The following is a 475,532-nucleotide window of genomic DNA, read 5'->3' on the forward strand; positions in this document are numbered from 1 at the left end:
AAATAAATAAAATAAAATAAAAATTACCCCTGAATACCACAAGGAGTGGTCCAACACTTTCCTCAAATAAATAAAATAAAATAAAAATTTGAGGGGTCAGGGATATCATTCAGATGGCTAGTTGCATGTGGAAGATAAAGTTTGATCCCCTGCACAGGGTGATCTCCTGAGAACCACTGGCAGTAGTCTCTGAGACCCCAAACAAAAACTATTTGGATATCATACAGAATTCAGGTTGAGAGGGCTGCTACTAAATATACTTAATAACTCTTGCCCTGTTGTCTGTAATTTCTCCTACTTAGGGAATTCAATTATCAAGAGACTGTTTGGTGCATTGTTAGCCAGCAGGTGGCAGTCAAGGATCAGGTGCTAGCTTGCCCTTGGGTGGTGGGGTTCAATATCCTCTCGGGTAGTTGTGTTTCGGATCAACCTATTTAACAACATTGAGCTTTTTTATATATATATATATAATTTTATTTATTGAATCATCGTGAGAGCAGTTACAAAGCTTTCGGGTCTAAGTCTCGGTCATACAATAACATTGAGCTTTTAGGACAGTATTTAAAACGAAGGCTGGAGCGATAGCACAGCGGGTAGGGCGTTTGCCTTACAAGCGGCCAACATGGCCGACCCGAGTTCGATTCCTCCGCCCCTCTCGGAGAGCCCGGCAAGCTACCGCGAGTATTCGATATGCCAGACACAGTAACAACAAAGTCTCCAATGGAGACGTTACTGGGCCCGCTCGAGCAAATCGACGATCAACGGGAGGGCCTTTACCTTTATTAAAAACGAATATTCCACGAGTTCTCTGAACACTTTTGAGTTCTTTCTTCCACTATATCATTTCAATGAAAAGGAAGTAATGGCCAAGCTTTACTTGACATCAAGAAAGTACTCTGCATTTCTAGGAATATTATATAAGCTCTTTCTAAAACTCACATAGCCCAGATGAGAAAACCAGAGATAAGAAAGATTAAATTCCTGTTTGACAAAGTGAAAAAAAAAAGTGGTCCAGTCATAGCAGGTTTTCAAGGGGATCATCTGAAATCACCTCCACCTCAGCTTTGCTGATGACATCGTTCTAATAACACCAAACATCAGCCAAGCGGCACAAATGCTGACCGACTTCGACCGTGAGTGTGGAAAGATCGGACTACAGCTGAATCTTACGAAGACAATGTTTATGAGAAACAGCCTCGTTCTGGACGCTCCATTCGCTCTCAATGGAACCACCATCTCCGAATGTAACAGTTATATACACCTAGGTCGAGAAATCAACATGATGAATGACCTGGCACCTGAGTTACGCAGGAGGAAGAGAGTGGTTTGGAATGCCTTCAAGAGCGTTGAAGAAATAACTAAGAGGACAAAGAACCTCCAGCTATGAGCACATCTCTTCGATTCCACTGTTCTTCCTGCATTAACACATGCCTCAGAGACCTGGGCCCTACGAAAACAGGATGAGAACGCTATTCGGGTCTCTCAAAGAGGAATCGAAAGAACTATGCTTGGAATATCACGCTTCACTCAAATGAGAGACAGAATCCGGAGTTCTGATCTCCGTCAACGCTCAAAAATCAGGGACGCTGTCTCATTTGCCAAGGCATCAAAAATCAGATGGGCTGGACACGTAATGAGGTTTACAGACAACCGCTGGACTAGAGCCATTACTGACTGGATTCCACGGGACGTCAAAAGATCGGGTGGACGCCCACCTATGAGATGGTCAGACTTCTTCGTCAAGACCCTGAAAGATCGGTTTGAGGCTCTGTGTGTTCCTAGAACGAACAGATGCCATTGGGCTACGCTAGCACGCAACAGGGATGAATGGAGATGTTACTGGTACCTGCTCGAGTAAATCAATGAATAACGGGGGATCAAGTGATCAAGTGATCATCTGAAATAGATGCCCTCATTAATGTGATATATTCCTAAAGACTGCACAAACTTGAAGGTTTCTCTCCCAAGAAAATGTCTCCTGTCTTCCTGTGACTCCTAAGATGAGGGAGAGGTTATGTGAGTGGAAATACCTGTGGAAGGTCCCAGGCCAGAGAAAAGGGTGCAATGAAAGACTGAGATTGGGGGTAAGGGATGTAGCTCAGGAGCCCTGGGTTCAATCCCCAGCACCACTTTTCCCCTATTCACACCCCCCAGCATCCTCCAGTGTGACTCCTACAACTTCCTGGATGGCTGAGACTGAATTAGAAGGTCACCTCTTCTCCCCTGCACTTGCCACCATTAGGAAGACCCTTTACAATAGTAGTGAATTATGCCTGGAAAAAGAAGAAAAAAAGCAAGATCCAGGCTAGAAGCAAAAAAAAATTGAGGAAGGTCAAGTGTAAAATGGAATACATTTTAAATTGAGATACTCTAGCCTTCATCCAGACTCAGGACTGTTATGATTGACTGGGAAGTTTGGCTCTGTCAGTTCGAAGACTCGTAAAAATAGAGGAGGCTTTCCTCAAAGATGATGGGGGAATCAAATAGGCCACCGTAAATGTTCCCTAAGCCTAATGTAAGAGTGCAGAACTTGCGTGTGCTGTGGATAATCTTGTTTCTTTCATTCATAACGTCTAACTTGTTCATTTATACTGGAGAAACCACCGTATTTTGTCACTTTAGCTTCAGACTTTATTAATGTGGACATTTTCAGATAGTTTAAAACAAAAGCTATTATGTAAAATGTCAGCAGTGCACATTAATTTAATGCAAAGAAAAGCTGCCAACTTGTTAAAGTTCATCCCTGGCTAGCTAGTGGAGGAAATGGGAGCAGTCAAGCCATGTAGCCATGTCTGCCTCTGTTCTTGGAGCATGAACAGTACTGTTTGTTTACAGTAACGGTCAGGACTGGTAACTAAATTGTCACTTACCCCTTACAAGCAGCATAGACCCTGGGAGGGAAATAGTCTGTCAGTAATAAGATCCTCCAGGGTCATTATAATTCTCACCTTCAGCTCTGTTCTCTGCTGGATTGCTAGGAAATTGGAAGGGAATGGAAACCAGCCAATCCATCAAGGTAAACTGAATTAATCAAGTCCCCTACACATATACACAAGTCAGTGATACTTTGAGCAACAAAATCAGTGGGATGTGCTTGAGAATTGCAAGATGATTTTTCTTTCATTTCTGAGAGGTATCCAAAAATCATTGACATTTTTTCCCCCAAGACGTTATCAGTGAATCTTAAAAGCTACTTGCCAGCATTCCATTCACATGCCTTCTCCTGTCTGAAACTGTAGATACGGAAATAGACTTGATGATCATTTCAGTCTTGTGTGGGGAGGAAAGTCATAATAAGTCATACATATCAAAGGGATATCACTTAGAAAGTCACATGCTATATGACAACTGGGGTAGTTCAGTGGGCATAAACAGGTTCCCAAGGACATCTGAGTGATAAAAAGATTAGATGATGTAAAGGTGTGGTTGATTGATGTTCTATTATTTTTATCTAGGCACAATTTCAATTTTGGATTTGGATCATCTACCCTTAATTCTGATCACAACAGAAATAAATACTGTGGGTAATGTCCAGGGAAAAGGAAGCCTACTAGAATGTCTACTAGTGTACTTGTAACAGATTTCTTGGACAAAAAAAAAATGGAACCTAGAGGCCAGAGGCCAGAGAGATAGTACAAAAGGTAAGGTGTTTGCCTTGCATGCACTCTACCTCAATTCAAATCCCCAGTACCATATATGCTTCCCCAAGCACCACTGGGAGTGGTTCCTGAGCACAAAGCCAGGAGAAAGTCCTGAGCACTGATAGGTGTGACTCAGTCTTTAGCCAAAAGAGGTACATCTAAATAGGCAAAAGGAAAGATGAACAGGAAAAAATAAGAGAAAGGAGAACAATGAGAGTAAAACACAGAACAACCCACTAACATGATATAAAATTAGTAAGATATTTTCTTCACTTTGCTCGGGATGTGGTTGAATTTGGAAGGAAAGGGGCTGTGTTATGAAGTAGAGGAGGCTGTAGAATCAATAATCAATATTAAATTAAAATTTGTGAATTTGCCAAGAACCCTAAGATAAGGAGTCATCAAAGGATGACTAAGATATCACAATCTCCAGGAAATTCTTTTGTGTATTTTCTAGTTGGTTTTGTCTTGGTTTGGTTTGGTACTTACCTAGTCGTGGTTGGGTGGCTACTCTTTATGGTACTTCAAGAACCATATGTGATGCCAGGAATCAAACTCAGGCCTTCTAGAAGGTATACAACTCAGCCTGTTAAGCTAACTTTCTGGCCCTGTGTATCTTTATTTTTGGTGTGGGGAGGAGGAACAGGGAAGAGAGGGGTGGGAGACACACCAGGCGATGCTTAGGACTTCCTCCTGGCTCTGCACTCAGGAATCGCTCCTGGCAGTGCCCAGGGAATGCCAGAGGGTTAACCTCAGTCTGCTTCATGCAAAGCAAATGCCATACCCAATGTACTATTGTTCGCACCCAATGTACTATTGTTGGAGTCTCCCACCCAATGTATCTTTAATGAAGGTTGAAACATGTTGGCAGAAACCATACTAAGAAAAGATAGTAAAAAGATTCAGATGACATTAGAGCAAGGGAAACAGCTGGTTCCAGGTGATTTCTTATCTGAAAGAAGTAACCCTGAATGGGTTATATTTTGTTATACTTTCCAGTGGAAAAGTGCTATGTCCTCCTCTTGTCATGAATCGGCCCCTTTATCAGGCATACCAGTTGGTTACTTACTCTTAAAACCAGAAGCATATTCCCTGATTATCCATTCTCATAAAATCCCTCCAAAATCTAGCTGTCAGGGAGTAAAATTTCTGTATTTTTAGCTTCAATTTTAACTTTAAGAAAGCTGGGAGTAGCCCCTGAGTACTGCTGGGTATGTATCCTGGTCATATTCTTCTCTTGCGTCCGCATGTAATTCTTTCCATTTTCTTTTCCTTCTGTTTTGATGTCACTACAGTGACCTGAAGTCACGCACTTCAGTTGTGGATTTCACATGTACTTGGTTGCTGTGCTTCAGAGATTGCACACTTTATTGGGGTACGGGGGAGGGCACCAACACCAGAGCCACCAGAATTGAAATCAGGGTGTGAGATGGTGCTTCATGTTTGCAAAATAGATGCATATTGAGTCATATTTCCAAGCTATTTTGTGATTATATTCTTTTTATTTATTGATTTATTTTTTCAATAAGAGAGAGAGAACAAAAGGGAATGCCCTGCCACAGAGGCAGGGTGGGATGGTGGAGATGGGGGTTGGGAGGGATATTCTTTTTATCTTTTAATTTTTTTTTATTTTATAAGGGCTGGAGTGATAGCACAGCAGGTAGGGCATTTGCCTTTCATGCGACCTACCCAGGTTTGATTCCTTCGTCCCTCTCGGAGAGCCCAGCAAGCTACCAAGAGTATCCCGCCTGCATGGCAGAGCCTGGCAAGCTCCCTGTGGCGTATTCAATATGCCAAAAAACAAAAATAATAATAGCAACAAGTCTTACAATGGAGACGTTACTGGTGCCCGCTCGAGCAAATCAATGAACAACGGGATGACAGTGACAGAGTGCCACCATTCATTTTATAAAATAGTTCATAATATTTGATTGCATTTAATATTCAAACACCAATCCTACCATTACACCTTCCCACCACCATTGGAATGGAAACATTTTGGGTGTTTCCATCCCTGCCTCAAAGCGGAACTGAAATAATATAATATTTCCCTCTAAGGTTGGTTGGCTCCTACTTTGAATCCCATCAAATGTGGTGCGGTATTCTTGGACTATGAGTAGAGTGTGTCTTATTCAAAGCCGCGTGGTCCAGGGAAAGGTTCACTCGTGGGTGAGACTCGGCCCAAGCACGTGGAGGACGACCGTGAGCAGGGTGGTGGTAGAGTTCTGGAGGTTTTCAGCTGCCGGGGGATGGTCCCTTAGGGCGAGGAGGAGGTCTTACCAGCCCTCAATTAGGGAGCCCCGAGTGAAACAGCCTGGTGTGAGGTCCGGTGGAGCGGTTATAGTCTTGATTATACATATATTTTTTGGCTTTTTGGGTCACACTGGGCAATGCTCAGGGGTTACTCCTGGCACTGCACTCAGAAATTACTCCTGGCGGTGCTTGGGGGACCATATGAAATGCTGGGAATCAAACCCGGGTTGGCCGTGTGCAAGGCAAACGCCCTACCCGCTGTGCTACTGCTCCAGCCCCTGATTATATTTTTTTAAGTTACTTTTTTTTTGGGAGGGGATTGGGGCGCAGACACACCCAATGGTGCTCAGGGGCTACTCCTGTCTCTGTGCTCAGGGATTGTTCCTGGAAGTGTTCTGTAGACCATGAGGTGCTGGGGATTGAACTGGGGTCAGCTGCATACAAGGCAAGTTGCATTAACCCCTAGACTAGCTCTCCAACCTCTTTGACTTAGTTTTTATTCATTTACTTCTACCGTAATCCATCCCTCTTTTTGAAAATAGAAATGGAGATATATTTTAAAAGATGAGTCTTCCATCTTCCAATATTAACATATTAGACAATAAAAATGTTGTTTATTACCTTTTTTTGTACTTTGTTATTTAGTATTTAAGTCATTTCACATTGACAATAATAGAAGAATGAGCAACTGGGTGCTACTGTGAGCAAGAGCCTAGGCTTAGAATTTTTCACTTTATTCTTAGTCCTCACAATAATACACAAGATAGGTGTGGTTATTATTCGAGTTTACTTCTTATCTAAGTTAAATATATCATCGCAATAAAACTCAGTTCTAAAGATATATTGTGAAAAAAGAAGTCTCTTTCCTGCATATATATCCAATTTTATTTTATGTTATTGGTTTTTGTTTGGGTTTTTTTTTTTTTTGCTTTTTTAGGTCACACTTGGTGATGTTCAGGGGTTACTCCTGGCCCTGCACTCAGGAATCACTCCTGGCAGTTCTCAGGGGACCATATGGAGGCCAGGGATCAAATCATGATCGGCCAGGTGCAAGATAAAGGCCCAACCTGTTGTACTATCACTTCGGCCCCTATATCGAATTTTTCATATTTGCAAAATAGTCATTTGAAACTCTTGTAGCTGGTTCCTTCCTTTTCTGCTATTTCCCCCACCCAAATGCTTCAACAGCTAATTCTTCTAGTTGTTATCTCTATAATTTTCCTCTGAAAATGAACATTTAGATACTTTAAGCTGCTCCCCTTTTAACTATGCACATATCTTTGTTAAGGATAATATTCTGTGTTTGCATTTTTTTTTATGTCCATGTAAATATAATTCACAGCTAAGCCATGAGTATTGACTTCTTGGCATCATTTTCTCTTTTGCCTTGAGTTAATCATTATTTCTTATGTATTTCTCTTTTTATTTTTTCAAATTTTTTCAAAATTAAAAAAAATTTTTTTTTGCTTTTTGGGTCACACACAGCGATGCACAGGGGCTACTCCTGGCTTTGTGCTCAGGAATTACCCTTGGTGGTGCTCAGGGGACCATATGGTATGCTGGGAGTTTGACCCGGGTCAGCCGCGTGCAAGGCAAACGCCCTACCCACTGTAGTATCACTCCAGCCCCCAAGTATTCCTCTTTTTAATAAATACTTTCAGCTATTCTTTCTTTTAACTTTATCTATATTCAATATTAGGGATATCCAGCACTCCACTTCCAGTCTTTCTGCAATTCTGTAGTGGGAAGTAGCTTGCCTCTTGGCTTGCCCTTCTTTTTTTTTTTCTTTTATAATTTATTTTTTTTATTAGTGAAACACCATGAGGTACAGTTATAGACTTATAAATTTTCGTGCTTGGGCTTCAGTTATACAATGATCAAGTACCCATCCCTCCACCAGTGCCCATCCTCCACCACCACGGGTCCCAGAATCCCTCCCACCCCCCATCCCCCCAGTTCCACCCTGCCTCTGTGGCAGGGCATTCCCCCTTGTTCTCTCTCTCTTCTTTTGGGTACTGTGTTTTGCAAGAGAGGCATTGAGTGGCAATCATGTTTGGCCTATAGACTACTTTCAGCATGCTTCTCCCACCCTGGGAGGATCCTCCCAACATCTTTTATTTGGTGCTCTCTTCTCTGTCTGAGCTTCCTTTTCCCCTAGCACGTGTGGCTGGCCTCCAAGTCATGGAGCAAAATTCCTGGTACTAATCTCAGCCATTCCTGGGTGTTAGTCTCCCTTTTTGTTGCTTTATGTTCCCCAGATGAATGCAATCTTTCTGTGTCTATCCCGCTCTTTCTGACTCATTTTGCTTAGCATGATACTTTCCATGTAGTACCACTTGTATGTAAATTTCATGACTTCATCTTTTCTAACAGCTACATAGTACTCCATTATGTAGATGTACCAAAGTTTCTTTAACCAGTCATCTGCTCTTGGGCACTCAGGTGTTTTCCAGATTCTGGCTATTTGGCTTTCCCTTCTTAGACTTCAGCTTCCTTGATTCTAAGTCAATGAACACTCCCATTTGCCTTTTTGTCCTTCCACAATTACCCTCCCCCCCACCCCCACCCCCCTTCTCCTCCCTGGTTATTTCTTGCTTTCTTTACCTTTGTGGATTTTTGGCTACGTTAAATCTTCACCATAATTTTAAATGGGCTTGAGAAAACGCCTAGGAAGGCATTCAATCCACTCTTTAATAAGAATGCTATTGTTGAATATTTTGAATAATGTCCTCCTTTGAAGGTCATGCTCCTCTGGGGGCCGGAGGAGATTGACCCCCTTGGGAATTGCCCCTTTCACTGCAAGACCTCATCTATCCCTAAGCAGAGGAGCAGGAGAAGTGGTCATGGGCTGGGGTCTTTCTCATTATAAGAGGTGGATGATTTACTCTGCCAAAGCTATTGTATCTGAGTTCTGTGTGCCTGTTTTCCTTTTTGTAAGAAAGGAACCATAACATTTTCCCCACTGGGTGCGCTCTATCAGATCAGGCTGGGAAATCTCTGCTACATTGTGGAAAGGGGTCTCTTTAGAAAGCATCTACAGAAAGACTCAAGTATTGTACAATGGGTAGCTCACCTCCTCAGGTTTATCTAGAAGAGCTGTGTTTCCAGTTCTCATGACTGACGTCAGCATTGCATTACTCACTGTGGGTTAAATTTAATGGACAATTCCCCCGCCCATTATATCAAAACAAAGGTGATTTAAAAGGAGAGAAAGAGGGACAGAGAGCACACACCGAGAAACCACAGAAACTCAAATGTAATTTAAGCTTCAATTCTTTCCTGCTGAATGAAAGCAGAAATTCCGGTGAGAGCGTTTTCTCAAACAGTGACTCTAAAAGAACCAGTCGGATGAGAGCTGCTGGCTTCCCGGAGTGTGCGCATTATTGCCCTTTGGCTGTAGAGTAACTTTACTACTAGTTTGCACACTTGCGTTTATGACATGCACGAACAGGAATAAGGTGGAAACCAAGCTCTCCGTAGATGCACATGCCAGTATAAATACTGCACCCAGAAATCTCAAGAATGCCGATTCTTGGAGACGTCTGCCTTTCACAAGTCTGCCTGAGCCACCAAGCCCCAAATGTCCAGAAAAGATAATAAACATACACTTACTAGTTTGAATGGGATAAGCCCATAAATAAAAGTTAAAATTAACCTGTTGCTCAGGGAAAAAAAAAAATCAGAGCAATCAGGAGTTAAGAGGCCAAAAAGTCCTCAAGCAGTTGGTTCAAGTTTGTGACCCAAACCTGTAGGGACTCTAGATACTAGTCTTTAAATTGTCATCTTTTGACTTCAGTAAAATCCAACAAAATTAACATACTCACTCTAGGAGTGAGTAATACGTTTAAAATGTTAAGCAGATTAATCTTTGTTTTCCTGTTAATCATGTTCACTGATATTCTACTGTCATTCTTGTGGGACCCTGTGGAAGGATGGACAAATCAGAAGAAAATTCCCTGCAGTGGGGAGGATGTAATAGGGGCCAGTGAATTACAAGACCAGGAAGGGAAGCAGAAACTGTGGCGAATGAGAGAGGTATTGGGGAGGATGCCAGGGGGCAAAGTCCAGCCAGGACCTTCCCAGCAGTCTTTCACCCTCAGCTCTTGCTCCTCCTCTCAAGGTGCTCCTTCTTCAAACAAATTCTTAAAAGAGACTCATTTAGCAAGGATCTTCGAGTGGCAAAACCTCTCAGGGTCCTATTAAAATATTTATTTTGCATAATATGAGCTTCCACTTAAAATATCATGTAGTTGGGGATAGGATTCCAAGGTAACAGTATTAAACTTGTTTTGCATTGACTTGGAACTTGCTAAGATTTGTCTAGAAGTCAATTAGCATTTTAACTAATGTTCCCTGCTATGTAACTTAAAAAAAAAAAACTCTGGTTGCTAATTTTTTTTTTTTTTTGCTTTTTGGGTCACACCCGGCAATGCTCAGGGGTTACTTCTGGCTCATGCACTCAGGAATTACTCCTGGCGGTGCTCGGGGGACCATATGGGATGCTGGGAATCGAACCTGTGTTGGCCATGTTGGCTGCATGCAAGGCAAACGCCGTACCTGCTGTGCTATCGCTCCAGCCCCTGCTAAATTTTTTGATCTTCTTGAAGTAAGTCAGAGGAGAGAAACAAAACCAGAATGATCCCTCATTAGTGGGATATAAAGCAACAGAGTAAGGGAATAAGAAATGGCCAAAGGTAACAGAACCTGAGGGCTCATCTGCAGAATGGAACTTCCTGTGCTATGGGGACAATGGGGGAGTGGGGGGTGGTGCTGTGGAGTAGGGGACGCTAGGGCAAAAGGTGTTGGAACACAATCTTAATAGTATTAGAAACCACAATGCCAAAATAATAATAATAATAATAATAATAATAATAATAACATGTAAGTTGCTATAAAAAACGAAATAAAATTCTCTGAACTCACAAAAAAAAAAAAAAAGAAATGACAATGTCTAAATTTTTTTTGGTCACACCCGGCGATGCACAGGGGTTCCTCCTGGCTCTGCACTCAGGAGTTACTCCTGGCGGTGCCTAGGGGACCATATGGGATGCTGGGAATCGAACCTGGGTTGGCCACATGCAAGGCAAACGCCCTACCCGCTATGCTATCGCTCCAGCCCCTAAATTTTTTTTTAATCCTGAATTTGATTGTGTTCTTTAATTCTATATCCTGAAGACTCATGCCCTACATTGTTTAAGAAAACTCTCAGCTATTGTCTTTTGAAATACAGCCTTTCTTTTACTCTCTAGTCTTTTTGGAAAACGGTTGTTATGCCTGCAGCATCTTTTCCTGCGTCTTGTAAATTCACAGTTTTACATTTCTTAATAGAGATTCACATTTTGTGTATGTTTCCTTAGATCTCTGTTTCAGAACCTAAATTCTCTAGGGAATTTAGTTGTTGTTGCTGCTGCTGTTTGACAATACTAGTTTCACTGAGGAAAAATAGGAGAGAGAAAAGTGATGAATTGTAGAGTCCTAAGAATTAAGTGTTCTATTATCTATAAATTATGTAACATATATAAACTGTATGTGCTATAACATATTCATACACACACATACACACACACATATATATATGTATAAATATATATATGCCTTTAGAGGAGGGCTCCCAAGTGGTGCTCAGACGACCCTCAGAGGTGCTAAGGGGCCACTCCTGGTGATATTTAGCTAATCACACCAGTGGTCCAATGTTAGGACCTAAGGATATATTGCTGCTAAGGCTGGGATAACTAGGGCCATCCCTGGAGGTGTAGGGGATTCCGGGGATAACTTGCTGATCCTGGGAGCAGCATATGGTGCCAGGGATCAAACTGGTCTTCCACGCACACTAACCCTCGTACTGTCTCCAGGTCCCCAGATGCCATATATATTTATATAGTTTATAGTGGGGATGTGTGCTGTGGTTTGGGGCAGGGAACTTTTGAGAGACTGTCTATCTGCTCCTTATTAAATCTGGTCATTTTTAAACATGGCAAACTGCCTCCTTATTTGCTTTTTTTTTGCTTTTTAATTTTTCTAATACCAAATTTTTCGAAAACTTAAAAAATTTAGGTTTAAGCACAGTTGAGAATTTTTTTTTCTTCTGTGCAATCTTTGATTCAGAATTCTACTCCAAGTTAATTTGTTTGTTTATTTGATTTTTGCCTCTGTCAAGCTGCTGAATGTCAAGCTTGGTAGAGTAGCATTGATGAGAACGAATTTTTACTTTGACTTCCTCCCTTAGTTTTAGACTAAGGACAGAAAGGAAGAATTTTAAAAAAGAATCATGAAGCAAATGGAATACATGACAGGAGGGTTCAGTCCACATGGAAGCTTAATGAATGGGTGAGTGAAAGTTTTACAAGGAGTGAGATAGAGACAAGAGGCAGAATTGAACTGAGTCATCACACAGCAAATATCATAAAGTACGTACTGTCATAAATGAGCAGAAGCAATACATTAATTCCATACTATTTATGAATGCTTTCAAGAGTTAGGAGTGTTATCCTTAGTAGTAAGTGTGCAATAGAAAAATGTCCCAAAACAGTGTTTTCTTATTCCTTAGTATCGTACTGAAGGGAAACCATTACACTAAATAGTTCATTAAAGCTGTGGATTGATGATTAAAAATTGTCATTTTTTTTCAGCAAAACACATTATCTATTTCATCAAATAGATGGATCTTTTTATTTTAGCTTTCCTTTTATTTATCAAATGGATGGATCTTTTTTTATTTTAGCTTTCCTTTTATTTAATCTTAAAGTTTTTTTTAATGTTGCTGATATTGTTATCAAGGCTACAGAAGCCATAAATTTATGCCTCGTCTCATGCTTGAACATGTTTAAGTAACATTTAAATAAAAACACCTTAAGTTGTCAAGGATTCAAGTGAGACAACGTTTTGTCAGATAGCAATCTGTTTAGGGAGGTGAAATCCACACAAGGCATTAGGGGGTCTTCTATTAGGTGGAATTGTATGACACTGACATGTTTTTTGTTGTCATTATTGTTGTTCTAGTCTCAGCTTATTGATAAGCAGTGTTGTGGCTGAACTGGTCCTAGTGGTTCTTATCATGACTACAGATACCCTTCAGCAATAAGCACCTGGAATCTGAAATAAAAGTAGTATGTTACTAATGGGCTAGAGCGATAGCATAGCGGTAGGGTGTTTGCCTTGCACATGGCTGGCCCGGCTGACCCGGGTTCAATTCCTCTGCCCCTCTTGGAGAGCCCAGCAAGCTACCGAGAGTATTTCGCCCACACGGCAAAGCCTGGCAAGTTCCCCGTGAAGTATTCATATGCCAAACACAGTAACAACAAGTCTCACAATGGAGACGTTACTGGGCCCGCTGGAGCAAATCGATGAACAACGAGAGGACAGTGCTACAGTGCTATGTTACTAATAAGACCTGGACATTTCCCAGCACACCAGGACTACATGTCATTGCAGAGTCTGAGAGAGAATGCACAGAGTCCAGTTTTTTTGTTGTCTGTTTGCTTGTTTTGTGGCCACACCTTGCAATGCCCAGGGTTTACTCCTGTTTTGCATTCAGGAGTTACTCCTGACAACGCTCTGGGGACCATATGAGATGCTGGGTATCAAACCAGGTCTGCTGTGTGCAACACAAGCACCCTACCTGCTGTACTAGCTCTCTGGCCCCCTGGAGTCCAGTTTCTATTAATGTTGAGCATGGTCAACGTTCTTGGGGAAGCATTGCAGGCACTACTTGGGGTCCACTAGCCTACAACTGGTGATGCTCAGGAGGCCGTACCAGGGATCATACCCAACACTCTGCATATGCTAAGCATGTGCCCTACCATTTGAGTCTTACCTCTGTTTCAATGGGAAGGAAGGAAGGAAGGAAGGAAGGAAGGAAGGAAGGAAGGAAGGAAGGAAGGAAGGAAGGGAGGGAGGCAGGCATAAAGAAAGAAAACAGGGGCTGACAGGGGCTGGAGCAATAGCACAGCGGGTAGGGCGTTTGCCTTGCATGCAGCCAACATGGCCGACACAGGTTCGATTCCCAGCATCCCATATGGTCCCCCAAGCACCGCCAGGAGTGATTCCTGAGTGCATGAGCCAGGAGTAACCCCTGAGCATCGCCGAGTGTGACCCAAAAAGAAAAAAAAAAAGAAAGAAAGAAAGAAAGAAAGAAAGAAAGAAAGAAAGAAAAGAAAACAGAGAGAACCATGGTCCCAAACAGTTATCTAAATAAGTCAACATCTATCAAACAAAGAGGTCTGAATGAGATGAAGAACCTTCATTTTCTTTAATTGTGGGGGAGGGTGGGGTGGAATTTGGAATATACCTGAGTGTTCAAGGCTTACTTCTGGCTCTGAGCTCACAGATCACTCCTGGCAGTACTGGCAGAGGAAGAGGCAGGAGATGGGATGCCAGGGATCAAACTTGTGGTTGCTTGCAAGGCAAACACCTTACCCATAGTACTATCTCTCTGATCTCTGACTTGGATTTTTACCTAGTCACATGGCTAGCAGTATGCTCTTGTGAGCTAGCCTTCTCTGAATGGGGACGCCTGAGCATCAAAATTCAGGTGCTTAATTACAGAAGGAAAAGCCAACCATCAAGGTTTATGTATTCATAAAGTTGGAGAACTTTTTTTAACATATTGGAACAGAATTTCTTTGATACTATCTAATAAACTAAGTCCTTTCTCCTCCTTAGGGATATATCTAAGGAATCTGTGTCTTTTGTTTTATTTCATTTTATTTGTGTTTTTTGGGTCACACCTGGCAATGCTCAGGGGTTCCTCCTGGCTCTGCACTCAGGAATTACTGCTGGCGGTGCTCGGGGGACCATATGGGATGCTGGGGATTGAACTCAGGTCTGCTGCATGCAAGGCAAATGCTCTATCCATTGTACTATTGCTCTTGCTCCCAGAATCATGTCTTTTTTAATCGAACAATTACTGTTTTCTCTGCATGAGTGAAGGTGCATAGAGGAGAAAAAAACCCAATTGCAAGATGGAATTGTCCCAAGAAACGAGGAATATCAACTTCTCCTCACCCCTCCATAGGTCTCAAAGACACCTTGCCATGTTTGAGAATGTCCATCCTTTTATTTTTATAAGGGTGCTGGGTGAATAATAATTTTAGTTCTAATATTTTTAGTCTGCCCCCCATTGGTAGTTGTATGCTGTTTGAACATACTTGGCCTTGATGTGGTGGGCTCTAGCTTATGGCTCTGGGCATCCCCAAGGGCCGTGTTGTCTGGACCCAGTCAGATGTGGGATAATGCAGGGGATAAGCTCTTGGCCTCCTGCCTGCAAGACAACTGTTCTATCACTGAGTCATCCTTAACTTGGAGTTTCCATTCTTTTTCTTTCATTATGTGTGTGCGGGGGTGGGGGCGGGGAGGGTGGCATACCCAACAGTACTTAGGGGACCGTGCCAGGAATCAAGTCCAGGGCTCCAGCTTGAAAAGCATATGTTCCAGACCGCTGAGCTGTCTCCCTCACTGTTATGCTTATTCTTATGTTTGTTTTTCTTTGGGGTGGCGGTGGGGGCACATCCAGGGACTATTCCTGACTGCACTCAGGAGTCATTCCTGGTGGTTCTCTGGGGGCAGTGCTGGGGATCAAATCCACACCTCCCACATATAAAGCCTACTCTCAGCTTGTTGAGCGCTCTCTCTCTCTCTCTCTCTCTCTCTCTCTCTCTCTCTCTCTCTCTCCCTCTCTGATCCCTCCAATCTCATTCTTAACTCACCATTGCCAGAGGAGTTCCCAATGCTCCCATCAACGTCCCTCTGTAAAAACGGGGCGGTAGGACCAGTTTATAAAGTGTCACCAGAGTGAAACTGGCTCCTGCACGGGAAGGTCAGGAAGCTCCAGGATACTTTATCAAAATCCATCTATGGCTTTGAGTCAGAGAGAGTGAGGCAGGCATTTGCAATGTCACTATCTACCAAAACTAACTTTTCTGTTTGTTTTTCTGGGCCTCCCAAGCGGTAGCCTGAGGGCCACTCCTGGCAATAGTCTGGGGCTGGGAGATCAATGGTAGAGCTGGAGGAAGTGGCGCTTGGTAGGTACTGGTATGTACTTGGTACTTGGTATGTACTTGGTCTGGTGGTGCTTGGTATGTACTCCGCCATAGCTTGTGAGTTGGGACATACTCCGCCATAGCGTGGGAGTCCAGGTGCTGAGAATCCAACTGTGGTTGGACACATGCTCTAACCACTCTACTATCTCCTCCCCAAACAAATAAAGAACTGCGCTCAAAATTCAGACTGCTCTTCTCCCCTGGCTTGTACTGCTGTAGGTGGTCTCTTCGCTTGGACTGACCCTGAAAGACTATGCGAGGAAGATAAATATGAAGCCTTGGGGCTGGAGTAATAGTACAGTGGGTAGGGTGTTTGCCTTTCACGCTGTTGACCCGGGATCGATTCCCAGCATCCCATATGGTTCCCTGAGCACCAGGCTATTCCTGACTGCACTCAGGAGTAATTTATGAGTGCAAAGTCAGGAGTAATCCCTGTGCATTGCCAGGTGTGACCCAAAAAGCAAAATTAATTATTAGTTAATTAATTAAAATATGCAGCCTAAACACTCAGCCAGAAATCTTTGTTTTACAGATATTTTGAGGCCTGCCTCAGGGGGCAGCCCACGTGGAAATTGATTTCCTCTGTGCCCACCAGTTCATGGTTGTCTTTTTCTAAAAATAAGTTTCCCTCTTCTTTCCCTGTGTAAGCTGCCTCTTGTGACCACGCAAGCAAGATGGTTCTGTAGGACAAGAGTCTCAGGCTTCCAAACCGCTGATTTGTTGCTAATAAAGTTCTTTCTCTCCGTTTAATCCTGTCTCTGGGTGGTGAGAGAAACAGAGCTCTGTGCTAATCATAATGCATGCTAAGCAAGTGATCGCTCTGTAGGATCTTAATTTGTTGTGCAAAAGGAAGACAATAAATCCACACTTCATAGAAAAATCCAAATAAACACATAACAAGAAGAACTCATCAGACAAGCTTCCTCCAAGGTGAAAGCAAACTGGAAGAATCACGGCCCCCAAAAAAAATAACAAGTTAGAGGTATAAATATTGTATATTTATACAAATGCTTGTATAAATATTCAAGACCATAAGAAACATAAGAACATATCTGTAGAGTTTAAGTCACCCTTGACTTAACCGCACAAGCAGAGACAAGGAAAGAGTTTGCAGGCACGTTATGGAAAGGACATAAAGATTCTCTTCTAAAGCACAAAGGATTAAGAATTGCTGGACAGGGAGATAGTACAGTGTCACCACTATATGATCCTCAGGCCTTATACTGAACTGTCAGCCTGGTTGGTGCTGACTCACTAGAGGGGACCCAGAGCCTCCTGAGCACTGCCGGGGGGAGGGGAGTCTCTCCTCCCAAAAGGAATTAAGAATTGTCAAATGATGAGAAATGTACACTGGTGGAAGGATGAGTGTTGGAGCACTGTATGACTGAAACCTAATCATAAACAGTGTTGGAATGGTCTATCTCATAGAGATTCAGTAAAAAAAAAAAAGTACTGTAGCACTGTAGCACTGTCCTCCCATTGTTCATCGATTTGATCTAGCGGGCACCAGTAACGTCTCCGTTGTGAGAGTTGTTACTGTTTTTGGTGTATCTAATACACCACGGGAGCTTGCCAGGTCTGCCGTGTAGACGGGATACTCTTGGTAGCTTGCCGGGCTCTCCGAGAGGGGCAGAGGAATCGAACCCAGGTCGGCCATGTGCAAGGCAAATGCCCTACCCTCTATGCTATCGTGCCAGCCCTCAATAAAAAATAATTTAAAAAAAGAATTGTCAAATGAGGTGCCAGAGCAATAGTAGAGAGGGTAGGGCACTTGTCTTGCACATGACCAACCACTCTTTGATCCCCATATATGCCTGCCTCGCCAATATCCCCAGCTCTCTAGGACTGATCCCTCAGCTCTGAGCCTCCTGGAGTGAGCCTTGAGCTGGGTGTGGTGTGAAAAAAAAAAAAAGACTTGTCAAATAAGATTGGCCTGTCATTTTCAGATAGCACCTGTATACGTTTATTATTATAATAATATTATATTGGTGCATATTACATGTAATGTATGCAAGTACCTAATATTAGATCAGTGTTATATTATTAACTCTATTATGTTATTTATATTAGGGCAGGTGATACCAGATTCATATCTAAAGTCCAGGACGATAATAACAGCTTCTCAAGCACCAGCTGTGGACAACCATGAGAAACTGTGAGGATAAAATGAGGAGGTGTGGCAAGGGGCTCCTGCAGACATGAATCATATTTACCACAAGAAAATGACTATGATTTGGGATGCTACCAATTTTATATATGGTGGGGTGGGCAGTAGAGAGGAGAGAACCCGACAAAGTGTTTCAAATTTAAGGTTTTTTGTAAAGTTGATCCATTTTGATTGTGGGTAAAAGTTGAGTTTAAGTGGAGGTTTCCAAATGTTCCAGTGAAAACACAGTGAACGTGTTATTGATTGGGCAGGAGATGATGCTGTGTGCATCCTTTCCATTTTGCATTTGAGAGTTTCAGGAACTCAGGGAAGCAGTTGCAATTTTATACTTTAGTCTTAGGATAATCTCTGATGAATTGCCTGGGAAAGTAAGTGTGTCTGGCTGAAAAACAAGTTTATGTTTGGCCCTTCTCCGTCCAGGTGGATCACAAATTTTTTTTAATGAGCTGAGGAAACACACACACACACACACACACACTCACACTCACACACTCCACCATCACCACCACCATCACAATCTCACCTCTAAATCCCTAAGCAAATTTTCCTTATTTTATCTATTTAAAAATTCTAATTTTAAAGTATTTCCTGTGATTTTTTAACTTATCGCTCTAAATTTTTATTACCCTAAATTTATTATTTTATAACTCAGATGGATAAAAACCCTAAAAATTTTGTTTGTTTTTGTCTCCAAAAAGTAAATTTTTAAAACTTGTTTTAGAGTCACACCTGGAGGTTCTTGGAGAGGTTCATGGGGAGCTGGGGATCAAACCCAGGGCTTCTATATGCTAAGCATGAACTCCAGCCCTTGGAGCCAAGGTCCTCTTAAAGTAAATTAAGTTTCCTTGTGTCAAAGGAGTCAATGAGATGGAAAGAGAGAGACGGAGTGACGGGGTACAGCTTGTATGATCCTCTGAAAATTAACCTCATAGAATCACATCCAAAGCATCCATCTTAAGTGGCTAAGTAAGGTTATTTTTCCATTAACTGACTTTCTTTTCAAATTACCGCCAGATTCTTCTAGAATTGTGTTACCTATTCCCTAATCAAATATAGTTCCAAGTAAAAATACTTTTATTTTCAGTTCTGGGGTTGAACAGAGGTCTTCACATACACAAGGAAAATTCTCTAACACTGCTTGGGGTGGGGGGGACACTTGAATATTTAAGTGTCCTGTCTTTGTTTTCTAAGGGTACTTTTAATCTGTCTAGAACTTCTCCAGTGTAAGTCATGTATTAACAGAAATGTTAACTACATAGAAAGGAGACAGAAGAGAGGCTTCAGCGTTTCTGTGCCTTTGGCAAGGGACTGGGCTCTTCATTTGCACCCACGCAGCTGCAAGGCTGACAAGGTCATAGACAGCAGGGAAAGCATCTACCTATTTTGTGTTCCTGAGTGTGTCCATCATTCTATTCCCTTCCCTTTCTTCTTCCCACCATCTCTTTCTGTACCCATTAACACAAATACTCTTAGAGAATTGAAAGGAAGAAAACTGGGAAAGGATGAAATAAAAATCACCTTCTTCCTTGTGTGATGGTTTTAAGATCTCTGTTAGCACATTTACAAGTGTCACAATGGAAACGTTACTGGGCCCGCTGGAGCAAATCGAGGAACAATGGGAGGACAGTGACAGTGACAGTTAGCACATTTATCTTTGCTTACAAAGGAAATGCTGGGGATAACAAAAAACTGGATGAGGTAGACTGGATCCTAGATACTGAAAATTCACAAACATCTTCAGTGAGATCTTCATGATCATCCTTAAGCTATACATTGATTTTTATATGAAAGAAAAGGCAAGTTCTAGAAGCTATCTTAGAATCCTCCTTTCCAAAATGAAAAAGTATTTTGCTTTAGGTCAGTTTCTATGGATCAATTTAAAAGGTACCTTGATTAACATTGAATAGTTTTAAGGGTTCTTGTTCTGAACTTCCTATCCTGGTCCATTTTAGTCAGCACTTTCTGCTGGGTCACAAAATCGTAAAGACTTCCATACAGTGAGTGTTATACTGAGCACTCATTTAGAGATTCTTTCAGGGAATGGATGGAATTGTAAAATTGTTAATTCAGCTTCCTGGATCGGGAACAATAGTCTTCTATGTCCTGGAATGTGAACATCCTATTCAAGTGTACTGATGATAATGTTCATGGCAATCTCAGGAGTGACCGGAAGTTCTCTGGTTAGTCAATGCACAGAAGGCAATTGGATGATTCGTATAATTCCAATGAAGCAATCATTGGACAATAGGATTTAGAGGCAAGCAGCAATTATGAGTCATAAGAGTCGTGCGTTAATTTTGAATATTGAGGTTGTTTTGCCCCTCAGTTAAGTAATAGGCAGTAGATCATATGTATTTAGTGAAAAACAATTGGCTTACTTGACTTTTTTCTTTTAAATATGCTTTATCTCAACTATATTCTAGTTTTATGAATATGTGAAGTAAATGAAATAAAATGTATACACCTTCTTCAACTTCATAAATCTCCATGCATTCCTAGGAGTAATATTTAGTCCCAAACTAGTCATCCAAATAAAACATCCTAAATTGTTGTGACTAACTATTTGAATGGAGGCTAAAAGAATATAATTTTATTCCACAGGAAGGCTCCTCATGCCATAGACTGTCAAGAAAATATGAATTCTGTTATCTCGTGAGCAAAATGACTACTAAAAAATTATCACAGGGGGAATGGGGGGGTGGGAAGGATACTGGGATCCATGGTGGTGGAAAATGGGCACTGGTGGAGGGATGGGTACTTGATCATTGTATAATTGAAACCCAAGCACAAAAATTTGTGAGTCTACAACTGTACCTCATGGTGTTTCATTAATAAAAATTAAAAATAAATCACAGTATTAAAAGAACCACTGCCATTGTGACTGATCAATTCACAAAAAAAAAAAATCAACAATTTTTCTTCTGGATTTTTATTAGAAAGAAACAGACCACTTCTATTTCTAAGGTTGTCATTCTTTTTGTGTTACCATTAATATAACTTATGTGTTCTCTACTTTATAATGCCCCTAGTAATTTTGGCTTCCCACTAAGTGACTTCTGCCTACTTGAGAGGATGGCATGAGGGTTGTCAGATCCTGTTTCTCTGTTGAGGTCAGAGGATGATCGTCTTGAAGGACAGCACTGATGAAGAGCCTGGCCCTCTTCCTGCAGGGTTGAGAAACCTTTTTTCTACCCAGGCCACTGGGACATTTCTAACATCATTCTCAAGCCATACAGGACCTAGGTACAGGACCTAGGTGCCAGGTAGCCTACAAGAAGCATTCTTATCTGGACCACTAGGGACATTAGAGACTCACTGAAAGACCCACTGCCTGCATGTTGCCCGGCCTGTCTATTTTTTTTTAAGAAGTGTTATTTGATCACTGTGAGATACAGTTACAAACTTGCATGATTGTGTTTCAGTCAAACAGTGCTCAAGCACCCATCCTTCCACTTGTGCACATTTTCCACCACCATTGTTCCCAGTGTCCAACCTGCCACCACCACCCCACCCCACTCTCTGCCTCTGTGGAAGGTACCATCCTTCTTACTCTTTCTCTAATTTTTGCCCATTCTGTCTGAAGGTCTCACTGTCCTGGCCATCTCTAATGCATCTCATCTGAGAACAGAGAGAGAGGGAAACATTCCTTTGCCAACCAACAACAGCAGGAATGCTGAGGTTCCCAACAAAGAGGAATTGCATGTCTCACCTAAGGGAATAGAAACTGGCATAGCTGAATCCCAAACTGGAATTGCATGAGAATAGACTCTGTTATTGAACACCAAATAGTACAATAGGAGATGAATATATGCAAGAAACAGATTTGCAATTTTTAATTCCTAATGGCCTGTCAAATGGAACTTGGCTCAGTAGTATCTAAATGTGGAGAGTGAATACGTGTGTGTGTGTGTGTGTGTGTGTGTGTGTGTGTGTGTGTGTTCTGGGAAAAGAAGTTCACATGCAGAATCAAAGAACTAAGTCCTACCTATGCTACTGATTGTCATTCTATCCTTGGAAGAGCATTTCCATTCTTTGAGACTCAGTTTGAAGTGGGGGTTATAAAATCTATTTCACAAAGAGAATGCTTTATGTGACAGGAACTAATTAATGTTGTTTCCTTCTATTAAATTTTAAAATGTTTAGACAAGTTTGAATGAAGCTGGAAACATATTGTGCTTCTAGGAAATAAAAACTCATTAATACATTTATTGCCACCTTGTATTGTGCCACAAAAGACCTTAGAAAGATTTTTAATTTTAGTTTACCTTTTAAAATTTGGGGGCTACACTTGACTGTGCTCAGGATTTACTCCTGGTCTGGGCTCAGGGATCACTCCTGGCAGGGCTCGGGGGAATTTATATAGTGCCAGGGATGAAACACAGGTCTACCACATGTAAGGCAAGCTCTCTACCTGCTGTACTATCTCTCCGGCCTAGAAATATATATATATATTTTTTTAAATAAATGCTTAAAAGGAAAATTGATCTATCATAAAACAACCTAGATGTGGTTCTAGAATCACAAAATATCAGTGAAAAATAAACAAATAAGTGCACGATTTTTAATAATTGATACAGGAGCAGTACAATATAGTAAGAAATATGAAAAAGTTATGACATTAGAGGCAACGAGGCACATTCTAATTCTGTGTTAGTTGTCTGACTATAGGCTTATTTTTCAAATAGGATAATATGATATGTCATTGAAACTAATATTATGAAAATTATAAGACTTTCTTTTATATATAAGTGTTAAATATCGCCTGTTAGATATAGTGCTTTCTTACCATGTAGAATTTTATTTTGCACTTGTTATAAGAGCTGACTGAACTATATTAAGACAGATTTTAAGCATATTTAACCCTGAAACATAGATTAAAAGAGAAGAAGCATAATGGATTTCTTGTGACTATTGAATTTTACAGTAAAAACCTCCTAAATCATTTTTGACTTAGAATCAGCTTCATTTTTCTCTAATAATTCTGGCTTCTTTTGCCATCAAAAGCATTAGGGGTGCATATTTCTGAAAAACCCAACTACCAGCCCCAGAACTTTTTCCCAGTTCATGGTCTGAGTGGTCATTTCTATGCTATTAGGAATTGCCAGTGGGAATGGCCTCCTGGAAATGTCTTGTTGACAGGAACTAGAAGACACTAATGCACCCTAAGATGAATTTTGACGTCAAAGATATTAAGTGTGAAAAAGTCATTTGAGGTTTCCCAAAGGGAAGGGTGGAGGGAGGAGAATCAGTCAAGAAAAGGAAGTAATTGCGTGGTGAAGGATAGAACTGGACTTTCAGGGCCAGAAAGTATAGGGGCTAAGGCTCTTGCTATGCATGCAACCAAGTTGTCCCTTGAGCACTGCCAAGGGTCACTCCTGAGCACAGAGTCAGGAAAAGCCCCCAGCACCACTGTGGTCCAAAGGCTAAACTAAGTTTAAATAAAATAAATGCAGGTTCTTATACACATCTTATACATATTAAATATTGCACCATCTTTAACAAAGGAAATTGTCTTGGGGGCAGGGTTTGGGGTTCAGGATGGAAATATGGTGGTGGAAAGGTATATGGTGTTGGGATTGGTGTTCGAATATTAAATGTAATCAAATTCTGTGAACAACTTTATAAAATAAAATAAAATAAATTTTAAAAAAGAAAGGAAATTGTGACCCAAGCTACAACACAGATGAAACTTGAGGACATTATTCAAAGAGCAATGAGCAATCAACAAAAGTTCGGTTCTGTATGGTTTTATTTTTATGAAGCTTATAGAGTGGTCAATCTGACAGAGACAGAAAGTAAATGGCTGTAGGTCTGGCGTGAAGGGAGATAGGGAGTTATTATTTAATAAGTATAGAGTTGCAAGACGACAACTATTTCATCTGGTGATATCATTGATAATAGGTGATATTGACAGTTGCACAACCACATCAATGCAATAGTACTGAATTAATGGAAATTTTATAAATGATTAAATTGGTAAATTTTATGTTATATGAATTTTACCACAATTTTGAACACAAATTAAAAATATTAAAATTTTTAAAATATAGTTTCCTGGTCCCAGCAACAACTCTGATTTCGTACATCTGAGTAGGCTGAGGAATAAGCATTTTTATTAAGCAACCCAGGTAATTCTGGTATTTGGGGGATGGGAGAATCCAGTGATGCCAGTTGGTACTCCCAGTTCAGTGCTCAGTAGATCACTTCTAGCAGTGCTCAAGGGACCATGCAGACTAAACCTGGGCCTCCTGCATTCAAAGCATGTGCTCCAGCCCGTTGTACTACCCCAAAGACCCAACCCAGCTGATTCTGATCTTCATATCATCCTTTGAGAAATACTAGCCTGTGAAGGAGACCAAATACAACGCTGTACTCAAGCCACTGAGATATGTATGATTTGGCCGGAACACAACTTTCTTTAAAAAAGAAAAGATTATAAAAATTGGCTCACAGAGTAAAGACTTGAGAAAGAACAGGGGAAAGTCCCCTGGCTAGAAATGTCCTTTGCTTTGGACCAAAAGAAGGCAATTAGAAGACACGTGGGGCCCTTTGATGCAACTGTGGGTGTAGGCTTGAGAGTTTAGTGAAGGGGAGGTATTCCCTACACATATAAATCGCCGTGTGAGGAAAGTGGGTAATTGCTTGGCATTTAGGTAATTACACATGCAAATTAGAAGAGCACATATATAGGAGCCAAACAAAACAAAGATGATTGTCTACACAGTCTGGAGCCACCATGCCTGTCACACCATTTCCAGTTGTCCAGATGTAAGTACCAGCAATGACATGGTTTCCAACTGTTTGATGCTCTGATAGTCAATGTTGAAGCCAGGATGTTTGATCTGGAGCGTATGATTTTGTACATTGGATGAAGGAAAACTATCTTTTTTTCAGTTGACTATCCATACTCCCCTGCCACTAAAATTTAAGCCCAAACCATGCAACAACATCAAAATATATAAGCCTGAGTATATCCAAAAAAGTCAGTCTCATTCTTAATGCTAATTTTGAGCATTCCTGGCACAGGATGTTAGAGTTCTTTCTTCTTTTAGTGTTTCAAGGCTTGAGAACATGTGATGAGCGGATGATAAAGGGCATAAAGAAAAATGAGGCTCTTCTTTCTTTTCTCTAAAATCTTTTTTGATACTGATCATTTCAGAAATCATGTCATACATTAGTTTTTGTCACTCCTGGCAATAGCTGGTATGCTCCAATTCATATTTCAAATGATTTCCAGAGAAGGGCATCTCTGGAAATCACTTTTATTTCTTTGGAGTCTTCTAATCACTTTTATTTCTTTGGAGTTTCAGTTTGATGGTTCTCAGAGGACCACCACAAAAAGTCCATCATTTAAGATTTTTGTAACCTGAAAGCAGAAATGGAAATTCTCTCAATAGACTTTTGGAGGTATGAAAATAAAAAAGGAAATTAAATCTGAATCAAATAAAAGTTACTAAGAAATGGATTATTATTTTTATTTTGGCTTTTTGGGCCAAGTCTGGCACATTGTTTGGAGGCTGCTCCTGGCTCTGTGTGCTCTAGGGTCACTCCTGGCAATACTCAAGCAAAAATATGCAGTACTGAGGAATCAAACTGGGAAGAACCACATGCAAGGCAAGTGCCTTAACTCCCGTTCTGTCTCTCTGGCCCAAAGACATGGTTTCTGCTTCAGAAAGCTTACCATCTAACTAGGAAAGAGCTAAAGAAGCAAAGTTTGCAGTCGAGTTCATTCTTGGCACCCTGATAAAAGTCGCTGTGGGTAGAATGAAGCTTGACAAAGGGTGTTGTCAGGCAGAGGTGAATCATACAGGGAGAGGTCAGGAAGAGTGTCTGAGTCTTCAGTAGGAAATTTTGTCTTTCAAACATTTAAAAATCAAATTCGCAATCTTTCTGGAGGCCAAACTAAAAACATATGTTTTAAAAATACTCATTTTTGGCATTATTTGGTATCAACTTCTTTGGGTTCCATAATCATAGGGGGAAATAGGGTAGGTGGGTTGGAGCAGGGACAGAGAGTGTATAAAGGAAGAAAGGTAGAGGCAGGTTAATAGGATGGCCAGACACACATGAGTGAGAGACGGGGGAGTATCAACGGGGGAGTATCAGCCAGGAAAGAGACTGAGAAAACACAGGGACCAGAAGGAAAGCTGGGGACAGGGGCAAAGGGTGTCTACCAAAATTGGGTAAGTGTGGAGGGGTCGCAGACCCGATCCAAAAGAGACTTTAGAGGTATCAGTTGAAGGATACAGAGAAGGTGAGGTGGAGACTGCTCGAATTTCTCATCAGAGAAGTTGCATGTGGAAAACAGTATTTAAGGAAGACAATCTACATTCTGGTTTTTAAATAGATGGCCTAAAAAGTGCTCCAAGTGGAGGCTGGGGACCCATCCAGAGGCTGCTGCCAGCCTCTAAGAATAAGAGAGTCGGTGGGCCTGGCCAGGGCAACAGGGTGGACACATCATGTATGCTCACCATCGGGTGGGCTGATCCAGCAGAGACGCTGAGCAGATTTCCAGGGAATACCCAGTTAGCCATATCCTAGTAATTGGGATCCCGGAATCCAGATCGCTCTAATTACAGAGTTTCTCAGCTGCAGCACTGGGACTTTTTAGAGCAGATTGTTTCTTCTTTGTTGGTGGGGTGTCCTTCCTGTCCAGATGTCTCTCTGTTATTCCTAGTCCCTTCCAACTCTTCGCCGTGCTACCAAGCCTCATTTCTCAAACTTATTTCCTATGTGAACTTTGAAGTCCTGATTCACTTCACTGGCTTACAAAGTATACAGTGTTCCTTTCCCAGTGACAAAAAAACTGATCTGTCTCATGGCTTACAAATCTTCCGTGATGGGTGATGGCCACCACCTATCCCTGTTAATTCTGGCCTCACGTGGTCCCTCAGGTGTTGGCATTCTCCTTGACACCACATCTGCTCTCAGGCCTCTAGATTTCTATGTATTTAACTTGGGGCAGAGATTGAATCCAGGGCCACACACTTGCAGGGCATGTGCTCCAGGCTACCTCTCCAGCTCTGTTGCCCTCATTTTAACACATCTGTCCTTTGTGTTCCCGTCCCTTCATGAACAAGGCAAGGAACTTGTTTATTAAAGAAGTATTGGGGCCCAGTCCTCTTCAGTCGGAAAATATTTTCTCTGATTACTAATTTGCAATAATGAGATATAGAAAAACTCCAAAAGATTGGGTAGAGTAATAAATGAGAAGAGAAGGAATTGAAAAGAAAATATTTAGTTGTTTTTTCTCAATTAGCAAAAGAAAACTCCCCGCTCCGCAATTAAATGTAGCAAAAATGCCTGCCATCCCAAATAAGTCTACAACAATGATTGGAACATTTTGCTTCCCCAAACTAATATAAATATAAATTCATTTTTGTTGTTGTGGTTGTTGTTTGGTTTTGATTTGGAGGCCACTTCTGGCTAGTACCCAGGACTTACTTTTGGCTCTGTCCTCAGGGATCACTTTTGGTAGTGCTCAGGGGACCATGTAGTGCCCGGAATATAAAACCAGGGTCAGTAGCATGAATTTTGGAAATTTTGACCCCTATAATATCTCTCTATTGCGTTCTTACAATCAAGTAAGCTAAAGAAAAGAAACTGTTACTAAGAAAATCACATGGAAGAAAAATACAATTATAATAGAGGGCTGTATTTTTCGATATCATAGGTTTATGTTTCTGGATATAAGAACACCTGCTTTGAAGTGGACCCATGCAGTTCAGTCCCATGTTGTCCAAGGTCAACTGTTTTTACCTATAATGGATAAGGGCCTTGTTTGGGCTCCCCGAATCATTTCCACATCCTGACCATCCTCTTCCTCAAATCGATGCAATCTGCTTCTTTTTCCCTTCTCTGAACTGTCTTCCTTTCCCTCCATGTCAGTCCATAAGGAACTGCTGAACTAAACTTAAACTTTACATTTTGAGAAGGCTGAAGTGAAAGTAATGTTCTTGTTAGGGTCGAGACACTCACCACCCGTGAAGGAAGACTCCAAGAGACTGTCTCATGCAACACGCACAGGGTTTATTGTCCAAGCATGCTGGGGCTCACTCCATGTCCTGATAACAGGACAGAGGCAGAGAGCCCCGAACCAAAGCATAGTGGGTTTTTATAACAAAGAATAAACAAGGGAATCTTACAGTACAGCAATCTGCAGCCTTACCAAGAACAGCACGACACTTGCACAAGATTAACTTCTTCAGAACATCTGAGCACATGTCCCCATATCTGGCCCAACCACAAGGTCATAGCAGGGTGTAGGTGAGAGCTACATTATAACTCTTTCCAGCCAGTTTTTACAACTCTAGCTTTCACAGCTTTTACGGTTTTCTGATTAACTCTTTCCTACCACTTAACTCTCATGGCTGTTAGCCTGGGCGGCCCTCACATTTCTATCTCCGGCCTTACATTCTGTCTGCTAAGTTTTAGCTCAAGTAATATTCGTTCTAGATAATTCCTGTGCAACCTACATCCATGTACAATTATAATTTTCCAAAAAAGAAGTGTGAAACAGGAGGGATAATAATTGGTTAAAATGACCAACATAGCAGTTTTGAGGAAGTTAAAACAGAAACTAGAACAACAGAGATAAGGTAAAGAACAGATCAAGAAGCTGGTGGAGGGAAGTAGGCCCTCTGGTGATGGGTGTACTGTTGAAATCACGCATGCGTGGAAAATACTTTAAATCCCAGTCCCTTGCTAAAAATGGTGGGAGGGAGCACTGGAGCACTGTAGCACCGTCCTCCCGCTGTTCATCGATTTGCTTGAGCGGGCACCAGTAACGTCTCCATCGTGAGACTTGTTACTGTTTTTGGCATATTGAATATGCCACGGGGAGTTTGCCAGGCTCTGCCGTGCGGGTGGGATACTCTCTCGGTAGCTTGCTGTCTCTCCGAGAGGGGCAGAGGAATCAAACCCAGGTCGGCCGTGTGCAAGGCAAACGCCCTACCCGCTGTGCTATAGCTCCAGCCCTAAAAATGGTGGGAGGGAATCAATAAAATTTAAAATAAAATAAAATAAAAATATACTTGAAAATTTTATTTTAAAATTTTATTGATTTCCCTCCCACTAACCTCTGAGCATAACCAGTTGGTGGGAGGGAAATCATAAAATTATTTTCTTTTATTTTAAAAATAAAATAAAATGTATTTTATTTTAAATTTTATTTAAAATTTATTTAAATTTTATTTATTTATTAAATTTTATTTATTTATATTTTATTTATTTTAAATTTTATTTAAAATTTATTTTATTTTAAATTTTATTTAAAATTTATTTTATTTTAAATTTTATTTTATTTTAAAATTTTATTGATTTCCCTCCCACCATTTTTAGCGAGGGACTAGGATTTAAAGTATTCACATTTCAAGACCGAGCCTGGCAAGCTCCCTGTTTTGATATGCCCAAAACAGCAACAACAAGTCTCACAATGGAGATTATTGGAGCCTGCTCGAGCAAATCAATGCACAACGGGAGGACAGTGCTACATTCACATTTTCGGTAAACACACATATACATGCATATACACGTACACCAACACAAAAAAACACAGTTTTTACTGCTTATTACCTTTCAAATTTTATTTAGATTTGAGAGTATAAGAATTCCTTATACCTGTAGAAACCATTGTGGGGGAGGAATATTGATTAAATTCCAGTACTTAAGGTTTACAAAAGAGCCAGCAGAAAAAGGGCATCTATCATTATGTGAATTGTTGTTTATGGGCTTGCATTGCTCTCCTGAAGTCATAAATCTCTTAGTCAGTCTTGGGGATATCATTCCTAATTTGCATTTCTTTGTTTTAAGTCTATTTTCTTCCCTATGACTACTTGTTAAAGTATAAAGTATATTATTAGTGTTTAAAAATTGTCTATCTGGTAAACCCTTGACTAGAAGAACCTCTAATGGGAGATATACCAGCATGTGATTCTTAGTGTTTATGGAGTTCATAAAAACACTGGCATGTTTCATCAACATAATAATTAGTTTAATAGGATTTAGTAAGACCTAGGAATTAGTCTATTCCAAGAAAATATTCATTTCCACACAATTATATTCGTCAGCTCTTCTAACTCAGGAAAAACAAGCAGAGATGACATTTGGAACTGTCAGTAGTATTCTCTTAACAGCAGGATACTCCTCTCTTGCAGTTGTTTTTGGGCTTGCAGTCTTGCTGGCTACAGCCTTGCAGAGAGCCATGGCGGTCTCCTCAGTGCCCAGCCAAACCTTTCTATGTCTTTCCAACTGCTCTTGTGTAAAAACATACCTGTCATTATTCTATCTGAGGGCACTTGATAACATTGTATTAATCATCAAATTTATCACCTGACAATCATCTTAGTCCATTTCTGCCACCCTAACCAAAAGAAACCATAGATTAGCTGGTTTATACTCTATAATAATCATAGGTTAAGTAGTTCATAAACAGTGGAAATTTTGTGCACACAGTTCTGGAGGTTGAAAAATCCAGGATTAAGATACCGACAGATTGATTGGCTATCTCATAAAAAGTCAAATTCTGTTCATAGATGGCTGTCTTTTCTACATAATTTCACAGGTAGAGGGGCCCAGGTGCCAGAGCTCCCCAGTGACTCTATAATTAGGGCTCTACTCCCATTCACTAGGGTTACACACTGATTATCTAATCACCTTCCAATCATTGTTCCTCCAAATACCATCACTCTAGGGAATAGATTTCCACATTGAATTTTGGGGAGGGACACAAACATTCAGTCGATAAGAACATTCAATATACCTCCAAGCATGTGAAACATCAAATATAACCAGGGAAAACCACCATGAATTATGGCTCAGGTGATGTGCTCAGTTTGGGTATTGTTCAAAGCAAGCTCCTACATTAGAACAAATAATGAATAAGGCAACCCAGAATCCTGAGCATGTATCCAAATGAAACTACGGAGGTGTAAGTCAGGGAAACTTTCTTCTGCTAGTGCTGCCTCAATTCTTCCAACTCAACACTGGCTTGTTTCTAGTAACGAATTTAGAAACAAGAGATTGAAATGATCAACTCCTGGTTAATAGAAATATACCTACTTAGTTCAGAAAACAAGTTTTGGAGAACTTAAATCTTGGTATCGTACCAATCACACTAAATAGATAATAACAATTTTACTTATTGTTTTGATTTTTGCTAACAAAAAGGGAGGGAAGGGGAGGGAGGGAGGGAGAGAGAGAGAATACTAATATATTAATAAACTCTCCTTAAAATGCAGAGAGGGCAAAAAGTTTCTATTTGGGTTGCAGTTCGTGCTGTATTATTAGCTATAATGGTTCAGTTAATTAGAAGTTGTAACCAGGCTGCTGGGCACCAGTGAAGGGGGATACAAGGTCGTAACCTTCAATCTCTCCATTTCATTTTGGGTTTATCTTTCACGCTTGAAAGTAGCTGAGTTCAGTCTTCTGGATTAGAATTTTTCTTTACTTTGTGTTGCACTTTCTCCCGATCTTTCCAGGCAAGCCGGAAGGGGAAATACGGGGAAGAATCTTTTTCACCCCCCCCTCCCCAACTTTCCAGGTTCCCCAAAGAGCAAGTCCCAGAACTCATTCTTCCACGAGAGCATCCAACATGCTGAACACTACCTATCCATGCTCACCTCTGATTCTGCAATCTCAAAGGCCCACAAAATAAGATTTTATGCCTCTCTTCTCTGCTCTCACATCCGCCTCCACTTGCCTGTATTTCCCATGGTCCAGAGAGATCAACTCACTGGATCACTTGATCACTTGACATTCTGTTACTCATTGATTTGCTCGAGCGGGTGCCAGTAACGTCTCCATCCGTCCCTGTCGCATGCTAGTGTAGCCCAATGGTTCCAGGAACACGAAGACTAAAACTATTCATTCAGGGTCTTTTTTTTTCTTTTTTTATAATTTTATTTATTGAATCACCATGAGAGCAGTTACATAGCTTTTGGGTCTAAGTCTCGGTCATACAATGAAACACCCATACCTTCACCAGTGCCCACTCTCCACCACCAAACACCCCAATATAACCCCATCCCACACCCTCCCCCTACCTGTGGGTCAGATGATTTCCACTTTACTCTCTCCCTACTTTGATCACATTCAATATTTCGATACCAGACCCACCATTATTATTTGAAATTTTACCCCAACACTCAGATCTGCTGAAAAGGCAACAGTAGACAATTTGTGTTCTATTGCTGGTTATGAATAACATATGATGTCGCGTGGCTGCAATAGTGGCCATGGGATTTTGAAATTCTGAAATTTTAACACTTAAGTCTGGAGGGATTTCTGCCAAAAGTCACTGGGTTTCGAGATCTGCTCCTGAGTCTCTGGGATCATGGCTGTTGAGCAACTTGATGAGGAGCCAGAGGGGCCTTTCGTGGGCGATGACTTGGGGTCTCATTGGGGTGGGGAGGACAGGTCCGGCTCCACCCCATCCCGTGAGGCCCAACAAGTTTTGTCACTGCGGGCCCACGCCTGATTGTCCAGTGGCCTCTGGAGGATGATGGCCACAGAGCCGCCAGAAGGAAACAGGCGGAGGGACAGCACCCTTTCCCCCCTGGGGTGGCCCGGCAACAGTAATCTACTGTGGGGTCCGGACACATTTCTGCCAAAAGTCGCTGGGTTTCAAGATTTGTTTCTGAGTCTCTGGGATCAAGGCCATTAAGCAGCTTGATCAGGAGCCAGAGAGGCCATTCGTGGGTGATGACTTGGGGTCTCGTTGGGGTGGGGAGGACAGGTCCGGCTCCACCCCATCCCATGAGGCCCAACAAGTTTCGTCACTGCGGGCCCACGCCTGACTGTCCAGTGGCCTCTGGAGGATGACGGCCACCAAGCCGCCAAGAGGGAGCAGGCGGAGGAGCAACACCCTTTCCTCCCTGGGGTGGCCAGGCGACAGTAACATATTGTGGGGTCCAGACGCATTTCTGCCAAAAGCCACTGGGTTTCGAGATTTGTTTGAGTCTCTGGGATCAAGGCCGTTAAGCAGCTTGATCAGGAGCCAGAGAGGCCATTCGTGGGTGATGACTTGGGGTCTCGTTGGGGTGGGGAGGACAAGCCCAGCTCCACCCCTATCCCGGGAGGCCCTGTGTGTCTCGTCACTGGGGGCCCAAATGTGACCTCTGTCATTCAGGGTCTTGATGAAGATACACTGTATGGAACCAGGGCAAGCCAGTAACTTATGTGCTACCCTGGCATTGAGATGGGCCAGGCCAAGATGCCACGATTCTTAACCATAGGTTAAGAGTTTGATCATAGGTAAATGCTGTCATGATCCAAAAGTAACAACGAGACTAGGACCCTGCTGCTAAGAATAGAAAAGATATCTGGCCTGAGCACTGCAGTCTGAGATTGAGATGGCCCTAGGAGAGCAATTCTATAAGCTTAAAGTATTTCTTACTGTTGCCTGTCTCCTCACTCAAGAATGCAAACAACATGAAGGCACCTTGTTTGCCTTTTCCCTTTGTGTTTCCAGCCCTTGGCATAGGACCACTCACAGAAGTTTAAATAAATACTAAACGGCCATAAGCACTCAGGTATGTTACTTGAGCAGGAAACCCAGGGCGATAGTTCTTGCATGCGGTGATGTAAGTTCAAAAGATTTTGCAAGTAGCACCCAAGTATTTTTTTACCCACATTTTATTATATTTCATCTACTTTGAGAACACCTGTATGTTTGATTTCCAGTTTTTCACATACCTGGCTTCTTATTCTTCAGGTTTCAATTCAAACAGCACTCTGCAGAGCCTTTCTTGATGATTCTCTTAGGAGTCACTGGCTTCTGGAGCCTTTAACCAATCCATTCACCTCAGTTGATACTGGTTTATTTCTTATTTTTTCCCCTCTGCCAATTATAAGGTAAAGTTCTTGAGAGCAGGAGTAATTTTATCTTAACAGTGACTAACTGTGTAAAAATTTTCCAGCATTATAATAGAATTTGTTGAATCAGTTCACTGACCACACAGTCATATATACATATAATATACGATATTATATATTTACACATAAATTCTCTTTTGATTCTAGTAATTTTGAGAGGAATTCCTTGAGTGTTTTCTAAGAAACAACATTCATCAAGTTAGTTATTTTCTTTCTTTGTTTCTCAGGGGCAAGTCCTCTACTAGTCAGCCACATACCTTGCAGTGAATTCTTTCTTTTTTTGAGAGTACATTCATTGTTACTGTGTCTGGCATATCGAATACGTCACAGGGAGCTTGCCAGGCTCTGCCGTGTGGGGGAGATACTCTCGGTAGCTTGCTGGGCTCTCCGAGAGGGGCGGAGGAATCAAACTCAGGGTGGCCATGTTGGCCGCTTGTAAGGCAAACGCCCTACCGCTGTGCTATCGCTCCATTCATTATTTTTTCTTTCTCTATTTTATCTATCCCCTAAAGATACCAAAACAATCTGAGATGATACAGCTAATGATCTTTGACCTTTCTTATATTAACTGATTCACTACTAATTTTGACATTGGCGTGATCAGGGACAGGTATTGCTTAACTATGCCAAGGAAACAACTTCATGGTCCTTAAAATTAGGGTTTAAAAATTATTAGTTTATCTTAGTTTAGTTCTAACAAAAAAATCTTGAATTTTGTAAAATATATATATACATATATATTTGGCATTCTTCTTTTAAATTTCTGATAAGGCAGACTACTTAATATTAAAATATTCTCACATTTACAAAGTAAATTCTGCTTTGTCACCCAATGTATTTCTATAATTTATTTATGGGTATTTTTAATAGGATTCTGCCTATTTCCATTAGGAAAATCACTGTGTTTTGGTTTGTGTGTTTCCTTACTACCTCGCTCTCTCAGGGGTTGCAAGCAAGAAGACAGTAGAGGCACACATGCCTTGGGAAATATCTGCCCTAGTAGGCACTGGAAAGAGTCGGGTCTTTGTGTAAATCTCAGCATTCACTGCTTCCTCCCTCCGTCTTTCAAGTGAATGTAGAGAAGGGTGAGAAATAACTAGGCTGAAAAAAATGTGTGTGTTACTTAGCTCCTTGAGTTGGTCAGGGCTCTTTTGGGTTTTGTCAGGTAGATTGTGAAATATAAACACCATGTTGAATGAATTCTGACTCAAAAGGAGAGGAGGTTTTGGTTGCCTTGTCTCATCGGGAGCTTCGGATTTCAAATGAAACCCCAATACAATCTGCCACACCAGGGCTCGGTGACTTATTTAAGCATCACCAAAGTTTTCATGGGACGTGGGTAATGTTCCTGTGACTCAGAGATCCGTGTTGCTCATTATCTGGGGCAACTCTAGCTGCGTCAAGCTATGAATGAAGATTATTTCATTCAATGGGCTGGAGCACTAGCACAGCGGGTAGGGCGTTTGCCTTGCATGCAGCAGACCTGGGTTCGATTCCTCCATCCCTCTCTGAGAGACTGGCAAGCTACCGAGAGTATCCCGCCCGGATGACAGAGCCTGGCAAGCTCCCCGTGGCGTATTCGATATGCCAAAAACAGTAACAAGTCTCACAATGAAGATGTTACTGGTGCCCGCTAGAGCAAATCGATGAACAACGGGAGGACAGTGCTACAGTGCTATTTAATTCAATATTGCATGTAAGAAACGGGGAGCTATCTAAGCTATAAATAAAAATAGAAAAAAATAAAAATAGTGCTTAGATTACAGAGAATAGAATTTTTTCTTATTTGTATACTTACAATTTTGGCCCTCCCGTTGATCGTCGATTTGCTCGAGCGGGCCCAGTAACGTCTCCATTGGAGACTTTGTTGTTACTGTGTTTGGCATATCGAATACTCTCGGTAGCTTGCTGGGCTCTCCGAGAGGGGCGGAGGAATCGAACTCTGGTCGGTCATGTTGGCTGCGTGCAAGGCAAACGTCCTACCCACTGTGCTATCGCTCCAGCGAATTGGGGTAATAATATGACCGTATATTGGTTGCCTATCTGCAGTATGTTTTCATGCTGTCTACAGAATAAGTACTCACTGAATATTGTCAACAGGTTCTTGAAAAAGGCAATTTTAAGCAAAACAACATATTAAAAATAAGCCCTCAAAAATGTCATTTTCTTTAATGTTGACCAGAAATTTTTTTCTTATCAATGTTACATAGCACAGCGGGTTGGGCGCTTGCCTTGCACGAAGCTGACCCAGGCCAACCACGATTCAATTCCTCTGCCCCTCTCGGAGAGCCCCGCAAGCTACAGAGAGTTTAGCCCCAACACGGCAAAGCCTGGCAAGCTAACCGTGACGTATTCAATATGCTAAAAACAGTAACAAGTCTCACAATGGAGATGTTACTGGTGCCCACTCGAGCAAATTGATGAACAACGGGAGGAAAGTGCAATGCAGTACTACCATCAATGTTACCACTCCCAAAAGTTGAACAAATCACATTGAGACATGTTTTATTGCAAAACGTTCGCAGCAGTAAGTAATGTTAGTATCTGTCACCTGCCCCAAAGAGATAGTTGAAAAAAGTGACGCCCAGCCTTGCATGCTCAAGGGCCCAAGCCGGATCCCCAGAACTGTATGACACCTCACTCTACTGATAGCACTGCCAGATGTGGTCTTGGTGGTTCTCAGCACTGGATCCCCTGCCTCCAACTAAATTATCATGCCCACACAGACAGAGTATCTTGGGAAGTGACCACTCTGTTGCCAGAGCATTGCTTAAGAGATCTTCCCCTCATTCCCCCCCCCACCAAAATCTGTCACTAAACAATTAAAAATTTAAAAAATGTATTTCTCTTATTATACCCGTGACGTATTTGATATGCCAAACACAGTAACAACAAGTCTCATGATGGAGACGTTACTGGGCCCGCTCGAGCAAATCGATGAATAACGGGAGGACTGTGACCGTGATTCTCTTATTATATAATAACCATTAGCGGGAACAACCAGCACCATTGCCTGGGAGTTAGCCAGGTTGTTCCTGGCTGAACAGGGTCTAAGCAGGAGCACTTGTGGAGGATTAAGAAATGAGATAAAATAGGAGAAAAGGATGAGGTCAGAGGCAAACAGCCTCATGGGCTTCCCCAACCATCCTTCAGTATCAAATGCTTTGAACCTGGGTACATAGAGGGGAACAGCATTGGTCGAGAGCGATTTAACCGACTAAGCCGAACTCTTATGTAGTCCCAGGTCTCTACATATCAAGACAAACATCTTTATTGTGGGCTTTCCTCAAGGATCTATTTCCTCATATCACAAAGTCAAGCTGAACCAGATCAAATATAGGACCCTGGCCTCAGTGGCAGTATATGTCTGCTGGCACCCATCAGTTCCGACCATCAGGTTCCTGTTTTTTCTGCCCGTTCTGACTGTTTTATCATTTTTTCTAGCTTAACTCTTTGCTCTCAATACACCTCACGTTTCTCTAAGGGAAAATCCAAGTAGAACAACTCCCAGATTCTCCCCCTGATGCTTATTCCCCTCAGCAGAGATGGGGCAGTTGGTTATCTGATGAAGGATTAAAGATGATGGTGTTTGACCCATCACTTTTTGACCAGGTGGCATAAAGGGAATAGAAAGCATGATGCCTCTGATGGGGATTTTCCCTCCCACCTCCCTATCATCAATAATCTCTACCCCCCCAGACCCCAGCATCTTCTGGTACTCTGCCCTAGATTTCGTCGGCATGGCACCAGTGAACCCACTCAGTGGCAGAACTAGGCTATATTTTCCCACTAATTTGAAAATAGTAATGCTGCTATTTTCATCGCCATCTGTTTGACTCCTTTGTTTTATTTTTCAGTTTCCTCCAAATGTCAATCAATGGTAGTCCTCATGTAGTGGAGATGTTACTCTGTAAAAATTGCAGGCTGCTCCCTGTTCAAATAATTTTATTAATAGGTACCACTTACTTAGTAGCATCTAGTGAATTTTTACAAGACTCTTATAAGGTTGGTTCTATTGTTATTCTCGTTTTTATAAGAAAACAAAAAACACCTAGTCTGAGTCCAATACATTTGACTGTTCATTGCTCAACAAAGAAGAGAAAACAAAAACAAAAGGCCTACCAGAGAGTTTAAGCTATTGCTCTTCACAGAATTGTATTTCCATTAATGTGGCTCCAGCCTTGAAACCTCAAGGGAAGCAAAAGAGAGAGATTACTGTCTAGATAGCAAAGCTATCCACTAAACAGAAGAGTGAAAACAGAAAAACAAAAGAAAAACTCACAACTGTGCCAACTCCCTAGGGCAACAACACTCCCTTCCCAGAATTTCACATCTCTGGTTTATCGAATAAAGGCCAGTTACCAACACCTTACATTCAAGCATTCTTGTATTTTCTTGATTAATTAAAACTCACCACCAAAAGGTACCCTAATAGTTTAGACATTGAATTAGTAATGTTGTCAGCATTTTTCTTGGCTGGGTAGATAAGTTTTCAGGGAAGAAGGAACTTAGACGTCTGGGTATTTAGCCAACAGACTAGAAAATAGGAAATTTCTAAAGATTGTAATATATCCAAATACTAAAAACAATAAGTTTAATTGAGAATCTGGTCTGGATATTACAAGATTACCAGATACTATAGTTTAAAATGACTGTTTGAGTAAGTCCTAAAAAATTATTTTTTACCTTAAAAGTTGTAAGTTTATAGCTTTCCACAATCTCTCCTGTATGACTTCTAGGGCAATGTTGCCCCAGTGCCATGATAATTTCTCAATATAAAAAAATCTCTCAATCACACGCCCTAATTGTGTCACAACCCACGACAGATACATGCCTCAGTGTCCATGTCTGATGTGACTGGCCATTCAAGGTTCTGAAGCCAGCTTCTACACTACATTATGCTCAGACCAACTGACTTCGTTTCAAGGATTTGGCAATCAGCTTTAAGCAAATGACTTCCAAATCTATTACTCATCCTGTTTCAAGAATTTTCATTCTATGGGTTGTGCGTCTAGCTCAGTGGTTAGGGTGTTTTTCTTGTATGTTTGAGAGCTAGTTTCAATCTCTGGCACCACATACATGAACTTTCATTCTTCCTATTCTCACATTTCTCCTTCTTGCTGATTATCCCCATGTGAATAAATTGCAGAACAGCAGACTCCTTGAATGTAAACTCAAACTCCGTATGTATAAAACAGAACCCTCTTTTTCTTATAAAGCTTCCCCCCACCACCTGTCATTAAATAGACTACTTACTTGTTTTACTATTTGTTTTGACACCTTGAATCAACTTCATGATTCTTTTTTCCTTAACCCTCAGTGGCTAGTGTATTATCCACTTCAGACACAGTTCTGGGGCTCTACCCAATTCCTATCCCCACTTCTACTTCATTGGTTCAGGCCTTCTCTCCCTTCTTCTCTGACAACATCCTAATACAATGGTGCCCTTGATACCACCTTCCTGTGGCTCTTCCTTGTTTCCAGCTACCAGAATCAACTTCTCCAAGTTCAGTTTCAGTTGTATGATTGCCATTCTCAAAATCTGTATTGATTCCTCATTGCTTACACAATGAAGTCTAGATTCCTTAGCATGGTATTCATAGCCAGGGCTCAGTCTGTTTATCCTTCCATAAAGGCAACCCTAAGAGATTCCCAATCTCTTTGTCATTGAATTCAAAGCACCTAAAAATTCCTGAATAAGTCCCTCGACCTTCCAAAGTTCTTTTCTGTTGGTTCTCACTCAGAAATTGAGGGATAGTGAGACTTTTTCTGCAGTGTCCTGCTATTCAGTGCACCTTGCCACTTACCTAGAATAGACTCATGCACTTCATTTCACCCCCTCTATTTCTACCCATTCAAATATGATCTTTCTGGGAGAAGAGGTGGTAGAGATAGAGCCCAGGATCTCATACATGTGAATCGTGCATTTCACCTCTGAGATTCTTCCCTGGCTAATCTAATTCTAACCTTTTTCATTGCAGCTCAAATATGCTGTCCTCCCTCTGATCCACTCATTTGGAACAAACTTTGTGTATATATATATATATATATATATATATATATATATATATATATATTGCTTTGTGGGTCATACCCGGCGATGCACAGGGGTTATTTCTGGTTCTGCACTCAGGAATGACTCCTGGAGGTGCTCAGGGGACCATATGGGATGCTGGGAATCAAACCTGGTTTGTCCGCATGCAAGGCAAAATCCCTACCCGCTGTGCTATTGCTCCAGCCCTTCTAATACAAATTTCTTTATACCTCACTATGTTCTTTGTTAATACATAGTCCTCTATCTGGTTTTACTACTTTTCCACTGTATGATACATTTCTGAAAGACAGGAATTATCTTTTTTCAGTCTACAATGCCATTTTGTGGAATATGTTATACAGTGCATATTGCAATTAACACATTGATTCACCAAGAATGGGATTAAAATTTAACAGGTCACTGTCACCTGTTAGATTTTAACAGTCCTGTCACTGTCCTCCCGTTGTTCCTCGATTTTCTCGAGTGGGCCCAGTAACGTTTCCATTGTGAGACTTTGTTGTTATTGTGTTTGGCATATCGAATATGTCATGGGTAGCTTGCCAGGTTTTGCCACGCAGGTGAGATACTCTCGGTAGCTTGCCGGGCTATCCAAGAGGGGCAGAGGAATCGAACCCAGCTCAGCCAGGCCAACTGCATGCAAGGCAAACACCCTACCCGCTGTGCTATCGCTCCAGCCCAAAATTTAACAGGTACCATATTGAAAAAAAAAATGCCTCATGTGCTCACTTCAGTAGCACATATACCAAAAATCCATATATAGTTGACTGAATGAACACATTAATCAGTAAAAAAATTGATCTTATAGTGAAGACACTTCTAAATCACTATCATTAACACAGAGATTCTAAATCTGTGAGCTATACACCATTGGTAAAGTAAATTGTTTCCTGCTTTATAGAAACAACAAATAGACAGCCATGGAAAGTTATTTGAATGTCTACCTAGCTATGTATGGCAAATAAAGATGATCAAGTGAAATAGAAGACCCAGTGGCCAAAATGAAAATAGCTACTTTTGCCATTGATTTTTTTGTTGCAGATGGAAAATCTTTATTTGGTTTATTTTTCATGAAAAAAAGATGATGATGTGGAGGTAAATTCTCATGGCTAGCAACCATAACTACATAAGTAACAAACTTGGTCAGTGGGGCAGAATTCCTCACAAACTTGCGCATATATTGATCCTCTCAGATTGATCTGCCAAACTGATTTTTCTTTTATTGATGTTGTTGGGGCTGAAGCGATAGCACAGCTGGTAGGGCGTTTGACTTGCACTTGATGGACCGGGCCGGCCAGGGTTCAATTCCTCTGCCCCTCTCAGAGAGCCCGGCAAGCTACCGACAGTATCTCACTTAGACGGCAAAGCCTGGCAAGCTCCCTGTGGTGTATTCGATATGCCAAACACAGTAACAAGAAATCTCACAATGGAGACGTTACTGGGTCCGCTCCAGCAAATCGATGAACAACGGGAGGATAGTGCTACAGTGTACAGTGATGTTGTTGAAAGTGAATAAACAACTGGCTTAAGGTCAGAGAACACTTAATATATGTTTATGAACATATATAAACATTTCCACAATATCATGGAATAAATAATGCTTTCTAGGCAAGGCGATTTCTATGGTTTCATAGGAACATATGTTGCTTTCATCAGGTAATTAGATATCTGAAAGTGGCACCTGTATTACTACTTTGAAACTGTTCATTGAGGTTATCAAATCTGACAGACAATTGCAGGGGGATGATTTTTAACTACCCTTTGCCCCAGGACTATATACTCTAATGCAATAATAATAAAAAAAAAAAGTTGAGCGTTTGTCAGGTGTTTCCTTCCTAAAGACTGACAATGACTTCTGGGGGGGAGACAAAGCGAGAGTCTGAGGGGTGGTAGGCTTGGCAAGGAGCTTCTTGCCAGGCCCAGGCGAGCTTCTTGCCCACCCGGGGCTTTCAAGGAGGGTGGCGGGGGGCTTGTTTGAAAGCTCCCCGCTGTCATTCTGTTTCCTACGGGCTCTCTATTGAAAAGGAGGATTGGCCGTAAGTCTCTTTCCACTCCTCTGCTAGGTCCAGCCCAAGTCCTGAGAGCAGACAGCGGCGGCCAAAGCAAATACTTCGGAGCCCACACTTGAGCCCAGGCGCGTCCCGGGCGCGGGGTTGTAGGATTGTAGGCGCGGCCGGTCCCGCAGGGGCTGGGGAGGGGGCGGGACGCGGCAGGGAGAACACGCCCCCGCGGGCCTGCGATTGGCCCTGCCCCCGCCCCGCGGCCCTTGCCGCGTCCCGATTGGACGGCGGGGGAAGGACCTGTCAAAGAGGCGGTGTCCGGAGGCGCGCGCTAGGTGCGCGCTGCCCGAGCGGCGAGGGGCGGACTCCGCCGGGGCCGTGCGCTCCGGTTCCTCCACCTGGTCTGGGCGGGCTGGGAAGATGCCCTGGTGACCCGAGGCGCCGAGAAGCTCCAGGGCGCCCCCGCCCCCTCCCGGCTGAGAAAATGACGAGAGTTCCTCAGGGGTTTGATTTCAGCTTCTTAAATGACCACGAAGCCTGGACGATCCTGCAGGTGCTGGAGAGGAACGAGGAACTGCAGCGGGCGGAGAAGGACCGGATCAGGTAGGGCCCGGGGCCTGCGCCGCGCCGCCGGCCCCCGCGTCCTCCCCTCCCCGGGCGCCTGCCGCCCCCCGCGACCCCTTCGCCTGGACCTGCGGACTGTGTTTCCCCGAGAAGCACGCCAGTTCTCGGAGGTTCTTGGGGCGCCTGGCTGGTGCGCTTCCCCCCCGCAGCATCGCGCACCCCAACCCGTGCGGGGGGCGCGCCTGGCCCGCAGGTGCCTCTCCCGGGGGTCACGCGGGCCGCCGAGACTCGAGAGGTGTGAGTGTGTGTGTGTGTGTGTGTGTGTGTGTGTGTGTGTGTATGCTGAATAGTGTGCGTGTATGTGTGAGTGTATGCGCCGGTGTGAGTATGTGTGTGTGACTGCGTGTAGTGTGAATGTGAGTGTTATGTGAGTTACGTGTAGTGTGCATGTGGATGGTTGTTGTGGCTGTGTGCTTGTCTGTGAGTGCATGTGACTGTGTGTGTGTGCGCTCTGTCATGTATGTCGTGTGAATGTGCCTGCATGAGTGTGCGAGTGCGTGTGATTCTGTGTGTGTGTATGTGTGTGTGTTTGTAAGGAGGTCTCTGGAATGGACCAGAGTCACTGGAGTGGGTCATAAGCCCTTGTTCACCCATGTGCTATCAGATGCCCACTGGCTGGTCCCCACTTCACCCCTCAAGAGCCAGTGACACTTCAGTGACACCCCAGAGAGCTGGCCCCTGCAGCCAAGTGGTTCCCCAAGACGAGAGCTGTAACCCCAGGAATTTGCCAGGTCCTGTGATCTGAAACAGCAGAGTGAGACTGGGACACACAGAGCAACTTAGCATGGGGGAGGCTCCTTGGTGGGCAGCGGTAGGGAAGAGTTACCTTCAAATTTTACCCTTGCTCTTACTGTGCACTGCTGTGGATGAGGGATTAGTTACCAGGAACTGATGGCAAGAGATTATTACCTGGGGTGTCAATTAACCAGTTTTTCTTCTGGAGACAGGAGGGATTAGATCTGGAATGAATTAAAGGGACCCGCCAATGTTGAGGTAGATGATCCAAGGCCTCCCAGCAGACTGTGGGAGAGAATTCTTGGAGATGTGAATTCTAGATTCCTACCTCTTTCCACATACCCTGCTGCCCCTCCGACTCTCCAAAGTCCTTCTAAAGTTCAGGGAAATGGTGGTTGGTCTTTGTAGAAGCTATTAGAACACACTGGACCCAAAGTTCTGTCTTTACGCTTCTTACCATGGGAGAAAGTTTGAAGATGTGTGTTTTATGCCATCACACTCTGCCTTTAGGAAAAAATGGGCTCTGGTTTTCCCTCAAGCAGCGTGAAAGTGTGGCTTCCTGAAAACATAGTGTTCATGCTCCCACACCCCCACATGCATGTACCCACACATACACACATGCTATACACAGGCACACCCAACCTTGGCAAGGAGCTCTTGAGTGTTGCATGGGATGTGGCTTCATCATATATTCCAAAGGGACTAAGCAACTATAGTTTCTCTCTCTGAGGTTATTGGCAGTGTTTGTTGTCTCTCGGGTGGATGAAGCTTATGTGTGCCTTATGTATTGGGGGGAAATGAAGGACATATTAAAAAGTGAGGAGAGGGGCTGGAGCAATAGTACAGTGGGTAGGGCATTTGCCTTGCATGCGGCCGGCCCGGGTTCGATCCCCAGCATCCCACATGGTCCCCCAAGCACTGCCAGGAGTAATTCCTGAATGTGGAGCCAGGAGAAATTCCTAAGCATTGCTGTGTGTGACCCAAAAAGCAAAATAAATAAATAAATAAATAAATAAGAATAAAAAGTGAAAAAAAAATAACAGGAGGAAGTTTCCACTTAAGGTAGATCAACTTCAGACTATATATAGTTCATGAACTATATGTAGTCTGAAAAATACTAATAGAATTTTTTGTTTGTTTTGTGCAAGAAAATTTGACATTTTTATTTAACCGGATGCTAGTGTGTGTGTGTGTGTGTGTGTGTGTGTGTTACAGCAATTTATAATTCCCACTGCTACTGACTTTACAAGGAACAGTTCTAGACATAAAGGGCAAAGGCCACTGGGTGAGGCCTTTGAAAGAAAGCTTAAACACATTTTCTGATTTTTATGGTGTTCATATTCTAAAGGAATCAATGACAGAAAAAAAACCCACAATGATAAAATATAAACAATATATAACTTTCCAGCAACTAAAAATTGATATTCAAACATGAAAGCATCACAATTAGAAAATAAAAATAAATAGACACTTAGGCCAAATACTCACGACAATTATTTCTACTATTTTCCTTCTCTTGATCAATTCTTGGACCTCACAATCAAATACTCTTCACTGGGTCGTACATTGCATAGATTATTCTGTTCTCTGAACCCCTGCATGGCTTTACTAGCAAATATGGGCTTGCAGAAAGGCCTGCGGTAGCATGTCAACTTGGCTGTATTTTCTGCTGATTTCCTTGATCATTCCTGTGATCATATTTTCCAGATCATAATATTTTCCAAATATACAATCAGGACACATGACACATTTCAGAGCATAATTTGGGAGATAGTACTGTCAGCTTGTTTGAGAAACTCCTGGAGTTCCTTTTTTGCTAGGTTGAGACATGGTTTCAAAATCTCTTGGCCAGGATAGTAAAGGATGTAATGGGGGAGTTTGGAAAGTTAGCTGGGTGGGAGACAACTAGTAAGTTCAGGTGTATCTATGACAGACTGGAGGTGTCCACACAATAACTAAGAAGAAATTTCCTAGAGTTAGAGATGGAGAAGTGTAATGCCATACAGACCAAGATCTGTCCCGAGATGGACATGAAAAGTCCCAGAGTAACTGAGTTCATCAGGAAGGAGGCAATAGCCCCGCCCACAGGAAGGCTTCTGAACATCGAACTTTCCCCTGATCTTCCATCTCTGGCTCAAGCTTATTGGAAAATATTTGCATTAGATAAAATAATTCTTGTAATATATAAAGTACCTATTCAAATTTTTAAGAAAAACAACAAGATTCAAATTGATATATAGGGTAAAGATAGAAATATCACACTAAAAGATAGAAATTCACACTAGCAGATATACTAACAATAACTAAATCATGTGGAAAAAGTGTTCAGTTTTGAAGTCTGTCCAAAACAAACACTGTCCTCCCTTTGTTCATCGATTTGCTCGAGCGGGCCCAGTAACATCTCCATTTTGAGACTTGTTGTTACTGTGTTTGGCATATCGAATACGTCACGGGGAGCTTGCCAGGCTCTGCCGTGCGAGCGAGACACTCTTGGTAGCTTGCTGGGCTCTTCGAAAGGGGCAGATTGAAGTAATTTTAAAATATGCAAGTAACCTTAATATACCATGTTGCATTAAAATTTTTGAAAGAAGTTTTAAACGATAAAAAGCAAATCTAGTGAGAGGGTGAAATGAATAGAGTTGAAATATTTGGGGGCATTGTAAATGGAATGCGATCCTATTGATGAGCACTATGGCAATAAATACATGGTTTAATCTTGACCTGATCACTTATCCAGTTCTAGGAGACTTGTCAATTTTAGGAGGAGGAGGAGGAGGAGAAATGGGCACTCCAGCATTTATTAAGTTCTATCATTTTCTATAACTTGTATTCGTACCCCAATAACTTCTTATTGTTGGTATTTAGGCCACACTGGCAGTGCATAGGGCTTTCTTATGGCTCTGTACTCAGGGATCACTCCTCATGAGGCTCGGGGGAACTTAATGGGATTCCGGGGATCAAACCTGGTGGCCATATGCAAGGCAAACACCCTACCTGCTGTACTACCACTCCTGTAACTTCTTAAGGTACATACTTTCATATCCATTTCACAAAGCAGGAAAAGACTTACAGAAATTGAGTATCTTGTCCAAGTTAATCAGCAGAATTAACCAGATTTGAGCCAAAATTCAAGTCCAGCTCTATCTCAAGATTATTTTACCCATCTGCATTAACAAATCCTTATAACCATCTTTGTGGTGAATGTTATCCATGGCTTTGTATGGAAATGAATTGTCAAGGACAAGGAACTTATTCAAGAGCACACAACTTACAAGAGACAGAGCTAGACTTTGCACCCAATCTAATATCACTCCCAAAATTATTTTCTTCCTACTATTCCCTATTTCCTCTAAGAAAATAATTCAGTAGCGGAAAATCGAAACATGGGCCCTTGGGTTTCACTTAGATCACTCAGGCTTATCATGGACATAACTGTGAGGGGAAAAAGGCATGATCTATTTTTTTGAAAAGGAGAGAAAATTGTTTTATGTCAGTAGTATGGTTTTTCTTCGAGGGCACGTGTTTGTGGACACAGAAACTCGAAGAAAATGAGCACACATTTATGTTTTTCCTTTTGATGCAATTTCTAGGGCCTGAATTAGTGCACAGAACATGGTGAATATTCAGAAAGTGTTTGCAGCTGGACCTGGGCTTACCTGGATGGTTGAGAGGGCCTCTTGCCTGCCCTCAAGCCAGATGCTGCTGGGATGACATATCAGACTTGGGGGAAGGTCGCATGGCAGGCTGAGTAGTCCTGAGGGGCATGCGCACCCCTGAGTCTATGAGAAAGAAGGCTGAGGAAGGGAAGACATAGGATTCTAGACACAGTGAGAGGGGTACCATCAACTGGCAAGGTGCTGACATAGACCTCCAAGAAATACTTGATGTAAAATTAACAGCCTGCCTGGCTGGAGTCAGAGCCTCTGCAGACCTTCATCTTTTCCCACCTCTAACTCTCTATTTTATCTTCTTTCCATTCCCCTGGTAGCCTCTGCCCAGCTAGACAGGATACTGAATCCTTTAACCCTATAAAGCACAGCTATCTCTGACATTCATTCGTTTCTGTCGGGGAGTCTGTGTTACAGAATGAAAGCCAGTTAAAGAAGTAGAAGTTACAACTTAAAGTCCAAATTGACAATTCTACTTCATGTTGGATGGGGGGGGGGGGGGAGAAATGTTCTTAGACATTGTCACAGAAGGAGCCTTAATAAACATTTTTAGTTCTTGCACAAAGGGAAAGAAAAATGAATGAAAACCTGAATTACAGTGAACTTGCAGGTGGAAAACTCTCCCATACTTCCCTTATACCTGGAGGAAATGTGTGTGTGTGCGTGTGTGTGTGTGTGTGTGTGTGTGTGTGTGTGTGTGTGTCTAATGTATAGTATAGGGGTCAGAAAGATAATACAGTGGGTAGAGCACTTTCCTTGCAGTGGCCATCCCAGGTTTGTCCCAGGTTCAATCCACATATGCTCCACTGAGTCTGCCAGGAGTGATTCCAGAGCAAGGAGTAAGGCCTGACAATGAACAGGTGTGGCCCAAAATCACGGGGGGAAAATATGTAGTATGTACTATGGGATATATATAACGTACAATCTGAAAAGTGTCTTACTGTTGACCTATCTTTGAAAAAACACACCTATGACTTCCTACCCTCTGATCCTCCAACCCCTTCCTCTTCTCATAAATATAATGGAAATAGAAGATACAAAGATATTATATCAACTAGTCATCTTGCAGAAGAGGTATCAATAAATTTAAAATGTTGATTTTTCTCATCACAACAAAAGAAACATATGAAGTATCTCTTATTACAATTCCTAGCACATTTCAGTTGAAAAATAGCATGTCAAGGTTTAGCCTGTTTTTGACTTGGTGTCAAGATTGCAGTCCAGGAGGGTTTCCCAGAACTGAGTTGTTTTGATTGATTGTTTCAAATGCCCTTGAGCTCGGCTCAGTCCTGAAGGAGACTGCATATATCCAAGTGGTGAAGTAGTTGACAGCTAGGACTTCGCTGCAGAGTCCTGCCGAGATTAGAAGCCAGCTACACAAGTCTTCTCTGGCTCTCTGCCTTCCCTCTCCCCTCCTTGCCTATGAGCTAGACCTCAGAGAGCCTTTCAAGAAACACTAGATACTTTATTGAAAGCTAAGTCCTATGTCTCAGACACTGTGTTGGCCCTGAGGTCCTGACCATTCTACACTCTGAAGACATAGAGTGTAGAACAATCTGCCACAAATGGCTTCAATCTCTGCAGGTTTGGGTTGGTGGTGAAACCACCAAATGAAGTGCTCACATAGATGTAGCTTGCCCTCAAGAAGCCCTTTGACTCCTGTGGGAGAGACTAGGAGAAGTACCTGGAAGTCACAAAAGTGATCTCTTATCTTGAATGTTTAGATTCAAGTTTCAGTATTAGTATCATGGATCTCTAAAGTGATCCAGCAACATCCAGTTTACTTCCTTCTTTGCAAGTGAGGGACATGTTTCCTTCACACATGTTCTCCTGTCTGGTTATTTCTGTGGGTCACGGACATTGCATGCAGAACTTACACTGTAGGATACTTTCTTGCACCAATGTTGGGGAGCAGAGTGCTTGTTGTTTTAGTTTTTGGGTTTTGGGTCACAATCAGCTTGTGCTCAGGGCTTCCTCCTGACGCTGTGCTCAGAGCTCACTTCTGGTGGGTCTCAAAGGACCCATATGTCGTGCGGGGCATTGAACCAAGGTCAGCCTCGTGTTTACCTATGTTGCTATCTCTCTGGCCTCCTGTGTGTTTTTTAGGTTTTGTGACATTATAAACTCCTTTTAACTTTTGTAGTCTTTTGAATCAGTTTGTTTGTATCCCCAGTTTAATTTGATGAAACCATATATATATACATATACATATATCACGGTCACGGTCCTCCCGTTGTTCATCGATTTGCTCGAGCGGGCCCAGTAACGTCTCCATTGGAGACTTTGTTGTTACTGTGTCTGGCATACCGAATACATCACGGGGAGCTTGCCAGGCTCTGCCGTGCGGGCGAGATACTCTCGGTAGCTTGCTGGGCTCTCCGAGAGGGGCGGAGGAATCGAACCCGGCTCGACCATGTTGGCTGCGTGCAAGGCAAACGCCCTACCGCTGTGCTATCGCTCCAGCCCATATACATATATATACACATATGCATATATATGAATCACGTTGAGATACAGTTACAAACTAACAAAGTTTTGTGATTACATTTCAGTCATACAATGATGGAGTACCCATCCCTTCACCAGTGTTCATTCTCCCCCACCAATGTTCCCAGTATCCCTCCTGGGAACTCCCCCTGTCCCCCCCCCCCACCTCTGTGGCAGGCACATTCCCTCTTACTCTCTCTCCTTTTGGGTGATAAAACCATTTTTGTTTTTTGTCTGTCACTGTCCGTCACTGTCCTCCCGTTGATCATCGATTTTCTCGAGCAGGCCTAGTAAGTCTCCATTGTGAGACTTTGTTGTTACTGTGTTTGGCATATCGAATATATCACGGGTAGCTTGCCAGGCTTTGCCGTATGGGCAAGATACTCTCGATTGCTTGCCGGGCTCTCTGAGAGGGGCAGAGGGGCAGAGGAATCAAACTCGGGTCGGCCATGTTGGCTGCTTGCAAGGCAAATGCCCTCCCTACCTGCTGTGCTATCACTCCAGCCCTTTGTTTTTTGAATTTTTTTTCTTTTTGAGTCACACTCAGCAATGCTCAGGGGTTATTCCTGGCTGTGCACTCAGGAATTACTCCTAGAGGTGCTTGGGGGACCATATGGGATGCCGGGGATTAAACCCAGATTGGCCTCATGCAAGGCAAACGCCCTACCCACTGTACTATCACTCCAGCCCTGATAAAACCAGGTTTTTTTAAAGTTTTTGTTTGTTTGTTTGGTTGGTTGGTTTTGAACCACACCTCACAGTCCTCAGGAACTACTCCTTGGCTTTTTGCTCAGAGATTGCTCAGTGGTGCTCTAGGGGACCATACTGTGCCTGAGATCAAACCTGGCCTTCACTTTGCAAGGCTAGCTTGCAGTGTGCTCCCCTTGTCAAGCTATCCCTCCATAGCTGTCTGTCGCTGTAGCTCTGTCCTCTCATTGTTTATCAATTTGCTCAAGTGGGCACCAGTAACATCTCCACTATGAGACTTGTTACTTGTTTTTGGCATATTGAATACGCCATGGAGAGCTTGCCAGGCTCTGCCCTGCAGGCAGGATACTATCAGTAGCTTGCCGGGCTCTCTGAGTGGGGCAGAGGAATCGAACTGGGGTCAACCACGTGCAAGGCAAATGCCCTACCCGCTGTGCTATCGCTCCAGCCCTCCGTAGCTAAAACAGGTATTTTCAAACACTAATAATGATAGCAATGACCATAAGAGCAAATTCTTAGTTCTCAGTAGTGCTGTGCTGGGAATCAAACCCAGACCTCCCACATGCAATGCGTGTGCTCCAGCCCTTTGAGCCAACTCCCCGTCCCTGTGCCCTGGGCTTTATGGGTTTCTTCTCATTTGATTCTCATGACTTGATGAATTAGATTTTTTTAAAATATACATTCTCTGGGAATGTAAATTGGTGTAACCATTTTGGAAAATGCTATGGAAGTTCCTTAAGAAGCTAGAGACAGAGCTACAATATGATCCAGCAAATTTTTAAAATGGTTATCTAACTGATGAATATGAAACATTTACACAAAAAGTTACTGTTATCTTAAGCATTTATACAAAAAATTACTGTATTAAGTAACTTTGGCAGTCTTATTTGCTGTAGCTAAGATGTGGAAACAGCTGAAATGTCCATTGATAGATGCTTGAAGAAGATGCAGTGCACATTCACATAATGAAATTGTGGGCTCGTTCATGGAATCACCCATCCTGGCTGGCTTAGTTACTCCCAGGACTGGCAGCCTCTTGGTCTCCTGAGCATTGTTGGAAGCTCCTGCTCCAGCTGCATAGGTGGAATTTGTAAGGATGCACATCACACCATTAAGGCATGACATATAATGCTCTAAAATATAAAACTGTTTGTTATTTTATTTCTCATAATTTTCATAGATTATTTTTATTTTTTAATAAGTTTTATTGGATCACTGTGTATCTCTTATTAAAAAATCACTGTGAGATACGGGCTGGAACGATAGCACAGTGGGTAGGGCGTTTGCCTTGCCTGCGGCTAGCCCAAGTGAGCCAGGTTCGATTCCCCCACCCCTCTCAGAGAGCCCAGCAAGCTACCAAGAGTATCTGGCCCACACGGCAAAGCCTGACAAGCTACCCGTGACGTATTCAATATGCCAAACACAGTAACAATAGGTCTCACAATGGAGATGTTACTGGGCCTCCTCGAGCAAATCAATGAACAACGGGAGGACAGTGCTACAGTGCTACTGTGAGATACAGTTATAAACTTTCATGATTACATTTTAGTCATACAATGATCAAGCACCCATATCTCCACCAGTGCATATCTTACACAAACATTGTTCCCAGTGTCCCACCCGCCCCCCCACCCTAGCCCACTCCCTGCCTCAGTAGCAGGTACAATCCTTCTTATTCTTTCTGTCTAATTTTGAGCATTACAATTTGCAATACAGATACTAAGAGGCCATCATGTTTAGTCCTTGGTCTACTTTCAGCACATATCTCCCATCCCGGGTGATCCCTCCAATCATCATTTACTTAGTGGTTCCTTCTCCATCCCAACTGCCTTTACCCCCAGCATGTGGGGCTGTCTTCCAAACCATGGCATGAACCTACTGGCCCTTATCTCTACTGTCCTTAGGTGTTGGTCTCATATTTTGCTACTTATATTCCACAAATGAGTTGCCGTCATTCTATGTCTGGTCCTCTCTTTCTGATTAATTTCACTTAGCATGATACTCTCCATGTCCATCCACTGATATGCAAATTTCATGATTTCATCTCTTCTAACAGTTGCATCATAGATTATTTTTAAAATGATGACTTTCCCCCTATAATAAAGAAATGCAGGGCTGAGGTGATAACCCCAGTGGTAGAACACATAACTAGCATGTGTGAGGCCCTGAGTTTTCCCCAGGCTACAGAGCCCACCTCCAGCACCCCCACCATTAGGTATGATCTTGGAGACTCCCAAGCACTACTAGGCTGTCCAAGGCTGAGCTTTAGCAGGAAGGAGTCATAATCCTGAGCACTGCCAGTGTGACCCTTGTGGGAAAAATGTTCTTTAAACTTCAGAAATAGGGGCCGGAGAGACAGTAGAGTAGATAGAGATTTGCCTTGCATACAGCTGACCCGGGTTTGGTCCCTAGCACCCTATATGTCCCCCAACTCTGGCCAGGGGTTGTCCCTGAACACAGAACCAGGATCAAGGCCTAAGAACAACTGGGTGCACCCCCAATCCTCTCTTCCAAAAACCCTCAAAATAATCAAAAGTATTTGTGGAGTTGGGACCATAGAAATAGTACAGGGGTTAAAGTTGGCGAGGTTGCAGATTGTAGGAACTCTCCTACATTGCTGGTGGGAATGAAAATGGGAAAAAGTGACTTGGCAGTTTCTTATGGATTTGATCTATAAAATATGATCAACCAGTTTATTATGTATCTTCATGCGAAACCCTGTACAAATATTTTGTTTGCTCTGTTTTGTAGCCCATACCTGGCAATGCTCAGGACTTTCTCCTGGCTCTGTGCTCATGGATCACTGCTGGTGTCACTCAGGGGACCATGGTGTCAGTAATTGAACAAGGATTGGCCAAGACAAGTGCTTTGAATCCTGTACTACCTCTCTGGTTTCTGTGCAAAGATCTTTTTTTTTTCAATCTGTTTCATTCAAAGTTCTCTAAATCTGGAAATGATATAAATTGTTGGTCAGAATGTAAATTCACGAACAGTGAAATGTCCGTGTAATGAAATACCACTCAACAGTACGAGTGAATAAATTATTAAGGTAAAGTACAACTTGCATGAATCTCGGTGGCATTTTGCTGAGCGAAAGGAGTGAGTCTTGAAAGAGTATGTGCTCTTTGCTTCAATTTACGTAATATTCTCCGAGGAGCTTCCCAACGGTGTTAGGAGCCACCTAGAGCTACAGCTGATTTTGCTCACGTGGCCATGCAGTACTGAGGGTCAAACCAGAGGCCCTAAGCATGCCAGTCCTTGAGCTCCAGACCTTCAACCACCGCCTCAGCCCCTATGTACTTTAAAATTCTTTTAAGGGCACAACTATAATCACGGAGAACAGCTGCCCATGAACACACTGGTGGTACAAAATATGGAAAACAAATCGACAGGGTGGGCTGGGAGATATTTATTATTGAGGAGGGAGGCATTAGGGCCACACATGGTCTGGTCCTTGTTTTGTGCTCAGGAGTGCCCCCTGGTGGTGTTAGGGGTTTGTTTGTGGTGCAAGGTGGGTTGTGGGCAACTGGGGGTCAGTGGGATGTAAGACAAGCGCCCCACTTTTGTGCTATCTCTCCAACCTCACGTGTGCGTTTCTCAAAACACCTCAGCTGGCTCCATTCAGTGCAGTAAGATCCCATCTTAGCTGACTGCCACTGGACCACTGATTCCACTTGTCACATCTTTCCTCCCTCCTCCTCTTGCAGCTTGTGCCAAGGAATCCTGATTTCTCAGGAATCTTTGTGGTTTGGGAGCAGAAGGCCTGGAATCCTAGCAAAGGACGATCAAGAGGGAGAGGTCTGACGCAGCTGTAATAAATCCGGTTTCCAGGGCTTCCCACTTCACCTTCCTCCAGAGGATCAAAAGGACCTTCTGCCCTTGCAGCTGTTTAATCTGGCAACTGGAAGAATGGCTTTTCACTTGGTGTTGTTTTTGTTTTGTTTCACTGCCCACTAAGTGTGGGTCGCACATAAACAGAAATGTTGCAGTATCTCCCAGCTGATTAGATCATGGCCCTGTGAACTCTTTGAGCCCACTCTAGTCACGGGCTCTTCCCAGGGGCCCTGGATCACTTATGCTCAAGGGGAGGACGTGGACTAAAGAAACTCCAAGTTTCCTGCAAGGTCGGATTAGCTTTCTGTAGCACAAATTGACCAAAAGAAAGAGAAGAGAGCTTGATTTCTCTCTGATGGTTCTCTAATTACTCAAGAATACTTGTCTGGGGACAAATATGTGTGATACTTTGAAGTCTACATGCTCACTTGATACCGCCAGATGTCCTTAAGATGGGAAGAGAAAGTAACCATTTTTATATGGTTAACCATTAGACAATACAGGTTTGGACTGCCTGCATCCACTTATGTACATATTTTCTCCTCCTCCTCCTCCTCCTCCTCCTTCTTCTCCTCCTCCTCCTCCTTCTCCTCCTCCTCCTTCTCCTCCTTCTCCTCCTTCTCCTCTTTCTCCTCCTCTTTCTCCTTCTCCTTCTCCTTCTGTAGGGAGCCCACCTCGTATTGCTCAGGGGGCTGGCTCTGTACTCTGCATTCAGGAATCTCTCCTGGCAGTGCTCCGGGACCATATGGGATGCCAGGGATTGAATCCAGGTCGGCTGCATACAAAGCAAGCACCCTACCTTGTACTATAGCTTCGACCCCAATGTACACATTTCCCCCTCACCCCCACCCCTCAGTTCCACATTCATGGAATCAACCGGCCTTGGAGGTCGGTGGATTGAATCCTTGGATGCCAATCTGGAATTCGTGGACACTGCATGCCAATGACTGGGAACTTAAGTATTAGGGGGCTTAATAGCCAAGGGCGGGGGTTAAAGATGCCCTGCAAAGGATGTCTGGAGTTAACTTTGGAGGAGTCGAAAATTACACATGGAAGGCTGGGGAGATAGTCATAGCTCACATGGTTATCTTCATGCCTGGAAAGTGTAAGGTACGTGCCTGGCAAGTGTGAGGCTGAGTTTGATCCCTGGTCCTGCATGGGCCCCCTAGACATAAGAGAATCACTGTCACTGTCCTCCCATTGTTCATTGATTTTCTCGAGTGGGCCCAGTAATGTCTCCATCGTGAGACTTGTTGTTACTGTGTTTGGCATATTGAATACGTCACAGGTAGCTTGCCAGGCTTTGCCATGCGGGCGAGATGCTCTCCGTAGCTTGCCGGGCTCTCCGAGAGGGGCAGAGGAATCAAACTCGGTTTGGCCATGTTGGCTGCATGCAAGGTAAACACCTAACTCGCTGTGCTATCACTCCAGCCCATATAAGAGAATATGATAGGTAAATTTTAAATGAATAAAAAATAGGTGAAATTTAAAATTATACATAGACTTTTTTGTTACACTATGATGCCAGACCCCTAACCCTGGCATTATTCAAGGACTAACTGTATTTCTTAGGTAGAAAAACAACATTCAGAGAATTTCCAAGACCAAAGAAACACTGAGGGGTGAATGTGGGCTTAGAACAGAAGATCCCCAAATGTCCCAAACCTGCCCAGCCAGAGGTTCTGTAGATGAAGTTATCATATGGGTGATGGGGACATTATATGTGAGAGGTACCTGTCATGACCTGCAAGGACCAAATAGTGAGGAGAATGCATGCGGGTCATAGCACTGTAGTGGGGGCCAGATCATGGCCCCCATTCTCTCCATCAGCGCCACTTCTACAACATACCAGCTAAGCTCTCCATCCATGGGGGACCAGGTGCTGTCTGTGGAACTGGCCCCCACTCCCAACTGCAGACACATGTACTCCCAGCCCCCAGCACCCCAGGGTACCAAGGACCCAGGCAGGAATGATTGTGGGGCCCGGGAACTTGAAAGTCAGTCTCTGCGGAGCCTCCCAGATGGCCTGAGGAACGGTGTGGGTTTTCCTCAAACGCCCTACACTGCAAGCATTTATTTGATTTAAATTGTGTCGGAGCCCAGATGGTGGCACAGGTTTTCCTTCTCATTTTTAGGGTTTTTTTTTTTTTTTGGAGGGTGGTAATGTTAGTTTACAATCATTTTTAGGCTTTAAAACTGCAGGACTTTTGACAGCCTTTTTAAATTCTGCCATGCATCTTCCATGTGGTTCTCTTTCTTCCGGATGCCAGAAAAGCAAATGAGAAGGGTTTGGGGGAGTGTGCCTATTTGGGGGTGTTGGTTGAATTACTGCGTTTGCACTTGAGTTTTGCACACGGGGCTCACTCCCGGTCACCAAAGGCCTCCAAGAGCTCTGCTTGCCCTAAGTAGTGGCTCTTAGGGTCCCTCTAGATGCAACTAGTCCAGAGATTTTAACAAGTCGTTCCAGGTGGGGAAGTGAGGCAGAGAGGCCTTGGACATCTGCACACTCAGCATTTCCTGGTTTCTCCTGCCTTAGGGTCACCGGTTTCCCCCCTGTTCTTAGGACCTCTGTCCCACATCTTGACCTCTGTCCCGCATCTTATCCAAACTCAGTCTCAGTTGTAGTTTACACTATAGCACAGGCTCCACGGAAGGCCACTGACAGGCCAATAAATTAGGTCATGTCTGCCCAGAGCTATTTAATTGCTTTGCTCTGCCATCCAGGCAAAACTCTGTAAAAGGTTTATGAGTAACACGTTCCTCCAGGGTAGCTGTCTTCTCCTTCAAAGCTGCATGGGGCGCCACCCAGAGCCCTTTTCAACACCCAGTTTTTCTAAACTAGGGCTCCGCCTCTTCCCCCAACTGTTTTCCAGTTCCCCCAGCTTGCAACACCTTGTTCTAGACTTCCCAGATGCTTCGGGAGACCTCACAGGATCAAAATGATGCATAAAGGAAACTCCTTTATGATAAGCCATTTGCATGTGTCTAGAAAGCCGACAAGAAGGGTTGCAAATGCCCTACTTCTCTTCCACTGTTGATTTGTTGTGCATCATGGTAACCAGGGCTCTCACACACCCATGATTGTGGTGCTTGACCATTTGGTTGTGGTGTTTCCACACGTGTCTGAAGGACGCACTCCTTTAGCTGTGGTGCGCGCACACACACACACTTGGGTGGTAATGCTAGTGGTGGGTTGCACATCTGGCTGCAGTACCTGCACATCTGTTTAGTTATAGTGCTTTCCAAGACTCGCCCCCCCCCACGACCCCAGTTGCAGCATTCACACATATTGGTTGTGCTACAGTTGGAAGTTGCTTGTGGTACCAGCGATCTCACTGGGCACATGTGGTGGCACCAGGGATCGAACTTGTGCCTTAGCCACCAAGTCATCTCCCAGTCCCCTGTAGGGTTGTTTTGTTGTTGTTGTTGTTAAAACATACATGATTTTATTCTTTCCTCCTCCCTTTCCTTTGTTGTTATGGTTGTGGTTGTGAGGACTGAGGTCACACACTTGGTTTCAGTACTCCAGAGATTGCACACATAGTTGTGGTAAGAATCCCAAATGGCTGTGCAGCCAGGATCACCACTTGTCACAAGGGGAGGTATTGGGGCTTGAGCTCGAAGCCTCATGCCTGCGAGGCAGGTGCTGCACCACAGAACCACACCCCTAGGTCCCAGCTACTGTAGTTTTAAATTAAAGTGATAAAAATGCTTCTCTGTTCCCAACACATCTCAGCGTCTTTGAGGTCCAGCCCCCTCCATAGGGACTACATAAGTACCTTCAGGGGGTCCCTGGGAAGGTAAACCAGGGACCCCATACTCCTTTGGCTTGGGTCTGCCTCCCTTCCCAGGAAGCAGGGAACCATCAGCAGTTTAATTGCAGCTAGCCTTGAAGCTCGCCTTCAAAACTACCCCGGGCTCTGTGCCCTGGCCCACTCTCCTCCTGGGCCAGCATGAAGGCTGTGATCTTTGGCACTGCCCTGCCTGGAGCCCCAGGCTGGGGCGAAATTCAGCCGTAGAGCACTTGAGTTACACGTGTGAGGTTCTATTCCCAGCACCGTAAAACAAACAAAAGCAGCCTCTGAGAGTGGGAGCCCCAGAAGATAGGATTTCCCCCCATGGCATGATTCAGCAGTGTCACTTTTGCACAAACCTTCACGTATTGTGCAGATATATTGAGATCGTGCTACCTAGCACCGGCGATGCATAAAATGCTCACCACAGTCTCACTGCAGGGAGCGAGCAGGAGTTTTAGAACAGCAGGTTCTCTAAGGTAGCAGATGATAAGGATGTAGTGCAGAGGAACCCAGGGGTTCCTTAACCCTCCTTAAGGGAAGACTTAATGAAGGACATGATCAAGGGGTCCTGAAGGTGGGGTGGGGTGAGTGCAGGAGGAAGCACATCCCTGATGCATGTCTTAGGGCTTAACAGAAACCATCAAATTGTTAGAGAAGTAAGAGACGAAGTGCAATTTGCTTTTTAGGTCTTGAGTTATGGGGAAAAGGTGAAACCTGGATTAGGTGAGAGAAGTATGTAAGGAGGGGGGGGGGGGTCTTAGGCTGGGATGAAGAGAGAGGAGGCACCGGAGAATGGCTTGGAAAGTAAATAAACAGGAATGGTTTGGTCAATGAGGGAGAAAGGTCCCTGCTCATGAACTCAGGCTTCTAAGGCTATGATCTTGACACTTGATCCATCATGAGTTTTTCCTGGAACTGGTGGATTCCAGAAGATTCCAGAAGACACTTTGTAGATTCAGGGCCACTTGTAATGAGAATATTAAATTTCATCCGTTTCTCCCCCAGCTTCTAAACAGATAGATGCGGTAATGAGCAACGTGCATTTTCTGTGGGAGCTGCAGGTCGAGCGTGAGACGTGAGCAGGATGGAGGCGAGGGGTTGTGGGCAGATCTCGCAGCAGAATTCTGGCGAGGGAGATGGGAACCTGCTCCCCCGCGCCAGATGGCCTGGTAAAGGACTTCTGGGGAGAGGCTGACGGCAGCCTCCTGAACAGAGGAGGGGCTGATTGGCCCCCAGGAACCACAGGCGAGCCAAGGTGAGCAGCCTGCCAGGCAGCGGGTGTCCGGCCAGCCAGAAGGACAGTGGGTGACACTTGCCTCCTCTTCAGCCTTAGATCTGTCAGGAGTTTTATCTCTCTCCTGTGCTAAGCAAGGAGAATGAAGACCGACCGATCTCTAGAACACCCTTTCTTCTCTTCCAAGAAGGAAAGTGAGACATCGCCTCCCCAGGGCTGCTTCCCTCTGTGAAGCAGCAGGGAGCTGGCTTTGAGCAGCCCCTTCCTCTTCGGAACTGAATCCATAGAAGAAGCAAGTTTCCCCTAGAGCCAAGGGGATTCCCTCTCTTCAGTGTGCCCTGCCCACCAGCTTAGGGCACCGGCTTTTCCTTTTGAAGCTCATCCAGAGTCTCTGAGGAAAGAGGCAAAGCCATCATTTTCTCTCGTGTGCTACGCTGCACCCGCAGGTAAGTTGCAGGACCCCAGAGTGAAGCCCCTGGCAGGTCACCTGGTGCTGGAATTGCAGACTCTGCTTGAATCCTTTGCATGCACACTTCAGGGTTCAAAGCAGCAGAGCTGACAGTATCAGCTTCAGCAGACTGGATGGGCAAGGAAAGAAATCCCCTTTCCCAAGCTGGTCAGGGTTAGACTTTGCTTTAATAAATCCCAATTACTCTGGAGATCAATTTAAAAAAAAATTTTTTTTTAGTTTTGGGGCCATACTTGGTGTTCTCAGGGCTTATTCCTGGTGGTGCTCGAGGGACCTTATGGGGTGCAGGGGATCAAACTTGGCCTGGCCACATTGCAAGGTAAGCAACCTGCCTGCTTATGCTATCTCTCCAGTCCAGGTGTTACTTCTTTTATTAAAATGCAGATACTTTGAGAGGCTGCTGTTTGTATGGGCTATGTAATCTGTTCTGGTGAAAACAAAGCATAGAATCCAAGAAATTGATCATTTACTTGGCAGGCAGGATGTGAATGTTTAAGTGAAAAAAAAAATGACTGTGCATGACTAAGTGCGTAATGCATGGCACAGACACTAGCTAAGCAGGATTTTAGTGCGAGAGGAAGAAGGATGGATACTGAATGATAAAAGCTCTGTCAGGATGCTGACCTTGGAGAGAAGCTGGACATGGCTACGTTGGAAGAAGGATGAGGGAAAGTGGATTCTAATTAGTATGGCCTGCTGGTGCTTCTGTTAAACCCATTCTATTAGCTGACTTACTAAACGTTATTTACTTTTCTTATTGAACTTTAGTTAGTGGTTGGAATGTATAAATCTTCATTTCAGAAGAGCTATTTGTGTCAAGGTTTGGAGTTCAAGTCCCAAAAGAAAGGGCTTCTACTGGTTGCTAGAACAGTTCTTTATACCTAAATAATCCTGTCACACACACACACAGGCACACTCCAGCCTGTTCATCTTTAATAATTTCTGCTCCATTTTCACTAATTTTAAGCCAACTCGCACACACAAACTGAGATTTAGTTGATTCTGTAAGTGAGTAGCAGAACAGCACAAAATGATTTCTGATAAAAATAGAAATTCAAGGTGCATTATGGGATAGTGTGATACTGTTCTCCAGATCTCTGTTCACACTGTAGACTCAGGGAGCAATCACCTGTGGTCTTGGTATTTGTGAAACTGACTGATGGACATGGGGTCACTGCAAGAAGTCGTTAGCTTCCCCTTCAAGCCCTATTTTTCAGACCAGAACTTAGGAAGCCTCCAAAGAACTGGCATGATTTTGGTAGCTGACTTACATCTGTGTACCTACCAAGGATATTAATTGAGAGGATTTTGGTCCTTCTGGTATTTTTATTGTTATTTTATGGCTACATTCAACAGTGCTCAGGAACAATGCCCGGCTGTGCTCAGGGATCACCCCTGGCAGTGCTAAGGGAACCATATTCAGTGCCAGGGAGTGACCAGGGATGACTGTGTGCAAAGCCAGTGCCTGGACCCCACTACTATCTCTCCAAACACCATTTCTGGTGTTCTAATTTATAACCCAGTGAAAGTCTTGATAGATAATGGTTGGCCTCCGTGTGTAAATCTGATGGTTTCTCATGATGCAAGGTCAGTAAAGAAAGGCTTCCTGGACCTCTTTAAATATACAAAGTCAAGTTGTTCGCGCTCTTACGTCACATCCTTTTCTCAGATTACAGTCGCTGCGGCTGATGGTCTTGACTTGTCTCCCCAACACACACACCACACACACACACACACACACACACGCACGCACACACGCACACACACACATGTACCTAGCAACTATTTCATTCAATACAGAATGAGTGAAGAGCCTTGGTGAAGTCGGACCCTGCCCTCAGGGGCTTAGATTCCAATTAGTCTATTTTTGTTGTCCTTTAGGGCCCATCTTCGTGAATGATTTCCAGCCCTTTGTCAAAATTGATTCTATCCTATTAATTTCAAAGTAAGAGTCTTGATTTTTTTCATTAGTGATATAATAAGATATATATGTGTGTATGTATATATACATATACATATATATTTGGTCTCGGACTAAATTGGATCTTGACTAAATACATATTCAGTATCTGGTTCTTACAACAAAGTTCCTAAAACCGCTGACATTTTCTGAGTGGTAAGTGTCAGAGGAGCTTCCTACATGCTTCATAGTAAGCTCTTTTCCATCGTTTTCTGAGCTCAGGTGAGTGAAGTGGCTTGTGGAGGACGCTCTCTGACTGCTAGAGGAACAAACCGTGCAATAAGAGGTTGCTGCCTCAAGAAGAGGAGAGGGTCTTGACAGTCTCAATCACCCATGACCAATGATTTGATCAACCAAGCCATGTCCCTGAAGCCTCAATAAACCCTTATACAAGGGAGTTCAGAGAACTTCCGGTTTGGTCAACAGAAATACATTCAATGGCAGGGATGTGGCTCAATGTATAGGCCTTCCTTGTGTGAGGCCCTGGGTTTGATACCAACTCCAAAGGGATCTTTGAACATTTTTTCAGGAGTCACCTACCCCCCTGCCCCCTGCAAATAAGAATTTATCAACATGCCAGAAGGGTGGCCTATCCCAATTTCCTGGGACAGAAACCCTTGTGCATAGAACCTCTTAACCTATCCATCTCTTTATCTGACTCTTCATTTGTGTCCTTTAAGATACATTTAGTGCATCAATGAACTGAGCACATGTTTTGTATGAAGGGGGCCTGGGTTCAATTCCATCACCACATGTTCCCCCCAACACTGCTGGCAATAACCCCTGAGCACCACTGAGTGTGAGCCAAAGCCAAAATAAAGCAAAATAATATAAAATAAAATAGCCTTTGCCATCATGTGGTAATGGTAAATTAACTCACCCAGGGTGCTTTGGGCTATTCTAATGCATTATCGAACCTGAAGAAGGAGCTGTGGGAACCTCTGTTCACAGTTGGGTAGATCAAGAAATATGGAGGCCCTGGCTTGACACTGGTGTCCAAGGGGGATCAGTACTCTGGCCCTGCACCCCTTGCTTGTGGATTGGGCATTAACTCTGGGTTTTCTGGCAGTGTTGGGGGGCTGTACAGTGCCAAGGATTGGGCCAGGGGACCCGCATGCAAAGCATATGGTCCAGTTTGAGTCACCTCCCCAGCCTGTAAAACTTTTTTTTTTTTCATGATCTATCATGACCTATATTATGTCCTAAAAAAAAGTAGCCTTTTTTTTTTTCTGGGGAGCGGGCATACCCTGTAGTGCTCAGGGCTTACTCCTAACTCTGTACTCAGGGGTCATTACTGGCAGGTTTGAGGGACCTTACGGGGTACCAACAATTGGACCCTGGTCAGCCATGTACAAAGCAAGTGCCATACCCACAGTACCACCTCTCCAGTTTCACAGTAGTTTTATACATATCTTTTACCCCAAATTTTATTTTATTTAAAACACCATGATTTACAAACTTATTCATAGTTGTGGGCTAGAGCGATAGCACAGCGGTAGGGCATTTGTCTTACAAGCAGCCAACATGGCCGACCCGAGTTCGATTCCTTTGCCCCTCTCGGAGAGCCCGGCAAGCTACCGAGAGTATCTCAGCCGCACAGCAGAGCCTGACAAGCTACCCGTGATGTATTCGATATGCCAAACACAGTAACAACAAGTCTCATGATGGAGACGTTACTGGGCCCGCTCGAGCAAATCGATGAACAACGGAAGGACCGTGACCGTGCTTCATAGTTGTGTTTTAGACATACAGTGTTCCATCACAGATCCTGTCACCAGTGTCAACTTCCCTCCATCAGTGTTGCCAGATTCTCTGTCCTACCATCACCCCTCCTCCTGCCTGTTATTTTGACAGGCATCTTCTAAGTTTGGTTATTAAAGTTTGAGACTCTTCTTTAAAATTTAGTTTATTTTTATAAAGTAGTTCACAATATTGGATTACATTTAATATTCAAACACCAATCCCACCACCATTAATTACACCTTCCCACCACCATATTTTGGATGTTTCCATCCCAAACCCTGGGGCTGGAGCAGTAGTACAGCAAGTAGGGCGTTTGCCTTGCACGTGATCGACCCTGGTTTGATCCCCCAGCATCCCATATGTTTCCCTGAGCACTGCTAGGAGTAATTCTGGAGTGCAAAGCCAGGAGTAACCCCTGTGCATCGCTGGGTGTGACCCGAAAAACAAAAAAAAAAAAAGAAAGAAATCAATCCCGAACCCCAATCCCTGCCCCAAAGCAGAACCAAAATAATTTATTTTGTATTGTTTGTTATGAATAAACAGCTGAAAGTGCTCCAAAAAATTTCCTTAGAGAAGAGTGTGTGAAGATTGTTGTATTTCACCCAGGGGCCATTAAGCCCTTCTATAAGAGATTACTAATATATTGTTAAAGGTTGAGCTTTGTGTGCTTATAGTTTGAGACTCTTGATATTAGTGTTGTTGACTCTATAGAATGGATATTCAGCTTATTTCTTAATACCGCCAATGAACCTTGACCCTTCTGAACCTTGCACCTCACCCTTCTCTTCTCCCGACCCCAACTCCACTCACTGTCTTTCCTTCTCCTCCTTATGCTTTGGGACCAAGGGTGAGTTATGTATCTCCCCTTTAAACTGTTGGATTTCTTCATCCAATTGCTCTAAACACCACACATAAGTGATACTTCCTGCGTTTCTCCTTCTTCTTCATGCTTACTTCATTTAACATGAAATCTTCCAGTTCCAACCATGTACCTATCTTTCTTTTCCATTTTCAGATCCTAGATTTCTTACTGTCTTAACCACATAGATTTAAATGCTGCTTAGGGTTGAATTTGAACTTAGTTCATCTATTTAAAAATTCATTCAAAAACCATTTTCAGTCCTTTAGTAAAGTGCCAGCAGTGAGTTAGATCATGGGGTGAAGGATGCATACGGAAGGGCACTGCAGAGGAGAAGCTTGGAAAGAGATCCAGGGAATATGGGCCAAGGGCTTAAATGAGAGGGCAATGGGGAACAAGTTCCTAAGGTAAGCAGGAGATTTAGTTGTGCAGAGTTGAGTTTTACAGATGAAGACAATGAAACACATAGATTTGTGATCTGTGAAAGTCCATCATCTCACAGTCCTCACCATCAAGCCTGTGGCCTCACCTAAGTCACAGGGTCTTCTATGCAATCAAGTCATCTAGGACCATTTTGCTGGAAGAAGAGCACCGTGTCTTTGTAGTTGGGCCACACTATGCCTCTCTTCGTACTTGTCACAGTAACCTGAGCAGGGGCAAGAGCAACCAGGAAAATATGCAAGGTATACAGCCTCCAGACTGTTATGTGGCATTTATGGAATCAATCTGAGCCCCTGACTTGGTGCTGTTCAGATCTGTTTGTGAGCTACATTCAAGAAGATATCAGAACTAGTCAGCTCTACCATCCTTCTGTCCCTTTGCCTGTAGCATCAGAAAAAACAAATTTTTTGACCTTACTTCAATTAATTAATTGGGGCTGGAGCGATAGCACAGCAGGTAGGGTGTCTGCCTTGCACGCGGCCAACATGGCCGACCCGAGTTCGATTCCTCCGCCCCTCTCGGAGAGCCCGGCAAGCTACCGAGAGTATTCGATATGCCAGACACAGTAACAACAAAGCCTCCAATGGAGACGTTACTGGGCCCGCTCGAGCAAATCGACGATCAACGGGAGGGCCTTTACCTTTACCTTTACCTTCAATTAAAATAATAAGCAAAATGTTTGATCAAATAAGTCATAAAATATAACACCTGTCTGATAAACATATGAAAAAATAAAATAATGTTTAGCCTTTTTAAAAATTAAAGATACTTTAAGTGAACTCACTCATCTCCCTCCCTCCTTCTGTTGATCAGATTAGGCAACATTAAAAAAGAACAGTAATAGCGAATATTGGCAGGAACATAGAACAAAAAGGCTCTCGTGTCAAATCTGGTGATTGAAGAAAATTTTGGTACAACCATTCTCAAGAGCATTGCGGTATTTCATGAGGCATTAGACTGGTTCATCCTTTAACCCAGAAATTCCACTTCAAGGTAATTTTTCATATGTAATTAGGCAGATATGTGTACAGAACTAGTTTTGAAGTGTGTTCTTTTCAACTGTATGGCTGTGAAAAATTAGAATCCTCAAATAATCAACCTGAGGGGAATAGGATCATAAGCAGTTGGACAAAGATATGGTAGAATATTGATGTAGCACAGAATTCTTAATATAAGACTAGCTGTGAAGCTAGGGTATAAAAACATCTTTAAATGCATTTGTGTATGATGGCATGCTGAGCAATCAGGACTCATGGAGTATAATCAGAAAGTATCTTATGTCTTGCCACTGGGTAAAAATGCAGGCGGTCCATGACTGTTCTGATCACTCCCAGATAATGTAAATCCTTTGGTCACTTCAAGACATAAAACAGTCTCAATTTTGCGTGGTGGTTAGTCTTCCAGTCTCTGATTCCAGCTTCCTTCTAAACTGTTTCCCCTGTCCACGGCGACAGCTTGCTTCTGTGAGTAGGGGTGGACCCCCCGTCATCCCCTTTCCCCCATGCCTCCATATTCCATCCCTTGGGATGTAGCTTAGGACACTGCCAGGAATGACTTATATAAAGGTGGGGAGGAGAAGCCTAGGAGCCTGACTGGGCAGTTGTGGATGCTGGACTGCCCTTCCAGACCGAGGAAGCTATGGGAGGCTTCGCTCTCTCATATGGCAGATTTTTCCATTTCCTCTTTTCTGCGCCTCTGGACTTTTCTGAGATGTCCTGTGGCCAGGCTCTGTTCTCACCTACCTCTGCCAACCCATCTGTGTCCCCAGGAATCCAGTGGTGGACTCAGCTTCTTTCTGCTACAGTGTCACCGCCTCTCAAGTCAGCTCCAGTGGGGATCAACTGGGGGACCCCCATGCCTTTTTAGCCTCTCCTGTGGTAAGAGGTCTCATCCATAGGAAATACCAGCTCTATATTTGCCTGGGGAACACTGAAAGTGAGAACAGGTGGCCAGCTGAGCAATCCCCTGCATACTGCAGTCCTGGCAGCTGCTGTGGGCCTACCCCTCCACACAGATACACATACACACACACACACACACACACACACACACACACTGCCCCCATCCCCATTGTAGGACTATCTGTCAAGCTCTCTCAGTGGTATTGTTGAAGCCCACCCCACTTCCCACCCCCTCTACAGAACCTATTTGTTCAGCCATTGATTAAGCTGATTGAATTAGGCATGAATTCCACATTACTTTTTTATTGTATTGTATCACTGTGAGATAGAGTTACAAAGCTTTCATGTTTGAGATTCAGTAATACACTGATGAAACAACCATCCCTCCACCAGTGCATTTTCCACCACCAATGTCCCAAGTATCACCCCTCTCCCCCACATACATACACATCGCAGTCCTCACCCTGCCTCTATGGCAGACAATTTCCCTAATTCTCTCTCTAATTTTGGGCATTAATTTTGCTCAAATTTTCCCACCACCATTCAAGCCTACCTGCCAGGGCAGACACGAGATAATATATTTTCCATAGCTCATTTCAAATATCACAGGAGTTCACGTGGGCGTGATTGTAAATGTAAATTTCTAGATTGTAAATGGTTGGGTTCCAGAGATATCTCTGTATGGCACTAATCCATTTTGGGATTCAGTTGGGAGCCTCTGGGCCAGGGCTGTTGGTGCACGAAGATGGCATCCGGAGGAAAATTGTGTGCATGACAGCCAGTCTTCTGGGAAGGTGGTGACCCGGGGAGGGACAGCCCAGGTCCTCTGCCACCATGTGGCCTGGAGATTTAGTCCTGAACCCACATGCCTGGACCTTGCTTTGAAAGCTCTTAGTCAGCGGGATTCCATCTGGAGTAGGTGGGAAGACTGCACCTGCTCCATCTGGGGTGTCCCGGTGATACTAGCTCAGTATGGGGCCCAGAGAGATCTCTGGTGCTGTGGTGTCATCTGGGACTTGCTACTGTGTCTCTGAGCCAGGGATGTTGGTGTGCTAAGATCTACATTACAAAATTTTCAGCAGACTATATCTTGGTGAGGATCCTGAGACAGTGGAGTCAGGCTTGGGGTATGGTGGCAATTTGGGATTGTGGAAGCAAGTGGCTGCCGGGGACTCTGCTTGGGCGGGCACAGACCAACCCGCCCCCTCCAGTTTATTCTGAACTGTTCAGCCATGTATAGGTCTGAGCTTAACTGCGGCCTCTGATCTCTTTCGAGATTTATTTGGGGTTCTCTGAGGCAAGGCCAATAAAGCTTACATGATGGCACTGGAGTTGGTTCGTGGAGGTGACTGCCAGTTCTTCCATGTGTATTGAGAAGTGGGGGAGGTAGCCCATCCCAACTCGGAGTGAGCTTGTATAGCTGAGCTGGAGGTGGTTTGTGGGTGTGACTCCCACATACCTAACTTTTGACCATTTCATTTCTTGGTAAACTTGTTCCCAAGTTGTTGGGGTGTGGCCAAAGGCACAGTGGCAATTTTGGGGTATCAGGAAGCCTGAAGGCAACATCAGGTTGCTGATGCACTCGCCCCGCAGGTACTGATTGACCTGTTGGCAGCACCAAACCCCCAGTATCATTTTTTTTTTTTTGAGATGTAGCACAGGACCATTTACTGGCAAGGTGGTGGATGTCTATAACAATTTTTTTTTAATCTACTCATCTACTGATTGTTTCTACATCTTGGCTATTGGGAATAATGCCACAGTGAAGATATAGGAATTATAATGGCCTTTTGGGATCCTGATATCAATTTTTTGTGGCATATACCAAAAAAAAGGTGGGGTTGCTAGGTCTTTGACAGCTTATTTTTAATTTTTTGAGGAGCCCTTATACCATTCTCCATTGTGGTTGAACCCACCAGCATGGTACAAGGATTTTAATTTCTCCAAATCCTTACGAACACTTGTTGTCTTTTTATTTTCTTTCCATTTCTGTGGATCAAACTTAGGGAGCCATTTGTGCCAGGCAAGTCTCTGCCTTGGAAAAAAATCCTTGGTCCTGCTGTTTTTGCTTGAAATAGCAGCTATCCTGGCAGGGTTGGTCAATATTTCATTGTGGTTTAGATTCACATTTATCTGATGAACATTTTTTATACATATTTACTGGCTGTCTCTATGTCCTCTATGGAGAAATGTCTATTCAAGTTCCTCGTCTAATTTTTTTTAATGTAGGAGTACTGCTGCTTTATTCAGCCACTGATTAAGCTGCTTTGTCTAAGTATAAATGAGTTTTTGCTGGGAAATGTACACTGATGGAGGTATGGGTGTTGGAATAGTGTATTATAACTGAAATCAAATCATGAACAGCGTTGTAAGGATCTATTTCACAGTGATTCGATTTAGAAAATGTAACACTGTGTCAGATAGTTTGGAAATGTTTTCTCCAGTTCATAGGATGCCTTTTCACTCATGATCTTTCACTTGTTGTGCAGAAACTTTATGGTTTGATACTGTTTCTGTCCATTTTTCCTTGTGTTGCTGTGTTTTTGATGTTATTTTCATGTATCACATCAAATTTCCTGATTTTAACATGTATTACAAAGCCACATTAATTAAAACTGTGTAGTATGGCTGTGATACACTACTCAATGGTAGAATGATACCCTAGGTTTCATCCTAGCAGCAAAACAAACAACAACAAAAAAATCAAACGGGTACTGACATGAGACAGATATTTAAAGCAATAGAGGAAAAGAGTATTCAGGAATAATTCATATATCTATGTCGACTGATCTTTGTGTGTCAAGAGTACGTAATAAGGAAAGGATGGTCTCTTCAACAGATGGTGCTAAGAAAACTGGACATCCACCTGTAAAGCAGTGAAAGTAGACCTTTATCTTACACCATACACTCAAAGCACCACAAAATTGGTTAAAGATTTAAGTATGAGACTGGAAACTGTAAAGCTAAAGGAAAACATGGGGGAAAGCCTACCTTTTTATTTTTTATTTTATTTTATTTTATTTTATTTTTGCTTTTTGGGTCACATCCGGCAATGCACAGGGGTTACTCCTGGCTCATGCACTCAGGGATTACTCCTGGCAGTGCTCAGGGGACCATATGGGATGCTGGGAATCGAACCCGGGTTGGCCGCGTGCAAGGCAAGCACCCTACCAGCTGGGCTATTGCTCCAACCCCCCTAATTTATTTTACTTTTATAATTTTTTTTATTAAATCACTGTGAGACACACAGTCACAAAGATGTTCATAATTGGGTTTCAGTCATGATGTACATTTCAACATACATTTCCCACCACCAGTGTACATTTTCCCACTGGTCTTCTTATAACTTTCCTCTCTGTGCTTGACTCCTGCCCTCTAGTGATCCTGCACATTTCTTGTACCATGTACATTTCCCATCACCATGTACATGTCCCAAGTTTCCCTCCCACCCCCACAAAGCTTAGCTTTTTAGCTTATTTGTTTTCTAATCTCACCCAAAAAAAAAATTCTCCTGACTGCTCCTCTCACAATTTACTTGGCTATCTGAGGCCTCTTGCTTCCATGTTTCAGCCAACGCTGAGACAGAGAGTGTCAACATTACTCAGAGCAGTTGCTTCAGTGGCGAGAAATCAGACTCACTTCCCCCCCGCCCCCAACTTTTTTCCCCTGTATTTTCTAAGTCATTTATCTTGAATGTTATTTCCCGAGAGGAAATTAGGGGGAAAATTAATGAAATCAATGAAAAATGTATAATGGCAAAGCAAAGTTGGTGGGATTTCTCTGAAGAATTCCTCCCTGCCACTTCCTGCTTGATGTGTTAGTTATGAAGATTGCAAGTAGGTGGCAAGAACACCCACTGGTTTATCTCAAATGATGGGTGGCGCTTTGTTGTAGATCTCCAAGGGGGGGTAAGAAAACATAGGAAAGAACCTCACCCTTACAGTGAGTTCTGGAAACCTGGAACATTGATCCACGTTTGTTAGCATGCTGGGACCAGTCAGCGGGGCGGGACTTGGTCAGGCAGCCTGGCCCCACTGCTCTGCATGGCTTCTCTGGTTGGCTTCCATGGCCACAACGGGTCTTGTAACTTTCCTCTCTGCATACGGCTCCTGCCCACTCGTGATCCTGTTGCCCCATGCCGTCTCCTGGAACAGAATTCTCCTTTCTGTGTCTCGGCTTCTGGATCACTTTGTCATAATGGTTTAAGACAAACCAAGAGGAAAGATTCGATTTGTTTATTCCTCCAAAATAGAGCACGGCTGCTGGGCAGACTTCTTACTCACGGTTAGTCTTTGGATCGAGCACAAATTCCCAGGTCAGTTACTTAAGGCCAGGAACGTGGGAAACTTTTGGATCACATGGACCCAAAACACAGCCGCTTCCTATGACCCCTCTGCTCTGAGGGACACAGACTTCCAACATATCCTGGATGACCTATTTGCTACAACAGTGACCAGATGCATGTGCCAGCATTCTTCCTTCATTACTTAATGGGTCCTTTTGGACACCAGAAAATCGTGAAGAGAAAATCCCTAATGGGAACAGAGGTGCCAGAATGATTTGAAACAAATTCCAATAAGAGATAGCACCCTGCCGGGAAGAGAACAAACCGCTTGCCAATAAGAGTAAAGTAATCCAATACTGCATCATTGATGACTTTGAACATCTAACGTCACTCTTACTAAAGATTAGGCCACATCCATACCAAGTAAACATGTCTTCTCCTCTCTGTTTTGCTTCTGTAAAATATGCCCAGCATTGCTGCTGCATTACATTCACATTTCTTTTCCTATTTGAGAAATGTACTGGTTGTTCATAGGTAGAGCATCATTCTTTACCTTTTTTTTTATGAGGGGGAGGGGATGGGATTGACCCACACCTGGTGGCAATTGGGGACTCCAAACTTTATTCAGGGCTTACTTCCAGCTGTGTTTGGGGGTCCATGCAATGCCAGGGACTGATCCCAGGTCTCCCACATGCCAAGCATGCACTCTACCCCTTTGAACCATCTCTCTGGTCCTCTGTATCTATTCTTGATGCCCTCAGACATATTCATTTGAAGTACACAGCGGCCAACAATGTAAAGTGCAATTTAAGTTTTTTCCCCAAAGTCCCACTGAAACTCTTTTTGGGGTGGCGGGGGCTGGGGGTGGGAGGGAAGTGTTATATCTGGCTGTGCTCAGAGCTTACTCCTGGCAGTGCTGGGGGACCAAATGCAGTGCCAAGGATTAAATATCTCAGGGGACTATATGTAGTAACAAGGACTGAACCAGAGTTGGCCACGTGCAAGGCAAAAGCCTTAACTCCTGTATTGTCTCTCTGGCCCAATACCCACTGAGATGTTAAGATAAAGCGTTTAATACATTATGAAGAATGGCACAAATTTTGTTTGCTATTGAGAAAGAATTCAGATACTAGAATTTGAAAGTTAAAATAATTGCACATAATAGCACATAAAAATCATGATCAGGACCATCCCGTTATTCGTCGATTGCTTCGAGCAGGCCCCAGTAACGTCTCCTTCGTCCTAGCCCTGAGATTTTTAAGAAAGTGCCATATTCAAGGCTCTTTAGGAGAATGAGACCCATCATTGTTACTGGTATTTGGCATATTGGGTACGCCACGGGGAGTTTGCCAGACTCTGCCATGTGGGCAGGTTACATTTGGTAGCCAGCCAGTTTGTCCAAAGTAGGAATGAGATGGTAAGATGTCGCGCAGCCGCGAATGCGGCCGCACGCTTCCGGGAACTGGGTTTTATAATCTCTGAGTCTTGGCCATTGATGGGATTACACGGCACCAAGGGGTCAGTTGGTGGGTGTGACCCTGCCTACTGGAATTTGGAGGATCTGGGTGGAGGATGCTCAGCCCGATCCGAGCAGGCTTGGAGATCTCAGCCCCAGAACCCACATGCCTTTGTTCCTCTGCCGGTACCTTCATGTATGTGGAGAGTGGTTTCAGCATGGTGGTTACTGGTTCTAGAGGTCTTCGGCTGCCGGAGCCCTGGTCAGGGCAGGTAGGAAAACTCAACCCGCCCCCCTCTAAGGGGCCTCGGTGAGCACAGCCAGACGCGGGGGCAGGAGACTCTGCACATAAAAATATTCCCTTAAAATACCTTTTGCATGCATGTTTTTTCCCATAACTAAGTTACATAGTTATGGAAAAAAGTGGGTAGACATTACATTTGTACTGCTAGCAAGACTTTATTCCAGTGACACTTCATATCATTGATTTTGATATAGAACTCTGTAAGTGCGTCTTTGGAGGATATTTGGCTAAATAAATATGACTACATTTAAAGGCAAAACATGATAAGAGGTCCTCGATAGGGTAATGCCAAATGGAAACATCATGTGTGATTGGGCCGGAACGATGGTACAGCAGGGAGGGCATTTGCCTTGTACTCTACTGACCTGGGTTCGATCCTCGGCATCCCATATGGTCTCCCGAGCACTGCCACAATGAATTCCTGAGTGCAGAGCCAGGAGTAGCCCCTGACCATTGCCAGGGGTGACCCAAAAAAGAAAAAACAACAACCCATGTCATGTGTGATTGGAGTAATTCATCAACTGGCACTAATACTAATGGCAGCAGCATTTAGGTAGTTCACAAGGGTAGTTCACACTTTGGGGTAGTTTCTGATGAGGGATGCAAGTTGATAAGATCAGGAGATGGAGAAAAGAGCTTAAACCCAAGATGAGTTTGAGAAAGGCCTGTTGGACTGGGCCGGGAAAGGACAGTCATCACTTGTGTAAGGGCTACTGTCAGGGAAAGTAGGTCCTTTTGAAAGCACACGGCAAACTATAATCTAAACCAATGAGCTTTAACTGATGTACACATTGAACTTTTCTGACCCGACCAGTGACCCAGCAGCGGATAATGGTTCAGAAGAAAAGAATTTTTTGAGCTGCCTCCATCCTGGGTGGAGCCCGGGGACAGTACCATTACGGAGACGGCATTTCGAACTCTTGGGGTATTTTCTCGGGGCTCTGGATCCTGAATCAAAGAATGAATAATAGGGCCTGGTTCAGAGCGCAGGGGTTGGGTATAGTAGGATCCCTGCCTCTGCATGGCCCCTCAGACATTTCTGGGTGAGGTACCAGGTGACTGCCAAGCAACACCAGGGTGGTCTGTACAGCAAAGCATCCATGGCCCTAGTGTTGAGCTCTGCAGCCTGTTTGGCAGAGTGTCTCCAGGAGTGATGCCAGGACCCTTGAGCACCTGAGAGTTTCTCATTCTCCCCCTCACCCCTGCAAAAAGAATAAGCAACTATTTAAAATCTTTCTTTCCTTTCTTTCCCTCTGGCTTACATATTTGGTGAGTGGTGTGGGCAGAGGTAGGAGGTGGAGGAAATGCGACATTAAGTTCCTTGTCGTTAAATCAAATCCAGAATGTTGTATTTGAGCTGGTTTTCTTGCCTCTCAGTTTGCAGGATAGAGATAGTGCGTTAATTTAAATGTATTCCTTATGGATATTAATGATAGTGGAGGCAGTAGAATGTCATGACCTTTCTGCCTAAATCCAGGCTGAGCACTTACTTTCAACCTGGTGGAAGTAGCTGTGTGCCACGGGCACCAATATCTGTCTCCTTGCCTGGAAAAAACAAACGTGCTCCGAATTTTTGAATGAGGGAGGGATGCCCTATCCATCCACTTGACAGTTCAGTCTTGTGCCTAGCTGTCCACATCAAGCAGCACTGAGGGTGTGGTGAGAACTTGGGATGTAGTTGTCTTTGGGATACGGTCATGAATAATATAATAAACACATCCAAGATGTGAGGTCATGCCTTTATCTGTGGATTATAACTTACTATCTCTTATCTGTCTTGCCACTTGTCAATAACGGCCTTTTATTAGAGATATTTATGTTCAATTCTATCGTAACTTTGTAGAATCCTAACATTCACCTCCCATTCTTACCTTACAAAGTTTGAGTGGAAGGTGTCTGAGAAGCTGTATTGAAAGGAACAAGGTCCCAGGAGTGTGGCTCAGTGGCATAAGCACCTCACTTGCAAGTATGAGATCATGAGTTCGATCCCCAGTGCCACCCACATGTGCTGAGAGTGCGCTCAGCTGATCCTCTGTCTGGAATCACCCAATATCACAGTGGAGTCGTGTGATCTTCACACCCAGCCAAGTGTGTGAGCACTAAACTAAGGAGTGAGACCACCAGCCAGCACCTGTGCCACAACAAAGAAAGGCAGGGAGGGGATAGAAAAGGGAAGCAAGCGGTACGGTATTTTATTCATCCATGCTATGCTAGAGTGGGGATCAAACCCATGGTCTTACGCATGTTAGGCACATACTTTGAGCCACATCTCTGAGCTATATATCACTTAACAGATTTTTTAAAAATTTTATTTATATATATATTATTGTCTTTTTGGGTCATACCCAGTGATGCTCAGAGATTATTCCTGGCTCTGCACTCAAAATTACTCCTGATGGTGCTCAGGGGATCATATGGGACAACAGGGATCGAACCTGGTCAGCCACATGCAAGACTAATGCCCTGCCCACCATACTATCATTCTCGTCCCAACAGTTATTATTTTTTAATTAAATTTTTGTAGGTCACTCCCCAGCAATGCTCAGGGGTTATTCCTAGCTCTGTGCTGAGGGATCACTCCTAATGGTGGTCAGGGGAGCATATGTGTTTCAGGAGATCGAACTCAGGTTGGCGGCAAGCGCTCTCTACTCACTAGACCATCTCTGCGGCCCCAACTGATAATTTCAAATTTCAAATTATCAAATACTCTGGCTGTGTGGAGAATCCTGCATGGAAGCAGGGAGACAAGTGGGGCTTTCTGCATGTATCCAGGTAACATAGGGAGATGGTTTGGACTAAGAACATGGCTGTGGGAATTCTGCCACTTGCTAGACTAGAAAGAGCAGGAAGGTAGCAGCTCTATCTTGTGCACTGTTGAATTCCAAGCTTCAGAGCAGTGCCAGGCAGGAAGTGGTTTAAAAAAAAATCAGTTGGTTCAGTGAGTGAAGAGTTGACTTTCTGAAGTTAAGAGAGAATCTGGGCTTAAGATAAATAATGGCATAAGCTTGTTTCAATCCACATTAGTATTCAGAACATTGAGAGTTGTCTAGACTTTTTGCTAACGATGTGCAGTCCACTTAGCCAGCTGGCACTCAAACCCTCACAGCAGTCCAGGCCTGGCAGTGAGTCTTACCCACAAGTTCTCCTTGTCTTTGATTGCTGTTTTGGTGCCAGGGGCAGAGTGGGGGAAATCACACACTTTTGTGACAGTTTCAGGAAACACGTTTGTAGAGATGCCAGAGCCTCCCACGAGGCAGGCATGCACTTTACCACTAAGCCCCACCCCAGGCCCCACTCGCCCAGTCTTGAGCAAGCCATGCGAATGCTTGTGAACATCTGCATGCAACGTGAGGATTCTCACAACCACACTGCAAAGTGCAGTGTGGAGACTGAGGAGGATGACCCACCGTAAAGAGTAGTGCTTTTGAGTTTCTTCTTAGAAAAAGCAAAATCCCACCTCTGTTGTGTTGGGAAAGTGACACCCAATTCTCAATCCCCACACTCTATCCACCAACTTGACCCATCTTGCTTCTCATCACATGCTCGGTACTGCATTTGTGCCATCTATATTGACTCACTGCTCACAGAACTCTAGGAGATACCCCAACTCTGTTGCCTGTTTGACAGATGAGAGAACTGAGGCATACGGGCGTCTAATTACAGGTAACAAAGTGCACTGCTAGCTTCCAACCTGAGGGTGCAGTCTGACTTCAGCCTCTCAATATTTCCGTTTCCTTCTCAGTAAACTAGGAGGTAGTAGAGTTTTCAAATTAATTTTGGATGAGACACTACAGTGCACAACACAACCGAAGTTGTTGTCTTCCAGTTGCTGAGCTGCTGCACCAACCCTTCTCCTAGTGTTCTGAGATTCCTCCATTGCATGATCCCTACCCTCTGCCCCCACTCAGTTCCCAGTTTTATTGACCATGTCTCAGAGTTTGTTTGCATTGGGCGTTGTCTAATCCATTTCTTTCTTAGGCTCTGCATATGAGTATGGTAATCTGGTATTCATCTTTCGTTAGTAGAATTCTTGAGGAGATGAAATTAGCTAGTGTAGAGGATCACTTGAGCCTTGTGTAAGAACCCTGCAAATATTAGCTCTGACCAGCTTGGCAGAAATACCGCTTCTCACAATTTCCACTCAGTTCCCCGGACCACATCTCCCCTGTATGCCCAGGGCTGTCAGGGTTATCTCACTCTGATGGCCTCCCTTCATAGATCTGAGGGCCCAAGAGACAGAACAGAGATTAAAGCATTTGCCTTGCGTGCAGCTGCAAGCTGTGGTTCAGTCCCTGGAACCACATATGGTCGCCCTCAGCAACATCAAGAATGACCCCTGAGAATGCCCTGCCACAGAGGCGGGGTGGGGTGGGGGGTTTGAGGTGGGGGGTGGGAGGGCTACTGGGATTATTGGCAGTGAAGAATGACCACTGGTCAGAGGATGGGTATTCGATCATTGTATAACTGAAACCCAAGCACGAAAGTTTGTAAGTCTGCAACTGTACCTCATGGTGTTTCACTAATTAAAAAAAAAAAAAGAATGACCCCTGAGCACTGCCCAATATGACCCAATCCCCCTCCAAAATTCCAAGAAATCACTCCTGAACCCCCAAAGTTGAGCAAACACTATTGATTGATTGAGTCAGAGACTCCACCTGGCCCCCAATACCAGGACGAGAAAGGAACAGAACCTGACTCAAGGGCTGGCAGCCTGCTGGGAGGGCCAGACAGGTTTGTGACTTGTGACAAATGATATGAATTTCGTGAACACCAGAGGTGACACTGACTGCCTCTGGGTAAAATGTGTCAATGGATTAAGAAAGAGATAAGCAAAACATGGAAAGACAGTTAAGCCCTGCTGACTGCTTGAGGAACTGGCATCTCACCTCTGCTGGGACTCTGGAGGAGAGTTTGGGTTATTCCAGCACTTTCTTAGCTCTCAGGGTGGCTACGCACTGAAAGCTGAACCAGTTTGGGAATCCCACACCTCTATCCGTAAGCTATTTTGTTTCCTTGTGTTGTCGCCTTGTTTGATGCGAGACTATGCAGGAAGATTACCGTAGATTAGAAAATATAGGAAAGCTGCTTTTCATTCAAAGTGGCAGCCTCTTGTGGGTTTAAATTGGTTTCATAGTTTAGCTTGGTATTTGCGGGATGGGGTCCCATCCAGTGGTGCGGTGGCTTCCAGGGCTGCAGCCAGTTGTGCTGGGTCCCCTCACAAACCCAGGGCCTCGCACATGTCGCTTGTTTGCCTGGATTTCTTTCCTCCTCTGAGGTTCCCTCTCCTCCAGGCTCCCCTCCATGGTTTCACTTCATGAATGCCAGCAGAACAAGTTTTTTTTTTCTTTTTTTTAAATACACCTGCTCGCTTTTTCTAATTCCTGCCCCTCCCTAGACTTTACTGTGGACTGAGCCAAACAATAGGCTCTGATATCAGGGGCAAAGGCTCGCCAAAGCCTGTCTTTTCAGGAGAGCCACAGGAAGAGAGGCAGGACTGGACTGTAGAACTGCCAGGACAGCACCTGGTCCTGGGCTTTTGCTTGCTTTGTGTGTTCCTGGGTGGGAACTCGGAGTCGCTGTCTTCAGACTTGCCCTCCAGCAAGAGCAGTTAAGAAGTCCATACCTGCCCGGGAAAGGGCAGCATTTCCAGAGCTGCCGGTGAGTGTCCTGCGTTTCAGGGACGATCCGTTGTTCGTGCGGGGGGCGTCGGGGGGCTCCGTCCCTGTCCGGTGCGTGCCCGCCCAGCTCTTCTGCGGGCGGTGGTTGCTGGGCAGCGGGAAACAAAAACCGTGCTGGGATTCCTGCGTGGGCGGCAACCTCGAGCGTTGTTTGGATCCCGTATAATTCAGCAGTTAAATCCATCCTTATGGGATTTGTTGCGCTGGAACTGGGTCCCGGCGTTCTTGGGTATCTGACGCTTTAGCAGTGAGGAATTGGGGGCATTGGGGGCGCGGATGGGCAGGAGGCTCTAGAAACTAGAGCGCTGCCCAGAAGGCAGAACAGGGATCACAAGACAAGCCTGGAGGGAAAGGTCAGCTGCGATGGAAGAAAAATGTGTGTGCAGAACTGGCGGGGAGAAAAGGTGATTGGGAGAGAGGTCAGCTATCAGGGTGCATCCCCTCCCTACTCCCAGCTGCCCCTGGAGATATCCCTGAACCAGCCCTCCCCACTCCTCTCCCCTCCTTCCTCCAACCCCCCCCCCAGGACTGGGAGTAGCCCCCAGTACCACCTAGTGTGGCCCAAGAGAAAACAAAATAAAAAGTGAGAGGGGCAGAGGGGTGGGCATAGGGACATTACAGTGGGCAATGCGCTTGTCTTGCACACAGCTGACCAGTCCCCCGAGCCCTGTTAGCAGTAATCCCTGAGCACAGAGCCAGGAGTAAGCTCTGAGCACCACTAGGTGTGGCTACAAACAAAACAAAACAAAAAGAAAAAGTGGGAAGATTAAGAAAGGAGATGAGGGGCTGGAGCAATAGCACAGTGGGTAGGGCGTTTGCCTTGCACGCGGTCGACCTGGTCAATTCCCAGCATCCCATATGGTCCCCTGAGCACCGCCAGGGGTAATTCCCGAGTACATGAACCAGGAGTAACTCCTGTGCATCGCCGGGTGTGACCCAAAAAAGCAAAAAAAAAAAAAAAAAAAAAAGAAAGGAGATGAGAAGAACAAAAAATAATTTAAAAAAAAAACCCAAGAGATGGATGTCACTAGCAAGAAGAAGGACAGTGAGGGAATTTTTTTTTATAGTTTTTGGTAGTAAATACTGAGGTCTTTTTGTGGTTTTTTGTTTGTTTGTTTGTTTGTTTGTTTTTCTTTGTTTTGTTTTTCCTGGCAAGAGTATGGCAGCTATAATGCCTCTTCTGACTTAGGGAACTTGTTTGTGTCAACACGTGTCTGACTGTTTTCTCTGCGATCATCTTTAAATTCTTCATTACCACCTTTTAAATTGAACAAAGTTTCCCTGACTTCTGCCAATTGCAGCCTAGCACCCAAGAACTGAGGGAGGAGGGTGGGGAGGACGGGGCTTTGCAGCAAGGCATGCCATCCCAGTCCAGGGCCATGCTCGCCATCCGTCTGCCTGCTGCCACATTAAGGAGGGTGCACATTTCTATTTCTCTTTATTTGTGGTGATGCTGGGGATGGAACCCAGGACCTCACACGTCCGAAACAAGTGCTCTACTGCTGACCCACTTCCTGGCCCTTTCACTGTAGCTCCTGACAGCAATGAAGGCAAAATCCTGGGAAACAGTAAGAGGTTGCTTCATAGCATCTGCCATGATTATCCGTTATTGCTGTTTTTCATCGGAAGACAGGGAGGTTGATACTTAGGTGGTTGTTTTCGGAGGGACGGGCTCCCAAGCAATGCTCAAGAAGCCCGAGGGCCTTTCTTACCTCTTCTCAACCCACTGGGCTGTGGCTAAATGCAAGGGCTGAAAGTGAGGTGCTGCTCAGGCTCTGCAGTGCCACCAGGGTCCTCGAGGTGCTCAGGGAGCTTCTGGGACTGCACCCAGAGAGGCCAAAGGACTGTTTGGTGCTGAACATTCAGCTAGGTCAACTGCATGCAAAACATAACCGCCATCTCTCTGGCCCAAGCTCCTTTTCATTTGGCAATGTTTCTCAATTAAAATCTGATGCAGCAATAGTGGATTTTTTTTCTTTGTGAGTCACACCCAGCGATGTTCAGGGGTTACTCCTGGCAGTGCTTGGGGGAACCATATGGGATGCCGGGGATTGAACCTGGGTCAGCCATGAGCAAGGCAAATGCCCTACCCGCTGTACTATCGCTCTGGCCCCGAATCTTTGATCCTGCTGTTTAGACGAAAGAAATCTTCAAAGTAATCTCATCCAGTCCATGTCATTATTGTACACAGGAAAACCATCCTGAAGTTTTAAGACTTTCGTGGGTCATTTGGGCTGCCTCCGTGGATCATAGGTGTCACCTGGAGAGTTCACATCTGTCATCTGTGTGGTCTGACACCACTGGACTCTCAGCACACGAGCTCAGCCTATTAATGCAGTGCCCAAGTGAGAGGGGCGGGAGATTGTGCAGAAGAGAAAGCACTTGCCTTGCATGCAGTTACTTTGATCCTGGTTTGATCCCCTGAGCACCCCTGGGTATGACCCCAACCCTATCCTTTAAAAAATATTTTATTAGGAAGCTCAGAAGCTGCAAGCCATCTTGAGGCCTAGACTACAGCGTTCCATGGTGTTAGCTAATCTCTCTGGCAATTTCTATTTCAATTCTAGGCAGGCACAAGGCCAGATTCCAGGGGAAAAGAAAGTGACCCCACTGCTTCACTAGGGCTAGGGGGAAGGAGAGTAACGAAGCCACATTTCCAGACCAAAAGAGATAGTAATATAGAGGGGAGGGCGCTTGCTTTGCATGGAACCAACCCGGGTTTGATCCCTGGCACCACATACAGTTCCCTGAGCCCCACCAAGAGTGAACCCTGAGCTCAGTCAGGAGTATCTAAGCACCGCTGAGTGTGCCCCGCAAAAAAACAAATACAAAGTCACATTACCCTGGAGTTTGCATTCAGGATGAGCAGAAATATGGAGGTGTGCCTTACGAACACCACACTGCACCTTCTAACCTCTTTACACATGAGGAAAACAATGCAAAAGAAGTTACTGATTCTTTAACCAAGAACCTGACCCTAGTCCGGGGCTCTTTCTACCAGTCAATGTAAAGTAAAAGTAAAGGCCCTCCCGTTGTTCATCGATTTGCTCGAGCGGGCCCAGTGACGTCTCCATTGGAGATTTTGTTGTTACTGTGTTTGGCATATCGAGTACGTCACGGGGAGCTTGCCAGGCTGTGCCGTGCGGGCGAGATACTCTCGGTAGCTTGCCGGGCTCTCCGAGAGGGGCGGAGGAATCGAACTCGGGTCGGCCATGTTGGCTGCGTGCAAGGCAAACGCCCTACCGCTGTGCTATCGCTCTAGCCCTGCTATCGCTCCAGCCAACCAGCCAATGAGAATTCAAAAATCGTCCAGGATCCACAGGCAACAGACATGTTGGAGACCAAGGGACAACTCCATTTACTGAGCTTATTCTGAGCGGTTAATGTGTAATTCCTCAGTTATGGAAATAAAGATGAGGACAAACATTGCTTAGAACAAAGGAGAACAGGAGTGCAGACCATGGCTCAGTGGCTTCAAGTGCTTGCCCGGAAAGCTCAAAGCCAAGTTCAAACCCCAGAGTCACCTGCAAACACCAAGGAGACCCTGACATCCCTGCTCTTAGGGAGCCCTAGCTAGAAGGATCCGGAAATAGACCAGTGTCTTAGGAAGCACCGGGACAGTGTGAAATCTTAAGGTTAGTCCCTGGTACTGTGCATGCATGAGGAGATCCTGCTCACCCCACCATCTGGGGTCCCCAGGAAGGGGAGAAAAGAATAAAGACAAGCAAGAGGAAGCAGCTACAGAGGAAGAGAAGAGGGAGGGGATTCATGACTTGGGGAGAAATGAAGATAAAACAAAGGCAACTCAGGAGGAGGCTGGTTTTTAGGGTGCTGGGATGGGGTCTAAGGCAGCAGTCACACTGCAGTTCTCACTAACGAGAATGATTTTTTTGCACTTGGACCAGGGCTGGAACTACAGGTCAGCAAGAGAAGACCTGATTGAATTGAGTCAAATTACTAGGCCTGGGTGTAGAACAAATGACAAGTGTAGACAACAGTCCCTCATGATGTGTTGAGTCAAGCTGAACTAATGAAGCAAACAAGCTTTGTATTTATGATTTACCTTGAGGTATGTCATCTTTCACCAGGGGGTCCTTCCCGTGGACAATGGGGACATTGGATATACCCTAAATGTAGGCTGGATAGATGACAAAGCAGGAGAGATGCAGAAGGGCCAGTGCAGCCTGGCAGTGAACTTGATTGAAAAAAAAACAAGGTGAAACTCTAGAGACAAGGTGAGATCAGGTGAGGCTTAAAATACCATCACTGGGGCCAAAGCCATAGTACAGAGGGTAGGGCTTTTGCCTTGCACACGGACGACCTGGGTTCAATTCTGCATGGTCCTCTGAACCCTCCAGGAGTGATCCCTGAGCACAGAGCCAGGAGTTAGCCCTGAGCACCGCTAGGTAGGACAAACAAAAATGCCATCATCTCAGTCTGGGAACATAGAACAGCCCTGCATGCAGCTAACCTGGGTTCCATTCCCAGCACTGCACATGGTCCCCTGGCCCTGCCAGGAGTGATCCCTGAGCACAGCCATGTGCCGCTCCTGTCTCCCCGCCAAAAATAATACTCTCCTCATATGTCAGACATCACAGCACACGAGTTCATCATTTTTTTTTCTCCTTGTACTGGGTTTATTTATTTGTGGTAACAGTAGTACTTTTATTAGCAGGAGGTGGGGCCAGAGCGGAGGAAAGGGAACTCCCAGCAGTGCTTGGGCCCAAGATGCTCAGGCCTGGGGTGTTCTGGGACCATCAGGGCCACACTCACTGTTGTTGGACTCAGGACATGCATGCCTGGGATCAACACGCAGGACCCCTTACATGCAAGGCACTTGCTTGACCTCTTGAGTCACATTCCTAATATTTTCATTTTTAAGTATGTGAACAAATCTAAATCCCATGTTTTGTGCCCAGCCAGCTGTTATAAATATACGTGTAAAATGTATCATCTTGGGACAGAAGAGATAGTCCAAGGATAAGGCACTTGCCTTGCATGCAGCAGGCCTGCTTTCATGGTTGGCATGGCATAAAGTCCCCTGAGCACCTGCGAGAGTGACCCTTGAGCATAAAACCAAAAGTAGCCCCTGAGTATCATGGGATATGGCTCAACTCTACCTCCTCCCTCATCTCCATTGTACAGTCCCTGGTATTTGAGTATAGAAGATTAAAGAAGTACCCAGAGGAGACAACACTTTGTTTTCTTTCTTCGTCTCCCCGCCCTGGGAAGGGAAGGCTGGAGCTCTTTAGGCTGCTTCCTTGGTAATAGGTAAACATAGTGCCACCTTTCCTGCAGATTCTCTGGCTCCTGACTGTACATGTTCTCCAGTGAAGACAATCCCAGAATCATCTATGAAATATTTTTGCTTTAAGGATCACCACTTCGAAACCTTGCCCTTTCTTATGCCTTTGTGCATTACTGCTCTCTGAATTTTATTTCTCATTGTTTTCGGGGAGACAAACACTAGCACATGTGCAGATTAATCATGTTTTCTTCAGATTAGCCTGAGCCAGAAGAGGTTTCTGTGGTCACTGACTCCCAGCAGGCAACAGTGATCTTGTTAGGATTGAAGGTGTGACTGACTCCCCCACCCCCACTCCAAGTCCAAGAAAAATGATAATGGGAAAGAATAATAGAAATTTTCAAAGATCATCATTTAACAAAAGTAAAAATATAGCCCTACCTGTTGTACTTACTAAAAATAACATGGGGGACTGGAGTAATAGTACAAAGGGTAGGATGTTTGCCTTCTAGCCCACAGCCCATCTGGGTTCAATCCCAGCGTCCCCTGAGCACCAGAAGGAGTAATTCCTGAGTGTAGAGCCAGGAGTAACTCCTGAGCATCAGTAGGTGTGAACTAAAAAGCAAAACAAACAAGCAAAACACACACACACATACACACACATACACACACATACACACACACACACACACAAAATAGTTCAAAAGCTACAAATATAGAGGAAGCTCTTATTACTGTGAGACCCCAGGTGATTTTTCTGCCCTGTGTCCAAGAGGGCACATCCCTCAGACCTCACTCAGATCAGAGTCACAGGCTGTATTTGTTTTTCCTGCCTCACTTGAAGCCCCCTCACATGTCCTGAAAGCTGCATTGTCTGCCTGGTTATTTCAGTAGCTGCATAAAGCTTAGTCACAAAAACGTTCTTGGGGGAAATGACATTTTTTGGGTGCCCAAATAGATCTGTTTCTTGGGTAGAATTCAAACTCATGTGGGGATTGACATCAAAATTCTGATTTCTGACTCCGTTGGACGTAGGTTGGAAATGAAGCTGGCAGTGTTGGGTGCTGTACAGGTGTGCAGTGCATCCTGGGGAAAGTGCCATTATTTGAAGAGTTGATGACACCTGTAACCTTTAGGGGGAAGAAGAGTTCTATTTATTGGTGTGTTCCTGTGGTAGGCAGCATTACCAAATTCTGAAAGGAAAGGGATATGTTGAAAAGTGGAGGTGGGGTTGGACTGAATCTTGGGGTCTGTCATTTGGGCTGGCTTCAAGAAATTGGTGGTTGCATGCAAACGCAGCGCATTAATAAGTGAATGCTAAATGGAGATTCCCAAACTTATTTGGCCAACTACCTCTTTTATTGGGGGGGTGCGGGGGGGGGGGAATCAGCACTCCTGAAAACCTAGCTCCTGAAGAGATCAAACAGAAAGCACCTCCAATTGCCCTGAGACTACAACTACACCCCACAGTCCTTTTTACTTATTTATTTCTTGCTTTTTGGATCACACCCAGCAATGCTCAGGGGTTACTCCTGGCTCTGCATTCAGGAACTACTCCCGGGCGGTGCTCAGGGGACCATATGGGATGCTGGGAATCGAACCTGGTTCGGCCGCGTGCAAGGCAAACGCCCTACCCGCTGTGCTATTGCTCCAGCCCCTACACCCCACAGTCTTAACAGTACTCCTAGAGTGTGTGTGTGGGGGGGGGGGCGAGGCAGGGGGGGGCGTAGGAAGGGACTGCATAGCTCACTTTGGGGAAGACAGTGCCAAAGGCGTGGAGGTAAAATCTTGTTAGAAGTTAGTAAGAAGAAGAAGAAAAAGAAGGGGGTGGGCTGGAGCGATAGCACAGCGGGTAGGACTGACCGGGATTTGATTCCCAGCATCCCATATGGTCCCCCGAGCACCATCAGGAGTAATTCCTGAGTGTATGAGCCAGGAGTAACCCCTGTACATCTCTGGGTGTGACCCAAAAAGCGAAAAAAAAAAAAAGTTAGTTAGAAGCAGCTGCTTGTGCGCGCTGAGTCTACTGGCAGCGAAGATGGGTGAGTGGGTATCAGAAGCAGCAAGGCCAGAGGGAGTCGGGGCACTGCAGGGGCCTGACAGTGCGATGACGACTGCCTGATGCTTTCACAAAGCAAGTCTAGACAGGATGGCTTGTGGCTTCCTTCTCAATTATTTTATAAAATGACAGTATCATGGCCCCAAGCAGGAACCTGGGTTGGAAACATCCCATTTCATTGCCTTTAGCCAAATTTACAGCTTTCTCCTTCACTACCTTTTGTGAATCACACGAAATCCTGCCACTGGGTCAACCATGGTGGAGTCAAGTGAAATTCTTTCTCAAACAGCAGGTTCTCCCAGGCACGGACCTGCCCAACCAGCCTGGCTTCAGAGATCTGTCAGACTGACCGCTTTATGAGATTTGGCATCATGGTTTACAAACCCCTTTCTCTGTCCATCTCATCCGGGGTCACCTTCCTCTGGGTTAAGCACCTCTCACCTCTAAATAATTCTAGGGTCCGTCTGAAATAGAGCGAAATGATATGCCATTCCAAAACCATCACTGGGCTGGGAAGACAGCTCGAAGGGATGGATGGAACCCCACATTGGATCCCTGACACCACCAGGAATAATCCCTTAGCACTGAGCCAGGAATAGCCCATAGCCCCCAAGCATGAGTAAATGAGGCCTAAAAACTAAAAACAAAACAAAACAAAAAACAACAACCTACAAACAAACAAACAAAAAAAACAGCAACAAATCATGAATTTTGATGATTTCATCCTTAAGAAAGGACTGGAGAAATAGCTAACCAGTCAGAGAGTATGCATTGCATTCAGGCATCTCCTGGTCCCCCAAACACCTCCAAGAGCAATTTCTGACCACTGAGCAGAAAGCGAACCCCAGCACTACCAGATCTGGTCAATCAACAACAATAATAAAAAGGAGTCAGCAGGAAGGAAGGGTAAAAGTTATGAGGAAGTTTCACACCTGGAATTCTGAAGGTGGGGGGCAGGTTCTGGTATCCCTTGAAGGGACTTCCCTTCGTCTCAAATCACACTCACCAGAGCACAGAAGCAGCTGTCGTGTGTTTCTTCGTGGACTTTTGTGCTTAAAGAATTCTGTTGGCGCCAGCGTGATAGCCCAGTGGCTAGCGTGTTTGCCTTGCACGCTGCTGACCCGGATTCTATTCCTGGCATCCCATATGGTCCCCCAAGGACTGCTAGGAGTAATTCCTGAGTACAGAGGCAGGACTAACCCCTGAGCATCTCTGGGCGTGACTCAGAAATAAAAAAATAAATAATTCTGTTTTGGTGAACTAGAGAAATAGTGTGGTGGGTTGGATTCTCGCCTGCAGCTGCTGCTACGTTCACTCCCCCTAGCCCCATCAGGAGTGATTCCCGAGTGAGAAAAAAAGAAAAGAATCCCATTACTAGACTGAAGAGCTAGCACAGGGGTTAGTTACTGTGTGTGCCTTGCTAGTGGCCAACCCCAGTTCCGTCCCTGGTACCACATATGGTCTGAGCAACCCCTAAGCACAGAGCTGGAAGTAGCCCCTGAGCAGCACCGACCCCCACCCCTCACCTCCACCCCCGAGCCCCCAAAAAGAAATTCCATTACTTAAGACTGTACATTTAACAATTTCTTGTAAGCTTATATCCTTGACCACTGGATGTGTGGGCAAATAAGGTGAATATAACCGTTTTATTTCCTGCTGATTCTCCACTGCCTACCGCGGGCCTGGCACATGAACATAGTTTAATGAACTTTTAATCAATGAATGGGGCTGGAGCGATAGCATAGCGGGTAGGGAGTTTGCCTTGCAAACGGCCAACATGGCCGACCCAAGTTCGATTCCTCCGCCCCTCCCGGAGAGCCCGGCAAGCGACCGAGAGTTTCTCGCCCGCACGGCAAAGCCTGGCAAGCTACCTGGGACATATTCAATATGCCAAACACAGTAACAAGTGTCACAATGGAGACGTTACTGGGCCCACTTGAGCAAATTGATGAACAACGGGAGGACAGTGACAGTGACAATCAATGAATGAATGAGTGACCAGAATCATAATATTCTAGTTTTTACTCCATGTTATTAAAATATCTACCACTCAGCTGCACAGTTAGGTCCAGTGTTAGCATATTGCTCACACGGTATTGCCTCACTGACTTTATGGATAGTTGGATAGTTTAACCATTAGCAAAGAATTTCAATTTTAATATTGCACTTTGGGGAATAAAGCTAAAATGTGTCCTCAGCGCTGCAGAGGAGATTCTGTCTAGAGCTGACCTTTCCCAGCTGGTGGTTAATGTAGACTTTCCCAGAAAAAGCTAGAACCCATCACTTGCGTGTGCACTGGATGTGAAAAAATCGAAAGGGTGCATTGATGTTGTTTTGTTTTATTTCAGCAAACTTCAGAAGACAAAGAGGGACATCAGATGGCTCCAAGGAGTGACTGGCGAATGGTTTGAAGAAATACAAAGAAAAAAGTTTTGCAATGAAACAGATGTTAGCCAAATGTTAAAACAGCCACTTACATACAGGCTCAGAAAGGGCATGGCAGAAAATGGTGAGAAAAATTTTGCATACTGATTCATTTTCCTATGGCAAAGAATTGCAGAGAATGACTACGTTTTGAATCTTATATGCTGTGTGTAGGGCAGCACACAGGCCAAAATTAGAGTGATACAGGGAGCTGCAATGATTGTACAGTGGGTTGGGCGCTTGTCTTGCATGCTACTGACCCAGGTTCAACCCCCATCTCCCTATACAATCCCCTGAGCACCACTAGGAGTGATGCCTGAACTCAGAGCCAGGAAAGTCCTGAGCACAGCGAGGCATGGCCACTTAAAAAAATAAATAAAATAAAATAACAGTAGAACTATACAGAATAGGTCAGCCTGGCTTTTCACAAGGTGACATGCACATCTGTGAGTATTCCATGTTTTTTAAAAAATTACAAGTTACAAAAATTTTATAACAAAACAATAAAAATAGTTAACTGAATACATAATTATACTAACTGTATTACGTAATTGTAATATGTTGGGGGGGGCACCGTTTTAGAATCAGGCAAGATAGCAGAGTTATTAAGAATGCAGACCTGGGGCCAGAGTGATAGATACTACAGTGAGTAGGGCATTTACCTTGCGTGTGGCCGCCCTGGGTTCAATCCCTGGCATCTCACATGGTCCCCCAAGCACTGTCAGGAGTAATTCCTGAGTGCAGAGCCAGGAGTAACCCTGAGCATCGCTGGGTGTAACCCAAAAAGCAAAATTTTGAAAAAATGCAGACCTGGGCATTAAAAATACAAACCTGGGAACATACTAAGTTCCTCCTCTTTTGGGGACTTTCCTTTCCCTTCTACTTTCCAATAAGCTTTTGTATTTCAAAAACAAAACAAAACAAACAAACAAAAAATGGCTCTAGAGTGAGAGTACAACAGGTAGAGCTTTTGTCTTGTATGTGGCTGACCTGGGTTCCATCCCTGGCCTCCCATAAGGGCCCCCAAGCACTGCCTGGAGTAATACCTGAGTTCAGAGCCAGGAGTAACCACTGAGCATCGACATATGTGGCCCCCAAACAAAAAACAAAACAAAAAACCTGGAATAAGGATAATAAAACCTGCTTTCACAGACTATAATCGTAAGAATAATAAAGCATGTTAGCAATTATAAAAATACTATAAAAGTATAAAGTATTCTTCTACTGCCAAAATTAGAGGTCTGAGGACTTTCCTTACTTAGCTCATGTGGAGGTCCATCGTGTCTCTCCGGTATGGAAAAGCACGAACCAAGTCTTATATTTACCAGGAAATATTTTGATGGTGCAAGCATTTTTAATTTTCTTCCAGATCCTATGGAGTTGCAAGCGTCAAGATCTAAAACCACACCTAACCAAAGAAACTCCACTGCTGTTCCTTCTCGGCTGAGCTTTAAATCATCCCTTGCTTCGCTCTTCTCCTTCAGAAAATCCAGAAAAGATTTGAAGCTTCAGTCGCTGGGGCAGAAAGGGTGAGTGACCATCTGACAGCTCATTAATCATCTGATCGCAGAGTCCTGCAACTTCTTTTGTGTTTGGAATGTTTGACGTGTGTTCTTAAAGTTTAAATTCACATAGTAACAAAGGAAACTGGATTTAGTTTGCATGAGGACAGGGTTCTTATGGAATCGCAAAACTGGGCTCACCTAAACTCTAGCTGGTAACCAACTCTCTGTGTCCCAGGCAGCACATTAGTCTTGAATGGGTTAAATGTTAGGAAATAATTATTGGCAGTTTCGCAACTGCTCCAAGAAAGTGTGCATTTCTATCACAACTGCTACTGTATCTGTGGTCCCAAGGAGTTATTTTACAGTGAATATGAGAAGCACTGCACTGTCCTACCATTGTTCATCGATTTGCTCGAGCGGGTCCAGTAACGTCTCCGTTGTGAGACTTGTTGTTACTGTGTTTGGTGTATCTAATACATCACGGGTAGCTTGCCAGGCTTTGCCGGGCGGGCGAGATGCTGCGAATACTCTCGGTAGCTTGCCAGGCTCTCGGAGAGGGGCGGAGGAATCGAACCTGGCTTGGCCAGGCCGGCTGCGCACAAGTCAAATGCCCTACCGCTGTGCTATCGCTCCAGCCCATGAATATGAGTGGAATGAACGGAAGAGTAAAGTCATGGGGTGTGGGAGTAGAGTTGGGGGTAGGGGGTGGGGGCACACCCAGTGGTACTCAGGGGTTTCTTTTGGCTCTCTGTTCAAGGGGACTGTGTGCAGTTTGGGGGACCAAAGTGGGTGGGCCACATGCAAGGCTCTTGCCTTTACCTAGGCACTATCTCTCCAACCCTAGAAAGTCAAAATTCAAATCAGAAGAAAAACTTGCATTACTGCCATTGAATCTACTTTACTATCAGAGGGAAACATAAGGTTGTGATTAGAATGATCTTCCGATCACTGTTCTGAACCAGTTACCCAGAATTTAAATTCGAGGGAGCCAAAGTTTTCCCAGCCGCAGAGGTGTCGCCAGCAAGTTCCCAGTCCGGAACTGTACAAATCAGTTCAACCTGACTCATTCCGTGCAGGATTGTTGTGCTCAAGACCAGCAACGCTTTCCTGACATGCAATTGAGCTGACGACGAAATATTTTTGGCATGTCTTCCTGGTTGAAAAGCTTCCCACCCTCCGAAGGTGTTGCCTTGGCCCATGACGTGTTCCCTGGGTGCAGCCAACCCTTAAAGAGTGCGTTGCAGGGATAAGTACAAGGTGTTGGAGGGCACCTTGGCCTGAAAGCAAGAGGCAGCCAGCTGGGAGGGCTGGGAATGAGGCTCCTGGATTTAGGGAGCAGAAAATCAGCCTCCCATCTTGGGTGGATGGACAGTGTTTTGCTTCCGGCTTTGACCTGAGGGCATTCTTTGTCTTCGATGAAATGATGAAAGACTGAACAGAATGAAACTCCGTGCTGTGCTCTCTCGCAGAGAGTCTTGCAAGGAAATACTCTTGGAATAGGTGAGTTGCTTTATCTCTGTAATCACGTTTGGAAATTCTGCTGAAGTACCCCTAAGGGAAATGAAAACTGAGGGAGCCTTTCATTTATAAGAATTATATTTTGGTAAGGAAAAAAAAAGTTCCCAATGAGTGGCATAGCTGGGACTTGTGATGTTGTGTGTGTTTTTGATGACTTTCTTTAAGGCAGGGTTTGATATAGCTGAGCGATCTAGCGTTAATAAACTCGGAAAAGTTGGGGAACCTGTTAGCTCTAAACAAGTTATTTCCAAGCTCAAACTGCAAGTCACCGCAAAGAGAATCAAAGAGGATAACAAAAATCGCGGATCTTCCTTCTGAGTGTCTTGTGCTCTGGTTGTGGGCTAAATTTTAAAACCGGGAGCTCTCGTATACTTCTGCTTAGTGACTAGTCGTAGAGACCCATTGTGACCTGTAGGTCTCTTAGCTCCATGCCTGGAGCAAGTGCTGCAGCATGCGGAAATAAAACCGATCCTGTCACTTAAAGCGTGTACGTACTTTGCAGCAGTTTTCAGATTTTAACATCTGTAAATACATTTTGCTTTCAAGGCATAGTGAAAATAAATATTGATTGAGCCACTACAGAATATAATAAAGGCACCGTTTTTGGATTTTGTTTTTTTTTTTTTTACTCCTAGGAGATTACAGTAAACAAAATATTAAAATAAGTTCTTTTGATATTTGCACAGGAGAGTGACCTAAATACCTCCTTGTACATCCTGAAGGTGTAGCTGAGGTGGGGGGTGGGGGTGGGAATGGGAGGGGGGGAGGTTTGTGAAGATTGCTGCAGTGTGGTCATTGTGTGGCTCACAGCCCAAGGGGCTCTTTCCATTTCTGTAGAATATAAGTTTCTTTGGCAACTCTGTTGAAATACGAAATCAAACTTCAAAGTCCAGATGAGGATTCAGGACCCGGATTCAGGAGCTGCTCCTCGCCTGGGAGGGCCTGGGGAGTTACTGACAGGGCCCAGGGCAGGCTCACTCATGCACGCCAGAACTGGGCTGCCGGCAGGTTTCTACTTGCTTGAACCAGGCCGGCGCAACTCGGTCACACTCTGTGCGTTGAGCAAGTCAGCAAAGCTCTTAAGAGGACCTTCTGCCAACTGCAGAAGGAGAACCAACCCTTCTAAGCGGGGAAAAAAAAAAAAAAAACTGCCTTCTCTTGATCCCTAAAAGACTTGAGCATCAGAGAAACATCTTCTGCTCTCCTGCGCTAGTTTAACTTAGGAGAGACATTAGGCATTGGGTAATGGGTAACTCGGAAGAAAGTAGACTTCATTTCACAGGGGCTTTTTGTTTGCTCGTTTGTTTGTTTGTTTGTTTGTTTGTTTTAGAAAGACCCAATGAACAAACTATATGGGATAGTTGAAGCTTTGACTTCCTGTTATCACTGGATATAAAACTATGGGAAGATAGCAACTTTCTGCCTTAATAAGAGGGTTTTTGCATTTCTGCTTCAACTAGTTTTTCCTCCCAAATTTATACACTTCCCAGACCATCCCCCCTCTCTTCCCTTCCCTTTGTTTTATGTTGTTGTTGTTGTTGTTGTCATTATTGTCTTCACAATGCTTAGCAATGCCTGGGGTCACATTCTTGGTGCTTGCTAGACAGCTATCTGCATGGGGAAGTGCTGGGGATAGAACCCTTGGCTTGTGAGCAACCCACTGAATCCCTACTTGGACCCCCTTGGAAATGATCAGGCTGCACCCTTTGTGACACCACACCTATCCTAGGAGAAAAGAAAAAGATAGCCCATTCATAGTTTATTTACTACCAGCCGACAAATTCAAGAAAAAATTAGCATATTTCATTTATCTTTCCCATGGTTCGCTGTAACTTAAGTCGCCCTTTGTCTTTTTGTGGGATATGTAGTGCCTGTAACTGGTGGGGCCCAGCCCAAGGTCCAGAATCTAATTCTATTTAGTGACTCTCAAACTTCTGCTGTTTTTCCCTAGAACACTGCAGTATCTGCCCCAACATTATAATTCTGTTTTTTTGCCCTATCAAGGTGCACCTGTAGCCCTTTCTTTCTCTCTTCTTTCTTTCTTTCTTTCTTTCTTTTTTTCTTTCTTTCTTTCTTCCTTCCTTCCTTCCTCCCTCCCTCCCTCCCTCCCTCCCTCCCTCCCTCCCTTCCTTCCTTCCTTCCTTCTCTCTTTCTTTCTCTCTTTCTTTCTCTCTTTCTTTCTCTCTTTCTTTCTTTCTTTCTCTCTCTCCCTTCCTTCCTTCCTTCCTTCCTTCCTTCCTTCCTTCTCTCTTTCTCTCTTTCTCTCTTTCTTTCTCTTTCTTTCTTTCTTTCTTTCTTTCTTTCTTTCTTTCTTTCGTTCTTTATTTCTTTCTTCCTTTCTTCCTTTCTTCCGTTCTTATCCTAGACCCTGCTTCTGATGAGGCTCTCTCCCCACCATGACAGGTGATGTCTGTGCCACCCTGTCTCATGGTCCAAAATGCCTCATCAAGGAGCTCTTGACCCTTGCCCTCATCTACTCCCCCCCCCAACCCCTGTGTGTGTGTGTGTGTGTGCGCGCGCAGAACAGCTGCCACTCTGTTCGTTGTGGCCATTTAGGATATGAATTTATCCCTAGTCTGGTAGACTCAAGGTCTAGGGCAAAGCGAAAGCACATGGAAACAGTTACGAGGGCTGGTGAGGAAACTGCATGATTCACTGTGGTGCTGCTTTCATCCAGGGGTCCTTGGGGATCTCAGTGTAGAGTAAGTGCTCACGCACAGCTGACATTTGGGAGTGATCCTGCCACTTGGTGAGGAGGGGTGTGTCTTTCAGGTTGACTTTTCCCCCTGGCGATGCAAAGAGCTTTGGAGGACCCACTTACCTGCTCTGTAGATGTCCCTGCTTTGCAGAAGCCATTCCATCCCAGGACATTTAGGGTTAGGAGTCCAGCTGCACCACAGTGAGTGTAAACAAAGGTCAGATAGCACAGGGAAGTTATGGGATTTTTTATTTGCTTTTATTTTGTTTTGTTTCATTGTTTTTGGATCACATCTGGCGGTGCTCAGTGCTCATTCCTGGTTCTGGACTCAGGGATCATTCCTGGCACACTCAAAGGACCATGCAGGGTGCTAGCAATCCAACCCAGGTTGGCCCTGTGCAAGGCAACTACCCCTCCAGCCCCACTGCAGGGAAGTTGGAAGGACAGACTGCGGTCCTTGAAGTTTCTCCCTCTCTCCCCGCTCCATTTACCCTCGTATGTTTTCTTCCCCTTTTCTAGGGGAGAGCCTAGTCTTGAGCGGAAGACTCAGAAGTCTAAGATCCCCAGATCAAAAAAGAAGTCAGAGTTGGCAAAATCCTTGAGACCTCTAGGCATGTCTGCAGACAATTGCTGGCTCTGGGGAATGGGGAGAGGGAGGGAGAAGGGAACCCCTAGGAGGGGCTCCTGCTTGGTCTAGTTGATCAGCACTAGAACTTCAGAAGCAATTTTCAAAGGCTGACAGATACTCAGGCCCCAGCCTTGAGGTTCTGATTTAGGACATCCAGAGTAGACCACAAGAGCCATATGTGCTTTGCTCCACCTCTAATACTAACAGGGCATCAAGTGGGTCATGCTGGTTTGTCAGCCAAGGCAGCTCGGTGCTCTAGGACAACTGCTGGTTGTCAGAAAGGTGTCTATTTATCAAGGTTTTTGTCCAAGGCCTACTCTGGATCGAATCCTGTGTTTAGCACTAGAGATTAAATCATGGAAATAAACTAAGTCCCTCCTGGAAGACTTTATATCGCAGTGGTCACGGCCAGCTAGCAGGGTGTGGTCAGGTAGGGCGCGTATGTGCCAGAGAGCTTGAGCTGGCCATTTCCAGGCCTTCCGAAGGTCACTGGGGCTCTTCTTCGGTTGTTGTTATGTTTTTGTTTGGGGGCCACACCCAGCATTGCACAGGGATCACTCCTGGCTCTGCACTCAGGAATTACTCTGGATGGTGCTCAGGGGACCATGTGGGATGCCAGGGATCGAACCTGGGTTGGTTGAATGCAAGACAAACGCCCTACCTGCTGTATTATCAATCCAGCCCACTGGGGCTCTTTTCTGCAAAAATCAAGAAAGGGTCTTTAGGAGGGATGCCCTCGGGAAAGCCCCGGGGACACTGTCTGGCCTAGCTTCGGCCCGGTGATAGCCAAGTGCACTGACAACTAAGGTATAACGTGGTGGGGGTTTTGGTAGGTGCCTGCTATTCATGCCATGAACATAGAGAAACACCGACCTCAGACGGGAGATCTAGAAGGGCTGCTTTCTGGAAGAAGAGAGGATGTTTTTGAAGGACAGGTAGGGTTCAAAGGGGCAATAAAGAACCCAGTGGCTCCATCAGGCAGAAGGCGTGATAGGGCTAAGGCGTGGAGCCTGGAGAAGCAGGAACATCACAGAAGCTCAGTGGCCCCACGTAAGGGGAGGCTAATCAAAGAGACAGGACAGGGCGGCGGGGCCAAGAACACAGAGACCTCGCTCATGCAGTGCCAAGGGGCCAGTCATACTGTCCTTTCGTACCCTCTGTGTGCTGGCACATAAAATCACCCAGCGCCAGGTGGGAGCTAAGTGCATATGCATATAGTCTCCTACATTGATTTCTTCCTTTTTCCGACTGGCACGTGACTTAAACCTGGTCTTCATTTGGGAAGGATCACTTTTACTCTGTGATCCACACTGGCGAGAGTTCCACACCCCCCACACCCCCCCACCCCGCCTCACCCACATGTGGCAATGTCTGAAGATATTTCTGGCTTTCACAACCCCAGTCACAGGGGTGTTACCGGGCAGAGGTCAGAGATGTTGCTAAATACCCCGAAGGGCACAGGACCACCCTCCCCGCAGTTCCAATGCCCACAGGGGCGAGGCTGAGAAGCTGCTCTGGGCTGTTGGACACTGAGCAGATGAGAGGCAGCGAACTTGGTTCCTGAGATCAGGTGGGCCACTAGGGAGGGACCAGCGGCCTGAACCCACACAGGAGCAGCGTGGAGAGCAAACGCTGTCCTGATGTGTGGCTTGTGCAGAGTTTGGACTCTAGAAAAGCCAGAGGCTGGGGGTTGGATAAAGCAGGTGAGGAAGAAGGGATGGGGGCGTGGGGCTAAGCTCTGCACCCTGACTGGAGGCACTCAGGGGTGACAGTGAAGAGAGAGGCCAGGGAAAACTGCCACGCAAACACACACACACAGAGCTGCTGACTCAGGCACGGTCAGCCGGTCAGCCGCATACACAGTGAAGGGAGGCGGTGGTCATCTTCACCAGAGGCGGGAGGCGTGGAGAGTGAGCGGCTGGGGAAGGAAGCACAAAAGGGGGCTGGGGTGGGGTGGGGTGGCGGGGCGAGGGATCAGGCAGGGAAGGAGGATTGTGAGAGGAAAGCACTGATCTCCGCTCCTCCAGGTGGAACTCTTCTTGGCTGCAGGTGACCCCTGGGGACACACCTGGGGTACTGGTTTAGAAAAGGAGGGGCCAGGTGTTGGCTCAAAGGGCTGGAGGGCACATTCAGCATGTGGGAGCCCCCGGGTCACTGCTGGTGTCTCTGAGCACCACCAGACTTACTCCCAAGCACTCCCGGGTATGACTCCCCCCCCCAACAGAACATATAAAGATTTTTTGAGTTAATTAAGTGCAGTTTGATTTATTTATTTTTATTGAATCAATGTGAGATGCACAGTTGCCAAGTTATTCATGATTGGGTTTCAGTCATACAATATTCCCACACCCGTCCCTTCACCATTGTCCCCAGTTCCCACCACCAGTGACCCCATTTTCCCTCCCAGCAACCCCTACCCAACCCGCCTCTATGGCAGGCACTTTTCTTCTTTATCTCTTCTTTATTTCTTCTTTACCTCTCTCTTGCTCTCTTTCTCCCTCATTCCTTGTGGGCATTATGGTTTGTAGTTATAGGTCACAGTCACAGTCTCGTCCTCCCGTTGTTCATCGATTTGCTTGAGCGGGCCCAGTAGGGTCTCCATCATGAGCCTTTTTGTTTCTGTGTTTTGGCTGAAAGGTTATCATGTTTGTCCCTTTATCTCAGCACTCAGTTCTTGTCCAGAGTCATCATTTCCAACTAACACACACACACACACACACACACACACACACACACACTTGTCGCAAGCTTCCAACCATGGACCAGTCCTCCTGGTCCTTGTTTCAACTGTCCTTGGGTATTTATTAGTCTCATACTATATCCCACAAATGAGTGCAGTCTTTTTTTTTTTTATTGCTGCCACAGTGCTCTGGGGCCACCTCATACACCTGGGGAGGGAGCCTGGGTCCTCACACTGCAAAACAGTTACTCTAACCCCTAAGCCACATCCCCACCCAAGAAAAGAAAAAAAATATGTTTCTTTGTTTTGGGACCATACCTGGCTGTGCTCAGAGCATACTCCTGGCTTTGTGCTCAGAGATCGCATCTAGCAGGCTTGGGGGACCAATCATAAGGTATGCCAGGATTGAACCCAGGTCAGCCATGTGTGAGGCAAGTGTCCTACCCATTGTACTATTGCACTGGCCCCAAGAGAATATCGTGTGTGTGTGTGTGTGTGTGTGTGTGTGTGTGTGTGTGTGCGCGCGCGCATGGGTGTGTGTTTGCTTGCTTATTCACTTGTCGAGTTTTGCTCTATTGGGAATAAAACCCAGAGCCTCACACATGCAGGGTAAATGCTCTACCACCGAGCCGCCTTCCTGGCCCCAAAAGGGATTTCTGAGCCACATTCTAATCTACTGAATGAGAATGTGAGAATTTTAGAATGGTCTCTGTGAAGGGAGGGAAACCAGAGAAATAAATGATTGTATGAAGGTAGAATCATTCTGGAAGGCTAGGGTTAGGCACGGACAGGAGTGGAGTGTGAGGAACTCAGCATTGAAGCGTGAAGTTTCTGGGGTGGAGTCGGGGCTCACCAGATCAAAGAGCCTTGGGTCATGATCCAATTTAGGGTAATACCTTGTGAGAATTTTTTTAAAATAAATTTTGTTGGGTCACCGTGAGATACAGTTATAAACTTTCATGATTACATTTCAGTCATACAATGATTGAGCACACCACCAGTGCGCATCTTACACCACCCTTGTTCCCAGTGTCCCACCCGCCACCCCCGCCCCATCCCACTCCCTCCCTCTGTGGCAAGTGCATTTCTTCTTACTCGCTCTCTAATTTTGGGCGTTATGATTTGCAATACATATACTAAGAGGCCATCATGTTTTAGTCCTGAGTCTACTTTCGGCACATATGTCCCATCCCGAGCGATCCCTCCAATCATTATTTACTTAGTGGTCCCTTCTCCATCCCAACTGCCTTTTTCCCTGGAAGTAGGGCCAGCTTCCAAACCGTGGCGCGATCCTCCTGGCCTTTATCTCTACTGTCTTTAGGTGTTAGTCTCATATTATGCTACTTTCCATCCCACAAATGAGTGCAGTCATTCTACGTCTGTTTCCTCTCTTTCTGACTCATTTCACTTAGCATGATACTCACCATGTCTGTCCCCTTTTGAGCATTTTAAACAGAAGATTTATCAGGTCAAATAGACACATCAGGCCTGTTCCTGTGTCGTTGTTCTAGTGTAGGAAGAGAAATCGTGAAAATTTTCAATAAGGCAGAATGAATAGAGTTGGATAAATAGAAATATAAGTATCATTAACAGTGTTGGAGTGATAGTACAGCAGTACTGCTGGTAGGGCACTTAACTTGCATGCGGCCGACTCAGATTCAATCCCCGGCATTCCATATGGTCCTTGGGGCAGCACCAGAAGTGATTCCTGGGCTCAGAGCCAGGAGTAAGCCCTGAGAACTGCTGGGTGTAGCCAGAAAACAAAACAACAGTGTTGTAAATCACAGGCCCCTGGGAGTCACTCCTGGGGATTCCTGGCCTGGCGCTGTGCCCTTGACAGTTTTCAGTGCTTGGGCCCCGAAGGTGGAAGCCACCGGGGTTATATCCACTGGTTCTTGGGGGATCATGTCATGACTGAACTCAGGGCCCAGTGAGTGCAAAGCATGTCGTCCTGGTTTTTGAACCATCATCCCAAACACTAGGTGGGAGATCTTAAGGCTTGACATCTGGGGGGCTTGTGAATGAATCCCAAGCTCTAGCTGGGAGATCTTAAGACTTGGCATCTGTGGGGCTTGTGAATGAATGCTGAGGAGGGGGCAACTGTTCAAAGCACCCCCCTAAAACAAACAGGGCCAGAGGCCTTGCCCCCACATCGCCTCGTCCTCTTGCTCTCTCAGGTGGAACACTCCCATCAGAAATCTGTTTCTGCTCTTAGGTGGTCCTGGGAGCATGTGCAGAGAGCCTGGGCCTCCAAGCTGGCCAAGGCCTGTCCCCGCCCACTCTATAGAGCCACGCAGCCTGGCAGACCCCAGGGTTACTATGCATCCTTCTCTCACGCGGTGACACGCTGCCCCAGCTGTACACACAGCATCCTCTAAAGTTCCACCTTCCACCCACTGGTCACTGGCATAGGCAGATTCCTGCCCGGCCACCCTCCCTCTAAACTGATGAGATGTTGGAGTGGCTGCGAGGGTCTCAGCCCGAGGGGGGCTCTGAACAGAACTGGCCTATTGTCAGGTTCTAGGCCCACTTCCTTTTCCTCTCCACCCTGGATTTTTCTTTGCTCCAGAATTTTTCACGTGCTGTTCCTTTTCTGTCACCAGAACAACCAGCATCATCTCCATATCCCCTTCCTTGTTCATATCCTGACAGACCCACCCCACCTCCCCATCCCAGCTCCACCACTATTCAGCAGAAAATCCATGTATAATATCAGACTTAACCAGCTACCCTTTAGTGTCCCTTTGGGATTGGTTCCAGGCACACACCTCACCACCACTACCACCACCACCACCACCTCATATCAAAATCTTAGCTACCCGAGTTCTTAGATTTAGATATTGATTGGTGGAATCGGTGGGTGTGACTCAACCTGATCTAGGAAAACTGGACTTATTGGTGGAAAATTTGCATTTTAGTGGATCCACTATAAAATCCAGCTCCCGGAAGTGCGTGGCCGCATTTGCGGCTGCGCGACATCTTATCATCTCATTCCTACTGTGGACAAACTGGCAGGCTACCGAATGTAACCTGCCCACACGGCAGAGTCTGGAAAACTCCCTGAGGCGTACCCAATATGCCAAATACCAGTAACAATGGAGGTTCTCATTCTCCTAACTCTGAAAGAGCCTTGAATATGGCACTTTTTAAAAAAAAAATCTCAGGGCTAGGACGAAGGAGACGTTACTGGGGCCTGCTCGAGGCAATTGATGAATAACAGGATGGTTGTGATTGTGATTGTGGATCCACAAATCACTTGGTCCAAAGGGCACACCTATATCTCTTTATTGTGCTTATCATATCAGGGCTTACATTTTTGGCTCTAATCTTTCCCTTTATTAAAGATATGGGCGGATAGGGTTCCTGCCCCAGGGAGATTGTTTCCTCCCAAACACTCACAATAATGTCTGCAGGTTCAATAAAGCTGTACTGAGGGGGCAGACAGAGAGACTAAAGGGAATAAAGTGTTTGCTTTGCAAGTGTCCCACCCCAGTTCGATCCATGGCACTGCATATGGTCCCCTGAGCACTACTAAGAGCAATACAAGAGCAAAGAACCAAGAGTAAGCCATGAGTACCACTAGGTAAGGCCCCCCTATCCCCCCCATAAACTTAATTACAATAAAGCTGTACTGAGAGAATTAAAACGAAAGCAGTTTTAATCTAGATATTCACATGCAGCTGGTACTTCCAAGTAGAACCCTGAGATTTATTTCAATTCCTATTGATGCTTGCTTTAAAATACAAAATTGCTTGGCTCACAGCTTTTATGCTCAACTTTCCTGAGCCATAAAGCAGCTAGAAGTTTAAAAGGACCATTGCTTCCTGCCTCTGTCGAACTCATTTCACCTAGAGTCCACGATTCATTGAACTCTTGATTTTATACCAAGCTTATAATCCTGACAGTCTGGTGCATCTTGAAATGTAATTTAGGCAGAGCACCCCAGAACAAGGGATTATAAATTTAAAAGATAAAAATCTACCTTCATTTTTCTATAGGGGCCATTTGAGACCAGGATGGGTCCGTGCCTGGGTCTTGGGACAAGGTGCTTCTGAGGCTTTTTGGTGCTGTGAACATCCAGGGTCACCCTGGTACTTGTAGGTCATGGGGTTCAGGCATCAAATGAGGTCTTGCAAATGCAGACATGTGCTCTACTACTTGAGCTATCTTGCTGGCCCTTTCTTCCATCTCCATTCTGGCCCTTAATCATTTTTCCCTAAGAAAAAATTTTTTTTTGTTTTTGTTTTTAGATCACCCCCAGCAGTACTCAGAGCTTACTCCTAGTTCTGTACTTAGGGATCATTCCTGATGGGACTCAGGGGACCATCTGTGGTTCCAGGGATTGAATCCGCACCAGCTGCCAGAAGACAGCTTCCTATAGTACAATGGTCTTACTCACTATATCTCTAGTAAAAATGCAATTAAAATAAATAAGGAATCATTACTGGGAGCCGGAGTAACAGTATAGCCTTGCACATAGCTGACCCCGGTTCAATACCCAGTACCCTATATGGCCCGAACCTGCCGAAAGTGCAGAGCCAGGAGTAAGCCCTGAGCATCTCTGGGTGTGGCACCTTCGAACCCCCAGGGGTCATCTGGGCCAGACAACTGAGCATATGCTTTGCAAGCAGAGGTCCAGATTCAAATCACAAACAAAAACAAGATTAACAATAAAAGAACATCCTGAGGTCATTTTTATGGGGTCTGTTTCCTCCCCTCCTTCACCACTTCCTCAACTCCCCCCCCCCCGCCCCCACCTCAAGTCCCCTTCTGATTTGTTGAGCATGATCCTGGCTTAGTTTCTGAACATGTGACAATAAAAAGAAATGAACTGAGAATCAACCACATAATGAATCCGAGGTGTTTTGGGCAACGCCTGGTCCAAACATAAGAACATTCAACATATATGACAGCACATGTTACCACTCTGTGTTCTTCATGCTGTGTTCATACGCACATTAACTCTCATAATCAATAACATTGCCCCTCAGCAATCACGGTATCTAAGGATAATTTTTTGGAGCATTTTCAGTGGTTTTTCATAACAAACAATACAAAATATATTATTTCAGTTCACTTTGGGACAGAGATTGGGGTTCAGGATGGAAACATCTGAAATATGGTGGTGGAAAGGTATAATGGTGCTGGGATTGGCGTTTGAATATTAAATGTAATAAAATATTGTGTGCTACTTTATAAATTAAAAAAAATTTAAAGAAAAAAAAAAGAAATGGGTCCTCTGAACATTGCGAGAGGGAATGGCGAGCATGCTGTTGGTGTTCCTCCTGGTAACAGTTCAACCCTTCTTACTTTTTGTTTGTTTTGTTTTGTTCTGTCTTTGGTCCACACTTGGCAATGCTCTGGTGATACTTGTGGCTTTGCCCTCAGGAATTATTCCCAGCAGAGCTTGAGGGACCATACTGGATGCCAGGGATTGAACCTGGGTCAGCTACGTGCAAGCATGCTCCCTACCTGCTGTACTATCGCTCTGGCCCCAGAGCCTTGTTCAAAGAACTGACTGATTTCAAATTCTTTCGCAGATCCGACGGTCATGCAGGACCTCCTGTGTCCATGAGGGGAGCCCCTCCGGTAAGTGCCCTCTACACAAACACGCATGCTCAGGAGTTCAGAAATATATGGGTTCTGCTTAGTGCCCTACTAAAGCCAAATTCTCCCTAGCTCTGGCTGACATTCATTTCAGCTGCTTAGGGTGCTAGAGAATTCAAAGTTTCCCAGTCATGATTGACTTCCTGTTGGCTCTGGTACTGTATGTTTCCAGAACAGGCTCTGCCTGGAAGGTCAGGCCACCAGGTCACCATGGACCCACTCACCTGTGCAGTTGGCATCTCTGGTATCAACTGTCACTCCTGCCAAGCCCTCACGTGGTGCCACTTTTGGGAGCCAGTGTGGGTCTAAGCTTTACCTTTTTCTGCTAAGATCTTCATGTCATTCAAAGCAGAAGCACTGCAAGGTGAGATGTGTTTGGTCAGAACAAGTTCATAGTAGGGGCCCTTCCAGTAACGGCTCAAATTCAGATTAGTCTCTGTGCTCACATGCTGACAAGGTCAGACTTCCAACTTTCTGTTCGCTGCTTCTTCATGGTGGTGACTTTTGGTCTACACATGCCTGTGTCTTTCTGGGTGATCCATGTGCTTTGGACATGATTTTAGAGACTTTGAGCAAGGATCTAAAAGGACTGGAGAAGGAATGGAAAGGTATTGTTCAATTTAATGTGGCCCCAATCCTAGTATCTACCTTTCTCTCTCTTCTATTACAAAAAGCATGAGGTAGAATCCTACAGGATGACATATATACATATATATATACATAAAAAAAATAAAGGCCCTCCCGTTGATCGTCGATTTGCTCGAGCGGGCCCAGTAACGTCTCCATTGGAGACTTTGTTATTACTGTGTCTGGCATATCGAATACTCTCGGTAGCTTGCCGGGCTCTCAGAGAGGGGCGGAGGAATCGAACTCGGGTCGGCCATGTTGGCCGCTTGTAAGGCGAACGCCCTACCCGCTGTGCTATCGCTCCAGCCCATATGTATACATATATACATATATATATATGTAGTATTCACTTGAGCAATTCTTCACTTAAGGGAAGAGGGAGAGGCTGGAGAGATAGTACATTGGGTAGGGCACTTAACTTGCACGTAGCTGACCTAGATTCGATCCCCAGCACCCTGTATGGTCCTCTCAGCACTGCCAGGAATGCAGAGCCAGGAGAAACTCCCGAGCATCATCAAAAACAAAAACAATAAAAAAGGGGAGCCCACTTTTCCCCCCCAAAGAATTGCTCCCTCTTTTTGGATAAAAATATCTACACTCCTGGGGGCTGGAGCAATAGCACAGTGGATAGGGCGTTTGCCTTGCACCCAGCCGACCTGGATTCGATTTCCAGCATCCCATATGGACCCCTGAGCACCGCCAGGAGTGATTCCTGAGTGCAGAACCAGGAGTAACCCCTGTGCATCGCCGGGTGTGACCCAAAAAGAAAAAAAATATCTACACTCCTCTGAGACATCTTTCTCATGGCACCATGGCACCATCACCAAACACATCACTCTAATGGAAAACTCATTATCATCCAGGCATCTTATCACACCACTGAATTCCAAGAGGAAGTCACTACAGTAGACACTATTTAGTACCCAACCCATTTTGGAGATGAGGAAACTAAGATCTGGAGAACTCAGAGATCAAAGTCAAAGCCACATCTGTATATGCTAGCTCGGGATTAGAAAATTGGGTCTCTGTCCCTCCATAACCAGACTAGCATTCATAGCCATGACAGTCACCAGCTCTGATTACATACGAGCTCATTTGCTCACCTCCTGCATCACCTTCTGCATCACTTCCTTGGATGGAGCTGTAAACAGAAGGGCACGCTCCCAGCCTAGCTCTTCGAGGAGAGAGGGTCCTACTCCAGGAAGCATCTGCATTCCTGCTTTTTCTGGGAGAAGAGCTCAGAGCTATCCATCTTGTAGTTATGAGAGCCCTGAGCCCTGGGATTGGAAGCCCTGGGATTGGAGGCAAGTGAAAAGAAATAAAAATAGCCAGGGTGGGCAGAGCGATAGTACAGCTTGTAGAGCATTTGCCTTGCATGAGACTGACCTGGGTTTGATCCCCAGCATCCCATATGGTCCCCTAAACACCACCAGGAGTAATTTCTGAGTGCAAACCCAGGAGTAAGCCCTGAGCATCACCAGGTTTAACCTAAAATTCAAGAGAGAGACAGAGAGAAAGAGAAAGAGAATAGCTTTTAATAAACAATAGAACTCTTTTAGTGGGGAGGCCTTGGGATTTGAAACCGTCTGAGGAGGAATAGAAACTTTCCAACTGATGCTCTTGATTGTGGTTTGCATTTAAACATGTCCTTGCTCAAAAGCATGTCTGCCAAGAAGGGAAGGTAAGAAAATAAATGAAATATTGCTTCCAGGGCAACCAACAATCTTGTTACAGTGGGCAGGATTGGAAGCCAGATATAAGGAGAAAATGATTGCAGATAGGAAAGGAAGGGAGGGAGAGAGGAAAAAAGGAAGGAAGGAAGGAAGGAAGGAAGGAAGGAAGGAAGGAAGTCCTAAGAGTGGGAAAAGTTCCATGATTTTTTCATAGCTTTCTAACTCAGGAGCTAAGCAAAACCTTTTTTATCTTCTCATTTTTTAAAGTTCAAAGTTGTTTTTTAAAATTAAATTTTAGGCACCATGACTTAGAACACAGTAAACATTGTGTAGCTTCATGCATGTGTTCCAACACTGCACACTCCTCCATTGACCAACCTCCCACTGTCACCCTCCACTCCCCACCCCACTCCCACCCTGTCCTCACCATGATAAGGTCAGTTCTGTAGAGCAGTTCTCGCTCTGTTGCCTTTGGCCATGTGTTATTCCCTAACAGTCTCCCCTCTTTGGGATCCCACTAACCCTGATGTCAAGATGGGGGCAGACAGTTAAGATGACGGTGCCTCTCTCCTTAATCTACCTGGCCCAGCCTCGTGATATTTGCCTTCACATTCCACTCAGTGCAGTTCCCTGACCTTACCCTGCTTATCTCCCTTGGCCCTGGTTATTCCCTTTGTAAGTCCAGAAGGCAGGAGAGAGCCATTCAGGAAACTGTCTAAATCAGATTTCATAGGACATGGAGTTTTCTTTCATTTTCCCATGGACATCTTATCTCCTAATAACTTTTGAGCTTCAGGGAGGTGGAAGTTAGCCATTAAAGCTCCAGGGATTCTGAGATTCTTGGCAAGATTCGAGTTAATAAATTTCTAGTGGGTAACCTGGCATTAGTGATAAAAAGAGGGTTCTGGCATTTTATAATGCCAGAACTAGCATATGTGTGACATTGATTTTAATCTCTAAATTCTCTACATCTAAGGGTTTTTTTTCTTCATTTTTAAAATAGGCTGGGTACCAAACAGAACCTACTGCATTGATTTCCCCTTGGGATTCAATGACATTGTTGAATGACCTTGCACTGAAAGAAGGAAGCTGTTGTTTCAACATCAGCCTAAACTTGCTCTGAATGGAGGAAGCAGAGTCTCGGGGAACAGAATATTTGAATATTTATGGGGATGGGGGGGTGGGAGAGAGAGACAGAGGAGAGAGAGAGAGAATGAAATTAGCTCAGAGTTCCTCTCAACCTCAGCACTATTAATATTTGGGGATGCTTAATAGCATTTCTTTGCAAACAGAAACACTCGACTGCATGCATGCCAGTGTCTCTCCTCCACTCAAGGGTGTCAATCAAAACCACTTTCCCCGCCCCAAAATTACCAAACATTCTGAGGAATCAAATCACTTCCAATTGAGAGTCATCTTCTTACAGGTGAGGAATTGGGTCCAACTACTCACTGTCTCTGAGAATAGGCAAAGCATCTGGCCATTGTCCCCGGTCAGTCCTCATCTCTGAACAGATTCTGATGGGGGTTGGTATCAAGTGACATTCCAGCTCTGTAACCTGAAAACATCTCCATGGTGGCAGTAGCCTCCCTGGCCAGTGTAAACTTCCTGGGGCCATGACTGTGTTTGCCCATTGGCGTTCCCACTGCTGAGCTTGCCAGGAGCATTCAGAAATGGGAAGAAGGCATGAATGAGTGTTTTAAGCCACATAGTTCTTTGTTGTATCTGGCCTTGCAGGGAGCAGACACAGAATAAATTCAGGAACATCTTGAAAAATTAATTTGTTGACTCTAACAAGACATCTGATAACATCAGTGAGCTTAGATTTCAGCTCAGGCGGCTGTTTGGCAGGTTTGGCCGCCCTAGGAAGTTCTTAATTACTCTAAGGTTACTCCGAGACAAAGGGTTTGTTTGTCTAGTCATGTCAGAACTGCAGACATCAGTGGAGTGAATTGGGGTTAGATGAAAGGCCTCCAACTGCTCCGTCTTTTTTGATGATCCAAGTTTGAGAAGGTAACAGATTCTAAAGACAATATTTTGAAACGTCTAATCCTGTGGGGTACTTTTCTAACTCATTAGGTTGCAAACATCAATAGCAATTCTCCAGGAAATACCCAACAACCTCAGAAAACAGTGATGGCTAACAGTAAGGACTTTAGGCTGAAGAGATTGTACCATGGAGAGATAGTACCAGGCGTTCAGGTGTTTGCCTTGCACATAGCCAAACCTGCTTCCACAAAAATGGTCCCTTGAACATCACCAAGTGTGGCCCCCAGATCCCAAAATATTAAGAATAAGAACTTTCTTTTTTTTTGCAGAAAAGTTTTAGTGCAGGCCTCACATATGGGAAGCAAGCACTTGACCACCGAGTGACCTAACAAGAAGGACTTTCTAAGTGCTAGACTAGAGACCGTTTCAAGTATTTTACCACCATTCATTTCATTCCTGCAGCAACCCCAGGCAATGGGGGTGTTGCTGCTATTGTTATTTTCATGTTTATAATTACTTTATTTTCTACCAAAAAAGTGAATGCAAATAAAGATAAAGTCATCTGACTAAAGTTATAAAGCTATGAAGGGAAGAGCCAGAATGCTGACCTGGATAGGATGCATATGACTAACCCTTGTGCTTTCCTACCTCAGACATGTTTTTATGAGTCTAAATATCGCAAATATTAGGCATCTCAATTTTCATAATGATCTTTACTAAAACCTTAGTGTCATTTTCTACCCTGATCTATATAGTAAATCAATCCATAAGTGACAACATTGTGCAATAAGGACCAGGAATATAGGAATCCAATTTTACAAGTGCAAATCTAAATCCACTTCTTTTTTTTTATAATTTAAAATTTTTATTTTTATAAAGTTGTTCTGAGATTATATTCAAGGCTAATATAATCTCAGGGCTAGGATGAAAGAGACGTTACTGGGGCCTGCTCGAGGCAATCGACGAATAACAGGATGATGAAATGAAATGAAATGAAATAAAGTTGTTCATAATAATTGATTACATTCAATGTTTCAGCACCAATCCCACCAGCATTATACCTTCCCACCACCATTATTTCAAAGTTTTCCACCACCACTCAAGTCTGCCCCCACGGGCAGATGCGATGCTAATGTATTTTGTATTGCTGAGCCCACTTCTTATTCATGTGATATTCCTATGATTTGTTTTCTTCTCTAACTAGGGATGATTATCCCTGCCTAATTCACAAATTCATTCTAAGAATATAATGAAAGGCGATATTTTAAAAGTATATTGAAAACTGAATAAATGAGTAGTTTTATTCAAATTCAGAGTAATTGATACCAAATGAGTGTGCAAGTTTATGTTATAATAATGCAGAAATGGGAAATTGTATTAGGGCAAGAGTAATCTTGGAATTCAGTTCGGTAAGCATTGGTGATCTCTCTTAAACTGATGGATGCCACGACAGCTTGGGCTCCAGCACAGAATACTGTGCTTTCTTAGCTATTTTACAAGTTTGTCCACTTTCAGATCCTGATTCTACACTTGTCTGTAAATCCCTGGTTTCCCAGATCAGAGTGGGATCTGACATTTATGAAAGGGAAGAGGGATTGAGGTCTAGTGATAAAGAAATAGGAAGAATATCAACAACTTAGGGATTAAAGAATACGTGTGTTTTGCAAGGAGTAGGCTCTTATCTTTGATCAGACTTTGTAGGTATAATACCCAAAGTGTATAAAATAGATATTTTAGGCAATTCATTCTCCCAGAGAGAACTGTAGAAGGATTCACAGAAATGGAGATTGAGGAACTGGACTCTGAAGGATGAATTGATAGTTTGTTGGAGAGGAGGAGAAACAAGAGTGCAGGAGCAGAGAGGTGGAGGCCTGGAGGACGAGCATGACATTTGAGATAACTGCGTGCTATGAGTCTGCCCCAGCGGTTCCCAAGGAGCACTGAGGAGGAAAGGCTTAAGTCAAATATTGGGACTGGAACTGGACACTGTGTTGCTGTCTAGGTGTGTCTGAACTGCACTCTCTCAGTGAGGAGTAGGAAGTGAGCTTCTCTTTCCCAGCAACTTCTTGGCACAGGATGCTATTTTGAGGGGATTCTCCAAGACACAATTGACTGAGGATCTAGATTTCTGGGGACCCCGAGGGCTCTACCTCTGCTGAAGGAGGCCAGGAAACTTAGGTGCTTCAGCAGTTCTCAGAGGTATGCTTGGGCTTCAGAGAGGCCCTCAGCAAGGCCACAGTGCACTGATGTATGATGAAGTATACTCCCAGTATGATGAAGCATACTCCCAGAAGATAGCAGGAGCTCCAGAACATGACAAGCCAGGCATGAATTCTTCCCATCACTGTGACCTGAGGCCGAAGGCTTGATTTCTTGAAATCCCATTTTTCAAGGACAGTTTTCTCAAAGTGGAAATAATAGGACCAACTTCATAGAGCAGTTTAAATAATGAGGCAAAGTGCCCTGCAAAGCTCTAAGAACACGGTCTTGAATGGGTGATGTGCACGTGCTGCTAATGATGATGGTGATATTCACACATAACTAAATAATTTCCGGCCTATGTCAGATATTTTTCATAGACTAGTAGTTATTTTTTTATTCCTTGCCCAAAAATGCCTGGGCGGGGTGGGAAATCCTTGCGAAGTTCAAATTTAGTTTCAAGAACATTTCTATTGTTTCTTAGCCTACAGCTTACGTCCCTGTGTACTGAAACATCTGACTGGAGAGTGAGTGGGCAGGGGCAGGTCTAGAAGCAGAAGGTCCGGGCAGATACTTAACCAAAGGAAGTTGTGGTCAGGAGTCCAGCTGGTTGTAAGAGTTTAAAGAGCCCTCAGTTATGAGCATTTCATTTCAGTACAAATTGTCATTACAAAAGGATGTCCAGAAGGAAGGTGGTCTGGTTAACCCGGAGGAAATGTGAAGTTTGTTTGGTTTTAAAGTGATGAAGAGTCTGTGATGCTTTCTATTCTCATGTGGATCTACTCTACGCAAATTAGAAAACTGCAGATCTGGGGGAAGTGGATTTCCAAGATCCATGACTCAGTTCTAATAGCACAAATAAAGACTTGTAGTGACAGTTGGTAGGGCACAAAAGACAATACCTTGATGCACTCTAGAGAGAAAAGAATTTAATTAAAGCTGTTATAGTTTCTCAGGTGACTCCATCCTGGCTATATGGCTTCCCATTGGAATCTCATTAATTCTCTATTTGCTTATTTCTGAATTAATGTATTGGTATGCTAGTTATATCTAATGACCAACATGTGATCATTGGAATGTTTCTTATTAATAAATCTCCATTATGTGTATCCAGTTAGACATACCTATGAAACTGAGACCCACAAGTAAATTATATTAGGCAGGGATTCTACAAGAAATCCCTGACCTCAATCCTAAGAAAGGAAACAGGCAGGAGTGACAATTGTGAAGATTATAGGATTAAGAGAACCCAAGTTTTAGAATTGGATTAGCCTGTGATGAAGAAAAAGCAGAGCTTGGAACTTTGGGAAGCTTAGACATTTGGTCTTAGAAATGAGATGAGATGACATGTAAGGTAGCATCAGATGGAAGGGGCACTCTGAGGAGGAGGAGGAGGAAGAGGCAGAAGTCCAGGAACTGGAGTGGGAAATGGCCGCCTGCCTCGTTCAGGGATTAGTGCAGGATGAGTTAATGGGGAGTCACCAGTGAGAGAGCCAGTTTGACACAGGAAATGCAAATGGAGTTTTGGCAAAAAGAAAGTGAAGGCGTGGCACTGGTTGATTCCTCCAAGGTTATGAAGACAAATTAAAGCTTGAAAGTAGGGCAGTGATGGACTCGATGAAATCAAGATAAACATTTACCAGTCAGGAAAGGAAAACAACTTCAGCTCAATTATTCTCCTAAATCCTATAAGACTAGCACTAGTTGTTGTTATTATTATTATAAAGTCATACTTTTCAGGATCTTTGTTCCAAAATTGCTAATCAGCTTCTAATGGTTCCACCAATTCTGCATCAACTCCAGATGAAAACACTTTTTTCTAAACTCATCAAGTTCATAAATCTTAAGATTCCCTACAAGCCTCAACTAAGCAGCCTTGGTTGAATAGGTAGAGTGAGAAGGCGTCTAGAATTCCAGATGAGCATTAAATGGCTGTGACATCTGTCCTACCATTCATGATCAGGGTTGATTCAGCCAATCTGGTGGCCTAGACTGGTGTCCCCATTCTCCCTCTCTGTTCTGTGAGCACCCCTCTCACCCCTCATTGAAAGAGGACAGCTTTCTTCGAATAGAGATGGACCTTCTTCGGTCAAGAGGTTATAAGTAGCTGTGCTTCCCTGCTAGAACCTTCAACAAGTTCGCAAGGGAGCTAAAATGCCACGGGCCAAGGAGATGACTTAAAGGACCAGCGCATGTGTTTTGTGTTCAAGCGTCCTGGATTCACTCCCCAGCACCACATGGTTCACTAGGCACGGCCAGATGTGACCGCTCCCATAAAAGAAATCTAGGGGCTGGAGAAATAGCAGGATTTTGGTTTCCACCAAACCCCATTCAAATCCCTAGTACCCATGTAGCCAGTACCCAGGGAACCAGCAGGGGTCACTCTTGAGCAGAGCTGTCCGGGCCTCTGAGCACCACAGGGTGTAACCCCAAGAAACAAACAAAATTCCAGAATTCCAGCCCTTTAGAGGCATAGAGACCAAACTGCTAATTCGAGAGTCCATTTCCTTCCTAATACTTATGTAGCCCTGTGTAAATATATAGGACTTTGAGAAAAAAGACTCAATATCTTACATAAAGGCTCGGGCCAAAGGTATTAAATGCTGATCACTTGATCACTTGACTTGACTTCCCGTTAATCGTCGATTTGCTCGAGCGGGCGCCATTAACGTCTCCAGTAATTACAAAATCAAATGCTGATATGGAGACATTTGTGCTCACATGAATATGGCAAAAATAACACAACTTCCCAAGCTGAAAACTGAAAGTGGGTAAAAAATTGTTGCAGTCTTTAGACTAAGACTTTTATTATATATATATATATACATATATATTATATTTTTATTAGTGAAACACCATGAAGTACAGTTGTAGATTTACAAATTTTTGTGCTTGGGTTTCAGTTATACAATGATCGAATACCCATCCCTCCACTAGTGCCCATTCTCCACCACCAATGATCCCAGTATCCCTCCCACCCACCTCCATCCCCTCCAATCCCACCCTGCCTCTGTGGCAGGGCATTCCCCTAGACTAAGACTTTTAGCCTGGGAAGTTATTGTGGAAACATGAGGTACTCTGGCCAGAGAAGATTCATAAATTAACATTGCATTTCCTATTTTAAATTTAGCAGACAAAACTCTACAATTCCACTCTGAGAAAGCAAGTGGTCGGCAGTGCATTCGTCCCCAAACCTGTAGGCATGAGAGAGGGCGGTGGTCTGCCTCCCGGGGGTGCCTCCCTTCTGGAATTTTTCCAAGGTAAGTCTACATTGCCTCTGGAGCTCTTGGTACTAAAACAAAGCAAATAATTACAGCTTGTATGCAATTCTCAAAACACATCGAACTTGGCTTCTTTGTTTTGGTCCTGTATTTTTGAAGTTCTCCTTCTGGTAAATGCAATTAACACAAATATTAAAGACATGTAAATGTAATCAAGTCATATTCTCATTCCCAGGCCTGATAACTAAATGGAATGGTAATTATGTCTAATATTTAACTTCAGTTTAAAAAAAAAAGGAAATATATCTCTAGAAATAGAGCTATAAAGCTGACTCTTCTTAATGGGCTTTTATTGTTCCTGATTAGAAGTCAGTGCACCTGAGATGAAATCATTAAAACAACCTAGTAGAACAGATCACAATAAAGACTGAAACAAATTCCAAAAGTACTGGGTGTGCTAGGACATTTTTTCATCAACTCAGCTCACCTTATCACCAGATGATTCCATGGCAAAGGAACCCTGGTCATTTGAAAGATGAACTGGGAGGTTGGCTTTGCAGAAGCACCACCTCCCCTAAGCCCTGGAGTGGAGAACCGGAGAGTGGTCAGTGAGGGAACAAAGGTTCCAGGCAGCCAGGGCCACCTTTGACTGATGCTCCTGGCAGTGAACTTGCTTCAGAGAAGAAGTCCAAAGCGAAATCGTGCTTCATGCCCAGACTTTGCTAGCGGAGAGGAGTGTCTGGCGGTGAAATGAAGAAAATGACGCCACCTCCCCGAGACAGAAAGAGAAGCCAAAGAGAAGCTGCTTGGCCTGAGAAGTAGTAAGTTGTCAGTGTGAGCTTTTAAGTGTCTCTGAATAACTTTGAGTTGCCACCATGGGATGTTAGAGATATAAGGAGGATCCCAGGTGATTTGACCTCTTTTATTTGGGGGGGGGAGGAGAATCATTAAAGATTTAATAGAAATAATTTATAAGTTATATTGGTATATCAATATCAATGTATAAACTTACATTTTTCATTGTCTGGTTTCATTTAAAGTAATAACTTTAAATATGAGTATATGCCCTGATTGGATTGTTTTATATTCTTTTTTAATTTTTTTAAATTTTATAAGTTAGTTCACAATATTTGATTACATTTAATACTCAAACACCAATCCTAACACCGTTACACCTTCCCACCACCAAATTCAGGAGGTTTCCATCCCAAGCCCCAATCCCTGTCCCAAAACACAACCGAAATAATATAATTAGTATTGTCTGTTATGAAGAACTGCTGAAAATGCTTACAAAAACGTGATTATATAGGAAACAGTGTGAAGACTGTTCTATTTGGGCAGGAGACATTAAGCCATTATTCTGTAGGATATCACTAATATATTGTTAAAGTTTGAGTGATGTGAGCTTTGGTATATATATCTAAAACTATGTATATATGCATATATATATTTCCCTCTATGATTTGTTTCCTACTGTCTGAACCCCATCAAATATGGTAATTATGGAGAATGGGTAGGGAGTGTCTTATGACGTGTTGCGCGGCTGTGTGGTCCAGGAATATGTTCACCCATATGTGACGTTTAGCCCAAGTATGTGGGAAGTGGCTTTGAGCATGGCGGTGGTTGGGTTGTGGAGGTTTTCGGCTGCTGGGGCTGGGTCCCGTGGGGCAGGGAGGGCTCTCACCCACGCCCTTCTGGGGTGCTCCTGAGTGAAACAGCCTGGCACAGAGTCGGTGGCATGGCTATGGGGGACTCATGTTATGCTCCCTTCCGGGAGAAGTAGCTGTGTGATTTGGATGGTGGCTGATGAATGAGATTATCTGGCGCCAGCAGGAGGTGACTTATGGGTGTGGCCCCTGGATCTCCAAAGACGAGGGGGGGGGGGGGAACGGGCAGACAATCTCCGCTCCTGGGTCCCATTGATCCCAGAGTCCAAGGGATTTGACCTCTTTTGTTATACTTTCTGATACTTTTTTGGTTTGTTTTATGTGGGGGTCACACCATTTGGTGCTCAGAGCTAACTCCTGGCTCTGGGCTCAGGGAGCATATGTGGTGCCAGGGATCAGAGTCAGGTTGGCTGCGTGCAAGACAAGCACCTACCTGCTGTACCCTTGCACCTGTTCCACTTTCTGGCACTTTCTAAAGTAGCCACATATCCACTGCTTTTGTAACCAGAAAAATATTTAAGAGGGGAGGCAACAGTGAACAGCTTAAAATGAAGACTGAAAAGCAAAGATATTTTATTCTAGTCTGGTAAAATGCAGTTGCAGGAGCCAGGGAGATAAGCTGCAAGTCATATGCTAGACCCAGAGCTCCGTCCTTTTTTCAGCCCCCAGCACCGCCAGGTGTGATCCTGGTAGTCCCCAGCTCTGCACACCAGCTGAGTATCACTGGGCATGGCCCCAAGATCTCCTGAGCACTGCTTGAGAGTCCCCCACCAAATGAATTTTTAAAAGACAATTTCAAAACTGTTTTATTAAATAGTTTTGTTTGCTCTTAGTTTGTTTTTTCCTTTGCCTTTATATTTTGGCATTGTTTGATCCTTTTATTTGTGGATATGAGGAATTTTTTAATTAAAAACATTGACAAACATAAGACAATCTCGCTTATCGGTGGTATAGAGAATAACTGGTTGAGGAAATGGAATGCAGTAAAGGTGGGGCCAGTGCCTAGATCAGCCTTGAACCCTGAGTATAGGAAGGAGGACAGAGAAGGAAAGAAATCTTCAGTAATTTAAATAATCCCATCATGGTTTCTGTTTTATTCTCAGGCCACACCCAGTGGTGCTCAGGGAGAACTCCTGGTCTTGAGCTCAGGGATTACTCCTGGTGGAGCTCCAGGGACCATGAGGGGTGTCAGGGATGGCATCAGGATTGGGGACATACAAGGCAATGCCCTGCCTGCTGCTGCCTCATAATATTTCACATACCATGTTTAAGTTACCTTCACAAACACCATTTTATTTATTTTTAAAAAAATTTTTTTATTAGTGAAACACCATGAGGTACAGTTATAGACTTATAAATTTTTGTGCTTGGGTTTCAGTTATACAATGATCAAGGACCCATCCCTCCACCAGAGCCCATCCTCCACCACCACGGGTCCCAGCATCCCTCCCACCCTCCATCCCCCCCCCCCCCCCCCCCGTCCCACCCTGCCTCTGTGGCAGGGCATTCCCGCATGTTCTCTCTCTCTTCTTTTGGGTACTGTGTTTTGCAAGAGAGGCATTGAGTGGCAATCATGTTTGGTCTGTAGTCTACTTTCAGCACGCTTCTCCCACCCTGGGAGGGTCCTCCCAACACCCTTTATTTGGTGCTCTCTTCTCTATCTGAGCTTCCCTTTCCCCTAGCACGTGTGGCTGGCCTTCAAGTCATGGAGTAAAATTCCTGATACTAATCTCAGCCATTCCTGGGTGTTAGTCTCCCTTTTTGTTGCTTTATGTTCCCCAGATGAATGCAATCTTTCTGTGTCTATCCCGCTCTTTCTGACTCATTTTGCTTAACATGATACTTTCCATGTAGTACCACTTGTATGTGAATTTCATGACTTCATCTTTTCTAACAGCTATATAGTACTCCATTGTGTAGATGTACCAAAGTTTCTTTAACCAGTCATCTGTTCTCGGGCACTCAGCACAAACACCACTTAAAAAAAAAAAAACTATCAATTTGTATTTAGTGTCAATGGACTCCAGTGACATATTATATATAATACATAAATGGCTCTATTTTTATTCTGATAGGTTATTCCTGGGGAAAAGATATTTATATTATGTAACTACAAATTAAATAATGAGCAACCCAGGGCTGGAGTACAGGGGTTAGGCCGCTTGCCTTGCATGCGGCCACCCGGATTCAATCTCAGGTACCCCACATGGTCCCCTAAATCCAGCCAGTGCTGAGTGCTGAGCCAGGAGTAAGGCCTGAGCACAGCTAGGTGTGGCCCTAAACCTTAAGAAAGAGGGAAAGAGCAATCTACTGAAAATAATCCTATTATGTGGCTGAGATTCCTGACTGTAGTCCCAATAGACATGAGCCCTGGGCTCACTCCTGAGAGAAGAGGAGACAGCAGATTGAATTTTCATATCCTTACAATATTAGCTCACAGTGAAATCCTCATTCAAGTTTGTTCAAGAATAAAACAGAAAGGCAGACTTTTATGTCCTTGAGGACGTAGGTTGTATGCATAGACTCAAAGGACAGGCTGGCTGGCCCACAGTAGCTGTGTGACCTCAGTTACTTTCTTCATCTCTTGCGTCTCAGAGAATTGTAATCGTGCCAATCTTATAAGTTACTTTAAGATTTAATAAGTTGACATACTAAGAACTGTGACTGACACGTACCAAGTGTCATTTTACAGGAGTACTAAAGGTAAAGGTAAAGGTAAAGGCCCTCTCGTTGATCATCGATTTGCTCGAGCGGGCCCAGTAACGTCTCCATTGGAGACTTTGTTGTTACTGTGTCTGGCATATCGAATACTCTCGGTAGCTTGCCGGGCTCTCCGAGAGGGGCGGAGGAATCGAACTCGAATTGGCCATGTTGGCCGCTTGTAAGGCGAACGCCCTACTGCTGTGCTATACTAAGGGGTCTTAATTGTTCTGGGAAAAAAAAAATCTACCATATAGGGTTCCAATCCATCCAAGTAAGTATGGTTAGGAATCAGATGCTAAACTGTTGGTGTTCATGCTATATTCCTAGTGTTACAACCGACAAAGTACATGGTATTTCTACTCATTGCTGTTACATGATGCATGCATGACCCCTTGAGCTCAAAATCAGATGATCTTAAAATATATATACAAGGGGGCAGAGAGATATTACAGGAGGTAGGCTGCTTGCCAAGCATGCAGCTGACCACCAACCGGTTCCACCACCAAGAACCTGAGCATTGTCAGGGGCCACTACTGAACACAGAGCCAAGAAAAGACCCTGAGCACTGCTGAATGTAACCCCCCCCCCACACACACACACACACTCATGAAAAATCAAACAACATAGCCAAGGACTGGGGAGAGGGCCCAAAGGCTGGAGCACATCATTTGCATGCAGGAGGACTGTATTTTATCCCTGGTACCCCAAGACCCCCTAGAGTACTACGAAGAGTCATATCCGTGGCACTGTTAGGAGTAGCCCCAAGCAGCACTGGGGTGTACTCCCTCTCCAAAATATTATCAAGTCTACTATTATCACATGTTGAATAGCACTGTCCTGTAGCACTGTCCTCCCATTGTTCACTGATTTTGCTCGAACGGACACGAGTAACATTTCCATTGTGAGACTTGTTACTGTTTTTGGCATATCGAATACGCCATGGGGAGCTTGCCAGGCTCTGCTGTGCAGGCGGGATGCTCCCGGGCATCTAGAGGGATGGAGGAATTGAACCCAGGTCAGCCACGTGCAAGGCAAAGACCCTACCCGCACATAGAATAATAGTACAAAAATAAAATTATAAATGATTAAAGGTAAAAGGTAAAGGTAAAGGCCCTCCCGTTGATCGTCGATTTGCTCGAGCGGGCCCAGTAATGTCTCCATTGGAGACTTTGTTGTTACTGTGTTTGGCATATCTTCGGCAGCACATAAATGATTAATTCTTGGAAAAGGGTCTTGGTCTTGAATAACTCAAATTGTTATTATGCCATAAAATCTTATACCAAAAAATAACTTCTATTTCTCTTTTAGTTTTAGATGACTTGGATAGCAAACTTGCTGAGGAACAATCTTCAAATTCGGTAACTACTGAAATGCCTCTCAACTATGGATCAAGAACACAGTTTGGCCATTTGCACCCCAGTGAGAACAGACATGGGAGTATGACAGGAAGGCAAAAGAATCGCTATAATGAAACTTCGAATATGTCCATCTATGACATCTTAAGACCAGGAACTCCTAGAGAAGGTTTTAAAACCTTTTCTCCTAGAACAAGGACAATTTATGATATGTACAGGACACGGGAACCCAGAGTCTCAAAAGAAGATTATGTGCCAAAGAATACTTTTGGCAGTACTTCTCTATGTCTTGACAGCAGGCAGCGATCAGCCTCACAAGCTCCAGGGCATTTCACAGCCAGAAGCTTATATTTTCCAGGCACAGCTGGGAACAAGAGTGGGTTTATATTACCAAGCCACCAGCAGAGCCCAAAGAGAACTCCATTATCATCCATCATCTGGAACATATCAGATCCTTCTGAAGATAGGCAGAACCAGAAAGAGTTCCTAAACGAGACATCCCCCATGGATGTTGACCCAGACCACCCATCTGTATATCCTCGATGTTTTCAGGAAAGTACGAGATATGAATTTTACCATTCACAGAATGTTTACCAAAATGTCAACTTTCATATGCCTATGGATAATGCAATGAGTTCTGACCCATTTGAGAACTCAGAGAATATGCCATTCTACCCTCCAGACAATGCATTTGCTAGGTCTTTCTTTAGCAATACCTTTGGACGAAGCAGAGAACAGAGATTTAGACAGAATCCTTTTTGGGGTCAACCGGAAGCACATTCTCCCTGGTCAGACTTTAGAAGGGAACCATTTACATCTTCTGACCGTGACTTTGAAATGACTTCCATGGAAGCAGATGGTGCCTCCTCCATTCAAAATCACAGTGTTTCCTCTCAACACTGGGAATCTTTTTCTTATAGCTACAGAACTGATATTTCCAGAAACCAAGAAGAGCTACATCCCTGGCACTTTGGTTCTGAGACATCCACACTTGAGAACATGGAGGTGTCACAAGATCATGGGGACCAGGCAACTCTTCATTTTGACACGCCAGATGTTTTCTCCACTACTGGCTCAAGCTATCACATCAAATCTGGTGGATCAGAATTTCAACCGGACAGTTATCCTAGAGAAGTTCCCATAAACAAAGAACCCTACTCATTTGGAATGTCTCAGTCTTCATTTAACACTTCCCTCCCCCAGACTTCTGGTGGCAAAAGGAATTCTCCAAGCTCCAACTTTCAGAATCCCAAAGTCACTCTGCAAAAAGTTGTTCCCAGTAAACCTGTCTCTGTTCCAATAAGAAGCTATACAGAGGTCACTGTGACCAACAGTGACTCCGTTGATTATTTGCCTCATACTGAAAGCCAACCCAGTGTCACGGCCAGAGAAGTGAATAATGACAAGGATTTGCACGAATCCAATTTGGAAAAAGACAAAGAGCTAAGAAAAATGGGCCAGATGAGCATGACAGGAGAAATCCAGCATCCTGTTTCACAGATGGTAGACTCTCCCCGCTTACCCAGTACCCACAGTCCCCTCTTCCAGAACTCTGCCAAGAACAACAGTTTTGTTTTCAGTGCACCTTCCACCGTAAGTTCAAGAAGGTCACCAAGAATCCATCCTAAGAAAGATAACCCCAGGATATATACATCACACAGGAATAAATCCAATGAACTTAAAAAAGATAAGACTTGGACCGAGAACAGAAAGTTCAGCTCAGCAATTTCCCTTCCGTTGAGAACATCATCTTTCCCCACCCCCAATCAAAGTTGTCACCAGGAACGGACTGTAAATAATGAAGATATTTCAGGTACTCTTCAAAATAACCCCTGGAGCTCCAACCGTACTGGCAATCCAAAAGCACTGTCTCTAGAAGAGCCTAACCGTGAAGAACAATGGATCACAGCCCATTCTTCCAACAGCAGTGAGTCAGCTGCAAGCCAGAATAGCACCTACGAGTCCCCTGTCCTGCCTATACTGCCAACTTCCTCACCAGTAAATGATTCTTCCTCAGATACTCTGATGAGTCCTTCTACTACAGTATTCCCCAGGAGAAGTCCCTCAGGGCCATACCCATTTCTGAGAGGAAGAGAAGGAAAAGATAGTGATAGTAAGAACCAAAACAACCAGTTTGTCCCAAATTCCTCGGAAAATCAAAAGCGAAATGATAGTTGTAGACCTCTACAAGGTGAAACGATGGATGCTGTCCAAGACTCCTCCCATTCTCCTTTAATGGACAGAAGGGGGAAAGGAAAAATAAGACGGCATATCTCTTACATTGAATCATTAAGCAAAAAAGGAAGTAAACCAACACCCGGAAGAGAGAGACATAATCTCATGGCGGTGAATGAAAATAATTCTAAGGCTTCCCAGCCTCACCCTGTTTATTGTACCTTTCCAAGAAAATCAGCCAGTGCTCTCTTCAGTAGCAGGAAATCTGAGAGTAGGGCAATGGCTTCTTCATTTACGGGTGGGACACTTCCAGTCCCAATAAAAAGTAACACTGAAGATCCAAGAGAGGGGTCCACTTCTCACAGATCCAGTCCCTGCTCTTCTGAGTCGGACAGGGAAGGTTCCAAAGTTGTGGCTATCTTAGTTCCTGTGGTCCCCGAAACTGGAGAGGGGGTGGAAAATGGGAAAACCGTCAAATCTACTTCTGTTGATAAAAAACCACTTCCGTTTCTTGAGCGGGCCATGTCCTGTCCCTCAGGGGTACCACTGGCCTCCACTGGAAGGGATGAAAGAGGAAAATGCTTTTCATACGGAAACAAGTATGCCTCTGTTATAACACCAAGGCCTTGGGAGAGAGTCATCAGACCTCTGGAAAGGGCTTCATCTCTCAGGGGTGGTTCTTTAACCAAAAGATCCCAGCAAAATGAAGGCTTCCCAGGAGGCGCTGAAAAGGACAGTAGAGCTGCTGCCCCTGGGACAGGCGGACGCCCCCTTTCAAATGAAGACCCTTTCCCTTCTGATATGTCAGGAAAGGAAAGTGGGAAAACAGTGCAGAAATTTAAGATGACCAGTACTCTTTCAGTTTCTAGTGATGAGGCGAATGTCAAATGTTTGGAAGTTGTTTCCGTGTATTATACCCTACCAAGGCAACAGAGCCAAAAACTCGGCCACTTCCTTCAGGAGTTTACGCAGCACATGGAGTCACTTACAGAGCCACCTGTAGTGAGGACCGAGTCATCTCAGGACCCTATAGAAGATGAACCAAAGGGTTCTGCGCCAGAGCAGTCAGGAAGCCCTTCCCCTGAAGACCTGACAATGCAGGTCGGCTCTGCTCACCGGGGTCACCATCTTTCCCAAACCGCTGTCAAAACGACTGACTTGCCACCAGCCAGAAGTGGGGCCTCAAGAGCCTTTCTGCCGCGAATGGCTTCTTTCGAGGCCGAGGCTTCTTTTCAAAAAGGAGACTCTAAAACCAGACAGATTGTCCCAGATCCCTTACAGGAAAGTGATGCACAGAGCACGAAAGAGAGAGGGGAAGCATTGGAGAGTAAAACCCTGCAGCCTTCATCAGGGCTTCGAGGGAAACTAGCAACAGAAGAGAACTCTGATCATCGCCCGCCTCCCATCAAGTCAGGTTCCAGAGGTCCTTCTGAGCTCAGAACCTGTTCAGAAGGGAATATTGGAAACTCCCCAGTGGCAACAAGTTCTGAGGAGTGTGCAGGGAGTGATATAGCCAGCAGGGCAACTGGGAGGGCAGGGTATGTTCAGGAAGATGACCGTGCCAGTGGATCGCAGCTTAGGGAAGTCAGAGGACAAACTGGAACACGTTTCCAGAAACAAGCCAACACAGCACCTTGCGACTTACAGAGCCAAGTCATTGCTCTTACCCCTGCTCTCCATAAGCTACAGCTTGGTCAGGCGTCCAGTGAACCAGATATAGAGAGTTTGCAGTTTGAACCCAGGGAAATATCTCAAAGAAGCCAGGAAGTAAACAGGACAGGGAACCAGGAGGCTCAGAGGGAAACACAGAAGTTGGTATGGAATCAACCTTTATTTCCTGGAGGAAGTAATCAGAATGAAACCAGTTTGGAAGACCAAGAAAGGGAGCAAAACAGACCTTCAGTCAAACACAGATTGGCAGCCATGTCCAAAGCAAACCGAAATTTTCCGGCTAAAGTTTTAAGCCCCAGAAGACATGTAGCTACTATCTTTCCCCAGAGACAGAACAGTTCAGACTTAAGTGGCTTGTCTCTCGACATGCCAGAGTGCAACCCACAGTCCCCTGAGCCTACTCCAAAGTCCACAGACTCCAGAGAGGAAAACAGGTTGAGTCATGATGGAACGGATGCGGAGATATCTGGGCGTGCCCTCCAGGTTACCGTACTGTCCAACAGAGAAACTTCTATGCACTTAAGCAATCAAAAGTCTAACAGCATTTCACCACCACCTCAGGATGAGCTCAAAGATATCTCAGAACCACCACCAAAGTGTGAGAATTCAGAAGAGACAACAAATGCTCAGCCTTTGGACAGAGAACCAGTAACCCCAGCCTCACCCACATTCACCAACCTGGGGGCAGCAGATTTCTTTGACCCCCCATTGCCGTTGAAGGCTACGCTGGAGTCCAGCATCCGGCCAGTCAGTTATCAGCAGCAGCAACAGAGGCATGCTTCATCTCTGGAGTGGGAACCCGAGCCGAACCCCTATCGCTCTAAGAGTTTAAAAAGCGTCCGTTTGCAGGGCTACGGGCTACGGAAAAGTCAGCCTCCAAGAGTCAGGGAGCGCCATTTTTCGGAAAACACTTCTCTGGACAATGCCCTGAGCCGACTGACCCTCAGGGAGGAATTCCCTACCAAGAGTGGGTACAATCGAAGATTCAAATCTTTTTCCGAACTCTCCTCCTTCGATGAAAATGAGAGCTGGACTATGTATAGTGACAGGCCAGACACAGGACCCCGGTCGGCAACATCTATCTCCAGACCTATTGACTATGGGATTTTTGGGAAAGAACAACAGTTGGCTTTCTTGGAGAATGTAAAGAGGTCCCTCACACAAGGAAGACTGTGGAAACCAAGTTTTCTTAAGAACCCCGGTTTTCTGAAAGATGAAATCATTAATCCTGAGAATCCGGGGGAGTCTTCGAGCTCAAAATCTCCCAGCAGTCAGGTGCCTGAGGAGGTCCTCTCCCCAAGCCCGTCACTAAATATCTATGAAGAGGACACAGCAGACTCGGACTGTGACACAGACACAACCACAGATGATGAGTATTACTTAGACGAAAATGACAAAGAGTCAGAACTGTGAGGCTTGGCCAGCAATGTCTAACCTTTCTACCAAAACTTTGTAAATGGAAAAGTGTAGCTAAATGTATCTCTGAGAAGCTGTTTAAAAAATAATAATATTAATAATAAGTTCTTGCCTGCACAAGAACTGCTCTGAAACAACCCAAATTCTCTTCTCTTCTCTTCTTCTTCTTCTTCTTCTTCTTCTTCTTCTTCTTCTTCTTCTTCTTCTTCTTCTTCTTCTTCTTCTTCACACACACACACACTCTCTCTCTTTTGCTTCACAGCATCTGTGCTATATATATATCCACACACACACACACACACACACACACACACACACACACACATCCCCAACTAATTCATCATTCACTGTTGTTTCTCTGCTCACTTTCCCCCTGACTTTTTTTTCTGCATCTTTCATTGTGATTCACAGCCTTACTATAACTGGCACATAAGAGGTTATCAGTTGCTGAGCATAAGTGCAGAATTCTGCATTGTTTCCTCTGAGCCAAACATCCTATTCAGGTCATTAAATACAATGTAGGGATCATAACAATGGAGTAAATATTATCATCCATGATGTATAACTCACCAACATGTAGGAACTCTAAAGTTCTGACTTTTTTTCCTGCATAATGACATCCTGTTTTAGCCATTGTGGACCCAGGAAAAATCTGAGTAGTGTTGAGGTTGTAGATAAGGAATTGAATCCCTAGTAAGCCTAAGAATTCCAAAGAGAGTCATTGGAAATTGTTTTCAGGGACTGGCTCACTTATGAAGGGCTCAAGTTTGAATCAAGTCAGAGACTTGCAGTAGGCAGCCCAATGGTACAGAAATTGGTTTGATCATGGAATTTCTGCTGAGAAAAAGGAAACAAACAGAGGAACAGAGAAAAGCAGACATATCATTTATGAAAATGACTCCTTACTGTGCACTCTACTACTCCTTACTATAGTGCTCTCTGCTACTCCTTACTATTGTGCTCTCTACTTCTTACTGAAAGCAACTCTCTTTCCCCATTTCTCCAGAACTACCATTTACGGTTTTACTTGAAGCTTAGAATTATTTTACCCCATGTGGACATTTTATCTACCAGTATCAAAGGTAGACTTAGTTATGTCACTGAGTCTTTTGATAGAGATCTGATAGCCTGGGATTCATAGGCTTCTTGGCGGAATAACTTAGCAAACCCTGGGGAAATGATAAGGCAGGACTTGCACTGTGGGTTTTTCTTTTTTTTTTATTAGTTTGCAAAAACTAATCAACTCCTCATACTCACTGGGCTTTCCTAGTTCTCATTGCCATGCAGAACTTCTGGGCATTCCTAATCCTCCTGATTAATCAGAATAAAAATTGTAAAGATGGTGGGAAAGACAATCTTCGAGAAGTACAGACAGTCTGTCCCCCTGGATATTAGTTCCTACCAGGAGGAAGGGGATGATGTCAATGGATTTTATCCTATTTGATTCATATTTGCTTCCAGATATAATTTTATTTTCTATTATCCTTAACTATTCGGTTTTATCCAAATTAAGGATAATGATAGGTGTTGTTGAATTGTATAAAGATCAGAAACTGAACAAAATATAAGAAAGAACCATGTTATTATTATCCTCCTAATCGCTGCCTTGCATAGAGGCAAAATGCCAAGCTTAGTTTACATTATATTAATGAAGATGTGGTAACTAACCTGAAAGCTATTCCTTAAATTTGTAAATTGTTTTCCACTTCATGTTTTGCCCAGTCTTGAGCTCAGAAAGACTGATAATAGAATTTGACATCCACTGTTGTGAGTTTTTCCAATTTAAATTTGTAGGACAAAAAACAAATATTTTATTCTTTGTTTTATATACACTTGTAAATTTTCCATTTCTGTTTTTTTATTTAGTTTGACATTTAAGTAAAAATATCATAAACCATAACCTTCTTTCCATATCATTTACTGATATTCAGAGTTGACATTTTAATATGAATATTTATGGTTTTTTTTGATGATCTGCTTGCAAATTCTACTTTGGTTCAACACTGTGAGTCTGTATGTGCTCTGACAGGTGAACTGAAGTTAGATTATTTTTCACTGAGATTGGGTTATATCAATAAGTAGGCAAGATAAGGTGAGAATAAAGATTTACTTTAGGGCTCTGATTGTCTACACTAGAATCTACTATCTGAGTGCTCATTTGCAGTATTTGTAATGTTTATTTGTTGGTCTGACTCAAGAATCAAGAAAACAGAAAATGTATAAAAATAGCACCTTCTCTAATTTTATACTTTTATACAACACTTCGTTAAAGAAGTATAGCAAATTTCTATGTATTTTAACATACAAGCTGCTGCATTTTTAATGTTCAACTTTGGTATAGCTATAGTAATTTATAATAAAGTCATTTTTTTACTCGTTACTTTTTTTCCAAATATAGTCTTTATTAAAATACTCCAATAAAAAGAGTAACTCATACGAGAATACTCTAACTTGAACATGAATAACTTGTTTAGGTGACGGACTTTATAGAGACATAAATTTTATACTGTACAGTCCATTTAAAATAGGGTTTAGGAGATTATTTCAATTTTTAGACTTCTCCCTAAATAACTTACCCACTTTCATTGTAAATACACTAATGTCAATTACACTTGGCCTGCCATATTAAGGTTTGGGCTGGTGGAAACCTGGTCGTAGGTCCTTTGTATGCCTGTACTGAAAGTGGAAAAAGACAGTCTGGTTAGGTTATGGAAAAGATGGGAGTCAAATTGAAAACTCCAGCTTCCATAAAAGTAATATAGTTCGTTGAATGTCAGAGGGCTTAACGACTTTACTGTTAAGAGTTTGTTATTAATAGTAGTATTCATGCTTCACAGTATCCCATTTAAATACACAGTGTAAATATGTAAATATTTCCTCTCTCCCCAAGTTCGTGAATGTATTGCAACTTAGGGGCACGTGTGTGTTCCAAAGCAAATATGCCTAAGCACTTTTGTTAAAAATTTGTCAAATAATCCTTTTGTGCAGTTATTCTCAAACCTGTTCTCTAGATAAGCAGTATCTTACAAGGTACAAATTTAAAACAATGCCTGTGTTAAAATAAATGATTTAAACAGATGCACTATTTGACTTGGTTTTCATTTCCATTTCAACTAATTTCTATTAAGTGCCAACATATTAGAAAAATTCAAGAAGAAGAGGGGAGGGAGAATAAAAGCACTCATGTAAACCTTTCTGATCACCACTGAAGAAGGATTTCAGCCCTGAGAGGAGTTTTTGAAAAGAGTGTTATGGGGGCCAGAAAGATAGTTCAATGGGCCGGAACACATGCTTTGCATGTGGAAGTCTGGGCCCCATCTCCCCTCTCGGTACCTCAGAAACTGACCCCCAGTGCAGCTGGGTGGGGCCCAAGAACAAGACAAAACAAATGGATGACTTGAGACTGGGAATAAAGCTCAAGAGGTAAAGGACAACCTTCACAAGGGTGAGTTCCTGGGTTCAATTTCTCTTACCACATAAAGAAACAATTTTTGTTCTCGATTCTTGGAAACTGTACTAGTAGAATTTTAGCATTCTACTAGCCTCAATTTTTCCCTCTAAACTCATGATTTCTTCTCTTATCTTTCTAGATTATCACATCACTCTAGTTTAGAAGTATTTGTAGAAATATTAAGGAGGGATGTGGTAACTATTTAAATGATTATCTGCCAAGCAGACGCCTTTTCATTCCCTTGGGAACTTTATTCTCTGACACATCAATGTCGACCTTTTTCATGCTCGCTGTGGAGAAATGAATGTTCGTACAGGACTTAATTGATCACAGGTGATTGGTTTAAGGATGAATATCTAACTCGGACTGGCCCAATGAATAATCGCACTTTAGGAGAAAATACTCCTATATTTCAAGGTTTAACATCCAGATGCACTATGCATTTCTGAATAAATTGTCTCACAGTCTAATATCTTCCTTACTAATGAATACAGGTAAAGACAGGCATTGAACAATAAGGTAAATTTGTGTACATTTTTTGCATTTATAGAATCTAAGCTTGTCCAATTGCATATTTGTTTTTTTATACTTTTGTATTCTATCCTGTTTTGTTTTTTGAGGGCGTCACAATATGTACCTCACTTGAAGGTGAAAGGGAGCTATTCCCTTTTCTGTGATTGGGGGTCACACATGATGATGCTCAGGGAAACATTTGGTGCCAGAGATCAAACCCAGGCCTCCTGCATGCAAAGATGTAAATTTTACACAGAAGCAATGTGAAGAGTGTAGGAATCAGTGTGATGCACAGAAGTTTGTTAAATCTAGATCTTCCAGAGCCACTCACAGCTGACAATTCTCCACCTGAGACTGGAATAATATAAAGATGCCCGTGAATGGGAATAGAAACTTAGAAAATTTCAAGTTTTGCATGTCACCTTTTTCCTGCTTGGAAAGCCCTTCTCCCTCTTTTCCTGAAGCAGATTATTTCTTGTCCTTCCCATCTCCAAATAGACATGCCTTCTTTCAGAAAGTATCTCCTAATTTCCCAAACACTGGGTTTACTGGCCCTCATAGGATGGACTTATATTGGACGAAGCAATCTGCCATGTTCCTGAAGACTCCTGGACATTATTGTCTGGGTGGTTATGCCAAAAACACAAGTCCTTCTCCCTCTTTCCCTGTGCCACTTCTCAGGGTTGGTTTCACAATAAGCTTGAAAGATCTTCAAGCTTATTGTGGACTGAGAGTCTTATCTTCCTATCAACAATGAGCAGGCTTGTTCCCCTTTATTCTTTTTTTTTTTTCTTTTTGGGTCACACCCGGAGATGCTCAGGGGTTACTCCTGGCTCTGCACTCAGGAATTACTCCTGGTGATGCTCAGGGGACCATGTAGGATGCTGGAGATTGAACCCAGGTTGGCTGTGTGCAAGGCAAATGCCCCCCCACTGTACTACCACTCCGCCCTCCTTTCCCTTTATTCTGAAAGTGGTGATCCCCTAAACTCAGGGTGCTTCTCCTGCATTTTACTTCAGGCTTTTTGCATTGTGTCCATGAGACCTGGGCACATTCGTAGGGTTCCCAGAACAAAACATCATGCAGTGGGGTAGCTTCCTCATCAGAATTCATTTTCCCTTACACTTTTTGTGGCTAGAAGTCCAAAATCAAATTATTGGCAGATCAGGGAAGTAGCTCAGTGGAAGAACATATGGCTTCCCGAACAAGCACAAAGCCCTGGGTTTGATCCCTTGCATCCCTCTCTCCCTAAAATTCAGTAGGATTTCTACTGGTTGGATTTCTCCCCTAGGTCTTTCTCCTTGGCTTGCTGATGTCACGTTCTCACTGTGTCTTCACATGGTCTTTCGTCTGTGCCCAAGAATCTCTGGCATCTCTCTGCCCAGACTTCCTCTTCTCCAAGACAATAATTATATTGGACTAGAATCTACCATAATAACCTCCTTTTAACTTAATCACCCCTTTCAAAGCCCTAACTTCAAACAGTCGTATCTTGAGGTACGGGCCTCCAACAAAAGAGTTGTGGAGCAACACAATCCAGCCTATTGCGGGGGGCATGGGGACCCACCAACAACAGGAAGTGCGGTGTAGTGAATAGTGAGTAATGCAGTCCTCCGTCTGACCTGGAGCCTCAGACTTTGAAATCATGCATGAAACAGCAGCAGACTAGCTTGCTAATTTTGAAGTAGGGTAAACTCTTTCGACTGAGTCCCACACAGTTCTCACACTCCTGTTTTAAAATCCATCGCCTGATTAAGAGTGTCTCTTTCTCTGTCTTCTCCACTAAGCAAGGGGAAACTGGAGGCTGCCATATAGGGTCTAAAACAAAACAGACATTCTATAAATGCCTGCAGAATTTTATTTATGATAAGGTATGTACAGTCAAGGGTTCGGTGGATCTGAAGAGATATGCCTTTCAAGAGATAGGTGAAGATAAGGGGAAAAAAACTGGTTAGTACAGATTCAGCATTGATAAAGGAGGGTTCGGGTGCAATTATAAGGCTTCCTTGATTTCAAAAATACTGGGTGTTGCCACAAGTGTTAAATAATTTATTGGGCCTTATTTGTCTATCATCCACGATAGGTGAACCCTGAAGTTATTCCTCTACAAAATGAAATTTAGCAATGAAAGTAATACCAAGTAATGGGATAAGTTAATTCTCCAATCAGTGGTTCACTACCAGTTCCTCCCAAAGCTTCCAGAGTACAAAGTACAAGAAATGCAGTCAACAACTTCTGCTGAAAATTATGGACTTAAGGCTTACCAAGAGGCCCGGTGGCAAGAGTTTGCCCTGTCTCAATGAGCCTGAGAATCATTTTCATTGTCTTTGAACAGATTCAAACCATAAGGAAAGAAAAGGAAAGTAACAGAGTCAATGGTCTGAAAAGAGGTAGACAGTTGTAGCTGTTCTCTTCCAGATCTAATTTCCAGCTTCTGAGAAGGGCCGAGACCATCATTCCTCATCAGTTACCTGACTCTGCGGGAGACTGAGCAGAAAGGAAAGAAAAGCAGAAAAGGAACGTGGGCAGGGGATATTCTGGAGTAACAAGCCTCACATGCGAACATGCATGAACCCCCAGGTTCCATGTCCCCTTACGCACCCAAATAAGAGAGGAAGGGGGAAAAATATGCTGCAAACAGAAATAGACTGGGGGCAATACTACTACAGTGGACAGGGCACTTGCCTTGCAAGCTGCCAGCCCGAGTTCGATTCCCAGTATCCTATATGGTCCCCTGAGCCCGACTAGAGTGATTCCTGAGCGCTGAGCCAGGAGTAACAATACTCCTCCCCGCTCAAAAAAAAAAAAAAAAAACCAAAAAAAACCCCAAAGAACAAAAACAAATAGAAAAACGCAAACAGGGGCCAGGGAGATAGCTCAAAGGGCTGGATCACACGGTTTGCATGCGTGCGGAAAGCCCCAGGTCTGAACGACCAGCTCTCACTCGCCGCCCAGTACCACAAACCAAACCAAGCAGCCGACGGTTCAATTGCTCTGGCCAGTGCAGCTGTGAGCACTGTCCCCGAGAGTTGGAGCCCGGAGAGTGCGGGGGCGTGACCTTTGCTCCGCCTCTGCAAACTCAGTGACGTTCCCGGTCACTTCCCAAATGCGCTCCACTTCGAGGGTCTCGGCGTGGGGCGGGGGTGCCGGTTCCCTCTTTCCTCCGCAAAGTCGGGGGGCGGAGGCGAGGGCGCGCTGGTCCCCCGGGGTCCGCGCCGCCGAGGCTCGGCCGCGCGCACGGCCCCGGGGCCCGCCCGAGGAGCGCGGGGGGCGGGCAGGCGGCGGCGGCGGCGGCGGCGTCCGGGCCCGCCCCCGGGAGTCCCCCACCCAGGCCCGCGGCCCTGGCGCCCTCCCGGTGCCGCTGACCATGCGCCCCCTCCCGCGGGCCTTGCTCCTGCTGCTGCTGCTGCTGCAGCTGCGGACGCTCGCGGTGACCGCTGGCTCCGGCGCCCCCGACGCGCGGCGGAGCCTGGCGTGGGGCCCGGGGCTGCAGGCGGCCGTCGTGGTGCCCGTCCGCTACTTCTACCTGCAGGCCGTCGGCGCGGACGGGCAGAACCTCACCCGATCGCCCCCAGGTAGCGCGCAGCTCCCCCCGGCCCCGCGAGCGCCGCCGCCCCCACCCCGCCCGCCGCCTGCGTGGCGCCTTCCCCGGCCCGGGAGCCGCCCCGCGCCCCCGCTGCCCGCGCGGACACCCGGCAGGGAGGGGGAGCCGCCCTAAGAGCGTGAATGAATGAATGAATGAAATGTGTGAGCCCCCCCCGGGGTCGGGATCGAGGGACCTGCGTGAGTCACCGGCGGCGGGAGACGTGGCGCGGCTCCCCGGACCCCTGCGGGAACCCCCGGGCCGGCCCGTCCACCTCCACGTGCGGACCCCGCAGAGGGTCAGGCCGAGGGTCAGGCCGAGGGCCTGGAATGCAGCTTTGCTTGCTCACGGAGATTAGATTAGAGTTCTTTCTTCTTGTTTGTTTTTCGTTTGGGGGCCTGGGGCCACACCTTAGAATCAGACTCGAAGTCTAAATTTAACTCTTTATAACTATAGAGTATTTTCTGTCTGTCCGTCTGTCTGTCTGTCTCTCTCTCTTTCTCTCTGGATCACATCTGGCTTTACTCCTGGTTTGCTCCTCGTTCAGGAATTACTCCTGCGATGCTCCTGCGAAATGCCGGGAATCGAACCCAGGTCTGCCGCGTGCAAGACAGGCAGGCTGACGCCTTATCATACTGTACTGTCACTCTGGCCCCTATAGAATATCTTTTCCTGATCACTTTATAAGTTATAACAGACAGGCGAGGTTGTGATTCCATTGTGCTAGGAGAGCCAGAATATTCCGCCAGCCTTAGGAAGACTTTCGTAGGGTAGTGGGCACACTGCGGTCGGTGATTCTGGGGAAGATATGTGTGTACCAGGGATCAAACCCAGGGCCTCAGGTATGCAGCACATGGGCCCTGTCACTTGAGACACATCCCCAGCCAGATGTGTATCTGAAGATCTGAATTCTGCAATTCCGTGTAGTAACATGACTCAGTCCGAGACGTTGATCGGTAATGGAACTAGACATGTTTTCCTGAGCATAAGATGGTATGATTAATACCTATCTCACAAAATTTTATAGGAAGGAACTAGGAGAAATGTATAAATAAATGTATGATTCTCAAACTTGGCACATAATAACATCTTAGAGGATTTAAAATTTTAATTTGGTTTAATGTTTTTGTTTTGGGGCCACGCCTGGCAGTTCTCTGGGGCTACCCCTGGCTTTGTGCTCAAGGCATCACCCCTGCTGGGGAGCCTGGGGAACCATATGTGGGGCTTACATCAGCTGGGTGCAGGGCAAGTGCACCCAGCTGATGCACTTCCTGTCTCTCGGGCCCTCAAAAGGGCTTCTTATTTGTTTGGGGGCGACACCTGGGACAATCAAAGATTATTCCTGCCTCTGCACTCCTGAATCACTCCTGGTGGTGCTCCGGGGACCATATGGGTTGCCAAGGATCAAACCAGGGTCAATCTCCTGTAAGACCTTAGCTCTAAGACCTTAGCTGCTGTCCTACGGCTCCAGCCCCATCAAGAAGGCTTTTTAAAAAGGCTTTTGGGGCCACGGTATAGCCAAGCTGACTGGTGCTTATCTGGCATATGTGAAACACCCCCTAAAACATGCAAGCTTTTGCTCTCTTTCCAAATCAAAACTCCCCTAAATTTTTCCTTTTTCTAACGATAAGACTTTGATAGACCCCCACCTCCCTTTGTCTGTGCAGTCACCGCCTTCTCGTTCAGTTAACTCTGGTGCTTGAGGTCTCAGTTTGTGGAACAAAAAATACTAAACTGAGCTTCAATTCTGTTATGTTAGTCCCTGGGTAAATGAGAATTCACATTCCTTTCATTTGAAATAATTTGGCATTGTACTCTCATTTTTTTCCCCTTTGATGAGACTAGAATAGCTTTTCTATTAAAGTTCTGGTTATCATTATTATTTTGCATTGATTCTAGCATTAGCTTCACACCAGCCATGTCATGGGCATTCGAACTTTGAAAATAGCTAGATAGGTAAAATACAGGTTTGTAATGGCTGTAGTGTATTTTTTAATATATATTGAAAAATGATTTTTTTTTTGCTCTTTTGGGGTCACACCCAGCGATGCACAGAGCTTATTTCTGGCTCTGCACTCAGAACTTACTCCTGGCAGTGCTCGGGGGACCATATGGGATGCTGGGGATCAAACTTGGGTCAGCCGTGTACAAAGCAAATGCCCTACCTTCCCTACTATAGCTCCAGTCCCTGAAAAATGATTTTTCATGCTACCTTAGAGAAAGCAGTGTAACTGAAAGAGCTATACTTTCAGTTTTAAAAAAATGGAAATGTTGGGACTGGAGAGACGGCTCAGTGGGTTGAACACATGTTTTTCATATTGGGGGCCGAGCTTGGATCCTCAGTACCGCATAGTGCACTGAGCACTGCCAGGAGTAACCCTGAGCACTGCTCCCGGCATTGCTGCTAGGTGTTGCCCCCAAACCACAAGGAAAATTAGTGAAATGCGGGCACACACAGCCTACTGCACCCACCCACTGCCAGGTGCGACCCAAACACCGAAAACAAAGAATAAATAATGAAGTGTTGGGGCTGTGGATGTGGCACTGCACTGAAGCACGAGACTGGGATTTGACCCCTAACACTACAAAACACAGTTAGAGAAAGGAAACAAAAAAAAATAAGTGTTTCGGAGCTAGTGATTTGTGTTTTAGAGCTAGTCGATACATCATGTTTCCCCAAATCACACTGTCATTAATATGCGTATTTATATATTCTGTCACTGTCCTCATCCTCTCGTTGTTCATCAGTTTGCTCGAGCGGGCCCAGTGAGATTTGTTGTTACTGTGTTTGGCATTTTGAATGCGTCACGGGTTATATGTTCTACTTATTTAAAATACCAGTTTACAGAAAATAGGACTAACTGGGGCCAGAGTGATAGTACAGTGGGGAGGGTGTTTGCCTTGCACATGGTCGACTCGGGGTAGATCCTTGACATCCCATATGGTCCCCTGACCTGCCAGGAGTGATCCCTGAGGGCAGAGCCAGGAGTATGCCCTGAGCACAACCAGGTGTGGGATGACCCCTGACCCAGGTTAAAAAAAAATACTAATTGAGGCGGAGACAGTCAACCCCACCACATTACCTTCCTGGAAACAGGTGGAAATGCACAAAGAATCATTTATTTAAGCCTTTTAGGTAACTGGCCAGCATTTAAATAACTTCACATTAAGTTACTGGCCTTGAAAATAATAATTAAGTGAACTATTATAGTTTACTATAGCAAATTTATTTCATAATTTGTATACCTGTTTTAGGATTGTAAAAGTAGGTATGAGTTTGGGGGTCGGAGAGATAGCTCAGAGGGCAGGAGTTGGCCCCATTTCATCCCTAACACACATGATCCCCAGCATCGCTCAGAGTGGGCCCACCCACCCCCAATTAATAACTTAAAAGTATGTGTTTGATACTTGATTATGTCAGTACGTTACTATTTCAAAACTGAAGAAACACCTCTTGATCCACAGGAAAACTTAGAAACTTGGAAGATTAAAAGAAAATAGAAATTCCACTGAATGGAGGATAAAAGTCTTTACAATTCAAAAAATTGTATTAATAAATATATTTACTGTCTTGGGAACTGGGGAGATCGTGCAGGACTTAGGGGCCATGCCTGGGTGCACCCAATCCCAGTTCAGTCCCCATCGGCACAGTCCCCTGTGCAAGATGGGGCTCAATCCAGGAGGACCCAGCCCTTCTGGGGTGGTCCTGATGCTCTCCAACGCAGTGCTGCATCCGAGAGCCCTAGCACACACCAAATGGAGTTTCACCAGGAATGGTCCCAGGTCACTGAGCAACGCTTGAGAGCCCCGCTCCACACACACACAGCCTTGCTTCCGTCATGTGGTTAATAAATGCGAGAACATTGAGTGCTTTGCTTCCTAGGCACCAGAAAGTTTCTCAGGGTGTGCAACTGCCCAAACTTCCAGTCATCCTGTTTTCTGAGAGACCTTGAAGCTCAGGCACACCAGAGCTGTCTCTAGAGAGGTTGGTATTTGACGTGAATGCCAAGACTGGTTTCAAAGCGGGTGGTGGCCTCAGAACCTAAATAAATAATAAATAATTTTGTTCACTGTTGCAGGGAATATCCCTTTTATGGAGAGAAGGGATTATTCTCAAGAATAATTTTGTCTGTTTGATTTTTGGGCCACAGCTGGTGGTGCTCAGTATTTACTTCTGGCTCTGTGCTCAGATATCACTCCTGGTGGGGCTCAGGGGACCCTATGGGATGCCAGGGGTTGAACCCTGGTTGGCCATGTGCAAGGCAAGCCCCCTACCCACTGGACTATCACTCGGGCCCCTATTCTCAGGAATTGTTATGATGAAATTATCATGAATTTAGGTTATTTGTTTATTTTTTCTTTCAGGTCAAACGTTATTCAAAGTAGTAATCAAGTCTCTTTCACCTAAAGAAATAGTCCGTATTCATGTGTCTAAGCCGCTGGACCGGAATGATGGAACATTTTTGGTGCGATACAGGATGTATGAAAGTGTGAGTGAAGGGCTAAAGATAGAAATTTTTTATGGTGATGAACATGTGGCTCAGTCTCCGTACATTTTGAAAGGTGAGTGGACTTACGTGTGGACTCTGTTGGGAAGGCTGCACCCGCCTGGCAGTGCTCAGGGCTTACTCCTGGCTCTGTGCTCAGGAATTGTTCCTGGTGGGGTTCAGGGGACCACATGGTTGGCCAGGAAAACATCTTTAGCAGAGATGTTGTTTTTTCATTTGTCTTGTATTTTTTAATTGAATTACCTTGAGATATGCAATTACAAACTTGTTCATGACTGATTTTCAATCATACAGTGTTCCAAGACCCGTCCCTTCAACCAGAGTGCATTTTCTGCCACCAATGAGCCCAGTTTCCCTCTCACCACTGACCCCCCCCAAACACACACACACACACACATCAGCTTGCCTCTATGGCACCCCTCTCTCTCTCTCTCTCTCTCTCTCTCTCTCTCTCTCTCTCTCTCTCTCTCTCTCTTTTCTTCTGGGCATTATGGTTTTCAAATTTTATTTGAAATTTTATTATATATCCCTTTCCCTCCTTTCAGCATTTAGTTCTCCATATTGATCATTTCCATCTATCTAACTATCAATGTCATAGTGGTTCCTTTTCTGTCCTAACTGTACCTAATGCCCCCCCCAACACACATGCACACTCACACACACACTCAAATACACGCATGCACACACAAGCACATACATACTGCCCCTACTTGTGGCAAGCTTCCAACAGTGGGCCAGTCCTGTTTAGCAGAGATGTTACAGTCTGCATACTTTCTGGAGCCAGTTTAACTGGAAATTTGAAAAGAAAGGAATTTAAAGTGTTTAATGAGCTGAAAGTAATGTTTTTAATGTTGGTATTCATTCAGGTAGTTCTTCATTCCTGTGCGTAAGTATATTTTCCACTGAACCTTTTGCCTTCTAAAAGGAATCCTACCAACATATTTTTTGGATAAGAATTCTGGTGATCACAACTTCCAACTTTTGAATGTCTGAAAAAGGTTTTGCTTTTTGTTTTTGAAAGTTTTGATAGTTTTAGTTATAGATAAGCATTTCAATTTTTTTCCTCTTAGTACTTTTAAAATGTCCCATTGAATCAGGGCCAGAGAGATATTACTGTGGGTAAGGTATTTACCTTGCATGTATCTGACCCCATTCCGTGGCACCATGTATGGGCAGTTCCTCAGGACTGCCAAGAGTGAGCCCTGAGTACTGTGCCAGGAGTAGTCTCTGAGTACTGCTAGATGTGACCCAACGTCCCCCACGAAAGGAAGGGTTTTTTCCTTTTTTTTTTTTGTCTCTTCCTCAACCAGTTCAAAGTCATTAGAAATGAGTTTTTCTGCTGTTGACCTCAAGTAAGTTTCTTGGAAGCGGGCACAGGACACCCTAGTTTGTCTAGTTATAGATAAGCATCTAGTTATAGATAAGCATTGTGACTGGGAGACAGGAGCTAAACCGCATGGCTCTTACATGCCCCTTTTACAGCTGATCAGTGGCGCCTGATGTACGTGGCAGGGCAGAAATCACCCTTGCATGCCGTGCTTGTTGCCAGAGCAGACGTTATGTGTGTTTTGCTTCTGTAGGACCAGTATACCACGAGTACTGCATGTGTCCGAAGGAGGATCCTCAGGCCTGGCAGAAAACTCTTGCGTGCCCAGCCAGTGAACCCCAGATTGAGAAAGATTTTGCTCCTTTTCCCAGCATCAGTCTTCAGCAGATGCTAAATGAAGTCCCAGCCAGGTTTGGGGGAGAAATGGGCGCCGTTGTTCATTACACGATTCTCAATAACCGCATCTACCGGAGAAATTTAGGAAAATACACAGACTTCAAAATGTTCTCTGATGAGATTTTGCTCTCCCTGGCAAGAAAGGTATGAAAAGGATTATACTGGTTGCAAGATAATGTGATTTATTTTTTTTGTATTATGTAATCACTTAGAATAATAGTGGTAAAGAGTGGAAATGGGTCTAAGTACTTAAAATGATAGTGACAGGGGGTGGAAATAGAATAATAGTATCAAGGCATGGAAATGAGTCTCTTAAGAGAACTCCCACCTGGAGTCGTGAGTCAGCAACCGAGCACTATACACCTTATTCGTGGGAGGCCCTGGGTCTGATTCCTGAAACTTCCCCTCACACCAAAACCCCATCTGAATATTTGTAAGTTCTCTACTTCAGGAATCTCTTTTTCAGCTCCTTCCTTCCTTCCTTCCTTATTTTTCTCTCTCTTTCTTTCATCAGGTTCTTTTGTTTTGGTGCATAGTAAATATAACAAAACACCCAGAAGCCCTAACATCTGAAAACAGGCACCCACTCCCCTTTGTTAATCAGACTCACTTGTCCTGGCCTCTGGGGTTTGGAAGGAGCTGTGGTCTTCCAGGCCTTGAAGTCTGATTTATTGACAGCAGCGAGAATGATTCCACTGTTGGTAGAAATGCATTCTGCTTCCACTTCTGTGGAAGATGGCATAGAGATATCTCAAAAATTAAAACCTGAACTCCCATATAGCCCAATGATCTCAGTTCTTGGCATTTATCTCCAAACACGAAAACATTAACTTAAAAAGATAATGCAGGGGCTGGAGCAACAGCACAGCAGGTAGGGCATTTGCCTTGCACGCAGCCAACTCAGATTCGATTCCCAGCATCCCATATGGTCCCCTGAGCACCACCAGGGGTAATTCCTGAGTGCGGAGCCAGGAGTAGCCCCTGTGCATTGCCAGGTGTGACCCAAAAAAGCCAAAAAACAATAATAATAATGCATATGTGTGTTCATCACCACGCTATTGGCAATAGCCATAGTCTGGAAACAAGCCAAGGACCCAATGACAGATGAATGAAGTTGTGATACAGGCACCCACAGGCACCCACTCCCCTTTGTTAATCAGACTCACTTGTCCTGGCCTCTGAGGTTTGGAAGGAGCTCCTTCCAAACCTCAGACCACAGCTCCTTCCAAACCTCAGAGGCCAGGACAAGTGAGTCTGATTAACAAAGGGGAGTGGGTGCCTGTTTTCAGATGTTAGGGCTTCTGGGTGTTTTGTTATATTTACTATGCACCAAAACAAAAGAACCTGATGAAAGAAAGAGAGAGAAAAATAAGGAAGGAAGGAAGGAAGGAAGGAAGGAAGGAAGGAAGGAAGGAAGGAAGGAAGGAGCTGAAAAAGAGATTCCTGAAGTAGAGAACTTACAAATATTCAGATGGGGTTTTGGTGTGAGGGGAAGTTTCAGGAATCAGACCCAGGGCCTCCCACGTATTATGTACACAATAGAATAGAACTTAGGTATAAGGGAAGATGAAATTGTGCCCTTTGCTACAACTTGAGTGCAGCTAGACGTGGAACTGTATTAGTCAGAGAGGGAAGGTCAGATACCAGATAAGCTCACTCATCGTGCTTATGGCATACAAAGGAATGGGCAGTATCAGCTAACAAAAATCGTCTGGACTTTGCGTAACAGAACTGAGGTTTCAAAGTGGAGGGAGGGGGGAAGGGGAAGAAGAGGCAAGTAGAAAGTGACAGCAGGACACTAGTGGAGTCTTTGGTACTCTGGTGGTCATAGACAAGCAAGAATTTACCAGACACATAAACATAAGCACTCTTGTCACTGCATTGCTTCAGCTATGACCACAGAAAATGCAGTGATCCTCTCAGAAGGCTTTTCTACCTCCGCATCCCTGACAGCTCTCCTCCCAGCCCTTCACTCCACATTTTCTGTTTTCTTTTTTTCCCTTCTTTTGATTTTTGTGCTACACCTGGCAGTGCTCAGGGCTTGCTCCTGGCTCTGAGCTCACTCCTAGTGGGACTTGGGGAACCATATGGGATTTTGGGGGTTGAACCCAAGTCGACTGCATGCAAGACAAGCTCCCTACTCACTGCACTATAACTGCAGCTCCCTCTCCCGACATGTGTTCCGTTGAGCTGCCTCCCATCCTAGCACATTTACAAACTGTTAGGAAGAGTAATACAAACTGTCTTTTGTTCTTCCTTCTCTCCTGACCAAATAAAGTTAAGGGTAAAAGAGGATAGTTGTGGCATTTTTTTTTTTTTTGTTACTAGTGCGTTGAGTTCATTTGCTCTCAACGGAATGAACATCTCCGAATGCAGCAGCTATGTGTACCTGGGTCAAGAACTCAATATTAGGAACTGCACAGGAGGAAGAGAGCGGTGTGGAACTCCTTCAAGAGCATCAAAGAAGTTGTTAAGAGGACGAAGAATCTCCAGCTCCGGGCACATCTTTTTGACTCCACCGTTCTTCCTGCACTAACATACACCTCAGAGACCTGGGCCCTACGAAAACAGGATGAGAACGCCATTCAGGTATTCCCAAAGAAGAATCGAAAGAGCTATGCTTGGAATATCACGTTTCACTCAAGTGCAAGAAAGAATTGGTGTTCCGACCTCTGTGGATGATTAAGAACCAGGCATGCTGTCTTGTTTGCCAAGGCATCCAAAATCAGATGGGCTGGACACGTAATACCATTTAGAGATGACCACTGGACTAGAGCTATTACCGACTGGATTCCACAGGACGTCAAAAGATTGCGTGGCCGCCCACTTACGAGATGGTCAGACTTCTTCATCAAACCCCTGAACAAATGGTCTGAGGCTCTTCGTGTTCCTGGAGCGAGCAGATGCCATTGGGCTACACTAGCACGCAACAGGGATGGATGGAGACATTACTGGCACCTGCTCAAGCAAATTGAAGATCAAGGGGATGACAAGTGATACAAGTGATACAACATTTTTTAAACCAAAAGTCATTTTTGCTGATGATTGATACTTTTTAAAGTTTTCAGACTGTGTAGGTCTAGTCAATTCTTATTTTATTTATTTATTTATTTATTTATTTATTTATTTATTTGCTTTTGGGGTCACACCCAGCTATGCACAGGGGTTACTCCTGGCTCATGGACTCAAGCATTACTCCTGGCGGTGCTCGGGGGGTCATATGGGATGCTGGGAATCGAACCTGGGTCGGCCGCGTGCAAGGCAAATGCCCTACCCGCTGTGCTATCGCTCCAGCCCCCACAATTCTTATTTTAAGTAGCAGTCCTCTTTCCACCAGCCCCAGTAGGAGCATATGAACACATCATGGGTACCTGATCCTATAGACAGACCTATATATCGGATTTGCTTTCTTTCTGGTTCTTTCTACATTGCCCTGTACTTCTATATCTTGTACTATGTTCCTGCCAGAGTACAAGAATATCAGAATTCAGAGTGTTTTATATTCATGTGGCTCATGTTTGTACTGTCACACTCAAACTCGGTGCATATGGTGACACCGGGAATTGAACTCATGGCCTTCAACTTGAGCGCATGCATTCTAAGCTGCTGGGCTATCCAGAGGGCCCCCCTATAGGCGTATTTTTTACTGGGTATGAATTTGCCTGTATCTTCCTCTTCCTTGGGCTGATTCTGCTGATGACCAAAAATAATCCTTTCCTCTTCTATTTTCAAATGTTTTTTTTTTCCTGAAATACTTCCTAAAGCTAAAGAATTAAAATATTTAACCTCAACAGCAAAAGTCATCCTTGCACTGATGTTTATCCTTTTGTTTATGTAGGTTGTTCTCCCAGATTTAGAATTTTATGTGAATCTTGGAGATTGGCCCTTGGAGCATAGAAAAGCCAATGAAATTCCAGCCCCTTTACCTATCATTTCATGGTGTGGCTCTGTGGACTCCCAGGATATTATCCTTCCAACCTACGACATCACCCACTCCACACTTGAAGCTATGAGGGGTGTTACCAATGATCTCCTCTCTATTCAGGGAAACACAGGTAAACCGAAGTTCATTCTCTCAGCAAAAGTTTAGAAATTCAAAAGGGAATGGAAAAGAATGTAAGTTTCTATTTAAGTAACTCATCCTTATTTTCTTTTTTGTTTGTTTGTTTGTTTTTTGGACCACACACAGAAGTACTCAGAGCTTACTCCTGGCTCTGTGCTCAGATATCACTCCTGGTGGACTCCAGGGACCATATGGGGTGCCAGGGGTAGAGCCTCGATCAGCTGAATGCCCGGCAATGCCCTACCCACTCTACCCTCACTCCCATTCCATTTACTCTTACTTTTCAACCAAGGTAAAGGCACCTTAAACTTTAGTATAGTTACTTTGTGTGTGTGTGAATGAGGAGGAAATCCCAAGTAGTGCTCAGGGGAACTCAGGGGCCACTCAGGATTAAATTCTGCCAACTGGTTGGGGCAGTTCACTGTGAAAACCCAAGGACATGACGCTGCTGGAGCCTTGCAGTGCCAGGGACAGCCAGGCCCACCCTGATTCTAGGGGTCCTCCTGAGTAAAACTCAGTGATGCTCAGAGGCCACGGAGTGTTGGGGTTCAAATGAGTTCCTGGAGCATGCAGAACATGTACCTGTGACTGTTCATTAGCTCCCTTGCCTTACAGTGGTTTCTTCTAATCCAGGGCAAGAGCTAGAACAGGGGTTCAGGTGCTTGTCTTGCATGAGGCTGAGCCCAGTTTGATTCCTGGAACTACATATCTGTATATACTACCAGGGCTCATGCTGGGACACCCCTGGGTCTGGTCCAACTCTTCCTCACCCCCCAAAAAGGTTTTTCTGATCCAAAAATTAAACATGCATGGATTGAGCTGGTCACATTCATACTGTAACCATATCACTTACCCTAACTTCTTCTTTTAAATTGACCACTTGTAAATTCAGTTTGAAAATAATGTCACTGTCACTGTCCTCCTGTCATTCATCGATTTTTCTCGAGTGGGCCCAGTAAATAATGTATTTGGTAAAATTGTCTCTTAATTCTCTTCTCAAGCCTTTACATAACTGGATGATGTGAGAGAATTTTTTAATATGGCAAAATTACTTGAAGATGCCAGAGAATTATAAGAGCTACATAATTTTGAAATCACTGCCTTACCACTTAGGGATTTTCTCCTTTCCTCTTTCTGCCTCTTTTGATCTGTTAATGTCTGAATTTCTCGCCCTTTTTTGTAGGCATTACTTTTATCAACATATACTTTTATTAAACCAAGTTTTTGAGCTTAAAAAACAAATCCAAACCCTGCATAACTTCCGTTTGTATTTGCTGTGGTTTAGTAGAATTAGGGAGTGAAAGTGGATTTTTTTGTACACTAAAGAATGAGCGATAGCACAGCGTGTAGGGCGTTTGCCTTGCACGCGGTCGACCTGGCCGACCCAGGTTCGATTCCTCTGCCCCTCTCAAGAGCCCGGCAAGCTACCAAGAGTATCTTGCCTGCACGGCAAAGCCTGTCAAGCTTCCCGTGACGTATTCGATATGCCAAACACAGTAACAAGTGTCACAATGGAGAAGTTACTGGGCCCGCTTGAGCAAATCGATGAACAATGGGAGGATAGTGACAGTGAAAGAATGAAATAAAAATGACCTATTTGGAATATGCTTACAATGATTTCCTGAAAAGCATGCTAAAATATAGACTGACCCCTGCCAGTTTCTGTTTGGTGATTTATCCAACCAGTACTGACATGTATTAACTAATGACTTATCTTTGGAATAGTGGAATATATTTTAAATGATCCTTCCAGAATTTTCCTCTCCAAGAAAGCAAAACTATAAATATAAGTATACCGTAGAGTTCTATCTGTATATTTGCATTTGAAAATACATAGGAAAGTCGTCTCTCTATTCAAAAATTATGGGCTCAACATTGAAAGCAACTTTAGCACTCAAACTTCGTAGATGCGATTTAGTTATGTCATTTATTCTGGCTTCCCTGTTCTAGAAAGAACTAGAACCAAATCCTGGTTCATTTTTTTTCTTTTTTTTTTTAACTGGAAAGTAGGCAGAATGAAAGAAGCTAATTAATGAACCAACAGTTTTTGCTTTGAATTTGGCCTAACGTTTAGGACATGTTTTTGTATCATACAACAGAAATTCCAGTATTTGAGTGAGTTCTCACTAGTAGACAGATTAAATCAGAGCATTCCCTCACGGGGGTATGAAAGATAGCACAGCGGTAGGGCGTTTGCCTTGCACGCGGCCAACCTGGCTGACCCAAGTTCGATTCCTCCACCCCTCTCAGAGAGCCTGGCAAGCTACCGAGAGTATCTCGCCCGCATGGCAGAGCCTGGCAAGCTACCTGTGATGTATTCGTATGCCAAACACAGTAACAACAAAGTCTCCAATGGAGATGTTACTGGGCCTGCTCGAGCAAATCGATGAACAACGGGAGGACCGTGACCATGACCGGGATCATTCCCTCACGGGGGTGTGAAAGATAGCACAGTGGCTAGGGCTTTAGTCTTGCAAACAGCCAATCTGGATTTAATCCCTGATATCCCATGTGGCCCCTTCAGCCCAGCCAGGAGTGATCCCTGAGCTCAGAGCCAGGAATAAGCCCAGAGCACAGCTGAGTGTAGACCAAAATGTTCCCTTATAAGATGGAGCAAATAAAAGAACTGTTTTTCTTTTTTCCTTATACTTTTTTTAATTAAATCACCATGAAATACAAAATCACAAAGATATTTATGATTGAGTTTCAGGCATATATTTTTTCAACACCAATCCCTTCAGTACTAGCCACTCCCCTCCACCAAAGCCCCTAATTTCCCTCCGACCACCTGCTTTGTTAAGTGGCAGACACTTTCTCTCTCCTCCACTCCTCCCTAACTTAGCCCCCTCACCCATGCTCCAGGGTCAAGCTTCCTACTGAAGAATTCTCCTGCTTCCAATTCTCCTGCTCTTCATTTCTGTTGCCATCAGGCATTTGATATTCCCCTACTAGGTTTCTTTATATTGCACATCTGAGAGATCATTCTGAGTCTAAGAACTGTTTTTTCTAAGTCTAAAATTTATATATCTAAGTTTAAAATGTATCTAAATATTATATATTTATATATTAAATTTACATATTTAAATATCTCAGCAAATTCAAACTTGATCCCACATTTCTTTGGAAATAGCATCTACTTTAGAAGATGAGTTAATGCTGAAAATACTTGACCATCCTAAGTGGTAGAGTAGAGATACACTTACCATGCAAAAAGTGTGCAGTTCATCATCAGATGTGTTATACTCACACTTCTAGGACCTTCCTGGATCAATAAAACAGAGAAAGCTTTCTTCAGAGGCCGGGACAGCCGGGAGGAGAGACTTCAGCTGGTGCAGCTGTCCAAAGAAAATTCACAGCTCTTAGATGCTGGAATCACAGGGTATTTCTTTTTCCGAGAGAAAGAAAAGGAGCTTGGAAAAGCTAAATTGGTTGGTTTCTTTGATTTCTTTAAGGTAAGTATTTTAAATCTTCTGGTTGGATGTGACAAATCTATGTAAAGTCAGCTAAGGAGCTGGCCTAAGGCATATTTCTTCCGTTCTGTGAACTGACACACTTTGTCCTCACATAAAGATTACCAAACTTACTGTGATTTCCTGTTTTTGTTTTTGTTGTTAATTTTGTTTACCAAATAACTTAGATGGAGTGATAGTACAATGGGTAGGGCGTTTGCCTTGCATGCCAATTCCCAGCATCCCATATGGTCCCCCAAGCACTGCCAGGAGTGATTCCTGAGTGCAGAGCCAGGAGCAACCTCTGAGCATCGCCAGGTATGACCCTGTCACTGTCACTGTCCTCCCATTGTCCATCAATTTGCTCGAATGGGCCCAGTAATATCTCCATCGTGAGACTTGTTGTTACTGTGTTTGGCATATCGAATATGTCACGAGGAGCTTGCCAGGCTTTGCCATGTGGGCGAGATACTCTAGGTAGCTTGCTGGACTCTCTGAGACAGGCAGAGGAATCGAACTCGGGTCTCCCATTTTGTCCGCTTGCAAGGCAAATGCCCTACCTGCTGTGCTATCGCTCCAGCAAGGTATGACCCAAAAAGAAAAAAAAATAGCTTAGAATTACATTTATTACTCAGAATACAGCAAGTTTTATTCTGGGGCTTTGGTGCATTTATTTTGTTTTCTTTTCTCTCTCTCTCTCTCTCTCTCTCTCTCTCTCTCTCTCGTCTTTGTTTTGGGGGCACACCCATTGATCACCAGGGGCTACTCCCAGTTCTGCAAAAAGCAAAAAACTTAAAAAATTTAAAAAAAGAAAGAAATATCAGCTGAAAAAATAATTTTAGGATATAGAAAATCCTCTTTTAAGTATAGAATAGGGAACTCAAATTTTTATAGACAAGTAGAAAATTATTTTCAATCACTTAATCACTTAACTTCCCGTTAGTCGTCGATTTGCTCGAGCGGGTGCCAGTAACGTCTCCATTTGTCCCTGTCGCGTGCTAGTGTAGCCCAATGGCATCTGTTCGCTCTGGGAACATGAAGGGCCTCAAACCGATCGTTCATGATCTTGACGAAGAAGTCTGACCATCTGGAAGGTGAGCGGCCACGCGGTCTTTTGACATCCCGTGGAATCCAATCAGTAACAGCTCTAGTCCAGCGGTCGTCTTTAAATCTCATTACGTGACCAGCCCATCTGATTTTCGACACCTTGGCAAATGAGACAGCGTCCCTGATTCTTGATCCTCGACGGATGTCAGAACTCCGGATTCTCTCTCTCATTTGAGTGAAACGTGATATTCCAAGCTTAGCTCTTTCTATTCTTCCTTGGGAGACCTGAATAGCATTCTCATCCTGTTTGCGTAGGGCCCAGGTCTCTGAGGCATATGTTAATGCAGGAAGAACAGTGGAATCAAAGAGATGTGCCCGGAGCCGGAGGTTCTTCGTCCTCTTAGCTATTTCTTCGACGTTCTTGAAGGCGTTCCAAGCCGCTCTCTTCCTCCTGCGCAGCTCGGGTGCCAGGTCATTTGTCATGTTGACCTCTCGACCTAGGTAGACATAGCTGTTGCATTCGGAGATGGTCGTTCCGTTGAGAGCGAATGGGGCGTCAGGAACGAGGCTGTTTCTCATAAACATTGTCTTGTAAGATTCAGCTGTAGTCCTACCTTTCCACACTCACGGTCAAAGTCGGCCAGCATTTGTGCCGCTTGGCTGATGTTTGGTGTTATTAAAACAATGTCAGCAGCAAAGCGGAGGTGGTGTAGTTGCCGACCATCTATCTTCACTCCCATTCCTTCCCATTCCAGTCGTCGCATGATGTTCTCGAGGGTGGCACTGAAGAGTTTCGGTGAAGTGGTATCACCCTGCCGCACCCCTCTCTTGACATCAACGATCACTTCTTTGTAGAATGGTGAGATCCTGGTAGTGAATCCGCAATACAGCTCACGGAGGATCCTGATGTATTGGGCTTGAATGCCCTGATTGGCTAGGGCTTCAATGACCGCTTCCGTCTCAACAGAATCAAAGGCCTTCTTTAGATCAATGAACGTTAAGCAGAGCGGCATCTTGAACTCCCGAGAAACCTCAATGAGCTTGGTTATCGTGTGGATATGGTCGATGGTGCTGAATCCTTTGCGGAACCCGGCTTGCTCGCATGGTTGTCCTTCATCTAGTGTTCTGCCAATCCTATTTAGGATGACTCGAGTGAACAACTTGTAGATGACAGACAATAGGCAGATTGGGCGATAGTTGCCAATGTCATGGATGTCTCCCTTCTTGAACAGTAGTACGGTCCATGACATTTTCAAAATAATTTGAAAATAATTTCCTATCTTGTAAATCTGAATATTAATAACCATTTACACTTTCATTTTATTATGAAAGTTATTCAGTTAGAAATAACTCCTAGTGGTATTTAGGAACCCATATAAGGTGCCAGGGATTGAATCTGGGTCAGCCATATGCAAGACAGGTATCCTACCTGCTGTACTCTCTCTCTAGTCCCAACTTTTCTCTCTTTTGTATTTGTTTTAATAAACAGGACTACGGGTATCTTACATAATATACTCTCAAATGCCTTTTGTAAATACAGCATAGATCCCATGTAAATAGCAATTATTTCAGAAAAAATTAATTACTAATAGAATATGCAGTGATAGTATCCTAATCATCACAGTGTGATATAATGAAAAGAATGTGGAATTTAAAGAGCTTAGAGATTTATGTTCTCTGAATACCAGTTTTCTCATTATGAAGAACAGTTAGGTGAAATAATAATAATACCTTTACACATTATATTTGAATAGGTTAATAAATGTGAAAAATGACTGAAATTTAAATCAAAGTTAATTAATTCTCAAAATCAGTGAACAGGGTAGATAATGTGTCACTGTATCTTACTAGTATCTAAAATTCAGGTTTTTGTCTCCCTTAACTCTAAAATTGAACCTTAGAGAGAATGCCTTGGGTCCAAGGCAAAAATGAGCAATGTAAAAATGATAGTGTAAATGGTTATTAATATTCAGATTTACAACATAGGAAATTATTTTCAAATTATTTTGAAAATAATTTTCTACTTGTCTATAAAAATTTGAGTTCCCTATTCTATACTTAAAAGAGGATTTCCTATATCCTAAAATTATTTTTTCAGCTGATTTTTTTTATTTTTTAAAATTTTTTAAGTTTTTTGCTTTTTGGGGTCACACCCAGCGATGCTCAGGGGTTACTCCTGGCTCTGCAACCAGGAACCACTCCTGGCAGTGCTCCAGGGACCATATGGGATGCCAGGGATCGAACTCAGGTCAGCTACATGCAAGGCAAATCCCTCCCCACTGTCCTACCATTCCGGCCCCACTGTCACTGTCACTGTCCTCTCGTTGTTCATCAATTTGCGCAAACGGGCCCAGTAATGTCTCCATTTTTGAGACTTGTTACTGTGTTTGGCATATAGAATGCGTCATGGGTAACTTGCCAGGCTTTTCCGTGCTGGCGAGATACTCTTGGTAGCTTGCTGGGCTCTCCAAGAGGGGCGGAGGAATCGAACTTGGGTCGGCCATGCAAAGCGCCCTACCCGCTGTGCTATCGCTCCAGCCCCATCAGCTGATATTTAAATGTATTGTATTTCTTAAATTCATTTGTTAAAAGCTCCTTACCAAAAAAAAAAGGCAAGTTACAAAATAAAAGATATTCTAAACAATCAAGCCAGAAAATAGTACTTATCTTGTAATTTGGAATTACATTGTTAATGAGAAAGAAATGACTTAACATGTTTGTTTATGTCCGTATTAATCTTTCAGTACAAGTACCAAGTGAATGTGGATGGGACCGTGGCTGCTTACAGATACCCGTATCTCATGCTGGGTGATAGTCTGGTTCTGAAGCAGGACTCTCCGTATTATGAACATTTCTATCTTGAACTAAAGCCTTGGAAACATTATGTTCCAGTTAAAAGAAATCTTAGTGATTTACTGGAGAAAATTAAATGGGCCAAGGTATGATTTCTGGAATTTTTTTTTTTTTGGCTTTTTAGGTCACACCTGGCTATGCACAGGGGTTACTCCTGATTCTGCACTCAGGAATTACCCCTGGCGGTACTCAGGGGACCATATGGGATGCTGGGAATCGAACCCGGGTTGGCCGCGTACAAGGCAAATGCCCTACCCACTGTGCTATTGCTCCAACCCCTGATTTCTGGAATTTTAGTTTCTTTCTTTTGGGGGACCCCAGGGTCAGCCTCATGCAAAGCATTTGCTTCAACCCATGTACTATCTATCTCTCCAGCTTCAAATTTTAGTTCCCTTAGGTAATAGCAGTTTCTCCAGCGTTATTACGTGAATTCCATCAGAATACAGTTTAGTTTGACATTATTTAGCCCAAAGTAATGTTATGTTGGAAATTCTGTTTCCTTGAAATATCTTAATAATCCCCATCAGGATCATTTTGTGACATCTCTGTCAGCATTTTTGGGAGATACAGATTTCTTTTTTCTAAAGGCCCTCCCGTTGATCGTCGATTTGCTCGAGCGGGCCCAGTAACGTCTCCATTGGAGACTTTGTTGTTACTGTGTCTGGCATATCGAATACTCTCGGTAGCTTGCCGGGCTCTCCGAGAGGGGCGGAGGAATCGAACTCGGGTCGGCCATGTTGGCCGCGTGCAAGGCAGACGCCCTACCCTAAAACAATCACAAAATTTTTATACTCCAGAAGGCAAGGACATACCAGATGTGAATTACAGATTTTAAAGTGCCTTATGCGGGGCTGGAGCAATAGTACAGTGGGTAGGGTATTTGCCTTGCACGCGGCTGACCCGGGTTCGATCCCCTGGCATCCCATATGGTCCCCCAGCACCACCAGGAGAGATTCCTGAGTGCAGAGCAAGGAGTAACCCCTGAGCATCACTGGGTGTGACCCAAAAGCAAAAATAAATAAAATCCTCCAAGCTTTAAAAAAAATGAATAAATAAAGTGCCTTATGCATAGGAAAACACTTAAGGTAATCATGATAGTCTTTTCTTTTCCCCATTTACCAAATAGGCACAAATCTATAATGGATGCATGCTAATGTAGCATCCCAAGAATCCTGTTCCTCATCTAATAAGAATTCCTTTTTTCAAAATGAAAAGTATTAAAAAAAAAAAAAAGCTACTGTGTTTTTATGAAACTAAAAATGTATCCATTCATTATAAGACTTTATTTTGTTTCTGAGAAGCAATATTTGGTAATAGAAATAATTAAGTGCCTGAGGCAAAATCATTTATGTGACCCTTTATAAATAGAAGGAATTATTTAGTAACTTTTCCTCTGGAGAGTATGATAAAATATTAGCTGTCTTCCTGAAGTGTCCTTGGAAACACTATTTCCAGAACAAAAAGATGTGCTTGTAGCTGAATTTTTTTTTCCTGCAAACTGAAGGATTACATTTTTAAATTGCAAAATACAATGAAGTACATTTTGAGGCAACTTCTTGATTCCTGCTATTTGTTTTTTATTTGTATTTTTCCCCCTTTGCTTTGGCTGTTGTATTTGCAGTGACTAGGGGACACACACACTTCATTGTGGTGTCAGGGATTGCCTAATTCATTGTGTTGCTGGGAGTCCCCGATGGACTGCCCTTGGAGTCACATTTGATACGTGGGCCAGTGAAGGCAATCGAATGGATGAATCCTGCCTGCAAGGCCGGTGCTCTGCCATCCCTGGGCCCCAGTTGCCTCTTTAAATGGAGTTTTTACAAGGTTATAATATAGCATCTGATCGTTTTATTCTAATTTGCATCTTACTGGCTTTTATGTATTTTGTGGGGGAGGGTCACCCAGCATGAGATACGGGTATCTGTAAGGGGTTACTCCTGGCTCTGTGTTCAGAAATCACTCTGGCAGTACTCTGGGGACCATATGCGATACTGGGTATTGAACCTGGGTGGGCTACATTCAAGGCAAGCGCCTTCCCCACTGTACCCCCACTGTAGTATGGCTCCGGCCCCTCTAGATTGCATTTTTAGTACCACCAAGCAGCAAGGTGAGCCCCCAACTTCCTGGGAGCTCAGAAAGAATCAGGATAGTCAAATGAGAGTCTGCCTGTCAGGGTTGCATTGGGGTAGCAGGGTAGTTTACCACGCCAGTATTTTAAGGTCCAAGCAGCTACAAACCATTTCCAAACACCAGAGCAGTGTAGGAAGTAGCTGCTCTGTTTCCATGTGGCCTTTGTCTTTCAGACTTCCATCACGTTCCGTCTCTCCCAGGCCGTTCTTGTCAACCGCACATCTTTCCCACCTCGCCTTCATTCTTAGCTTTTGTCTGTGTGTTTGGGGCTGAGGTGCAGCGGGGTGGGGTGGTGGTGATCATCACAGTGGCCATGGCTGGTGTCAAAGGAGTAAATTCCGTTCATTGATCCTTTTAGGAGAACGATGAGGAAGCCAAGAAGATTGCCAAAGAAGGGCAGTTGACGGCGCGGGCCCTGCTGCAGCCTCACCGGCTTTACTGCTACTATTACAGAGTCCTAAAGGTTAGTTTGTGCCAAGGGGTCGTGTTCTCAGACCACGTGCTTTGGCCTGAGGACCCTGTTTCTAGAAGGAGCTTGGAAACAGCCTGTGGCATCTGACTGAGGTGAGCACCAACCTACCAGAAGAACTGGTACTTAGTCCCTTTGAGGGCACCGTATTTTTATATCCAGGCAGTCTTAGAAAGTGGTCCTCGGGGCTGGAGCCATAGCACAGCAGGTAGGGCGTTTGCCTTGCACGCGGCCAACCCAGGTTCAATTCCCAGCATCTCATATAGCTCCCCAAGCACTGCCAGGAGTGATTCCTGAGTGCAGGGCCAGGAGGAAGCCCTGTGCATCATAGCCAGGTGTGACCTAAAAAGCCAAAATAAATAAATAAATAAATGGTACTCAGAGAAACGGCTACAAACACAGACTGAGACTGTCTCCCATCTTGTAGGGCCTTTGTAAATTAAGTGCCTCATGGGATGCCTGGCTTAGGAGCTCTCGATCCTTAGAGGTCTGTTTGTCCTTAGAAAGGTAGAGGCTTGGCCTTGGGGTGATTAGCGTCTCTTCTGCTCAAAACATCTACCTCTTTGTTCTTTTTTTCTTTTTTGGGTCACACCCGGCAATGCACAGGCATTATTCTTGGCTCTGCACTCAGGAATTACTCCTGGCGGTGCTCCTGGGATGCTGGGAATCGAACTCAGGTCGGCCACATACAAGGCAAACGCCCTACCCACTGTGCTATTGCTCCAGCCTCTCTTTGTTCTTTTTTGTAGTTGTTGTTCCCCCTCCCCTCTCTTTGTTCTTTTTAAGATTCATGTTTTTACTCTCACGGTCCACGGTGGGAAAAAAAAATACTTAGCTTGCTATATAAAGCAAAGTAAATGAAAAGTATAGTAGTTGTAACACCTTAGGGCTGACTAGGGACGTGCACACATGGAATGGGAATCCAAGGCTGGGCTCTTTAAGTAAATCTCCTGTGACTAAACCCAGTAAAATTTAGAATGGAAAAGGGTAAGAAAAATGACGCTGGTAAGGCGTCATAAGGTAAGGTCATAGGTCAGTGGGAAAGTGCATTCCTTATATCTGTATGGCCTGGATCCAGTCCCTGGCAGCTGAGGGAAGAGAAATTGTGCTTTCATTTTACCTCAACTGTAATTGTTCTGTGGGCAGAAAAAAGGTAAATTTTCTCAACTGCTGGTAGATACTATTCTTTTGCAAAAAAATAACAATGATAAATCACACTATTTAGCAGCAGTCTTTACCTTAATCATCTAGATTTAACTTTATCTTGTTTACTTCTTTGTTTCTGGCAGTGCTCATGGGCTATTTCCAGCCTAGTGCTCGGCAATTGCTTCTAGTGGAGCTTAGGGGAATCGAACCTGAGTTTCCTATATGCAAAACGTTCATCCCATCCTGATGAATTATGTCTCTGGCTCTGGATTTAATTTGAATAGTAGGAGTTTCTCCCATTGAAATGTCAGTTAGGCTCACAAAATCATGTCAGCATCTTGCTGCGTTTCGGTCGGTTGTTGATGTAAAGCTGTATGTATGTGGACTCATCACTGGACGGAAATATCTGTTGACAGGAGCATTTGTCAGTGCCTCAGTGGGGGCACATTTCACAGGCCAGCCTTTCTTTAAAAACATGTGAGGGGACAGGAGAGATAGTACAGGGGTGAAGGTACTTGCATTATACCCTGGCATCATATATAGTTCCCTCAGCATTGCCAGGAGTAGTTCCTGCCAGGAGTAAAAGCCCTGAGTTCAGCCAGGTGTGAACCTAAAACTAAAAAATTCATAAATAAAAAATGTTTAAGTGTGTGAGGCTAAAAAGATAGCTCAAGTCAGAGCATATGCTCAGCAGATGCAAGGCCCTGAGGTCGGCCTTGCTCCCAGGCCCGGGTCCACCTGCACTGTGTGAGGTACCCACAGTAGCTACTCTCAGCCCCCCATGGACTAAGTGGCCCCTGTAAAAACACTACAATTTAAAGAAACCTACTAAAATTAAAAAGGTAAAATTGTAAATGACTTTAGGCTTAAAGAGAGCATGATGGTGAAGCTGTGAGACCAGCAAGTTTATTTTGAGGTGTTTATCATCTTTGCATGTTTCAGTATTCACTAAAGTTAATTATGTATTAACAAGTGGCGAGCAGATGCTGAGAGCCGTCGTTTCAAGTTGAAACGCTAGGCGTGACGTCCCATTAGTAGAAGCTGCCTACCTGCACTGAGGGATGACAAAATACTGCAGTCATGCCAATGATAGTTACAGTAACGTTAGGCCAGAGATGTGGCTTAGAAGAACACCTGCTTGCGTGTGTGATGCCCCGAGTTTGATATCTGTCACTGTTGAATAATGAAGTTTTTATTATCATGATAAAATTATTTTTTAATGTAACTTCAGAACTTAAATAAATCAGACCTTCAGTTTTAGACTGAAAAAACCTACAGTGACTAGAAATAATAGCACGAGTCAGGGGGTAGGATGGGGGTGGAATTCATGTCATGGGGACTCACCTCTTGACTGTTTCCAAACACATCTCAGACGTACGCTGACCGCCAGTCCAGCAAGCCGGAAATCCGGGAGGGGATGGAGCCTGTGGCCCAGCCTGAGGACAGCACCGCCACCTGCCACTGCCACGAGGGAAGTCCAGCGAGAGAAGAGCTGTGAGGCCTGGCAGCACCTGAGACAACGTCTCTTGGGGCCTTTCTGCAGGCGTGGATGGACCGAGCCGAGGAAAAGCAGGCTGCAGGCTGCTGATGGCTCCAGTGACAGCCAGCCTGCGTGGAAGCTCACGAGAAGACTCGTGAGGGAGAATTTTTAATTTATTTTCTATTTTAAGTAATTTTTTGTACTTTGGCACCCTGATGCCCAACACTGTTCATAGTCATATTTCAGGCCTACGGTGTGGTTACACCTCACCCAGAAGGGAGGGACTATTTTTTGATGCTCATTTACTTCTTTCTAAGTAAGTTGTCTGAAAGCCTAATTTTTTTTTTCTTCAGGGAAATGTATGGAATGCCGGGTTGGCCATGTTGCAAGAATAGTTGAAGAATTGTTGAATGTTAATTTTCTCTGGATAACTTATGGACTCAGATTGGCCATGCGCAGTGCAATACCTGTTGCACTGCTGCTCCAGCCGTAAAAGCCAAAAATATTTTCAAGTGAAATAGTGCCTTATCTAGGAATTCCATCTCCTTGGGTCGTTTGTACTCCTCCAAAGTCGAGGAGAGCCTCCTGTCTGTGCATTTCTTTCTGTTTTGGGGGGTGTCACACCGGCTATGCACAGGGATTACTCCTGGCTCATGCACTCAGGAATCACTTCTGGTGGTGCTTGGGGGATCATATGGGATGCTGGGAATTGAACCTGGGTCGCCCGCGTGCAAGACAAATGCCTACCCACCGTGCTATCACTCCAGCCACTGGTGCCTTTCATTATCTGCAGATTGATTGACTCAGCGAGAACAAGGCAAGTGGGCAACGTTCATTCTTTTTCTTCTCTAAAGGGGCACTTGAGGGCCTCTCCACAGGCTGCAGCGATCCCAGGCTCTTGAGAATCCTCTGGGAAGCCCACAGGTTTTCTCCCTCTGCCCTTGCTCTGGGCCACTGGGTTTCCTCGCTAACAGGAGCTCTGCAGGAATTTCCTTAGTCTTTGAGGGCAGTTCAGACTTAAAATCCAGAACTTTGTGATAGACTCCTTATGTTACCACCCAAGATTCGGCTCATTAAAAAACACACTCCAAACACAAGCACTGTCCACACTACCAATTTAAAAAGACTGACTTGGGGCTGGATAGTATCAGAGTTAAGGCATGTGGGATTTCAACCCCAGCAAAATCTTGGGTCACTCCCGAGCACAGAGCTAGGAGTAACCCCTTGCTACTACTGCAGTGCAAATCTCTGCCAAAAAATTCTACAAAGATGAATCCTCAGGGCTGGAGCGATATAGCACAGTGGGTTGGGCATTTGCCTTGCACTTGGCTGACCTGGGTTCGATTACCAGCATCCCATATGGTCCCCCAGCACCACCAGCAGTAATTCCTGAGTGTAGAGTCAGGAGTAACCCCTGTGCATCGCCGGTTGTGACCCCCCTGCCAAAAAAAAAAAATGAACTCTCTTCATAGACACCTTTCCTTAATGTGGAGAGCACTGCAACCTTTTTAAAGTAGTCAATTTTTTTGAAACCCAGTAATAACAGAATGTAATTTTATTTATTTTTTTTGCCACACCTGGCTTACTCCTGGCTCTGTGTTCAAAGATCACACCTTCTGCACCTGGTGGGCCATATGTGGTGCTGGGAATCAAACTGAATCTGTCACGTGCAATCCTAGTACCTTACCCGTTATACGCTTGCTCTAGCTCCAGGATAGAGAATTTAAAAAATATATAATAAGGAAAAGCAAAGCTACATTTGGATTATGCACATTTCCATGGGTTTATCTACATTTCCCTAGACAACCAAAGTCTGTTATCCAAGGAAAAACTAATAACCCAACAATTCTCAAAGTGCTAGGAAGACACCTTCCCAAATCCTGTCCCTTGACTGGTCAGAGTGGAGATTGTGAAAATAAGTTTGCATTCCCTTCCACTTTCCTGGCTTCCAACCCAGGATATTCCTGATGGCTACTTGCATTTTGATGGAAACATCTTCCAGTTAAAATATTTTTTATCTTCAACTGCCAGACAGGCCCAAGAGTTCAAAGTGAGTTGAGGCATACAGCTTTTGGGTTTGGAAAAGGAAGGGTATGCTTGGACAACAGGAGGCCCTGTAGAAAGGCTGCTTGAGAGAGAGGCCTTCACCTAGAGAATTCTCCAGCTCACCAGCTCAGTCATAACCTGAAAAACATTAGTTTTTCAGGACTTTCTGACACAAATGCAACTTGCTAAAAATGAAACTACGAAAGCCCTAATTCTTTTCATTTCAGTCACATTTATACTACTTATTTTTACTATTCCAATTTTCTTAAAATTATGTAATCTTCCAAAGGGGATAGGATATATTAGTGAGGATATACAAGTAAACATGATAACAGCATTAGTCTAGAGAAGCTAGCAACTTGGTTTTTTGGGGGGCATTGCAGTGTTGTTCCTTAATAAAATGTTGGGAACGCTAGCCATCTTAGGGAATAGGCTAAATTGATTTTGACACATCAACAAATACAGTGTAGCTAAAATAACTTCACTGAAACTGTGAAGTAATTCTAAAAATCCTCTTGTGAAAAATTTCTGACTTAAAAAATGTAGTTATGCAACAATAAGTATAATGCAAAATTATGTATAAAATACACACGTACATATCGTTCAAATTTTGGGAGGAAACTCATCAATAAATGAGGAGGAGGGGGTTTGTGACAGGAATTTTTACTTTTTGTTCTTATCATATTCAAAGTGTTTTTACTATAAGTATGAATCAGAGGGTAAAATAAAGAAAAATGAAGCTCTTGGAAAAGATGTGTTCAAAAGATAGAAGTTGTAAATAAATATTTATATTTTCTGTATGCTCTTAAATCTACTATACTCAAAATTTTATATCCTGGGACACAATAAAGAACATTTTCTAAATAAAATTTTTAAAAAGACATATTTGTTGAGAAAAAATTGTAACCACCTAGGGCACAGAATTTCTGCAAAGGGATTGGTCTCATTTTAATTCTATTTTTATAAATAAATTAACCAAAACTTCCATCACTACCACTCAATGTCTGGTGAGTAGAAATTTAATATCAGAGAAGATGTTTGAACTTGACATGGTGAATTTCAGTTATCTCAGATGAAGTAAGACAAAATGCAGTATCAGTTTGGGTTGCCATGGCAACAGGTCCACCTCAGATGGATGAACCATCACAGTTCTACTGTAAGTGCAAGAACAAAGTATGAGCAGGTTCCATCCGGAGTGAGCTTACCTCTTGGTCTGCAAACCAGCAGCGAGCAGCCTCTCATTGCATCCTTACCAGGCAGAAACCAAAAGCAAAAGTCCTGTGTCTAAAAAGCCACTACTCCCATCATATGGACTACACCCGAACCTGGGTGCCCACCAATGTCCTCTCTCTAGATACTATCACATGGGGATCAGAGCTTCAACACAGGGATTTGGTGGGGGACACAAGCATTTCCTGGGCGAAGACAGATACTTCCCAGACATACTGAGACCAAGGTTAGAAGAAATAGAAACTTGTTTGGAGGGAAAGAAAGCCATCTTGTGGTGGTGTGATATGTTTGTGTTTAAGCCCTGGAGAACAAAATTTGCCAAAAGGCAGAGTAAGGATCCCTCTTTCACACGTAGAACCTCAGTTTACATTTTTTCAACCACTATTAACTCTCACCTCATTCCAACCTCTTGGAGTCAACACCAGTAAACAATCCTGCAACATTCCTTAAATAGACATAGGAAAGAGATTGGTGTTCATTTATTCTATAGGGAAAATCGGGAGCAGGAGTGGGGTCTAGGGGCAGGGGGATGGAGATATGACCTGACTCCCCTCATAAGTAAGGGGAGAAGGGGAGAGAGATTGCCTGTTCTCTTCCACTGTGCAGCTAGATGCGCTGCAGTTCTGATGCTAACCCCCACCCAGATTCAGTGAGGCCCCAGGCTGCCCATGCTTCTTACAGATTCCGTGTGCCATGTGACAGCCCCCACTCAGGTACTATAATTAAGTCCCTAGAAAAACTCACGGGTTCCTTCTCCTTGCTTCAAATTCCTAATGTGAGTACTGATGCCTGCTTGGAGGCCCTGTAGTTTCCCAGCGGCCCCTGGCAGCTTCACCTTTGATTCACACTCATTTCTTATGTGTGTCCACTATATGAAGTATTTCTAAAAAGGCTCCAGGTGCACATCTGTGGGCTGTTTTACCCACTGTGAGCCCCTTAAATTTACGTTTTTAAACCCATTTTCTACCAGATTAAAAATTAGGTTTCTAGAATTGTTTTATTATACGTAGTTACTGTGTATAAGTGCATCATGGTAACATGCACAAAAGGGGACTAAAGTTCACATTTCCTGCATATCATGAGTCTAAACAAGTCCGGTGGAAGTTCAGTGACTCATTGAATTAATCTCCAGGGAATTTAATCATGCACCTGTTCTTATTACTTAAGGACAAATGTCTTCACTTCCTTCCTAGACTTTCATGCTCCTTACAAACCAACTGTATTACACGCAGGAGCATAGAAGGGAAATAGAATGGTCAGTTCCTGATATAGATTATTTGGTGTTGCAGTAAACAACTAAAAAAATGCCAAAGTCCACATTCGTGACTGTGTGACATCTCATACTCCAGACCACCGATGTGCCAAGAGTAGCACACCACATTTGATGGGGTATAAAATTGAAGGCAACCAATTTGGAGGGAAAAATTAAAATACATACATATTAGCACACAAGTCTCAACCTTTAACATGTTAGTAATTTCTTATACAAGGGCTCAATGACTTCAGGGTGAAATACAACACTCTTCATATACTTCATTTGATCATTTTTAGTGGATTATTCATAACAAGCAGAACAAAATAAATTATTTAGGTCCTGCTTTCACGGCAGGGTTTGGGGGGCAGGTTTGATATATGGTGGGAAGGTGTAATGGTGATGGGATTGGTGTTGGAATATTAAATGTAATAAGTTGTGAACTTTATAAAAATTAAATTATAAAGAATGAAACCAGACCACTATCTCACATTGTACGCAAAAAGATAATTCAAAATAAAGACGTGTGAAACCGAAAACAAAAAAAGTGACCAAAGTATGAGGTATTTAGAATTCAAACAAATGAAACTATGCTTTAGATCAGCAGTATTTTATTTAACTAAAGGCTCTCTGAAAATTGAGTTATTAGAGCGTCTGTCTTCACCAACTGGTTTAGGCATCGAATGCTACTGTTTAAATTTAGAAAAGGTGTTGGACTTTTTGAAGTACTTTTTGATCTGGAGCAAAAATCCCTAGAAGGCTTTTTTTTTTTCATTACAGGTGAATAAAACGTAAAAGAATTCGCGGTCTTTCTCCAATCTCTGTCAAGTTCTTGATTTCAGAAATCGATGAGGCTTTATAACAGATGAAGCCCAACTACCCAGAAGGCCCCTCTGAATTCGCGCCAAAGTTCTCCGGGCAAAGCAAGCCCCAAACGCATCGAGCGTGGTCAAGAATCCCGCACACCGCGGCCAGGACCTGCAGGGCTCAGAGCGGGAAGGCAACGTCAGGACGAGGGCGCCGTGGAGAGGGCGGGGAAGAGGCGGGGCCGAGGGCCGGGCGGAAGTAGCATCGCGTCATTTCCGTTTCCGGCGATCCAGCGGAAGCGCGCGGCGCCTGAGCGCCAACGACTAGCGGGTGAGCGGACGACTGTCCCCTCCCTCTCCGCCGTGACCCCTCCTTTTCCGCTCTCCTCTGCGGGGACAGGGAGACAGGGAGGGAGTTCGGGGCGTAAAAGGCCACGTGACCCTAAGGCCCGCCCCTAGGCGTGGCGGGGGGCGGGGTTGCCCTTAGCCACGCCCACAGGCCTGGCGCCTGGGTCCCGGGTTCTCGGGTCGCCCGCGCCGCGGACTTTTCGGCCCACGACGGGGGTCCGGTGTGTTCCGGGTTGGCAGCGGGCGGCTCTCGGCGGGTGGGGGGGGGCAGTCGCGGGCCCAGGGGGACCACGACGCCCCCCACCGAGGCTTGCAGCGGAAGCGGAGCCCCGGCCTGGTGTCGCGGGCGGCGAGTTCCCAAAGGAAATCGGGGCGGGGGCGGGGGCGGGGGACGCGCGCTCCGGGGGCTGCTTGGACGGGGCGAGACGGCGCGCGGAAGGCGGGCAGTGGGGGGTCCGGTGCCGGGTGGGCGGGGGCTGGAAGTGCCCCTGGCGGCCGTGGACTCGGCGACTTCAAAGGCCGGACCCTACTCCTTCCCTCCCTCCCCTTTTTCTTCCTTCTTCCTCTTCCTCCCCTCCCCCTTTTAATTGGATCGCAGCGAGATACACAGTTACTAAATTGATGAGTGGGTTTCACTGGTACAGCACAATACATACAGTACAGCTCGGACCCCCGTCCGTCTGCCACAGTACGTTTCCCACCACCAGTGACCCCAGTTCCCCCTCAGCCTCCCCTTCCCCCCCTTTCTCTCTCTCCCCCACCCCCTCTGAGTCTCTCTCTGCCTCTCCCTCCCACTCTGGGTTATCGTGTATATCCCTTCTCCTTTTTTTTTTTTTTTTTTTTTTTTGCTTTTTGGGTCACACCCGGCAGTGCACAGGGCTGACTCCTGGCTCTGCACTCAGGAATTACCGCTGGTGCTGCTCAGGGGACCATATGGGATGCTGGGAATCGAACCCGGGTCGGCCGCGTGCAAGGCAAACGCCCTACTCGCTGTACTGTTGCTCCAGCCCCCATCTTTACCTCCTTTCTTGTCCAGAGTTCATCACTTGCAGTTGTCGTTTTCTTAGTTGTCCTTTCTCTGTCCTAACCGCACTCCTCCCCCCCAATTCGTGACAATCTTTCAACCATGGACCACAAATCCACCTAACCCTTATTTCTACCGTCTTTCGGTGTTAATCTCATGCTATTTTTTTTTAATTAATTAATTTATTTATTTATTGAATCACTGTGGGAAAGGTTACAAAGCTTTCAGGCTTAGGTCTCAGTCATGCAAATATCAAACACATTTCCCTTTACCAATACTTATTTTTCACCGTGAAGAACCCCAATAAAACCCCACCCCCACCCCTCCCAGTCCCTGTGAGGCAGATGAATTCTAGTTAACACTCTATCTGCTTTGATTAGATTCATTGTTTCATTAAAAGATTCACCACTATTATTTAGAGTTTATCCCCCCCCCAAATCAGACATGCTGAAAAAGCATTGTGAAGTGATTTGCTTTCTACAGCTGGGTTCAAGAATTAAATGTTGGTTTTGGATTTCTGCTATTTTACCTATTGACCCTGGAAGTATTTCTAATGACAGTCAGATAGTTAAGAAATTGGTTTCTGTGTTCTGGAGTCGTGGCCGTGCTGGAGAGCCGCTCGTGGGGGGCAACTGGTGGCCTCGGTAGGGCGTGAAGGGCGGACCAAAACGCCCCCCTTCCCATGAGGCTTTAGTCGCCCCCACACCCCCGGCTCATACCTGCTGTCCACAAGGCTCCCATGCGGCCGCCATCTTTCTTTCCAGAGAGGAGAGGGCGAATGGGACAACACCCTTTCCCCTCCGGACAGACATGATGGCCTGGATTAACGCATAGTCCGTTCACTTTTCTGCTCCAAGCTGCTGGGTTCTGCATTAAGTCCTTGTGCTTCTGAGGCTGTGGCCGTGCTGGAGAGCCACTCGTGGGGGGCAACTGGTGACCTCGGTAGGGCGTGGAGGACGGACCGGAACGCCCCCCTTCCCATGAGGTTTTAGTTGCCCCCACACCCCCGGCTCATACCTGCTGTCCACAAGGCTCCTATGCGGCCGCCATCCTTCTTTCCAGAGAAGAGAGGGCGAATGAAGCAACACCCTTTCCCCTCTGGCAGACTTGATGGCCTGGATTAACGCATAGTCCTTTCACTTTTCTGCTCCAAGCTGCTGGGTTCTGCATTAAGTCCTTGTGCTTCTGGGGCTGTGGCCACATGCTATTTTTTTTTAATTACCCATAACTTCTTTCGTCTTTTAATTTTTTCCCATTATAACGTAGGTTCTGCCGTCATTTTTTTAATCCTCTGACTTTTCTTCTTCCTCATCAGCCAGTTAATCTCACAACATCTTAATGTATCTCAAAGCTAAAAGCAAAAAAAAACAAAAATCCCTCAGTGCTGCTGCTCTTTATCTGCGGTTATTTATATACTCCAAAGAATATTTCTCTGCTCACTCCCCCTCACCATTTCTACAGAAATGGCCCCCAGAAAGCAAAAGTATCACTGTATCACTGTCATGCCAGTGTTCATCGATTTGCTCAAGTGGGCACCAGTAATGTCTCCATTTGTCCCAGCCTTGAGATTTTAGTAGCCTCTCCTTACTTGTCATTCCCAACGATGCCATATTGGAGGCTCTTTCACGGGACCCATTATTGTTACTGTTTTTGGCATATTGAATATGCCATGGGGAGCTTGCCAGACTCTGCTGTGCGGGCGGGATACTCTCCCGGTAGCTTGCCAGGCTCTCCGAGAGGGACGGAGAATGTTAAGCAAGTATGTTAAAACCAGCACGTGCTGCTTTAGGTACATCAGGGGGCTAGACTATAAGAGGTAGCTTCCGGGAGCTTTGTTCTATAGTCTCTGGATCTTGGCCCTTGATGGGATTAAATGGTGGGGGGGGGGGGAGGGGCAGTTTGTGGGTGTGACTACCTAACTACTAGAAAATGGGGGATCAGGGTGGAGGAGGCCCAGTCCAGATACAAACAGGCTTGGAGATCTTAGCCATGTGTCCTGCGTACCTGGGTACCTCTGCCAGTTCCTTCATGCGTGAGGCTCATCCAAGCGTGTGGAGAGTGGCCCTGAGTGTGGCTGGGTTCTGGAGGTTTTCGGCTGCCGGGATTCTGCTTGGGGCAGGGAGGGAAACTCAACCCACCCCTCCTCTGAGGGGCCCCAGGGAAGACAGCCTGGCGTGGGGGCAGGAGATTCTGGGTCCAAAAAATCAAAAGTTAAACATAGGAAAGGGGGGTGGGGGACTTGACACACTTTAATTGAGTGCCGGTTGAACTGGTAAAAGAGCCTAACTTAAGGAAAATCCATTGTTTTCTTAGTATTTTATTGGTCTTTCTCTGCTCTTGGATCTCACTGCAAAGGAAAGTGGAAGCCCTAAGAAAACCTAAATCTTAGGTCCAAATGCCTTTTTGACCCTAAGTTGGGGAGATGCGTGACAGGACAAATGATGAAGGGATTTGGATGTCCAGAAGCACGTAAAATGAATGGTGAAAAGGTTTGTTTTCGAGACTGTCTTCCAGCATGCTCCAGTGACCATGGTTCTTTTTCTGTTCTGGTAAGGGTAGGAGATTGGGAATACCTTCCCAGCTCAAGGGGAAACTCCACCTGCTTGTAGGCAGATGGAGAAAGAGTGGAGAGCTTCACCGGACCCTTCTGTTTCACAAATTGCCTTCAGCTGAAAACTGCGTATTTGGGGGGGGGGGGGGGGGGCTAGAATCTGATCCCCTTCTGTAGTTGAATTAGTGACGTATTTTTATTACCTCTGTTTAACAATTTGTAGTAGTGACTATATTCAACAATCAGCTTATAAAATTGAGAATACACATTTGGTTTTGCTTAGCCAGTACAAACTAGCTCTACTAGTATACTGTCCCAGCCAGTTCAGTCAGTTTCCCCTATAATTATAGCCTGGCTCCTGCCCATCCCTTTGACCATCTCTCCCACTCTTGTGCTTTCTCCAAACTGTAGGGACAGCTTTCTTTCATCCAGTTCAAACATTTCAAGGTATTTTTATCTGCAGTTTCCAATACCTAGAATCCTCTTGTGCCATATTTTCACTGTTGCTTCTGAGCACCGTAAATAGTAATATATATCCTAATTAGAGAAGTCTTCCCTGATTACTTGTGCTAAAATACCTCTGGTCGTTTGCATTTTTTTTTCTTCCTCTGGTGCTGCTGGTGTGTGGGGGGGTGGGGCTACACACCTGGCAATGCTCAGGGGTTGCTCCTAGCTCTGCACACAGGAATTACTCCTGGAGGTGCTCAGGGAAACATATGGGAACCTAGGGATTGAACTCTTGTCAGCTGCATGCAAGGCAAGCAGTTTACCCATTGTACTGTCTCTCCAGCCCGCCCCATCTTTTTTTTTTTTTTATCCCAGTACTCTTCCATTTGCCTTCAATACACATGCACTTTGAAAGCTTTTGGAGATTATATCTGGAAAGAGCAGCTCCCTGTATACTCGCAACCGAAGAACATTTAGGAGGGAAGGCTTGTGTTCTTCCATGGATTGCACAGTTTGGGGAGTGAAGCACATGGAGTGGTGAGGCATGAAGGGGTCGCCTGCCTAGCTGGCAAGAGCTGCCAAATTAACCCTGGCAGTCAGTGGGGTGACATGTCATAGGCAGGTCACCTCCCCTCTACACACATTTTAAAAATTTTGAGTATTTTTTGCGAGGTGGGAATAACACCCAAGCAATACTTTGGAGTTACTCCTAGACAATTCCTTTGATTTTTACTTCCACATTTTATATGTTGTTATTCCACTTCTGGGTTTATTTTAAATTTAGGGGATTTTGGGGGGGCAGCTTTCTATTTTATATAACAATTCTGCACTTTCATACCAAATAACTCATCCTTTCACCAATCTGGGGGCTGGAGCAGCAGCACAGCGGGTAGGGTGTTTGCCATGCACGCCGACCCAGGTTCGATTCCTCAGTCCCTCTCGGAGAGCCCAGCAAGCTACCAAGAGTATCCTGCCCGCATGGCAGAGCCTGGCAAGCTCCCTGTGGCGTATTTGATATGCCAAAAACAGTAACAACAAGTCTCACAATGGAGACGTTACTGGTGCCCGCCCGAGCAAAAACGATCAACAATGGGAGGACAATGCTACAATGCTTCATCAATCTAAATTTTTAAAAAAATATATAATACAAGATTGGTTTCAAATTGTTGATTGCATAGAATATGAACTTACTCTGAAGTAAGTAGATATAGGGAAAGCTGCTTTGGAGATAAAAGCTAACCATCAGTTATAGCCAAATTCTTATTATTATAGGTAGCATTACTTGACATAATTATGGGATATTATATCATACACTTTAATAAGATTAATATTATTTACTAAGTCATAGTTGTATAATTATCCACAGCTGAGCTACAGCAATAGCTTAGATTTTTCTTTTCTTTCCCCTTACAATGATATTTAACACAAGTCAGATCATGCTACTCTTAGTTCTAATGCTCCAACAGTGTACTCTTTTTTTTTTTTTTTGGAAACTTTTTAATTGAATCACTGAGATACACCCTTACAAAGCTGTTCATGACTGGTTTCAATCACACAGTATTCCAACACCCATCCCTCCTTCAGTGTTGCATTTCCTAGCACCAGTGTCCTCAGGGTCCCCCTCATCATCCCCCACCCCGCCTGCCTCTATGGCAGTACCCTCCCTCCCTCCCTCCCTATAGACATTGTGGTTTGCCATATTGATACTTAAATGTTATCAAGAATATCCCTTACCTGCTTTTAACACTTAGATCATTCCCAGCTACTATTGGCATAGCAGTCTCTTCTCTGTCCTACCTACCCTCAGCCCCACACACCCTTGTGGTTAGTTCCAGCCATTGACCAGTCCTCCTAACCCCTGTTTTCCCTGGCCATGGATTTTAAAATTCTACTATATATTCTTTTATATGGGCTGGATAGCACAGCGGGTAGGGCGTTCGCCTTACAAGCGGCCAACATGGCCGACCCGAGTTCGATTCCTCCGCCCCTCTCGGGGAGCCCGGCAAGCTACCGAGAGTATTCGATATGCCAGACACAGTAACAACAAAGTCTCCAATGGAGACGTTACTGGGCCCGCTCGAGCAAATCGACGATCAACGGGAGGGCCTTTACCTTTACCTTTATACCACAAATGAATACAGTCATTCTGTATCTGTCCTGCTTCTGGTTCATTTTACTCAGCACAGTACCCTCCATGTCCATCCAGGTTGTTTCCAGATTCTGCCTATGGTGAATAGTTCCGACAGCTTACTCTTTATACTTAAACTTGTATCTTTTTGCAATGACCAATCCATGTCGTCTGTGATCTTCCTACCTCTCAGCCTTTATCTCCCAAGCCGTTCTTTCTGGTTGATTACACACATACCTTATTCCAACTTTTTATCTCATTCCCATTATATTTGTTAATCTTTCGGCCTAGAATGAATGCTCTTTGATTATATGCAGGTCTCACTCCATATAGTATTGTTCTTAGTAATATGTATATCTTACCTCCTTTGTCAGTGCATTATTCCTTCCCATAGATATTTATTTAAAACACTTTAGTTTCTGAAAATTAATGAAATATTAGAATTCTGTCTTTTTTTAAAAAATTTATTGAATCACCGTGAGATAGTTACAAGTAAAGCACAATAATATTTTGAAGACGTTTCTGTTAAGAACCTGAATTGAAATATCTAGTGGAATCCACATATTCTAAAATATATCTATAGCTAAGACCCAGGTGCTTTTCCATGCTTTGTGTTTTTTTTTTAATTTTATTGAATCACCGTGAGATAGTTACAAGCTTTCACGTTTGAATTACAATCACACAGTGATCAAACACGCATCCCTCCACCAGTGCACATCCCCACCACCAATTCTGTGTCTGAAATCCCAATACTTAACCATGTTCAGACTTATTAAAAAAGAAGAAAGTAGTAACAGTAAGAAAAATATCCCTGGAGCTGGAGGTATAGTAAAAGAAGCATTGAGCTTGCCTTGCATGTGCCCAAGCACAGTTCTCATCTCTGCAGCACATATGATCCCTGGGCACTGCCAGGAGTCACTCCTGAGCACAAAGCTAGGAATAACCACTGGATGTGACTCAACACTGTACCCTACTCATCTATGCCCAAAAAAGATCCTTAAAACTAAGATGCCTTGTCCATCCCGCCCCGCCAAGACCACGAGTTGCCTCCCACGAGCGGCAATCTGGCTCCAGAATGGCCATGATCCCAGAGGCACACAAACCAATCTGGGAACCCAGCAGCTTTGGCAGAAATGTGTCTGGACTATGCGTTAAGCTATGGCGCTGTGCCCCTGCCCCAGGTGGGAAAGGGTGTCCCTTCCGCCTTCCCCCCAATCCCCCTGTGGCATAATGGCTGCCGCCTCAGAGATCACTGGACAGCCAGATATGAGCCGGCAGTGAAGAGACACCCATGGCCTCATGGGATGGGGGGTGGAACCGCCCATCCTTCCTGCCCCACTGAGACCATAAGTTGCCCCCACGAGCGGCTCTCCGGCTCCAGAATGGCCATGATCCCAGACTCACACAAACCAATCTTGGAATCCAGTGACTTTTGACAGAAATCCCTCCAGACTTAATTAGTAAAATATCAGAAGTCCAAAATTGTGTCATGACTGCATGACATCGTATGCTCTTCATAATCTTCAATAGAAAATTATCTAACGAAGCCTTTTCAGCAGGTCTGTTTGGGAGAAATTCCAAATAATAATGGTGCATCTTTTATTGAAATAATGTAATCAAAGTAGAGAGAGAGAGAGAGTTAAGTGGAAATCATCTACCTCACAGGCAGGGGGAGGGGTGGGATGGGGGTATACTGAGGTTCTTGGTGATGGAAAATGTGCACTGGTGAAGGAATGGGTGTTTGATCATTGTATGACCAAGACTTAAACCTGAAAGCTTTGTAATTGTTCTCACGGTGATTCAGTAAATAAATTAAAAAAAACAAAAAACTAAGATGCCCGTGTGTGATGTACATATAGAGGTCTCTCATACTGTATAGATAATAGTTTCTAAAATGTCCTGCAGATTAATGATAATTAATAATAAGTTAATTAACTTCTTATTTTGATCTCAAGACTTCATAACAGTTTAGTAGTGAAGTGCTTTTCTGAGATCTTCTATCCAATTTGTTGTATGCTGTTTTCTAAGACTACTACAGGGAAAAATAACAGTAAGCCCACTCACTGTTCATGTGTTTGTGTGTCACAGCAATATCAAATAGCTATAAAAGTTCAGAATGTTTTTAGTTATAAATTAATCAACAGTTTTGAAGAAACGTTGGTAGTGTCTAAATTTTAATGTGTATACCCCATTTAATTAAATATAAATCTGTACTACAGTCATACTATAAAAACAAAGCCACAGTTTAAAACTATATTATAATAAGATAACCTTTTTATTGTCAAGCTTAAGTCACTTAGTCCCTGTTTCCTCAAACAATAACTTAGTAGTTTCTTTTATCCCATTCCAGAGTCAATGAAATATATAGATGTATAAACAAGAATTTATACAAATATGTAGCATACCTTTTGTCAGAACAATTTTCTAAAATGTTATTCAAAAAAAAGTTTCTCCTGAATACAAACATTTAAAGGGATACTCAATTCATATTGGAAATCGCAAACTCATAATCTGAATGTCCAGTAATAAAATATATATATATATATATATATATATATAATTGGGGGTATATCATACTCAGCAATACTTAGGTGCCTACTCCCAGCATTGTGCTTGGGAATTGCTCCTGTTTGTGTTGGGGAATGGTGTGGTCTCAGGAATCAAACTCTCATGCACGTGCTCTAACTCATAAAGCCATCTCCCCTCCCAATAAAAAGTTTGTTTATTTTTACTATTTGCTTATGGCATGTCTATACTTATGAGTAAAAAGAATGATGGAGATCTGTTATTAAGAAAACTTCACATACATATATTTTTATTACAATGTAAACAAATCAGTATGGGTGTGTTGGTGAATATTATATGTGGATGTGTGTATATATACATAATATGGATTTATGTTGACCAATGCAAAGAGCACTGGCAAGAAAATGGTAATAAATGAAGTAACTATCTTGTGTTTTAGAATTCTGTATGATTATTTTCTCCTTACAATTAAAAAATGTTGGTCAATATTGGAGATAAACCCAGAGCCTCATATATACAAGGTATGCCAACGAACTACATCCCCAGCCCACAATTTTTGAGATGATTTTAAACCTATAGTAAATATGACATGGCATGGTTATCTATTTAGATTCTTTTTGCTACACCAATGGTGTACAGGGGCTACTCCTGGCTCTGTGTTCAGAGGTCACCCTGGTAATTTTGGGGCCATGGTGTGAATTAAGGTCAACAGTATACAAGGCAAGTGACTTAACCGCTGTACTATCGTCCAGCCCAATAGTTCTCTCTTTTAATGATAGAAATAGTTAGCTTGTCCTTAAATAAAATATGATGGGTCCAGAGAGATGGTGCAGTGGGGAGGGCCCTAATCTTGCATGTGGCTGGAGTTCCATCCCCAGCACCAAATAAGATTCCCCCAAACTCCACCAGGAGTGATCCCAAAGCACGGAGCCAGGATTAATCCCTGAGATCATCAGGTGTGACCTCAAAACCAAAACCAACCTTTCCAAAAAATTTAAAGTCTGAATATCACACTCTTCACAAAGCAAAATTATATCCCTTGGTATCTGAAATACAAAACAAGCTTTACTTTATCACTTCTATCTACTGATTAGATTATATTTCAAAGTACTAATCTTTGGTTGGCAGGAGAAAGATAGTACAGGAGATAAGACACTTGCCTTGCATGCTGCTGACCCTGGTTAGAATTCCTGGTACCACATATCCTGAGCACTGCCTGGAACAATCCCTGAGCATAAAGCCAAGAGTTAGCCCTGAGCATCACCAGGTGTAGCCCAACCACCCCTCACGTCTCTTGAAAAAGATTCCAGAGTTTTATGGTACATCTACAAAATGGAATAGTACTCAGCCATTAGGAAAAATGAAGTCATTAAATGAGTTCATCGATTTACTCGAGCGGGCCCAGTAACGTCTCCATTGTGACACTTGTTACTATGTTTGGCATATTGAATACGTCATGGGTAGCTTGCCAGGCTTTGCCATGCGGGCAAGATACTCTTGGTCGCTTGCTGGGCTCTCTGAGGGGGGTGGAAGAATCGAATCTGGGTCAGCCAGATCGGCCGCTTGCAAGGCAAACGCCCTACCCACTGTGCTATCACTCCAACCCATGATCAGAGATCTAAATTGAGAATAATACTTAACATTTTAAAAGTCAAAATAGAAGAGTTAAAGTATTTGCCTTGCATGTGGTTAAATCCCGTTCAATTCCAGGCACCACATATGGTCCCCTGAACCTTGTCAAGAGTGATTGCTAAGTTCAAAGCAAGCACAGAGTCCTGAGCATAGCTTTGACTTATGCATGGCTGTTGCATATAATATAACCACTGTATCACTGTCATCCTGTTGTTCATCAGTTTCCTTGAGCAGGCACCAGTAATGTCTCCTTCATCCTAGCCCTGAGATTTTAGAAAGTGCTACATTGGAGGCTCTTTCAGGCTCAGGGGAATGAGACCCATCATTGTTACTGGGTTTTGGCATATCGAATATGCCATGGGGAGTTTGCCAGACTCTGCCGTGCGGGCAGGATACTCTCGGTAGCCTGCCGGGTACTCCAGGAGTAAGAACTAGATAATAATATAATATTGGATATTAAACTTGGGTTAGCCATGTTTAAGTCCATGCCATGACAATGGTAAGTTCTCTGGACAAGAACTGAGTGCTGAAAGGAGGTAAGTAATATGCATGATACACTTTCATTAATAGTATTGCAAAGCACAGTTCCTAAACAGAAAAAAGGGAAAAAAGAGAAGAAAGATATCTGCCTTAGAGTCGGGCAACAGGGGCTGAAGGGAAACAGGATATTGGTAGCTGGAAATATATACTGGTGAAGAGATGGGTGCTGGAACATTGTATGACTGAAATTCAATCATGAACAACTTTTGTAACTGTGCATCTCATGGTGATTAAAATTTGTTTAAAAATAAAATTATAAATAGTTCAGAGTTTCAAATTAGTTCAGTTGGATTCTACCAATTGATGCCTAGGGTTTGGAGAGGTAGTATAGGTCAGTGGAACACACTGCCCAGTTTGAATCCACACTACTACATATGGTCCCTTACCACCATCAGAGGCCATTCCTGTGCTCAGATCCAGGAATAGCCTCTGAGCACTGCTATACCAACCCCTATCCCCCCTGCCACCAAAAAAAAATTGTCTAGAGGACGAAACATATTTCTGGTCTTTTTTACTCTGCCATCTGAGATCCTTAGAATCTCCTCTATCTTCCTAGAATGCTCTCTATCTTCCGCAATGCTTGTTTTGTTTTTGGGGACCACACCCAGCAGTGCTCAGGACTTACTCCTGGCTCTGTGCTCAGGGATCACTCCTGGACGGCTAGTGCTGGGGATTGAACTGGGTTGGCTGTGTACAAGACAAGTGCCCGACCCACAGTACTATCCCTGCAGCACCATCCACTGTGTCTTTAAGTACTCATCAACCACAGTGGCTGTCTAGCTTCCCTACTACTAAATTATTCACAAATAGCAAAAATTTATTAATTGGATCTATTTATTTTTGTTTGCTCAGTAATCAAGCTTGATTGGGCTCTCTGTTTGGATACTTTAATGCATATTTTGGTAATAGTATGTTTAAAATTCAAAAGAAAGTTCCATAGCTATTATTTGAGGTGAGGGACCCGGGTTATTTTCTGGATGCCATTCTGTTTCTGTGTATGTTGATTAGAGAAACATATTTGAAGTCATAGAATGGGTGGGGGGGAAGTCATGGACTTTTTGGTGGGTGGGTTACACCCAGTGGTATTCAGGCATTACTCCTGCTTCTGCACTTAGGGATTATTCCTGACGGGCTTGAGGGAACAAATGGGATACTAGGGATCAAACCTGGCTTGGCTGCATGCAATGCAAGTGCCCTACCCACTGTACTATCTCCAATCCCAAAATTCATGGACTTTAAGGAAAAAACATCTGGTTCAATACTAGTTTTATTATTTATTATTTAGATCTTAGGGCTGAAGCGATAGCACAGCGGTAGGGCATTTGCCTTGTGCACAACCAGCCTGGCCGAGCCAGGTTCGATTTCTCCACCCCTCTTGGAGAGCCCGGCAAGCTACTGAGAGTATTCAATATGCCAAACACAGTAACAAGAAGTCTCACAATGGAGACGTTACTGGGCCCGCTCGAGCAAATCGATGAACAACGGGAGGACAGTGTGTGTGACAGAACTTGAAGCTCAATCTCTTCAACTGTTATACACGTACAAGTAAATTTGCTATGCAGGGTTGTTATTAAAGTTAGAAAAAAGAAAGTAGAATATATTAGATAATTAATAATAGGTACACTCTTTATTGTAATTTGAGCTGGAGTGATAGCACAGCGGTAGGGCGTTTGCCTTGCACGCAGCCAACATGGCCGACCCGAGTTCGATTCCTCTGCCCCTCTCGGAGAGCCCGGCAAGCTACCGAGAGTATTCGATATGCCAGACACAGTAACAACAAAGTCTCCAATGGAGACGTTACTGGGCCCGCTCGAGCAAATCGATGACCAATGGGAGGGCCTTTACCTTTTATTGTAATTTAATATAAAATACAACTTCATTATTTTATTCTTTCAAATTTATAACATTTTCATGGCTTTCTGTTTATTTTTTAAAAAAATTTTTTGTAATGTAGGAGCACTGCTATTTATTCAGCCATTGATTAAGCTGATTGAATTGGGCATGAACTCCACATTACATTTTTTTTTAATTTTTAAATTTTATAAGTTAGTTCACAATGTTTGATTACACTCAATATTCGAATACCAATCTCACCATCATTACACCTTCCCTCCATCAGATTCGGGATGTTTCCATCCCAAACCCCAATCCCTGCCACAAAACACAACCAAAGCAATATATTTCGTATGGTCTGTTATGAAGAACTGCTGAACGTGCTTACAAAAAAGTGTCCATATAGGAAACAGTGTGAAGATTGTTCTGTTTTGGCAGGAGCCGTTAAGACAGTCTATAGGATATCACTAACATGTTGTTAATGTTTGGGTGGTGTGAGCTTTAGCATACATATGTGAAAAAATGTATATATGCATATATATATATATTTCCCTCTATGATTTGTTGCCTGCTATCTAAACCCCATCAAATGTGGTGTGGTAATTATGGAGAATGGTCAGGGAGTGTTTTATGATGTTTTGCGTGGCCGCTTTTGCAGCCACACAGTCCAGGAACATGTTTACTCATATGTGAGGCTCGGCCCGAGAGTGTGGGGAGTGGCCTGGAGCGTAGTGGCGGTTGGACTGTGGAGGTTTTCAGCTGCTGGAGCTGGGTCCCTTGGGTTGGGAGGGCTCTCACCTGATCCCTTTGGGGCATCCTGTGTGAAACAGCCTGGTGCGGAGGCCGCTTTATGGGGCCTCATTTTATGCTCCCTTATGAGAGAAGCAGCCGTGTGATCTGGTTGGTGGCCAATGATGACATTATCTGGTGCTGGCAGGAGGTGACTTATGGGTGTGACCCCCTGGGTCGCCGGAGATGGGGGAAAGCGGGCAGAGGATCTCCGCTCCTGGTCCTATTGAGCCCAGAGTCCAGGGTCACAAAGTTCCGCATTACCTGTTCTGTAGGACTTCACTGATGCGTGAGGCTCGGCCCCAGCATGTGGGGAGCGGCCTTGAGTGTAGCACAGGTTCCCGCCTACCTCTGCGCAACAGGCCCTAACTGCGTCTTTTGATCTCTTTTGAGATGTATGGGTCTCTGAAATAAGGACAATAAATGAACTTATAACTGAGCCGGAGGCGGTTTGTGGGTGTGTCTCCCACGTACCTTTTGGCCGTTTTATTTCTTGGTAAACTTAGCTCCCAAGTTGTTGGGGTCTGGCCAAAGGCACAGCAGCAATTTTGGCGTACCTGGAAGTCTGAAGGTACCATGAGGCTGCTGATGCAGGCGCCACACAGGTACAAGCTGACCTGCTGGCGGCATCATACCCCTCTCTATTTTTATTGTGTCCTTGTGGCAGTGTCATAGAGAGCATATAAAATAATTTTGAACATACCCCTTGACTTATTTTCTTTTAGGATTTTCAAATGTCGTGGAAAGAGGAACTAGAAAATTTGAAGAGAGAGAGAGCTGCTAGAATCATTCAGAAGGCCTGGATAAATTTCCTTGTGAGCTTTCTTCATGAATTTCTTCAGCTTTATCAAGATATAATTTATTTATTCTGACATTTACCTGTTAAAAGAATATATTTCAATTTTTTTAGAATATTTATAGAGTTGTATACATTAGTTTTAAGAGTAGACAATTTTTAAGTTTCAAAAACTTAACACCTTATTGGTGTCATAAATGTATAAGTTCCTTATCTGGGCCAACCACTTTAAATTTTTTTTTCTTTTTGGGTAACATATGGCAATGCTCAGGGGTTACTCCTGGCTTTGCACTTAGAAATTACTCCACAGCAGTGCTGGGGGACCATATGGGATGCTGGGAATTGAACCCGGGTTGGCCGCATACAAGGCAAACACCCATTAAACTATCACTCCAACCCAAATAATCTATATTTTTAACAGTTTCTATTAGTCTGTAGCACTGTCCTCCCGTTATTCATCGATTTGCTTGTGTGGGCCCAGTAACATCTCCATCATAAGACTTCTTGTTACTGTGTTTGGCATATTGAACATGTCACGGGTAGCTTGCCAGGCTTTGCCGTGCAGGCGAGATACTCTCGGTAGCTTGCCGGGCTCTCCGAGAGGGGCAGAGGAATCGAACTTGGTTCAGCCAGGCCAGCTGCTTACAAGGCAAATGCCCTACTGCTGTGCTATCACTCCAGCCCTCTATTAGTCTACTTCTTATCAATACTTAAGCTTTTCTGTATTTTTAAACTTTTCTTTCACATCTAAATCCAGCCAACCACATACCTTTGAATACTTTTATTTTCCATGCTTTTCCTCTGCATTTTCATCCTTGTTCATAAGGAATTTCAGTAGGAAGTCTTGAATATAAACAAAAAACTGTGTTTCTCCACTTATATGTTTTAACAAATTGGTAAATTAAGCACTACTTGTACCCTAAGCCCTGATTTTTCACTGTGTCCTCAAATACCTCATTAAAATAGTATAACAAAAGTAAACAGAGAGAAGTGTGAAAGCAGATAAGAAATTTTTGTTAAACAAAATTTTTGTTAAACAAAAATAGCTGGTAACATCCTGTTGGACAAAACTGTGCAAAAATTGTGTTAATGACCTACCTGCCTAGAGACACTTGAGAGGGATTCGACGGAGAATCCTAGAACGGGAATCCTAGAAGGGATATAAATTATGAATTAGCTATTTAAAGGAGTTATGGGCAGGGAGCTAGTAAAGAGCTTATGTCATTTGCTTTGCAGGTGGCCAGACTTGGTTCCCTGAGCACTACCAGAAGTGATAGTGATGCCTGAGAACGTGCCTGAGAGCCCAAAATAAGCCTTGAGCACCTCCAGGTGTGGCCCAAAATCCAGTATAGTAAAATTAAAATAAAGAGAGGAACTGGAAGATAGTGTAGTGATTAGATGCATGCTTGGCATGTGCCTGACCTAGATTTGGCTCCTAGCACTATGCACTCTCCCAAGTGTCACTGCATGCAGCAGTAGAGTCCTCGGAGCACTGTAAGTGTTAAGTGTGGTCTGAGAGGCCCCTAGCACTGCCAGGGTGACGCAGGTATGCCCAGCACTGCAGAGCCTGAGCAGCAGCCCATCTTGTGCTATACCTGTCGGCAGAGTATTGCTGGTGGGCCCCTAGTAGGCCTTGAGCGTTGCTTGGGAGTGCCTTCCCTTTCATAATTATGTAAAAGGACAGAAAGAGGGAGATGGGGAAAAGTAGCTGAGCTACTCGCAGTAGTAGAGTGCGTGTGTTGCATGCTGAGGCCCTGGGTTCAATCTCCAGCCTAATAAAAGGGTTGGAGGGAGAATGACTGTAGTCAGTGTGCTTGGTTGAAGGACTTTGGGAAATTACTGTGCAGTGGTATCTGTTATCACTTTCATACTGAGAACTGCAGGTAAATGGATATTCATTGTTAAGCAAAAAACCAATAACGGTCAAAAAAATTAAAAGTCCTGAAGACTTATCTCTTAAAAAACAAAATACCAGTTCAGTAGTATAGTAGATAATTCATCTAGGTGTTGGAACAGTAGTAGGTAAATAAGAGATGTTAAAACACAGCATACTCAAGCTAACTCCCTGGAAGAATTGACACAAGTGTTCATTTTCAATAGCAGTGGAAGGCTAGAGAGATGGTACCGTGAGTAAGGCACTCGCATTGCATGCACCTGGTCCAGTCCAATATCTGACAGCACAGATACCTGAGCACCAAGGGGAAGAACGACTGAGTAGAGTCAGGAATAAGCCTTGAGCATCACTCGAGTGTGACTCCAAAACAAAAACTAAACTAAAGAGTAACAGAGGACATTCAAGATCACCTGATATTTTAGAAAATCCAGTAATGAAAGAAATAAAAATAATGGTCAATTCAGTTATATCAGGAAGATGAATGGCAGGGGCCATAGAAATAGTGCTACCGGTTAGGGGCTTGCCTTGCATGCATTTGACCTGCACCCCATATGGTCCCTGCCAGGAGGGAGCCCTGAGCACTGCTGGGGTGACCCAGAGACAGACACACAAAGAAAATAATTTGGTGCTGCTCGAGGACATTTGTTCAAACATGAAAAGTAGAAGGGTTTGTGAATCAGTAAAATTGCTGTAGGAATGAATAGGATTTTGTGTTAATAAAAGATAATGGAAAGTCCTGTTGTGCCAGAAGTTTTTCCTTTTACTTTTTCACCATAGTTGTACAAAATGGCTTCTATCCTTCCCTTCTTTCAGTTGAAGAAACTGAGCAAAGAGATTATATTACTTGTCTAGACTAATAAGTATTGACGATTAAACTCAGATAATTTCATGCGGTACTCAATAATCTTTTATTATTATTATTTTGTTTCCTGGACCACACCCAGCTGCTCTCAGAGCTTGCTCATAGCTCTCTATTCATGGATCCCTCCTGCTGATGCTGGGGGTGGGGGCACCATATATATATTGTGCTAGAGATCAAACTTGCGTCAGCTGAATGCAAGGCAAGTGCCTTACATGCTGTCCTATCTCCCTGACCTCAATATTCTTTTCTTTTTGGTGGCGAAGAGGGTCACACACCTGCGTTGTACTCAGGGCTTATTCCCTGCTCTGTGCTCAGGGGACCATATCGTATGGTCAGAGATTCAACTTGGATTGGCCACTTGCAAGGCAATCACCATACCTGTACTGTAGCTCTAACCCATATTCAATATTCCTTTATTTTTTTAAGTGAAGCAAAATCACTTAGAAGGAAATGAGAGAGAGAGAGAGAGAGAGAGAGAGAGAGAGAGAGAGAGAGAGAGAGAGAGAAGTATGTATTCAAGAGAGAACATAGCTTCTCTGGAAGAGGTACATGTTCAAGAGATGACACAGAATTGAAAGAGAAAGCCTATACTCTGTATTCTTTTTTTTTTTTTTTGCTTTTTGGGTCACACCCGGCGATACACAGGGGTTACTCCTGGCTCTGCACTCAGGAATCACCCCTGGTGGTGCTTGGGGGACCATATGGGATGCTGGGAACCAAACCCGGGTTGGCCCTTTGCAAGGCAAACGCCCTACCTGCTGTGCTATTGCTCCAGTCCCCTATACTCAGTATTCTTTTGTTTGTTTGTTTTCATGGTTGTGGGGTGGGTGCCACACCAGATGGTGCTCAGGGGTTGCTTCTGGCTTTGCATTCAGGAATCATTCCTGCTGGGCTTAGGGAACCCTATAAAGTGCCAAGAAGAGAACCTGCATTAGCTGCATCCAATGCAAGCACCTTAGCACTGTACTGTGACTCCGCCCCCCCCATGTTTGATATTTTTAATCACAAGATGTGCTTGCCTTTCTCTTAGTTTACTCTGAAGTATACAGAAGTGACCCAGTCAGAATTCTGAATATTTTATTATTGCTACTGATAAACTACAAATTTGAGGTTATTGTTTTTATGAGAATAAACTCACTATTGCTGGAACCAGGGAGATAGTGCTGAGGGTTAGAATGCATGCCTTACGTGCAAAAGTCTATAAATTTGATTCCCAGAACTGCATGGTACCTGAAGTTTTTCTTTTAATTTTTCATGAATAACCTTCCATGAATAACCCAACATATCCCCCAAGCATCACTGGATAGACCCAGAAAACAAGCCATAATTTTCTTACTTGTTCAAGAAAACCCTTTGTGGAAAATATTTCTAAAATCTAATATTTTGTTTTAACTTACTTGTGCTGGTTAGCTATTTAGAGGTAGAAAATCCAGTTTTTAACATAAAATATTCTATGTTTACACCTTAGAATGTTTCTGTATTTCAACAATTTAAAAGTTTAATTAATTTAAGAAGACAAGGGGAACCACGTCAGATAGTGAAATACATAAATCCTGTAGAGGTAAGAACACAATATTTTGCTAGAGCACCCTTGCCCTTTAAAAGTGTGGCATGGCTATTTTATTAAACCAGCGTACTTGTGTTTGTTTCTTTTGAAAACTTTATTAAAGCATTAAATGTATGTAGAGACATTTATAAAATATAACTGTTCAGCCCTTGAATTATTATAAGCCAAACTTTGTGTAATCATTATTTAGAGCAATGTTTTAATATTTTAAGCTTCTTTAGGTAGCTCTTCAAATCATTGCAAACTCCCTTTTCCGAAAAGACAATTATTATTTTAAGTTGCAGTTTTATACTTTAGTTTTCAGTGGTATAAAATTCTACTTAGCTTGCCAAAAGTATATTGATTTTACTTTTACAAAAGAACCAGAGTTAGTATCTTTGATTTTTCTCTGTTGATTTACTGCTTTATTATTTCCTTTCTTCTAACAATTTTGGATTTAATGCTCTAATTTTCCTACTCATAGAAGTTTAGATTTTTAAATTTCAAAACTTTTTGTTTTCTCATATATGTATTTAATGCTGTAAAATTTCTACTGAGCATTATTTTGGGTTTTTATTTTCTCATCTCACAATTTTGATGTTATATTTTTGTTGTCATTAATTTTAAATGTTTTTTAGGCCAGAGAAGAGTAAGGTGCTTGTTTTGTATGCAACTGACTACAGTTTGATCCGTGGCACTGCATATGGTCCCAGCCAAACTGCCATGAGCATTCCTGAGCTCAGACCAGGAATAGACCTTGAGCACTGCTCGGTATGGTAAAAAAACAACAATAACAAAAAGGTTTTTGTTGAGGAAGGCTGCACCAGGAGGTGTACAGGCATTGCTCCTGGTGGGCTCTGGGCAACATATGTGGTGCCGCGGCTCAAACCCTCTTTGGTCACATACAAGGTAAATGACTTATCCACTGTACCATCATTCTGTCCCATCCCCCAGTCCCCAAAGATAAGTTTTTAAAAGTGTCTCTTGAGAATGCTTATTCGTCCTATTCATTATGTAGAAATGTGCTATTAAATTTTCCAGTTATTTTTCCTTAATGATTTCTAGTTAAGTTTTATTAGGGTATGATTGGTTTGATTTCAAACCTTAAATTTATTAAGGTGTGAAAAAAATTTATTAAGGTGTGATGTCTCAGAATCTATTCTTTGTAAATGCTCCCTGTAAAATGCTCCTTGATAAAAAGGCCTATTCTGCTTTTTTGGGATTAAGTATTCTGTGTCAGTTAAATTCAATTCACTGATGGTAATATTCAAGTATGGCCTTACTGGTTTTTATTCTGTTGACTCTATTGAATACTAATAGAGGCATGTTGAAGTCTCCAAATATTTGTTTTCTCTACTTTTTCTTGTAGTTCTATTAGTTTTTGCCTTATGTATTTTTATGTTCTGTTGTTAGGTGCATTCATACTATGTCTTAGTGAATTGATTACAATGCATTATATAATGACCCTATTTCTGTCACTGTCACTGTCCCCCTGTTGTTCATCAATTTGCTTGAGCGGGCCCAGTAACGTCTCCATTATGAAACTTGTTGTTACTGTGGTAGGCATATTGAATATGTCACGAGTAGCTTGCCAGGCTTTGCGGTGTGAGCTAGATACTCTCCGTAGCTTTCCGGGCTCTCCGAGAGGGGTGGAGGAATCAAACCCCGCTTGGCCGGGCAGGTTGCACGCAAGGCAAACCCCGTACCACTGTGCTATCCTTCATCAATCTCCTTGCCGCAAATTCTACCTGTCTGGAATTAATGCAGCCGATCAGCTTTTGTGAACATGCATATAATTTTTGTTTCGTTTTTGGAGCCTTGGGGGCAACACCTGGTGATGCTCAGGGCTTATGTCTCTGAGCTCAGGGATCACTCTTAGCTCTGTGCTTGGGGGGCCATGTGTGGTGCCTGGGATTGAACCTGAGCTGCATGAAAGGCAAATGCCTTAACCTTCTACTATCTCTCCAGCCCCTGATCGATTTTCATTTGGTTATTATGAATTTGAATTTATCTTTATCCATCCCTTGGCTTTTTAACTTTTGTCTTGATATCAAAGTAGACAACATAGGTCTTTTGACTGTCTCTGCCTTTCACTGTAATACTTAGATCAATGTTGTATAGAGTGATGATCAATAGTTTGATTGATAACTACTATATTGTTGTTTCCTATGCTGTTTGTTGTCCTTGCTTGTCCCTCCCCCTGACTCTTTTGGTCTAACCCTCTTTTTCTACTTTTTAAAAAAAATTAGTATTTTATACAGTTCTGCCATCTTTTTCTTGATGTATCCCATCAGTTATATTTCCTTTTTTGCTAGCAATTTATCTACTTAGATTTTCATCTCTTTTGGGGGGAGGGGGCTGTTGAGAATTTTTGGTCACATGCAGATGTGCTCATGTGGTCATTCAATACTCAGGAAATGCACCTGGTGGTGCTTAGGGAACCATGTGGTGCTGGGAATCAAACCTGGACCTTCTGCATTAGAACATGGGCTCGCTCCAGCCCATTAAACTTTTTCTGGCCCCGCTTTTACCTGATTTTGTTGACATAGAACACATAGTATATCTAATTTAAATAGCATTAGTCTACAAAATAACTGCAATATTTTTATTTTGCTTTATTTTGTCTTGTTGTGTGCGGGGCAGGACACCCAGCGGTGCTCAGGGCTTACTCTTGGCTCTGCATTCAGTAATTACTCCTGGTGGTGCTTGGGGGAACTATATGGGATGCCAGGGATCAAACCTGGGTCAACCAGGTGCAAAGCAAGTGCCCTACCTGATGTAATCTCTTTCTGGCTCCATCTCCCGGTTTTTCTGATGAACTTAAGTGACAAAATCATAGGAAAGGGACCTGCCTCATACACATAGTTTACTCCCACCCCCTATTTGAGCCTGCTGGAGGCAGAAGATAACAAATGAAGCTTAAATCTAATAAAATCTCTCATAGTCCTTCATGATTGAGAAATAGAAGGATGCATTAAAAAAAAAGAAAAAATTAGAAGTGGACAAAATAGATACAGGTTACAAAACTGCAGTCTACATTTAATCAAGCTCAGACTCAAATTAGATGAACATGATCATACCCTTATGTGAGTTCGTGTGCAACATGTTTGGTGGCTGAGAGCCACCTCCCAAGGCCTACCCAGCAGAGGAACCAAGAGACAGGAGACTCTCAGATAGATGGTAAAACTGGCCTGTTTACTGCAGAGCTATTAGCATACTTATAGACTTATAAAACATCTGAGGGGTTCAGAGTATATATGTGATTGATTATTTACAGAGATAAAGTGGTTTTGAAGGGGACAATTATCTTGAGGTGATTGACTCAAGGAGACACTGTCTCCCAGGGCTACAAGGAGAGATTTGCCCAGGGGTGACAAACATTATATTGCTTTTCTCTTTCCCTTGCTACTAGTACATATTAAACAATTAAGTTTACTTCTCATTAATACTTGCAGTTATTTGGATAAACCCAGTAAGAGATACCGATTCCAAAACTTATTTCTCTGGGCTCTGAGGGCAAGCAAAGTTTTTACTGTAAATCCCAGACTAAGTTCTCAAGCTGGTTCAGCTTATATTTCCCCCTGGGGTCTTCTCAACTCATAACGGCTTGTGTCAAGACCATGCTTTTATGCTTTCTAGACTGTCCCAATTTGATACCCGTGTAGCTTTGCTGTTCATCCTGGGTCCACCCAGGTCCTATGGTGGGATGCCCCATTTTGGGGTGTGTGTTAGGAACAACGGCAACTGAAGCCTGAGTCAAGTAATGATGACAGATGCCCAGGAGTAGATATAATTCAGAGTCAAATAAACTCCCAAGTATTAGGAGCACAGCATTAGCAGTACTTCTGTGTTTAAGCAACAAACATTGTTCTATAGTAAAATATGAAAAGGCTATAAGGGAAATAGGAGAGAAAGTAATTCACAAAGTCTAGAGTCACCAGAAGGTTTGACTTCTAAGTAGCCAAGCCTGACTTGGTGAATCTAGTAACTCACACAAAGGAAAATTAAAGATAAACTTGGGGGATTAGGGGTGCTTATAGCTTCTCTGGGAGGAGAAAAAGGGCAATTTACTGATAAAGACTAAAGCCCTTGGGGTTAAGTTCTAACACTCTTACCTTAACTGAATGAATAAGAAAGCATGAAAATCCATGGAGCTATACATTTGAGATTTGCCCACTTAATTGGAAAAATATTATATACATTCGATATGCCAAACACAGTAACAACAAAGTCTCCAATGGAGACGTTACTGGGCCCGCTCGAGCAAATCGACGATCAACGGGAGGGCCTTTACCTTTATATATATTAAAATTTTATAAATTGCTTAGCACGGTAGCACTGTCCTCCCGTTGTTCATTGATTTGCTCGAGCGGGCACCAGTAACGTCTCACAACAAATTGTGAGACTTGTTGTTACTGTTTTTGGCATATCGACTACGTCACGGGTAGCTTGCCAGGCTTTGCCATGCGGGCAAGATACTCTCGGTAGCTTGCTGGGCTCTCTGAGAGGGGCTGAGGAATCAAACCTGGGTTGGCCGTGTGCAAGGCAGATGCCCTAACCACTGCTATCGCTCCAGCCGAGCTTCAAATAGAAATCTTAAAACCGTTACTGTACATATATACATATACATTATATGAAGTGTCTATGTAAATATAAGATTGAGTCAAGAGAAAATGATTCATAACTAATGTCTTTTTTTTTTCTTTTTGGGTCACACCGGCAATGCACAGGGGTTACTCCTGGCTCTTCACTCAGGAATTACTCCTGGCGGTGCTCAGGGGACCATACGGGATGCTGGGAATCGAACCCAGGTCTGCCGCGTCCAAGGAAAACACCCTACCCGCTGTGCTATAGCTTCAGTCCCCATAACTAATGTCTTTTAGGTTTTATGGATGGAATAATTTAGGATAGCATCTATTTTCTCGCCTAACTTAATATATCCGGAGAAAAGGTTGAACTATGTCTCATAGAGGACCAAGTGGGTTTTCTCCCCCTACTTTCTACTTGGTGTACTGAAATGTCGAAGACTGAACTGAAGAGATAGGACAGGAGTCAAGAGGTTTGCCTAATGTGCAACTGGCCCTGATTTGATCCCAGCATTGCACATGGTTATCTCAGACAGTGCCAGTAATGGGCACTGAGCAAAGAGCCAGAAGTAGGCTCTGAGTACCAGTGGATGTGGCCCAAAACACAAAAAATAATAGCAAAATACATATAGAAGATCAAATATGTATAATTCTTAGAGAATTTAAACATGGAATTTTGGGGGGTTCTTTTGCCAACGTAATTTGGCATCAGTTTTCCTGCTATCAAGTAAACTTTTACTTACTGAGCTCTGTAAGAAATTTAATCTTAAAAAGAAAAGGAAAAACAAAATTTAATCTTAAGGGGCAGGAAAAATAGTACCGGTGGTAAGGTGCTTGCTTTTCAAGAGGCTGACACCAGTATATTCAATCCCCAGCACAGTGTATTAGGCATTGGGCACTGCCAGGTGTGATTCTTCTCACAGAGCCAGGAGTAAGCACTGAGCATAATTGGGTGTGACCTCCCAGCTCCTCCCAAAGAAACTAAACATTAAAATATTTTAAAATTTGAAATTATTTGAGATTCTTTCACTTGTTTCAAAGTTAATATCAATAGCTATTTTTACTTTAATGGAGTGAGAAGTAGAATGATGAAGAGTAATATGTATTTTTTTTTTAATAGGCAGAGTTTCTAGATTCTGCTGCAGGCATTCAAGTACGATTCAGATTAGGTGGTGTAAGTATGAATGATTTCTTACTTAGTGGTTTAAATTACACTTCACATTTATATGAAATTTAAAACATGTGATAGTTTTGAAATGTAAACCATTTTAATACGTGAGATGACAATGACTGAACTTTTTTATCTACAGACTAAATTTCCACCTGGTATATACTATAAAATTTTCACTCACAGACATATTGAAGATCTATGTGCTAATAGCCCTAGAGATTACACGAAACTTCCAGGAAAATATACTTCTCATATTAAAAGTGGTCATCTTCAAGAAGAGGATCATAAAGGCTGGTATCGTCGTATAGAGAACAATGGTTGGAGGCCTGTGTCTGAGAGAGTTGAGTGGAATAATAGTAATTATTTTAATCTATATTTGGAAACCTAAGCTTTTTGAAAATCAGTTTTAAATGATTTTCCTAAGTAAAAAATCCTTATAATTTAACTGGAGCGATAGCACAGCGGGTAGGGCGTCTGCCTTGCACGCAGCCAACATGGCCGACCCGAGTTCGATTCCTCCGCCCCTCTCGGAGAGCCCAGCAAGCTCCCGAGAGTATTCGATATGCCAGACACAGTAACAACAAAGTCTCCAATGGAGACGTTACTGGGCCCGCTCGAGCAAATCGACGATCAACGGGAGGGCCTTTACCTTTACCTTAACTGATAAAATCTGCTTAACAACTCCCGCATTACTAATCGTGCTTCAAGATACAGAGATTTTTCCCCCCTTACATTTACTCCTACTTTTAGTAATCAGTTTTGAATCTAAGTCATCTTTGGATAGTCTGTAGTACTCCTCAATTTACAATCTTTATACAAAGCAAAATTGAAGTTGTTTAATCCTCAAACTAGAGATGCAAGTTTTGGAAAACAACATGACTTTAATTTTCTCTTATAGAGCTTGTAGTAAGAAAGACCAGGGAGAAATCTTTTGAAATTTGATGATGTTGGAGAATTTAATATGTACTCGCATATGGGACCTGAATGATAGTACAGTGGGGAGAGCACTTACCATGCAGCTGATCAGAGTCAATCCCTGGCATCTCAGATGGTCCCCCAAGTCCACCTGGAGTGATCCCTGAGTGCAGAGCCATTGAGCACACAGTGTGTGTTCCCCTCCCCCCCCCTCAAAATAAAATAACATATACTCATATGATCTTAACAATCATATGTGTGTGTGTATTTTGTTTTGGAGCCATACCAAGTACTGCTCAGGGCTTACTCCTGGCTCTGCACTCAAGACTCACTCCTGGAGGGATTCAAGAACCATATGGGGCACCAAGGATTGAACCCAAGTTGGCTGTATGCAAGGGAACTGCCCTTACCCACTGTGCTATCACTCTGACCTCTCCCTAAACAATAATTTTAAATATTCATAACTCCCAGTGTATATATGGGACTCATAAATATTAATAACCATATTTAATCTCCTATTTGTTGGAATAATTTTAAGAGATTTGTAAGCTTATATCTTTAAAGTTAAAATGACTGATTCTCTAGCTCTAGATTTTGATTAGATTCTATTTAGATTTTGTTTGGATAAAGATTCTTCACTCAAACATTCAATCTCTCGCAAACAACTGATAGAACCTGGTATTAAATAAGAAAACTGGAAATGATCGAAGTGTGATTTATTCATTCAGCAATCAGTGTCTCGGGCATTGTACTAGATGCTAGGGAAACAATGGTAAATAAGACATAGTACTTTCCCTCAAGTAGTTTACCTTTAAATTAGGGAGACAGTGACAAAATAGAATATTTCAATACAGTGCAATACATAATTCTTTGTTCTATTTTGGGGGGTTGGGGCACTACTCAATGCAAAACCAAGGGTTCATGTACTCTCTCTCTGGCCCAATACATTATGTGCTTTAATAGGGATGAACATAGAGTGTATGGAAGATAGCAAACTTTCATCCTTGTTATTTAATGTTTATGTGTGGTGAGAGAGTGGAAAGAAATAGGAAAATAGAGCTAGAGAGATAGTTCAAATAATTGAGCACATACTTTGAATGCAGGAGGCCAGGGTCTGATTCCTGGCACCACATGGTCCCCTGAGCAGTGCCAGTATAGAGTGCAGAGCTGGGTATCGCCCCTGAATTCCACTCTGGTTTGGTCCCCCCAAAAATTAGGGAGAGGAGAGAGGAAAGAGCGGGAGAGAAGAGAGAGAGACAGAGAGAGAGAGACAGAGAGACAGAGAGAGAGAAAGAGAGATGGGGAGAGAGAGGGAGAGAGAGAGAGAGAGAGAGAGGGAGAGAGAGAGAGAGAAAAGAGAAAGAGAGAGAATATTGGTTCTGACTTTTTTTCCATTCTTGGAACGACATGGCCATTCTGAGTGTGGCCTTGGAGGTTCCTGAGCACCGTTGGAGTGGCTTGGGGTACTCTTAGCACCACAGGGCTCAAGCGGCACTGCATCTTTAGGCCCTAGCATTGAATGCCCTCTTGGTAGATGGAGAATTGTCAGGAGAGGCTCTCAGGCCCTGAGCACCACTTGGAAGCCTTCATCCCCTCCAACCAGGCTCTATTCTTTCTTCTGTTTCTACCTTAACATATTCTTACTGAACAGAAACTCTTTTCTGTAGCCAGGTAATCTCACAATCAGTGTCTCAGTGTTTTGTATATAGTTTGTCCATTCATTTCTCAATAGTTTTGGATATCCACTGAAAATGATATAATAGACAACAATAAAGAAAGAGAATTCCATTTCTCTAAACTGAAGAGAAAGCAAGATCTGGAAAAGAAAAGAAAAATTAGAAAAATAGAATGGATGAAGCAAATGTAAGTTAATGAATTACACTTAGTAGAGAAGAATTTGTATTTAATGTTTTTTTAATGCTACATATATTAACTACATGTCATTTTTGGTTTAGATATATTTGAATTATATAGGATGATATATATAGTTTAATTAAAATACATAGTTTTATATCATGGATATATATGAACTGTTTATAGCATGGATGTATAGTAACTGTTTTTATAGTACAGATATATATTAACTACAGCTATCACCTATTCCAAAGAATTCACGTATTGCTTCCTTTCCTCTATTCAGGTACTATGCAGGATCCCTGAAGGCTAATTCAACAAATTATAGGACTCTAAGTTTAATTAACACTGCAACAAAAGGACTAATAAAAGCTATTGAAGATGGAGGAATTGATTCTGTGATGGAGTGGGAAGTGGATGAAGTGTTGAACTGGACAAATACGCTGAATTTTGATGAGTAAATACATATTGCTATTTTGGGGGAGCACGAATAGGCATCATATGTTTTCCTCTCTAACATTTCCCACCCCTTTGTTGAATCTTCGAGCCTCTAACATAGTCTTTTTATTTTTTTAATTTTATTTTTATAAAGTTGTTAACAATAATTTATACATTTAATATTCCAACATCAATCCCACCACCATTATACCTTCCCACCACCATATTTCCAATGTTCCCACCCCGCCCCCCAAGTCTGCCCAAAGCAGGACCTAAATACAATTTTTTTGTATTGTTATCGAACATAATCTCTTTATTTTTTCATTTTTTAAAATTTTATTTATTGAATCACTGTGAGAGCAGTTACAAAGCTTTTGGGTCTAAGTCTCGGTCATACAATGAAACACCCGTACCTTCACCAGTGCCCATTCTCCACCACCAAAAACCCTAGTATATCCCCATCCCACACCCTCCCTCCACCTGTGGGGCAGATGATTTCCACATTACTCTCTCTCTACTTTGATCACATTCAATATTTCGACACCAGACCCACCATTATTATTTGAGATTTTACCCCAACACTCAGATATGCTGAAAAGGCAACAATAGACAATTTGTGTTCTATTGCTGGTTATGAATAACATATGATGTTGCGTGGCTGCAGTAGGGCCATGTGATTTTGAAATTCCGAAATTTTAAAAAAAATTTTTATAATTTATTTATTTATTGAATCACTGTGGGAAAAGTTACAAAGTTTTCAGGTTTAGGTCTCAGTCATGCAAATATCAAACACCTTTCCCTTTACTAATACTTATTTTTTACCACAAAGAACCCCAATAAAACCCCACCCCCACCCCTCCCAATGCCTGTGAGGCAGATGAATTCTAGTTGACACTCTATCTGCTTTGATTAGATTCATTGTTTCAATAAAAGATGCACCACTGTTATTTAGAGTTTACCCCCTCCCCCCAAATCAGACATGCTGAGAAAGCATTGTGAAGTGAGTCGCTTTCTACAGCTGGGTTCAAGAATTAAATGTTGGTTTTGGATTTCCGCTATTTTGCTAATTAACCCTGGAAGTATTTCTACTGAGAGTCAGATAATTAAGAGATTGGTTTCTGTGCTCTGGAGTCATGGCCGTGCTGGAGAGCCGCTCGTGGGGGGCAACTGGTGGCCTCGGTAGGGCGTGAAGGACGGACCGGAACCCATGAGGTTTTAGTCGCCCCCACACCCCCGGCTCACACCTGCTCTCCACAAGGCTCCCATGTGGCCGCCATCTTCTTTCCAGAGAGGAGAGGGTGAATGGGGCAACACCCTTTCCCCTCCAGGCAGACATGATGGCCTGAATTAACGCATAGTCCGTTCACTTTTCTGCTCCAAGCTGCTGGGTTCTGCATTAAGTCCTTGTGCTTCTGGGGCTGTGGCCGTGCTCCAAACTTAACTCTGATTTTCAGGGAGAAACGTTGGGTGATTTACTTCCCATTGATCACTTTGTATATATAGAGATGTCGTGGGGCCGCATGAGCGGCCGCGCAGTTTGGAGGAAAAGTCGTAGTTCCCACATACTCGAGCTATGCTTGTGGAGGCTTCTGGTCACCGGGGTTCCATCTGGGGGAGGTGGGATGCGGCACCTACCCCATCTGGGACTTCCCGGTGATCTCGGCTCTTTTTGGAAGCTGGTGCCTTCTCCGGGAGCTGTGGAGCCAGCCCTCCATGTGGCCCTTTTCTGAGGCTGTATCCGAACATAATCTCTTTAAACACACACACACACACACACGCCGCGCGCGCACACACGCACACACACACACACACACTATGGCTCAGCAGTAAAGCACATGTTTGGGGTCCTGAGAACTGAAAAAAATAAAGATCAAATTGGATAGAACACACATAATTATATATTATTCATCAAAAAATAAAAGAGGGAGAACCTTTGTAGCTCAGGTTCAGTTCCCTGAGCACCACTGGGAGTAGTCCTAAAACAGCCAGAAATAACTCCTGAGCACTGCTTCATGTGGCTCAAAAACAGAAAAGGAATAATCTAAAAGAAAAGAAAAAAATATCTTTTCTTCTGAAATTATGTTCTTATGCCTCCAATCATCATTATGTCTACCTTTGGAATTTACAAAGTTTAAGAATGTGGAACTTGGGGCTGGAAAAATAGTACAGCAGGTAAGGCACTTGCCTTGCATGGGGCTGACCTGGGTTCAATTCCCTAGTACTTCATAACCCCATCATGTGTGATTCCTGAGCACAGAGCCAGGAGTAAGTCCTAAGCACTGCTAGGTTTGGCCCAACCCCCTGCCCCCCAATGTAGATAGATATGTAAAGTAAGTAAGTAAGTAAAGGCCCTCCCGTTGATCATCGATTTGCTCCAGCGGGCCCAGTAATGTCTCCACTGGAGACTTTGTTGTTACTGTGTTTGGCATATTGAGTACATCATGGGGAGCTTGCCAGGCTCTGCCATGCGGGCGAGATACTCTCGGCAGCTTGCCGGGCTCTCTGAGAGGGGCGGAGGAATTGAACTCGGGTCGGCCATGTTGGCTGCATGCAAGGCAAACGCCCTACCACGTTTCATATATATAGCACTATAGATATGAAATTAATGAAATTCTGTGGCTTAAGTAGAAGTGCACACGCCTAACATATGTAAGGTCCTGAGTCCCATCCTTGACCCTGCATGCTACCCCTTCCCAAAGACTAAGCAGGTGTGATAGCCCTAATCTTCCTGTATGAGATGTCAAGAATAATAGCTCTAGGAAATTGTTTTTAAAAAATTTCATGTGAGGGGAATTTAAAAATATTTAGAATAAGCACTTTTTGTTTTTAAGTGCCAGGGATTGAACCCAGCACCTCACAAGATAGAGGAAGGCTAACGCTCTATCTCTGAGTTACATCCCCAACTTGAGAAATGGTTAATATAACCAAGAGTATTGCACTCAGAATCACAATAAATTCCTACTTCATATCTAAGAAGATATGTGTAGTAGTAAGTGTTGGCAATAATGAAAAAAAAACTGGAATTCTTTCATACTGTGAATAAGAATGTATATTGTGTATAGTGTATAGCCATTTTTAAATTTAGTGTATAGCCAAATTTAATTAATTTTTAATTGAGGTAACCTGGTTTAGAACAGTACCATTTGTGCTTTAGTATATAATGTTATTGCACCAAAATTTCCATTGCAGTGCTAGTACCCCTCTGCTACTGTCTCTAGGTCCCGTTTTTCCCCTTTTTAAAAAGAAGTATTATACTGGGGCCAGGAGATGGTACTGTGGGTAGGGCATTTGCTTTGCATGAGGCCAACCCCTCCCTGGTACCCTCTGTGGTCCCTCTGAGCCTGCAAGGAGTGATCCCTGAACATAGCCAGGAGGAAGCCCTAAGCACCACCAGGTATGGTCCCCATTTTTAAAAAAGTAATATAGTTTTAAACAACATGGTTGTTACAATTCTATTAATGTTTATGGGTTTGAGGTATAAAGTTATTGCACCTCACTGCCATCAAAGTGGCGAAGACCCTTTTTGGCACTTTGTATCATTTCTAGTTACCTCTTCATTATCCTCTCCCTTCTCAACTGTTTGGTAATTTGAAGTTTGTAATCCAAGGTCAAGGCTTTGTCATTATTTGATACTATCCTCTAGTTTTGTTTTTCTGTATACCACATATACCACAGATGAAGGAGATTATTGGTATTTATTTACCGATTTGATTTATTTAGCTTAACATCCACAAGATCTTACCTTTCATTATAGCTTAGTATTCCACTGTCTATACAAACCATGATTTCTTTCCTTTTTTTTTCTTTGTTGGGAGCACACCCCACAGTGCTCAGGGGGCTATACTGACTTTGTGCTTGGGAGTTCACCCCAGGTGGTGCTCAGGAGAACATACAGTTCCAGGAATTGAACCCAGACCCCTTGCATGCAAAGCAGTCCAGTCCATTGAGCTATCTCCCTGGCCCTACCATAACTTCCTCAGCAACTCATCTATTGTTAGATATTTGATTGCTTCCAGATCTTCAGTATTGTAAACGGCACGGTAGTGAATATAGGTGTGCTTTTATCTTTTCAAATTAGTATTATTTAGCTCTCATGATACATACCAAGGAATGGAATTTGCTAGATCATTTAGTAGTTTTAATTAATTCTTGAGAAGTTTTTGTGCTGTTTTTCATATAGACTAAATCAGTTTATAGTTCCACCAACAGTGAATGTTTTTTCCCCACATCCCTACAAAACTGGTTGGTTGTAACCTTTGAGATATAACCATTCTCACTGGTGTGAGGTTATATTTAGTTTTTATTTGCATTCTTTTATAATTACTGATGCTGAATACTGTTGGCCACCTGAATGTCTTTTTTGTCTGATCAAAATTACTCTCTAGATTTTTGAGGGGATTTTTATTGTTGTTTTAGGTTGATGGTAGCACCATTGTTATCCTTTTCTTTACCAGTGGAGTTGAGTCATTGGTGTCAACTTTGAAGTTATTTTCATGGTTACTTTATTTTTTTTATTGTATTTTGTGTGTAACTTCAAGGTATTTAGTTCATTTTATGTTTTGTGTGTGGTATGTGACAGTCCAGTTTTAATTCTTTTCATTTGACTAACCTTTTGCCCTTCATTCATTGAGGCTTTCTTTACTCCACTTTAAACTCCTTTTGTAAATTTACTGTCATATACATATACATACATACACACACACATATATATAATTATACATTCAGGTATAATTTTGGACTCAAATTCTAATCTGTGGTCTAGAGTCTGCTTTTATTCCAGTATCACACTGTTTTTGATTACAATAGCTTTGTAGTCCAGGAATGCAATGTGTCCCATCCTCTCCTTTATCAAGATTGCTTTAATTTTATATATAAATCAACACTATTTGATTTTACTTAAAGAATGCTGTTGAAATTTTGATAGGGATTACATTGAATCTGTATATGACTTGAGTAGGATGGTCATTCTGAGATTGCTAATTTTTCTAGTCTGTAATCATGACATATCTTCCCATTTTTAATGTCTTTATTTTTTTTAATAGTAACATCTTTTTTCTTTGGTTCTTGGGTCACACCCAGCATTGCATAGGGATTATTCCTGGCTCATGCACTCAGGAATTACTCCTGGCGGTCCTTGGGGGACCATATGGGATGCTGGGAATCGAACCTGGGTCGGTCGCATGCAAGGCAAACACCTTACTCACTGTGCTATAGCTCCAGCTCCATAACATCTTTTTTTGATGTATGTCTTTCACCTCATTTTTATTTGCTTTGGTGTTATTCATTGTTTTGGTGGGGGGCACACATAGCAGTGCTCAGGGCCTATTCTTGGCTCTGTGCTTAGGACTCATTGCTGGGGGTGCTTGAAGGACCATATGCATGCAGTAAGAGATCAGGGTTGGTTGCATGCAAGGCATCTGCCAAAACCTCTGTACCATCTCTTCAGCTCTTACCTTCTTTTAGAGTTGATTGTTAGGTATCAGGTTTTAATTATTTGGGAAGAAGGGAATGTTCCAAACAGTACTCAGGGGACCTGTGGACATTGATTGAAGATATTCAGTTCTGTTGCATAAAATTAATGATGGAGTCCAGAGACCAGCAGGTAAGATGCTTGCTTTGCATGCAGCCAACCTAGGTTCAATCCCCAGCAATCTGTATATATGGTTCCCTGAGTCCTCCAGGAGTGAGTCCTAAGTGCAGGCTATGAGTAAGCCCTGAGCAGTGCTGAATATGGTTCCAAAACAAAAGAAAAGTAAAAACTTGATGGTTCAGTGCTTGAGCTGACAGTCAGGTATTACTCAGAGCCAGCTGGTAGCCACCCTGGTGCTGCACCAGGACCACCAGAGCTATACTTGATGGTGTTCACATGGATGGTGGGGGGCATAGGGACATGCAACTTCTGAGCTCTAATTTCTGAGGTCCGACTTGGGGTCTAATGCATGCAAGATGCTCTTTGAACTAGCTTCCTGTTCCTGGTACTTGGGTTTTTTGGATTCAACTGTGAATAGGTTTTCTTTTTTTGTTGTTGTTTTTAAGTGTTTTTCTCTTCTACATCATTGCATATAGAATGTTGTAGATTTATGTGTCTTGGATTTTATAACCTCCACTTTACTTTGTATCTACTTTATAATCTTCAAATAGTGACAATTTAACTTCTTTTCTAATTTTAATTCCCTTAATTTGGTTTTCTTTCATAGTAGTTCCATACTATGATGAATAACACTGCTAAAAGTAGATGTCCTTTCCTTGCAACTGAAAGTAGAGTGATGATGGCTTTCAGTTATTGAGTGTGATAATGAGTTTGTTTTGTATGACCTTTACTATATTGAGATAAATTACTTCTATCTTCATTTTGTTGAGCTTTTTAATCTTAACTCATACCCAGTTGTGCTCAGAACTGGCTCTGTGCTCTGGAATCACTTCTCACAGGGCTTGCAGTACCATATGTGGTGCCAGGGATCAACCTGGAGTCAGTGGCATATAAGGCAAATGCCATATCTGCTATAGTATCTCCCGGCTCCTGTTATTTTTACACTACCATTTGCCAGTCTTTACTTTGATAGCCTGTGTTTATCATGAAAGTTCAAGTGTCTCTTGTAATCAGCAGAAAGTTGATTTTCTTCTAGTCTTTTTCTCCACTCTGTACACATCTCTTGGCTGGTGAGTTAAGGACACTGGCGTTTGTAAAATCATGATAATACAAGAATTTGTCTATTTTTTAATATGGATTCATGTAGATCTTGGTTGCAATCTGGAGTTTATGCTTACTAATTCCTGACAGAGATTGTGGCTTTGAGTTTGTGTTGGTGGGGCTCTGCTGAACAAAACCCAAAAACAAACCAAAAAAGACTTATTGCCTGTCCTCTGTGGGCTGCTGCAATCCAATGGTGAGCTGTGACTTGAGCCCAGTTTAGGAAAAAGGTTGTTCTTCATGTGGATGACGGTGCCAAAAGCATGGAAACAGCCTGAAAAGAATGAAGATAGGTGGGGAGACAGGTGTCTGCTCTGGTGGGTCAAGAAAACAGTATCATCCTCTAATCTGAATAGCTTATTCTGGTAATTGACAAAAATTCCTAATGAATTCTATTATGGGGAAAGGAAGGGTTAAAAACATAATAACTAGGGCCTGAGAGATTGCTCAATGGGCTTAGTACTAGCTTTAAATGGGAGACAGCCCAGGTTCAATTTGTTGCACCACGTGGGCCCCTGAGCACTACTGGAATGACCCCTGAGCACAAAGCCTAGAGTAGCCAACCGCTGCCCCCAGAACAAACACAAAACAGAATAAAATATTAAAGCTTGAAGAGACTGTGTTTTTATTTTCAATTCTATATGGAGTTGGAGATGAATATACTGATATTTTCTTTGATATACAATATAGATATATGATGTACCCAGATTATATATAATTTCTTGGATAAACCTTATTGGCTATGATACTGTCACTGCACAAAGCTAATTTTTCAATTCATTCTCTGAGTATTGTTATAATTTGGTATCAACTGGAAATTCTTAGAAAGTTTTTCTGTGAGACTTATACAATAATTTCAAGTGGAATTTAAAATAATTATTTCTGTAGTATTACTAATTTCAATCCTGACCACAGACTTTTGCACAAGCTTTCTTTAATTGTCATAGATATTAGGAATAAGCATCTTTTACCCATGTATTTAGGCTCATCGTAGCCTACTTTGTTATTAGACCTATGTTATTTTCTAGATATATCTAGTAGCTTAAGAAAGCCTGGTTTGATGAGAATTTCTTAATTTACCTTCAGGAGAATTGGTAACTACTAATTCTTTAAAGAGGATGCTTCAGAATCTATGGACAGGGGCCAGAGAGAAAATACAGGGCTCAAGGTACTTGCCGTGTATACTGCTAGTCATTTTGATCCTAGCACTGCATATGGTCTCATGAGCACAGCCAAGTATGGCCTAAAAAGCCCCAAATAGTTACAAACAAAAAAACAATCTGTGGACAAGTTTTCAACTGTTGTACCATGCATAAGTGTGGTCCATCATATTTTGTTTCTTCCCAAAAGTATTTGTGTTTTCCTTTTGTTATCACATATGGATGCTCTCCTAGAAAGAAATCAAGGGTATCCTTAGATGCACATTGCAACACTGAGTACACTGAGTACTCAGTATTTCAACTGTTATAATCTTGCAGAATAGAGTCAAGTTCAGTAATAAACTCAAGAACACTGATGAGCACTCTTGCAGATTCTATAGTATCCAGAGATATGTCACTGTTTGTGCTTAGGACATAAACAGCCCTTGATCATGACCACTGAGTCACCCATAATGCCACACGGTGGGTGTTGTGATCATGCTGCTGTTCACCCTGCTGGCTTCTCAGGGGCATATTCTCTACCAAGATAGCTGTTCGTTTTTCAGGATTTTCATATTTTTCAAGCAAGTAATTAATTTTGGGGGGAGAAACAGGTACCAAATATGTATGTCCTTGTCCCAGTTATGCATTTATCCAAATATATACCTGTCCCAGATATGTGTTTTTGTCTGGGGGGCACTTGGTGGTGGTCAGGGCTTACTCCTGGTTCTGTGCTCAGCGATCACTCCTGGTGGGGTTCAGGAGGCCATACAGCATGCCAAGGATGAATCCAGGTTGGCTGCATGCAAGACAAGCGCCCTACCCACTGAACTATCTCTCTGACCCTAGCCCTTCAAATATTCTTTTAACCCAATCAGTGAGAGTTCTTTGTGTATTTTATGGGCATTTTTAAGAAATACTCTTTTGATTGCTAAGACACATAGTTGTGTGGCCATTCTGAGTAGGGACTTCTGGACAACTGAAATGTTAAATTGTGGGACTGGAGAGATAGAATAGGGGTAAGGTGCTTGCCTTGCCTGCATCCCAAATACTACATATGGTCAGCTGAGCACCACAAGGGATCACTCCTAAGTACAGAGCCAGGGATTGGCCTTGAGCACTGCTGGGCGTGCTAAAACAAATTGGCCTCTGCTAAAGAGACCTGAATGTAATAGCTTACATTTACTTGTCACAGCAATGACAACACTGTTGCTCTAAAAGGTAAAGGTAAAGGCCCTCCCGTTGATCGTCGATTTGCTCGAGCGGGCCCAGTAACGTCTCCATTGGAGACTTTGTTGTTACTGTGTCTGGCATATCCAATACTCTCGGTAGCTTGCAGGGCTCTCCGAGAGGGGCGCAGGAATCGAACTCGGGTCGGCCATGTTAGCTGCGTGCAAGGCAAACGCCCTACCGCTGTGCTATCGCTCCAGCCCCATACCACCCTGAACACGCCCGATCTCGTCTGATCTCGGAAGCTAAGCAGGGTCGGGCCGGGTTAGTACTGTTGCTCTATCATATTAAAAAAACACACCCTTCAAATTGACACTGACATGTCAGAGACTTGGGTGAGTAATCTAGAACTAAGGAGAAAATTTTCTCCTGAATTTTTCTGCTATGAGTTTTTTTTTCCACACGATTCAGAAAATGATGGGGCCAGTTGAGATAGTATAGCTGGTAGGGTGTTTGCTTTTCATTTCAATCTCCAGCACCACATAAGGTCCCCAATTCCACCAGTAGTTATTCCTGAGTGCAGAGCCAAGAGTGTAAGTCCTGCGCTGCCAGGTATGCCCCCCAACCCTGCCAGAAAAAAAAAAGAAAGAAAAGAAAAGAAATCAAGATATTAGCTGAGGACAAGACCTTGTAGGAAGAACTGGATGTGAAAAAGGAAGATCAAGGGCATTAATAGCAGAGATGGTGGACACGGTTTCTGCACCTCCTCCAATAAGTTGTCTGAGGGATTGCCTTAGGAGCATGAGGGCTATTTTACAATGGGAAAGTTCTAATAATTAAAATTGTGGAACAATCCATTAGTCATCATTAATCCAATATTTTTATAGGGAAAGTGAAATTTTTAGAAGTGGACGCTAATGAATCTACTTATTCTTATAATTTGATTTATGAATTCTCATATAATGTGCTTAGGTATATGGCCAACTGGAAGGAAATTGCTACAAGCAAGTCATCAACTGACTTCAAAAGTAGGTATATTTAGCAATAGTTTATGGGTAATTCTTGTGTGTGAAATAGATATTTTTTTACACATATAAACATTTCTAAGCGTCTAACATTTCAGCACCATGACATATAAATATAGATGAATCTGCCAAGTCATTTTTATCTTGTTTTATGGGGGTCAGGGGTAGCCCATACCCAGCAGTGCTCAGCATTTATTCCTGACTCTGTGCTAAGGGCTCATTCTTGGTGAGGCTCAGGGAACACTATAATGTACATGCTAGGCAGTTGACTCACCCAATCTACTCTCTTTGGCCTCAATTTTACCTTTATGTGCCCCCCCTTTCCCACCCTCCCCCTGCCTCCATGGCAGACAATATTCCCCATAATCTATCTCTACTTTGGGGCATTATGGTTTGCAATGCAGACCCTGAGAGGTCATCATGTTTGGTCCGTTATCTACTTTCTGCACACATCTCCCATCCCGACTGATTTCTCCAGCCATCATTTTCTTAGTGATCCCTTATCTATTCCAGCTGCCTTCTCCCCTTTGCTCAGGAGGCAGGCTTCCAGCTATGGAGCAATCTATCTGTCCCATGTATCTACTATCCTTAGGTGTCAGCCTCATGTTGTTGTTTTATACTCCACAAATGAGTGCAGTCCTTCTATGTCTGTCCCTCTCTGATTCATTTCACTTAGTATGATACTCTCCATGTCTGTCAATTTATAAGCAAAGTTCATGACTTCATCTCTCCTGATAGCTGCATAGTATTCCATTGTGTAGATGTACCAAAGTTTCTTTAACTAGTCATATGTTCTAGGGCACCTGGGTTGTTTCCAGATTTTTGGCTATTGTGAACAGTGCTTCAATGAACTTATAGGTATAGATGTCATTTCTACTGTTACCACCAAATTTTAAAAGTAAAGTAAATCTCACAAAAATATGAGGAGGAAAGCTATTAGTCCTATTTTATATATGAGAATGTTTAGATTTAAGAGGTTAAATAACTTGCCTTAAATCACACAGCTAATTATTTAGTAGATAAGACCTCAAATCCAGGCCCTGCATAGACTTTTGTAGAGATAATGAAAGGTAGTGAAAAGTAGAATTAACTCAGAAAAATTGGGTCATTTATAATTCTACTTAACTAGGATATAAAGAAAATTGTGCTAAAAATGGTGAGAGGAATGTGGAATAGAGCTTACCTGGCCGTTTTGTAGTTTATCTGTATCATACCTGCCATTTTTCTAACCTTTTGTTATTCTTCTCTAGCTTTCCCTTTTCATCAAGTACATGGAATAATACATGAAGACTTTTCACAGGCAGGAATGGGACCATCAGATGATACTGCACATGGGAATACTGATGTAAAACCAACTTCTCATTCATGAACACTTGATTCCACATATGGAATATAACATATTTTCTTTTGAGCCAGAGTCCTTCAAATCCACGACTGATTTACCAGCCAGTAGAGTTTATTCAGACTAGAGTGACTTCTAAATTCTTGCCAGAGTATAGTTCATTTAAGCTAGGAAGTTTAAACAAATTGATTGTCAGACTAAATACAGCAGTCATGAAAAATGTCTGAATTATTCCTGGTATTATGAGAAACTGTAGTACTTACAATCATACTTAAATAAAGACATAATATATATAAAAATATTTGTATTATTTTCTTCTTATAATTTAGGTTGGGTTGGAGCGATAGCACAGCGGTAGGGCGTTTGCCTTGCACGTGGCCAACATGGCCAACCCGAGTTCGATTCCTCCGCCCCTCTCGGAGAGCCCGGCAAGCTACTGAGAGTATCTCGCCCGCACAGCAGAGCCTGGCAAGCTACCTGTGACGTACTCGTTATGCCAAACACAGTAACAACAAAGTCTCACGATGGAGACATTACTAGGCCCGCTTGAGCAAATCGATAAACAACGGGAGGACAGTGACAGGACAGTGACATTTAGGTTAAGCAGAGTTCTTTATCCATTTACTCACCATCCAAACAGACTTCTTACCAGACCTGAAGGCAATAGTACAACAGTAAGGGGTTTGCCTTGCATGTGGCCAACCCTGGTTCCATTTCCAGCATCCTATAAGGTCCCCTGAGCCAGGAGGGATCCCTGAGCATAGAGCCAGGAGTAAGCCCTGAGCACCGCCAGGTGTGACCCAAGTCGAAACAAAGCAAAAAGAAGAAAAAAAAAACCCAAACTGCGCTTCTTCCTTTCCCTACTATGCCTCTTTGCTTTTCTTTGTCTCTGCCTCCTTAGTCATCTCTTTTGCCTTCATCTTTCTCATTTTCACTTCCAGTTAGTACTACCACGAGTGTATTTTAATAATTGCTTTTTTATGATGCTCTTTATCATTCTGTTCGCATTTTTCTCTTTAATAGCTTTTATCTAAGAAAGGAAAGTTACTCTTTTTTATTTTTGGTTTAGGGGTCACACCACACTGTGGTGGGTGTTCAGGGTTAACCCCTCCTGGGTTTAGGGGACCATTACGTTGCCTGGGATTGATTCTGGGCCTCCTCTGGTAAAAGCATGCACTTCGGTCCTTTGAGCTATGTTCACTGCCATAGACGTCAATTTCTAAGAGGTAAATATCCATGCAGGAATGTAATTTGAATTGCATTGACTCTGTGTATCAATTGGGGCCCAGCATTACCTTAACAATATGGGGTCTTCCAATCAATGAACATGGTGTATATCACGTATCTCTGTTTAGGTCTTTGATTTTTCAGCAGTAATTTTTTATTTCAGTGTTCAATTATACATTTTATCAAAAGTATGCCAAACAAGTTCATGGTGTTTTTAAATAGCAGGGATCAAACTCAGGGCTTCACACTAAGGCACATCACTAAGGCACATCCTCGGCCTATTTCATGTTTTCTTTTTTTCCATGGTGTTTAATGCAGCTTAAAAATGCCAACTTTTTGGGCTGGAGCGATAGCACAGTGGGTAAGGCATTTGCCTTGCACACGGTGGACCCAGGTTTGATTCCCAGCATTCCATATGGTTCCCAAGCACCACCAGGAATAATTCCTGAGTGCAGAGCCAGGAGTAGCCCCTGTGCATCACCAAAAAGGAAAAAAAAAAAACCAGTTCACTTTTGGGCCAGATCGAGAGGACAGCGAGTAGGATGTTTGCCTTGCATGTAGCCAACCTGTTTTCAATCTTTGGCATCCCATATGGTCCCCCAAGCACCTCCAGGAGTAATTCTTGAGCACAGAGACAAGAGTAACCCCCGAGTATCACTGGATGTGAAAAAAGCCAAAAAAAAAAAGTGTCAACTTTATACTGTTGCCTTGCTGGTGACAAATTTCAAACACTTAATTTCCAATTTCAGTTATATTTTATTTAACAATTCATGAATGGGTAAGCATTATCCACTTATGAATATGGAGTTTCCAAGAGTTGTATAAGCAAGAGTTTCATAAGTGAGGAAGAACATGGAGTTTATACTGTCATATTTGCTGCTTGGTTTAAGTAGGATTACTTAAAATTACTTTGGGGCCTGAGTGATACTACAGTGGGCAAGGTGTTTTGTGGGTAAGGTGTACAGCTGACCCTCACACCCTGTATTTGCCCCCAGACACTTATAGGAACGACCCCTGAGCAGAATCAGGAATGAGCTCTGAGCACTGCCAAGTATGGGTCCCCAACACACACACACACAAATTATTCCCCCCACTGCATCCCTTTTTGGTATTGTGATGACTCAGGCTGCACACACAAATTTCGGTGCTTGCATACTTGCTTGTGGTGTGCACTAGAGGTCACACTTGGTGACAGTGCTCAAGCGGTTGTGATGTTTGCTGGTGGTTGTACACTTGGTTGTGGTGTTTGCTGGGGTTCACACACTTGGTTGTGGTGTGTTAGAGCTTGCATTTTGTTCTGGTACCAGGAGCCCAAAGGCAGTGCTGTCAGGATCACACTCAGCCTGCTGGACATTGCTGGCATCAGCTTTCAGCCCCACACTTGCAAGGCAGGTGACTGTAACTGAGCTATTCCTGCCCCCAGGATTCCACTGTAATTTTGAATAAAAGTACATCTTAGAACTGGGCTAGGTAATTTGTACTGAGCAGGGAAGCACTTACTGGTTGGCCTAGGCCTTTCTTTTCTGGGTACTTTAATATTGCTATATAGAAATATTGCTGGTGGTGTGTACAGAAATATGATTTATTGATTCATAGAAATTTTGCTGATGGCGTGTAGTGTCCTTACCGAGTTATGAACCATGACTGTCGCCATGCAAAGCATGTGCTCCATCCCTTTTCATACTGATTTGCTTATATTTGTATAGACTTTGTAGGTTCATAAAAGATAGTAGTCTTTAGTTTTTCCCTAATTTTTTTTAATTAATCAACTTGAAGATGTTCTCTGTTTCCCTGTTTCTCTAGGTGGGTTTTTTGTTAGTGTCATGGTTTGATACCAGGTCTCATGTATGCAAGACAGATACCTTGTCATTAAGCCACATCCCGAGTGTTTTTTTTTCTTTTATTAAACAAAAAATTTAAATAGAGATACTGTGACTGACAAAATTGATCACAGCGGGCTTTTAGTCATACAATGTTTTCTAATCTCCAACTCCACCACCATATGATCCCATATTGTACTTTGGGCCTGAGTGATACTACAGCGCGTAGGGTGCTTGCCTTGCATGCTGCCGACCCAGGTTCCATCCCTGGCATCACATGTAGCCTCCAGAGCCCACTAGGAGAGATTCCTGAGCGCCCAGCCAGGAACAAGACCTAAGCACTGCTGGGCAAGGCCCCAAAGCAAGAAGTACTTTGGGTTCCATGTTTTCCGTTGTGTTTGCTCTAGTATTTCAGCTCTAGACCCCTTGCCTCTATCACAGAGAAGCCAGAGACCCCTGGCCTTGCCGCTGTTACTTCCAGGTCTCCTCTCATTGCTCCTGTCCTCCATTTCTCCTTCCTTGGCATTTCTGTTTCTGTAATCTGGAGCCAGTGTTTGCCCATTCTTGATTTTTCCATTCCCCAGGCAAATGGCTCTAAACAACAGATGAGTGAAAACTTGTAATATTTGTCCTTTGACTCAACAGATAATCATCGAGTTCCACCCAAGTTGAAGCAGACTGAGCGGTTTCATTATTTCTTGGGACTGCATAGGATTCCAATGCATATATTTGACCCCATTGTCTGTGGGATCGCTGCGTCTTATGGGAGCTCTAGTCTTAATTTTTTGAGGAATTGCTTTTTATAGGTGTGCTGAATTGCTGAACCAGACATTTCCAGCAGCAGTGCATGGAAGTTCTTTTTTACCACCTCCATACTTGGCGATGCTCAGGGACTATATGGGATGATGGAGATAGAACCTGGGTCGATCATGTACAAAGCAAGCACACTACCCACTGGACTAGCTCTCTGGCTCCAGTCTTTATGTTTTATTTTGCTTTATGCCATTCTCACTTGTGTCAGGTGATCTCACTATTATCTTAATTTGAATTTTTCTTATAAGTGATGACAAACACTTTTTTGTTTTTTTGAGCCAACCTGGCAGTACTCAGGGTTTACTCCAGATCACTTCTGACGGGACCCCGTATTGGGGCCATACCTGGTGATGCTTAAAACCCGGGTCAGCCACATTACAAAGCAATTACCCTATGCCACCATCCTGGGGGGTGACTGGGTCCCCTAGAGTGTTCAGGACCAATACACATTCCTCAGGCTGATGGATAGAACGGGTCACAGGCTAGAGGCCAGCAATGTTTAATTGAAAATCAAATTGGCCTAATATAGGAAAAAAACCCCTGCTTTTCAAAATGGTGGAGAGACTGGGATTAACAGAGGCTTGGATTTGGTGAACAAACATAAATACAAGCAGATGTAAAGGCTTCCTTCAGGGTAAATTCTTCTAAGAGATCCATCCAGGGGCAGCACTCCACCTGGGGGCAGGGGTAGGGGTGGGGGCTCCAGCATTCTGGACTCTGGTCCCCAGCCCCCTACCTGCAATACTATCTCTCTAGCCACTTCCATCTGTCTTTTTTGTTTCGTTTTGTTGTTGTTGTTGTTTTTGGGTCACACCCGGCGATGCACAGGGGTTACTCCTGGCTTTGCACTCAGGAATTACTCCTGGCGGTGCTCGGGGGACCATATGGATGCTGAGGATCAAACCTGGGTCAGCCACGTGCAAGGCAAATGCCCTACCCACTGTACTATCAATCCAGCCCCTCTATCTGTCTTAACAGAGGTCACTTCCTGCAGAGCGTGGCCCAGTGTGACCCTCAGGGCAGTCCCCAGGCAACATTCCACCATACTGAATATACAACTCAGGGCTGTCACATGCTAGGCATGTGCTTTAAGACTTGAGCTATCTCTCCTGGACTTTAATGTTTTATCATAGGAAATAAATTCTGACACCTTGGCCTTAATGCATTTATTCATGTGATCACTGTAGCACTGTCCTCCCGTTCATCAATTTGCTCAAGTAGGCCCAGTAACGTCTCCATTGTGACACTGTGTTACTGTGTTTGGCATACTGAATACATCACGGGGAGCTTGCCAGGCTTTGCCGTGTGGGCGAGATACTCTCGGTAGCTTGCTGGGCTCTTTATTAACATTTCAATATTTAGCCAACCTAGTATTACTAGGGCTGGAGCGATAGCACAGAGGTAGGGCGTTCGCCTTACAAGCGGCCAACATGGCCGACTCGAGTTCGATTCCTCTGCCCCTCTCGGAGAGCCCGGCAAGCTACCGAGAGTATTGGATATGCCAGACACAGTAACAACAAAGTCTCCAATGGAGATGTTACTGGGCCCGCTCGAGCAAATCGACGATCAACGGGAGGGCCTTTACCTTTACCTTAGTATTACTAAAATAAATGCCATTTGGATTCTCAATAAATATACCTATGGGGGGGGGGGGGAAGGAAGACACCCTGCAGTGCTGCAGAATAAGCCACATGCTGGGGATCCAACAGGGTCAAGTGCAAGTAAGGCAAGTGCCAAAATCCCTGTTCTAACTCTCCTTACTAAAATTAAAACTTCTGACTCCACAATATATATGTAGCACTGTCCTCCCATTGTTCATTGATTTGCTCGAGTGGGCACCAGTAACGTCTCCATTGTGAGACTTTTTGTTACTGTTTTTGGCATATTGAATACGTCCCCAGGAGCTTGCCAGGCTTTGCCGTGCAGGTGCGATACTCTCAGTAGCTTGCCGGGCTCTCTGAGGTTTTTCAGAATCCACTAAAACACTGTAGAAGGATATTTGTTTCTTAAATGATGAACATGTGAAACAAAAGCTTCATATCTGGAGGATCGGGATCTTTCTCATATTCCAGTATGTATCTTTCAGACTTTTCATATGTCAATCATCACTTTTTATACCCAAACAGACAACACTGACTTGTCTTTTTTGCCATGGGATAGTTAAGAAAATTTACCCAGTACACACCAGATTATAAGCTACCGTGTGGCCTACATGCCTGCCTGCCATTGCTCTCATCTTAGCATCATGCCTGGTACGCAAAACATTTACATACTGGAATAAAAAGGATGTTTCTACGCACATTTTAAAAAGAATTGTTTATTGAAAACCATGTAACAGTGTAACAGAATCTGGTAACAGCGCAGTCAAGAAATACATTCAATAATACTAAAATCTGGGTTGGCCAAGTGGCACAGCAGGTAAGGATGAACATCTTACTTTAGATATTCTGTTATATACACCAGTATATTCTACACAGTCACTTAGACAGTTTGTCATGTAAAGCAAGTAGAGCTTGTACTTTGAAATGCAAGAGGATTTCAAGAATAGTTCTCTTGGCTAGGGAGAAAGCTTAATAGGCTAGGCACATGCAAAACATGCTCTGCATGTGGGAGGCCTGGGCTCAATCTCTAGCACTGTGTGGTACCCAGAGAAGCAGAGAGCAGAGAGCAGAGAGCAGTCCCTCAGCACCGCTGGGTGTGGCCCGTGTCCTCCAGTCTGCCCAAAAGGAACAATTCTTTAGAAACCAAATGCCAAATAGATGAATCTATTAATATAACGTAACTGCTTTTTTGTTTTTTTTTTGTTTTTTTGGTGAGTGGTGGTGTCACCACCACTGCTTAGTAAAGTGATCTCACTTTACAGCCAGAGATCACTCCTGGGGGGACTCAGGAACCATATGGGGCGCTGGGGACTGGAGCAGCCTACTCACTGCGCTGTCTCTCCAGCCCCAAGAGAAATAATTTATGAATGCTAACAAATACTAAGAATGGTAAAAATACAGATGTCTTCAGTAGTAAGGGGATACTGGCACTCTGTTGGTTAGGTGTGAAGCAGTATGTTTTATACAATAATACCAATGTAAATTAGATACTTCAATTTGAAAATTAAACAAGGAGAGATAAGTTAATGGATTTAGCATGTACTTCATGCTGGAAGCCAGGTTTTAGCCCCAGCACCGCATGGTCTCCTGAGCACCGCAGGGAGCGACTCTCAGACACCGAGGGGCATGCACCTGCCCCAACAGAAGAGCAGGAGGACAAAACAGGCATCTTTAAAATAGTGAGAGGGATGGATTAGAAGCGACACAGGGAAAGTATGGATGTTTTTTTGGCTACTGGTGGTGGTGAAGCAGCACTTTACCAATAGCATAAACATATATATATATATATGTATATATATATTTATGCATATACATATATATGTGAAAAGTATAACCCCCGAGGTGCTGGGGATTGAGCCAGGATTCAGAGGATGTGAAGCAATGTCTTAACCTCTGCACTAACTCTTCAGTCCTTCAAAAAACAATTTTCGGGAGGAGAAACCCCATGAGTGTTGGATAACATTGGTCGTCCTTGCTCCTCCGAAGGGAGCTTAGGTTTATTTACTCCACGATAGTGCCCCAAGGCACACCCAATTCCATCAAGTGCAAATAATCCAATATTGCTTTCCTCTTTCTTATGACACGCACATGGTTTAGCAATGTCCTTTTTGTGTAGACACAGGAAGACAGTTCACGCTATGTTTTGTAACATGGGAGCTAACTGACTCCAAAATAATATTTACTCCTGGGCATCCGTATTAACATATTAATCCTCACCTGCCCTTAGTTCCTAGCACTGCAAAAGCAGGGTCCTGACGAAGGGACTGGATGGATGCATGGCAAGCTATAAACTGCTCTGGCATCAAAAGGGGACTAGGAAAACACCACAACCGTAAGTATAAGAGCAAGGTGTCATGGAACGAACTCTGTGATGACCCAAAAAGAAGTAACTGAATCGGGACTCTACTGGGCTTAGGAAAGACTAACCTGGCCTGAGGAATGTTGTTGGGAGATATAGTAAAATGTCCCCAAGAAGAGCCAACCTTTAAGCTTAATATATCTCTGTGTTCATGCAAAATGACTAGAAATATTATAAAAAGTAGATTTACTATGACTGTTTAAATGGATTACTGGCTGAGGGAAAGATACAGCCATACACCCTGGACGGAATCCTGCCCTTCAGCAGATCTCCTAGTAATTTGGAGTGCTGAACCCTCAGATGAAATCTTGTCCTTGAGTTAATCTAGAACTTCCTCTGAAGTGGCTTTACCTCTGTTATGACAATGTTCAACCCCACCTATGTGTACCCCCACCCTTCATGACTGCTATATAACTATGCTGTAAGGGTTTAAGACGGGGAGAGGACTCTGAGGTCTACGAGGAGACTGGATGAAGGAACTACGATGACTGGGTCTACGACTATGACTGTGATTGTGCGGTAGGAGAGAGATTACATTACACTGGGGAGGAGAGACAAATAAACTGACTACCAACGAGCCTGGGGCCTAGTCCCTGTTTCTCTGTTCCCCCAGTCCTTAGGCCACCTGTCCCCGTGGGCCGGCCTGGGAAGGCAGCTCTGGGCCAACGAATGCTCAAGTCCCGCGCACCTCAGCGCTCTTCCTCAGGTTGAAAACTCGCACATGAGTACTTAGGATATTATACACAGCTGATCGGAGTTCATGAACTAGAAGACACATGAGGGCAACACAGATAAAATAATACAAAATACAGAAGGGCTTCAGATAGAGATGAAGGACTCAATATAAATTTTAAAAAATGAAAATGGCAATCGTATTGTGTTTCTCCAAAATTTGTTCTCCACAACATAAGTTCAGTTTTCAGTAATCCTGGGTGATATATTCATTTACATATTTGCAGATTTGATAGTGCCTGAGGACCAGGTGGTACCAGGGTTTAAATTTGGGTCTCCTACATGTAAGGCATATGTGCTCCACCCACTGAGCAATCTCTTTGGCCCCCAAACATATTTCTTAAACACCATTTTTAACATTTCTACCTATTTTAAATGTAGCTTCACCATGATTCATTCTCTCTCTCTCTCCATATATACATATATATAGAGAGAGATAGATATAGACAGATAGATATAGACTAAAGGGTGTATTTGTTCTTTCATGGTGAAAGAAAAACTACCAGTGATATTACTGCAATGCTGTTGTTACCATTTTTAGTTAATTCATAAGCCTGTCATTCTGCTGAAAACAATCAACATGTACTTAAGGGAAAAAAGAGTTTAGCCCAGAAGTGGATGATTTAATACAATATAAATAGAATGAATAATAATTTAGAAATAGTAGAGCCAGTATTAGTAAAACTATTTCTCATACATTAGTATAAGAAATGTTTCTTAAGACTATCAATTTTTAAGTAACTGAAACAAGTATTAAACTTTTTTTTTAAGTACAGTATTAATTCATGCAACCAATTCCTCTTTAACTATATGGGTAGTTTAAAAATGAAGGCTGAAATGTGATCTGTGAAGGTTGAACTCGGGGATAATTTTTATGCTGAAAGTCACACCCAAGCTTTCCATCCTGGAAAAAGCCGACTGAGGTTTTTGGGGTCCATGGCCTGTTGTATGAGCAAATTCACTTGTCCACCTACACTGAGCACAGTTCCTTCTTCCACACCCTTCAGTTTCTCTTGAAGTCTCATGAGGACACGTTCAGCGACTTTGTTGAAACTCTGGTCAATATCACTGATAACAAAAACAAGTTTTAAAGAGGTGGAACAGTTTCAAAGGTCCTGGGGAAAACAATCTGAACAGTTGACACTAAATCCTTTCTAAAATATGGCTCACCTGAGAGTTCGCTTGCACTCTTGATCATCGGCATTCAGAGTGGATTGGAGCTCGGTGTCATCCTCCGGCCTCTGCTGTAGATACAGGGCTTTCAGAGGATTCATAGTCCAGTCAAAGAGAGGATCATACAGGAGAACCTAGAGAAAGCACACAGAAGAGGAGAGTGCACTTTATCACATAGTTAGAAACAGTACAGTCAGTATTAAAAAAATAGCAGATCTGGGGCCAGGGCTATAGTTCAAAAAGGTAGAGCACCACATCACCCAAACTTTACCAACATGGTAATGATATCCTATAGAATGTCTTAATGGCTCCTGCCCAAATAGAACAATCTTCATAAACAACTAAACAATTTTTTGTGAGCACGTTCAGCAGTTCTTCTTAACAATACAAAATTTATTCTTGCGGGACAGGGATTGTATTTGGGGACAGGGCTTGGGGCTTGGGATGGAAACATCCTGAATCTGGTGGTGGGAAGCTGTAATGGTGGTGGGATCGGTGTTTGAATATTAAATGCAATCAAATATTGTGAACTAACTTATAGAATAAAAAAATTAAAATAAAAAAAAAAAAAGGTAGAGCACAAGTGTTCTCCCTCCCTGCCCGAGTTTGATTCCTGGTATCACATGGCCCCTCACAGCATTACTGGGTGTGGCCCTAGTTACTCAAGCACCACTGAGCCTGAGCAGCACCAGCTCACCAGCCAAGAATGATCAGGCCTGTACTGCTAAGCCAAGACTCATCAGGTGCCTCCAGAACCCCCAAGCACTGCTGGAGAGATTCCAGTTATTATAATAATGTCAGGGAGATAGCTCAGTGGGGGAGCAGATTTGATCCCTAGCACCACTTGGTCACACAAGCACCACTGGAAATGACCCTTGAGCACTGAGCTCGGGGGTAGATTGAGCCTCTGCCATCTGTAGCACTGTAGCACTGTCCTCCTGTTGTTCATCGATTTGCTCGAGCGGGCCCAGTAACTTCTCCATTGTGAGACTTGTTGTTACTGTGTTTGGCATATCAAATACATCACAGGTAGCTTGCCAGGCTTTGCCATGTGGGCGAGATATTCGTGGTAGCTTGCTGGGGCTGAGGAATCGAACCCAGGTTGGCCGAGCTGGCCGCATGCAAGGCAAACGCCCTACCCGCTGAGAGGGGCTGAGGAATCGAACCCGGGTTGGCCGAGCTGGCCGCATGCAAGGCAAACGCCCTACCCGCTGTGCTATTGCTCCAGCCCCTGCCAGATGTGGTCCCCAAAATTAAAAAAAAAAAAAAAGACCAGACACCTAGAAGCTAGGGGAGAAGCAAAAGTAAAGAAAAGGATGTTTGCGCTTTATAATCTTTGTGGGGAAACTTACAGCATAATGATCTGAGTCTCACATTTCATTCTCAATTATCTTTGTCCACAGTAGGGGGTGACATCCCTAGATCTGTGCTTGCTGATTGGTTAAAACTATTTCACTAAAGAATATGTACGTGATTTACGTTCATTTTTTATTTATGAGGGGTCTCTCAAGCCTAGGGGCGCTTTCAGAGGACTCCCAGTCAGCCTGGCCTGCAATCAAATCCCAGAGTCTGAGGATACAGTGCTAAGGCTCTGCAGTGCTTGGGCCACCCCAGCAGTGCTGGAAACCTTTAGGGCGGTGCGTGGCAATACTGGGGGCTCTCCACGGCTGCAACTGGTGATTCCTGGGGGACCATGTGGGTGCTACGAATCTGGGAATTGAAGGAGTCGTCTGCATATAAAGCGGTGCCTCAACCCCTGTACTGTAGATCTCCTTAGGTTTTTAATCGTTCATGTTCTTTCCATTTCTTTTAGGGTCTAGGTAAGAGTATTTGCTCGAAGCTCCTCATTCCCCCTCTAGCTGGGCTGTCTTCAGTTTAAAAAAAAAAAAGAATTTAGACTTTTAGTTTCGGCATGGGCTGGAGTGATTAGTGCAGCAGGTAGTTGCCTTGCACACAGCTGACCCAGGTTCGATTCCTCCGCCCCTCTCTGAGAGCCTGGCAAGCTACTGAGAGTATCTTGCCCGCACAGCAAACCCTGGCAAGCTACCCGTGACGTATTCGATATGCCAATAACAGTAACAACAAGTCTCACAATTTGTTGTGAGATGTTACTGGGAACGCTCCTGACGTGTTACCTTACCTTATATTCTATTCACCAGGGTGGTGAGTGATTGGCTTAGGAACACAATTCATGCTGAATAAAGCAATCGCCAAAATCATGGAAATGTGTGTGACGTCCCTTTCTGCCTGATGGATGGGAAGCAGGATCTTGGTTGCATATATAAGCTCTGCAGGCCAGCAGGGGCTGTCCAAGGTCAAGACAGCAGACAGGCACTGAAGGAGAATGAGCAGCCAGCCACTTTAGCTCTTGGGACGCACCCAGGTTCTTCCAGTGCCGCAGTCACACCCTCATCTCAACGTGTTTGATCCTAAATGGTTTTGAACCACTTAGGCTGCACTGATGTGCAGCACTCATCACGAGATCAATATCTCATAAGTCACCATCAGCTTGAGAAAAATAAGGTAAAGGTAAAAGGTAAAGGCCCTCCCGTTGATCATCGATTTGCTCGAGCGGGCCCAGTAACGTCTCCATTGGAGACTTTGTTGTTACTGTGTCTGGCATATCCAATACTCTGGGTAGCTTGCCGGGCTCTCCGAGAGGGGCGGAGGAATCGAACTCGGGTCGGCCATGTTGGCCGCGTGTAAGGCGAACGCCCTACCCGCTGTGCTATCGCTCCTACCCTGTGCTATCGCTCCTACCCTTGAGAAAAATACCTGCACCTTATTATACACTTTACCTCTACAATGGTTAACAGGGTTTCTTGAGAGTTTCTCATAACTTCCATGGTTTTCTCACAGCATCTACGGGCAGATAAATAGGGACTTCGTTACATGTCAACATTTTCTATATGTATTAGGCATGCATATTATACATGATGTAACATACATATAGAAATACCTAAGTGCTGTATGTCAAGACTGTTCCTTTTAAATAATTTCTAAATTAATGTTTCAAAGGGCATAGCACCGAAACCACAGCACCCAAAAGGAGAGAGAAAACAAAAGGGAATGCCCTGCCACAGAGGCAGGGTGGGTTGGGGGTGGGGTGGGAGGGATACTGGGATTCGTGGTGGTGGAGGATGGGCGCTGGTGGAGGGATGGATACTCAATCATTGTATAACTGAAACCCAAGCACAAAAATTTGTGAGTCTAGAACTGTACCTCACGGTGTTTCACTAATAAAAATTAAAAAAAAACAACCACCACAAAACCAAATAACATAGCACCGAGAAAGTGGGCTTCGGCAGCTGTTTCTTAACCGATGAAAAAAGTATGTTCAAAGAATCTTCGCACTTGTCAGACTAAGTGATGGAGAGGTGACTCCATGTGCTGGAGTACAGGATTTACGTGCAGAGCACCCAGGTTTGCCTGCTGACACGGCGCGGTCCCTGAGCACTACCAGGAGTGAACAATCAGTCTGGAGAATCCTCTGAACAACTGTGTCCCTCCCCCAAAACCCCAAGATAGTACTATAAAATATCAAGATAATACTATAAAATATTTACCTTAGTCACTTATTATCATGGCAATTATTAGTTTACTTTGACTAGAATTTGCTTCATTACAAGTTGGTACCGGGCTGAAGAGACCTGGGTTATGCTTTGTGTGTGGGAAGCCAGGGTCAGTTCCTGGTACTGCATGGTTCCCTAAGTACCACTGGGAGTGGTCCTCAAGCTCCGTGTCAGGAATAGTTCCTGAGCACTATCAAGTGTCTAATTGCCCCACCCACCCACCTCCTGCCCCAAGATTAGTACTAATGTCTATGTTGGGAAAACTGCAGACAGCCACAAAGTTTTTTTTTATAGGAACTTACAGTGGATAATGAGCTTTCAATATCCTCAGTTTATGAGGACAGAGGTATGAAAGGAAAAAGCAGTTGCTGTTGGAGGAAAGTATATATGTACATATACAAATATATGTATATACATATGTTATACATTGTTACATAAGTTACAGACAGTTACATATATATGATACATTGTTGACATTCAGGCGATCTGAAGGGAAGGGCAACTGTTACTGCTTGGACCCAGAGTCTTAAGACCAGTGAAATATTGAAATATAATCCTAGTAATTAATTCATAAACTAGATATGTGAACGCAAGTAGTTTTAATGTCCATGTCTTCTATCTTACACCTTCATTACTTACAATCATCCGTCTCTTTCACCTTAACTCTTACTACTCACCTTCTGAAAACGCCTTCAACACCAGTAATGCCCATCCCATCCACAATATCTCTGCTGAGTCTGAAAGGAACTGTTTCTGGAGTAGGAAGGATTTTACCCTGTTCAAAAGCAACTCCTAAAGTTAAAAAAAAAAAAGGAGGCAAGGTTAGGGGGTTTCACAGCCTATTCACCTTCTTCCCAAGTAGAAGGTAAATTTGCAGAGGCCCACATTAGTCACCTCGATTTGATTAAGTCGAATATTGCACAGAGTCACATTCTATTTTTGTTGTCTTCCTCATTCCACCAATTCCTAGGAGACACCCCTCACATTCAAATAACATATCCACATCTTGCCCCAGTCCGAGAACTCCAGTGTCATCCAGCAATGGCACTCCATTCTGGAGCCTCCACACAGCAGCTGGCAGTGCCTGGCTGGAGTCGTGGGTGGCCAGAATATAAAGAAAGTGACACTGGGCCAGTTACTGCAGGTCTAAACCTTAATTTCCACCCGTCCTTCTTTACAGTCATGTACTTACTTGGTAAAGACATAAAAAAAACATCCCTGTTACTACTTACCTAAATCGATATGTACAAGTTCCGCTGACTGCTCATTTATCAAAATATTCTGCACATGCCTATCACCAAGTCCAAGTATGTAGCCAACTGAAAGATCAAATAATATGGAGTCACTGATCTGATTTATTTCTATAACATCTAGCATTGTTTTTTACTAAGGAATGTCATGTCTATAATCTATAAATAGTTTGTGTTGTTTTTTTTTTTATCCTACTCAAGGAAAAACATACATTTTGAATTAGAGTCAAATATTTCCAGCTACTTTCTTTTCTTTTTTCTTTTTTTCTCTTTGGGTCACACCTGGCAATGCACAGGGGTTACTCCTGGCTCTGCACTCAGGCGGTGCTCAGGGGACCATATGGGATGCTGGGAATCGAACCCAGGTCGGCCACGTGCAAGGCAAACGCCCTTCCCGCTGTGCTATCATTCCAGCCCCCCAGTTATTTTCATACTGAATTTTCTAAACCTTAAATGACTTGCCTGGGGGGGCTGGAGCGATAGTATAGCGGGCAGGGCATCGGCCTTGCACGTGGCTGACCCAGTTTCGATCCTCGGCATCCCATATGGTCCCCTAAGCACTGCCAGAGTAATTCCTGAGTGCTGAGCCACGAGTAACTCCTGAGCATTGCTGGGTGTGACCCCCCCCCAAAAAAAAGAAAAAAAATAAATGACTTACCTGAAAACTTTTTAAAAAATAAGTACATTTTTGTTTAAGAGTATGAGTATACCTTGAAAAGTTATATAGTTAGTTTGACACCCAGTATGAGGCAGGACCAAAGCATTTACACTCAAATATGATTGAGTATACTTTTGAGGAACTCACGGGTAAATTCTTCATTCTTTAGTGAAACTTTCTTCTGCTTAATGAGCTATAATTAGGGGGGGGAGGGGGCCACACCCAACGATGCACAGGGATTCCTCCTGGCTCACAGACTCAGGAATTATTCCTGGTGGTGCTCCAAGAACCATTTAGGATGCCGGGAATTGAACCCGGGTCGGCCACATGCAAGGCAAATGCCTTACCCTCTGTGCTATTGCTCCAGCCCCAGTGAACTATATTTAGATAATCATTAATTCATCGCAACAGGTACGAATTCAGGAAAAAATGTATTTCCATTTTTTAAAGAAATAATTGCTTGCCTTGAAATGCCTTAAATCTAATGAAAACAGTTTCAGTGTTACTCAGATTCAGGTTTCTTAGAAGCTGACTAGTTCTGTGTCATTAACTGGACCTACTTTTCTGTTAAATTAGTTTGCTCAGATTAGTAACTCTCAAGGTTAAAGACAGTTTCATAATTACTTAGAAGTCTTTCAAAACATACTTGCCCAGGGGCTGGCGCAATCAGCAGGTAGGGCATTTGCCTTGCATGCGGCCGACCCTGGTTCGACTCCCAGCATCCCATATGATCCCCCGAGCACTGCCAGGAGTTAATTTCTGAGTGCATGAGCCAGGAGTAACCCCTGTGCACAGATGGGTGTGACTCAAAAAGCAAAATAAATAAATAAATAAATACTTGCACTGCGTTCCTGGGTTCCAGTACCAAAGAGAAAAAGGAAATGGTTTTTAGTTAAAAAGCTAACAGATGAAAAGATCTCTGATTCACCTACCAATTCTCATTTCTAGGATTCTGTTAATCGTGTTATCTGTTATAATCTCTTAGAAATAAAAAATCAGTCAAATATAGATGTTATACTTTGAATACTTAATACTTATTTCTGTTCCAAAACCAAAATTAAAAGGAATCATTTACTATTAAATAGAACCATTCTAGATGACAATTTTATAGTATTTATAGGGTCTATGCAAAAAGAATGGTAAGGAAAATAAAGCAAGTCATCATACATTTTTCACTGTTTTCCAAAAATAAAATCTCAGAAAATATATTGAGGGGAGAGAAAAGAACCCATACTCATTATTATTATTAATTATTATTTAAAAATCAATGAGCAATGACAAACTTATGGGGTAGGAGAATTCTCTTTCAAAATCCAGGAAGCGGTTCAGAGATTCTCCAAGCCCACGTTCTCTCTTGAGTACACTTTCCCTCTCTCTTCTCACATCTTTTTAAGTAAGTTTAAATAAAAACTATCTTACTTCACTTAAAAACAAAACCACAACCATAAAAAACTAAGAAGAGCTACAGCTAAAAGCAAAGAATCAGGATGAACAAGTCACTGTCACTGTCCTCCCGTTGTTCATCAATTTGCTCGAGCGGGCCCAGTAATGTCTCCATTGGAGACTTTGTTGTTACTGTGTTTGGCATATCGAATACGTCACGGGGAGCTTGCCAGGCTCTGCCGTGCGGGCGAGAATCAAAAGCTAATGATAAAGATGGTTTGGTTGACATCCATGCACCTTAACTGGATCTACTAATGTATAGACAATTACCAATAGAAGAAGTAGCCACACTGCGAGTATAAGCCAATCGTTTCTCAAACCACACAGCGGGGTCAAGGAATTTTTCCATGCAGAAGAAACGAAACACTGGTTGAAAGTGTTGGCAAATATCCATGAAGACTTCATATTTTTCTTCAAAAGATTTCTTCTGTACTTCCTTTAAATAGATCAAATATAAAATTATTTTTTCAATATTATCTTCTATTTCAACTATGTCTTCTATGAATTTCTATAAGAAAAATGTGACAGTCGTAGAAGAAATAAAAAGAGGAACTAGGGGCTGGAGGGATAGTACAGTGGGTAGGGTGTTGACCCGGGTTCGATTCCCAGCATCCCATATGGTCCCCAAGCACCACCAGGAATAATACCTGAGTGCAAAACCAGGAGTAACCCCTGTACATCACCCGGTGTGACCCAAAAAGCCAAAAAAAAGAAAGAAAAAAGAGGAACTAGATATTATCTTTGTCTTACAAAAAGTTAACGGTCTGGTCAGGGAAGAAATTCATTACAAGTGATAATCCCTTCAGAGACTTGAAAGTAATCTTAGGGGGGGTATGGTGCCGCCAGCAGGTCAATCTGTACCTGTGAGGCGAGTGCATCAGCAGCCTGATGGCGCCTTCAGACTTCCAGATACCCCAAAATTGCTGCTGTGCCTTTGGCCAGACCCCAAAAACTTGGGCCAAAAGTTAGGTATGTGGGAGACACACCCACAAACCACCTCCGGCTCAGCTATATAATTGGAGGCATGGCCTCTCTGGTTCCTGATCAAACTGCTTAACGGCCATGATCCCAGAGACTCAGAAACGAATCTCAAAACCCAACAGCTTTTGGGAGAAATGCGTCCGAACCCTGCAGTACGTTACTCTCACCAGGCCACCCCAGGGGGGAAGGGGTGTTGTCCCTCCGCCTGCTTCCCCTTGGCGGCTCAGTGGCTGTCATCCTCCAGAGGCCATTAGACAGTCAGGTCTGGGCCCCCAGTTACGAGACACGCAGGGCCGCACGGGAGGGGGGTGGAGCCAGTGCTGTCCTCCCCACCCCAACAAGACCCCAAGTCATCACCCACGAATGGCCTCTCTGGCTCCTGATCAAGCTGCTCAATGGCCATGATCCCAGAGACTCAGGAGCAAATCTCAAAACCCAGTGGCTTCTGGCAGAAATCCCTCCAGATTTAAGTGTTAAAATTTAGGAATTTCAAAATCACATGGCCCTACTGCAGCCATGCGACATCATATGTTATTCATAACCAGCAATAGAACACAAATTGTCTACTGTTGCCTTTTCAGCAGATCTGACTGTTGGGGTAAAATCTCAAATAATAATTGTGGGCCTGGTGTCAAAATATTGAATGTGATCAAAGTAGAGAGAGAGTAATGTGGAAATCATCTGCCCCACAGGTAGGGGAGGGTGTGGGATGGGGGTATACTGGGGTTTTTGGTGGTGGAGAATGGGCACTGGTGAAGGTACGGGTGTTTCATTGTATGACCGAGACTTAGACCTGAAAGCTTTGTAACTGCTCTCATGGTGATTCAATAAATAAAATTATAAAAAATTAAAAAAAAAAAAGAAAGTAATCTTAGGGAAAAGGGGCACACAGACATTGTTTTACTTAAATTATTTGGTCTGTATCATTTTCATAAAATTTATTTCATAATCTTCAAAGAACTACTTTACCCTGAGGTAGAAGCAAATTATCATACAGGAATATTGAATGTCTCATCTGCCAAGGGTTAACACCAAATTTTGTTTTTTCTTTTTGGGTCCCACCCGGCGATGCACAGGGGTTATTCCTGGCTCATGCACTGAGGAATTACTTCTGGCGGTGCTTGGGGAACCATATGGGATGCTGGGAATCGAACCCAGGTCAGCTGCGTGCAAGGCAAGTGCCCTACCTGCTGTGCTATTGCTCCAGTCCCAACACCAAAGTTTTTAAAAATTTCCTTTTTCACGCATAAATTCTCATTCCGGTGGTATTCTTTATTTTTTATTAGTGAAGGAAAATAGTTTTATTTATAACACAATAATTTTTTAATAGTGTCATAGTGATAGTCCAGCAGGTAGGGAGCTTGCCTTGCATGCAGCTAACCTGGGTTTAAATGCCAGCACCCCATATGGTCTCCTGAGACTGCCAAGAGTGATCCCTGAGCAATGCTGAGTGCAGCCCCCAAACAAAACAAAACAAAACAAAACTTCCTTTTAATTCACATTATAGAATTTATAATGTTAGAAGAAGATTTTGAAGAACTCCTTAATCAATAAATTATCAATCAGACAAGATACTGCTAGTAGTTCATACAATTAAGCTAGAGCAAATGCCAGCAGAGTAAACTCGACTGCTGGTCAGACAGTGTTCCTGAACTCAGCCAGCATATCACTTGGAATTTTGCTAGAAATCAGAGAGAAGAGAAAGGGAACCTCAAAAAGTAAAAGGAATTATACTCTTCAAAATTTGGGATGTGGAAAGCACCAAGATTAGTAAAATACTATCATTTTACTGGGTATCATTAACAATTACCTGAAGAAATTAAAACATTTTGTAATATGTGATAACTTTAGTACTTAATATATTATTAAATATTATGGCAATAACTTATACTTTGGAAATATACTTACTATCATTTTCTTTTGGCACTGATAGGCACTAAAATCATTTGGTCTGTATCTTTTATGAGCACCATCCTCATTGTTTACAAGAAATTCACCAATTGGGACAGTTCCTGTGCACCATTCAAGAACACCACTTCGCTGGGAAAGGGGAACCACCTGAAAGGAGAAAGTGGAATACTCTGGGATATGAAGGGCATTAAAAGACATTTGAGCAGAAAGTCCTGACCCTGCACCAGGCTCTCTTCACTGGGGCACCTGGGGTGGGGTGGGGGGTGGGTTTGAGTTTCCCTCCCTGCCCCAAGCAGAATCCCAGCAGCCTAAAACCTCCAGAACGCAACCACGGCCATGCTCAAGGCCATTCTCCAAGTGCTCAGATGAGCCTCACCCATGAAGGAACAGACAGAGGAACCCAGGTATGTGGGACCCATGGCTGAGATCTCCAAGCCAGCTCGATTGGAGCTGGGCCTCCTCCCCCCAGGTACCCAGTTTTCCAGTAGCTTGGTAGTCACACCCACAAACTGCCCCCAGGTCATATAATCTCATCAGCGGCCAAGATCCAGAGACTATAAACTAAAGCTCCTGGTAGAGAGTGATACAGAGTTCCTCTTATACTCAGGCCCACTTATGTAGCAAAAGTAGCACACATCTGTTTAGTTTTAACACACTTGCTTGTATTCTTACATACAGGCTTAAATGGCTCCACAATGAAATACAACAACCTTCACACACTTCCCTTTTATTGAAGTGCTCGGTACTCGGTGGTGGAATTGGTGTTTAAATATTATGTGCAATGAACTATTGTGAACTACCTTATGAAAATAAAATATATCAAAAAAAATTGCCAAAAATAAAAAGACATCTAACATGCATTCAGCTAGCAAGTCATCGTGAAACATTTTTCCAGTTGTATGAACAGGTCCACAGGAGACAAAGCTCCTTGGGGAAAAAAAGCAACAGAAAATTATTATTCTTCTTATTAATCTTATTCTTATAAGATTTTCTAGTTGGCTGATTAGACTTCGGAGAATCTCATTTCTTAATTTCTGTAATTCCTGTCATGATAGGCATCATCTGTGATGTTGCCAGTCTTAGTTTATTTCTTTTAGTAGAGGAATAAGCTGTTTTCCTCCTACTTTTCATACCAATAAAATCTAAAGAATATCCCTTTGAAAAAACACTGAACATCTGATCAATTTTAGTATATCTTAATAACTGCTTCACCAAGAGGAATTTATTCCTATACATAAACTGAACCATATTTTTGGGAGTAAAAAAAATTATACTCTACCCATAGCTAAAATATAGAAAATAATGAAGCAAACACCCACTAAACAGCTTTATCAAAGCTAAGAATTTTTTCCATTCCCTGGAAAGAGATTAAGTCCTAAACTTTCATGTTCACAACTCAAACTCTTATACTCAGATGTAAACATTGAGTTACTTAAATGTTAAAAGAGTTCAGAAGCATAGAAAAATAGGTATTAATAAGCCGAGGTGAAAGTTTAGTTGTTTTTGCCTTCGAAGTTTTCTGCATCCTAAACTTTCCTCTTTTATGCCATGCAGCAGTGAGCCTTGGAGGCTCAGTTAGGCTTCTGCTTCAAAACCTTAGCTGCTTTATGAGAATATGAAGTCCTTAGAGTCAAACTATGTGATTCTGATGCCTGCTAAATTTGAATAGCACTGTTCAACAACATCTAAGAACGCTATAGAATATTTAAATATATAGAACATTTTGAGGGTTTTTTTGTTTATTTGTTTTTTTGCTTTTTGGGTCACACCCAGTCATGCTCAGGGGTTACTCCTGGCTCTGCACTCAGGAATTACTCCTGGTGGTGCTCGGGGGACCCTAAGGGATGCTGGGGATTGAACTTGGTCAGCTACATGCAAGGCAAATGCCCTGCATGTTGTACTCCTGCCCACATCTTGAGTTTTTGCTAAGGCTTTTTTTTTTTAAAGTGCTTATAGTATTGATTATTAAGGTTAATAACCCATAAACTTTCATGGCAATTTCTTTTTTTTTAAGTGCTCATGGTATCGATTATTTAGATTAATAACCCATAAACTTCTATGACAATATTTTAAGTGCTCATAGTATCAATTATTAAGGTTAATAACCCATAAACTTCTATGACAATTTCTCACAAACTTGAAGGCTAAGCAAACCATGCTATTTCCTAACGACAATATGTTAACCACTTGCACTTCCTGCTGGAACGAAAGATTTGTTTTGCTTGTTTTTGTGATTTAGGTGGGTTATTTTTTTTGGGGGGGGGAGGGGTTGTGTAACACCCAGCAACCCTCAGGGGCTCCTCCTGGCTCTGCACTCACGGCTCATTGTTGACAGTGCTCTGAGGATCATTATGTGGTGGCAGGATAAAATCAGGGTCAGCTGCATGCAAGGCCGGTGACTTAGCCACAGTACTATCTCACTGGCCCTAATATTTCTATTTTTGAAGGCAGTTAAGAAGTTCGAATTTAAGTTCTGTTTTAAATTTTCAATTAGAATTTAAAAGGTATCTTCTCATTCTACTTTCCTATTTCATTTGTATTTTTAATTTAACAATTTTATAATTAAAGAATGGATGTTGTAGAAATTTAGAAATATATAAAAATGCAGGTGTTAATCATAACCCCTTTATACCATACATGACAACAAATATTTTAGATTTATTCAGAAATTTTATAAAGAAAAGCATAGTAAGCACATGTTTACAAACCTGTGTAAGGTTCTTTATTGTTTATTCATCTATCCTTAAGCCACAAACCGTATCATCTTCGTCACTAAAACTTTACCATTGTTTTAGTATATTTATAGATCAAAATCCAGTATCTCCTATTTCATTTTCCAGGCATTTCAGTCATAAGTCATTCCCATGTACACACACACACACACACACACACACACACACTTTTTTTTTTTTGCTAGCTGGGTGAAGGTGGGTCATACCTTGTGGTGCTCAGGGCTTACTCTTGGCTTTATGCATAAGATCCCCTCTTGGTGCTTGGGGAATCATATGCAGTGCTGGGATTGTCAGTGCGTGCAAGACCAGCACCTTAAACCCCATACTGTCTCTCTACCCCCTCAATACATTTTTTAAGCTAAAGGTTTGGACCAGGGATATGGCTTAGTGGTAAAGTGCAAGACTTGCATACGGGAGACCCAGATTCAGTCTCTGCCCTCACACCCCCATACTTTCAAGTAATTTATTCAAATTGTAAAAAAAAAATAAATTGATTGGGGGAACTGGAGAGACAGTAGAGCAGGTAAGGCACTTGTCCTGCATGTGCCCGACCTGGGCTTGCTCCCTGGCATCCCTTATGGTCCCCTAAGCAATTCCAGGAGTAATTCCTGAGTACAGAGCTAGGAGTAACTCCTGAGCATCACCAGATGTGATCCAAAAACTGAAAAAAAAAAAAAACTGGAATTTAATTGTTTATACATTAATTTGAAAGATGACCATTTTCCACTCCATTCCCATTTAACATGTGGTATATCTCCTTCATCCTACATACCTTTACTTTTTTTTTCCCTTATAGTTTTGTGATTTTATTTGGGGGGCTGGTGGGGGAGGGGGGGCGGGAATGAGTACTACATTCGTAGATTCTTTTTGCGGATCTGGAAACAAGAAATGGCACTCCAGGGGCAAAGTCGGGGTAACTGAGTTACCTTGTATGTACAGATAGTCAGTTTTCTCTTCCTGGTTTCAGTGTTTCTCTGCAGTAACATGTTACACATCTGGAAAACCTGCTGCATGACAGCGTCCTGCCTCAGGTCATCACGGCCCTTCAGAAAAATCAAACGTGAGGAAGTTAGCACCAGTCACTTCCCTTATAAAATCACAAGGAACTGAGGACAGCTAAAGGGTACTCAGACGTCCATCTGAGCGTCTGCACTTGGTCTCTAAGGTCTAGAAGATCCTTGACTACTCTTTCATTGAGAATAAGCTAGACCTCTGGATAGGCAGAATGATTTAGAAAAAAAGAAGTTTCCCTTGGCTGCTTTAGTAGGTAGGTGGTGAAATTCCCTTACCCAAGGCATGGTGCAGAATGAGGCCCAGTGAGCCCAGACAGCCCACAAGTGGCACAAGGGGGAACGCCAGGCCTTTCTGGAGCATTTAACAACACTTAGCACAGTGTCAGATTCAGGAGGTGAAAGCAAGTAACTCCAAATTGAACTGTTCAGGAAAATAAGCAACTATCACCATTTTCTCTTCCCACCCACCTCCCAACAAAGTAGCAGATTACTAAAATCATTGTGTCTGGACATGTTCAAATGATTTTTCACTTCACTACTATGATTTGATCTTTAGAGAGAAAAACTGGGGAGAAATATTCTCTACTTAGAAAATGATGTATTTCTATTCTGTCAGTTTTCCTCATTTATTAAGAATGAAAGTGAAGACCTCAATAATGTGAAGAAAAATCTCAACTAGTTTAACTATCTCCCATAAGCCATATAAAAAGAGACTAGAGAGGGAGAGCCTCACCTTGACAAGTTGTCTTCTTTCCTTGCCATCGGAGCCCAAACAGTCTATTATTTTTGGCAAATTTAAGCCTCCTGCTAAACGAAATTCTGCTTTAAATGACTGGATAGTCACCAGATTTCTATACTCTCCGGTGGGATCCACCTAATTAAAAGGATAACCATGATAGTAGATCAGATACACTATCTGCATTTAAAAAAAATGAATTATAAAAATGACATTCCTTGTGTTAAATAAGAAAGAGAGACAGTGAATTCTGTTATGAACTGGAACTAAACAATTTAAATTCTAATGAAAAAATTGACATTTTAGAAGGTTTAAAAGAATGATAAATATTACACAATTACTTCCCTAGTTTTTTTTTTTTTAAATAAAATCAGGGCTTACAAGTTAAAATAGTATGCGGAAAATCCATCGAAAGACCAAGACTTAGGTATTAACACTTGTGTACGTAACTCATCTGAAAACAGCAAACTCCTCATAAAAACACCATAATGTCTATTTTGTAAAGAGTAAAGAGGTATTTACTAGCTTCTAACTGCTAAGGGACATTTTCAGTAAAGATTCAGCTAAATAATTTTGTTGATAAAGCTGTAAAGCTAAGTTATACAAGAAGAAATAATGTAAATAAAAATAACTTTTCTAAACCAGAATCTTCATTTTTATACATATCCTTAACAATATTTTACTTCCACCAATAAAAGATTGACCTGAAATAGTCAAATACATAGCTTAATACTATGTCACTACCAGTATATTTTAATGGATACAGATTTTTTAAGATGTAGATTTTATACCAGGTAAGGCTCTTGCTTTGCACACAGCTGACCCAGGTGTGATCCCCAGCAAGCCAGATGGTCCCTGACCCTACCAGGAGTGATCTCTGAGCACAGAACCAGGAGTAAACCTTGAGCACAATTGGAAGTGGCCCCAAACAAGCAAAGAAAACTATCAGGGAATTTCCTGCCATGTCAAAGTTAATCTTTTTGTTTGTTTGTTTTGGGCTGGAGCAATAGCACAGCGGTAGGGCATTCGCCTTACAAGCGGCCAACATATGTTGGCCGACCCAAGTTCGATTCCTCCGCCCCTCTCGGAGAGCCTGGCAAGCTACTGAGAGTATCTCGCCCGCACGACAGAGACTGGCAATCTACCCGTGACGTATCCGATATGCCAAACACAGTAACAACAAGTCTCATGATGGAGACGTTACTGGGCCCGCTCGAGCAAATCGATGAACAACAGGAGGACTGTGACCGTTTGTTTGTTTTGCTTTTTGGGTCACACCCAGCAATGCACAGGGGTTACTCCTGGCTCTGCACTCAGAAATTACCGCTGGCGGTGCTCAGGGGACCATATGGGATGCTGGGAATCGAACCCGGGTCGGCCGTTTGCAAAGCAAACACCCTCCCCACTGTGCTATTGCTCCAGCCCCACTAAAGTTAATCTTGACATAGGCACACTGAATCTTTCCTCCTTCTGACAAAATTAAAATAGTCTACTGGGTTTTATGAAATGAGACAGGAGGTAGAAAAACTGATATTTAATCACGTGTGATCTACAAAAAAAAGTCTATTTTAAACAGTTGTGCAAAATTTTAGTTAATGAAAAAAAAAAGCTAATGGAACATTACCTTAATTTCCATAGTTGGGACAACAACCTCTTCTAAATTCCGAAGTTTTGTAATTGGCTGGTCTGCTGGAATAGTTATGCCTTCTATATTTAAAGAAAAATGGGTCTCAGTAAACTCTGTACGTGGAGGAACAACACTGAAATAAAGCAGAACTCAGTGCCTCACCTCAGCCTGGGGCTAACCTGTGGCCCAGGCCCTGATTTAGAAAGGAAGACCCTAGAGTCCGGGATAATGGACCAGAGGTCAGAGCAGAGCAATGGTTAACATGGCTCATACTTGAGTGTGTTACCTGGTTACCTGGCACTTGTACTTAGACCTTATTTCACCAGAGGGGTCAGGCTGAGCACCTTAAGCTAACTACGTAACGTTCTACGTAATATACAATTACTCTGTCACTTTACTATGTAATGTGAGTGAGGGACAGGACTGTATTCTGAGCTTCCCCGGAGAAATGTTATTGAAGAGATGTTTAAAATAACATTTTAAAGTTAATAATTTGATTATGATGATACGATTCTGAATAGGAAAAGGAATGTGAAAGTATGGGGAGAAATATACAAAGGAAGGTGCAGAACCAAATATTCTAAACAGCTCAGAATTACTGAACAGACACAGCAAAAAGGGTGATGGACTGAGGCTGGGAAGAAGGTTCAAAGGTCCCGTGAGCACCAAGAGGAGTGAAGCCTGACCCTGGAGGCAGAAGCAGCACCCTCCTGTCCCACCAAAAGTGATGGGTTACATGTAAAGGGCTCATTCTAGTATTTATGAAGGCACTGGTAAGACCTTTTAAGTTTAAGAGCATAAAAATAGCCACCATAAAACCTTTGACCTTGGGCAGGCAGGGAGGTAGCTGAGTGGTAGAGCACCACCAGCCTTAGGAGTGAGGCCCCTACTTGGATTCCTGGCATCACACACACAACAAAAAGTTTGACAATTTAAAGTCTTATTCAGTTACTTTCATCAATCTGTCTCTATGCAATTCTCAGCAACAAAAATTTGCACTAGATCACCCAGTGCAATCATATAACTGATTTAGTGCACCGAATATCAATTTCACCATATATGTGATAACAGATCTAGTAGCCTCAACAATTCTGTTAAGTTATGATTATGGGTAAATGGTAATCAGGGTCTTCATTATCTGCACTTACAATACTGTGATTTTATTTATTTTTATTAAATCACTGTGAGACAGAGTACTGTGATTTTAGGGAGATTTACATATTATATTCTGAAATTATGTATCTCTAAGAGAAAAACAGCAAGGAAAGACTTCGTCTTCAAATACGTACTTCTCTGCATCTTCCACTGACTGGCATCTAGGTTTGCTAATATGATGTAAGAGTCACAGAGTGCCTCGACACTTTTGACCATCTGAGGTCTCCTATTTCTCATGGTATAAATTATTCTGTTTGCAGCCTCAATTCGATCCTAAGAATAAAAGCAAACAAAAAAACTTACACAAGGAAATACCCAACAAAGTTTTCAGTTATATTAACAAAAGGAAAACAGCTTATAAATTCAAACAAAGGAAGGACTGTGATCCCTCATTAACAAGGTCATTTTCACACACACAAAAAAATACAACAAAGGTACAATAATTTCAAAACATCCAAGAAATTACTTGGATGCCTTTAAATTTTTACTTTTTACTAAATGCTGTGAAAGGGAGGGAGAAAGTAAAAGTCCATTGCTTTCTTCTGTGCTTTATGAAATATTCAGAAATGTTCAACCGTTATTTGGTGACATAATAACAAAAGATTTATAAATTGAGAATTTTCAGTAAAACACATTTGTACAAGTCCCTGGGATTTAAGAAAAGCATTCTGGGAAGGAGCGCGTAGCGCAATTCAGAAAGTTATATATTTTGTCTGAAATACCTCATCAAGCTGAGAGCTTTGTTTAGGTGCCGTTTTAGTCATTCTCCTTCTTGCAGCTTCTGGCTTGGTCAAAAACTCGTCCTTGTTTGCATTTGCTAAGGCCAGTATAATGAACAGAGTATGATGGGGGTGATCCATCGAGATTCTTGAGATGAGCTGTCAGAAAATAAAGAACCACTTGTTTTATGCCAACGAAACAGAAAAAAATTATAAATCCTTTTCACTGTGTTCAACACTGAGATGTATGTTATTGTACTAGATGCTGCAGTGGGCAGAGTATGTGTGAGAGGAAATGACTAACTTAGATAAATGAGGGAAAAAAAAATGAGGAAAGGCTTATTCCTGTCCTAAGCTAGACTACTGACTCTAAATAATCTTTTCATATTTCCATTTCCTAGAGTGGAACAATAGTGCATTTTATGTAATAATGTGAAAGGAAAGCAGTTGGATTCTTTTTTTAAGGAGTGATGTATTTTTATTTTATTTACTTATTTTTTTTTTAATTTCTATTAGTGAGACACCATGAGGTACAGTTGTAGACTTACAAATTTTTGTGCTTGGGTTTCAATTATACAATGATCAAATACCCATCCCTCCACCAGTGCCCATTTCCCACCACCACGGATCCCAGTATCCCCCCCAACAACCCCCCCAAAGCAGTTGGATTTTTTTTCCTCAGGTTTACTTACATTATTGAGAACTTCATGAAACCCTAGGCCTCCCGTCATCTTGGTTCCCATTCTAGCAGCCAATTGGTACATAAGAGGCAAAAATTTATATGATGGAATCTTCATTCCAGCTCTCTACCATAAAGAAGAAAAGAGTGTGACAATGCATTTTCAGTATCTTTCTGTGCTCAGGGATTACTCCTGGCTCTGTGCTCGGGAGTAACCCCTGGTGGTTAGGAGACCATATATGGTGTCAGGGAATAAACTAGGGCCAGCCACATTCAAAGCCAGTGCTTTATTCCTGTGTTACCTCTCAGACCCTAAGAGAACACATTTTAAAAAATAATCTCTTCTTTTATCTCTCTCAGCTTCACAAACTACATGTTTTCACTTAGCTGTCTTTCTACTGAGTATTCTACAATGATTCATCATGAAGTCATAATATTTGATCTTAAACTGTGTTCAGGGATCTGGATTTTTATAGTCTCTGAGTCTTGGCCGCTGATGGGATTACAGATCCCAGACGAGAACAGTGCAGTCTTTTGCCCCCGCGCCTGGGTGTCCCTCGCCGGGACCCCTTGGAAGGGAGCGGGTCGAGCTTTCCTCCCCGCCCTGACCGGGGCTCCGGTAGCCGAAGACCTCCAGGACCAGCCACCACCATGCTGAGACCACTCTCCGCACACATGAAGGTACTGGCAGAGGGACAAAGCCACGCGGGTTCCGGGGCCGAGATCTCCAAGCCTACTCGAATTCGAGTCGAGCATCTTCCACCCAGATCCTCCAAATTCCAGTAGGCGGGGGTCACACCCACCACCTGGCCTCCTGGCGCCGTGTAATCCCATCAGCGGCCAAGACTCAGAGACTATAAAATCCAGATCCCGGAACCGCGCGGCTGCATTTGCGGCCGCGCGACATCTTATCAGAACTTTTCTTTATGACATCTTATTATCTCATTCCTACTTTGGACAAACTTGCAGGCTATCGAATGTAGCCTGCCCACAGGGCAGAGTCTGGCAAACTCCCCGTGGCCTACCAAATATGCCAAATACCAGTAACAATGATGGGTCTCATTCTCCTAAAGAGCCCTGAATGTAATCTCAGGGCTAGGATGAAAGAGACGTTACTGGGGCCTGCTCGAGGCAATCGACGATTAACAGGATGATGAAATGAAAAAAATGAAAAACTGTGTTCAGAACTGGCTACATGATACAGTTTGTATTCCAGGAGGATAAATGTGGATCTGGGCCTATGGGGATCTTTCTCTTAAGAAACCGTGTGTAGGAGCCAGAGAGAGAGTTCAGTGGGTAGGGTGCTTGCCTCGCACATGGTTTGGTCCTGGGTATTCCATTTGGTCCCCCAAACACCACCAAGAATGATACCTGAGTAGAGTCAGGAATTAGCCCTGAGAACAGCTGGGTGTGACCCCCAAACCAAACACAAATAACAACAACAAAACAAAACAAAACATGAAGTCATGTATAATACAATGGAGTACCTATTTTCACTGTATGCTAAGAGTAAAGGAATTAATGTGTGCACGTGGTAGGGACTGACAGTACTCGGTATATATCTGGGTCTTTCTTGCCCAAACAGTGCTCTGGGGTCCTGCCGTCTGCTCCTACACTGCTGCATGTGATCCAGTTCTCTGAGTTATCGCCTTGGTCCCAATGTTTACACCACTTTAATATTAGGTGTCATCAGCCAGATCTAAGAGTTTAAAATTAAAACAGGAAACGCTGCCTTGATATTCTCCTAATTTTATTTCTTTTTCAACTCCCTGACCAAACATTCTGGATACTTTCTTGTGGTCGTCGTCGATTCGTCGATTGCCTCGAGCAGGCCCCAGTAACGTCTCTTTCATCCTAGCCCTGAGATTATATTCAAGGCTATTTAGGAGAATGAGACCCATCATTGTTACTGGTATTTGGCATATTTGGTACGCCACGGGGAGTTTGCCAGACTCTGCCCTGTGGGCAGGCTACATTCGAGAGCCTGCAAGTTTGTCCAAACAAACAAGTTTCTTGTGGTAACTTAAAAAAAAAATAATAGAAAAGAACATATAAATTCTCTCAGCTAGACATAAACCTGCACCATCAGAGTTAATCGCATCCCTAAGTAAAGAACCAATACTTAGGGATGAAGAGTATAAAGAACCCTGACACTGAAGGGCTTATGTCTAAGCTTTAAAAGGCCTGGCAAGGACTGGGGAGGCAGCACAGGGAGTAAGACAACGGCCTTGCATGTGGCCAACCTCAGTGCGATCCTTGGCTCCCATAACGTCCCCTGCATACTGCCAGGAGTGACCCCTGAACACAGAGCCAGGAGTAAGCTCTGAGCACCATCAGGTATGGCTTCAAAACCCCCCAATAAAATAAAATACAATACAAGAGCACAGGCTAGAAGACTGGTTTCAAAATGAAGACTTGCCTCCATCATGCCATTGACTTCTGAAACTCCAGAATTTTCAAGCCAGAGGGAACAAAGTCGGAATATCCACATATCATGCTCTTCTCCACTTAATAAGCAGCTGATGTAATTTTCAACAGCTTTACATAAGAAACTTTTGCGATCTTCTTTCAGAGCACGGAGGGCACATTCGTCTAGCTCAAGCTCTCGCTGCACTTTTACTGTGTATCTTGTGTCGCGTGACAAAGCAGATCACAAAGTTATATTTCATAGAACTCAAAAATCATACATCATGTACAACATAAGTGAAAAATCTGCATACTGAGCACAGGAGACAAAGCAGAATTTGAAGGATTGCAAAATAATTTTACTTTTGTTGTCATTTTACTTTTGTGTACGTTTCAAAAGCTACCCTAGGCAAATAAGGTATTTAGTTAACTACAAAATAAATGCCTCTTACTTATACCAAGATAGACAGAAGAATACTTCAAGCCTGTAATCTCCCCCAAACACGTATCTCACTTGCTTGTCTCTAGGTATCTTTGCTTGCTTGTTCTTCCCACTCTGGAGAAGCCTGTGTTCTTTCTTGAATGCTTCTTCTTTCTCTCCCTTCAAGTCTTTCTAAGCAAGTTTCATTCAAGAAAAACTATCTTGCTTCACTGAAAGAATGTATGTGTGTATGCGTGTATATATATATTTATGTATACATGTATATAATTTTATATATATACATTTAAATACATACAAATATATATATTTATGTGTATATGTGTATATATATATATAAATATATTTTTTTTAACAAATCAAAGGCAGGTTTGAATAAAGGGTTTAATTATATCAAAGTAGGTAGCTATTTTGTATTTAATTATTAACACCTCTTTTCTAGTTGTAAACAATGTAAAAAAGCAAAACTCAATGCAAACGTTCACATACTTGAAATGAGTCGCAATTAGTGCATGGATTCTTCAGAAAGAGACCTGAGTCCAAGGGCCAGGGGTAATGCAGAAGGGCACATGGCGAGCATGTGAGAGACCTTCATTTTAATCCCTGGTAGCCCCGAGACATCACCAGACAGAGCCTGGAACTGCACCCCCTACCCAAGCACTGGTTGTGGCCCACATTTAAAAATTAATAGAGGGCTTGGAGTGGAAAGCACTTGCCTTGCAGGCACCGCATATGGTCCCTGACAAGATGGGTGTGCCCCCCAAAACCAAAAAGGAATACTTAATTACATTAAAGGATAGAACAAGGTCGAAGTCTCATAGATTCTGATAAACAACTATAATCTCAATAAGCTAAGTTGCAGAGTTCTAAACTAAAGGTGCCTGCCTAACTTATGGCTGGCCCAGGTTCGATCCTCAGTACTGCATATGGTCCTCTGAGCACTGCCAGGCTTCACGCTTGAGCCCTGAGAATTATGGCCATGGCCCCCAAGCAAAACAAAAATAGGTAAATGTCATGTGTTTTTTTAAAAAAACAGTCATGGGCCTGACTGGAGAAGATAGTACAGGGGTTAAGGTGTTTTCCACGCATGTGGCCGATCCTGGTTCAAACCCTAATACCACATCCTCTCCTGAGCACGTAGCCTGATCACCTGTGGGTTTGGCTCCAAAACCCCTACCTCAAAAGAAGCATAGAAGTAAACAGTCGAGTGGCCCTTTCTATGCATATTCACTCAGTTTAATGTTGTATGTAAAACCGTCACTTGTAGACAAATTTACCTGTTGGTCTGAATTTTATGTTCCCTGAGAAGGCCCACTTCCTCTTTGGCCCTTTTCAAGAGATTTTGCTTATTTTCAAATTCTGATGACTTCATGTAGTTTTCAATTCTCTGGTACTGAGTATCAGAGAACCGTGCTAATGAAAGATATGCCCTCATTTTTCCATTTTTGAGCTCATCATTGCTTTCTCCATCAACATTTCCAGCAACTTCCACGGCCTGCGAAAGAAGACCACAATTCACTTCTATTTAGATGCAGGAGCACCTAAAAACCACTCAGGTCTAAGACACAGCAACACGATGAGTTAACATTTATGAGCTAAAATTATGGACTACAATATTTTCTTGACTTTACAACTTTGGCAGTTCAGAAATAACCAAAACAGCATGTATTGGTATAAAACTTAAAGTCAACCACATTACATTTTTCATGTTACACTTATTTAGTGAGGTGGCTGTTTTCAAAATTAAAAAGAGAAAGAAATAGGAAAATTGGAGAACTGGAGAACTTGGGGCCAGAGTGATAGGACAGTGGGTAGGGTGCTTGCCTTGCATGCAGCTGACCTGGGTTTGATCCTCCGAGTCTCCCTGGATCATCCCTGAGTATAGTGCTGGGAGTAAGTCCTGAGCACCACTGGATGTGGCCCACAAACAAAAAACAACAAAAGCAAAAGGGGCTGGAGAACTTAAGTTCTATTTTGTAGGCTAGTTGAGGTACAAATGAATAAAAGCTGACTTGAAGATTATATAACCGGCTAATTTTGTAGATAAGTGAAAAAACAACAAAAATAATTTTTGAGGGCCAGAGTGATAGCACAGTGGGTAGGGAGTTTGCCTTGCACATGGCCAACCTGGGTTCAATCCCCAACATCCCTTATGGTCCTCTGAGCACAGCCAGGAGTAATTCCTGAATGTAGAGTCAGGAGTAACCCCTGAGTATTGCTGGGTATTTCCCCAAAAGCCAAAAAATGATAATAATAATTTTTGAAAAGAAGAGTTGGTGTGGGGGTACCAAGAAGATACTCTATTTTGAAAACTTGCTTCTTCTTTCTTAAAATTGTATTTCTATCTTGCACTGCAAAAAAAAATGTAATAACTATACAAGGCTACAACAATATTTATGGAAAAGTAAAAACATATCTTCAATTGTTTTTGAAATGCATACACTATCAATAAAAAAGACAGTTTATCTGGACTAAATACTGATCTGAAGGTTTGTTCAAAAATCTTACCTTTTCTAGGTAAGTCTGCATAATGACTGTAGGATTTTCTAAGCATGTTTCTGCTAACCAGTTGCCACAAACCCTCAGGCACTCTGTGTATATAAGTTTTAAGTTGGGATCATCCTAGATATAAAAAGCGAAATCTTACCATATACTCATTATCATGACTACGCAACTCTCTCTTCTATGCAGGAGAAAAAAGCAGGTTAGCAATGCTGCTTTTCAACTACTTTCACCATCCAACTATTTTAAGAATATCAAGAATGGAAGTTTATGAACAATCATCCTCTGCTGTTTATTATTAGCATTATGGGGCAACTTACATTTACTGAGTACTTCTAACAGCATCAAATATAAACTCATTTAATCTCATGAAGCAAACCCAATGACATAAATACCATTATTATCCTGAATCTTATAGAGTAGAAAATTAAAACTGAGGTACAAAGAGAGTAGATAAGTCAGTATTGTTATGCAATACTTAAAATCACACTGTTCCAGCTCCTGGTGCTTTGGTGCAATGATGACACTCCTGAAAGATTGTCATCTTTTAGGTTGTCTTATAAGTGTCCAATACCACAAGCACACGTAACAGTCACTACCAGGTGGAGGTTCAAGTGACCAAACATTTATAAACATTTAATGATTCCTAAAGGTGCCTCTACTCTGGCCACTGTAAGCTGGCGATAAAGCTGTTTAAGAACTGCACTTGCAATGACAGGTCACATTAGATAAAATTAAACATGACTGTTTCCAAAGTATTCGAATTGACAAACTTATGCATGAAAAGTTGCTCTCCCCTCCTTACTTTCTCTTCTAATTTTTTATCTGTAATTTCAAATTTAGAATAGACATTTCACGTTCGTTTCCCACATGCCCCTTCTAAGAGTCTATAAAAGTTTTTCAAAAAAGGCTTAACATTGGAATAAACTATAAATCACAGGTAGATGAATAGAATTTTATAAATAGGAGAAACAAATACTTTCTTTTTTTTTTATGTAGGAGTACTGCTATTTATTCAGCCACTGATTAGCTGATTTAATTGGGCATAAACTCCACAAGAAACAAATACTTTCTAAATGGACATATCCTAATTTCCAAGAACTTTTATAACTTATTTATGTATTAGTAAGTATAAGGCTTTAATATAACTGCAGATTTATCAAAATATTTGAAAGCATGGAAAATTTTTAAAATAATATTTTTAAAATAATAATTCAGTTATTTTTTTTTTTTTAAAAAAGCAAACCTCTGCACAACTGGCATCCAACTTCTTGATCATTTGCTTGAGAATGTTCAGGGCAAGGCTCTGTTCCTCTTTTGCCCAGAATACCTGGGCTTCCTCCAGCTGCCACTCAGAGACTCCACAACTAGCTGGATTATATTGTTTAATTTGAAATATTGCCCTTTCAGGGAGCTGAAACGAAAATGACATGGGAATCAGGACTTTTACTTCCTACTAGTAATAATAATAAAAGCAGTAACTACCCTTCATGAGGACCTCGCTGTTCATACTGTCGTAAACAGATTTATGTCTATCTGGCTCTCACTATTTCTAAGTGATTACAGACAATCTGTCTGTACACAGTATATAAAACCACTGACTTGTTATCAGTATGTTAAGCTAGGTACCTTATTTCATAACCAGAAATTTGAGGTTAGCCAGAGTTCCTTGCCTAAACCTTAAACTCAAACCTTAAAGTCTAAACCTTAAAGTCTAATTACAAAATGGAGCTTTTAAACAAACTAAGCTATATAATTTGTGTCTGAAATCACAAATCACAATCACAAATCATCCTGTTATTCGTTGATAGCCTCGAGCAGGCCCCAGTAGCGTCTCCTTCATCCTGGCCCTGAGGTTATATTCAAGGATCTTTAGGAGAATGAGACCCATCATTGTTACTGGTATTTGGCATATTGGGTACGCCACGGGGAGTTTGCCTGACTCTGCCATGTGGGCAGGCTACATTCGGTAGCCTGCCAGTTTGTCAAAGTAGGAATGAGATGTCATAATAAGATGTCGTGCGGCCGCAAATGCGGCCGCGTGGTTCCAGGAGCATCTGGCCAGGTGCTCATTTAGTCACATCATTTCCCGGAAAAAGAGAGCAAGCATGTGTCTGAAATACGCACAATATAATTTTAATCACAGCTGCTCTCTCAGTAACATTTATTTTTTTGACTCAACTCATGCTTTCTGTATCCTGGATAATGAAAGGAAATGTCAAGAGGTGAGACAGCATAGTTTCAATCCTATTACCTGAGTGTTCTTGAAAGTTCGAGCTAGCGTGGAGAGTTCTATGAGATGCTTGGTGAGAATGTCCTTAAAACATTCTTTCTGAGCGTTCTCCATCTGCTTTTCCATCAAGATCTCCAAAATTACTGTGCGCAGAGCCATGATCGGCTCCTGAAAACTAAAATCACTGTCTTTGAGAAGCTGAGAGTGTTTTCTCCATTTATTGTATATTTCTGTAGGTGGCTTGCCAGTGACCGATCTGAAAACCAAGTAAGTCATGTAAGCAAAAGAAATTTTAAAAATTGCTATTATGCAAGTTAGGAGTCTTTTTTCTTTTTAAAAAATTTCTTATTAGTAATTCAATCAGCTAATCAGTGGCTGAATAAATAGCAGTACTCCTACATAAAAAAAATAAATAAAATTTGTTATTAGTGAATCACCATGAGGTACAGTTACAGACTTACAAACTTTGTGCTTCGTTTCAGTCATACAATGATTGAGTTCTCATCCGCCCACCAGTGCCCATTCTCCACCACCAATGACCCCAGCATCCCCCCATGGCAGGGCATTCCCTTTTGTTCTCTTTCTGCGAGTTAGGAGTCTTAAGATGTAATAAAGGAGTTTTTATTACATTTATTACACGATGGAAACTTCTAAATAATGTTTTTGCGTGGGGCTACACAATGCTCAAACAATGCTCAGGGCTTACCCCTGGCTCTGCATTCAGGGATCAGATCACTCCTGGGAAGGCTCAGGGGAACATACGGGAGATGCCAGGGATTGAATCGAGACCAGCCGCATGCAAAGCAAGAACCCAATCTACTGTACTGTCCTTCCAGCCCTCAATGAAACAGAAATAATTTAAAATTAGGATCAAAGTTTGGAAAACTACAAAATGATCAGAGCTCTGGGAAGCAATCTAGACACTACAGACGAAGACCACGTCAAGTTTTTATTTAAAAATACCCTCAGCGCATATGCTGCCTGAGCCCATGTGCTGCTTGCGCCCACGTGGCCGAGCACATGTGGTGCCCGAGCACATGTGTCGCCCGCATCTCTCCTCTTGAGATGTGTACTTTCATGCTTTCGTGTCTAATGCTAGGATGTGTGTAGGGGCTCTCTCCGCCCTTGGAGAAGCCCGTGTTCTCTCTCGAGTACGTTACTCTCTCTCCCTCTCTCTCCCTCTGTACCTAAAAATCCTCCAAATAAAATCTATTTACATCAAAAAAAAAATACCCTTTAGGATGAGAAAGACAGTTCAGGCTGGAGCTCATGCTTTGCATGTAGGACATCCGGGGTCAGTTCCTAGGGTTGCATGGTCCCCTGAGCATCACTGGCTGTGGCCCAAAAACAAACCAAAAATACCCGGCCTTCACAAAAGCAGGCATATAAATGAAAACTTTGTTGCTTGTTGTCGTCATTTGGGGGCCATTCCTTGGGAACACATTCTGCTGGCCTATGTACAGAATGCCTGCGCTTTCTGTATCCAGTATTCCGTACTCTGGATGTCTTGCATCCAGGTCCTTGGGACAAGAGGTCATGCCAACCAGGGCATGTAGCAAACTCGCCAGTGACCTACCTTGCCTCCAAGACCTGGGGGAGGGCTCTGCATAAATGCAGTTGCCAAAGAACCTAACCCAGTGAAGAAAATGCCGGCATCTGGCCAGGTGCTCATTTAGTCACATCACTCCCCGGAAAAAGAGAGCAAGCATGTGTGCATTAGTTAGTTTCTTGGAACAGCATATGCAGAGCCTATGTTCAAACGTAGCAACATCATCCAGTCTTTCAGGACTGCTGTGCTGAGGAGTTGAGATGAAGCAGAGAGACCCAGAAGTCCACAGGTGAGGGCAGGGGGTGATGGCAACATGAAACTGGGAAGGATACAGTGACTCGAAACTTCTAATTCCTCCCAGAATGGTTCTAGAGCAGTCAGTCTCAAATTTTTTCCTGTTTGGAGGTTTTTTGGTCACATCTGGCAGTGTTCAGGGCAGTTCTTGGGGACCATGCAGTGCCAGGTGTTGACCTTGGGGCCTCCTGCATGCAAAGCGCATGCTCTGACCCTCTGACCTAGCTCCAGCTTCACAAGTCTCAAACATTTTTGTGTGCCACACACAGTGATGCTCAGGGATTACTCCTGGCTCTCCACTCAGGAGTCACTTCCCGGCAGGCTCAGGGTACCATACGGGGTGCCAGGGAAAACCTGGTTGGCCGCATGCAAAGAGCCTTACCCGCTGTACTATCTCCCTAGCCCACAAGCGTCAAACTTTGAACCCCTTTACAATCTTAGGAATTATTGAAGAGCCCAAAAAGCTTTTGTTTATTGGATTATGTCTACTTTTTATCATGAAGAACTAGGGGAAATTACAAAAAACTTAATTAAAAATTAAAATTAGTTTACTATATATTATAAAATTTAAAATTGTTTTCTTGTGCTGTGTGTGTGTGTGTGTGTGTGTGTGTGTGTGTGTGCGCGTGCGTGCGTGCGCGCTGCATAGGGCCATATTCAATGGTATTCTGAGGCTTTTTCCTGTTCTGTAGCTCAGGGGTCACCCTGGTGGTGCTCAAGGGATAATACCAGCCAGGGATCAAACCCAGGCATTCAACCCTCCTTCCTGCAAAGCATGCACACTGGCCAGAGGTCTATGCCCAGGCCCCTATCATAAATGTTTTTTTTTCATTTTTATTTTTTTAATCGAATCAGTGAGATAACAGAGTTACAATGTTCTTTATGATTGGATTTTAGTGATATGTTCCAACATCCTTCCCTTAATAAAATTTTTAATGAAAAGTATTTCTCAAAACAAAAAGATACTTTTGCATTTCTGCAAATCTCTTTATTAGACTGAGGAATTCTCAAGCCTGTTTCTGCATTTGGTTTGATGTTTTGGCTGAGATATATAAAGAAATCTAGCCTCATGGACATGCAATCGAGGAAGGGGGGAGTACATTTAATAGTCCCAAAAGACTATTGTGAAGATGTTTTTCTGACACATCACACAAAAACTTCACTTTACTTCATGGCAGAATAATGACCCCATTCCTATCACCTCCAAACCAAACAAAATCTTGCTATAATTAGAAAGATAGATTTGAATTAATGGGTCCCTTGGAATGGATTTTGGGGATCCAGGATTTTTCAGACAACACCAAGAACTGCCCTTCTCAAAGCTTAGCACATTAAGTGCAAAGCCAGAAGTCCCGAGAGCAGATTTTCCTGTGACCCCCCCACCCCGGCTTCCTTGTGAATCCTCTACGGGGTACTGTTACTGTCAGGGTTTCTTTGAGGACACTGCGCTCTCACTTCACTGGCTTTGTCTTTCACGATGCAATTTTGGAAAAGTATCCTATTTTCTGACTCTAAAATTTCTCCTTTCTACTAAAAAAAAGTATATTTTAAGATTTATTTTAGTAATGTAGAGAACAGACTATCCAATATGCAGACCCCTCCATTTTAGAAACAGGAAGAGAGGCTCAAAAGCACCAAGTGGTTTTCTCAGGGTCACAAAGTTTGAACTGTAACATTCTGTATCTTAAATAACTTTTCTCTGATGTTTCATTGTTTCTAAATTACTTCCTACTCACCATCTTAAGAGGCAATCTGCCCTAAACACGGACTGTAGTTACTGACAGTCACTCAATAAAGGCAGATGAATATTTCCTAAGAGTCTAATATTTCCTAGAGACTAGTCAGCAAGAAAACTACTCTGGGGATACTAGAATCAACATGAGAATGGGCCCCACTTTGAGGCAATTTCTAATATAGTATGGCAGCAGATCAACGAAATGACACAGTACTGTACAGCGGGGCAGAATGTGCTTTAGCTAAAATAAATAAAAGTCATGGTCACGGGCCTCCCGTTGTTCATCGATTTGCTCGAGCGGGCCCAGTAACATCTCCATCGTGAGACTTGTTACTGTGTTTGGCATATCGAATACGTCACGGGGAGCTTGCCAGGCTCTGCCGTGCGGGCGAGATACTCTCGGTAGCTTGCCGGGCTCTCCGAGAGGGGCGGAGGAATCGAACCCAGCTCAGCTGGGCTGACTGTGCACAAGGCAAACGCCCTAAATAAAAGTAAATAAAAATAAAAGGAGGAAACAATTTCATCTAGGGTAGGGCAGAGAAAATATGATAAAGCACAATTGAAGATGAAAAGAACATGCATCAGAAAGAGCGTCTCTGAAAACAGAAAGAGCATCTCTGAAAACGTTTATGTCAGTTAGAGGACAGGCCACTCTGGTAACAAACCCGCATCTTGATACAAGGGGAGAAACAAAGTTGTGTCTGGCTAGCTGCTTGCTGAAGTCCCTGCTGGGAACCCCCCCACCACAAAGCCGCCCGAGTCACGTACCTTGACACAAGCTCCCCAATGTTTTCCAGCTCGGTGATGGCCTGCAGTCTGCTCAGTGTGGGGTAGAGGGAATAGACAGACTCCAGGCTGCCCCTGCACATCTCTTCCACTTCTTTGACTCTGGGGGCAGAAAGGACAAGAGTCTCTGAAAACTAAGGAGAGGTTTGAGGGAAGTTAAAAATCCACATTTTGGGGGCTGGAGCAATAGCACAGCGGGTAGGGCGTTTGCCTTGCACGCAGCCAACATGACCGACACAGGTTCGATTCCCAGCATCCCATATGGTCCCCCGAGCACTGCCAGGAGTGATTCCTGAGTGCATGAGCCAGGAGTAACCCCTGAGCATCACTGGGTGTGACCCAAAAAGCAAAAAAAAAAAAAAATCCATATTTGGCTTCCACCCCTGAAGTGCTGGGGGAGAGAGCAGTTTAGAGCAGTTTGGATACAGAAGGGACCACTATGACCATGATGGCTGGAAGGGATCTCTCGGGAAGTGAGATGGGTGCTGGAAGTGGGTAAAGGACCAAACGTGATGGTGTCGCAGCAGCTGAATTGCAAACCATAATGACCAAAGGGAGGAAGGGAGAGGGAGGAGAAGTGCTCGAGGAGGTGGGGGGGGGGGGGGCGGGGGAGGATGCTGGGGCAACTGGCCATGGGAAATGTGCATTGCCGATAGACAGATGGGCTCTGGAACACTGTATGACTGAAACCCGATCATGAACAACTTTGTAACTGTGTATCTCACGGTGATTCAATTAAAAAAAAATAATTCACATTCTGGACTGGGGAGGTGAATCAAAGTATACAGTGTATGCTTTGCATGTGGAAACCCAGGGTTTGATCCCCAGCGCTGTACCAGCAGACCACCAGGAATGACCCAACCTCCCGTCCCTAAATGTTTGCAGGGACAAAGGAGATAGACAGCTCAAAGGGCTAGTGTGCAAGCTTCCTGAGGGGAGCTCTGGGTTTCATCCCCAACACTGTGGGTCCCTGGGAACTACTGGGTATGCCCCTCCCCCAGCCAAAAATAAACCAATCAAAATGCTTGCAGGAGAAAATTCACCGAGCATTAATACCTTAGATGTGATAAAAAAGGTAAAAAGGTAAAGGTCCTCCCACTGATCGTCGATTTGCTCGAGCGGGCCCAGTAACGTCTCCATTGGAGACTTTGTTATTACTGTGTCTGGCATATCCAATACTCTCGGTAGCTTGCCGGGCTCTCCGAGAGGGGTGGAGGAATCGAACTCGGGTCGGTCATGTTGGCCGCTTGTAAGGCGAACGCCCGATGTGGTAAAGCTATAAAATAATTGATCACTGGATATTGCCTACCACTTCCACATTATTTGGGTTTTAACATTGAATGACATGAGTTACATATTACACAGAGAGTATTTTTTGAGGAAATAGCAGGAAATGACAGAAACTAACTGGCCATAACCACCAAGCCTTGTCCCATCACCAGTGTAAATTCTTTTTTTTTTTTTAATTTATTTTTTTATTGAACCACCGTAAGACAGTCCATTACAAAGCTGTTCATGATTGGGTTTCAGTCACACAGCGTTGCAACACCCATCCCTCCACCAGTGTACATTTCCCAGCACCAATGCCCCCAATGTCCCTTCCTCCCCCCACACCCCCAGGCACCTTCTCCCCACCCTCCCCATCCCCGCCTCCCCCCTTTCTCCTTTTGGGCGTTGTGGTTTTTAATACAGACACTGAGAGGTTATCACGTGTCTCCCTTTACCTACTTTCAGTACTCAGTTCTTATCCAGCATGATCATTTCTAACTGCTGCTGTCACACAGGTCCCTTCTGTCTTATCTATCCTCTGCCCCCCACACACCAGTGAACATTCTTATGCTGAAAGCAGCTCTTTCAGGAAAGCTATGACATTGAATGCGAAAATATAGGAACTATTATACAATACCTGGCACATCTGAGCGTCTCGTAAAATGTGGAGAATTCTCTATCTCTTAGAGTCTGTAGTGCATTATATAGTGACTCATGGTAACTGCTTCCTTCTGCTCCTTTGCTGGGAAATTATTAAAAATAAATAAAAGAAAAATTCATTAGTAACAAATAACTCTATAATATGCATTGCACAAGCTTTACCAAACATGAAAAATTTAAACATAAAATTAAGATTTAGGGGCTGGAAGGATAGTATAGTGGGTAGGGTGTTTGCCGTGCATGTGGCTGACCCAGGTTCGATAACTGGCCTGAGTACCAGCAGAAATTTAATTCCTGAGTACAGAACCAGGAGTAACCCCTGAGCATAGTCAGGTAGGGACCCCCACCTCAAAAAAAAAATAATACTAAGATTTCTCCATTTTAAAACATGTCTACAAAGACAAACAATTTTATGGGCTATTTAAATTCTTCAAGCCAAAACAGGTAATTTGTCATGTTTTTGCTGGTTCCAAATATGATATATTTTCACTTATTTATTCTAAAAATTAAACACTATCTGCCAGACACTAGGACCAGGTTCTAGATATGCAGGGGTCCCACAGTGGACAAGTCAAAAGTTCTCCCTTTTCTTTTTTTTTTTTGAAGATGGGCATATCAAACCACTACCAAGGGGCCCTTCCTGGCTCTGAACTCAGGAACGACCCCGGCCATGCTCAGGGGACCATGTGTGGTGCAGGGAATTTGAACTAGGGTTGAAGCTACTGTAGCCACATGCCTTATTCTTGTACTGTATCTCTGACCCCCATTTTTGTGATATATGTTCAGATTTTGAGAAGGACAATGAAAAAGAAAAACATCTAATAGCAGCAGGGAAAATGTTGGTAATCACAACAAGGCAAAAAGAGAGATTGACTAGGAGGCTACTGGAGAATGGGCGATCAGAAAAGGCCTGTGTGAAGGTGTGATGTAACCAACTGAATATTAATTTAGTCTGACAAGTAACCAGGAGCATGTTAATGAAAAGCAAAAGAAGACACAACAAAGGGCTTTATATAGATACAGTTGGTTTGATGGAAAACCACAAAGAACTATGTGGTTATAATTTAGTAAAAACATTGGGGGTTGTATAGTATTGGAAGTCCTGGCCAGTGCAGTTAGGCAAGAGGAAGGTATCAAGGCCATACAGATAGGAAAGGAAGAGGTCAAGCTATCACTATTTGCACACAATATAATGCTATACTTAGAAAACCCTAAAGACTCTACAGAAAAGCTCCTAGAAACAATAGGTCGGTTTAGTGAAGTGCCAGGCTACAAAATCAACACCCAAAAGTCCATGGCTTTCTTATATACAAATATGGGAAGAGGAGAAAGAGACATTAAAAAAACAATCCTGTTCACAACAGTACCTCAGAAAATCAAGTACCTCGGAATCAGCTTAATCAAAGAGGTGAAGGACCTATACAAGGAAAATTACAAAACACTACTTCAAGATATAAAGGACACTAGGAAATGGAGACACATAGTCTGCTCATGGATAGGGAAGATTAACATTATCAAAATGGCAATACTGCCCAAAGCACTATAAAAATTTAATGCGGTCCCTATCAGGATACCCAAGACATTTTTTAAAGAAATAGACAAAACACTCCTGAAATTCACAGGGAACAATAAACCCCCATGAAAAGCTAAAACAATCCTTGGGAAAAAGAAGATGGATGGCATCACCCTTCCCAACTTCAAACTGTACAAAGCAGTACTAATTAAGACAGCATGGCACTGGGCTAGAAACAGACCTGCAGACCAATGGAACAGAGTTGAATATTCTGTCACAGACCCCCCCCCAAATATATGACCACTTAATCTTTGACAAAGGAGCAAGAAATGTGAAGTGGAACAAGGAAAGCCTCTTCAACAAGTGATGCTGGGAAAACTGGATAGGTACTTACAAAAAAATGAACTCTGACCTCGGTCTAATGCCAGGCACAAAAGTCAGATCAAAGTGGATTAAAGACCTCAATATCAGACATGAATCCATAAGGTACATAGAGGAAAATGTAGGCAGAACTCTTCACGACACTGAAGCCAAAAGCATCTTTAAGGATGAAACAGCACTGACCATGCAAGTGGAAGCAAACATAAACAAATGGGACTACATCAAACTTAGAAGCTTCTGCACTTCAAAAGAAACAGTGACCAAAATACAGAGTCCACAGAATGGGAAAGAATATTTACTCAATACCCATGTGATAAGGGATTAATATCCAGGATATACAAGACACTAGTAGAACTGTACAAGAAAAAACCTCCAACTTCATCAAAAAATGGGGAGAAGAAATGAACAGAAGTTTCCTCAAAAAAGAAATACAAATGGCCAAAAGGCACATGAAAAAATGCTCCATATCGCTAGCAATCAAGGAGATGCAAATCAAAACAACAATGAGATATCATCTCATACCACAGAGAGTGGCACACATTCAAAAGAACAAAAGCAACCAGTGATGGCGTAAATGTGGGGAAAAAGGGACACTCTTTCACTGTTAGTGGGAATGCCCACTAGTTCAGCCTTTCTGGAAAACAATATGGACAGTTCTTCAAAAACTAGAAACTGAGCTTCCATATGACCCCACAATACCACTTCTCAGGATATATCTGAGGATGCAAAAAAGCACAGTAGAAATGACATCTGTACCTCTCTGTTTGAGCCTCACATATGAGTGAACACATTCCTGGAAACATCATAAGACACTCCCTACCCTTTTTCCATAATTACCACAACATATGTGATGGGGTTCAGACAGTAGGCAACAAATACATTTCTCTATATAATATATACATGTATATGTTTAAAGAACAAGGCAACACCATGCAGGGGAGTTAGGAGTGGCCCACAGCACTGCCATTTTGTCCCCAAAATCCTCCAAACCAGTAACTGCAACAAAACTCCGTTTTTTGTTTATAGTGGAGAAATGACATTCCACAATGTCCGACTCTTACTTCACAGATGTGCAGTGGTCCCACTGCATGTTCCTCCACGCTGCTTGGTAATGAAGTTCCCGAAGGTCAGCACCCCACTCTTTATTCTCATGATCGAGTCCTTTCAAATAGATGGAAAGAATATGGTGGAGTCCCAAATTCTGCAAGGCCTGTGCAAGTAGTTTAAAAAAAATCAAAAAGTCAGCGATAAAACTACTCGGGTGAAAAAATAAAGCATCAAACATGCAAGGTTAACTTTAAAAATTTTATGCCACAGGTCTACAGTCATAAACCACAAATTCTAAGATATTTTAAAAAAATCTCTTAACAACCCAAAACAGAGCCTGAGAGATGGCAGGTAGAGTGGCTCGCCTGTGGCTGGCCCAGGTTTGATCTTGGCACTGCATCTGGTTCCCCCAGAACCACCGGGAGTGATCCCTGAGCACAGAATCAGGAAGAAGCTTTGAACACAGCCAGGTATGGCCCTACAGACTCCCACCTCCACAGGATTACAAAATATCATTTATCCAAACAAAAGGCACAGCTCAAAGGGCTTTAAAATTTGCTAGATAAATAGCTGAACAATATTAACTACTAACAGAAATGACAGATTCTGGGACCAGCTCCAATGCAAACTATAAGAAATAGTTTACAAGAGATTTTTCACGTGAAGCACTTAATAACACTATCTGGCACATCGTAGATAACTAAGACATGTCTCATTGTTAGTTAACAACCAACCAAGACTATCTTTCTATCAGTGATCTCTCTGGTATTCCCTGAGTAAGAGCCCAATACCTGGAAAACATGTACCTTTCAGAACTTCGTGCAGAAGTCTTTGGGTTGTACAAATATTCCACTGACATACTGAAATACTGGGTTTTATTGTATAATGGCCACTCAATTTTACGCTAATGTATTTTCTTTCCTTTTAAACACTGATTTTTATTTTATTTTAATAATCAGCTTTCTAATTATAGGGTAACATGGTTACAACAGTGTTACTGTTTCTGGTATTGATGTGCAAAGTTGCTGTACCCCACCACCTCCTAAGTACCTGAGATCTCTACCCCGGTCCTCCATCATGGCTGGTCACCTCTTCCTCCCCCACCACGCCTCCCCCCACTGCTTGCTAATCCGTATTGTATTCTCAGGCCAAGAGTTAACTGTTGTTATTCCATACCATCTACTTCCTTGTTTTGTTTCTCTGTGGTCACAGATGAGTGAGATCATCTGTACTTGCCCTTCTATATCAGACCTGTTCTGCTTAACATGTTCCGTCCAACTTTCATTTTATCTTTTAGCTACACAATGTTCCACTGTGCATGTGTACAACAACTTCTTTATCCATTCATCTATTGTTGGGCATTAGGGCTCTTTTCATTGCCTGCATGCCTATTTTTTCCTCCTTTCTTTTTTTTTTTTTTCTTTCTGGATCACACCCGGAGATGCTTAGGGGTTACTCCTGGCTCATGCACTCAGGAATTACTCCTGGCGGTGCTCGGGGGACCTTATGGGATGCTGGGAATCGAACCCAGGTTGGCCATGTGGGCTGCGTGCAAGACAAACGCCCTACCCGCTGTGCTATCGCTCCAGCCCCCAACTTTTTTTTTTTTTGCAAAAAACTAGGGAGTGGGATCAGAGCAATAGCAATAGCAATAACAGGGCATTTGCCTTGCACGAGGTCAACCTGGGTTCAATCCCCAGCATCCCATATGGTCACCCGAGCACTGCCAGGAGTAATTCCTGAGTGCAGAGCCAGGATAACCCATGCTCAGGCATGGCTGGTGTGACCCCCAAAGGAAAAAAAACCACACACACAAAAAACAAACAAACTGGGGAGTGACTATCAGGTCAAACTTCCAAAAAATTGTGCCAGCGTTACTGAAAAGAACACACAGACAAACAAACAGGGTGTGTGGTGGCAAAGATTATGCAAGGCAATACGGTAATCTCAGCACTGCACTAGCAGTGCTTTCTCTAGTCAAACAGGAAACCAAGGCACCTGAATGATTCCAGCCTGGCGGGTTGATGAGGAGATGGCTGTCTCAAGATCATACGTGACAAGGGCTTTCCCCCACATGGCTTCATGCTCGTACGTTCGGAGTCTGGAAAGAAAGAGTTTTAAAATTCCTTTGAATCCAATGTGCTCAAAACATCTTCGTGACCAGAATCGCTCTGCCTTTATCTCAGAAAATGCAATTTTACCTCGTGAGGGGCTGTAATACTTTCCCCCCGCCACAACCATACAGACTATCCGGCTCTCCGATGCTTCTGTAAATTTCTAAGAGCAGATCCTGCAAACATGGAAATGACAAAAACTGGGGTGAACAGAGAAAATCGTAATGGGTGATTCTCAACTTTCTATTTGTATTATAAAAGTCAGGCTGGAGCAATAACACAGCGGGTAGGTCATTTGCCTTGCACGCTGCCTATCTGGGTTCGATTCCTCTGGGAGAGCCCGCCAAGCTGCTGAGAGTATCCGGCCCATACAACAGAGCCTGCCAAGCTCCTCGTGGCATATTCAAAATGCCAAAAACAGTAACAACAAGTCTCACAATGGAGACCTTACTGGTGCCTGCTCGAGCAAATCAATGAACAATGGGAGGACATTGCTACAGTGCTATTATAAGTTAAATATAATATTAAAATATATATTCAATATTTGGATTATTTGGCAACAGGACAATTGTGGACTTCCTGAGAAGAAGTACCGTTTCATAAATCACAATCTGCCATGGGAAAAAAATCACAAAAATAAAAACAAGTCTGTGAACAACTGAAACTATACTAAACCCATCTAGCCTGAGTTTTGAAAAGTGCTTTTGGGAAAAATAAAGGTCATGGATGACATAGTACGGGAGTAAAGCATCCCACCTACTCCAGTTCGAATCCCCAGCACCCCAGGTAGTCCTGAGCCCAGAGTCAGAAACAGTTGCTGAGCACAGCTGAAAATTGTCTCCCTCCCTCTCTCCTCCCCAAAAAGTAAAGGTCATGATTTTTCTAAGAAAGAAAACAAAAAAATATGTAACTGGCAAAATGTGATATTTTTCTTTTTCTTTTTTTTTTTTTGCTTTTTTGGGTCACACCTGGCAATGCACAGGGGTTACTCCTGGCTCTGCACTCAGGAGTTACCCCTGGCGGTGCTCAGGGGACCATATGGGATGCTGGGAATCGAACCCGGGTCGGCCGCATGCAAGGCAAACGCCCTACCCGCTGTGCTATTGCTCCAGCCCCAAAATGTGATATTTCTTAAAGAAGCGGCTTGATGATTCAAATGTTTTGTAGAACTCGCACAGAAAATAACTCATTCTGTTTAAAAATCACCTCAGGGCTAGGAATATAGTTAAGTGAAGCATGCCTCACATGTGTAAGGCTCTGAGTTGAATCCCCAGCACCATGAAAGAGAGCAAGAAAGAGAAGGAAAAATGATTGCAGTAAGATAAACATGAAAACAGAAAAAATTCAGAAATTATATTTCATAGAAAATTGATCACTACCCTCCAAAAATGATCAAGTAACTTAACTGTTCTATCAATAATTGCTCCAAGAAGTACTTTTAAAATACAAATTCTGGGGGGCTGGAGAGATAGCACAGCGGGTAGGACGTTTGCCTTGCACGCGGCCGACCTGGGTTCGATTCCCAGCATCCCATATGGTCCCCTGAGCACCGCCAGGAGTAACTCCTGAGTGCAGAGCCAGGAGTAACCCCTGTGCATCGCCAGGTGTGACCCAAAAAGCAAAAAAAAAAAAAAAAACAAATTCTGTAATTCTAGTCGAACTTTTTCTATTCATAAACATGCTTCTATAGTTTTATATTTTCTACTCAATAAACATGAAATCAAGCTATCTCTGTTCCTAAGCCTAGCAGCGCACCTGATACACAGAAGATACATTAAAAAAAAAATCATAAAGAGATTTAACTCTAAAGAGGCAAAAATGGAAGGAAAAGTTCAGGAGCAGGGAATTGAAAATGGCAGAGGGCCAGGGGGTATCTCAGATTGTGGGAGCACTTGCTTTTTATATGGGACCCCTGAACTCAATCAATCCCCAACACAGCCAGACCACCACCCCCCACCAACACCATTGAGTGCGGCTCCCCCAAAATAAAAAGAAAGGTGGAGGTAACTTATTGCAGTCAAGGCACTGATGTTGCTGTGAGTATGAATGAAGCTGAATAAATGATGACTACAGAACAAAGAAGGCATGAAATTTCTGGCTAATATTAGCAAGGGTTTTATTTCAGTGGGGAGGGTGGGAGATGAGGCAACGGAGAGAGCGTTCTCTTCTATAAAGCTGGCTGGGAAGGGAAGGGTGAGGAGAGGGGTGATACTTAAAAGAAAACAGAGGGAAGAGGGAAGTGACTCTGTGTTTATTTGAAAGAGAAGGTTTCAGCAGGAGAAGCTTGAAAATGTTTGGTTATGTTAAGAGGAAGCACAGCATGATTTTTTTTAAATTTCTGTTTTCTCTACTTTAACAAAAGGGAACGTTATAGAGGGACTAGAAGTCAGGAGATTTCTATGGCTGATAGTCAACTGTGGAACTTCCTATGCGTGTATGTTCCTTGCTTTCAAAACCATAGGAGGCAAGCTAAGAAAAAGAAGCTTCAGCAAAGTTGGTAGGGTGACTGCAGAGGAATCAGTTGACCAAAAATTTAGTAAGAATGCCAGAAAGTGTTGTAAACCAATTTAAGAGTAAATACTAAGAAATTTATAGAGGCAGCAATCTACCTTTAGCCGAAGAACACTCATGCAATAAATGAGTTAACAAATATTTAAAGCTTATAAAGAAGATGAATGGGGTCTTATGGTGGAAAATATACTCACTGTATTTTTTACTTCCATATTTCTGATAAATAAATCCACATTTTAAGTGATTCTTTTTTAGTAAGTATGTAACTTAAGTGGTAATACTGAAGATCAGAATTCAAGTTTGTCTACTCCAAGGCCCAAGTCTCTGTTAATTTATATATATGAGACCCAGTCCAAAAAGTAACTTTAGTTTGAAAGTCCAATGATACCTATATAGTTTCTATAACAAAATAAATCAAAGTATAAGATAAATAGTATCACTAAAAACAGGGTCTGTTCTCGGAAGAGAGCAGCACACTATAGAGATGCCTCCTGACCGAAAAATCACTATCTGGTTAAAAAAAAAAAATTAACTCTAAGTCTAGTACCCTATAAAAAACGTTTAGTATTCCAGGAGTGTGCAGCTGCTTTTAGGGCGGCGTGACATCTCATGCAATTATGCCACTCATGTACCAAGAGTAGCACATCACATTTGATGGGGTGTAAGGTTGAAGACAACCACTCTTTATTTTAAAAAATAATAATAATATATGTACAGCGGGTAGGGCGTTCGCCTTACAAGCGGCCAACATGGCCGACCCGAGTTCGATTCCTCCGCCCCTCTCGGAGAGCCCGGCAAGCTACCGAGAGTATTCGATATGCCAGACACAGTAACAACAAAGTCTCCAATGGAGACGTTACTGGGCCCGCTCGAGCAAATCGACGATCAACGGGAGGGCCTTTACCTTTACCTTACCTTACATATTATGTAATAAATATATATATATACATATATATTAGCACATAAAACTCAAACTCTAATAACATGTTAATGATCTCTATTCCAGGGGCTTAATGGCTCCAAGATGTGATATAATAATTTTCACACACTTTCCTCTAAGGAAACCTTTTTGATCATTTTTAGTCAATAATCGTAACAAGCAACACAAAATAAATTACTTGGGAGGCTTGGGTGGTGGTGGGAAAACTTGAAACGATGGTGCTGGGAAGGTGTAATGGTTGTGGGATTGGTGTTGCAATACTGAATGTAATCAATTACTGTGAACAATTCCTTGGAAATGAAATTTTAAAAAGTAGGGTCTATAATACTAACCTGTAAACTTATTCCAGTTTCTTCTTTACTTTTTTCACTCAAACTAGAAATAGTTGTACTCTGGCTTCCTTCTTCAAACGTAAGATTTCTATTTGTTACAAAAAATGATTTCTTTTAATGAGATCGTACTATTTGGAAACTTACTGATACACATAACAAAGACGGACAGAAAAAACTAACAAAGTTCACACATAAAGCATAATGAACCATTGCTCTTCCAAAACATAAAACCATTTATGCCAAGTATGAAAAATAAACTTTTGAATATAAAATCTCTGAATGAGAATTAATTTTAGTGACAATCTCAAATACCTTAATATAATTACTTAAACAGACTTCATTAGAAATAAAGCATAGCCTCCAAATCAGTGGGGGGGGGGGGTTGTTGTTTATTTATTTATTTTATTTTTGGGAGGTCACACCCAGCGGTGCACAGGAATTACTCCCAGCATTGCTTGGGGGACCATTGGGATGCTAGGGATCGAACCTTGATTGGCTGCGTGCAAGGCAAATGCCCTACCCACTGTACTATCGCTCTGGTCCCACAAATCAGTGGTTTTACCTCAGATTCACTATTATCAGGAATGATATATATACAGGTTAAAGTATATCAAGATACCACGTAGTACCTGGTAAACTGACAAAAATTAGTCACTCTGATAATAGAAAGTGATGAGAAGAAAGTGAATCAGAAACTCCACTTACACTCAAGATATGATAGCAGCAAGTGACAGGATTAGAACCCAGATCTGTCTATACCAAATTTACCCATATGATAAACAGCTCTAAAAGGAACAGTTTATGCAGGCGATAGAGTCCATAACATAATCCAATATACTAAGGAAGTAATATTTAAGGGACAGCATCTTTGTTAATGACCTATAAACTTATTCCAGTTTCTTCTGGAAATACTTTTCTCTCAAACTGGAAATACTCTGGCTTGCTCCATCAAGTGACAGGGTCGTCAGTGCTCAGAGTCATTACCTTTTCTCCTGATCATCCAGGCTTTTCTTGTCAGCGTAGATTTCTGCATAGAGCAGGGCTGTGAAGTGAGCCGCGCAGGACTGGGCCACCTTGGCCACCTCCAGATAATTCAGCTCCAGCCAGAAGGCGTCATCAAACACAGTTCCCGAAGAAGGCCTGAAACAAAGATGAAAGAGAATGTCTTGTCCGGGTCTTGATTTCAATATCAAATGAAAGCACAGAGACACCTATGGAACGGCAGTGAGTCAACTCAAAAAAATTACCATAAAAAAAAAATAAACTGGGCTTTTCCACGGAGTCCACACTTCCTGAAGAGCCCTACTTCTCTTTTTGAATAATAAACTCTATAGTGGATGGGATGAAATCTACAGACTAGCATCCCAGGTAGATTTGGGGTTCACACTAACTTTCTGTACAGTCGTCATGGGTGGAACCAGGCTGTATCAGATAGCTAACAACACACCCAAATCTTTTTTCAAATAACCAATTTAATGACAATATTTCATTTAAGACAGTTTCCCCTCCTACTGCAATTCATTTTTCTCTTTAGTTTTTGACTAGACAGTCATTATCTGAGAAATCTCCACTGCCATAATAGTAAGTCAGAATGGAAAGGAACTATAAATGTTCTACTTTTTAATTTGTTTTTTTGGCCATAGCTGGGCATACTCTGGGTTTCCTCCTGGTTCTGGACTCAACTATTAACTCCTGGTGAAGCTTAGGGGACCGCATGGGGTGTCATGGATCAAATCTGGGTAAGCCCTGTACCATGCAAGTGCCCTACCAATTGGACTATCTCTCTAGCCCCAGTAATTTTCTTTCTTTTTTTCTTTTTTTTACTTTTTGGGTCACACCTGGCCATGCACAGGGGTTACTCCTGGCTCTGCACTCAGGAATTACTCTTGGCAGTGTTTAGGGGACCATATGGGATGCTGGGAATCGAACCCGGGTCAGCCGCGTGCAAGGCACACAGCCTACCCACTGTGCTATCGCTCCGGTCCCAGCTCCAGTAATTTCTAAAACTGATGTCACAGAGAGCAGAGTAGTGATAAAGAACACAGGATATGGGGTGGGATTCAGTTAGCCCAAATCCTGCTGGACAACTTACAAGCTGTAAGGTCTTTGGCAACTACTAAAGTCTCCATTTCCTCACTTGTAAAACTTGGAAATAAAACAATTCAGAGGGCTGTAATAATGAATATCGCTTATTTAAGGCTGGCGAATCAAGAGCCTGTTACATAACATACACTGGATTGCAGATATTCTGAGCAGCTTGAAGTTCTGAGATCACAACGCTTCTACATACTAGGCTTGGTCTTGACCCATTCAGGTTTTCTATGTCCCATTCAGATTTTCTCAAGGAATTTTCTCAAAGACTCCATTGAGAATTAAAACTGAATGGTAGGAATTTCTGTCTTTCCTAAGGCCTGCCCGTGTCAACACCATTCTACTCAATACATAAAAATAAGAATGACCTGAAGTGATACTGTCTCTCAATATCAAGAAAAGAGGTGCTTTACTATGGGTAAAGATTCTTACACGATTTCTCAGAGCTATATCTGGTGCAAAACAAAATGGTCCCTATTTTGGGTTTTTTTTTTTTGCTTTTTGGGTCACACCCAGCAATGCACAGGAGTTACTCCTGGCTCTGCAATCAGGAATTACCGCTGGTGGTGCTCAGGGACCATATGGGATGCTGGGAATCAAACTTGGGTTGGCCGCGTGCAAGGCAAAAGCCCTACCCACTGTGCTACTGCTCCAGCCCCTCAGAGTCATTCTTCGTGGTGCTCAGACTTCCTGGCATGGTGTTGTGGGGTGCTCCCGTTGGTGATCAGATGACAGCTCAGGTTCCTCCATGCAAAGCATGTGCACCATCTCTTTCTATCCGTGATCCCCAGGATGATTCTCTCCTAGTGGTACTCAGACCTAGTGGTGCTTGGCCCTGGCTGTGGGTGGAGTGGCAATGCCATGCCAGAGACCTAACCCAAGGTCTACAATGTGCAAAGCTTGTGTTGTTCCTCCATCTGAAATCACCCAAGATCCCAGTGCTCCTATTTGTAAGAGGGAAATGGAATGGTATACAGAAGAAATTAATTTGTTTTGGTTTTTATTTGGGAGGGGGAGTCTTCCAAACTGTCCCTGGACGTCATCCCAGTGATTCTCAGTCGACTGGACAGTGGTTTAATGAAGGGCCTGGAGGTGGATGCAGTGCTGCTCAGGGCCACAGCCAGTGTATTCGAGGGTCCATGCTGTGCTGGGGATTAACACTGGGTTGGACATGTGCAAGGCATGTGCCTTAATCTCTCTGGCCGCGAAGATATAAATACATTTTAACAGGTTTTAATTTTTCTCCCATTTTCACTCTGGGAGAAAGTTGTAAACTTGGGAGAAAGTCAAAGATCCGGTTAACTCTGGAAATTACCTACTCTATCAATTCCTGGGAGTCACTGTTGTATAAATCTCATGAAAAGTAACCAAGACACCATGTTGTAAAAGAATTGATCAGAATCAAGAAACACACACTGCCACAGAACAGTGTCACTACTGAAAAATCAGAGATTGCAAGGAACCTGGTACATAGTCAAGAAACTTGTGTCTGGGGCCAGAAGGTGCTGGACTTGCATGCAGATGATCCTGGCTTTGAGGCCTGGCACTGCAGGGAGACCTGAGCCCAGAGCTTGGAGTATCCCCAGCTAAATGTGGCCAAAAAAAATGACTCACTATTCCCATCTGTGCAGATGAATGAAACTAAAACCCCCAAACTCTCATAGTTTAGCAAACATACAACTGTTCTTGGGAGTCAGGACTAGAATCCGGCTCTCTTGCTGCTGGCTTTTCTCAAGTGACACCCTCAATGTGGGCTACAAGGTGAGACATCGCAGAGTTGAATACTGCATCCCCTTGAAGTAGCATCACTTAAAACCATCCTGCTCAAATTCAGCCCGAAGTAACGGGTACCCCTACCAAAGCCCAAACTCAAGTGGCGATATTCGGTTGTTACCTCTTCTGTCTCCTCATGTAGTCCACGACAGCAAGCATTGTTCTTTGGGACTTTTTATCCAAGTAACATCGAGAAAGGGACTCTGAATCTGAGAAACAAAAATACCTTCTTTCAGTCCAGGCAGACATGCTTAAACAATTTCTTGTTTGCCTCTGTCTTCCTCTTATTAAAAGGAGCTGGTGAGCAGTTATCAATCACAGAACTGATTTGGTTGTGTGTGTGAGAGCTAAAATTGAACCCAGAGCCTCATACCTGTGAAACATACACTACCACTGAGCCATATCCCTGGCTCCAACTTTAGAAAAAACTACTGTGTTCACTGCATGTAATAAAACTGAGAATGAAAGAAATCTTTCTGCAGTGCCAGAGAGCAAACCCTCAAACATGAGCTTCGTACCCTAACAAAAAGCCATAGTTCCTGCCCAAAATTATCATTAGTTCTGATGTAGGAAGCAGGACTAGTTTCACTGACTCAAAGGACATGTATCAAGGAGTTTTTATATACTAGCTGCTTGGTATCCAACCACGAATAAAACCATTTCCAAGCACACAGAGCTCACTGGTTAGTGAGAGGGACTCTTTATAGAAGGTGATAATGTTATTACAGGAAGCAGAGAAAACTATACAGGCATAGAGAAAGCAGAGTAACGGGATGTTTCTCAGGAAAAGTGATTTCTGACAGAAGAATAAAGGTCCATTAAGCGAAGAGGAAAGGGTAGTGATTCAGGCATCAGAAACACACTGACTGGAAACCAAAGACCTTGAAGAATTTACCGAAGGAATTTCAGTTCTGCTGAAAGATGGCTAGAAAGCGTAAAAGGAGAGTGGAGACAGGGAGAGAGAAAGAGACTAATGTTATTAATACAACTGGCAGCATTTGGGAATGGGATGAACGTGTGACAGAGGTTTCTGGGTTGGATATGCAAATGGCGATCCAGAGGAACTTGTGGAGAGAAAGGAGCAAGTGAAGGGAAGGGGACAGAGAGGGTAAGGCTCACCTTAGCTGAGTGGGACGTACCGACATCAGAGATGGGCCTTTGATTATGGAATTCAGACTCACAAGCATCTTGAGAGGATTCAAACAAGCTTACCTTTTGCAAGAACCGAGAATTTAACGGTGTAAATTCTAGAAATGAAACAGAATACCTGAATCCAAACTTGCTGGGGTTGTGGATCGGCTTGTTTGCGAGGAGTGTCTGTAACAGTTAGTGAAAAATCCCTGGATATGTGCAGAAAGCAGATTTCTCCATGATTTATTTCTATCTTGGAGTAAAATATCATGAATCAAGTAGGGAAGCACAGTCTGACAAAAGTCAGTTTTCACCTAAAATACACAAATACAATATATAGTATGAATAAAAATCAAACACATAAAACAAAGCATACATCTGTATACAAAAAAATATGAATGTATTATGAATATACATATATATAGTCTTTCATTGTGACTAACATACTAACTTTGAAAAACACAGGCCGTGGTCAGAGCGTACAGCCAATAAGTGCCTCCCTTGCACACAGCCGACCCAGATTCAATTCCTGGTATCATATATGGTCCCCAGGCCCCACCAGAAATGTTCCTAAGCACAGTGCATCATGGGTGTGGTCCAAACGCAAAGACAGACAGAGGTCTGGGGAGACTGTACAGACTTAGTAACGCCAGGTTCTGTTTGATCCTGGTTCCACATGTTTCTTCGAGCATCACCGGATGCAGCCCTGGAGGCCCCGAGCCCTGCCAAGAGGCAAGAGTAATTCCTGACGTCACAGGGCCCGAGCATTAAACAGAGGTCCTGGTTGGCTGAGAATCACCAGAACAACCTCTGGTTTTCCCTGAGCACACTTATCCCCACCCCCACCCCCCTATTCTGTCCTCCCGGGGAAAGATAGATAAATGTGCCCAGAATTCAGTGTATTGCTAAAAAAGAGAACACATATACCTGATAGTTGTTTTGTTTTTGATTTTTTAATTATCCAAGAGGGGCGAGAGTGGCAGGACATCGAATATGGCATTTGCTTTGATGTGGCCAACCTGGGTTTGACCCCCAATGTCCCATATGGTCCCCCGAGCACCACCAGGACTAATTCTTGAGTATAGACAAAGCCAGAAGTAACCCCTAAACATCACCAGGTGTGCCCCCAAAACAAAAACAACATAAAGAGGAACCTAGAATATTTATATCAAGTGAGTATTAATCGTACTCCAACTGCTCCAAAGTCTCGTCTGTTCGTATATAGTGAAGTAGAATATTATTTACAAGTGAAATTATGATGTCACCAATGTAAGTTTCCTAGTTGAAGTGTTAAAATAACGGAAGTAATGGTGTTGGGTGTTTTTAATTCGTTTTTTGCTATTTGGGCCACACCCCACCAGGCTCTGGGCTTATGCCTGGCTCTGCACTCAGAGATCACTTTAAGTGGGACCCGGGGCCCATATGGGGTTTGGGAATTGGACACGGACTGACTGTAATGCTTACCACTGTACTATCTCTCTGGCCCCAACAGAATCAGGTTTGTGTGTCTGTGTGTGTGGGGGGGGAATGAGGGTTGAGAGTTGGGGGGGGGGTAGTCCCCAAACCTGGAGGTGCTCATGGGCTACTCCTAGCTCTGAACTCAGGGATCACTCCTGCAAGTGCTGTGGGACCATGTGGTGACAGGGATCAAAACAGAGTTGGCTGCATGCAAGAAAAGTGCCTTCAGCCTTGCAGTATCTCGTCAACCCCCAGAAGTCACCTTCTATGTAAGAGAAAGTAGGGGGTCACAAGATTTAGGAGGGAAGCCAAAGATTTGATTTTTATACATTTTCTAAATTTAGTGAAAAGTCATCTTGAAATGTTGTATTTCATTTTTTTGTATTTATATTTTTAACAAATCTCTATCTTGAGTATCCGATTTGGTGAAATTGGCTCCGTATGGGGCCTGGAGATCGATAAGCAAAGAAATGTTTAAGCAAAAACTCAAAAGGAAAATACCATGGAGGGAAGGGATTAGTCAGAGTAATCAAGGTAATCAAGCTCTTACTTCACACATTGGCTTTAATAACTGAAGAACATCACTTTTTAAGCCTCCACTGTCCAAAATAGCACAAGTCAATGTTTTTATCCAAGCATCATGATTTTCACTTTGAGGAATCCAGAGGTTTGTATCATCTAAGGCTTCCAGAGGTTTTTCTATGTCAAGTCTGGGTATTTCTAAAAACTAGAAATAAAACAACCAGAAAATGTAGATAGTAGATATACATTTTACCTTTCTGAAACAAAATAATTCTCTACGCATTAAGATGTATGTTTTCAAATAAACTCAGCTTAAATTAAATCTGGACGCAATGGTTTCCTTTTAAAATTAAAATATCACTATGCTTATAGGAGGCAAAGGGTATGATAAAACATATTACCAGTCTAGAAAGGAGGAAGCTAAGAATCCTCTCTGCTTACTATTCATATGTCAATGGATCAAGTGTTCTCATATACAAAACCAGCCCAAAGCTACCACAGAGAAACTTATTTCAATGTAAAGTGGTTTTAGTGCTAAACCTATTGCATTTTACATTTTGGATTATTAGTTTTATAATTTATATTACAAGAACTTCACCAAGGCTGAAATTTTATTTATCTAATTTTATTCATTAAAAATAAAATTTCAATGATGGGGTTTATGTGCTGAGATTAAACTGCTGAAGCACAACTGTTTTTAGAAAAATATCCTTAAAGGAAAAGCAAGAGTTCTTTTTTTTTTTTAAGGCTTCTGAACAAGTGATTATTTTTTTTTAACAATTTAGATAACTGTGTTTCTTGGAGTAGCATGTGCTTCCCAGGAAACAACTAACTTTAACCACTTAAAATAAATAAAGCATCCCATTTAAGAATATAATCCCCTCCCCTCGACAACCCCCCCCCACAACCAAATCCTGACACCAGAGTATGCAAGCCACCTTCTAAAATTCAGAGCTGTTCTAAACAGTCATGGATCTCCACCATAACTATCTTTTTTTTTTTTAATTAGTGAAACACCATGAGGTACAGTTGCAGACTTACAAACTTTTGTGCTTGGGTTTCAGTTATACAAAGATCAGGTACCCATCCCTCCACCAGTGCCCATTCTCCACCACCACTGATCCCAGTATCCCTCCCACCCCCACACCCCATCCCCTCCGCCCCGCCCCACCTCTTTGGCAGGGCATTCCCTTTTGCTCACTCTTTCCTTTAGGGTGTTGTAGTTTGCAATAGAGGTTTTGAGTGGCCACTGTGTTCGGTCTATAGTCTACTTTCAGAAGAGTTCTTAATTATATCTCTGAGATAAACGTTCAGGCCAGAGATAAGGCTCGGTAGAGTACCTGCCGTGCCTATCTGAGGCGCGGAGTTGGATTCCCAGGGGAACCAAAAAAAACTCTTAATAAAAGATCAAGAGTAGAAAATGAAAGAAATCTATAGGAGATCTTATATTTCATTAGGGGGACTGTGGTATTTAGTTTGCTATGGAAATAAATGCTTGTTGATGGCAATACTCATTCACCACAACCAGAATCTGTGTCTTTCATACACAGGAGGGCTTTGTGCTGCTAAGAAAAATATCAGTTACTGGGGCTGGAGCTATGGCACAGTGGGTAGGGCATTTGCCTTGCACGCGGCTGACCCAGATTGGATCCTCAGCATCCCATATGGTTCCCTAGGCACTGCCAGGAGTAATTCCTGAGTGCAGAGCCAGGAGTAACCCCTGTGCAATGCCAAGTGTGACCCCCAAAAAGCAAAAAAGAAAAGAAAAGAAAAAGAATTGGAAGCATTTTTAAGACTTAAATGTTAACACGGTGTATCACTATATTAATATATAAGCAATCTGATACTCATAACCCAGAACATTGTCCTAGATATAGTGTTTATTCAATAAACATGTATGAAAGGGACCTTTTTCCTCGATGTTCTAAAAGGCTGGAGATAGATGAGCATGGGATCACTTGTCGTCTTATAAATCTCCCAGAAACTATGTCCAGTCCTTGTGGCTAAAATACTTTTCAAACAGGTAACAGCAGCTGATCTTACTTTGACACTGAAAAACACACAGAATTCAGATGCCTATCAAGCATATCAACTATTGAACTTGAGGATTTTTCCAAATGAAAAGATTAAAATCTAAAATTTATACTAAGAAATATACATTGAATAGAAAAGATTAAAATCTAAAAGATTAAAATTTATACTAAGAAACATACATTGAATCAAAAATAGAAACAAATATTTATCAAATAATTTTACACCTATAAAATTCTGTAACATTAAAGCCGGTAACAATTTAATTAATATTAAATTCTGTAACAAAGCATTTTTAGTATTTCCTTCAGTAAATGTGTTACTAATAACTACAAAGGAATTCCCTTTATTAAATACAATAGTTTATGCTTGTTGATGACAATACTTATTATAGCACACTATAAATTTTAAGAATTCATAAAAATACTTGAAAAAAACACTAATAAATGAGTAAGGAGATTATACAGTAACATACCTGAGAAAGTATTAATCAGAGATATTTTCATGAGAGAGAAGTAATTGGGAGCAAGGTAAAATGGCATTTCCCTTGGAATTATAAAATTTGCCACATAAAAGTCAGAGAAAAGGGGCTGAAGTGAAAGCACAGCGGGTAGGGCGTTTGCCTTGCCCTCGGCCAACCCGGGTTCGATTCCCAGAATCCCCTATGGTTCCCTGAGCACCGCCAGGGGTAATTGCTGAGTGCAAAGCCAGAAGTAACCCCTGTGCATCGCCAAGTGCACCCGCAAAAAAAAAAGAGAAAAATCTAAACTACCTTATGACCCTACTTTGCCTCTACGACTTGCATTTCAAATAACAGGTTTGTAGCTTTCTTTAATTTCCACACCTTCCTAATTTCATTTCCTGGCATCTTTCTCCGTCCCAGGTTTCATTCTATTCTTTCAACACATCACACTCATTTCTACCCAGCTAATTTTGGTCTGGGATGATTTCGTCCCAAATCATCTCTTTTTTAGTCAATACAGTCATTCAACACCTGAGCCCTTTTAAATATATAGTCATCGTTTTCCTCTCACAGAATGGTAGGAATAGATCTTACTCTTCCCTTTGTTTGAAAATTTAAGGTGCAATAATATTTCTATATACTTTTTCAGAAAACAGTTGCAAACAGAACATTTAATGTCGGCAAATTTTCTAAGAAAAAATCTCTTTTAAGAAAACCATGGGACGAAATGTGGCTCTCAGTAGCAGTCTGTCATGCCTCACATGTGTGAAGGCCCTGACTTCAAGCCCCAGCACTTACAAAACAGAAAAAGAAAAACTAAAAACCAGCTCTATGAGACATATACAGGTACACATACAGGCATATCCAGGTACCATACAGGCATATACAGGTACCACAGACATATACAGGTACACATACAGACATATACAGGTACCAGCTCTATGAGACATATACAGGTAAAGGAGAGGAATTGATGAGTGGATATAGGATGCCTAGATGTGATAAAGAGAGGTATAGTAAAATATTAATGGTAGAATATAGGTGGTAATAATGGATGTTCACTATAAAATCCTTTTATCTTTGCTGTATGAAAAATTTTCTGAGAAAATGTGTTGAAAGAAATTATTCCAGCCTTTTGGGGGTGGATTTTTAGGGCACGCCTGGCAGTGCTCAGGGGTTATTCTCAGTTCTGTGTTCAGAGGTCACTCCTGGAAGTATGCAAAGGACACTATTTGTTGCCAGGAAATGCTGCCAATTGGGGTTGGCGCACTCAAGGCGAGCACCACAGCCCCCAAATCAATTCTCTGGCCCCCACGCCAACCTTTGTAAAGGATACATTTCCTTTAACAGAGAAACCATGGCAGAGAAATATTCAACAACCGTTTATTCCCAGGACAGAAAGTTAGAAATTCTATGTTAGAAAGATGCCCAATTTGTGAAAAATGCACAAAATTGGGTGAAAACACCCCAAAATCGGGTTAAGTGCTTAAAAATGCTAGAAGTAGTTTTTTTTAAAGGGGGTTGGTGAGGGGAGAGAAGAGGGCAAACACAATATCCCAATCAGCAAGCAGAGACTATGATAACTGTCTTTTGTTTCTTTGGGTTTTTTGTTTTTTATTAACACTGACGATAAATTACAGAAAACCTTGTCTGACTAGTTTGGGACCTTTGGAGTGGTGAAATTTCTGATCTAGAATTTATTTTAAAGGAACTGAAAGAGTCAATATGAGAGGCAAGAGGTACCTTAGATTGCAGATAGCGCCCCAAATTTACATCCCCCATCCCCATGCTAAGATACCTTGTAAATTGCACTGGTAAATTTCTTAATGCACATCTAATCTGCTATTACTAGAATTTAACTCAGACCTTGTCTGGGATGTTTCTCGCACTATCAAGTGCCTGGCATTTTTAGTAAGGTCTCCCTGATTAGATAACTCATAAAAATAAACCGAGATCCATTAAAACACCTGAGACTAAAAAAAAAAAAAAAAGTCTTGGCAACTTAAAGGAGAAAATTTTCACTAGAAATACTGACCTATGGAAGGTACCCTTCTTGAGTGTCAGATGAAGTAAGGGATACCAGCTCTGATGTGTCATGATACACTTACCAATCCTCCACCAGCGCATTACTCAGGTAGGTCAACATGATGAAGGTCCACTGAAGTTCTTTATCACTGAACAACTCCAGGGCCTTGGTATAAGATGTATCTTTACTATGCTGGATGGCGATGGTGGAGAAATCAACAGGACCCACTTCTCCCAGGCAGCGTCCAACAGCCTCTAGGTAGAGGAATTCCACTTCATCAGAGTTCTAACTCAGAGATGACATGTAAAGCTTCCAATTTAAAAACCATAATGCTTTAAAAATATTATGCGGGAACCAGGACATTTACTCCAAACCGCGTGGCCGCTGACCCGGCCGCACGACATCTCCTTATATACAAAGTGATCAATGGAAAGTAAATCATCCAACGTTTCTCCCTGAAAATCAGGCTTAACTCTTTTGCAAACCACAACACCCAAAAGGAGAGAGAGAACTGAGGGGAATGCCCTGCCTCAGGGAACAGGGTGGGATGGGGGGGGATGGGGGGTGGGAGGGATACTGGGATCCGTGGTGGTGGTAAATGGTCACTGGTGGAGGGATGGGTATTCAAAATAAAAAAAATAAATAAATAAAAATATTATGAAGGTGGCCACTCAGATGAAACGCACGTTCATTCATTCATTCATTCATTCACTCAGAGTTTACCTAAAACTTCTCTTTCCCCCGTGTGGTTTACAGCCCTCTTGGACAGCTGCAACAAGCTAACAACAAGCTTCACCATGATGCCATCTTGCGGATTATCTAGGAGCAGTTTGGGAAAGATTGATTTAAGCTATCATGAAGACAACACCTTTTTTTACAATATGCCATATGTTAAATGATCTGACTAGAAACATTTATAAAGATTTTTTTCTCAGGATTTGAGTGATAGTACAGCAGGTAGGGTGTTTGCCTTGCATGCGGCCAACCCGGTTCGATTCCCAATATCCCATATGGTCCCTCAAGCACCGCCAGGAGTAATTTCTGAGCACAGTGCCAGGAGTAACCCCTAAGCATCACCGGGTGTGACCCAAAAAGCAAAAAAAAATTTTTTTTCTCTCCTTTTTACTTTTTATTGTAATTTAGGTAATAATGTTACAAAAGTGTTTAAGTTCATAGTATTGATGTGGGAAGTCACTGCACGTGCCCACCACTGAAATCCCCATGACCATTCATCTGTGTCCTCATGTTCTCCTCTGGCTGGACCTTCCTTTTCCCCCATATGTCCTCACACTGTTTGCAGACAGTTATGGTTTGGGTGTATAGTTACATAGGGCAGAGATGGAGGGGGCACGATGGAGGGTCTAAAGGCACATTGGTGATGGTTAAACGCAATATAATTTTTTTTTTGAAAATGGATTTCAAATCATGAGCAGCTCTAAAAGCTGGAAATTAATGTTTCTGAACTTTTTACTTATTTATTTTTAATTTTTGGGCCACACCCAGTGATGCTCAGGGGTTAGACCCTAGCTCTGCACTCAGGAATTACCCCTGGTGGTGCTCAGGGGATCATATGGGATGCCAGGAATCGAATCCGAGTTGGCCGTGTGCAAGGCAAACACCCTACCCGCTGTGCTATCACTCCAGCCCCTTCTGAACTTTCTTATGAAACAGAACCCTGTGAGAGATATGAGCATCTGCAAGAGAGAGAAAATGTCAAGGTTTGCAGTTAAGCAAATTTCGAGGAATAATGAGATTCTAAATGAAATAAGAACATCAAATCCAATCCAAAACAATTAGAACCAACAGCAAGGACAAAAAGAATTTTTTAGAAAAGGTACAAATAACCCACGTCATTAGAATTAGTACCCTGAGACGCTCTCATTAGATCCAACATCTGATCTTTGTGTTGTTCTAGTTGTCTTCGAAGATCCTTGAGTCCTTCCAGCCTTGTCAAAGGAAGTGCATCATAAACACTCACTGACAGAAAATGGTTAATTTCCTAAGAGTGAGAATTAATAGAAATGTAATTTTCTTTTGATGTGCACTGGTTATGTCTGTTAAAAACAGGAAATGCCTTTTACAGTGACTCCTATCAGTATGTCCTAACAAAGCCCCCAAAGAGGGAAAAATCCTACGACGTTTTAGTAATTTACATTTTAAGACACTTTCATAACACAAACTTTAAGACTGCTTATATGCAAAGATATGGAAAGATTAAGTTTATTTTTACTTAGTGCCAAGCTCTAGTTTTATATTAATACACTTAACTGTACTTTCATACAGTTAAATTTCAAAGAATAATTTTAACTTGGGGTGGGGGGGCACCTGGCGATACTACTGGCTCTGTACTCAGGAATCACTCCTGGCAGTGCTCGGGGACCATATGGGGTCCAGGCATCAAACCTGTACATCTGCCATGTACAAGGCGAGGGCTCTATGCTCTGGCCCCTAGGAAATAATTTTCAAATTATAGCATGATTTACAAGAAAATATATATCTAAAATTAATCAAGAAGCTTATGTGGAAGGTTGAAACAATTAAAATTTCAGAAATGCTGGGCTGGATCTAATGAACAGCAGGTATGATGCTTGCCTCATCCAAGGTCGACCTGTGTTTAATCCCCTCAGTCCCACCAGGAGTGATCCCTGAATCAGAGCCAGTCAGGTGTAAGCCCTGACTGCCGTCGCATGTGGCCCAAAGAACCAAAAATCACAGTTTTAGTTTTCACGTTGGGGCCCCATGAAAACTAAAAATATCCGGGTTTTTTTTTGGGGGGAGGGAGGATGGGGAATGACGGTGCTGAGCACTGAATCTGGGGCTCCCACATCCAGAGCATCACTCCGTCTCCCTAGCTCTTCATCACAACCTTACAAAAAAGACTCAATTCCCTTCTAGAGCCTCAGAAGGGTTCAAAGGTACGACCATCTGTCCTTTCTGATTCAAACTTGTGAGATGTAAAATGTTGGGATAATTATTACCTCCAAAAGGGAAAAAGGTCCTCGACTGTATTTTATTTTCTGCTGTGCAACTCGCAGATCCTTAAAGACGGCATGGTCAGGAAAAGGATCCAGAAGTTTGATCGTGAGATAGAGGTTTTCATTATCCTTGTTATCGATCACTAAATATTTCAGCAAGTCCAATACCTAGGTATAAAAAAAAATAATAATCGAAAGTGGAGAAACAGCTTAATTATGTTAAGTAACCACACCTACTATAATAAAAGACAAAATTTTTATTGGTCTAGATCAGATAAAATGTTTTCATTACTTTTTTTGTGGCTCTGGAGACTGAACCCAGGACCTACATATGGTCTCCCATTGCAGCTCCATCCTTGATTTTTTTAATCATTCTAAGGCACTATTGCGGTTTCTGTGCTTTCAAATAATTCAACAGATATGTACTGTGCAATTAATAGACGGGCACTGTAGTACAAAAAGTCCAGTATTACTGAAACACAATACACAGGCACTATCTCACCCCCACGGCACAGTGCTGCCAACTGTTGCCCCTTATTGGCATAACGGGAAACACCCAACAGATTCTAAGAATCCTGTATCACTGCTTCCAAATACCAGGGAGATGCTTCAGGACATTACCTGTTCCCGAACTTCCATCTGCTCATCCACGAGGGGTATGAGAGTGCCAACGATAACGTGAAGGTGGTTTTCCAACGCATCCTCACAATGAGTGACTGCGGTGCGGCAAACCCGGCCTAGCAGGTCACAACAAAGGGAGAAGCTACGCAACGAAACGTCCATGAAGCGAGAAGGCCTGACAAACGGGGGGGAAATGGTCAGAGCCAGAAAGGAACTTTAATATATCCCAAGTCATTTTTATGTAATAGCTCTAATTCTGGTGTGTCCTCATGGAAAGTCAGCCTGTTATCTTTTCTTATGATTTAAAAGCCAACACAGCAAAACTGCTAAGTGGGCCAGTTCCAAGTAACTCTTCTTGAGAGAAATATTCCGAGAAGACAAGAACTGCTAGAACTTTCCCGAACTCTGAGAGAGTCCAACGTTTACAATAAATAAGCAAACAATGAATGAATCAGGGAAAAGGCAACTCGAATCATTGGAAGGCCCAGAAGATGGTTCAAAGGGCTTGCGCACATACTCTGCACACAAGAGTGAGGCCCACATTTGACCCCTGGTACCACCCACAGCACCACCAGGGAGTCACATCAGTGCACAGAGCTGGGACTAGCTCCTGGACACTGTCAAGTGTGTCTTATCACCCTCCATCTACACCCCCCCAAAAAATAGGAAAAATATCACGGTCCTCCCATTGTTCATCAATTTGCTTGAGCTGGCTCAGTAACGTCTCCATCATGAGACTTGTTGTTACTGTGTTTGGCATATCGAATACGTCATGGGTAGCTTGCCAGACTCTGCCATGCGGGCAAGATACTATCGGTAGCTTGCCCGGGCTCTCCGAGAGGGGAAGAGGAACTGAACCCGGCTCGGCTGGGCTGGCTGCGCGCAAGGCAAACGCCCTACCGCTGTGCTATCGCTCCAACCACGTCTCCATTTGAAACTTACTGTTACTCTGTTTGGCATATTGAATACGCCACGGGGAGCTTGCCAGGCTCTGCCATGCAGGCGGGATACTCTTGGTAGCTTGCCAGGCTCTCCGAGAGGGACAGAGGAATCGAACCTGGGTCAGCCGCATGCAAGGCAACTGCCCTACCTGCTGAGTTATCGCTCCAGCCCTATACCCTAAAATTATGAGTTGGTAAATTTGATTGAGTGCCCACTCAGACCACATAAGATCCAAAATAAAACATCTGTACAAGTAGTGTCACACTGCTTCCACATAAAAACCACTCAGTAATTGTAAAATAAAGAAGTACAAAAAAGCTCTGGGGAAGAACTACCCTCTGCTATACCACTCCCCTCTGGGAAAACACCCCTGAGAATGAAACCCCCGTCCCAATGGGGGGCCATCCTCTAAGAATCTGGAAGGAGCAGACTGGTCCTTATTCACCGTGGGAAAGCTGGCAGCTTCTCAACTAATGCCATTCCTAGGCACAAACCCAAAGGCTGAAATCACTATGAATCATAGCCTGACCTTGTGAAATCTGACACTTTCCTGTGCAGAGAATCAGAACCAAGTTGAATTATAGGATACCCGGCTGGGTTCTCAATTCCTGGATGTGTATTCTAACTGCCACCCCTCCACAGATATATACATTTGAACCGGTGACAGAATCCTGATGGTAATATTTATTTCAGGCCATTCAAAATCACTTATTTTAAAATTATTTTTCAAGGGTCTGTATGGTGGGGTTGGGGGGAGCACCATCCTTGCATGGTGTAATGGTTGAGGGATCTTTGCTGCTGGTGTCGCAGTACTTCAGGCAGAAAATAATACTTGAAGATCCGTTCTAAACTGGGGCTAGAGTGATAGCACAATGAGCATGGCTGTACGTTAAACCCCATATAGACCCTGGAGCCCAGAGCCAAGAGTAAGCCCTGAACACTGTAGGGTATGCCCCCCCCCCAAACACATAGTAGGTGGACAGTAAAAAGCAAAATCCAGAAAATAATTCTTGCCTTCTACTTCCTAGAAGCATGTATTTCTAGTTGACAGATACATTCAGGGTGGAAAACTGCTTATATATGGATTTTAATATACGATTTACCTTTTGTTAATGTAGTGAATCAAAGTATAAATCACATCTCGCAGAACAAAAGCCCACGCGCCTCCTAAACCAGTTTTTATATCTTTCAGCAATAAATTAACAAATAGGTGATATATTTTAAGAATTCTGTGCTTTTTATAAACATTATTTGTCTCAGCTGCTTGCTCACATATAGCTAGAAGAATTTTTGGATAGGAATCCTGGAAAATAAAGAAATTTAGTAAATACTTGTCTGATCAGATACATTCTACCATAATAAATATACTTTACATTAAAAATAAATTGCAAAATTTTGTTTTGAGTCTGATATACAAACTATGCAAACCTTAAAAACCTTAAAAACTATCATCAATTTATTATCATTTCAAATAGATATCAATAAATAAAAAACATTCTAAAATTATATATATTCTTGATCTTCTTGTAATATAGTTCATCTAAACACTGTTACTGTCACTGTCCTCCCATTGTTCATGGATTTGCTCGAGCGGAACCAGTAACGTCTCACAACAAATTGTGTGACTTGTTGTTACTGTTTTTGGCATACTGAATACATCATGGCGAGCTTGCCAGGCTTTGCTGTGCGGGCAAGATACTCTCGGTAGCTTGCCAGGCTCTCCAACAGGGGCGGAGGAATCGAACCCGGATCAGCCATGTCAGCTATGTGCAAGGCAAACGCCTTAACCAACCGCTGTGCTATTGCTCCAGCCCTAGTTCATCTAATAACAAGTAAAATATAAGCTGTAAACTGTTGAGTGAATTTTTTCTTAATTCAGATATGTTTTATCTTAGTTTACTTTAAGAGGTACTTAAAATTTCTTAGCTAAAAAAGGATAAAATTCTCTTTTAATATACTAGAGAAGTTATATTAAGAAAGAAGTACACTTACAGGGCTTTTAGAAAGGATTTTTAAAGTGCTTTTAAATTTTATATTAGGAAAACATATTAGGTAAGTATATATATTATTATTATGCTAGGAAAGTATACTTACAGGGCTTTTAGAAAGAATTTCTAAAATGCTTTTAAGCTTGGTCTTATGGCAATTGCTGATATAGGCAAATGTTGCTTTAATCACATGTGATGGAAAATGAGGTGGATTAGGTGCAGGATCCAAGTCCCTAAGAGTTGTAGGGGGAAATGCAGTCATCATTGTCAGAACAAAATTATTTAAAACAAAAAATAAACCCAGATTTTCTTGGGAGAACAGTGAACTTCCCAAAAATGAAAATCTAGACTAGAATAACCACAAAACTTTACTTTTATACTATAAAAACTTAAATTCTAAAACATCTCAAGTGACATACCATGGTACAAGATACCTTTGCCCGCTTTAAAATCTTTTATAAAATTAATGGTAATTCCAAAAATTATGTCAGTATGCTTTCTTCCAGATATGAATTAAAACTCTATGCTTACTCTAAAGGTAAATATTATAGTCACACAAAGCAAATATTATTTATAGCAAGTACAATTATACATGAAAAAAGCACATATTATTTCATATCTATTATGATTTTATATCATTGCATCATAGGACAGATAAAAAAATTAAGGATATAAGTACAATTAAGCTGAGAAAGCAGCTCTAACTTTCTACAACCAAGTGGATTTCATATCCAAATTAAATTTTAGTACAGTAAGTTTCAGATATATAAGGAACACGATAAAGATAAGGTGCTCTAGAAAGACAAGTCATAGATAAGGAGAAAAGGACAAAGGATAATCAGTCATAAAAAAAAAATTTGGGGTGGGGTGGGGGACTTTTTCATGCCACACTGGCAATGCTTAGGGGTTACTCCTGGCTGGCAGTGCTCGGGGGACCATATGGGATGCCAGGGATCGAACCCAGGTCGGCCATGTGCAAGGCAAACGCCCTACCTATCACTCTGATCTGAAGAAGAAAATTCAAAGAGACAACAATGGCACGTGCTCACACATTTCAGAAAGATTGAGAAGAAAAAGGTCGCTGGGCTTGCAGACAGGAAAGACTATTAGGAGAGACAGGCACCTTCTTCAGTTCAAAGCTTGTTTTTAAAAGAACATTTTAAAGCCGAGTATATGCCTAAAAACTGAAATAGACATTTGCACGTGTCAATTCATAATCTTCCCTTGATACTTCCGAAACCGCAGCTAATTCTCCAACTTTAAAATACTCTTACTCAGAAAAGTCACCCAGGTCAGTGTTGGCCTCAGAAGTTGCTGGTTCGTGTAATGTCATCAATAACTCTACCACAATCTCTGGTAAATTGCTCATGAATAAGTGATCAATCTGCAGATACAACATTAAAATAAAATGTTTAATACTTTTTTTTTTCTGGGGTCACACTCGGTGTTGCACAGGGCTTACTCCTGGCTCATGCACTCAGGAATTAGTCCTGGAGGTCGGTGCTCGGGGGACCATATGGGATGCTGGGAATTGAACCTTGGTTGGCCGCATGCAAGGCAAACGCCCTACCTGCTGTGCTATATTGCTCCAACCCCTGTTAAATACTTTTAAGGCAAGTTAGGAGGCCAATATTATTGACTCATTCCCCAAATTCTCCAGGAATGAAACCAGGAAACAGACTGAAGCTCTTCAAGACATCCACTTACAAGTATGCTGCGGAAACAGAGGCTGGAGGGATAACTCAAGAGCTGGGGCACAGTACAAGCAGGGTCAAACTGCATAGGTTCGATCCCCAGCACCACTGTTTCACATGCACGAGCAACCCTCAAGCACAGCCCTGGAAGTAGCCCCTGAGCACTGCTGGCCCAAATTCCAAAAACACAAGAGTAGGCAAAGTGCGGGCTGGAGCGATAGCACAGTGGGTAGGGCGTTTGCCTTGCACGCAGCCAACATGACCAACACAGGTTCGATTCCCAGCACCCCACATGGTCCCCTGAGCACCGCCAGGAGCAATTCCTGAGTGCATGAGCCAGGCGTAACCCCTGAGCATCTCCGGGTGTGACCCAAAAAGCAAAATAAATAAATAAATAAATAAAGTAGGCAAAGTGAAAGCCAGACCTGTTTTCCTAGCAAGTTTTCGTCCTTAAGCATGTCGTAGACTTTGGCAGCCGTCTCTCTCCGCTGCGCCATCACCGACTCCCCTGTGCTCTCGTAGGCGAAGTAGGGGAGGATGTTCACCAGGATCTTCGGAAAGCAGTGTGTGAGGAGAACTTTCCAATCTTCTTGAATCTGATTAGCAATGGATTTCACCTCATCAAAGTTACTTCTGATCACCAGATGCGGGATCAAAACCTTGTAACAAGATCTGAAGACATAAAAGCGAAAATATGTCACATACAACTTCTCAAAGTAAAATCGGAAAAAAATTTTTTTTCTTTTCCTTAGGGGGTGGGTGAAACACATCTGGCAGTGCTCAGGATATATTCCTGGCTCTGCACTCACAGTTCACTCCTGACCAGACTTGGGGGAACCACATGTGGTGCTGGGGTTCAACTCAGGCTGGGTGCTTGTAAGGCAAGAGCTTTACCAACTATTTCTCTGACACCTAATAGAGTTCTTAACAAAATATTTACTAATCACAAGGGAAGTTTTTCTAGACCAATTAAGCATTCTTACTCTGATTTTATATGGCGAGAAATAAAGTTAAGTAGTTAAATTTAGAATGTAAATTCTAAATAGTTAATCTAAAAAGAACTTATCTTAAGAGTATCCACGATTCTCCTGTTCATCGATTTGCTCAAGCAGGCACCAGTAACGTCACCATCGTGAGGCTTGCTGTTACTGTTTCTGGCATATCGAATACGTCACGGGTAGCTTGCCAGGCTTTGCCGTGTGGGTGGGATACTCTCAGTAGCTTGCCGGGCTCTCCGAGAGGGGTGGAGGAATCAAATCCGGGTTGGTCACATGCAAGGCAAACGCACTGCCTGCTGTCAGCTCCATCTTCAGGATGGAGCGGCTGCTAAGAGTATATGTTAAAAGTATATCACCTTGATTCTCCACTTATATCACAATACTTGTGTAACAAAAGATGGGTAACTTTGTGTACCAAAACCATAAACATTAACACTAAAAATGATAAAACCATGAAAATTGAATTTCTTTTAATAGCACAGCGGGTAGGGCATTTGCCTTGCATGCGGATGACCCAGGTTTGATCCCTCCATCCCTCTCGGAGAGCCTGGCAAACTACCGAGAATATTTTACCCACACGGCAGAGCCTGGCAAGCTACCAATGGTGTATTCGATATGCCCAAAACAGTAACAAGTCTCACAATGGAGACCTTACTGGTGCCCGCTCGAGCAAAGCGATGAACAATGGGAGGACAGTGCTACAGTGCTATTTATGCCAAGTTGCTATAAAATCACTGTCACTGTCCTCCCGTTGTTCATCGATTTGCTCGAGCGGGCCCAGTAATGTCTCCATCGTGAGACTTTGTTATTACTGTGTTTGGCATAACAAGTACGTCACAGGTAGCTTGCCAGGCTCTGCCGTGCGGGCGAGAGACTCTCGGTAGCTTGCCGGGCTCTCCGAGAGGGGTGGAGGAATCGAACCTTGGTTGGCCAGATCGGCAGCGTGCAAGTCAAACGCCTTACCCGCTGTGCTGAAATCTTTTAATTCAAAGGACAAATGTGAATATTACCAAAATGAGCAAAGAATAAGGACCGCTAACGATGACCATCCCATTATTCCAGAGTTCAGCATTACTCTCTAGTTGGTTCCAATCTCTCCATCCTCAAAATTTCTTCTTCAGAGTAAGTGAGCAAAATTCACACTTTTTGGTTAAACTTTAAATCTACTAGAAATAATCACTAAATGACTTAGTCAAGTAACAAAAAACAAGGCAGCAATAATCAGTCGCTAGCAGCTAATAGCTAATATTCGATTTCCACAGGGAATCAAACTAAATATTAAAGTGGAAAGTGACCTGAAAGATCTCGGTAAACACTGACTCACACAATACAGCCCCACTTCAGTGTACAGATGTGTGTTCATGTGAGTGTGAGTGTGAGCACGCACTGGGGATGGGGGAGGAGGGGTGGGGAGGAGGGAACAGCGAGTGGAGGGGGTGATCGGGATGGAGCGACTGCTAAACATTATTACCTAATTTCACAGCAAACATATTTTACATGTGCTAAATGTAATCCTACCTATAGAAATCTCCAACATTTGTGTAGTTTAATAACATGAAGGGAAAAGAAGATAAACTGTATTCAGCATCTTGAAGATTGAGCCACTCTAAAACCAAATAATCCAGATGAGAAGCCATGAAGTCTTCTACACGTTTATATCCGAAAGTGTCAGAAACTTTCTCTAAAACCTAGAGAAATCAGAAAGAAGTGAATGCTTTAAGAAAATAATAAAACAAAACCACGCATGTCTTTGTTAATATTTATTTACAGAATGGCTTTGAAGTATTAATTTAACTTTACATTTAATCCTCACCTACGAGAGAGGGATAATTAAAGTACCAATTCAACAAGACTAAATGAGAAGAATGTATTTAACAAAACATATAAATGAATTAGCCTAGTGCCTAGCTCACAGCAAGCCATTAGTAACTGTAAATGAAATAAAATGGAAAAATAAGTACATATAACCAACACTGGATTATATCTGAAGATCCAAAAATAAAACCTTCTTTTCAGTCCTAGAACAAAATGAGAAAAATCCAAAATACTACATTACCCTCACAATAATTAGGTAGTATCCAGGTCTACTTAAGAAAAAGAGGGAAACTCCTTAACATGTGAGGGTTAAGACTAACCTAGGGCACTTTCTGTTGGCTTTGCCCTGTGCCCTGCATAAAGCTCCAAGAAAGTCATCCTGGAGGGTGAAGGATGGATCAGTGATTCCTCTCGCAGAAAGCAGCGTTGGACAGGCCTGGGGCCTCCCAAGCCGTTAGTGCCGACGTGCAGAAACAGGGTAGAGAGAATTCACAGCACTCAGAAATGACGAAGACTCAGTCTTCCTTTTGTGGGCATGTAATTTTAAAGCTACACCGTGTAAATGTTTTTACTTCTGATCTTGCTAGAAGCGGGAATTCCACCCCAGATTCCACCGAGGCAAAACATTTGCTTCTGCTCTTTTTTCAATGTATTTTTCTCACTACATGCCTCGCCTGCCTGGTAACTCAGCAACTCCTCTTCAATGGAATGTAAGAAACCACCCTGCACAAATAAGCACGCCCCTGAAGAGTTGCTGCTTTCTGATATTCCCATCTGGAAAATAAAATGGTCCCAAGTGTAGTGGCGGAGGGAATTAGACACTCTGGTGGAGGGTCATGGTACTGAACATTTTCTGTATGAAACCATACCATTATCAGGATTGTAAGCCCTGGTGCCTAAAACAAAAATTTTTTTTAAAAAATCATAGCTTTCGATTTCCCGTTTAAAGTTTCCCAAGGAAGAGCATAAAACAGATTCATTGGCACGTACCTTTTTAATGAGGTGCGGTTCTAATCCATTCTCTTTCACAGACTTGCACAGGGCGAACAGAGCCTGTTTTTCACACACGGGGCTGCAGTGTAAAACCACCGCTATCATCATCAGTAAAACCGATTTTCTATTATAAATCTCATCCAGAAGCTCGGGACTCTCAGCTCTGTGGGACTTCAGAAGAATTTTAAAAAACAATAATCTAAGTATCTCAACATTCCCAAGACATCAGGCGAGAGTCAAACCACAAATGACAGCACTTAAGCAGCCCACAAGCTGTGTTGGAAGCCTGAGTGATGGAACTCAGTGCAGAGATTTGGAGAAATTTCTCAAATAAAAATGATGAATGCAGGAAAGAAAATGCTATTGACATAATCTCATTGAAACAACTGCCAGGGGCTGGAGCGATAGCACAGCAGTATGGCATTTGCCTGGCACCTGGCCGCCAACCCGAGTTTGATTCCCTGCATCCCATATGGTTCTCTGAGCACTGCCAAGAGTAATTTCTGAGTGCAGAGCCAGGTGTGACCCCCCCAAAAAAAACCTCCAAATATTCTGGTGAACTTAAAAGCAGTTTTAAACGGGGGCAAAAAGTGGGCTGGGATGCAGTTTAGCATAGGCCTATTCTGTTCCAGGCAGAGAATAGGCTGCCCACCACAGCACACACGCCAGCGCCCAGCCCCCCAGCAAGGAGAGCCAGCAGCAGCAAAGAGATAATAAAACTTCTCTTCCACCATCAGGCATATTTGCCAAGATGTTTATTATCATTATGACATTTTATTTGGTTTTGGAGCCACACCCAGCTGTGCTCAGGGTAAACTCCTGGCTCTCTGCTCAGGACTCACTGCGGGTGGTGCTCAGGAGAACATATGGCATTGCCTGGGATGGAACCCAGGTGGGCTGAATGCAAAGCAATCGCTTTAACCCAAGGACTATGTAACACTCAATACTTTTGTCTGCTTTTGGACTATTAATAGTGAGGCTCAGGAGTCACTCCTGGCTCAATGCCCATGGTTGCTCCTGTCAGTGCTCAGGGAATCACATGGTGCTCAGTGGCTCAGTGCTCCTGGATGTTCTTGTCAGTGCTTAGGGAACTACAAGGCCGGGGATTGAATTTATGGTTCCCACCTGCAAAGCACATGTTCAAGTCCCCAAGCTATCTCTCTGGCCTCAGCACTCAATACTTAAAAAAACTAAAACTCAATACTTAAAAAAAACTAAAACTGTTATAACCAAAGGAACAACAAAATCTTGCAGCTAGACAGAATGATATAATGTTTAGTTTAATGCTCAATCATTCTAACATTCCAAAAGACATTTTTTTTTTTTACTAGAAATGGCATACTATGTGCCAAGAGTTGTACAAAGAGACCAGAGCAATAGTACAGCGGATAAAGCATTTGCTTTGCATGTGGTTAACTCAGATTTGATATTAAGGATCCCATATGGTCTGCTGTGCACCATCAGGAGTGATGCCTGGTGCAGAGCCAGGAGCCAGCCCTGAACACCACCAGGTATGATGCAATAACCACCCCCACCAAAAACCAACAACAACAAAAAGAATTGTGCAGAGAGAATTTCTTTCTTTTAGGGGCTCTCCGGTATTCAAACAACTAAACCAGTTATGATTACTGACATGATACTTCAAAAATGTTCAATCTTATTTTAAAAGACTTATAAACATGGAGTGATAGCACAGCGGTAGGGCGTTCGCCTTACAAGCGGCCAACATGGCCGACCCGAGTTCGATTCCTCCACCCCTCTCGGAGAGCCCGGCAAGCTACCGAGAGTATTCGATATGCCAGACACAGTAACAACAAAAGTCTCCAATGGAGACGTTACTGGGCCCGCTCGAGCAAATCGACGATCAACGGGAGGGCCTTTACCTTTTACCTTTTACTAGAAATCTCTATTCGCATTTAGAAAATTGTGTCCTCATTAATCCTAGTTCTGGTTTTTGGTGCAAGGAAAAAAGAAAGGACCTGATTCTTTTAATAACTGGTCAATCATTAACTTGTCTGTAAACAGTTGGAGGTTCCCACTTTGTCAACATCCTCACCTATTCCTTATAAAGAGAGCTACGCTCTAACTCTTTTGGGAGCAGGGGAGATGTTGGGCCACTCCCAGCTGAGCTCAGGACTTATTCCGACCTCTGGGCTCAGACTCGGGAACGTATGGGGTGTGGCAGATTGAACTCTGGTTGACCACGTGCCAGGCAAGTGCCCTGCCCACTATACTATCTCTTCAGCCACATAAACGTTCTAATTTAAAAATTTACTTTTAATTAGAAACAAACCCAGCAGGCTATTGGTTATCTAAAATATATAGAAGATCTAAGCTCTTTTAATCAATTTGTTCACAACATTATGTTTCTATTACTTTTAAGACAAGTTTTTTCTAATAAACATTATAATGCTTATTTATATTATGATTTCAGTTAAAAAAATTCCTGATGTCATTTTCCATATGAACTGCTCTCAGGTCAGAATTTTCCCTTTTTGCACATTCTGGGCTAATTTATAATAATACTGTTACTTTTATTAAATTTTATAATCCTGTACTCATCTTTCTAATCTATTGAAATTTTTTTCTAAGTTATATTCTTTCATGAAACCTCATTTTCATTTCTGTTCTATTATAGATAAGATAGTCAAGTAATCAACTTGTATTTTTTAGAAAGGCTTAAATAAATGAATACATTTAGACCCGGGTTCGATTCCCAGCATCCCATATGGTCCCCCGAGCACCACCAGGAGTAATTTCTGAGTGCATGAGCCAGGAATAACCCCTGTGCATCGCCGGGCGTGACCCAAAAAGAAAAAAAAAGTATTATTTTACAGAGAAATATGAAAATCACAAATCATTCACAAACACCAAGATAATTTGAACTTCCCTTGCCAGAACATCTTTTTTTTTTTTGCTTTTTGAGTCACACCAGCAATGCACAGGTGGTTACTCCTGGCTCTGCACTCAGGAATTACTCCTGGCAGTGCTTGGGGTACCATACGGGATGCTGGGAATCGAACCCGAGTCCGTCGCATGAAAGGCAAACGCCCTACCCTCTGTGCTATCTCTCCAGCCCCCAGAACATCTTTTTAATCCATTTCCCTACTGTCAAAAATACTCTGAATCAGTTTTTAAGATTACAACAAAGCCGGAACTTGATCCTTGGCACCACGTGGTCCCAAGGGGTGTCAGGAACGACCACTGAGCAGAGAGCCAGGAGCAGCCCATTTCGAGATATGGCCACCAAAGAAGCGAAATAATTCTATTTCAAAATAAAAAGGAGGGGCTGGAGAGATAGCACAGCGGGTAGGGCGTTTGCCTTGCACGCGGCCGACCCGGGTTCGATTCCCAGCATCCCATATGGTCCCCTGAGCACCGCTAGGAGTAATTTCTGAGTGCAGAGCCAGGAGTAACCCCTGTGCATGGCCAGGTGTGATCCAAAAAGCAAAAAATAAAATAAAAATAAAAGGGAAAGCCACTTATTGATTGTACTTTTTCCTTCATTTTTGTTATTTACAGGACTAGGGACCAAATTCAAGGGTCACACATATGAGGTTGTGCTCTACTGCTAAGTAAATCCCTGGCCAAAAGAGAAGAGAAAGCCGTTTAAACTGTGATAAAGACTCAATGAATTTTTTTCTCACAAAAATGCTATCTGTAAGATGAATCAAAATAAACTGCCATTATTTAACTGATTTTACAAAAACGGCATTTAAATTCATGTATCTAGATTTGTCCTGTAAATTACGGAATATAAATATTTTGGGGCCAAACTTGGTGTAATATATGACATTTTTAATAGAAAGCATCTGATAACAGCAAATATTCATCACTAAAATTACCTACAGGACAGAGCAATAGTACAGTGGGTAGGGTGCTTGCTCTGCACACTGCCTACATGGGTTCGATCCCCAGCACTCCTTACGGTTCCCGGATCCCTGCCAGGAGTGATCCCTAAACGCAGGGACAGAAGTAAACCCTGAGCACCTCTGGGTGTGGCTTCAGAACCAAAATAAAATAAAACACTCTTCAAGCCTATGTTCTCCCTTGAATACATATCTTGCTTGACTGTATCTTCGTTTGCTTGTCCCACTCTGGAGAAGCCTGTAACACGTATTTCCTCTCTCTTTTTCTCCTCACATAATTTCTGTCACTGTCACTGTCACTGTCCTCCGTTGTTCATCGATTTGCTCGAGCAGGCCCAATAACATTGTGAGACTTGTTACTCTGTTTGGCATATCGAATACATCACGGGTAGCTTGCCAGGCTCTGCCGTGCGGGCGAGATATTCTCGGTAGCTTGCCGGGCTCTCCAAGAGGGGTGGAGGAATCGAACCCGGGTTGGCCTTGTTGGCTGCGTGCAAGGCAACCACCCTACCCGCTGTGCTATCGCTCCAGCCCACGTAATTTCTAAGTTAGCTTAAATAAAAACTTCACAAAATAATAACGATAATATTATTATTGATAATATTTGGCTTCACAAAATAATGATGATAATAATAATAATAATATAAAATTACCATTTCTCTCATTCCTTCCTGAGCCTTTAAGTATGCATTTTCAAAAGCAGTTTGCTGAAGTTTCAAAGGAAGTGCTTTCAGTAACTTAGAAGAATGTCCTTGTCTCATATCCTGGAATAGTCTTAAGGAGAAAAAAAAATTGAAATAATTTTTATTTTAAACCTTACTTTCCAAAACATATTATAAGAGAAAAATGAACATTTCTGAGACTTACTAACATACTATGGTTCCAAAGGACTAAAGAAATTTTAGTTTAATGAGGTTAAGCCAGCTGTTGAATCAGGTTCTTAACACATACTCCAATTTTTCCTAGGCCTGAAAACAATCCCAACAGAGCTTTTATTATCCAAAGTTGAACAGCCCTGAACTCAAACTCACCGGAAAATAAATTCTCTGGACTCAGACTATTAGAATAGGCCACAGATCCTATGTTAATTCCTAGACCACTTCTATTAAATCTCCGCAAAAAGTGATGGCTTTGTTTAATTTGAAGTCTTTTTCTCTGATGAAAAGTTGACCAGTGTTTTTTGCTTTACATGCTACCATAATTCAGGCTTAACTCTTTCAATTTTTTTTAATGATTTTCCAGCAAATCTTTATACTTTCTGGTGTTCTCTGATCCCACCACTTGTTCACAAAAATAACCCAGAAGTAGTAAATAACTTATATTTGATATCTAGTAACTCTCCCCAACTTAAAGAAATCAACAAAAGCTACATTCATGCCCTGTTAGCACATACTATACAGTATTCCATTTTATTACATTACACTGTATTGAATTGTACAGGCCACACCCCACATTCCTTGGCCTGTGGTATGGATGGCATTCAGGCTCATCAGTGCTCCAGCCCCAGGAGCTACTCCCAGGAAGGTGGGTGCTAACGGTGGGCACTGCAGTACCCAAAAGACAGCATGCAAGGTATTCACCGTACACCTCTGGGTTACCTCTGCTGACCCTCTTAATTTTTTTTTAATATATTTATTTTTTAATAGTGAGGCACCATGAGGTACAGTTGCAGACTTACACATTTTTGTGCTTGGGTTTCGATTATACAATGATCAAACACCCATCCCTCCACCAGTGCGCATTTCCCACCACCACGGATCCCAGCATCCCCTCCCCCCTCCCAGCCCCCATCCCACCCTGCCTCTGTGGCAGGGCATTTCCCTCTCTCTCCTTTTGAGTGCCATAGACCCTCTTAATTTTTAATGGTGCAGGGGGCCAGGACCACTCAGGTGGGCATGCTGTGCTGGGTATCAAATTAAGGGTCTCATATCTACCACCTGGGTTATCTCCCCAGCTATACGATTTTTTTTTAATCACTGATAACCTGTTAAACCTGTGTAATCCTTAAGACACAATTTTTTGCTCCCTCAAAACCCGATACAGAATCACAGTGTGTGCTGTTCATTTAAGTGAGATACCTGTAATTTACACAATATAAGATCTGATCAATTTCATTTTTGCAAATTCATCTAAAACCACAATGGGTTCCAAAGATTCTGTATCTCAAACAAGCAGGTGCTTTAACCCAACCTCTTACTAGATATATGGCAGAGTACTGAATAAGCTGCTTCCTCTAGGAGAACACCTCTTCACTTATACACAAGGTGCCTGAATTAAGAGAACACATAAGTTGTCACACATATACCATATGCTCCTTAAGAGGCAGCTGTTTTAAAGTCACAAGAGCACCCACTGACCTTGTGAGGCATGCCCTGTGGCCGGCAGTATATTCCAGACACCACAGCGACACTCAGCCATTACCTGTTCATGGACTCTGCGGCCAGCATCCGAACTTGGTGATGGTTATCAGCAAGAAACTGTGGAAATACTTCATTAACGAGAACGTCTTTTCCCATCACGGTAAGAATAGCCCACTTTGAATAAGGATCAGTCTATTGGAAAAGAATGAGTTGTGTTACAAAGGAAATAGTGAGGGCAAGAAAAATAACTAGAAAAAATGATAAAGAAAAGGAAGTAAAGGCTGTTTGAAAAATTTCAGTGGAGAACTTGATAATATTTAATGTGGATTAACTCACCTCAAGGAAAGTCTTAAGGCACTTTACTAGTGCGATTCTTACAGAGAATGTACATTTTCCCTCCTTTGCTAAGTGCCTGAAATGAAATATTTTAATGTCAAATAATTATTCTGAAAAAATCCAGTAAAAAATAATTAAGATCATAGGGATTATTCTGGGTTGTTTATAAAATTTCATTCCATACTACATTTAATTCTCATTATGATATAGATACCAATTATCTTTAGTTCTTTAAAAATATTCAGCTGAAAGAAACTAAGTATCAGGGTTCATTTTAATGTAATTTGTTTTCTAGAGTATGCCTTAAGAAAAAATATTTTTGTTGTTACATTAAAGATTTTAAATCTATAGTGATTCAAACTTTATATCAATCAAATGGCACAAGGGCTCAGAATTATCTATATCAGCTCCTCTCTAAAGTACCATGGTGCTATTTCACACTGTGATGAAATGTGTGAAATAAATAATAAATAATAAATGTATGAAATACCAGCTTGTGGTAACCAGTCCCGTTTATTCATTTATGAAATATAAACAATTGATTTAGGGTTTCTGCATTTATCTGCTTGATTCACATATTAAAATACTAAGTGACTAAAACTCACAGGGAAATATTCAAAACACACTTAGAAAAGCAAGCATTAGGAAACATTTCAGGAGGAAACACAAATTACATTCAATTACTATAATGCGAGATGTATACAACACTCTTACATTTGAGAAGTAGCAAGAACCCCACAAAATTTTTTGTACCTACCAAAATGCCTCAATCACTGTTAGGAACTGGTACTGGGCATCCCTTGAGCTCTCAGTGTCCACACTGATGCGGCCGAGAGTCCGTACCATCGGAAGGGTGTGGCTCAGAATCGTCTTACAAACATCTTGGTCTCGGCGGTATGATGAACACACGTTGCTGTGACAGGAACAGTTTGATTTTGTGATCATGATGGCACTTACCAGTTGCTTACTAAATTTGAATTGAATATAACATAGGGTTTAATTTCTTACGAGAGTGGTTTTAGGAGTTCAACAACATCTTCCATTGGCAAAGGATATTCTTCTCCTGGAAGCGCCTTTAAAAGCACTAAATACTAAGAGAGTAGGGGAAAATCTGGATTATTTTTTTCTGTAGTCCAGTTACTTAAGTACACAGATAGATACTATACATATACAAGCACTCTAAGAGTGCAAGCTTACATGTGGGCACTTATGCATGCGTGCACGTGCGCGCGCGCACACACACACACACACACACACCACTTTTAAAATCTTTGCTCATCTCTGAGCATTTGTACTCCAACCTGTCAAATGGGAATAGAGCACTTACCTGGGGATTCCTGTGAAGAGTAAAGGGATTCAGCAAATTGTAGCTATCACTCTTGAGGTAAAGCCCGAGACTACTTTCACATCCTCATTAAGTCAAAACTGTGCTTGGTTAACAACTATTCTATGACTAAACTCTATTTAGAAAAAGCAGAAATCATCGTGGAGTGGGAAGGTGTCAGGCATCCCACTGACATTTCTGTCAGGCAGCTCACAGTCCCTTTTCGGCACTCAGGATTCACAGGGCCGCTCAGCGCCCCCCAGTCAGAGCCATGATTCTAAGTGAGCAGCCGTTTCTGGATTCTGCCAAGTCATTCTCTAGCTGTGGTCAGTAAGCAAAGAACTGTGCTGAGCTTAGGTGGGAAGGATTTTTAAACTGCTGACAAGGGAGCGACAAAGGAATAAAGAATCCTGTGATGTTGCACTGGAATTCTCTGCACTCAGGGATCTCTCCTGGCAGGCCGGGGGGATTTTATGGGGTGCCAGGAACCGAACCAGGGTCAACTGCATGCAAGGCAAGTGCCCTCCCTGCTGTGCTATCACTCTAGCCTCCAATGTTGCACTGGAATTCTATTAGTAGATGGACAGGCGGGACAGGCAGGAGAAGGATTACGTTTACAATATTCTCACTGATGTTCAAATCTAAATCAACTCATGAGGAAAAAACACACACAACAACCCCCCAAATCAAAGATTCCAGTTGCTGGGGAGATAGTTCAGTGGGCACAAAGCTTGCCTTGCACAAAGCTAACCCAGGTTTGATCCCCAGTACTTCATCTTGTCTCTGGAGCACCTCCAGGAGTGATCCTTCAGCACAGAGCCAGGAGTAAGCCCTAAGCACCACGAGGTGTGGTCCCCAAAATCACAGTAACCCCCAAAAAAAGATTTTATCGGGCATGTGCTGTACTATCAAGATATGAGTCATTAAGAAGACAAAACTCAAGTTTTTCAACATGAAATAAACTATAGGCCTGAACAACTAAATGCAGTGATAGGTAAAGGTAAAGGTAAAGGCCCTCCCGTTGATCATCGATTTGCTCGAGCGGGCCCAGTAACATCTCCATTGGAGACTTTGTGTTACTGTGTCTGGCATATCGAATACTCTCGGTAGCTTGCCAGGCTCTCCGAGAGGGGCGGAGGAATCGAACTTGGGTCGGCCATGTTGGCCGCGTGCAAGACAAACGCCCTACCCGCTGTGCTATCGCTCCAGCCCAAATGCAGTGATACAAATAAATTTCAATATGATTATGCCTTGCTTATACTAGAGAACACTAGTTTTTATGAAAAAACACTGAGCACCGAGTCTGTAACTTAATCTCAAAATGGCTTCAGGAAAAACAAAAGGTACTTACGTATATGAGAGAAGGTGATTATTAGGAAAATGTGATAAAATGTAAACTGTGAAAATTTAAGAAGCGACTATGGGGGTTCTTCCAGTGTGGTAACACTAGTCCCCATTTTGAAATTATAGTGAGCGTATTTAAAGCATACAAGCCATATAAACGAAGTTAAGGAAAAAGATTTAAGTTAAAATGTTATATAAACATTTTAAAATTCACTGTTTCTTGGCTAAGTTTAAGAAAAAAAATGTTCTTTTTCTTTTTGGGTCACACCCGATGATGCACAGGGGTTACTCTTGGCTCGTGCACTCAGGAATTATTCTTTGTGGTGCTCAGGAGACCCTATGGGGTGCTGGAAATCGAACCCAGGTTGGCTGTGTGCAAGGCAAATGCCCCACCCGCTGTGATATCAATCCAGCCCCAGATTAAGAAACTTTGTAAATCTGTACTTGTGAGGCGAGTGCATCAGCAGCCTGATGGCGCCTTCAGACTTCCAGATACCCCAAAATTGCTGCTGTGCCTTTGGCCAGATCCCAAAAACTTGGGGCAAAGTTTACCAAGAAAGTAAATGGCCAAAAGTTAGGTATGTGGGAAACACACCCACAAACCACCTCCGGCTCAGCTATATAATTGGAGGCAAGACCTCTCTGGTTCCTGATCGAACTGCTTAATGGTAATGATCCCAAGAGACTCAGAGACAAATCTCAGAACCCAGCGGCTTTTGGCAGAGATGCATCTGGTCCCCGCAATGGGTACCAGCACCGAACCACCCCGGGGGGGAGGGCATTTTTCCTCCACCTGATCCCCCTTGGCGGCTCGGTGGCCGCCATCCTCCCGAAGCCACTGGAGAGTCAAGTTTAGGCTTGCAGTGACAAGACATGCGGGGCCTCATGGGATGGGGGTGGAGCTGGCCCTTTTCTCCCTGACCTAATGAGATCCCGAGTCGCCACCCACAAATGGCCTAACTCCTGATGAAGCTGCTTAATGGCCATGATCCCAGAGACTCAGAAACAAATCTCGGAACCCAGCAGGTTTGGGCAGAAATCCCTTCAGATTTAATTGTTAAAATATCGGAATTACACAATCGCACAGCCACTACTGTGGCCATGTGAAATCATGTATTATTCATAACCAGCAATAGAAAACAAATTGTCTACTGTTGCCTTTTCGGCAGATCTGAGTGTTGAGGTAAAATCCCAAACAATAATGGTGGGTCTGGTGTCAAAATATTGAATGAAATCAAAGTAGAAAGAGAGTAATGCAGAAATCATCTGTCCCACAGGTAGAGGGAGGGTGTGGGATGGGGATATACTGGGGTTTTTGGTGGTGGAAAATGGGCACTGGTGAAGGGACAGGTGTTTCATTGTATGACCGAGACTTTAACCCAAAAGCTTTGTAACTGCTCTCATAGTGATTCAATAAATAAAATTATAAAAAATAAAAAAGGGGCTGGAGAGATAGCACAGCATGGTCGGGCGTTTGCCTTGCACGCAGCCGACCCAGGTTCGATTTCCAGCATCCCATATGGTCCTCTGAGCACCGCCAGGAGTAACCCCTGTGCATCACCAGGTGTGACCCAAAAAGCAAAAAAAAAAAAAAAGAAAAAAAAGTAAGGTGGAGTTACTGCCCAATTCAATCAGCTTAACCAATGGCTGAATAAATAGCAGTACTCCTACATAAAAAAAAAAAGAGAAACTTTGTAATAATAACATCTAAAGAGAAAATTATACATTCAGGGTACTTCCAAGTTTTAATATCTGAATCTGCTTATATATTCTTTCACAGCACTTTAAAAGAAAAGGTACTTTATGACTACTCTCAGATTCATTTTTTAGCGCTGGGGCACCAAATGTACTGGTGGATTCTGATGTCAGTTCATGAGATTTAGCCTCTATCATCAGAGAGAACAGAAATAGTTTCTTCATTTTACTTAACTTACCATGTGCAAGTGGAGATATTTAGTAAGATCTAGCATGCTAGAATCAATCAGCATTAGCAGTTTCCTCCGAATATCAGCTGCTCTAAATGATACCGCACTGGTCTGAGCAGTCACACACAGACACAAGAACTTGAGCATGTCTAAAATAAGGTAATCTTGTTTGGACAAATGTTCTTCAGCTAAGGGCGTGATGGCACCTGAAAATAAAGAGCACTTAGTAAGACTCTGAGAGGGCCCCAAACCTCACAGATACTCATCAGTAACTCCTACTCCGGATAGGGCGTCTGCCTTGCATGCGGCCGACCCTGGTTCGATTCCCAGCATCCCATATGGTCCCCTAAGCACTGCCGGGAATAATTCCTGAGTGCAGAGCCAGGAGTAACCCCTTGCATGGCCAGGTGTGACTCAAAAAGAAAAAAAAAAGCATCAAAATTCTTCATAATAGGTTTCTTGATCATTTTCCGTAAATCACAGATCACAGATCATCCTGTTATTCGTCGATTGCCTCGAGCAGGCCCCAGTGACGTCTCCTTCATCCAAGCCCTGAGATTATATTCAAGGCTCTTTAGGAGAATGAGACCCATCATTGTTACTGGTATTTGGCATATTGGGTACACCACGGGAGTTTGCCAGACTCTGTCGTGTGGGCAGGCTACATTCGGTAGCCTGCCAATTTGTCAAAGTAGGAATGAGATGTCATAATAAGATGTCGCGCGGACGCGAATGCGGCTGCGCGGTTCCAGGAGCTGGTTTTTATAGTCTCTGAGTCTTGGCCGCTGATGGGATTACACGGCACCAGGGGGCCAGTTGGTGGGTGTGACCATAAATAAATAAAAACTAGTAAATTGAACTCCAGAGTATAGCAGACAGGGTGCTTATATTGCACAAGCCAATCCATGGTCGCTTCCCAGCACCTTGTTGGGTCCCCGGAGTGCTGGAAGAACTGAACCCTAAGTGCAGAGCCAGGAGGAAGCCCTCAGCACTGCCAGATGTGGGCAAAACAAACAAAAAGTCAGTTAAATTACAGAATACTTACAGTCAATTAAAAGGATGATTCAATATAAGTAGTTACGTTTAAAAAACATTCATTTCTAATGCAACACCAGAAAATAGACAAAGTATAAAAGGCCTCTGAATGTTGATGCTGACGACAAGTTTAAAAGGAAATTCACAATTTCCAAATGTACAGAAATAAGAGGAAAAAGTCAACAGTGATTACTTACAGCGAGTGCTTTTTTCACAGTCTTACTTTCAAACTTGCCAAACCATCTATGGCTTCTCTAATAAAGTCTTAACGTCTTCCTTCCTTCCCTATTTTTGGTACCACACTTGCTTTTGCTCAGGGCTGACTCCTGGCTCTGCATTCAGGGATCACTCCTGGCAGGGCTTGAGGCGACCATATGAAGTGTTGGAGATGGAACCCAGGTCAGTTGCACCTAAGGCAAGTGACCTACCCACAGTACTATCTCTCCAGCCCCTATGGCTTTCTTTCTTTAGTAATTATTTTAAATTCCCAATGGAAAAGTAAATAAATAGCTAATGAAATACATGACAAAGCTCAAATGTTTAGAAGGAAACAATCCTAGTGGACTATTTCAAGAGGAAATCAATGAGTTTAAAATTAGTACTCATTGAGCTGGGTTGTGAGTCTTGGCTTTGCATGCTGGAGTCTTGGCTTCAACACCAGCACCACATGATCCCCAGAATTGCCGAGAGTGACCCCAAGCCCTGCCAGGTACAGCCCCCAAATACAAAAAAGAAGTGATATTCATGGGTTGAGGCTGCAGCATATGCCTTGCACTTCCAACATCCCTGAGTTCCAGTCTCCTGAAATCTATCCCCACACTGCTGCTGGTGATTCTGGTGGCCCCCAGAGCTACTCCGAGCTACACCAGACTGCTGGGCCCAAGAACCTAAACTTAAACCTAATGATGATTAGCCAAACCATCAGGTGTGGCTCCCAATCACTGTTGGGACATGGACATGTCTCCCAAAATAGGTGGCATCCATGAGGTATTTTGTACTGCCAAACAGAAATAAAAAGGAACTCCCAGGTAGGAAATACGTATTTACCAAGAGAAATTTGGTTTTCTCCACATTCACTTGCATCACTATTAGCAGAGTGATCACGGGGCAGATTCATGGAGGAATGGTCGTCCATCTCCATTAGATTCTCATCAGCATCTTCTTCCACTGATTCAACTTCTCTATAGTCAAGGGGCTTTTTGGTAAAAGATGCCTACAAAGAAGAAAAAAGATGTTCTTCCTTAAGTTGGTGTCTTTTGGAAGTATGTTTTCGTTAAAACTGATCAATTTTGAATTTTATATATAATCATGTATATAATCAGTATTACTTCTACTATTTACTGCAGAAAACATGTAAACAGCAATGTCTATCATGGAAAATATAAATTTTATAAATAATTTTTATATTAAGTAGGTTTTTTTTGTTTTTGTTTTGCCTTTTTGGGTCACACCCAGCAATGCTCAGGGATCACTCCCGCTCTGCACTCAGGAATTACTCCTGAAGGTGCTTGGGGGACCATATGGGATGCCGGGGATTGAACCCAGGTCGGCCGCGTGCAAGGCAAACGCCCTACCCGCTGTGCTATCGCTCCGGTCCCTTAAGTAGTTTTTTAATTCCCCAAATTTATGATGATGCAAGAACAATTTACACAGATGTCATTACCGTTTTGTAGGATACAACATCCATCCAAGAGTAAAATTCACATTTCTTTAATAAAACAGTTCCATTTCCTACTATGTCTTAGGCATACTATGTCACAGAATTTATCTTCTGTCTTAAATACAGGTACATATAAACAGACAAAAGGACAAAATCTTTGCCACAGAATTTTTTGCAACGAAAAACTAGATACTAAAAAACACAATACAAAACCATAGATACCACTTAAATCTTCATATCAGTAGGAATGGCCCTCCCGTTGATCGTCGATTTGCTCGAGCGGGCCCAGTAACGTCTCCATTGGAGACTTTGTTGTTACTGTGTTTGGCATATCAAATACTCTCGGTAGCTTGCCGGGCTCTCTCAGTAGGAATGAAGAACATAAATTGTTTCCCCATATAACCAAAAAAGCTCTACTGCTAAAAACAATCTTAAGAACAGCAGAAAGTTATGACATACATATCATGAGGCATTCCTCTGTGAAATTTTAATTTAAAAAAATTAAGAGAAATTTAAAATACCGTAATAAAACAAAAAGCATACTCACTAAACTTCGACAAATATCTGCAATATCATTCATTAGCTTTGATGTTAACAATCGTAGGAAAAATCCAGATGTGACCTTATTTGGATTGTGCTATAAGAAAAATAAAACCCAAGCAAACAATTATTCTTGGCAAATATTTTAAGTGAAATGTATATTCTATACTAGAAATGCTGTGTCATAAGAAGCAGGGATAGAGTTTACTATTAGGATATCAAGATATAAACTGCTTCAAAAACACTGATCTTATTTTTTTTTTAGAATAATAATAACAACTCAGTACATACCTTCCACTGAACATAAACGATATTAAAGTAAAACACAACTATAGGCACTAACCCTAAGCAGGTTATAATCATATCCTGGAGTTTATTCTTACACTTTTCCATTTCCAAATGCAGAAACACATATAACACTACCCAAAACACATGCTGATAATAGTGCTATATGACCAGGGCCTTCATTTTTAACTTCCAAAAGTGTTTCCAATTATTATCAATACTGTGGCCTGTCTCAGTCACCCCTAAGGTCTGCTCAGAATTGGAACAAAGATTATACATGGTGGGACTGTTTCTATCAAAAGTCTTAAAAGTCAGTGCTACAGTTATTTATCTTTGCAAAGCTCAGCAGCCTTTGGTATTAATGGTGTGATATCACACAACCAACAGTCAACAAGTTGCATTAAAGGGGTGGCAGGTGGGGAGGGCAGCTCCCATGCAATGAACGAGGGGCTCAGGGGCCACTTCAGCGCCAGGGCCATCACCCTGGCAGTACTTGGGGGTCCTCAGGGTTACCCCTGTGTTACCTCCCTGGCCCCAGGAAGTTCTTTTTTCTCCTTGTTTTTGGGGTTGCACCAGCTTGTGTTCAGGGCTCACTTCTGGTGGTGCTCAGGGGACCAAATATGGTGCTGGGCATAGAATCCAGGGTTCTTATTGGCACTTGTCACTTATCATCCCGTTGACCATCGATTTGCTCGAGCGGGTGCCAGTAATGGCTCTATTCATCCCTGTTGCATGCTAGCGTAGCCCAATGGCGTATTGGGAGGCTCTTTCAGGATCAGGGGAACGAGGTCCGTTATTGTTAAATTACTGTTTTTTGGCATATCGAATACGCCATGGAGAGTTTGCCAAGCTCTGCCATGTGGGCAGGATACTCTTGGTAGCTTGCCGGGCTCTCCAAGAGGACGTATATCAGTGGACTAGAGGGGGTTCTTATTAAATACATGAAAATGTGCTGGCAACAAGAGAGGTGCCGATACAACTATATACAAAAATGTTGACATAATCTTAGAACATACCCAAAGTGACCTAAATTTCATCATGTCATAGAAACTGGGATTACCAACTGCATTACTCCTTTGGTTGCTACACTTATTTACCATTCAATTCAATTTGAAATTAGTGCATAGACTTGTGAATGGCCCAAAAAACAATACCAAAGGAACCCCAACAGCTTAGGTATCTCCGAGGAAGGGTCTCTTTTCAAGGAGGAAGAACATCTTACCTTGGTACAGTTACACAAGCAACTTGTACAGAGATGTATCATGTTTCTCAGTGCAACAATCCTAGATTCTTCGTTTGTCTTATTCTTAAACAGACTGATACTTTCTGCTGCACACTGCATTAGAGACTATTAAGGGTAAAAGAAGGAGAATCACAAATTTCAGTTAAAATTAGAGCGTAGTCATTGCTTTTTAGAGTTTTAAGAGGTTAAAATCCATTTCAAGAAGCAACAGTTGGTTTTATAATTTAAAAATATGTACTTCTAAAAAATGATATGTACACCCCCATTTTTCTTATAAAGCATAGCATCCAGTGATGGAAATAAGTGCCAATGGTTAGAGTCCAGTTGATTAATACTCTTTGTCAGGATTTTTTAAGCTAGATGATTCAGGAAAAACTCTGAAAACTTAAGGGACTGGTAATGTGGCTAAGAGTTAGAGAACATGCCTACATAATGTAAGGCCCCAAATTTAATCACCACAAATCCCAATTTCTCCAAGATGCAGAAACACTCCAAGAATCTTGTTAAAGAGACTAACATTACTGTAATTTTAAAAATTACTATACTTAAAGTTGATTAAAAATAATTTAAAATCTCAATAAAATATAGTACAATTTCTTCTCAGATGCATAAAGATTAACCAACACAAAAAGTAGTGCTTTACAAACAAATACATCAATTTTTCCCAGGAACACACTTTACTGAAAATTCTACCAAGCTTTACCAGCATCAATTCTCCTACCTTGGCTTTCTGGAATAATTCTGATTTGTACACTTGCTCTTCACTTATCACACCCACATAACAGTAGCAGCCAAGAACACCCACTAGAAGACTTGAACACCGAACAAGCTTTTCTGAATTTGTGGCCTTCGAGCGAAAGAAAAAAAAATCTTATAAACATATTTGATGACTCTACAGCTATCTTTTGTAAAAACAAAATTTTAAGAACAAATTTTATGTATGTTATTAAGAAACAAAAGTTTAGTTAATTGAATTAGAAGTGTTTGGGGCCGGAGCAACAGTACAGTGGGTAGGGCATTTGCCTTGTACGCAGATGCTTTTTAGTACAAGTTCGATCCCAGCATCCCATATGGTCCCCCACACACAACACCAGGAGTAATTCCTGAGTGCAGAGCCAGAAGTAACCCCTGAGCATTGCTGGATATGACCCTCCCCCCAAAAAAGCAATAAAAGTGTTATTATTCTATCTGAAAAAACACTTGAGTCCCTGAAGTAATGAGTTAACCGAGGAAAATATAGCAGAAGTGTTCCCTAATAATCAAAGAAGCTATCTCATCTTAGAGAAAATACTGCACACACAATACTTAAAGAAGTAGAAAAGGCGAGGGAGAGAAAAAAAAACTGATAGGTAAATGCTACCTTTTAGTACATTAGCCAAGATTCAGATAAAGACATTAAAATGATGTTTTGAGTCTCTGAGGGCAAGAACCTTAACCTAGTATGTTCTTAACTCCCCATATGAGTAGAACCATTTTGTTTTTCTACACAAGATACTACTTAGTCAATTTTATAGAATTATGTAAGAAACTGCAAAGGTTTAACAGAAAAACAAGTTTTCTGGATTTTGTTTCTACATTCTAGAAAATGGCATTTTAAAAGACTGTTAAAAGACAAGTGGTTTCAACTGTAACCCAGAAGACAGTCAGGAATGAAGGCTAAGGTCCTTTGTTTAGAGAGCATACACAGATCTCTCTGGCTTAAAGCTGTCATGTCATATAAAAACAAAAATGTGACTGAAATTAAAAGATGAAATAATATGGCTGAGATTATCTAAGAAAGGCTTTGGCAAGAATTTTGACATGTGGATGACTGAAACACACACAAAAAAAAAATTCCATGTTAAAAAAAATGGAATTTTGGCTTTCAGTATCATTATTACAAACCACAATGCCTAAAAGGAGAGAGAGAGAGAGAGAGAGAGAGAGAGAAGGGAGGGAGGAGGGGAGGAAGGAAGAGAGGAAGAGAGAGAGGGAGGGAGAAAGAAAGAAGTGCCTGCCATAGAGGTAGGCAGGGAAGGGGGGAGGAGGTAATGGGAGAGAACCTGGGGATACTGGTGCTGGGAAATGTACACTGTAGAGAGAGATGGGTGTTGGTATACTGTATGACTGAAATCCAATCACGAACAGCTTCATAAGGGTCTATCTCAGTGATTCAATAAAAAAGTTTAAAAAAAATTGGAATTTTGGCAAGAGCAGCAGAGTATGATTTTAAAGAGCACAGGAAATGATATCAGAAATTACTAAACGACATCTAAAATAAGGGTGCCTCCTAATTCATTTATTACTTTTTTTTCTTTTTCGGTTGTGGCGCTACACCTAGCTATGCCCAGGACTTACTCCGGGCTCTGATCTCAGGAATTACTCCTGGCAGTGCTTAGGGGATGGTCTGTGATGCCAGGGATTGAACTGGGGGTCAGTGACATACAAGGCAAGCACCTTACCCTCTGAACTATCTCTCTGGTCCCTTTATTACATTTATTAATCACTCCTACCTTTACAAATACTACCAAAATCATTCACTTGTCTTTTCCTGTTACGATAATATTTGAAGAATATTTTCTATTCTTTTTCCTCTGTATCAAAAGGTTCTTTTTAACAATTTAATCACTACACATTACTGCTATGCTCCATTCGTCTACTGAAAGAATTCTACTTTATGATTATTTTGGAGGGTATAGGCACAGTCAAAAAATGGGATGCCTTTACAGCACACAGTCACAGAGAAGAAAGGCCGTGCGGGGGCCTCCACAGCTACCGAGAATGCTCCTGGTTCCGAAGAGAGCCGAGATCACCGGGAAGTCCCAGATGGGGTAGGTGCCGCATCCCGCCTCCTCCAGAGGGAACCCCGGTGACCATGAGCCTCTATAAGCTCGCTTATGCAGGAACCAGAACTCTCACTGCTTAGGCGGCCGCGTGACATCTTCTTATATATAAAGTGGTCAATGGAAAGTAAATTCTCCAACGTTTTTCCCGGAAAATCAGGCTTAACTCTTTTACAAACCACAACACCGAATAGGAAAGAGAGAACAAAAGGGAATGCCCTGCCACAGAGGCAGGGTGGGATGGGGATGGAATGGGGGGTGGGAGGGTTACTGGGATCCGTGGTGGTGGGAAATGGTTACTGGTGGAGGGATGGGTATTCAAAATAAATAAATAAATTTAATTAAAAAAAATGGGATGCATGCACTCCCAGTCATCCTTGGCCCCAAGCATTTTCCTGCCTTGATCTTGATGTCTACCAGAATTCCCGGTACTAAGGAAATGACGGATTCTCCTTTTACCTTCCCATTTGTAGTCCTATGCTTGTTGCTTTGCCCAAAACAAGTGTCTCGTCATCACTGGAGCTTTTCCTGCCCATTTCGCCTTCCTAACAGCCTATCAAAGTTGAATCAGACACAGACTTTAGGGCCTTCTGAAAAGCTCACCTCAGATGAGTAATTATTTAGAAGCTGTTCTGATAATCCAAGAAGAGAGCGTTCCAGAGATTCTTTCAGATCTGGGCGGACAGAAAGGCCTATACTGGATTGCTGCTTCTGTGGAGAACATTCTTTTGCAACGGTTAAAAAGTCCATCTTGTCAAAAGTTGTCTGAAGAAACAACTCTTCAATTTCTGAGAAGGAAGACTCCTCTTTATCTTTATGGTGTTGCTCACTTCAGGAAAGCAAGATTTCAAATTTACAATCAACTACCTCACACTTCATAGTGCCATAAACTGTGAAATGCATTTCACAGATACAAGCATTATTCAAAGATTGATTCAAGTAATACGTGAGCTTTCTTTTAAATACCTCTCTTCCTGTACTTCAACACTTAATTAACTGTATTTAATTTTATAACTTAATAGCAAACATTACTGGAAAAAAACACCTGGATATCAATCAAGAATATGGGGCTGGAGAGATAGTACAAGCAGATAGGGCCTTTGTCTTACATGTGTCTGATCGGGGCTCACTCCCCAGCACTGCATGTGGTTCTCCAGCAAAGCCAGAAGCGACCCCTGAGCAGATTCAGGAGTAAGCCTGAGCACAGCCTGGTATGGTCCAAAACCAAACCCAAAAACAAACAAACAAACAAACCAGGATGTGGCTCAATGGTACAGAATTCACGTTACATGTGTAAGGTCCTGGGTTTTAATGGTCATTCCTGGTGATGTTCAGGGACTATATGTGGTGTCTGCATACAAGGCAAGTAATTTAACCCTTGTACTATCTTTCTGGCCCCATAAGATCATAATTTTCAGAAGATCTGTGTGTGTACGTTACCAGAGACTGAATCCAGGACTTCACATTTGCAAGACAAGTGCTCTAACACTGAGCTATTAATTTAGATTAATTAATTTATGGCAAGGCTGGAGCGATAGCACAGCGGGTAGGGCGTTCACCTTACAAGCGGCCAACATGGCCGACCCGAGTTCGATTCCTCCGCCCCTCTCGGAGAGCCCGGCAAGCTACCGAGGGTATCTCGCCCGCACAGCAGAGCCTGGCAAGCTCCCCGTGACGTATTCGATATGCCAGACACAGTAACAACAAAGTCTCCAATGGAGATGTTACTGGGCCCGCTCGAGCAAATCGACGATCAACGGGAGGGCCTTTACCTTTACCTTTAATTTATGGTGATTTATATTTTTATCTAACTTCATCACCATCTTTGTGATTAACCCTTTACCTTAAATGAAATACAGAACTCTGTTGAATAACCTACCATTCTGGCACACTCTGGAAGAAGTTCATTGCAGCTTTACTGTTTTTCATAGTGAGACTCACAAGAATTTTCTCCAACGCAAGATGAGGAAAATTACTAGAAAGGAAAATAAAAATCTTGGCTTAGAAGACCAAAACTTATTATTCTTTAAATGGAAACATAAATATTTGGATATAAATTGTAATCTCAAAAACTTAGATCCAAATTTTAATTGCTTTCTCTGAGATCTGGTCTTAATAAGTGAAATCAATGATGAAACAGCTAATTTGAGCATTGTATTTTCTAGTTTATCTGGTGCATGATTCTGAGAAGCACCAACATCATGTGTGCTGAGGATGCATAGAAAATACAGCAGATAACCGAAGACTCAGTGCTAGATGAGACCGGGGGAGTGTGTGTGTGTGTGTGTGTGTGTGTGTGTGTGTGTGTGTAAAATGCTGATCAGCTGAGTTCTGATTAAAATATGTTACTTTAATCAGAGGTCAGATTATGACCCTTTTCCAAGGTTTTCTACACTTGATCTGAGCTCAGAATTTAAAAAAGAAAGTGAAAAACATGAACATTCTTTCTGTTTGCTGTTAGATATGGCTACATCTGCAGTGAAAATGGAAAGCGCATATTTTCTGTGACTGTCATTTTCAGCACGTCCTTAGGAGTGGATTCACATAGATTCTGAAACAAAGAGTTAGTGAATTTCAGGTGAAAACATGGGGCCCAGAGGTGTTTCTTCAGTCAGTCAGTAAGTCAGTCAGTCAGCCCCAATTATATATGCCCAGTGTGCAGCTGAACAGAGAAGCTGCCTCACATTCTTAGGCCCTGACATTCCTGTGTCTCAGCCCCCCTGTTGTCTTTCTCTCACTTTCTCTCCCCATTCATTTTAACCTCTTTCACCCAGTGGTGCTCATCATTATAATTTCAGGATGCACCCAAGTTGGCTATGTATGGAACTGACAGAATAGCACAAAAGAACACCTGGTACCCAAAGAATTATATACGCTTATGCATGGGGCTGGAGCGATAGCACAGCGGTAGGACATTTGCCTTGCACGCATCCAACGTGGCCGACCCGAGTTCGATTTCTCCGACCCTCTTGGAGAGCCCGGCAAGCTACCGAGAGTATCTCGCCCGCACGGCAGAGCCTGGCAAGCTCCCCGTGACGTATTCGATATGCCAGACACAGTAACAACAAATTCTCCAATGGAGACGTTACTGGGCCCACTCGAGCAAATCGATGAACAACGGGAGGACAGTTACTAATGAACAGTTACTAATGCATGAATATCCTTCTCTGCTTACTCAATGACCAGGCAGAGTCAAAAACAAAGTGAAAAGGATTTACACAGATCCAGGCCTAAAGTCACAGAACACTGAAAAGACACTGAAAAAACCCCAAACAACTCTTACATATTCAGAGCTGGCCCAAGGCTACCCTGGTTATGAGTAGAGCATCTACTTGAGGGTGAAGACTTACAGAATCAAACCCCAACAGCCTGTGCGCGAGCACTTTACCTGTGAAGAACTGGGGGCAACTCTGTACTCTCTTCTAGGTCATCCTCCGGCTGACAAAGCAAGAGCCATTTCATTATCAATTCCTTTAAAGAGAAATTTCTGTTTACTTCGTATCCATTCAGTTCCATTCCTGCTTGGACTGTTTCCGGAACTGCAGAGGTGCTCAGCGCCAACGTCAAACAGCGCACTGCAGGACTGTACATGGAGCAGAGGACCACAGTCAAAAGGAAGCTCTTTGAGGTACACACAGTTTGTCTGCCTTGTTTCCTGTGGTGCTAGCAGTCCTGGGCAGAACCTGACACTTCATAAGCAGAAAGCAAACTTTTATAACAATACACAGTACTGCTAAAAAGAGTAAGGTTTATAAAGTGTATGCAAATAATTGGGCTGGAGCGATAGCACAGCGGGTAGGGCGATTGCCTTGCATGGGGCTGACTCGGCCAACCTGAGTTCGATTCCTCTGCCCCTCTCGGAGAGCCGGCAAGCTACCGGGAGTTTGTCACTCGCACGGCAAAGCCTGGCAAGCTCTCTGTGACTCTCCATGACGTAGTCAATATGCCAAACACAGTAACAAGTCTCACACTGCTACTGGGCTGGGTCTGCTCAAGCAAATCGATAAACAACGTGAGGACAGTCACAGTGACAGTGATGCACATAATTGTTTTTTGTTTTTTCAGTCACACCCAGCGATACTCAGGGGTTACTGCTCGCTTTGCACTCAGGAATCACTGCTCACAGTGTTTGGGGGACCATATGGATGTCAGGGATCGAACCTGGGTTGGCCGCATGCAAGGCAATTGCTTTACCCTCTGTATTATCAATCTCATACCCTCTCTCTAACTGTTAATTATTAAAGTCTTTACTCTTTTAAAACTGGACTTAGTAACCTCTTTACATCCGAAGCTAAATTTACATTAGGACTTTGAATATGGGCAGAAGAGATAGTATAGGAGTTAAGGCCTTGCATGCAGCTGACCCTGGTTCAATCCCCAGAACCATCTATGGGCCTCCAAGCACCACCATGAGCACAGAGCCAGGAGTGTGGCTCCAAGGTCTGTCCCCCATAAAGACCTCCCAATCAAAAACAGCTGCATTTGATCAAATATATCTCTAACTGAAGTTACAAATTACAAAAATAATAGGGAGAAAATAGACACAGACTGAAAATATGATATGATGCATAGTCAACTTACTATGAAGGTCTGCAAGCTGACCCTGTAAATACCTTCCAGAATTCTCTGTCAATCTCAACCAAATTGCCTTGAATGATGGCTTGAAGTAAGCCAAAATTTTCCGCTTGTGCTTGTTCAGTACTTATACCACGAAAAGCAATTGACCATATTTTAATCCAGAGTTTCCGCAAATCTGACTTCTGTGAGCATTCCAGGTTCGATTTTTTGCTTTGACACAGTGCAACTTCCGCCAGGCACCGCAGTACGTGTGGCCTGCGTTCCCCCTGGCCCCGCTGAGGGAGGAGCTGGTACAGGATCATCAGCAACGGGCACAGCTCAGAGTCTGGCAGACTTGCGGGGTACTTTGATATTAACTGAGTTGCAATCTGTAACCTGAAAGGAAAAAAAGGATCATTTCAAAACGGCCTTCTGCCATAAACAAGTGGTATGAAAGATGTATCCTCTTACCCTTTATCATACTATCCAAATAAACTGGCTCTTATTATTCATCCAAGTGAAAAGGCAGGAAGGTGATAAACTAATTTTTTTTTTACAAAAATGCTCAGGTGGTCTGCTCCATCCCTCTCTGGCTTGCTGTCACCACTTTTAGGTTCATTATTTTCTAACACAAAAACTCCAGGGTGAAGCAATAGTATATGGCTTAAGGACACGTGCCTTACAAGTAAATGGTCACAGTACAAACCCAGATGTCCTGAATAGTACCCAGATCCACTAGGTGTGACCCCATGCACTGAACTAGGATTGAAATGCGCCCCCACCCCCAATCTATGAAAGTGGGACTCGGCAAACAGCTCTAAGGTCTGGAGCACCTGCTTTGCACAGGGAGGCCCTGAGTTTGATCCCAGGCGCCACACACAAGGTGTCCTGAACAGAACTGGGTGCAGACTTTTTGCCCCAGTGTCACTGAACCCAAGTGACACTACATCACCAGCACAAATCTGGCCCGCACACCAGTTTAAATATCACGGGGAGTGGCTCCACACACAAGCTCTAATAATTCAGTTAGCAGTATTCTGAGTTATTGCACACACCCCTAATCTTCAGCTACTAGTAACATGTCTCCTGAAAAAGAAAAACAAACCAGAAGGCTGACTTTCCCTCTTAACATTTGTGCAGTTAAGTCAGTCAATATTTGAGACGAGTACTCAGGAAAGTACTTGATAAGATGAACTGTGGTCTGGGGTGATAGTATTGGGGTAAAGGCATTTGCCCCTCATCCTGCTGGCCCTGATTTAAACTCCAGCACCACATTTGGTCCCTGAGCATGGCCAGGGGTCTCTCCTAAGCACAGAGCCAGGAGTAATAACCTCTAAGCATTGCCAGGTCTGCTCCTCCACGCCCCCAAACAAAAACAAAAGAGAACAGGAACTTTATCTTCACTATTTTTGCAGTGCTGGGGACTGAACCCAGGTCACATGCATGCAGGTCAAGGGCTCTGCTGCTGGACCGTATCCCCAGTTCCAGAAACTTAACTTTAATCACCTCTACATCCCTAATGATTGGCACACACACGAGGTGTCTAATAACTAACTCGTGTTGAAAGGGAATTTACAGAATCCGAAACAGGCGCCCTCAATTACCTAAAATAAACATGAACACAAGCAACCGCTATTTAACCAAATAACTTTCCCTTCCAATTCAATTATGTGTAAATATTCCATCAATCTGGTAAAGATGAGAAAAACCACAAATCACAGTGCAATCTCTAAGTTTATACCTGTCCTCAGGTATGTTACTTAACTTCCTGGGTTTCATTTTCCTTTTTTATATGACAAAAAGGTTGCACTGGATGGAGTCTAAACACTCCTATCAAGCTCACAGAATGATTCCACAGATTTCCACAATTTATTTAAATGATTATAATTGGTATGAAACTAAAGAAGAATAAATAAGGGGAAAAAAAGCATTTTATCATGACATCAGGTGAGAATTATTTGATTTTTTTTTCTTTCTGGGTCACACCCGGTAATGCACAGGTGTTACTCCTGGCTCATGCACTCAGGAATTATTCCTGGTGGTGCTCAGGGGACCATATGGGATGTTCGGAATCGAACCTAGGTCAGTCATGTGCAAGGTAAATGCCCTATTCGTTGTGCTATTACTCCAGCCCTTCTTCTTTGATTTCTAAATGCTATTTTTAACTTCTTCATAAGCCGATTCTACATGCCAGCATGCCTTTGTGCTGCGGTATACAACTGTCCTCCGCTGAGTCAGACACTGGCTGCCAGGCTCCCATTCTCCCTCTTCGTGCCAGGGCTCGAGGCTTTGGAGAGGTAACCCCGGCATGGCAGAGGAGCCCTAACGTGGGTCTCAGCACGCCCCAGTCAATGACTGGCTGGGAGTGGACTCGTGACGTAGTTCTGGCCAGGGAGATGAAAAGATCCTTCTGGAGAAAGAATGCTGAAATGACACCAAACGAGAAAAAGAAAAGACACGTACCAAGGGACAAGATAAAAATCATTCTGGGATTTCTGAAGGTGGTCTTTTATGACTTCCCAGCCTAATTGTATTTTCTTCTTTTTGCAAGGTGTACCACTACAATCTTTTTGTGTGGTAGTGTAATACTGGGAAATCTCCAAAGATGTGATATCCTCATTAAAAACCTGGAGTATAAGGAAAAAGAAAAAGTTATTCTTTTCATTGCCATTGGTCATTAGGACACTGAACAAAAAGTTCATTAGGGGGAAAAATAAAACACACACACACAAGGGTTGGAGCTATAGTACAGCAGGTAGGGCATTTGCCTTGCAGGCGGCCGACCCAGGTTCAATTCCCAGCATCCCATACAGTCCCCTGAGCACCGCCAGGAGTAATTCCTGAGTGCAAAGCCAGGAGTAACCCCTGTGCATCGCCGGGTGTGACTCAAAAAGCCAAATTTCCCCACTTGATCACTTGACATCCCATTACTCATCGATTTGCTCGAATGGGCGCCAGTAACGTCTCCATTCATCCCTGTCACATGCTAATGTAGCCCAATGGCATCTACTCATTCTAGGAACATGAAGAGCTTCAAACCGATCGAAGAAGTCTGACCATCTCATAGGTGGGCAGCCACGCAATCTTTTGATGTCCTGTGGAATCCAGTCGGTAATGGATCCAGTCCAGCGGACATCTCCAAATTTCATTACGTGTCCTGCCCATCTTGGCAAACTAGACAGTGTCCCTGATCCTTGACCTTCGATGAAGGTCAGAACTTCGGATTCTTTCTCTCATCTGAGTGAAGCGTGATACTCCAAGCATAGCTCTTTCGATTCCTCTTTGGGAGACCCGAATAGCGTTCTCATCTTGTTTGCGTAGGGCCCAGGTCTCTGAGGCATATGTTAATGCAGGAAGAACACTGGAATCAAAGAGATGTGACTGGAGCTGGAGGTTCTTTGTTCTCTTAGCTATTTCTTCGACATTCTTGAAGGCGTTCCAAGCCGCTCTCTTCCTCCTGCGCAACTCAGGTGCCAGGTCATTCGTCATATTGACTTCTCGACCTAGGTACACATAACTGTTGCATTCGGAGATGTTCGTCCCGTTGAGAGTGAATGGAACGTCAGGAACAAGACCATTTCTCATAAATAGTCTTTGTTAGATTCAGCTGTAGTCCGACCTTTCCACACTCATGGTCGAAGTCGGCCAGCATTTGTGCCACTTGGCTGATGTTTGGTGCTATGAGAATGATGTCATCAGCGAAGCGTAGGTGGTATAGTTGCCAACCGTCTATCTTAACTCCCATTCCTTCCCATTCCAGTCGTCGCATAACGTTCTCGAGGGTGGCAATGAAGAGTTTCGGTGAAATGGTATCACCCTGCCGAACCCCTCTCTTGACATCGATGATCACTTCTTTGTAGAATGGTGAGATCCTGGTAGTGAATCCGCAATACAGCTCATGGAGGATCTTGATGTATTGCGCTTGAATGCCCTGATTGGCTAGGGCTTCAGTGACCGCTTCTGTCTCAACAGAATCAAAGGCCTTCTTTAAATCAATGAATGTTAGACAGAGTGGCATCTTGAACTCCCGAGAAACCTCAATGAGCTTGGTTATCGTGTGGATATGCTTAATCATGATGAATCCTTTGCGGATCCCGGCTTGATTGCATGGTTGTCCTTCATCTAGTGTTCTGCCAATCCTATTCAGGATGACTCGAGTGAACTGCTTGTACATGACAGACAATAGGAAGATCAGGCGATAGTTGCCAATGTCGTGGATGTCTCCCTTCTTGTACAGTAGTACAGTTCTGCTGGTTTTCCATTGGGACGGAGCCTTGCATTCAGACAGGTAGCATGTGAAGAGCCAAGCGAGTGTATTGATGAGTACTGACGGCACGTTCTTCAGGTGCTTGGGTCTGACCTTGCCTGGGCCAGGTGCTGTTCGCTTCTTTACCAATGAAATAGCATGTCGGATTTCAAAAGGGAGAACGTTGGGAACGACATATCCATCCTGCGGAATTTGGTATGTGGGCAGGTGGACATGGCTATCAAAGAGATCCAAGTAGAAGTCATGGATAATCTTCTCCATTGCCCTTCTGGAAGAGGTGATAGATCCATCAGGACATCGGAGGGCAATCATCCTGGTCTTGTAGTGGGCGAAGGACAGGCGGGTGTTGCAAATGCTTTTCCCAGCTTCTGCCGCAGGGAACCCAGGAGCAGGGATCCTCTGCCTGCTCCCAGCAGCCCGGCAGACCTCCATTACCTCCACTACCTCCACTACCCAGCCGCGGACGCCCTCCAGGATGCTTTTTAGATCATGTGGCCACAGGCAGCCATGCAACACATCTTAAAACATTTAATACAAGATTACTGCACCACATTTGAATGCATTGAAATATTGTTTGAAGCATGGAAACTCCTGTAAGGGTGATTAGAGGCCGCCCTAAAAGCCTCTATCCCTCTCGGAGAGCATGGCAAGCTACCGAGAGTGTTCCACCCACACGGCAGAGCCTGGCAAGCTACCCATGGTGTGTTCGATATGCCAAAACCAGTAAATACAATAGGTCCCATTCTCCTGACCCTGAAAGAGCCACCAATATGGCAGCGTTAAGAAGGATGAGGAAGGAGAGGCTCATAAAATCTCAGAACCGACCTAGGCTGCCAAAATGAAGGACAAAAATGACTGTACTTTCAATGCACGTACACTGGCATCGGATGCATCCATTGAGGACCTGATGGTGCAAGCGCGAAAGATCAAGTATGACATCACTGGTCTAACTGAGACGAGAAGGCGTCAATCACATCACGCCATTTTCGACACTGGGGAAGAACTGTTCCGTGGAACATGCAACAAAAGAGGTGTCAGTGGTGTCGGTGTCCTTGTCAACACAAACTTGGCCATAAACACTGATTCATTTGAATGCCTAACAACCTGATTCGGACGATTACACTTGAATAGATGTGGCTCACTGCCAGCAGTTTCTATCGTCGTCTATGCACCAACATCCAATTATTATGAAGGAGAAATTGAGTTCTACATGGAGCTGAAGAAGATGTATAAAGAAAAACCACACCTTCTACAAGATCACTGTTGGTGATTTCAATGCTAAGATAGGACAGAGAAGATCAGCCGAAGAACTTCACATCAGGACCCATGGTTTAGAATGGAACAAACAGGGTGAGAGACTGTCTGAGTTCATCATGTCCACCAAGACCATCCATGGTAACTCGCAATTCCAGAAGGCCGAATCTAAACATTGGATATGGGAGTCTCCTGGTAGACGTTTCCACAACGAAACTGACCACATCATATTCAATTGATGATTCTGCCTGATTGATGTTGCTGTTGTCCCAAAATTCCAAATGGGACTGGACCACTGTCTCCTTCATGCAAAATTCTACTTCACAGAGCGGGGAGAAAGGGCTGCAAAGTTTAAGAAGCGAACTCCCAGAACGTCCACCAACTGGGAGCTCTTTGGTACTACTGCCGAAACATGGGAAGATGCCACCGTTGACAACATTGACGAGGAATACGATCGACTGGTTCAGCACCTCCATGATTGTGCGAGGAACGCCGAGAGAGAGATAGCCACAAAAAAGACAACTGTCTTCGAAAACTCTCGAACTCATTTGCCAACGTGGCTTGGCGCAAGCCTCAGGCAACCGCAAGCGAACGTTCGAGCTCGCAAAGCAGTGCAGAGATGCGATCAAGGAAGACCTCAAAGAGAGAAGAGCAGCAGTGCTGGCAGATGCGGCAGAAGCTGGGAAACTTTCTCCACAAGTACAGGTAGTGGACAAAGCCAGAGTAATACATTACAGGAAAATGTAAACATAGAAATATAATAAGAAACTAACAATTTATATGACTAACACACACTTTGCATAAAACCAAAATACATTAAATCGTTAGCAGCAAGTAAAAAGTATTTTTTAGGATGTTAAATCTCTGGGGAGAAAATTTTTATTTAAACATTAAGCTGTTGGGGCTGGAGAGATAGCACAGCGGGTAGGGCATTTGCCTTGCATGCAGCCAACCCGGGTTCGATTCCCAGCATCCCATATGGTTCCCTGAGCACCGCCAGGAGTAACTCCTGAGTGCAGAACCAGGAGTAACCCCTGTGCATCGCCAGGTGTGACCCAAAAAGCAAAAAAAAAAAAAAAACCATTAAGCTGTCAACTGATAAATGGATATGAAAAAAGTCTTTACCCATTTCTCACTTCAACCCATATAACTGTAAAAAGAGGGTGAAATGCTGATTTATGAATGATGCTTGAAAACATGTCCAGTGAGTCAAGCTTATATACTGTATGATTCCATTTATCTGAAAAATCCCAAAGAAAAAACTGTAGCACTGTAGCACTGTCCTCCCATTGTTCATTGATTTGCTCGAGCGGGCCCAGTAACGTCTCATTGTGAGACTTGTTGTTACTGTGTTTGGCATATTGAATATGCCACGGGGAGCTTGCCAGGCTTTGCCGTGTGGGCCAGATACTCTCGGTAGCTTGCTGGGCTCTCTGAGAGGGGCGAAGGAATCGAACTCAGGTAGGCCGAGTTGGCCGGGTTGGCCGTGTGCAAGACAAATGCCTTACCCGCTGTGCTATCGCTTCAGCCCAGTATGATTCCATTTATCTGAAAAATCCCAAAGAGGAAACTGAAGACACAGAATTCACTGGCAGGAACTGGAAGATGCAGAGAATTGGGGAACTGATTGATAAGAGGTTTGAAGTGTGTTTGGGGGTGATGAGAGTATTCTGGAATTAAACAGTAGTAATAGTTGTGTGACAGAAGAAATGTTAGAAGGGTAATACAGATAGTTACAATATTTGGAAAAGAACAGTAATTTTACAGGTTTCAAGATCCTCATAGTCGGAAAATGGGAAGTTTCAAGATGTAAGAAGGCTCACTGTACCTGGTGACAAACGTCTGCCATCAATTCTATCAAGTTTTCCTTGACAGAAATATTGCGAGTTCCCGAGGAATATTTTCCTCGACTTCCAAAATTACTTATCTCATTAACTAATAGATCATATAAGTTGTATAAGATGCTTTTCCATTTTCTTGATTCAAAAGCACCTGAAAAAAAAACCAGAAAGAAAAATTATACACATATTTGCACACACACACACACACACACATACACACACACACAAACACACACACAGAACTATCTGTCTATTCAGGGAAAAAGAACACTAAAATACACCTGGTCTAATCTTTGATTCAGCGCTTAAGTCTCCTCTGCCAACATCCTTGACAGGCTCTATTTCATATCTGTCCCTTTCACAGTTAATAGTATTGGTTGAAATTCTTCTATATCCTAATTTAACTTTCTTTAACTAAAAATTTCATTTTTTTTTAATATTGGGGCCATACCCCACTGTCCTCAGTGATTACTCCTGCCTCTGCACTGAGAGATTGCTCCTGGAAGGCTCAAGGGATTGAACCTGGGTGCATGCAAGGCAAGCACCCTACCCACTACTATCTCTCCAGTCCCATCAACTCAAAATTCTATATTCTTATTTTATCTCTACCTGGGGAAAAATGAAATTAACATGATTCCACTTTCATATAAGGATCAACAGAATCTTCATTTACCTAAGACAAAAACATTTATAGGGACAAACAAAACCAAAATACCAGTTCCTTTTTTTTTTTTTGCTTTTTGGGTCACACCCAGTGATGCTTAGGGGTTATTCCTGGCTCATGCACTCAGGAATTGCTCCTGGCGGTGCTCAGGGGACCATATGGGGTGCTGGGAATCGAACCTGTGTCGGTCATGTTGGCTGCGTGCAAGGCAAATGCCCTACCCGCTGTGCCATCGCTCCAGCCCCACCAGTTCCTTTTAAAATGTGCCAATAATGTTTCTGTATTTATCATCCCAGACATCTTTCCCTAGACAGGCTCCAATTAACTGAAGTCCAACTAAAATTGATGATGCCATAAAAATATGAATATAATATTCCTATGAGTCACTTCTGCTACCACATAGTAGTATCATAATACTCCTAATACTAGTTTGGGGAATAACTGTGTTATTTCCCACAAATAAGGTACCATAAAATCTATAACATAGGGATTGGTGCATTTGTACAGTGGGTAGGGCATTTGCCTTGTATGCAGCTGACCTGGGTTCAATCCCTGGCCCCCCACAGAGTCCCCCTGCACTGCCAGGAGTGGTTTCTGAGGGCAAAGCAATGAATAACCACTAATTATTGCTAGTGTGACCCAAAAAACAAAGACAAATAAAAAAATTACTAACATAACAGAAAACTATATTCACACTTCTGATACAACCTCCTAATAAGCCTGATTTCCAATACGTAAAGGATGTGAAACTGCAGAAAGTTACCGTTCCTTGATAAAGGGGCTTCATGAGCTACAAATACACTTAATGACATAGACCAGAAAAGCCTGTGGAACAGATACTTGATCTTTGATTAGAAACCTGGTACTATAGTTTTTCTGTTTTAGCTGCTATTCCTCAATGCAGCACTCTTTATTAATATGGTCATTATAGAGCCCCGATAAGTTGGTCCAAAGGCTAGTTAACGCTAAAGGCAAACAGTGTGAGGAAACTCATTCAGTTCCAGTTGTATTTAATAATGTTCTTCACTCCTGAATCAAGTACTAGATCAGGCAATTCCCTCGAAGTGAAATACAAGTACAATGGAATCAAGGAAAGATAAGCCATTCAATGCTGGTTTTCCTAGAGAGAGCTTGGCAGAAGGTTAAGGTTTAGGGTATCATTTCCCGTTCCCATCTCATGTGCCTACAAAACTAAGTCTCTTCCTCGGACACTGTGATCTGACTGTCTTCACTGATTTGTTTGGTTATTTGGGGGCCACACCCAGCTGTGCTCAGGGTTTGCTCCTGGCTCTGCACTCCTGGTGCTGCCAGGAGCACTAGAAAGGGTGCTGGGGATCAAACCAGGTGAGCTACACGCAAGGCAAGAGCCCTGCCCACCTCTCAGTAGCTAATTATTGCTGCATAGTAAGATTCTCCAGGGAACGTAGTCACTGTTGCCTATACTCTTCACAATACCCAGTACCGCACTGCAGTGGGAAGGCAGACCTTCAACTTCTAAAACACGCATGGAAAATACATCAGTGACTAATCACATCACTATTATGCACAGCCCTCCCAGGGAGGAAGGTCACTGCCTCCTATACAACACAGACTTCAGAGTTGAACTTCCATATCCCAAAAGGCAAATGTGAAAAAGTCAGTCTTTCTTGATACCGTTTTCTTGGGTTTTGGCTCCTTTGGGATGGTGGATGTAAATCTGCAGTTGAAATAATTCAATAATCACTTCCTTTACGGGGTCCTTAATTTTCTGTTGAGTCCAGATATAAAGCAACGTGGGAAGGATTTCATCTCCTAATTCACATACTCGAATTCGAAAGTTAACAGCCAGTGTCTTGACACAGATGGTAAGCGCAGCTAAGATATGACTCAGCCCTGCACAGCTTGTGTCTTGTCTGCAACAGAAAAGAATCGAGCTCAGATGGGCACGATGAGGGTGACCTGGAGGACTTTACAACCTGAAGCAACTGTGACGATGCATGCTCAAAAAACCCCAAACCGGGGCCAGAACAATAATACAGCGGGTAGGGCATTTCCTTTGCACTCAGCTGACCTGGGGTTGATCCCTATCATCCCATGGTCCCCTGAGAACTTCCAGGAGTAATTCCTGAACGCAGACCCAGGAGTAATCCCTGAGCATTGCCTGGTGTGACCCAAAAATCCAAAAAATAAAAAAAACTAATAATTCTTTTTTTTTTTTTTTTTTTTTGCTTTCTGGGTCATACCCAGTGATGCTCAGGGGTTACCCCTGGCTCTGCATTCAGGAGTTACTCTTAGTGGTGCTCAGGGGACCATATGGGATGCTGGGAATCGAACCCGGGTCAGCTGCGTGCAAGTCAAATGCCCTACCTGCTGCGCTATCACTCCAGCCAAAAAACTAATAATTCTTAAAAAAAAAAAAAACTCTGAATTTCATGTAAAGCAGCCTTAGTTAAAAAAAATTCATGGGAGTCCTACACAGTTAACAAAACCCCAACCCCAATCATTTGATGCTAAAAGACCACTTTAGCTCTTCTGGTTGCTGAACCATTTTCTAGATCATTTGTAATAACTACAACTTATAAAATGTATCACTTTTTTTTTTTTGCTTTTTGGGTCATGCCCAACCCATGCTCAGGGGTTACTCCTGGCTCTGCACTCAGGAATTACTCCTGGCGGTGCTTGGGGGACCATATGGGATGCTGGGAATCGAACCTGGGTCGGCTGCATGCAAAGTAAATGCCCTACCCGCTGTGCTATTGCTCCGGCCCCAATGTTTCACATTTTAATCTAGGTTATGCAACACAAATATAAACTATTGATACTTCCAAATATATTCTGATTTTATACTTAGATCATCACTTCTTTCTTCAAATATGGGAAAAACAAGGGCCAGAGATTTGGTTCAGTAGTAAAATGTCTGCCTTGCATGCAGGAGGCCTGACTTCAACCCCAGGCACTGCAGGAAAATAAAAAAAAAAAAGGAAGCGAGGGGCCAAGGGGTACTTCATTCCTTGACATGACATGGTTCCCCCAAGTCTTTCCAGCAGAGATCCCACGCACCGCTGGGTGGAACCCCAAAAGCTAAAACAAAGGGTGGAGGGATGGGTACTGGAGGTTCTGAGTCCCCGGTTGTGGGGCCATACTCCGTTGTTTGTGCACATTCTGGTACTCCCCAGGGGTCGCGGTGGTGCTCACACACATGCTCAGGCTGAGTGCAGTGCTCGGACATTTTTTAATTTGTGACGCTGGCTAGCGGCTGTACATTTTATGACTGTTCATACGTTTTGTTCCAACAGTATTGGTTTAGAGATCAGATTTGCCAAGACGATACTCGGCAAATGCAGGAAGCATCAGCCATCAAACTCATGGCCTCAGGCTTGGATGGCAGGTGCTTTCAGCAGCTCAGCCATCCCTTGGGCCCGTAGAGGACAAGTTTTCTACTTCAGAATATTTTATGCTCTGCATAACATTTGAGAAAAGAGTGGGGTCTGACACTTTCTTTGGGCCTCTACAATTAAAATCAGCCAACGGTTTTTAAGAATTGGTAGTATTTTGGGGGCCAGAGTAATATACATTGGGCAGGGTGCTTGCCTTGCATGTGGCCGACCCAGTTTCAATCCCTGGTACCCCATAAGGTCACCCAAAACCCTCCAGGAGTGATCTCTGAGTGAAAAGCCAGTAGTAAGCCCTAAGGACCAGTGGATATGACCCAAAAACCAATAAAGAGAGGAAAAAAAAAGGAAGAAAGAAAAAAGAATTGGTAGTGGTAGTAGATTAAGTTACTAGAGCTAATAGTCTTTAAAAAAAATTAATGGCCTCATCTTATGAGGTGCTTTTTAAAATTATCATTATTATTATTTTTCTGGAGGGGTCACACCCAGTGATGTACAGGGCGAACCCAGGTCGGCCGCGTGCAAGGCAAATGCAGTACCTGCTGTACTATAGCTCCAGCCCCAACATGGTCTTATAAGAAGTCCAAATGAGGGGCTGGAGCAATAGCACAGTGGGTAGAGTGTTTGCCTTGCACGCGCCGACCCGGGTTCGATTCCCAGCATCCCATATGGTCCTCCGAGCAATGCCAGGAGTAATGCCTGAGTGCATGAGCCCGGAGTAACCCCTGTGTATCGCTGGATATGACCCAAAATGAAAAAAAAAAAAAAGAAGTTCGAATGAATTTTCAATAAAAATCAAATAAAGAAGAGCTTAGATTACCTTGCATGCTGAACAGCCTTGGAAAAAGCATCCAAGTATTTGGGATTCAATCCATCAGTTTGTGAACAGCATCCTTTGGCCACAGCCTGAATTATTCTAGCCACTAAAATTCTATTAATATCTGGTGAAGGTTTGAGGTACAGCCTGAAGTATACCGAGAACAGTTCTGAAAAAAGCAAAACACTTGTTAACAACAACAACAAAACCCCAACAAATCATGGAACTTTAGTAATAATCCCCCAAAGGATAAAAAGTTATCCTTAGAACCACCATGCCTGACTGCAGTAAGGGGACTGCATCAGCATTTTATTTTCTCTGAGTGGCCTTCAGGGAGAGACAAGCCTGAGCTTCAGAGCCTGAGGTCCAAGAGTTAGTTACTTTCTCTTGGATGTTTTTCCTGCTGCACTGAAGCGCCGACAGTGTCCTCTCCAAAGATGGGCTGTATTCTGCTCTCATGCTGTGTGATTAATGCATGCAGAGCCTGTCAAGAACCAAGAGGACCTGAGAGAGTCTGCCACTATAATGGGACCTAACACAATAGCAGTCCAATTGCAGGGATGTGAACGAAAGGCAGGAGATTTCTGATCTGAGAAAATGATTTCCCACAGCAGTGACAGCAGCCAGGATTCCTTCATTTTTGCAACGAGTCCCCCAGTCCCAAAGGCAGTGTGACATGGAATAGTGTGACATGAGCGAGCCGTGTTACTGGGGAAAAGCGGAAAAATCCAAACCTTTTTATTTTTTGCCTTTTTGGGTCACACCCGGTGATGCTCAGGGGTTACTCCTGGCTCTGCACTCAGGAATTACTCCTGGCGGTGCTCAGGGGACCATATGGGATGCTGGGAATCGAAGCCGGGTCGGCCGCGTGCAAGGCAAACGCCCTACCTGCTATACTATCGCTCCAGCCCCTCTGATGATTTTTCTTACATCTACCTGAATCACGACTGAGTTGCTCTTAATAATGATGAATCTACTGAACTGAAACGCCTCAACCACACAGCATGGCCAGTTTGGTTTTATATTTATTTGTTGGTTTCTCGATACTTGTTAATTCCTTTAGGACAATGATGGAACCATTTGATCTATAATTTCAGTCCTGACAGCAAGGACCTTGTACATTGAAAGTGCGGATTACTAGGAAGAACATAATAAATGAAAGCTAAAGGTCCGATTTTCTCATCAGGTCACTTCTCTGGAGCACTACTAAAATGTGAGTTCTTTTGCGGACGGGACAGCGAAGGAAGATACAGACAATACTTTTCTAATGAACTTTCATTTCCCACAATAAAAACAAAATCTCAAACAACAAACTTCAAAACATACCCAGCCACTGCTGCTGAGATATTTCACACCAGTATTTTCTCACTGAAAGAATGTCTTTGAGCAGTATGTTGCTATAGTCGGCTCCGTAAATGGTACCGTGAGCTGCATCTTTAACCATATCCATAATGTAATTCAAGAGATCTTGACACTTTAATCTTGGTGCTCCTGTGGAGAAATGAACATATGAATCATATATAACTCAAAGATAAATTAAGTACACCTGGTATGGCAACTATATCAATACCAATTGGGAAATTATTATTACCTAAGCACATTATCATAGAGCAAGGGTTAGCAAAGAGGCAAAAATCAGCCTGTCACCTGTATTTGGAAATAGCGCTATTGTACCACACGAACACTCATAAATATATTGTCTAGGGCTTTTTTCATGAGCTAGACACAGAAGGGAGTCCAAAGCCAAGAATAGGGGTCAGAGAGGCAGCTCAGAGGGCTGAAGCACATTCAGCACTGCAGGCAGGACATCTGGGTTTGGTTCCTGGTTCCCCACCTACTGATCTGTGCTGGGATATGTACAAAAGCTATTGTCCATTCTGCCCTCAGGAATTCACAACTAATGGCATTATTATTAATCTGTTAAATAACTCAAAGCTTGGGATTGGAGCAATAGCACAGCGGGTAGGGCGTTTGCTTTGCACTCGGCCAATCTGGGTTTGATTCCCAGCATCCCATAACATTCCCCAAGCACCACCAGGAGTGATTCCTGAGTGCAGAGTCAGGAGTAACCCCTCAGCATCACTGGATATGACCCAAAAAGCAAAAAAAAAAAAAAAAAAAAATCAAAGCTTTTTGTCACATTTTATTGAACTAGAATAATATTAAAAAGATAGCTATTTGGAATGCAAAATTAATTCCAAGTCCTGTACTGGTATATATAACATATAAATATGCACTGTAGCACTGTCCTCCCGTTGTTCATCGATTTGCTGGAGCAGGCCCAGTAACGTCTCCATTGTGAGACTTGTTGTTACTGTGTTTGGTATATCGAATACGTCATGGGTAGCTTGCCAAGCTTTGCCGTGCGGGTCTCGGTAGCTTGCTGGGCTCTCCGAGAGGAGCGGAGGAATCAAACCTGGGCTGACCTAGTCGGCCGCATGCAAGGCAAATGCCCTACCCGCTGTGCTATAGTTATACGAACAGCAGAAATCATTGCAGCTTCATCTATTTATTAGAAGTCCTTAAATTATGCATTAATGGGTATATTTTGTTGTTTTTGGGGGTCGGGCCATATGTGTGGGTGTTTGGGGGTTACTCCTGGTTCTGTGCTCAAGTGTCTCTCCTGGCGGTACTCAGGGAACCAGATAGTAGCAGGGATCTAATTGGGGTTAGCCACATGCAAGGCAAGCACCTTATACTATCTCTCTCGCCTTAGAAAGATTCTTGATGTAACGAAAGTGTCTTAAGAATGTGTGTAATTCCCATCTCCAACAAAGAATATGGATGTTGCAGCTGAAATTTTATTTCAATAATTTTGACATTATTTTCCAAATAATTTATATATTTAAAAGAAATTTATTATGTTTCAATAGTGACATAATCTAAACATTGCATTTTTGTTATGAGCAGGGGGTACAACTCACTTTCTATATATACACATATATGTATATAGTCTATATATAGATGAATATAGTTCAGGATTTTCTTATGAGACTGTCAAAATTAGTACTGGGGCCGTAGATAGTACAGCAGGTAGGGTGCTTGATTGACATATGGCAGACCTGGGTTCAATTCCCAGCATCATATATGATCCTCCAAGGCCCTCCAGGAGTCAAGCCTGAGCACTGCCAGATATAGCCCTAAACAAAACATGTATTAAACTCAGGCAGGGGAGCTAGCTGAAAGTGTTCAAGCTTTGTCGGCAGGACCTGTGTCAATACCACCCTGAGCACTGCCAGGTGTGGTCTCAAAACCAGAAACGACAGCTCTGCTGTAAATGTAAAATCATTATTACTGCTGGCTTATGCAGTACTTTAAGGTATCAGGCCAAGGATAGAATTCAGCCTTAAGATCTGCCCTCATCATCTACACAATGGAATACTATGCAGCTGTTAAGAAAAATGAAGTCATGAAATTTGTCTATAAATGGATGGACACGCAGTGAGAAATGAGTCAAAAGGAGAGGGACAGATATAGAATGACTGCATTCATTCATTTATGGTATATAAAAATATATATATATAGTAGAAAACTAATATCCATGGCCAGGGAAAACAGGGGCTAGGAAGACTGGAGAATGGTTGGAACTAACCACAAGTGTGTGTGTGGGACTGAGGGTAGGTAAGATATAGAAGAGATCAATAAGACAATAATAGCAGGGGATGATCACGCAGGACAAGATCTGAGTGTTAAAAGTAGGTAAAGGGATATTCTTCATAACCGTTCAGGATCAATTCTGCAAATCACAATGCCCAAAAGGAGAGAGAGAGAAAGAAAGACAGACAGATAAGAAAAGTACCTCCCATAGAGGCAGGCAGGGGGTGGGGGGGTGATGGAGGGAATCTGAGGACACTGGTGCTGGGAAATGTACACTGATGAAGGGATGGATGCAGGAATACTGTATGAATAAAACCTAATCATGAACAGCTTTGTAAGGGTCTATCTCAGAGTGATTCAATAAAAAGGTTAAAAAAAAATTAGACAAAAAAAAAAAGATCTGCTGCTGTAACATCCTGTGTACCTCTCTCTCATAGTCCTTAGAATTCAGCAACTTCCTACGTATCAGATACTTAATGACTAAGCAACTACATAAATATCAGGATGAAATGCTATTTTTCCTCTGGCCATAATGCAATACATTTCCTTCCTCTCACAAATTTGAGAAATGCTTAAGAACTCATTCTGTATCCTTTAAAAAACAAACAACAACAACAACAAAAAAGATAACCTATTCAAAAGAGTAGCTAAGTTGCCAGCAGAGACTTTAAGGAATCTTGTGGAATTTAACATTTTCCACAGCTGGGTTTTCTAGACTCCATCTCTGCTTTGTCTGCGCAGAAACAGAGAAATGCTAGGATAAACGAATGGACAATATTGACTTACTTGTTCTTCCCAGCTGCCTTTTTTCCCCAATCTGTTTCTTTCATCATACCTTGGATGCCAAGCTAAGCGAGTCTAGTAGAGTCTAGACATGTACTTAAATTCTCCTCACTCTACCAACCCTTTGGGGGTGGGGGAAGTAACGTGATAGCTGCTCCCTGGCTTTATTCTGAAATGAAAGCTATAAAGTGACAAAAATCAAACTGGAAAGAAAGTTTCAAATAAAAATACCAAAATCATATTCTTCTGACATAAAGGCAAATTGCTGTGGGGGAGGGGGTGTTGCGTCACACCCAGGGCACAGACTTACCCCTGCTCAGGCATCACTTCTGATGGTGCCCAGGAATGACCCAGGGTCACAGCTGATGTGGATGCGTGCAAGACAAGTGGCTTACCTCACGTTCTATCTCTTTGCTTCAAAAGAGGCTGGAGCAACAGTACAGTGTTGTACTGATCTTGAGACTAGAGCAACAGTACAGAGTTGTCTTGCACTCAGCTGACCCAGATTCCATCCCCAGCATCCCATATGGTCCCTCAAACCCACCAGGATTTGAGCGATCCACGAGTGCAGAAACAGGAGTAAGCTTGATCACTGACCCACCCCAAGACAGAAAAATGGAGCATGGGTTCTGAGTGCCAAGAAAGCCACGGTCTCAGAATTGAAGTATATAGAATGAGAGAGGTAACAACCCACTCAGCACCAGTCAGAACATTTCTGTGAGTTTTACTTTCTGAAAAAGACAGACTACAGAGAAGGGAGTGACATAAAAACCAGGTTGTGTAAGTTGAAAAGAAGGAAGTCTATTTAACTTGGAGAACTAAGAGCCTCATAGTTGTCTTCAGATAGACCAAAGGATGTCAACCTGAAAACAGCAGTTATGATTTTTTTGTGTTGTCTCAGAAGGCAGATAGAAACAGACATATTGTATCTACCAGTAAAGCCCCTCAAAGAGAGAAGATAAAGTTTAAAAGGCAAATTAAACAGTAAAGCTACCGAAGTGCTAGGAATATATACAGAAGGGATCCAAGACAAACGTTAATTTCAAAAAAGTTTGAATTTTTTCCAGAGATTCTATCCCATGCTATAAATTCTCCAAATATTATTAATATCTGAAGTATTAAAAATCACCACATATACCTGAAATTAGTGGGCATGCATCTTGTATTTCACTGTATGCAGAGCAAACTCATACAACTGTGAGCTTTTAAGTCATTTATTTATACAACACATCACTTACTTTCATTTGCACATTTGATGAAATATTTGACCAAGCTGCTGATTTCCTGTTTCTTTTTCTGCCTGGATGCTTGTGCTGAGGTTGACACATTCGGTTTTGCTGTTCTGAGACATTCTGTTTCTTTCTGGATGTATTTCTGTAAAAATCTTCACGAAAACAGAAAGAAAATTTAGAAACCCACTGCACGCTTGATCAGGAGAGCTTCAGAGAGCTCTCATGTCATCAGAAGGAACGGCTTTTCTGCCATCAAGCTTCAGGGAAACAAATCTCTTGCGGCCTAAATCCCACCCAGTAGCTCCGGACTGAACCAGCTGGGAATCCCAAATGCATTATTCTGCCAAGCTGGTCAGTTTTAGAAACACAGTACCTTCCTTTAGTTAACAGCTGTCACTTTGATAAACAAAATGAGTGACCAAAGGACAAGGAACAGCTTTTTCCCGTAAAAAGCTGTTATGTCCATCCATAGAGTCACACTGTACCAACAGGAGCTAACTATAAAAAAGGAACAAGTATATGTTCACATTTCCTCTCAACTGAAAATGTTATTTTCAGTTTTGCAGTAGCCTACATAAATTTAAAAATAGGGGTTAGGGATGTAGTTCAGTAGTCAAGCACTTGCCTTTCATGACTAAGGGATAGGGTTGATTCCTAGCATTGAAAAAAAAATCTCAATTTTTTCCTGTATCTTGCACTCTGTATCTACTATAGATGGAATCCACAGTAGAAAATTATGTCGTAAAGCATCAGTTCTGTTTGTCATTCTCATCTTTCTAATGTCAGCATTTTGCTTTTATAACTGCATCCATATGTAATTATCCTAATTTCCTACAGTTTTATTATCATTTAAGGTGTGACAGTTACCTAGAGTAATACTTGAAGATGTCCAAGTATTAAGCATTTATAACTAAATTTGCTCTCTAACTTGAAGGATTATGAACTTATAAAAAAATCTTCTTAATCTTGAATGCGATATGTCTGAGACTTTTATTGAACACATGATTAAAAACTTTTAACTTTGGGGTGGGAGTGGGAGAGATAGTACAGTGGGTAGGGCGTTTGCCTTGCACATGGCTGACTTGGGTCTGATCCCCAGCATCCCTATGGACCCCGAACACCCCATCAGGAATGATCCCTGAATGCAGAGCCAGTAGTAAGCCATCAGTACTTCCAGATGACTCCCCAAAAGAGCGTTAAACTTTTCCTACATTAATATCCTTTTTAACCCAGCTCCCGGAAGAGAACAGCGCAGAGTCTCCTGCCCCCACGCATGGCTGTTCTCGCCGGGGCCGCTTGGAGGGGAGCGGGTTGAGTTTTCCTTCCCGCCCCGACCAGGACTCCAGCAGCCAAAGACCTCCAGAACCAGCCACCACCATGCTGAGACCACTCTCCGCACACATGATGGTACCGGCAGAGGAACAAAGGCACGCGGGTCCCGGGGCTGAGATCTCCAAGCCTACTTGGATCGGGGCTGAGCATCCTCCACCCAGATCCTCCAAATTCCAGTAGGCGGGAGTCACACCCACCAACTGGTCCCCTGGCGCCATGTAATCCCATCAGCGGCCAAGACTCAGAGACTATAAAACCCAGCTCCCAGAAGCGCGCAGCCACATTTGCGGCCACGCGACATCTTATCATCTCATTCCTACTTTGGACAAACTGGCAGACTACCGAATGTAACCTGCCCACACGGCAGAGTCTGGCAAACTCCCCGTGGCGAACCCAATATGTCAAATACCAGTAACAATGATGGGTCTCATTCTCCTAACACTGAAAGAGCCTTGAATATGGCACTTTTAAAAAAATCTCAGGGCTAGGACAAAGGAGACGTTACTGGGGCCTGCTCGAGGCAATTGACGAATAACAGGATGGTTGTGATTGATTGTGAATATCCTTTTTAAATGATGTTTCAAGGGCCAGGGAGATAGCCCAAGAATTGGAGCACATGTATGACAACAGGAATTGTTGTTGAGAACCTCTGGGAGTAATTGAGAACTGAACTGAGCACATACCCTAACCTTCAATCACCAGGTATGCCTCCTCTCTAAAAAATGAAACAGAACAGGGGCTGGAGTGATAGCACAGCGGGTCGGGCGTTTGACTTGTACACGGCTGACCCGGGTTCGATACCCAGCATTCCATATGGTCCCCCTGAGCACCGCCAGGAGTAATTCCTGAGTGGCAGAGCCAGGAGTAACCCCTGTGCATCGCCGGGTATGACCCAAAAAGAAAAAAAAAAAAAACAGAACAAATTACTTGCCATTTTTTGGAAATATTTATATGATGTCTACTTTCGAATGTCAGAATCTGTCTTTCAAAGAAAAAGACAGATTGAGGGACAGAGGGAAACTGGGTACACTGGAGGAAAATGGACACTGGTGAAGGGAGGGGTGTTGGAACACTGAAAACTTGAAACTGAATCATGAATCACTTTGTTTGTAATTCAGTGATTCAATTACAAAAGAAAAGCCTATCTTTCTATTCCAAAAAAGAAAAAGAAAAGAAAAGAAACAGAACAAACTGCATTTTTCTCTCTTTTTTTTTTTTTTTGCTTATTGGGTCACACCCGGCAATACACAGGGGTTACGGGGTTACTCCTGGCTCTGCACTCAGGAACCAGTCCTGGTGGCGCTCAGGGGACCACATGGGATGCTGGAATACCAACTCGGGTCAGCCTCATGCACAGCAAATGCCCTACCCACTGTGCTATCGCTCCAGTCCCCAAACTGCATTTTAAATACTAAGCACCAATACCACATGCATTACAAAACTACAAGAGAAGAAAAGAAAATCAGACTCGCATACACAGAAACATACTACGGCAACAGACAGATGAAAAACAAAAAAAGAGTAAATGAATTAGAATGGAATACCTAAAAACAGCATCCCAATTCAAATATTTTCCTTGTTTGGTATCTGAATGCCGATCTAAATCTCGAACAATTTTAGGATCTCGAATCAGACGCTTAAATTGTTCAACTTCTTTCTGAAAATGGAAAAAGAACATGATAATGGGCTACCAGTCACGTGCCTGTTTCAAGGAGAGGTTAAATTTAGTGATTTTCTACCCTCCGGTCTGAAGCTTTGTCATGTTCGAGTTGTCGGCAGCAAACAAGCAGATCATTAAGTGCAAAGTTCATGATTCAGAATTTCAGAATACACATCGTTGTCTGTAAGAAAGTACAGAGATAGTTATTTCAGACTGTAGAATCAATCTAGAATTAGTGTGTGGTTAGACCTAACTGTGCAACTGGAGGTTCACTGTGATCAAAGATACTATGATCTTTCTTAATCCTTCTATACTTGAGCGAGATTTTCTTAAAAATCAATTGTGCAAATGTGCTGGTTGCAGTAGCAAAAGAAAAACGCAGAATATAAAAAAAAAATTTAAAAAACGCAGAATAATTTACTATCTTGATGCTTCTAAGAAACATGACAGTTAAGTTATAACATTAAAGGTGAAGATGGCTCAAAGGGCACGAGCGCATCAGGAGCCCCGTATTTGGTCTCTGGTTCCTCCAGTACCAATGCCAGGATGTCAGGAAGAGTCCTCGAGCACTATCACGTGTCCCAGAAACAAACAGATAAGATAAACAGAAGACAGGCAAATCTAAAGATAAAAGCACTAAAGGATTTGAATCTAAGCTATTTAAAAAGCACTCTTTTTTTTTTTTTTGGGTCACATCCAGGGATGCACAGGGGTTCCTCCTGGTTCATACATTCAGGACTTACTCCAGGCGGTGCTCGGGGGACCATATGGGATGCTGGGAATCGAACCTGGGTCAGTCGCATGCAAGGCAAACGCCCCACCTGCTGTGCTATCGCTCCAGCCCCAGGACTCTTTCTTTTTAAAGAAAGATAAGACAGCTCAACTGGCTAAGCACACCTTTACATGAGAGATGCCCGGCTTTGATCCCCAACTTTGCATGTATACCCTAATCCATCCTTCATCAAGGATTAAGCTCCTCAGCCCACTGGATATGGTACCAACTAAAAAAGAAAATTATTATTATTATTATTATTATTTTGCTTTTTGTGTCACATCTGGCAATGCACAGGGGTTACTCCTGGCTCATGTACTCAGGAATTACTCCTGGCGATGCTCAGGGGACCATATGGGATGCTGGGAATCGAACCTGGGTTGGCCGTGTGCAAGGCAAATGCCCTACCTGCTGTGCTATCACTCCAAACCCCAAGAAAATTATTTTTTAAAAATCACTCTGCTTATGCTTCATAAATGTCTTTTTTTCCCCCTTTACCTTTGTAGCATTTCTCTGAGCATAGGTTTTCTTGATATTTATGATGGATGCTTGATTTCTGCATGATTATTTCTGCATGATTATTCAAAGTAGCTATTCCAAATTTTTCTCAAATATTGTCAAACTATTCATCAAAAATATTCTAACAATACTCATAAGACATCAGTTATGTTTAATTTTTCATATCTGGGCCATGGATGTTATCAATTTAAAAGATCATTTCTAATCTTCTAGGGAAAAATGGCATCTAACTACTTTTGCTTGATTTCTTTGATCCCTAAAAAAGCAAGGGACTGGGGCCGGAGCAATAGCACAGTGGGTAAGGCATTTGCCTTGCACACGGCCGACCCGGGGTTCGATCCCCAGCAACCCATATGCTCCCCCAAGCACCGCCAGGAGTAATTCGTGAGTGCAAAGCCAGGAGTAACCCCTGAGCATTGCCGGATGTGACCCAAAAAAGAAAAAAATAATAAATTACAGTAGACTATAGACCAAACACAATTGCCACTCAATGTTTCTTTTGCAAACCACAACACCCAAAAGGTTAGAGAGAACAGAGGGGAATGCCCTGCCACAGAGACAGGGTGGGATGGGGGTGGGATGGGGGGGTGGGAGGGATACTGGGATCCGTGGTGGTGGGGAATGGGCACTGGTGGAGGGACGGGTATTTGATCATTGTATAATTGAAACCCAAGCATAAAAATGCGTAAGTCTGCAACCGTACCTCATGATGTCTCACTATTTAAAAAAATTTTTAATAAATAAATAAAATAAAATAGACAAAAAAATAAATAAATAAATTACATAAATTGGCTTCTTTAAAAAAAAGAAAGAAAAGAAAGAAAAGCAAGGCACTTTTCTCTTAGTGTGTCCACCTTTCTCCTTAAAATCCTTATTTTGCTCACTCAGTAATATCTCATTTGAAAATCCTCCAAGTCATCTGGTAGAGCTCCAGTTTATTATTTTGTTTTTGGGTCTTCTTTTTTTTTTTTTAATTGAATCATGTGAGATACACAGTTACAAAGTTGTTCATGACTGGGTTTCAGTCATCTAATGTTTCAACAGCAGTTCCTTCAGCACTGTACACTTCCACCACCATGCTTCTTGTAACAGCTATGAGACCTTAGTTAACCTTGCCTACAGCTAAGCATCTCAACCAACTTTATTTTGTAGTGCTTTGGGGCCATACCCAGAGGTGCTCCCAGCAATGTGCAGAGGAATATATGGCGCCAGGAACTGAGCCTACGTCTCCTGCATGCAGATCATGTGAGCAAGGACTGGAGAAACAGTACAGCAGGAAAGGCAATTAACTTGCACACAGCTGACCAGGGTTTGATCCCTAGTACCTCTTCTGGTTCCAGAGCCTGCCAGGAGTGATCCTTGAACTCGGAGCTCCAAGAGGAGTGATTCCTGAGCACAGAATGAGGAGTGAATCCTGAGCAGTGCTGCTGGGTGTGGCCCAAAAACCAAACCAGAAAAACAGGAAAAAAAAAAAAAAGGAACTACTCAGATTCTACTTGCACAGGGAACGGGAACATATATATTTCCTAAGTAATAGTCTGCGAATTGGTAAATTCGATGTTTAAAATCTCAACCCATATCCATGTGCAGAATTTGACAGTGATGCCTCCAGCCCTGAAAAAAAAATAGCTGGTCTAGGTAAGCCATCTTTTCGAAGGGTAAGAAAGTGGGTTCTGTAACCAAATGGCACAGGTTTAAATCCTAGGACCATAACTTACAAGCTGTCTAACCTTTTTTCTAAATCTCCTTTTTCTCAATGGTATAAGGAGAAGGAGACAGTAGTTCCTAACTCAAAGATTTAGGTATTGTAAGGATTTATGTAACTAACAGTGCCTGGAAACAGGAAATCAATGTCAGCAATTCTACCACTTCTATTCTTCTATCTGTAATATTTCTTCCCACACCTGGAAGAACACCCTTGTTTCCCTTCCTGTTTTCTCCCAGTGTGATCTCACCCATTCCTCTGACTTCAGTGTGTTAAAAAAGTGCCCGAATTGGTCAGAACTCACTCTAGAGATGCAAGAACCATTATCTACGCTTTTGTTGCCTTTAGAGTATTTTCCATTCCTCTGAAAAAGTCTGGAAGGGCAGCACCCCAACCTAAGTCGATGCTCCCAGGTTGAGTTTCCAGTGAACCTCACCCACGTGTCAACTTCCACTGCACTCGCCTGTAACATTTCACCACCAAGAACCGTTAACAGTCCCTTAACTCACGCGTACCTGGTGAAAACTGCAGCCACCAGTTTCAGAGCGCCCGCCACAGGCAAGAAATCAGATCAAGGAGAGTTACCAGGAATCCCAGGGCTGCTGTCAGCATTCCAGTTCCTCCAGGACACCGAAGTGTAGTTTAGGCCCCTGCAAACGCTTCCTGATGAAGATCACTAACGACGGGGAGGGAAGGTGAGGCACAGCAGCTCAACCACCTCGTTAAATGGGAGCCTACTATGTTACCGGGAAGGGAAGCACGCAGAGCCTTCGGATCGGGGGGCCGAGATTCGAGGCTAAATGAAATTCTCTAGGAGTTGGGAGAAGGCAGGAGACAAAAGAAGGGAAGGGGGGATCGGAAAGAGGGATGGACGAGAGGAAGAGAAAAAAAAATGCTTGGAGCAGTGCGTGAGTTTAGGCAAGGGGGGGAAGGCAAGACGCCTCGGGGGGGGGGGGGGACGGGACACCACGGTGCAAACAGCTGGGATGCGATTGCAATTGCCAAAGCGAGCGGGAGCCCCAGCGCTGCAGCCGCGCCCCTCCTGCAGGACTCACGGGGCCTCGAGTGGGGCTCGCGGCGGGGGGGGGGGGGAGGCGGTGGCTGCGGCTCCGAGCCCTGCTCCACGCGCGATCGCAGCCGCACCACTCAGCAATCGCGCCGCATTCCCGCTTCCGGTTCGAACCCGGCGCGACCACGCCACGCGGGGGGCCGGAGGAAGCGGCGGAGCCGACCCGACGCCCCGACACGCTCCGCCCCTGCGCACGCAGCCGCGCTCGCTCCCCCCCCCGCCCCGGGCTCCACGCACTCGCGCCACCAAAACATTGGGGCGCCGCGCCTGCGCCTGCGCCTGCGCCTGGCCCGCCAATGGGGAGCCTCCTCGCCCGCCGCGGCCCCACCCACCCAGCCCGGCACGTCCCCGGGGCCGGAAGTGACGTCGCGAGCCCGGCGCGCCGAGGCGGGATTTCTCTCGGCGCCTTTCTCCCTGGCGCGCCCGCCATTGGCCGGCGCCGAGCCGGAGAGGCGGGACCAGCGGCCGCGGGTTCGGCGCCGCCGCCGGGACCGGGAGATGCTGCGCTGGAGCGGTCGCGGAATTGGCTCGTCCGTCGCGCTCGCCCCTCGTCGCGCTTCCCGCTGCGGCCTCGGTCATGTTGCTGCCCTCGGACGTAGCCCGGCTGGTGTTGGGTAAGCGGCGCGCGCGCGCGCGGGAAAGGGGCCGGGCCCGGGCCCAGCCCGGTCGCCGAACCCGCGGGCCCGGTGGCTGGGCGGGGGCGGGGGCGGGGGGTCCCGCGTCCCGGTCGCCCCGGTCGCCCCGGTCGCCCCGGGCCCGGGCGCTGGGAGCCTCTTTGTGTCGGGCCGGGCCCGCCCCGCGCCGCCGGGGGCCGAGGAGAAGCGCGGGCAGGGACAGCCGAAGCCGGGGCTCGGCGGGTCCGCGGGGCCTGCAGGACGGACGGACGGACGCACGGACCCCGCCTTCTGCAGCCACCTGAGCTCCCCCACCCCCGGTCAGGTCGGGGACCCCCGGTCAGAACGGCGTCGCTCGCTCCCCCCGCCCCGGCCTTTGTGGCTCGGCCCGCTCCAACGCCCTTGGAACTCGGGCGGGGAGGCGAACGGGCCGGCGGGGCTGGGGTCCGAGGAGCCGCCGACGGCCGTTTCTGGTCACCCTGGCACCTGGCACCCGGGAAGTGCCCTCCCCGCGGGGACGTGTCCCCCGCCCGGCCTCCCTGCAAGGGGCCGGGGGGGGGGGAGGGGAGCCTGCCCGTCGCGGGGCGCGGGTGGGCGCGGGTGCTGCTCGTCCCCCGGGGGGAACCGGGATCCCCCCCGGGCGGACCCGCGGGGCACGTAGGACGCGACGCGCATCCCGGACGTCGGAGGCGGCGCCCCCCGGGAGTGGTGCCGGGGGCCCCCAAGTCCGTGCAGGAACTTCCCGTGGGAGCCACGTTTCACGGGGTGGGTGGGCGCTCCGGCGGGCGTGGGGCGTGCCGAGCGAGCAGTGGTGCCCGGGCCCCGGAGGGCAGCGTGCAGGAAGCGGAGGGTGACGATGGTGCCACCACCCACCCCGTCCTGGGGGGACACGGAGGGCCGGGGTTTCCAGGGCTCTTGGGAGCTCTGCCCCCTCCGTTGCCTTTGCCCTGGAAGTTGCACGTCGACGGTTGCTTGCTTGGTTGGTTGGTTGGTTAACCTCGAAGTGTATCTGTGCGTATCTTGTGGCTTCTGGGGTTCCGGGACGCGGCGCGGGGCCGGCCAAAGGAGACCTGGATGGTGTCTTGTGATAACGGCGCAGACTTGGGTGGTCTCTGTGCCCCTCGCTGCGTTTCGTGTGCCCCCGCAGTGCGTTCCAGCCGTCTGGTGGTCCCGTTCAGCCGTTTGTCGCCCTGGGCACGGAGGGGTGTTGTTGAGTAGCATCCCTGCCCAGGAGGCGTTGGATCCCACACGCCAGTCTCTGTCTGGGTGTTACCATGGAAAAAAATATATATATAAGTGTCTGGAAAAAGGTGTAGAATCGCCGTGCCCCCGCCCGCAAGCCCCCCTCTGTGTTAAAGCGATTTACTATGAGGGCTGGTCATTGAGCTAAGTGGGGGACACACACACACTTCATGGGTGAGCATCTGGGTTTGGTCCCTGGAATTTCTCTCCGCCCCCCCCTTCCCCAAGAAAGTTAAAAGATAGTAATGGGATTTTTTTTTTTTAACTAGTGTTTTACACCCGTGTGTGACTGCTCTTCATCAACCCGCTGCGCTGTTTAAATTCCTCCTTTCTAAAAAAAAATGGTCGGAAGTCCAGTCATTTCTCTCCTGGGGATTGGAGCCATAGGTTAAAGTTACTGTTCTGTGGTGTGCGCAAATACACCAGGGTCTTCCCAGGATAAGAGTCTTAATCCCTGTACTGTCCGGCCAGTCACGGTTTCTTACCTTAGACGTTGCCCTTTGCTTTACGTTTTCATCAGTCATGTGCCTCCTCTCCTGTTGCTTTAGAACCATTGTGAATGGTTTTTTTTGTAGTCTTGGCATTTCTTGCTTGCCTTTAGAGATGCCTGCCCAGATCATTCATGTTCTGAAAGTAAAATGTGCACTTACCAAAAATTTCAGATTGTGCAAAAATTAAAGATCTCCACATCCGTTGTCTTGTTTTAATTTTAAAGTTATACCTTTACTTGGCAGGGTGGACACTGCTTGTAATGACTGGAAGTCACACATACCTGGTCAGGTGCTTGCACTTGTAGATGCCCAGAAGTTGCGCACTTGTTGTGATGCTAGGGATTCCAGGTAGCATCACGATTAGGATTAAGCTCTGCATTATGTTCAGAAGTCAGATGCTCTCTCACTGCCCCCCTGCCCCCATGATTCATGGTCTCTGACCCCCTGCCCCCATAATTCATGTTTTAATATACAGTCACCCTTTCCTAAACCCCACCTTACTTTTTCTGTCACCTTGCGTAAATATCAGCTTTCTTTTTAAAATGTGGACTTTCCTAAGTTCACCTGTTTTCTCATGTACCTTTCATTCTTTGGCACAGTCTGCTTTTGCATCTCACTACACCACTTTTTTTTTTTTTTGGTCTTTTTGAGTCACACCTGGCAATGCACAGAGGTTACTCCTGGCTCTGCACTCAGGAATTATCCCTGGCGGTGCTCAGGGGACCATATGGAATGCTGAGAATCAAACCCGGGTTGGCCACATGCAAGACAAATGCCCTACCCACTGTGCTATCGCTCCAGCCCCCCTCACTACTCCACTTTTTTGAGTTTGGGGCCACACCCTCTGGTGCTTGTAGGTTTATGCAGTGCTGTGATTAAACTCAGGTCCTAGCTCCTCACACAGTGGTGAGTTATGCTCTTAGGAGTCCTGTAAATACTGTACAGCCCAAAATACTGCGTGGTATCTTTTATTGCCTGATAAAAATCCCAGTTTAGTTTTTATCAGTCAAGAGTTTTGGCTATCTGAGCTGAGATCAGCACCAGGAGGATTACTCCATAACTTAGAGGCCAGCCGGGTATCCTAGAGGAAAGGGCTATTCAGATAGAGAAGGGAGCACCAAATAAAGGATGTTTGGAGGATCCTCCCAGGAGGGGAGATGCATGTCGAAAGTAGACTATGGACTGAACATGTTTGCCACTCAATGCCTCTTTTGTAGACCACAACACCCAAAAGGAGAGAGAGAACACAGGGGATTGCCCTGCCACAGAGACTGGGGGATGGGGGGATGGGGGTGGGAGGGATATTATCCATGGTGGTGGAAAATGGGCACTGGTGGAGGGATGGGTATCTGATCATTGTATAATTGAAACCAAAGCACAAAAAATTGTAAATCTACAACTTTAAAAAAAATAAAATAAAATAAAGGGGAAAAAAAAAAAGAGTTTTGGCTATCTGGAAGAAAGATGTTTCCATTTGGTATTATTTAGTTACTATAGTTACTGTCACCAGACCACCCCAGCGGGGAAAGGGTGCTGTCCCTCCACCTGCTCCCCCTTGGCGGCTCGGTGGCTGCCATCTGCCAGAAGCCATTGGACAGTCAGATTTGGGCCCACAATGATGAGACATGTGGGGCCTCACGGGATGGGGATGGAGCTGGCCCTTTCCTCCCCGTCCCAACGAGACCCCGAGTCGCCGCCCATGAACAGCCTTTCTGGCTCCTGATCAAGCTGCTTAACGGCCATGATCCAAGAGACTCAGGAACAAATCTCGGAACCCAGCAGGCTTTGGCAGAAATCCCTCCAGATTTAATTGCTAAAACTTCGGAATTTCAAAATCATGCGGCCACTGCTGCAGTCACGTGACGTCGTATGTTATTCATAACCAGCAATAGAAAACAAATTGTCTATTGTTGCCTTTTCAGCAGATCTGAGTGCTGGGGTAAAATCCCAAAAAAGGGCTGGAGTGATAGCACAGCAGTAGGGTGTTTGCCTTGCGTGCATCCAGCCCGGCCGAGCCAGGTTCGATTCCTTCGTCCCTCTCAGAGAGCCCAGCAAGCTACCGAGAGTATCTTGTCCTCATAGCAAAGCCTGGCAAGCTACCCGTGACATATTCAATATGCCAAACACAGTAACAAGTCTACAATGGAGACATTACTGGGCCCTCTCGAGCAAATTGATGAACAACAGGACAGTGACAGAGACAGTAGGTCATTTTCTGGGTCTGGGAGTTCTCAAAAGTTTTTTCATATAAAGTAATGGTATTGATATTCCTAGACCCTAAAGATAGACTATGTTCTGTGTGCTAAATGGTTGCGGTCCCCTTTGGGATTGCAGATGGAGGTACCTGTAACTGGTCCAGGCAGAACTAGTCACTCCTGCTCCTGCCTCAGCTTCTCCACCACTGTCCTGTACCTCAGGCACATCAAAGTGCTAGTTTTATGTACAATTTTTCTTTGGTTTTGGGACCACGCTGGTGATGCAGTGGTGCTCAGGTCTTGCTGTGCTCAGGGATCACTTCTGGCAAGGTTCTGGGGACCATATATGGTGCCGGGGATCAACCCCCATTGGCATGCATGTCCCGTGCCCTACCTGCCATACTATCTCTGAGGCCCGTTAGATTGTTTTATTGTAGTTGTATTACTTATGTACTTTTAATGTGCCTAATATAGCCTAGCCATTTTGTCTTTTCCCAGTGGGTCCATTGTTGGTTTCTTTGTAAGAAAGGCACCAATTTGTGTGAATCAACTCTGTGAGAGTGAGCACAGAGCAAAGGTAGCCCTGGAATTAAGGAATGGCTTTGGTTCTTGGCAGAATTTGTGAGTCCACAGCTTTCTGATCACCTCTTGCGGCTCTTCTATTCTCTTGTACTGAAGATGTCACCTTTCTGGTATAGGTTTTCTTCTTCTTTTTTTTTTTCCTTTTTGGGTCACACCTGGCGATGCTCAGGGGTTACTCCTGGCTCATGTGCTCAGGAATCACTCCTGGCAGTGCTCGGGGGACCATATGGGATGCTGGGGATCAAACCTGTGTCGGTCATGTTGGCTGCGTGCAAGGCAAACGCCCTACCCGCTGTGCTATCGCTCCAGCCCCAGGTTTTCTTCATTTTGAAATAAGCATCAGTGAGATGTTTTGGGATTTTAATACCACCCCAAGTAGCAAGCCTCTGGCCGAATACTTCAGGGCAGCAATACTTTTGGAGCTATACCAGAGAAGGTGACCAGAACAGCCCCGGGAGTGACTGCCCACGCAGTGTCCTTGAATGTGACAAAAGGGCTTCCCATACCTTATATTACAAGGTTTGTAGATAGATTGTATCACCCATATAATCTGATTAATTAAATTAAAAAGTGGCCAAGGGGGCGGGGAGGGCTTTCCAGGCTGACTTTAGGGCAGTCGGTAGGCATCTCGCCAAGTTGAACTTCTTGGGTGCCACGGTCTCATCGCCACAGTTTCGCAACCGGAGCTGAAGCTGCTTTTCTCTCCAGCCCTGGATTTCGCTGCTGAGTGCTTGTCCTTGTGTGTGGCCTTTCTGGAATATGTTGCAGACAGGAGTATCTGCCAAGCCCTCCTTTCTGCTGCAGAGGGCCTTCTTGTTGGCTTTTCAGCCTTAAGGTAACTTTTCTTTTCCTTGTTTTTCCTCTTTTGGAACATGCCTGGCTTGCGTTGGGGACGTCTTATGCAGTACCAAGATTCAAAACAGGGACCACAGACTAAGCCCCATTCCTAACTTTTATGTTTCTCCAGCCCAGCCTTTTATTTTTGTTTTCTTTTTTGTTTTTTTTCTGGTGGGGGATGGGAGGGGGAGCACACCCAGCAGTACTCAGGGCTTCCTGCTGGCTCTGCACTCAGGGATCATTCCTGGCAGTGCTTGGAGGACCATATAGGATGCAGAGATTGCACCTGGGTCAGCTACATGCAAGGCAAACGCCTACCCAAAGTACTGTTACTCTGGCCCCACCCAACTTAACCTTGCTGCCTTCCACGTTCTTGCCTTCAGCCTTTTCACCTGTCTGGGAGAAAGAACACCACTTGCCACTTTTACTGGTAAAATTTTGTGGCATTAATATTTATAGCACTTTGTAACCATCGTTCACCTTTGAACTATTTAATATTCCTAAATTGAAACAAACTTTTGTCCTCTTCCTATTCTCCCCACCATCTTATTTAAACATAGTTATTTACAAAGTTGTCCGTGATGGTTTGTTACAGGCATTCAGTATTCCGACACTAATCCCGCCATCACTGTCACCTCCCCCCACCATTGTCAATATTTTCCCAACCACCCCTCAAGCCTGCCCCGGTAGCAGGTCAAAAATAATTTATTTTATATTGCTTGTTACCACTAAGTGGCCAATGGAATAATAAAATACTAATGTAAAAGAAATTTTGTGGAAATTATATCTCACCAAGGGACATTATGTCCTCGTGCGATGGTTTTCTAAGCTGTCCTTGCAAGTTAAGCCTTCTGTGTTAATGTTTCTGTAGATCAAGATAGGTTGTCTTCTGTGTTCCGTTCCTTCCCATCTGTTGTGCTTCTGCTGGGATGTGGTCACCCTACAGGTCTCAGCTAGGAAGGGATAGCTGAGAAATGTTCGCGGCCAGCTGATCTCTTTTAAGACCAGTTATGAGTCTCCAGGGCAGTGCCAGTAGGTGAGCTTGCGTGGTAGCAGCGGTGGGACGTGGGTCTTCTTATTCTTAACCTGTGGTCAGTGAGCAGGTTTCACGAGTTTTGGGAGTCCCCCCAAATTATCTCCCCATTTTGAGGAAAGGACAGCGGGGGAGCCTATGCATGGCACGCAGGGTCTATTTCTGACTCTACTCGAGGCTCACTCCCTGCAGTGCTCAAGGAACCGTATGTGGTACCGGGAATTGAACTGGGATTCACTACATGCAGAGCAAATGCCTGAAACCCTGTCCTGTCTCTTGGGTCCCTCCTTGTTGCCTTTGTGAATAGGGGCTTCACCCAGCACAATTGAGCAGAAACACAGTGGCGATACTCTGGGGCGCCCCCGGCCATATACAAGGCTCTTGCATGTGCCCACTTGGGATCGCAGGGACGACTAAGAGAGGTGAAGCTGTGTAAACACCGGGTTCACTTTGTGCAAATGCAGGATAGCCTTGTCTAAAGGGGTCAGCAGTCCTGTAGGAGATTTTACCAGAGGATGGCAGTTCCAGAAAAGGAACTTCCTGCAGCTGCTCTCTATCTGCCGAGTGCTTTTGATTAAGCCAGCCAGAAACATTGACACAGATCCTAGCATTTGAATGGAGTCAGCTTTCCCTTCATACATTGCAGAGTAGGGGAGGGGGTGAATTGACTGAAGAGTAGACAGAGCTGATCATAGCACTGGTGCCACAAATCGGAGGCTACCAAAGGAAAGAGGGAGACAAGTAGGATAAACAGGTAAAAGGATTAGTAGTACGGTGAAAGATTACGCTGGATGTTATGTTCTGTGTGTAGACTTTGATTTATAGTAATGTACCCAAGACACGATTTCATAATAAACACTGTTGGAAATTTTCATTTTATTTATTTTTTATTTAGGGCCCACACCTAGCAGTGCTCAGGGTTTACTCCTGGCTCTGCACTCAGGGATCTCACCTGGCAGGGCTCGGGACCATATGGGGTGCTGGGGATCAAACCTGGTCAGCTTTGTGCAAAACAAGTAAAATACTATCTCTCTGGCCTCATATTGCAAAATGTTGAGGTTACAGATTCTATTCACCTTTATAGCACTAAGACATCGGAAGTGTGACTGTTACGACATTTTCTTTTGCCTACTGATTATCTTTCAGATTATCTTAAATTTTTTTCAGATTCTGTTACTCATTCTGTTGCTGGTATTAAAAACTTACCCTTATTCATTCTGTATTTTCAGTTTTATCTTCAGTTATGTTCTGTCAGTTACATAATGTCTTCCCCTATGAGCAAGTTCCCCAAATAATGCTCTCTATACTTTCTACCAAATTATTCTCCAGTCTTCCTTCAAGATAGACCTCCTCCTTGAAATATTGCATAATTTTCCTCGATCTTGGTAATATTCTGCTTTATCCCTCACAAAGCCCTTTTGTCTTTTTGCTACCTTTGCTTAGTATATATGTGTGCGTACATATATATGCATACACATAGACATATATGTATGTGTGTATCTTCTGGGTCTTCATAGATGATATTTACAGACCTGGGTTTGTCTTGGTTTTGAATCTAGTAAAGCAAGGTACTGTAAGTTAAGTCTTCCTAAGAATCACCTATACTCACATATGTGAAGGTAGATGGTTTTTCTGGCACTTTTTCTTTTATTGGGATCCTTTATCTTCTCTATACATTTGAAGAAGAGGAGTCAGATTCTTGACACCCAGTTTCTATAATTTGAATACACTGGATAGAGTTAGAATTTTCTTCCCTATTTTTTTGTATTTTGTTAGGGGGTTGAATTGGGCAGAACTTATTCCTATCCCCGTGCTCAGGGATCACTCCTGGCCATGCCGGGGTTCAAAGCTGGGCCAGCCACATGCAGGGCTGCACCTTTAGCCCTCTACAATCCGTTTGGCCCAGATTGTCTTCTCTTGATTGCTTCTGTTTCTCCAGTCGTTTGGTTGCCTGTTACTACATGTACTCAAAAGCCAGCAGAAGATAACATTAAGATACATGGACACACCCAGATATACTTAGTTACTCGGACATCTTTGTGAGTAAGTTTATGTGAAAAGAGATTTATTCTCTGATTGGATAGTTCAAAGGGTTTGGTGGGCGCCTAGCTTGCAGTTGTGGCCACAACCCTGGTTTGAATCTGAGCACTGGTGGGCATGGGTATGACCCAGAAACCGAGATGGGGGCAAAGTCTTGTTGTTTGAAGAGTAATTGTTTCATTATTATATTCAAAGATGCTAGGACCTATTTTGAGGTTGTTGTTTTTTTACCCTATTTGAGATTTTGAATACAATTGGCCCCTTGAATAGTTATGAAATTTAGTGACACCATTTCATTTTTTTCATTTCATCATCCTGTTAATCGTCGATTGCCTCGAGCAGGCCCCAGTAACGTCTCTTTCATCCTAGCCCTGAGATTATATTCACGGCTCTTTAGGAGAATGAGACCCATCATTGTGACACCATGCCTTTAAAAATCTGGAAATAGTTTATAGTCAACCATCCACTTATGTCGTTTTCATCTGGTTGGTTGAATCTGTAACTGAAATGAGGATAGGAAGAAATCACTTACAAGGGTCGAGGCTGGCTAGCTCAAAGGCCAGTTTTGCGAGCTTTGCATGCATACTGCCCTGAGCTGGTTGTGGCCCAGAAAAGAAATTGCATACGAGCGGAACTATGAGGCTTAAAGCTGTGTTGTTCAAGGGGCATCAGTAATTTGTATTTAGGATTTCCCCTGTTAGAATAATGAATTTAATGATGAATCGTCAGATGATAATTATGGGTAAGGTTTTTGTAGGCAGATAACTGATTAAATATATAAGGAAAAAAACATGAAAGGCCTCAACTTTACCGTGTTCTTTTCAAATTTCTGGCCAAAAATAAAGATCTCAAGTCTAAGGTAAAATCGGGAACTCTGGTTTATCCAAAGCTTCGGTTGTTTGTGGTGCCAGAGATCAAACTCAGAGACTCACAGGTAAGGTGCATGTCCTGGGGACTTGCTTTTGAGATCAGACTATCTTGGATAAGATACATTGTAACTTGCAAGTACTTGTTATAGAAGTAATTTATCCCTTAGTAACCTTTTTTTTCACTGTATATTGTTTAAAAGTATAATGTTGTAGAGTAAACCACAAATTATCAGGTCTGTGATTATTCCTTTCCCCACAAATGCTGGTGCAAATTACCACATTTTCCTGGGAAAAGTTAATTGTATGTTACCACATTTCATCAAGGGCAGTGTTCCTCAACCTTTTTCATTTCACGCCCCTTATGGAGTATTTTCTAGATCATTTTCCTAATTGCCACTCCCACATGAAATTTAAATGACACAGAGCCAGTATGTATTTAATATCTGTGACTTATTAATAAAAGTATGTTCTTTATTCCCTTCTCTGTGAAAACCATTTCTCCTTTGAAATTTTGAAATTTCAAATTGCTCCTTTGAAGCGCTAGTATGTGAATACTTGGCCTAGTGAAAAACGAATCTAATTTAAGAAATTAGATTTCTTACCACCACCTGCTCGAATCTAAGTAACATTGAATGCATCTGGAGTTATCGGTACCTTGAAACTCCCCATTATGAAACTAAACGATTTATTTGGGGTTCTTGATTGAAGGAAAGAGTCCTGACTGCCCCTATTCTGCGGGTGGTTCTGATGTTCTCATTTCAAGTTTCTATTTTCGTTTATTCCTGCTTGCGGCTGATTTGACAATTCTGGATAAGAATTGTTAAAAAGACAACCATCATAAACGTCATTTTAACTGACTTTCAAGAGAGTTATACTGGGTTGTGTATTTGTGAAATATCAGACAGGGATCTCTATCAGTACATCTGATTTCATAACTGAGGTGATTCTACCTGTGCATTGAAGAACTTCATGAGATCAAAGTTTTCTGTTGGTTGCCTTTTCATCTTTCAAAAGACAATATTTGGGTTTTGATTAGTATGCTTTTTCTCTTTTCTTCCCTCTGTGTGGGGGCATACCCAGCTGGGTTTTTGGGGATCATATGTGGTGCTGGGGATCAGGCCCGGCTTTGCCACGTATAAGACAATTGCCCTACCCACTGTACTATACGGTCCAGTATGTTTACTTCTGTGTGTTTCTCTTCATGTAATGTAGACATTATTTTGCAGAGGTTGGGGAACTGATCGACTCCTAGTCGAAAATGGTGAGTTGATTCCCAAATTCTAGAGGTATTCCCTAAAATGAAATGCCAGTTTCCTTGAGATCTTTGTAACCCTGTACGTAAAGACTGGTGGTGAGAGTCGGTGTGCAGAGTCAGAAGTTTGATCCCCAGCATTGCCTCACATTTCACATTTTTTAAGAGCTGAAATTCACATAGTAGAATTCGCTATCAAGTACAAGGTTGGGCATTTGCCTTGCATGTCAAACCAGGTTTGATTCCCGGCACCACACATGGTCCCCTGACTGAGTCCTACCAGAAAGTCCCTGAGCACTTCTGGGTGTGGTCCAGAAGCTAAAAACAGCAAAGTTGTTTTAAAATATATGAATGTGTGGAGCTGGAGAGATAGTACAGCCAGCATGTAGGGTGCTCTCCTTGCACATGGCCGACCTGTTTGCAGTCCCTGGAATCCCATATGGTCCTCTGACCACAAGGTGTAGCCCCACAACAAAAAGTAAAAATAGAAGATGTATGTGTAATGATCAGTAAATGTTAGATTTGTACATACATTGTTTATACTTATTATCTGGGGTTGTGTAAAAGTTTCTTCAGTGATAGTCGACCAGATCAATGTTGGAACATTATATGCCTAAAACTCAACTATGAATAACTTTGTAAATCATGGAGATACAATAAAAAGGTAAAGGCCCTCCCGTTGATCGTCGATTTGCTCGAGCGGGCCCAGTAACGTCTCCATTGGAGACTTTGTTGTTACTGTGTCTGGCATATCGAATACTCTCGGTAGCTTGCCGGGCTCTCCGAGAGGGGCGGAGGAATCGAACTCAGGTCGGCCATGTTGGCCGCTTGTAAGGCAAACGCCCTACCGCTGTGCTGATAAAATTTTATTTTTAATTTCTTGGATGAACGGTACTGCAAGTTTCAAGAAGCCCTGGTCTAATGTGCTCCCAATCTACCGGCACCACACAGATAGACTTGTGTGCATTCTCAGTGTATCTGTGGGGTCTAGTTAAAGATGATACCATTTCACTGAAACTCTTCAGTGCCACCCTGGAGAACATCATGCGACGACTGGAATGGGAAGGAATGGGAGTGAAGATAGATGGTCGGCAACTACACCACCTCCGCTTTGCTGATGACATTGTTTTAATAACACCAAACATCAGCCAAGCGGCACAAATGCTGGCCGACTTTGACCGTGAGTGTGGAAAGGTAGGACTACAGCTGAATCTTACGAAGACAATGTTTATGAGAAACAGCCTCGTTCCTGACGCCCCATTCGCTCTCAATGGAACGACCATCTCCGAATGCAACAGCTATGTGTACCTAGGTCGAGAGGTCAACATGACAAATGACCTGGCACCCGAGCTGCGCAGGAGGAAGAGAGCGGCTTGGAGCGCCTTCAAGAACGTCGAAGAAATAGCTAAGAGGACGAAGAACCTCCGGCTCCGGGCACATCTCTTTGATTCCACTGTTCTTCCTGCATTAACATATGCCTCAGAGACCTGGGCCCTACGCAAACAAGATGAGAACGCCATTCAGGTCTCCCAAAGAAGAATAGAAAGAGCTATGCTTGGAATATCACGTTTCACTCAAATGAGAGAACGAATCCGGAGTTCTGACATCCGTCGACGATCAAGGATCAGGGACGCTGTCTCGTTTGCCAAGGTGTCGAAAATCAGATGGGCTGGTCACATAAGGTAAGGTAAAGGTAAAGGCCCTCCCGTTGATCGTCGATTTGCTCGAGCGGGCCCAGTAATGTCTCCATTGGAGACTTTGTTGTTACTGTGTCTGGCATATCGAATACTCTCGGTAGCTTGCCGGGCTCTCCGAGAGGGGCGGAGGAATCGAACTTGGGTCGGCCATGTTGGCCGCTTGTAAGGCGAACGCCCTACCGCTGTGCTATCGCTCCAGCCCTGGTCACATAATGAGATTTAAAGACGACCGCTGGACTAGAGCTGTTACCGACTGGATTCCACGGGATGTCAAAAGACCGCGTGGCCGCCCACCTACCAGATGGTCAGACTTCTTCGTCAAGATCATGAACGATCGGTTTGAGGCCCTTCATGTTCCCGGAGCGAACAGATGCCATTGGGCTACACTAGCACGCGACAGGGACAAATGGAGACGTTACTGGCGCCCGCTGGAGCAAATCGACGACTAACGGGAAGTTAAGTGATTAAGTGTGATTAAGTTAAAGATGGCAATTTCAAGTGAGAAAAAGTAGGCCCTTATCATTTTTAAGTTGAGACATTTAGAAATGATTGCTGTAGTAGCAAAGTACTTACCGTCATATCAGCATGGATGGACTGCTGCAAGAGCTCTTACACAGGAATCTAATAATGGGATTACTGTACTTTTTTTAAAAAAAATTGAGGAAATTACAGTTAAATTGGACCTAAAGTATGAGTGGGAGTTGACCAAAACTAAGAAAAACTAAACTGCTCAAGTAAAAGGAATGTAGAAAGGCCTTGAAATAAGAACAGTTGTTTATTTACGTAATTGAGAAACTTGTTTGACTGGGCAGGACAGAAGGCTTAAGGAAATTAAGGGTGCAAAGCAAAAAGAATGTTCAGTCTCTAAAGAATGATGGGTATCTTTAAGTTGTGATTACTTATATATCAAACAGTTGTAAGGCTCAGTGTAGTATGTTCACAATACACACAGCCATCACCACAACCCAGACTATTCTCATCACTGCGAGTAGAATCCCAGGCCTGCTAGTAGTCATCCCCCCAGGACTTGTTTATTTTCCTTAATTTACTTGGGTTTGGGAGCCACTCCTGGCTCTGTGCTCAGGGGTTGCTACTGTTTTTCTCCTTTCCCCATGGTGTGAGAGCCATCGCTCTCTCCTTTCTGATTCTGGAGTTGTTTTTTCTGTTTCATGTAAATGGGATTATATAAAATGTGGCCCTTAATGCCTGACTCCTTGAACTTAAGTTCATCAATTCTGTATCAGTATAATTCCTTTTTGTAGCTGAATAATGTTCCATTGTGTAACTATATTGTTTTGTTGCTGGACATTTGGGTGTTTTCCAGTTTTTTTGGCTATTATGAAAAATGCTACTGTGAGTGTTTGTATGCAAGTTTGGTTCAAACATGTTAAACAGCCCCAGAGACTTGAAATTTTTTTTAATGTATTTGGCTAGGAAGATGTACGTGAAGTGGAATTGCACAAATTAAAATGGCGGCAGTAGAGCGGGAAGCTAGCTGGCATGTGAGCTGTAGTGTGGCTTTGCACACTGGAATCCCCAGACCTGTTCCCCGCCCACCCCACCCCCCATGGCTGGATCCCTGGACACTGAGGGGTGTGTAACTGGGTCCCTCATCAGAAACACAAATATGATAGTCTTACAGACATTCCTCCATTTTCCTTAAATGTAAGGTTTTCTTGCATTGTTCTCTAAGAGTTGACTGTAATACTTTGTGGTTTCTTTGCTTTTATGGAAGAAAGGATGTTTTTTTGGAGGCCCTCGTTTCCAGCTGAGTCCCTTTAGAATTTAGAAACTGAGTTATATGGTTTAACTGAATTTTATCTACAAGTGTAATGTCCTTTAGATAAAACGTCATACACCTGAAGAATTCACCTGATTTTTTTTTTCCACTTTAGAAGTTTCAGCCAGTTTTCTTGAGGAGGGCACTTGGAGCAGAGCTGGGAGTTACCGGGACTACACTGGGCGGCAGTGTGAGGGTTAGGAAAAGGGGATTTGAACCCAGGGCCTCATAGATGCATGACATGTACTCTATCACCTGGCCCACGGGTTTTGTTTTATTTTACTTAATTTACTTGGGTTTGGGGGACACACCTGGCTCTGCGCTCAGGGGTCACTACTAGAGGTGCTCAGGGGACCATATCGGGTATTAGGGATGTAATGCGGATCAGCTGCTTGCAGGGCAAGTGCCTTTCCCGCTGTCGTATCTCTGGCTTAGTGCTTATTTAGCAGCACAGTTTAGGAGCCCGTTCTGACTGATCATCATTTTTTCTTTTTGCTCTTTTCAGTGGTTCATGTAGGATAGACTGCTAGTCAGAGTTCCTTGATTTTCTCGCAGAGTAGGCGTTCGTTTCTTTTTCTTAAAACATTTGGCATATAAATGAAGTGTAGAAGTAAATAGCAACCTTGGGAGAACAGTAGTTTTTGATAGTGTCATGAGTTAACATTTCCGTCTACTGACCATGTCGGTGTGGAGATGATAAGAGTAGAGGAACAGACTGGAGCAATAGCACAGCGGGTAGAGCATTTGCCTTGCACGCGGCTGACCCGGTTTGATTCCCGGCTCCCATATGGTCCCCTGAGCACTGCCAGGGGTAATTCCTGAGTGCAGAGCCAGGAGTAACTCCTGTGCATCGCCGGGTGTGACCCCAAAAAGCAAATACAAAAAGGGGGGAGAGGAACAATTTTCACTCTTTTTCTCTCGTATTTATCATTACTGATACTTCTGTAAGCCTGACAGTGCAGCAAGTCACTTTCACTTTGTCTAACAACTCTTCCTTTAAATAGTTTTCCAACAAATAGCCATCTGTTTTACGAATTCCTTTTTGTATTGCAGTGCAAACTGGTGTTTATGGGCAATCCCAGCCTTTTCCATCCAAGGTTCCATTTGTGATATGAAAGTGTTCTCATTTTGTACTTCATTTTTCAAAAATCTGTAAAATTGACTGGAGTTAACTTTTTTTCATTTAGGTTACTTACAACAGGAAAACCTTACTTCTACCTGCCAGACTTTCATTTTGGAAAGTTCAAATTTAAAAGAATATGCAGAACACTGTACAGATGATGGTTTGATCCCAGCCTGCTTACTGGTGAGTGATTTGTTCCTTAAGGGAAATATTTCATCTTTGACCAGAATAAGAGATGGTGCGAAAAAAAAAAAAGTATTAAAATCAACTCATGTATCTGATAGTTTGTTCCTGGATGACTAGACAGAGCCAAGGAAGGCCAACTCTTTTCATATATGCTAAAACTATTAAGTGAACAACACTTTTTGCCTCTGAGAATGTTTCTTAATACCACCCTTATTTCTGTTTAATCTGATTATTATCTTGTGGCTTAAATGTTTCCCAATTGCTAAGGGTTAAGTATTTTTATCACTTCAAAAATTCATGTGTTGAATCCCTAACCTGTAGTTTTGTGGTCCTTGGAAATGAGCACATTTGGGAAGTAATTAGATTTAGACTGTGTCTTGTGGTTAAGACCCTCCTGATAGTGTTAGTGTCCTCAAAGGAACCGAGGGAGAGAGAGATCTCTTTGTGCGCATACTCAACAAAGACCACATGGGCATAACCGAAAGGGGGGCAGCTGTACAAGCCAGGAAGAGGGAACTCAGCAGGAGCAGAAATAGCGGACGCCCTGATCTTGGACTCCCAACTGAGCAGTCAGAAATAAAAATGTTTGTTACTTAAGCCAGCTGGTCTGAGGTATTGTCAGTCTTTTTGGTTGTGTGCTTCCATTAAAAACAGGTATTTTTGACAAGTCATCTCTTTTCTAAAGTATCAGTAACCAACAGTCTAGTAAATAAGTTGCAAGACATATTACTCCACAAGACAGTAACTAGAGATGGTGAGGATTGAATGGCATTAGAGGAAGGTTAGGCACTCAGATCAGTGGAATAAGATAGAGGATCCAAATGCAGACATATATAATTGATTTTTGGCAGAAGTGAAAAGACAATATATTGAGAAAGGATAGTCCTATCAGCAAAGAAAGTGATAGAACAGATTTGCAGATTTTCGTAAAAGACCATAGTTCAGCAAATAGTACGCACTGTGCATGCTGAGAGCCAGGTATGACCCCAGGCACAGCAGTGTCCCCTGAGCACTCTTGAGATGTGACCCCCAACCTCCCATTGGTACCTGGGGGACCAGACGATGTTAGCGATGGCATCTGAGGCTGTCACCTGCAGGTGTGTGTTCCAGCCCTTTGAGCGCCCTTTGTGGCTGTGAAAGATACCACTTGCCTATTTTGTTGCTTTGGTCTTTGGCAGGTTTATATTACCTTCAGGGAAGAAAAGTCGAGTTAAAAGTGGGTGGCTACTCAATGCCTCTTTTGGAAACCACAACACCCAAAAGGAGAAAGAGAACAAAAGGGAATGCCCTGCCACAGAGGCAGGGTGGGATGGGGGGTTGGGGGGGGTGGGAGGGATACTGGGATCCGTGGTGGTGGGAAATGGGCACTGGTGGAGGGATGGGTACTTGATCATTGTATAATTGAAACCCAAGCACAAAAATTTGTAAGTTTACAACTGTAAAAAAAAAAAGTGGGTGGCTTTTATTTTTAAATATTGGGCGACTGCATCCCGGGTGGAAACTGATACTCTGCCTTAGCCAAAGAAAGTTGAAAGGTCTTAACCCAATTGACATGGTTCTTTACCCTTAGAAGGTTTGACATGTGGACTCTTTCAAGATGTTGGTTTTGATGATTGTTCTTTACCCTCTCAGGGGTTTGTTTTGGGATTTGGGGGCTTTTGTTTTGCTTCGGCGCCCAGGGGCTGCTCGCAGACTATGAGGCGCTGAAGACCACAGAGCATGCGCAGATGAGACCCTGCTTCCTGCTGCGCGAGGTCCCACTGGGCTCTCCAGGCACCTCTTTACCCTCTGTTAGCTACTGTGCCTTCCAGATCTTTCACTAATATAGTGAACTATTTTATTTTAGAAAACTACTGGTAGTATTGTACAGTTTTGGTAGAATGATCTTTTTTTCTCTCTCCAGTCCCTGTTTGGAAAAAACCTGACAACAATTTTGAATGAATACGTAGCTATGAAAGCAAAAGGTAAGAATACAGGTTTAGGGATATTTTTCTTTTGTATAGTACTATTATTTGATTAGAACTTTTAGAAGATTTTGATGGCTTGTAAAAACACTTATGCTAATATTAGTTTTACTGAAAAATATCTAATATGTTTTACCCAATGAATAAATTGTTTTCAGAAGTAAGGATATATATCAGGAAAATACCTAGTGTTTGAAGTTAAAGTAAAAACTCTTAGCTGGCTCTCTGTTCTGAGTAGTCACTCACTGCGGAATTCTGAGAGATTGTTTTATCCTTCTCTTTTCATGTACTGGGGCTACTTGTGTCTCAGCGTAATGCTTAGGGATTGCTGCCAGCCTGTCTAGGGATTGATCCCTTGGTTGTTGCATGCAAAACAATGCTTTTTGGCACTGAAAAGAGATGGGGCTTTTTGGCACTGAAAAGAGATGGGGGGGGGGGGGGGGGCGAGAGGGCTTGCCTCCCTGGTACTGCACACTGTCAAGCGGGATCCCTGAGCACTGTTGTATGTGGCACACAAACCCGGGAGAAATTTTTTTTTATAGCCTTTCTAAATTACATCTTGTGGGGAAATTTTTCCATCATCGAATATCACTTCTTTTTTTTTTTTTTCCTTTTTGGGTTATACCCGGTGATGCTCAGGGGTTACTCCTGGCAGTGCTTGGGGACCATATGGGATGCCAGGGATTGAATCTGGGTTGGCCGAATGCAAAGCAAACAACCTTCCTGCTGTGCCCCCGCTTTGGCCTCCTCCAGTATCACTTTTAACATTAAAGAATTAGCACAAAATGATAAAACAAAATAAGTAACACGTAGTGTTTTCTATAATTCTGTGCTTAGTGATATCTTGTTTTCATGGTCCATAAAGGAGTGAGAAGTATTGTTTGGACCTTGTTTGACCCTATTGCCCCCATTTCAGAAAAAAAATTACTCAGTGCCCCCCATGGGTATGTACCCTTTTTTGCTTTGTTTTTGGATGGTGCTCAGAGATCATCCCTTGCAGGTCTCTGGGAGGGATCAAACCCGGGTCGGCCACCTGCAAGGCAGCTGTCCTACCCACTGTGCTATCTCTCTAGACCCAAGGATTTAAGTATAAATTTCCCATCCTTGTAGCTTTAGAGTACATTCTGAAAAAAAGTGCTTGTCCTCAGGAATTTTACCTATAATTCTTAGTTACACATGTAACTAACTTCACACTCATGTGAAGGGCTCCTGAGTTATCAGTGATTTAGACATAAAGCATTATATGGAAACATGTTTATACACTCAGGAATGTACATTGCCTTTGTGATAATTACAACGAATCAAAAATGATTCGGGAAGGAGCCGGCTGTTTGGAGTGGACCCAGTGGTACTCGGGGGTCTGGGCCATCCCAGGGCTTACACTTGCAGAACATGCCCTCCAACCCTTTGAGTGATCTCCTAGTCTCATTTTTTTTTTCTGTTTCACTTTCAGATGTCATGTGACACCAAACAGGCCAGAGATTTAAAATTTTTCCCTTTTTTAGCATTTGGTAGTAGCGGGTGATGTTTACACTCAGCAAGGTACAGGGGCTGCTACCAGTTCTATGCTTGTGGGTCACTCCTGGTGGTGCCCAAGGATAGACCCCAGGACAGAGGCTATGAATCTTCCTGCATAGATTCCTACCCTTTGATCAGCTTGAGAGACCCCATTGGCCTCCATTTCTAGACTTGGTGTATATGACACTGACTGGCTTGAGGTCGGGGAGCAGAGCCTCCTGGGCATAGGTCATTTTACAGATTGACTTCTTAGTTGTGGTTTTTTTCACCTTTGTTCAAATTAAATAATAGGGGTTTTTTTTCCAGCTGGATTTATTAAGAAACTTTTTCTCTCTTGATTTAGAAACAACAAATGATGTGCCAGCAATAATGTCATCTTTGTGGAAGAAGCTAGACCACACGCTTTCTCAGATCAGGTAATAGGGAGTTTGCAGATCAGATTCGCTCAAATTAATTAGATTAGCACTTCGAAATGCGAGAATTGTTTGTTTAAATCTTATAACCCACCGAGTGCGTTATGTGGTACTGGACAGTACTGAAGTTATTAGAGGATACTGAACTCCTTTTTTTGGCTGGAATACTCTGAAAGTGACCTCGTGCTTTAATGTTCAAAATGTTTAGACAAGAGGAAGTTGAGACCTCAGGAGATTCAGTTACGCTCCCAAAGTCTTAAAGCGATTTAGAGGTAGCACTCTGACCAGAAGACAAACCTAGTCCCAGGTCTAGTCCCAGTCTGTTGCAAGTTTCCTTAGCCAGTTGAGTCTTCATAACTTATGAGGAGAATTGATTCTCCACATCCACTCCCTCTCTTCTTTGCCTGTAAAGAACAAGTTTACAGAATGCTGCTTCCTGAAACTTAGACTTTGAGAGAGTTCCTGTGACCTGGAAATGCCAGTTTCAGCATCCTTGAAAGGATGTCTAAACTTTTGACAAAATGTTCCTTCTAACATTTTTTATTTAACTGGTTTGAAAGTCAGAGTCTCTTTTTTAAGGGGGTCCTCCTAAGTAATAATCCTGTGTCCCAGGAACCTGACTGCCAATGTTAGCTAGTGGTTCAATGCACGGGGGCCCGAGGATATGTTTCTGCCTGTCACACGGTCCATCAACAAGAACTGTAAGAACTGGGCCCTGGGGCTACTGGCCACCCTTCTGGTGCCGAGGAGAAATCCATAGTCTTTGCACCCAGAGCTCCCAATAAGTGAAGACCCCACTTAAATTCACCAGCATTCTCTTTTTTTATAATCTTTCCCCCCTACACAGGAATTATTCCTGGCATCTCAGGGAACCATATAAATGAGGTGCTGGGGATTGAACCCAGGTTGGCTGCATGCAAGGCAAACCCCTACCTTCTGTGTTGCTCCAGCCCCAGCATTCTTATCTTATTCCTCAGCTGAAGTTCGTTGAATGTGTATACTTCTTTTTTAAACCCCCTTTGGCTTTTTGGGTCACACCCAGCAATGCTCAAGGTTTACTCCTGGTTAAGCATTCAGGAATTACTCCTGGCAGGGCTCAGGGGTCCATATGAGATGCTGGGGCTCAAACCCGGGTCAGCCATGTGCAAACAAATGCCCTACCTGCTGTACTATCGCTCCAGCTCCCAATGCACATACTTTTTAACTCTGTCATATCTTATTTGTTTGTCTTAATCTTTATTCCCCTTTGCTGATTTTTGTGTTTTTTCCTCTTGAAAATAATCTTTAAAGATACCAGGACTTTGGGGAATGGAGTGACAGCACAGCAGGTAGGGCTTTTGCCTTGCATGCGGCCGACCCGGGTTTGATTCCCAGCATCCGATATGGTCCCCTGAGCACTGCCAGGAGTAATTCCTGAGTGCATCAGCCAGGAGTAACCCCTGAGCATCACTGGGTGTGACCCAAAAAGCCAAAAAAAAAACCCAAAAATCAGGACTTTGTGAACTCTTACAAATACATAGAAATTGAGACAGTTTATCAACATGATACTAAGATTCTTAGGAATATATTTGCTAAGGTTATGTGCTACCAACAATGATATTTGATTCATCAGATTTGTTGTTGGGGGGGCACTCCGGTGGGTTACTCAAGTATCAAACCCAGGCTGCTCACCCCAAGCACGGGCACTAGCCCTTTGAGCTCTCTGGCCCCAGTGCACTTTTTGTGGGTCCGTTTTTGTTTGTAGTTTTCTTGATTGGGGACCCTACCTGGGCATGCTCAGGGATCACTCGTCATGGTGCTCATGTGACCATGTGCGGTGTCAGCAGTTGCCTCCTGTAAGGCAAGCGCTTCCGGCCAGCTCGTGTAGTCTCGTTGATGGACTTTGTGACAGATTTCTCTAGGTCAGTGGCACAGTGTCTGCTTGTTTCCCAGATACTTGGGTTATGCTATTATACAGGACAACCAGCTTATAGTAATGAATTTTTTTTTCTGTTTTTTTCCCCTCCTTTAAGAATTGTATAGATTTTTGATTAAACAAACCAGATAAAGGCAAAATTTATCTTGAAGTTAGCACTAGCAATTTTTTCGGTGGGAGGTCGGTGGCAGCGGGAGAGTTGGGCCAAATTCAATGGTGCGTGGTCCCTGCTTCCAGCTCTGTGTGCATGAGAACGAGGTTCCTGTAGGGAATGGGGTCCAGCCACATGTGAGGTGAGCGCCCTACCCACTGTCCTACCGCTCTGGCCAGCAGCCAAGTGTGAGGCAGGCACCTTCACCTCTTACTGTCTCTCGGTCCCCATCTTGGGAGTTTTAAAATGCGTATGCACTTAAGGAGTCCCTCCCATGCAATCAACTTTGCTCTGGAGGATAACTTTGAAATAGAGACACAGAAGATAATTGATCTTGTTTTACATGGCTTTTATGGGACTTTTTATTTATTTATTTTGCTTTTTTGTGGGGGGGGGTCACACCTGGCAATGCACAGGGGCTACTCCTGGCTCTGCAGTCAGGAGTTACTCCTGGTGGTGCTCAGGGAACCATATGGGATGCTGGGAATCGAACCCGGGTCGGCCGCGTGCAAGATGCCCTACCCGCTGTGCTATTACTCCAGCCCCCATTATGGGGCTTTTTAAATCTTCTTTTAATATATAGAGTTCCTGCAGTCAGATCAAATTGTGGTGAGGTATTTTGGGGGATTTTCCCCGTTAGATCTAGGGCCACACCCAACTATATTCAGGGTGATTCCTAGCTGCACTTAGGGCAAGACTTGGGTGATCATAAGAGGTGTCATGGATCCAACCCAGCTCAAGGCAAGCATCATATCTGTTGCTCTGTTGCTTCGGCCCCTCAAATGGTTTAAGACAAGTTGGTTGTTAAAATTATTTGTGTTTAAATGACACTTGTTCTAAAGAAATTAGTTGTGTATGTCAGAGACATATATTGCATTTTGATCATAATTTACTTCAAGTCTGTATCTAGTGAAATAAAAGAATATCCTAGCAACAAATTTTATAATTGCTAACTACTTTGTTTTGTTAGGAGCATGCAAAATTCTCCAGGGTTTGCTGCTAATCAGAGAGGTCAGTATTCATGTTAAGTTTTATAAATAATGTTTGGAACTTTTTCAAACTAAAAAATGAACCAGATGAACATTTTTAGCAATTCACGTGTGCTAAGTATGTATTGTATAAACTCACTACTTATCTAAATATACATTAGGATATAGTATTTTTGTGTATTATAAAGAATACTTGCTTCAGTTGAGATGACTCATTTTTTAATTACCATTCCATGTTTGCTTTTAATTTGTGGAAGTGATATTGGTATGAATTATTAAGAAATGGATTCTAGAGTTATTAAGAAATGGACTCTAGAGTGCACTCACTTTCATTTCCTCTTATAAAATTATCACATGAACTCGGTTGATATTAATCTATACTATGAACTGTGGAGCTCACTTATCAAATACTAGAGTATATAGCATGAGGTTGTCTTTAAAACACCCCCACTACTCTGATGTCGGGTCCGTTTGAATTCTTGTGTGTTTCAGTCCGGACAAGAAATGGAATCGCTGAGATCAAGCGACAGAGACGACTTGCATCTCAGACAACAACTGCCAGTTCCGAGTTGCTGCCTTTACCTTCTATTTCAGAACAGTTTACTGCTTCTCCTGTAACAGCCGCACAAGTTATTAGGCCAACTGGGCAAATTTCAGCTCCTTTAAGGTCAAATTTTGTTGTGGTCAACCACTCACAGTCTCAAGACACTGTGAACAGTAAGATAAACTTTTGCACTAATTCTCTCCTTAATTGGATTTTGTAAGTGAGGTGATATGCTAGTGTTTTTATACTTATAAAATTTATCATGAAATAATCTTGGGATAGTAGAATAAACTTAGATAGATTTGCCATGAAATAAGCATCTTATAAACTCAGATATTTTAAGTACTGGAGCCATAGTACAGCGGGTGGCACTTGCCTTGCATGCAGACAGTCTAGGTTTGATCCCTGCACCCCATATCTTGAGCACAGCTGGTGTAGCCCAAAATACACACACACACACACACACACACACACAAATGATTATTTCAATTAGGGATTGTTTTTCTTCTTTTTCCCTTTGGGATTTTGGGCCACACCTGGCAAGTCCAGCTCCTTATCAGCTGTACTCTCTCTCTCTGGCCCCTAATATGGGATTTTTCTAACTAAAGCACAAATTGAACTCTTTTTTTTTTTTTTTTTGGCTTGGTTATTTTGGGGACCACACCCAGTGGTGCTCAGAGATTACTCCTGGCTTTTCACACAGGAATTATTCCTGGTGGTGCTTGGGGCACCACCAGTTGAGATGTTGGGTGTTGAACTCGGTTTGGCCCAGGTGAGGTGAATATCCTACCTGCTGTGCTACCTCTCTGATATAAAGGCCAAGACATTCATTTGCACTTCAAGGTGTGGGGAGATAGAAAGTATGTCCCCACCCTGATCTGATTTCCAGCATCAGGTAACCTCCTGAGCATCACTGGGTGTAGACCAGAGTTCCCAAGCATTATCACACATGGCCCTGCAGGCCCTCTCAATATTGCTGGGTGATTCTCATGGTCCCTTCCATTCCTGGGCCCTAGTAGTAACGCATACTGAAACACTAATCCAGTTACTGGTGACCCTTGGGCCTGATGAACATCTCTTGGGAGGTCCGCCCCCCAAAAATAAGCTCTTAAGATGGCTGAAGTATAAGTTTAAACGACCATGGATTGGTGTTTTTTTTTACTTGAGACTGTAATTTGTTATTGTAAAACCTAAAGGTTTTCACTTTGATTGTATTTATTGTCTATAGTGTTGTATAGTATATATACTATACTGTTGTATATACTAATAGAATTTAATATAGAATCATCGTTAAGAAACGCTGATGTTCAGAAAATTGTTCTGTTCTCTTGCCTCACCATCATTGTCTGAAATGTAGCTGGAGAGACTTTAAATATCATTCCTGGCCCTCAAGAAAAGAAAAACCATGTCAGTTTAATGTCTCCTGGTAGACGCAAAAGGTAAATGTCAATTTCCAAACTCTTTTGAAAAATAATTCTAAGATATTTATGTTGTAAATAGCCAAGTTTCTTGGTGCTGTTGTATTTATTCCCAAGTCCCCTTCCCCCCCACCCCCCCACACACATTCTAACCTTCCTTGAATTAGATTGCCTCTTAAAACAGTTGCAAAAAAAAACAAAACAAAACAAAAAACAACAACAACAAAAAAAAACAGTTGCATGGTACCATTTTATTGGAAGTATGTTTAAATGAATATAAATAATACTAGCATTATTCTACTTCAGTATGCATTTAATCAATTGATGGAAATCTCTTCAGAGATATTTCTTGATCCAAGGGTTTTTCTGACCTACTTAACCCATACGTCTTTGTTTGAGACTCTTTCAGAACTGAAAGCGATTAGTTTTCCATTTAATTTTTGGCAGCTAGGAGTATAGCTTAGAGGGCTAGAGCATTTACTTTGCACACAGGAATTCTAGGTTTTGTCCTTGGCACCACTGGAGATTGCCCCCAAACAGGCTTTCCTGTGGGACATGGGTGTGAGCATGAGGACCACACACTGCCACTACCGCTTCCCACACCGCTGCCTAGTGGCCCTGCTGCTCAGGCGTGCAGTCTGACCCCTAAAATTGATTTTTTCTGTGTTCTCAGCTGCCATTAGTGCAGTCTGACCCCTAAAATTGATTTTTCTGTGTTCTCAGCTGCCATTCCTGCTTACTCGCTCAGTCTCCTTTGCTTCATGCTTTATCACTTAACCACATAAAATGTAACATTGCTCTGATATTTAATATCTGTAAAAATCCTGACTTTTTCTTAGTACTTCTTTCAGTCTCCAGTCTTGTGCTCATAAAGTAGGTCAGAGGATCAGAGTTTAACGTTGCTGTAGATAAAATAGCTAAGTGATTCGGGGCTGGTGCGATGGTACAGCCTGGATGGCTCTTCCCTGGCATGTCACTGACCTAGATTCGATCCCCAGTACCCAGTATGGTCCCCTAGGAGTGATCCATCAGTGCAGAGCCAGGAGCAAGCTCTAAGTCAAAAATAAGGAAGAAACTAGGTGGCTAGAGTTGACCTCTAATTTGTTCTAATGTTTGACGTTCTCGTACCTTTCATTGCCACGCATGCAAATTGTCTGTTCTATGGAGCAATAGCACAGTGGATAGGGCGTTTGCCTTGTGCGCGGTCGACCCGGGCTCGATTCCTTCGTCCCTCTCGGAGAGCCCGGCAAGCTGCCAAGATATCCCTCCCGCATGGCAGAGCCCGACAAGCTCCCTGTGGCATATTCAGTATGTCAAAAACAACAAGTCTTAACCATGGAGACGTTTCTGGTGCCTGCTCGAGCTAATCGATGAACAACGGGAGGCCAGTGCTACAGTGCTACCATGATCTTAGGGTTTATATATGTATCTGTGATTAATAATTATCTTTGAATCTATTATTACACTTGGTAAAAAGCAGTCTTTTAAAATGTGTTCCAGTGAATCTCAAAGGAAGGGTATCACTTTATCTGGGCCTCATTCAACAATAAGGAATTTCCAGGATCCAAATGCATTTGCAGTGGAAAAAGTAAGTGAGCTTCCCCAAGTTTGCAATTTGTGACTTTTCCTGAGTTTTAAATATGTACATAAATGGGTGTGCATGGTGTGTGCATACATATTTTAGTGTTCCTATTAAGATTGGGCAGTGGAAGTGCCTCGGAACAGGGACAAAGTTCAACAGTAAGTACAGTGTACTTAGAACGGTTAATGAAGGGCTGGAGTGATAGCACAGCGGGGAGGGCGTTTGCCTTGCACGCGGCCAACCTGGGCTCGATCCCCAGCATCCCATATGGTCCCCTGAGCACCGCCAGGAGAAGTTCCTGAGTACAGAAGTAAACCCCTGAGCATTATCGGGTGTGACCCAAAAGGCAAAAAAATTTAAAACATTGGGGGGGGGGGGACTGGTAATGTAAAAAGGTACAAGAAATAATATAGGAAAATTGTTGCTAAATCATGACGTGAAATAGAGCATTTTACTGGAGACAGATTATTATATACCTTACATGAAAAGCCACAGTTTTTAACTACCTGTAGTTAAAAGTGAACCCAGCTGACAAGCCTGGCAGCAGTCACCTGTGTGTGTCCCGTGCCCAGACGAGCACCCTCTCCCTCCTCCAGCCCACCTTGTTGGAAGTATTGAGCTATACTCTAAGCCCTGCAAGCTACCGAGAGTATCTCGCCCACACGGCAAAGCCTGGCAAGCTCCCCGTGACGTATTTGATATGCCAAACACAGTAACAACAAGTCTCACAATGGAAACGCTACTGGACTCTCTCGAGCAAATGGATGAACGATGGAGGACAGTGCCACAGTGCTACATACTTTAAGATGTATTCGAGATTTCCAATAAAATTTTTCTGTGCTTAAAAAAATGTATAAGTGAGCCCAGTTAGAGAAGGATCTATGAGGACTCTAATTTGAAAATGTGGTTATGGAATAAACCATCAAAACTTCTGAGTTTATGCTAAATTTAAGAATTACACAGCTTTTGTTGATTTTTTTAAATTTATTTATTAAATCACCATGAGAACAGTTACAAAGCTATCAGGTTTAAGTCTCAGTCATACAGTGGCCACCATCCCTTCACCAGTGCTTATTTTCCACCACCAAGAACCCCAATATACCCCCCATGCCACCCCTCCCCGTGCCTGTGAGGCAGATGATTTCCACTTAACTCTCTGTACTTTGATTACATTATTTTGATAAAACATACACCATTATTAAATTTTTGACATTTTCCCTCGACAATCAAACCTGCTGAAAAGGCATCATGAAATAATTTGTTTTCTGTTGCTGGTTATGAAGACCATATATATGATGTCCCGAGGCTGCGGTAGTGGCCACGCGATTTTGGATTTCTGATATTTTACTAGTTAAATCTGGAGGGATTTCTGCCAAAAGCCGAATGGTTCTGAGATTGGTTCGTGTGCCTCTGGGTCCATGGCTGTGCCGGAGAACTGCTCGCGGGGGGCAACTCTTGGTTTCAGCGGGGCAAGTAGGACATGCTGGTTCCGCCCCACATCCCATGAGGCCGCAGTTGCCCCATCACCGCTGGCTCATGCCTGGCTGTCCAGTAAGCTCTGAGGCGGCGGCCACCATGCCGGGAGTGGGGGGGTGTTGGCAGAAGAAACAGACACCCTTTCCCTCCCAAGGGCCGGGGGGCACACCACCATAGCTTAATGGATAATCCTTTCTGCCGGAAGCTGCTGGGTTCCGAATTAGGTCCGTGTGCCCCTGGGGCTGGCCGTGCTGGAGAGCCGCTCGTGGGGGCGACTCGTGGTCTTGACAGGGCAAGAAGCTTTTGTTGATTTTTTTGGTTAAGTATATAACCAATCCTTTTCGCTAATACTTGTTTCTTCTTCAGCAAATGGTTATTGAAAATGCACGTGAAAAAATACTAAGCAACAAATCTCTCCAAGAAAAGCTTGCAGAAAATATTAATAAATTTTTAACCAGGTAAGCTATGTATTTCAGATAACCTAATTGGGGGGCCAAAGTGATAACTTAATGGGCTGACTTCACGTTCAATTCCCAACACCACTGGTTACCCCAAGCACTGCCAAGAGTGGCCGTTGAGCACTGAGATATGAGCACCCTGGGTGTGCCACAAATCTAAGACAAAAATTAGCTACATAGGGGGCTGGAGCGATAGCACAGCGGGTAGGGCGTTTGCCTTGCACGCAGCCAACTCGGGTTCATTTCCCAACATCCCATATGGTCTCCCGAGCACCACCAGGAATAACTCCTGAGTGCAGAGCCAGGAGTAACCCCTGAGCATCGCCGGGTGTGACCCAAAAAGAAAATAATAATAATAAGCTGCATAATTGGTTTGCTTAATTGAGAACTGCACTAAAAGTGTTGTGTTTTGTTTGTTTGTTTTGCCATATCGCAGTGACAATAATATTGCTCAAGCACCTAAGCAAACAGACAGCGACCGCACTGAGCCGGAGGCTTCAATTGATGAACTCTTGGGACTTCAGGTATGGGACGATTGGGTGTGTGAAAATTCAGTTGTACTCATAATGGATCATATTTTGCTGTCTTTCAGAATGACTGCCAAAGAGATGTATTCAAAGTGATTTGAATTAATAAAGTTCATCTTTTGAGTAAAATGGGTTTGCTGAAAAATTTCAGGACCTAGAGTAGGGAGGGCACTTGGCCTCGTACGTGGCAGATCCAAGTTTAATCTTTGGCAACCCGTATGGCTCCCCGAGCCCGCCAACTGTGATCTCTGGTGAGCTCATAGCCAGAAGTGAACCATGAGCATCGCCATGTGTGGCCCAAAAACCAAAAAGAAGACTATCAGTTGATATTTTTTTAAATGGTAACTTAAATTTTTTAAAAGGTAAAAAATAAAATTTAATGAACCTACTTAACTAATCAGCTCTTTCATATATAAATAAAACATTCACATTCACAACTGCCATTTATGAATTTCTAAGTCACTTTATAGTGAAAGATTTAATGGGTATTTGTGTTTTTTATTTTATTAAGACACCGTGTTTTGCAAAGCTGTTCATAACAGAGTTTTTCAGGCAGACAGTTTCAACATCAATCCCACTACCAGTGTATCCAGTTTCCCTCTTACTCTCCAGTCTGCCTGCCTCCCTGGCAGGCATATACAAATTTATTTCATAGTACTTGCTCCAGCAAAACTTAAAGCAATGGCAAGTGGAATTGTCAGAAAACAAATCTGTAAGAATCTTTTCGTGATGATTGATTGCTGTGTTTTTAACCTTTCTCAATCTGGTAGAAGTCAGCTATAGGCACCGTTGGTTTTTGCCATAAGTGGGAAAGTGTCTCCTGTCCTTTAAAGAAGCTTCTTGCAAAATTGGTCTCAGGTCTCTGCATTTCCTAGGCTGCTGCCTGTCCATGAAGCTCTGTTTCACTTCATCAAATCTGAGTGATAATCTAGCTTGGTAGGGTATTGGTGAGGTGCTCGTTTTTTTGAGTTTTCGTAGTCCTGCTCTTCTGACTTGTAGAGTCTCACTGGATAGATCTCACTTGATCTTAGCCAAAAGGCCAAGAAGCGATCATTTGCTAGATCTCATGTTCATTTTATGGGCTTCCCTTTGTATCTGAGTTCCTCTTTTAGTCTTGCTGCTTTTAATGTCTCTATCACATTTTGAATGTGATGTGTCGTGGACTTCCTAGTTGTGTCTGTTTTCGCTGGAACCCTTCAGCTTCTTGGAGCTTGGTTCCTATCTTCCTCAACTATGAAAAACTCACTTTTTTTTTCCTTTAATTGAGTCACCTTGAGATACACAGTTACAAAGCTATTCATAATTGGATTTCAGTCATGCAATGTTCCAACACCACCCAGTTCACATTTCCCACCACCAGTGCTCCCTGCCATCCCCAGCTCCGCTCCCGCCTGCCTCTAAGGCAGACACTCTTATCCCACCTAAGAAATTCCTGAAATTCCTAGTTGATTTCTTTAACTATTGTTTCTTCATCACATTTGCCTTTCTTTTCTTCGTTGACTGATGATTCTTGCGTCGTTCTTCCAATAGCCTTCTGTCATGCTGTTCCTTTATTCTCAGACTAGTTTCACCTTGGGTTTCCTAGAAGTTTTCTTCTTTGTATCTTGGATCTCCTTGATCTTTCACTTTGCAGCCGTCAGTCTGCTACTCAGAGCTTCTACTAATTTTTTTACATCACCTATAGTGCTTTTTATTTCTGTCATTTCCGATTGTCGTTTTTTTCCCTTTCAACTCGTACTTGTACTTTGCAGACTGCCTGTGCTGTTATTTCTTTGAGCTCGTTGAACATCCTCATCCTGGTGCCACTAAAGACAACGTCTGAGGATTTTCTGAGCTGGTTGGTGTTGTCTGTGCCTTCGGTGATCCTGTTTTCCCTCATTGGCTTGGTGGGCTTCTCCAGGTTTTCCCCATTAGTTATGTGGGGTCCTTGCTGTGTTGGGGTGAGCCTTGTAACACCTCCCCACCCCGCGCAAGATGCTGAGGGATTAAGCTGGAGGTCGCTCTCTTTCTTTTCTGCCCATCTTCACCAAATAGCTGGAAGTATAACAGCATGTGATTTGTCAAGCAGTTCTGCCATGCTGTCGCACGCCTCAGGTGCTGTGGGCCCTGAATGTCGAGCAGGTCAGTTGTGGAGGCGGCTGGGAGTTCCCTGACAGGGAGGGGCTCTGCCTTCTCTTCCATTCCCAAGTAGAAGCAGAACATCAGGCTAGGGATGTCCGGGCAGTATGAAGACCAAACCCTCTTCTGCTGGAGGAGACAGGTAAGGGATCGCCATGCTGCGCCGCAAGTGCACAGCACAACTCTCTCGAGCCACCAGAGTAACTTTAAAAGCAAGGGGCAGGGCCCAGCTGAGTTGTGTATGCGTTAGTTTCATTAAGAAGTAAACAGGTAAGTGGGGTAGGGATTTCTAAAATACTTGTGAGTCTTTGGGCCACACCTGGTGATGCTTAGGCCTTCCTCCTGCCGGCGTCAGCCCCGTAGAGGCAGAAGCCTGAACCTCTGCACCACCTTCCCCGATGTTGCTTTTCATTTTTACACTGATTCGTGTCTTTCAAAAAAAAAAAAAATCACTTGGCATCAACTTTACATGAAATTTCATTCTTACGCACATTCGTGTCTTTTCAATTAAAAAAAAATCACTTGCATCAACTTTACATGAAATTTGACTAAATGTGGTTTTTTAAATGTTATTTTGGGCTGAAGAGGGCTGGGTTTTGGCGTTTGCTTTACACGTGGCGCACCTTGGTGTTGCTTGGAGTCCCTTGAGCATTGCTGGGCGTGGTCCCTCGATATTGTCTGGTTTGACCCACACACACAAGCACGTGCAAAAAAAAAGAAAAAAGGTTAGGGGGTTGTCTGTAGCATCGTTTCCCCTCCAGGCTTTTCACTGACCATCTCTGGGTTTGCTGCTTGTAGTCAGACCCCACTGCAAATGTTGGTCTGATCTGTAGTGACTTCCTGACTTACCCTCTTAATTATTTTGCTGATCTTAAATCATACTAAGCCAGGTTTGCTTCTCTTTTTTTTTTCCCCCCCAGAATGAAATCCACATGTCGGAAGAAGTTATCCAGGATATATTGGAGCAGACTGAGTCCGATCCAGCGTTTCAAGCGTTGTTTGATCTTTTTGACTACGGTCAGTAGACAGTCTCTTTTGATGAAAAAGTTCCTATTCTTTTTTTTTTTTAATTTTTATTAGTGAAACACCATGAGGTACAGTTGTAGACTTAAAATTTTTTGTGCTTGGGTTACAGTTATACAATGATCCAGTACCCATCTCTCCACCAGTGCCCATTCTCCATCATTTACTTTTTTTTTTTTAATTTTTGTTAGTGAAACACCATGAGGTACAGTTGTAGATTTACAAATTTTTGTGCTTGGGTTTCAATTGTACAATGATCAAACACTCATCCCTCCACCATTGTCCATTTTCCACCACCACGGGTCCCAGTGTCCCTCCCACCCCCCCATTTCCCCCATCTCACCCTGCCTCTGTGGCAGGGCATTCCCTTTTGTTCTCTCTCTCCTTTTGGGTGTTGTGGTTTGCAAAAGAGGCATTGAGTGGCAATCATGTTTGGTCTATAGCCTACTTTCAGCATGCTTCTCCCATCCTGGGAGGATCCTCCCAACACCCTTTATTTGGTGCTCCTTTCTCTATCTGAGCTCCCTTTTCCCCTAGAGTGTGTGGCTGGCCTCCAAGCCATGGAGCAAAACTCCTGGTACTAATCTCGGCCACTCTTGGGTGTTAGTCTCCTATTTTGTTAAAAAAGTTCCTATTCTTATTAAACCAAACATTCAGTAGAGAAAGAATTGTTGTTGTTGCTTTGACTAGTTTTTGGCTTTGTGGTTTTTAGTTTGTCTCTTGGGTCATACCCAGCTCATGCTCAGAGGCTCCCCCCCAGCTCTCTGCTTGGGGCACCCTGTGATCCTAGGAATTGGGTCCGGGTCTCCCACATGCCAAGCATGCTCTGCAGCCCCGTGGGCCATCTTTGCACTGGGCTTTACGATGTGGAGCTGCTCGGGCCCTGTGATGCTGCCCCTAACCCCCAGCAGTGCTCCGGGGAATATCTGGTGCTGGCCTTCAGACTTGTGTGACACCATCACCCTTAATTGTTCAGCCATCTCCACAGTCCTGTCCCCAGTTCTGACTTAAACTTTAGCTTTCTGTTTTGTTCTTGTGGACATTTGTGCCAGTCAGCCTAAATGTGTTCTGGTCTACTCCTGCATGAACTTCATACTGAGCACGATTATACATATGGAAAGAATGGGAAAATTCACCTTTGCCCTCAGTACAACTGCCTAATGTTGTAGCCCTCCCACAGACTGACATCATCGTAGAATACTGAGATGATGCTAATAAGTTGATTTTAAGGTGATTCTGACACAGGCCATATGTAAAAACCATTAGTCTGAGAACCAGGATGTAGCTTGGTGCAAAGCATTTGTCGTGCTTGTGTGAAAATACAGGTGCAGTACCTGCCACTGCAAAGAAAAAGTGTCAGAAGAACGACTGGTTTAGTGTCTGGGAGCCAGCTCAAGGGATGGCACATGAGCCTGAGCCCCAGACGAGGTCAGAGGTGTCCAGCCCACACTATCGGCCCTGAGCAGTTTGGCAGGTTTCTCCAGGAATGGGGCCCACCGACCACCCCCCGCCCATCCCCAGGAGGCCTGAGGAACAAAGTGGTAGAAAATCTGCACACTTCAGTAATAAATAATGCAGCTTTAAAATAATGCAGAGGTGGGGCCAGAGCAGTAGAACCAGTACAAAGTTCAAGGCGCTGTCCTTGTGCTTAGGCCAACCCAGGTTTGATCCCCACCACCTCATATGGTCCCCCAGTCTGCCAGGAGTAAGCTCTGAGCAGAGCTGGGTGTGACACTGCCCATGCCCTTAAATGATAATTATAAAAAAACAAAATTAGTAAATCTAGAAGTTTGTGATTGAAGCCACAATTTTAACATTTGTCTTATCACTGCTAAGTTATAGTAATTAACACTAATTTTTTGGGGGGGAGGGGTGATTTAACGAGTTGTTTCCCTTTTTAACAGGTAAAACAAAGAATAATAAAAATATTTCACAAGGCATTTCTGTACAGCATGTGGAAACCATTCCCAGTTTAGTCTTAGCTGATGAAACTAATGTAGCAGTTAAAGATTCTTTTAAATCAGAAGAATCTGGTAAGAATTTGATTTTGTTAATACAAATCCTAATATTAGTCTTCAAACACTTAAAGGCAGAAAATAATTTGAAGGGTGTTCAAATTATTGCAGAGATTATTTTTATTTTTTTCTCTTTATTAAAATTTCCCGAGAGTTCAGTCTTGATTTAAAGATAAATTTTTGGAATCTTTTTTTTTTTTTCCTATTTTGCTGTAGGTTATTGACTTGTACAATTTGGTGTTCATAGTTTTGGGCAGTTTGACAAAAATCAATAATAGCTGTTGAGGCACAAACTTTCATTCCAGTGTGCATTACTATTTAGACAACTTAGCAATTTTAGCTGATCACTGTAGCGATGGTCTTGAATTAAGGGTTTATGAGGCTTTCAGGTCTTCCTGTTCCTGATGTGAAAAACTAAGTTCTTTGCATTTTCAACCCATATTTTACCAATGTGGCGCATGATTATTCTTCAGTAACTAAGAGAGAAGGTGTGAATAAGTTCATCTTTGATATCTGTCAGCTTCTTAAAAGTTATTATCAGACATAACCCATGCATAGAAGAGTACAATAAACGTGTTTGCAGGGCTGGAGCGATAGAACAGTGGGTAGGGCCGACCCGGGTTTAATCACCAGGTTCACCAAGCACCGCCAGGAGTAATTTCTGAGTGCAGAGCCAGGAGTAACCCCCGTGCATCGCCAGGTGTGACCCAGAAAATCAAAAAAAAAAAAGACCTGTTTGCAGCTAGCTGAGAGAGAGTACAGGGAATGAGGCATTTCCTTGCACAAGCCTGACCCTGCTTCAGTCCTTGGCACCACATAACTCCTTGAGCACTGAGTGGGTGTGTCCACCCATCTCCAAATAAAACCCTTAAAATGCAAAAAGAATTTAAAATGTGCATCTCACTGGATTCTGGCGAAGGTAGGCACCCATACTACATCGTCTCTCAAGTGAAAAAATGGAATACCAGTAATACCTCAGAAGCTTCCTGGTCACTAATCCTTTTATTCCTCCTCCTTAAAAATAACCAAAATCCTAATATCTTTTAGTGCCTGCTAAAACACGTTCCTTTACTGCATTACTGAACAACCTCTGTCCATTTGTTCTACCGCAGATTTTACGAAAATAATCTTGCGTGCTCATCTGTTCTTAAATGCCAATACTTGGTCCAGTGCCTTAAAAAACCCTCTGGCAGCTTTCAGGTTTCGCATCATTACTTCCAACACTAGTCTTAGAATATCTCAGGATTCTTCCTTTCTGATCTCTGCTTGCGTCCAACAAGCTTAACCTCCATTGTTTTTAAGCTGACTTTTAGTGTGGGTATGTCTTTGTCACCATTTACTATGTGTGGAAGATTTTTCTCCAGCTGAGCCTCCATTCTGCTGAAAGGAACTGTGAAATCTGTCTTATATAGTCTTCTTTGTGTTGAAACTCACCACCTCTAAATTTAGCAGTGGAGATAGTATCGGCTAATCTCCCCACTCAGATCTGTTCCCTCCCACTCCTACATGATCAAAATTAAATGGTGATCGATATACTTTTTTCTTGATTTTTTTTATGTCATTAATGTTTTCTGTCCTCAATGTAATTAATATATGGTGGTATATCAGTGGGATTATTTTCTGAAATGCTTTCTAAGTAGTATTTAGATTTTCATTTTGTGGCCCAATGGTGCTTAGGAGCTGTTCCTGGCTTAGTGCTCAGGAGTGTCCCCCGTCTGCCCTGCGGGACCATAGGCAGTGCTGGGGATGGAACTGAGGTTGGCAGTAGTCAAGGCAAGACTGGATGATTCATTATTGTACCCTACGTGCCAAAAACAACAACAGGTCTCACAATGGAGACGTTACTGGTACCCACTCCAGCAAATCAATGAACAACAGGAGGACAGTACCAGAGTACTAGCAAGGTGGTTGATACTTGGTTAATGTGTTAAATATTAAGCAGTGCACAATAGGATCAAATATAGGTCGTGTAAAATATACTTTGTCTCATGACATCTTTAAAAATACCAGGTAACACCAATAGAAATTAAAAGAGTTGAAAAGTCAACTTTTGGAAAAGTTGCTATTTGGAACCTTTCTTTTTTTCACATGTTGGTAATTATAGGCGTTCATAAGTCTGGAGATTTTCGTTCGTTGTATCATCTGTTTTCAAGAAGTTTCAAAAATAATTCGATACTTGATTTCATTGGTAAATCTTTGAAGTGTGTTGATACTCAGAAAATGAGAGTTGCACTTACTGTGATGTAAAAGACTGTTATCTTTCATGGCAAAATAGATTGTAGGTTACTATTCCAAGCTATACATGTTTACCATATCTTTCATCTTGATATTTTATAGACTATCAATCTGGTGGACCCACATTCTGTACATCCTTTCAAAATGAAGATACCTCAAACGCTTTGAATAATGTCAACAACCCTCGTGAGCTTAGACCAGAAGCCCAGGAACATTTTCCCCCAATAAGCCCTGGCATCCAGAAAAAGGCCTTTAAAGTCATTGCTCCTGCCGACCAAAAGTGTAATCTTGATATTACCTTTGAATCTGTGCCTGATTTGAACGACTTTAACCAAAGAACAAATTCTGATCCTGAATGTAATCAACGTTGTGCTGGATTATACACAAGCCAGATGTCCACTGAGGCTGAAATGGCTCTGGCAGTTGACAAGAGTTCTCTCTGTCCAGACGTGCAGAATACATCTCATTTACAGCCTGCTCAGTCTGACGTACCAGTAACTTCATTTGTTTCCCTTGGCGGTGAAGCTGACAATGAAAATTTAATTCTGTCTGGGAAAAGCAGTCAACTTTTATCTCAAAATGCTCCACTAACTGAAAAACCATCCAAAAACATTAAATTTTCTGAAAGCTCAACTGACACAGGCAGTCTTAAAACTAATCAGCCTGGTTCCAAGTCACCAGATTCCAGTGAAATTCACCAGAGTAAAACTGAAGTTAATAATAATGTGTTATCGGTTGCATCACAACATTCAGATTGCCAAGAGAATTCTTTACTTCAAAATAAAACACTTGTGTCTGCTGAAAGTTCAGGTGTAACTGTCTCTGACCAACAGAGTGAACTGCACCCTGGGGATTCAGCATCTTCAAATACACAGTCACTTAATGGTTCATTGTCTGCTGAGCTCAACAGTCCAGAGCGTGAAACTCCGTTCTCCAAGTCTGAGAAAGCCCCTTCGGATTCGCAGGAGCCTTCATTGTGTATAAAAGAAAATGGAGATCACATTTTTCTGTCTTTAGCAGAAAATAGCTGTGGGGAAGTTGCGTTGGTGCCGCCCGAAGGTGATCATGGAGAAGACAGACAAGCTCTTCCTTCAGAATCTGTCAGTTCTTCAGTGGGAGATTCTTACCCCGACTCCCAGAGTACTAAGGCGAAGCCTGCTAGCAGCAGCCCAGACGAGGTGGATGGATCGAATATTGTTTCTCTCAAAATTATCATCAGCGATGATCCGTTTGTCTCCTCTGATTCTGAACTTAACAGTGCCGTTTCTAGTATCAGCGGGGAAAATTTGCCTACAATAATTCTGTCCTCTTCTTCCACTAAGACATCTTCCCAAAGTGCAGAATTGGTTAAAGGCCTGTCTTCAGAAGAAGCCGCACCTGCCGTTTCCTCGGCAACTTCATCTGCTGAAAGAGACGGGGATTCGGCCTCGGTGGAGCAGAGTCTCCTGGCTCTCAAACCTGCAGACTCGGCAGCAAACAGTGCTCAGGTTGAAGACGGGTCCGCTTGTCCGCCTAATGCTGCATCGTGTGTCTCCAAGGACTCCGGGTTTATACAGTTGCTGCCAACTCCAACCACGACATTTGGCAGTTCAAGTAACATTTTGATAGCTACCTGTGTGACGGACCCTGCAGCCTTAGGAGCAGCTGTCAGTCAGTCGAATGTGGTGGTCTTACCTGGAAACTCGGCACCCGTGCCCCCTCAGCCTCCAGCACCTCAGTTACAGACACCCCCCAGGTCGAACGGTGTGTTTGCTGTCAGCCAGGCTGTGTCGCCCAACTTTTCACAAGGTAACAGTAGCAGCCTCCTGAACAGCTCAGTGAAGGGGCTCACGCGTGTGCCAGTGTTCCTGCTATGGGGGACAGGACTCTTTCCTCTTATCATTGGGGGGAAAAGGGGACATACTGAAGTTCATTTGTCTAGAATGGTGTCTAATTTCTCCGAGTGCACAGTTACTGAGTAGGATTGATTCGGTTTTGGTATTTTGGCCACACCTGGCAATTATTCCTGGCTCTGGGCTCAGGGCTTACACCTGGCAGTACTTGGGGTGCCAGGCATAGAGCTCATGTTGTCCACGGCCGGTGCCCTTCCCGCTGTGCTGTCTCTGTAACAGATCACCCCCTCCCCTCATTTTCTCATTTCCTATTTTTTTGAGAGCAGGGTCAGGAACCTTTTCTTTAAGCCAGAGCCATCTGGCTATGAACACGCTGTGAAGGTCGGGGCAGCCAGTGCAAAGCAAGGTGTATGTCACACAGCAGAACCAGAACCAGAACCCCTGGTTCGCCAGGTCCTCCCCACTCCCGGTTTATAGGAATCGAGTTTCAGAGTCTGATTCAGGGATCTTAAGCTTATTCATCTATCTTAGTGTCTTGAGTTAAAGTTCAGATTCCATTTTGTGGGCCGCGATCGTCATTTCTAAAATGTTAGTGCGGATTGGATGGAAAGGTTGATCGGTGAAGCTGCTTCCCGACACGCGCAACCAGCTGGCTGTTGGTTCGCCACGCAGGCGCAGGCTTACCCAGGACGCAGCTGGCAGTGCTCGGGAGATCGTGTAGTGCCGAACAGCTAACCAGGGTCAGGCCGATGCAGTGCAGGCACCTTATTCCTGTACTCTGTCTTGGCACGTTGCAGGATTTATTTCACGTTAATGATTTCTTTGTTGTTTGTGTTTCTGCGAAGTCAAGAAGCATTAATGGGAAATCATTTTTAGGCTCTGCCATCATAATTGCTTCTCCAGTGCAGCCTGTACTTCAAGGAATGGTGGGGATGATCCCTGTGTCTGTGGTTGGACAGAGTGGAAACACCTTTTCGGCTCCTCCTCGGCAGGTAAGACTGAGGATCTAGGAGTGCAGCGCGGACACCTTCAGGCAGTGTCGCTCACGGCTTCTTCTCGCCTAGGTTTTTCATATGCCGATGACGGCTCCTCTGTGCAATAGAAATCTCTCTCAGCTCCCCCTCCCTCCCAAATCCCAGAAGACCCAGGGACCCAGAAACAAGCCTTCCACAGGTAACACTTTGCTTATTATCTTTATATCTGTTTCGTTTTGTTTCTAGAAACACTATAATACGGAATAGCTTCCTTTCCTAACTGGTGTTTATCCAAACTTTGCAGTGTTTTTTTGTTGTTGTTGTTATTGTTGGGTTTTTTGGAGGAGACTGGTTGTGGGCGGGACCCACACCCAGTGGTGCTCGGGGCTTACTCCTGGCAGTGTGTCGAGGACTATATGGGGTGCTGGGGGTGGATCCTGGGTCAGCCACGTACAAGGCAAGCAGGCCTACCCACTATTCAACCCTCGAGCCTCATGGGGGTAGTTTGGTTTTGGTTTTTGGGCTACACTCAGCATTACTCAGGGCTTATACCTGGCTCTGTGCTCAGGAATCCTGGCAGGTTCAGGGGACCATATGGGATGCTAGGGATTGAACCCTGGCCAGCTAGGTGCAGCACAAAAGCCTGACCGTCTCCAGCCAATCCTCCAGCCCCAGTTTTGTTTAAAAAACAAAAATAAAGAGGAGTCAGAAAGATTGTACAGCAGCAGGTAAGGTGCCTCCATTGCACATGCCGACTGGGTTTAGTCGATGCGCCATATATGCTTCCCTGAGCACAAAACCAAGAGTAAGCCCCAAGGACAGGCAGGTGCAAACCGAAGACCAGTAGTACAAATAATGGGCCTGAGCCTGCTAGGAGTCCCCGAGTGCAGAGCCAGGAGTAAGCCCTGAGCACCGCCGGGTGTGGCCCAGAAACACAGTATAGGGAGGGGTGTCAAGGAAATTTCACAAAAGGGCGGGCTGTAAGAGTCCCCGATTTCAAATACCCGACCCTGTACGACCCCCTCGAGTACCTGCACCTTTGACCCCACAACAATAGCAACAGCAGCAAAAACCACGTGACTCTTCATGCGTCTTTGCTGTTTTACACTCCTCAGGATTTTCATTAAAACTTTTTTGCGCAGGGACCAGAGACACAGTAGAGCAGGTAGGACGCTTGCCTTGCATGTGGGTGACCTGGGTTAAATCCCTGGCATTCCATATGATCCTCCAGGCACTGCTGGGAGTGATTCCTGAGTGCACAGCCAGGAGTAACCCCAGAGCCGTGTGGGACCCAAAATTCCAAAAGTGGGGAAAGACTTTGCATAATACATAGGATGCTCAGGATCTCACCTTCCTCTCCAGCATCATATCTCCCTGCTCTACATCAACTGTTTGGATTTAAAATACGACTTTTAAAATTCTAAAGCATATTCTGAGTCACATAGACTTGCAAACATGACAATAATAAATGGGCAAAACTTTTTTTTTTTTCCTTTTTGGGTCACACCCAGAGATGCTCAGGGGTTACTCCTGGCTCTGCACTCAGGAATTACTCCTGGCGGTGCTCAGAGGACCATAAGGGATGCTGGGAATAGAGCCCGGGTCGGCCGCATGCAAGGCAAACGCCCTACCCACTGTGCTATCACTCCAGATTAATGGGCAAAATTTTTAAGTGAAATTTATTGCTTTCTGTCTGTGTGGTTTTGGGGGTGGGACCACTCCTGGCAGTTCTCAGGGCTTATTCCTGGCTCTGCATTCAGGAATCAGTCCTGGCAGAATTCTGGGGACCATATGAGGTACCGGAGCTCAAACCTAGCTTGAGGGTGTGCAGGGCAGGCTTCCTACCCACTCTACGCTCTCTCTCTGGCCCATATAGATTGCTTTCTTTAAGGAGCTTTCTAGTTTGTATTCTTAAGTGCGCCATTGAATTCTTATTTGCCTGAGTTTCCTCTGTAAAATTAATATGTGGCAATCTTGTGTCTGTAACAATGGGTTTTTTTTGTTTTGAAAGGGGGCGGTGTTGTTGTTTGTTTTAAGTAGAGGCCACTCCCTGAGTGGTCCTTTCCTGGTAGAGCATGGCCTGCGTGCCTGAGGGATGACCCAGCCCCTGGTAGCCTGGCAGTGTTAACCAGGCCGTGTGGTACTGGGGCACAAACTCACGATGTTTCCCCTCGTAGGCATGTGCCCACTGGTGCTGTCTCCTTGAGCGAAGCTGCTGTTTCATTTTCTTTTTTCACTTCCACCCAGCAGTGCTCAGGGTGGCTTGGGGACCCTGTGTGCAGAATGTTGCTCCCGTCCTTTACACCCGCTCCCTGAACCGAAGCTGCCTGTAAAGCCATGTTGGGGAAATGTTTTATTTGTATGTTTCATTTGTATGTTAGCCATCAATTGTTAAGCTTTTCTTGGGGGCCCAGGAATAAGCAGTGGCACTCGCCTTGTACTGGTGAGGTTGTAGCTTCAGTCCACACACATTCTCTCTCTCTCTCTCTCTCTCTCTCTCTCTCTCTCTCTCACACACACACACACACACACACACACACACACACACACACACACAGCCTGAGTGTGGAAATACTAATTTATTTTGTTTTTTTGCGCCATGCCTAGTCATGCTCAGGAAACTCACGGCTGAGTACTCAGGGGATGTCTTGTTCTGGGGATAGAGCCCAGGACCCCAACCCTTGAGCCATCTCCCAGAAAGGGGAATTATTTTTTTATTTATTTTTTAATTCTTATGGCACATGAGAATTCAGCCTGAAAGAATGTGTTCTCTTTCAGAGCAGTTGGCCTTTCTTTTCTAATTAATTCATTTCCCATTCCAGGAAAACAAGTAAATAATTTGGTGGATTCATCGGGTCATGTCGTTGGATGTCATGCACAGAGGTAAGCCTAGGTTTTGTGGCTTTATGAATTTATTCCAACATGCCAGAGGCTGTTCACCTTGCAGATCTGCTGCGGATATGGCACAGCAGAGCCCGACAAGCTCTCCGTGGCTTATGCAATTTGCCAAAAACAGTAACAACAACAGGTCTCATTCCCCTGACCCTGAGAGAGCCTCCAATACGGCAGCATTGGGAAAGACGAGTAAGGAGAGGCCGCTAAAATCTCGGGGCTGGGTTGAATGGAGACGTTACTGGCGCCTGCTTGAGTAAAGCGATGAACAGCGGGATGACGGTGATACAGTGATGCGTTTATTGGGTTTGGGGCCATACCTGTCAGTGCTTGGTGTTTCTCCTGACTCTCGAGCTTTTGGAGGTCGCCGTGCTGGGGATGGAACCAAGGTCAGCCATGTGCAAAACAAGTGCCCAAGTCCATCTCTGTGACCTGAGAGTCGCTTTTATTACTGATGATTTGCACGTTCTGAGTAAATAAATTATGTTACTAAAGCAATTTTTTATTCTTTTGCAGAAATGAAGGGTCTGACAAGACTATAGTCTCAGAGCTCGGGGATAAAAAGGAAGAAGGCGCATCTCCCGTCGCGGGGGAGAGCACGTCTCAAAGCTCTCAGAGGCCAGTGGAGAGCTACAGGCGCGTGCTCAGCTTTGACAGCGGCACTCCTCTGGCCGGCCCACAGGGGCCCAGCCAGAAGGCGACGTCCCCAAACAAGGACAGGAATGACACCTTCCCTAATCCCGACTCGCATGCTGTGCCCTCCACCCTCAAGCCCCCGTCCAGCAGTGCTCTCAAAAGAGAGAAGCTACCTGTGCCCAAGATTCTTTCCAAATCGGAACCTGCGGTCCACCGACATACGAGCGTCAAAGAAGCTCCGGCAGAAAGGAAAGTCGCCCCCGCGGAAACCATACTTGAGTCTTTTCATAAAACAACCGCGAATAAGGAGAATGAATTGTGCACTGACGTGGAAAGGCAGAAGAATCCAGAAACTCCAAAACTGTCTAGTAGTCAGCAAAATGGGGGCTTAAGGAATGAGAAACCTGTAGCTTCATTGCAAGAAATAACCAAAAAACAAGGCACGTCTTCCAGTGGGAAAGGTGCTGCTTCCGTAGGGTCAGCCGGGAAGGAGCTTAAACAAGAGCAAACCAAGTCTTCCAGTTCTTTGATGAACCCACTGACCAAACACGCCGCAGAAACGTTCCGTGACGCCCAGTGGCACAGCCCCGTAAACAGGGTCACGGATGGTGCCGAGCTGCCTGGACCCCGGACGCCTGGCTCGGGGGTGGGGGAGAAGCACAGAGAAGAGCCGGCAGACGGGCTCAAGGCCCCCTCCGCCCGGCGCTTTGGGGAAGACAGCGGCCCTGCCAAGGTCCTGGCCCCTCCCGGTGCCCAGGAGCTGCCTGCCTGTAGCCCTGCCAGTGAAACGGGGAGTGAGAACAGTGTGAACATGGCAGCGCACACACTCATGATCCTCTCCAGGGCCGCCATCTCCAGGACGGCCCCCGCCACTCCTCTCAAGGACAACACGCAGCAGTTCAGAGCGTCTTCCAGAAGCGGCACGAAGAAGCGAAAGATTGAGGAATTAGATGAGCGTGACCGAAGCACCCGTGCTTCTAGTAAAACTCTCACAAATTCGTCGATCCCGATGAAAAAGAAGAAGTTTAAGGTAAGTATCAGCGTCTTCATCTCAGAGCTCAGAGTCGCGCACGCCGCTCGCTGCCTGATCGATCCTGTCATGGCCAAGTCACCGCTGAGTTTGGGCTGACAGTGATTCAGTCGCACGGTTTCTCAGTGAAATAGCACTTAACAATTGCTAAGACGTATTGAACACTCTTGTACCCAGGTTTTCGGGTCACGGCGTGAATGACTTCATCAGAGAGACAGTAATGCAAGTGCAGAGGAGTTTGATTCCAGTTAACTGGGGTCATCTATCAACACCCACAAAGTGGTCTCTTGATAGCGACCCCAACCTCCAAGTGCAGGCAGTTAATACAGGTTCCAAGGTTGAGCCAGTGCTATGATAACAGTGACCAAGCAGCAGTTGTCAGGGATTAGTCAACATTTGAGAATAGTTTCTGGGCCTTCCAAAAAAAGGGCATAGTGACCCCTTGTGACCAGTCAGATGATCTAGAAGCTCCTTAGCAGAAATTGCAAGTTCAGTTTCTGGGGAACAGAAACTTGGGCCTAGTCAAAACTTAACATTAGCTGTGGGCTGTCATGGCTGCAATCTGGCTCTGGGTCTGGCTTTCGGGCCCCTAACAAACACCTTTAGGATAAGGATAGTTTTGTTCTTTCTGTCCCGATGGGCCTTGAATCCTTATGGGAGAATGAAAGAGTCAATGGCAAGGGAAAGCACTCTGCAGAATGACCAAGTACAGAACTACCTGGCATGCCAGGTGTTCCCATCTCCTGCCATCTCTTCCGTGGCTCGTAGATGTTGACATGTTGGCGCTGCAGGAAAATCCCTTGCTTCTTTCTCTTGCAGTCATTCTGATCTTTACGAAGACAATACATTAATAGTATTGATAAACTTCTCTTTCTCTAAATCTTTTTTGCCATTTTCTGAGTGAATTGAATAAAAATGAAATGCTTACCGTAGGAGCTGCAGTGTTAGGGAAGGATTCTTGGCCTAGCGGTTACGCCGAGCCAGGTTCGAATCCTGCCTTTCCGCCTAGTGCTTCTGTGGCCATGGGTAAGCTCAGCCTCTGGGAATCGCAGCCTCTTTTTGCATTTTTTGGGGGGACCACACCCAGTGGTGCTCACGGTAACGTGCTGAAGGGGGACAATATGGGATGCTGGGGATCAAGTCCGGTTTCAGCCATGCACAGCATACACGCCCTATCCTCTCTCTGGCTCATCACACGTTTCCTGACTGTTCTGTGTACTAATGTACTGCATGTAAAGTATCTCCTAGACACCATTTGGATTTTAGGGGGGAGGGAGGGCACACCTGCGTGCTCAGGGGCTTTCCTACTGGCTCTGCACTCCAGAATCACTTGTGGCAGATGCAGGGGACCATATGGGATGCCAGAGATGCCGGGCAAATGCCCTACCCACTGTACTATCGCTCCAGCCCCAGGCACTGAGGAATTTGAAAAGTGCCCTAGACTTTTGAAAACTTGTCAGCACTTGCTGGGGATTTGATTTTGCAGGTCTGACCACCTGATAGGAAACAGGTTCTGCGTCTGTTCAGTATCGTTCTCTCTGGCTCTGTGTAGCATGTTTTGCTTTACGCTAATGTTAAGGTACCGCTGAAGCATACTTGATTGATCTTGGAGTTTTGCTAAAACTCAGATGAGCTAAAAATATGGCCAGAGTTTTAATATATAGAAGAACCTGATAAGAGGGTCTCTAGACTTGGCTAAGAAGGGTTTTTGGCCTTGATTGAGTTCAGTGTGTTTACTTCAGTTTATTTTTCCTGTGTTTTCTCTGCCTTTATTTTTCTTTTCATTCTTCTTTTTAACAGAAAAAGAAGCTACCCAGTTCATTTCCGGCTGGAATGGATGTGGACAAATTTTTGTTATCATTGCATTATGATGAGTAAAACGTTCTGGACATAGAAGCAGAAGCTGTGAGACTCATTCCCTAAGTCTGAGCGTAGAGAATGAGATACCGGCGGAATCTGAAAGTCTGACCTGCACTTTGATTGTTCTGAAATTTCACTTTATAACGAAGTCATGCTGTTTCTAAAGCAGCTTTCTAGTTTGTAAATAGATTGACCTGCTCTATTTTATTTTGGAAAAACATTTGCAGAAATGCAAGTAAAGCCAATCTGCAAAACTGTATAGCTGTGAAAATTGCATATTGTAAATATTGTGTAAATCTCCTTGAAATAGAGGTTAGATTAACCTAATATTCTACACTGTGTTTTTGACTCATGATCCCTAGTTCTGAGACTTAGTCATTTGAAATAGTTTCTCAGTTTTGTGGGGAAAATGCTTTTCCTTGTAAACTGCCTTCAGTAGCTGTCCAACAAGACAGTTAAGGATATAGCCACTAAATAATAACAAAAATGGTAACTACGTCAACTGGTAGTAATCAGAAATGAACAGTATGGGTTTTTTCCACCCCTTTTATAATTGTAGTAAAGATTATATTCCTGGAATTTTATACTTTAACTGTGTATTCTGGTCTCTTTGTTTTAAAGAGAGATTTTTGTATACCATTTGAGTGTTCTGAACTTTTGTTTATAAATTATAAAGAATATCTTTTACAGAACTTTAAGTGTTAGACTATTGAGCCATAAAAAGATGGGTTATATTAGAGTTGAGATTTCATGGTTATGTATATACTTCCCCCCACCCCCCCCTAACGCTGGGGCTCTAAAGAATTGCACTAATTCATAAGAATTTTTACATAGTATGACCAATGCACATTTAATTTAAATCATGTATTCTTTGTTAAAGCGTGTGCGGAGGATCGTCTTCTGGAATCCTTTGAGAAAGCCATGTCCATCGTATGATGTAAAATGAAGTCATAGTTTTATGATTTAATTTCGTTTTCCTAAAATGAATTGTGTTGAACAACTTGTTTACGTACATGCAGCACGTTGTCTCTCCACCCCCGTGAAGTGTCATATAAGGATTTACTCTCAAAAAGTCCGTAAGGAGAAAGAGGTGCCTTCTTTGTATTAGAAATACATGGGTCAAGTTTAAGAACTGGTTGAAACTTAGAAGAACGGAAATTAGTACAGCTTCCCCCCTCTGCCTGGAAGTAGAACTTATTTGGTATTGTTTGATGGATTATTTGGGAACACACAGACTTTCCCCCTTGTAAATTGGTGGTTACAGCAACCCCAAACCCAAAAGGCATCTTACCAAAACAAGCCAAATATGAATATTCTGCTTTCAGAGAGCGGAAGAGGCATGTGGTAAGTCCCTGACCGGTTGTGCCTGGACCCTCGAGTCTGTTCTCTTCAGTGTTTTTTGTCTGGTTAAATAGCAGTATATTAAGGTTTTTTTTCCTGTAGTGTACATATTGTTAAGAGTTGTTTCCCTCAACATATTTTTTGGGGGGGGGGGTTGTACTAGACCTTTCAAAACAAAATCCATCCTACCCTCAGCATTTAATGTGAAAATTACATCTTAATTGCTAGACCTTACTGCAGAAATTTGTGTTGTAACAAATTTTTGTGATGTGACAACAGTCTTATTTCTAAAGAAATATATAGTTAATGTTTATTTAATTCGACTTGATACTCTACAGTTAGGTTTGAATAAATATTTTCATTGACTTCAAAAGTTTGAGTTACTTTATATCGACAATTATTGTTTTATTGTTTCTTTGCAAGTTCTTGTTTAGGTTTTCTATAGTTGAAACCAATTTTCTTGTCATTCCTGTGCACAGTAATACTAAGAATTCACATACAAAAGATTGACTTGAGGTTCTTGGCTGACTGGCTAGGTAGAAGTCTATAAATACAGTTCAGCGGCAGCTTATACTTGGAACCCTCTTTTACGTTCAACAGCAAAGCGGTAATCTCCAGTAGAACCCCCAGGGCCCGATGTCTAGCCAGTGTGATGACTCGGAGGGCTGGAGCAGATCTGGCGTTCAGGGCCTTCGGGCTCCATTGCCAGTGCTCACGGCAGCCCGAGCACAGCTGGGCTCCAGCATCGTCAGCCTCGCGTGTTGCTCACAGAGCCCCCTACTTCTTTGCTTTGACAACCCTCTTCCAGATACTCTCCCAGCCACTTAAATAAGCCCAAGTGTCATGGATTTTTGTAGAGAGTGTGGTAGTGTAGTAATGCCTCATGACTGCATTTCACTGTTTTGTCTTTCCTGCATAGTCTCAAGTAGTTTAGGTGTATTGGGTTGCTCTCATCATAGTGCTCCCATTACTCTATGTTTATTTGTGCTCTGTTGACTTGTAAATACTGTTTTTCTCTTCTCCCTAAGTCCTTTGCATAGTTTATTCAGAGCAGTGCCCTTTTTGTATGGATACAAGAAGACAGTATATGCTATGCTTTTGTAATGTGACTCTCAGTGATATTTTCCTCCTGGGCATCTGTTCTTACCTGAGCCTCAGCTGCCCTTACTTCACAGCGCCCCCAAAAGCAGGGTCCTGATGAAGGACTGGATGGAACCAGGGCAAGCGGTAAGCTATGTGCTACCCTGGCATCGAGATGGGCCTGGCCACAGTGCCATAATACTAAACTGTAAGTTAAAAGCTTGGTCATGGACAAATGCGGTCACGATCCAAAAAGTAGTAATTAGATTTGAACCCTGCTAAGGGTAGGAATGAATAATCTGGCCCGAGCACTGTAGTCTGAGTCTGTGGCAAGATGTTCCCAGGAGAGCTGCCCTACAAACCTCAGTGTTATCTCTTACTGTGTCCATACAAAAATAACTAATACTCAGATGTTGATAGAGTTCTTGGACTGAGAAAAGGAGAAAAACACCTTAGGAGCTATTTTGCCCTGGGACAACCAGGAAGGGCTTTGGGATACCTTTAGGTGGTGTTCCCTTTGAACTTGGTGGGCCCTCCGGAAGGGCTTTCTTATGTTGATCTGGCTACCTGACTGAGTGCAGTGTCAGCCCAGAGTGCTGGGGAGCTGAAGAAGAGAGTTGGAGAATGAGAGCGAGCAGGGCGGCAAGATGGAGTGGAGAGATGAGTGGGAGAGACAGAAGGAGGCAGGAATGAGGGGAGGGTGAGACTAGAATGGGAGGCTCAGAGAGACTGGAGCAGGCACCTGGAGAGAATGGAATAAAGGCCTCTGATCAATCAACCAGCTTGGCCCTCGTTTCTTCCATCATCTGTCCTATGGCCCGGGCTGTCCCGGCTGGGGGAGTGGCCCCAGGCCCCCTGAACCCAGGTGGCAAGGAAGAGCTGTCAGGGCCACCCCTGGCCACCCCTAGAGATTTTTTACATAAAGTACCATCTTACTGGGTGGGAGAGAGTACAGTGGGCAGAATGCCTGCCTTGAAAGTGGCCGAATTCAATCCCCCAGGGACCCCAGTGATCCCTGAGCATAGAGCCAGGAGTTAAGCCCTGAGCATCACCAGGTGTGGCCCAAAAATCATAAAGTAAAGTCCCATCTGTAATGTGTGGTTACTTTGACATCTCTGCTAAGAATCTACTCTTTGAGACATTACTTAGTAGTTAATATAGTCTATGCTGAAAATAAGTCAGATTAAGAATATTTCCTTAGGGGTCAGAGAGGGCTGAGCGAATGTTTTGTTATGTGGGAAGCCCAGGTTTGATCCCTGGTGTCACAGAGTTCCCCAAGTTTCAGGCCAACACCACTAGGTGTGACCCCAAATGTTTTCTCTTTTAGAAGACTTTATGAATTTTGGTTACCATTTGGATAATTGTCTTTTCTCAATTTTTTTTAATACATATTGAATTTAAACTATAAATAAACTTTCTAAAACTTTTTTCCACTTCAGATACTGTTGTTTCTAAACTTTAGCCAATTTAAAATCCCCCTACCGGAGATATATTCATCTATATCATCACTGATCTCTAGGATTTATTTTTTAATTTGTCAGAACTGAGTTAAAATCCTACTCTGTTGTGTTATAATTTGGTGTGACCCGAAAAGCCAAAAAGAAAAAAATCTTCGTGTTTAAATGTAACTAAATTTGATGTCATCTCTGGAATAAAATGTTGATAGATTTCAGGCTTTTGTAGTTTGGGGAGATCGTCTTTGTCAGAGGTGGCAGGAGATCTAGAGAGGTCTGTTGGCTGTCTGGGTCGTGGGCTCATTGCAAGGGCCCAAGGGTGCAATGTTGTACTGGGGAAACCAAGTCGCCTCGTAGGGTGTCCAGAGCTCCATCCAGCAAGGCTGGGAATTGAACCCAGGTTGGGTGCATGCCAGGCATGCACCTTAATTGTTGTATATCACCAGACCCCCAAGTTTAGGCAGTTTGTAAACGAATTTGAAACTTTCCATCTCCTAGTTCCTCTGTTTAAGTAATAGTGCCTTTTTCAATGTTGTTTTTAAGTGTTGGCCATGCCTAGCAGTGCTCAGGGGGCCTTATGTGATTGCAGGGATCAAGCCGGGTCTGCTTTGTGCAGTGCAGGCTCCTAACTCACTGTGCTTTGTCCCTAGCCCCTTGACATAATGTTTAAGTAAAGCAACATGCAAGCATTTGGGTCACCATTTGAAGCAATGTGTACTTTTAAAACCAGCTATTGGGGTAGGGGGAGGGCATTGCATGCAGCTGACCTCTGTTCAATTCTGGCACCACATACAGTTCCCCCGAGATCCTGCAGGAGTGATCCCTGATCATAGACCCAGGAGTAAGCCTTAACACAGCTGGATGTGTCCCAGCTCCTCTCCCCTCCCAGAAGAACGCAAACTGCTACTGAACCTACGGACAATGCAGGGCTAAGGCAGTGGCAGTTGCCTTGGGTGTGGCTGACCCCTGATGGGTCCCTAGCCCTGATGGTACCCAAGCAAAGGCTGGCATAGCCAAAATCCCTCCCCTTCCCCAGCTTGCTGCTATTCTAGCTGGTGCCGGGTTTTATTATTCTGCAACACTTTGGAGCGATAGCACAGCGGGTAGGGCGTTTGCCTTACAAGCGGCCAACATGGCCGACCCAAGTTCGATTCCTCCGCCCCTCTCGGAGAGCCCGGCAAGCTACCAAGAGTATTCGATATGCCAGACACAGTAACAACAAAGTCTCCAATGGAGACGTTACTGGGCCCGCTCGAGCAAATCGACGATCAACGGGAGGGCCTTTACCTTTACCTTTACCTTATGTAGGTAGGGAAATACCTACTTCATGAAAGTCATCTAAACCTGGGATCTATTGTAGAAGCAATTCAGGGTTTCACTTAAATCTATTCTGGGCTGATTTTTTTTTTTAAATCAGGTTGTTGACTTTTTTTACTGCTTCAGATCTTTTTACTCATTTCTCTTTATGTTCTCCGTAAATTAGATGCGATTTTTCTTTTCTTTTTTTTTTTGCTTTTTGGGTCACACCCAGCAATGCTCAGGGGTGACTCCTGGCTCAAGCACTCAGGAATTACTCCTGGAAGTGCTCGGGGGACCATATGGGATCCTGGGAATCGAACCCGGGTCAGCCGCGTGCAAGGCAAACGCCCTACCTGCTGTGCTATCGCTCCAGCCCTTAGATGCAACTTTTCTGACAAGATCATCCCCTACATTTGACAATCAGGTTTCTGATTCACTAATTTCTCAATTCTGTTTTCCTTAGTTCTTTTTTTTATAGGTTTAACTTCTAAAATTAAAGTTCTGATTTCAATTTAAGACATCAAAATTTGGAAAGTTGAGTACTTTTCACTTTGTATATCAAATTTATTAGAATAAACGTGCTTTTGCTTAATTAACATTTTGATAGGTTAAAATTCTATAAATGTACAGTTGCATAACACAAGGATTTTACTTGTAAAGGTTCATAGTTTCATACTCTATTTCGCGCTGCATGTGTCCTGTCGTGATCACTCTCCTGTAGTTTAGTCTCGAGTATTGCCCATAGTTTCGCTTGGTGTGGTATTAACTGGCTAAGTGCCTGGTCTGAAGTGTAAGAATCATTACTTTTCAGAATTACTGGCTGGAGCGATAGCACAGCGGGTAGGGCGTTTGCCTTGCAAGCTACCGAGAGTATTCGATATGCCAGACACAGTAACAACAAAGTCTCCAATGGAGACGTTACTGGGCCCGCTCGAGCAAATCGACGATCAACGGGAGGGCCTTTACCTTTACCTTTAATTGAAAAAAGCGTTAGAAACTTAAGAGATGAATCATGGTGCTCTAATCTATAAATTGAGATGACACCTGTCAGGACAACATGTGAGGGGTTTTATTTGTGACAGTATTGGTTTTATTCGATTGGCAGATTTTAACTTTACAAATATGTATGATCAACTGTTGTCATAGATTGGATCCTCAGTTTACTCATCAGACATCTTTTTAGTTTGGACTCTTACCAATCTTTCCATTCCATCCACCATTTATCTACTCAAGTTTTACTTTTTAGAGTCTTCCTATAAATGAAAATAATCAAGACACTGGTGGATGAACCTGAAGACAAATGGAAAGAAAAAGTTATTCTGTGCTCGTGAACTGGAAATCGTGAAAATGTCCAGGTTGCCCAAAACAACTTGCAGATTCAGTCTAATCTCTATCAAACTTTTATCAGCATCTTTTGGTTTGTTCTTTGTGATGAATTTTTGAATTGGATTGTTTTAGTTCTCTTTCAGTTTGTTGTTCGTGAATTAAAATGCAGAGTATTTTTTGTTGATTGTATAATGACTAGTACTTAGTTACAGCAATTGTCTGGCCTTATGTAGGGTGTTCGGCCCTCCCCTCTCCAAGTTGGATGTCTTTTGTTCTCCGTGCATGGTGGGTCTGATTAGGTTTTCTGGCACTTCACTTGATATCCCATTACTCATCAATTTGCTCAAGCGGGCGCCAGTAACGTCTCCATTCATCCCTGTTGCGTGCTAGCATAGCCCAATGGCATCCGCTCGTTCTAGAAATATGCAGAGCCTCAAACCGATCATTCACGGTCTTGACAAAGAAGTCTGACCATCTTGTAGGTGGGCGTCCACACAATCTTTTGACGTCTCGTGGAATCCAGTCAGTAACGGCTCTAGTCCAGCGGTCGTCTCTAAACCTCATTACGTGTCCAGCCCATTTGATTTTTGATGCCTTGGCAAATGAGACAGCGTCCCTGATTCTTGAGCGTTGACGGAGATCGGAACTCCAGATTCTATCTCTCATTTGAGTGAAGCATGATACTCTAAGCATAGCTCTTTCAATTCCTCTTTGAGAGACCCGAATATCGTTCTCATCCTGTTTTCGTAGGGCGCAGGTCTCTGAGGTATATGTTAATGCAGGAAGAATAGTGGAATCGAAGAGATGTGCCTGGAGCCAGAGGTTCTTCGTCCTCTTAGCTATTTCTTCGAAGCTCTTGAAGGCGTTCCAAGCTGCTCTCTTCCTCCTGCAAAACTCAGGTACCAGGTTATTCGTCATGTTGACTTCTCGACCTAGGTACACATAACTGTTACATTCAGAGATGGTCGTTCCGTTGAGAGTGAATGGAACATCAGGAATGAGACTGTTTCTCATAAACATTGTGTTCGTGAGATTCAGCTGTAATCCGACCTTTCCACACTCACGAAGTCAGCCAGCATTTGTGCTGCTTGGCTAATGTTTGGTGTTATTAGAACGATGTCATCAGCAAAGTGGAGGTGGTGTAGTTGCCGACCGTCTATCTTCACTCCCATTCCTTCCCATTCCAGTCGTCTATGACATTCTCGAGGGTGGTACTGAAGAGTTTTGGTGAAATGGTATCACCCTGCCGAACCCCTCTCTTGACATCAACGATCACTTCTTTGTAGAATGGTGAGATCCTGGTAGTGAATCCGCAATACAGCTCGCGGAGGATCCTGATGTATTTAGTTTGAGTGCCCTGTTTGGCTAGGGCTTCAGTGACTGCTTCTGTCTCAACAGAATCCAAGGCCTTCTTTAAATCAATGAACGTTAGACAGAGCGGCATCTTGAACTCCCGAGAAACCTCAATGAGCTTGGTTATCGTGTGGATATGCTTAATCATGATGAATCCTTTGCGGAACCCAGCTTGCTTGCATGGTTGTCCTTCATCTAGTGTTCTGCCAATCCTATTCAGGATGACTCAAGTGAATTGCTTGTAGATGACAGACAATAGGCAGATTGGGCAATAGTTGTCAATGTCAGGATGTCTCCCTTCTTGTACAGTAGTACAGTCCTGCTGGTTTTCCATTGAGACGGAACCTTGCATTCAGACAGGTAGCATGTGAAGAGCCGAACCAGTGTATTGATGAGGCAGGTTCTTCAGGTGTTCGGGTCTGACCTTGTCTGGGCCTGGTGCTGTTCGCTTCTTTACCAACGAAATGGCGTGTCGGATTTCGGAAGGGAGAATGTTGGGAACGACATATCCATCCTGCGGAATTTGGTATGTGGGCAGGTGGACGTGGCTATTGAAGAGATCCGAGAAGAAGTCATGGATAATCTCCATTGCCCTTCTGGAAGATGTGATAGATCCATCAGGAAGTCGGAGGGCAGTCACTTGGTTTTGTTGTTGGCGAAGGACAGGCAGGTGTTGCGAATGCTTTTCCCGGCTTCTGCCGCATCTGCCAGCACTGCTGCTCTTCTCTTTCTCGCACTAAGCTGGATAAAAGTTAGAACGGGGCAACCTTGTTCTGGATCTTTTAAAATAAAAATCTTTCATAATGTTTTCACCAGGAACTGCTGCTGAATTTTGTCTAATGCTTTTCCTGAGTTCACTGAGTATTTATCCTTCATTGTGTTAATATGGGATTGTTGGGTAACATTGCTTTGTCCTTCAAGAAGCTTAGGTTTTATCTGGTTACACCCATTAATCTGGTTACAACTATCAATCTGGTTACACCCATCACGGTGCTCCTGAAGCACTTCCACTTCCATTGTGTTTACATGTAAACATGTAAACAGTCTTCCCTATGCTCTCCTTCCCACCCAGTTAATCAGCTTTCCCCTTAATCAGACTTTGTTAATTTCTAAGATCAGTTTCCCAGAAATCTATGATTTTATATGTATGAGTGAAATATTGCCTTTCTCCTCACCTTATGCCTTATGAACAGTTTACTTTAAAGTAATATCCTTTTTGTATAGATACAGGAAGACCGTTAACATTATGCTTTGTAACTTAGGATTTGATTGGCCTTGAATATTATTCACTCCCGGGCATCTTTCTCGACTTAAGCCTCAGTTGCCCTTAGTTCCTAACACCCCAAAAGCAGGGTCCCGACGAGGGACTGAATGGACCCAGGGCAAGCAGTGAGCTACCCTGGCAGCGAAATGGGCCAGGCCAAAGTGCCACGATTCTTAACTATAAGTTAAGAGTTTGATCATGGACAAATGCTGTCATGATCCAAGGTAACGACAAGACTAGGATCCTGCTAGGGGTGGGAAAGACTATCTGGCCTGAGCACTGTAGTCTGAGATCAAGATGGCCCTAGGAGAGCAATTCTATAAGTTTAAGATATTTCTTACTGTATCCATACAAAATGATTTATATTATATTCTTGTACGCTTGTCGGACAAGGAGAGGAGTGGCACGCCCATGGGATTCTGCTCTAAGGTGGGTCCTCCTGCTGAGGAAGGATCTGTCCTAGGAGCGGTCTTCCCTGAGGCTAAGATTTCTACCCCTGTTGATCTCCACCCGTATTGATTGTGACCACACCTATGTGTAATTGTTTCCCCAATTCCTCATGGAGAGAGGATTTTAACTGTACTGTAGGAGCGGGCTGGAGCAGAAGGAAGAAGAGAGTTCAGAGAGGGTCAGAAGGAAGAGGAGGATGAAGGGGAATGGAGAAGGAGAATGAAGTAGCATGGGGGCAGAGACAGAAGGAGAGATGAGGAGGGAATCAGAATAAACTACGACTAATACCTACCAGCCTGGCCCTCGTTCCTTCCTCTGCCTGACCATCGCCATCGACCTCTCCGGGGTGGGAGAAGGGTGAGACTACCGAACGCGGGCGGCGGGAGAGATAGAGCCACCGCCGCTGAGTTGGGTGCCGAGCCCCCTCTTGTGTGAGTTTACACATGGAATGTCACACTATACTTACTTCATTGGGAGAAATCCCACTTGGTGGTAGAAAAATCTTTTAATACTAACTGGAATCGATAGAACATTTGGTTGAGTAGTTTCCCATGTCCAGAAGTGATCTGGGCTGGACCTTTGGTGGGAAGTTCATCATTTCTAATGCAGTCTCCTTAATTGGAAACAGGTTTGCTCATTTCTTGGAAAGTTTAGTGTTGGTATGTGTTTCTCGGCATTTAATCTACTAACTCATTGGCATATAATTGTTATAACAGTCTATGTATCCTTTTGCATTTGTGTGATCTTAGTTACAAGGTTTCATTGATTTTGAGTTCTCTTGGGGGAAAAATAAGCTCTGGTTTCAGATCTTTTCTATTTTATCACCTACTTGCCTGTATCAGTTTCAAATGATATATTTTGGAGAATATTATTTATTGTGAAATGTTCACATCCATTTGGTTTATTTAGAGAGATTTCTTTTCTGTCTTTCCCATGTGATTTCTAGCCACTCTGCTAAGCACTTCTCTAATATTGTCTTTAGTATTCAACAGAATGACTACAAAGGGCCAGAGAGCTCGTACCTTGCATATGGCAGATCCCAAAACAATGGCTACCAACAACAAAAAAAAATCAAAGCAGAAGAAAAGTTTATTTGTAATCTCAAGAAGTTTAGGAATTTGATTTAAAAAAAAAAGTTAGAAAATAATAAAAACAACAGTACCAATTATTCTGAGTATCAGCTGATGGGGCAGTCAGACACACAGATTGCAGTGGGGCTGTCTGGCCAGAGTACCCTGGTCTACAGCTTCTGGATTAGGATGGCAGAAGCACCTCCTCCTCCATTGCAGATACTGGCAAGGCCATATTCTCCGTTCTTCAGGGCATGAACCATATGAACAACAATCCTGGCTCCCGACATCCTGTAATTAAAACCACAGTTTAGTTTTAACTTCATCAATCACTTACAGCTTAAAAGAATTAAGGGGCTGGTTTGACCCCAAAATTAAAATACGAGCTTAATACATGAAGCAGACAGAACCATCAGAAATGGAGGAGGGTGGGAAAATTAAGTATTCTACTAATAACAGCGACTGCTGTGAAGAAGTTTAAGACAAAAATACAGAGGCATGCATTAAGCTAGATGTTTTCGTACTATTTTACCTACCCAATTGGATGTCCCAAAGAAACGGCTCCTCCGTTGATATTCACTTTTTGAGGGTCAATCTCTAGCATTTTGATGTTTGCTAATACAACCACGCTGAAAGCTTCATTTACTTCCCACATTGCAATATCTTCTTTTTTCAGTCCTGCATCTTTAAGAACCTTTTTAAAACATCAAATAGACATTGGTTTCTTAAATCTGGTTTATATTTCCCTTGTAAATTTTTTTTTGTTTTTTGTTTTTTGGGTCACACCCAGCGATGCACAGGGGTTACTCCTGGCTCTGCACTCAGGAGTTACTCCTGGCGGTGCTCAGGGGACCATATGGGATGCTGGGAATCGAACCCGGGTCAGCCGCCAAACGCCCTACCCACTGCTATCGCTCCAGCCCCTTCCTTTGTAAAATTTAAATACAAATTTTGGCATTTAATTTAGACCTGTATATTCCTACTTAGGGCTGGAGCGATAGCACAGTGGGTAGGGCATTTGTCTTGCACGTGGCCGACCCGGGTTCGATCCTTTCGCCCCTCTCAGAGAGCCAGGCAAGCTACTGTGGCATATTCGTAATGCCAAAAACAGTAACAAGTCTCACAATGGAGATGTTACTGGTGCCCGCTCGAGCAAAATTGATGAACAATGGGAGGACAGTGCTACGGTGCATATTCCTACTTCAGAGAGACAGCTTGGCTTTTGGCTACCTCAGAAGAATGAACACTAAATGGTAGCATTTACTAAATGGGAGAGATCTACCTAAGGGTTGGATGTCCTTGAATCCCTGTAGTTTATAAAAGTTGCGGCGTGGCACAACGGCGTAATAGTACAGCAGGTACTGTGTTTGCCTTGCATGTGACCAACCCGAATTCCATCTCCAGCATCCCATATGGTCCTCCAAGCACTGCCAGGAGTAACCCCTGGGCATCGCCCAGTGTCACCCAAAAAGCGAAACAAAAGTTGCCATGGGGTCACAGATTTTGAGTCACAGATTTTCATAGTTATTATGTTTTATAGTCTCTGAGTCTTGACTTGAGACATCTTATTATCTCATTCCTACTTTGGACAAACTGGCAGGCTACCGAATGTAGCCTGCCCACACGGCAGAGTCTGGCAAACTCCCCGTGGCATACCCAATATGCCAAATACCAGTAACAATGATGGGTCTCATTCTCCTAAAGAGCCTTGAATATAATCTCAGGGCTAGGATGAAGGAGACATTACTGGGGCCTGCTCGAGGCAATCGACAAAATAACAGGATGGTTGTGATCGTGATTATGTTTTATATTGCGAGTTAAAGTATGATTAATAGCTCAGTTACGAAGGTGTGAAAATCCCAGTGGTTGTGGTATTGGCTTTCCTAAGTAGTGCCCTTGAAGAGGGCTGGGCCGTGGGGTGCTTGTCCTGCAAGCATGAGGCACTGGGTTTGGTCCTTGGCGACACGAAAATACGTGGTTTTGAGTAGTAGTAAAATTAACATGAAAATTCACTCCTTCCTTCAAAACTGTATTGCCTTTGCTTTCCAATGTGGTGTGTTCAGCTCAGCAGTTGTGTGATTTGTCTCTCAGCTTACTGGACCTTCCACAGAGATTCAAACAATTTTGGGGTACGTAGCGTTTCTCTAGTTCTACTTGAAAACAACCTCCTCTACTTCCCTGTGAGGAGATGTTTTCTTTTCATACTGGACATTAGCTTTGAATTCTCAAATCTGGCCCTTCACCGATGCCTGTTCGTCCCTGCTACGCTTACAGATCTAGGATGGTAACCACAAGAGAGAGGTACGTGCAGAATCAGAAGAGCAAATGACAGATGTCATTGTTTCTTGGGGCCATACCATGTAATGCTCGGGGGACCATATGGGATGCTGGGAAGCGAACCCAGCTCAGCTGTATGGAAGATAAATACCCCATCAAACAATGTACTTTACAATTGGAAAAATTCCCCCAACCACTGCCAGGAGTAATTCCTGAGCGCGGAGCCAGGAGTAACCCATTAACATCGCTGGGTGTGACCCAAAAAGATGAAAAAGTGATTTAAAAAAAAAAATTTGGAAAAACTGGGGCAAATTTTGGTGTGGCTCAACGAGTTGTACTAGGTTGTAATCTGGACTGCCGTTTCCAGGAGACATGGGGAAGAAATGAAAATCTGAAACCCATCACCTTAGCTACAAGCAAACCACATTCGACCTTACCTTTGGCACAGCATGTGCAGGAGCAATCGGAAAATCAATAGGGTCTACAGCAGCATCTGCAAATGCTTTATCAGAAAAAGGTCATTCAATTTTCTACTGAGCTGCAGAGCTAGTACAAGCAGGCGGGGCGCCCCACCAGCAGTAAGCCCCCAGACCAAGTCTTAAGAGTTGTTCCATACTGCTTTGGGGGTGTAAATTCCTTTACCTCTGTATTCGCTCGCACCTTCTATCGGTCCTCTAAGCAGGTGATACTACCCCCCCATGGGAGGGCGCTAAATTCTTTCTGAGAAGTAAACCCAGCGAATTGGGGAACCTTCAGTTCCCTAGGAGGGCTGGTCTCGGCAGCTGGTGAACAGCGAGGGCGCGGTTACACTCTGCAGAGTGACAACTGGACAAGCTTGGATCTCAACTGAAAACTGGATTTGAGGGGATGCGGGTACGCCACAACATGAATCTGTCAACAACTCAGCCACCACCTCAAGTGACAGTGCACTTCTGTCACTAGGAACAGCCCCGTCTCCTACCTGCTACTCTGGCAAGTGGCTTGACCTTGAGCCTCTTGGCGGCATCTGCAGTCATCAGAACCAGGGCGGCGGCTCCGTCGTTGAGCGTGCTGGCATTGGCAGCCGTTACTGTACCTGTGGGCGCCCGTGAGTATGGAGTCCAAAATCAGACGCTGCACTACTGACTGACCTACGAGTGCCCTTGCCGGGTGGCGAAATAGTACACAGGGGTATGGCATCTGGTTTCAATTTCTAGCACTTCTTCCTCTCTGACACACCTCCCCGCCCCACCCCAAAAGAACGTCTTTCCAGGCTTGGAATGAACCCTGGGCCTCACACATGCAAGGCAAGTGCCTTAACCCTGTATACTCTCTCTGGCCCTTAAGTACCTTTCAAACTGACTTCTACTTTGTCAGTTTTTAGAAATATTTTTTTTATTAGTGAGACATCATGAGGTACAGTTGTAGACTTACAAATTTTTGTGCTTGGGTTTCAATTATACAATGATCAAATACCCATCCCTCCACCAGTGCCCATTTCCCACCACCACGGATCCCAGTATCCCTCCCACCCCCCATCTCCCCCATCCCACCCCGTCTCTGTGGCAGGGCATTCCCTTTTGTTCTCTCTCTCCTTTTGGGTGCTGTGGTTTGCAAAAGAGGCATTGAGTGGCAATCATGTTCGGTCTATAGTCTACTTTCAGCATGCTTCTCCCATCAGTTTTTAAAAATATTAAGGAAGACTCCATAGGCTGTTGCTTGGTGGTATACAACGAGTTTCAACATGTAAAATACTTTTCTCAAAGGATTTCAAAAACAAGGCCGGAGACAGAACTGCTGGTACTAAGGGAGTTTGCGTGGCACGTGGCTGACCCAGTTTTAATCCCTGGCATCCCTTATGATACCCTGAGCATCGCCATGTGGCGCCCAAAAAAATCCAACAATATTCTACAGTCTCCAGAGATGTCTGATCATATGATAATAAGTAAATATTTTCTAAGGTTGTTTATAATAAAGTACCTGGAGCAGGACTGCCTGTTCCTTTTGGGGGGAGGGGGGAAGGGTTGGTGTTTACACTTGCTCGGGAGACCACAGGTCAGCCGTGTGTAAGCCCAGAACCTTACCTTGCCCACTGTATTCTCTCTCCAGCCCCTGCATACAGTCCCTTCTTGGCACTCACCATTTTCTTTCTGGAAGACTGTCTTGAGCTTTGGCACTTTGCTGAAGTCAACACGTTTATATTCTTCATCTTCTTTTACTACTACATCTGGTTTACCTAAAAGAAAAAAAAATGTTTAGTAATCAGTCAGTAAGAAAATCATTTAGAATTCCAGGAGCGCGCAACATCTTATGCTATTCATAACAAGCAATACAAAAGCGTCTGGGGGAGATTGTCCGCCGTAGAGGCAGAGGGAGGAGTGGGATGTGGGGGGACACTGGGGACCCTGGTGGTGGAAGATGTGCACTGATGGAGGGATGGGTGATCGATCGTTGTATGACTGAAACTCAAACGGGAAAGCTTTGTGACTATCTCATGGTGATTTAAAAAAAAATGTTTTTAATAAAAAAATTTTAAAAAAAGAAAATCACTCGCCTTCGTCTGTTAGCTTGAACATTGTTCAGATGTCCAGCTTTGACACCCTGTCCCAAGAAAAACTGCCTGGAGAGGTTTCCCTTGAGATGGAGGCAGCAGCAGTGAGAAGCCAAGAAAAGTGTGTCCTGACCCAGTTCTAGAATCATTCTCACAGACCCTTTAATAAGGAGGCACATCTGTGGAGGTGGGGGTGGGGGGGTCTATTCATTTTTATTATATAGCCTTTTTATTTTTGATTTTTATTTTTTTGCTTTTTGGGTCACACCTGGCGATGCACAGGGTTTACTCCTGGCTCTGCACTCAGGAATTACTTCTGCCAGTGCTCAGGGGACCAGATGGGATGCTGGGAATCGAACCCGGGTAGGCCGCGTGCAAGGCAAACGCCCTACCTGCTGTGTTGTTGCTCCAGACCCAAGCATATTCACTTTTAAATCCCTTTCCAGATAAGCTAGTTTATTGCGTGTCATTTCTATTAGAATCTTTCCTGTTGGGGGACCTCACCCGACTGTGCACAGAGATTGAACTTGGGCTGGACATTATACAGCTGGGCTCTCTCTGGCCCTCTATTAGTCTTAATACATAATGCATTCATCAAAATAGAGAAAACAGCACTTAGGTTAATGTTTCGTGTTTAAAACTTAAACATGAAAAGTTCAGGCAGGGGGTGTGGGGTTGCCTAAAGAGTACGGCAGGCAAAAAGGAACAAACAACCTCAGTATCTGCATTGCAAACCATAATGCCCAAGAGGAGAGGAGGAGGAGGAGGAGGAGGAGGAGGAGGAGGAGAAGGAGAGAAAACAGGCTGGGGGCAGGGGGGGGCAGGGTCACTGTGGTGGGAAACGTACACTTGTGAAGGGATGGTGTTGGAACATTGTATGATTGAAACTGGATCATAAACAGCTTTGGAACTCTGTATCTCATGGTGACTCAATAAATAAGTAACAGTATAGCATGCGGGTGGGCCGGGAGATAGGACAGTGGATGGGGCATGTGGCTGACCCAGGTTCCATCACCTGCATCCGATATGGTCCCCTGAGCATCACCAGGTGTGACCCTCCTCCCCCCCAAAAAAACAAAGTAACAATCTCTATAGCTATGAAAACAAAAACCATCTTTCCTCCACCTTTGGTTGTAATTGTGACAGGAGTAACTTCATCCGCAAATTTTCCCGCCTCCCACGCTTTTTTACTTCTGGTGTAGGAGTTAATGGCGTAGGCATCCTGTTCCTCGCGTGCAATGTTCATTTTCTTTGCAGTGTTCTCAGCACAGTTGCCCTGATAAAAAGGTGGGTAGGATTTTTTTAATTACCATGTGTATCATAATACTGTAGTGTGCAGTGAATTTTGCCTTAGTCCAAAAGTCGTCATGTTAAAGGCAAAGGATGAAATGGTTACTGAATCTCTGAGCTAAACTGATTGCAAGAGGCTGCTGTTCAGTCATGGAGAAAATATTTCCATGTATGAATGAGACTCTGAGTTGAATCCCAGCATTCTTCCCGACCCTACAATAAATAAGCTCAGCATTTCTAATGCCCAGCCTTCGGTCGCTTCTAAAATACAGAGTAAAGAAAATCAAGCAGTACTACACAGTAGAGGGCGTTTCTCCATTAAAAGCCGCCTTACCATATGGATCTTATTGTAGACATCAGTGAGGCCATCTTTCACGATCAGATCTTCCAGCTTGACCCCTCCGTATGGCGTCGCTCCTCTGCTCATGACATAGGGCACGTTGGACATGCTCTCCATACCCCCTGCCACCATCACGTCCTGCGTGACACAGAAGCCAGAGTCAGCCAAGTAGGAGCTGCGAACGCTTTGTTTGAAACATTTATTCCCAGGAAACATACAAATGCTCTTTCCTGGGTAAAAAGATGAATGTAGCAGCATTAGACTCAGATGACCGACATCTCATTTCCCACCTGGTCCCCCATTATGCTTCTGTTAAAACAGACTATGACATTGCTCTGACGCTATTTTTCATGTAGCTGGTGCCTCGTGTTTACATACATGTTTTTTGTTTTTGTTTTTGTTTTTTTTTGCTTTTTGGGTCACACCCGGCAATGCACAGGGGTAACTCCTGGCTCTGCACTCAGCAGTTACTCCTGGCGGTGCTCAGGGGACCATATGGGGTGCTGGGAATCAAATCTGGGTCGGCTGTGTGCACAGCAAACGCCCTACCCGCTGTGCTATCTCTCCAGCCCCTACATACATGTTTTCATAGATGTTTTCATTAGTATTATTCCAGGATCTGTTTTCACTTTACAAGGCAAAAAAAAAAAAAGAAGAATCAATATTTTCTCACAGCCCTTCACTCAAAACAGAAGTCCTACGCCAGAGGAACCCAGAAAATCGAACTCTAGAAAAGTGGAGGTTCTCAGTATTTATTTCAATAGTAGAATAAATGAAACAAAAGGGGGAAAAAACCAAAGACTCTGCAACAGAACAAGTGTTTTGGGAGAGGAGCAGGGGACATGTACAGGCACGCCTGGAACTTACCCAGTGCTGTGAACTGGACACAAACAGTTCAATTGTATTTTCTATGCTTTTTCAATTTTCACCACAGTTCACCTCGTCATTTCTGTTCATAGCTTTTGGGGGGTGGAGGACATGGCCGGTGGGGCTTAAGGCTTACTCCTGGAACTGTATCTGATGCTACGGATGAAACCCAGGCCAGTCCCCGCTATAACCTTGTGGAGATCACAAGCAGAGAGATGGCTTGGAGCGGATCAGCACTTAGCTCAGAGTCTCGGTCTGTCAACAGGCCTAGTTTGCTTGATCTTAGGCAGAGGCCAGCAGGAAGCCAGCACAACTGGGCATATTCGTCACTGGCTCTGGGCCCAGTGATGCAACACACACATTATACTGAAATCCTCTTTCTTTCTGGCAAATACAGTCTGAGACTTAAGGTAAAAAGGTTGTCTGTAACCTAAAATTTCCTGGCTGCAAACTTTTGTGGACTACTCTGACGATAAGACCCAGCATGCGAAGCCAGCTGTCAACTTTTCTTCTTGTTTTGGGATCACTCCTGGCGGAGTGATCTGGGGGTCGTAGTGGGGTGTTGGGAGGTTGAGCCTGGGTCAGCCAAGGGCAACACAAACCCAACTGCAAACTTTTAAACATTTATGCTAATATAAGTTTAAATGGGATCAGCAAACACACTGTTTTAGGCTGAGTGCCTAAAACAGACCCTGCACTGTGTAAATTTCACTCTGAACATGGTCTTTGTGCGCTGGGTATTTTAACCCCTGGAAAGGGACCAATCACTCACCTGATGCCCACACATGAGATTCTGAGAGGCCATCATAATGGCCTTCATCCCAGAGGCACAGACTTTATTGATGGTTGTGCAAGGAGTAGAAATGGGCAAACCTAAAACCAACAGAAATTGGGCAGACTTTAAAAACAAATGCACTAACTTTTAGAGACAACCGAAAATGAATAGTTCATCAAACAAGTGTTCAAAATTTTTTTTCAGGGGCTGGAGCGAAAGCACAGCAGGTAGGGCGTTTGTCTTGCATGAGGCCGACCCCGGTTCGATCCCCAGCATCCCATACGGTCCCCTAGCACAGTGAGGAGTAATTCCTGAGTGCAGAGCCAGGAGTAACCCCTGAGCATCGCTGGGTGTGACCCAAAAGGAAAAAAAATTTTTTTTTCAGCCAATAAGGACCCATGAATGCTAAGTAGAGATTTAATTGAGGTGGGAGGTGGGCAGTGCCAGGGTCTAGCGTAGGTTAGACCTAAGTCTTATGCACTTTGCCACTGAGCTATGCCCAGACTCTTAACATTGTCATTTTTTGTTTTGTTTTGTTTTTTTGTTTTTTGCCGGTCACACCCGGCAATGCACAGGGGTTGCTCCTGGCTCTGCACTCAGGAATTACTCCTGGCGGTGCTCAGGGGACCATATGGGATGCTGGGGATCGAACCGGGGTCGGCCTCATGCAAGGCAAACGCCCTACCTGTTGTGCCATTGCTGAAGCCCCTTAACATTGTCTTTAAGCGAAAGCGGCCTCCAGCGACCATGTCGACTTTTCCCCTTTTTCAGCCACCCCCCTGCAGGCTGGGGTGAATCCCAGTGCCCCTCCATGCCCCTCCACCCCTACGTCAGTCTGGAATGTGTACCTGCTCCCAGCACGGCTTGCCGGGTGGGGGCCTGGCCTTCGCCTCCTTGTATGACATTCCCCATGTAGGCCTCCTTAACCTCCTCCTTTGGAATCCCTATTTTGAAGAAAGCGAGAAGACATTTTTATTCACTGTCATGAGGGCTGGAGCGATAGCACAGCGGTAGGGCGTTTGCCTTGCACGTGGCCCATGTGACCGACCCGAGTTCGATTCCTCCGCCCCTCTCGGAGAGCCCGGCAAGCTACCAAGAGTATCTTGCCCACACGGCAAAGCCTGACAAGCTACCCGTGACGTACTCGATATGCCAAACACAGTAACAACAAGTTTCATGATGGAGACGTTACTGGGCCCGCTTGAGCAAATCGATGAACAATGGGAGGACAGTGCTACAGTGCTACAGATTATTGGTTACCCAATTAGCTACATGCTACACAGCACGTCGGCCGAAGTCCCAAAGAAGCGCTGGTCCCCTGAGCCACTGCCCTACTCACCTGCCTTTTCAATGGCCGCCTTCACCGCGATGGAGCCCAGCTTGGTGGCTGGCACAGAGGCGAGGCTGCCTAGGAAGGAGCCGATGGGGGTCCTGGTGGCACTTACTATGACCACTTCCTGTCACGGCGGAGGGTGGCAAAACAATGAGGTTGAAGAATTTACTCAAAATCTTCTTTCATTCAATAAAAGTTAACTCGTGGCTATGTTGACTAAGGAAGATTTGTACAAATAGCTTTATACATCGAAGATGAAAATAATCTTAGGACGGGAAATGAACCCACTCAAACTTGGTGCGTAATGAGTGAAGAATGACTACTCTAGGAAAAACATGCCTGAATCTTTCCTGGTTCTCTAAAGGAGCTTTGAGGGCTGGAGCAATAGCACAGCCGGTAGGGCATGTGCCTTGCACGCGGCCAAGCCAGGTTCGATTCTCAGCATCCCATATGGTCTCCTGAGCACTGCAGGAGTAATTTCTGAATGCAAAGCCAGGAGTAACCCCTGTGCAATGCCAGGTGTGACCCAAAAACCAAAAAATAAATAAAATAAAGGAGGTTTGAAATGGAAATTTTGATCTAAGGAATCAATTTGAAATTTAAGAAATGGTTGTTGGGGCTGGGAGCAATAGCACAGCGGATAGGGCATTTGCCGGGAATTGAACCCGGGTTCGATTCCCAGCATCCCATATGGTCCCCCGAGCACCACCAGGGTTCCTGAGTACGGCGCCAGGAGTAACCCCTGTGCATCGCCAGGTGTGACCCAAAAAGCAAAGAAAAAGAAATGGTTGATACTTTTACTCATGAGAACTTCGCAAGAGCTCACCCGGGGCCCTGTGCGTGTGGAGGGGCCACGGCAGAGCTGCAATCAGCTCCTCCGGCGTCAGGGGCACCTAGAGTGGCAAGGGCTGCCCTTGTTCCCATTCTGCTATGCTGGGGGAAGCAGCATTCCCCCGGGCTCTGGGCTCTACCGTGAAGTCCTCTCACGTGACCTATTAAAGCCGTGAGGCCCACTCAGCATTCGGCAATCACCTAACACTCCTTCCTGTCCAGGCCCCAGCCCGGCTCCAGCCAGCCCCCTGCAGAGTTAAGAAACTGATCTAGAGATTAGGTCATTTTAGCACTGGATTCTGGGAAAGAAGCAGGAATCAGGCCAAGGAAGAGACTCCTTTTGTTTGGGGGGGGGGGAGGGGCACTCCTGGCTGCAGTCAGGAATCACGCCTGGCGGGGCTCAGGGGACCATATGGCATGCCAGGGATCAAACCCTGTTGGCTGTGTACAACCAGCTATTCCTAATCCTGAAGGGACCCACACAAATACAACCTATAAAGCACAATTTATACTTACATTCAAAGTGGGTTTTGAAACATAACTTCGCTCTACATGTCTTATTTCCTGTAAGAGAAACATATATTGTTAGAATGTAAAAAATTGCTGATACCATCTTAATACTTCCTGGTAGAGTAATGATTTTTTTCCCTGCTAGTTAATATTTCCATTTCCAAGTTTTCCATAACATATATTACGTATGGGGCCAGGGAGAAGCCCCCAAGCACATGTGCAGACAGGCCTTCCTTCTCTGACACCATGTGCCCTGAACCTGCCGGCTCCAGCACAGAAATCAAAGCACAGCAAGCGAGTTTCGGTGGTAATTCGCTTTCTTTTGCGGGTGGTGCCAGGGATGAACCCAGAGCCTCACGTGTGCGAGTCCGGTGCATTATCACCAGGCAGCAGCCCTGCCCCCTGTTCTCTTTGGGGCAGGGTCTCCTGAGCAGTGCGGGGGGCCGCACCTGATACCTGCCCATCCAGGCAGGTTGGCTCAGTGCTCGGCCCAGCAGTGACAGGACCACAGCCAGTGGTGCGCAAGCTCTGATTAACTGTAGAAATGGATATTCTGGGGCTGGGGAGTATGGTGGGTAGGACACGTGCCTTGGACATGGCTAATCCAGGTTCAGTCCTGGAATGCCTGTGTGCAGAGCCAGGAGTAAAGTAACCCCTGAGCGCTATCCGAGTGTGCCCGCCCCCCTCCCCCAATAACAAAAGAAGGGCTGGAGAGATAGTTACAGTTGGTGTTAGCCTCGCTCACAGCCAACCCAGGTTGGAACCCCGGCAGATAGTTCAACTGAGATAGTACCGCGGTAGGGCATTTGCCTTACATGCAGCTGACCCGGGTTCGATCCCCAGCATCCCATATGGTCCCCCATGCGCCACCAGGAGCAATTTCTGAGTGCAGAGGCAGGAAGTAACCCCTGAACATCACAGGGTGTGACCCCAAAAACCAAAAAAAGAGGAAATGTATGTTTCAGGGCGGATGCAGCTCAGCGACAAGAGTACATGCCTCCTAGGTCCCGGGTTTAATTCCCAGAAAATCCTCTCGCGCACGCCCACAGTGCTCAGGGCCTCTCCTGACAGCAGAGGCACATGTGACTAAGCACCAGGCCTCGGGCCCTCTGCAGGCAACGCTCCCACACGCCACGCTCGCTCGGGCCCACGTTCACTGTCTTCAAGATTGAATTGTGGCCTTACAAGGTAAAAAAAATACCCTTATTGCTTAGAGAAAATTTTGTTTTCTTTGGCGCCACACTCTCCTGGCTGTGCTCAGGAATCACTCCTGGTGAGGGGACCATGCAAGGTGCTGGAGATTGAGCCCAGGCCAGACGCATGCAAGGCAAGTGCCCTCCTGCTGTACCCTGAGTCCAGCACCTAGAAAGTTTTTAGATTAAACTTTGGGGCAGGGGTTTCTCCCACGTGGTGCTCCAGAGTCCAAGGCTCCCGATGGCAATTCTCAGCCAACTGGGCCAGCGGCTCAGTGCTGCCAGCCCTGGAGTGCCAGGGGTCCTGGGGATCAAAGCACACAGCTGAACCCACCAACACTTCGGACCACTTGATGCTGGCAATGGAACCCAGGTCAGGTGCATGCCAGGCTTCTACCATAATCACTCTCTCCTGGGACAATGCTAAATCCTTAGACTGGTTTATTTCAAGCTAACATTATAAATATGGCCGAAATAGCCGGATAATTTTTTTTTTTGGCTTTTTGGGTCACACTCAGCAATGCTCAGGAATTACTCCTGGCAGTGCTCAGGGGACCATATGGGATGCTGGAGATAGAACCTGGATTGGCCACGTGCAAGGCAAATGCCCTACCCACTATTCTATTGCTTTGGCCCCCAGAGAATTTCTCTTGCAAGAAAGATTTACCAGCAAGGACAAACCAAAGATGCAGACTATGGTGACTGTTTTGAAATCACTCTACTACCAAGACAGATAACCCCGTGGTAACACTGCCTTGGCAATCAAACAGCCAGTCAATAGTGGAGTGCCAGCACCCTCACTACAGCGGGGAGGGTACCAGTCTTGCCCAGGGTTGAGTTCAATCTCCGGCATCCCATGTGGTCCCCCCAGCATCACTAGGAGTAATTTCTGAGTGCAGAGCCAAGAGCAACCCCTGAGTGGTGGCAGAGGAGATGGGCTGGCCCTTCCCGTCTCCCCACCTGCTTGCAGTTCCGGCTGTCACACCCACAATCAGCCTCCAGGCGCCATCTCAGCGCATCAGTGGCCTTGATCCCGAGACTCCCAAATGAATCTCAAAATGGAGTAGCACCCTACAGAGATGTCTCTGGACCCCAACCATTTACGATGTTAGAATCCATAAGTGAGCGGCCGCATGACCTCTCGTGATAGGCAATAGTAAATTACCTCGCATCTGCCCCTGGCAGGCAGGCTTGAATGGCAGTGGGAAAATTCGAAATAATGGTGGTAGGAAGGTGTAATGGATGGTGTTAAACTATTGAATATAATCAATGTAAGCAACCTTATGAAAATAAATTTTTTAAATAATAATAATAATAAAAACTTCAAAAAAAGTGAGTAACCCCTGGCTCCCCTACCTCCACCCCCCCAAAAAAGGACCATATCAAAATCACCTTTGATCCCTGAGCACTGCCAGGTATGACCCAGACTCTCCCCCTCAACCCTCAAGCCATCTGAAGGGTTCGAGAGAAAGTTACAAGACGTGGAGCAAATCGGGAGTTCCACTGGAATGCCCGACAACGCCCGGTTCAGCTTCACACGCTGCGATGGATACGATCGCGTCTCCCTCCGCTGGCTCGCACCAACCCTGAGGGGCTCTGTCTTCCCGTTCAGCCCCTTGGAAGCCGCCAGTCCAGCAAGGCTTGGCTTTACTCCCCAGCACCCAGTGGACATTTGCCGCCACAGGCCTGGCGCGGGTGACGCTGGCATCAGCCCTGCAGGGACCTGTGCGCCGGGAACAGGGGCAGGGGCGGTGCTTCTCAGAGCCACTCAGCGGGGCAGCCCAGACGCTCCCAGGCGCCTCCCCTCCTCCCAGTGGCCAAGCTGCAGGCCAGGAAGATAATGGACCTGGGCCAAGCCGGCGCCCTCAAGAGGCCAGGCAACAGGACACGGGCGGGCGCCTAACTGCAAGGGCATGAGGGTGCATAACCTGTGCCAAGAAAGTGGAGTGCCTGGCAAGAACGCGAGGCAGCAGAAGTGGGCGCCAGGACACGACTCAGAGAAATGAGGGGAGAGTGGGCTGGGGCTCCCACGGGGACCCCCGAGGACAGCACGCTGCTTTCCTGTCCTGGGGGGGGGGGGGGGATCTGGCCTCCCTCACAGATCCTCCTTTCTCTTGGCACCATGGTGCTGAGCAAGGTGACCTGTACAAGGGAGGGGAGGGGGAGCCCATTCCCCCCCCCACACCTCTAGCGTGGCCTGCATGGTCTGGCGCCCGGGGAACTCAGGTGGGGCCAAGTGCCTGGGTCCCCCAGGGGCTGCTCCCAAGTGACCCGTCAGTTCCCCCCTCTTGGTGGGCTAGTGTGAGAACAAGGTGAGGCCTCGGGAAAGCACCGTAGGGGGCCCCTCCTCACAGGGAACTAGGGGTTCCCTTCCTCCCTCCAGGCTGGACCACCCGCAAGCTCGAGCTCAGTTCCACACTCTCAGGGACCAGTGGCCAATCACAGCTGTCACTGTCCCTTAGGCTGCCCTGTGGGTGGGCCCCATGGCCCCAATGCTGAGTCCGCGTCTCCGCCCAGCTCAGCCTCCGAACGGGCCTCCAGCCCCACAGCCAAGTCACGACTTCCCTCGATAGGGCTGGGCTGGGGGGTTCCCAGCAGTGCTCAGGGGGCCCGTGGCCACTCCCTGAGATTCCAGCTGGCCAGCGTGGCCACCTCCACCCACCATCCAAACCAGGATTTTCACTGCCCACTCCCAGCAGCAGTCTCCCCCCATATGGAACGACACAGCAAGGGCTCAGGCCCATGGCGCCGGGCCGGCTTGCAGGGCAGAAAGGCTGGAGCAGCCCAGAGGCACAGACCACCAGGCTTCACAACCAGCCAGGCCCAGCCCTGCCCTGCCCTGCCACATGCTACTTGCTTCCTCAACATCCTGCAGCCCCCAGCAAGGGCGCGGGGGTGGCCTGACGGCACACACAGCTCAATGTGGCCGTCCCTTGGAGGTGCAGCCAGACTCCCCCTTAGCTGCCAGGGCCTCCAGGGGCCACCGCCAGCCCAGGACCTCAGCTCCTGTGAGCCACCAGGAGGACCCCCAGCACACCCTGCTTAAGGTCGGCCTCTTACACCAGCAAGCCCAGTTCCCGCAAACCCCATCACCCACAGAAACAGGGAGGTGTGTATTTGAGGGCAGAGGGGCATACCCAACGACGCTTGGGGGCTACTCCCGGCTTGGTGCTCAATTATCCCCCTGGTGCCAGGGACCACACTAGGGCTCCCTCATGCAAAGCAAACTCTGGCCTTTGAGTCATCCCTGGGCGGAGAAGGGCAATCAGCTGGCAAGGTGCCCCCCCGACCCTCCATGAGCTCCGGGAGGGAGGGGAGGCTTGGGACAACCCCCACACACTGGCCACTGCAGGGAGGGGGTTGTGAGCACAGGAAGGCAACGAGCCAGGCCCCGGGCAGTTGGGGGGAAGCCCAGCATGGTGCAACCTTCAGTGGTCCAGGTGCTCGCCACACTGGAGGTTCCAAGAAGAGACGGGCAGTATTTGCTTACCATCCTGTGGCGGCAGGAGACACTGAACAAATATTTGTCCATGAAACCGTGGACACCTTTCAGGGAGAGTAAACACACCGGGAAGTGAGCAAAATAGTGCGGATGTGCAGAGAGGCAGCTGGTCAGGCCAGGAAGCATCAGCCTGGGGTGGAGGCCAGGAAAGAGCACTCGGGAACCAGGGGGAGGACTTGTGGGCCGGGACAGAGTGGCTGACGCTAAATATAAAAAGCGGAGTGGAAGCAGGAGACCCGGGGAGCTGCCAGAGAAGGAAGCACAGGGCCAACAGGCCACTCGAGGCTTTGCCACTCCCAACAGGGCCACTCCTGGGGCCGGGGACATAGTATAGGTAGGAGCTAAGGCACTTGCCTTGCACATGCCAACCCAGATCAGTCCCTGATGCCACGTGTGGTCCCCCGAACGGCACAAAAAAGTGAGTCTCCACAGTCCCCAGCATCGCACCCTCCCTCTGGCTCGGAACCACTCTGGCCCCTGGAACAGGTCCCAGGCTGTGTGAGAACCACCTGGGAGCCCCCCACCCATGTGGCCAGAGTGACAGTGCAGGGGGCTTGGTCTTGTCACCCGATATGGTCCCCTGAGTCCTGCCAGGAATGATCCCAGGCCAGGAGTAAGCTCTGAGCACAATGACCTGGGTACAGCCCACAAACAAACAAACAAATAAACAAATGTGCCCGGACTCTTTGCAAAGTTTCTGCCTCTTCCCAGATATTTGCTGACCCTGACGCTTCACTCCTCAAGGCCTCAGTGAGACTCTGGGAGGTGCAAAGTGTACCTGGCTGGGACAAGACTGTCCCCTGAGTCCAGCTCTGGAGTAGCCCGAGGTGCTGCTAAGTATGACTCAGAAACAAACAGAAACAAACACAAGCTTTTTTTTGTCTGTTTGTTTAGTGTGGGGAGGACATTATTTGGGCTTCATCAGGTAGTCCTGGGGTACCAAATGGGGTGCTGGTGACTGAACCCAGATCAGCCACACGTGAGGCAGGTGCCCTGCCCATTGGACTCTCAGTCCTGTCCCCTCTTACTAAACTGAAGTTTTTCATTGCTGAGTGCACCATTATGGGCCGAGGTATGTCTCCCCCAAAGCAAGTCTTCACCCCGGGGACCTTTCAGTAACTTTATTTCTGAGTGGGGCTTCCCAGAGGCAGTTACCCTGAGGTCAGCAAGTGGACCCCCCTGACCCCCTCCGCACAAGCCACATCCCTTCCCGGGAAGCCAGGAGCACCTCAAGCAAGGGGCAACTGCAGCAGCCCCAAAAACCAGAGCACTCGCCAAAGGCCTGAGAGGCCAGGAAGGGCCCCAGAGTCCTGCCCCGGCCAGTCTCGCCCCGTCCCGCCCAGTCAGGCCTCGGTGCCGGGAGCTGATGAACTGGCCCCACGTGCATCTTAGCTAGGCCCAGGCCATTCTCCAGCCTCTCTGGGGCATGCTGCATCCCACAGAGGACCCCCCCGCCTCTCGGAGGTCACCCGCCCCACGCAGCTGCCTCCCCACTCTGGCCTGGCATCCCCCCCTCTCCCCTGCTGGCTGGGTGAGCACCCGGAGCTGAGCCCCTGCCTGCAGCCACAACTCCAAGCGCAAGCCAGGACCCCAACCAGCACCCTCTCCCGGTGTCTTCCCTAGTGAGAGCCCTGACCCCACGGCAGGTCAGCCCCCTAAGCCCCCCACCATCCTACTTTCTACTGGGGCCCGGGGCCAGGCCAGGGCTCCCACAGGCAGAGCCGTCTCACCCCCAGGCACGCGGTCCACAGCCTCCAGCTGAGCCCAGTGTGTCCTGCTGGCTCAAGGCCACAGCGCCGCAGGCCACACACCCACAGGATCAAAGGCATCGAGAGGAGCGGAAACCGAGCCAGGGCCATGTGGCTCAACGAGGCCCACCAAGCCCCTTCTAGCAGGGACAGACAGAGGGGGCACAGGGAATCCAGCACCCAGGGCGCACCTGGAGGTGAGGTGCATTTGGCATGGACAGTACCAGCACACCAGGCACGGGGACAGACGGACGCAGCCAGTGGGGTCACCAGAGCCAGGGCTCAGGGCCACCCTGCAGAATGAACCAAAGGGCACCAGCACACATGAGCGGCAGTTGGACGGGAGGGTGGGGGGAAGGGGGTCTCCAGCTGACACCCACTGCAGCAGATTAGGAGCTGGGTCCAGGGCACCGACACGTTCTGCCTTCCACAATACAGAGAACTGGGCGACAGCCAAGATGTGGTTGCTCTGCCCAGCACTTTTTTTTTTAAAGTCTGAATATTTAAAGAGACAATAATTTGGGATCCAAGCAAGAAAACAGAAAGGTCAATATTGACCTACTGGAAACCGAAAATAACCTAAGAAAACAAAAATGAGGGCTGGGGTGATAGCACAGCGGGTAGTGTGTTTGCCTTGCACACGGCCAACCCGGGGTTGGATTACCAGCATCCCATATGATCCCGCAAGCACTGCCAGGAGTAATTCCTGAGTGTAAAGCCAGGAGTAACCCCTGTGCATTGCTGGGTGTGACCCCCCAAAAAAGCAAACAAAACTAAACAATGGAGAACTGGGGGGGGGGGAAGAGTCAGGGCTTCAAGCTCTTCCCTACAGCCAATCCCAGAGCTAGGTATAGCCCCAAAGACCCCCCCACCCCCCCCAAAAAAAAAAAACAACCAGGAAACATGGCTGAAGGCAGGGCAGATGGCAGGAGGGTCAGAGGCTCAAGCTTTCTATGCCCATGGGGGTTCAAACCCCAGCAGCACATGCCCCTGGGGAGCCCCACCTTTCCTAAACCTACTCCTGATTTTCCATTTTCTCGACCACCCAACATGAGCTCTGGGCTGTCATCACTTCCTACTGGACAGACACCCTGTTTCTTGCTGGGATGCTCCTTCCGCCTCCATTTTCAGCACCCGTGGACAGCAGTTCGCTGCACACTTCAGGCCTCCAAGACAAAACCCCGAAATCCAAGGAGCTCCATACAACTGGACTTCCCACCACACTGGAAGGCCGAGTTGATTGGCCAGACTGGAAAGTCCAGGCACGTCTACCACACTGCTGAGTTCTCCACCGACTTTGTACTTTTTTTTTTCTCTCTTTCTTCAAGTGCTCCAGCTCGGGGCTACAACGTTGTGCAGGGCTGAGAACCTCCACTTGCTTTGCTGTCCGGGTTCCCACTGGCTCAGAGGGCCACTCTGGCGGCCAGCAGGTGTAAAAGGCCCACAGATGACGCAGGCCCCTGGCCACACCTGGCCGCTGGATGGGGGCCAGGTGGCAGCAGAAGTTGAAGCGGGCCTTGGGCTCGCATTCCCGGCTCCGTGGGCCCCTCCACCCACCCACCCACTTTCTCTTGGGTTCTGCCCGGCTCCGAGTGGGCTCAGCAGGCTTCCTTACTCTGACACATGGAAATGCACTTTCGCCCCTCAAAGGCTCCTGTGCCCCACCCACCCCTCAAATCAGCTCAAACCAGAAGGGGAAAACTCGCCTCCGGAAGCCGGGAAAGGGGACGCTGGACCCTATCAAGTATCTTTCAGGTGGCAACTAAGTATCCCAGGGCGAGAGCGGCGAGACAGACGGTGGGGATGGTTCAAATCACTCCAGGGGAGGGGCACCGGGTCTTTGCAAGGCGCCTCGAATCCCAAGTTTACCCGCGGAAACAAACGAGATGGGCAAACGCTCTTCTCAAGAGGCTGCCCGGAGACGGAACCGGGGTCTCGCAGCTGACCAGGGGGGGAGTCCAGGACCTCCGGGCTGCCCCGGAACAAGTCCGGAGCCTCCCACGTGTCCCGTGAGAGAGGCCCGGGGCCTCGCGGTTGCCCGGGAGAGATCCAGGGCTCCCCAACAGCCCCGGGAGAAGTCCAGGGCCTCCCAGCTGTCCGGGGAGAAGTCCGGGGTCTCGCGGCTGCCCCGGGGAGGTCCAGGGCCATCCAGCTGTCCCGGGAGAGGACCGGGGCCTCCCAGCGGCCCCGGGAGCGGACCGGGACCTCTGGGTTGCCCGGGACAGGTCCAGGGCCTCCCAGCGGCCCCCCGGGAGAAGTCCGGAGCCTCGCGGCTGCCCCCCCAGGGGGTCCAGGGCCCCCCAGGAGCGCGGCCCGGCCCAGCCCCATCCCGATCGCGGCGGACGCGCAGGGCCTGGGGCGCGCCCCGTGGGGTGGACGCGCGGGGCGCCCTGCGGCGCCGAGTCCCGCGGTGGCCGGGTCCCGCGCTCCTCACCTGCATCAGTCTCCGAAGCAGGGCACCGCGCCCACGGGCGCCGCCGCGCAGGAGGGCCGCGGGCACCGCCATGGTCCCGGGGCGCCGAGCGGGGGCTTCAAGGGCGGAGAGCGGCCCGAGTGCGCAGCGCCCGCGCAGCCGCCCGCCCCGCGCCCGGCCCCGCCCCCGCGCGCCTCCGCCAATGGCCGCGCGGGCGGCGGGACGCGCTGCCATTGGCCCGGGGCCGAGGGGCGGAGGCCTGCGCTTCCCGCCTCCTCCAATGGCAGGCCCGGAGCTCGGCGGCCCGCGGCTATTGGCCCGCGGCCAGGGAGGCGGGGCGGAGGCTTGACACCCGGACGCCCGAGCCAGCGGTCGGGGCCCGGGACAAGGTTGGCAAACTTCTGACAAGTCTTGGGGCGCTGGCACGGGAGCCAACAGGCACCTGACACGCCAGAAGTTCAGGTTTCCAACGTCCCCGACCTTCGAGGTCGTGGGTTAGGCGTAACCGTAACCTTGAGCCTTGTTTCCCCTCTCTGAGCTTGCTTCTCTCGCCAACCGTAAAGCAGGAAACGAAAACTCCTCCCCAAAGAATATATATAAATATATATGTAGGGGAGGAGGCACATCGCGCAATGTCCAGGGGCTGCTCCCAGCCAGAGCTCAAGGGATCAGGAGGTGCTGGGAACCATAGCCCAGAGACCTCTGGAATGCAAACCGTGCATGCCAACCCTTTTAAATGATCTACCCTGTCTGTACCTATTTTTTTAAAAATCTAGTTGGGGGGGGGGGCCAAAACTTGCGGTACTCAGGACTTACTCCTGACTCTGTGATCAAGGATCACTCCTGGCAGGACTCTGGGACCACTATATGGGGTGCAGGAGATCGAACCCAGAGCACTGAGTGCAAGGCAAACACCCTACCCACGGCGGTACTATCTCTGCGACCCTTTCCTATAGAAATATTTTAAAGCAGTTCTGTTAGCTTTAGTTTGAGATAATTTTGCAATTTTGCAGTTTGAGATAGTCTTGCAATAAGGAAGAAGATAGGATCACATTAATAGCTATCTTTACCAATTTAAATGCATTCTATTAACCTTAGCCAAACCGTAAATTATATTATTCCACTCCACCCTTAAATAAGTACAAAAACATTTTGTCCATATCTGCCCTGAAGTGATCCTAAATTGAATTTCTTTCCTGTACTCTTTCTCCAAAAACCTACAGGTTTGTTTTATATAGTTTTTTTCTGGTTTTTGGGCTCCACCTGACTGTGCCTAGGGCTTCCCCTGACAGGACTCAGGGGACCATACGCAGTACCTGGGATCAAACTCATGTCAGTCCCATGCAAAGCAAGTGTTCTACCCACTGTACCATCACTCTGGCCCTCTGTATGTTATTTGACTCTTTTCACATTTTAAGAACCCTTTGGGAACTGTGGATCTTCAGCTGGAAACAAATGACTTTGCTACAGCATTTTATGTTGATTGTCATGTGGAAGAAAAAAAGAGTGGCACCAGTGAGAATGGCATTTATCAAAAAGACTGGAAGATTTGTGCCAGCAGCAGTGTAGTGAGAAAGGAACCCACTTTCACTGCTGTTGAGAATGTTGTTTGATTTAGCCTCTATGAAAAACAAGATGGCAATCTGTCAAAAAACTAAGAGCAGGGGGGCTGGAGCAATAGCACAGCAGGTAGGGCGTTTGCCTTGCACACAGCCGGCCCAGGTTCGATTCCCATCATCCCATATAGTCCCCTGAGCACCGCCAGGAGTGATTCCTGAGTGTATGAACCAGGAGTAACTCCTGTGTATTGCCGGATGCGACCCCAAAAAATGCAAAAACAAAAACCAAAAAACCCTAAGAGCAGAGCTTCCATATGATCCAGTGATTCCACTTCTTGGTATCTACAAGCCTACAAAACATTGACTTGAAAAGATGTATGAAAACCTATGTTCACTAACTACAGCCAGGATACTAAAAACACACAAATGTCCAAACAGAGGTGGGTAACACTGAAATACAATGCAGATGAAACCTTACGTTTCTTACAAATCTTACAACATTGATGGAACTGAAGGGCATCATGTTAAACTAAGTCAGAGGGAGAACAAAGGGCAGGTCTGATCTCCCTGATCTGAAACAAAATAAGGAAAGAGACAATGTCAAATGATAACAAATCCTTGAGCCTTGGATTACAAAACAGATTATAAGAGGTGGGGGGAAGAGGAGAGAGAGAGAAAAGAAGAGCTGGGCCAGAAGTGACAGGAAGACAATGTTCAACGGTCCTGGACATTGGTGGTGGTGACAGTGCAGTGCCTTTGTACATCAGAACTACATTAACACTGCAGTAACCTTGTCACTACATTAGAAAAAGAGCTAGAGCTATGGGGTTAAGAATTTGCCTTGTAGGGAGCAAATCCTGGTTCAATCTCTAGCACCAAATATGGTCACACAGGGCCTCCTGGAGCAATCCCTGAACAGAGGCCCTGAAAACTACTGGACTGGACGTAAGCACCTACCCCGCCCCCCCTCAACTTACCCCAGGGCAAACCCACATCATCCCCTCACCATTGCTGTGCTGGCTTTGGGGCAGCCGTAAGGGCTAATGTTGGCCACAACTGCTCTGCTATGTAAGAGTCATCAGAGCCCTACACTCTTCTTTCAAAGACACTGATGCTTACTTTCTTCTTCCGCCAGAGGTAGGGGTTCCTACACCGTCCCTCCAATCCAGAGAGAGACTATGCCTGGTACCCTGACATGAGGGATGTCCCAGCTGAAACGCAGCTAGAAAAGGTGAAAAGGCCCTGGTGGGGAGGGGAGGGAGTGTGTCTGAGATATCAGATCAACCACATTTGGGGGGTGGAGTGATAGTACAGAGGGTAGGGTATTTGCCTTGTATGTGGCGGACCCGGGTTCGATCCCCAGCATCCTATATGGTCCCCCGAGCACTGCCAGGAGTAGTTCCTAAGTGCAAAGCCAGGAGTAACCCCTGTGCATCACCGGGTGTGACCCAAAGAGCCAAAAAAAAAAAAAAAATCAACCACTTTTTTTTTAATGTACAGCTATACATACAGCCACTGATTAAGCTGACTGAAGCAGGTATGAACTCACTGTCACTGTCCTCCCATTCTTCATCGATTTGCTCGAGCGGGCCCAGTAACGTCTCCATTGTGACAATTGTTACTGTGTTTGGCATATCGAATACACCACGGGGAGCTTGCCAGGCTTTGCCGTGTGGGCAATACTCTCGGTAGTTTGCCAGGCTCTCGGAGAGAGGCGAAGGCATGAACTCATTACTTTTTAAAAAAAATTTATTTTATTGAATATCAATGAAGTAGACCATTACAAAGCTGCCCATGGTTGGGTTTCTGTCATACAATGATCCAACACTCATCCCTCCACCAGCGTACATTTTCCACACCAATGCTCCCCGTTTCCCTCCACCATCCCCCAACACCCCACCCCCAGCCTGCCTCTATGGCAGGCACTTTTATTCTTTCTCTTTCTCTCTCCTTTTCCTTTTATGCACTACAAGTACTAAGAGGTCATGTTTGTTCAGGGCATTCAGGATTTTTTTTTTTGGCTTTTTGGGTCACACCTGGCAATGCACAGGGGTTACTCCTAGCTCTGCACTCAAGAATTATCCCTGGCGGTGCTCACGGGACCATATGGGATGCTGGGAATCGAACCCAGGTTGGCCGCGTGCAAGGCAAACGCCCTACCTGCTGTGCTATTGCTCCAGCCCCAAGCATTCAGGATTTTTATCGGGAAGGTAAGGCTGGAGGTTTAAAAACCTGGTATCAGCTTTGGGGTATGGATGTGACGGCTGAGGACTCCAGAAGCAGAAAGGTGTGGGGAGGTAGTCCATCCGGACCCCAAGACAGCCTGGAGATTTCAGTCACAAACCCGCATACCTGCATTTTCAGCAGTCTGGCCAAAAACATGGAGGCAATTTTGGATTGTGGAAGCAAGTGACTGCCAGGGGCTCTGCTTGGGCGGGCACCAGGCTGACCTGCCCTCCCTACCCCCTCCCCACCCCCAACTCCAATTTATCCCAGTCTGTTCAGCCTCCTGTGGGTCTGAGATTAACCACGGGTTTTGATTTCTTTCGAGATTTATTAATGGGTCTCTGAAGCAAGGCTGATAAATGAGCTTGTACGGCTGAGTTAAGAGGTGGTGTGTGGGCATGACTCCCACATATCTATCAAACTATCGACGGTTTAATTCCTCAGGAAACTTGGTCCCGAGTTGTTGGGGTCCGGCCAGAGGCACGATGGTGATTTGGGGGTATCAGGAAGCCTGAAGGCACCATCAGGCTGCTGATGCACTTGCCTCAAGGGTACCAAATGACCTGCAGGCTCATTCACCCCACCCCCCACCCCCAACCCCTCCTGCTCACAACATTTCTTAAGAGAGTGGCAAGTCAATAGCTCCATCGAGTGGCTAAAAGTAATAATAGCACTTTGGAAAGGAAACTCCTGGCCCCTAGTCTTTAGTAGCCCCAGGCTGGTTTCCATAAACAAACGTTTTAGAACAGTATTTTCACTGCAGATAACAATTCGGAAAGTGGAAAAGAAAAAGGTCAGGGGAAATGTGGGTAAAACCACAGATGCAGGGGCCAGAGTGATAGTACAATACTTGTCTTGCACATCGCCCTCCCGGGATCAGTCCCCAGCACCCTACATGGTCCCCTGGAATTGCCAGGAATAATTCCTGAGTGCAGAGCCAGGAATAACATAGCATTGCCGGTGTGAACATCCTCCACCAAAAAAAAAAAAAAAAAAAACCCACAATAAAATAAAAAAACGCGCAAATGCAAATTTGGTTGCATATTTTGGCCTGGTTTGTTTAGACAGTGGGACCCAAAAAGGATGTTTGGGATTCTTCACAGACTGATCAATGTTGCCAAAAGTCCCTTAACTCTGTTCCTGTGTATGACATTATTAGAAAATGTTTTTGCAGATCAAGTTCAATTCAGATGAGATATACTGGGCTGGGGAGGACCTTAACTGCTGTCCTTACAAGAGAGGACACAGACATCGAGATGAAATGCTTGACACACCCTCTAACCAGGAAACTCAGGGCTGGAGGGTGCAGAGGTGAAGACGTGTGCCCTGCATGCAGTTGGCCATGTTCTGATCACAGCACAGCGGGTAACCCTGAATACCTCTGGATGTGGCCCCAAAGCTTCCTTCCCAAATGGAAACATAGTGATAACAAACACTGAGGATTTCCATGCTTCACCAGGAGCTAGCAGAGAAGCCTGGCCTGGCCTCTCCCTGAGGAGCTAGGGCAGTGGTTTGCAACCTTTGTTCTTGGGCCACCCCCAGCTCTGCTCGGGAATTACTCCTGGCTCTATGTTTAGGAATCAGCCCCTGTGGGCTTGGAGGACCGTGCAGGGTGCCATGGATTGAGCCTGAGTTACCTGCACGCGAGGCCAATGGCGTGTACCATTGCCCTTGCATCCGTTTCCAACCTTTCAACATTTTCCAGCACAAGCGATGGAAGACCACTTATCTAGAAGGTTCTAACTCTCCATCTACCAATATCTAGATTTCATACAATTTGCCTCTCAGGCAACCACCTGATTTCCAGCTACCCTGTTTGTGTGGCACAATGGTCCCAACTCACAGGGCTAATAGGAATGATGCTGGTTTGTGCTCGATCCCCCTCTGAGCTCAGCTGGTCCCTGCCCAGAATCCTGCAGGAAGGATGTTCTGCTCCGGAAGCACCAAGTCCCCCACCCCAGCACCATCTATTCTCTGTGGACATTGATAGAAAGGTTTGGGGGGTGGGGGGGAGGCACATTAAAAATCTCTCCAAGCCCCAAGGTAATGGCAGTCCAGACTTGGGTCTCCTTCAGAAGGCTGAGGGACATCCCATCTCCACCTCGCTCCATTTTGTTTTGGCCTACAGGAAGCAGCAGTCCTCACTGAGAGAACTGCAAAGTGGTGGCATTGGGAGTGAGTGGCTAGGCCCAAGTCCCTCCTAGGCCCTGCTTTAGACAAGCTGTGCAGCTGATTATCTGTGCCTTTACTGTTATTTTAGGCTGTGTTGTGTCACGTGAATGATCTGGTGATTATTTGGGGGGAGGGGGGAGCACCTGGGAATGTTAAAATTTTCTCCAAAATATTTTTTTCTATAAAAATTAATGTTGTTTCTTTGATTTACATAGGGCTGGAGCGATAGCACAGCGGTAGGGCGTTCGCCTTACAAGTGGCCAACATGGCCGACCCGAGTTCGATTCCTCCGCCCCTCTCGGAGAGCCCGGCAAGCTACCGAGAGTATTCGATATGCCAGACACAGTAACAACAAAGTCTCCAATGGAGACGTTACTGGGCCCGCTCGAGCAAATCGATGATCAACGGGAGGGCCTTTACCTTTACCTTGATTTACATTATTTGGGTTTAAAAATATATTTCAGGGCTGGAGTGATAGCACAGTGGATAGGGCGTTTGCCTTGCATGCAGCCGACCTGGGTTCGATTCCCAGCATCCCATATGGTCCCCTGAGCACCACCAGGAGTAATTCCTGAGCCAAGTATGACCCCCCTATATACATATATATATATATACACACACACATATGTGTGTGTGTGTGTGTGTTTCATGGAATTAATCACTCTGGATAAGAACTGGGTATTGAAAGGTTTAAAAATATATATATATATATGTACATGTTTTGCAAACCATTAATTCCCGGGAAGGTAAAGGCCCTCCCGTTGATCGTCGATTTGCTCGAGCGGGCCCAGTAACGTCTCCATTGGAGACTTTGTTGTTACTGTGTCTGGCATATCGAATACTCTCGGTAGCTTGCCGGGCTCTCCGAGAGGGGCGGAGGAATCGAGCTTGGGTCGGCCATGTTGGCCGCTTGTAAAGCGAACGCCCTACCTGCTGTGCTATCGGGGGTGGGGGGAGGGAGAGGTATCAGAGACAGGAGAGGGCAGGGCAGGTGGGGAGGATGTCAGGAGGGAAATGGGATGTTCTTGATGGGAAATTAATTTACACTGGTGAAGGGATGGGTACTAGAACATTGTATGACTGAAACACTGTATGAACAACCTTGTAACTGTGCATTTCATGGTGATTCAATTTAAAAACCCACTACATATATAAAACATATATATATATTTTTTTCTTTTGGTTTTATTGCTTTTTGCATCACACCCAGAAATGCACAGGGGTTACTGGGAATTGAACCTGGGTCGGCTGTGTGCAAGGCAAATGCCTTACCCACTGTGCTATTGCTCCAGCCCCACATATTATTATTGGCTGAAAAAAAGGTATTTCAAGGAACTACCGCTGTCTAAACTCCTTTACCTGCCCTGTTCCAAAGATTCATAAATAAATTTCGAAAGATATAAAACTAGCTGCAAAAATCTCTTGGGCATGGTCCATGTCCAAGCACATGGACCTCCCAGGCAATCACAGAGTGGGGCAGCTTCTCCCACACTCCAAAGCCAAGCACTGCCAGGAGTGATTCCTGACTGCAGAGTAAGGAGTAACCCCTGAGCGTCACCGGGTGTGACCCAAAAAACCCCCAAAAGATTCACTAACCTGTAACTAGGTCCTGATGATGAAAGAAAGCTCGTCTCCTTTTGGGAACTAAAATCTGAAAACTAAAAACAAGGGAGTTCTTTTTACCTACTTCTCATTCCCAAGGCTGGCTGAGATTTACCATTTCACAATGTCTATTACAAAAATTTTAATTAAACCCAGGAACTAGAACATCAACACTTTCTGAATAAGTGAAAGCTTTTATATCACATTTTTATTTTGCAAGAAAATAAATTATACAACTTAAAAAATAAAATCCAAAAAATTAAGCAGTTCATCAAAATAGTTCAGCCTACTGCATACAGAAACTGCTACCATTAAAATTGTACACAGCATCATCATCTCAGTATGTAGTAGCACACATTCAAAATTGTCTATACCAGACGAAGAGATTACGATTTAGGAACTCAATTTGTTCAACACTCCCGGACGACACATATGGTATGGATGACAGGAAAGCTCTCATGTAATGTTTATTTCACAAACATGACCTTGGAAGAGTTTATAAGGTAGCATCCCAGTCATTTACATGAAAGTAGAAAAACCAGGTTGAGTTTAAGATAGCAAATCTTTCTCAAAAACTAGCAAATCTTTCACCCAAATTGAATTTTCAAAATCTGCCCTTTGCAGAGGGTGAATGACCCCCTCCCTACTGCAAATAATGCAAAAAAAACTTTTCAACTACTCCAGTCACATCTTGTATTAAATTTAATAAAGAGTAAAAATAAGAAAGCTAGCGTTACATTTTTGGAAATTCGTGAACACTGAGGCACAAAATAAGAAACTTAAACAGGCTGACAGATTGCAGGGACACCTCCAATAAGTGTAAAAATTGGAAGACTTCAGAATTCACTTCAAGATCTTCATTAAATCACTGAACAGTGAATGTTCTACTATTGGTCTCATTGTGACAACATTCGAACTTGTTACTTTTACCTTCTAAGTTGTGTGGATGTGTGTACTTACTCTGGCAGTGAGGATGGTACAAAGGTTGATGTTTTCCAGAAGGTTCCATCTTTAAGGTAGAAGGTGACTATTTGAGATTGAAATTAACCTCGGACTTAACCTTAAATTAACCTTTATTGCCATAATACGTATGAAAAATATGCATCTCTATTTTTTAGCCTAGATTCTTTTCCTCTTAAGTATGTCAGATTTCATCCCTGTTCAGCACTTGTTTTATGAGAAAAGGAACCTACAAAAGAACACTGATCCTGTACCTTAGCAAACTGCTGGTAAATCTGCTTTTCAGATTCCTTTTAAAATTTGCAAATCTAATGTCAAAAGAGGTTTAAAGAAAAGTCAATGGTAGAGGCACCTTAACAACTAAATGGTTTTCAGAAACACCAATGAATAGGTCTTATATTCGTAACATAAATGACGAAGTAAACCGTTAAGTAAGTCTACAGTATTTGCTGTTGTTCAATTCTCCAAAATAGAGTAAGGACATAATTAGCTATTAAAAATTTTATAAAATTTAATAGAAAACTTTGCTATGGATTTAGTTACCCACGTGCATTAAATTTGCCTTTATAAATCAAAACATCATGGCTCTCATTCTTAAATTAAAGGATGAAAAAGATTAGAAATTGCAAAAAACTGCAAGTACAGTTTAAAGCAAGTAATCTAAACTTTAAAAAATGGCCTATATTTTTCCTGCTATGGTTTCTTCCTTTGGCATTGTTGCATTCCGTAAGCAAATATACCAATACCAAACTGCTAACCATAAGGGCCATAATTATTACAGAATTTACTTTCTCAATTTCAAATCTATCTCGTGAGCAGTCATCTAATTAAGAGTACAGCACTACTTGTAGTTTAATACTTCACAATATGCTCGGTCTAATATCACCATATACTTAGAGCTCATGTCTAAGATGTAAGTCAGAAACAAAATCTCAATTACCTACGAGTTTCAGAACAGGCATTTATTTGAGCAGAACTGGTGCAATCTTTTTGTCTGTATTTGTCTGGGGGCCACACCTGGCAGTGCTCAGGGGTAACTCCTGGATTGTGCTCAGGGGCCACTCCTGGGTAACTCCCTCTGCATGGAGGGATCATTCACGGGGATCATATGGGATGCTGGAGACTGAGCTGAAATTGGCCGTGTACAAGGCAAGTGCCCTCCCTGCTGTACTGTCTCTCCGGCCCTAACTAGCACAATCTAAAACGTTTTCAATCTGCTCTCCTTTCAGCAGGCAGCTCACCTCTTGGGGTGGGGCAGGCTCCGTGGAACACTTTCAGAAGCACGCAGCTAGTAAGACTGTGCGTGGTCAGACTCCAGCTCTTACTTCCTACCACCTTTGAAATCATACACTGAAAATATCACTTAATATCAAACAAGATACAAAATAATTTGCAAGAAAATTTGAAACATGCACCATAATGAATACCGATCCACACTGAGCCAGTCTTTCCCAATGGGGAATACGTTTTTCTAAGTCAGGTTCTTAAATCCTAAAATCTCCACTATTCTGGGCCTTCAGTTGTCAGCAACAAATAAGTTGCTACTTTGGATTGACTGAAAGGAACAAATGTTGCCTTCTACACCTTTTAAAAATGTTAATTTCTAAAATATATAAATATATATGTACATATATTTGGCAAGTTTACTGCTCATCTCAAGAATGCAACCATTTTGCTTCCGTTCCTCCGGTCTTTGCTCCCTCCTTAATTTCTGGGAGGTGCTGGGAATCGAACCCAGACCTCACACATGCAAGGCAAGGAAGTGTTTTACCGCTGTGCATGTCCCTAGCTGTTACTCATGTCTTGCGCTGTTGGATTTCTGTCTTCCTCTTGGGTGGCTAATGCTTGTTACTTCACGTTTAAAACAGAATGTCTTCCCTTTTAGAAACCTCAGGTGATAAATCCCTAATAATGAAACTTTAAAATATCAAAATATTTTTATGCTGCAAATTAAGAGATCACGTGTACAATTGCCTCGTATCAGAGCAGGGGACATCTGCCATGTCTTTAATAAATGTACATGGTATGATAAATATTAGGTCTATAAAGTATGTAAATAAACACACTTCATATACTGGTTTTCCAATTACGCCCCTGTGATCGCATGACCTATATTTCCTTACCTTATTTTTCAACAACTGAAACCACAATAGAAGCTTCATTTTTTCAAAACAAATTCTCTAGCCATGTAAGACATAAAAAAAATCTTTATCATAAAACAACCAATCAAAACAGCAGTCTCCTGCTTGAAGAAAGCCAATGTTCGTAGCTGGAAAAATGTTCTACCATTCCGAAGTCCCCATCAAATCCAGATTATTACACGGCAGAGCAGGAACCCTCCACCTGTCAGTCCTCGCTACGCCTGCCCTCCCCCGAGCTGTGCAGAGAAGCCCACTCTTTTGATCAAAAGAAACCAACAGTGCTACATCTAGCTTTAATTGCATTTAAAAAAACCATAACAGCATTTTTCAGTGCACAAACATCCGAAGATCCGTCCATGTGCAAGTACATTTCCGTGTGGGGTTGGGGGGAGAGACAGAGAGAGAGAACGAACGCATCTAGAATTCTGCCCGCTCTCAACCTTCCCAACCGGCTTTCTTCTAGCGGGTGTAAATCAAACCGACTTTTCAAAGTTCCTAATGGGCTCTTCATGAACGCAAGTTTCTCCACAAAACAGCATGCTGTGAAAGAGTGCAACATGAAGGGAGCGCCAGCATGCCGACTAATGGGGTGGCAAAAGACCATTGCTTTGTCAGGTAAGGCAGAGATTCGAATATTTATGTAATCAAAGTCCAAATGAACCTTCCTCCAGCACAGACTGGTACAACTCACTGCCCAAGCACTCTACAATCTGGTTCTGAGTATTGTCCGTGATATTCAAAGTTACGCCATGTAAATGAAAGTGTTGATATCCGACTCGTCCCTTCGGATGTACTTGTGCTCTATTAGCCATTCTATTTGCTCTTTGATCATTTTCTTCTGTGGCAAGAACATGTTTTTCAAAATTTCTACTAGTTCAGTCTGAAGCTGAGCATTACTGATTTTCTTTCTCATCTTCATTATTTGTATAATGGCTTCCTAAAAAAAAAAAGTGGAATAAGATTAATAGTTCAAGTTATTTTAAACAGAACAAAATGAAAAGCCACGTTCTTCACCATTTGTAACATACAACCAAATGATTGACAATCACTAGCAGATAAGTCTTTTCTGTTTGTTTTGTTTTGGGACCACACCTGGCATTGCCCAGGGTACTGTATGTAGTGCCTGAGATCAAACCAGCTGTATGCAATGTAAACAGTCTACCTATCAAAACTATCACTCCAGACCCCTCTTTAATGTTTGTGTGTTTTTGCTTTCGCTTTTTGGGTCACACCCAGCAATGCTCAGGGGTCACTCCTGGCTCTGCACTCAGGAATCACTCCTGGTGGTGCTTGGGGGACTGTATGGGATGCCGGGGATCAAACCCAGGTTGGCCACGTGCAAGGCAAATGCCCTCCCCACTGTGCTATCGCTCCAGCCCCCACTCTTTAATGTTTTTTTTGTTTGTTTTGTTTTGTTTTTGCTTTTTGGGTCACACCTGGTGATGCACAGGGATTACTCCTGGCTCTGCACTCAGGAGTTACTCCTGGCAGTGCTCAGGGGACTATATGGGATGCTGGGAATCGAACCCGAGTCAGTCGCATGAAAGGCAAATGCCTTACCGGCTGTGCTATCTCTCCAGTCCCACCTCTTTAATGTTCTAATAAATATTCTCTAATATTGTTTTCCAATAGAATCAGATTTTACAATTAAAATTTTAAATATTTTATTCCTAGAACTCTAACTTGTTGCTGAAACTTTTATTCAAACATGGTCAATTAAGGCTCTACCAGAGGCCATATATACACTTTGTCCAACTCTGAAGAGAATGCCACTAATAGATTTTCTTTTATTTTTGTTTTCGGGGACCACACTCAGTGATGCTCAGGGGTTACTCCTCCCACACCACCCCCACCTTTTTGGGTCACAACCGGCTATACTCGGAGTATAATCATGGCTCTGCACTCAGGAATTACTCCTGGCAGTGCTTGGAGGACATATGGGATGCCAGAAATAGAACCTGGGTCTGCAGCATGCAAGGCAAACGCCCTACCTGTTGGCCCTCCAGGTATCACTCTTAGCTCTGCACTCAGGGATCACTCCTGGCGGAGCTCGGGGGACGTATGGGATGCTGGTGATCAAATCCAGGTTGGCTGCATATAAGGGAAGTGCCCTACCCACTGTACTATCACTCTGGCCCAGCCACTAATAGGATTCGTATATTCTGGTAAAACAATACTTATATGCTTGAAATTAAAACAGAAACCAAAAAACAAAAACAAATGTCAAACAAAATTTAGACATTCTGTCTTAACAAGGGCTGGAGCAATAGCACAGCGGTAGGGCATTTCCCTTGCGCACGGCTGGCCGACCAAGCCAGGTTCGATTCCTCCGCCCCTCTCGGAGAGCCCGGCAAGCTACTGGGAGTATCTCGCCCACACGGCAAAGCCTGGCAGGCTGCCTGTGACTTACTCATATGCCAAACACAGTAACAAGAAGTCTCACATTGGAGACGTTACTGGGCCCGCTCGAGCAAATCGACGAACAACGGGAGGACAGTGCTACAGTGTCTTAACATGACAGACCTGGGTTCTGAGTATCCTTAGCTGGACTATTCCTTCATTTTCTTCTTCTCTCATTCTTTCCGTTGTAAGCTGCAAGCGTCCAATCAAGTTGATTTTACCCCTTTTCTGAACTTTTGCATTTTTTCTATAAAAACATTAAATCAAATATTTTATAGTAAAAAGCTTTTCAAATACTATAGTAACAATAATGTCTGAGAAAAGGTTTAGAAATACTGTAAAAATTCATATCAAGAATACTTAAAGGAAATTCCTATCAAGACTATTTAAAGGGAAAACATACATATAGCTTCATTTAAAATAAACATCTATGAATATTTCTCAAACAAGATGAATATTGTTAATAAAATGAGTGACCACACTAGTAACAAAATCAATCTAATTTGTACTGCTATGAAAGTGATCGGCCAACGGATATGACTTTAAGACAAAAAGAAGTACAGCAATACCAAAAATGTATCTATGAAAAAATTTCAAACACTATAAATTCACTACTGTTCATATAAATAAACAGCATGACTCTAAAGTGAAGACACTATGCAGACACCTTAAATCACCTGCAGGAAAAATTATTTTGCTATAAATAAAGAACTAAAATTCACGTAAGACATATAAATTTTAAATGAACTGACATAACCCTTACATCAAACTGAACTCCTGGTTCACTGAGAAGAGGGTACCTTCTGCGAAGTCTTTGGGTGAATTGACTTGAGGTTCATACAACAAAACTTGCCGTTTGAGCTTCGGGAAAGCCACTAAAGACTAAAGAGTAGAAAATAATTAGCATCACCAAGAGTAAGGGATACGCAGTGCAGGCTTCTCGAGAAGGGGCTCTCAGGACAAACGCAGAACTTGTGCTTCTACGTGCTACCTCTTTTGATCTAACAGTGCAAGCACGGCAATGAAAGAGAGAATGAGGAGAAAGCTGGTCTGAGGAAGCAACACATGCTCGATTCACATCACACCGGTCCCACATGACCACAGCAACCACCACTTGTTAGTGACATGCCAGCATTCCTCTCTAGGTAACTGTTTATTTTGAATTTTTTGTTTATTTTGTTTTTGTGCTACACTTGGCAGTGCTCAGGAGGACCATATGTGGGGATTGTTTTTGAGATTTTCCTTTGTTTTCTTTTAAATTGACAGCCAGTGGTGCTCCTTGGAATAGGAGGTGCCTGGGACAAATCCTGGTCTCCTGCTTTCAAAGCATGTACTCTGAGTGAGCTCCGGACCCTATTTTGGAACTTTCAATTTAAGCTGTCTATGAAATATAGATAAAATGTAGTTATGAGCACTGTACATTTTACAAACCCCAAAAAGACCAAAAGGTTTACAATTCTTACATTCTGGTTGTTAAGTCGTTGAACACATTCTCGGTATAAACCTTATGGTCAAGCCAGAAGGAAGTCCTGAGCACAGACAAGAGTAGTCTGACAACTTCTCTTCGTCCCCGCCCCACCCCCCCACCCCCCAAGTCAAAAAAGATCCCATTCCTCACAGGTGAAATTTAAGAACCAACTCAGGACTTGGAGATGCAGCTCACGTGGTAAAACAGGCACCAAGCGTGCATGTGTGAGGCCCTGGGTCAAGCAACATCAAGTGTGGGCCCACAATCAATCACTACTAGTTGAATCTTTTCCCTATTCTTTTTGGCTTTTCTCCTTTTTCACTCATCTTCCTTATTTTCCTAACTCCCTGATTAGCTGTATTTTTCTTGGTCAAAGCCATTTTGAATAATTGGTATAATTATTATACATACACGGCAGAGCCTGGCAAGCTCCCCGTGACGTATTCGATATGCCAGACACAGTAACAACAAAGTCTCCAATGGAGACGTTACTGGGCCCGCTTGAGCAAATCGACGATCAACGGGAGGACAGTGTTTGTTTGTTTGTATTATACATAATGGGAACGTACTTTTTGCTAGAAAGGACCCAATTTTCAAAACAAAAAGTATCGTATGAAAACCAACCCATAGCGTCCTCCTAAGCTCCGCATCAGGGAGCTCCGTTGCAAGTTTCAAATTTTCAAAGCTGATCTTCTCTCTGGGTCTTTGGTTCCATGCAAACAACACAGCCAGCTGAAACGTCGTTACTTCCAAATCATACTGACCTACTTCATTCTTAAATGTTATCTAGAACAGATAAAAAGAGTATTTCCAGGTGACTATCATCTTTATTTATTATATGACATACAGGAAACACTTTTTGTCTAAGATTTTAATAAAAATATGAAATGCTTCACTAGCTCGCATGTCTGTCACCCTCCTACAGGGCTGATGCCAATCTCTTTGTCGTTCCAATTTTAGTGTATTAGTTATCTTTCAATATCCACTTGTACTTCGGTTTTTTTTGGTTTTATTTCTGGGGTAACACCTGGCAGTGCTCAGGGCTTACACCTGGCTCTGCCCTCAAGCGATCACTCCTGTTGGGGCTCAGGGGACCATCTGGGATGTGGGGGGTTGAACCCAGGACACCTGCATCCAAGGCAAGTGCCTCCCCACTGTACTATCTCTCTGGTCCCTCCATTTGTATTTTCTTAAAACAGTAATATGGGGGTTTGGTGCCACCAGCAGGTCAATTTGTACCTGTGAGGCGAGTGCATCGGCATCCTGATGGCACTGTCAGGTTTTCAGATACCCCAAAATCGCTGCTGTGCCTTTGGCCAGACCCCAAGAACTTGGGGCAAAGTTTATCAAGAAAGTAAAAGGCCAAAAGTTAGGTATGTGGGAGACACACCCACAAACCACCTCCGGCTCAGCTGTAGAATTGGAGGCATGGCCTCTCTGGTTCCTGATCGAACTGCTTAATGGCCATGAACCCAGAGACTCAGAAACGAATCTTGGAACCCAAAGGCTTTTGGCAGAAATGCGTCCTGTTCCTGCAGTAGGTTACTGGCACTGGGCCAATCCAGGTGGGAACAGGTTTCATGCCTTGGCCTGCTCCCCTTGGCGGCCCGGTGACCTTCATCCTCCAGAGGTTTGGGCCTGCAGTGACAAGACACGCGGGGCCTCACCAGACTGGGGTGGAACCAGCCCTTTCCTCCCCATCCCAGCGAGACCCCAAGTCGCCACCTACAAACGGCCTCTCTGGCTCCTGATCAAGCTAATTAATGGCCATGATCCCAGAGACTCTGAAACAAATCTCGAAACCCAGCAGTTTTTGGCAGAAATGCATCTGGACCGCATACAAGGTGGCCGCTGCCTCGGAGCTTCTTGGAAAGCCAGGTATGAGCCGGCAGTAACGGGGCAACTGCAGTCTCATGGGAAGAGGGACAGTACCGGCTCATCCTTCACGCCCTACCAAGGTCACGAGTTGCTCCCCATTAGCGGCTCTCCGGTACAACCATGGCTCCAGAGGCAAAAGGACTTAATCCAGAACCCGGCAGCTTGCGGCAGAAAAGTGAACGGACCATTCGTTAAACTATGGTGACATGCCTCCCTGGGAGGGAAAGGGTGTTGCTCATTTCCGCCTTTCCCCCCCGCTGGTAGCAAGGTGGCCGCCGCCTCAGAGCTTATTGGAAAGCCAGGTATGAGCCGGCGGTGACGAGGCAACTGCAGTCTCATGGGAAGGGGGGCAGTACCGGCTCGTCCTTCACGCCCTACTGAGGTCACGAGTTGCCCCCCACGGGCGGCTCTCCAGCACAGCCATAACACCAGATGCACAGAAACCAATCTCGTAATTATCTGGCTCTTTGCAGAAATCCAAAATCATTATATGAGTCTCATAACCAGTTATAGAAAACAAAGTATTTCACAATGCCTTTTCAGCAATTCTGATTGTTGGGGGGGGGGGGAATTCTAAACAATAATGGTGCATCTTTTGTCGAAATAATGAATGTAATCAATGTAGAGAAGAGTTCAGTGGAAATCATCTGCCTCACAGGTACTGGGAGGGGTGGGAGGGGGGGTATATTGGGGTTCTTGGTGGTGAAAAATGAGTACTGGTGAAGGGAGAGGTGTTTGATCATTGTGTGACCGAGACTTAAACCTGAAAGCTTAGTAACTTTTCCCACAGTGATTCAATAAATAAATATAAGAAAAAATAATAAAATTATGAAAAAAAAAAAGTAACAAAATATTTAGCAAACCTTAAATGACCCAAAATAAAGGATCATCTTCCAGTTTTCCCTGGAACAAAATGTGGTTATGTCACTGAGTTGTGCCCAGTAAGATATGAATGGAAATCATCGGGAAACTTCTAGAAATTGCCCTTAAGAGTAGCTAGCTATACCTTATCTTTCCTTTCCTGTTGCCCTGTTCTGAAGGTCAATGCCCAAGTCCCAAGCCTCCCGACTCAGTACATGCTGCCAAGAGCCACAGTGCCTGTGAGGGAGCAAATGGCCAGCAACTCTCCCTTTGAGGCGGCTACTTGCAGCTGAGTCAGCACCTAAGCGAATACATCATCTACTTACAATTCCATTTGACATAAGATGATGCCAATGTAATTTTCTACCACTATGATTTTTTTTGTAAAATTCTTCTACTTCAGGTATCAAATCCTCCAGTTCAGTAGGAAGTGAGACGAAGACCTTCTCAGAGCTTCTTGACCAGGCACCAGCATTCAGAATTTTTATATTAACTGAATCAGCTATAGGTAAGAATATCAGAAAATATGAAATGCAGCAAAAACAAAAACAAAAAATACCTTGGCAATGGATGAAATTTTAATCAAACAACAATACAGTAAACACAGTATAAAATAAAAATAAACAAGACTCTAAAGATTTCGGAGAAAGTGTCCTTTTGGGATACTGAGGTAATTCAGCGGTGGAACACATGTCAGCCTGTACCAGGCTCTGGGCCGCGTGCCCAGGCATGCCCACCCATCCCGCAGCACTCTGAGGGGAACGTGCTGGTCCACCACCTCACCAGGGATGTCCCTGGACCCCCAGCACAGTCGCAAAGTGTCTGCTATCTCCCAACTTCCCTCACCACCCCACGACCATCTGTCCACCCCCTCCCTGCAAAATAAACAAAAACAAAACTCTGAATAAATAAATCACACAAACCAACAAACAAATGTAACAAATGTTCTACTTTGCCTGATGGCTTTAAGGAATGTGGATTTTGCAACATCTTTGTATCCCGTTCTATTTATTTATTTCTTTCTTTGGTGGTGCCAGATTGAACCAACATAAAGTTTAATTTTTACTGACTAGAAAACAAAGATATTCTTTATTTTTAAAAAAAGGGCTTAAATATATACATATACATACACACAAAATCACAAAATAATACCTGGTAAGGCCAATTTATTATTTTTGTGCATTTCCTTAAATGCTTGATTCAAATCTTCAGACACTTTTATGTCCTGAAACATTCTAGCGAGCTTGTTCACATAATCTGCAGGCATCCCAACCTCCTATGAAACCAAAGACAGAGAAAGCTAAGAAAAAACTTTCACCTAATCCAGAAAACAACTTAGTCGTCAAGGAAGTGTTAAATACTTAAAAATTTATTTTTTGTTTGATTTGGGGTCATACCCTGTGATGCTCAGGGCTTACTCCTGGCTCCGCACTCAGGAATCACTCAGGGTGTGCTGGAATTGAACCCTGGTAGAATGCATGCAAGGCGAGTGCCCTCCTCACTGGACTATCTCTCCAGCCCCAAGCATTCTTTTATTAGAATGTTTATAGTCTATATTCATTAACTTTATTCTTAAAAACATTCTTATTCTTAAATAAGACAGTAAAGCAATTCTGGCTTTCTTTACAGATTCCAATATAGAGGAATTTCACTTATTCCGTTCAGTTAGACAGCAATCCCCCAACGGTACCCCTTAATTTCCATTCACTGCCATCAGTTGGGTCATGTTTGAGGTACTGCCTTCACTTCTAGCTTCTAAACCCACAAACGACGACACAAATAACACATCAGGGCCAGAGAAAAGGCAGTGTGCTGGAATCATGCTCTGTTTGGAGGAAGCCTGTGCTCTACCCCAGCACAGAACCAAGTATTTAAAAAAAAGAGATTACTTACTCGGAGCCATTCTACCATATTCTCTTCAATTTCACTATCGGCAGAGATGTCTAATATAAGACGTCGTGTCAAATGAGCTTTGTGATATCGCATGAAAACATCTTTGTTTTGTACATATTTAAGTACCAAGAGCTGTAGAGGGGAGGAAAAAGTTACTTTCAACTCTCATATGATCTTTTAGCCAACTCTCATTTAAATCTTGCCTTATCCCCTAACTGTCAAAATTCTGGAATTTATATACAGTAGGGACAGAGAGCCACTAAACTGCCGCTGCTGAGAAACGACTGTTCCTGATACTGCAAAAGTCAGCAAATTTGAGACAGTAACCAGATAACTTTTAGTTGTATCATCCATTTTTCAGATTTTACGTGAAAAAGCTTTTATGTGAAAATCACGGTTCTTTACTTTGATCTGACTTCTCTCAAGGCTTTCTTCCTTAAATCGCTTTGCTTTCCTGAGCTTGCAGTATACGTAACAGAAGAAAAGTGAAAATGAAAACAACCAGCACCTCACCTACACACAATCAGCACTATCTACTTTGCATTTTATAAAACAAACCAAAAAAACCCTCCCAGAATATTAACTGCCATTCAGATACCTTAGAGCTCACTCTCCCATCCTATCTGGTCCTTTACTAGTAGCTAGAAATTAACTGGCTAAAAAGAATCAAGAAAAGAGAAGAATTAAATGCTACTGTTCTTTCAGTTAACAAATTAAAAAATTCAGAAATAAAAATAACTCCCCTGTAGAGAATCCTGTACTACACAATTTCGTATTAGTGTTTTTATATTATATATATATGCACAGATACATACATACATACATACATACAAAAATGGATGGTATCTTGGAAAGTTTTATGGGCAGAACACAAATACAAAGAAATTTGGTAACTTGAAATAAAAAAATGCATGTACCACTTCCTTTAGCTTTGCTTCAATCTCTTCAGAAGTTAGTTTTTTGCTTAATGGTGTTTTTCTTAGCAACATATCACAGTAATTGGCGAGAAGCTCGGGGCATTTTGATTCTGGCTGAGTTTTTAATCCTACCCTAAAAAAAAAAAATTAAAAGCAGTTGATGAAAAACAATTGGTAGTTAAAAAATGGTTTTTTTCTTTTTTTTTTTTTGTTTTTTGAACCACACCCAGCAATGCTCAGGGGACCATACGCGGTACCGTGGATGGAACCTCGGTTATGTGCCAGGCAAGCACCCTACCTGCTGAACTCTCTCTCCAGTTCCTACCAATGTTTTGTTCAAGAGAAAATTTCCCACAAATTTCTTCTAGGCCGAGGAACAGGCCTTAGGTGAGCAGGACACCTCCCAGGGTGCAGAAGGGAGGGAGCTCCCACTCCGGGGTGCTCCCCAAAGTGCTCCTGCAGGGAAGGCTGCACCCCCAGTCCTCCTCTACGGCTGACTCGAATGGTGGCCTTGCCAAGGATCTTGAAATATTCTCTTCAGATACTTGGGCTGGAGAGACAGTACAAGGGGAAGAGCATCTGCCTTGCACACAGTCATCCCTGGTTCACCCCTAGCACTGCCTCACTCCCCCGAGCACATGGACTGAGGGACCCCTAAGCACAGAGCCGGGAGTAAGCACTAAGCAAGCCAGGTTTGCTCCCCAGAACAAAAAATAACCCACCCACCCTCCCTCCCTTCCCTCCCAAAAGAACCCAAACCTTCAGATACGTGCTGAATACTTGTAAAAATTATGTACATTCTTACATACTTATAAGTCAGTGAAAATTTGCTGTTATTAATATAGTAAGATGAAACTTACTTTGTGCCCTAGAAGGCAGCTCGAAAGGCTGGAGCAGGACATTGAGTGTTTTGCATGTTCAATCCCCGGGTATGTAATATGTAGAGGAGCAGGCCCCAGCACTCCTGGGTGATGCCCCCCCAAAATGTATCTTTATTCATAGTGATCTGATGAATGCCACACCAGGAAAAAACAGTGGGCCAGGGACACAACGCAGCTTATGGTAAAGTATAGGCCTGGCATGTGGCAGAGCCGGTATTAGATCCCTGATACCACATGGTCACGAGTACCACAGGTCCTGGTTATCAACAACAAACGCATGCAGAAATAAAGACTGTGGACATAGAAGAGTGTATGTATGGCATGGATAAGGTTCTTGGTTCAATTCCAACAGAAATAAGTAACAGCATAAAAACTTGCATTTTATTTTGGTTTTGGGGGTCACGCCCAGCGATCACAGATTATTTCTGGCCCTGCACTTAGGGATGACTTCTGGTGGTGTTCAGGGGACCATATGGGATACCAGGTATCGAACTCATGTTGGTTGCATGCAAGGCAAGCACCTCACCTGATATGCTATCTCTCTGGCCACTCACAAACTTTTCCTTTTTGGGGGGGCACACCCCACAGTGCTCAGAGGTTGCTCTCAGTGGTACTGGATCTCTGTCTCTCTCATAAATTCTTCTTAAACAATGAAGAACGAACTTGCATCTTCTCGTCACTTTCCTGATAGAGATCTAAACCAGTGCACTATGTATTTCTTTGCCGGGGAGGGGGTTACTCCCGATGGTGCTCAGACAGCGGGCTGAAGGGTTCGATACTCAGGCCAGGCAGGGCAATGCTGCTGGGGCCAGAGGTACTGAAGGCCTTTGGGGCCACACCCAGAGGTGCTGGGGGCAGACGTGAAGACCGACGCCAAGACCGCAACCCAGACAGGCAAGGTGGCCCTCTGGCTCTATCTCCCACCCCCAAATACAGGGTGCTATATTTGAATGCTTTCAGGCTTGACAGATGCTTTTCATGCTATTTTCTAGTAATTAGACATCCAAAGTGCATAAGCACACAACTATGTGGTGTGCATTCAAAATATAGGCACATGTAAAATTTTATCATATCCATGTTCAGCTCTTAGCTGTTGTTTTAGTTTTGGACTTTTGGGGAAAGCGAATGGAGGGGAGACTTCGCGGTTTTTGCTTGTTTTAAGCAGCCACTCCATGATGCTCTCGAGGGCGAACTTCGGGCTTTGCGCTCAGGAATTAATCCTGGCAGGGCTTGGGGAACCAGCCAGGATGCTGGGGATCAAACCCGGGATGGCCACGTGCAAGGCAAATGCCCTACCAGCTGAGTTTTCTATCTCTGTCTACTCAATTTTTATAAAATATGCTCTTCCCCCCCCCCCCCCCACTGAATGTTCTTATTCAAATAAGAAGATGGACGAAACTCCTCAGAAGGTACTTTTTCTTGTTAAGACCTTCCTGAGTTGTTTCTTGAAAGTCCGGACTATTTCAGGCTCGCTCTCCGAACCCATGCTCCCCTTGAACATGTAGCTCACTTGCTTGTCTCTCTGTCTCTTCACATGTTTATGTTTTCCACTCTGGAGAAGCCTATGCTCTCTCTTGAACTTCCCCCTCTCTATCTCCCCTCACATCATTCTAAGAAAGTATCATTCAATAGAAACTACCTTGCTTCACCACGAAAACAACGACAACATACTAATATAAACAAAGTTTTAATTACGCATCGGATTTTGGGCATCAAAAGTGAAGAATCAAAAACCATTTGAGGGGCTGGAGTGATAGCACAGCGGGTAGGGCGTTCGCCTTGCACGCTGCCGACCCGGGTCAACCTGGGTTCAATTCCCAGCATCCCATATGGTCCCCTGAGCACCGCCAGGGGTAATTCCTGAGAGCAGAGCCAGGAGTAACCCCTGTGCATCGCCAGGTGTGACCCAAAAAGCCAAAAAAAAAAAAAAAAATTGAGTCTTAAAAGAATCTGATACCTAGTTATTAGAAAAAAATTTTCTGGGCCGGAGAGATAGTACAGCAGGTAGGAAGCTTGCCTTATACGTGGCCGACTGGGGTTCAATCCCTGGCATCCTTTATGGTCCCCTGGGCACCACCACCAGCGGTGATCACTGAGTGTAGAGCCAGAAATAATCCCTGAGTATACCAGATGTGGCTCAAAAACAAATATAAATCCAACAACAACAAAAATTAGTTTTCTGGAAATCAGCATAAGCATCTAGAGAGAAATATATAAATATATGCCTTCAGAGAGCCCGGCAAGCTACCAAGAGTATCCCGTCCGCACGGGCAGAGCCTGGCAAGCTCCCTGTGATGTATTCGATATGCCAAATACAGTAACGACGACAGGTTTCATTCCCCTGACCCTGAAAGAGCCTCCGATCGTTGGGAAAAGATGAGTAAGAAGAAGCTGCTGAAATCTCAGGGCTGGGAGGAATAGAGACGTTACTGGCGCCCACTCAAGTAATTCGACCATTAAAGGGATGACAGTGATACAGTGAAATCAGCATCAATACGCAAATAAAACTCATTTCTTATGCAACTTGGAAGCTTTTCATATTCCAAGATAACATGTCTTAGAAGAACTGAGAAAGGGTAATAAGCCTTTCTTAGCTCATCTCAGTGAAGAGTAGCTAAGAGGCAGAAAGCCTATCCTGCCAGCAGAGGGCTCAGTCTTAAAAAAAGAGTAGATGGACAAGGAAGTTGAGATTCACAACGGTTTTCCTGGAAGGCACTAATCCCCACATTAGTGGGAGCGACCTCTTTTGTCGGCTGAGGCAGACAGAGGTCAGAGTGAGACTGAAGACTGGATCACTTCCCGGGGTCTAGCTCAGCCCCAATCTATTCCCACTGCCCATGCTGAGCTCCCGTAACTGCTGAAATAACTGATGCTTTGTGCTCTTCCCCTTGCTCCAAGTGGTTATTTGCTAGTGTTCCTTTGTTCTTGTGAAACTGAACTTATGATTAAAAAACCAAAACAAAAAACAAACTTCCCATAAAGAAAACTGCCTTCCCAGAGGCCAAGCAGATGACACAGGGCAAGGCTTGGATGTGGCGGTGGTGGCCAGAGACCCAGTCCCACACACGGTGCCCTGTATGAGCATGGCCCAGGCACTCAGGCTGAGCAAGGAATTCATAGTCCCTGGAGCACCAATGGACACGGTCCAGTGCTCACGCCCAGAAGAAAAACCCATGCCCAGAGTGTTTTGCTACTGAATTCTACCACACACTGAAGGAAAAAATAACAGCAACTTACATTCTGTTTTGTTTTTAAAGGTTTTTGCAAAGGGGGGGAGAAGGTGGGCCAAACACACAGGTGGCCATTCCTAACTCTACTGGGAGTGGCCGTGGGCAGTGCTCATGGGGCCATTTCACTGTCAGAGATTGAATCGGGGAGAGTTCCAGGAATTGTATGCAAGGCAAGCACCTAGCCTTCTATACTACTTCTCTGGCCCCAATAATTCATCAGAAGTTATAAAAGTTACAAATACCTCCTAATACTGGTTTTTTTTGGGGGGCACCCCATATTTGGCAATGCTCAAGGGTTACACCCAATACTTTTTATGTTGCAAGCATAATCCTGGTAGCAAAAAAACTTTAGGGCCAGAAAGACAATACAGTGGGTAGAGAGCTTGCCTTGCATAGTGAGCCCGGGTTCAAATCTCGGCACCCCATATGGTCTCCAGAACCCTACTAGGAATAATCTGAGTGCAGAGCCAGGAGTAAGCACTGAGCACTACTAGATGTGGCCCCAAAAGAAAACAGAAAAGCCCACAAAAACAAAAATCCCCACAATATTACAAAAAAAGAACAACCCCCCCCCCGACCTATGAAAGGCCAAAACCAAAAAGCTAGAGACATACTTTTCATCAATACAAATAAATTTAACGTCTGTGAACTGAGTCTAATAGTTTACAAATACATCTGACCAATTAAGAATCTACTGGGGGAGGGGGGCAGGGGCTGGAGTGACAGTATAGCAGGTAGGGTGTTTGCCTTGCATATGGTTGACCCGGGTTCAATCCCTGGCATCCCATATGGTCCCTCTGAGCACCACCAGGAGTAATTCCTGGGTGCAGAGCCAGGAGGAACCCCTGAGCACTGACTCAAGAAGAAAAAGAGAATCTATTGGGGGTCAGAGAGACAGTCCAGCAAGGGGAAGGCACTTGCCTTATACGCAGACAACCAGAGTTCAATTCCCAGCTTTACCAATGGTCCCCAGAGCACAGCCAGGAGTGAATCCTCAGTGCAGAGTCAGGGACAACCCCCTGAGCATCGTCAGGTGTGCCCCCTCCCCCGCCCCCCCAAAAGACTCTATCCCAAGAATTCAATACTGAAGAAATTGCTTTTATTTTTGTGCTCAGCCTCTTGAACTATCTCTCCAGTCCTGAATAACATTTCTTTTCCAAGACTGTATTCCATCACATAAAAAGAAAAAGAAAATAATCATTTCAACATGTGAAAGGCATGGAAGAATGGGAGAGACAGCCTTGCACACAGCCAAATCTACTAGGATCATGGTAAAGAACATCTTACATAACCAGCAACAAAACAAACTTCAAGAATTTTTAAGATTTTTAAATACATATTTTAAAAACTTACCCTTTTTGCTTCAAAGGTAATTCAAGTTTAAATATAGTAGCATCATTAACAACTGCTTTATATGCCTGCAAATAAAATTTTAAGTAAAATATGAACATCACTTCTAGTAATTAAAACAATTAAATTGTTACAATTCTAAGAATACATTTTAAAAATAAATTTGGCCCATAGAGGCCGAGCACGCTCTGCATGGGGGAGACTCAGGTTTGATCCCATATGGTCCCATCAAGTTGTACCAGGAGCAACTCCCAAGCACAGAGCTGGGAGTAGGCCCTCAATATTGCAGAGGGAGGGAGGGAGGGTGTGTCCTCAATATTGCAGAGGGTGTGTGTGTGTGTGTGTGCGCGCGCGTGTGTGTGTAAGGGGAAGTGGGGGGGGAGAGAAGGAGAGTGGAAGAAAAGAGGGAGAGTGGGAGACAGGGAGAGAGGGAGGGGGAGGGAAATTAGCTTTATTCATTATTTGTTTTCAATATTTTTTCTGGCCTAAAGAGAATTTTCAAGTCAATGACTTTAGCAAGTTCTCTGTCAAGTCATGACATATTTGACTTCATTTCCTATCGCTCTAACCCTCCATCCCCAGGCCCAAGTCCACTATGGCTATAATAAACATCTTCTCTGTTTCTGGAACAAAACTGGCATATTCATGCCTTAGTCTTTGTAACTTTCATTCTTCTGGCTAGAATATTCTTCCCTCAAGAGAGCCACAAAACGTCCTTCTTCATCCCCTTCAATCTCGATTCCAATGCTACCCCGAAGATGCCTTTGCAAAGCCACTCCACTTAATATTTCAAACCACCTTACTGCCTCCATACTCTTAATTCCTCTCTTCTTTATCCATTTTAAAATAAAGTGAGAAAAAAGAGTCTACCAGAGAAGGTTGATAATCCTGCTAGGATCACAGAAAAATTATACTGGGTAGCAACAAACAGGATTTGAAAGTGGGGGGGGGGGGGGCGGAATAAGACCATTTCTAGTGATAGGCATATGGATTTCTTTTAAAAAAAACTTTTAAATTTTTTTTAAGTTTTTGGGCCACACACAGTAGTGCTCAGGGGTTACTCCAGGCCCCACACTCAGGAATCACTCATGGTTCAGTAGAACCATATGGAGTTCAGGGTATTGAATCAGGGTTGGCTGCAGGCAAAGCTAGTGCCCTACCCGTTGTATTACGCTTTTTTTTTTTTTTTAAATTTGGTTCTGGGGCCACTCCTGGCAGCGCTCTGCGATTATTTTTGGCTCTACACTCGGGTTCTCTCCTCAAAGGGTCAGGGGACGATATGTGGTGCCAGGAATCCAATCCTGGTTGACTGTATGCGAGGCAAATGCCCTGCCTGCTGGACTATGGCCCCAACCCCTTGGTTTCTGACATTTAAAAGATCAATGAGAGGACTCAAAGGGTTAGTGTGCACTGTATGAATGCAGAAGGCCTGGGTCTGATACCCCACATCACATGACCCTGTAAACACCACCCTGCGGTCACCGAGCCCTGCTGGATGTGGCCCAAACACCAAGATCAAACAAAACAAAATAAAAAGCTCTCTGGAGAATACTGATGAAGGGATGTCCCACACGTGTGACGCTAGGAAGAGGGAAGACGCAAACAAAATCCTTCCAGGAACTCTATGAAGGACGAGTGGGCAGAAGAACAAAATCAGCTCAGGACAGGGTGTGGGAGGGGCGGGCTATCACAGGGATCCCAGGAGATTTGTACTTAGAGTTGGGTCACACTGGACAATGACAGAGATTAATAATAATTAATAGTTAATAATATACAAAGCAGGACAACATTCTGAGGAAAATGAAGGAGAGCATCTTTCTAATTACACTGCAGTTCATGAAATACCCAAGTCTTACAGCCTTACAAAAACCTGCACCACGCCAAATCTAGTAACTGTCCTAGTAACTGTCCCCAATTAATACAGAAAAAAAAAAAATATGTTGAATTCTTAGGCACAATGATTCCAAGTTTCTCATTAAAAGTGAATTACAGGTGCTGGGGTGAGACTCTGTGGTAGAGCCTTGCATGAGAAGGTGCTGCGTTCCATCCTCGGCATACCAAACCCCACCTCGCCCCCCCAGAAATCTTCGGTACAGTGGGTGGTCCCCAAGCCCCACTGGGAACCAACTATAATAAAAATATGAATTATAACGAGTGTGAATATAGAGGAACATATACCTTATCTCTTGCAGTGAGAAATCGAGGATCATCTTGAAAAGCTTCTTTGACGAGTTTACTAAATCTATTAAATAGTGTAAGTAACTGTTCAACGTATTTCTCTGAGTCCTATAAACAAACGGATTTCTGTCAATTGAGCTCGTAAAAATACTTTCGAGAAAATACAAGCCTAAGTTTAACATAGCACTATAGCTTTAAAATCTGGGGGTTTTAGTATTTAAAAATGTGTCAATATTACTACCTTGCCATTACACTCCAAAATATTCAGTTCTGCATTTAAAAAGTAACAATGACACTGGTGGTGGGAATAATGATGGAACAGTGTATGAATTACTTTGTAACTCATGTTGCTTTAGTGAAAAAAAAAATTCTACCCTACAAAACTTAAGAAAATAAATAAAAAGTAACAGTAATACACGGCTGCCATTGCAGGGAGGAACACTCACAGTAGTAATAGTTTCAGCAGCTGCTACCATATCCGCCAGGCCTGCACTAATGATGTGCTCCTCCAGGTCCTTCAGCATTGGCTCTATCCCATTAGGGACTTTATCCATCAACGAAAACATCAGATGTAATTCTGTAAGGAGAAAACACACTCATGTAACTATGGCATTCATCCAATAGGATGTATTTTCTCATGGGGCCGGAGCGATAGCGCAGTGGGTAGGGCATTCGCCTTGCACGTGGCTGACCCAGGTTCCATCCCTCGCATCCCATATAGTCCCCAAGCCTTGCCAGGAGTGGTCCCTGAGCAGAGCCAGGAGGCATCCCTGAGCACCACCACGTGTGGCCCAAAAACAAAGGAAAAAGTCATCAGTTTAGGAGTTACCATAAGTACTGCAATTTTTTAATCCACCATCTCAGTTCTACAAAAACTATTATGAACTGCAATTGAGGGAAAAGGTTCTAATAGTGTTACTATCTCTTTTCAATGCACAATCACTACATTCTCATCACCACTGAGGTGCCCAAGACCCTCCAGCACAGTCCTGTCTAAGCACTTGGGAGTCTCAATTCCGTGAAGCCCTCGTGTTCGTTGTTTCAGGTACTGTCTGCTCCCTTGCCTTAATATCCCACACAGAAGTGAGAGTATCTGGTAATTTGTCCTTTCCCCTTTGATTTTTTTTTTTTACTTAACAATTTCATTCATATTGCAGCAAAAGGCAAACTTGACCCTTTCTTACAACTTAGTGGTTCATCAAAAATGATTTGTTTCGGTTTCTGGACTACACCGGGTGGGTGTAAGTGCGTGCGAGTCCACGAGCTATTTCCTTGGTCCTCCAGCCTGTAGATACCCAGTACTGTTCAGGTGGGCATGCGATACCATGGATCACACCCAGGTTCAGGACATGCTGGTACGCATATACACTCTAACCCCGATTTTATCTCCTGAGCCTCCTCAAACACTATGATTGCTTTGGTTTGGGGGCCATGCCTGGCAGTACTCAGGGATCACTCCCGGAAGCGCGTGGGGAACTCTATGTGGTGATGGGGACTGAATCCCAATTGGACTGTTGCAAGGCAAATGCCCTACCTGCTGTACCCTGGCCCATGAAAATCGTTTTCAGCTTTTTTTTTTACAAGTCCATGTTCTCTCTTAAATATGTATTCCTCTCCTCCTCTCCCTTCACTTACTTATGACGTAAGTAAATTTCTTTTGAGGAAAACTATCTTTCTGGGGCTTGAGCGATAGCACAGCAGGCAGGGCACTTGCCTTGCATGCGGCGACCCGGGTTCGATTCCCAATATCACATACGGTCCCCTGAGCACCGCCAGGATTGATTCATGAATGCAAGGCCAGGAGTAACCCCTGTGCATTGCCGGGTGTGACCCCTCCCCAAAAAACAATTTTTTAAAAAAATCTTTCCATATATATAAATTTTTATATATATAAATCTTTATATGTAATTTATATATATATAAATCTCTATATATATAGAAATCTTTATATATATATATATATATATATTTTTTTTTTAAAGAAACTCGGGAAGAACTAGGGCTGTGCTCAGTGGCAAAGTGCATGCTACTTGGGTCTGATCTCCAGCAGCACAAAAACAAAAACAGGAACTTCAGGGCGGGGATATGTTTTGGCGGTAAAGTGCACGCCTCACATGTGAGGCCTGTGTGCTATCCTTGGTATGAGAAAAGTAGAGGGGAGAAAAAGGCAAGAGAAGAGAGGGGAGAAAAGGAAAGAAAGGATGGAAGAGAAAAGGATGGAGAGGAGAGAGGGTTTTTATTTTAGGGCTGGGGTGCTCAGGGGACCAGGAAGTGTGGGGCTCACCCTTGGGCCTCTAGCCCCAGATCCCTCGCTACTCTGAGGAACAAACTCTGGAGAAAGATAAATGGGCTGTGCGCAGGCTCCGTGTGTGGGAGACACAGGTGTGATCTGTGAGGGCATGATGTCCTGAACACCGCCAGGAATGACGCTGAGCATAGAGCTGGGAGCAGTGCTCAAACACAACTGGATGTGGTTCCCCCCCCCCCACCCCGCAAAAAAAGAACATGCTGAAATACTTAACGCACAAATATCTTAATGTACAAAATGCTTAACATAAGTTTATGAACCCAAGTGCTTCCAGGGCCAAAGCTCCATGACTGTGGGTAGGGCACTTGCCGTACACGAAGCAAACCTGGGTTCAAGCTGTAGCACCACGTAAGGTCCTCAGAGCACTGCAAGGTGAGATTCCTGAGCGCACAGCCAGGAGTAACCCCTGAGCACTGCTGTGTATGCCCTTCCCCAACCCCAAAAGAGCGCTTTCAACCGTACAAAGCATTTGCTTATTTATGGTTCGGTGTAATAAATACATCTCTATATAAAAATTATCCAACAGCAATTTATCAAGTGATCGGCTCCCAGGATACCCCCTTGATACATGATATCTTTAGGCGATGTTTTACCTACTTTCAGTTTCATTTCGCTTGATCATGCCTTGGCATTCTGCTAAGATAGTTTCTTTAAAGGATGTCACCAAGGCATTAACACAGCATTCCATGAGCTGAAACACATTTAAAAAAAAACTGGTTAAGGCTACTCTAAGCACAAATTTATTCTATGCCCTTTTGTTTTATGGCTCTATAAAATCATAAAATCATATTGTTCAGTAACAACTTAAAAACGAAGTATGCAGAAAGTAATTTTACTTACCTTTACTACAGGATTATTGAAAATTCATACAAATTCCCACATAAGAAAAAAACTGCAGAACATAGGTTATCTTTAGAAATTTTAATAAAAATCTCCCAGGATAGGAAGAAAAAAAAATATGCAAAATTGAAAAAAACTAAACTTTTCATCTCTGGAGAAAACCTGTTCAGAATTGGCCCTACGACCCTAAATGTACAAGTACGTTTATTCAACTGTCACTGGGCACCAAGGAAGCAGGTAAGAAAGAAAGGGTACAGAACTAGCCCCAACTTTGGAGGAGAGGGTACTGGTAGACAAAAAAAAAAAAAAAACTGATAAATTTAACATAGCCAAATAGCAAAATATATACCCATACAAATATCCCCCTCCAACCAACAAAAACAAGAATTTCTTTCTTGGGTGGCCATCCACAAGATGGTCTCGAAAATGAAGCTGAAAAAAAGGAAAGTATTCTAGAAAGAAACAAGCAGAGGGCTGGTACGTGAGTGCTGGGGGTCGAGCCCAAGTCAGCTGTGTACAAGGCAAGCACCTCCCCGCTGTACGCTCTCTCCAGCACTCTACTCAATTCTTTCGAGTGATCACTGTGAGAGGAGCCAGAAGTAAGAGTCCTGAGCACTGCTGGGTAGGCCCCTCCTCAAAATAAATGAATAAATAAGAAGGAAAATCTGGTAGGGAAAAAAGCGTGGAAGAGAAAGCTAGAGAGGTAGACTAGAATCCAATTAGAATGAAAATCTACAGTTTGGTATTTCAGCCTCTCGGTAAGTAGGAAAGGAAGAAAGGAAGGCTTTAGACAGAGGATGAATTCTTGTCCACCCCACGTCATTTTTAAATGTCAGATCAGTGTTGCAAGGCAGGGAACGTGGAGTGGTGGTAGGGAGGCACAGGTCCAGGCAAAATGCCAAGAACCAGGTGTTCCGGGACGCCCTCCGGAACATCTCCTCATCTGTCCTGGATCCTGGTGTCATGCAGATTTAGTCCTCTGTAGTCATGACTTCAATAGGAGTGGTGAGGCAAGGGCCTCACTTTAACGCTGAGTTTATCTTTTTTCACAACAGACCTCAGCCAGGAGTAACCCCTGAGCATCACCATGTGTGAAACAACCCCCCATTCCCCCAACCCAATACACACACAATTTAAAAAAAAATAGGCTTATTAAGAAAGGAAATAAAGGGTGCTGGGAAGATCCGCCCAGGATGGGAGATGCATGCTGAAAGTAGACTATAGACCGAACATGACTGCCACCCAATGTCTCTTTTGCAAACCACAGCACCCAAAAGGAGAGAGACAACAAAAGGGAGTGCCCTGCCACAGAGGCAGGGTGGGATGGGTGGATAGGGGTGGGTGGGAGGGATGCTAGGATTGGTGGGGGTGGAGAATGGGCACTGGTGGAGGGATGGGCACTCGATCATTGTATAACTGAAACCCAAGCACAAAAATTTGTAAGTCTACAAATGTACTTCATGGTGTTTCACTAATAAAAAAAAAAAAGAAAGGAAACTGGATATTTTTAAAGTTTGAAAACTTCCTCAAGGAATTACAATACTGGCTGCTTTTGCTTTTGCTTTTGGTTTTGAGGCCAAGTTGTGTTCCAGGATCTCCCTGCTGGGTCCTCAATACAACACAAGCGCCTTATCTGCTGCTCTACCTCTCCAACACCAGACATGAAATATACTGCTGGTGAGTATTACTGAAGCTGAATTTAGGTAATGCAGAAGCATACTGCTACTCTTCCTAGCTTTTAAAATGTATTCTCTCTTTCTCTTTACATGTGTATGCATATATACATATATAGTCCAGGTTCAATTCCTGGGATCCTATATGGTCTCCAAGTGCTGCCAGGAGTGATCCTTGAGCACAGAGCCATGGTGTGCTCCCTGGGTCTGGCCCCCAAACCAAAAATAAGTTTTTTATTGTAAAATTAGTTTTTGCTTTCACTTTTCAGAAGGTGGGGGTTGTGCCCACATCCAGTGGTGCTCAGGGGTAACTGGTATACTCAAGGGACCATACATAGTGCAAGGGACCAAACTGGGATTGGCCATATGTAAGGCAAGTGCCTTAACTCCTGCACTTCCTCTCCAGCCCTGAAATCATGTTTAATATGATTAATAATATTCATAACTGTAACCAGCTTTTTAAAAGGGAACACAGAACAGAAAAAATAGTCTGACTGCATTGGTTCTATCAACAAAGAACATCATCATCTTATAAAGCACTGCAGCACTGTCCTCCTGTTGTTCATCGATTTGCTCAAGCGGGCACCAGTAACATCTTGGTTGTGAGACTTGTTACTGTTTTTGGCATATCAAAGACGCCACGGGGAGCTTGCCAGGCTATGCTGGGCGGGCGGGATACTGTAGGTAGCTTGCTGGGCTCTCCAAGAGGGACGGAGAAATCGAACCCGGGTCAGCCGCGTGAAAGGCAAATGCCCTACCCGCTGTGCTATCGCTCTAGCCCATCATCTTATAGAAAAAATAATTTTTGTTGGAGCAGTGATGTGGCCCAATGTTAAAGCCCACACATGCATGAAGCCATAGGCTGAGGCTCCAGCAACACAAACACATAAATGACTACAGAAAAACCTTTGTTTCAGATATATGCAAATAAACATAGCACACACTACATCACAATATAATTTTTTTTATTTTACCATTCAGTGACAGCGAATGAGGTTACATTTACAAGGAAATTGAAATAGACAGCAGAATTGGCTAGGGATTAGAGGTAAGTTTTTCTGTAGTCATTTATGTGTGTGTTGCTGGAGCCCCAGAAAGTACTATTTGTAAAAAGTGTAATAATAATAATAACAATATAATACTGAAAATGTTCATTGTAAGGATTCATTAAGCAGATTATAGAACATATGTATGATGTGATATACACACAGGCTTAAAAACAAGGTTAACAATACAGAGTTCGGTTCTCCCATTGTTCATCGATTTGCTCGAGCGGGCCCAGTAACGTCTCCATCATGAGACTTGTTGTTACCGTGTTTGGCATATCGAGTACGTCACGGGGAGCTTGCCAGGCTCTGCAGTGGGGCGAGATACCCTCGGTAGCGTGCCGGGCTCTCCGAGAGGGGTGGAGGAATCGAACTCGGGTGGGCCATGTTGGCTGCGTGCAAGGCAAACACCCTACCCGCTGTGCTATCGCTCCAGCCCAACAATACATAAGTGTTTACTTATAAAAAAAAAAATGAAGTTAACTATTTTCCCTAACATGTTAGAGCATAGAAAGAAAAACTGTGAGGGCAAAAAGGGAAAAAACAGATTGGCCAAGAAGTATGGATTTTTAAAAACGGATTATTATTGAATCTGAGTTCTAGATGGGGGGGGGGGGGGGGGCGGAAACGGCCTGTACTTTCTATTTTTTTTTCTGTACTTTTCTCTACTTTTGTAAAAATTCCCTAATAAAACCTTTTTTTTTTAAAAAAAGGAGAATAATTACAGTACAGACCTCTGCATAAAACGGTTGTTTAGAAAACTATTTTATGAAGCAGAGAAGATTTCCTGAATTTCCTGAGCATTCTTCTCTTATTTTGGGAGTTCTGTCTGAACAAGAGAGCAGGTCCTTGAAGAAAGCGTGTACTACTCGCCTCTATTTCTCCCCGTCTTTGACCAAAGTACTACATGCACAGGAAACTCTAAATATATCGGTCTGTGATTGAAAGAGACATCTCGAATGGAAAGGATAGTGATGAACCATGTCTCTCACCTTGTGTTCTCCCCTTTCTGTCTCCTTTCGCTAGCTTCCGTGAAGAAAAAACCTTTTTGCCATATGCCATCAATTTGCCTGAGATGAGCAACTTCTAAATCCATAGCAATTTGTCCCCAGAGGTCTGCAAGGTGAAACACTTTAACTATCAATGTGCTTCATGTTTTACCTTCCTCTACAGCAAGACTATATAAATGCATCGAAGATGATGCCTGCCAGACTGCACTGAGGCACCTGGTACTTGCTGAACAAACGTGTGTCTAGGTCTGTGAGGATGGAGCACAGGCCAGGCAGGCGCAGTGATGGAGCAACAGATAATCCTTTGTGGTGTTCAGGCTGCATTACCGCTTCACGAAAATTTAGTGAGACGCAACAAGACCAGTTCTGACTTCTATCATACAACTCTGTGTAAGTTAATAATTCACTTTGTCTCAGTTGTAAAACGAAAGTTGAGCTACGTTTCTACACTTTACAACTCTATCAAGATCATCAGGTGTTTAGCCATACAAGAAAAATCTATATAATATTAAGAATGAATTTGTGCGGTCAAAGTAGTAGTACGGGACGTAGGGCGTTTGCTTTGTATGCAGTCAACCTGGGTTTGATCTCCAGCGTCCCATATGGTCCCCTGAGCACGGCCAGGAGTGATCCCTGAGCACAGAGCCAGAAGTAAACCCCTGAGTACCCCTGTGCCCCCCAACCAAAAAAAAAAAATCAATTTGTTCTCTGTGTAGCAAGCTATTCTCCAAATTCATCTTTTCTTGGCCTTTCTAGCTAAGGTTTCCTCTTCTGTCATTTTTCCCAATAGTATTTGCTTCATTGCTAAAATAAGTTATACAAATAACTCCATACAGAGCAATGGTGAATAAGACTGACAACTTTTTTGGACAATGCTTTAAAATACTAAAATACTGAGCCACGTCCTCGGGCCCCCTTATTCTTTATTTTATTTTTAGATTTTTGAGCCTCCTGCGCCGTGATCAAGGCTTACTCCTGGGTCAATCCAGGTTAGCTACGTCCAAGGCAAGCGCCCTACCAGCTGTACTATCACTCTAGCCCAACAGTTTACTTTTACTTTAGTATTACAGAAAAGTTGCAACACATAGCAGAGTATTATGCAACCGGAGTACAACTAGCCAAACCAGGAAAATTGTATTTTTACAATACTAACTACAGGCCTTATGAACTATTCTCCACAAATAGCCCTTTCCTCTCTACGATTCCCTACCTGCAAGCCCACGCACACTGCGTTAGCTGGTATTTCAAGTCTCTGATTGCTAAGATCACACTGTTGTACTTGGCAGGACTTGGAGCCCATCTCCCAGTATCACTAAAATGAGCCTAGAGGCCTGGGGACGGGGAGAGCACAGGTGAACGTGCATCAGGAAGGGCTGTCTCCAGAGTCCCGCAGCACAACCCCAACAGACAACGGGTCGGACACTCCTGAGGAGGAACATCAGACTCCAAGGAGAAACTAATTCGGTCAGCTTCCCTGACTGAATATATACGGTCTTTTGTTGCAGGGGAGTGGATTGTCCCCCATCTGGCAAAGCTGAGATCAACTGGTATGGCACTGGAGGTTGAACCTAGGTCTCCTGCATGCAAAGTGTGTGCTCAGCCCTTTGAGACTGGTACCGCAGACTGTCCCGAGCAGCACCAGCAACCAGGTGTGTCCCAAAAACAAGCTGCTTAGTTATGTCTGTAAGTGAATCTGTCCAAGCCTTAACTTCCCCATGTAATAATTCTAAAGATTTTAGAGCTTGATATGGCCTCCGTACCAAATTTTGATAAACAAACTGCATAAAGGTCAGTTATTTTGTTGTTCCAAGTTAGAAGAGTGGGCCAAGAAAAGCATAGAGGGGTGAAAACGCTTGCCTCCTACGTGACAGACCCCAGTTTGCTCGCAGGCATCATACATTCCTTTCCCCACTCCCACAGGACCCCTGTCCAGATAGCCAGAAGCAGGCCCTGGGCTTCTGGGTATGGCCCCCAAACCACCAAAAGTAGGAAAGTTACAAGCTTGACAAACAAGAAGGTGATAATAATTTGGAGGGAGGCATAATGCAAAGATTCTGAATAGCTGGTAATCATCTTTCTGGCTACTTCACATGTTCATTTCATAACATATACTTGAAGTTTTGGTGTGTTTTTCTATAGTAATACTACATTGCAATCAAAAAAAGTTTAAGTAAGCAGAAAACTGAAAGGAAAACTAACCAAATATACAGATCTATTCCATCTATTCCTCCACAAAGTACTCTGGAAACCTGATGTATGCACTTAGGGTTTTATTTGATATAAAACAAATTATCTTTAAACTCCAGAATAATTCCGTTTGGAGGTTGCTAGCATTTTTAAGCTGTGGAAGAGCAAATTCGTATCTTAAAGTTTCATTTCCTAGTGGGATAATATTTCCTCCTATTATTAAGACTTATTTAGACCAGATCTCCCTGGAGTAGCACAATTCCCCCAAGCCCAAACCTCAGATACATCCCTGACCATTACCTCTGGCATCTAACTCCCATTCCCTCCAACATGTGTTCTACTAGGGAAGCTCCCACTCTCTCCCTCTTTCTCATTCCCAAATCTACACCCCTGCTTGTTAGTCCATATACTTGGCCTAAGTGATTGCAGAAGTCCCCCCCCCCCTTTTCATTTCTAGCTCTTCCTCCACTGCAACTCATCTTTAATTGTTTCACTACTATTCCTGAGGGTGAATTCTAAATATAATACACTCACCTAAAACATTACTCAATAGTCTTTCATGCCTTCTTGAATGAAGCAAAAGCCTGGGTTTAAATTTCTACCGAGAGCTCCTATAAAACAATCACTAACTTAGCCGTCTTTTCTGGCTCATATCAAATTTATTTAACCAGTAAGGGGAAACACGGTGTTATAAAAAACAAGCAAACAAACAAACAAACAAAAACCAAGGGAAAAAAGATCCAACACAGTCTGATTTCTAAACAAAGAATAAACAGAACTATTATTCAAGATAAAGGAAGCTAGAGAAAAGTGAGAAGTTTAAAAAAAAAAAAACCCAATGGTTAAAAGATGTTCAAAGAAAGGCCAAGTGAATGTTTCGTCTTTGGATGTAAATCTACATTTAGTTTTTAGTCTCCAAAAACTAAAGATAAAATGGAGAAAATATTTTGCTCTCCAACTTATTTTGTTTGCTAAAACACATTAAGATCATTCTTCATGTGTAAGAAAACACCCAGCATGAAAATGGTAGCATGGCTACTATGTCTGACTGGTTTTGTTGTATCTTTGCAACGTCAGGGATCAAACCCAGGTTTCATGAATGCAAGGCACATATTCTATCACTGATTACTGATAAGCAACATCCCTAGGTCCTCTGATTTTTTTCTATATAATAATCTCCTCATATCAGATAACTAATATTTTATCTTAAAATACCATGTTTGAACATTACAGCCCCTAAGAGATGTGGTTCAGGTCTAATCCGTGATTTTGCAGCTACTTTACTGAACACAAGTTACCTTGAAAAATGATAATCAGCTTTATCTTCAGGAAGCACACTGCACTATACTAGCCACTAAAGTGACTACATTTATATAGGCATAAAACATAATAAAGGATGATTAAAGGGGCTGGAGTGATAGTACAGTGGGGAGGGCTTGCATGCAGCCAACCCAGGTTCGATTCCCAGCATCCCACCCAAGCACTGCCAGGAGTAATTCTTGAGTGCAGAGCCAGAAGTAATCCCTGAGGATCACCGGGTGTGACCCAAAAATAAAAATAAATAAATAAAGAGAGAAAAGAAAAATTAAAAAAAAAAAAAAAAGATGGGGCTGGAGCAATAGCACAGCGGGTAGGGCGTTTACCTTGCGGCTGACCTGGGTTCGATTCCCAGCATCCCATATGGTCCCCTGAGCACCGCCAGGAGTAATACCTGAGTGCAGAACCAGGAGTAACCCCTGTGCATCGCTGGGTGTGACCCCCCCCAAAAACAAACAAACAAAAAAGATGATTAAAAATTAAGTATAGGTGGGGCTGGAGCGATAGCACAACGGGTAGGGTGTTTGCCTTGCACAGGCCGACCTGGGTTCAAACCCTGGTATCCCATATGATCCCCCAAGCACCTTCAGGAGTGATTCCTTAGTGCAGAGCCAAGAATAACCCCTGAGCATCGCTGGGTGTGACCCAAAATGAAAAAAAAAAAAAAAACCTTAAGTATAGGAGCCTGAGATTAAGCACAGTGATTAAATGATTAAAATTTTTTAAAATGATTCAAAATTAAGCATAGGGGCCTGACTAATTAAGTGGGGAAAGAGCTTGCTTTGCATGCAGCCAACCTGGGTTCAGTCCCCTGCACCTCACAGGGTCCCCTGAGCACTTCTAGGAGCTCTGAGCACCACTGCAGCATGGTTCCCCAAAACAAACAAACAAAATTTTAGAAATGAAAGTTACAAAATAAAAACTGAGTGCACAGGGCAAAGTTCGCAGCTGGAAGGGCAAACAGATTTCACTGCGGACAAGCTCTGCAGGAAGACAAGGGGCTCTGGAGGCTGTGCTCCAGCACCCTGGGGGGACTGACCTGCACTCAGTGACACTGCTCAGAGACCAGAGAAAGAATGCAACAGTGATGTGTGCCACGGACGTGCCATCCCTGAGCTGGCCCCTCACATAACACACAGAATTACTTACCGCTTCCACAGAGTTACATTCTCTTCTCGTTTCTAAATAACGGAGTGCTCGTTTTTCTTCTTCTTTTAGTTTAGCATCTGCCTGTGCAGAAGTAAAATAGCAATCACTTGAAGAGTATCGAAAGAAAAGCTCAAACTATCACATGTTCAAAGCTCCGACTTACATATTTCATGTAATTCTGCACACCATTCTGCTGTAAGTAAGAAGGTGCCTGCGTTCTATAAAATCTCTCTGTTGAATCCAAGTACGCCTTCTCAAAATTGTCCCGATAAATCTGAAGCTTATCCTCAGGATTAGAACAAAGGTTAACTGGAAAACAGAAAATGAAATTTCACTTTCATTGCGGTTCAATGCAGTATTTCGAGCACAAAAAAAAAAGTGCTAATGAAAATACAGAGGGTCACTAGGAGGAAAGGACTAAGCAGTACTCAAGGGAACAGAAAATCATGTTAGATTCCTCCAAAAGAACACAAAATGGTAAAAACACAAAGCAGTAAACAGATCAATGGTATCACAGATTACTTTATATTCAACAGGACAGCATACATATCTCAATAATTTGGCTTCTAACCTAAAGAATCTTAAGAAACCATTCACAGAAGTTTTCAGTCAAGTGAAACAGATTTAGAGAAACTTGAGGAGAGAGGCAGAGACAGAGAGAGTCAAGCAAACATATTTCAGGTTGTGATGCAGATGAATTTCCAAGGCAGAAAATGCCGCACCCCAAGCTTTTACAAAGTTAGTTCTATGGCAGGCCTTTTCCTAAACCGGTCCATGGTCGGAGGGCGGGGAGGGGTGGTGACGAGGACTAGGGAATGGAGGATGGACTTTTAACTTAGTTTATACAGACAGAGAGAAGAAAAGGAGATATTCAGAAGTATAAAAGCGCAAGACCAAGTGACTAGACTGCTGAGGGGACTGTTCACAGAAGATTAGCTTCATGGGCAGTCAGGAGTGGCTGTGGGAAGCCTCCCACCTCAGGCTCAGCGCAGTGCACCACTGAGGAGGGAAGAAACATGCCCTTCAAACAGCCATTTCAGGGGCTGTGCTGGTGGTGTGTGGCTGTGCGTTCTGTCGGCCAAATATGACAGTGGCACTAGTCAGGTGACCAGAAGACGGAATAATGACAGCAGGAAGAAGGGGACAGTGAGCAATCAGAGTAGGAAGAGAGCGATGAGAATGTTCCAGGAGGGCCAGTGCCAGGGCTAAGGAGTTGCCCCAAGTGCAATTCCAGGTACCACGTGGTCTTGACCATCACCACCGCAGCCCTGGCAATCCCCACACCCGTAGCATAGCATCCTTGAGGCCCTCCTGAACTACTGGTCTGGTTGCCTGGGAACCACTGAGGGGCCCCCGGGCCTCCTGAGCTACTCTTGAGAGACCTGTTCACCCCACCCCGAAAATGAAGACCATTGTAAAAGTCAAGAATCATAATTTAGGGGCTGGAGCGATAGCACAGCGGGTAGGGCGTTTGCCTTGCACGCAGCCAACATGGCCGACAGAGGTTCGATTCCCAGCATCCCATATGGTCCCCCGAGCACCGCCAGGAGCGATTCCTGAGTGCATGAGCCAGGAGTAACCCCTGAGCATCTCTGGGTGTGACCCAAAAAGAAAAAAAAAAAAAAAGGAATCATAATTTAGGCTCTGTCAAGCCCGTGTTCTCTCTTGAACACATATTCCGTTCCTTTTCTCCCCTCACATCTAAGTAAATTTCTTTCAATAAAAACTGTCTTGCATCACTTAAAAAAAAAACACACAAAAAACAGAGGCCAGAGAGCTAGTAGAGCAGGTAGGGCGCCTGCCTTGCCTAGGGCCGATGGAGTTCAACTCCCGGATCCTATGGGGTATCCCAAGCCCTGCCAGGAGTCATTCCTGAGTGCAGAGCCAGGAGTAACCGGGAAGCATCGCTGGGTGTGGCCCCCAAATGAGAAGTAAAGGAATCAGGATTTAAAGAGGTACAAACTGGTAGCACCTGGGACACAAAGCAATACCTCTCAGGGGCAGTGTCAATCAAAACGGCGAAAGGGTCATCAATAATAAAAACTCTTAGGGACGGTTACTGTGGACCAAGCCACCTAGGCTCAACAGTTTTGGGACTCAGAGAAGCTCAGTAAGCCGAGCACAAGCTGTGTGTGCAGAAGGCCAGGGATTCATTCTGGGCTTCTGGGCTCCGTGGCGTTCCCTGTGCACTCCCAGGAGTAACTCCTAACACCAGGTCAGGAGGAGGAGCCCCTGAATACTGCCAGATGTCTGTCCCCAAACCCCAATAAGCGAGCATTCCGACATCCCAGTTAATTAAATTAAAATATTATCATAGGGGCTGAGCGACAGCACAGCGGGTAGGGCGTTTGCCTTGCACGCAGCCCACCTGGGTTCGATTCCCAGCATCCCATAAGGTCCCCTGAGCACCGCCAGGGGTGATTCCTGAGTGCAGAGACAGGAGTAACCCCTGTGCATTGCCGGGTGTGACCCAAAAAGCAATAATAATAATAATAATAATAATAATAATAATAATATATTATCAAGACATTACGAAGAACTAAGTGAAATGACTGAATGTAATCAGAGGAAATCTTCCAGGAGGAATGAGGATGTCCCAGAAAAGAAAAAGGAAGAATATCTGGCTTAAAGGAAAGGATGTATCCAATTGAGAGAACAAATGAGAATATCATTGTCAGAAACTAAAAAGGAGAAGAAAGTATGAACAGAATTAATTTTGTGAAAACACAAATAGGAAACATTTTACGATCTACAGATTAAAATCTACCATTCTCAAATTTAGGTCAATAAAGAGATGGTGAAAATAAATATGAACACATACATGAATCTGTATTTTGTTTTGGGTTACTCCAGGGGTACCTGGGAGACAGAGCAGTGCCAAGATCAAACCCCGGCTTCCTCATGCCATGCCTGTGCTCCAGAGAAGGTAAGAACTTTTGTAGGTTTACTTAAATCTGAATTATTTTAGGGGGATGAGAGGATGTTGGGCTATACCCACAGTGCTCAGGGGCTAGTCCTGGTTCTGTACTCAGGAGTAACCCCGGGCACAACTTGGGAGACCATATGCTGTGGCGAGAACTGAACCAGGATTGGCTGCATGCAAGGCAAGGACCATAACTGTTGTATGCGCTCTCCAGCCCCTTAAAACCAAACTAAAGGGGCAGTGTGGTGGTACAATGGACAGGGCACTTGCCTTTCCTGTAGCCAGCCCAGGTTCAATCTCCAGCACCACACGGGGTCCCCCCAGGAGTACCCCACCAGGAGTGATCCCTGGGCATAGCCAGGTGTGGCCCTAAAACAAAAGCCAAATAAAAAAAAAACTGAATTAAGCCCCCTCTTTTTTTTCTCTGAAAGGTAGCTGGTTCTAAAACTACATGTGACTATGTGCCAATAAACATTACATTAAAAATGTCACAAAATTTTTGTAAAAATTACTTCTTTACAGTTTCAAACATACCATAGGACTCTCTCACTCCAATGACCAACTGAGAATCAAAAGCTTCTCCCAATCTCTCAGCATGTACTAGCTTCATTGCGCTATCTTGGAGTCTGTTTTTAATATTTGAGAAGATCGACTCATTCCATGTATCAAGCATGAGCTAGGGGGGGAAAAAAGGGACAAAATAGGCAATTATTTTAATGATGATTATAACCAGTACCACATACACAGAAAATAATTTTTAATACGTTTGGGAGTCACGGGCTGGAGCGATTGCACAGTGGGTAGGACATTTGCCTTGCAAGCAGCCAACATAGCCGACCCGAGTTCTATTCCTCCGCCCCCTCAGAGATCCCAGCAAGCTACCGAGAGTAACTCACCCGCACAGTAAAGCCTGGCAAGCTACCCGTGACCTATTCGATACGCCAAACACAGTAACAACTGTCACAATGGAGACGTTAATGGGCCCGCTCGAGCAAATCGATGAACAACGGGAGGACAGTGACAGTGACAGTGGGAGTCTGTGCTTGGATTACCCCTGGCAGTGCTTGGGAGACCATACGCAGTGCCAGGATTGAATTTGGGTCAGCCAGCTGCAAGGTAAGCACTTGACCTCCTGTATTATCTCTCTGTCCCTTCAAAATTCTTGAGTACAAACAATAAAACAACCAAATTTTGGCCTGACTTCACTTGGGAAGCAGTGAATTTAAATTTTGTAAATAAGTGGTAAAAATGATAAAGAACATGGGTTTCTGCTTATCAGACAGTTGGGTTTGAATTCCAGCTGCTATTTACTGCTTGTTTTGGCATCTGTTATGTAAAGAAAATAGTACAAATTTTGAGTGATTACTGTAAAAATTAAAAATGGAATATGGAAAATGTTCTTGGCGAAGATAAATTTCAGAAACATGGGTGTGTGATCAGAATGCTCAAATGCATGTCTGTTCTAACAGTATCAAAATACTATTTAAAGAGCCAGAGCATTCTCCTTGCATGCAGCCAATCTGGGTTCGATCCCCACCATCCTATTTGGTCCCCTAGGCTTTGCCAGGAGTGATCCTGGAGCACAGAACCAGTAGTCAGCCCCAAGTGCCTCCAGGTGTGGCTCAAAAACAAACAAAACAGGAACTTGTATTTATAGATTACAAAAAGAATCAACCACATTTTGTTTAAAATATACATAAACTCAATTATTTATTTGTCCATTATTTGGGGACATTTCCCAAATAGCACTGCCAGCCCAGAACCCCTCCCAGCAATTTGTGGTCAGCCAGGCCTGACAGGCAAATGTGAGAGGGTCTCAGGACGAGGGGCTGCTTCGACAATGCGATACTGGGGATATCCAGAGCCACCCTAGCTGTGCTCAGGGGTCTTCAGGGCCAAATCCGGCAGAGTTCAGAAGACTCAGTGGGACTCGGGGGGCCATATGGTGCTGAAGATTGAACTGGGCAGGGACATATGCAAGGTACGTGACAAAACCCATGTAACTATCTCCCTGGTCCCATAAGGTCACTGAAATGATGGAAAACGGTCTACATGTATTTTTGAGTATTCATCACAAGAAGTAACTATCAGAACCAGGAAGTATGGAGCAAAGCAGCATCAATAATGTTTGTTATGGGGCTGGAGCGGTAACACAGCGGGTAGGGCGTTTGCCTTGCACGCAGCCGACCCAGGTTCGATCCCCAGCATCCCATATGGTCCCCTAAGCACCGCCAGGAGTAATTCCTGAGTTCATGAACCAGGAGTAACCCCTGGGCATTGCCGGATGTGACCCCCCAAAAAAGCAAAAATAAATAAAAAATAAATAAAAATGTTTGCTACATACTAAAACCACTCTATCCACGCACAACTGTCCACATACAACTCATTTAATCCTCACAATCTAAATACAGGGCACAAAGAAAGCAACTTTTTCACATTTGATTAGCTTGTTAGTGGCAACACTGAAACTCAAATCTAGCAACTGTGGGCCCAGAACTTATGCTACTAATAGAGAATTCGGGGTGGAGAGACAGCATGGAAAGTAAGGTGCTTGTTTGGGAGCAGCGGACCAGGGTTTTGTGCCCAGCACCCGATATGGTCCCCCAAGTCTCACCAGAAGTGATTCCTGAGCACAGAGCCAGGAGTAAGCCCTGAGCCAGCCAGATGTAGCCCAAAAACCATCAAAAAGGAAAGAAAAAGAGAGAAAAGGAAAGAATACAAAATTAAGTGATTCTCATTAAATGATGCTGACTGACTAGGAAACGGTAAAACATTAGGGAATGGGAAATTTAATTTTAAAAATTTTTTAATTAAAAAAATTTTTTTTGGTTAACCAAAAAATAAGAGAATACAAAAATAATTTAAGTGCAAATGAAAAGGCATCTAGAAAAAAATTTTTGAAGGAGGTAACCATCTCTCATATTATAGTTATGCCTATCACTGAGGAACCTTTCGAGATCTAAATGTCCAGTACTGCCATCAACAGCAGCATGAATTTTGTGACTGGCAGAGGTCAGTGATGCCAGAGCACTACCTGCTGAAGCTTGCCGCTAAAACCGTACAGCAAGTAATGAATTATTTAAAGTTCAAACGGCATTTTTTCACTTTTCGAATCCATAGTTCCCTAAGATTCTCATGATTTTATACACATATATAAAAGTATGTATGTAATATAAAATAAGTGAGAAGGATCTAGGTCAATGTTGATTAAAGAGTTAAAAGTGAACACTGAAACTTTCAGACAGAGCTGGGTTCTTTCTGTTAAATGATGAATTCTTTCTTGTGGAATTTTTTTGGGGGGAGGGGGGTGGGGTTCTCTCAGCATTACGCAGGACTTACTCCTGGCTTCGTGCCCAAGGATCACTACTGGTGGTGTTGGAGGATTGTATGGGGTGCCAGAGATTCAAACAAAGGTTTAGCTGCATGCCAAGGAAAGCACTTTACCCCTGTACTATCTCTCTCTAGCCCCAAAGATGAGATTTTTGGAAGAGAAAAAATTTAATTTATATGAAGGTAAAAAGTACAAGAAAAGAAGGAATAAAATACTGAAGACAAAACTAAGGAAAAAATAGGGATCAGAGGCTAGCGTAATTAACTTAGCATGCTTTGCAGGCTGGAAGCCCAGGCTTGACCCCTACATCACATGGTCCTCTGCTCACCACCAGTACCACCCCCATCCCTCATCCCAGCACAGAGTTGAGAGTAGCCCTTAGTACTGCCAGGTGTGACACAACAACAAAGAAAAATCTAAGGGAAAAAAGCAAAGGAGGTAATATTTGAAGACAAAGATCTACAGCTTAAGTCATGAAAGAGAACTGAAGCTTAAGTAGGTGAAAGGAAAAACTGAACGATAGGACAGCAGGTAGACGCTCGCTTTGCACATGACCAATCCAGGTTCGATCTCTGGCACCCAATGCGCAAAGGCAGGAGCAATGCTGGGTATAGACAACAACAACAACAAAACCCCAAAATACCCTTAACATATCTTTCAATAACAATACCAAATGCTGAGGCCTGGGGGATGGCTCAAGGGGCTAATACACACAATTTATGTATAAGAGAACCAAGTTGAATATCTGACACCACAGAGTCCCCTAGGCATCACTGGAGCGACCTGTGAATCAGGAGTAACACCCACTACTGGCCAGGTGTGACCCCAAACAAAATCAAATATACAAATAAAAACAGCCAGAGCGGTTGGAGTGATAACAAGGTTAAGGTGCTCCCCATGCATGCATCTGAACGTGGCTCAATTCCCAATCTCCGCAACCACTAGGGTCTCCCAGCAATACCAGTAGTGATCTCTGAGCACACTATTGGTTGAGGCCCAAAACAAACAAGTAAACTAACAAAGAACAACAGAACAGCGAGGATTGAAAAAATACTTATGTACTAAGTAGAGAAGTCCACTAAGGTTAAGCGACTTTGAAAAGTCTTCAAATAACCCTCCACTGGCCCAATGGTAGGGTAAAAACAGACTTACCTTTCGAACAATACTGTCTTCTACATTTGACTTTTTGTTACTGCCCTGTTTACCCATTAAAGTAATCTCTAGTTGACAAAAAGGCTTCGGTAAAATGTCACACTGCGTAAAGAATTTTCGCCACTCAACAATATATGCTTTTAGCAAAGCTGTATCATCTTGATGGCTCAGTACTCGCTGGGGAAAAAAAAAGAATCCAAACAACTTTTAAATCCATACGTTTTTTAAATAGTAATAACAATGACTTAAATGATAATATTCACGCCATGAATCTAAAATACCTTATTATACAAACACACTATGATCAAGTGAAAATTAAGCGTTCACTGATGTGTGATCATTTCTGTAAACACAGGCATTATTATGCCGTACACCTAGCATTACTGCAGGAATGCAGGGTACATGTCAGTTATGTCTCAAAAGACAAAATCAAGAGAGGCTGGGAAGAGAGTTCGAAGACTGGAGTACACGGCCCAGGTCCCAACCCCCAGCACTGTATGTTCCCCCACAATGGGCTCAAGCACCAAACCTCCAGGCCCAGTAATGCAGGGCAAGTTGCCAAAAATGGCCCCTGGGGCTTGCCAACCAGTGCTTGGGAGATCCTCCAAATAAACACCCCCCTGAGAACCCTAATATCACCCACCTACCCTCCCCTGCCTACTCCCTTCTCCCCAGCACTAAACAACCACTGTCTACATAATTAGCGCTTCCTTGTCAATTGGTTCTACTAGACTTTCCTTGGAAAGGGTCAGAGTATAGTCTCACTATTGAATTATCTGGCTCTAGTGTTTTCAGGGCTCATAAAGCTACAGTCTGTGTTGGTACATACTTTGGATCAGCCATTTTTATGGCTGAACGCTATTTTTTTTAATGGCTGAATACTATTTCATTGTGTACTCAATCACAGAAAAAACAAGTTTCAGTTTCCAACTGCTAGGCAGTTATTATAGAATAAGAGTTCTAGAGCCGGAATAATAGTACAAAGTGTCCGCTTGCCTTGCTCATAGCTGACCCAGGTTCCATCCCCAGCATCCTACTCTAAGGTCCCCGGAGTATCACCAGGAGTGATTCCCAAGTGTAGAGCCAGGAGCAACTCATGAGCATCAAAGCCCCACAAAAAAATACAGTAAAATAAAGAGTTCTAACAGACAACTTAGGTTAAAAAAAAAAAACACACTTTAATCTTCTAATTTTCCAACTTTCTTTTAAAGAAAAATAATCTCCTGGCCTTAGATCTTTCTTTGAGGTAGGAAGGCGTAGAAAATGATACCAGTTTAACTTGGAAAAACACTTTACCTCTGCATTAATTTTTCCCGAAAGTCAGAACTTAATAAAGGGGGCTGGAGCGATAGCACAGCGGGTAGGGCATTTGCCTTGCATGCAGCCAACAAGGCTGACATAGGTTTGATTCCCAGCACCCCAGATGGTCCCCTGAGCACTGCCAGGAGCAATTCCTGAGTGCATGAGCCAGGAGTAACCCCTGAGCACTGCCGGGTGTGACCCAAAAAGCAAAAAAAAAAAAGAATGTAATAAAGACAAAACTAGTTCTCACATGATTGACCGATACTAAGTAAGTTTGCCTTAATCTCTGTAATATTAAACTCTTATACATATTATACCAAGAGTGCTGAAAGTCAGCTCAGCAGCAGTGATGCAAAGTGTAGACTACACAGTTGGAGAAGTCTCTAGAATTGAAGAAAGTTACTACCAGCTTCAAAAGAAGTTTTAGTCATAAAAGAAAGACTTATTTGAACTGGTGCAACTAAAAAATAATGATGATGGGGACTTCTAGAACATCTACTAAAAGCTGATTTCTGTATGGAATTCCGGGGATCGAACCCCAGTCAGCCACATGCAAGGCAAGTGTCCGACCCGCTGTGCGATCTCTCTGTGCCCTCTTTATGGGACTTCTTAACTGAGAATGTTATTTCTTGATAAATGTCACTGAAGGGATAAAGCAGTAATTATTTTATTAAAAAGCATTTATCAAACATGTCAAAAAATCAATATTTTAAAATTACTTCAGGAATACCTATATTCAAACACCAGAAACCATGGTATTTCCTGATTAAATTCTTAAATTTAGTAGAAAGATGCAGAACTTACTGCCTGTGCTTGCTTAATGAACTCAAGAATATCTTCTTTTAAAGCTTGATGAATTTTTGCTGGGCCTTTATCATCCCAGAGACAGACAGCATGAACATCCCTGTAAAATTGAAATAATATATATTAACAATGAGACAGGGACACAGACAAAACTCACCGTAAGTTCTGTAATAGTAGCTTCCAGGAACCACGCCCAATCACACTAAAAGTGCTTGAATCTACTTCTAAGACCTAGGCATTCTTTGTAAGAACTCCCACACATATATTTGTTTCTATTTTTATCTTCTTGTCAGTTTTCTCCTTAAAGTTCTGTGACTTACTATACAAATTTTAAGTAATACAAGCATTTCATTTCCCAAAGTAAACTACCATAGTTTCTTGTGCAAGGACAAACAGAATTTTAATTATTTAATACAAATACATAAACCACTTTTTTTTTTAACTAGTCATTTAGGTGCCCAAGAGATAACTCAATGAACTGAAGTTCGTGCTTGGCATGTAGACAATCAGGGTTCCCATGCCCTGAGCTGGGAGTAGCCAGAGCGCCACTGGTGTGATCTCTCCAGCCCCTTTAAAAAACCCAACCTGTCATTTAAGTCTTATTAGTGACTCTCCTGATTTCAACACTTACACTTCAACTGCCAATGTTATGTCTCCTTTCTTTAAAAATGTTCTGAAAGTAATATTAAGAGTCCATGCCTCCCCAGTACCGACCTCCCTCGGTGTCCCTGCCACCTCAAACCAGGGCTGGAAGTCACATGCCAGCAGGGCTGAAACAGGAGGTCTCCTAAGGCCCGAGAACAGCTGGATAAAGGGCAAAGGAGCTCGAGGCCTTTTTTCTTTTAAACAATGTAGGAGTACTGAGCACTGCAATTTGTTCAAGCCATTGATTAAGTGATTGAACTGGGCATGAAATCCACATTACATTTTTTTTTTAATTTTTTTTTGATCACCGTGAAAGGTCAGAGTTACAAAGCTTTCATATTTGAGATTCAACCGTACAATAATGGAACACCCAATCCTCCACCAGTGCACATTTTCCACCACCCACATCTCAGTTAGCTTGAGGCCTTCCTGAGAAACTTTATCCAAGAATCAAACTGTCTTCCATGTAGACCAGTCTCAACTGTAAAATTAGATCTAAATCTGCAGCTCTATTCTCAAACTCCAGGTTAACTCTACTGTGGTTTTATTTATTATTATTATTATTATTATTATTTTTTGCATCAGAGAAGTCTCTCTTTCCTATTTAAAACACGGCTACTCACCACCATATAACAGATTATGCCATGAGTCTTAGCCTATTTTGGAGGGGATGGAGGCACACCCGGTGGTGCTCAGGATTTACTCCTGGCTCTGCACTCAGCAATTACTCCTGGTGGGCTTAGGGGACCTTACGGGGTGTCAGGGATATAATCCAGGTCATCCGCATACAAGGCAAGCACTCTACTGGCTTTACTCTCTCCATCCTTGAGTCCATGCCAAGTTTTACACACATTTTGAAGATCATATTCTAACATACCTGAGGAATATTATTTTCAAACTGGGCTGGAGCGAGAGCACAGCGGTAGGGCGTTTGCCTTGCACGCAGCCAACATGGCCGACCCAAGTTTGATTCCTCCGCCCCTCTCGGAGAGCCCGGCAAGCTACCGAGAGTATCTCGCCCGCACGGTAGAGCCTGGCAAGCCACCCCTGACGTATTCGATATGCCAAACACAGTAACAACAAGTCTTACAATGGAGACGTTACTGGACCCGCTCGAGCAAATCGATGAACAACGGGGAGGGCCTTTATTTATTTATTTATTTTACTCTTTAAGAGCTTCTATATCGCTCTCCCTAACTCTACTCCTTTCAATCCCTCCTTAGAAATAAACAAGTCTTTTATTTTGTTTTGGGGTCACACCCAGAGGTGCTCGGGGGACCACATGGGATGCTGGGGAATCAAAGCAGGGTCGGCCACATGCAAACCAAGCGCCCTCCACACTACGCTATTGCTCCAGCCCCAGAAATAAGTCTTAATTTGTTGTTGGTTGGTTTTTTTTTTGCAAATTTTACAGTATGCACCATAATTTCTGAAATTTCTATGAAAATTATCAATAATTTTTTCACTTAACATCAGTTCTAAAAGTTATTAACAGATGTATGTAGCTGTGTTCCCTGCACATTTTTCTGTTCTCTCATGTGGCACCCTCCAAAATAAAATCAAGAGCATTTTCTTGCGTACATAACCAAAATGCCTTAACAAGAGGCTTCAGTGGCAGGGAAACCCTTTGTGAGGTTTCACCCCAGTAGCGCTCAGGAGCCCAGGGCTCCACATTCAACCGACAGCAGGGTGATTCAGTACCTGAGCCCTGAGCGTTCACGTGCCCCATCAGCCCTGTGAGTTTCCTCCCCAGACCCAGGAAAGTTATTTGTAAATACTGGACTAGCTCAGATAAATCAGGGAGTTGGGGAGGGTGAGAGGAAGGGAGGAAGAGCTTTGCCAAGGCTCCAAGGAGACGGAGAGAAGGAATAGGAGATGGAAGAGATGAAAGTATTCCGAAGCTAAGAACACTGAACTCAATTAACGGTGCGATAGCTACTTGGTTATTTTGCTTACATAACCGGAAGTGATTTTCAACTGCCAGTGAGAAGAATGGCGCTCCTGCAGCTCGACAGAACGAAACGGGCTGAAAAGCAGAGCCGAGTGGAAAACAACTGCTAGTATTTGTCGGGGACTCCAGGATTTGTCTTCTCTCCCCTCCGCTCCAGGCACGTTAGTTTCCTATCTCAGGGGAGGAGGTTCACCCTGCCTTCAATTTTAAAAGCTGACTAGGTAAAGTCTAGTAGATTCTGGGGGCTGGAGCGATAGCACAGTGGGTAGGGCGTTTGCCTTACACACGGCCGACTCAGGTTCGATTCCCAGCATCCCATATGGTCCCCCGAGCACCGCCAGGAGCGATTCCTAGGTGCATGAGCCAGGAGTAACCCCTGTGCATCACCGGGTGTGACCCAAAAAGAAAAAAAAAAAAAGACTAGTAGATTCAAAATAAGTTCCCTTCAGATATTTAAAGAAAATGCTTTTGTTGTTGTTATTGTTGTTTTTTGGGTCACACCCAGTGATGCTCAGGATTTACTCCTGGCTCTGCCCTCAGGAATTATTCCTGCAGTGTTTGGGGGACCATATGGGATGCCGAAGTTGAACCCAGGTTGGCGGCACGCAAGGCAAGAGCCCTACCTGCTGAACGATAGCTCTGGCCCCATTAAATAAAATGCTTTATCAACTTCCTTTATCCAGTTTAGGCAATGAGAAAGCCAGAACAATCTGTCTAAAAGACCTGCTGTTTTCTTCTTCTGCAAGTAATCTCACGCTATTCTTTATTAATGACCTGAATAGAGTACTTTATATCCTCAGCAGTGCTTAGGGAATCAATTATATGGTATCAGGAATCAAACCCAAGGCATATAACACATTTGCCCCAGCCCTTTGAGCCATCTCTCTGGTCCCAGAAACAGGAATATTTGGGGGAGTGATGAAAAACACTCCCAGTGGGGCTTGGGAGCGACATGGTGGGGGCGCTAGAACTCTGGGTTCAAAGCATGCGTTCCAGAGGTTGGGGAGATAGTACAGTGGGTAAGACACTGGCCCTGCATGTAACTTGGCCCTGACCCAAGTTCGAGTCCCAGCATTCCATATGGTGCCCCTAAGCACCACCAAGAGTAATTCCTGAGTGCGGAGTCGGGGTGAGCCCTGAGCACTGCCAAGTGTGGCCCCAAAACGAACAAACAAAAAAAAGCAGGCATTCCAGTCCGCGGAGTCATCTCCCCAGCCCAGAAGTAGAATCATGCGTCTTCCATAAGCCTGCACCAACACAGTCTTCCAAATGAGATCCGTCCTCTGAGGGCCCAGCAATCAGCCTTAGTCTCCTGATAGTCACAGCCCTACGCAGGTTCCCACCAAGGTGCACAATCACTGGTCCTTTGTGCCAGAATGAAGCTTCGCATCTTCTAAACCATAAAGCCCAGACTTCTGCTTGAGACTTCTCCCTCTGAGGAAAGCAAGCTAACAGCTGACACTGTCTATCTTGAGAAGGGTGCCCCAGTATGGGACAGGGCAACTTGTGAATGATGAGACAGCCAACACTCATGGGGGTGAGACGGAAAGATTTCAAAGTCAGAGATGAATTTCAGCCTCAGTCACATGGCAAGAATTTGACCATAATCTGGAAGTCCCAGAGTTGAAACAATCCAGTGAAGCTGCTACCAGAACCCTGAGTCCCCAAATAGTGAGATAATAAAGGTTAAGATAATCTGTGTTAAAATGCTAAGTTTTAGCTGAATTTTTTTTCAAAAGCTGCATTTTTTAAATGCAACAACAACTAATGCACAGCGATACGTTACAGAAGGCAGGAAGGGCCAGAAAGAGTGTGCAAAGGGCTGGCTTTGATCCCGGACAAGACATGCTCCATGCATGGCTGGGGATGACCCCAAGCACTAAGCTAGGAGTAGCTGCTCTGAGTACTGCTGGAGATGATCCAAAAACAAATGAAAACAAAAAGGCAAAGAGACAAACGATCACCGTGACCATTCAGATGAGACCATGAGGAAAGACACAAGGCTAGGAAGAAGTCTAAGGGCTAAGCAAGCATCTCTGACAAGAATCCACAGCTCGGGAGCCCGGAGAGCTGCCATGTCTGCATGCAGAGGGCCTGACTCCATCCCTGACCATAGGATGCAACACTGCTTGCCCCTAGCTCTGCTAAACCAGGAGGAGGGTAGCTTCTAGATTTCTGGCTTGAGACTCTGAGCACCTCATTATAAATTTGGAGTACTGACAGAACTTGAAAAAAAAAAGACACAGGAAATAACTTAGGGGTGTGAATGTGGAACTTCAAATCAGGACAGTATTCTGGATTTCTTTTGGAGATTTGAGACCCCAGGAGGGAGGGAAGGAAAGGGGAAAGGGAGGGGGGGAGGAGGGAGGAAGAGAAAGGTCCGGAAAACTGAGTCAGCTAGATGAGGCTGAGAAGAAATGAAAGAAAGACCAAGAGAAAGCAGGATCATGAAAACTCAGCAACAAGGACATTTAGAAAAACTATTTAAAACAAATTTAATTAAAATGAACATCTAAGGGGCTGGAGTGACGGTACAGCGGGTAGGGCATTTGCCTTGTATGTGGCTGATACTAGCTTGATCCCCAGCACTCCTCAGAGTCCCCCAAAACTGCCAGGGGTGATCCCTGATCACAGAGTCAGAAGTAACCCCTGCGCACTGCAGGTGTGGCTCCAAACCAACAAACTGAAACCAAATTAAAACAGACCAAGAAAGAAAGAAAGAAAGAAAGAGAGAGAGAGGAAGGAAGGAAGGAAGGAAGGAAGGAAGGAAGGAAGGAAGGAAGGAAGGAAGGAAGGAAGGAAGGAAGGACGGACGGACGGACATCTAGGGAGATGGTTCAAAGGATTAGTGCAAAGGCTTTGCACGTGGGAGGCCGGCGTTAATCACTGGCACTGCATGGTCCCGGAGAATCACCAGCGGTGGTCAAAAGCCAAGAGTCAAAAAATTAAAAAATAAAAACAAATTATCCATGAAGGTCTTACTGAGAACAATTTCTTATTTAATTCTGGTATCAATTTCACACTCCAGCTATCTTCAGCTGTAGGAGGAGCTGACCCTCTTCAGGATACCGGGGGTGTTCATGGGGGTGGTAGGGTTTCCGTGCATCAATATAGCGAGGTAAGGGGAGCACATGGGGCGTTTACCTAATGCCACAGGGAATGAGCAGCCCACAGTGTGCACCACAGTCTTCACTAACCAATCAAGGAGTGCCAACGGCACCCTGACTGAGATGCAGTGACACAGCTCATGAGAAAGGAGGTGCTCAGAGTCGACGCGGCTTAATATTAACATACAGTTTTAGAACCTCTGGGTTAGAAATATGAGAGCAATCTCAATGCTCCTCATCAGTGTGGTCACAGGTTAGAATGTAGAAATATGCAGATGCAGTTCATCCAATTTTGACATACAGGAATGTTTCACCTACCAGGTACTACAAACTGAGCTGTCAGGAGACTGATCCCAAGGAGATCAAGGATATTTTCAAAATTATGTGCTGTGGGCACCAGATTGGATGGGATGTAACGCAGAAGACAACCAATCTTGACTCACAACAAATAAACACGTAAGTCCTTACCTGTAACAACATCTTAGTGATCTCTTAAACAAGGGCTTAATGGTTCCATTCTCCGGGGTGAGATAAAACAAAATCTCTACTAACTTTCTTCTAAGTAAACATTTTTTGATTATTCTTTTAGCAAATTATTTATAATGAGCAATATAAAATAAATTGTTGAGGGCCTGCTTTGGGGGCAGGCTAAGGGGTGGTTGGGAAAACTGGAAATAATGGTGGTGGCACTGGTTTTAGAATACTGAATGTCTGTAACGAATCATCATGAACAACTTTGTAAAAAATAATGAATAATAATAAAATGACAAACCAGGAAAAAAAAATCATGTGCTGTGCAGGGCTAGAATGACAGTCCAGAAGGCAGGCATTTGCACTGCATGTGGCTGACCCAGGTTCGACCCCTGGCATCTGAAATAGTCCCCTGAGCAGGAGAAAGTCCTGAGCACCACAAGGTATGACCTAAAAACCAAAGGGGAAAAAAGTGCTGAGTGCTGGAGACAATACAGGAGGCCTAGTAGTTGCCCAGTATGTGGGGGCTCTCCTGGTTCAAATACCCAGCACCACACACAGTCCCCCAAGCACTGCCTGAGAAGACCAGAAATAGGCCCTGAGCACTGCTGGGTACGGCCCCAACACCACGCCCCATCAGCCTCCTGCAAAGAAATAAGTATATGAAGCGCCGAGGCCACCAACCTGGAGCAAGTACGAGGTTTTGATTATTTTATACTATGCTCCTTTTCCCAACTGGAAACACAGAGATAATACTGCCCGCCCCCCCCATACACACACACACACACACACACACACACACACACACACACACACTCGCATTCTCTAGAAATAATCTTCATAGAAAAGTTTCATGATTCAACAGATAACATTTTGGATAAACCTGGAAGTGGGGGAACGGCAGGGGAAGAGGAGGAGTTTTGGAGGAGTGAAAAGAACCCCAGTTGCTCTCTGAGGCTGTAGCCACTGTGACTCCCCTCACGCCCGGGCAGTCTGGCCAGTACTGCCCACCCACCAGCACATCAGCATCACCCACGCAGAGCACAATGCCAGGGATTTGGATCTGCACCGTAAACAAATGCAGAGTTACACTCTCCCCCATGCTGATGCTGAAGGAGGGTTCTATTCGTGCACCCCAGATGGGATCTAATTCCCACCCCTTTTGCTATCAGCGAGGGGATTTAAATCTGACCTGAGAACTGAAAACCAAGTCTGCAAAACGGATGATATTTACTCTTATTTTCACCTGTTGGTGTTCTCTGGGGAAAGACAGACATAATAAACACAAGAAATCTCCAGATACACTTTGGAGGCCTAAAAAACAGCTTCCAATAGCACGGTGGGTAGGGCGTTGGCCTTGCTCGCAGCTGACCCGGGTTCGACTCCCAGCATCCCATATGGTGCCCTGAGCACCGCCAGGGGTAATTCCTGAGCGCAGAATCAGGAGAAACCCCTGTGCATTGCCGGGTGTGACCCAAAAATAAAAAAAATTAAAATAAAAAAAATAAAAAACAGCTTCCAATTGCTAATTTCTTGGGAAAGCAAGGTCTGACCTGGAGAAGTGGATGGCTTCCTCATCTATTTTTAATTCTTTTTTCTCTTGTGTGCGTATTTTTGAGTGGATCAATTTGGTTTCTAAGACTGACAAGAGGATAAAAAGGAGGGGCCAGAGAAACATTCTGCATGAAGGAAGTCCGGGTTCACTTTCCAGCACTATATAGTCCGCAGAGGACTGCCTGGAGTAACAAGCCCCAAGCACTGAGTGTGGACCAAATACAAAAAATAGTAACAGTAATAATAATAATAACATTACACAGCGGAAGGGCGTTTGCCTTGCATGCGGCAGCCAGCGCGGCTGAGCCGGGTTCAACTCCTCCACACCCCCTCAGAGAGCCCAGCAAGCTACCAGGAGTATTTCGCCCTCAGGGCAAAGCCTGGACCGCTACCTTATTCCATATGCCAAACACAGTAACAACAAGTCTCAAAATGGAGACGTTACTGGGCCCGCTCGAGCAAATCAATGAACAATGGGAGGGCAGTGTTTGTATTTGTTTGAATATATAATATTATAAACAATATATTATAAATATAAAGTTTATAATTTATAGTTATAATCTATATTGGGCTGGAGCAACAGCACAGCGGGTAGGGCGTTTGCCTTGCACGCAGCCGACCTAGGTTCGATTCCTCCGTCCCTCTCGAAGAGTCCAGCAAGCTACCAAGAACATCCCGCCTGCACAGTAGAGCCTGGCAAGCTCCCCATGGCGTATTCAATATGCCAAAAACAGTAACAAGTCTCACAATCTGTTGTGAGATGTTACTAGTGCCCGCTTGAGCAAATCGATGAACAACGAGAGAACAAGACAGTGCCATCATAATTTATAGTTATAATCTATATTATAAATTATTGCAATAATTAGAAATTATTATATATTAGAATAGAGATAAAAATTCTTGTTACCTCTTAAAACAAGACAGGTCTTGGTTTTGCTGTGCTGAAGAAAAGTTGTTGGCTTTCTGGGACCCCTTAATTCACAGATCCTAATTGCCTGGATGAACTCCTTAATTCAAAGATTCTAATTGCCCGGATGAACTCAAGTCTAAGACCTAATACTGTCTGTTCTGTCGCTGTTTCAAGCTCAACACCAGCAGGCATATGCGAAATGGGCAGGACTTGAACTCAGGACTGGAAGACTGAAGACAGCTTTTTTTTTTTTTTTTTTTTTATTTATTTTTTTTTTTTTTTGAAGACAGCTTTTGCGGAAGCTTACTTTGAAAACTTTTGTAGTAGGTAACAGTGGGGCAAATTGGAATATGAAGCTCTGAAGCCATACTCCTGAAAACTCTAGTATTACAAAGCAATGGTAAATCAATACATTGTGTTAACAGATAAAAGCATCAATAAAATGTCCTTTATGTTAGCATAGTTAAAATTAAGGAATTACTTACGAAAATAGATCAAACCACTGCTGTTTTGTAACGGATTCCTGGCGTAAAAGCTTCAAAACAATTGGACGCATGAAATCCCATTTGTCTTCAAACTGAAGGGAACCTTTATTCTTAAAAAAAAAAAAAAATTACTTAATTGAAGTTAATTGAAAGTATCAGTATTTTCTTATTTTAAGCGATAGAGAAATGCAAGGTGAAGTATAAAGAATTCATTTTCCATAAAGGAATCTCTAGCAGCTTGATCAGGGATCAAAGAAGAGAAAATTAAAGATACAAAGTGCCTCATGAAGACTGGTCCCACCTGAAGGTAAGGTCTAACGCTGGCCCTGGCCTGAGAAGCCAGGTTTGCCTGTGAGTCTTAGGGCACACTGTATCACAATACAAGAATATCCAGGCATTCTAACCAGAGAATACAGTGCAAGAAATCCTTAAAAATATCAAATATTACCCAATTAAAGAAGCATTATTTCAAAAGAATGATGCCTTGTACCCATGCTTCATAGAGCAGAAAAGCAAAACAATGCTTTAGTATGAGGGAGGGGGAACAGTCATCAACCTGTTACATTGGGAGAAAGAAGGAACCAGAGGTGTTATGTCATTGGTACTATTCCTCTTCAAGATTAGCAGGCCACATGACTTGTTTAGATGAATGGATTTAAACTTTAGCTGAAATTCTTCGAACACCAAACCCTGTACGAAACCCACTGTATCTTCACTGTATGCCCCCTGGTGAGGATGATGCCCGCTTGTCTAAGGTGAGGTCTAAGCTGACTGATGAGATAAAGCAGAAGAAGAGCTTCTAAACAGACTAATGAGAACCTACATCCAGTCACGAGTGCAGTGGATACACGTGTAGCCTTTTAAAACCTACCTAAGTTCCCAATAAAGCCTATTTCCATTAGACATTCTGACCATTTAGAAAATTAAACATATAAATCCTGCAGTTAAAAAACAAAAAGGCACAGAAAATTAAATAGGTATTTTAAAATAAAGTAAAAACTGGTTAGGCTCTGAAATTTATGACAAAGTAACAGGAAACTCATCTTGGTTCTCCTGTGTGATGAAATATTCAAGGCAAACTATATAAACACTACTCCCTAATACTCAATTAAAGGAAGAATTTAATAATTGACTGCTTTCTATTAAAAATTTATGACTAATTAAAAAATTATGCCCACGAAGTTATGTGGCTTATTCTTTGCTAACCTTGAGCGAGGATCATTAAATCATAACTAAGCAGCAGGATACTGAACTTACTATTCACCAAAGAGAATGCCTTATTAATAAGTGAAGGGATCTTCAAATCATGAAGCCTGATTCACAAATATGTCCTTTAGCTAAATGAAGCCTACTTCAGCTCTATTAATTTGCAGCAGTCTCTAATTTTTTCATTATTACTCTTATTAGCAAGCCACTGAATGCAACCACTGCTAGTAATCTGGCATTTTCTCACCCACTGGCTCTTTTTTCCCCCAAGAGAATTTCGACAACTGTCATACCCAGACATAGCACAACTAAGTCCCTACTAGACACCCTTCCCAAACAGACCGGGGGATCACAAGGGGAGCCAATGAAGATATAATGGGGGGAGTATTCCAGGGAGAGAAACTGTGAAGACTGAAAAAGAAACCCTCCATGTACTGAAGCGAGAGCAAACACGAACAGAGAAAAGGAACAATGAAGAGGCGGAGAGACTGCACAGTGGGGAGAGCACTTGCCTTGCATGCCGCCAAACCCAGGCTGGATCCCCGTGCTCCATATGGTCCCCCGGCTCTGCCAGGTGTGATCCCTACATATAGAGCCAGGAATGAGCTCTGAGCACCACCGGGTGTAAACCCTTCCCCGTTTCCTCCCCCACCATATACACAAAATGGTATGGTGAGGGACAGGGGAGATCCAGCAACAGGCACATGCTTTGCATGGAAGAGTAAGATTCAATCCCTGGTATGCACGGTCAGGAACAACCATGGGCAGTGCCATGTAGTGCCAAACCACCACCCTCTCCCCGGCCTCTGAGAGAGAGAGAGAGAGAGGGAGAGAGAGAGAAACTGATAACTTGGACCAGGGTAGTATCGAAGGAGACAGCAGTTGAGACCTTATGTTTTAAAGGTGGTGCTGGGGCTGGAGCAATAGCACAGCGGGTAGGGCGTTTGCCTTGCACTCGGCCAACCTGGGTTCGATTCCCAGCATCCCATATGGTCCCCTGAGCACCGCCAGGAGTAACTCCTGAGTGCAGGAGCCAGGAGTAACCCCTGTGCATTGCCAGGTGTGACCTAAAAAAAGCAAAAAAACAAAACAAAAAAAAAAAACAAAAAAAAACACCATGTTAAAGGTGGTGCTAACAATACGTCTTGAGATCGCGCACCTGCGGCAAGTGAAAGGAGAAAAAGCATGACCCTAAAGTGTGTGTCCCATAAAGTTAATTCATAATGGGGGCCCACAAAATGGAGGCCATCGCAGTGGCCGGGCCTTCACCACAAAACTAACCCTAAGCTGGCCTGCTCTGAAAGGAACCTCTACCAAGGAAATCTAAAACCAATTAGAGCATTAGCTAACCTAACTTAGCCACCAAGAGCGGCCTTTCCAGGAACGCCTGGTCTCCCAGCTAAGCATGCCCAAACCAACACTCGCTACAACCTAAGCCCACCAGGAGTGATGCCTGAGCACAGCCCCTTCCCCAACACATACTTTAAAAAGGAGGAATGAGCACAAATGCGGGTACACTGACAGGCATATTACAGAGGATGGACGGTGAGGGAGGAGAGGGAGGAGATTCCTACTGCCCAGGCAGGTCAGCAGGAGCACAGGCGGGGAAGGCCAAGTACAATCACGGTCAGTCACGGTCACGGCCACACAGGTGCCAGGATGAGGGCGGTCCTCTCTAAGGGCTCAGTTCCTCAGTGACAGAAGAAGAGGAGGGAAAATGGGAATTCCAAGCGCAAAGGTGGGAGAGGACTGAGGACATGGCTGCAGTCACTGCACAAGCCGGGCACGCGGGAAACCCTGGGTCCGAGCCCCAGCAGCAGCCAGCCCCAAGCACAGCGAGGAGCAGCCCTGGAGGCACCTGTGAAAATAGCACAAAGGACAGTAACAACAGGGGAAAAACACAATACACACAGTGGGGGGCTCACACTCCGGGGTCGTGAATTTAAGGTGAAAAATATCAGGACTGTGTGTCTTCTCCCTGCACTAGTCAACTGCCCCCAGGTGCTGGCAATAAAATATGGAGACGGTTTTAAGCAGGCCGTGATTTCCCCGAGTGAAGGGTAGGAGGAAGGAGAGCAAGTGCATTAGAGTGAGCGATTATAAAGTCTGAGGTGAGACTATGCGCTGGGCGAGGGGGAGATGAAGTACAGGAGGGTGGTGAGAGACAGGCTTCTGCTTCCGTCCGAAAGGCCAGACCCACCCCGGCCCCCTCCCTGACCTAACACCAAAGCCAATGGGCATTGCAGGGCAGGCTTCCTTCCTGAAAGAGGAAACAACTGAGGGGAGCCCTACAAATGCTAGCCAGGAAGTGTTCCAGGGGAGAACCCCGAAAGTCTGGCAGTTTCACTAAGGTTCACAAAGCAGGAGTTCGGAGTCGGGGCGACAGAGGCAACGTGGCACAGAATGCTGGGGGTGGGTGGGTGGGGAGGGGGGCAGAAAGCATAGGGAAAGGGAGCTCTGCTGATACGAGGGACCCCAAGCCTTTCACTGACTACTGCCAAGCACAGGTGAGAAAGGGACGGGGCAAGACATAGTCGGGAGGTGACTGAGAAATGAACGGCTGGAGCCGAAACAGGGCTGGAAATTGCAGAAACGCCCCGTCAACACACCAGGCAGGGGCACAGTCCTCAGAAAGGTTTAAGATTTAGAGGGAACCAAAGCTGCACCCTGAATGCTACTGACACCCACTCAACAATGAATGGGTAGGCTTCACTTAACCGGCACAGCCAACTCCAAAAATCCCCTAAAGAAAAAGTTATAGCCAGCCAGTCCCTAATCCTAAAATTCACAATGTGTGACTTCAAATAAAAAATTACCAGCAGGAGATCAAAGAGGTAATACAGCAGGTCGGGTGCTTGCCTTTCATGCAGCCAACCCTGGTTCGCTCCCTGGCACCTCATATTGTCCCCTGAGCACTGCCAGGAGTGAGACAGCTAGGAGTAAGTTCTGAGCACTGCCAGGTGTGGCCAAAAAAAACAGAAGAAAGAAAGAAAGAAAGAAAGAAAGAAAGAAAGAAAGAAGAAAGAAAGAGACCAAGCAGGCAAAGAAACAGGAAAATATTTCCCATTACAACAAGCAAAACCCATTAAGAAAATAACCCGGAAGTGACCGTGATGATTGTCAACAATACTATTGAAACCAGCCATTACAAACGTACTACGCATATTCAAGGTAGAAGCAACCATGAACATCACAGAAACCCAAGATTCGGACAAGTGAGTATTAGTGCCAAAGGTCCAATCCCTGGTACCACACAGTCCCTAGGCACAGCCAGCAAAATCCAAGCACAGGGCCCCAATCAAGCACTGCCAAATGTGACCTCAAAACAAAACAAAATAATTAACAAGAGAGTGTGTGTGGGGGGGGCGGTCGGGGGAGAAGGGAAGATGTTTTTAATATAAAAATTCAAGAAGAGAGCAGGAACTAAAGCAATAGTACAGTGGGTAGGGTTTTTATCTTGAATATGGCCAAGCAGAGTTTGTTCCCTCGAACCCATGTCCCCTGTGACCACCAGGAGTGCTTCCTGAGTGCTGAGCCAGGAGTAATCCCTGAATATCACCAGGTGTGACCTCCCCATCCCCCAAAAAAATAAATTCAAGAAGAGGTTTTCTCCAGAATACGTAAAGATTCTAAAATATCAATAGGAGCTGTAGGGATAGAATGGTGAGTGGGGTGTTTGCCTTACATGCAGTCGACATGGGTTCAGTATCCAGCATCCCATATGGTTCTCTGTACACCACTAGGAGTAACTCCAGAGGGCAGAGCTGGGAGTAACTGGGTAAAGCTGGGTGTGGCCCAAACCAAAAAACAAAACAGCAATAGGACAAGTTATCAGTATGACATCTAAATGAAAACTGGCAAAACATTCGACCAGGTCTTCACAATCACCATATAAATGAAAAGGGATTTATCATCATTAATCATCAGGGAAACGCATAATAAAACCTGCAATAAGAGGCCAGAAAGACAGTACAGCAGTAAGGCACTTGGCCGTGCGCAAAGTTTGATTCCTAGCCCCCAATGTGGTCCTTGAGGCATTGCCAGTAGTGATTTCTGAGCTGAGAGCCAGGATTAAGTCCTGAGCACCACAAACAAACAAAAAACTCTGACAATAATAATAATAATAATAATAATAATAATAAAATAATACCACAATGAAATGTCACTATGTAACACAGAAACACAACAGCAAGTGAGAGAATTTAGAGAAATCCAAATGCTCCTGCTGGTTGAGTATACACTGATAAAAATCATTTTAGGAAATGATTTACCAGTGTTTATGAAAGCGAAACAGGCTACATGACCCAACAGATCCACGCACGGGTACATTCCCAACTAAGGTGTGCATCTATCTACCCAAAGTCACGTAAGTACAACACACTGGCTGAGGATGGGCTCAGTGGCAGACAGCATGCGCTGCATGAGCTCTGCTCGTCCCTGTACCACAAAAAAAACACACAGAATTTCATTCCCTAGTAAAGAGATAGCTCAAAGGGCTGAGCACATGCTTTTCATGAGAAGGCCCAGGTCTGAACCCTGGAACAGCATGGTCCCCTGAGCATGCCAGGAGTGACTTTGGAGCACAGAGCCAGGAATAGCCCCTGAGCCTTGCCAAGTGTGGTCAAACCCCTCCCCGCAAAGCAGATACAGCCTAAATGTCCACCAACAGTAGGATGGATAATTTGTGGCATATTCACGACACATTATAAAATACACCACACGTAAAATTCAGGGATCAAATCCAGGGCCTCATAAATGCAAGGCTCTACGACTGAACTATATTCTTGGCCCTAAAATTTACTTTTCAAACTGCTCATTAAAATCTTGAATTTTTAGTGTCATGAGTATTTAATCACTGTCACTGTCCTCCCACTGTTCATCGATTTGCTCGAGCGGGCCAAGTAACATTGTGAGACTTGTTACTGTGTTTGGCATATTGAATACGTCAAGGGTAGCTTGCCGGGCTCTCTGACAGGGGTGGAGGAAACGAAGGCGAAGGAATGGAACTTGGGTCGGCTGGGTTGCCCGCTTGCAAGGCAAACGCCCTACTTGCTGTGCTACCTTTAAAAAAAAAAAAATGGAGACTGGGTAGCTAATTCAGTAGTTAAGGCACATGTCTTGCAGGCAGGTGAACTAGGTTTGATCCCCAGAATCATAAGGCCTCCTCCCAAGCATGTTACATGCAACCCCGGAGACCCCTAATATGGTGGGGTGGCCTTGGGGATTCTGGGCATTGCAGAACTAAACATCCTCAGGCCCAAACACTGACACTACAGTGCAGTTGGTCAAGTAATACAAAGAATGGCCCCCAGGGACACTGAGCACCCCATGGGAACACCCACTCTATAATAATCAACAGTTTTTGTTGGGGGGGGCACACCCAACTGCTTTTGGGAAGTGGAACTCAATGTTTGGGGGTCTGTCCTGCAGGTGCTCTAGGAGCCGTGTGGAACTAGGGATCTAACCTATGGCTCTAGCACAGAAAGCATGCATTCTAGTCCGCTGAGCTCATTTCCCAGTGAATACATTTTTTAAATTCTGCATCGGGTCGGAGAGATAGCACAGCAGGTGGGGCACTTGCCTTACATATGATATCCCCAGGTTCAATCCTCAGCATCCCAGATGGTCTTCCATGCTCCACCAGGAGTAAATTCTGAGTGCAGAGCCAGGAGTAACCCCTGAGTATCGCCAGGTGTGACCCCCCGCAAACAATGAAGTTCAATAATTCTTTGAATAGAGGGGTACTGCTCAGTGAAATGATTAGACTGTGTGCACACCTGTGCATCCTTTCCCTTTGCTGCTGGCAATGTCCAGGGGCTAGGCACTTCATGTGGTGCCTGTACACTGGGTGGCAGAAACTATTTAAACCACAACCCCGGGTCCTGACATGATCATATTTAACTTGAGAAAGACGAATGCAAACTCCTGAAAGAAAAACGGAGAGGAGAAGGTGTCGAACAGGCACTACTGTAACTGTCCCGGGGAGCAGTGAGCGATGAAACCTTGTACCAAGACAAGGGCAAGGAAAAGAAGGTAGGTTCCCAGCGAAGACTTTCACTTTCCCTATTATGTTTTGCAACGTCTCACACATTGCAAGGTAAGTGTTCAGCTGTGTCACATCTCTACAAAGACTAACCACAGCACATGGCAAATCTGTGACCCTGAGTAGGTACTTGCTTCAGTTTTATCATCTACAGATAAGAGGTTTGATAAAGTGCCTATTTGAAAGGACTGTCAAAAGGATGATGATACACGCAAAACATTTCGACAAACAATCTGTAATGGTCAGCTATCATCGTGACATAATAGCATTCGCAGCTACTGCTTCTGCTTTTTGTTGACGGATGTAAGACTGAGAGAAACTGAGGATGCTGAGGAGATCTGTAAGACACTGTATTAAAGTCTCGGCCTCTCACAGCCACCCTGCTCCTCCCCTCACCCTTATCCACCGTTAGAATTCAAGCAACACCACACAGTCCCGACGCTGCAGGGAGTGGCTAACACACACTGTTCCAGAAACCGTCTGAGCATCCTGAGAGGGGCAAAAGAGGGAAAAGATGGAAGAGAATATTGGACAACACATTCTTTCCTCCATTTTTCTATGAGGTTGAGAGGGGTGGACCCAAACATCCCAACACGTGTTTATTCTGCCGACTGGGTGCTCAGGGATTGGAAGGAGGACGGTTTAGGAAAGGCAAGAGTTCCAATTTGGACGTACTGCCGGGTAAAGGCGAACGTGCACGCTTTAACCTTGGCATTCCCATGTTTTCCTTTTCTCTTTGTGTTAAATAAAAGCTTATTTGCTAGAGCTAGGAAGATCGCTTGAAGAGCAGAGCACAGGACTAGCATATACTATCCTGATTCCTTCCCCAGCACGGCATGGCCCTCAAAGCACCACCAGACTTAGCCTCTAAGCACCACTGGGGCAACCAAAGAACAGCCATGCCTCCAGGCATTGCTGGGGAGGTCCCTATTTAATAATAAAAATAATTTAAGGACACAGGGAACAGTATGGAGTGAAGGTGCTTACTCTGCACACAGTAGCACAACATATGGTTCCCTGAGCACTGCCAGGAGTGAACCCTGAGCACAGAGTCAAGAGTAAGCCATGACCACTGTCAGGTTATGGCCCAAAGACCAAAATAATAATTTTTAAATAAATAAAAAATACTTAGAAGGTGTACCTATACTATAGCCAGTCAGGAGTGCAACTCCAGTAAGCTTGTGTGAGCACCAGCACTGGAGTGCAAGGCCCAGGGAGTACTGAGAGCATCAGCACGACAACTTGTATGCCTGAGTATGCAAGCACCACAGCCAAAGCTGGTGAGCCCATCATCACAACCTCAACAGAGGCAAGGGAAGGGGGAACAAAAAAAGTCACGCCGATGTCATCTGTCACTGTACCTATTAGGTATGGAAACTGTATTTTACCAGAGGTACGTATGTCCAGGAAATAACAGTACATCTGTGGGAGGAACTTAGTTCTCAGGTATGGGGAGACAGTCTTGGTATCTCTGATGATAAAGTTTCTCACTTTAAAGAACCTGCACACTGGGACGAGAGCCATAGAACACTGGGTAGGGCGTTTGCCTTGCACGGGTACTGATCTGGGTTCAATCCCTGACACCCATATAGTTACTCAATCCCGACCAGGAGTGATCCCTGAGTGCAAAGCCAGATTTAAGCCCTGAGCATTGCCAAGTGTGGCCCAAAGAACAAACAAACAAAAATCTGCACATGTCTCATTAAAAAGTGCATTTTTTAAAGCAGCTGATCTGAGTTTGGTCCCTGGCATAGGGTCCCTGATCCTTATCAGGAGTGATTCCCGAGTATAGAGCCTGGAGTAATCCCTGAGCCCCATTGGGTGTGACCCCAAAATAAAACCACTTGTGAGCAAATATAAAATCTTATATAATGTTTAAAAAAACAGGAATGATCATATACATAAAACAAAACCCAAAGTGTTAAAATACTGTATGACTGTAATCCAATGGTAGGGCGTTTGCCTTGCACACAGCCAACATGGTCAACCCAAGTTCGATTCCTCCACCCCTCCTGGAGAGCCCGGCAAGCTACCAAGAGTATCTCGCCCGCACAGCAGAGCCTGGCAAGCTACCTATGATGTATTTGATATGACAAACACAGTAACAACAAAGTCGCCAATGGAGACGTTACTGGGCCCGCTCGAGCAAATCGATGAACAACGGGAGGACAGTGACAGTGACAGTGATGACTGAAACCCAATCATGAACAGCTTTGTAATGCTCTATCTCACGGTGATTCAATAAAAATATTTCTAAAAAAGTAAACCCAAAAAAGGACAGTGGTTTACAAAATTATCTTAAAGTTACTTTTTCCCCCATGAAAATGAATTTTCGCTTATTTTTGCCCTGAAAATATCCAGAAATCCCTACATAACATCTGGAACATACATAACCCTAGCAAACAGGAACACCACCACCACAACATTTTAGTGGAATTTGGCTCCAGAACCACACCCATAATGCTTGGGTTCACTGTCTGGTGCTGACGATCAAGCCCGGGCTCAGGCCACGAAGCTGGTGTTGCAGCCAGGGGTCTCCCAGTGAGCATGGGATCCCTCCCCCACCTTCCATATCCTAGAATGCTACCCCTTACAACATCTGGGGGAAAAACAAAACAAAACAAACAAACAAAAAAACCCACGCAGCTACTACTGCTGTAAGAGCAACCTCTCCTCACTCCACTTTCCTCACAAGGACCCAGGCTCCAGAAAACCAACAGTAAAAGGACAAGTCTACGGCCAGCCAAGAAGCCACATCAATAAGACAGCAGCTGTCTCCGCCTGCTCCACGCTTGCCACCCGCAGCACTGGCCACGGCCCAAGGAGCTCGGCAGTTCTGAGATGCGCACTTTTCCTCCACTTAGATCCGGAGCGTATCGGCTATGGATTATATCCAAGGGTGGCCTTCGAGTAATTTTACCAAAGGAGCCCAGTTTGTGCATGTTTCGACTTTCGGGTAAATTCCGAGGGTAAGCGCACCGAATGTGTGGGTGCCCCGACTTGCCAGTGAGTCATACTGCTCCCAACGGTGTGATTTTAAAACCACATTTCTGATCAGCATTACCAAGAGAACCACAAAGTTACAAGAGACGTGCAGGATCGGCAGTTTTCCCCGCAGCCACAGCACCTTTTAGGGGGTGTTTCTCAAGTCTGACAAACTTCTACTTTCCTAGAACCCATCATCCCAGCCTCAGCATCAGTGGCACTCCAGAGAGGTCTTCCCCAATTTCAGCATCAATGGTACCCCAGAGAAGTCTTTCCAACCCCACCCAGGAAGCACTCTTCCCCCCAGGGTTCTCCGCAGAACCAGAACCGAGGATTTGAGGTGGCAGGAGAACTGCTCTGATAAGCAATTCACGCCCAGCAGGACTTTTTTTAAAAGACCAGATAGCTGTGGGACCCGGCTGAAGTGCCGGCAAATGGCAGGGAAAGAAAATGCAACGCAACATAGCTAGGAATATTTAGGGAGCCCGAGGGACAGTAGAGCGGGTAAGGGGCTTGCTGTGCATGCAGCCAAGCGGGGTTCAATCCCTGCAACCTGTATGGTCCCCTGAGCACCACCAGGAGTGATCCCCGAGCACAGAGCCAGAAATAAGACCTGAGCACATCTGGGTGCGACCCCCAAACAAAACAGAGCTAGAGGAAGTTTCATCTAGGGCCCTGAGGAATTGTGCAGTGGCTCAGAGTGCCTGCCGACAAGGATCTGGCCATGAGTTCACTTCCCTGGTATTCGGAGCTGAACAAGCCTGACCCATGTTGCCTGTGATCTGGGCACTGCGGCCAGGTGTGTGAGCACCACAGAAAGGGGTGACTCCAATCAACCAGAAAGCATGACTCCTGGAGAGGATGTGAATGAGCAATGTGACAGCCACAGTGAGCACCCCAGTGAAGAGCACGGCACCTAGCAAGCAAGTGTGCACCAGAACTAAACATGGACAGACCTCAGCAACTGTTTACCACTCCAGCCGGCTTTCCATGACACCACTAGCTCGCGACTATGCCCTCGGCTAAAAAACTCCTGCCTCTAGGGACCTCACGGGCAGGGGGGCGTTCTGGCCCGTCCTTCACGCCCGACCGAGGTCACCAGTTGCCCCCCACGAGCGGCTCTCCGGCACGGCCACGACTCCAGAGCACAGAAACCAATCTCTTAACTATCTAACTTTTAATAGAAATACTTCCAGGGTTAATAAGTAAAACAGCAGAAATCCAAAACCAAGACATCATTTAACTCTTAAAACCCAGCTGTAGAAAGCAAACCATTTCACAACGCTTTTTCAGCATGTCTGATTTGGGGGGGGGGGTAAACTCTAAATAATAATGGTGCATCTTTTATCGAAACAATGAATCTAGTCAAAGTAGATAGAGTGTTAACTAGAACTCATCCGCCTCACAGGAATTGGGAGGGGTGGGAGGCGGGGTTCTATTAGGGTTCGCAGTAAAAAAATAAGTATTGGTATAGGGAAGTGTGTTTGATATTTACATGACTGAGACCTAAACCTGAAAGCTCTGTAACTTTTCCCACAGTGATTTAATAAATAAATAAATTATTAAAAATTAAAAATAAATAAATAAATAAAACTCCTGCCTCTCTCCTGTCCTGCCCTGTGCTACCCACCGGCTAGATGGCTAGCATCCTGTGTCCTCTTGTCCTCCTGCGAACACTGCCCTCACACAGTAACAACAAAGTCTCCAATGGAGACGTTACTGGGCCCGCTCGAGCAAATCGACGATCAACGGGAGGGCCTTTACCTTTACCTTTACCTTACCCATTAAAACTAGAAAAGATGAAATTGTGCCATTTTAGACAATGAAATGGATGGGGCACAGGCTCAGTAAACATATAAAGAAAAACAAAACTCTTTAAGATTTTGTGGCTGATGGTGGAGAATGGGCACTGGTGGAGGGATGGGTATTCGATCATTGTATAACTGAACCCCAAGCACAAAAATCTGTAAATCTACCACTGTACCTCATGGTGTGTCACTGATAAAAATCTAAATGGAAAAAAAAGATTTTGTGGCTGAAGAGATAGTACAGAAGGGAGGGAGCTCGTCTCCAAGTGGTTGACCCAGGTTACATCCCTGCATAGGTCTCCTGAGCCGGACAGGAGTGATCCCTGAGCGCAGAGCCAGGAGTAAGCCCCGAGCACTGCCAAGTGTGGCCCCCAAGCACTTGAAAGAAAAAAACAACGGTATGATTTCACTGTAAGATAAAGCAACAAAGAGAATGAACAAACAAAACAGAACTGCACCTGACGATAGAATTCTGACAACCAAATGGTATTTACCAGGGCTCCAGGTGCGCAGGCTGCAGGTAAACAGGTAAAGGGGGTCAACGGTATGGTCCTGAATAAAAACTAGACTCTCTCCTCATCCACCTCCCCTGGAAAAGGATTTGAAAGTACCACAGAGTGAGTGCCAGGCTGCGGCACATCAGTGTGCACCACTGCTAAGGATGAGCGGCAACCACCAGACCAACAGCCCCAAGGAGCACCCATGGGAGCACTGCTACTGAATGGTAAGTGCAGCGAAAGGAAAGGCAAAGGAAACTGATCTTTGCTAAAAAACACGATTTCTACAAACACAATGAAAACTGAGTTAGGTTTGAAACAAAGACTCTCGTTTAACTCTGTACATAAGGGGGCAAGGCAGTACTGGGGTTAAGTTTCTTGCCTTGAATCCTGACAGGCCCCGTTCAAATCCCCAGCACCACACAGGTCCCTCAAGCATAATGAGGGGTCATTCCTGAGCCCAGAGCCAGAAATAGCCCCTAAGCACAGCTAGGTGTGGCCTCCAAAACAAAAAAAGACAAAATAAGAGGCTAGGGGACTGGTGTGTAGCTTTAAGCATAAAATGCATGCTTTGGCTTAATAAAGTGGCACTCCAAAGGTACGCTCCTGCTAACCTGAATACACCAGGCGTGGCCCCCCCAAACAAACCAACAAATGAATAATCTCTGCATTATGCAGTGCACAATTACAAAATGCAGATTCATAACCAAAGCATATGGCAAAGTGCAGCGATAGCACAGCGGGTGAGGCATTCGCCTTACAAGCGGCCAACATGGCCGACCCGAGTTCGATTCCTCCACCCCTCTCGGAGAGCCCGGCAAGCTACCGAGAGTATTCGATATGCCAGACACAGTAACAACAAAGTCTCCAATGGAGACGTTACTGGGCCCGCTCGAGCAAATCGACGATCAACGGGAGGGCCTTTTTATGGCAAAGTGCTAGGGACAGAGACGTGCCTTTGTTGAAGCAACAACTCCAAAGGACAACACAAGAAAAGAGGCGGCATTGAAGCTGGGCCCTGGTGACTAAACAGTATTTTAAAAAGCAAATGTTGAGGGAGGAGGGCATTTCTGACCCCAAGAAACTGCAAACACAGGAGTCTTAAAAGACAATCTGGTGTACGAGTGAACCAACAAGCAGCCACCCCAGGGAGTTATGAGTGTATGTGTGAAAGAGGCAGAGAAAAGCAATGATCCTGAAGAGCCCGCACTATCAAAGTGTTTGAATAGGAAAGTAATATGGGGGCCAGAGTGACAGTGTGGAAGGGAAGGTGCTTGCCTTGCTCATGGCAGACCTGGTTCCGATTCCCGGCATCCCATATGAGCATCGCCAAGTGTAATTCCTGAGTGCAGTCAGAGGCCCTGAGCATTGCCAGGGGTGGCCCCTAATGTTGCTGTTGTTGTTGTTTTAAATAATATGGCCAGGACAATGTTCTGATCTGGAGTACAGATGAGCTGAAATAGTGAAACCATGAGTGTTAAAGACTGTCCTGTTTTGAAAAATAACTGGACCGAGACACAAAAGAGAGGGAGCAGAGAGCTAGGACAGCGGATAAGGTGTGGCGTGCACAAGGCAGACATGGGTTCAATCCCTGGCACCCCATATGGTCCCCCAAGCCAGGCCAGGAGTGATCCCTGAGCACAGAGCCAGGAGTAAGCCCTGAGCATTGCTGGATGTGGCCCAAACACCCACCCAAAAAAAAAAAAAAGACACAAAAGAGCTCAAGATTAAATCCTGAGAAATAATTATATTGGAGAGGAGAGGAGGGAGGCCAATTAAAGAAACCACAATGACAGAGACGGGAGATGAAAGACGGTCCTGAAGGCCAAAAGGAAAGCAACTATTATGAGAGTAAGAAAGGAACCAAAACTTTCCGGTGCAAGAGTCACTAGCAAGGGACAGTACAGGTTCAATACGGGGCGAGGGTGGCAGCAACAAGTGAGGAGTCAATGGGGGTTCGGGACAGGTGAACATATTTAAAGGCAACAACAAGGAAGGGGAGATGGGGGTGCCTGAACTATGGCAGCGAGCGGAAAGTGAAAAGGGCAAAGAAAAGTTAAGAGCCAAAGCACAGTAAGTTTCCAAGAGGAGACTCACAATTTTCTTATCTGCAGAGAAAGAGGGGGGGAAAAAAAAGAGATTGAAACAAAATGACGATACAGACTGTTTGTATACAGAAGAAATACAGACACAGTAACAGAAACTTACAGAAAAAGGAGACTGAAACAAAAATAACCAAACAGGCCGAGTCCAAGAGGAAAAAAAAAAAAAAAACAGAAAAGCGGAAAGCGGCTCCACTGGCCTCGAGGGGCCGGAGAAGACAGCAGCACGGTGGCCGGAAAACGATGTAGCCCCGACCAAGGGAACTGAGTCCTAGTTCATGCACAGCCGCTTAAATAATAATAATAATAATAATAATTAAGTTTTACATACTGCAATCCAATGTCCACGGGTTAGAGAGAGGAGGTGACCGATCTTGAGCCCCCAGGCACTGAGAAACCAAGACACCGATCCCAGGGGGCAGCAACGCCGCCGAACTGCCCCTCCCCCGCCGCCCCGAAGTTAGCAAACCGCAAACCGCAAACCGCAAACCGCGCCCCGCAGCTGCCCACACAAACCCCCGCCGGCGCGTCTCTGCGGTGTGTGTCCCGCCAGGCGCGGGGAGAAACTGAGGCACAGGCACAGACTCCCGGAAGGCCCGCGGCGTGTGGCGTGCGTTTGCCCCTCCACCAGCGGGGCGCCCGTCCCCTCGGGAGAAACTGAGGCACGGACACAGACTCCCAGCAGCGGACCCCGCGGCGTGAGATATCCCTCCCCCCCTGCCCCTCCAACGCGCGGGGCGGCTGTCCGCTCGGGAGAAAGAAACTGAGGCACGGACTCCCAGCGGGGCCCCGCTGCGTGCGTGCCATTTCCCCCCTCCACACGCGCGGGGCGACTGTCCCCTCGGGAGAAACTGAGGCACAGACTCCCAGCGGGCCCGCTGTGTGAGATATCCCCCCCCACACACACACTCCACGCGCGGGGCGGCTGACTGTCCCCTCGGGAGAAACTGAGACACACACACACACACACAGACACACACACACACACACGCGAGACTCCCAGCGGGTCAAACTGAGACACACACACACACACACACACAGACACAGACAAGCGAGACTCCCAGCGGGTCAAACTGAGACACACACACACACAGACACACACACACACACGCGAGGGTCCCAGCGGGTCAAACTGAGGCACACACACACACAGACACACACACACACACACACGCGAGACTCCCAGCGGGTCACACACACACACACACACACAGACACACACACACACACGCGAGACTCCCAGCGGGTCAAACTGAGACACACACACACACACACACACAGACACACACACACACACACGCGAGACTCCCAGCGGGTCAAACTGAGACACACACACACACACACACACACGCGAGACTCCCAGCGGGTCAAACTGAGACACACACACACACACACACACACACACGCGAGACTCCCAGCGGGTCAAACTGAGACACACACACACACACACACACACACACACGCGAGACTCCCAGCGGGTCAAACTGAGACACACACACACACACACACACACACACACACGCGAGACTCCCAGCGGGTCAAACTGAGACACACACACACACACACACGCGAGACTCCCAGCGGGTCAAACTGAGACACACACACACACAGACACACACACACACACACGCGAGACTCCCAGCGGGTCCGCTGGGGCCGGGCCGGGCCGGGCCGGGCCGGGCCGGCAGCGCCGCTCCCCGCCGGGCCCCGCACGCCCCGGGCGAGCCGGCGGGAGACGGAGCCGGGCCCGGCGGCCGCGTCCCGCCGCCCCGAGCCGCGCCCGGGCCGCAGCGGGCGAGGCGATCCGGGCCGATCCGCGCCGAGCCGCGCCGAGCCGAGCCGCGCCGCGCCGCGCCGGGCCGAGGGTCTTACCTTTAACAGATTAGACGTCGCCATGTTCCTTCGACTCGGCTCTCGCGAGACGGCGCGAGACTTGGCGGCGCTCGGGCCCGCCGCCCCCGAGAGGCCCGGGCTGCCGCCGGGGCTGCCGCCGGGGCCCCGCGGCGGGCCGGGGGCGTGTGCCGGGCGCCGGGCGCCGGGCTGGCGTGCCCGCAGCGCTGACCGCGTCCCAGGCGCCTGCCGCTCCCTCGCGCCCCCCCGCTACATGGTCGCCGGCGCGGGCCCGCGCGCAACAGCTCATGCAAACGCTCGGGCGGGCCGGGAGCGGGAGCCGGAGCCGACCCGCGCGGGCCCCGGCCGCATCGACTCCGCGAGCGGACCGGCCTCCGGGGCTGCCGCCGGCCGCCGCCACCCGCCACCGACTTGGCTGGCTTCGGGCCGGCCCGCGGAGGGTCGACGGGCGCGTCACGTGACGCGGCGGGCGGGGGCGCGCGCGGGAGCGAGCGGGGAAAGCCCAGAAGCCTCGGGGCTCCGGGCGGGCGGCGCGCCCCCTGCTGGCGGGCCCGCGCGCTGCCCTGCTGCCCTGCGGGGCTCCCCGGGCACCTTTTCGCCCCGCAGTTGGGCCGGGGGCGGCCAAGATCTGGCGCCGGGAAGGGGCCCCGGAAGAAGCCGTTGAACGGATCGCCTGATTGATTGATTGATTGATAATACGTCCACTGGCGCGTGCCTGCCAGCGCACGGGTTTGACCTAGGAACGATGATTCGGGCAACGGGTCCGAATCGCCTTCCCAGAATCTGGCTGCTGTTGTATTTTTGCGGGGGGACTGGGGGGGCCACACCCCGCTGTGCTGGGGGTCTTGCTCCTCGGGCTGAGCTCCGGGATCTCTCCTGGCGGGGCTCAGGGGAACCCTAGGTCGTGCCAGGGATGGAAGATCCTGCCTTCTTTTTGTTGGGGGGCCACACCAGCGATGCCCCGGGGTTACTTGTGGCTGTGCGCTCAGGAACTCAGGGACACCATAGGATGCCGGAGGTGGAACCCGGATCCGCCTCGAACAAGGCAAGGGTCCATTTCCTCTTGCTCTGCCAGAGATCTAAGTTTTTAAAGTTAGAGCTGGAGCCGGTAGCACAGCGGGCAGGGCGTTTGCCTTGCACGCAGCCGGCCCAGGTTGGATTCCCAGCATCCCAGATGGTCTCCCGAGCACCGCCAGGAGTCATTCCTGAGTGCATGAACCAGGAGTGACTCCTGTGCATCGCTGGGTGTGACCCACCCCCCCCCCCCCAAAAAAAGCAAAAATAAAAAATAAAAATAAAGGTATTCTTAGCCCATTTGTAGTGGTTGCATAACTGGATGTGGGGGTCGTTTTAAAATAAATGATGATTTGTTATCTGATTTGTGTATCTATTTTATATTCCTGTATGCCCAGGGTTATTTAACAACTTCGCAGGTGAAAAGTAGTGGTGAGTGGGGAAAGTTTAAGATCCTAAAACCAGGGGCTGGAGCGATAGCACGGCAGGTAGAGCGTTTGCCTTGCACGCGCCTGACCCGGGTTCGATTCCCAGCATCCCATATGGTCCCCTAAGCACCGCCAGGGGTGACTCCGGAGTGCAGAGCCAGGAGTAACCCCTGTGCGTCGCTGAGTGGGACCCAAAAAGCAGGAAAAAAAAGATCCTAAAACCATAGCCCCAAACTTTAGATATTCAGATAAAAAAAAAGTAACAGTCAAGAATAGAAAATATTGGGGGCTAGGGTTATAGCTCAGCAGTAAAGTGCTTGTCTTATGTGTGTGAGGCCTTGACTTCAAACCCCACACCACACACAAAATTTATAGAGTTAGATAGTACAGTGTAGAAGAAACTTGCCTTTCATGTGGCTGACCTGAGTTTGATCCCTCCCACCACATGTGACTCCCAACCACTTCTGGGACTGATCCCTGAGCACAGAGCCAGAATTAAGTCCTGGGTACTGCCGTGTGTGACCCAGAGACCAAAACAATCGTAATGTATATGCAGAACCAACAGCATACAAGTATGGCACTATACATGTTTATGAACAGCATTCGTGTATTCCTAATATATTTGAAATAAGCATTAGAGAGTAAAGAAAGCAGAGAAGGGAATGGAATTTGCAACTGGAGGGTGTTCAAGAAGGCACCATTGCAAAGTGGCATTTGAAGGAGGTGTGAGAGGAGAGTCTTCCAGCAGAGAGACAAACCTTAAGAGACAGTTTCCCGGGGCTGGAGCGATAGCACAACAGGTCGGGCGTTTGCCTTGCACGCGGCCGACCCGGGTTCAATTCCCAGCTCCCAGCATCCCATATGGTACCCTGAGCACCGCCAGGGGTAATTCCTGAGTGCAGAACCAGGAATAACCCCTGTGCATTGCCGGGTGTGACCCAAAAAGAAAAAAAAAAAGAGACAGTTTCCCTCAGTGTCCCTGAAGCAATTGGAAGATCCAACTCAGAGCAGGAAGACTAAGATGAGCATCTGCTCAAACACAGCTTCTTAGAATATGGCTCAATGGGCTGAGCACAGGCTCTGTATGGAAAGCGCCCAGGTTCAAGCCTGAGCACTGCTGGGAGCAATCCCAGAGCAGAGAGCAGGGAATAAACCCAAGCACCTCCACTGTGGCACAGACAGGCAGGCAGGAAAGAAGGAAGGAAACAAACTTTTTCGTTGTTTTTGTTTTGAGCACAGCGGGTGGTGCTCAGGTTGACTTCCAGCTGCAGGGGATGAACCCAGTACATGGCAAGAGCCCCACCCCACTGTCTAATTGCTCTGGCTCTGGGAGATAACTTTCATGCTGAGTGAGGTGGTGGTGACTCGTGGCAGCTTTTGAACAGAGGAGAGCCTGATGAAACTCCCTTTTAGCAATAGCAAAGAGAAGCGGAAGGGTCATTTAGAGAGCTTTTGAATGTCATTCAATTGATACAACCTGCCACCTCAATGTCTCAGTTTATAATCTCATTAGAGGATAGTTTGGGCATGATTAAACATCTACGTGATTTACAGTCTCATTGCCTGGAATGTCCGGGTGGAATGTTAACATAGGAGTCTCTCTTACAGGGCATCTTGTTTTTCTGAAGCACTGTAGCACTGTCCTCCCGTTCATCGGTTTGCTCGAGTGGACCCAGTAACATCTCCATTGTGAGACTTGTTACTGTGTTTGGCATATCGAATACGTCACGGGTAGCTTGCCAGGCTTTGCTGTGCAGGCGAGATACTCTTGGTAGCTTGCCGGGCTCTCCGACAGGAGCGGAGGAATCCAACCCAGGTCGGCCAGGTCGGCATGCAAGGCAAACGCCCTACCGCTGTACAGGTGAGAAAAGGAGGCTCAAGGAGGAGGTCTGGTCAAAGTTGCTCTGCTGGGTCAGAGAAAAGGCCTAGTGCATAATAATAAACGGTCCTCCAGGGCCTAAGTCAAGCTCACCCTCCTTCTTCTACTCATCCACTAATCCCTAGAAGTCTTCTTCAGGAAAGAGAAGCCTAGGCCAAGGTTAAAAGGAACCTTGCAAGACTAACACCCAAGAATAGCCGAGATAAATACCAGGAGCTTTACTCCATGGCTTGGAGGCCAGTTTCACGCTCTAGGGGTAAAGGCAGCCCAGATGTAGAAGGGAGCACCAAATGGGGGGTATTGGAAGGAGCGGAGGAATCCAACCCAGGATGGGAGAAGCATGCTGAGACTAGACTCTAGACCGAACATGTTGCCACTCGATGCCTCTTTTGCAGGCCACAGCACCCAAAAGGAGAGAGAGAACAAAAGGGGGTGCTATGCTACAGAGGCAGGGTGGGGTGGGGGGATAAGGGGGGTGGGAGGGGTACTGTGATCAGTGGTGGTGGAAAATGGGCACTGGTGGAGGGACGGGTACTCGATCATTGTATAATTGAAACCCAAGCACAAACATTTGTAAGTCTACAACTGTACCTCATGGTGTTTCACTAATAAAAAAAAATTAAAAAATAAATAGAGGCTAAAGAAAAAAAATGGAACCTTGCATATGGTCCTTAGCTGTGGGGCTTGCAATAGTAAGGGCGTGTTTTGACTCTAGCTCCTCCTAGTGGTACATCAGTTAACTACAGTGGCAAGAGCTGCTGAGATCACTTTCACTTTGGGGCTCAAAAGGATTTCAAAGACCCCCAAAGAAACACACACGCTTTCTAATTCTTGTTTATTATCTACAACCACACAAATAATTACTTCACCAAATAATTGCTCACTTTTGTTTACCAGAAGAAAACAACTTTATCTTGCCTAATTAGTGCCAAGTAGACGAAACAAAAATTAGCAACTGTTGGCATAAGAACCATAATACTTCTTATTCATGTTATCACTTGGAGACTTCATCTAATTAGAGTTTTATTTCTTGATGCCTCTGCTATCACTTAAAAGTCTTATCTAACTCATTTTAGAAATCATTTCAATTTGGACAACTTACAAGATGAGTACAGACCATATAAGTAATGTTTTAATGATGGAATTTAGAGACTTACTTTCTACCTGAACTCGACTTCCTTTTTTTTTAAATTAATTTTGCTT

The 475,532-nt window shown here is 44.0% G+C and overlaps 7 protein-coding genes across 8 annotated transcripts; 4 read left to right on the top strand and 3 right to left on the bottom strand.

Annotated features, from left to right (window-relative positions):
* Positions 1-42,492: 42,492 nt before the first annotated feature.
* EXPH5 (exophilin 5) lies at positions 42,493-123,340 on the top strand. The gene is made up of 6 exons (XM_056107551.1): positions 42,493-42,626; positions 87,859-88,019; positions 89,304-89,463; positions 102,504-102,552; positions 112,189-112,318; positions 117,958-123,340. The coding sequence occupies exons 1-6, from the start codon at positions 42,508-42,510 to the stop codon at positions 123,261-123,263; spliced, it is 5,925 nt and encodes a 1,974-aa protein (XP_055963526.1). The 5' UTR covers positions 42,493-42,507; the 3' UTR covers positions 123,264-123,340.
* A 7,257-nt stretch (positions 123,341-130,597) lies between these two features.
* Positions 130,598-154,010, top strand: POGLUT3 (protein O-glucosyltransferase 3). Its single transcript, XM_056107612.1, has 8 exons — positions 130,598-130,805; positions 135,179-135,376; positions 136,902-137,188; positions 140,883-141,099; positions 144,363-144,559; positions 148,348-148,542; positions 150,945-151,049; positions 153,574-154,010. Exons 1-8 carry the CDS (start codon positions 130,598-130,600, stop codon positions 153,697-153,699), a joined length of 1,533 nt encoding a protein of 510 aa, XP_055963587.1. The 3' UTR covers positions 153,700-154,010.
* Positions 154,011-173,567: 19,557 nt separating this feature from the next.
* On the top strand, positions 173,568-198,437 carry CUNH11orf65 (chromosome unknown C11orf65 homolog). The gene is made up of 7 exons (XM_056107613.1): positions 173,568-173,648; positions 177,854-177,946; positions 183,638-183,691; positions 183,828-184,028; positions 186,336-186,466; positions 186,744-186,914; positions 198,171-198,437. The coding sequence occupies exons 1-7, from the start codon at positions 173,568-173,570 to the stop codon at positions 198,205-198,207; spliced, it is 768 nt and encodes a 255-aa protein (XP_055963588.1). The 3' UTR covers positions 198,208-198,437.
* Positions 198,438-204,477: 6,040 nt separating this feature from the next.
* On the bottom strand, positions 204,478-320,409 carry ATM (ATM serine/threonine kinase). Of its 2 annotated transcripts, XM_056107616.1 has the most exons (63): positions 320,325-320,409; positions 316,893-316,994; positions 316,698-316,810; positions 313,828-313,973; positions 309,536-309,700; positions 308,213-308,378; positions 305,675-305,913; positions 303,345-303,508; positions 298,459-298,622; positions 296,020-296,391; positions 294,827-295,021; positions 293,318-293,413; positions 292,042-292,267; positions 289,338-289,463; positions 288,596-288,721; positions 287,096-287,185; positions 285,936-286,101; positions 283,863-284,059; positions 280,269-280,351; positions 280,018-280,173; positions 279,261-279,336; positions 278,986-279,116; positions 277,218-277,338; positions 272,693-272,866; positions 271,406-271,575; positions 269,315-269,561; positions 268,470-268,579; positions 267,302-267,428; positions 266,311-266,510; positions 264,266-264,440; positions 263,648-263,812; positions 262,536-262,668; positions 261,393-261,488; positions 260,752-260,923; positions 258,058-258,199; positions 256,178-256,354; positions 254,306-254,483; positions 253,160-253,247; positions 250,159-250,314; positions 249,175-249,262; positions 245,479-245,567; positions 245,276-245,378; positions 243,292-243,440; positions 240,314-240,418; positions 238,390-238,509; positions 234,065-234,299; positions 233,057-233,224; positions 231,817-231,930; positions 230,586-230,803; positions 228,879-229,090; positions 226,477-226,586; positions 225,788-225,943; positions 225,200-225,338; positions 223,908-223,990; positions 222,281-222,421; positions 221,461-221,577; positions 217,800-217,949; positions 215,181-215,346; positions 212,792-212,878; positions 212,237-212,351; positions 210,786-210,849; positions 207,985-208,121; positions 204,478-207,882 (listed from the first exon to the last, which is right to left on the bottom strand). In XM_056107616.1, exons 2-63 carry the CDS (start codon positions 316,962-316,964, stop codon positions 207,699-207,701), a joined length of 9,150 nt encoding a protein of 3,049 aa, XP_055963591.1. In that variant the 5' UTR covers positions 316,965-316,994; positions 320,325-320,409; the 3' UTR covers positions 204,478-207,698. The 2 variants fall into 2 exon arrangements, with proteins under 2 accessions (XP_055963591.1, XP_055963592.1); XM_056107617.1 differs by lacking the exons at positions 204,478-207,882; positions 207,985-208,121; positions 210,786-210,849; ... (54 more) ...; positions 308,213-308,378; positions 309,536-309,700 and having other exon boundaries at positions 313,820-313,973.
* Positions 320,410-321,345: 936 nt separating this feature from the next.
* On the top strand, positions 321,346-368,097 carry LOC130016933 (protein NPAT). Its single transcript, XM_056107667.1, has 18 exons — positions 321,346-321,492; positions 336,698-336,816; positions 338,723-338,783; positions 340,645-340,717; positions 343,751-343,791; positions 344,262-344,486; positions 345,671-345,752; positions 347,232-347,319; positions 349,156-349,247; positions 349,684-349,771; positions 352,813-352,909; positions 354,820-354,948; positions 357,268-358,953; positions 359,874-359,989; positions 360,062-360,170; positions 362,794-362,854; positions 363,380-364,529; positions 366,330-368,097. The coding sequence occupies exons 1-18, from the start codon at positions 321,456-321,458 to the stop codon at positions 366,405-366,407; spliced, it is 4,332 nt and encodes a 1,443-aa protein (XP_055963642.1). The 5' UTR covers positions 321,346-321,455; the 3' UTR covers positions 366,408-368,097.
* An 8,930-nt stretch (positions 368,098-377,027) lies between these two features.
* Positions 377,028-396,804, bottom strand: ACAT1 (acetyl-CoA acetyltransferase 1). Its single transcript, XM_056107600.1, has 12 exons — positions 396,657-396,804; positions 387,786-387,833; positions 386,445-386,562; positions 385,954-386,049; positions 385,103-385,203; positions 383,458-383,601; positions 382,959-383,109; positions 381,423-381,518; positions 380,265-380,378; positions 379,741-379,805; positions 377,563-377,720; positions 377,028-377,317 (listed from the first exon to the last, which is right to left on the bottom strand). The coding sequence occupies exons 1-12, from the start codon at positions 396,726-396,728 to the stop codon at positions 377,197-377,199; spliced, it is 1,284 nt and encodes a 427-aa protein (XP_055963575.1). The 5' UTR covers positions 396,729-396,804; the 3' UTR covers positions 377,028-377,196.
* A 7,517-nt stretch (positions 396,805-404,321) lies between these two features.
* Positions 404,322-471,134, bottom strand: CUL5 (cullin 5). Its single transcript, XM_056107523.1, has 19 exons — positions 471,030-471,134; positions 454,517-454,626; positions 445,394-445,493; positions 443,288-443,464; positions 439,339-439,480; positions 436,045-436,190; positions 435,882-435,962; positions 427,257-427,350; positions 424,798-424,928; positions 424,352-424,459; positions 422,177-422,241; positions 416,713-416,845; positions 415,796-415,927; positions 415,055-415,178; positions 414,229-414,404; positions 411,788-411,949; positions 410,459-410,577; positions 409,819-409,942; positions 404,322-408,232 (listed from the first exon to the last, which is right to left on the bottom strand). The coding sequence occupies exons 1-19, from the start codon at positions 471,051-471,053 to the stop codon at positions 408,038-408,040; spliced, it is 2,343 nt and encodes a 780-aa protein (XP_055963498.1). The 5' UTR covers positions 471,054-471,134; the 3' UTR covers positions 404,322-408,037.
* Between the last annotated feature and the right edge of the window lie 4,398 nt (positions 471,135-475,532).

This window comes from Sorex fumeus, unplaced genomic scaffold (assembly GCF_029834395.1).
Source record: "Sorex fumeus unplaced genomic scaffold, SorFum_2.1 ptg000169l, whole genome shotgun sequence".
NCBI classification, from domain to species: Eukaryota; Metazoa; Chordata; class Mammalia; order Eulipotyphla; family Soricidae; genus Sorex; species Sorex fumeus.

Excerpts from the sequence above, each read along its gene's own strand:
- CUNH11orf65 (XM_056107613.1), top strand. The coding sequence starts at position 173,568 with ATGTCGTGGAAAGAGGAACTAGAAAATTTGAAGAGAGAGAGAGCTGCT. Across the intron at positions 177,947-183,637 it reads AATACATAAATCCTGTAGAG|GCAGAGTTTCTAGATTCTGC; the intron begins GTAAGAACACAA and ends TTTTTTTAATAG. Across the intron at positions 186,467-186,743 it reads ATAGAATGGATGAAGCAAAT|GTACTATGCAGGATCCCTGA; the intron begins GTAAGTTAATGA and ends TCCTCTATTCAG.
- ACAT1 (XM_056107600.1), bottom strand. The coding sequence starts at position 396,728 with ATGGCGGTGCCCGCGGCCCTCCTGCGCGGCGGCGCCCGTGGGCGCGGT. Across the intron at positions 386,050-386,444 it reads GGCGGCCATTGAAAAGGCAG|GGATTCCAAAGGAGGAGGTT; the intron begins GTGAGTAGGGCA and ends TCTTCAAAATAG. Across the intron at positions 379,806-380,264 it reads GCCACTTGCCAGAGTAGCAG|CATTTGCAGATGCTGCTGTA; the intron begins GTAGGAGACGGG and ends TTTCTGATAAAG.
- EXPH5 (XM_056107551.1), top strand. The coding sequence starts at position 42,508 with ATGACGAGAGTTCCTCAGGGGTTTGATTTCAGCTTCTTAAATGACCAC. Across the intron at positions 42,627-87,858 it reads GCGGAGAAGGACCGGATCAG|CAAACTTCAGAAGACAAAGA; the intron begins GTAGGGCCCGGG and ends GTTTTATTTCAG. Across the intron at positions 89,464-102,503 it reads CAGTCGCTGGGGCAGAAAGG|ATCCGACGGTCATGCAGGAC; the intron begins GTGAGTGACCAT and ends ATTCTTTCGCAG.
- LOC130016933 (XM_056107667.1), top strand. The coding sequence starts at position 321,456 with ATGTTGCTGCCCTCGGACGTAGCCCGGCTGGTGTTGG. Across the intron at positions 349,772-352,812 it reads ATGAACTCTTGGGACTTCAG|AATGAAATCCACATGTCGGA; the intron begins GTATGGGACGAT and ends TTTCCCCCCCAG. Across the intron at positions 354,949-357,267 it reads TTTTAAATCAGAAGAATCTG|ACTATCAATCTGGTGGACCC; the intron begins GTAAGAATTTGA and ends GATATTTTATAG.
- CUL5 (XM_056107523.1), bottom strand. The coding sequence starts at position 471,053 with ATGGCGACGTCTAATCTGTTAAAG. Across the intron at positions 439,481-443,287 it reads AAGACAGTATTGTTCGAAAG|CTCATGCTTGATACATGGAA; the intron begins GTAAGTCTGTTT and ends TTCCCCCCCTAG. Across the intron at positions 410,578-411,787 it reads AGCTTAGGAGGACGCTATGG|TCTTTAGTGGCTTTCCCGAA; the intron begins GTTGGTTTTCAT and ends TCTACTCTTTAG.
- ATM (XM_056107616.1), bottom strand. The coding sequence starts at position 316,964 with ATGAACTTTGCACTTAATGATCTGCTTGTTTGCTGCCGACAACTCGAA. Across the intron at positions 243,441-245,275 it reads GCCAGGCTGGAATCATTCAG|GCCTTGCAGAATTTGGGACT; the intron begins GTGCCTTGGTTT and ends CTACTTGCACAG. Across the intron at positions 212,879-215,180 it reads TGTGGCTACTTCTTCTATTG|TTGGCTACATACTTGGACTT; the intron begins GTAATTGTCTAT and ends TTGATCTTTCAG.
- POGLUT3 (XM_056107612.1), top strand. The coding sequence starts at position 130,598 with ATGCGCCCCCTCCCGCGGGCCTTGCTCCTGCTGCTGCTGCTGCTGCAG. Across the intron at positions 137,189-140,882 it reads TGCTCTCCCTGGCAAGAAAG|GTTGTTCTCCCAGATTTAGA; the intron begins GTATGAAAAGGA and ends TTGTTTATGTAG. Across the intron at positions 144,560-148,347 it reads GTTTCTTTGATTTCTTTAAG|TACAAGTACCAAGTGAATGT; the intron begins GTAAGTATTTTA and ends TTAATCTTTCAG.